The sequence below is a fragment of the Schistocerca cancellata genome, chromosome 9, assembly GCF_023864275.1.
Source record: "Schistocerca cancellata isolate TAMUIC-IGC-003103 chromosome 9, iqSchCanc2.1, whole genome shotgun sequence".
Classification (NCBI taxonomy): Eukaryota; Metazoa; Arthropoda; class Insecta; order Orthoptera; family Acrididae; genus Schistocerca; species Schistocerca cancellata.
In genome coordinates this window covers 151,046,420-151,548,374 of record NC_064634.1, presented here as the reverse complement: position 1 = coordinate 151,548,374, position 501,955 = coordinate 151,046,420, and the positions used below count along the sequence as shown (strand labels likewise).

The 501,955-nt window shown below is 42.4% G+C and overlaps 1 protein-coding gene and 1 pseudogene across 1 annotated transcript; one reads left to right on the top strand and one right to left on the bottom strand.

The window, feature by feature from the left end:
• Nucleotides 1-200,744: 200,744 nt before the first annotated feature.
• Nucleotides 200,745-200,862, bottom strand: LOC126102351 (5S ribosomal RNA; annotated as a pseudogene).
• Nucleotides 200,863-202,210: 1,348 nt separating this feature from the next.
• On the top strand, nucleotides 202,211-451,337 carry LOC126101245 (odorant receptor Or2-like). Its single transcript, XM_049911932.1, has 10 exons — nucleotides 202,211-202,285; nucleotides 243,316-243,435; nucleotides 269,089-269,172; nucleotides 293,129-293,259; nucleotides 366,687-367,232; nucleotides 379,514-379,794; nucleotides 393,564-393,663; nucleotides 411,006-411,107; nucleotides 443,286-443,441; nucleotides 450,993-451,337. Exons 1-10 carry the CDS (start codon nucleotides 202,213-202,215, stop codon nucleotides 451,047-451,049), a joined length of 1,650 nt encoding a protein of 549 aa, XP_049767889.1. The 5' UTR covers nucleotides 202,211-202,212; the 3' UTR covers nucleotides 451,050-451,337.
• The last annotated feature ends 50,618 nt before the right edge of the window (nucleotides 451,338-501,955 follow it).

The window sequence follows — 501,955 nt, the reverse complement described above, 5'->3', positions numbered from 1 at the left end:
GCAACCACAATGGAGGGGTACCTGTTGAGAGGCCAGACAAACGTGTGGTTCCTGAAGAAGCGCAGCAGCTTTTTCAGTAGTTGCAGGGGCAACAGTCTGGATGATTGACTGACCTGGCCTTGTAACACTAACCAAAACGGCCTTGCTGTGCTGGTACTGCGAACGGCTGAAAGCAAGGGAAAACTACAGCCGTAATTTTTCCCGAGGGCATGCAGCTTTACTGTATGGTTAAATGATTATGGCGTCCTCTTGGGTAAAATATTTCGGAGGTAAAATAGTCCCCCATTCGGGCGGAGACTACTCAGGAGGACGTCGTTATCAGGAGGAAGTAAACTGGCGCTCTACAGATCGGAGCGAGGAATGTCAGATCCCTTAATCGGGCAGGTAGTTAGAAAATTTAAAAAGGGAAATAGATAGGTTAAAGTTAGATATAATGGGAATTAGTGAAGTTCGGTGGCGGCAGGAACAAGACTTCTGGTCAGGTGAATACAGGGCTATAAATAGAAAATGAAATATGGGTAAAGCTGGAGTGGGTTTAACAATGAATACAAAAATGGGAGTGCGGGTAAGCTACTACAAACAGCAGAGTGAACGCATTACTGTGGCCAAGATAGACACGAAGCCCACACCTACAACAGTAGTACAAGTTTACATGACAACTAGCTCTGCAGATGATGAAGAAATTGATGAAATGTATGATCAGATAAAAGAAATTATTCAGATAGTGAAGGGAGACGAAAATTTAATAGTCTTGGGTGACTGGATTTCGGTAGTATGAAAGGGAAGAGAAGGAAACGTAGTGGGTGAATATGGAATAGCGGTAAGTAATGAAAGAGGAAGCTGCCTGGTAGAATTTTGCACAGAGCATAACTTAATCATAGCTAACACTTGGTTCAAGAATCATGAAAGAAGGTTGTATACGTGGAAGAGGACTGGAGGCACTGGAAAGTTTCAGATACACTCCTGGAAATGGAAAAAAGAACACATTGACACCGGTGTGTCAGACCCACCATACTTGCTCCGGACACTGCGAGAGGGCTGTACAAGCAATGATCACACGCACGGCACAGCGGACACACCAGGAACCGCGGTGTTGGCCGTCGAATGGCGCTAGCTGCGCAGCATTTGTGCACCGCCGCCGTCAGTGTCAGCCAGTTTGCCGTGGCATACGGAGCTCCATCGCAGTCTTTAACACTGGTAGCATGCCGCGACAGCGTGGACGTGAACCGTATGTGCAGTTGACGGACTTTGAACGAGGGCGTATAGTGGGCATGTGGGAGGCCGGGTGGACGTACCGCCGAATTGCTCAACACGTGGGGCGTGAGGTCTCCACAGTACATCGATGTTGTCGCCAGTGGCCGGCGGAAGGTGCACGTGCCCGTCGACCTGGGACCGGACCGCAGCGACGCACGGATGCACGCCAAGACCGTAGGATCCTACGCAGTGCCGTAGGGGACCGCACCGCCACTTCCCAGCAAATTAGGGACACTGTTGCTCCTGGGGTATCGGCGAGGACCATTCGCAACCGTCTCCATGAAGCTGGGCTACGGTCCCGCACACCGTTAGGCCGTCTTCCGCTCACGCCCCAACATCGTGCAGCCCGCTTCCAGTGGTGTCGCGACAGGCGTGAATGGAGGGACGAATGGAGACGTGTCGTCTTCAGCGATGAGAGTCGCTTCTGCCTTGGTGCCAATGATGGTCGTATGCGTGTTTGGCGCCGTGCAGGTGAGCGCCACAATCAGGACTGCATACGACCGAGGCACACAGGGCCAACACCCGGCATCATGGTGTGGGGAGCGATCTCCTACACTGGCCGTACACCACTGGTGATCGTCGAGGGGACACTGAATAGTGCACGGTACATCCAAACCGTCATCGAACCCATCGTTCTACCATTCCTAGACCGGCAAGGGAACTTGCTGTTCCAACAGGACAATGCACGTCCGCATGTATTCCGTGCCACCCAACGTGCTCTAGAAGGTGTACGTCAACTACCCTGGCCAGCAAGATCTCCGGATCTGTCCCCCATTGAGCATGTTTGGGACTGGATGAAGCGTCGTCTCACGCGGTCTGCACGTCCAGCACGAACGCTGGTCCAACTGAGGCGCCAGGTGGAAATGGCATGGCAAGCCGTTCCACAGGACTACATCCAGCATCTCTACGATCGTCTCCATGGGAGAATAGCAGCCTGCATTGCTGCGAAAGGTGGATATACACTGTACTAGTGCCGACATTGTGCATGCTCTGTTGCCTGTGTCTATGTGCCTGTGGTTCTGTCAGTGTGATCATGTGATGTATCTGACCCCAGGAATGTGTCAATAAAGTTTCCCCTTCCTGGGACAATGAATTCACGGTGTTCTTATTTCAATTTCCAGGAGTGTAGATTATATAATGGTAAGACAGAGATTTAGGAACCAGGTTGTAACCTCCCCACACGAAATATTTTTGTAATTTATTTGGTTAATGATTCTAATTTTTGTGTAACCTCTGAACAACATTGGTTCCCATTTAATGTACCCATAAAATTTATTTCCCATTTAATGTAAGCTCGAAACAGAAAAATTCCTAAACCTCGTAATAAAAAATAAATTCAGTAACCTGGTAAAATTTGGACGACAGCAGTGCTGCGTCATGGCCCTGTAAGATCATTCTGAATGAAAAGCAAAAATTCTCACCTCGATAAAGTCGGCAACTATTTGCTCTTACAATAGCTTTTTCCGACACAGCTCTGTGCAGTGCTGGCCTATACTTTGTTAATTATGAAAGGAAGCAAATGATTTTTCTTTTGCAACAATCGGAATGATCATGCATTGAAAAAAATATTAAATTCTTTAAATTGAAATGAATGCTTGTTATTATTAGGACATTTTTAAAAGATATACGTGGGAGTTTACATAATATTACTAGATATGCGCGACGCTGCTTTTCACCTTATACAATAATACTCAGGCTCCGGCATCACTGCACCGCGACCGGCCCAGCTAACATGATACACCAGGCTCGACTGACAAGCGCAGACTGGCGACTGCTCGCTAGCAACAACTTACTGCTACTGCTACACAGTTCGTACTGCAGTCAACACTGCTCTTTGGTCTCAGATTCTCTTATAGCTTACATATCGCAGATAGCGCATACCTCTTACAAGGTTTTAAATTGTGAGAAATTTCCAGGGGAAGATGTAAACTCTGACCACAATCTATTGGTTATGAACTGTAGTGGGAATTTAAGGAGATGGGACCTGGATAAACTGACAGAACCAAAGGTTGTAGAGAGTTTCAGGGAGAGCATAAGGGAACGATTGACAGGAATGAGGGAAAGAAATACACTATAAGAAGAATGGGTAGCTTTGAGGGATGATGTAGAGGTAATTTCGGGAGTACCGCAAGGAAGCGTGATAGGACCTTTATTGTTTACAATATACATAAATGACTTAGTTGACAACATCGGTAGCTCCGTGAGGCTATTTGCAGATGACACGGTTGTCTACAAGAAAGTAGCAACATCAGAAGACTCGTACGTACTCCAGGAAGACCTGCAGAGGATTAATGCATGGTGCGACAGCTGGCAGCTTTCCCTAAACGTAGATAAATGTAATATAATGCGCATACATAGGGGCAGAAATCCATTCCAGTACGATTATGCCATAGGTGGTAAATCATTGGAAGCGGTAACGACCGTAAAATACTTAGGAGTTACTATCCGGAGCGATCTGAAGTGGAATGATCACATAAAACAAATAGTGGGAAAAGCAGGCGCCAGGTTGAGATTCATAGGAAGAATTCTAAGAAAATGTGACTCATCGACGAAAGAAGTAGCTTACAAAACGCTTGTTCGTCCGATTCTTGAGTATTGCTCATCAGTATGGGACCCTTACCAGGTTGGATTAATAGAAGAGATAGACATGATCCAGCGAAAAGCAGCGCGATTCGTCATGGGGACATTTAGTCAGCGCGAGAGCGTTACGGAGATGCTGAACAAGCTCCAGTGGCGGACACTTCAAGAAAGGCGTTACGCAATACGGAGAGGTTTATTATCGAAATTACGAGAGAGCACATTCCGGGAAGAGATGGGCAACATATTACTACCGCCCACATATATCTCGCGTAATGATCACAACGAAAAGATCCGAGAAATTAGAGCAAATACGGAGACTTACAAGCAATCGTTCTTCCCACGCACAATTCGTGAATGGAACAGGGAAGGGGGGATCAGATAGTGGTACAATAAGTACCCTCCGCCACAGACCGTAAGGTGGCTCGCGGAGTATAGATGTAGGTAGGTAGGTGTAGTGAAGGCAGCAGAGGATAAAGTAGGTATAAAGACGAGAGCTAGTAGAAATCCTTGGGTAACAGAAGAAATATTGAATTTCATTAATGAAAGGAGAAAATATAAAAATGCAGTAAACGAAGCAGACAAAAAGCAATACAAACGTCTCAAAAATGAGATCGACAGGAAGTGCAAAATGGCTAAGGAGGTATGGCTAGAGGACAAATGTAAGGATGTAGAGACATATCTCACTAGGGGTAAGGTAGATACTGTCCACAGGAAAGTTAAAGAAACCTCGTAGGCTGGATTATTTCCAAGGATTTTTACTCAGAAGCGTACCATTGTACTAGTATAGGTTTTTCCTCGCAAACTTTCCGCGCTGGACGACAAAAGACTAAAATATGGTTGGTTGGCGTACGGAAGAATCTGTGGAGAGGGAGATTATTCCGTGGTTTCGGGAATGATTCGTTTTCGGAGTTACGATGGTGGGGAGCGGAGACTTGCTGGGAGCCAGCGGTAGAGAGACGAGGTCTTCCGTTGTGAGCGCCCGTGTGTGACGGTCGCTCGAAAGCAACTTTGTTTGTACGGATGGACTTGCTGTCTTTGCTCTCAGGAGGGTTTATAGTTAGAACTGTTAGGCGCTGTACTGCTGCGAACCTATACGATTCTGGACTTCACCTCCGGGCTGGAAGTCGTTGAGTACGTTCAGTGATTGAGAGCACTTCCTCTGCCTATATTTACGTTGGGACCTTATCTGAACTCTACTCTTGTAGCGGGCAGTTCGCGTTTCTTGTCTGTAGAACACAGAGAGGAGAATACAGTATCAGCGTATATTAGTCAGAGGACTGCATTCTGCCGTCCTAGTGTTCGAAAGAGTATATCTGTGGCTGGAGTTCTTCCATCGTCGCAGATGAGTACGAGAACCATCACTTCGACGCACCGGACGGAGTACATATGGTGATATCGCAAACTGTTTCGGCTTATTAGGGCTACAAAAGCTAAACAGATGTAATCACGTTAGTTTATTTCAACTGAGGTTCCACACTACCGTAGATCATGTTTGAAAGTAGTGTCTTCTAGTGTTCGGTATGTAGATGATGTCAGTCATTTCGCGTTATTCATATTAGACCGTACAGTCATAATAAAGGGGCAGAGTTGGGCAATTGATTAGCGATTTTACTTAGTAAACGCAAACATTGTAATATAAAGGTTTTTTATCTAAAATAAATATACAGAATGGTCCATTGATAGTGACTGGGCCAAATATCTCACGAAATAAGCATCAAATGAAAAAACTACAAAGAACGAAACTCGTCTGGCTTGAAGGGGGAAACCAGACGGCGCTATGGTTGGCCCGCTAGATGGCGCTGCCATAGGTCAAACGGATATCAACTGCGTTTTTAAAAATAGGAACTCCCAATTTTTATTACATATTCGCGTAGTACGTAAAGAAATATGAATGTTTTAGTTGGACCACTTTTTTCGCTTTGTGATAGATGGCACTGTAATAGTCACGTAACATTCCGCCAGTGCGGACGGTATTTGCTTCGTGATGGATACCCGTGTTAAAATGGACCGTTTATCAATTGCGGAAAAGGTCGATATCGTATTGATGTATGGCTATTGTGATCAAAATGCCCAACGGGCGTGTGCTATGTATGCTGCTCGGTATCCTGGACGACATCATCCAAGTGATGTCGTTCGCCGGATAGTTACGTTATTTAAGGAAACAGGAAGTGTTCAGCCACATGTGAAACGTCAACCACGATCTGCAACAAATGATGATGCCAAGTAGGTGTTTTAGCTGCTGTCGCGGCTAATCCGCACATCAGTAGCAGACAAACTGCACGAGAATCGAGAATCTCAGAAACGTCGGTGTTGAGAATGCTACATTAACATCGATTGCACCTGGACCATATTTCTATGCACCAGGAATTGCATGGCGACGACTCTGAACGTCGTGTACAGTTCTGCCACTGGGCACAAGAGAAATTACGGGACGATGACAGATTTTTTGTACGCCTTCTATTTAGCGACGAAGCGTCATTCACCAACAGCGGTAACGTAACCCGGCACAATATGCATTATTGGGCAACGGAAAATCCACGATGGCTGCGACAAGTGGAACATCAGCGACCTTGGAGGGTTAATGTACGGTGCGGCATTATGGGAGGAAAGATAATTGGCCCCCATTTTATCGGTGGCAATCAAAATGGTGCAATGTATGCTTATTTCCTACGTAATGTTCTACCGATGTTACTACAAGATGTTTCACTGCATGACAGAATAGCGATATACTTCCAACATGATGGATGTCCAGCACATAGCTTGCGTGCGGTTGAAGCGGTATTGAATAGCATATTTCATGACAGGTGGATTGGTCGTCGAAGCCCATACCATGGCCCACACGTTCACCGGATCTGACGTCCCCGGATTTCTATCTGTGGGGAAAGTTGAAGGATATTTGCTGTCGTGATCCACCGACAACGCCTGACAACATGCGTCAGCGCATTGTCAATGCATGTGCGAACATTAGGGAAGGCGAACTACTCGCTGTTGAGAAGAATGTCGTTACACGTATTGCCAAATGCACTGAGGTTGACGGACATCATTTTGAGCATTTATTGCATTAATGTGGTATTTACAGGTAATCACGCTGTAACAGCATGCGTTCTCAGAAATGATAAGTTCACAAAGGTAGATGTATCACATTGGAACAACCGAAATAAAATGTTTAAACGTACCTACGTTCTGTATTTTAATTTACAAAACGTACCTGTTACCAACTGTTCGTCTAAAATTGTGAGTGATATGTTTCTGACTATTACAGCGCCATCTATCACAAAGCGAAGAAAGTGGTCCAACTAAAACATTAATATTTCTTTACGTACTACGCGAATATGTAATAAAAATTGGCAGTTGATATCCGTTTGACCTATGGCAGCGCCATCTAGCGGGCCAACCACAGCGCCATCTGGTTTCCCCCTTCAAGCTAGACAAGTTACGGTATTTGTAGTTTTTTCGTTTGACGCTTATTTCGTGAGATATTTGGCCCGGTCACGATCAATGGACCACCCTGTATAAGCAGGAACAACGTTTATCATTTAGTAGGAATAGTTGCCTTCATAATTCATTTATGTTTAGATTGTAATTTATAGAATTAAGAGATACTAAGATCTGCTTCAGGGGGTACTCAAAAAGGGCCAAATGGTTCAAATGGCTCTGAGCACTATGGGACTTAACATCTGTTGTCATCAGTCCTCTAGAACTTAGAACTACTCAAACCTAACTAACCTAAGGACATCACACACATCCATGCCGGAGGCAGGATTCGAACCTGCGACCGTAGCGGTCACGCGGTTCCAGACTGAAGCGCCTAGAACCGCACGGCCACACAGGCCGGCAGAAAGGGCAAAATCTTCATTTTAGCGTTTATTATTTTCCGTTGCGCACATTCATTTTACACCCACCTGGAGTAGCATTTTAGAATGGAACTTGAGGGCAGGTACATTCATCAGGCGACCACATATGACCCCCACAATGAAAGATCGCCGTGTTGTGCGTAAAGCGCATAATAACAGTTCCACATCTGTGTGTATCACCCGAGAATAAGAAATGGACCCCTTGCAGCTCTCTGTGTTATCCCACACCCATGGTAGAAATGCTGCAGTTGCCGGCCAAAGGAATTACCGTTCCATGCGTAGCCTGCGTTAACACCATAACACGAACGGTCGTGTCTGAAGTGGTGCCGAGACTGGAAAGCATATATTGATGTTAAATGGCGTCGCATTATCTTCACCGATGAATCGCAGTTTTGCACTGTCCTGGATGACCGTTGACAGAATGTATGGCGGTGATCTAGGAAGAGGCCCCATTCTTGCAGTTACTTTGAGAGGCACAGAGGCATTACTCCTGCCTCCAGGGTGTTGGAAATCAGTGGCTACGACTTCAGATCACAGACGATAAACCCTTCCATAGGACTGGCATAGGGATTACCTATAGCGTGAGTCTTCACTCCAAATCACTGCTTTTAATTCATACACTGTTCAGTGGTAAAGATCTTTAGATGACCTCATACCTCGCCAGACATTGAGTACATAAATGTGTGGCTGATAAGGGCACCTCGACCATTGTATTCCACACCTTTTAACTCCCTACACTCAGTCATTCCTGCATCATGACGGATACAGGAATTAGCGACCTCAAGGCAGTTGCTGTTAGGCTGAATGCCGTAACGCCCACAACCATCAAAATGAAACGCAAAGTACATCTGCTTAAAAAGCGAATAAAAATGCTCTTAACGCCTTTTTAAGAGACAGTCTGCACTCTTTTCGTTCAGATCATGCAAGCGTAGAAAAGATGTGGAATGATTTCAAAGAGATAGAATCGACGGCAATTGAGAGATATATACCACATAAATTAATAAGTGATGGTACTGATGCCCATGGTATACAAACCGAGTCAGTTCTATGTTGCAGAAGCTACGAAAAGGAGCATGCCAAATTTAAAAGAACGAAAAATCCCCAAGAGTGGCAAAGTTTTGCAGAAGTTCGAAAGATAGTGCGTACTTCAATGCGAGATGCTTATAATAATTTCCGCAACGAAACTCTGTCTCGGAATCTGGCAGAAAACCCAAAGAGATTATGGTCCTACATAAAGCGCACCAGTGGCAAGACTCGATCAATACCTTCACTCCGCGATAACAATCATGAAGTCACTAATGACAGTGTGGCTCTGAGCACTATGCGACTTAACTTCTGAGGTCATCAGAACTAATTAAACCTAACTAACCTAAGGACATCACACACATCCATGCCCGAGGCAGGATTCGAACCTGCGACCGTAGCGGTCGCTCGGTTCCAGACTGTAGCGCCTAGAACCGCACGGCCACTTCGGTCGGCACTAATGACAGTGTCACTAAAGCAGAGTAAACACGGTTTTCCGAAACTCCTTCACCAAAGAAGACAAAGTAAATATTCCTGAAATGCTATCAGGAACAACTGCCAAGATGACAAACATAGAAGTAGATGTCCTCGGTGTAGCAAACCAGCTTACATCACTTAGTAAAGGCAAGGCCTCCGGTCCACATTGTATAAAAAAAAATGGTTCAAATGGCTCTGAGCACTATGGGACTTAACATCTATGGTCATCAGTCCCCTAGAACTTAGAACTACTTAAACCTAACTAACCTAAGGACATCACACAACACCCAGTCATCAGATTGTATACCAGTCAGGTACCTTTCAGAGTATGCTGAAACAATAGCTCCATATTTAGCAATTATATACAACTACTTGCTCACAGAAAGATCCGCTGAATTACGTGCTTGAACATTATGAAGTACCTCGAAGAAAACGATTTATTGACACATAGTCAGCAAGGATTCAGAAAATATCGTTCTTGTGAAACACAAATATCTCTTTATACTCATGAAGTAATGAGTGCTATCGACAGGGAACGTCAAATTTATTCTATATTTTTAGATTTCCAGAAGGCTTTCGACATCGTTCCTCACAAGAGTATTCTAACCAAACTACGTGCCTATGGAATATCGCCACAGTTGTGCAACTAGATTCGTGATTTCCTGTCAGAAATGTCACACATTTCGTAGTAATAGACGGAAAGTCATCGAGTAAAACAAAAGTAATATCCGGCGTATCCCAAGGAATTGTTATAGGCCCTCTATTGTTCCTGATCTACATTAACGACACAGGAGACAATATGAGTAGCCCTCTTAGAGTGTTTGCAGATGATGCTGTCATTTACCGCCTTTTGAAGTCATCAGATGACCAAAACTAATAGCAAAATGATTTAGATAAGATATCTGTATGGTGCGAAAAGTGGCAATTGACCCTGAATAAAGAAAGGGTGAAGTTATTCACATGAGTACTAAAAGAAATCTACTAAATTTCGATTACGCGATGAGTCACACAAACCTTTTTTTTTTTTTTTTTTTTTTTGTCATCAGTCTACTGACTCGTTTGATGCGGCCCGTCACGAATTCCTTTCCTGTGCTAACCTCTTCATCTCAGAGTAGCACTTGCAACCTACGTCCTCAATTATTTGCTTGACGTATTCCAATCTCTGTCTTCCTCTACAGTTTTTGCCCTCTACAGCTCCCTCTAGTACCATGGAAGTCATTCCCTCATGCCTTAGCAGATGTCCTATCATCCTGTCCCTTCTCCTTATCAGTGTTTTCCACATATTCCTTTCCTCTCCGATTCTGCGTAGAGCCTCCTCATTCCTTACCTTATCAGTCCACCTAATTTTCAACATTCGTCTATAGCACCACATCTCAAATGCTTCGATTCTCTTCTGTTCCGGTTTTCCCACAGTCCATGTTTCACTACCATACAATGCTGTACTCCAGACGTACATCCTCAGAAATTTCTTCCTCAAATTAAAGCCGGTATATGATATTAGTAGACTTCTCTTGGCCTGAAATGCCTTTTTTGCCATAGCGAGTCTGCTTTTGATGTCCTTGCTCCGTCCGTCATTGGTTACTTTCCTGCCTAGGTAGCAGAATTCCTTAACGTCATTGACTTCGTGACCATCAATCCTGATGTTAAGTTTCTCGCTGTTCTCATTTCTACTACTTCTCATTACCTTCGTCTTTCTCCGATTTACTCTCAAACCATACTGTGTACTCATTAGACTGTTCATTCCGTTCAGCAGATCATTTAATTCTTCTTCACTTTCACTCAGGATAGCAATGTCATCAGCAAATCGTATCATTGATATCCTTTCACCTTGTATTTTAATTCCACTCCTGAACCTTTCTTTTATTTCCATCATTGATTCCTCGATGTACAGATTGAAGAGTAGGGGCGAAAGGCTACAGCCTTGTCTTACACCCTTCTTAATACGAGCACTTCGTTTTTGATCGTCCACTCTTATTATTCCCTCTTGGTTGTTGTACATATTGCATATGACCCGTCTCTCCCTATAGCTTACCCCTATTTTTTTTCAGAATCTCGAACAGCTTTCACCATTTTATATTGTCGAACGCTTTTCCCCGGTCGACAAATCCTATGAAAGTGTTTTGATTTTTCTTTAGCCTTGCTTCCATTATTAGCCGTAACGTCAGAATGGCCTCTCTCGTCCCTTTACTTTTCCTAAAGCCAAACTGATCGTCACCTAGCGCATTCTCAATTTTCTTTTCCATTCTTCTGTATATTATTCTTGTAAGCAGCTTCGATGCATGAGCTGTTAAGCTGATTGTGCGATAATTCTCGCACTTGTCAGCTCTTGCCGTCTTCGGAATTGTGTGGATGATGCTTTTCCGAAAGTCAGATGGTATATCGCCAGACTCATATATTCTACACACCAACGTGAATAGTCGTTTTGTTGCCACTTCCGCCAATGATTTTAGAAATTCTGATGGAATGTTATCTATCCCTTCTGCCTTATTTGACCGTAAGTCCTCCAAAGCTCTTTTAAATTCCGATTCTAATACTGGGTCCCCTATCTCTTCTAAATCGACTCCTGATCTTCTTCTATCACATCAGACAAATCTTCACCCTCATAGAGGCTTTCAATGTATTCTTTCCACCTATCTGCTCTCTCCTCTGCATTTAACAGTGGAATTCCCGTTGCACTCTTAATGTTACCACCGTTGCTTTTAATGTCACCAAAGGTTGTTTTGACTTTCCTGTATGCTGAGTCTGTCCTTCCGACAATCATATCTTTTTCGATGTCTTCACATTTTTCCTGCAGCCATTTCGTCTTAGCTTCCCTGCACTTCCTATTTATTTCATATTTCTCAGCGACTTGTATTTCTGTATTCCTGATTTTCCCGGAACATGTTTGTACTTCCTCCTTTCATCAATCAACTGAAGTATTTCTTCTGTTACCCATTGTTTCTTCGCAGCTACCTTCTTTGTACCTATGTTTTCCTTCCCAACTTCTGTGATGGCCCTTTTTAACGTTGTCCATTCCTCTTCAACTGTACTGCGTACTGCGCTATTCCTTATTGCTGTATCTATAGCGTTAGAGAACTTCAAACGTATCTCGCCATTCCTTAGTACTTCCGTATCCCACTTCTTTGCGTACTGATTCTTCCTGACTAATGTCTTGAACTTCAGCTTACTCTTCATCACTACTATATTGTGGTCTGAGTCTATATCTGCTCCTGGGTACGCCTTACAATCCAGTATCTGATTTCGGAATCTCTGTCTGACCATGATGTAATCTAATTGAAATCTTCCCGTATCTCCCGGCCTTTTCCAAGTATACCTCCTCCTCTTGTGATTCTTGAACAGGGTATTCGCTATTACTAGCTGAAACTTGTTACAGAACTCAATTAGTCTTTCTCCTCTTTCATTCCTTGTCCCAAGCCCATATTCTCCTGTAACCTTTTCTTCTACCCCTACAATTGCATTCCAGTCGCCCATGACTATTAGTTTTTCGTCCCCCTTTACACACTGCATTACTCTTTCAATATCCTCATACACTTTCTCTATCTGTTCATCTTCAGCTTGCGGCGTCGACATGTATACCTGAACTATCGTTGTCGGTGTTGGTCTGCTGTCGATTCTGATTAGAACAACCCAGTCACTGAGCTGTTCACAGTAACACACCCTCTGTCCTACCTTCCTATTCATAACGAATCCTACACATGTCATATCATGCTGCTGTTGATATTACCCGATACTCATCTGACTAGAAATCCTTGTCTTCCTTCCACTTCACTTCACTGACCGCTACTATAGCTAGATTGAGCCTTTGCATTTCCCTTTTCAGATTTTCTAGTTTCCCTACCACGTTCAAGCTTCTGACATTCCACGCCCCGACTGGTAGAACGTTATCTTTTCGTAGATTATTCAATCTTTTTCTCATGGTAACCTCCCCCTTGGCAGTCCCTCCCGGAGAACCGAATGGGTGACTATTCCGGAATCTTTTGCCAATGGAGAGATCATCATGACACTTCTTCAATTACAGGCCACATGTCCTGTGGATACACTTTACGTGTCTTTAATGCAGTGGTTTCCATTGCCTTCTGCATCGTCATGCCGTTGATCATTGCTGATTCTTCCGCCTTTAGGGGCAATTTCCCACCCCTAGGACAAGAGAGTGCCCTGAACCTCTATCCGCTCCTCCACCCTCTTTGACAAGGCCGTTGGCAGAATGACGCTGACTTCTTATGCCGGAAGTCTTCGGCCTCCAATGCTGATTATTTATCAAAATTTAGTGGCGGGGATCGAACCCGGGACCGAAGACGTTTTGATTATGAATCAAAGACGCTACCCATAGACCACGCGTACACGAACTTGAAGGCTATAAATTCAACTAGGATTACAATTACAAATAACCTAAATTGGAACGACCATATAGATAATGTTGTGAGTAGAGCAAAGCGAAGACTGCGATTCGTTGGCAGAACGCTTAAAATGTGCAACAGGTCAACTAAAGAGACTGCTTACACCACGCTTTCCCGCCCTATTCTGGAGTATTTCTGTGCGTTGTGGGATCCGCATCAGGTGGGACTGACTGATGACATCGAAAAAGTTCAAAGAAGGGCAGATCGATTTGTATTATCGTGAAAAGGGTAGATAGTGACACAGACATGATACGTGAATTGGAGTGCCAATCATTCAAACAAAGGCGTTTTTCGTTGCGTCCGGATCTTCTCATGAAATTTCAATCACCAGTTTTCTCCTCCGATTACGAAAACATTCTGTTGGCACCGAGAAATGATCATCACGATAAAATTAGAAAAATCAGGGCTCGCACAGAAGAAATTTTTGTGCTCGTTTTCCCCCGCGCCGTCCGAGAGTGGAACGGTAGAGTGACAGCTTGTAGGTGGTTCATTAAATCCTCTGCCAGGCACTTTATTGTAAATACCAGAGTAATCTCGCAGATGTAGATGTAGATGGATCTGGACTGCTGGTAGTACTCTGCAACTAACGTGTCGTTCTGTCCGCTGGTTTGATGAGTTTTTTTTGTGTTTGTGTGTGTGTGTGTGTGCAGCCATCCTCTGCAATGCTCGACAGTTTCTGTCCATCAGTACGTGTGGTCTGCCAGGTCTTGGTTTAATAGTGGTTGCTCCTTCGCGTTTCCACTTCACACACTACCAACAGTTGACTTGGGCAGCTTTGGAAGGGTTAAAACTTCCCTGATGGATTTGTTACGTAGGTGACATCCAATAAGTGGTACACGTTCGAAGTCACTGAGCTCTCCTGAAGGATCCATTCCGCTGTTGTGGCTTTTTTGCTGACAACATAATACTCACAGCCATGTTTTATACAAATGGGTCCACCTCTCGTGACATCCAGCGGTCAATTCCTCATTACGGTGGTGTGTTCGGATACGCTTTATCAAATAGTGTACGTCTCATCTGGAATTAAACTTGTGCCTTTCACTGGCAGTACTAACATTTTACAACAGTATTTCTCACTTTACCCTCCACCCTAATCTTCGAACTGCTTGTTTTCTCGGTGAGTTCTACGTCAATAGTGGTACCCAACAGTATGGATAACTTTACAGATGAAGAACTGGCCGATACTCATCTCGTGCATTGATTCAGTCACTTCAAACGAGGTGCAGCGTAATAACGCTATACTGGCCTGTGCTGTGTTTCCTATAGCGCGTGTAAGGTGATTACATATCACAGGCTTCCTCAATACTGAGAAGAAATTTCACAGAATGACAGTATCTTGGAATAACAAACCTAATAAATCATAATAACATTATTATAACTGAAGTTGATGGTTCCGTGATACCAGAATTCCATGAAACGATTCCTGAACAACATTTAAAATTTCGTCAGTGCATTTTGGGTTTCCCTTGTAGATGAAAGAAGATTATAACTTCTCAGCGACAGCAGGATTCTGAAGATGGTGCAGAAGATCGTCTGAACAAGGGTGGGGAAGGAGGTCGACCAGAGACTATTTCCGAACAACATACCAGACATTCACGTCAGAAGAATTGACGGAATACTGCTGAAAATCAATATTGACAATGGGACGGGCCGAGAGGTTCTAGGCTCTACAGTCTGGAACCGCGCGACCGCTACAGTCGCAGGTTCCAATCCTGCCTCGGGCATGGATGTGTGTGATGTCCTTAGGTTAGCTAGGTTTCAGTAGTTCTAAGTTCTAGGGGACTGATGACCTTAGAAGTTAAGTCCCATAGTGCTCAGAACCATTTGAACCATTTGTTGAACAGTGGGATGAAATTTTACATCTCACTACATATCAGCACAAGCCCAGGAATCCTAAGAAGTGTCCCATTTCACTTCTTTCTAGCGTTAGAGAGCATGTACGGCCTTTGACATAAGACCTCGCAACTGGCTGCCGCTTGCAGATACAAAGTCCAATAGGTCAGATAAGGCGGCAATAAAACTCTCCGACTCTCATAAATCTGAACGACCTGGCAACGCTGCAGGACGAAGAACTTCGTTGAGGCGGTATTGTCTTTCACTGGGGCCTTTCTGGTGCCGTATGTGCTCTAGGGGTAAAGGTTGTGTTCTGTAAAGATGATTTCAAAAGTTCAGGCATATAGCTTCCATTTTTTAACCCCAAGAGTATCAGTCTGACGTAAGCACAAACATTTATTATTACACTGTTTAATACAACACTAAAGGCAAAAACTTGTGGACACACCTCTACTGGAGGGTTTGCCTCGACAAAGAGACTAATGGTTGCGGGCCACGGACAGCGTTTCATAGTGACCGCTATCAGTCCAAGTGGTTGTAGCACGTTGAACATCGTTAAACGGAGGGAACACTGTGACATAATAACGAGAGTGTCATCATTGCCGTGTTGTGTCTGATGTGAAGGACACTGAACTACATAATTTACACCACTGTTAGAATTTACCTAAGAATGTCAGATTGGTAATTACGTTTGTAGCGTTTTTGTTTGGTACGGAGATGCGTAGGTTCCTCTGAACGTTTTGATCCATTTGAAGTTTCTTTAATTTGAAGTTCTAGTACTTGTCCTACTGGCAGGTATAAATTTTTCATATATGAAAGTTATGCGTGTTGCTTATGCGCTATAAATTGTAGTTTAAAATGGGACACTGAGTAACTATTTAGACAACTTTTTCACTTTAACAGAGTGCTGAATACAGTAGAGCCAACCCTAAACATTTGTGCTGCGCGAAAGATGATTTCCATCGGCAAAATCACATATGTAAATGTTTTTTCTGATGTAAGACGGAATATTCAGGCATCATTAATAAAATATATTGTGGAAGACGTAAATATAGAGAAGAGAAATGCTTAGACGGTCCACATCAGTATACGAAAAATTTGTCAAATGTAATGACAACAACCATTTGACCTTCCTGTGACATTTGTATGCTGTGGGGAAGATTCGTACGTCTGGTGCGCAGGTACAAAGAGTGATCTACTTGAAAGCAGCAAAGCTGAGAAAGGTAGTAGTGTACGCATTTTTGCTTGAACGACACCAATTCTCCATAGCGCATTCCTGTCCAATTTCGCTACAACTGACCAGATATGCTGCATTTATGTTAACTGCATAGCAAAAACATTATACTTAGGGTTCGGCCAATAATTATTTCCTAAAGCAATATACAGATGACATATATTATGCATCTAGTGACACAGAGGGGATGCTGCATATCATTAATTGCATACCACTGTCCATCGTATCTGGCATTTCTTGCCACAGCCGAGACTCCTTTCCGTCAAAAAAACGACCAAGAAAACGGCATCAAGTAACGCGATGCGGTATGCTGATTTCAAAAATAAAATAACATAAAATGACTAGAATAAAATAATCAAACAGTTTGATTTGGAACCCTTCCCTCATCACGTTTAATCTCCGTAGCTTGCATGATCTCGCTCCTTATCTAATGACCATCACGAAAAATTCTTCAAAAAAATTGGCTGGAGGACATAGAAAATAGGCAATCAGATGAAAAAGAAACAGATGGAAGAAAAGTAAGTAAACTCTTTATTGGTTCAAAAGTAGTCGTTTCAACTCTTAGTACATTTATCCCACTGTGAGACACGACAGTCAGTGCCCTCACGGGAAAATGTTTGCGATTGCCTACGAAACTGTGCTTGTACCGAGGCGTGCAATTCTTCGATACAGATCTTCCGCCACGAATCTCTTTGTTCATGGCTCCAAAATATGGAAATCGCATGGGGAGAAATGGGAAGACTGTGGAGAAAGGGCTTCCCAGCGAAACTCCTGCAGCGCGTTCGAAGCAACCTTGGCAACGTGTGGGCCCGCCCTGGGAAGCCCTTGCTCGTCCTCCACACAGTCCCGACCTCTCCCTGTGCGATTTCCGTATTTTTGGAGGTCTGAAGGAAGGGCTTCATGGGCGCCGATTTGTCTCGGACGAAGAAGTGCACACCTGAATACAATCATGGTTGCGTATTCAACAGAAAACATGTTTCCATGAAAGCATTAACTGTGTTGTCTCATAAACTCGAAGTTTAACATTTGTCTGTTCAATAGTTACACCTGTTTTTAATTTTACATTTGTAATTAATTTTAATAATATTATCTGCGTGTGACTTGAGAGCCTCAGAACATTATGAATATGTCATGTTCTACATAATGTAATCCAAGTAAATCCTTGATCTTCTGAAGAAGATATCCTTAGAGGGTTTGGAACCTGCGATAAGACAAAAAATAAATAAACATCGCAACTGATTGACTGTGTAGTTCATTAATTTGGAACTTACTGAAAGTTGTAACAGCCATCTTTAGTATTGTCTTACATTATCGTTGTCTTCAAATAGGCGATTTCCTTATACCTAATCAATTAGCCTACTGTTGGGTTTTGCTAGATATGTGTATCTGGTTTATATTCCAGCATAGTGTAGGCCATTCTCTGTGATGTTAAGTTGTGAGCTTTAATCGTTTTTGTGTTAGTTCCCATTTGAAACGCTTATTTATGAAAGACCTCTTGTCACATTTTTTAATAGAATCAATTTTGTGTAAAAACGAAATCTTAATGCTTGATTACGTTGTTTATTTACAAAAGGTCGTTTGTCACACGGATTCAATAGTGTCACTAGACCGTATGAAACATGTGTTTATTTAAGGAAGGCGTCTAGTCATGTAGAAGGTGTCTTTTCAAAATATGAAGTGTTGCGGCCGCGCTGGAAACCTGCGCTTTTCTGTTTGTTTAGTTCTGTTGTGTTGGCCACATTTGTTCTCTGTCACAGTTTCCTGTGCATTCTCTTCTCATTTACACTGTGACTGTGCTAAGCTAGTTCCATTTTAGTTTTTTGTGAAATATTGTTTTTAAAGTGTTCGTTGTCTTAGTGACGTGAACAACGTCAGATAGTGAGGGGGGAAAGTGCTAATGAAGCTGATTTAGACGTGTATAAAAAGCGTATTAAAGGTCTTCGTAGGCCTGTGAGCTACAAAGTCAGTCGAATAGAGAAAGCAAGAATTCCTGGATGTGAGCATGTTAACTACGAAGGAAACATTGTGGAAGCACAGGAAACAGAAATGCCTTGCACATAAGTACTGGAACATACTCTTACTGTAAGCTAATTTTTAAGTTTTTTTCCAGGTGCATACTGAAATTTTTCAATAAACTAACTGAATATGACCGAACTTATATCCTACTCAAAAATGGAGATTTTAACAGCAAAAATGAACAAGACTTCCTTTTCCACTCCTTAGCAGATGCATTTCCTGTGAACACCAAACGCTCTAGGCTTAGGTCTATAGCAGATAATGGGGAAGCTGAAATGAAACCTAGGCTCAGTCACTCCGCGGATCATGCAAGTTCATTCAATTTTTTAATGACTAGATAATCAAGAATTAAGGTATGTAAAGAAGCGTTTATAACTCTGTATGGTACATGTGAAATGAGAATGTCAAAGCTAAAAGAGTCATTACTGATGGGTATGGTCGCAGAGATCCCAGGGGACAGCAAAACAATCGCAAGACGTTTCCCAACGATTTTATAGACATGATTCACAATCATATTAATTCATTTCCTGTGAAGGCTAGTCACTATGCTACCGAGGAAATAATGTACTTAGACGCAAAGCTTGATATTATAATGAAGCATTTTTCTTCAAAGAAAAATGCAGTTTAACACATTCTGATTGTAAAACAATTATTATTCTAAAATTCACAAGGAACATTTCAATTATTGTTTTGGTAGGCTTTAAATAGATACGCACTGTTAGTGTGAGCAGCTCAGTGTGAGACTTAAAAACCCACAGCTCAATGATACTGAAAAAAGAGTGGCCGCTGGACAGCTCCTTGTCCATAAAAGGAAGAATGATAAATTTTATAGCAGTTTGAAACTTCCTGGAAGATTAAAACTGTGTGCCGGACCGAGACTCGAACTCGGGACCTTTGCCTTTCGCGGGCAAGTGCTCTACCATCTGAGCTACCCTTGCATGACTCACGCCCCGTCCTCACAGCAGTTTGCTGAATACTAAAGAGTACTGTACCAAGCATGAAAACGCACTCCTTTTATGTTTCGATTACATATAAAACGTCTCGCTACCAACAATCACAGACAACTCTTCGTTCTTCCTTTTAGTGTGCATAAGACTAAGAACGAGAATTTAACTTAAATTTGTGTTACGAGGTGCTTGTACGAAAGGGAAGTAACGAAATACGCACCTTTTTATTGAGATATATCGGAGAGACTGTTCCCTATGCTGTTGACGAACTCTACGTGTATGGTGACAACTGTACTGGGCAGAACAAGAATTATGTTATGATAAGATTGTTAATGTTTCTTAATGACAGCAGATTTCAAAAAGTAATCTGCAGGCTACCAATCAAAGGCCATTCTTATGTAGCCTGTGACAGGGAATATGGTATAATTTAAAGTAAGTTGGGAGAAAAGACAGGTATTACACTGCTCAAGAAGTTGCATCTTTCATTTTGTCCTCGACATAACAAGAGAAATTTATTGTTGATCTTGTTCAAACAGAATATATTTTCGATTTACGAAAGTGGTGGCCCAACTAAAAAAATTAGGAAAAGAACTTCAGCTTCTGAAGAAATTAAGAAAAAAACGAAAACAAAAGGGAATTTTCGACTATATCGGTATAACATGAATTTATCTTCGAAAACACAAGGAAAAGAGGAGTCTCATAATCTGCCTTCATTGATGGATTCGGGAGAAAAACATACCAGCTTATTTCTCACAAATGAGGTCAGTTTATCAACGCAAAAGGCCTATGACGACGAAAGGCCAAATCGCAAAGGAAAGATTAATGACTTTAAACATTTCTTTCGTTATGTACAAAGTGAAAATAGCTGGTTTTACAAGGAATTGTTACAGCGGTCGACTATGAAAGTAGGACTGAGGGAATTTTCGACTATATCGGTATAACATGAATTTATCTTCGAAAACACAAGGAAAAGAGGAGTCTCATAATCTGCCTTCATTGATGGATTCGGGAGAAAAACATACCAGCTTATTTCTCACAAATGAGGTCAGTTTATCAACGCAAAAGGCCTATGACGACGAAAGGCCAAATCGCAAAGGAAAGATTAATGACTTTAAACATTTCTTTCGTTATGTACAAAGTGAAAATAGCTGGTTTTACAAGGAATTGTTACAGCGGTCGACTATGAAAGTAGGACTGAAATAATAAGACGAAGTTTACTTTTACCTTCGTAGCTATATATTATTATAGTTTTTATTTTTCAAACAATAAACCTAGGCACACAAATACAAATTATTTACTTGTGTTACAGTAACAGTCTGACTTGTTTTAGTTCGAAAACGGAAAGCTAAATAACCAGAAACAAAAATGTTGTACTGCTATTTTTCTGATAAAAATGTAGTATTTATACGTATTTTAAATATAGTTTGTGTCAATAGTAAATGACGTAAATAAAATATGTTCTTCTTTGACTTAAAGTGTCAATTTCCTTCGAGAAAATCAAGTGCACTAAATTTTCTTCATCTTTGTTTATGAAATGCCTCATGTCAGCGACTTTCAAAAAAGAAAGAAATGGTGAAATGTAACGAAGAAATTTCAAAATAAGTAAATAAATGAAGAAATAAAATAATTAAGAGTTCTGAGAAGTGTAATCACTCACACTGTATATAAAAGTCTCACAAACATGGGGTAGTTCTTCCATTATACAGTTACAGAAATATAGAAATCTATTGGTTTTGATTTAAAATGGTCAACCGAAGTCGAAGCACATCGAGAAAGATATTTTTTGTTGGTTCTACGAGAAAGACTAGAAAAAGTAATTTTGTAGAATGCAAAATTAGGAGAAGCAATGTGATTAGCACATAGCTATTTTTGTCAAATCAGCAGAGGGCAGTACTTGGTGCTGTCTCCTTTTGTCGTTGTTCTTACCAGAATACCTTTTATGCGGTTAAGGTAAAGGCACAATACCTTGTCACAGTTAGCAATGTTTGGGAGGAATGCTCAGGCAGAATCAGATGGCGTTCAAACAAAAACGCAGATCTAAAGTTCTTTCATTTTTGTTGCTTTGAGCAATCAGTACCTCTACACCCGAATAAACAACGTTTGAGTACAAATGTCACACGAAGATTAAACAATCTCAGTTGTAAAATCTGACAAATACAGGATGGACCACTTAAACATTTCGGCTCAAATATCTATGAAACAGTAGCAGATACTAGAAAACGACTTTCACCGGTATCAATTTAACGTAGACGCTCATAAATGTATAATCTATGAGACACTCTGAAGTGTTAGCAAACCATAGTTTCGATACTTCATTTTTTTGATAGACACCTCTTATCATTTCTTACAAAATCAAGAACTTGAAAAATCAGAAAAACAATGTTTGCCTAGCAACACGTCAGTTGCATCCTGAGGCACAACAAAGCAAAGTTGACGCTTGAAATAAAAGAAATGCGCCGCTATTGTACATCCCGAAATGCAAGCGGTAACCCAACGTTAGTGGTAGCCGCGATACGACTGACGTACTATGATGTGCATAACGTGGTAGTTATCGCTATTTACACTATTGTTAAGTGCACTGAAAACAATACAGATATCCAGTCACATAAAATGAAAAATAAGGAATGGGTTACTTGTTCATGCTTTGTTGTTTTTGACTACAGTACAAGAATGAACATAACGGTAACAAAATACCAGATAACACTGGCCTGGGTAAACATAACTAATGGCTGACCAAGGATCTAACAGTGCAGTAAATACTAGTTATATGTGTTCCATTAAGTTTTGGGTGTGCAGCCGCAATAATTCTCCTTCTTCTTCTAATATTTCGGCTGTAAAACGTTCAGCCATCATCAGAGTAAGCCGCAAGACTGCGGCTCCAGTGCTCGATTCGTCCCTTTATACTCGTGTACCGCGCAACTGCGCATGCGGCCATAGATGCAAATGCGCCAGAGACGTTGGTCGGCGGCAGACACATGCACAATGCGCGAGTTACATCTATGACTCCGCAGTCGATCTGTGTTGGCATGTCGAGTTGCACTCTGACGACGTCGTCACGAGGGAGGTAGAATAAGGGGAGATGGCGCGACAGACGTACGATGTACGTTGTTTTGAAGCCAGTGAACGGGGCATGCGGCCATCTTGGATCCCCCAAAACGTTAGCAAACGAGTGTTTACAATTGCTTCTTGTTCGTTATTTCTGTCGTGTGCACGTGATATTAGTTTTTAGTGAACAACCCGGCATAAGGAACGCAAGTTCAAACGCTTTTCTGGCCTTAAATGCGTATTCGACACAGTAATACGACACGAAAATATGACGCTTCTGGCCTCAGTACTGTGACTCCTTTTTGTTTATACACTTCGAATAACCGATAAGAGAAGTATGTGCTATGAAAAGCGTGCTTTCGTTATCCGTTTCTATTCACTTTCATTGTGTTTGTGTCGATAATTGATAAAGCCAGAACTCCAAAAGCGATGATTGATAGTTTAGAGGCACCGACTTGTATTCGTTGTATTTTCGAGTCAAATGCAAATTTTAAATTTTCAAGTTTGCAAGAAACTTACCTTATTTCCTTTGGTGTCCCATAGATGTATGCAGGGATGATATAAACAAGCCAGCTGTCATGTCAACAAAGCGAAAGATTCGTTGAATTACGAAGGAAAAGAATTGAATTTAAGTTTGTCAGGTCCGTTGTAGTTTACACATCTGCTTTGTTTTTAAATTGTACCTACCAAGTGGCATGCAGTGTGGCAAATTACAGCAATTTACAAGGTAACACGACAGCACAGTGATTAATGTAATTATCTAAATAGCCTGGACTTAGATAGGGAAATTTGCTTTAAAAATATGTGAACTTTTAAGTACTTATAATTTATTCACTGTAACAGATATTCGACACATTTTACTGAAGATTTAATTAAATGACGAAACTGATGTGTTGCGAACATATTTTACTGCACTTGGTTGCTTTCCAATCTTTCCTTCTCAAAGCGTACACCCAGAGAGCTCTTCACGTTGGATTGATAGGAAATCTAAAGTCAAATCACAGAAATAAAATCATACAGTAAAACTTTACAGTGCATCAGAATTTCAAGTTTATATAAGAAAATAGCGCTTAAATAAGTCCATTTACGAATGAAATGTGTTTTGCTTAAACTTTAGACTACAATAAGAACGATTAGTACACCTGTAAGCGACGCAAGCCAGCATTTTTTATCAAAACACTTCACGACTACGCGGAATCAAACCACCAGAAGCGAATGTTTTTTTTTTTTTTTTTTGAGGTAGCTAACATGGCTTACCTTCACTTGGGTCGACTTGAAGTTCGTGACGTCATGACAACTGCTCTTATTTTTACCTCCATGGTCGTCACAGTGTAGCTCACAATCATATATCGACATGCCAACACAGATCGACTGCGGAGTCATAGATGTAACTCGCGCATTGTGCACGTCTCTGCCGCCGACCAACGTCTCTGGCGTATTTGCATCTATGGCCGCATGCGCAGTTGCGCGGTACACGAGTATAAAGGGACGAAGCGAGCACTGGAGCAGTTCCCTCCTCTGCCTCCTCTCATTCCCTCTCGCGTCTGCCCTTCTCCCCCTTTATTAGTCCTCTCCCTCCTTGGTTCCCCCCCCCCTTTTCGTTTTTTCCTCTCCTCCCTCCTTGTTTTTCCCCCTACTCTAGGTCCCCCCCCCCCCATTAGCCTTGGGTCGGGAGTGCCATCTTTGTGCCGCCTTTTTTGTGCAGTGTTTTACAGTGTGTTTTTCCAGTGCGTGCTCCGTGTTGTGTCTTTTGGGAAGTGTAGCGAACAGCCATCATACTGTCGCTGGGTGTGCTTTTTATTACTGCAAACAGAAACCAGACTGTCGCCATGTTTTTTAATTGTGTGTCTACTGTGTTACTTGTCTGATTCCTGTGTCTTTTATCTACATTGCCACCCCCTTTGCTTTCTGTTTTAACTTTCCGCAATTTTACGCCATTTTTCACTTTAAATCGCCATTTTATCGCCTGTTTTTTTCCTTGTTTCTTTCTTCTTCCTTTATTTACAAAAAGTCTGTAGGCTGTAGAGCAGCGTAGTAAGCTGCTGCCGGTCCGCCCCCTTCGGGGGGAATTGAAAATCAATAAAGAAAAAAAAAAGCTGGAGCGGCAGTCTTGCGGCTCACTCTGAAGATGGCTGAACGTTATACAGCCGAAATATTAGAAGAAGAAGAAGAATTATTGCGGCTGCACATCCGAAACTTAATGGAACAGTCTTCGCGCCGCCAAAACCTGAAGATTCACACTAGTTATATGTAGTTGTGCATCAGATACATAACGGTATATAATACGTGCAAGAGACATCACCGAAAATTTTTGATGACAACGTTACAACTGAACTTTTGCACATAGTCAAACTATTACATAAATGTATAGTGGTACCTACAGAACAACCATATGCCGTCTCAGAAACATACAAAACAACACCTGTATGGGACAGCATTTCTCACAGCAGAAATGCTGCATTGTATGCACGAAGCGATTGCCATTTACTTGACAACACCGCTGTGCACGCTCCAACGCTGATCATCTCACTAATGTCAGCGTTTCTGGAGTTACTGTAGCACGTGCAGCGGTAATACAACCTTTCAGGTTGCCCATTATTGTTGGAACTTGCTGACAGACGACATTATTCACACGTTACCAGACAAAAAGAGTCCATATGGGTGACTCCTGGTGAATGCGCTGGCAATATCTGAACAAGGGTGCCCGCCCTATCCATAGGTTTGGAAATTGTTTACTTAGTGCATTTATTGCCACCAAGACATTACGCACAGAACATCCATCATGCTGATATCACGTTATTTGACGCAAATGAAGAGGAGGGTCTTCCATCAGTCAGGTACAACACCTGTTGTTTTGTATGTTTCTGAGACGGCATATGTTTGTTCTGTAGGTACCACTATACATTTATGTAATCGTTTGACTATGTGCAAAAGTTCAGTTATAACGTTGTCATCAACAACTGGTAAGAGGGTTTATTGCAGCAGCCGCAGAACAGCCGCCTCTGCTGTTTCATGTGTTACTCTTCTGCTCCGAATCTGCGTTCGTGGAGACATGCATCCTGTCGTGCGAAGCTTTCTAACAAGATTCGTGAAGATAAGACGTGTTGGATGATGTCTGTTATGATAACGCTGGGCATACTGTTCAGCTGCTTGTGTGCCATTCTGGTGACCTTTTCCGTAAAGTATTAATACGTCAACTACTTCTTCATTTGTGAAAAACCATTTCGTAAGGCTATAAGGGAAGGACAGATAAGTTATATCGTGCTTACAATGTTGATACCAATTGCAGTGTACAGTACACCAGGGCTGTTTACCTGTATGTGCTTCCACGCAGATCAACGTGCTTCGCAGTGAGCTGTTCCAGCACACAGAGCTGATTGCGGTCCGTTCCAGAAAACGACTGCAGCAGAGCCGAGGTGCTATACTGGATAGTGTAATGGGTCGGCGCACACCGACTGATATTCTTCTGTAGTGTGTGCGTAGATAAATACAACACGCAAGTGGACAACCGTCGAACACATATGAATGTTTGTGACAGGAAACGCTGTTATTGCTTTCGGCCCTCGTGATAAGAGTGAAAGTAAGATTACATACGTCAGTCACATCGCGATTACGAGCAACATGGGGTTGACGCTTTCGTCTGGGGGCGTGCGACAGCGGCGCGTTTCGTTCCAAGTGTCAACATCGCTTCGCAATTTCTCGGGATGTAACTGACGTATTGCGATGCAACCAACACTATTCTTTTGTGATTTTTCATTATACTGATCGCGTGAGAAATAATGTGGTGTGTCCATTTAAAGAGATCAGAAGATTGTGCTGAAAATTAATTTTTGTTTTCATTTTTGAATGCATCATAGTGTTTACTTTCATGAGCCGCTGCCTTACATCCATACCCGTGAAAGTCGATTTTCAATATCTATTGCTGTTCCAAAGGTACCTGTGTTCAGACGTTGAAGTTGATCGTCCTGGCTAGGGTACAGCGAAGTGGAACATCAGTGATGAAACAGTCTAAATGTTCTCTATTAAAGTTAGATCTTTCTGGAAGTGAATAATTAGTCATGTTAGGATGGTCTTCACTGAATCTAGAAGGCATTTTCAGATGTTAAATCTCTGATGACACTTTTTTCCCTCTTTCTCCGCTATCTGTTAGTGGCCGTTAAACCCAAAGTGGAAAATATATCTTAAACATTAGATATTTTTCTAACTGAAGGTTCAATTTACAACCTTAAGCAGCAACATAACCTTAAAATATGCTAAATTTAATTCATAACTGCTGGGGAACTGCTAGAAATTCAAGTAAGAAATGACAGATGATTAATACATTCTAAGTATCCTGTGTACCAATCACCAATCAAAAAACTCTTCATCGACCTGGTACTTTCAGGTAAATTTTGACAGTGGCGATGGGTCACACAGTTCAGTATTCAACACATAGCATGCGACATGGCGGCGATCTCACCACTAATGTTGGGTAATGCTAAGAACCACTTGAAATTAAACAAATGGCACAATAAACAGTTCGTAGTTGAACGGGCTATGTTCTCAGACGAATGGATGCTTCATGAAGAAAGGAAATTCTTCCTTGCATCTCAAGTCATAAGAATACACCAAGGCAGCATACTGATGAACAGTGAGTAGAAAACATTAGAAAAACTTAGGAGCCATATTGATGCATACAGCTGAAGACTGTCAAGAATGGAATATCATTAAGTATGCTATGTTTCCTTTTTTCGAACTCAATGTCGCTGCTGGGTGACCTTAAGTAGTGTGTTATTCCACGATGTGCGTAGTAACATGCTTGGATCCCCTCTGGCAGTCTTTCCGTAAAACTGACGACAAATTGTGGTAGAAGCTCGTCCCACTTTTCGACGACGGCCCTCCTGAGACCATCCAGCTTGTGGATAAGTTTCCTGGAATGAAACGTGGCCAGTATTCTTAATTGGATTATGTTAGAAGACATCTCACGTCATTCCCTTCAACTGCCTACTGCTTCCCAGAGAAACGTCAGTCGAATGCTGTACTCAGAATCGAAAAGAAGTCAACACTGTTAAGACAAGTTCAGTACATATTTGTCGCTTAAAGCAGCAAGTGGTTAGGGCGTCTGTACAGTCGATTTCAGCGGGAACCTAGAGGTCAAACTGTTAGTCTTCTGCGTACTACCTCTATGTAAAAAGATTCCCAGTTGCCTCCAAACAGGAAGCGTATAATTCTGTTACATTCTCCTAAGTGTACGTACAAGCTATAGCTTGTAGGTAGTGATCAGTGATCATCATTTGATATAGTTCATTGTCGGTGTCCCCTAAGAGGCCGATCTTCAAGACTGGTGTCAGTTGGTGAGGATTGTGATTTAATAGGGACTATACTACAAGGTTACATATCGCTGCATCCTAAGTGAATTCCGTTGTCAGTGATGATGAGGACCAAGTGAAACATCTATTTCCTATTACAGTTTTTTTTTGAGACATCAGTCTTCAGACAGGTTTGATGTAGCCCGCCACGAATTCCTCTGCTGTGCCAACGTCTTCATCTCAGAGTAGCACTTGCAACCTACGTCCTCACTCATCTGCGCTGGATGCATTCCAATCTCTCTCTTCCTCTACAGATTTTGCCTTTTATAGCTCCCTGTAGTACCATGGAAGTCCGTCCCTGCCGTCTTAACAGATGTCGTCCCACCCTGTTCCTTCTCCTTGTCAGAGTTTTCCACACATTCCTTTTTTTCCGATTCTGCACAGAACCTCCTCATTTCTTACCTTATCAGTCCACCTAATTTTCAACATTCGTCTGTAGCTTGTAATCTCCCCCCTCCTTCCTTCTTCCATCAATTGCCCACATTAAACAATGCCCAGTCCAAATAATTAATAAGCAATTTCTTTTATGAAGATTTGTGGGGAGCGAAGAATACAATAAACTTTCCATTTTACTTAGCTTGTCAAGTTGAGATGCCTCCAGTTCTTCTTGTCTAGGGGTCTGATTCTTGAAACTGAAAATCTAACATCAGGTCCTCACAGCTGGTATGAAGTAAGTAAATCTGAACATATTTGTTGCAGAGTTTTTGTACGTAAACATATTTTCCACTGATTTTCTCACATCTTAGTATATCATACAGTACTTTGATTTTTCACATTAACAATGCCAAAGTTACATTGTTTGCACCTATTACGCAAAAATCCGCCCGATCACATCAGAGGCAAGCTTACGACTCCCATACTATGCGCAAATAACACTATTACAAAAGGTTTACAATTTTTCTTAACAAATAAATTCCTACTAGTTTTCGTTACATTATTAATTTCAAATGAATTCCTATTATGTTTCGTTACATTATTAATTTCGATTATTATTTCATAAATGAATCCAGAAAAAAATAATAAACAGTACAGGATTTCGTAATTAATAATAAAAATTTTAAGTGTGCAAATATTTCGTAATTTCAAATGTTTATAAAAAAATTTTAATTGTACGTTTAGAACTAGTACTTTTAGATTATAACATCGAACATAAAATATCTTTAAAGTAATTCCTTTTCAAAAATTTTAGTTTTAAATATTACTGGGTATAAAATTATATGAATGTTTTCAGAAAAACAACTGAGGTAATACTGACGTGCCCAAAATTCGAAAAAAGGGTACTGGTATTGACAACTACTGTTGAGGAAAAGTAATGCTAGAGGAACATTTCCCGTTACAAGCACCAGATCTCAAATACTCCGATTCTGTTCTGTTGCGGTTTCCCACAGTCCATGTTTCGTTACCATAAAATGCTGTGCTCCAAACGTATATTCTCAGAATTTCTCCCTCAAATTAAGGCCTATCTTTGACACTAGTAGACTTCCCTTAGCCACGAATGCCCTTTTTGCCATTGCTAGTCTGCTTTTGATATCCTTCTTGCTCCGTCCGTCATTGGTTATTTTACTGCCTAGGTAGCAGAATTCCTTCACTTCATCTGCTTCGTGACCATCAATCCTGTTGTTAAGTTTCTCTTTGTTTTCATTTCTGCTACTTCTCATTGCTTTCGTCTTTCTTCGATTTGAAACTTCCTGACACATTAAAACTATGTGTCGGACCGAGACTCGAACTCGGGACCTTTGACTTTCGCCGGCAAGTGCTCTACCAATTGAGCTACCCAAGCACGACTCACGATCCATCCTCACAGCTTCAAATCTGCCAGTACCTCGACTCCTTGCCCCTTTGATTTACTCTCAACCTACATTCCGTACTCATTAGACTGATCATTCCATTCAGAAAATGATGTAATTATTCTTCACTTTCATTAAGGATAGCAATTTCATTAGCAAATCGTATCATTGATGCCCTTTCACCTTGAATTTTAATTCCACTCATGAACCTTTCTTTTATTTCCATAATTGCTTCTTCGATGTACAGATTGAACAGTAGGGACGAAAGACTACATCCCTTTTTAATCCGAGCACTTCGTTCGTGGTCGCACACTCTTATCATTCCCTCTTGGTTCTTGTGCCTATTGTATATTACCCGCCTCTCCCTATAGCTTTCCCCTATTTTTCTCAGAATATCGAATATCTTGCACCATTTTACATTGCCGAACGCTTTTTCTGTGTCAACAAATCCTATGAACCCCTTTTGATTTTTCCTTACTCTTGCTTACATTATCAATCGCAATCTCAGAATTACATCTCTGGTGCCTTTACTTTTCAAAAGCCAAACTTATCGTCGTCTAACACATTCTCATTTTTTTTTCATTCTTCTGTATATTATTCTTGCCAGCCACTTGGGTGCATGAGTTGTTAAACCAATTGTCCGATAATTCTCGCACTTGTCAGCTCTTGCAGTCTTCGGAATTGTGTGGCCGATATTTTTCCGAAAGTCAGACTGTATGTTGCCAGATTCATACATTCTAGGCATCAACGTGAATAATCGCTTTACTGCTACTTTTTAAAATTCTGGTGGAATCTTATCGATCTATTCTGCCTTCTTTGATCTTACGTCCTTCAAAGCTTTCTTAAATTCTAACTTTTGTATTGGATCCCCTATCTCTTCAAAATCGACTTCTGTTTCTTCTTCTATCACATCGGACAATTGTTCCCCTTCATACAGGTCTTCAGGGTATTTTTTCCACCCGTCCCCTCTCTCCTCTGCATTTAACAATGTAATTCCGGTTGCACACTTAATGTTACCAACTTTAACTTTAATTTCAAGGAAGGCTGTTCTGAATTTTCTATATGCCGAATCAGTCCTCCCGACTATCATTCCTTTTTCTATTTCTTCACCATTTCGTCTTAGGTTCCCTACATTTCCTGTTTCTTTCATTCATCAGCGACTTGTATTTCGGTATTCCTGAATTTCCCTGAACATTTTAGTACTTCCTTCTTTCATCGATTAAGTGAAGTATTCCTTCTGTTACCCGTGGTTTCTTTGCAGTTACTTTCTTTGTACCTATGTGTTTTTTTTCAGTTTCTGTGATTGCCCGTTGTAGTGATGTCCATTGCCCTTCAACTGTACTGCCTACTGAGCTGCTCTTTATTGCTGTATCTATAAACTTTGAGAAATTTAAACGTATCTTGTCATTCCTTAGTACTTCCATATCCCACTTCTTTGCATATTGATTATTTCTGACTAACCTCGTAAACTTAAGCCTAGTCTTCAGTTACATTGTGCTCTGAGTCTATATCTTCTCCTGGATAAGCCTTACAATCCAGAATCTGATTTCGGAATCTGTCTGACCATGATGTAATCTAACTGAAATTTTCCTGTATCGCCCGGCCTTTTCCAAGTACACTTCCTACTCTTGTGATTGTTGAACAGAGTAATCGCTACTACTAGCTGAAATTTATTACAGAACTCAATTAGTCGTTCTCCTTTCTCATTCCTTGTCCCAAACTTATATTACCCTGTAACCTTTTCTTCTACTCCTTTCCCTACAACTGCATTCCAGTCCCCCATGACTATTAGATTTTCATCTCCCTTTACGTACTGTATTACTCTTTCAATATCGTCATTCACTTTCTCTATCTTCCATCTTCAACTTGTGACGTCGGCTTGTATGCTTGAACTATCGTTGTCAATTCTGACAAGAACAACCCCATTACTGAACTGTTACAGTCTCTGCCCCACCTTCCTGTTTGTAACGAATCCTACTTCCGTTATACCATTTTCTGCTCATATTGATAGTACCCGCTAGTCTTCTTCCCATTTCACTTCACTGGCTCATACTATATCTAGAATGAGCCTTTGCATTTCCCTTTTCAGATTTTGTAGCTTCTCTGCTGCATTCAAGCTTCTGACATTCCACGCCCCGACTCGTAGAACGTTATCCTTTCGTTGGTGGTTCAATCTTTTTCTCTCAGTCACCTTGGCAGTCGCCTCCCGGAGATCCGAATGGGAAATCTTTTGTCAATGGAGAGATCATCATGACACTTTTTCAATTACAGGCGACATTTCCTGCGGATACACTATTACATTTTCGTCTCCCTTTGCGTATTGTATTAACCTTTCAATATCCCCATATACTATATTTCTTCATCTTCAGCTTGCGACGTCGGCATACATACCTCAACTATCTTTGTCGATGTTGGTTTGCTGTCGATTCTGATAAGAATAACTCTATCATTGAACTGTTCACAGTAACACATTCTCTGAAGTACCTTCCTATTCACAACGAATCCTACTCCCGTTATACTATTTTCTGATGCTGTTGATATTACCCTGTACTCATCTGACCAGAAATCCTAGTCTTCTTTCCATTTCACTTCACTGACCCCTAGTATTACTAAATTGAGCCTTTGCATTTCCATTCAAACTTCTGACATTCCACGCTCCGACTCGTAGAAGGTTATCCTTTCGGTGATCATTCAATCTTTCTCTCATGGTCACCTCCCCCTTGGCAGTCCCTTCCTGGAGATCGGAATGGGGGACTTTTCTGGAATCTTTTGTCTTCATGTCACTTTTTGAATTACAGGCCACATGTCCTGTGGATAGACGGTATGTGTCTTTAATGCAGTGGTTTCCATTACCTTCTGCATCTCATGCCGTAGGTGGTTGCTGATTCTTCCCCTTTAGGGACAGCTTCCCACCCCAAGGACAAGAGATGACCTGAACCTCTGTCTGTCATCAGCCCTCTTTGACAATGCTGTTGGCAGAATGAGAGTGACTTCTTATGCCGGAAATCTTCGGCCGCCAATGCTGAAGCTGGTCGCTGTGGCCGAGCGTTCTAGTCGCTTCGGTCCAGAACCGCGCTGCTGCTACGGTCGGAGGTTCGAATCCAGCCTCGGGCATGGGTGTATGTGATGTCTTTAGTTTAGTTAGGTTTAAGTAGTTCTAAGTCTAGGGGACTGATGGCCTCAGATGTTAAGTCGCATAGTGCTTAGAGCCAATACTGATTATTAACCAAAATTGAAGCTGTGGCGGGATTCGAACCCGGTACCGTTATGAATCAGACACTACCCATAGACCACGGACAATGCAATCTATTAGTCACCTAATGTGACATATATTTATCAGATCCTCTCCCATGGCAACTACCCAGCACAGCAACCAACATCCCGAATCCAAGAGCTATATATTCGACAGGCATTACGCACTGGCCTACTCTGGAAGTTTACAGCTAAGGATCAGCACTTCGCTTCTTGAACTGCACGGTGATGATGAGCTTCTAATGATTGTGTAGGACTTTGGGCAAAAGTGTTTATCCAGCCAGATAAAGCGTATTTTATTATCGTAGTGCAACGATTTGCACCACTCAAGTTGCCACTTCCCAGAGGCCTCGCACTTCTGTGAAACATGGGAAAAATGTAGCTCGAACGTCAGTGGAGCCTGTAGATTATTTAATAACGTAATATTAGAATTTGTTTATGAATTACAAGTCTTCTTATTGGTTACTCTGTTGGTCGCGAGTAACCATCCTAGGCGGACTCAAGTTAATCATCGGATGCTTTTACTTACCATCTGATTCCGCCGCAACAGTTCTACAGAAGAATTATACACGGAAAGTCAACGCTCAGTTGCGCGGAAGTAGGGGCAAGTAGGGAAAAAGTTTTAATTCATGTAGATTATTTTCAGTGATCAATAAGTTTGCTATATTAAAGTTGTTCAGAATTTTTATATATTCAACAACATGATACTAGCCCGGTTTCAGCCGAAAAGAACCATCGCAGCGTTAAAAAAAAACCCTCGTTAAATGTAAAAACCCGGTTTTGCCCCAACGCTTGGGAAAATCGGGGCAACCATTTAAATGAATGGAAATAATTGACAACAAAATTAAACCTTTCTTCTGATGCCAAAAATATGAATACAACTGAAAACCGTAAATATACTGCCAAGTAATATGATAATGTTTATTGAGTGCTATTGGGGGAAGTTGTCTCCAATCATGACAGTTGGCCCGTTTTGCCTCTACAAATAGGGCAAAGTGATTGTAAAGAATTAGTCTTGAAATACTGGTAGGTCAAACCATCCACTTTTGTTCCTATTGAAATGGGTTCCTTGTGGTCCACCTTCTTGCCACGTGTCCCACAAATGCTCTGATTTGTAAAGGACGTACGGAGGAAGCAGTTTACCATCAGCACTAGCTGCCGTCATTATTGAGACACTAGATTTTGATGAGTACATCACTTTTCAGCATGTTTACTCCCTCGTTTCGTAATTATCTGCTGCTTGCCTGGATCATCTGACATGTTGGTTTCATCATAGTTGATCATGTTGCTAGGTGGGAGATTTTCCAGCTTTGCCTTGATATTGGAGAAAAACATCTTAACAGTGTCTTTTTTCACTTCTGCACGAGCTCGTTTAATATTTTCGCTTAAGCGAACGGAAATATCTTCTGACTGTCGTTTGAGGAATACATGCACACATTCTTCTCCTGGCAAATTATTAGGAAATTTCTTCTCTTTTCGGCCAAATTTATCAAGGTAGCCTTTAACTAAATATCTAATATCCAATTTAGTGAAGGGAAATCCCCAATGTGCAGCCCTCAAAATACCTTGCTCCAACGTTTCTTCTTCTTCTTCTTCTTTATTTAGCACTGGCTGTCCTCCCATTTTTTTCGGATTTGCTTCGTGCAGTTTATTTTGTAGGGTTGATTGAGGTATACCATACAAATCACACACTTTTCTGTACGATAATTTACCACTCTGGATTTCACGAACAGCTTCATCTAAAAGTTCCGGGTCATAATTACACCGTACTGTAGCACCTCTCCTGCTGTTCTAAGTTCTTGGCATTGTCAGAAATCATCCCACACAGTACACAGTTTTACAAAAACCGTCGTTATTTTATAACCTTGCCCGAGAAACTCGACAAACTTGAACAGAAATTGTCTCAATGCTGTTAGTTACTGAGCGCGTCGACAATTACGGTTACAATAACTTCCCGCTCGGCGCAAAAATAGAAAGTTTCCACTTTACGATAATGCATGGATTTTTAACACTAAGACTGTTCGTCAGTTATTCACCTAGGAAAACAACTGACGCCAAATAAAAGTTGTGGAAAGTGATAAATGCAATCTTTCGCTTAAAATAACTGGCGCACTGACGTTAAAATAAGTAACTCTTTGTTTCTATGCAGTGGCAAAGAGCAAATAAGCCATACTGTCCAGTTCGCCCCAGTGTCCGAAATCACTCCGTTTGACAGCACCAAAAATCTTTTTTTAAGAAAGAACTTCAAAAATTCAAAATATTTGATTAATATAGTCAACGGTCTCAATAACTGATCCTAATAAAAAACAGAAAACAGACTTTACTAAGAACATATCACAGACGAAGTAGTTGTGTTCTTAAGATAGACACTGGATCCATTCCTCCTTTGATAACGTGTCTAGATACAGCCCATTACAAAAAAAATGCTTGCATCGCCGAGGTCTTCTTCGCCTGATAAAGTAGAAGAATGTTTAAGGTTGAATAACAAGTACATTGCTTTTGTTCTACTCATTGGTAGAACAAAGAAAGTGTACTTGTTATTCAACCTTGAATATGGAAAGTTCTACTAAGAAGTAACGGAAGAATCCATAAATGAGATCGGAAAATCTTTTATTATTTTTCAATTTTTTAAAATTTTATTTTATTTTTTAAACTCGTATAGTGTTTCAAACCGTTGCTATTACTACTTCATCTTGGTTACAGCTTATCCCATTCGTTTCTTTTCAATATAAAGTTTTCGTTTTGCGTTTCCTTGTTTTTCTTTATCTTTCCTGGCTTTCCCTTCAACTTCCAAATAATTTTTATGTGGGGAGAAGGTCAGTATTATTTCTCTGTCATTTCTTCTACCGGTGATTTCTTTGCACTTTTTAGCAGATCAGCTTTCAGGAGAAGCCTTATAAGCTATTTTCCAAGACGATTTTGCCCCACCCTGTATATCTGATTTTGCGCCACAGTGGAAGATTCAGCAAAACGTGGCGTTGGGAAGTTAGCATTCGTATCATGCGCATCACACAAACATTGAAATATACTAAAAAAACATGCTGAATCGAAATAGTTACTTAACTGCTTCTATCAGCTAATATTTCTCCTCAAGACGCATCATAGTATTAGTGGGAGGCGATTTAAATCTAGCCAGTATCGATTGGGCCATCTAAAGGTTCATTGAAAGTAGTACAGACAGATATTTCCCGAAAATAGTCTTGAGCAGTTAGTTCGCTAATTCAAACGAAACGGAATTGCTTTAGCAACAGGGATTAGTGATCATAATGTCGTTGGTTACTATAGTTATGAAAACCATCGAGAATGCAAGGAGAGTTATAGGGCTGGAAAGAACAGGTAAGCGGTTGTTAACATTCTACTTAGACAATAAATGGGCATCATTTCATTCTAGTGGGATGCACGTAGTCGAATTATAAGCAAAGGTAAACTCACTGTAAATCGCGCTCAGGAGAAGCATAGGCCGAATAAGTGGATTAAGGGCGGAAATGAATCACCGTGGATTAAAGACAAAATATGTAAAATGTTGTGGACGCAGAGATCGTTGCACTCTCTCATCAGAAAAAAGACGTGAAAATGTCGACAGGCAGACGTTAGTAGAAATATAGATGAGCGAAGCAAACAAATTTTACCGTAGCAGCTCAGCAAGAGATTTTGCCGACAACTCGAGAAAATTCTGGTCCTACGTAACATCGGTAAGTGGGTCGAAGATGTCTATAGAGTCACTCGTCAACCAGTCTGCTGTGACCAAAAAACGCAACAAAAGGAAAGCTGATGTTTTAATTCTGTCTTTAACAAATCATTGACGCAGGAAGAGCGTACGCTCATAACGTCGTTTGACCGTCAGGCGTAGAGAAGCAGCTGAAAGGGTTGAAAACAAATAACTTGACATGTCCAGATGAATTCACAGTTCGATTTTACAGAGAGTACTCTTCTGCCGTTGCCTCTTACGTAGCTTGCATTTATTGCTAATCTCTCGTCCACAGCGATGTCCTGAACGAGCGGGTAAAGGCGCAGGTGACTCCTGTATGCCAGGTGGGTAAAAGAAGGGGACCACAAAATAACACCTCATACCTAATTGTCAGCAGTCTTCTGTAGCAGCAAATCTCAAGGACTTCGATTCTCTTCTGCTCCGATTTTCCCACTGCCCATGACTCACTGCCATACAATACTGTGTTCCAAACGTATATTACCAGACATTTTTTCCTGAAATTAAGGCCTATCTTTGATACCGTCAGACTTTTTTTAGTCAGGAATGCCCTCTTTCCTTGTGCCATTCTGCTTTTTATGACCTCCTTGCTTCTCCGGTCATCGGTTACTTTGCTTCCAAGACAAAATTCCTTAGCTTCGCCTACTTCGTGAACACCAATTTTGATTTTAAACATTTCGCTACTCTCAATTCTGCTACTACTGATTACTTTTGCCTTTTTCTTGTTTACTCTCAATTCGCACTCTGTAATCATTGGACTGTTTATTCCATGCAAAACATCGTATAATTCTCCTTCACTTTCACTGAAAATAACAGTGGCACTAGGGAATTTTACCGCTGGTATTCGCTAACCCTGAATTTTAATCCCAGTCTTGAACCTTTTCTTTACTTCTGCCATTGCTTCTTCGATGTGTCGAATCAACAATAGGGGTGACAAGCTGCATCCCTGTGGTACACCATTTTTAACTCGTGTACTTCGTTTTTTCCCTTTCGGTTCTTGTACATATTGTATATCACCCGTTATTCTCTACAGCTGACTCCCGTTTTTCTCAGAATTTCGAACATCTTGCATCATTTTAATGATCGAACGCTTTTTCTAGTTCGACAAGCCGTATGAACGTGCCTTTTTTCTCTTCAGTCTTGCTTGCATTATCAAGCGCATCATCAGAATTGCCTATTTTTTACGCTCACGTCTCCTAAAGCAAACTGATCGTGGTCTCACAGATCCCCAGTTTTGTTTTCCATCCTTCTGTATGTTATTCTTGTCAGCAGCTTGAATGTATGAGCTGTTAAGCTAATTGTGCGATATTTAACCCACTTATTTGCCTTTGAAATCTTCGAATTGTGCGGATGATATTTGTCCGGAAGTCTGATGGTACCTCTCCAGTCTGATAGATTCTACACACCAAGTTGAATAACCGTTTGGTCGATTTTAAAAATTTCAATGCAATGTCACCCATCCCTTCTACCTGATTTGATCTCACATCCTCCAGCGTTTTAAATTCTGCCTCAAATAATGATTCCCCGTCTCCTCCCGGTCGACTTCAACTTCTTACATCACGCCATCAGACAAATCCTCCCCCTTAAAGAGGCCTTCAACGTACTTTTTCCACCTACCCGCTCTCTTCTCTCCGTTTAACAACGGAATGCTCATTTCACTCTAAATATTAAACACGCTTGCTTTTAATTTCACCGAAGACCTTTTTAACTTTCCTGTGCGATGAGTCAGTCGCCACTATGTAGCTGTCAACCATAAGAATCAGTATACACAGAGGGAAAGGTTGGAAAAAAACGTCTGCAACGCATATCGTCTTTCAGAATGAACTGCCGGTGATGGAAAGCGGAGGAACAACAGAAACCTACCCTTTCGGCTCTGTGTATTCGTAGCTCAAATGCACACCTGGTTAACCTACCTGATCTTACGTGGTCTGCAGTCGCCTTACACTACGCTCCATCTGGGATGGTTTAATTAAACTTTGCATATAATCAACACAACCCAGAATGAGATTCGTACACCATAAAATAATTAACAAGCTACTCTGGTAAAATAACACTATATTTTTCAGGCCCTTTTACTTCCAATTAGTTTGGCTTCAGTTAGTTACAAGAAACACCCAGAGACACTACCGCTACACACCAAAATTCCAGGAACCTCGATAGTAATCGCTAATTCCGATTGACAAGATCCACTTTTAGAATACCTTTACTAGCGACTCCGGGTATATATCACCATAAAACTGGAGGAACTGGTGGTCGAGGGTTAGAGTCTTTAATTTGTAATCAAAACGTCAGGGGCTCGGGCTAGAACTCATCCACTACTTACATACTGCACAAAAATCATCAGCGGGCGCAGGAGTGGACAAACATCATGGCACTCTCTTGCCCTTGAGATGGGAAACTGCCCATAAAAAGATGGAAGAATCAGGAATGATCAACGACAATAGGATGCAGGAGGCAAAGGAAACCACTGGATTAAAAAAAATCATGTGTTTCTAAAAGGCATGCCACCTGGAATTGAAAAAGTGCCTTCATGATCCCTGAAACAGCAAAATTCCTGAGGAGACTGCCAAGGCGGAGGTGAGCACGAAAAAAGTTAAAAAGGGGAAATAACGTTCCACGGGCAGGTTACGGAATGAAGGAAATTTTAACGTAGTAGGAAAACCAAAAAATCTGAAAAGGAAAAATACTAATTCTCAATCTAGATACAGTGGGAGTCAGTGAAGTGAAATGGAAAGAAGATGATGACGGGTAAAGGGTAAAGTCAACTACAGCAGAGGATGGTATAACGGAAATAGGATTTGTTATAAGTTGGAAAGTAGGCAGGGAGTGAGCTACTGTGAACAGTTGAGTGAGCGTATTTGTCTCAGATTCAACAGGAAATCAGTGTCCAAAACGCTAGTTTGGATATACATAGCGACGTCACAAGCAGAAGATAAAGATACAAAGAAAGTATATGAGGTAACTCAGTAAATGAAGGGCGATGATAATCTAATAATCACGGAGATGGGAAAGCGATTGTAGGGGAAGGGATAAAAGAAAGGATTTCGGGAGAATACGGGCTAGACAGTTGCAGTGAGAGAGAAGAAAGACTAATTGAGGTCTGCAATAAATCTTAGATGGTAACTACGAAGCCTCTGTTCAAAAAGAACCTGGAAACACGGGAAGAATCCAATTGGATTACATAACTGTCAAACAGAGACCCCAAAATCCAATACCGGACTGTAAGCCGTATCCAGGAGCATATATAGACCCAAATCATAATTTAGTAATGATGAAGAGCAAACTCAGGTTTAAGAGAATCGTGCGGAAGAATCAGTATGGAAGGAAGTGGTATCCTGAAGTACTTTAGTACTGAGGAATGATGAGACGCGTTTGAAGTTAACTAAGGATGTGGATACTGCGATTAGGAATGTCATAGCAGGCACTTCATTTGAAGAGGACTGGACGTACTAAAAAGGGAAATCACAGACGTCGGACATAGGTACAAGGAAGGAAAATACTTCGATCGATTTACCAAAGTCAATGAGGTAGTAGCAGCCCGCCGAGACGCAAGCAGCAACGTGGAAGTAGCCGATTTTGTGACTTTTACGAGTTCCTAACCAGGAGCGAATTTTCATAATATCATCTGTGTGCCTTAATAGTTAAGTTTCTCGAGTTTCTAATAGCACAGTTCTCGCGTTTTCGTTTGAGCCGGAAAGTAAACCGATATTGTAACATATTACAAGTTCCTAATCAGGGACGAATAATTTCGTTTCACCTGAGTGCTTCAGTAGTCAGGTTTTTGAATCTCTAGGCATTAATCAAATTTATTAGACACAGTTCCTGCGTTTTCGTCAGGATCTACAGTATAGTTGCGCAGCACGTGCCGATAGCCCGGTTATCCGCATAGTTTAGTTTCCCATGGCCTTTACTGTGGACAGGGAATGCGATTGTTGTGTGCGGATGCGAGCCGAGTTAGTGACACTTCGCGCTCAGCTTCAGGCTGTGGGGATCCAACGGACGTCCAGCACGTCCGAGTCCTCCGGTCGGTCCTCACCGGTGGCCAGCCCAGTTGCTGCTCGCACTGAGGCTGACCCCTCACCTGTGGTCGAGTGGGAGATCGCCACAGGGCGTAGCAGGCGGCGAAATACTTCCCAGGTGGCCGCACGTAATGCCTCCCCGGTTTGTCTCACAAATAGGTTCCATGTGCTGTCTGTGGCTGACACTGTCGCTGTGCCAGATGCTGTCGTCTGTCCTGTTTCAGAGGCAACCTCTCAGCCCGCAAGATCCGGACAGTCACAGAGGGTGGAATTATTGATAGCTGGGAGCTCCAACGTTAGGCGCGTTATGGGGTTCTTTAGAGACATGGCTGCGAAAAAGGGAAAGCAACCCAATGTGCATTCCGTGTGCATACCGGGTGAAGTCATGCCAGATGTGGAACGGGTCCTCGCAGATATCATGAAGAGCACAGGGTGCAGCCAACTGCAGGTGGTTGCTAACGTTGGTACCAATGCTGTGTGTCACTTTGGATTCAAGAGATTCCCTTTGGTATCGAGCGGCTAACGGAAGTGGTAAAAGCTGCCAGTCTTGCTTGCAAGATGAAAGCCGAGCTGACCATTTGCAGCATAGTCGACAGGAATGATTGCGGACCTCTGGAACAGAGCCGAGTGGAGTGTCTGAATCACAGGCTCAGACGGTTCGGCGACCGTGTGGGCTGCAGATTCCTCGACTTGTCCCAAAGGGTGGTTGGGTTTAGGTTTCCGTTGAGTAGGTAATGTGTCCACTATACGCAGGAGGCGGCTACATGGGTAGTAGGGGATGTGTGGCGTGGACTGGGTGGTTTTTTAGGTTAGAGGGTCTCGGGAAAACACGAGAAGGGCTTCAGTCACAAAGAGTGCAGGTTGAACACAGGATGAATGTAGATACAGGAACCATTGGTATAATAGATGTAAATTGTAGTAGCTCTGTTGGGATAATACCAGAGCTCCAAACGCTAATAGAAATCACTGATGCTCAAATCGATATAGGCTGAAGCCGGAGAAAAGCTTAGCCAAAATTTTTGCGAAGTACCTAACAGTGTTCCGAATGGATAGGAGGCTAAACTCGGTTGGCGGTGGAGTGTTTGTTGCTGTTAGAAGTAGTTTATCTTGTCACGAAATTGAAGTAGATATTTCCTGGGAGTTAGTATGGGCGGAGGTCATTGTTGGCAACTGAAATAAAATAACAAATGGATCCTTTTACCGACTTCCCAATTCAGATGATACAGTTGCTGAAAGGTTCTAAGAAAACCTGAGTTTGATTTCAAAGACGTACCCGACTCATACGACTATACACTCCTGGAAATTGAAATAAGAACACCGTGAATTCATTGTCCCAGGAAGGGGAAACTTTATTGACACATTCCTGGGATCAGATACATCACATGATCACACTGACAGAACCACAGGCACATAGACACAGGCAACAGAGCATGCACAATGTCGGCACTAGTACAGTGTATATCCACCTTTCGCAGCAATGCAGGCTGCTATTCTCCCATGGAGACGATCATAGAGATGCTTGATGTAGTCCTGTGGAACGGCTTGCCATGCCATTTCCACCTGGCGCCTCAGTTGGACCAGCGTTCGTGCTGGACGTGCAGACCGCGTGAGACGACGCTTCATCCAGTCCCAAACATGTTCAATGGGGGACAGATCCGGAGATCTTGCTGGCCAGGGTAGTTGACTTACACCTTCTAGAGCACGTTGGGTGGCACGGGATACATGCGGACGTGCATTGTCCTGTTGGAACAGCAAGTTCCCTTGCCGGTCTAGGAATGGTAGAACGATGGGTTCGATGACGGTTTGGATGTACCGTGCGCTATTCAGTGTCCCCTCGACAATCACCAGTGGTGTACGGCCAGTGTAGGAGATCGCTCCCCACACCATGATGCCGGGTGTTGGCCCTGTGTGCCTCGGTCGTATGCAGTCCTGATTGTGGCGCTCACCTGCACGGCGCCGAACACACATACGACCATCATTGGCACCAAGGCAGAAGCGACTCTCATCGCTGAAGACGACACGTCTCCATTCGACCCTCCATTCACGCCTGTCGCGACACCACTGGAGGCGGGCTGCACGATGTTGGGGCGTGAGCGGAAGACGGCCTAACGGTGTGCGGGACCGTAGCCCAGCTTCATGGAGACGGTTGCGAATGGTCCTCGCCGATACCCCAGGAGAAACAGCTTCCTTAATTTGCTGTGAAGTGGCGGTGCGGTCCCCTATGGCACTGCGTAGGATCCTACGGTCTTGGCGTGCATCCGTGCGTCGCTGCGGTCCGGTCCCAGGTCGACGGGCACGTGCACCTTCCGCCGACCACTGGCGACAACATCGATGTACTGTGGAGACCTCACGCCCCACGTGTTGAGCCTCCCGCATGCCCACTATACGCCCTCGCTCAAAGTCCGTCAACTGCACATACGGTTCACGTCCACGCTGTCGCGGCATGCTACCAGTGTTAAAGACTGCGATGGAGCTCCGTATGCCACGGCAAACTGGCTGACACTGACGGCGGCGGTGCACAAATGCTGCGCAGCTAGCGCCATTCGACGGCCAACACCGCGGTTCCTGGTGTGTCCGCTGTGCCGTGCGTGTGATCATTGCTTGTACAGCCCTCTCGCAGTGTCCGGAGCAAGTATGGTGGGTCTGACACACCGGTGTCAATGTGTTCTTTTTTCCATTTCCAGGAGTGTTGTTGGTGGTGACTTTAATTTACCCTCGATACGTTGACGGAAATGCATGTTTAATTCCCGAGGTACGCATAAATCATCACCCGATATTGTGCTAAATGCATTCGCTGATAATCATTTCGAGCAGTTAGATCATGAGCCCGCGCGAATAGTATACGGTTGTGAAAACACACTTGATCTCTTAGCAACAAATAATCCTGAGTTAATAACAAGCATCAAAACGGATACAAGGATTAGTGAACACAGGGTTGTCGTAGCGAGACTGGATATTGTAACCCCCAAATCCTCCAAAAATAAACGAAAAATATACCTATTCAAAAAAAAATCTCTTGATGCCTTCCTGAGAGACAATCTCCATTCCTTCCAAATTAATAATATAAGTGTAGACTATATGAATTCAAAGATATAGTATCGGCAGAAATTGAGAGATTTATACCAGATAAATTAACAAACGACGGAGCTGATCCTCCTTGGTACACAAACGGATCAGTACACTGTTGCAGAAACAACGAAGCAAACATGTCAAATTTAAACAGACACAAAATCCCCAGGGTTGGCGATCTTTTACACAAGGACGAAATTTAGCGTTGACTTCAATGCGAGATGCTTATAACAGTTTCCACACCGAAACTTTGTCTCGAAACCTGGCAGAAAATCTAAGAAAATTCCGGTTGTATGTGAAGTATGTTAGCGGCAAGAAACAATCAATGACTTCTTTGCGCGATAGCAATGGAGACACTGTCGAAGACAGTGCTGCCAAAGCAGAGTTACTAAACACAGCCTTTCGAAATGCCTTCACAAAAGAAGACGAATTAAATATTCCAGAATTCGAATCAAGAGCAGCTGCCAACATGAGTAACGTAGAAGTAAATGTCCCTGTAATAGTGAAGCAACTTAAATCACTTAATAAAACTAAGCCTTCTGGTCCAGACTGTATACCAATTCGTTTCCTTTCAGAGTACGCTGATGCATTAGCTCCGTACTTCACAAACATATAAAACCGTACGCTCTACGAAAGATCCGTACCCAAAAATTGGAAAGTCGCACAGGTCACACCAATATTCAAGAAAGGTAGTAGGAGTAATCCAATTAATTACAGGCCAATATCAATAACGTCGATATGTAGCAGGATTCTGGAACATATATTGTGTTTAAAAATTATGAATTACCTCGAAGAAAACGTTCTATTCACACACAGTCAACAGGGGTTTAGAAAACATCGTTCTTGAAACACAACTAGCTCTTTATTCGTATGAAGTGTTGAGTGCTACTGACAAGGGATTTCAGATCGATTGCGTATTACTGGATTTCCTGAAGGCTTTTGACGCTGTACCACACAAGCGGCTTGTAGTGAATTTGCGTGCTTATGGAATATCGTCTCAGTTATGTGACTGGATTTGTGACTTCCTGTCAGAGATGTCAAAGTTCTTAGTAACTGACGGAAAGTCATCGAGTAAAACAGAAGTGATTTCTGGCGTTCCCCATAGTAGTGTTATAGGCCCTATGCTGTTCCTTATCTGTAAAACTGATTTGGGAGACAATCTGAGCAACCGTCTTAGGTTATTTGCAGATGACGCGGTTGCTTATCGACTAATAAAGTCATCAGAAGATAAAGACAAACTGCAAAACGGTTTAGAAAAGATATCTTAATGGTGCAAAAATTGGCAGTTGACCCAAAATAACGAAATGTGTGAGGCTATCCACACGAGTGCTAAATGGAATTCGTTAAACTTCGGTTATACGATAAAGCAGTCAAATCTAAAGGCCGCAAATTCAACTAAATACCTAGGAATTACAGTTACGAACAACTTAAATTGGATAGAACACATAGAAAATGTAGTGGGGAAGGCTAACCAAAGACTGCGTTTTATTGACAGGGCACTTAGAAAATGTGACAGATCTACCAAGGAGACTGCCTACAGTACACTTGTCCGTCCTCTTTTAGAATACTGCTGCGCGGTGTGGGATCCTTACCAGATAGAACTGACGGAGTACAACGAAAAAGTTCAAAGAAAGGCAACACGCTTTGTATTATCGCGAAATATGGGAGAGAGTGTCACTGAAATGATACGGGATTTGGGCTGGACATCGTAAAAGAAAGGCGTTTTTCGTTGCGACGGAATCTTATCACGAAATTCGAATCACCAACTTTCACCTCCGAATGCGAAAATATTTTATTGACACCGACGTACATAGGGAGAAACGAACACCACGATAAAATAAGGGAAATCAGAGCTCGTACGGAAAGATATAGGTGTTCGTTCTTTCCGGGCACTATACGAGATTGGAATAATAGAGAATCGTGAAGGTGGTACTATGAACCCTCTGCCAGGTACTTAAGTGTGATTTGCAGAGTATCCATGTAGATGTTCAAAGGATGTTGTACAAAAACGTTCATCGAAAAATAGTAACCCAGCAACATTAATCACACAAGAATGAAAGAAATAGGAAGTGCAGGACAGACAAGGTTCAATTTGAAGGGTATCTGTCGGTGAAAGATCTGGTTGGGGATCGGTGCTTGTGATGAAGGTGTCCATAAAAATGTGGTATCTATTAAATGTAAGATGGGAAGATGGTATCTGGATCTACACGAAAGAAGCACCTTTGATGTTTAGATGAACTGAGTTGCCGGATCTGCACATTATGATAGTTGAATAAATGTTATATGAATAACTTGACCATAATTATTTGTTGCACAACGGATAGCAGTAGGACGTAAAATGGACCTGGAATAATCAAGCATATGGTATGATAAAAATATCACTTTTATTCAAGAACAGCTGAACAAATGCGCAATGGTTGCTGTTCTTCGTAACACTCTCTGCTGAGTTACAGAATTACATTTACAACTGCATCTTGGGCAGCCCAGCACGTTTCATCATTAATTATTAATTACAGAAGGGGCGGCATTCATACACATATAAACATATAATAGATATTCAGGACAGATATAAGGATGAAGAAAATACTTAATCAGTATGCGCATGGTTGGCAAACGGTCGTTCCCTTGGATTGAGTGGACGAAGCAAGTGAACAAGAATTCATCGATAAGCAAAAGCTATTAATAATTTCACCACAGAAGAATTCTGAAACTAGTTTGGAAGTTCTGTCCCGAAAATCCGTGACTGTGACATGTAACGATTCTCACAACCCGCGCACGTGGTCGTCAAAAAAAAAAATGCATAAAATGAGTGGTAATTGGACAGGATACACTACTGTGAGTCACGAACTGTGAATGTAAGGCTCTCAGATCCGTACTAACAAGTGTCGAGACAACAATGACATGTCGAAACTAGATTGCGAACCGAAATCGAAGTTAGGGAAGTTTCAGAAATCACTTCAATTATACCATACTCGTGAGATCACCCTTGAACTAAATAAGACTGAACTGAGAAGATTCATTGCGAGTCCACATGTCTGAACAAAGGCAGACCAGAACATTGTCTTGTGTATGTGGTTGAGTGCAACAGGTTATAACGTTCCGAAATTAACAAGAAAAATTCTATACGTTGTTCAACGGGCAACGAACGATAATGTCGAGACGTTAATTTTGACTGCAACTGAAATCTACAAAAATAAGACATTGAATTAACTTTGAGTAGGCACACTTAGTCGGAGTCGCACGCCTCGCGTCTCCCAGAGCACTACCGAGCGAACTCTTTCGGAAACCACGCGTCTCGTTCCTCCCGAAGTGCCCAGAGAGCTCCCAATTTTGTGGTACCATTCTGTACAAAAGGTACCTCCAAGACGAACATAAACCTCTTTGTTACCCGGGGCGTGCTTCATAGGGTTGGCTATTCTGCCACAGTAACTGACTACTTTCAAAAAAAAATGGTTCAAATGGCTCTGAGCACTATGGGACTCAACTGCTGAGGTCATTAGTCCCCTAGAACTTAGAACTAGTTAAACCTAACTAGCCTAAGGACATCACAAACATCCATGCCCGAGGCAGGATTCGAACCTGCGACCGTAGCGGTCTTGCGGTTCCAGACTGCAGCGCCTTTAACCGCACGGCCACTTCGGCCGGCTGACTACTTTCACTCCCACAGATCTAGATAATGAAATTTGTCTTGTACACTCTCATTCAAGCTTGTCATTCATCAGGTCAGAGGAGGAAAGGTCGTATATACTGACATGCTGTTGTTGTTGTGGTCTTCAGTCCAGAGACTGGTTTGATGCAGCTCTCCATGCTACTCTATCCTGTACAAGCTTCTTCATCTCTCAATACCTACTGCTACCTACATCATTCTGCTAACTGTATTCATATCTTGGTCTCCCTCTACGATTTTTACCCTCCACTCTGCCCTCCAGTACTAAATTGGTGATCCCTTGATGCCTCAGATCATTTCCTACCAACCGATCCCTTCTTCTGGTCAGGTTGTGGCACAAATTTCTATTGTCCCCAATTCTATTCAATACCTCCTCATTAGTTATGTGATCTACCCATCTAATCTTCAGCATTCTTCAGTAGCACCACATTTCGAAAGCTTCTATTCTCTTCTTGTCTAAACTATTTATCGACCACATTTCACTTCCATACAAGGCTACACTCCATACAAATACTTTCAGAAACGGCTTCCTGACAATTAAATCTGTACTCGATGTTAACAAATTTCTCTTCTTCAGGAACGCTTTCCTTGCTATTGCCAGTCTTCATTTTATATCCTCTGTACTTCGACCATCATCAGTTATTTTGCTCTCCAAATAACAAAACTACTTTACTACTTTAAGCGTCTCATTTCCTAATCTAATTCCCGCAGCATCACCCGATTTAATTCGATTACATTCCATTATCCTCGTTTTGCTTTTGTTGATGTTCATCTTATATTCCGTTCAGCTGCTCTTCCAGGTCCTTTGCTGTCTCTGACAGAATTACAATGTCATCGGCGAACCTCAAAGTTTTTATTCCTTCTCCATGGATTTTAATTCCGACTCCGAATTTTTCTTTTGTTTCCTTTACTAGTTGCTCAATATACAGATTGAATAACATCAGGGATAGGCTACAACCCTGTGTCACTGCCTCCCCAACTAGTGCTTCCCTTTCATGTCCCTCGACTCTTATAACTGCCATCTGCTTTCTGTACAAATTGTGAATAGCCTTTCGCTCCCCGTATTTTACCCCTGCCACCTTCAGAATTTGAAAGAGAGTATTCCAGTCAAAGTTGTCAAAAGTTTTCTCTAACAAGGAGATGGCACGACCGTGGGGTCGGGGATTTGTCCGCAATTTTGTGTGGTGAAAGAGGACCCCTAACACGTCACGTAGTTAAAATATTAGGACGCACTACTCGGAAAATCCCGAGAAAAATCGATCCAAAGTTTATTAGGTGCCTTATGAGTATAAAACCTTTGTCCGTTGCCGAGCCGACGTCTGGCCTACGTGGTTAGTGCTCGGACCCTTACGCCAGAGGTCTCGTGTTCGATTCCTCCTCTGGCACTTTCTTTTTTCTTCTGTTGCTTGCAAAGTTGCAGCACATTGTTACAGGAGAATCGTGAAATTAATTCCCGGGAAGATTGTATAAAAATTCATTCTATAATTCACCATCAATTATCGTCACCAATATTCCGAGACATTTAATATGCCTGGTTGCCTCAAAATTGTCAGAAACTCGAAACATTTTCGTAAATGTTGATGGGGCATGTTTTGGTACAGATGTATTGCAAACGCTCTATGACTGTAAAGCTCCGCTTTTATATGTTGCGCAAGATGCCGCAAAAGTTATTGGTTTGTTTGCTTTTACGATAATTACCACTGCGGTTCTTGTTTATAATTATTATATGTATAAAAATTGAATGTTTCCCAATCGACGTTGCTATTCTGATTAAAAAGGCAATGTTTCTCCTCATATACTTTGCAATGAAAAATGGAAAACCCACCGCCATGAATTGTGTTGTTGGACAAAAAGAAAATAATTTTTATTCAATAATGTAACTAATTTGTTAAATATAATGTAGGTCTGGGAAACTTTCTCAATAATTGGTGGAATAACCAAAGAAAATGAAACAGCAGAAAAAAAGTGCCAGAGGAGGAATCGAACACGAGACCTCTGGCGTAAGAATCCGAGCCCTAAACATCTTTTTTTTCCTTTATTAAAACAACCATATATGCACATAAGCACAAAAATACATAAGCACAAAAACAAAATAATGAAGTGCTGGCACTGTTCCAACACGAATTGTATCCTACAATAGACTGAAGAACACTTTTCAATATATTGCCATTTGTAAGCTTACAAAATAGAACAAAAATAGTAAACTGACAATAGCCTCTTCAGTCCAGACAGAGACATAGAACCAAAACGCAAACATATACATAATTGTCTGCCTTAACTAGAATGGCAGTTCTGTCATTTGATTCATAACCGTCCAAACTCAAAGTCATTTGGAGCATACAAACGGATAACAAGAGATGCACAGGAAACATAAATTAATGAAAACGTCATAATGAAGTTAATAACACCATTGAGAAGTCGGGAGCAGTCCTAGGAACAGGTGTAACCCCTTATTCGTTGTGTATTTTGTTCGCTACATAGTCTTGCATGTGATTTGTGTCCTTAACGGCATCGAGAATTACCCTACGCTTTGTTTGTCAAAAATTATGTCTAACATGTTAGAAAACATCTTCCTGAAATTTGGGTAACGTTTCATTTTCCAACGTGCCGTTCTCATGTAAGCCTCGAAACTAATGAGATTATCTTCACTATTGTGGATGATGATATATGTCACAAACTGTCCTAACATCCACATCGCGGTGTTGTTCTTGGCAGCGGGAAAATGTTTCGTGTCCGGCCAGAGCAGGATGTCGGTGCAGTGGCTGGCTGGGCTGCTGCGGGTAATCAGGCCCAGCCTCTGCTGCACCCATTTCCAGTTAATGAGATGGCCGCCACAAGTGAAGCGATGGCGTAAGGTAACGACCACACCACAGCGAACGCATTTATCACTGTCACTTAAACCGATTCTATGCAACCTTCCATTAGTGGGTATAACATCGTTTACCACTTTATACCATGTGGACGCCACTTCAGCAGTGTGGGCGGTTAAACTTAAGTTATCCCAAACTGCCTTCCAATGAAAACTCGGGTATTTATGTTCAATGGGATTCCGGACTATTGGAGATGTCCATCTTTTTAATAACAGGTGCGTCGTCGGTAAATCCTGCGAGAAATAATGTCCATCAATATAGCTTACTTCAAGAAAGAGCTGCTTGACATGTCGTAGTTTGTAATGTATTTTACCTACATCAATGGGTGGGTGCATATCGGTGGGTTGTAAGGTTCGGAAGAGCCAACTGGTTACGCTGAGAGGTTCCTTGTCCAACAAATGGGTGATTCGTTCAATATATAATGCAGTACACTTTCGGCTAATGTCAGGCATTTTGAGTCCGCCGGCCTGTCTGGAAGACGTCAGCGTGGTGTATTTCACTTTGAACAGATGCCCTTGCCAGAGAGTTTCGTCACGTGTTTGGCCTGCATCTTGGGGACTGGAAATAATTGGGCCATATAGTACGCTTTACTGAATATATAATTGCTGAGGAATCGTATACGTTGGAGAATGTTAATGGACCGCCAATTGTTTTCATAGATGGCACTTCGCATTTTATTGGTGACCTGCTTCGAATTTTTTGCATTCATGTTTAGCGGGCATTTGTCGATAATCATCCCCAGAGTGGTGTGGGCTTCGACACGCTTCGCCCAAGGTATAATAACTGCGTCGAATCCTCGAATGTTGACAAAGGTGCATTTACCGGCGTTGATTTTAGCACGGGAAGCACGACAGTACTCGTCTACCGCGGTCTTGAGGGTTGATACGTCTCCGTCGCTGCGCAATAACACTCCGACGTCGTCGGCGTAAGCACGAACCACGAAGGACGTCCCGGCGATCGATAGGCCTGCAAGTTTGTCATGAATAGAGTGTAAGAGCGGCTCGAGCAATAAATAACATCATGGAGAGAGGGCTCCCCTGCGGCACTCCTCTTCGGACCTCGATGGGTTGAGTAATCTGTCCATTTACGCTGATTCTGGTTGTAATGCCCGTGACGAAATGTTGCACGACATTGATAACCCGTTGATCAAAACCACACCGCTGCAGTAGCTGTAGGAGGTACTCGTGGCGGACGCTATCAAAAGCTTTCCAAAAGTCGATAAACGGCAATGCGGGATTCACGTTAGTGACTGACGCTATGGCTATTACATCTCTATATATTCCTAAAGGGGCGTCATAATAGTGCGACCAGGGAAGCATGATTGATAGTTGTGAATCACTTGCTTCATTAACGGTGACAATCTGCTGTTGAGTGCTCTGGCAAAAGTTTTGTAATCAAAATTGAGTAAAGGAATAGGTCGGAAGTTATCTAAGGTTTTTCGGTGTTTGCTTTTTGGTATCAATACAATTCGGCCTTCCTTCATTTCGGCCGACACGTCACTTCCTTGCATCACTTCATTGAGAACATCTGTAAATGCGTGTCCGATTATGGGCCAGAAACGCACATAAAATTCCCGTGGCAAACCATCAGGGCCAGGGGATTTATTCGATGGCGAGCCAGAAGTCAGTTCAAGGACTTCGTCTGGAGCAAAATCGTGTACGACCGCCGAGTAGTCAGCAGGCGTGACTACGGCTGGCAGAGCGCGCACGATATCGCCGCCGTCATCACCATATGTATCGCATTGCGAGTACAGATCCGTGAAGTACCGGTAAACTGCAGTAAGAATATCACTCTGTCGGGTCAAACGGTGTCCATCATCTGTGTCCAGCTCCCCGATAAAAGCTCGCTTGTGATGGGCACGATGTTTTATGAGGTGATACAGCGATGCAAGTTCGTCCTCTTGAAGCGATTTTGCTTTAGATCTGATCTTCAGTCCTTCAAGCTGTGTTCGCTTTATGCCTATAAGCTTCGCCTTTGTTTGTTTGATGGTCGTCAGCTGTGTGTTGGTTGGTGTCGTAGTCGCATACAACTCTCGCAGAGCTGTCTGGTAAAAATCAGTCGTGCGTTTGACATCTTGCGCCCGTTGCCAACTGTAGTTTCTTCAGGATATTCGCATTTTCCGTTTGACCACAGCATTCCACCAGGCTATCTTGCTCGGATATCTGCAGCATTGCTTGAGACTATCCGCCCATGTCGTGGAGATGACATCTTGTGGCAAGGCATCGGCGAGAACACAAACATTTAGGCTCCACGGAATCCTATGCCATTTAGTGTGCTGTTTGGCCAGATTTATCGTGACACAGAGGCCGAAGTGGTTGGAGAAACTAGCCGGAATGACATCGGCGTCCAGAATATGTTGGCAAATGTTCTCAGAGATGTACAAACGGTCTAGACGGCTACATGCGGTGGTGGTCAGGTACGTGTACTTTACCAGGGTATGAAATTTTAGTTTCCACGCATCCTTCAGCTGCAGGTGACGCACCAGATCATGTAGTTCCCTACAGTAATTAAAGTTTGGCGATTGGTCTTTCCTGTGGATTACACAGTTGAAATAATCACTAATTATCAGCTGGGTTGGGTTGCGGCGTAACAAGTATATGATGTCTTGTTTAAAGAAGTTAGCTCTTTCTGATTTTAAGGTCGTTCCAGATGGAGCATAGATATTGATGAGGGTGACGTCAAAAATTTGGCAAGCTATGCCTCTACCGGAGTCCAAAATTTCGATATTACTCACTGGTATTCCGTCTCTTGATAGAATGGCCGTACCTGTACCCCTGTCCGCCACGGTGTTTACGATTGTTGCAAATCCTGACACATGAAAACTTAAGATAGACACTTCCTGTAAGAGAACTATATCAGCTTCGGACTCATAGATAAACTGCCGTAGCATTGCTAATTTTAAATCTGTCCTAACTCTATTAATGTTCAGGGACTAAAACGTATAAGCTTGACTCATGATCGTCCGAGACTTGTGGGTGATGGGAAGCGTAGGAAGCCCAGTCCATCTCACCGTCGGACTTCGAACCTACATCCGCAGGTTTTGTATCAGTTTTTGCGCTGACTTTACGTTTTGAGTTACTTCCAGCCACGGAGTCCTTTGGTTTAACTTTATTTTGCCGTCGCACAGTCGTCCGAAGTGTTATAGAAGACGGCGGAGTCAGCGAGTCATGACTGTAAGCAGTATGTGAAAGTCCTTGCTTCGGAACGGGTGACGGCAAGTCCGAAGACGCGGCTTCAGTAGGCTCACTGTGTTTGTTTGGAGCCGCAATGGCTGTTTGTATACAGCTGTCCGGGTCCTCGTGTTGTTTGGAAGCAGTTTCGAGGTGGCGGCTGTTTATGTTATGCTCTACGCCGCGTGCTTCATCCGCTGTGTTTACGAGTTGCAGTTGACTGACTGCCGCCTCTTGTGTGTTAGCCATCTGTGGCGAGTCGACAAGCGGCATCGGAACGGATTGCTGTAAACACTCGACTGCCCTCGTATTGTCAGTTTCTGCGTCGGGCGGTTGAATGGGAATTTGACGGGTCGTAACTGAGCCATCCGACACATGCGTGTCCTGTGTGGAAGCCCCTGATTCCGCGTCATCGGTTTGATTTTTTACGACCTGGTCACCGGAGCTACTACCGTCACTAGTACGTCGTCGTTTGTTACCGACAGATAATGCAACAGCGGTGGCTAAGGGGTGACTGGCCAAGGGTTTTTGAGGCAAGGGTGGGAAGGTGCCATTACTGAGATGTCACAGATGCAGTCGGTTGGGAGTCAGTCACAGAAGGCGTCTGATTTTGAGTTAGGACATCAGCCAATGTTAATCCCTGTCGTTGCAGATTGTTTCGAAGTACGACACGCCGTGGGCAATCCTCTCGTAAATGGCCACTCGTGTTACAGATAAAACAAGTGCCTACTTGTCCCTCGTAAATGACATGAGCCTTATAACCACAAACCATTATATAGGATGGGATATTGACTTTAACGGCCATGTCAACTGAGTGAACCCCACTATAACATTGGAGTTTGTGACGGCTCGACCACTTTTCGTTTCTAATCTATCGGATGTCACCGTATTTGGTGAGGACATCTCTAAGAAAACAATTCTCAAGCTCAGGTGGCAAATTGAACACTCGCACTTGTTTATACTCAATGTCAGCGTTAGTTATTGAAACTGTACTCACCGACTGATCACGATGTCAGAACTCTGCTTTCCCACCAGTATTCACCAAAATTTTCTCCAGTTGTATCTGGTCTAAAAACTTCACAAAGAAACAGTATTCCGCCATGTCATAATATACTGTGTGGACCTGATCGGATGTGACGCCAGTAATATGTACTATCCAGTCATGGATTTCTAGAGAACTCGGTTGCACATTCCTGGAAGATTTCTCAAATGCAAAACACAGGGTATTCTTACGAGGTACACTGGAAGCCATAACTGCACTATATGAGCGGTCGAGACCGCTGCGAGTAAATTAAGAAGCTTGTGTACGACGGTAGTGAAGAAGCACTGAGAATATCACAGGTCACAATCCAAGAATTTCTATAAACACGGCTTGCGGCGCTACGACTACACGGAAGTACCGACACGTCCGATCGCTGTCGCGTCCCAGGCGGAACTGCCCTTAGGCCAGACGGCGGCTCGGCAGTGTACTAAAATTTTGTACTCATAAGGCACCTAATAAACTTTGGATCGATTGTTCCCGGGATTTTCCGGGTAGTGCGTGCTAATATTTTTCCTCTTTCACCACACAAAATTACGGACAAATCCCCGACCCCACGGTCGTGCCGTCTCCTTGTAAGTCTACAAATACTAGAAACGTAGGTTTGCCTTTCCTTAATCTATTTTCTAAGATAAGTCGTAGGGTCAGTATTTCCTCACGTGGTCCAACATTTCTACGGAATCCCAACTGATCTTCCCAGAGGTCGGCGGCTTCTACCAGTTTTTCCATTCGTCTGTAAAGAATTCGTGTTAGTATTTTGCTGCCGTGGCTTATTAAACTAATAGTTCGGTAATTTTCTCATCTGTCAACACCTGCTTTCTTTGGGATTGGAATTGTTATATTCCTCTTGAAGTCTGAGGGTATTTCGCTTGTTTCATACATCTTGCTCATCAGATGGTAGAGTTTTGTCAGGACTGGCTCTTCCGAGGCTGTCAGTAGTTCTAATGGAATGTTGTCTAGTCCCGGGGCCTTGTTTCGACTCAGGTCTTTAAGTGCTCTGTCAAACTCTTCACGCAGTATCATATCACCTATTTCATTGTCATCTACATTCTCTTCCATTTCTATAATGTTGTCCTCAAGAACATCGCCCTTGTATAGACCCTCTATATACTCCTTCCACCTTTCTGCTTTCCCTTCTTTGCACAGAACTGGGTTTCCATCTGAGCTCTTGATATTCATGCAAGTGGTTCTCTTTTCTCCGAAAGTCTCTTTACTTTTCCGGTAGGCAGTATCTATATTACCCATAGTGATATATATACTGACATAATTTGCATAATGTATTGAATATGCGTGTAGGGCTCCGATAATTACCAAAAATCTTAGTAAAATATAAAGTGATATAAAGGTAATATACCTTGTGGTCGCTATAGAGACGCTCAACTGCTCAGTCTTTTTTTTAATGTAATTTACAGTTTGTGACCAGAATTTAGGTGGCAGAGTCTGATACATTAACTTCAAAGTTAAACAGAATTATGAGGAGGCTCATGTAGAAACTCTTTCTTCAGGGAAAATGCGAAGGAATCGAAAATGAAAAGATCGTCGGAAGGATTGATTCAGCATGTAGGAAAGTGAATTCAACCTTCGATAAAATTAAAAGCAATGATCGCCATATTACGAGTGCAATGGTAATTGCACTGTTAAACGCAGAGAAAAGAGCTGGTACGTGGAAAGAGTATACTGAAGGTCTCTATGAGACGCAGAACTCACCTGATGACGTGACGGAAGAGGAGACTGGAGTCGATAACGAGGACATGGGCGACCCAGTATTAGAATTTAAAACAGCTCTGGAAGACATGATATCAAATTAAGAAGAAGGGATAGATAATATTCGATCTGAATTTCTAAAATCATTGACGGAAAGAAGTATATGGCGTGTTAATCGAACAAGTCATTAGCTTTAATTATCTAGGGACGGTTACCACGATCTATAAGCGGAGTATGCGCTGATATGAAACTTACTGGCAGATTAAAAGGGTGTGCCGGACCGAGAATCGAAATCGGAATCTTTGCCTTTCGCGGGGTGGTACTCTTCAGACTGCAGAGTGAAAATTTCATTCTGGAAACATCCCCCAGAGTGTAGCTAAGCCATGTCTCCGCAATATCCCAGTTCTGCAAGTTTCGCAGGAGAGCTTCTGTGAAGTTTGGAAGGTAGGAGACGAGGTACTGGCGGAACTAAAGTAAGGGAGGGGGGGGGGGGGGTTGTGAGTCGTGCTTTGGTAGCTCAGTCGGTAGAATACTTGCCCGCGAACGGTAAAGGTCCCGAGTGGGAGTCTGGGTCCGGAACACTGTTTCTATCTGGTAGGAAGTTTCTCTAGGAATTATCACAATCCAATTATACTCTACAACACGAATTAAGTCACTGCCTATGCTACTGTTCATATTTTGACTTGTCCACATCAGTGTGACCTGTGACCACCGACATTATTCGATGCCAACATGCAACAAACACTCAAAGACGGCAGAGAGGTGGTGGGTGGTGGCGGTGGGGGGGGGGGGGAGGTGGAAGGGCGTAAAGGGGGCGCGTGTAACTGTGCAGTCGTTGTCTTAATGCGGAATTGGAGCGATTTATCTGACGTGTAACTGTTGAGCAACTCACTGCCCAGAAGAACCAAGGAGCTACCAACAGTGTGTTCTCAACGGCAGCTCAGCAAGCACTGCTGAGTATGTGGAATCGCCGTAGGCGCCTGGTTCATGCACCCATGTTGACTGCTGTTCACCAGCGATGAAATCTGGAATCTGCACGCCAGTACCGCAACTGGACGTGCAATGAGTGGTGACAGGTGGCTATTTTAGATGAATCACATTTTGTGCCCCATCGGACAGATGGCCGTTGGCAGGCACGCCGTGAAACATCTGAAAGCACACACTCTGCAGCCAAGACGGAGCCTCATGGGCTGGGGAATATTTTCATCGCATTATGTGTGTGATCACGTCATATTGGGAGGCACAACGGGTCAACAGAAGTACGCATCTCCCTTGAGAACCATGTCCACCCCTACATCCCGTTAATTTTCGGTAGACACGATAGCATCTACCAGCAGGACAATGCCTTGTGTTACACAGCTGGCAGTGTATGTGCGCGGTTCGAAGAGCACAAGGATGAGTTTACCGTACTCCCCTGGCCACCAAACTCTCAGGATTTAAACCCAATCGAGAACCTGTGGCATCACGTCGATTGGGTTATACACACCATGGATCCTCAATCGAGAGAGCTAGACAGCTGACTACGGCTGTATAGTCCGCCAGCGCTACGTCCCTGACGGTACCATTCAATAACTCGTTGACTCTCTCCTGCAAACTTCGCAGTGGCCTCCACACTGAAATTTGCTTATTCAGGCTTTGGACAGGTGGTCACATTAGTGCGAGTGGACAGTGTACCTTCCTATCCGTCATCGCCTTCTGCTATTTCTCTTTTCCTCATGGCCTCTTTTTTCCCTTCCAACCAGCAACTTCCGGTCTACTTCTTCTTCTGCTTTCCTGAGGATGGTACATCAAAATTTTCTTTTGCCATCTGTCACCCGTCATTCCCATTGCTTGGCCATACCAGGCGAACAGATGTTCTTGTATTCCATCTGTGATACTTTCATTTCTCTTGGTGATTTCCGTAACCGTCGTATTTCGTACGTAATCTTACCGAGGTATTCTAAACGATCTTCGGAGACAGTCCATTTCTACAACTTTTATTTTGTTAAAATTTTATCCAGTAAGCTCCCAGAACTCGCATCCACAGACCGTTATAGCCTCTACGGTACATCTACAGAGCATCTGTTATACTTTACAACTCATGTTAGAAGACCGTTAGAGGCAGTTCAGCTACTGGACTGCGGCTTTCCGAAGGCTTTCCGAATCACTTGTTCCGTCTTCCGACAGGACTCTACGTAAATATTTAAATTTTATACGTGATGTGCTGGCCTTCTACTATTATGTTTCTGTATTTTCGTCATTGCATGGATATTCTGCCTTTTCAAAATTTACTCTCAATTCCCACTTATCAAATTGCTCCAACAATTTACTTAGCTTAGGACAGAAATCCTCTTCAATGGCCACCACTACCTGACCATCTCCGAAGAACAAGGTGTACAGTTAGCTATCCTTTGTTATCGGAATGTCCATTCCTACAAGTATATTGATGCGATATTTGTAAGCTTCATTATGTAGGCTTTGTCGTTTTAGGGGGAAATCATGAAAATATAAGTAGATTGAGCCAAAGCACAGATTATTTTGACTTACACATTGGTGATTTTTAAAAGTAATACAAAAAACCGTGATTAATTCAAAAGGGGCACGAGTCACTTCATCACTATGACATATCCCTGTAAGTTACTATCTACCGAGGAAGGTGGAGCAGTAGTCAAAATAGGTCAATTTCGGAGGCGGTTCCTTCGAGAAGGACGCAGTCATTTTATCTATCTCGTGCCTCCTCAAACCACAGCAAGCAGCCTGTCTCCAGTGGCCTGTCTTCGACGAGACGTAAAACCGAAAACCATCCTTCCTCCTTCTTCCGTCACAGACGTGAAAAATACACAAATTCCACAATAACAAGTAAAATATTCCAATGAATGACCATTCCAGCTTTAGAGCCCGCTGCAACGAGAGGTAGCCTAGTTAATGGACCTTTCAGGGAATCAAAGATGACATACGATAAGAATTAGACCTATACAGCGTCGTACATGAAGTAGGTGAGTACCGTAAACGGAGTGACCACTGAACCCCTATATTAGTTGGCAAGCCAAAGTGAAAGACCGAAGAAGCAACATACCAGTACTAGAGACGCACAAAGACCACGGGAACGACACAAACAGTGTATTTAGCCTAATTTTTAAACGATGATGATGATGACGACAATGATAACGATGACGACATCGATGTTGATGTCCACGGTGACAATGACGATTCCGATGACGACGAAGATGCCTACGACGATGACTACGACAATGACTACGAAGATGAAAATGCTGATGATGAGAATGAAGTTGTTGATGATGCTGACGTTGATGACAATGTAGGAGAAGGAGAGCAGCGGTATCTACATCTGTCATCGGCAAACCACGCGAAATTCATAACAGAGGCTACTTCTCATTGTGCCACGTACTTTGGCTTCTTCGTGATCCATTCACTTATGGAGCGTGGGAAGAATGACTGGTTAAAACGAATGTTTAAATGACTCATCCAGCAGTAAGAATTCTAATTTTACGTTCGCCGGTGTTGTACGTGGGGACTTGAAGAATGGTTCTCAATTCTTAACACAATAATAATGGTTTAGAAACAGTGTAAGTAGGGTTTCGTTGGATAAATGGTTTCTACCTTCAAGCGTCTGTCGGTTCAGATTTTTTAGCATTTCCTAATGCCTGCCTCTGGGTCAAAGGTAATGTCACAATTGTTGCCAAAGCGTCATCCTCTAGAATCAAGTCACAATATAACACAAATACCATAAGATAAGGTGTTAGTATTATTGTGTTAACGAACTGTATTGCCACCTCATAGTATCGCTGTTTAGTACATCTTGCCAAGGTAACAAGCATTTTAGAATGAAGTAGTATTTCAGTCATCGTCATGACTTAAATACTTCGTTCTACATTTGGACAACTCATCTAAGACATATTGTAAGTTTGATATGTAATATTTTGTCCTCAAGGGTACATCAAACCAGTGGCGTTACCTTCCCTCCTCGACGTCAATGACTCCTTCGTGGGACGACCAGCTCTGCTCAGCGGCTGGGGAATGACCGAAGTCAGTAAGTGTAGTGACTTACTTCTTTTTGTTGCAGGTACTGAAATACAGAAGAAAATGAATTCTGTTTCTGTCGGTCAGTACCTCTTGTATTCTTTCCCAAAGTAAAAGTTTGTATTGTGTATAAGTTCATGCTGGAATGTATGAAACTATTGATCGTTTCTGACATGGCGAAATACAACTGGCAAACGACGGCCGTTCAGTAATGACCATCTCCAGATTAATAAAAGAGGTAAACTACTCGCCATTAAAATTGCTACACCAAGAAGAAATGCATATGATAAACGGGTATTCATTGAACAAATATATTATACTAGAACGGACATGTGATTACATTTTCACGCAAATTGGGTGCATAGATCCTGAGCAATCAGTACCCAGAACAACCACCTCTGGCCGTAATAACGGCCTTGATTCGCCTGGGCATTGAGTCAAACAGAGCTTGGATGGCGTGTACAGGTACAACTGCCCATGCATCTTCAACACGATACCAAAGTTCATCAAGAGTAGTGACTGGCGTATTGTGACGAGCCAGTTGCTCGGCCACCATTGACCAGACGTTTTCAATTGGTCAGAGATCTGGAGAATGTGCTGGCCAGGGCAGCAGTCGAACATTTTCTGTATCCAGAAAGGCCCGTACAGGACCTGCAACATGCAGTCGTGCATTATCCTGTTGAAATGTAGGGTTTCGCAGGAATCGAATGAAGGGTAGAGCCACGGGTCGTAGCACATCTGAAATGTAACGTCCACTGTTCAAGATGCCGTCACTGCAAACAAGAGGTGAGCGAGACGTGTAACCAATAGCACCCCATACCATCACGCAGGTTGATACGCCAGTGTGGCGATGACGAATACACGCTTCCAATGTGCGTTCACCGCGATGTCGCCAAACACGGATGCGACCATCATGATGCTGTAAACAGAACCTGGATTCATCCGAAAAAATGACGTTTTGCCATTCGTGCATCAGGTTCGTCGTTGAGTACACCATCGCAGGCGCTCCTGTCTCTGATGCAGCGTCAAGGATAACTGCAGCCATGGTCTCCGAGCTGATAGTCCATGCTGCTGCAAACGTCGTCGAACTGTTCGTGCAGATGGTTGTTGTCTTGCAAACGTCCCCATCTGTTGACTCAGGAATCGAGACGTGGCTGCACGATCCGTTACAGCCAAGCGGATAATATGCCTGTCATCTCGCCTGTTAGTGATAGGAGGCCGTTGGGATCCAGCACGGCGTTCCGTATTACCCTCCTGAACCCACCGATTCCATATTCTGCTAACAGTCATTGGATCTCGACCAACGCGAGCAGCAATGTCGCGATACGATAAATCGCAATCGACCTTTATCAAAGTCGGAAACGTGATGGTACGCATTTCTCCTCCTTACACGAGGCACAACAACGTTTCACCAGGCAACGCCGGTCAACTGCTGTTTGTGTATGAGAAATCGGTTGTAAACTTTCCTCATGTCGGTACGTTGTAGGTGTCGCCACCGGCGCCAACCTTGTGTGAATGCTCTGAAAAGCTAATCATTTGCATATCACAGCATCTTCTTCCTGTCGGTTAAATTTCGCGTCTGTAGCACGTCATCTTCGTATTGTAGCAATTTTAATGGCCAGTAGTGTATATGTTTCGTTCAGTAGGGTGATCGAGCGCTGAACGCTCAGGACTTTGGAATTAGAAATTTATTGGATGTTGTGTCGCTAGTGTTAAAAATATTGTTGGTTTCACACGTATATAATTTCGTAACCGAAAAAGTCACCCATCAGTGCAAGCCAGCATTCCCGACCTAAAAAAACAAAGATATACAACCACGCAGCTGGTTGCTGCAAGACTTCGGCAACAATTCCCACTACAATCTTAAATGTTTCTATTCAAGTTAGCAGTGTCTGCCCAAATCGATCAATAGTTGAAAGTCATTCTGACCAATATTATGTTTGGCTGAATATATGTTTCAAACATAGTTCAATATAGTACAACTTATAAAGGAGCCCCTCACACATTCCCAATGTTATTAGTTTTAGATCACATTAAAAATAGAATTGAGCAGGATTTGCAAGTTCTGCAACCAATGTCCACTTGTATCTGCTCATAATAGCTCTGTCATCTCCCAGCCTCCAACTGCAACTACACTTCCCTTCACTGCCTTAATGCCTTAATGTTTCAGGATGCTTCCTATTAATCGAACCTTTCTTTTAGCCAAGTTGCGAAGTAAACTACTGTTGTCCTCAGTTTGATTCAATAGTCTTCATCAGCCGATACGTAGGAAGGTGGCAATGTGGAAGACATTAAAAATTCAAACTTACATTTTTCTAATAACACATAAAATTATGAAAACAAATTACTAATGCATTGACTTTATTTCTGTTTATAATGTTTGTGTTTTTTTCACTAAATTTTTCCTGAGGTATTAGTTTAAGCTACTTAAAGCTTCAAAGCGGGGACGTTAATGAAATAATTAAAATTAAGCAATAGCTTTTTATTTGTATTCTGTGTCGTGGGTAGTTCAAATATCTGCATTGTCTAAAGTGGACCAGTCACCTGAATGTAAGGTTTAATGAACATGGTGGATTCGAAATCACATATCAGATGTGCTGCATAAGTGAAACGAAGCAGTCCGTTCCAAAATCTGTTGTGTAATTATGAACTGTGTGTCCTCCCATCTTCCAGATAATGTTTGGCTGATTTGATATGCCCAAAAGACTGAGAACTGGACACGTGTATTTGACTCGCTCACTCATATCCGTACATATGAATGTGTTGAGAGTGTTTGGTACCGACAAAGTCGTACAAACTATAGCAAAATGATGTCAGAAACAACTTCACATACAGTGAGTCGGGAGACAGTGGCACGTGGCTGTTGCCTTCTGCCGCATTGGTTTGGCGTTCATGACGACCCTTGGGAGAAGCAGCGCAAAGGGAAGTCTTATCTTGCCGCTGGCCTTTGATCAGGGGCAAACGACTATATGCTCCAACCGTCCTGTTCGGTGGAAACCTTCGATGAAGAGTGTTGTGTCCGCTCACTCTGTCATCAAGTACACAAATGTGTGGGGCACTGGCCGGTGATGGCAGCGGTCAGTAACAAAAACTTTGTGGCCATCCCACTCGCACAGAAATCATAGTGTAAATGACTCGTTAAACAGTAGTTATCTCCGTTTACATTCCTATCCTAGTGATAACGGCGATGTGTTACGTTGTTGCGTAAATTAGTAGTGTTTTTCGTTTCCATGTTGGTATTCTGGCTGCTGTGGGTTCATTTACTGACTGTCATTTTTTTATTTTAGTTGACTGTTGCTATCTTAGTTTACTTGTTCTCATTTTGTTGTTTGGAGATAGTGAGTGGAGCTGTGGATACTAGAAAATGGAGTGACAAATGGAGAAACAGGAACATTTCAGACATATCCTTCTGCTTGAGTTCAATAGAAGGGTGACAGCAGCAGAGACAACCTAAAATATTTGCGCCGCGTATCGGGATAATTTAATTGGACAGAGCACGGCAAAAAATGTTTTTTTTTAATTTTAAGGAGGGTCGTTTTGACATTAGTAACTCTCCACATGCAGGAATACATTCAAGGTTTGACAAAGATTGTTTAAACGCATTAATTCACAATGATACACGTCATTGTGCTCGGGAAGTGGCAGGCGTGATGAACTGTGATCTTTCCGCCATCGAGCGACATTTGCATGCAGTGGAAGGTTCAAAAATCGAGTTTATGGGTACCGCAAGCTCTAAGCCAAAATTACAAAAATCAGCAGGTGGCCACATGCGCATTTATGCTTGTTCGTCATCAATTGGCTCGTGAAAGACACCGACCATTCCTATCCTGTATCGCTAATGGTGACGAGAAATGGTGTCTTTATAACACAAGCGAAAGAGAAAAGTGGTTGAACCCAAACAAAGCAGCAATTCCTCGTTCGGAGGATTGCGCGAATCCACAAAAGATATTTGTTACGCATCTGATACACATGCAATCATCGCTCCTGACATTCACTCTCAATAACTGAGACGTGTTACAGACGCAGCGCAAGAATAACGACCAGGAAGACTACTTGAAGTGATGCTACGCACGATAACGCCTGTCCGCATTCTGAAGTACTGAAAAAAAAAATACTATAGGGCAGTTGGGTTGACAAGTAATTACACACCGACCTTATTCACCTGATGTAGCGCGCTCTGGTTTTTACGTTTTCCGCTCTCTGTCGAACAACCTTCAAGGAACTTCCTTTCCGGATGAAAATGCGCTCCGAAAATGGCTCGACGAGTACTCCGCCACAAAACCACGTGATATTTGTTAAAGTTGCCTATTCAAGATAGCAAAAAGCAGGATTTTTTTGGAACATCAGCTACATTGTAACAAACAGCGCCACAACTGTGGATACCGATGGAAGAAGACGGGTATACGTTGCTGTGGTTATAGAAACGTCACTGGACACAATATATTGCTGAAATTTGCTGAAAGCGACATTGTTTAAAAACTCATAATTTTAAGCAGCGGCAACTTTCAATAAATGATGCGTACATCCAGTCGGTTACATAAAGTTAACTGCAATAAGACTTGGCCAGATTTAAGATCCACTAGGGTTACCCACTTCAAAAGGAATAAGGTCACATTACGTTAAAATTATCAGCATAAACTATGAATTGAAACATTCAAGTTAAATGGCAAAAATCATAAATTTAAGTCTTCTATGAAAAGCAACAAGATTAAGATCAAGTTTCCTCTTTGGCTAGAAGTGAAGTTTGTGAATTAAAGAGTCCATGTCAACTGGTATCTAAGAATCAGTTAGCAGAAATAGAAACCTTATCTAACAATTTCGATCAAGTGATATCAGGAGACACTAAATAAGTCGAAGTTGTTGAGTGCAAAATTCAATTCACTATTTTGGAAAATACATCTGATATGTTAAATCAGAATCTAATGTACTTGTATCTGTCAAACACATTTCTAAAAAAGGTGATGGTGAAATACGTTGAATTAGAATTACTTAAGTTGGTTACATGTGATGCAGTATGCGATATGTAATCAGTGATATCTTTTAAATTATTTGAGGGAATATTTCTTAAATGTTCGATAAATATTAAGAGAATTAGAATTATTGCTGGTCAGTTAAGAAGAGAAGCTGCTGGGTGTGGTTTTAAATTCCAAGATATACTTAAAATATTGAGTAAGTTACAAGCAACATTGAACAGAGAATTTCTGTGTTCTAGAGAGTATACTGGATAATATAATGATTGTAAACTTTGAAAGTTATTTTAACTACAATGGATATTCAGTTGAAACTTTGAATGTAGTGTGTGCCAGCGACGTATGGCTACTAATAGAGCATTAATGTGTTTAGTGCTCGTATTTTAATAAGTATATGGACATAAATCTATATTTGAATTGAGCATTACGCTATTATGGGTTTTACATGAAGTGTTGTATCAATTTTGGTGACTTTAGAGAAGCACGTTTATTGGCGAGAGACCCTGGGTTGTGTCAGGGTGCTACATATATATATATATATATATATATATATATATATATATATATATATATATATATATATATATATATATATATATATAGTATTTACTACAAGGAAGTGAATATTTTATGGAAACATTGAAATAATAGTCATTTATTGCTCAGATCTAAGTGGAGACTATGTTACTTATGCTGAGGGTGACATGGATAATTGCTCATTAACCAGTCAAAGGACTGAAAAGAAACTTTTCTTTAGTTCAAACTTATTTAGCGATAGTTATACAAGTATGTTTAACTTAATTTATTCACTTGAGGTGATATAGTCCTAATTATTTGTACATTTATTTTTTTATAGTGTAATGAAAATAATGAAGTTCCAAGAGTTTGAATTTTAACCTAAAATGAAGAATGTTGTAAATCTGCTACTATTGGTTATCCTTCTTGAGCTGACTGCAATTTACTTAAAAGTTATTACACCAGACGCGTTTTGCATTTATTTATAAAGCATCTTTTGTGGTTATTCTGTAAATCAGACACATTTATTTGTACATTTTTGATTGTCTTAGGTTAAAAAAGCATTTTGTTTATAAAATTGGTGTGTAGGTTACTTATGGTGTTTCTTTGGATACTCTGCTACTTCCCTCCTCACCAGCAGCGCTTAACGTCGAAAGACTTCGATTCACATTTTCACTTGGCAGTTTTTACCATATTGCAGTATTTCTTGCGCTGCATTATTTAGATATAACTTTTGTAAACTGTTTCTCACTCCACAATGTAACAGTGTTTATGTCTGTTCATTTGCTTTTGTTCATGTTGTGAGTGTTGCCAACCTATGGACCTACTTTTTGTTTGTGTGTGAGGTAGTGAAACTCTATGAAATTGTCTTCTATGTTAGGTAGAGACGTAAGAGGGATGAGAGTGCACTGAAAATTTTTTGTGGGGGCATGGGGGGGGGGGGGGTGAAGAGAGTGTGGGTTAGAGGACAATCTGCAGGGAGATGGTAGTGGTAAATGGAGCCTGTGGTTATATGTGTATATTTGGTTAAATCGTCAATCACTTTAAAGAGTTTGTGGTTGTCAAGTAGGTCTCATCATTTATGAGTTGTTTCTTTTCTGTTTTGGTTTTTTGGATGTGGTAGTTTAATTGTAAGGTGAAGAAGCGTTTTTTTATTGTTTATCCCTATGATTTCAATGTCTGTGTCTCCAGCTGTAATTTCATGTTGGTGCTAGTGTAAGTGTTCTGCAAAAGTTGAATGGTTTGTCCTATACTTCCAGCTCTTACTTGTTCTTTGTATCTGGTGTCAAACGCCCTCTTGGTTTGACCTATGTTTCTTCCATCACATGTATAGCATTTCAGTTGATATATTCCTGATTTCTGATATAGATCAATATTTCCTATTGTTCTTGGGAAGTATTTCTGAATTGAGTTGTTGTTTTGATGGATTATTTTTATGTCTTGTTATTTTTGTAAATATTGGATATTATTTGCGTTTATTTCTTATTCTATATCAGTATGTACCATTTTTATTTTCTGTTTCTTTTACACTTTGTGTTGTTCCTATTCTTATATTTTGTGTTTTTGTTTGTGTGTTTTTGTCCTTGAGTTGATGACAGCTGTTTCTTGATTTTCTCATTCAGCTTTCCTACTAAGTTCTCTTTGTATTCATAACTTGCGACTATTTGTGTTATGGTATTCATTTCTTTTTTGTAATTGCCTATATGTAATGGTACTGTGTTTTGTCTGTGGAGCATGCATCTAAGTGCTGTCCGCTTTTGAGCACTGGTTTGCTGTGATGTCTCATGTTATCTGTGTCTGTTGTCGGTTTTCGGCATATGTCAACTGAGTGTTGGTTGTTTTGAATCGTTATGGTACTGTCTAAGAAATTTAACTGTCTATTTTATTCTTTTTTCTTTTATAAAATGTATCTTATTATGAGCAGAATTTATGTCTGCATGTAACTGGTGAATTTTACTGCTTGGTTCATCTCTCAGGCACAAGATGTCATCGATATCTCTAATCCAGTATAGGATGTTGTGCCTATTTGGCATTATTTTGTTAAAAATAATCTGCTCTACATGGTTCATAAATAAGTTTGCTATGGTTCCAACCACTGGGGAACCCATTGGTAATCCTTCACTTTTCAAACAGAATTCATTATTGAACCAAAAATAGTTCTGTTATGATATTATCTCTAGAACCCTGACTGTTTCTTTCATGTATTCGTGTGGTAGTGTGCTGTGTGTCTTAAGATTTTTTCTATAATGTTTATCATTTCGGTTATTGGTATATTGATTACATATTCTCTGCATAAAATGACAGGAGGATGGCTGTGTTGAAACTTGTATATCTTTTATGTGCTGAATCAATTTTGTGGTCTTTCTTACAGTTCTGTCTTCTTGTAATTTCCAGTTTTCTGCTAAGATATGCAGCATATACCTTGCAGTGGGAAAATGGAAGTGTGTCTACATTTCACAATAGGTCTAATGGGGAGATCTTTTTTGTGAAGCTTTGGTTGACATTGGAGGGAACTTGCTCTGGGATTTGTTTGTAGCAGTTTTCTTTTTTCATTGTTTTCTGTTGTGTGTTCAATGTCTTTCAGAGCTTTACTCAACTTCGTTTAGAATCCATTAGTTGGATTCGATTTCAGTCTTATAATTTTATTTTTGTGATTAATTGTCATATATAACTGACATATTGCTCTTTAGCAATGAGAAGCACTGTGATCCCTTCACATGTCTGTGGTTCTGTAGTTCCTTTCTAAGTTTTGTCAGTGTTATGAAATCTGCATTGATATGCTGTTGTGTGTTTACTTTCATCTGTGTTTTTGATTTCATTACTGACTAGCTCTCTCATCAGCCCAGCGTTTACCTCTCTTGTTTTGTTTCCGTTTCCCTGTGTGAGAATGCTTTCTGAGACAACTATGAGGTTTTCTATGTATTCTATGTATTTTTCGTCTATTTGTCTGCTTGCCTTGTGTTTCAGATGTTTTACAAGCAGTTTTCTTTCTTCTGTATGCAAAACAGTGTCAATTATGTTCACCAGTCTTGGACAGGAGAGATATTTTTCGATAGATTTGGTGTGATTTGTGGCTGAGTTGGGTGTTTGTTTAGCTTTTAAATTTGCCATCTTTCTTTTGTGAGATTTCTTATTTTTTCCATACTGCATATGTACGATTTTCAATCTTGCTAACAATATGGGAGGAAATAGCAGTATTATTCAGGACTCTCAGAAGATTAAGATGTGATTTATATAGCTCCCAATTTATGGTTTGATTTTTAGCATAAAGAGACTTGATTTCATTGTTTAGCCCAATTTTTTAAGCTATTTGTCCCGTTTTTTGAGCATTGGAGAACTATATTTAAGCTGTACATTAATACACTTAGATTTTGATCTGCAAATCTTGTTGGACAGTTTTATGAAGGTTGAGATGCATTATTCTAAACTTCATGTAGACCAGGGGGACATTTGATACCAGATACAAAGACCATGTAAGAGCATCAAAGTATAGGACAAATCATTCAACTTTTGCAGATCACTTACCCCAGCATCAACATAAAATTACAGACAGAAACACAGACAAGAAAATCGTAAGAATAAACAACAACAAAAGACACCTCCTCACATTACAAGGAAATTACCACATCCAAAAAATCATAACAGAAAAGAAACAACTCATAAATGATCAGACCAACTTGGCAAACCACATAATCTTTAAACTCATTGATTACCTAATACACCATTAAATACACTCGTATAGCTACAGGCTCCATTTACCACTACTATCTCCTACCACATTATGTCCTATAATCACTGCCTAGGCCCATCCCCACTCCCCTCCTAACCGCTCCTCACAAAACAAAACTGTCAACCCACCTGCATTCCTCTCACGTCTCTACCTAACATACAAGACAATTTAACAAATTTTCACTAATCCACACACACACACACACACACACAAAACTTAGGTTCACAGATTGGCAACACTCACAATGTGAACGGAAAAGAACGAGCAGACATAAACACTGTTACTGAGTGTAATGAGAAATAGTTTACAAAACTGGAATGTAAATAACTCAGGGCGAGAAATACTGAAGAATTGCAAAAACTGCCAAATTCAAATGTGAATCGAAGTCTTTCTACGTCAACAGCTCCTGTTAAGGAGGGAAGGAGCAGTTTATGTAAAGAAACACCGTAAGTAACTTGCACATCACCTGTATAAACAAACCGCTGTTTTTAACCTAAAACAAAAATGTACAAATGTATGTATCTAATTTGCAGAATAACTATGGAAGATGCTTCATAAATAAAAGCAAAACGCGTCTGGTGTAGTTATTTTTAATTTCAGTCAGCTTTAAGATGGATAACCAATAGTAACATATTTTAACAGTTGCTGCCGAAGATGACCATGCAAACAAATGCATAATGTTGTAAATATGCAGTAGTTTTCAGTTGCTGCAGCAGAAAGGTAAGTTGCAATTACAGAAATGTTACTTTAGTGCAATAGAGCATATGCATAACGTTGAACAAAATTCTTGCTGGCACCATTGTATGGCTGCATAATAAATATGCTGGTCCCTTCACTTGTTCTGTTACTTAAAATTATTTATTTAAAATGAAATGTTTCATTAAATTTTTTAAAATTTATTTCAGGATTTATTAAATTTTTAATTTATTTAAAATTAATATTGCAGTCAGTTTTATGGAGTTGTTTGCTAAATGATCACTGAATTAATTTTTTAAGATGTTAACTATGAAAGATAATTAAATGTTAGTAGTACATAAGGGGAGCACTGCACTGGCACTGGCATGAAAGATAATCACTGCATGCACTATTATCCTGTTGCCTTCAGTGTAGCACTTTTATTTTGTGTAATAGAAATCTGAATTAAGTTACTGTAGCACTTCTAAATACACATAGTGAAAGATTTACTCCCAGTAGAGACATATCAAATTATTTAGTTAGTAGAAGAGTGCGAAATGGTATTACATATGAAAAAACTAATCCATTTAGTAAACTATATGCTCAGAATGGAAGATGTATTCCTGTTACTGACATATGTACAACGGAACTCTATAACTGGCTCAGCGCCAATAAACTTTTTCCGAATTATTCAGATTGTTTGTTTTGAAAAATCCTCAACAACATTTTATTTATTGTCTGCAGTAAGAGCCACATGACTATCGCAATTTTTGTAAGTACAGTTCCTTTTATAAATAAAAATAAAAATGTTGTTATAAAAACGCAGAACGTGCTAAATGCGATAGAGGTATCGGCAAAAACTAGATAGTCTTTTATCATTTTTTAAAAACATTTCACAGATTAACTATCCTGTGATAAAATTATTATTATTCATTCTTTTAATTTTATTGTGCACAAAGAAATTTTTGTTGATGAACTGTACGGAAAATGTTCTGTTAGCTACTTTCTAATACGGCAGTACCTGTTGCGGACCATTTTTCATTTCAGCTGAGAAGTTGTTTTTAGACTGTTGTGATGGTAAAACGAAGTTCTTTATGATGTCAGTGGTAACCCTTTTCATGAGAATCTTGAAGTTCGTTAAAAATTGTTCACGTCTTGACGACATCAGGTTCCAACTACATTCGGAAATTTTTATTGTCGTTGTCTTAGTATGTATATAAGCTGCTTTTTAAAAAAAATTAAAAAAAGACGTCCTCAGATTGGAGAATAGAAACCACAAGTAGATAGTCAGGTGTCGCATTCTGCATAAGTTTTACAAGGACCTTACTTGACACTCAGACATTCTTCCAATCTCTTACGTCTTTCAATCTGGGCAAAATTCTGTCACACGCCGCAAGCAATGAAAAAAGCTGAATGGCAGTTAGCCCAATTTGGACTCAACAGGAGCTGCCACATACCGCTCACGCCGTCTTTCCGACCTTGTAGGCACTATTACATATGATCGCAGCGCAGGGTTTTGGCAGCCGAACTTAGCTTCAGCGCAACGAAAAACCAGTCCAAAGTTGCATATTTTACTTTTTTTAAATTCATTCGACGACTAGTTTCGGGCGAGACCCTTCCTCAAATCATGGCAACTTAGTCAGAAATAGTATTTCCGAAGACGTGAAAATCATGTCAAAAATGTCCAACGAACAGTTACAGCGCTGTAACTTCGTTGCAAATTTTTTATATAGTTTTCAAATCTTCGGAAATACCATTTCTATCTTAGCATGGTTTGAAGATGGGCTTCGGTTCGTAACTAGTCATCAAGTGAATAAAGGAATTAAAAGTTGCAAATTTCGACTGGTATTTTGTTGTACTGATTAACTGAATTTGCTGACCGATAGCTACTCCAGCATACTGGAAGTTCGGAACTTAGTTTGGTTTCTCGGCTCTAATTAAAAAACTTTTTTTTCACTTAGCCCGTTATTCATTTCGACTCTACATATAACGTCACAGAGTAAAATAAAGCTATTTAATGAGTCAGTCATTAGCTGTGGAACTGGATAATGAAACTAGATGAATCACGTAATATTTTAAGGAAAAAAAATGCCACGTATGTACATAGACTTAATTTTAATCTGTGCTGAGACTAAGATGAATTGTTATGAGGGTGTAGTGAGGGAGGTGAATGAGTGTCATGGAATGCTTACTCTGAAATTAGACATATATATGTTACTTGTGGTTATTATGAATAAATAATTGAAAGTATTAAATATTGTGCATACGAACCTACGATTTGTGTGCTGTGGGGGTTACAGCGAGAATGCAGATTTACATAACCGCGTCACAGACACATTTGTGGAGCCATTAAACAGATACGCCAGTCATTCGGTGGATTTACTTAAAGTAAATATCACTGCCACATTGGTAGTGCAACAAGGTGAATAATGCAATTACCAGGTCCAGCTTTTAAACTGCACTCATGTTCAGAAAAAAACAGAACACACTGAACGCTTAGAGATGGACGTTCATACTCACAGGACATATACATTAGTACGTTCTGCAGAAATGATAAACATTTCAGCCATGTCAGCCCGTGAATTCGGGGTCAACATCGACATCGCGGCTCAACACCACCTACAGGTAAAATGTGACTGCGGCTCTTGTTCTCGCTGTAAATCGAAGGTAATGGATCAGCGTGATTTGAGCAGACGTGCAGGATGCCTCGCAGACGTATGCGCGAACCTACCGTTAAATCATTGAATTTGAAAGAGGGCGCATTATTGGCATGAGAGAATGTAATGCATCAATCCGAAAAACTGCTGCTCGTGTGAACGAAGGGTTTCGGCAATGAGTGCGTGGAGAATGGTTCACGGAAGGCCGTAGAAAACGACGAGATGGGTTAGGTCGCACCACCCACACCACTCCCAAGAAGGTCGACACCTCACCCAACTAACATTGCAGATCTGCGTGCTCGGCTCTGGCGCAACAGTGGAACAGTGGAACACATCGAATACTATCAATGGATAACAGTCCGTCGCCATTTATTATGGCATGGGTTACGTGCGTGTCGTCCACGTATCCTCCTACCTTTGACGAATGTGCAGAAACATGCTAGACGGCAATGGTGTACGGAACGACTCACTGGGGACGGGAATGGCATCACAAAGTGATTTTGGACAAATCTAGCTTTTGTTTGTTTGAGACTGATGGTCATATTTTGATTTGTCGCAGACAGGAGGAGCGGCATCACAGTGATTGCATTCACACGAAACATACAGCGCCAACTCGAGGCCGTTTGGTGGGCGGTGTTATTGGGTAGAAACACAAGTCACAGTTGGTGCATTTCCAGGCCACTGTGACCAGTGTGATCTACATGAATGACATCCTGTGACCCGTAGCCATACCGCTTGTGCACAGACCCCAGACGCCATTGTTCAGCTAGACAACACGTGCTTTCTTGGTGTCACAGGATGTCAGCCTTTTGCCCTTGCCTGCTCGATCACCACCAGACTTGTCACCGGTCGAAAATGTGTGTGGATATGGGGAAGCGGCAGGAACAGCGCTGTGACCCAAAGCCAACCACCACAGATGAACCTTGGGACCACGTGAATTCAGCATGGATTGCTGTACCAGAGGACGCCATACGTGTCGATGCCATCACGCGTGGAACAAGGTATCTGGATCCTGGCGGAGTCTGTGCCTACTAGGACACATGTTGAGCAAGGTGACTGAAATGCGAATCATTTCAGCAGAACATACTAATGTACACATCCTGTGAATATGAACGTCCTATATCTGGTCGTTCAAGTTGTTCTGTTTCTTCTGAGCATGAGTGTATGTTTGATTTCGTCAGATATTTTGCAACAGGACACCATTTTCAACATTATTTTATTATTATGCTCATTAAATACAGATTTACGCAAGTTAATGCAAATATCTTTGAATTTCACGGAAATATTGTTTATCTCTGACCTTGGAGGTTATTCAAATGAAAGGTACATAATCTTTTACTGGGTATCTTCGATGTTGGCGCCATTTTTACGCAGTTGACTGCCTCATTTTAATATTACACGACGACTGGCTGAAGAGAAGGGTAGAGGTTACAAACCACAATTCATCTCGTTCCGACATCTTGGATTTTTTATTTTCCCAGCAGTACAACTGGGCTAGTTCCGCCACCTTGGATTTTTATTGGCTGGTGAGAAGGAGGGGGGAAGGAACAGGGCTTGATTACATTTTTGATAAGAATGGTGTCGACACTATTAGAGTGATGATGTCACTGATAAGAGATGTCATCGGTAAGTTGGGCCATCCGTTGACGACATGGGTAAGTCAATGACTTTGATCATGAGCCGTCACAATTGTAGAGAGAGTCCACCTTATAGTTCACTGACGTATAGATCATCCCAAATAGCAAGAGACGTTAGACAGTTGCGACGGACACATTTTACTTAATCTGCAATTGTTTGTTTGGGCCACTTGGTTCATCCCACTGACGAATTCAGATTAAACACAGTGTACATACATAGGGAAGAGGATACAGAAATTTTCTTTAAAAGTAAAATAAAGTTGTTATCAATCTGAAGCTTGTTTTCAACAGCACAGCACTTTAATAGGAACGGTCCTGTTAGAGGATGCGTGGCATTGCCTTTCTCCCATCTTTGGGCGGATTTGTCCAGCCAGTTGCAGAAGGAACAACAGTTTAATGTGAATTCCGAACCACCGAGCAACTCGTTATTTCTCATTCAACAAAGATTATCAAAAGGGAAAGAAGTGATGACTGACAGGTGAAAATCCTATGAGTGACCAGGGTCAGATGGGAGACCTTTTTAGATCTATAGTCTGACACCTCTTTTCCTTTATATTTTGTTCCTCATTATTTTCATCACTTGGTATGGACCGATGTCATATGACACCCCTTCAAGTACACTACTGGAAATGGAAAAAAGAACACATTGACACCGGTGTGTCAGTCCCACCATACTTGCTCCGGACACTGCGACAGGGCTGTACCAGCAATGATCACACGCACGGCACAGCGGACACACCAGGAACCGCGGTGTTGGCCGTCGAATGACGCTAGCTGCGCAGCATTTGTGCACCGCCGCCGTCAGTGTCAGCCAGTTTGCCGTGGCATACGGAGCTCCATCGCAGTCTTTAACACTGGTAGCATGCCGCGACAGCGTGGACGTGAACCGTATGTGCAGCTGACGGACTTTGAGCGAGGGCGTATAGTGGGCATACGGGAGGCCGGGTGGACGTACCGCCGAATTGCTCAACACGTGGGGCGTGAGGTCTCCACAGTACATCGATGTTGTCGCCAGTGGTCGGCGGAAGGTGCACGTGCCCGTCGACCTGGGACCGGACCGCAGCGACGCACGGATGCACGCCAAGACCGTAGGATCCTACGCAGTGCCGTAGGGGACCGCACCGCCACTTCCCAGCAAATTAGGGACACTGTTGCTCCTGGGGTATCGGCGAGGACCATTCGCAACCGTCTCCATGAAGCTGGGCTACGGTCCCGCACACCGTTAGGCCGTCTTCCGCTCACGCCCCAACATCGTGCAGCCCGCCTCCAGTGGTGTCGCGACAGGCGTGAATGGAGGGACGAATGGAGACGTGTCGTCTTCAGCGATGAGAGTCGCTTCTGCCTTGGTGCCAATGATGGTCGTATGCGTGTTTGGCGCCGTGCAGGTGAGCGCCACAATCAGGACTGCATACGACCGAGGCACACAGGGCCAACACCCGGCATCATGGTGTGGGGAGCGATCTCCTACACTGGCCGTACACCACTGGTGATCGTCGAGGGGACACTGAATAGTGCACGGTACATCCAAACCGTCATCGAACCCATCGTTCTACCATTCCTAGACCGGCAAGGGAACTTGCTGTTCCAACAGGACAATGCACGTCCGCATGTATCCCGTGCCACCCAACGTGCTCTAGAAGGTGTAAGTCAACTACCCTGGCCAGCAAGATCTCCGGATCTGTCCCCCATTGAGCATGTTTGGGACTGGATGAAGCGTCGTCTCACGCGGTCTGTACGTCCAGCACGAACGCTGGTCCAACTGAGGCGCCAGGTGGAAATGGCATGGCAAGCCGTTCCACAGGACTACATCCAGCATCTCTACGATCGTCTCCATGGGAGAATAGCAGCCTGCATTGCTGCGAAAGGTGGATATACACTGTACTAGTGCCGACATTGTGCATGCTCTGTTGCCTGTGTCTATGTGCCTGTGGTTCTGTCAGTGTGATCATGTGATGTATCTGACCCCAGGAATGTGTCAATAAAGTTTCCCCTTCCTGGGACAATGAATTCACGGTGTTCTTATTTCAATTTCCAGGAGTGTAGTTCATCACTGAACACTTCTCATAGATTTTTTTTTAAGTTTTGCGACTGGATTAATAACAGTTTGAGACAAGTCAATATGGTAGATTTAACACTTCAGGTGTTCTCATTGTCTTTACCAACTTGAGCAAAACGCACCTAACGTTTATGAAACCATGTGAAACTGACAGAAAAGTGATTTTTGGGATGTTGTTCAACTCGCACATCCCATTGGCTTCAGTTTCGGTTATTTCGTCAAAGAATGATACCTGTATGAGAATTTCTACTCTCTATCGTTTTGAGAAAGGTTCGTATTGAAAACATCTAGTCAGGTCACATGCGATGGCGTTCTCAGAAAAAGTAAACGTTTTGCACTTCAGTCGCTGCAAGAGTCCATGCGTCGTTTTCGTTCGAGAGTCGGGATGTGTGATACAAACTTTGCATTTTCTCTTCTTCAGAACATTTTGGGGAATAATTTAATGTTTGACTTAGAGATGTTGCTCTATTGCGATTTGCGACGCACTAACGTTGAAAGTCATCACACGTTCACAACTTGAACCTGCCTACACACAACTGAGTGGTCGAATGCAAACCACTTGTTACTTTAAGGCAGGCCCGTGTCTAGGGGACGAGGATGGGGGGGGGGGAGGGGGGGAGACTAGCTGCGGCGGCAATTTCAGGAGGCGCCATGTCCCTGAAGAAAAAAAAACCTTGTTTCACAAAGCGACTAGCATCCAGTGCTCGTTGATCTGTCAATTATTCACATGATTTCGAATCGCTTCCCTGTTGGTTTCTGAACATTTTTGAATACATTCTTAGTTGATTTCTGAACTAATCATGCGTGCATAGTGTTCGTGATGGCTCTGCCAGGGAAATCCCCCTCGCATCAAGAAATAAAGTAGGGGACCGAGCAATATGAGCTAACCCTAATGAACCAGAACCGGTGAACATCATTCGCTGTGTGTTTATGTGGTTGACTGGGTGTGCGAATGATAAGCGTTATTATAATTATTAGCGAAATCCATAATTCCGATTGCCAGAGTAGAAATTAACGACTAACAGGAAAAACAGGTAGGAATGATTACATATTACCTATGAAATTACAGTGAAATCCAGACCTTTAGCTGCTTACAGGCGTTGATACTTATCAACGGGGACAGTTGAAAATGTGTGTCCCGATCGGGACACGAACCCTGGATCTCCCGCTTGCATGTCAGACGTTCTATCCGTCTGAGCCATCGAGGACAAAGATGTTTGTGCAACTGCAAGAATTTATCTCTGGCACGCTCCCTGTGAGACCCACATTTCCAACTGACTGTCCACACACTACATTTGTAGTGCCCTGCTCATTATGCTCATTTTCGGCGCTGAAGAATGATCATTAGCCGGTAAGCCTTGTCTATATGAAGATGGTATCTCTCCGAAAGAAATCAGTGTCGGAACTTTTTGGACGGGTGATATTTACAGGGTGGTCAGAAACAGTATGGAAAGCTTGTAAGGGTGTTGCAGGGTAAATTGTGATTGGAATAACAGTTAAGGAAAAGAGTCGATACGTTGCGCCGTTTTCGAATTAAATAGCACCGAAGATAGCCAATCAGGCCATTGCTAACGCACATTCAAGCCAGCCGCCAGTTACAATTAGTGTCATTTGCTCTCATAACGCACGAGACTGTTCAGCGTTTCACTCGGGTTCGATTCTCACTACCGTCTCATGGCCAATTTTGGTGTCGCTGTCTTGTTTAGTTTTAGGAAACGAAACGAGAAACACGTTCGGGGCATCGTCTACAGCAGGCCACTTTGCGCTCGCAACAGCCTGACTGTCTAACTTCAAAGCTAATGAACTCGGAAACGGCGTTACGCATCGAATTTTTATCTTAACAATCTTTTATCAGAACAACCAACCTTGCAACACCCCTACAAGCTTTTCAGACTGTTTCTGACCACCCTGTGTAAACCTGTAAATAATATTTAGTATATTTCGCTATGGTTTTCGTTCGCCTGTGAATAACAAATATGTAAATACATACAAAATATTAAGGTTTACGACTAAGAACTGATCGATTCTGTTTCATAATGAAACAAATTGGAAGTACGGAATTCAGTAACTGTAGTAAGAACTGCCACTAATTACTTAAAAGATTATTATTATAATTTTCGTCTTCAGCGGAGATCATTACATACACAATATCTGTGAATACATAGTATTAATTTATTTTAAATTGCTGCGGAAGGGTATAGTAAATGGATGTCCAGGTTGCTAAGAAATACAAGTACGATATCATCAAATTCCTTTTGTTGCAGATTCAACCACTCAAGAGACTCTTCAGTGGACTACGGTGTATGTCATCTCCAATCAAAAATGCAAGAAGTACTTCAGACCTGGTATCATTGTTGAAAGTATGTTGTGTGCCCATGACGTCGACACAACTGCATGCTTTGTGAGTGGAAAGTAGTACACCCTACTTACTCCTTAGTAACGCCTACTCCTGTAGCTTTCCAAGCTATACAGTAGTTGTCAAAATGTAAATGCTATGTACAATACAAACTTGTAATTAATTCATTTTGTCACTACTTGTTATATCAGGTTAACAATATTTGCTATTGATGGTTGAGGCTCACTCTGTGTTTCCACTCACTGATGACCTACTAACATATATTGTTACACAATTTAGTGCGTCATCTAATCTCCGTAGTTTCCAGTTGTTACTGATCTGTCACCGTGAGCGGGTGTGATTATGACAGAAAATGTAAGACCTAGAAATCATTTAATGCATTTCTCTCCCACTACCATTGTTAGCTTGTTGGTACCCACAATGAGAACAAAGTTACGTGGTGTTGGAGGTATTTAATAAAAGCAGTTGTGAAACTGATAAACATTAATCACAATTATAAATTATAAAAATGTTGTACTTGAATTATAACATGTAAAAGGATTATGTGCACCACCTTGAGAAACGTAAAAAGATTATATTACAGTCGTCTGGAACCGCGTGAACGCTACGGTCGCAGGTTCGAATCCTACCTCGGAAATGGATGTGTGTGATGTCCTTAGGTTAGTTAGGTTTAAGTAGTTCTAAGTTCTAGGGGACTGATGACAGCAATTAAGTCCCATAGTGTTCAGAGCCATTTGAAGCATTTATATTACAGTGATTTAAGTTCCATCAAACCACTTTTTGATCACATGTAGACCGATTGTAGTGATAATTTACAATGCTTATTATCACTCATTAAAGACTTTTCAGTTAATTAGTAAACAAAAAAGTAGTAGAAATATGCCAACTGCGATAATTGTCTCTCCACTATTTTCCTGGATCTTAATCGTCCGAGACTGTTCATGGAAGTGTTGTAGTTTCGTTATTAGTCTCTGCAGCGATGGTGAGTTGGCGTAGTGGCATTACTAGTGCAGTGCGCCTGAGGTAGCAGAATTTATCGGCAGCAGGTAAGAAGGCGGCTTTCGGACGCTATATCAAACAGAGAAATCTTGACCGAGTGTCAGAGATCGTTTACACACACAAAAAGATTCTTGCGCGTCCGAGCAAGCGTGCAAGCCCCTCACAAGAGGCCTCATAGAAACTATTCCACACCACGTGTAAGTATCTCACCTTGCGTTCAAAACAGTCATTGTTCGTGAATATTCATCTAATTAACCAGCGTGCAGTTTTGATCTTTCCAATAAAACGAGTTTTTAGAAATATTTGTCGTTCTTGCGTAACTCCTTATTCCATGCACCTCCACTCACCCTCCCGCCACACACACACACACACACACACACACATACACACACACACACACACACACACACCGGCCAAAAACGTTTATCCCTTAAAAGTATTCCAGCGTCATCATGAATAACATGCAGTTTGTCAATATGTGCTAAACCTCGGATTCTGTTATGTTACAAATTTTTCTTCTCCTAATGATCAATTAATGTCCATTGTCGCCGACATACAGGGCACCGACATGCATTATGTCGGGTTCCTCCAGCCTGAATCTACTACTGCCATCCATAGGTCACACTGAAAAGTCGTTGACTAACAAATGGTTCAAATGGCTCTGAGCACTATGCGACTTAACTTCTGAGGTCATCTGTCGCCTAGAACTTAGAACTAATTAAACCTAACTAACCTACGGACATCACACACATCCATGCCCGGGGGCGGATTCGAACCTGCGACCGTAGCGGTCACGCGGTTCCAGACTGAAATGCCTAGAACCGCACGGCCACACCGGCCGGCCGTTGACTAACAAGGCGCCTCTACGGCCTCCCCCATATTTCGTCGCCACAAGGACCACCTACGGTAGATGCGTCACACTTGATAGCAGATCTGTGTTTCGAAGTAAATCCACTAAGTGAAGTGTTCTACCAGCTTCTTTCTATTGTATTGTTTCGGACGCTACATCCAGTCTAGGAAAGCCCTTCAACGTGGTTGTCGTCCTCTGTTACCCGCTGAAGAGACATTTGTCTGCAGTATCAAGACTGCTGTATGTCCAAGATAAATGCGGCTCCTATTCACAAGCAACATGTTGCCCCCTTCACCAAATCTCCCATTCAAGTAAAGGATGTGGTAACTTGTCTCAACTCGAGCTGTTGCTTGATGCTTCAAAGAGCAGTAAGTGTCTTGTAGTCGTTCTGTAAGTTATTCAAGTGAACTGTGCTGCATTCTGTGAAATCTGAGCCGGCCGCGGTGGCCGTGCGGTTCTGGCGCTGCAGTCCGGAACCGCGAGGCTGCTACGATCGCAGGTTCGAATCCTGCCTCGGGCATGGGTGTGTGTGCTGTCCTTAGGTTAGTTAGGTTTAAGTAGTTCTAAGTTCTAGGGGACTTATGACCTAAGATGTTGAGTCCCATAGTGCTCAGAGCCATTTGAACCATTTTTGTGTGAAATCTGAGGGGTGTTTGATGCTTGCATTCTTTCTGTCTCATTTAAGGAATTTCTTCAATAGTTTCCGATCTCCGATGTTCCTGTCAATAATGGTGTTCGGACGTCGATAACAAAATGGGGGTCTAGTGGTGATGGCTCCTTTTTAAGTGTAACCGTAACCCTTCGATTCTGGTTCTGGTGGTGGTCGCGAAAATTTTACAACAAATTGTTGGTAGCCGACAAAAAAATTTGTCAAGCGACTTTCGTAAAGACAGAGACTTAGACTTATATGGTGTTATTCTGCTCTCAAGTCCTTAAATCTGAAACTTTCTGGTATCCCGTTTCCTATCCTCATGCATTACTTGTTGCGTGTTACACTTCTCTCCAGTCTCTGTCTTGTATTCACGAAGCCCTCGCCGACGAACATACAGTTAGCTAAGGTATGGGGCGCCTGATTCCTCACACTTTTTAACTAGTGGTCTTTATTTGTGGGTGTATTTAATAATTAAATCGGACGAAAATAAACCTACAAGGGTACATCAGCCGAATGTGTCTGAGAATTGAAACAATCGTTGTTAAGGTTCTGCTTAAATTGAGGTAGACTGATTTAACGAGCAGAAACTGCGCAGAAGCGAAGAGCGACCAATATCGGCGCACGTTGTGATTTTTAAATTACAGTATCGGCGCACGTTGTGATTTTTAAATTACAGTGTCCGCCTCCGGTAGCTGAGTGGCAGCTGGAACGGTAGCTCAGCGTGTTCGGTCAGAGGGTAATGTGCCCTCTGTAATAAAAAAACTGAGTTAATGGATCAACGGCGAACTGAAACGGGTGTCTTGCGACGTCCGCCCTAAGCAAACACAACGAACAAAATGAGATTTAAAAAAGAATTTTAAAAAAAGAGGTCAGCGCAACGGACTGTCAGTCCTAAGGGCCCGAGTTCAATTCCCGGCTGGGTCGGAGATTTCCTCCGCTCAGGGACTGGGTGTTGTGTTGTCCTAATCATCATCAACTACTGACTGGTTTGATGCGGCCCGCCACGAATTCCTTTCCTGTGCTAACCTCTTCATCTCAGAGTAGCACTTGCAACCTACGTCCTCAATTATTTGCTTGACGTATTCCAATCTCTGTCTTCCTCTACAGTTTTTGCCCTCTACAGCTGCCTCTAGTACCATGGAAGTCATTCCCTCATGTCTTAGCAGATGTCCTATCATCCTGTCCCTTCACCTTATCGGTGTTTTCCACATATTCCTTTCCTCTCCGATTCTGCGTAGAACCTCCTCATTCCTTGCCTAATCAGTCCACCTAATTTTCAACATTCGTCTATAGCACCACATCTCAAATGCTTCGATTCTCTTCTGTCCCGGTTTTCCCCACAGTCCATGTTTCACTACCATACAATGCTGTACTCCAGACGTACATCCTCAGAAATTTCGTCCTCAAATTAAGGCCGGTATTTGATATTAGTAGACTTCTCGTGGCCAGAAATGCCTTTTTTGCCATAGCGAGTCTGCTTTTGATGTCCTCCTTGCTCCGTCCGTCATTGGTTATTTTACTGCCAAGGTAGCAGAATTCCTTAACTTCATTGACTTCGTGACCATCAATCCTGATGTTAAGTTCCTCGCTGTTCTCATTTCTACTACTTCTCATTACCTTCGTCTTTCTCCGATTTACTCTCAAACCATACTGTGTACTCATTAGACTGTTCATTCCGTTCAGCAGATCATTTAATTCTTATTCACTTTCACTCAGGATAGCAATGACATCAGCGAATCGTATCATTGATATCCTTTCACCTTGTATTTTAATTCCACTCCTGAACCTTTCTTTTATTTCCATCATTGCTTCCTCGATGTACAGATTGAAGAGTAGGGGCGAAAGGCCACAGCCTTGTCTTACACCCTTCTTAATACAGGCACTTCGTTCTTGATCGTCCACTCTTATTATTCCCTCTTGGTTGTTGTACATATTGTATATGACCCGTCTCTCCCTATAGCTTACCCCTACTTTTTCCAGAATCTCGAACAGCTTGCACCATTTTATATTGTCGAACGCTTTTTCCAGGTCGACAAATCCTATGAAAGTCTCTTGATTTTTCTTTAGCCTTGCTTCCATTATTAGCCGTAACGTCAGAATTGCCTCTCTCGTCCCTTTACTTTTCCTGAAGCCAAACTGATCGTCACCTAGAGCATTCTCAATTTTCTTTTCCATTCTTCTGTATATTATTCTTGTAAGCAGCTTCGATGCATGAGCTGTTAAGCTGATTGTGCGATAATTCTCGCACTTGTCAGCTCTTGCCGTCTTCGGAATTGTGTGGATGACGCTTTTCCGAAAGTCAGATGGTATATCGCCAGACTCATATATTCTACACACCAACGTGAATAGCCGTTTTGTTGCCACTTCCCCCAATTATTATTAATTACAGTAATTTCCTAATTTTAAATAAAATGGGGTTTTCTCTGACTAAATGTCTTTTATCGCTCACATATTCTGTACAAGTGTTTTGCATACCAGCATTTGTTAGGATTGAATTGGATTGTTTGTGGGAAGAGACGAAACAGCGAGGTCATCGGTCTCATCAGATTAGGGAAGGACGGGGAAGGAAGTCGGCCGTGCCCTTCCAAAGGAACCATCCCAGCATTTGCCTGGAGCGATTCAGGGAAATCACGGAAAACTTAAATCTGGATTGAACCGTTGTCCTCCAGAATGCGAGTCCAGTGTGCTAACCACTGCGCAGCATTTATTAGATTGGTGCATAAGTTCGTTGCGTTTTTGTTTTGCGTGTTGGTGTACCGGTTGCTTCTTGTTTATTTATCGGTCCTCGACAGTTTTATTTGCGGTTAACTACTGCTATTAGAGTTTACATAGTGTCATTTTTTTCATTTGGAGATAGTGAAGAGAGAAAATCGACCGCCAAGTGGGAAAATCGAAATATTTCCGACATATTCCGAAATGCCTTCGCAAAAGAAGGCGAAGTAAATATTCCAGAATTCGTATCAAGAACAGCTGCTAACATGAGTAGCGTAGAAGTAAATATCCTCGGAGTAGTGAGGCAACTTAAATCACTTAATAAAAGCAAGTCTTCTGGTCCAGACTAATGCCAATTAGGTTCCTTTCGGAGTATGCTGATGCATTAGCTCCATACCTAACAATCATATACAACCGTTCGCTCGACGAAAGATCCGTACCCAAAGACTGGAAAGTTGCACAGGTCACACCAATATTCTAGAAAGGTAGTAGGAGTAATCCATATCGTTAACGTCGACATGCAGCAAGATTTTAGAAATATATTGTGTTCGAACATTATGAATTACCTCGAAGAAATCTATTGACACACAGCCAACATGGGTTTAGAAAACATCGTTCCTGTGAAACACAACTAGCTCTTTATTCACATGAAGTGTTCAGTGCTACTGACAAGGGATTTCAGATCTATTCCGTATTTCTGAATTTCCGGAAAGCTTCTGACACTGTACCACACAAGCGGCTCGTAGTGAAATTGCGTGCTTATGGAATATCGTCTCAGTTATGCGACTGGATTTGTGATTTCCTCTCAGAGAGGTCACAGTTCGTAGTAATTGACGGAAAGTCATCGAGTAAAACAGAAGTGATTTCTGGCGTTCTCCAAGGTAGTGTTATAGGCTCTTTGCTGTTCATTACCTACATAAACGATTTGGGAGACAATCTGAAGAGCCGTCTTCGGTTGTTTGCAGGTGACGCTGTCGTTTATCCACTAATAAAATCATCAGAAGATCAAAACAAACTGCAAAACGATTTAGAAAAAATATCTGAATGGTGCGAAAAGTTGCAGTTGACCCTGAATAACGAAAAGTGTGAGGTCATCCACATGAGTGCTAAAAGGAAGTCGTTAAACTTCGGTTACACGATAAATCAGTATAATCTAAAAGCCGTAAATTCAACTAAATACGTATGTATTACAATTACGAAGAACTTAAGTTGGGAGGAACAAATAGAAATGTTGTGGGGAATGCTAACCAAAGACTGCGTTTTATTGGCAGAACACTTAGAAAATGTAACAGACCTACTAAGGAAACTGCTTACTCTACGCTTGTCCGTTCTCATTTAGAATACTGCTGCGCTGTGTGGGATCCTTACCAGATACGACTGACGGAGTATATCGAAAAAGTTCAAAGAAACGCAGCACGTTTATACTATCGCGAAATATGGGAGAGAGTGTCACAGAAATGATACAGGATTTCGGCTGGAAATCGTTAAGAGAAAGGCGTTTTTCGTTTCGATTGAATCTTCTCACGAAATTCCAATCACCAACTTTCTCCTCCGAATGCGAAAATATTTTATTGACACCGATCTACATAAGGAGAAACGAACACCACGATAAAATAAGGGAAATCAGAGCTCGTACGGAAGGATATAGGTGTTCATTCTTTTCGCGCGCTGTACGAGATTGGAATAATAGAGAATTGTGAAGGTGGTTCGATAAACCCTCTGCCATGCACTAAAATGTGATTTGCAGAGTATCCATGTAGATGTAGATATTCTTCTGTTTGAGTTCAATAGAGGGGTGACAGCAGGGGAGGCAGCCAGAAACATTTACGCAGTGTATGACGATAATGTCGTTGGACAGATCACGATAAGAAAATAGTTTTATCGTTTTAAAAAGAATCTTTCTGACATTAGTGACTCTCCACGTGCAGGAAGATATTCGGGGTTCGATGAAAATCGTTGGAATTCATTAATCCAGAGTGATCCTGATCTCTGTACTCGAGAACTGGCAAATGAGATGAACTGTGATCATTCCACCATTGTACGACATCTGCGTACAATGGGGAAGGTTGAAAAATCGGATGTTTGTACAGCATGCTCTAAGCCAAAATCACAAAAATCGGCGGGTGGCGATATGTGTCTCGTCATCCATTGGCTCGTGGACAACACCGACCATTTTATCCTGCACGGACAGAATGGCGACGATAAGTGTAGTCTCTGTGCTATCGTAAGGAAGAAAGAGAAATGGCTGAGCTCAAACAAAGGAGCAGCTCCCAGTACAAAGACCTGCGCGCGCCCACAAAAGATAATGTTATGCATCCGGTGGAACAGGTGCGCTAGAAATTGCTTTCCCGAGGTGTAACCATCACTGCTGACGTTCGCTGTCAGCAACTGAGACGCCGTGCAGACGCAATCCAAGAACAACGGCCAGAAGGACTGCGTGAAGTGATGCTACTCCACGATAACGCCTGCCCGCATTCTGCTACACTGACAAAAAACACTTGCAGGAGTTGAGTTTAGAAGTCATTCACACCCACCTTATTCATCTGATCTTGTACCCTTGGATTTTTACCTTTTCCGATCTCTATAGAACAACCTTCAAGGAACTTACTTTTCGGATGGAAATGCGTTTCGAACATGGCTAGACAAGTCTTACCGTAGCAGAATCGTAAAGTTACTCCACTGTTGACAGACTGTTGTAGATAGTGAAGGACAATATATTAGTGATTATTAAAGTCTCTGTTATGTGTAGGTGTTGTGTTTATTAAACTTATGGAAAAAGGCCACGAACGTATGCACCACTCATTATATAAACGCTGCGGTCGCAGGTTCGAATCCTGCCTAGGGCATTGATGTGTGTAATGTCCTTAGGTTAGTTAGGTTTAAGTAGTTCTAAGTTCTAGGGGACTGATGACCTCCGAAGTTAAGTGGCATAGTGCTCAGAGAAATTTGAACCATTATATAAATCTTTGTATCTTTGTACTTAGGTCGGTCGTGTCCTTCTGCAAGACGACATAATTGTGAGAATGTTATGTTTCAGGCCAGTATCTCATTCCTCGGCACAGACGCACAAGACTCGTCATATCACATAAATGCCTTGATAATTTTAAAGTGGTGGTATCACTACGCAAAAAACGATACTACTGGTGCAGAAGGCTAGCATAATTAGTATACCTTCTAAATTAGTCATGTAACATGTACTTCATCTTAGAAGGTGACGTACTTAGAAGTCAAAATTCCAGTCTTCCGATACAGAGGGTGTCAGATTTTCTAGAGGTAATGAAGTAACGTTAGCTGCTCAGCTCCGAAGAACTGCGAAGTGTTGGCCAGATTAGTGGCCGCTTTAGTTTACGGTAACATCTCTTTAGGACCAGGTCATACCCTTGGGTCTTTGGTCACTTGAATCTTTTGAACTTGTATGTATATGGTCTATAAATATCAGTTTTTTTCTATACCATTCCATAAGTAAATTGAGCGGGGCTGGGACATGTGGGATATAATTATCTCTACTCCTCTGTAAGCATCCAGATGTCTCCTATCTGATTCACATATTCCTAAGATACAGCCTCTAAACTCGAAGTACTCTTGCGGCAACAGAATCATCACATTATCTTCAAGCAGGGTTTCGTGATAATTATGTAGGCTTTGTCCCCAAGATTCCCATTTCAGATCCCCTGCCCCTCTTTTACTTTTTATGAAAAGTTGTACCAACATCTTACGATCCTAAGAGACTATCTCTGAATTCGTTTCATACCTGTTGCATACTAACCAGGTAAGGACTCCAAAAGCTGAACCAGTATTCTAGCTTTGGTTGCATAGCGCTTTGTATGTTGTTCAGGATTTGCCTCATGTCATATCAACCATAAATATTTTAGCGATGTTACGGCAAAAAATAGTTTGCACTTGGAAAAAACAGTCTCGATCCCACAAAGCACAATTACTGCTGCCTGGTTTCAGTCCAAAGACCGACGGTCTTCAGACCGTACTCTGGAGTATACACTGCCAGAAAAAAAAATAGCACACTCTTTTAGAGGTTTCCAATTCGCTCAAGACATATTGGTGTAACAGTGCTTGTGGAGTACACAAAATGATCACATTTACAGATCAATAGCACAAGCGGTTCTGAGGTCCCAGGTATCGACCGTTGCTGCAACACCAGCATTAATACGGCAATGCAGGCACTGACTCTGGCATCCGGTCGATTGTACAGGTGGCAAATACTGTCCTGGGGTACGTTATGCCACGCCTGCTCGACCTATCCACGTACTTATGTAAGAGTTGTTGGTTGGCGAGTCACACGGGTCAGTTCTCAGCCCATGATATCCCTCACGTGCTCGGTTGGAGAGAAGTCTGAAGATCCTGATGGCCACGGAGGTTTCTGCACGACTTTAAGAGCACGCTGAGTTTCACGGGCAGTGTGTAGACGAGCATTATCGTGTTGGAACAACACATCATCTTGCTGTCCAAAGAGTGGCATAAGAATGGGTCAAAAACATTTTGCACGTACCGACCGCTGGTTAGCATCCATTCCAGAAACTCGAGAGTTGAACCAGAGCTGTAGCTTGTCACACCCTGGGCCATAAGGCCTGGAATATGGCTAGTGTGCCTCGGATGTATGCATTCTACGAGACAGTGCCCACCAGGTCTACGTAGAACGCGCAAACGACCATCATTTGTACGCAGGCAGAATGTGCTTCCATCGCTGAAGACCATCGCGCTCCATTCTATCTTCCAAGTGATTCTCCAACCGAGCGAGGTGGCGCAGTGGCTAGCAAATGGTTCAAATGGCTCTGAGCACTATGGGACTTAACATCTATGGTCATCAGTCCCCTAGAACTTAGAACTACTTAAACCCAACTAACCTAAGGACAGCACACAACACCCAGCCATCACGAGGCAGAGAAAATCCCTGACCCCGCCGGGAATCGAACCCGGGAACCCGAGCGTGGGAAGCGAGAACGCTACCGCACGACCACGAGATGCGGGCAGTGGCTAGCACACTGGACTCGCATTCGGGAGGACGACGGTTCAATCCCGCGTCAGGGCATCCTGATTTGGGTTTTCCGTGATTTCCCTAAATCGCTCCAGGCATATGCCGGGATGGTTCCTTTGAAAGGGCACGGCCGGCTTCCTTCCCTAATCCGATGAGACCGATGACCTCGCTGTCTGGTCTCCTCCCCCAAACAATCCAATCCAATCCAATCAAAGTGATTCTCTGACGAGACCAATTTAATTGTGCACATCGATGGTGTGGTGTGAGTGCAATACAGGATACAGGTATGGGTGCCCGTATTCCCACCTCTAATAACCGGCTCCCAACAGTTAGTGTTGACACGTTTGGTTTCATAAGCACTCTTATCTGTGCTGTGATAGCTGTACAATCAGACGCTCCTGTTCCTGCAATACGATTATTCCGGCGGGCAACTGTGCTGCGTGCACGTCCAGAATCTCGTCTACGGGTGTGAGAATGTTCACATGACCATTAATACCAGCATCGTATGCACAACTGATGCAGCACGTCCAACATGCGTTGGCAGTTCTCCGAGAGGACCATTCTTCCACTCGGATGTCCACAATTCGAGCCCTTCAAACTCGCTCAGTTGGCTGTAGGAAGCACGTGTGCGTCTCCGTGGCACGGTTGCCTACGTGCTTCACACGTTTGCAGCACACTGAGTCTTCCGGCTGAAGGGTAGCCACAGATTGCGCTGTGGTAGCGACGTCACTACGCTAGCAAAGCAATGAAAACCCAGTTCTGTTGTTATCTGTAAATCTCTGGAGATGTCTTATTTGAGGGTTCGTAGCCTGCAAATGTTTTACCAAGCATTTCCCAACTTCATGTGCATTCCTTTCTCCACAGCGGCATATATTCCTTACCTGATCCACAATAGTGGATACCGTACACATATGCCAATATTTCCTCTTGTAAAATGCTGGATCAACTATTAGTTTACCTGTGGGGAACGTTTGCTCCATGTCAGCTTTATTTACTTGATGCTTTTTCGGATTGCCTTTGTAACGAGTAGTTAAAGACGCAATCCTATTTTTCCCACTGTTTGCCTCTTTGAAATGCAGTTCATGTTGTTATTTCCTTTCTGCAACTTCTGCTGCAAGTAGTTCTAGTAATTCATTCTAATTAGAAAGTCATGAAATTTTGTCACATGTTACTTTTTGTCATATTGAGGGCTATGTTATATTCGAAAACAAAAGTTTCTCTGTATTTCCTTTCAGGTGTAGTAGGGATATGTTTTCTCTGCATTATTACGAGTGTTTATACCAAAATAACGGTGCAGTTGTGTGGACACATTCCAAATACTATCTGCTGTGTTTGTCTTACCTTCAGTATGACGGTTATATTTTGGTATAGCATTGAGAGATTCATTGACACACTGTACTAGCGACATCTTGAAATTTATGTTGATAATTTCCATGCTAATCTGAAAGAAAAAAAGCTTTTCACTTTATATATAGTTCCTGTGGTTTGAAGACCAAAGTTGTATCAGAATTCAAATAGGATATAGTCATAAGCCACTCGAAAAAAGTACCTATCGGCGAATTGGCTTCCATGAAAATAATATTTTTGTAGTATGTGGCCGTTAAGTCGGCAATAAACTGTGTGGGCAAAGTTAAGAGAAACAGAGTGATAAGTCACTGAACAAATACCACCTCAGATGGAATTGTGGCTCAATGGATGTCAAGATTCATCGCTGTCGGTATGAAAACGATCAGACTCCTCATTTCCACTACTACCACCAACAAATATTGTTGAATTTATGAAGATGCTTCAGGCGCTTTTCAGCGAAATGCCGTTATCCTGGGGTTTGTGACTATGTATGTTCTGAAAATGTTACCGGATGACAGAATATGTAACTGAACTCCGTCATATCTTGCCATCTGTTGTAGAAAAACGGAACTATTTCAGTAGACGATGAAGAAGTCATCCGTAAAAATGTCGTAGCATGAGAAACTCAGTTTTGAGAAAATTGTGCCTTATATCTCTCTGACCCTTTCAGTCCTCAGATTTTTAGTCGTTGTAGTAAGTTGGAAATCGATTTAGTAGAAATAAAATCAGAAAATTATATTTTTGGACCTTTTATTATTTTCTTTCAGGAAGGGGCTTGAGGACTCCCATCTGGTCGTAGTGCAACAGTCATTGACATACGTTAAATCATCAGAAGTATTCATAAATACAGCTTTCACTCTCACTGCCACACATCATACGTTGCATTGGAATCATTTTCTATCACGTGTTGATTCTTCAGTGTAAATGGCACAGCTCTCACATAGCTTGCTATTAACAGTAAGAACTGGCTATTACTTCCAAAAGTTTTGGTTCGAATTTCGTTCAAAAATTAAAATTCCTTCGTTCTTCTTTTGTTCTGAAAATATTTTGGAAATGTTTCTTGTCATCACTGCTATCTTGAAATTACATTTCTTCAGCTTTTGGAGAATTAGTAGAAGTATTCCGCTGATAACTTACACATGGAATGGTGCCTTTCTTTGGCCTAAAAATCGTTGAGCACGAATTCTTCAACAACGTGTTTTGCTTCATAAGTCACTACATTTCACATTCGGTGCGGCAGTGTCAGATGGAAAATCCTCCTTATGTTTCAGTTTTCTTTGCCGCGGACTATCATGTTAAATCACGAAGCTACAGGCGTGACGAGACTTAAAAGTACAGAATTGTTTATATGTGAATTTTCTAAAAAATTTCAGTATTTTGTGGTTCTAAACAGTTATCAGCATAAATAGACTTACCAGGAAGTGGAGAAATACATTGCCACAGAAAGTACTCAGGATTAAGCACAGAATGACCTCGCTGAATAGTGCGAGCACTGCGTAGTACTGATACTCTGATCGCTCTGCAGCCATCGACATTACAGCCGTGAAAGTTTTGCGTTGTGTTAACAATTTACCAAAGTAAGAATAAACGGAACGCCGCAGTCCTGTCAGGCCTCAAACACAGGCAATATTATCAGTCTTTTAAATGATTTTCTGGATTCCCGTCAGATTATGGAGGATAAAGCTGATATGTGACAGTTCTCGTGTCAGCCCTTCGCATCTTCACGATTGTGTGAATGATGTTTTTCACAAAGTCAGGTGATATATCTTCAGTCACTTAGATTCTAGAAACCAACCTGAAACGTCGTTTGGTTGCCACATCACATAATCATTTTGAAATCTTAAGGAATTTATGCATCCCTTCTGCCATATCCATTTAGTCGCAGGCCTTCCGATGCTCTGTTAAAAGCCTGCTTAATACTTGATCCCACACGTCTTTCATATCCATCCCCATTTCTTCTTCATCGTATCACAAGAAAAATTCTCCCCTCGTAGAAGCCTTCAACTGCATTTGACAATGGAATTTCTCATTGCAGTCTATATTATGATGCGATTCGGTAACCACTATGTTCCGAGGAGCCAAGTGTTACATCCTGACTGCTAACTATAAATGGATGGAAGGTGGTCAAAGAATCTGTTGCCGTAGGAATCTGAACGGGCAAGAAAAAGATTATTTGTCACAAGTGCGCTTTAAATAAATATATTGTACTCAATTTGTGCGGAAGAACCGCTACACTGTTGACAACTTGTGGCAGACGCAGCTAGCTACACAATGTGATCAAAGGTATCCGGACACGTGGCTGAAAAAGACCTACAAGTCAAGTGTGATGTTGGCCCACTCTCAGTCTTGGTGACAGCCTCCACTCTCGCAGGCATACGTTAAACCAGGTGCTGGAAGATTACTTGGAGAATGGCAGCCCATTCGTCACGGAGTGCTGCACTGAGGACAGGTATAGATGTCGGTTCGGTGAGGACTGGCACAAAGTCGGCGTTCCAAAACATCCCAATGGTGTTCTGTAGAATCCAGGTCAGGGATCTGTACAGGCCAGTCCATTACTGGGATGTTATTGTCATACAGGTACTCCGCCACAGGCCGTGCATTATGAACAAGTGGTCGATCGTGTTGGAAGATGCAATCGCCATCCCCGAATTGCTCTTCAACAGTGGGAAGCAAGAAGGTGCTTAAATCATCGATGTAGACCTGAGCCGTGATAGTGCCACGCAAAACAGCAAGGGGTGTAAGGCCCCTCCATGAAAAACATGACTACACCATTACACCACCGCCTCCCAATTTTACTTCTGGCACTACACACGTTGGCAGATGACGTCACCGGGCATTCGCCGTATCCACACCCTGCCATCGGATGGCCACGTTGTGTATCATTTTCCACTGTTCAATCGTCGAATGTTTACGCTACTTACACCAAGCCAGGCGTCGTTTGGCATTGACTGTCGTGATGTGTGGATTATGAGCAGCCGCTCGACCATGAAATCCAAGTTTTCTCACCACCTGCCTAACTGTCATAGTACTTGCAGCGGATCCTGATGGAGTTTGGAATTCCTGTGCGGTGGCCTGGATAGATGTCTGCCTATTACACATTACGACCCTCTTCAATTGTCGGCGGTGTCTATCAGTCAACAGACGAGGTCGGCCCGTACGCTTTTGTGCTGTACGTGTCCCTTCGCGTTTCCACTTCACTATCACATCGGAAACAGTGGAGCTAGGAATGTCTAGCTGTGTGTAAATCTCGCGTACAATCAGACGTATGACACAAGTGACACCCCATCACCTCACCACGTTTGAAGTCCGTGATTTCCGCGGAGCGCCACATTCTGGTCTCTCATGATGTCTAATGGCTACTGAGGTCGCTGATATGGAGTACCTGGCAGTAGGTGGCAGCACAATGCACAAAAGTGAAAAACGTATTTTTTGGGTGTGTCCGGATACTTTTGATCACGTAATGTATAGGCAGAGGCCCGACAAGGGCGTGCGTCTAAGTGCACTGCACGTTTGCCGATGCAGCAACCCGGTGTAACATTCGGCAAGAACTAGCGGCTCGGAGATAACCGTAACTAGAAAAAGACACTTATAACCCCATCCTGGCGGTCTTCATTGGTCGGCACCTACTATTTCTTTATTAGTGGCGATGTACAAATCGCTGGTCGAAGGTTGTTTTGACTTTCCTATGTGCCGGATCAGTCTATTTCCACGTTAATTTTTTATCTCGTTTATTCACATTTCCCAGTTGTCATTTCGCTTTGGCTTTCCTACACTTCCCATTTATTTAATTACAAATTGAACGCACCTGTACTTTCCTCTTTCGTCAATCAATTGAAACTTTTCTCCTGCTACCCGGGTTTTTCGCAGTTAAGTCCCTTGTACCTGCACTTGTCTGTCCAGCTTCTGCGAATGCACTTTTGGGAGATGTATATTCTTCATCAATTGAACTGCCTGTAGTTCTATTCATTATCGGAATATCTAAAGCCACAGAGAATTTCAAAATCATCTCATGATTCCTCGGTACTCAAGTATCCCAATTCCTTCCAAAATGATTCTTCTGGACAACCCCCTTGGATTTCAGTCTGTTCTTCATCGTTACTCAAATGATATCTCTGTATCTGCTGCCGAGGACACCCCACAGTCCCATATTTGATGTTGAAATCTGTGTTTGACGACGACGTTATTCAGCTAGAATTTTCCCGTATCTCTGGGTCTTTCCCAAGTGTACTTGATCTTCTTGTGTTCTATGAACTCTGTTCACTATCGCTACTGTAAAACTTGCAGAATTTAATTAGTGTTTTTCCTGTCTCATTTTTACTACCAAGCCCACATTCTCCCGTAAAGGTGTCCCCTATAACGTTCCGCAATACAATATCCCAACCTGCGTTATAATTAAATTATTATATCACTTTATATACTGAATTATCCTTTCAGTAATCTCACACAATATTGTCTCCACTTCAGCTTCTGCTTCTGACGTTGGCATTTAAATTTCAGTTGCTGGCAGCACTTTGCTGTCGATTCTGAAGACAACAACCCTGACACTGAACTGGTCTCAAGAACACACCCCACATCTACCTCCTATTCGTAATGAATCCTATTCCGTTGTATCATTTCCTATTGATGCTGATATGTATTGATATTCATCTGATCAAAAATCCTTATCTTGTTTCGATTTTACTTCACTGACCGCCACTACATATAGATTGAGCCTTTTATTCCCCTTTTCGGCTTTCCTAGCTTCCTTATCATTTCAGACTACTTACGTTCCATCATCTCACTTATAAAATGTTATCCTTTCGATGGTAATTCAGTCTTTTTCTCATTGTTGCCTTCCCCTTATCAGTTCCCTCCAGGAGATTCGTATGAGAGTCTAATCCAGAGTATTTTACGAATGGAGAGATCATCATACCTTTTTCCTTCAATGCAAGGCACGTGTTCAGAAAATTAACATGGTGTGCCTTTATTGTAGTGGTTTCCATTGCCTTCCGCATTTTAATGCCTTAGCTGATCCTTCCACCATTCCGAGAGCATTAGGTTTCCTTCCCACTATCTGTTATTCCACCGTTTTTAATAAGGCCATTGGCAGAACGAGGGTGACTATTTATGCCGGAAGTCTTCGTCTGCCATTGCTGTTGATATTTATTCAGAATGTAAGCCGTGGTTAGGATCGAACATGGGATACTGAACTATTTGTTTACTCGCCAAAGACAATGTCTGTCTTCTACACGTGCAAAATACGGAAGTGTAATCTGAGATGGTAGAGTCAAGGACAGAAATAGTAAGACCACCTCGCCTGCATTTTCTTTATGCTGAGCTGTAAAGTTTTACTTTCGGTTACAAAGAAAAACAGGCAGGGAGACAGATTGGAGAATCGAACACATTATCGTCAAAGTATGGTTCTCGCAAAGAACTAAACCACCCATCCGTCAGAGCCCACAAAAGTGCTGTGAAGAAAAACAGACTACATTGGACTTATACCGAAATCGGACACTTTTTCAAGAAGCAGGCATTAATTTGATGAAGTGCGAAATAAAACCAAAGGTGATGAGTTACTTATAAAAAATAAAATTTCGTACTCAAAACTCAACTTTTTTATTTGTAAATATGGATATGAGTACTTCGTTGACGGGGCTTCTGCCATTGGGTAACTGCACATACCACATACACTGTTCCATCACAACTATCGTACCCCTGACGTCACACACTATCTGCGGCAATGAGTGTGATTGAACAGGGAGAAAGGAAGCTAGTGGGATGCTTGTAAGTGCACTCGGTCGCATATAAACAAACGCACGCACTCACGCACACACAAACACACACACACACACGGATATGTAGCTGTTTTCAAGGATATAGCATCTCCAATGCTTTATTGTAACGATGAGAATGAAATTAATTTATAATAAGAAATATTTATTGCTATACGATTTACGAATAATGTTAGATATAATTGCGAAGTCGGCAGCAGTAGTTCGATAGCATAACCCTCCCGCCATTTTGACGTTCGCGTGAACGACGCTGCAGTCCACTGTTTGGCGCCAAATGGGGTACGAAGACGAAACATCTGCAAGTAGGATTTACAGCCTCCAAGCTACGAAAGAACGATTACGACATTTTGACTATAAACAGCGTATTCACAGAGTCTCATAACTGCGCTGTAGTGTAGTGTAAACTATACTGTGGAAACCGACTCAGACAAGCTCATATTGTGCAAGGAATTGAAGTTGGTTAGCTGTAATCAATTTCATCCCCCCCAAATTGCTTTACTCTTGGCGGACTAGTGTTGCCTTGACTATTAAAGACGTTGTAGGTCCCCTCCAGTTCAGTTGAGTGGTTGTATGTGTAGCAAAGTGTGTATTATTTGTGTGTTCCCGATAAGAAAACTGTGTTTTCGTGTTAAAATGGACACTTCACCCAAGAAGAGGACGTAAGTAGTTGCTATTCATGAACACACATCTATGACTATAAGAAACTGCACCTCTGTTGTTAGTGTGTGTGGGGGTCGGGGGGAGGGGGAGGGGGGAAGGACTCGACTAATGTCTGAAGTAGTTCTGTAGGGAACTGACTCCATGAATCCTGCAGGGTTGTTCATAAATTCGTAAATCCGGAAGAGTACGAGGGGGTGGAGATATCTTCTGAACAGCACGTTGCAAGGCATCCCAGATGTACTCAATACTGATCATGTCTGGGGAATTTGGTGGCCAGCGGAAGTGTTTAAACTCCTGCAGCCACTGTGTAGCAATTGTTGACATGTTGGGTGTCGCATTGTCCTACTGGAACTGCCCAAGTCCGTCGGTTGCACAATGGACATGAATGGACGCAGGTGATCAGGCAGGATGCTCACGTACGTGTCACCTGTCAGAGTCGTATCTAGATGTATCAGGTGTCCCTTATCACTCCATCTGCACACGCCACACACCATTACAGAGCCTCCACCACTTTGAACAGTCTCTGACATGCAGGGCCCATAGATTCATGAGGTTGTCTCCATACCCGTACACGTCCATCCGCTCTAAACAATTTGAAACGTGACTCGTCCGACCAGGCAATATGTTTCCAGTCATTTACAGTCGAATGTCGGTATTGACGGGCCCAGACGAGGCGTAAAGCTTCGTATCCTTTAGTTATCAAGGGAGCCTTGTGCTCCAAAAGCCTCATTGATGACGTTTCGTTGAATGGTTCGAAAGCTGAGACTTTTTGATGGCCCAGCACTGAAATCTGCAGCAATTTGCTGAACGATTGCACTTCTGTCACGTTGAACGATTCTCTTCAGTCGTCGTTGGTCCCATTCTTGCAGGATCTTTTTCCGGCCGCGACGATGTCGGACGTTTGATGTTTTAGAGGATTCTTGATATACACAGTACTCTCGCGAAATCGTCGTACGGGAGAATCTCCACTTCATAGCTACCTCGGAGATGTTATGTCCCATCGCTCGTGCGTCGCCTGTAACACCACGTTCAAACTCACTTGAATCTTGATAATCTACCATTGTAGGAGCAGTAACCGATCTAACAACTGGGCCAGACCCTTGTTGTCTTATATAGCGCTTCAGTTCTTTCAGCATTGGTTCGACTCCTGTTGTTGATCGCAAAAAATAAAACGATGGCCCAAAATTTCTTGCGAAGTGTACGCAATATTCAACTTTTCCATTACGTCGACTCACCTTTGGTGCCATCGCCGCGACTGACAAATTTAAAGCATTGCACGTTAAATTTGAAAGGTTTAATATTCGTTACGGAGCAAAATTTTTCAATTCCCTTCCCACTAATTCCTCGTGTTTCCTGTTGTTTGAATACATTTGTTAACACCAAATAAAAATAAGAGACCGAATATCGGTTTCAGCTCTATTAGTGTCCGCAGCTCGTGGTGTAGTAGCTAGCGCTGCTGCCTCTGGATCACGGGGTCCCGGGTTCGATTTCCGGCCTGATTGGGGATTTTTCTCTGCCGGGGGACTGGGTGTTTGTGTTTTCCTCATCGTTTCATCATCAAAATCATCATTCGTGACAGTGGCTAGATTGGACAGTGTAAAAATTGGGACTTTGTACGGGCACTGATGACCTCGCAGTTGAACGCCCCACAAAAAAAAAAAAAAAAACATCATATCTATTGGTTTTCAGCCTCTTTCGCGATGAAATGAAGCTGTGATGCCCTCAATATTATGATTTCTGTGTAGAACTGTAATGAAGAACGTACTGTCAGTTATGAGGCAATTCCCACATCCCAAAGGCGTTATCGCTGTTTCGTCGCACATAGAAATCCAGGTAACTTTCATATAATTTAGGCCCTGCAACTGTGAAAATTAATTCCATTTAATCTCGATGCTCCTTCCGATACAGTAACTATCTATGTACTTCTGCGGAACTTAAACTTCGTCATCACAATGTATGTCCTCTTCGCATAGAAAATCCTTTTCGACTTCATTATTAACGTTTTCTTACATCGTCTTTTGGATTTCTTCAATATGTTTTGAGTCGAGGAAGTTCTATATCTTACTGTAGTCTGCCGTAATCAACTATATCCCACCTTAAACAATACAGTTCCTATAAAATAACGAAATTTGATGAAGTGTATCCGTTTGGTGCTTGATAATCGACAGTCTTAATAAACAATTAAATGAGCCAAAAAGAAAAATAAGTGGGTTTACATTGAGAAGTAGTTTTGAATTGCGTAAGAAATTATGTTTATTAGCAAATAAATACACTGTTCAAACGAAATGGAAACGTCCACAGTGTATCAAATGGCGCATTCAGCATCTATCTTGAAAAAAGAGCAGTCGCTCCGATCCGATGCTCGAGTACTCATACGTTTCTCTGTGTTAATATCGATATACTCAATAATGGAAGCATTCCGATAAATCAAGCTACTTCCGAAGAGCTATCATTGCTGTTGATTGCTGAAGTAGTTGTGAATGCCAAAAAATTTAGTTGTGCACCAATTTGATCTGTCGCGACCGACGAAATGTTAACAAAATCATAAATGTGTTAGTAGTTACGTGATATATTAAGTTATCTACGTCTGTGTTACACAATTTAACGTATCTCGACTTATATTTCTCCAAAATACACCTGTAATTGAAATTTACAATAATCGATTTACAAATGTCTGACATAGCCATTCCCAAAAACAACGTCCGGCGTGTATGGTGTACCCTGTGAATGTGACAGCATGTACATTGGACAGACAATTCGCACGGTTGCGGAGCGTTGTACTGAGCACAAGTGCCATGTAAAACAAAGGGAGCTTGACAAGTCGGCCATAGCGGAGCATTGCCTAGAAAACGGACAAAATACGAAAATACAAATGTGTTGGCTCATGCGTCTACATATTGGGACTCCTTTATAAAGGAAGCGGCTGAGCTTCGCTTAAGCAACAACAATTTCAACAGAGACCAGGGATACACACTCATCAGGGCATGGGGACGGGCGTTGGACATCGAAAGAAAGCAGAGACTGATGCGCGACGCGGAAGCGGCAGTTTCAATCGTGGCGCCTGCCCCTGGCGCCACCTGACGTCACCGGTGCTGCGACGGGCAATAGCTTCGCTAGCTGCCCGGGTCGACTTTAGCGCGCACGCCACATTCGATCGATCTGATTGGCTGCTGATGATGCCATCATGCCTATATAAGCGAGAAACCGTAACAGCCCCGGCAGTCAGTGAACTCCTGACGATGATTGCGGAGGAGAGCATCGAAATCTAGAGCATTTTATTCGAATTGACGCGGCTGGAAAACCGAGAACGTTTTATTCATGTATGCCGTCGCGAAAAGACTCCGAGGACACAATGTTAAGCCTGGTTAATTCATTAGGAAACAAAGTTTTCTTAAAAGTGGCACTTTGTCTGACATTTGATCTTGCAATCACAACAGTATCCCGCAACCATCATCTTATCGTGTTATTACTTTCAAATCACAGATTTTTCACAGATTCTTCATATTTTTGCCAAAAACACAGTTGTTCATTAGTTTTAAAACATTCGTTTCTCTGTGTTAATACGATATACAGTTTTATCCATCAGTGTAGATGGACTGATAATACTCGTGTGTGTTGAATTTTACCTAGAAAAACATTATTGTTTGGACTCGATTTTAAAATTTTATAGTGAATCACAGAATTTTCATCGCGTAGTAAGGAAATCAACTTCCTTGTAGCTCATGAAACGTTGATAGTAGGTGGTGGTACCAGTTTCTCCGCCTCCCTCTTTACCTACAGCCTCTGCTGTAAAACGTTGACAGAAAGCGTGTGATCTCGGGGGAATCCAGAAGCCTCATTAACAAATTACTCTCATGCTGTGCGAAAAAAAGAAGAAAACAAAAAAAATTAAGTCATTCATATGTCGATGTACTGTAATTAGAGGTAGAGACTTACTCTGTTGCCGACTGTGTTGGAGACTTACGGCGGATCTCATCTAGTATATCGGAATTAAAATCACGTTATTGTCAACGATAAAAGAGTTTGTGGTTTACGGATGACATTAGTCACTTCCAGGTAAATACGAGGGTTGTCCAGAAAGTAAGTTCCGATCGATCGCGAAATGGAAACCACAGTGGGAACCGGAAACTTTTTATTTGCAACATTTAGGTACACCTTCCACCTACTTCTCTACAGAGTCGCCGCTCCAACTTCGAGTTTTGTCGCAGTGTTGTATCAACTTTCCAATATCCTCGTCATAGAAAGCAGCCGCCTGTGCTTTCGGCCAGTTATCTGCACTGGTCTGCAGCTCGTTGTCTGTGGAAAAATTTTGTCTTCATAGCCAGCTATTCTTGTGAGCAGAGATGAGACTCATGGGAAGCCAACTACGGACTGTATTGCGGGTGATCAAACACTTCTCATCGGATACGCTGCAGCAGTGTCTTCATTCAACCTGCCGTGTGCGGCCGAGGATTGCGTGACATGGGCGAAATCTCCAACCAGGCCCTCACACTTGGCTGGAGGCGCTATTCTCTACGCATCTTTACCTGCTCACTGTTCAGTAAAAACTGAAACAGCGGCGCGACACGATTGTCGGGCATACTAGAGACACTGCCCAACACATCTGGGGAAAGCTTCACCTGATTTTCCCAGTGGTTTCCATTTCGCGACCGATCGGAACTTACTTTCTGGACAACCCTCGTAGTTCGTTCATACAGAGGATCGAATGTAGGTAACGTGCATCCGTCTTTCCAGGATAGGTTAAAAACCTTTTGCCACACATTCGATCCGTTTTCAGCACATACTTTGTTTGACACAAAACCTAGACACTTGGCGGTTGCCGCAGGTCTAAATCCAAACTGTCCACATACATTGACATAAAAAAGTCATTCGGTAGCGATAAGCACATATGCAAATGGCGATAGTACACAAGATATAAAAGGACAGCGCACTGGTGGAGCTGTCACTTAATGTTGTGTGATTAATGTGAAAAGCTTCCCGGTGTGGCTATGGTCGCACGACTGAAATTAACGGACTTTGAACATAATATGGTAGTTGCAGCTAGACGCGTGGGATATTCCACTTCGGAAGTCGTTAGGGAATTCAATATTCCGATATCCGCAGTGTCAAGAGTGCAACGAGGTACCACATTTCAGGCATTACCTGCCACCCCGGATAGTGCAGTTCCCGAAATGCAACCGGAGAAACCAAACCAGGGCGTACAGTAAATGTAAATGTCATGTGACTACGGCCTCCCGTCGGGTAGACCGCTCGCTGGGTGCAAGTCATTCGATTTGACGCCACTTCGGCGACTTACGAGTCGATAGGGATGAAATGATGATGATTAGGACAACACAACACCCAGTCCCTGAGCGGAGAAGATCTCTGGAATTGAACTCGGGCCTTTAGGATTGACATTCTATCGCACTAACCACTCAGATACCCGGGGCGGACAGGGCGTACGCTGAACGTATCCGTTAGGGCAGTGCGGCGAAATTTGGCGTCAGTGCCTACGGCAGCAGACGACTGGTCCGATTGTCTTTGCTAACAGTACAAGACCGCTACAGCGCCTCTCCTGGGCTCGTGATCTTGTCGGTTGGACCCTAGACAAGTGGAAAACTGGGGCCTTCTCAGATGAGTCCCTATTTCAGTTCGTAAGAACTGATGGTAGGATACGATTGTGGCACAGACCCCATGAAGCCATTGTCCCAAGTTGTCAACAAGGCACTGCGCAAATTCGTCGTGGCTCCATAATGGTGTAGGTTCTGTTGCACATGGAGTGGACTGGGTTCTCTGGTCCAGTTGAACCGATCATTGACTGAAAATTGTTATGATCAGCTACTTGCAGACCATCTGCAGCCGTTCATGGATTTCATGTTCCAAAAAGTGATGGAATTTTTATGGATGACATGCACCATGTCACTGGCCACACTTGTTAGGGATTGGTTTGAAGAATATTTTGGACAATTCGAGCGAATGATTTGGCCACCTGGATCACCTGAGATAATCTACATCTCGTCTGTCTGCTAAAAGTATCAGCCCCATGGAACCAAAACTAAACTCCCAAGTTGTCAAGATGGTACTGTGCAAATTGGTCGTGGCTCCATAATGGTGTAGGTTCTGTTGCACATGGAGTAGACTGGGTTCTCTGCTCCAGTTGAACCGAACATTGACTGAAAATTGTTATGATCAGCTACTTGAAGACCATCTGCAGCCATTCATGGATTTCATGTTCCCAAAAAGTGATGGAATTTTTATGGATGACATGCACCATGTCACTGGCCACAGTTGTTAGGGATTGGTTAGAAGAATATTTTGGACAATTCGAGCGAATGATTTGGCCACCTGGATCACCCGAGATAATGGACATCTCATCTGTCTGCTAAAAGTATCAGTCCGATGGAACCAAAACTAAACTCCCAGATTGTCAAGATGGTACTGTGCAAATTGGTTGTGGCGCCATAATGGTGTAGGTTCTGTTCCACATGGAGTGGACTGGGTTCTCTGGTGCAGTTGAACCGATCATTGACTGATAATTGTTATGATCAGCTACTTGAAGACCATCTGCAGCCATTCATGGATTTCATGGTCCCAAAAAGTGATGGAATTTTTATGGATGACATGCACCATGTCACTGGCCACAGTTGTTAGGGATTCGTTTGAAGAATATTTTGGACAATTCGAGCGAATGATTTTGCCACCTGGATCACCCGACAAATCGACATCTCATCTGTCTGCTAAAAGTATCAGTCCAATGGAACCAAAACTAAACTCCCAAGTTGTCAACAAGGCAGTGTGCAAATTGGTCGTGGCCCCATAATGGTGTAGGTTCTGTTGCACATGGTGTGGACTGGGTTCTCATGTCCAGTTGAACCCATCATTTACTGAAAATTGTTATGATCAGCTACTTGAAGACCATCTGCAGCCATTCATGGATTTCATGTTCCCAAAAAGTGATGGTATTTTTATGGATGACATGCACCATGTCACTGGCCACAGTTGTTAGGGATTGGTTAGAAGAATATTTTGGCCAATTCGAGCGAATGATTTGGCCACCTGGATCACCCGACATAATCAATATCTCGTCTGTCTGCTAAAAGTATCAGTCCGATGGAACCAAAACTAAACTCCGCCCGAACAGGCCACGGTGGGCCAACGGTAGCGATTTTCAGCAAAAAGTAATTCATATCAGGTTGTAAAACTACAGTAATAGCAAAGCATTCCAAAAAGCAGTTCAACGATGGCGCGCGTGGTTGTTTGTTCATGCCGGAACAGTTTCCTCTAAAGCGTTTCCCCTTGAGGTCTTGGACGCCTGGGAGCGTCAATCCAGATGATACAGCCGAATTACGATCTACTGCTCACGTTTCTGCAGTCACACTGTCAAGCAGAAACTTATTTATAGTCGTTGTTTGATGTTCCATCTGAAACATCTTCGTTGATTCGACTGAACACCGTACAGTAAAATAGTGACGTGGTCATTGCTGAGGTGCCATACAGCTTGATGAATAGACAAGTGTGTAATGTACCATCACAGTTAAAATTTACTTTCATAAACGTTTACGTGTGGTACGTTGGCTCACAGGAGCTTGAGCGTATTTGTCAATTGCAATTTATTATTTGGATTATAGCATTTTCCTTGCTGTTATGTATTGGATTTTGCAGATTTGATTTAGAATAATTACAAAATAGTCTCAGGAAGAAAAAAAAAAAGAAATGTACGACAAGTAGTTCTCTTTGAGGGTGACATTGAATTTTGCGTAGGCGGCTCGGAGCATTTATGCTGGGTATCGATGAGTGGCAGTAGCTAGTTCGCATCGGAAAATGGTTTTCTCGTTACACGAAAAGTCGTTCTGACCTGACTGATTTTTAGCTTTCGGGAACACCGATGGGCTTTAAAGAAGAGCTTTCGAAATGACACACATCTGCGTGCTCAAATATTGACAAAAGTTATGAAATATTATCATTTAAACCCCTTTTGAGATTTACACCTCACGCTGTGAAATATTCAGACGTCATATGGATACGTCCTGCCTACTCCAGCTCGAAGCAACAGGAATTTTTGCTTGAACTTCATTAGTAAGTTTGTGAATGACATCTGTGAAATATCGTTACTGGGGACGAGACAGAGTGTAATACGTCAACCTGATAAAAAGAATGGTAGCAATTAAAACTGTGGTGTCACCGACAGACACCACACTTGCTAGGTGGTAGCCTTTAAATCGGCCGCTGTCCGCTAGTATACGTCGGACCCGCGTGTCGCCACTATCAGTGATTGCAGACCGAGCGCCGCCACACGGCAGGTCTAGTCTAGAGAGACTCCCTAGCACTCGCCCCAGTTGTACAGCCGACTTTGCTAGCGATGGTTCACTGTCTACATACGCTCTCATTTGCAGAGACGACAGTTTAGCATAGCCTTCAGCTACGTCATTTGCTACGACCTAGCAAGACTCCATATTCAGTAATTAGAATGAATTCTGAACAGATAATATTGTGAATCATGTACCGTCAAGAGCGATGTTCATCATTAATGGATTAAAGTTAAGTATCAAACTAATTACGTCCGCTTACTGAATTATAATTCCTTGTCATGTTCCAGACCTCACGTGAGTATAGTTCTTCCTTCCTCACGCCAGCCTGCGTGAGCTAAAACGCGTGCATTTCGGCCTCTACTAGTAACACGGTGTTGGCTCTTCTGCCAACACAACAAAAACCGCCACCGACCCACCACATTAAAAGTTTATTGCCGTCGTAACGATGGGGAGAGCCGCCGCGTGGACTGAGTAACGCTGTTGGTCAGAAAATTGTAGGGCTGCCTGGCCTCTAGCGATGCAGCAGAGGCTGTAAAGAAGGATGGATCATGTCTCCTCCGCAAACGAATAAGTGCTGTCAATACAGGCTCAGCAAGCTTGCCAGTGCTGCACATATTAGTTAACTAGCTTGCTTCAAATGGCTCTGAGCACTATGGGACTTAACATGTGTGGTCATCAGTCCCCTAGAACTTAGAACTACTTAAACCTAACTAACCTAAGGACATCACACACATCCATGCCCGAGGCAGTATTCGAACCTGCGACCGTAGCAGCCGCGCGGTTCCGGACTGCGCGCCTAGAACCGCTAGACCACCGCGGCCGGCAGTTAACTATCTCTTCTGTGCCCAGTAGAGTACTACGCCATGTGTTGCGATAACTCGAGAACCACGACTGGTGTGCTACCTTAAAGGCTGTAGAAAAAGTAAAATCACGCCAGTAATTCGTTTAAAATGCCCATACTGCATCGTCTCATATTTCCAACTCCCTCATTCACACTGATCATCTGCTATATCTGCATCTACGTAGATATAACGCAAGCCATCGTATGGTGCGTGGTGGAGGGCACCCTGCACCACTACTAGTCATTTTCTTCACTGTCCCAGTCGCAAACAGAGCGAGAGAAGAACGACTATCTATATGCCTCCATATGAGCCCTAATTTCTCGTATCTTATCTACATGGTCCATACGTGCAATGTATGTTGGCGTCAGTAGAATCATTTGACAGTCAGCTTTAAATGTCAGTTCTCTAAATTTTCTCAATAGTATACCTCGAAAAAACCGCCACCTTCCCTCCAGGCATCCCTATTTGAGTTGCTGAAGCATCTCCATAACACTTACTTGTTGTTCAAACCTGCCGCCCGCCACTGAACTGCATCGACGTCTTCCTTCAATGCGACCTGGTACGGATCCCAAGAACAGGTCGCACCAGCGCCCTACATGCGGTCTCCTTTACAGGTGAACCACTCTTTCCTAACATTCTCCCAGTAAACCGAAGTCGACCATTCCCCTTCCCTATCACAGTTCTCACATATTCCGTCCATCGCACATCGCTTTCCAACGTTACGCCCAGATATTTAAACGACTTTCCTACTCATCCGCATCAACTTACATTTTTCCACATTTAGGGCTAGCTGCCATTCATCACGCCAACTGGACATTTTGTCTAAGTCGTCTTGTATCTTCCTACAGTCACGCAACTTCGACAAATCACCGTACACAACGGCATAAACGGCAAAAAACGATTGCTGCCCAGCCTGTCCATCAAATCATTTATGCATACAGAGAACAACAGCACTCCTCTCACATCTCCCAGGGGCACTCCTGACGATACACTTGTCTCTGATGAGCTCTCGCTATCGAGGACAACTTACTGGGCTATATTATTTAAGAGGTCTTCGTGTCATTTTCATATCTGTAGACTTATTCTACACTCCTAAAAATTGAAATAAGAACACCGTGAATTCATTGTCCCAGGAAGGGGAAACTTTATTGACACATTCCTGGGGTCAGATACATCACATGATCACACTGACAGAACCACAGGCACATAGACACAGGCAACAGAGCATGCGCAATGTCGACAGTAGTACAGTGTATATCCAACTTTCGCAGCAATGCAGGCTGCTATTCTCCCATGGAGACGATCGTAGAGATGCTGGATGTAGTCCTGTGGAACGGCTTGCCATGCCGTTTCCACCTGGCGCCTCAGTTGTACCAGCGTTCGTGCTGGACGTGCAGACTGCGTGAGACGACGCTTCATCCACTCCCAAACATGCTCAATGGGGGACAGATCCGGAGATCTTGCTGGCCAGGGTAGTTGACTTACACCTTCTAGAGCACGTTGGGTGGCACGGGATACATGCGGACGTGCATTGTCCTGTTGGAACAGCAAGTTCCCTTGCCGGTCTAGGAATGGTAGAACGATGGGTGCGATGACGGTTTGGATGTACCGTGCACTATTCAGTGTCCCCTCGACGATCACCAGTGGTGTACGGCCAGTGTAGGAGATCGCTCCCCACACCATGATGCCGGGTGTTGGCCCTGTGTGCCTCGGTCGTATGCAGTCCTGATTGTGGCGCTCACCTGCACGGCGCCAAACACGCATACGACCATCATTGGCACCAAGGCAGAAGCGACTCTCATCGCTGAAGACGACACGTCTCCATTCGGTCCTCCATTCACGCCTGTCGCGACACCACTGGAGGCGGGCTGCACGATGTTGGGGCGTGAGCGGAAGACGGCCTAACGGTGTGCGTGACCGTAGCCCAGCTTCATGGAGACGGTTGCGAATGGTCCTCGCCGATACCCCAGGAGCAACAGTGTCCCTAATTTGCTGGGAAGTGGCGGTGCGGTCCCCTACGGCACTGCGTAGGATCCTACGGTCTTGGCGTGCATCCGTGCGTCGCTGCGGTCCGGTCCCAGGTCGACGGGCACGTGCACCTTCCGCCGACCACTGGCGACAACATCGATGTACTGTGGAGACCTCACGCCCCACGTGTTGAGCAATTCGGCGGTACGTCCACCCGGCCTCCCGCATGCCCACTATACGCCCTCGCTCAAAGTCCGTCAAGTGCACATACGGTTCACGTCCACGCTGTCGCGGCATGCTACCAGAGTTAAAGACTGCGATGGAGCTCCGTATGCCACGGCAAACTGGCTGACACTGACGGCGGCGGTGCACAAATGTTTGCCGGCACGGTAGCTCAGCGTGTTCGGTCAGAGAGCCGGTTGGCCTCTGTAATAAAAAAAACTGAGTGGAAGGATCAACCACCGAACTCGAACAGGATGTCTTGCGACGTCCGCAACGACCAAACACAACGATCAAAAACGAACAAAATGCAAAAAAAAAAAAAAAAATGCTGCGCAGCTAGCGCCATTCGACGGCCAACACCGCGGTTCCTGGTGTGTCCGCTGTGCCGTGCGTGTGATCATTGCTTGTACAGCCCTCTCGCAGTGTCCGGAGCAAGTATGGTGGGTCTGTCACACCGGTGTCAATGTGTTCTTTTTTCCATTTCCAGGAGTGTATATGCCTCCATATGAGCCCTAATTTCTCATATCTTATCTTCATGGTCCTTACGCGCAATGTATGTTGGCGTCAGTAGAATCATTTGACAGTCAGCTTTAAATGCCAGTTCTCTAAATTTTCTCAATAGTATACCTCGAAAAAACAGCCAACTTCCCTCCAGGCATCCCTATTTGAGTTGCTGAAGCGTCTCCATAACACTTACTTGTTATTCAAACCTGCCGCCCGCCACTGAACTGCATCGACGTCTTCCTTCAATGCGACCTGGTACGGATCCCAAGGACAGGTCGCCCCAGCGCCCTACATGCGGACTCCTTTACAGGTGAACCACTCTTTCCTAACATTCTCCCAGTAAACCGAAATCGACCATTCCCCTTCCCTATCACAGTTCTCACATATATCCGTCCATCACACATCGCTTTCCAACGTTACGCCCAGATATTTAAACGACTTTCCTACTCATCCGCATCAACTTACATTTTTCCACATTTAGGGCTAGCTGCCATTCATCACACCAACTGGAAATTTTGTCTAAGTCGTCTTGTATCTTCCTACAGTCACTCAAGTTCGACAAATCACCGTACACAACGGCATAATCGGCAAAAAACGATTGCTGCCCAGCCTGTCCCTCAAATCATTTATGCATACAGAGAACAACAGCACTCCTCTCACATCTCCCAGGGGCACTCCTGACGATACACTTGTCTCTCATGAGCTCTCGCTGTCGAGGACAACTTACTGGGCTATATTATTTAAGAGGTCTTCGTGTCATTTTCATATCTGTGGACTTATTCTACATTCTCGTATCTTCGTTAACAGCTTGCAATAAGGCATCATTTCAAATGCTTTCTGGGAATTTAGAAATATGGAAACTGCCTGTTGCCCTTCATCCATAGTCTGCAGTATATCGTGTGAGAAAAGGGCAAGCTGAGTTTCGCACGAGCGATGCTTTCTAAAACCCTGCTGTTTCGTGCACATAAGCTCCTCAGTCTCAAGAAAATTTATTATATTCGAACTGAGAATATATTAAAGGATTTTGCAGCAAACCGAAGTTGGGGATATTGGTCTGTAATTTTGCGGGTCTGTTCTTTTACCCTTCTTATATACTGGAGTGTCCGCCCCTGGTAGCTGAGTGGGTAGCACCACGGAATGTCATACCTACCGGCCCGGGTGCGATTTCCGTCTGGGTAGGAGATTTGCTATGCTCAGGGAGTGGGTGTTGTCCTTATCAGCACCGTTCCCTCCCCATCGACACGCAAGTCGTCGAAGTGGCGTCAATTCGTAAGGCGAACGGTCTACCCGACGGGAGACCCTAGCCGCACGGCATTTATTTATATAGTGGAGTCACCGGCGCGTTTTTCCAGTCGCTTGGGACTTCGTGCGGGGCCAGAGATTCACGATGAATGCAAGCTAGGTAAGGGGCCAGTGCCGTAGAATACTCTTTGCAAAATCGCACTGAGATTCCGTCCGGAACTGGTGATTTATTCAATTTCAAATCTTTCAGTTATTTCTCTACGCCAGGGATGCTTATTACTACTACCGTTACTTGTCCGATGCTCAAGTGATGCTATGTTTGTACGATTTGCCAGTGTGAACGATTTGTTGAATGTGAAATTTAAAACTTCGGCTTTCTTTTTGCTATCTTCAGCTGTCAAATCAGACTGGTCAACAAGGGACTGAAGCGTTAGACCCGTTTAGCGATTTTACATGCGCCAAGAATTTCCTCGGGTTCTCTTCCAGATGTTTTGTTAAGGTGTGACAGTGGTAGTTGTTGTATGCTTCGCGCATACATCTTTTCGCAGACCCGAATGTCTATTAACCTTCGCTTGACGTCATTTGTGCGTTTCCTTTCGAACCGAGAGTACAACAGGCTCTGCTTCCTCAGCGTCCTCCGAATTTCGCTACTAAACAATGGTGGGTCTTTTCCATCCTTACGACAACCTACACGATCAGTCAACTCGACTCCAAAAATTCTATTCTTTCCCTTTTAATTTGCAATACTAGTACGCAGCCGCACCTTTGTCGATACATTCCACCAATCCTACGGCCTCCACATACTCTCCTAAAGAAAGTCAACCGTTTCCCTCTCTCACATCATGGACTCCACCCTGACATTTATCCATCCTACTAACTATAAATTCATTCCAACTAAGCAGGGTTTGCCTTTGCTTCTATCCCAATCTTTTCCTTATCCTTTCCCCTTCTTTCCCTTCACATTGTGGTCTTGCCGGTACCCCAGCTTCTCCTCTCTTCCTGTCTGCCTACGTCCACTTCTTTCCACTGACACTACCTATTAGCCAGCCAGACTTAACATAGCCTCCTCGCCGCGCGGGATAGCCGCGCGGTTTGAGGCGTCTTGTCACGGTCCGCCCGGCTCCCTCCGTCGGAGGTTGGAGTCCTCCCTCGGGCATGGGCATGTGCCGCCCTTAGCGTAAGATAGTTAAATAGTGTGTAAGCTTTGGGACCGATGACCTCTGCTGTTTGATCCTATAAGACCTTACCACAAATTTCCAATACCCTCCTACCCTCAACACCCTAACTTTTCCCCCTTCTCAAACAAACCTTCCGAGGTCAACTATTTCACGTTTTAGTGACAATTAAGTTTATTTTATATTAAACCATCCAATAGTTTCACGTTTACAATTTTTTTTAAATTCTTTTGTGTATATCTCAGCTTTTAATTTAGTGCTTTTTTCGTCTTAGTTATTCGTCTTGGCTAAAGAGCGGTTTCATTGTACTGCTAAAGCCTACCTCGGGCCGATATGGAGCGAGGAGGATGAAATAACAATAAAAAAAGGAAAAGTGTGTAGGCCGGCCGTTGTGGCCTAACGGTTCTAGGCGCTTCAATCCGGAACCGCGCTGCTGCTACGGTCGCAGGTTCGAATCCTGGTTCCGCCATGGATGTGTGTGATGTCCTTAGGTTAGTTAGGTTTAAGTATTTCTAAGTCTAGGGGACTGATGACCTCAGATGTCAAGTCCCATTGTGCTCAGAGCCATTTGAAAAAATGTGTAGAGTAGATGATTTCTGACCATAACTCCACCGCCCTCAAATATTATGCTGACAACCGTGAGCGAATACACGAAAAGTCTGATGGCAATTCGACTTGCACGTCACGCCACAGAGAAAGATTTAAAAATGTAAAGCCGAATTTCTTTCTCTTTTTCCTTTAATTTATCCACTATCTGGTCCAGTGGTACTGGACCTGCGTAATATTAAGTTTCCTTAAATTAAGGGCATAGTATTTTGCTGTGAACCAGTTGTAAACCAGTTAAATTATTCCGCCGGGTGTTTCTGGTATGGGTATGTCTGTACCCCTTAGCAGCATGCCTGTGTCGTCAGCAACCACAAAGTTTTCAAACCAACTTCGTTCTTGGTCCTCCACTCTTATTATTCACTGTTTGCTTTTGTTCTTTTTTTTTTTCTCAGAGTAGCAATTGTAGCCTACAGCCTCAATTACACTCCTGGAAATGGAAAAAAGAACACATTGACACCGGTGTGTCAGACCCACCATACTTGCTCCGGACACTGCGAGAGGGCTGTACAAGCAATGATCACACGCACGGCACAGCGGACACACCAGGAACCGCGGTGTTGGCCGTCGAATGGCGCTAGCTGCGCAGCATTTGTGCACCGCCGCCGTCAGTGTCAGCCAGTTTGCCGTGGCATACGGAGCTCCATCGCAGTCTTTAACACTGGTAGCATGCCGCGACAGCGTGGACGTGAACCGTATGTGCACTTGACGGACTTTGAGCGAGGGCGTATAGTGGGCATGCGGGAGGCCGGGTGGACGTACCGCCGAATTGCTCAACACGTGGGGCGTGAGGTCTCCACAGTACATCGATGTTGTCGCCAGTGGTCGGCGGAAGGTGCACGTGCCCGTCGACCTGGGACCGGACCGCAGCGACGCACGGATGCACGCCAAGACCGTAGGATCCTACGCAGTGCCGTAGGGGACCGCACCACCACTTCCCAGCAAATTAGGGACACTGTTGCTCCTGGGGTATCGGCGAGGACCATTCGCAACCGTCTCCATGAAGCTGGGCTACGGTCCCGCACACCGTTAGGCCGTCTTCCGCTCACGCCCCAACATCGTGCAGCCCGCCTCCAGTGGTGTCGCGACAGGCGTGAATGGAGGGACGAATGGAGACGTGTCGTCTTCAGCGACGAGAGTCGCTTCTGCCTTGGTGCCAATGATGGTCGTATGCGTGTTTGGCGCCGTGCAGGTGAGCGCCACAATCAGGACTGCATACGACCGAGGCACACAGGGCCAACACCCGGCATCATGGTGTGGGGAGCGATCTCCTACACTGGCCGTACACCACTGGTGATCGTCGAGGGGACACTGAATAGTGCACGGTACATCCAAACCGTCATCGAACCCATCGTTTTACCATTCCTAGACCGGCAAGGGAACTTGCTGTTCCAACAGGACAATGCACGTCCGCATGTAACCCGTGCCACCCAACGTGCTCTAGAAGGTGTAAGTCAACTACCCTGGCCAGCAAGATCTCCGGATCTGTCCCCCATTGAGCATGTTTGGGACTGGATGAAGCGTCGTCTCACGCGGTCTGCACGTCCAGCACGAACGCTGGTCCAACTGAGGCGCCAGGTGGAAATGGCATGGCAAGCCGTTCCACAGGACTACATCCAGCATCTCTACGATCGTCTCCATGGGAGAATAGCAGCCTGCATTGCTGCGAAAGGTGGATATACACTGTACTAGTGCCGACATTGTGCATGCTCTGTTGCCTGTGTCTATGTGCCTGTGGTTCTGTCAGTGTGATCATGTGATGTATCTGACCCCAGGAATGTGTCAATAAAGTTTCCCCTTCCTGGGACAATGAATTCACGGTGTTCTTATTTCAATTTCCAGGAGTGTATTTGCTGAGTGGATTCAATCTCTGCCTTCCACTACAGTTGTTGCCCTCTACAGCTCCCTCTCTAGTACCATGGAAGTCATTACCTGATGTCTTAAAAGATGTCCTATCATCCTGTCCCTACACCTTGTCAGTGTTGACATATTCCTTTCTTCACCGAGTCAGCGCAGAACCTCTTCATTTCTTACCTTATCAATCACCTAATTTTCAACATTCGCCTGTAACAGAACATTTCAAATGCTTCGATTCTCTTCTGTTGCGGTTTTCCGACAGTCCATGTTTCACTACCATACTATATCGTGCTCCAAACTTACATCCTCAGAAATTTCTTTCTCAAGTTAAGGAACATGTTTGATGCCAGTAGACTTCTCTTGGCCACAAATGCCCTTTTTGCCTTTGCTAGTCTGCTTTTGATGTATTCCTTGCTCCGTCAACCATTGGTTATTTTGCTGCCTAGGTAGTTGAATTCCTCAACTTCATCTACTTCGTGACCATCAATCCTGATGTTTTCTTACCGTTCTCATCTCTGCTGCTTCTCATTTCTTTCATTTTCCTTTGATTTACTCTAAATCCATATTCTGTACTCATTAGACTGTTCATTCTGTACAACAAATACCGCAATTCTTCTTCATTCTCAGTGAGGATAGCAATGTCATCAGCGAATAGTGTCATTGATGTTTTTACACCTCGAATTTTAATTCCACTCCTGAACCTTTCTTTTATTTCCATCAATACTTCTTCGATGTATAGATTGAACAGTATGGGGGGGGGGGGGAATACTACATCCCTGTCTTACGCCCTTTTTAATCCGAGCACTTCGTTCTTGGTATTCCAATATTACTATTCCCTCTCGGATCTTGTGCATATTGTATATTATCCGCCTCTCCCTGTAGCATACCCCTATTTTTCTTAGAATTCGAACATCTTGTACCATTTTAGATTGTTGAACGCTTTTTTCCTCGTCGACAAATCCTATGAAAGTGTCTTGATTTTTCTTGAGCCTTATTTCCATTATCAACAGCAATGTCAGAATTGCCTCTCTGGTGCCTTTACCTATCCTAAAGCCAAACTGATTGTTATTTAACACATCCTCAATTTTCTTTTGCATTTTTCTGTATATCATCTATGCCAGAAACTTGGATACATGAGCTGTTAAGCTGATTGTGGGATAGTTCTCGTACTTTTCAGTTCTTGCAGTCTTCGGAATGGTGTGGATAATATGTTTCCGAAAGTCGAATGGTATGTCGCCAGACTCATATATTCTATACACCAGCTTGAATAGTCCCAATGACCTCCCCCCCCCTCCCTTAGAGACCATTAGTGTACTCTTTCCACCTATCCGGTCTCTCCTCTACATTTAACAGTGGAATTCCTGTTACACTCTTAATGTACATCACCTGCTTTTAATTTCACCCAAGACTGTTTTGATTTTCCTATTTGCTGAGATAGTCCTTCAGACAATCATTTCTTTTTCTATTTCCTCACAGTTTTCATGCAGCCATTTCGTTTTAGCTTCTCTGCACTTCCAATTTATTTGATTCCGCAGCGACTTGTATTTCTGTATTCCTGAATTTCCCTGAACATTTCTGTATTTTCACCTTCTGTGATTGCCCTTTTTAGAGAAGATGTCAATTCCTCTTCGACTGTACTAGCTATGGAGTTATTGTTTATTGCTGTATCTATAAACTTAGAGAACTTCGAATCATCTTTTCATTCTTTAATACTTGCATATCCCACTTGTTTGCATATTGATTCTTTCTGACTAATCTCTTAAAACTTCAGCCTACTCTTCGTCACTACTACATTGTGATCTGAGTCTATATCTGCTCCTGGGTGCGCCTTACAATCCAGTATCTGATTTCGGAATTTCTGTCTGACCATGATGTAATCTAAACGAAATCTTCCCTTATCTACGGGTCTTTTTCAAGTATAATTCCGCCTCTTGCATTTATTGAGCAAAGTATTCGCTACCACTAGCCGAAATTTATACCAGAACTCAATACTCTTTCTCCTCCCTCATTTCTAGTACCAAATCCATACTCTACAATAATCCTTTCTTCAACACCTACCCTTACAACCGCATTCCAATCCCCCATGATCATTAGATATTCATCTTCTTTTACGTACTGCATTACCCGTTCAGTATCCTCATATACTTTCACTCTCTCTTCCTCGTTATCTTACGACTTCGGCATGTGCAACTGAACCAGTGTTGTCGGTGTTGGTTCTGATGAAAACAACCGTATCACTGATCTGTTCACAGTAACACACTTTGTGCACTACCTCCCTATTCATAACGTGTCCTACGCCCGTCCTACCATTTCCTACTGCTGCTGATATTACCTCATTTTCATCTGACCAGAAACCCTTGTCTTCTTCCCATTTCACTTCACTGATGCCTACTATATGTAGATTGAGCCTTTGCATTTCCCTTTTCATATTTTCTATCTTATCTACCACGTTCAAGCTTCTGACATTCCACGCGCCGACCCGTAGAACGTTATTCTTTCGTTGGTTATTTAATGTTTTTCTCATTGTCACCTCCTCTTGGCAGTCCCATCCCAGAGATCCGAATGGGAGACTATTCAGGAATTTTTTGCCAATGGAGAAATCATGAGGACACTTTTCCAGTTAGAGGGCTCATGGGCTTTGGATACAGGGTATGTATCTTTAATCCAGTGGTTTCCATTGTTTTCTGCATCTCCATGCCGTTAATCACTGCTGATTCTTCCCCTGAAGGTGTAAATCCTGCCCCCTCCCCCTCCTCCAGGGAAATAGAGCTCCCTGAAACTCTACCGCTCTTCCCTCACCCCCACTCCCACCCCAAAATTGCCAAAATGAGGACGTCTTTGGCCTCCAATGCTGATAATCATTCAAAATTTCAGCTGTGGCGGCGTTCGAACCCGTTAGCGAGGAAGTTTTGATAACTATTCAAAGACGCTACCCTAGATCAACTCGAGAAACACGTTAACATAAGAGAATAAGCAAAGAAAGACGCTTAAGGACGAAGAGGAGAATGCATATGGTTTGCTCTAGTTCATCCAGATAAGGGAAGGCCTAATAAAGTCAGTGTCAAATCTTTGATTCAGGTTACGCTTGGCAACATTGTGTGCCTTTTCTTCACAAACAACTGACGTTATATAACTTAAATTTGGCATGCAATTAGTCAATACTATAATGAAACACACTGTGGAAGGAATTTTCATTTACTACAATAGTAAGGCATTTATATAAGAAAAAATCTCTGGAATTTTTAACAGAAATATGGAGAGCTGTGTAAATCTTTCAAAAGAAGGTATCAATATTCTGTTCCATAGATATTTGTAACAACGGTATACCAAACTCTGTACAAAATATACATTAAGTTCGTTCCGACAGATTTTTCAAAAAGTAATTTTTGTACTCACCTTGTTGAAAAAATTTCAATTGCTTACAATTTAAAACGCATAATTTCAAGATTCATGAAACCATATGTGTGTATCCATGTAACATTTCTTAAGAACTATGTCAAATTCAATTCATTGCCTTGAAAACTTTGTACATTATAAGGTTTTTCCCAAAGAGTTTGAAATGTTGCATATGTCCCCCTTAATACTTGTAGCATAACTTCATTAGATGTTTGAGCCAAAATAGCTTTTTACATTGCAGGGCGACAGCGGAAGTGCACTTGTTGTAAAGACCGGAGGAAGTTACATGCAGATTGGCATCGTTAGCTTTGGTCCCGAGTGCTGCGACCCACGAATACCGACCGCCTACACCAGAGTGACTTCCTTCCTCGAGTGGATCACCACGACCTACGAAATGGAAAAATGAGAAGTTAATATTTTCTGCGACACAGTTCAAATGTGACGCCATCTGCTGCAATGGTAGTTTCTTTGAAGATGAACTGCGAGAGGCAGTAGTGAAACCGCCATTCTTTGTGTGAACTGCACGTCCAGGGCATGGCCAGACTCAGAGTCCGTTCTGACACAGTTAGTTCAAAAGCTTAGAGCGAAATAAAGTTAAGCAAAACAGAAATAAAAAACGACTACTTGCAAATCTCGTAATCACTCATTATCTCCTAACTCAGTAAATCGTAATCCATAGAAATTAACTACTTGTGATATGTTTCACGAGACACACTGAAAACCCTGGATCAAGGCACGTAGGTGCAGTATTTCATTTTCAAAACGCATTTGACTCTGTACCACACGTACGCTTATTGTCCTATCACATGGGGTATCAAGCGATATTTTGGTAGGGAGGATGCAGCTTGTTATCTTGGACGCAGAATCATCGTCAGATGTAGAAGTAGCTTCACGTATATCCTAGGGAAGTGTAATGGACCCTTGCTGTTGATGTCGTATATTAATGACCTTGCAGGCAATGCTAGTAGTAGCCTCAGGATTATCAGAAAGAAGCTGCATAAATATTGTCAGATCTTGATAAGATTTGAAAGTGGTGCAAAGACTGGCAACTTCCTTTAGATGTTCAGAAATGTAAAATTGTGCACTTCGAAAAAGAAAAAAAAGTAGTATCCTATGTCTATAATGTCAATGAATCAGTGTTGGAATCGGCCAATTCGCACAAATACCTGGGTGTAACACTTTGTAGGCTCTCCAACCACTGTGGCCGAGCGGTCCTAGGCGCTTCAGTCGGGAGCCGCGCGACTGCTACGGTCGCAGATTCGAATCCTACCTGGGGCAGGGATGTGTGTGATGTCCTTAGGTTAGTTAGATTTAAGTAGTTCTAAGTTCGAGGGGACTGATGACCTCAGATGTCATAGTATCCTATGTCTATAATGTCAATGAATCAGTGTTGGAATTGGCCAATTCGCACAAATACCTGGGTGTAACACTTTGTAGGCTCTCCAACCGCTGTGGCCGAGCGGTCCTAGGCGCTTCAGTCGGGAGCCGCGCGACTGCTACGGTCGCAGATTCGAATCCTACCTCGGGCAGGGATGTGTGTGATGTCCTTAGGTTAGTTAGATTTAAGTAGTTCTAAGTTCGAGGGGACTGATGACCTCAGATGTTAAGTCCCATAGTGCTCAGAGCTATTTGAACCATTTGAACCACATAGGCTCAGTTGCGGGGTAAACCGGTGGTAGACCTATGTTTATTGGTAGAATACTGGGGAAGAGCCGCCAGTCTACAAAGGAGAGTGGTTACAAACCACTCCTGATACCAGTTCTAGAACATTACTCGATTGTATGGGACCCGTACCAAGTAGGACCAACAAGGGATACAGAACGTCTAAAGAAAAGGGTAGCACTGCGGATCACAAGTTTGTTTGATCTGTGAGAGAGTGTCACAGAGACACTGAAGGAACTGGACTGGAAGACTCTTGAAGACAGACGTAAACTAACCTAAGAAAGTCCATTAACAAAATGTAAAGAACCTGGTTTAAGTGATGACTCTAGGAGTATGCTAGAACACTCTATGTATCGGTCACGTAGGCACCGTGAGGTTAAGATTAGTATAATTTCTGCACTCATAGAGGAATTCAGACAATTATCCTTCCGGCGCTCCATACGTGAATGAATTCGGAAGAAACCCTAATAACTGGTACAGTGGGATGAACCGTCTGCCATGCACCTCACAGTCGTTTGCATAATATAGATCTAGCTGTAGCAGATGTAAATGTTTCTATGTTTATATAAAGGTGAAGAGAACTCCTAGACAAGACTGACAACGCTCATCACCTCCTTACTCATAACAGAAACTGACACCAGGGGAGATTACGCTGAGAAGCAGGATGCTACCTTTCCCAGTCACTTTCTCCAAACTAACTGACAAGTCCAAGTGCTGCAAACAAAGGGGATGATGGGTACAGGTTTGACCCCTGTGTTCCCACGTTCGTACATTTGATCCAACGTTATATCCATACAATCTGCAGAAAGTTCAGAACTAGCTTCACGTAACAGTTTGATTTAGTATTCAGCTATTACCACATTCACACCCCCATGTTTTTACAAAAAGAATTACTGTCCTTTACTTGTACACTAACGAAACCCCTTGTGTTGTCGCAACAGTCCCTCACTCACACTCTACGATGGCTCCATTTAACTATGTACACAAATTACTTGTACATATTGTTTCCATACCCTCTCAGTTATTCCTGACACTTAACACCGATTCTCATAATGCCAGTCATACACAAATCATGGTTTTAAATAAATTATATCATCGTTCAACAACAGACTAGTATTTTAAAACAAAAAGGAAATTCAATGTACGTAAATAAAGTATAAAAAGGTGACATTCTTAGATATATTATTCCCGCATTTTACATTAATCCACTCAACTATTTAGTACCTGCGTGCCTAATCATTAATATAAACTCATCAGAAACAAATAGCCACACATTACAAGGAACATCATAAATATAACATGAGAGTACACTCACCTGGGTTAATGAATGTGTACCATTTCACAACATATCTCAAGGTCTCTAGTTCTCCATATACAATTCGACTGAACTGACTACTGTGGGTGTCCCGATCACATATTACACAGATGAGAACCCCAAAATCTATCATTTACGGTAATAATTGTTTTGCTTATTTACATCTGTACACTATGTGATCAAAAGTATCCGGACACATGGCTGAAAGTGACTTACAAGTTCGTGGCGCCCTCCATCGGTAATGCTGGAATTCAGTATGGTGTTGGCCCACCATTATCCTTGATGACAACTTCCACTCTCTCAGGCATACGTTCAATCAGGTGCTGGAAGGTTTCTTGGGAAATGGCAGCCCATTCTTCACGGAGGGCTGCACAAAGGAGAGGTATCGATGTCGGTCGGTGTGGCATGGCACGAAGTCGGCGTTCCAAAACATCCCAAACGTGCTCTATAGATTTCAGGCCAGGACTCTGTGCAGGCCAGTCAATTACAGGCATGTTATTGTCACGTAACCACACCGCCATATGCCGTGCATTATGAACAGGTGCTCGATCGTATTGAAAAAAGCAATCGCCATCCACGAATTGCTCTCCAACAGTGGGAAGCAATAAGGTGCTTAAAACATCAATGCAGGCCTGTGCTGTAATAGTGCCACACAAACAACAAGGGGTGCAACCACGTCCATGAAAAACACGGCCACACAATAACACCACCGTTTCCGAATTTTACTGTAGGCACTGCACACGTTGGCAGATGACGTTCATCGGGCATTCGCCATATCCACACCCCGCCATGGGGTCGCCACAATGTGTACCGTGATTCGTCACTCCACAAAAGGTTTTCCACAGTTCAATCGTCCAATGTTTACGCTCCTTACAGAAAGAGAGGCGTTGTTTGGCGTTTACAGGCGTGATGTGTGGCTTATGAGCAGCCGCTCGAAAATGAAATCTACGTTTTCTCACCTCGCACCTAACTGTCATAGTACTTGCAGTGGATCCTGACGCAGTTTGGAATTCCTGTGTGATGGTCTGGATAGATGTCTGCCTATTACACATTACGACCCTCTTTAACTGTCGTCGGTGTCTGTCAGTCAACAGACGAGGTCAGCCTGTACGCTTTTGTGCTGTACGTGTCCCTTCATGTTTCCACTTCACTATCGGAAACAGTGGACCTAGGGATGTTTAGGAGTGTGTAAATCCCGCGTGCAGACGTATGACGCAAGTGATACCCAATCACCTGACCACGTTCGAAGTCTGTGAGTTCCGCGCCGACCGCTGTGGCCGAGCGGTTCTAAGCTCTTCAGTCCGGAACCGCGCTGTTGCTACGATCGCAGGTCCGAATCCAGCCTCGGGAATGGATGTGTGTGATGTCCTTAGGTTGGTTAGGTTTAAGTAGTTCTAAGTCTAGGGGACTAATGACCTCAGATGTTAAGCCCCATAGTGCTCAGAGCCATTTGAACCATTTGCTAAGTCCCATAGTGCTCAGAGCCATTTGAACCATTTTTTGAGTTCCGCGGAGCAACCTATTCTGCTCTCTCACAATGTCTAATGACTACTGAGGTCGCTGATATGGAGTACCTGGCAGTAAATGGCAGCACAATGCACCTAATATGAGAAACGTATGTTTTAGTGTGTGTCCGGATACTTTTGATTGCATAGTGTATGCGCATAGACAGAGTATAACACGAGAAATCGTGACAAGAATTATTGTCAGTGGAGTTTACTGTAAGGTAAAGCATAATACACCTACACTTGTTTCCTCACTGTGAGGTCTTGATACAAACATGAAATATCTTTTTTCCACCTACATTCACTCATCTAGTTTGGTGCACATGGCTTTTTGCACAGTATCTACGCTGATTATGCGCTGCAAATCGGAGTCGTCAGGTGAAAAGATTTAATCTAATAGTGTTGGGCGTTGTGGTTAGGCGTAGTTCTTCTTAGTTGATTTACAAGGCATTGTAGCTGTGGCGTGGGATCGGGTTATTTTCATATATCTGTCGGTGCACTGGTCAGAAAATACTTCTTTTATAATGGTTTATCATCTGTTTCATTGTGGGTATAGTGGGCATCGCAACTCACGACATTGGATAGAGACCTCGTAAAGAGACAGAAAGAAGAAAAATGATTGCCAACGGAGCAGTGCCAAGACATACTTGGGAAAGAAGAATTCTCTTACCGGAATGGGTTTGTTGCGCACCTTTCATTGTTATTGTGAGTGACAAGTGGCACTTATCTACTATTCTCACAAGGAGAACGTTTATCACAGTTATGTAGGGTGTGCAACAATCTCGTAGAGACACTGCTGTGTAGGATCATATTCGTGTACGCTTTCGTTACGAGCGCTGCATGCTTGCAAATTAGTGTCCATGCCATTAGCCCCACTTCATCCTTCAATCCTCACCATTCAGCTTGTCCGTCATGCTGTACCAGGTCGTCAGGCACGTCACCTGAGTGCCACTGTGGTGAGTCGTCCTCACCTACGTCACTATGTGCGTCCCAGCTGCTGCGTGGAGCAGTGCCGCTAGCTCAGCCCAGATACGTTGGTGCCAAACGCCACGCTGTCGCGTCTGTGCTGTGCTTCGTGCTGCTCAGCCACTTGACTGTGCTCATCTGTGCTCCTGTGTACATCTCTTCCACTCACCTGCACACAATTTTACAAATATAACTACCAGTAGCCCATTACAAACAGTATTGTAAGGTGCTTAAAAATGTTATTAGCAAGGCAAAAAGTATGTGGTATGCAAATAGAATAGCTAATTCACAGGATAAAATTAAAGCCATATGGTCAGTTGTGAAGGAAGTGTCTGGTCAGCAGCACAAGGTTGATGATATAAAGTCAGTTCGCAGTAATAATATTTCTGTTACTGATGAAACAGATATATGTACAGTATTTAACAACCATTTTCTGAGCATTGCTGGTGAATTAAATAAAAATTTAGTTTCTACAGGAAATCATATAAATTTCTTAGCAAATGCCTTTCCGAGATTCACGTCTGAAATACTCCTCTGTGATACAGACAAGAGGGAGATTGAGTCAATAATTAAATCACTGAAGACTAAGGACTCTCATGGTTATGATGGAGTGTCTAGTAGAATATTAAAGTACTGTGCTGCACATGTTAGCCCTGTATTTAGCCATATTTGTAATTTTTCCTTTAGGAATGGTCAGTTTCCTGAGCGATTAAAGTACTCAGTAGTAAAGCCGCTTTATAAAAAGGGAGAAAGAGATAATGTAGATAATTTTAGACCTATTTCTATGCCATCAGTGTTTGAAAAAGTTATCGAAGAGGCTGTGTATGTAAGGTTAATGGATCATTTTATATCACACGATTTGCTATCAAATGTACAGTTCGGCTTTAGAAGTCGTTTGACAACTGACAATGCTATATTCTCTTTTCTCTGTGAAGTAATGGATGGGCTAAACAAAAAGTTCTGAACGCTTGGCGTATTTTTTGATTTAACAAAGGCATTTGACTGTGTTCATTTCACAATATTGCTCCACAAGTTGGACCATTATGGAATAAGGGGAGTAGCTCACAATTGGTTCACCTCTTACTTTAGCAACAGGTAGCAAAAGGTCATTATTTACAGATTAGATTAGATTAGATTAGATTAGATTAATACTTGTTCCATAGATCATGAATACGACACTTCGTAATGATGTGGAACGTGTCAGGTTAATAAAAGATGCCTGTACAAGATATTATATTACACAAAATATTGCATGACACTAATGTTTAATTTTTTTTTAATTTTTAATTTTCCCCCTTAATTTATATCTAAAAATTCAGCCAATGAGTAGAAGGAGTTGTCATCTAGAAATTCTTTTAATTTATTTTTAAATGTTAGTTGGCTATCTGTCAGGCTTTTGATGCTGTTTGGTAAGTGACCAAAGACTTTTGTGGCAGCATAATTTACCCCTTTCTGTGCCAAAGTCAGATTTAACCCTGCATAGTGAAGATCATCCTTTCTCCTGGTGTTATAGCTATGCACACTGCTATTACTTTTGAACTGGGTTGTATTATTAACAACAAATTTCATAAGTGATTATATATACTGTGAGGTTACTGTGAGGATCCCTAGATCCTTAAATAGATGTCTGCAGGATGACCGTGGGTGGGCTCCAACAATTATTCGGATTACACATTTTTGAGCAATGAACACTTTTCCACTCAACGATGAATTACTCCAGAATATGATGCCATACGAAAGCAGTGAATGAAAGTAGGCATATTAAGCTAATTTACTGAGATTCTTATCACCGAAATTTGCAATAACCCTAACAGCATACGTAGCTGAACTCAAAACGTTTCAGCAGACCATCAATGTGTTGCTTCCAGTTTAGCTTCTCATCAATCGTCACACCTAAAAATTTTGAAAATTCTACCTTAGTTCCAGACTTCTGTTCAGAGTCTATATTTATTACTGGAGTTGTGCCATTTACTGTATGGAACTGTATGTACTGTGTTTTATCAAAATTTAAAGAGAGTCCGTTTGCTGAGAACTACTTAATAATTTTGTGAAAAACGTAATTTACAATTACATTACTTATTCTTGGTTTTTGAATGTTATTTCTATACTTGTATCATCAGCAAAAAGAACTAACTTTGCATCTTCATCAATGTGGAATGGTAAGTCATTAATGTATATCAAGAACAATAAAGGACCTAAGACCGAACCCTGTGGGACCCCGTACTTGATAGCCCCCCCAGTTTGAGGAATCAGCTGTTGTTTTAACATTACATGAACCACTTATTTCAACTATCTGCGTTCTTCCAGTTAAGTATGAATTAAACCATTAGTGCACTGCCCCCCTCAAACCATAATGATTTAGCTTATCTAAAAGAATTCCATGATTTACACAATCAAAGGCCTTTGAGAGATCACAAAAAATACCAATGGGTGATGTCCGGTTATTCAGAGCATTTAATATTTGATCAGTGAAAGCGTATACAGCATTTTCTGTTGAAAAGCCTTTCTGAAAACCAAACTGACATTTCGTTAGTACTTTATTTTTACAAATATGGGAGGCTAGTCTTGAATACATTACTTTCTCAAAAATTTTTGATAGAGCTGTCACAAGAGAGATTGGGCGGTAGTTGTTGACATAAGACGTATATCCCTTTCTATGCAATGGTTTTACAATGGCGTATTTCAGTCTATCGGGGAAAACACCCTGCTCCAAAGAGCTATTACATACGTGGCTGAGAAATCTACTTATCTGTGGGGAACAAGCTTTAAGTATCTTGCTGGAAATGCCATCAATTCCGTAAGAGCTTTTACTTTTCAGTGAGTTTATTATTTTACTGATTTCAGAGGGAGAGGTTGGTGGAAATACAGTTGTTTCAAACTGCACAGGTATGGCCACTTCTATTAGTAACCTTGCCTCTTCTAGTGAAGATCTAGATCCTATTTTCTCCACAACATTTAAAAAATGATTATTGAAAATATTTTCAATTTCTGATTGCTTGTTAGTGCACTTGTCGTTTAGTTTTATGGCACTAAAGTCTTCCTGTGGTCTTGGTTGCCCTGTTTCCCTTTCAATAATATTCCAAATTGCTTTAATTTTATTATCAGAGTTACTCATCTCAGATATGATACACATGCTTGTGGACTTTTTAATAACTTTTCTTAGTACCACACAATAGTTTTTATAATATTGAACAATTTCGGGGTCAGTACTCCCTCTTGTTGTTAGAAACAGTTCTCCTTTGCGGTTGCAAGATATTCTTATTCCTTTAGTTAGCCAAGGTTTTTTATATGTTTTCTTGGAATTATGTTTAACTATTTTCTTGGGGAAACAATTATCAAATATCTTTAAAAATGTATCATGAAATAAGTTATATTTCAAGTTTGCATCGGGTTCCTTATACACTTCATCCCAGTCTAGCTGCTGTAGGCTTTCCCTAAAGTTTGCAATATTGAACGCACTGCTTTGAAAGTCTGTTTTGATATACTGCATGGAGCTATGTCATGTACTGTGACTAGCTGTGCACCATGATCTGAAAGACCATTCTCAACAGGATAAGCATTTATTTCCTTAAACTTATCTTGGTCTATAAAAAGTTATCTATCAATGTACTGCTGTTCTTTATTATCCGAGTAGGAAAATCAATGACGGAGCTCAATTGAAAGAACTGAGTTATACTACAAGGTCATTCTTCCTATTACACTCTTTCAGGGAATCAACATTGAAATCCCCACAAATGATAAATTTCTTCCCCCTGTCTGACAGATAGCACAACAAAGCATCCAAGTTTTCTAGAAGTAGCTGGAAATTCCCTGAGGGGGACCTATACACTGTTACAATTATGAAAGTGCTATCATTTAGTTTAAGTTCAGTCGCACATGCTTCCATATGTTGCTCTACACAAAACTTTTTAGTTTCTAAATTTTTTACGCTGTGGAAGCTTTTGACATATACGGCAACTCCTCCTCTCATCATATTATCTCTACTTACATGTGCAGCTAATTTGTACCCATTGATGCTAACCTTTAGCATATCAGTGACAATGTGATGCTCAGACAGGCATAGTACATCTATTACATTCTCAGTTTCGATATCTTCTAAACAGAGCAGAAGCTCATCAATTTTATTCTTCAATCCCCCAATATTTTGATGAAATATACTAACATTATTTTTCACTTTACTTTTGTGAGTATCTTGAATTTTTTTAACATCTTTAGTACTGAGTTTCCCACTGCACACTGATCTTACACTGAAAAAGAGTTTCCACCATGAGATGTAGTTCCTCCCCCTTTAAATTTCTGCTATCAGCCCAGCCAGTTTACCCTTCCCTTTCTTGTTAAGGTGTAGGCCATGTCTAGTATAGTCCCACCTACAGAGTGAATCAACAGGAACCACACCAATGTGTGACCCTGCACCAGATCCAAGTAGCCATTCCAACTCCAAATTAACTCTCCTGACAGAAGAGCTCAAATGGGGTCGGTGGTGGCGCTCCAGAACCGACACAAACCCAACACTGGCATGACTCGATGGTGATACAACCTTTTCCTGGTCACACTTTATGCTGTACCCCGGATCTCTGTCAATACTGTTGCCCGGCCCACCCACAATAACCACGGTATCTTCCTTAGTAAAGCCTCTACATAGTGAACCTAAATCCTCTTTAACCTGCCCCAGTCCAGCACTAGGTTTGAAAAACTTTGTGACCTGGTATTCTGACCCTAATTCATCCTGCAGAAGTTGGCCCACACCCCTAGCATGCGAACTACCTAGCAACAAGACTTTATTTCTCTTTGCAGACTTCCCTACATTCTTATTCAATTTGCTGCTGAAAGCTTGTTTAGCCCTGTCTACATCTACTTCTGTAAGAGGCTCATCAGTTTCTGACTGAGGCAACAGGTCAAACCTATTTTGTACATTAATAACAAAGCTGTCAGAAGAATTTCTTGGCCTGTTCCTTATGCCTGTTGCCACTTCCCACCCCTGTTTACCTTTCTCCCCCCTTAACCTGCCCAGTTCTCGCCTAGCCTCATCTAACTCAGCCTGAAGGGCAGCAATTTTCCCCTGCTGTTCCACAATCTTTCTATCTCTACTGCAAAGCCTACAGAACCACTGATGAGTCTCGCTCATTTTCCCAATTCCCACGCCACTACAATCGCCCCAATCAAAAAAGTTACTACCTCCATCACACCAGATCCCGGAGCTAACGATTCTACGGCACGTCAGGCACTTTACACTCATGGTACAAATCGATTTTAGTGTCAGAAAGACAATTAAGTTGCCAGAAAACAATGAAAATTATTTCTCTCACCCTGTACTTACTTTACTCGCCTTAATAAATTCCCTGCCAGTTCTGTTTTGCTGTTGCGTGTCCCCAATCCCTTCATCAGTCCCAACACTCTCTGGCGATAATGGTTCAATTCAGTTCTCTGTCAACCATCTACAAATGGCCAGTACGTTCTCTGACAGGGACAAAAACTCCCTTTCCTCTCCCTAAACGCAATTAGTGCCTGTGTTGTCTGCAGAAAAAGCTTCCTTTCTCTTTCTTGCATCCAATTTGACCAAGAACATGGCATTTCTGTTTATGGTTGATTGGCTGCTTTGGGGGAGGGGACCAAACAACGAGGTCATCGGTCCCATCGGATGAGGAAAGGATTAGGAAGGATGTCGGCCGTGCGCTTTCAAAGGAACCATCCCAGCATTCGGCTGAAGTGATTTAGAGAATTCATAGAAAATCTAAATCAGGATGGCCAGACGCGGGTTTGAACCGTCGTCCTCCCGAATGCGATACAGTGTGCTAACCACTGCGCCACCTCGCTAGGTCAGTTTATGTCTTATAACGAAGTACTACCAATACTCCTTCATATTTCGTCATTGATGATGATGATGTTGGTTTGTGGGGTGCTTAACACCGTGGTGTTCAGCTCCCATGAAACTTCCCAATCGTTCCATTTCCTAGTCTCCCCACGTCCCGACTGATGATGATGGGATGATGAGGACGACACAAACACCCAGTCCCCAGTCGGAGATATTTCCTCATTGTCAATTATTTATTTGCGTCACTTTATTATTGTCGGCCTATTCCCCCCCCCTCCCTCCCCCCTGATTTCCACTATTTTCTGTTTTACAAGCTGTACCTCCTTTCCTTCCAGACCATACCACAAATATTCTTCCCTCTTCAGCATCTATCCCATCAATTTCTACACAAACTTTTATTCAGTTTGTTGGGATCTGCACCCAAATAGTGTGCTCCCCAAATCTAATACTGATTGGTGCTCCCTTTCTTAAAATAATCTCCCTCCCTTCCCACTTACATCCAAAAATGCATCATATTTCCAGGTAAAATCGATGTCAAAGTTAATGATTACAAATAATTTGGTATGACTAAGAAATTCCATTCCAAATTATAGCCTTGGCTAATGCCAAATGTACTTATCAATTCACTTCTGTATTTTTTTGGTGATTGCTCCCTTAACTTTTGTTTTCTGCAACTTACTTATCCTTCAGTCATGCTTTTCTAGAGATCTTCCCAGGCAGGTCACGATGGGTGAGGACTTACCTACAGCTGATGTCGGTTTACACTGTAGCGAGCCGGCCTCTGTGGCCGAACAGTTGTAGGCGCTTCAGTCCAGAACCGTGCGACTGCTACGGCTGCAGGTTCGAATCCTGACTCGGGCATAGATGTGTGTGATGTTCTTAGGTTGGTTAGGTTTACATCGTTCGACTTGCGCCATAGGGTGGTGGGGTTTCGGGTTCCGCTGGATAGGTCAGGAGTCAACTACACGCAACAAGCGGCTACACGGGTAGCAGGGGTTGTGTGGCGTGGGCTGGGCGGTTTTTTAGGTTAGATGGCCTCGGGCAAGTGCAGAAAGGGCAACAGCCTCAACGGGTGCGGGGCAAAGTCAGGACATGCGGGGACCAAGCAGCAATCGGTATTGTAATTGTAAACTGTCGAAGCTGCGTTGGTAAAGTACCGGAACTTCAAGCGCTGATAGAAAGCACCGAAGCTGAAATCGTTATAGGTACAGAAAGCTGGCTGAAGCCAGAGATAAATTCTGCCGAAATTTTTACAAAGGCACAGATGGTGTTTAGAAAGGATAGATTGCATGCAACCGGTGGTGGAGTGTTCGTCGCTGTTAGTAGTAGTTTATCCTGTAGTGAAGTAGAAGTGGATAGTTCCTGTGAAATATTATGGGTGGAGGTTACACTCAACAACCGAGCTAGGTTAATAATTGGCTCCTTTTACCGACCCCCTGACTCAGCAGCATTAGTGGCAGAACAACTGAGAGAAAATCTGGAATACATTTCACATAAATTTTCTCAGCATGTTATGGTCTTAGGTGGAGATTTCAATTTACCAGATATAGACTGGGACACTCAGATGTTTAGGACGGGTGGTAGGGACAGAGCATCGAGTGACATCATACTGAGTGCACTATCCGAAAATTACCTCGAGCAATTAAACAGAGAACCGACTCGTGGAGATAACATTTTGGACCTACTGATAACAAACAGACCCGAACTTTTCGACTCTGTAAGTGCAGAACAGGAAATCAGTGATCATAAGGCCGTTGCAGCATCCCTGAATATGGAAGTTAATAGGAATATAAAAAAGGGAGGAAGGTTTATCTGTTTAACAAGAGTAATAGAAGGCAGATTTCAGACTACCTAACAGATCAAAACGAAAATTTCTGTTCCGACACTGACAATGTTGAGTGTTTATGGAAAAAGTTCAAGGCAATCGTAAAATGCGTTTTAGACAGGTACGTGCCGAGTAAAACTGTGAGGGACGGGCAAAACCCACCGTGGTACAACAACAAAGTTAGGAAACTACTGCGAAAGCAAAGAGAGCTTCACTCCAAGTTTAAACGCAGCCAAAACCTCTCAGACAAACAGAAGCCAAACGATGTCAAAGTTAGCGTAAGGAGGGCTATGCGTGAAGCGTTCAGTGAATTCGAAAGTAAAATACTAGGTACCGACTTGACAGAAAATCCTAGGAAGTTCTGGTCTTACGTTAAATCAGTAAGTGGCTCGAAACATCATGTCCAGACACTCCGGGATGATGATGGCATTGAAACAGAGGATGACACGCGTAAAGCTGAAATACTAAACACCTTTTTCCAAAGCTGTTTCACAGAGGAAGACTGCACTGCAGTTCCTTCTCTAAATCCTCGCACAAACGAAAAAATGGCTGACATCGAAATAAGTGTACAAGGAATAGAAAAGCAACTGGAATCACTCAACAGAGGAAAGTCCACTGGACCTGACGGGATACCAATTCGATTCTACACAGAGTACGCGAAAGAACTTGCCCCCCTTCTAACAGCCGTGTACCGCAAGTCTCTAGAGGAACGGAAGGTTCCAAATGATTGGAAAAGAGCACAGGTAGTCCCAGTCTTCAAGAAGGGTCGTCGAGCAGATGCGCAAAACTATAGACCTATATCTCTGACGTCGATCTGTTGTAGAATTTTAGAACATGTGTTTTGCTCGAGTATCATGTCGTTTTTGGAAACTCAGAATCTACTATGTAGAAATCAACATGGATTCCGGAAACAGCGATCGTGTGAGACCCAACTCGCTTTATTTGTTCATGAGACCCAGAAAATATTAGATACAGGTTCCCAGGTAGATGCTATTTTTCTTGACTTCCGGAAGGCGTTCGATACAGTTCCGCACTGTCGCCTGATAAACAAAGTAAGAGCCTACGGAATATCAGACCAGCTGTGTGGCTGGATTGAAGAGTTTTTAGCAAACAGAACACAGCATGTTGTTATCAACGGAGAGACGTCTACAGACATTAAAGTAACGTCTGGCGTGCCACAGGGGAGTGTTATGGGACCATTGCTTTTCACAATATATATATATGACCTAGTAGATAGTGTCGGAAGTTCCATGCGGCTTTTCGCGGATGATGCTGTAGTATACAGAGAAGTTGCAGCATTAGAAAATTGTAGCGAAATGCAGGAAGATCTGCAGCGGATAGGCACTTGGTGCAGGGAGTGGCAACTGACCCTTAACATAGACAAATGTAATGTATTGCGAATACATAGAAAGAAGGATCCTTTGTTGTATGATTATATGATAGCGGAATAAACACTGGTAGCAGTTACTTCTGTAAAATATCTGGGAGTATGCGTGCGGAACGATTTGAAGTGGAATGATCATATAAAATTAATTGTTGGTAAGGCGGGTACCAGGTTGAGATTCATTGGGAGAGTCCTTAGAAAATGTAGTCCATCAACAAAGGAGGTGGCTTACAAAACACTCGTTCGACCTATACTTGAGTATTGCTCATCAGTGTGGGATCCGTACCAGATCGGGTTGACAGAGGAGATAGAGAAGATCCAAAGAAGAGCGGCGCGTTTCGTCACAGAGTTATTTGGTAACCGTGATAGCGTTACGGAGTTTAACAAACTCAAGTGGCAGACTCTGCAAGAGAGGCGCTCTGCATCGCGGTGTAGCTTGCTCGCCAGGTTTCGAGAGGGTGCGTTTCTGGATGAGGTATCGAATATATTGCTTCCCCCTACTTATACCTCCCGAGGAGATCACGAATGTAAAATTAGAGAGATTAGAGCGCGCACAGAGGCTTTCAGACAGTCGTTCTTCCCGCGAACCATACGCGACTGGAACAGGAAAGGGAGGTAATGACAGTGGCACGTAAAGTGCCCTCCGCCACACACCGTTGGGTGGCTTGCGGAGTATAAATGTAGATGTAGATGTAGATGTTCTAAGTTATAGGGGACTGATGACCTCAGAGGTTAAGTCCTATAGTGCTCAGAGCCATTTGAGCCATTTTGAACTGTAGTGAGGCAAAATATTTTTGCGAGTTACTCTGATGTACACAAAGTCGAAATGTGAACAGTCATGTAGGAAGTGACTTCAGTTGGTGTTTCAACGTTATACTGTCGACTGTGACAGTCTCATTGTATTTGCAAGCGGTTAGCTCAGATGAAAAAAACTTGTGCCACTTGTAATGGTCGCCTGGTCGTAGATATTGCTAATTGCTATAATCGCACTATTCCACTCCCATTTACGGAGCTTGTTAGCACTTGATGTTAGGTTGGCGCCATTACAATGCATTGTAGTAATCACTGCTGCTTGCTGGATCGCTGTTGTGTCTCGATGTTGATGCTGGCTCTAAATCTGGTTGTCTAGGGTTAAAAACATAAGGTCCCGTGTTTTGTTTTATGTGCTTTTGATGATAAAGGATGAACGAAACCAACAAATATGTAAACTTCAAATATTTATTTCTCTGGTGGCCATCTTAATTCCACTGTCCACCAAAGACTATGACACAACACAACTTCCTTTACATGTTCTTTGCATTGTTTATCCACCTCAAACAATAACACACAAACGCACTGTACCAAAGTGACATTCCGACTGCCTTTCGACCCTTCTTGCTGCTCGTATTTATAACATTGTCAAAGAACTACTAAAAGAGATATAGTTTACAAGTCACATGTACATCTGTTATCATAATTTGTGCAGAAAAGTTATTAATTTGCATCGAGTGACATCATTTAACATGTTATTAAAATGACAGACAGATTTGTTGACTTGACAGAATAATTCTTTGTTACAAAAAGTCCGTTTTCTAGAAGTTTGTCAATTGACTTCTCTAATTTGCATAAATAAGTAATTAACATGAATTATTAAGAAATACATTGGTTTTCGTCTAAAACAGGATTGATTTCGTGAATACTAAGTGAAACCGCTCCTAGTGAACAAATAGGTTTCACTGGGTGATTTTTATTTAAGGAGATCCAAAATACCTAAGTTGTACACTATTTTTCGTACTTCATATTAATTATTTAAGATGAACTCAGTGTTTTTACATGATGACATTTGCTGTATCAGTGATCAAGTGATATTAACTTTTGTGTGGGTTAGTTATTCAGTATAATTTAATGGGTTGACTGTTTATGGAGACATGTTACGCAATCATTGTTAACATACACAATAACTTTTCTATAATCATAAATACTCGTTAAACTGGTTGAATTTGGAGGGTATCGCATACTTCGGTACAGTAAAGCCTTTAATATATTCCGTTACAATACCCCCCTCGGGTAATATCATTTACAGAATGTTAATGATATTAGCCGACTAGGACAAATGTGTCAAATGGTTAAAATTTGGAAAAGTACTACTTTAATAATTTTTTTTTTGTTTTTCTATGCATAATGTGAATGTATGCAATGACCGTTACACCGTTCCAAAATGACTTTTTCCCGCAAACATTTTAGTTGTGTTGTTTCAAATGCACTTTGAGTTATGTCATTCAGTATGACAGCATAATAAAAATAATTAGTTATATATGAAAGTAAAAAAAATGTTAATCTTTGCTCCCAGTGAGCCACATGGAAAATGATTAAAAACAGACACAAATATATCACATGCGATTTTAAGATATATCAAAAATACATGTAAATTATTTCAAAGTCAGTTCTCATTGAGTCACAGATTAATCAAGATAATAGAAGGAACATAAATATATTACATAGATGGACAGGTCATATGTCCATAGGAAAATATTGCAACTGTCTGCTCTTTTTGAGCCACATAAAAGAAATTAAAACAAAGAACATAAATATAGGTATGGACCTGATATATAAACACAAACACTAGAGAAGACACATGTATGAATATAATATGCACTTGCAAAAAAAGGAAATATTTAAAAAACTTGTCTCCCATTGAGACGCATAGTCAAGACAGTACAAGAACATATTAATACTAAAATTGGACACTTAAATTGGTCACAACATAACCCAAACATCAAACTTGGTGAACATCTGATTAACTGTAGAAAATTGTACACAAATCTTATGCCTAAGAACACCATAGTCACAAAATGATGGGTCTTGCACAACAATTTTTTCATTGTATTTTATTTGGTGCAAGTATGTCCCATATTCAACAATACAAAAGGAAAGTAATAAATGTTTGTCACCTTCTTGCCCGTTGCAAGTAAAAAAGATGTCTCAAAATTTAATATTCAATAGTGACAATATAAATATAAAAACATTCTCTCAGAGATCTGGAACTTCTCCAGGGTCTGTAGGATGAGTGGTAGTTGCTATTAGACACACCCAGTAAAAAACTTTGCTAATAACATGCTTTATGGAAAATGAGTAAGTAACTGTATTCAAACAGGGAAATGTTCTTAATCATGTTTATATGGTTTCAATTCAGTGATGTTTCTTAATCCAAATAACCTTCTTGATCTGGGAAAGATAAGTCTATACGCATTAGGATGTGGGCTTTCTTTTATTTCAAATGGACAAATGTCAATGTTTACTTTAACATATGGACAACCTAGCTCAACATCTTTGTCTATTTCAGTATTTTCAAACAATAGATCATTTTCAATTTCTTTAGTTCCTAAGTCTAATGTCTCTTTCCTACACTTAGACACACCCCTCTCTGTTTGCAAAGCATTGAGATTTAAACATAAACCTTTATTTTCATCTATTCCTTTTAACACTGTGTTGTCCCTTAAACTACTGTTTTCACCCCCTTTTTTATAAGGTCCACTACGGATTCTTGTCCACCATGTAGGATACAAGGTTGCACTTACCTTTGCTAATTCTTTCCAAAAGGCATCTTTGTTTATACAGTTTCCATAGTTGTTCCACAAAACTTCTAAAAACTTTTCCCCTTTCTCTTGAAAACACACATTTACATTCCATCCCTTTATATTTTCTTTGATATTATTATTATTACCATTCTCATAGATTAGTGTTTCATAGTTCCCAATAGGCAATAGCTTGTCCTCAGATACACATTCCCTAGTCTGCATTTCACTTACATTAACATCATTATGACCCATGTTTGTCACACAACTTACCTTTACCTCATCATCACTTTTCAATTCTACAAATACTTTTATTTCTTCCTCCACACTCTCATCCACAACATCACTTGATTTAGGGTCATTATTTAAATGTCACTCTATTACTTCTTCCTCCTCCTCCGCAACAACCCCATCTTCAGTTTCCCCCCTATGTATCTGAATCTCAGCAATTGAGTCTTTGGCTCCATTAAACACTTCGTCATCCCCCTTCTTATCAAATAAACCCCCCAAAATAGATTCTATTTGTGGTGTGTCTGACTTGATATTAACACCAGTATCTTTTTCAGCCCAACTATGGAACTCTGCAATACCTTCAACTTCTGCACTTTCACTAACTACCTGTGCTTGAACACTGTTTTTATTAACTGTATCACTTTTACTCATAGTATCCCAAAACCTTTTATTAAATTCTAATTTATTCATTCTAACAACATCAGAGTTTTCATGGTACTTACTCTTTACATTGTATCCTCTCCTTTTCCAGTTTCGGTTATGTGTTGTCCTATCATAATATTGTCTAGCCCCAAAACTACGGACATCTAGTGGGACTGTCCACCGTTTCCCGGCTGGTTCCCTCGGTCTGTCTGTTTGTAGTTGTCGTTTTGTTCACTAGTTTCAGCAAACCCCCTTCTATCTTGTTCTCTTCCCCAATACCTACTTCTATCATTCCTGTTATCTCTCCTCCATCCTCCCTCCTGTGTATTGTTTCTGAAATCATTTTCATACCTCCTATCTCCCCTATTTGGAGCATTATTTCCAGAATTTTCAAAGTCTCTCCTCCCATAATAATCTCTATTTACATTCCTGTTCCACCCCCCATACTGGTTGTTGCCAGAGCCAAAACTTTGGTTATTTTCTCTTTCCAAGGCCCTATCTAATCTATCTGCAAATTTCAGGAACTCTTCCATTGAATCGTCTGGTCCATGGACCAATTCTCACTGCAGTCTCTCTGGTAACCTTCTTTTTAAAACATCAATTTGTGTCATAATATCAAAAGAGTTATTCAAGTGAGCAAGCTTTTTCAATTGATCTCTGCAAAATTTTTGCATTCCCCCTACTTTCCCTCTATACACTGGTCCATTTAGAAATTCTGACTTTAATCTGGCTTGTGTGGATTGTGACCAAAATTTGCAAATAAATTTAGCTTCAAACTCTTCAAATGTAGTCCAAGAATCATTATTCTCATTTGCCCAGGATAGGGCCTCCCCTTCTAGAAACCGTTTTACTAACTTGATTTTTATGTTATCTGACATTCCTACAACAAACATATCCTTACATTGGTGAATAAAGTCAATAGGGTGCAGATTTTCACCAGGAAAGCATTTCACTTGGATGTGCCCATACATTGTATTTTGATTGTAAATCGTTTGTTTGGACATCAATGCGTCCTCCAATTGTGTACATTTAGTGTGCATATTTTCTACTTTTGTATCTACATTAGTGGTATACAGGTTGTATTCTTGTTTAAGGTTTTCTGAAGTTTTGTCTATTCTCTGATCTAATCTTTCAACTTCAGTATCTACTCTGTTGTAGATGACAGCAATGCTGTCTGTGTTAGCTTGTATGTTTTCATTTAAACTTTCAACTTTAACTTGAAATTCTTTTCTGAAGTGTATCAACTGTTCTCTAGTGTCCTTACTGAGGGTAGTTTTAATTTCCTCACACTTCTCATTGAGATGAGTACTTAATACATCAAAATTGAAACTTAACTTATCCAGTCTATCTGTGTTTTCTTTCAGTTTCACACTTATTTCTTCACTGGATTGTTTAAGTTACGAGCTTATTTGAGTTGCAAACCCTGCTAGCCACTCTGTTAAGTTTAATTGTTCACCATCCCCTGGTTCAGTTTTTACACTTCCTACGATCTCATCACTCTCAGGTAGAGACATGTTAACTATTAATTATTTTAAATGACAACAACAACAAAATACCTTGTTTTATGCTATGATGTCGTGATCGGTGTTCCTGTTGGTTTCTTCACTTCTATTCGGTTTTATTGAAGCTGAGGTCTTGATTGATGACTTCTGTTGACATAATCCAGACGTTAATCTTCCGAGCGGTGTGATGATGGTTTTTGGTAGTCGCACAAACACACTTTATTTATTTATTTATTTTTTGACATATTTTCACTGTTGCCACACTGCACAAATAAACTTTTTTTGGAATGCTAAGCACTTACGAAATTTATCGCTGCACTATTATCATCGATGCACTTAAAGATCCCGGACGAGCCCCCACTTTTGTAATGGTCGCCTGGTCGTAGATATTGCTAATTGCTATAATCGCACTATTCCACTCCCATTTACGGAGCTTGTTAGCACTTGATGTTAGGTTGGCGCCATTACAATGCATTGTAGTAATCACTGCTGCTTGCTGGATCGCTGCTGTGTCTCGATGTTGATGCTGGCTCTAAATCTGGTTGTCTAGGGTTAAAAACATGAGGTCCCGTGTTTTGTTTTATGTGCTTTTGATGATAAAGGATGAACGAAACCAACAAATATGTAAACTTCAAATATTTATTTCTCTGGTGGCCATCTTAATTCCACTGTCCACCAAAGACTATGACACAACACAACTTCCTTTACATGTTCTTTGCATTGTTTATCCACCTCAAACAATAACACACAAACGCACTGTACCAAAGTGACATTCCGACTGCCTTTCGACCCTTCTTGCTGCTCGTATTTATAACATTGTCAAAGAACTACCAAAGAGATATAGTTTACAAGTCACATGTACATCTGTTATCATAATTTGTGCAGAAAAGTTATTAATTTGCATCGAGTGACATCATTTAACATGTTATTAAAATGACAGACAGATTTGTTGACTTGACAGAATAATTCTTTGTTACAAAAAGTCCGTTTTCTAGAAGTTTGTCAATTGACTTCTCTAATTTGCATAAATAAGTTATTAACATGAATTATTAAGAAATACATTGGTTTTCGTCTAAACCAGGATTGATTTCGTGAATACTAAGTGAAACCGCTCCTAGTGAACAAATAGGTTTCACTGGGTGATTTTTATTTAAGGAGATCCAAAATATCTAAGTTGTACACTATTTTTCGTACTTCATATTAATTATTTAAGATGAACTCAGTGTTTTTACATGATGATATTTGCTGTATCAGTGATCAAGTGATATTAACTTTTGTGTGGGTTAGTTATTCAGTATAATTTAATGGGTTGACTGTTTATGGAGACATGTTACGCAATCATTGTTAACATACACAATAACTTTTCTATAATCATAAATACTCGTTAAACTGGTTGAATTTGGAGGGTATCGCATACTTCGGTACAGTAAAGCCTTTAATACGTTCTGTTACACGCTCTATATCATCATCTCTCATACTGATGCTGGTAAGTAGGGCAATATTTCTTACCTTGTTGTGTACATTTATAGTGTTGGGTTAATGTTCGTAGATGTCCTTCTGCTCGCGATTGAAGGCATCATTTCTTATCTTCTCGGTCAACATTGCGTGTTTCGATGCAAAGTAGTTTCAGACTATCCTGGTGTTTTGTTTATGATGTCCCACATGGTAGCCGTGGCATTTTTTGATGTTAGCGTAACGTCGCTAGATATTCAAATTTACGAGAGAATATTAGTATTAGCATTTAGCGGCCACAGTGCAGGCTTCGTGAGCTGTGGTGTATGGCACTATTATATTCGTGTTTACATTGTTGCCAATGTACACCATCTTGCATGGAGGAAACAGGGCACCTGGAATATAGTGTGCTTTAGCCAGATTCATGTGTTACCTATTTACAAACCTTTTGCTGGGTTGTTTTTAGTAATGCAAATAGAGGGCATGCCACTCCACTTGGAGGGCATCGTCAGACGAACGCAGACCAGGTAAGTGCAAGTAGGTGTTAACAGGTGGAAGCAATGCGGATCGACCACGAGTGAAATGAACCAGCAGGTAGGTTTCTGGGTGTCACTCGACCACCACGCATGCCTCTTATTCCGCCGCTCACGGCTGCAGACAATACTTTTTGAAAGTCGTTTCAAGGTTGTTTTCGTCGTTTTGTCATATCCATTCTAAATCGACGAACTAACTATCAACCTATATCGAACAAGTATGCATTTTAGAGCCCAAGTTTACTAGACATTTTTTCTTGTTTTGATCCATAGTAACACCTCTGAAAGTTGCCTACCCTACACCTTAGCAACAGCAGTACCGGTAAATGCATTCCACTGTCAGAGGTATAACAACGGTTTTCGCTTATAACTTTCGGCTCGTTCGTTTCCAGTACAGGGGCCCTTACCTCAAACTGATACATCATCAAGGAATCACGTGCATATATATACATTTACAGATGCCGGTGCCTATAACTTTGGAAGGCTGTAGCGTCGTTGGATGACGTTCCCGGACTGGGTTCCTACGTAAAATTTGACCTACTCTGTTCCCTCTACAACCTCTACAAGTGTGTAACATGACTTGTGAAACACCCTGTAAATCCGCGCATAGTCGTCGTGCCTCCAGTGCTAACGACGTATACTGAACATGCCAGGAGTACTGACGTCATACATATACGATTCGAAGTTTTCCTAGTAAATGCACGCGATGAAATACACGCTGTATGTGGGCAGTTGGTATACAAGTACATTTCTCTTCTGCTACTTGCACGAAATAAGAATAAATACGTTAGGTACAGTTTGCATGAACACGAAAGATACATCAAAACTTGAGACAAAACTACAAAGAGGTGGGACGGTACGTAAGTCAACAGAGACTACGATGATTTTGCATTGGTATGAGAAAAGAGACGACATGAAATACAACTACGCTGGGAAAAATGCACTGACAAAGTAATAACGAAAATATGAAATCAAAATATCTGTTGGTTTACAAGGAGTCTATGGGTGCAACTGACAAATGTGACAGGGAACATGACACTATATGGCACAATGCCTCACGTACCTGCATGCCGTTGTCTCGCAAATCTCTGAAGGAGTAGCTGCCAAGAAAAATTAGCTGGAGTCAGGGAAGTAGGTCACCAGGCTGTTTCGTTATATCATAACGGTCACTCCCACAGAATGTAGTCAGTCTGCCTTTCTTCATAATAGGACGTTGTCCATGAATGCATAACGACCCATTCCGGTATATCAAAGTCCAGTTTCTGATGCCTGTGGTGCAGAAGTCACTGTATGCCACGTTTTAACGGAGCGCATGTTAAGTATTTACTTAGAGAGAGAGAGAAAGTAAATTTAATTGTGGTTCGGGACTTCAGTTTAGCTATCGACAACACTTGAGTGGTTAAACATTAGAAATTTTGACTTCAGCCTAAGCGCGTTACTGTATTATAATGTAGCTGGGTTATGTTTTCTTTAACTTCAGAATCAGTCATCACATTCATCTATTGTGCCATTTGTGATCTTCACATTCAGTTTTTTTTTTAAAGGTTTGGAAAATATTGGGAACCCAAAAGATTATGATTGTATAAGTAGCCGACTCAGTTAATTATACTGCGACTGCGGGTTTTAAATATCTTAAGTTCACCAATCTTTTTCCCTCTGGGGAATCGGACTTCGTACGTAATGTAGCAAACAGACTCTATATAATTACTACAGTTAATAGCTATCTCAATGAGATAGCCGTCATGGCAGATAAACAGACCACTTTCAAATCGGCTAATTCTGATCATGAAAAAATAAGAAGTGCAGTGCGTTATGGCTATTTGATGGTAATTACTTTTATTACAAATAACACACTTACGTACTACCGTAATGATGGAGGTTATGAGGAGAACAGTTAAGGGAGTAACAAGAGATAGAAGAAGGACAAAAAAACAACTCTAAAGAGACATTTCTTTTGCACAGCTTTCAACTCAGACCAGGCAGTATTTGAAGTTTACATATTATGTGATGTTCGAGTAGACCATTACAACTGTCGAAGTAAAATAATTTTTAAAAAAAGTGTGTGTCTCAAGTGTGTGCGCGCAAGTTTGTACACGCACGTGTGTGTTAGGGCACAGTGTACTTTTAACGCCTGTTGACTTTTTATTGTGTTAGTAACTTTAACGTCACTCATTTCTTGGAGATATTAGAACGGGTGCTATGGTTCTCACTGTCTTCCGGTCCAACCTACATGTCATCACCATTACAGTTCACGGACCGGCAACACGGCAGCTCGTATAATAACACTGTCGAGAATATGCGGAGGGAAAAATAGATCCGTAATGTGGTCGTCGTAGGAGGCATCGTATGAATAACTAAGAATGATATTGTTCTCTGTGGCAGGATCGTAGAAGCTTTTTACCTGGGAATTTATGTCCAAAAATATCTTTGACGGAAACTGCCTCCGTGCAACGAATGATGTTCATTATAGAAGCTCTATGGGGACGTGTTGCCATACGACCAGAGGGCGCCAGTGGCCGTTCGTGGTCAAAGAAAAGCTCAGTCCTGAAGCTATAAAGGTTAGAGCAGTGGTCGTCAAACTGCGACCCGCAAGCCGTATGCAACCCGAAAAACGTATTCGTACGTCCACGGGTTCTCAGCAGTGTTTTATAATAATATGCGTCTTGCAAATAACAGCCGAATACAAAAACGTCAAGTAACGTTAAGACTGTTGTTTTCGTGTTCAGTGACAAACAAAAAAGGTTACAGGGACAGTAATACTTTAAAATATGCTTCATTTTTATTGACGTTGGTTAATTTGGCCACGGGCTAAGTAAAGTTGGGCGATTACCTCAGGGAGCGCGGGCTAAGAAGCGCCGTCACTGAGGGGATAGAGGATGTAACCGGGGGAGCGTTTTATTGTTTGTTTTCCAATATTGATAACTCACGGGCATGCGCAACTCGTACCGATAAGCCGCTATGATATAAATTTTGACGCGAAAGTAACACTGATTCGTGAATGCGCAGTATAGAGTGGGTCATCTACAAATTCGGTTCGCATTTGTTACAACGAATATAAAATTAAATTACGAGTGTTTTAATACAACGCAATGATAATAAGATAAATGATATAGAAACATATGGCAATCGTTTGGGATCGTGTCTCATATCGCTTAATACATTTAAGTATAAGAACAATTACAGTTATTAATCAATTACTCATCCGCTGACACACAAAAAACAAGAACACTTCTTCAGATGACTGCAGTGTCACAGCTTCGGTGTCGCTGAGAATGCAGCAATTTGAAGGAGAGGAAAGATGACACTAAGTGTTCCGTATGGAGCCGAGTTTAACGATCAGCACTTGGTGGCCTGTGGCCAACTTTTCGCGCCCTCACTATAGATATTTATTGGCGACCGATTTTTCAGTTGCAATTTTCATCGCCTCTTCCTCCCCTCCCCCCCCCCACCCTAAATTTGAGCATTTTGACGCAAAAGTTACGAATTTAGAAACCTTACAAACTAACAAGATTAAATAAGTTTATTGCTATTTCGCAGCATTGATCCGCTATATTGACCAAACGACCGTCCATGTTGGCCGAGCGGTTCTAGGCGCTTCAGTCTGGAACCGCGCGACCGCTACGGTCACAGGTTCGAATCCTGCCTCGGGCATGGATGTGTGTGATGTCCTTAGGTTTGTTAGGTTTAAGTAGTTCTAAGTTCTAGGCGACTGATGACCTTAGATGTTGAGTCCCACAGTGCTCAGAGCCATAATTTTGAAAGATCGAGAGATGTATTGGATACTTCGATTGTTTGTCTCTCTCTCTCTGTTTGTGTGTGTATGTGTGTGTGTGTGTGTGTGTGTGCGTGCAGATTGAAATTTCTGTGACGTGGTAACGAATTAAGAAATGAAATCGGTATTATTCTAGAAGCGAAAATCCTATCTGAAACCAAGAAGATTCGAGGTTTATTTGTGATGAGGATGTGCTACTTGGTCGTCGCATTCGAGAAATAGGAACAGATACACTGATCAGCCAGACCGTTATGACCACCTACCTAATAGCCGGTAAGTCCACCTTTGGCAGCTTCTACGCGTCGTGGCATGGAAGCAGTGAGGCCTTGATAGGTCTCCGTATGGAGTTGGTACCACATCTGCACACACAAGTCACCTGATTCAGGTTAATTCCGGGGAGGGTGGTGATGAGCTCTGACGCCATGTTCAATCACATAAGAGATCGATAGGATTCAGATCTAGTGAGTTGGGAGGCGAGTTCATCACTGGAACACGCCACTGTATTCCTCGAACCAATTCATCTCACTCCTAGGCGTGTGACATGGCGCATTATCTAGTTGAAAAATGCCATTGTCATCGGGAATCATGATCGTCATTAACGGGTGTACGTGGTCTGCAACCAGTGTACGATACTCCTTGGCTGCCAAGTTCGAGGATGCCCACGTGAATGCTCCGCAGAGCATTATGGAGCCTCCGCCAGCTTGTCTCCGTCCCGCATTACAGATGTCAAGGAGCTGTTCCCCTGGAAGATTTAATGAAATATATATATATATATATATATATATATATATAATGTAAAAAAATGTTAATGGATTTGAATATTTTTGTTAATTTCTTCTTTCAGTACGAACTTTGTTGTAGAACCCCTTATTTACGTGTGGTAATTAAAAATTCATCTAGACAGAATTAAGCACATTTAAAATTACGTGAATCTTAGCAACCCTCTCATGCTGATAAATTCATATTAACTGATTAAGAACATTTATTTGAAAATTGTATAAATTAAATTTTTTTTACGTATTTCGGCCGTGGTACACATTTTCTAAATGCAGTGGTTTTTTTTTTAAATATTTACTGAATTCTTTCCTGGCGTTAGCTATGGAACACAAGACTGTCTCTGTTAGCATAAAATGGTTAAATATTGCCAAGCCGACCTGAACGTTTAATTATCATTGACAAAACACACTTCACTATACGTTTAAGCTATTTGTTTTAGAAATTGAAAGAACCAACAGATTAACAACTTCAACGTTAATTATTCGCCTATGAATGCACAAATGTAAAACCAGTAATAAATTTCGTCAGCCTCAGGATCGCTGTAAAAGAAAAATATTTCATAATTCACTGCTAATTGTATCTGCTCCCGATTTATGGGTTTGGTTTTTTTTTAATCGGAACAATTTTTTAAATGTGCCGCCGCTGCAAAACACCAACGATAATCGCTAAAAATGCTGAAAATTGTTTAAAGAAATATTATAGATGACATGGGCAAGCTAATTTACATTAGTAATACACAATTTTGATAAATTATAATGTATTTAGACCACAACAATAATTAAACTTACATTACTTTGTAATTTCTCCTCCAATGGCGGCTAACGACAGATACAGACAAGAGAAGTCTACTCATTCATAAAATGCTACGTCACAGGTTCCTCTCTCTCACAGCTCTAGAGGAAGACGACAAAGAATACACACTACGTGGTGCTTTTTATACTACTGCTGACCATTAACATCTCTTTGTAATCCAACAACATTATTCTCCTCTGTGGCTATATTTTACATTTTTTTTCATCGCAGATATTAACATATTTCGTAATTACATTATGAGTATAGAAATATTACAATCATAAATACATCGAGAATATTATTACAGAAAATATTACAATAATAACGAATGTCCTTTATACAAAATTAAATAATTTTTTTTTTGTTAAACAATTACAGTAAATACGAATTGCTTCATAGGCGTACACAGTACAATTAAATGTCATTTCATTTTATTAAATAGTGTGTGTGCTGCCAGGGAATGTTACAAAGACGACCGATTCCATCGGAATGATAAAGAAGGTACAGGGATTCATCAGACCTTCCAACTGCGCCAGCGACCAGTGCCGATGGTCACGTGTGCATTTCAGTCGTAGTTGCCGATGTGGTGTTAACAACGGCACATGCATGGGTCGTCGGCTGTCGAGGTCCATCGTTAGGAGTGTTCGATGTATTGTGTGTTCAGACACTCTTGTACTCTGGCCAGCACTAAAGTGTGACGTTAGTTCCGCCTGTCCTGTTTTACCAGTCTGGTCTGCCCAGCCTACGACGTCCGACATCTGTAATGAGGGGTGGTCGTGCAACTCCACGACGTCTGGACGTGATTTTACCTTGATTTCGGCAGGTTCTGAAGACACTCACCACAGAATTCCTCGAACGCCCGACAAGTCATGCAGTTTTCGAAATGCTCGTACCGATCCTCCGGGACATCACAATCTATACTCGGTCAAACTCAGATAGATCGTGCGCACTCCCAATTCTACACACTGACAGTACGCTCACTGATTCTACATACATTGTGCGTGTGTCTGGCTAGCATTCATTCCACGCCAGATGACGCTGCTATTGCGTGGGTGGGTTTATACCGATAGTAGGTGGGTGGTTATAATGTTCTAACTTATCAGTGTACACATATACTGGAAACGAGTGATAAAGTTTATACTTTCCGTAGAAAACTCGAATTGTGGATAAGAAATTGAAAGCAAACATCCTAGAACTGTACACAAATGTGGATGGTGATATGAAACCACCATTTTTTTAGAAGAAGATAACCAACCATAAGCCGAGAAATTTCTAGATGGCTTACTTGTGTTGAAATTGTGCTACTTGGTCTTCATAATCGAGAAATGGAATGAAATACGTATTTATTTTAAACGAGTCATAAACTTTATGCTTTTGCGTAGAACATTGGAATTGTGGATAAGAAATTAAAAGCAGAAAAACTAGAAATCTTCGCAAATGAGGAAGAATGTGTTAAAACTAATGGGGCTGAACATGTAAAAACTGCTACTGCAGCAACTGTAAATCAGTGAAACACACTGAAAAACAGTTTTTAAAAAGTATTTTCTTGCTCACAGCTACTTAAAAAGGAAGTCACGAATGGGTTAGGGACACATTTCAAAATACTCTTGAAGGTCACACAACTGCCGAAGAAGAAATCTCCATAGACTTCAAGGGAAGTGGCGAAACCAGGAAACAATTTAGTAATACTAGTTCTGAAATGTTCGCAGGAGAGCTTCTGTGAAGTTTGGAAGGAAGGAGACGAGGTACTGGCAGAACTGAGACTGCGAAGAGAGGTCGTGAGTCGTGCTTGGGTGGCTCAGACGGTAGAACACTTGCCCGCAGAAGAGAAAGGTCCCTAATTCGAGTCGCGGTGCGTCACATACTATCAATGTGCCAAGAAGTTTCAATTTAGTAATAAAACGTCCTTTGGATTTTGCTCATGGATGGATAATAAGTTTCATGCACTGATATAGAGAGCAATTCGTATGTTGCTACTGTTTTCAACAACCTTTCGTTGTAAAACCAGATTTTCTGCATTGGCTGCTTTGAGAAAAGAATGTAGATCTTAGCTAAACATAGAAGAAGAACTCAGGGTCTGGTATTGAACCCTCTCTCGAAAAGCTTTGATCTGCAAGGTAGGCCCAAAGGACCCACTAATAAATACTAAACGAGCTTTTAATTTAATACTGAAAATTTAATCATTAAATTATTGTACAGTACTGATACAGTCCTTTTTAAGTAAGCTCATTACATTAGTGTACGTTTTTTATTATGTTATGATGTATTTTGCTTTTCTTTCCTTTCAGTAAATTAAGCAGTTTTTCAAACTACGCTTTCTTCTGTTCACTAAGCTCTCCACCCACATTTAGCGTTTCGCCCCTTTCCCCCTCCCCCACCCCCCTCCTATGGATGGTGCGCCTCACAGGCTGAGAATCGCTGAGCTAGTCTATTGGGGCCTCATTACACGCTAACTGATCTAGGTCATCAATTAGTAACATGATCGGTATATGTGCGGCTCGAGGTGCCGAGCCACAATGTCAGTATTGACTCTTGAACAAAAGAGTCTGACGACCACTGGTTTAGAGGATCAAATGCGGTGTCTGCAATGACTACACCACCGTCGCTGTTTCGTTCTTAAATGCAAGGTAATACATTGGTGTAAAAAGAATTTAGCGTCAGTGTTGGATAACATCCGTAGAGTGAGTACTCACTATGGACTGATTTTTATGAACACTTCAGTGACAGGGAAAATTCACTGCTTACACGAACGATTGGCGGTGTTTGTCAATGTTTCTGCAGGTGACTTTAAAACAACAATTCTGCTGATAGTATGAAAAACATCTGGCTACGAGAAATTTTCCTTCGAGCGTACAAAATACCAGATATGCAGACAGTATTTTATATTGTAATGCAAACTATTTTGGTTTCTATTTCAATACCTCTATCACCTACTTACATTTCGATGATGATTCAATACCTCGAAAACTTTCCGACAATTATCCTAAGTGGAGCACAGGATGCCTAGGTAAAAGCTTGAAGACAGTGTGGTAGAGAATAAATGATGGTAAGATGAGTAACACATCAGGAGGAGGGAAGTTTGACAAAATACTAAATGGATTAAATCGAAACAGGTTACGTGCATTAGATGACAGATTTATGAAGATCCTTCTAAGAGTTAATCATGCAAAATTTTTCCACCTGGCACGTAGGAAGTGCATTACATGATCAAGATAATCCGCACACTTATTACTGCATATTAATAAGAAGTTTATCCGCCCTTCGCCTTTATGACGGTGTCGTAATGTCTACGAAGGAGTGGCAGCCCATTCTTCACTAAGAGCCGTAACCAGAGGAGGCAGAGATTTCTAGCGTTGAAGCGTGGAGTGAAGTAGACTTTCTAACACATCCTAGAAGTGTTGCATTGGATTCAGGTAGGGACTATGGACAGGCCAGTGTATTCCAGGACTGTTGTTGTCCACAAACCATTACTTCGCAGATGCAGTTTTATGAAGGGGTGTATTGTCCTGCTCATAAAACATCGTCTCCGAACTTTTACCCTACTGTAGGCAGTACACTATGCCATGGACTATGTTCACATCATTCTGAATTTAGCGTTTTCTTAAGAGAATAACGGAACCACACCCTAACCCCGAAAGACACCCCTATGGCGAATCACCGCCTCATCCCCGCTTCACTGTTGGACTACACATGATGGCAGGTAACGTTTTCCAGGCAATCGACAAATCCAAACACATCCATCGGATTACCGCAGGGTATAGCGTGAAGCATCACTGCAAACCACATGTTTTCAGTCATCCACTGTACAGTGACATCGTTCCTTACGTCACCTCAAGTGTCACTTAACAATGACTTTAAAAAAATGTGTGGTTGATGAAGTGTTGCTCGACCGTTGTACCCAACTACTTTTAACTCCCTGCGCACTTTGAAGCTCGTGAGCTAATGCTTCCGATGATTTAATGTGAATTTTTGCAAACCGCCCTCTGCAATACTTGACGGACCCTGGCCGCCGTAACATAAGGTCTGTTTGGTTCTGCTTTAGCTGCGGCTGTTCCTGAATCCAATACCAGCAGTCTACTGCGGCAACTTTAGGAGGGTTGAAATATCGCTGATGGATTTCTCGCTCGGATGACATTCAGTGACTAGTCCTCGTCGGATGTCACTGATTTCTCCTGATAAACCCATTCTGCTTTCATTGCTTCTCCCCTGGCAACACAATACTCCTCGCCTCCTTTTATACTGGTGGGCCCGTCCGTCATGACATCTAGAGACCAGTTTCGCATTACACAGAAATGTCCAGGTACTTTCGAACAGATAGTGTATGAGAATGGTGAAAAACTATCAGACTTCAAGTACAGTGCAACAATCCCAATACTGCTACTTCGCTGTAAAGCATATTATCCAACGATTAGGCTTGTGTGGTTAATGTATGAGTAGGCAAGGAACCATCCTTTAACCTAATGTATATAATTAAGATGGTCAATTGACGAAAACTGATTCTCTAAAAAGCAAAATGCATCAGAGCATATTTTCGTGATACCTATTTTTAATATGGTTTGGCTGCAAACTACTAAACTGAATATCTGCAGGAGAATGGATCGACTGATTACATTCTATATGGGTGAACATGTGTTTGGATTCCAGAGAAATATAAAAGCCAGGTAGGTGACATTGCCCCACGAAAAAAGATTAGTAGATTCAGAAAAAGCTTTTAAAGATTTTCACATCTTGAATGGAATACAGTTTTTGGAATTCTGAAGTTATCAGCGACAAAGTATAGAATGCAAAAGATGAACTGCACCTTGTACAGAGACAATTCTAAATGGAAACACTTTTTTAAACAGAGGTTCCATGAGCATTTACATGAAGCGTAAAATACAAAAAGATAAAAACATTAATTTTTAGTTCTTTTATTACACAATCTTGATGAACAATCTGTATATATAAAAGACAATGTCCTGACTGACTGACTCACCACCACTGAGCCCAAACTGCTAAGGATCGAAATCTGAAATCTGGAGAGGATGTTGATCTTATCCGTAGGCGTCGTTTACAATGGAATATTCGATATTTCACCCCTAAGATGGTGAAATAGGGGTTGAAAGGTTTTTTTGAAAACATATTACTATCAGGGCTATTTTGAATCTAGATCCACAAAAATATATATTTGGTTTCTTGGTCATACAGGAAGAAAAACGTGTTCTAGCATTTTTGGAAATTCGACCATTAAGAGGGTGAAACAGTCAGCGGATATTTATTTGAAAATAAATCATTATTAAAGCAGTACTAAAGCACTATTAAAGCTACACCTATGAAAATAGGTATTTGACTCCTCAGCTGGAAATACAAAATTACGTGTTTCAGTGTTTTTGTAAATTCAACCCATAAGGGGGTGAAAATTTTTAATAAAATATCTCATTATGAGAGCATTTTTGAAGATAAACATAGGAAAATTTGTATCTGGATTCTCAGCTAGAAATAAAAAAAAGTGTGTCACTGTTCTTGGAAATTGAACCCTAAAGGACTGAAATAGGAGATGAAAATATTTTACTGTGAAAGCATTTTTAACGCTAAATCTTTAGAAAATTGATATGTGACTTCTCGGTAGCAAATAAAAAAAAATACATGTTCCAATGTTTTTGGAAATTCAGCCCCCTAAGGGAATGAAAGGTTTTCTGAAATTATTTCATTATGAATCAATTTAAAAAAGCGTATTTGGTTTCTTCGTTGGAAATAAAATAAATATATCTTTCACTGTTTTTGGAAATTCACCATGTTTGGGGATGATATAGAGGCTAAACGTTTTTATGGATATATTTCATTATGAGTGTATTTCTGAAGCTAAATCTATGAAATTTTGAATTTAGCTTCTTCATGAGAAATAAAAAAACTGTGTTTCATTGATTTTTGGAAATTCAACCACTAAGGAGGTGAAACAGAAGATAAAAATTTTTCGAGAAAATATTTAGCTATATTAAATAGATTTAGAAACCAAATGTATGAAAATTGGTATTCGGCTACTTGGTTAGATATAAAGAAATATATGTAATAAGAACACAATTTTTTTATCAAAACATCACCACAAGAACGCAAAAGGCACGGTAAACTAAACCTTGGACTCCAGCTACCACAATCGCTTTCTGGTCAGAAGTACATTCGAAAACCACGATGCTTCTAGACGTTAATTACGTGGAAAGATTAAAAGGTATTTGTGAAGAACATAAAAATTCGATTAAAGATAAAAATAACTGTGCAAAACATCTAGTCTAAGTTAGTGAAGCAGCGGGTCTTAAACTAGTTTTTTTATATAAAATATCAGTAATTAATAATTTTTGTTTGCAATGAAATTTTTGTAAGCACCATATAGTAAGAAATTATAAGACGTGCATTTTTCGAAAAAATGACTATTAGTTATATTAATTAATATATATTTGTTTATTTTTGTATTTAGATGACGTAGGTATTCAATCTGAACGAAAAAAAAACTGCCGATAGGAGACAGAGTACATTTCTTCTTTTATAATGCAATTTATTTTCAATAAAAGTTGCATTCGCACCAGCCAGTTCGAGAAGTTTGCTGTTTTTCTTTCGACAAACATAAATGAACGGACTATTAGCAGGGTACCAACACACATCTGCTTGTTGATGAAAGTGAAAGAATGTGACAATGCTATCACACACCAGAAATTGCCTAGAAAATATATAGGCGGCTGTATCTCACTTTATATTTCTGTCCTCCCATTGCAATACACGGAGTTAACTGTGGTCAGATGCACAGTTGGCTGACGACGGTTTCCTGACCAGCGATTAACGCTGGTGCACCGTAAAGGCAATTTAAAAACGGTTTACGTGTTATCATCATCACATAACCTTGGGTATTTTGTTTTTGGGCCTGGTTGGTGAACTCAGCCGTAGTTTGTTGATCTACTCTTCATATAAAAAAGTTGCGATGCGTGGTGTCTGTTCTTTCTACGTGTCCGAAACAACAGACATCACATGGAATCCGTAGCTGTTGTTACATATGATGCAAATTGAGGGTGGACTGTTGGAGAAGGGAAAGGAAAGAAATTCTTGACTTTATTTGCTTTGGGACTTTATGTGGAATCAGCGGTACTAAGTGAAAATCTGTACCGGACCGGGATTCGAACTTAGAATCTCCTGCTTACTTGGCAGTATCCTTAGCCACTGCGCCATCCAAACTCAGTCTTTAGCGCAACTGCGTGCAGTATCTCGGTATGCACCCTGGGCGACCCACATTCCCAGCTGTCGCCACCTATCTGCAGTCCCCGTCTATGTCCTCCATGCTGGCTACCTTGAGATACCTGCAGGAGGTGAACGTTCTTGTGGATTCGCACTGGAAGTGCTCATTAGGCGACTCAGTTATACGAATTTATTGGTGCGTCTTCAGTCGGAAGTAACACCATGCAACGGTCTCATAAGCACGAAATAACGACTAAAAATCTTGGTTCGGCACAGATTTTAATTCACCACTGCTGACTCCACATTAAGACCCAATGCGACATTTCTAAAAGAACAGATGCCAAGTGTCCAAGTATCCAAGTGTCCAAGTATACCTATCCACAGTTCCTATACATGTTCTTCACGCTCCCTACTTTGAGGCTCCCACAGGAAGTCGAATGTGATTGTGCATGCACACTGAAAGTGGTGGAGTCATAACCCATCGAGGCAACTCTATTATATATCCATATAATTGACTTCCTGTTGGAGTCTCAAAGTAGCGAGCATGAAGGACGTGTATAGGAACTGTGGATAGGTGGCATTAGGCGGGAATTTGGGTCGCCTCGGGGTCACACCGAGATAGTCCACGCAATTTTAGTAAACACTCTGTGCAGTTGACACAGAGGTTAACGTAACTGCCTAATAAGCAGTAGATCCCGAGTTCGAAACTCGGCTCAACACAGATTTTCACTCGTCTCCGCTGCTTCCGCACTAAGTCCTGATGCAGTTATCATCATGGGTTCCTTTCCTATTCTTTCCTCTCCCCCACCTCCACCTTCAGTTTACATAATACAAGAATTTGTTCATGTGAGATGGCTGTCTTCAAGTAGCGATTTCAGTTACAGCTATTGCTATGGCTCCTTGGATCTGATCAACGACACTTGCAAAAGGCACATAAAGCACGGCGTCACGATCATCTTAACTGTGTATTAGAAGCAAGATGGCGGTCAAATAAAAGTTTGTTTTGAATTAACTAATTATATGTGGATCCTGGTGCTGTTAGTCACTTGCAACTTCTTCTGGTCATCTTATTGTCGTATCTTTGAAGTTATTGGACGAAATATATTACAGTAAGATACACAGTGACAATCAGATGATGAAAACGACAGTGTAATAAATATTTTCACGATTTATGTACTGATGGAGCCAGAAAGCCTGATGATACATATTGTTAACCACTACCTGTTTTCTATTTTAACAGTAGTCAACTGAAGTAGGTGAACGAATTTGTTTCTTGAACGTTTTAATTTCGTTGAGGATATGGTCCTTCCACCTGTAGTCAGGGATTAATATTTCCAAGATGATCACAATACATGCCAAGAATGCAAAGAACAGCCTTAATATCTCTTCCTTTCCTCTTTACTTCATTCGTTAGGTAAACTGCCTGTTACGGCACTCTGTCTCGTGTATGGTCCTCCCACATATCTTCTTCCATTGCATTTATAACTGAGAGCCTTTATTGGGGCTCTTTCTCTGCCCATAGAGTCTACATGTCTCCTCCATTTTTCCCATTTTCCTTTATTTTATCGTTTAGGCTATAAATTCCTTCTTTTCCTTAAATCGTCATTTATTTTTAGATTTTCCCTTGTATTTCCTTTCAGTCTTCTTAGAAATCTCATTTCCTGAGCCTGCATTCGACTTTCTTGATTTTTTTATGTGAGCCTTGCTTCGCTTCCATAAATAAGGATTGGTACTACTATTGTTTCACAATATTTCAGCTGGATTTCTTGATTTCTTCCCTGAATTTATTCTGCAAGCTTGTTACGAGCGTTCTATGTACGAGAGTACTTTTATTTAATTATTGGTCCACGACATGGTTATGTTCGAAGTTAACGACGCATCTTAGATATTTAAAATGTTTAACTTCATTCAAATTTTATTATTCAAGACTCTTTTAGATCTTAGAGGTTGTCTACCCTGATATTACATCACTTTCGTTATAGGAGGGAGTTCTGAAAAGTAGTGCCTCCAAAGTTTTTATTTGAAAACTCTTAAAGCTTTTTCAGTAAAACAAACATTTTTAACATTCCACATCTTTTTTTTCCTCATATCTACATATTTATTTCTCAGTATTGTCTGTCTAGTGACGAATACATTTCTCCCAACGAGAGACCAGTCTGTTGATACCATCTCTGTAGAATGTTTGACTGTTGACGGAGCCACAGCTTAACTCTGCTTGCACCTCTTCGTCACTGTCAAAGTGAAGTCTTCGAAGGCGGTCTTTAAGTTTTGCAAACATATGAAAATGGGATCCGGCCAAATCGGGACTGTACGGAGTACGGTCGATGGCAGCGAGCCCAAGGCGACGTACTGCTGCAGATGCAGCGCTCGTGTGATATCTGGCGTTGTCATGATGAAGGAGATGCTGAGCCATGTGTGGACGAGCTCTTCGAATTCGAAATCCGATTACAGCACGCTGTTCCTCACGCGCCCACAGCGTCACGTTACACAGCGCCATATTATGTCCTACTATTCGGAGGCCTCTGTCGGCAGAGGGCTGCAAATATATAGACGTGAAGAAGACAGGCACAACCTGTGAATAATGTTTGTTTTATTTAAAAAGCTTTAAGAGTTTTCACATAAAAAATTCGGAGGCTTTTTTTTCCATCACGCCCTCGTGTATACAGGCAACGTTAGGTTGTAATCTGGGGCTCTCTGCTGCAACTCTCATCTGAAAGTTTTCATTCTCTGTAATCAGAGTTAGGTCATCTGCATATAAAATTTAGTTTAGTCTCACTATCTAAAACATGATCTAAAAGTACTCTTACGTTCAACATTTTCCATTTAATGTATACACTAAAGAGCACTGGAGAATTAAAATACAGCACACTCGACATGCCCCTTTATTTGTGTTCATTCCCTTTGTGACTATGTTTCCCATATCTTTAAGAATTTCAGTGTTCCTGTGTAGACTCCTACAAGGAATTATGAGGTGAGATGAATAAACTCATTCAGTCATCATATTCCATGTCATTCCTTTGTTCACGTTTCCAAATGCTTATTCAAAATCTATAAAGCCAAAATGGGTTTCCCTATTGAATTCTCGTTTCTTTTCTACAATTTTCTACAGTCTAGAAACATGTTCTTCTATATCTACATCTACGTGATTACTCTGCTATTCACAATAAATTGCCTTTAAGAGAGTTCAGTCATCCATCTTCAAGCTGTCTCTCTACCGTTCAACTCTCGAACGGAATGCGGGAAAAACGAGCTCTTAAATTTTTCTGTGCGAGCCCTGATTTCTCTTATTTTATCGTGATGATCATTTCTTCCTATGTAGGTGGGTGCCAACAGAATGTTTTCGCAATCCGAGAAAACTGGCGATTGAAATTTCATGAGAAGATCCCGTCACAAAGAAAAACCCTTTGTTTAATGATTGCCACTCCAGTTCACGTATCATGTCTGTGACACTATCTCCCCTATTTCGCGATAATCTAGTCGCACAAATGAGGGGATACTCCGTAGGCACGCAGTTTGGTTAGAACACGCTTGTGAGGAACGGTGTTGAAAGCCTTCTGGGAATCTAAAAATATGGAATCAATTTGACATCCCCTGTCGATAGCATTCATTACTTCATGAGTATGAAGAGCTATTTGTGTTTCACAAGAACGATATTTACTGAATCCGTGCTGACTATGTGTCAATAAATCGCTTACTTCGAGGTACTTCATAATGTTCTAATACGGTACATGTTCCAAAACCTTACTGCAAATTGACGTTAGTCAATCGTTGATAGTCTCATTCTAAAACCTAGTTCTCATTCAAATACTCGTTTCCTATGGTATCTTTTTGTCCTTCATTCAGGACTGTGGCGCATAATTTGTAGGCCGAATCCAGTAGGCTTATTTCTCGACAGTTACTATGTTTCTTTTTTAATCATAAATATTACTTCGGCTCTTATCCAGTCTTTGTATGTTCTTGTTTCTCCAATGCTGATTAAAAATATGAAAAAGTCTAAGATGTTTGAATAACCCTCCATATTTCGATATTTCCCTATTAATACCATCTGAATCTGTGTCATTTCTATCCTTTGTCGCTTTTAGAGCTTCCATCAGTTCCTCCTATTAATATCGTCCAGGACGTTTGTGTTATTTAGTTCAGGTACTGTTTGAATTAAAGCATTATCATACCAGAGTTTTTATATTGAGTTACACATTCGTTCTCTCCTATATAACTGAAGAATATGTGATCATTTATTGTCTGTTGATTAATTTCATCACTTTATAAGCGATATTTTGTCTGGCGTATAAATCTTGCTCTCTATTCCTAATAAAGCGTTCACCTGATTGTGATTGCTCTTTCCAGGTGAAGTATTTCGTATTATTTATTTCCTCTTTATATTCACTGCTGTTGTCAATTGTGGGATTTTTATATAGAACTTGAATGCTTCTTATTTTCATTTGGTTGCTGCTTCCATCTCTTGTGTCCAAATCCTTATTCCTCTACGTTTCCCGTGTTTCCTTTTCTTCCTAAGAACTGCGTTGAGTTTGATATGGCTTTTTTTAAGTGTATCTATTCTTCTTCCAAGTCTTCTACCGTTTCCAACATTGCTAATGTTTGTTTCATCCGAATTTGGTAGAGATCTCTGACGCTGTTATCTTCTAAAAGGTACACCTTAAACACTTGCTCTTCCTTTCCATCTTTATTTGGTTTCTTCAGTTACCTCCATTGTGGATGGACGTCAGTTATTGGCACCAATAATAAATGGTCTGATCCAATATACATTCCTCGATAAATTGTGGTATCCGTAACCTGCCCAGGGAATCTGCTGTTCATTATTATTTGATCTAAAATATGTATATCCGCTTGCTAACCAGGTGAATTTGTGTGTGTCTTTCTTCCTAAAGAAGGTATTGGTAATTTTTTAATCACTAAAGGTAGCAAAATCTCGAAGTACTCGTCTTTCACCATTTTCATGCATACGTTTTCTCCAAATAAGCCAATTAAATTTTCGAGTTGGTATATTTGCAGTTCTAGCATTGAGATCTGTCTTGAGTAAAATCAGATTTTTATTGTTTATTCAAGGAAGGTAGGAAGGAGGATTATAGTTTAACGTCCCGTCGATAACTAATTCATTAGAGATGGTTCTATAAATGTCGATTACTTTTCGAAGCATAACGTGAGTAATGTGTTATTTTGTAATATAACTGCTATATGCATGACATTTTGGTATCTACATTTCTCTACACACGCTGCGTTTAGACAATACAATGTAGTTCCCTTGATAATGGTCACAAGGCCGAAACAAAGTACTGGTTTTTATGAATAAATTGTTTTTATCGACAGTTCGACATATTTTAAATTAAATTTGCGAGACTATGACCCTTAGCTACTAAATAATAATTCTCGTTTCTCTTTCTTTTAATAATTTGTGTTGACATTAAGACTTTTTCTCTCTGCGTTAACACAGAGGTCTAATTGAAAATAAAGTAAACGTGTAAAAAGAATAAAAATAACGTTTTAGCTACAAGATAATACTTCCGAGTCACCAGTTGCTAACAATTGCACCGTTGTACAAATCATACTGCGATCCTATTTAAGTGATTCAGGAGATAACAGAAGGATAGTTCCAGCATCCAGGTTAGTTTTAGGAACAATATGCATAGAGAAGAGCATCGTCATCCTCAGCTAAACATCTAGTAACATATATTATACAGAAAAAAATCTCAAAAATCCCTCCTGGTTTTAACTTTATTGAAAACGCTGCGCATTTCTTGCTCACATTCGAAAGCATGATAGTACCGTAGCACTCTCTTTGTTATGAGTGTGCGGTATGATAGTAGTACAGTTTCATATCATTCTTATCACGCTTTGCTTAGAGGTTTATAGTGATGACCCTTTGCGTCGTTATTTCCATCTATTTAACGTCAGCGTTTTAACTTTGCCTTTACTCGCAAAGCAACAAAATTCTCGTTATTTCAGCATACGTAAATTCAGAAATGAAACAGTTACTGGTGTAATCTTTGCCCTTGTATTGTTACATTAAAAATAACGATCAGAATTCTTCTAGGAAAATGTATTGTCGATGAAAGTTTTATAACGGTCGTTTGTGAAGGAGTGACTGGCGCGATATCACAGAGTAAATTCCAATGATTTGTCTTTTGTTATGCTAGAAAAGAACTCTAATGAAACTGAAGACAGAAGGTAGATGTTATGGTGGTTGTTCTAATGGCGAATAGAAAAACAATATCAGGGCTGAAAACACCAACAGCTTCACCTGCAGAATCAAACAATTGTATTCACTATGATTATCACTCTACGTTATGCTCCTTAGGTACATGAATGTATATGTAAAAGAAACATTCAGTAACAGACAAAATTGTTATACAGGCAATACAAAGGTACGCAGAAGTGACTGGTGGTAAAATGCAAGTCTGTATTTCGTTATGTGTGTGTCGGCTGTATATCGGTATCACAGGCTGGCTGCAATCCTTTAGTAAGCTTCAATATATCTGACAGTAATATACTAACGGAACTGCGAAGATGTATGAAGAGATCATTGATAACAACTACATCGCAAAATGAAATATAAGAGCCATATTTACACAGTGCTTATCAAAAATACACTAGCCCTCACAGGTTCAAATCAGTGGAAACAGTTTCTGGTAAAACTATAAATATCGTAAACAATATATCCACATAGTATTACTTAAACCATTGTGTGTCTGTAATACTCTGATTATGACTGGTTGTTTAGAGCTACTTAACACAATATAGCAGCAAATTCGACAGCCATCGTTCAAATCTGTGGAAAGTGTCTATGAAAAAAGAATGTATCAAAAAGGACAACTACGAGAATTCGTACAACCTCGTTCATACAGCTTATATACTTAGCCTTGTTGTCAGCTTAAAGCAAAAAAGTTTTCATTCATGTGGTACGCTAGTAAAGAATCTCATTAACGCAAGCGCAGCTAGTGTTGTCACTTTAGTAGTTTTACTACTAAATCTGGTGGTTCTGAGTACCTGTCTAGGGCGCAAATTTTGTGTGTAGAAGCTTCTGGGTACTAGAGCGAATTTTAAAAAAATTTTGGTGTTTTACGGTAATATTATTTTTGAAAATCACTTAATCTACTGAACATACAGCAAATAGCACTCTTTACTTTGCTAACGTCTATTATCTCTTAAATTAGTATCACCTAAATATTTTTAACACACTGTGTTCTGTCTTCGTTCCCGCGTTGTTATGTGCTGGTGCTGTTATGAGCTCCACTATTAATAAATCTGGAACTGTATGCATAATGCGTATTCTTAATGCTGGTGTTAATATGGTGCTTTTTACGCCAGTGGATGTTGTTTTAGTGCTAAAAATGGAAAAATAAAGGCAAAGTATACACAGAAACTTCGTTCTGAACGGATATGGTTATTGCAAATGAGATTCACGTACTCGTCTTATACAATTGTTGGATATAACGTTATAAAATCCTGACTCACTGTCTACTGAGCTTTTGTTTGTATCATGTATCATCTCAATGCGCATTATTCTGTGCTGAGACATTATCATAAGTGAAAACAACATTGAATGAGCCGAATAGAACTGCTATGCGATCATTACTTTTTATAATATTCAATGAAATCCTAGAAAGTAATAACAGTAGCTTTCTGAAGCTGTTTCCGGACTACACGTTTATATATTAGAAATATTCGGTGTTGTGAAGCGCAAAATGGACCTGTAGATGACAAAACTTGTTGTAAATGTAATGGGAATTAGTAAATGCACGTACGTAGATATGTGAAAGCTCTGATATTGTAGGATTACACCTGTTGCTGTTGCCTTTGCTGTTGTGATTGTCTTCGGACTGAACGTTTTGACGTAGCTCTCCACGCTGGTCTATAGAACGTAAGTTTCTTCATCCCTGTGTAACTCACCCCCCTGTCTTCCAGTATACGTCGTATGGTCAATATTTACTCGCGCTTTCTTACATTTCTCGCAACTCAAATATCTTCCCCGAGGTCGCCCTTTACTAGTTTTTCCATCTTCTGTAAACAAATCATATCAGTATTTTGGAATCATGACAAATCAAAACTGATTCGGCAGTATTCACACCTGTCAGCACATGTGCTCTATGGGACTCGAATTGTAACATACTTCACGAGGTCTGTCTCGCATAGCTTGCTCAATAGCTGGATTATTTTGTCATGGTTGGCTCTTCCAGCGATCTCAGTAATTCTAAGGGGATATCATCTTTTCCAGTTGCCTTGACTGAACTTACATCATTCAGTGCTCTGTCAAATTCCTTCCTCAGTATCATATCTACTAGTACATCTTTATTTACTCCCCTTTCCTTAATATAGCTTCAGTTCTCTCGTATAGTCCCTCGATATACACTACTGGCCATTAAAATTGCTGCACCACGAAGATGACGTGCTACAGATGCGAAATTTAACCGACAGGAAAAAGATGCTGTCATATGCGAATGATTAGCTTTTCAGAGCATTCACACAAAGTTGGCGCCAGTGGCGACACCTACAACGTGCTGACATGAGGAAAGTTTCCAAGCGATTTCTCATACACAAACAGCAGTTGACCAGCGTTGCTCGGTGAAACATTGTTGTGATGCCTCGTGTAAGGAGGAGAAATGCGTCCCATCATGTTTCCGACTTTGACAAAAGCCTATTGCGATTGCGGTTTATCGTATCCCGACATTGCTGCTCGCGTTGGTTGAGATCCAATGACTGTTAGCAAAATATGGAATCGGTGGGTTCAGGAGGGTAATACGGAACGCCGTGCTGGATCCCAATGGCCTCGTATCAGTAGCAGTCGAGATGACAGGCATCTTATCCGCATGGCTGTAACACACCGTGCAGCCACATCTCGATCCCTGAGGCAACAGATGGGGACGTTTGCAAGACAACAACCATCTGCACGAACAGTTCGACGACATTTGCAGCAGCATGGACTATCAGCTCGGAGACCATGGCTGTGGTTACCCTTGACGCTGCATCACAGACAGGAGCACCTGCAATGGTGTACTCAACGACGAAGCTGGGTGCACGAATGGCAAAACGTCATTTTTTCACATGAATCCAAGTTCTGTTTACAGCATCATGATGGTTGCATCCGTGTTTGGCGACATTGCGGTGAACGCACATTGGAAGCATGTATTCGTCATCGCCATACTGGCGTATCACCCAGCGTGATGGTACGGGGTGCCACTGGTTACACGTCTCGGTCACCTCTTGTTCGCACTGACGGCACTTTGAAAAGTGGACGTTACATTTCAGATTTGTTACGGACCGTGGCTCTACCTTTCATTCGATCCCTGCGAAACCCTACATTTCAGCAGGATAATGCACGACCGCATGTTGCAAGTCCTGTACGGTCCGTTCTGCATACAGAAAATGTTCGACTGCTGCCCTGGCCAGCACATTCTCCAGATCTCTCACCAACTGAAATGTGTGGTCAATGGTGGCCGAGCAACTGGCTCGTCACAATACGCCAGTCACTACTCTTGATGATCTGTGGTATCGTGTTGAAGGTGCATGGGCAGCTGTACCTGTACACGCCATCCAAGCTCTGTTTCACTCAATGCCCAGGCATATCAAGGCCATTTTTACGGCCAGGGATCGTTGTTCTGGGTACTGATTTCTCAGGATCTATCCACCCAAATTGCGTGAAAATGTAATCACATGTCAGTTCTAGTGTTAAATATTTGTTCAATGAATACCCATTTATCATCTGCATTTCTTCTTGGTGTAGCAATTTTAACGGCCTCACTAAACAATCAGATGTCGAAGAGTATCCGTTAGTAGCGATTAAAACTGAAACGACCACAAGAATGTGGTTATAGGGAGAGCAGATACAAAACTCAGATTCTTTGGAAGAATCATAAATCACTGTAACTCATCTACGAAGAAGGTCGCTTACAAAGCACTTTCTGCACAACAGGATCGTACCAGGCATATAAACCTTTACAATCAGCTTGTAAATGGCACGAATGGCACAGGATCTTAAACAGAATACTTTAGGATCAGAAACAAAGTGCCTGAAATGTATATTTAGATTTTGTTGGTGTAAACTACTTTCACCGTATAGGAAGTCGTAGTAAAAGTTGAAAATGACTACCACCAATTCCACGGGTCCTTATCCATGATTCTTCTGCCGCACAATCTAACACAATCTCCTCGAATTCCCTGAGAAAACAGCTCTTTGTGAGAGACTCTTAACCACAACACTGTGCGACTGGGGCGATCAAGTTTCACATAAGTTTCTCTTCACAGCAGCAAATTTCTTCCATTTAAGATGATGAATGTTACGAAATTTTCCTCTGTACGTCCAGCTTTGTAGGTAGTAATATCTTGCCGCTATTTTCTTTAAATTTAATTATGATTTTTTTTTAATTTGATTTTTTGTAGTATGTTTCGTCTACATGTTTTATAGTAATATGATGTTAAGAATCGTAAACAACACATATTCTGAGTTTAAGCCAGATCTAAGCTCCCTAATACCAGGAAGGTTGCGTCATCAAAAGAGTTCTGGGCTCAGCAGGTGACACATAAAATGTCGCCTGTTATTAAAATTTAACTGTGTGATTAGAAAGGTACAGTCTGCAACAGCATCGAGGGTGGAGATCCTTCGAACCTGTGCCACATGCCACTGTGCTGTATAAAATTCGTTATTGTAATGAATACACATAACAAATATATGTCTGTACGTTCTGTCTTCTTCAATCATCCTTAAGCTGTGGACAGTAATAAATCCTGCCAGTGACACATTAAAAACGATTAAATAATGTTTTTCAAAGTAGCACCAGCAAATTTGATGGATATCATTACGACATTTTGGCACGGAGAGTGCTAGAAACTTTTTCTTTACATCAGGGTTGTACAGGGCATCCACACCTTTACTTACAGCTTTATAAGATTACTACCAGATCCTAAAAATATGCAGTTTACATAGATGTGTCTCACGACGTCGTTCAAGACATTGTACTGCTTGAAATATTATTTTACGGCCATTATTTCTTTGCTTCAAAATAGTTTAGTATTCTCAACTGCTGGTACAGTTTTATCCTAAAGGTCTTTTATAATAAGTGTTATGAACAGTCGTACTCTATTTGGGAATTCAGGTCTACCTGTTATGCAAACAACTGTTTCATTCAATACTCAAACATATTTCAGCACCATTTGTGAGTATTAAATAATAACAGTTGTTTGCGTAACAGGCGGACCAGAATTCCTGTAATGTAGGCTCCAAACACAGCTGTTCTAACAATTTCAAAACAAAATGATAATTATGCATTTCTCTACACCTATACTCAATTACATACAACATTACGTGGGAATTGGTTATATAGTATGTGAATGACGTGAGGAAAGGAATTTTCTTTCTTGAAAGTTTAAAAATGTCGTGCGAAAGAAGCCGAAATTTTAGTATCTGTAGTGTGTTGCAAGCTATAACATTAGTCTCCCCATGACAGGGACCTTCGATTCTAGAGTAGCCATTTCGAATCTGGTTTATAGAAATTTTCATCACCTGGCAGAAATGTAGTAGAATTCTACGTCATTAACCAGGCCGATAGTGTCCTAATACGAGTACCAAATATCTCCAGTTACATGCAATAAGGACTTAAGAGTCTGTTGATGTGGATACGTTCGTCGGGTGGCGACGTTGATTACGTAACCAGTGATATAATATCTACATGGCACCATGACCATTTCCAGTGGATATAAAGATGCATACTTCTTAGATTATTTTTTATGTTATTGGAAAACGGATTGCAAGTCGAAAAGAATGAGATTCAGCAAACCCACAATTCTGTGCTATCCTGCGAGCCACTCGCTTGCTGTAGAACAAGCCAAATATACACAAAAAATGTAAAGAATCAGGCGAGAAAAAACGATTACACGTCCAGTCCCTAGAGAGGCCGACAACGGGAAAACATCAGAGATCAGCCGTGGGAATGAAACCACATGTGGGGAGACGAAATTGCTTGGAATATTTCAACTTGGAGGACATGAAATGAGCATCCTATTGCTGAAATCTGTTGATATCGAAAACCATCAGTATAGTTGTGGTATCAGATGCCAAACGTGGCGTATTGACACCAAATGTAGTGGGTGCGTGCCAGGATATGCCGTATTAAAACTCAGCGATAACTTTCCAAATGATTTATTTGTCTCCACTACAGTGCTCCATTCACCTCTGTCTGCATCACAGGGGCCCGAAATGCTGAGGAAGCACCCCAGCGGCCTGTGCAACACAACCCTGTGTCGTGCCGGCCTTGGCCGGCTCTTGAGTTCCGATGATGTCAGGATGGCTGCATCAGCAGCCAACTCAGCGGCCACCATCCCCATTGACTCCGCACTGCTCCGCTGGGAGCCGTAGGCCAGCCCCCCAGCTGATTGCCGGCCAGAGTGGCCGTGCGGTTCTAGGCGCTGCAGTCTGGAGCCGAGCGACCGCTACAGTCGCAGGTTCGAATCCTGCCTCGGGCATGGATGTGTGTGATGTCCTTAGGTTAGTTAGGTTTAATTAGTTCTACGTTCTAGGCGACTGATGACCTCTGAAGTTAAGTCGCATAGTGCTCAGAGCCATTTGAACCATTTGAACCTGCTGATTCTTCCTTGCTGGCGTAGCTGAGAATGCAGCGGCAACGACTGCCCGCTATCCGGCGTCCGAATCTGTGGCCCTCGCCTCGGAAGTCTCTGGCGTGTGTCAGGAGCCGAGACGACTGCCCGCGGTAGCGAGCCGATGAGTGGCTTGCCCTGGTTGGCTGTGGACCCCATGTCAGCCTCAGATAGTTCAACCAGAGACCCGCGGGAACATGTGTATGAGACCCCAGTAGATATGGAGATGGAATCAGTTGCCAGAATTGTAGCTGCCTGTGATGTGATTCGAAACACACCAGGGACATTTGTCAGGGTGCGCTAGAATCTTATTCGACGATGTCATGCTTGCACTATGGTGGATGGCCGTCAGTTTCAGCACATGTTGTTAAGACATAGTACAAATGGTACGCTCATCGCGTCAAAGATGATATTTGCAGTTAAGTAACGTAAATAAAAATACACAGTAATGTGAGTTTATTCCTACTACCCTCTTAAGCTGGTTTCTCCGACCCCAGGTTCCCTGCCTCAAATTGCTCAGTGGAGCATCCTCTATGTCTTGTTAAATTTTTATGCGCTCTAACGGGAACATCCTGTACGAAGTCTCCTGAGGCGGCTGTTGCTGTTGTGCTGTCAACAACAGCCTATGCATGGGACAGTAATTCCCTAGACAGGCTGTTGCTAGTTTCCGGCCAGTGGTGCAGTATTACAGAATGTTTCAAGTAGTCCATTACTTGTTGCCGAACGGCAGGTGCTGATGTGAAAGGATTACGATGAACATGGTGCAAAATACCCGGTCCTCCACTGTTGTGCTCAGACGTGGCCAACCGGAACCTTGACGCCAAGAATGTCTGCCCTCACATTCCCATGCAGATTATTATCGGTCCAATGTGACATCCGACTGCTCCCCTAATCTGTATATTGCACGACTTGACCAGTGGCCAAATAAGGATCCACAATGACGCCCATTTAGAGTTCTCTCGGGTACTGATAACGCCGTTTCACATGAGTACGCATCTCTGTGTCCTTCACTCAACATCTGACGCTGTTCACGCCCCCTACGTCCCAAACCAGGCTTGGTAACAATACTAAACACGAAGAAGGTTAATGCACTATGGAAAACGTCGTATCTGTCACAGAGAATTCCAACGCAAATCATTCAATAACCTCGGATTTGTGTAAGTGTAAGAAGCTACATTGACGTCACGCCATTTATTCTGGGTGATTCGCTTTCTTTGTCAGGAAGTGTGTATACATTCCCCGCAAGCCAGTGTGTATGGTACCTCATACCAATACTATCCCCCCTTATACTTCGCCACGATCCTTTTCAATGACAGTCTTCACGATAACTCCACAGGCACTTTCGTCCGCGTTGTGACTTAGCAGTATAAATCTTCGATACGGTGCCTCTTCACACACCAAACATATCAGTTCCTTTGTTTCCTGAAACTCCGCCCTTACGAGTACTAATACACTGAACAGCCAAAGAAACTCGTACATCTGCTTAATATAGTGTACGGTCCCTGCGAGCTTATAAATGCAACAACATGACGTGGCATGGACTCGATTAATGTCTGAACTAGTGCTGCAGGGAACTGACACCATGAAACCTGCAGGGCTGTCCATAAATGCTTAAGAGTACAAGGGGTGGAGATCTCTTCTGAACAGCACGTTGCATGGCGTCCCAGATATGCTCAATAATGTTCATGTCTGGGAAGTTTGGTGAACAGTCGAAGTGTTTATATTCAGAAGAGTGTTCCTGAAGCCACTCTGTAGCAATTCTGGACGTGTGAGGTGTCGCGTTGTCCAGTTGGAATTGCTCAAGTCCGTCGGAATGTACAATGGACATGAATGGATGCTGGCGATCAGAGAGGATGCTTATGTACGAGTCACCTGTCAGAGTCGTATCCAGACGTATCAGGGGTTCCACATCACTCCAACTGCTCATATCCCACCATTACAGAGCCGCCACGAGCTTGAACAATCCCCTGCTGATATGCAGGGTTCATGGAATCATGACATTGTCTACATACCCGTACATGTCCATCCGAATGGTTCGCACGCTGACACTTGTTGATGACCCAGCACTAAAATCTGCAGCAATTTGCGGAATTGTTGCACCTCTGTCACGCTGAGCGATTCTCTTCAGTCGTCGTTGATCCCGTTCTTCCAGGATCTTTTCCGGCCGCAGTTGATGTCGGAGATTGATGTTATATCGGATACGGTACACTCGGGAAATGGTTGTACGGGAAAATATCCACTTCATCGTTACTTCAGAGATCTGTGTCCCATCGCTCGTGCGCAGACCATAGCACCACGTTCAGACTCACTTAAATCATGATAACCTGCCATTCGAGCGACAGTAACATATCTAACAACTGCGCCAGGCACTTGTTGTCTCATACAGGCGTTGCCGACCGCAGCGCCGTAGTCTGCCAGTTTACATATCTCTGTATTGGAATACCGATCCTTATACCAGTTTATTTGGCACTTCAGTGTAGTTTGCCGGCGTTCAAATGCTCTGAGGCCCAACATAATGCACTCACAGCTATACAGAATACTGTTCTGACCACTAGTGGCACTTAGGAAATATTGGAGACATTGCACAGATGCCGTTCGAGCTGAACAAATCGCAACCTGGAGGCTTGGGTAGCATCTCCATTTACGTCCAAGCAAGCTATTTCTCTCGGTGTTTCCACATTTCTGTCCAACTCCTGTAAAAGAAAGCGCAGGCTTTACGAGTAAGTGGAGCACAATGGACCGCCGTTTGTAGCTCGTACACGAAATTATAAGACAGAACAACAATCACTTAATTGACACAGTGCCTGAAATTCAGGGGTTCTGAGAAACTGGTTTCTCAGCTACATCAAAAGCCCTATGAGAAACAAGGAATCAATGCAACCAACGTTCACATATTGAGAAACATGCAGACTGCCTCCTCGATCTACACGAAAAATCAAATGGCTTGTAGAAAATACAGAAAGAAATCGAAAAGTTATATACTATTACTACAAAATCTGTCGCTATTTTTCTGTGGTTCACATAATTAAGTCAAATCATAAGAACGTCGAACTGACGAATTCATTCACAAATTAATCAGTTTGCTCAGTTTTCATTGGGAAAAAGACACTAACAGTTCCAGCAATGAACTAAGCGAAAGAGTATCGTAGGTCTGGGACACTGAACTTCCACCAAGCTTGTGCCACTGGTCGTATATTGTCAACATGAACCAGAAGCTCCATTAGGTTTCTGCCTTGCACCGGTTATCATGCCATGACATATGTCCTGACAACCTCTCAATCATTCTGAGATTAATTATACACTGGAGGCTGCTGGGACACGTCGCTGACTCTGTACCGAACATTGGAAACGTGGCGTTTGCGGGTAGATTTACAGTGCGTGGTTCCGCACTTGTCGAGTTCACGCTTTCTAACGATTATTTCTCCATCAGAGGAGCACAGTCACATACGTAGCAATGATAATTTCAAGTATAAACCTTGTAGAATTATGGGCCCGAGCAATCAAACCTCAATGGTTAAAAACTTGTGTTCAGGCTGAAGTGAACAACAAACAAAGGATGAATGAGTGTAATGCATTTCACTCTATGAAATTTTTGTGTAATGTCATTAATCTTCTCATTTATACTACACTGATCGGTAATCAGACTATTCTGTCTTCTTCCCTACTATAATGAGAGTGTTATTACTCTGTTTCACTTATTTCAACCAATTCCCAGAACGTCATCTATTCTTTTTCTTCATTCCCTGAAAACGAATAAATCTTCTGCTGTTTTTACTTCTTGCTCAACTGATTAATGTAGACGATGTGGTGGTATCGAAAAAGATTTTTTACTTTTAATTTATAATAATGTTGTAAGCTGAAGAAATGAATCAAAATTAGTGCTGCGGCGGGGACTCGAGCCCAGGTCTTCTTGCTTATTAGACAGAAATCCTGACAATTTTTTTTATCTCATTTTGTACGCTATAGGTCGTTATATTCGTTCGGGGCGAATGTCCCATGACGTTTGTTCAAGTACATCGTATGTCCATAAACTCAGTTTTTTATTGCAGAAGGCAGCTAACACTCTGACCGAACACGCTGAGCTACCGTGCCGGCCCATTGCACCACCCCAGCACTATGGTCAACACTGCTTTACGACCTACCCAAGTCGAGTGCCCTCCCCAACACAAACTTCATATCTCCAGCTTATTTTACCCTTACATTGTCACTATTACCTGGGCCCTCCGGCATTGGAATAATATTGTGATGATGACGACGTTTGGTTTGTGGGGGGCTCAACTGCGGGGTCATCAGCACCCGTTCAAAGTCCCAACTTTTTCGCAGTCCAGTTTCCTACACAGTCCAATCGACCCGCTGTCACTAATGATGATGATGATGATGATGATGATGAAATGATGAGGACAACACAAACACCCAGTCCCCGGGCAGAGAAAATCCCCAACCCGGCGGGGAATCGAATCTGGGACCCCATGATCCAGAGGCGAAAACGCTAGCCACTACACCACAAGCTGCGGACCGGAATAGCGTTGTGACCTACACGATCTATACGATCACATGTACGATCTATACGATCACATGTAGTACAGGACCTCCCCATTACGTCCAACGTTGGGGTGCTATTCCAATGCTGGAGAGCGCTGGTGATAGTGACACTGTAGGGGAAAATAAGCTTGGGCTATGAATTGAAGTTTGTGTTGGTGAGGGCACTTGACTTGGGCAGTTTGTGCAGCACTGTTCATCATAGTACTGCGGTGGTGCAATCATCAGCTTTTCTGCCTAGTAAGCAAGGAGACGCACCTACGAATCCCGGCCGCAGGACAAATTTCGATTCGTTTCTTCAGCTTCCAACATTACCGTAGATGAAGACTTAAATGTCTCAGGGAAAATTTAATTATAAGGTTTAATTTACAGCTCACATTCAGTATTTCATCCTGTCTGTGGTTTGCAAGCAAATTATGTCCTATTTTGCCATAACGTCCCCTTTCGTTGAACATGTTCTCCATCAGAAATAATTCTTCTTTCTGCTGTTTCCTCCTTTGTCGTATTACATTTAGGTAATTGACCATAATCCTAACTTTGTTGTTCCACTTTCATCTTGTCCACTATCGAATCCCTTCAACACAGTTTTATAAAACTTTACACACACAACTATAAGAGCATATCTTATTTTCATAACACATTGTTCGTAATTCATTGCGGATTTAGAACTAACTGTCCCAAATAAACCAACCGGCCGGGGTGGCCGAGCGGTTCTAGGCGCTACAGTCTGGAACCGCGCGACCGCAGGTTCGAATCCTGCCTCGGGCATGGATGTGTGTGGTGTCCTTAGGTTAGTTAGGTTTAAGTAGTTCTAAGTTCTAGGGGACTGATGACCACAGCAGTTAAGTCCCATTGTGCTCAGAGCCATTTTGAACCAAATAAACCAAAAATGAATTAATATTCGTGTGTGGTAGTACTATTGAACCGCTCACTTCAAACAGCACGTAAAAATTGGCTTCCTCGTCAACTTTCTTAGCTTCTCAATCACTTCTAAATACGTTTATAACTGAAACAGCCACCTGCATTAAACCCTCCATCCCTGCAGTTGGTCAAACATTCATTCAGATTTTGCAATCAATTTGCTACAATTTTCAATAACTATCCTACACCTAATCCCAAACATTTCAAAATATGCTAACGGTTGTCCAGTTTGTTTATCCTCATCGGAACGTCATTCCTATGTAATTCGTTTTCGGTGGCGTCCTGAGCCCAGTTCGTAGTTTTCGTCTTTTTGTTCCTTTGTGTCTCGAATTTTCTTGATTGCATTCAACACGTTTTCTCTCTTTCTCTCCCTATATGTCCGTCCACTTCTTTCAGTGTCCACTTCGTACTCTTTTCATCACTAAAATATTCATCATGTTTGTATTTCTTGCTTCGTTTCCTGATGGAAAGCCTCTATTCCTCTTCTCATACTAAAACCATACACATTGAAATCATTCTCATCAGATAATTCACTTTTTTCAGCTCTACTAGCACACTCGTTAATTTGAGACCAACTATTCGAAAGAAAGTATTGGACAACGAAAGTCAATTGCGTTGTCCCAAAGGTAGATATGTGTAATGTTACAGCTCCTTGCTACTATAGTGACTCACAAGAAGCGTACGTCGTATATGGCACGGTTTACAACAGTTATCTACTTTGATTAACTGCGTTTGCTACAAGTAGCGCATCCTACAATCCCTGCCAGCATTTATGTACATCGTATGGTATCATAATACGAAGACACAATACTACCTCAAACTCGCCACTTCATGTGCCCCACATCAAATGTTGTCTATCAGACTGATACAGTCACATTAAAAGGCTACCTGAGAGGAATGAATTGAAACAGTGTCACCCAAAGTTAGCACAAAACATAAAGACTTCACTTTAGTATTATTGTATGATGATCTATACAAATGAAAAATTAGATCTATTTTGCGACACTCTAAACGAATTCCGCTATAATAGCCATTAAATGTTACCAACTCATCACAGAAAAACAGATTTATATTTCTGGATATTCGTACAGTTAGAAGCAAATCCTGTCACGTATTGTCACATTTTTAATCTGAGTGTAAGTGGTTTTGTACTTGTACAGTGTAATATTGGAAGCTAACAATAGCAGGGAAGACATATGGTTTAAAGAATCGGTGATTGACTCATTGTTAATTTCTTTTTACTTTCGACGCAGTCACTTTCAGTGTAACTGTAATAACCGGTTTCAACCCGCAGTGGCAATCTTCAGATACTACAGTAGGAAAAATAGAGACGCTTATATTAAGACCTTAAAAACAGTAAACATACTTTTCCTAGTTCTACTTGTGCGTCAAGTAATGTGTAATTGCAATACTTGTGGATCACCCCTATGGGTGGTGCTTCACAAAGAAACGGTCAGGCATTGTTACACTGAATATTATACCAATATTTTGCAGACCCCAGATACCCACATTTTTTACTCTCATGTGGCACGTTATGACACACTCGTGTTTTTATGTTGCCTAATGTCCTGAAGCCAGTTTTAGCCCCGTTCTTCCGGAATATGAATTCCGTTTATATTTTATAGCGACGTGCTTTGCCTCATCGGATGCCGTCTGTACATCTGATTTTTTTTTCTCTTCTTTGGTTTGTTTTTCATTATATTTTGACATATCGGGTTCGCTATTTCAAGGTCATATTAAGACGCGTCACCTATGAAGATGCATGTGACCCTGAAATAGCGAACGTCATATAAGACAAAATTAACTCATGCCCACCCAGTTACTTATCTCGAACCGCATATATACACTCCTGGAAATTGAAATAAGAACACCGTGAATTCATTGTCCCAGGAAGGGGAAACTTTATTGACACATTCCTGGGGTCAGATACATCACATGATCACACTGACAGAACCACAGGCACATAGACACAGGCAACAGAGCATGCACAATGTCGGCACTAGTACAGTGTATATCCACCTTTCGCAGCAATGCAGGCTGCTATTCTCTCATGGAGACGATCGTAGAGATGCTGGATGTAGTCCTGTGGAACGGCTTGCCATGCCATTTCCACCTGGCGCCTCAGTTGGACCAGCGTTCGTGCTGGACGTGCAGACCGCGTGAGACGACGCTTCATCCAGTCCAAAACATGCTCAATGGGGGACAGATCCGGAGATCTTGCTGGCCAGGGTAGTTGACTTACACCTTCTAGAGCACGTTGGGTGGCACGGGATACATGCGGACGTGCATTGTCCTGTTGGAACAGCAAGTTCCCTTGCCGGTCTAGGAATGGTAGAACGATGGGTTCGATGACGGTTTGGATGTACCGTGCACTATTCAGTGTCCCCTCGACGATCACCAGTGGTGTACGGCCAGTGTAGGAGATCGCTCCCCACACCATGATGCCGGGTGTTGGCCCTGTGTGCCTCGGTCGTATGCAGTCCTGATTGTGGCGCTCACCTGCACGGCGCCAAACACGCATACGACCATCATTGGCACCAAGGCAGAAGCGACTCTCATCGCTGAAGACGACACGTCTCCATTCGTCCCTCCATTCACGCCTGTCGCGACACCACTGGAGGCGGGCTGCACGATGTTGGGGCGTGAGCGGAAGACGGCCTAATGGTGTGCGGGACCGTAGCCCAGCTTCATGGAGACGGTTGCGAATGGTCCTCGCCGATACCCCAGGAGCAACAGTGTCCCTAATTTGCTGGGAAGTGGCGGTGCGGTCCCCTACGGCACTGCGTAGGATCCTACGGTCTTGGCGTGCATCCGTGCGTCGCTGCGGTCCGGTCCCAGATCGACGGGCACGTGCACCTTCCGCCGACCACTGGCGACAACATCGATGTACTGTGGAGACCTCACACCCCACGTGTTGAGCAATTCGGCGGTACGTCCACCCGGCCTCCCGCAAGCCCACTATACGCCCTCGCTCAAAGTCCGTCAACTGCACATACGGTTCACGTCCACGCTGTCGCGGCATGCTACCAGTGTTAAAGACTGCGATGGAGCTCCGTATGCCACGGCAAACTGGCTGACACTGACGGCGGCGGTGTACAAATGCTGCGCAGCTAGCGCCATTCGACGGCCAACACCGCGGTTCCTGGTGTGTCCGCTGTGCCGTGCGTGTGATCATTGCTTGTACAGCACTCTCGCAGTGTCCGGAGCAAGTATGGTGGGTCTGACACACCGGTGTCAATGTGTTCTTTTTTCCATTTCCAGGAGTGTATATATATTTACAAGTGATCTGTGTTTACAACTACGTGGCTTTACTGTATGCATTTTTGTCGCTTTGCTTTGGTACGTAAGCACACAATTGCTGCAGTTTTAATGTCAAGAAGACACATATGTTTCTTAGTTCACAAATATAGTTAGAGGTTGCTGAAGATGATCTATACAACGCCACTAGGGTAATATTTGGCAACTAATTGTACTAATACTTGCGTACTTCCAGTTCAAAGTTTCAGTCTAAAACATTATTCATTCAACTTGCTATTTCATTGCAACAGCATCAGTGAGGAAACTGTTTTCACTCTTATTTTTTAAGCACCACTGGTTTATTTTCACTTATTGTCCTTTCTTGTTACAGGCAACAGGCAACATCTGCACATTTGGATCATACTACATACATAATCTATCAATGTGCAGTTTTCACTTGTGCAAAGATTACGTACCTCTGTATCCTGAGGTGAATACCGTACTTACAAGAGTGCACTTGCGATTTCGGAAATATATGTACCTTTCCTTGGCTCTGAGAGCCCCTACTTCCACCTTTCGTAAGACAAGAACGAAGGAGGTGGTGTTCCAAAAAAACACGGGACTTCCTGCTTACGGAATCACATTCTTTTCATAGAGCTCTTGCTTCAGCGCCTGTGTCCAGTGGAGCATCTCTTCATTGGCTACACGATTTGCTCCAAAGGATTTCTTCTCTTCTTGTCCTTTTTGCTAGGAATGTGTGTCTACCGAGGCTACCCATGAACAGTCGTTCCGCGCATCGGGATGGAGAACCTGCTGCCAAATTAATCATTGTTTCGTCTGTCAGCTGCTGCGTAGTACTCGGTCTATGGGCATTATTTATCGTCAACTGGAAACTTTCATCCACTGTTGCACTCATGAGTCGACATCCCCCACTGTCGACATCGATCTTCCGTATAGAAAACTAGGAACTACTTACAAGTAAATGATTAGTAAGCTTGGCGCACAAGACCTTAACTTCCTTAACCAAGAATGACAGTATTTGGACATTACGCAACTACAAACACTTCCTTTTAGAACTGTTGATTTATTTGTGAAGTACCATAACGTGCTTCCGAAATCTCGTACAATGTTATTTCTGTAGGCGTTCTGAGCTATTAATACGTTTGCGATCCACATCTGCAGTTGCACGCCACAAGTCACCGCATAGGGTATGGTACAGTGTATCAGTACTACTCTTTCACCCCCTTCCCTCAAGAGAGGCTCCCACCAACTTTTAATTATTTCCTGAAAAGATCGGTGTTATGGACGGTAACGTAGGAGGGGCGGCGGGAGAGGAAGGAGGCAATCAGACGGACATAGTTGATAGAAAGGGCGTAGTTCTGGAGTTTAAGCAGGAGACCGGGATGCCATACACAACTCAACTGTAGACCTTTTCGAGGTCTAGGGATACAAAAATGGTGGAGCGAAGGGAGTTAAGATGGTGGGAGGCGTAGGATTTGGTTGCCAGGAGAGAAGGAAGGTTGAAAGCCCCAATGGGTGTTGGGGAGGAGGTGGTGTTGGTGGAGGTGGTGATGGATGCTGAACACCGAGGTGAGACATCCAGGGCGATAGGAAGAGGCATCAGACTGAGGTTGTCAGGAAAGGGACGGCCATCGTGGAGAAGAAGGTATTGCGGGGTAGGGCAGTTCCCAGTAAGGCGGTGGAAAGCAGACCAATACGTCGGAGAATTTATTGGGAGCGTGGTGTTGAGTGGTGTGCATGTCGCCAGGCACGGCGTTTCTTCGCAGTAAGAATGTTGCAGATGTGTCGTTGTAATTGCCGGTGGCGAGTGCGTGTGTACCAGTCACGAGTGCCGAGTAGGATCCGTGGAGGCTATGGGATTCACGAAGGAGAAGGATGGCCTGTGGGGGCAGGGCTGGGCAGTGAGGGTGGATGGCTTTGGTAAGGATACACGTGACTACGGCATAGGTCAACGTCTAGTGGAAGAAGGTAGCAGTACGGGAGATGTCGCCGGGAGATTGGAGGGTACGGTTGTGGCGTTCGACCTGGGTGTGTATGGAGTCCCGGTGGGGATCCCAGTTGGCGCGGGAATAATCATGGAGAAGTTTGTCAGGTAGAGGGACGGGGTGGGGATGGCGACCATCAGAGATAGTGAAGAGCATGGGGGTGTGGTCGCAGTGAAGCACCCAGTGGTGTTGGATTCGGGTCGGGTGTGTTGTGGGAGGGGAACCAGGTCTCCCTGGAGGGTGGTGATAACCGATGCCACAGCTGGAGATCGGCAGGAGCACGGCTGTGGATATTGAGGTCTGCAGCAATCAAGTAGGTAGAGAATGTGCGGTCAATGTGGACCAGGAAATCGTATGGTATGGGGGTGCGAGGGCGGATGGAGATGGTATAAATTGTTTTGTAATAGTACTAAAAATATTTATGTAATTGTAAATTTTAATGAGAGTAACGTGTTTGGGTATTTACTTGCGTACCCAGCACACTGGTTGATACGACCCAGGCTATCCTCTGGTTGTTTCGCCTGTAAGGAAGGGCATTGTTGTATCTGTGGATATCTGGTCTGTGAGATCATACTCTGTTTATGTCGTTCACACTATGGTGTGTAATTCACGGTATATTGTATCAGTATGTGATGTGTATTCTGTGCATTCACACCACAGCTGGCAATATTTGCCTTAATTTGGTTTCTACGTGGATGCTAAACAGTCAGTGAATTATGTGGTGTAATGGTTGCAGAGAATTTTCCTTATCACTGTAATTTATTACCAAACATGACGACATCAGAATCTAACGTGGCAGTCCAAGATTGTGGAAGGTTAACAGTCCCCAAGATGGAGGTTATGTAAAGTGTCATACGAGTCTGCCCTCGAGGCCACCGTAAAGGACTTTTCTCCAAACTCCTATTACGTTACGGTGGAAATAAACCAGGGTAAATTGGTAGGAAATTAGAATAGTGCTCTGCTTATTTAAACGTTTAGGAATACTTTCTGAGTTACTCCACATATGTATGTAGCAGTGGCATATTATTACTATCATTGTCACAGTAGGAGAAGAATGTCTAGCATAGCTTTGGGGTGTCCAAGATTATATATTATATCATTGTCACTAAATGATGTACTGTTGACAGTTTCTGTAAGTGCACACGCTGTCATGAGCTACACATGTTTTTAGTTCCGGCCTTGATGTTGTCGATGTACGCTGGTGCTCTTACACTTACGTCACTCCAGCGAACACGTTTGATGCTATGTGTATTTTGTAGTTTCATCTTGTTATTACTGACAAATCAACGTGCTTACGTTGTATCATGAGTGGAAAGTTTTCCTGCTCTGTGACTATATATACGCACTTTAAATTTCAGAAGGCGCGTAATTTATTTTTATACATTACTTAACTTCTGGAAAAATTCCCCTTTTACTGTCATTTCTCCTTTGTTACGTTGTAGGTCATACGATGGCAGCAAGCTTTTGTCAATACCGGTCATCGTGAAATAAAAGTATTATTCAGCGATCTTGGTTTTAAAAGAATTTTCTTTTTATCAAACAAAAAATTTGTTACGTTGTAGGTCATATGATGGCAGCAAGCTTTTGTCAATACCGGTCATCGTGAAATAAAAGTATTATTCAGCGATCTTGGTTTCAAAAGAATTTTCTTTTTATCAAACAGAAAATTAGTTACATAACTATATATTTTTGAGGTGACTACCACGGAAACGTCAACGCCCTCTAACCGATCTGTCACATGACGGTGCATTTTATGTGTTCTCTTTCATCAACTCAGTATGGATCGTTGGAACATTGTTCCCTTTCAAATGCAGAAAATGAATTACCGCAAAATACTCGAAATTCTCAATCGAAGCAAATTTAATACGTTAAGAGCTCAAGATGTCAAGCCTATTTTTCTGGGTAAGTCAGAGCAAAAATTCTTTCAGTACATCATCGAGAGAGGATGTGGCTCGAACCGAAAATAGCGCTTTATAAAATTTAAAAGTTTGATTTGCTGTTTTCTCGGCATTTCTAATGTATTTTTATAATTTTGCTAGTACGTGGTTTGTTCCCATCAGATCAATAATGAATTACCTTATTGCTTTTTGCTTGTTTCAAGCTCAACTTTCTGTCAAAAACCACTTCTGTCAATGAGTACTGCATGTTGGAGAAATACTTTTTCTTCTAAGGCTGCAGTACAAGTCACAGGAGCACTTGAGGTATTTACGATATAGTAGACATTTTCACTGAACTGACGTATTTATTTCCGAGGACTATTGATCTGCCGTATCACTGCCAGGGAAATATCCGAATCGTTTTGAGTTGATGAAAATACGGTAAAATAACACCTCTGTCTCAGCTCAGAAATCAGAATGGAACTGTCTCGAGCCATTTCATTATGTATTGCAAAAACAATTGTGGAATCGTGGGCCACCTTCAGCATTCCTCAAATAACTGGAAAAGTGGCTTTGGAGGGAAGGGTATAAGATTTTGTCGCTCACATTTCTCACCGTTCGTAGAAAACCTGAAGCATTTAGGTCGTTTTTGAGGGCGAAGTTAATTTTCCATTTAACTAAAGACAAATTATTTGTAGGAATTCTGCTACAACTAATTTTAAATTTAGTTTATAACTGATGATTCAACTTTTTAGTGTTTACCCGACTCGCTGGCCATCCCTCTTGGCACCGTTTGATCATGGGGCCTTTTCAACAGGATAAAGAAATGAATGGCTGCGTCTGTCATAACGCCTATATTGTCAGAGATACTTCTGAGGAACAAAGCTGATAAACACGTTTAACACTTTGAAATATCTACAGTTATTCACCTAAAATAACACCGCTAATATTTGCCCACCCAGTTTCGATGCTGATTTACTGTTTTCAAGCTATGGAAATGTTTACAGTGACAATCAAAGTTAATCTGTATAGGGGTTCCATCAATGTTTGGTACTACAGTACTTGTGACTACAATTATTTACCCATTTTTCATCAATGTTAACCTAATCGACAGAGTATTTTTCAACTTTGTCACACGAATTGTTCCTCGTATTCTGGAAGAATTGCCGCCAAAACGTAGAATACTTATATCGGGTGTTACAGAATGACATTTTAAAACTTTTGGAGATTGTAGAGGATGAAATTCGGAACATTTTGCAAAAAGCAACTATACGCAGAAATGTGAAATACGGTTTGTACAGCAGGCCGCTGAGGCCGAGCGGTTCTAGGCGCTTCAGTTTGGTACCGCACGACCGCTACGGTCTTAGGTTCGAATCCTGCCTCGGGCATGGATGTGTGTTATCTACATCTATATACATACTCCGCAATCCACCATACGGTGCGTGGCGGAGGGTACCTCGTTATGTCCTTAGGTTAGTTAGGTTTAAGTAGTTCTAAGTTCCCGGGGACTGATGACCTCAGATGTTAAGTTCCATAGTGCTCAGAGCCATTTGAACCATTTATCTGCGTGGTAGAGTAATTATGTTGTACGCGTACGTGGAGAAAGTGTTTGCGCAGCAATCGCCGAGGCGGAATAAGGGGAACGAGCCCACATTCGCCGAGGCAGATGGAAAACCGCCTTAAGAACCATCCACAGACTGGCTGGCACGCCGGACCTCGTCACTAACCCGTCGGGCGGATTCGTGCCGGGGACCGTCACGCCTTCCCGCTCGGGAAGCGGTGCGTTAGACCGCACGGCTAGCCGGGCGCGCAGGGTACTGAAGGTTGTGTTTTGTGACACGTCATGTTTATTGATCTTGCGTAGTAGCAGGACTGTAAAGGATGTAAAAAAAAGGTTTAAGTAGTTCTAAGTTCTAGGGAACTCATGACATCAGATGCATTATAACCTACTGAAATAATATTTTATTGTTAGAAATATTCCAAAACAACGCACTGCGAATTATAAGGAGTGACGTAAAGTCAACACCTTGAATATCCATGAAAATTCTAACTGCATTATAACCTACTGAAATAATATTCTATAGTTAGCAATGCTTCATTATGAGAAATTGATTCGTGAACACAATCACATTAAATCGCTAAAATATAAGGATTCATATGGCAATAATATTAAATATTGCAAACAAAGATTAGCTTTATCCAAAAAGTAGGAGACGTAAGATAGCTATAGCTCTACATGAGCTTACACACTTCGGAAGTCACTGTATGGTGCATGGTGGAAGATATCTTGAACCATTACAAGTCATTTTCCTTCCTGTACCACTCGCAAATAGAGCGGGCTGGTGGCTGGGGACGTCGACGACAGTCTTTTGACAGTATTTATACCTCCGTAAGACCACCAATTGCTCTTATCTTGCCGGCCGGAGTGGCCGAGCGGTTCTAGGCGCTACAGTCTGGAACCGCGCGACCGTTACGGCCGCAGGTTCGAATCCTGCCTCGGGCATGGATGTGTGTGACGTTCTTAGGTTAGTTAGGTTTAAGTAGTTCTAAGTTCTAGGGGACTGATGACCTCAGAAGTTAAGTCCCATAGTGCTCAGAGCCATTTGAACCATTTTTTGCTCTTATCTTGGGGGTCTTTACGCGAAGTTCATGTTGGTGGCAGTAGAATCGTTCTGAAGTAACTTCAAATGCCGGTTCTCTAATTTTCTCAGTAGTGTTTCGCGAAAAGAAGTTCGTCTTCCCTCCAGCGATTCCCATTTTTCACGAATCATCTCCGTAATATTCGCGTGTTGATTGAATTTACTGGTAACAAATCTAGCAGCCTGCCTCTGAAATGGTTCAATGTGTTCCTTAAATCAGACCTGGCGAGGATCCCAACCACTCAGTTAGTACTCAAGAATGAGTCCCACTTGTCTGTTACACGCGATCTCCTTTACAAATGAACCACACTTTTCTAAAATTCTCCCAATAAACCGCAGTTAGCCACTCGTCTTCCCTACTACCGGCCTTGCGAGCTTGTTCGATTCCATATCGCTTTGCAACGTTACGAACAGATCTGCAATCGATGTGACAGTGTCAGGCAGCACACTACTAATGCTGTAACCCTACATTTCTGGGTTCTTTTTACTACTCTTCTCCATTAACTTACGTTTATCTACCCTTAGAGCAAGTTTCCATTCCTCACACCGTCTAGATATTTTGTCTCACTCGCCCTGTAATCATCCTTCAGTCACTCAACGACACGTTCCCGTATACCACAGTGTCATCAGCAAACAGCCGTAAATTTCTGCTCAGCCTCTCCCTCAGATCATTTATGTATACAGAGAATAAGAACGGTCCTATCACACTTCCCTTGGGCACTTCTGATGATACCCTTATGTCCGACGAACACTCGCCGTCGAGGACAATGCCCTGGGTTCCGTTACTTATGAAGTCTTTGAGCCACTAACACATCTGAGAACCTATTCCATGTACTCGTCAACAGTCTATAGTGGGGCTCCATGTCAAATGTTTTTCAGAAAACTAGGAATATGGAATCTGCCACTTGCACTTCATCCATTCTTCGCAGGACATCGTGCGATAAAAGGTCCAGCTGATTTGCGCACGAGCGATGCTTTTTAAATCCGTTCTCATTTGCGGACAGAAGTTCTTCCATCTCAACGAAAATCGTTATATTCTAACTAAGAATAAGTTCAACAACTCTGCAGAAATTCTTTGTTAAGGATCTTCGTCCGTAGTTCTGCGAGTCCGGTTTTTTCCCGTTCTTACATACAGGAGCCACACGCGCCTTATTCCACTCCTTTGTGACTTGGCGCTGGGTGAAAGACTCGCGATGAATGCAAGCTAAGTAAGAGGGCAATGACGTGGCGCACTCGCCCTGAACCGAACCGGGATTCCACCCGAACCTGGGAAGGGGACTTACATGTTTTCAACTCTTTCAATTGTAGCCCCACTCCAGGATGCCTATTACTTTGTCCTCTAAAATGGAGTCTGTGCAGTGGTCAAACGACGGAATGTCTGTGCGAACCTCCTGCGTGAATGATTTCTTAAAAGCGAAATTTAAAACTTCGGCTTTCCTTTCGCTACCTTCTACTGCCACAACAAACTGGTTAACGAGTCACTGGATAGAAGTATTCGTCCCGCTTAGCGATTTTAAGTAGGATCAGAATATTCTCGACTTCTTGATAAGATCTTTTCTAAGGTATGACAGAGGCAGTTGATGTAAACTTAGCGCATCAATCTCTTTACAAACGCTCGAGTTTCTACTAAATTTTCAATGTCGTCATTTGCTCGATTTTTTTTAACCGCAAGTGCAACAGTCTCTGCGTCCTCAGAATTTTCTGCAATTTGTTACCAAATCTACTTACTCGGCACATACGTCTCCAGAGGGCGACTTATGTTCACCTTAAAATTTTTCCATAGTGCCTCTCCGCCCATCATACTGGAAATAAATGATGTCCATTCAATAGCTAGGTGGGAAACTAACAATTGCTTATGTGCTCTTTCTAGCAAACGTACTCTCCTAGCTTTCGTGATGGATTTATTAGCTTTAACAATCACACTCAGTGTGATAACATCATTATCACTAATCCCTGTTTCTCTACTAACACCGTTGATGAGGTGAAGCCTGCTTTTAACAATAAGATCTAAAATATTTCCTATGCATATGTATAGTCGAACTAGTTGGACGAGACAGTTTTCGGAAAACGCGTTAAAAAGTCCTCACAAGACTGCCTGTTCATAACATCTAAAATGAATCCATAGACATCCAAATTTATATTCGGTGGGTTAAGATCACCTACAACTAATATTACATGGTGTGAGCATTTCCGCACTACAGAGCGTAGACTTTCTTAAATGATTCTAAAACTGTCGCTGCAGAATTGGCTGGGCGTTTAAAACATCCGATAATTCACGTGAGCTCACGCAGACCTGTCACAATCACCCTCATAGCCTTACAGTCAGACTTCTTTCGACCTCGATAAACACAAAAATTTTTTCGACTGCAATGAACACTCGCCCTCCTATGCCTCGCTAAATATTTCAGAGCTCTCTACTTCGGGTTTCAGCCGGCTCTCGGTCTCTAGATTCATTTGAACGCGACAAGTTTCTTGGTGGCCAGTAAATTCAGGAACATTGCTGTGAATACTTCGACAGTTTACTGTTAAAATTTTGAAAGCTGAAGTGCTATTACTTTGTATGCGGTCTTATTTCGTTCTATGTCCATCGACAGGCGAGTGTTCGTCATTTACCACAAACTAATGCCTAGTTTACAAAATCCCCGAATGTGGTACACAAGTACTCTGCTATACAAGTCGTTGCTTCCTTTTGTGTTGTGCATCCCTGACCTATCAATGGGAGTCTACAGCTCACCATCTCATAACTCAGGTCCAGAAATCTGCAGCCTACACCGTTACAGAATGGTAGGGACCCTTCATTGAGACCCTTCACTCAGCTGCAAACCAAGGGACTCCTATCGGTGCTGGGAACGATTCTGAAAAGTTTGATCTCTGCTTGAATCCCACGAGCAAGGCCAACAGTCTTCACGACCTCCGACCATCGCTCTTAAAGTATGTACTGAGGGTACAAACCCAAGTATAGACGTCATTGGTGTCGACGTGAGCCAAAACATGTGGTTGATTGCGCCCTCCAGTTTTAGTAGCTACAGGTAGGGACTCTTCCACATCGCGGGTGAGGACCCCCGCAGACATACCGAGCGCCCATTTGATTTTTACCAGCCCTGGAAGCTATTTCCCTAAGCGGCTCCATAAAGTGCCCAACAGGAACTCCCGATAACTAGCAAATCCCTCCCCTCGGACTCTGCTGAAGAAGCGGCCAGAAACACACTCAAAGATTGCACGGGCGAGGCCAACCAGCCAGCTTCCACACTGACTCTGAAACGTCACAGGTTTACGCTTCATTTAACTAACTGATTAATTTCTACATTTTAATAATTCATCTTACGCCGAGAGCGTCCTTTCAATGTTTCGTGTACCGAATTAACCTCTGGATTCAAGAATGCTTCCGTGTATATTTTTTCTTCTATTGGTGTCTCACCTCGTCTCTGATCCTTTGATCCCGTGATGTCTGTTGATTGATAAACGTAATTATGCATGGAATATATCATAATCTGGGTTAGTCAAAGATGGTAGCAGTAGGGTAGTTTAGCACCAACACAAAAACGTGAGCAGATTCGGCAGCGAGTTTGTGATTCCAAAGATAGTGGGGAGGAGCAGGGCAGAGTTTGTGAGGTTGGTTCTCACTGAGGTCCTACCCCCACTACCAGTTTTTTTTGAACGGTTGGCGGTTGGTCCTGGAAAGCGCCATGTTAGGACTCTGGGGCCGCCGATTTAACGGGCGCAGGGGTGCGACGCTCGTCATGGATGGTGAGAAAAGTTATGAGTGTAGGTTTCTTGGGATAACATTGATTATGAAACATGTTCGGGTGTGAATTAATACCGGGAAACGTTCAGCGATATTTTATTTGTAGAAATTTTTCAGATTAATGTGTTTCAACTAGCGGATTTGGGAGAGAGGTGACTGAGGGCATGAACCAACGGTTCTTGTTCTTAAGTCAATAGCGGATAGGTTCATTAATGTTTCATTTGTTGCATAGTTTAGTTCTGGATACAAGCAATATAAATTTATCATGATTCAACGGTTTATTTTACTCGTTTCTTTGTTGTCGACCTTGGCCACGTGTTGCCACCATTCATAACGATAGTCACTGGATTTGCCTTTCGTTAATCATAGCATGAAAAATGTGGAGTCATGAAGCCTGGGCTGGTTTGCTCACGTTGCATTGCGGTTGCATGACACGCGGTTTCAACATGAACTTATCCGCATGGTACTGCATGTATAGTAACCCAAGTAATGTTTGAGAGAGTGAAAGGTAATATCCTTCCCTACTCCGCGCATTAAATAGATGTGACAATAACTAAATGGTGGTAAGAGGCCACCATTCAGCAACATTCATTTTTACCCATTTTAATCATTAGTAGATATAACTGACGACGAAGTGTTGTCTGTCTTTGCGGTATGACGAGATGCAAGAGATAGTGAGTGCTTCTTGAAGGTTTTGTCACTGAGAGTGGTCGTTACCTTAAATATAATAGATTTCATGTATGTTTTGTCACAGAGGGTAATAGTTTTCTTAAATATTATCGAAATAAATCAGAGTGATAATTGAAGTTCTCTCTCTTAGCGTTATTCAGTATCCTTCATCCATACCACCGAGATAATGACTATATTCTATGAATTTTCAATCCAGGCATACCTATTGTATGCATTATGCACTTTATGCGACTAACTGAATTCATAGTATCAAAAAAAAAAAAAAAAAAAAAGAAAAAGAAAAAGAAAAAAGAAAGTTTTACAGTCCCTAATGTGCAAGTATTGTTCCATGGCTATTCACCGATGTTGCGTTATCCGTTGCTTCATTTTTAAATTAGAATACTATCTTTTCTAGCGGGTTTGATTACCCATATCTCAATTTATCGGGCCTAATTGAAAGAATTAGACACTTAGCGGTAGAAATGGGAACCATGGAGCACTGCGTCCGCTTATATTAAAGGGAGATACTTCTTACATGAAAAATAATCAGCATAACAAACAAGGGGTAGACTTTCAACTCAAACGCGTTACCATACGCCGCTCACCCTGTGGTGTGGGTGGATCCCTGCGTCGGGTATGCTGCAAGGAGCCTCCGCAGCAAAGACCATGGGCGAAAAAGCGACACCTCAGGTATCCTATACGTAGTGCCAGATTCTCACCGCCGCTTCTCCCAGAGGCAGCAGAAGACGGCTGACTATACTCAAAAGCGTCTTCAGCTATTCACTAACTGCGGTCAGTTCCTCCTGCGTCCACTCACAGCATGCACACATCCCATCCATCCTAGTATCAGTGGCTTAAGAATTAACCATAAAAGCACACAGAGAGAAGCCAAATACTGACTTGCTACTCTACTATGTGCCACCAACGGAGGCTGACCTCTTATTGGCCGGCTGCTGTGCCGAGCGGTTCTAGGCGTTTCAGTCTGGAACCGCGCTGCTGCTACGGTCGCAGGTCCGAAACCAGTTTCGGGCATGGATGTGTGTGATGTCCTTAGGTTAGTTAGGTTTAAGTAGTTCTAAGTCTAGGGGACTGATGACCTCAGATGTTAAGTCCCATAGTACTTAGAGTCATTTGAACCATTTTGACCTCTTATTGCGCTGTGTAGCTATCCGTTCGAAAGAAATGACAACTGCGATACAGAATGCATGGATCTACACTTTACAATTACTAAAACACGAAATTACATCTCTTAAATATAAACACACGCAAGGAAATTAAGAATTAAACTAAGAGGAAACACAGAAAACCTAAATATTTAACTTTCCTGATCTGGTGGTGTGTCACAGATGGCAGGCAATTGGAACCAGACTAAGCTGCCTCAAATACGAGTACATACTGAAAAACTTATTTTCCATCCTATCTCCAGTTATACTTCCTCAGTTACAAAACAAACGAGACATAATGGATAATTATAAAGAAAATGAGAAAGATAAATTAATAATGAGAGTTAGAGTAACTGAAATAATAAATATGAGGTACCCTGAAGATCAGAGGCTCCACAGCCACATAAGTGGCTCATTAACGGAAAAAGAAGGAATCATTGGCGTAGAAATATAGGCCGATATTCTTTCTTTCTGTCAAACCTTAAGATCACACCACTTAATTATGAAGATGACGTTGTAGCCATCAGATTTCAGTAAGTCTACTTCTCAATTATTGACACACATTCGACGAAACATATTTTGAGATAACATGGCAGCAATGTTATCTACACACAGGGTCCAAAAATCGCACAAGTTAAAGAACTGCAGGAAGTAATTATGTCTCAACAACAGAAGAAAAATGAAATTGCAATTAATTGGATGCCAACTCACTGTTGATTAAATGGTAATGAAAAAGCAGGTTTACAGTCAAAAATAACACAAAAGTTAAACTCTGGATAACCCGAAGTGCCGTATGTTTCAGTTCAGCACACTGTTAACAGTATATTTCAAGGAGAATTGAAACGATCCATTAAAATTTCATGTCATGGAAGGATCTGGAAAAACGTTATGGACGAATCAATGACCACAAAGGGAAGCAGTACCTATAATCCACAAAATTAATGAACTTGACTATATGGCAGCCCAACTACATAACATCTTGACGTCTTGAGAATGTTTTCAGTGCACAAGAGTTGTTCGATCATATACAAACAAAATTAAAAGAGTTTAAAAAGTTAACCGATTGAAATTGAGAGCAATTTTGTACCGACCAGCAAGAAGGCGAATGTCGATAAGTCAGGTGCCAGAAAGTTGTAATAATAATACTGTAACATTGCTGTCTTATTTCTGTTTCGTGTATGAGTTTCTGCGTTTGATCAAATACTTGTTCTGCTTATAGGGATGAAGTGAATAACCAGATCCCTTTTGTGGCCGACTTCTTGTGTCGTGGATGACTCCGATCTATGACCACCAAGTGCAGACGCCGGTTTCAAGTTATTCACAATAGCATCAAATGTAACTCGTTCTGTCAAAGTGTTCTTGTACTCTGTACAATCTAAAAATAAAAATGTTACAAACTTCTAGCGAAGTGTAATGTCACTTTTCCTTTCACATTCGATTGTCTCCTGCAAGTTACACTGCACTCTACAGTTTATTCCGCGGTTCTGCAATACCACAACACCTAATGTCTACGGAGCAGAACCCTGGGTTCGATTTCCAGCCCTGGTACAACTTTTCATTCAGTACTTCAGTGTCCGGTACTCATCACTTCCCAGTAGGGGCTGAACTGATGAAGGTCGATTCGCTTCAGACGTCACTGAATGGAACACAACGCAAAATACTGCCTAATGCACTTAAAATGACTGCCGTCACAAGGCTCGTGCGTGGAATGGATTGTGATGGTCACAACGGAATGTCACAGTCAATCAAGAAGAAAGTTTTAATGGTAGTATTTTCTGCTAACATTGTAAGTTAACTAGTCTCGCTTATCTCAATCATGATACAGTACTGGAATACCTGCTACTTAAACTTGATTTCGTTATCTCCTTGGTTTCCGTGACTCATTGGGAAGATTGCCTGAGAACTTAATATACGCCCTACTAATGTCCTCCCACAAGAGAGGCTAAATGTCTTGAGACGAACAATGATACAGCTTTTCTTAATGAAATGTATTTCAACAGAGACAACATTAGCTTTGCTGATTTCTTGCTGTGAAATTTAACAGTTATAAAGAAAAATGAGACGCAAAGAGTGAAACGAAATGATGTAATGTAATATTCGTGATATTGGTGACTGCATGTATACATTTTCTCGAGATGTTTCGTAATGCTTGGGAAACACTTATTTAAGTCTTTCAGTGACTAACAACTGTGTAGAATTTTACCATTTGTCAAAACTTCCGTTACAAATTTTCTTTAGCCATGAATAAACTCTTCAACCATTACTAATTCATTAATCCTGATACCATATTCCCCTTCGTGTAGGAGGAGCAGTCCTCCATAACGTTACTTTCACAACTTAGTGCAGACCAGAGAGCCTTGATATTAAGGTGACGTCCCACCACTCTACCATTCCTCTGAGATTTTACGTTTCACTACACGATAGGCCATTGACATCCGCTGTGAATCATATTTTATTTGTTCCATTGCTATTCGTTATTTTATTTGTCGTATGGCAAACATAGGTCTACCAGTCAGAAATTACAAATTCAAAAAGATTACAGAACACAAATTTTAGAAAGAAAAATTACAAAGTAAACAAAAAATTAGTATAAATCACAAATTTAACAAAAAACAGTCGATAACTAGGTATAGATTTGCGTTAACAGCGTAACAAATACACGATATGAGTGAATAATGAAAGTTGCCAATGGAACAGTTAGCTTTCATCAATCTCCGCTTGTAATTGAAAGCTTATTTGGAATGTTTCTTTTCAGGAAGACCAGCAGAAAACATTCGAAACTGATCATGTCACATCCTACAAAAAACTGAATTCAGCATTGCACTTTAGCCTGCAACAAACAAATACACTATCTCTTTTCAAACAAAAATTGAAGTACGACTTCTCCTCTAAATATATACATTCACAACAGAGACAACATCTCAGCTCTAATCATCTGTGCACAGATGGATGTTTATAAGAGTTTACCAGTAAACGTGAGGAATTTATTTGTATGTGTACAGCGTGAACCACATATCCCAGAATTCTAACGCTAACTCGGCTTTTCTAAAATTGAATGATCCTCTCGGTACAGAAGATGACGTTTGGTCGTTGCTCTGTGTATGGCGACATGCTGTGATTGCTGTGATTACAGCAAAATTAGAGCCTGCTTTTCAGTAAGGAGCAATTACATTTGATTTATGGGATGTTACATGTTATTTGGTGCTGTAAATCCCGCCACAGCACTGTTAATACAAACGCGAATTATTACGCAACATATCACTTATGTGAATCGGTGTTTGCCATTCGTGAATAACAATCTACCAGTTCTACGAAGAAGACTGGATCTGCATTCACATCTGGTTCAACTGTTGCGATATTTTCTTCGTGCCTTGTCCATAGGTTTTGGAAGTACTCTAGCCATTTTTCATCGGTGATGTTATTCCACTGTAGGGTATCTTTCTCCTATTTGTTAAGAGCTTTTATTATTCTATGATCTCTTATTTTCTTCGCTGTATAACGTATTTTAAATTTTCGAGGAATACCTCTCAGCTCTGACTTTTCACTCTTCTCGTGTTTCATTTAACCAGTGCTATTTGTCTTTTGTATTGAACATGATCTTGTACCGTTCTTATATCGAGATATTTTAAACAATAATCTTTCGTTCCACGAACCATCTCTTAATTCCAGTATGAAGCCTTTTTATGTTGGTATATTTCATCCTCTTTTCTATAGCCTCTTCAGCTAATTTCGTTATTATACGGTTAATTTCTTGCCACTCTTCATTTACGCTGAAGTTTATTTTTTAATTCTTTTAACGTTTAATAGTTTCATCCATGCTCCGTAAGTACGAGTGTCTCACTCTCGAATCCTGTTAGGGTAGTCAGACTTGACGTCTCCCACGCTACAGAACTATGGCTGCAGTTGATTATGTATGTGAGCCTTCCCTCTGTCTGCACTCTGCGCAGCCGTCTCTGCAACTAGCAACTCATCCTGGCTTGAAAGTTCGCACCCTGAGTGCCATTCTCCTCGGCTATGATGTGTGACAAATGGTCCTCTAACAGAACTACGTGTCGTCCGGTGTGGGAAAGTAATCAGCCGATAGCAATTCCCAATATCTTGTACGTCCTCACGTCAGTGTTCTCATGAAATCCTTCACCTCTCATTTCATAATGAAAAATATACAAGTAACGCTTTAACAAAACGATCACTCGTGGATAATTATAGAATCTTCAAAAACAAATCTTATTTACAAGTAATAAGAGTGACTCTCGATCACCACTCAAGGAACAATTACAATATTCAAATACAGACTTTTAAAAAGAAAAAAAATTGTGAACTGGCATAATGTGGCGTACCCAGAGACATTGAACAAATAAGATATTCGTACAATACTTAGAACACACTGGACTCGCATTTGGGAGGACGACGGTTCAATCCCGCGTCCGTCCATCCTGATTTAGGTTTTCCGTGATTTCCCTAAATCACTCCAGACAAATGCCGGGATGGTTCCTTTGAAAGGGCACGGCCGACTTTCTTCCCCGTCCTTCTCGAATCCAATGAGACCGATGACCTCACTGTTTGGTCTTTTCCCCCAAACAATCCAATCCAAATACTTAGAACAACAAACAAAAGTTTCAAATGGTTCAATTGCTCTAAGCTCTATGGGAGATAACATCTGAGGTCATCAGTAACCTAGACTTAGAACTACTTAAACCTAACTAACCTAAGGACATCACACACATCCATGCCAGATGCAGGATTCGAACCTGCGACCGTAGCAGCAGCGCGGTTCCGGACTGAAGCGCCTAGAACCGCTCGTCCACAGCGGCCGCCAATGAATGGTTCAAACATACGTGGCATACATATTGAAATTCGTGTCAGTCAAAAAATAGATGGTTCAAACATACGTGGCATACATATTGAAATTCGTGTCAGTGCACTTAATTCTAGAAATCCCAAGATACTCCCTTTTGTTCATGGTGGTTCCAAAGAACCATTTTAATTTTGTGGCGCAAGATTCATTTTCTCTTAACACGCACTATTGTTGCTGAACTGCCTCCGAGCTACTGACAGTTATGAAACTCCTACACCCAACAGCTGATAACACTACAGCACGGCTACTCTCAACCTACAAAATATAAACTCTCCAGTTCTCATTCAGTTTCCTGCAGGCAGGATTCTTAGGTTAATAAAAGATTATAAAGAATAAGACCAAGCTGCATCCGCAACAGAAAGCTTGTCAGGAAAAAAATCATGGCTCTTATCATGAAAATTGCTCCTCCATCTCACCTGAAACGAAGTGAAAAATATTCCGACACTGTTATAAGCACATCTCCTGCAATCGTTACTCCTTCGCATTGCCTAGATGAGATTATTTCACATGAACATGTTATGCAACATAATTACAGAAGCACACTCAGTTCAAGGAAAGGTATGATATGTACACACATAAATATGGTTAATTGTGGGCTGTACGAGACAGTATTTCTTTCATGGTTCATCTCAAACTACGTTAACTGTCGATACCTTACGAAGATCTAATGTCTTTGTTACCTGTTACCATTTCCCTTTTAATACGCTTTCATTTTCAGTTGTTTTTTGGGACCCTCTGCTTAACAATTTGTCTTCAGCAATCCCATGTAATATACACCCATCGCAGCTTTCATTCTGCACTTACCTGTCATTCTAGATTCCTGGGGAAAAAACATTCAAGCAATACGTCTAAAATCATACCTGATCTCAAATCATACTACATACTACATATCAGTGTACATAAATTTAAATAAGCATCAGTAGCTACATGTACCACATCTCAAGTCATGTCACAATACAATTCACCATCTTTATTCATAAAACAGTGTCCTGTTAAACATGCGATGCACTCCTCTCTACCACTTGACCCTGAGTGGCTCCACTTCTATGACATTCTGGTGCACGACACACTTGGAATAATCCTACATAGACTGGGAACTAGTGAGTTAGTAAATTCCTTCTATTAGACAAATTGCGGGACTTTGAAACGTACCCTTTTAACAATTATACAAGACTGTGCTTAAACTGACACACAATATTTTTAGCGCAACGCAATCTGACTATCAAAGATCCCTGCAAAACAATGGCCCTGAGTAACATTAAACTATACCTTTCAGAAATCACTTACCTCACAAAAATCTTCATTACTCGAACTACTGCATTACAGCGAGCGCCACTACTGCCAGCTAAATAAAAGATTCAAACTACGGAAGGCACTAACTACTGATAGGGATAGTTAGCAAATGAAAGATTTTAATAGAGAACAAACAATGTATTTACCTTAATAGTCATAATATATATAGCAGTTCATGACAAATTACAAAACTCCGCCATCTCTCTCCCCACATCCGCCACTGCTGGCGGCTCACCTCCAACTGCGCAACGCTACGCGCTGTTCACATCCACCTGCCGCTGCCCAACACTACAATGGCAGACAACAATGCAAACTAACCACAGACTGCACACAGCACAGCCAGTGATTTTCGTACAGAGCGCTACGTAACGTTGCCAATAAGAAAACATAAACAGCCTACTTACAACTTAACAAGTAATTCTGGCCCCACAGTAAATGGTCTCACTGTCCTTTTAAGGCTATGATACCAATGGCGCTTCTCAGCAGTTTTCTGAATGTTAATAAAAGCAAGCTTTACTACACGACTGTTCCTCAGTTTGAATAATGAAGGCAGTGGAATAATCTTCCTGATCTTATATGGTGGACTGGTGGTAGTGGTATTGAATCATTAGGCAGTTCATTTCTGACAACTATTGAATTTACGAATCTTAACAGCAATGTTAACAACGACAGCAGACAACTTTGCAAGCTCATTCACAACTCATCCTGAAGGGCTTGAAGTTAGATGATACGAGGAAATGTAAATTGTTTTGATCCTCGAATGAATGAAACTTCCTGGCAGATTAAAACTGTGTATGGACCTAGACCCGAGATCGAGTCTCGAGTTCGAGTATCAGTCCTGCACAAAGTTTTAATCAGCCAGGAAGTTTCATAATATGATTCTTCTTCGTTGCAACGGCTGTTTCTAAACTTGTCTCATCATGATCGAGTTCAGTGGAACTCATACTGCATTTATGTCGCTATAAAACCCACTGAATAACGATATAACACGTGATATCAGCACTGTACTCGACATTGCTCAGCAAGTCATCGCCATTAGAGATCATTTAACGGAATAAACCACATTGAAAACCAGGAATACGAAACTCCGACCGAAAGAAATGTAGCCTACAAACATTCACTAAGTCGAAACTGCATCAAATTAGCGCCCGACGCACCCACGCTCATGTCCACTTGCGGCATCACAGGAACACCCATCGTTGAAAACGACCCGGCCTCTATCCACGTGCCGGCTGTAATGCACACAGAAGAGACACTGCACGACACAGAATCACTCCGTGTACAAGGTGTACAACTTTGTTTCGGTTGTTTTTTCCCCAACATTTGAGGCTTTAATGAAAAAAATTGGTTACACATATATCATTCAAAGTATTTTCCATGGCTGGCCAGTACTTTCTCCCATCTTTCGGGCAGTGCACGAATATCACGTCGAAAAAATTGTTCTTCTTTTGAAGCGATCCACGAATCGATCCAATTTGTGACTTCTTCATGAGATCGGAACTGTTGGTCAGTCAGGCCATTCGCCATTGATCTAAACAGGTGATAGTCAGAGGGAACAATGTCTGAAGAATACGGCGGGTGGGGTAAGATTTCCAATTTTAACGTTTCCGAGTAGTTTTGATCTCTTTTGCAACGTGGGGTCGAGCGTTGTCGTGCTACAAAATAACTTTATCGTGCCTCTCACTGTATTGCGGCCGTTTCTCTTTTAATGCTCTGCTCACACGCATTAATAGCATTCGATAACGAGCACCTGTGATTGTTTCACTTGGTTTTAACACCTCATAGTACTCAAAGCCGAGCTGGTCCCACCAAATGTAGAGCATGATCTTGGAGCCGTGAATAGTTGGTTTGACTGTCGCCGTGGAAGCATGGCCTGGATATCCCCAATGATTTTTTGCGTTTAGGGATTATCGTAATGAACCCATTTCTCGTCCCCAGTCACTCAATTCGACGCAGAAATTCCTTCCGTTTCTACCTCTGAAGCAACTGTACACAAACACACAAACGCCGTTCAACGTATCTTGGTTTCAGCTCACACGGGACCCAAGTTCCTTCTTTCTGAATCATGACCATAGCCTTGAGACGTTTTGAAATGGATTGCTGTGTCACTCCCACTAATCATGCCAATTCTTCTTGAGTTTGACGCGAGTCTTCACTCAGTAATGTCTCCAATTCTGCATTTTCGAGAACACTCTCTCTTCCACCTCTATGGCGGTCTACAACGTTGAAATCACCGTTCTTGAACCTTTGAAACCACTCACGACAAGTTCTTTCACTAATAGCGTCCATACCATACGAGCATTCGATGAGACTCAGTGGCTGTTTTCTTCACATCGAAACAAAATAGTAACACCTCCCGAAAATGACGAGAATTAGGCTCGTAAACTGACATTTTCAATCAAGAACAACTTTATGATGGAGACACAAATCGACTTTTGTTTGAGGTTATGTTGACCGAGGTCCAAGCTAAGCGCCTGATGTCTGCGATCTGTTTCTTTCGACCGCTACTTACCGTTGACGGCACTTATCGACAAACGGCGGAAGCAAAGTTGTACACCTTGTACTGTACTACAATTGAGGGAAATGTATACCAGAAACACATGAAATTACACAGCACGAATTGATGAAGCTGTCGGAGCACGGGGTCCGGGACGCAATGCCTCACGCAACTCCAGTTCTCATACTTACGTTAACATTCAACAGCCCTGCCCCAAGACGTCCTGGGCATAATCTACATGAGAAATCGTTGCGTACCAGGCGTCTTTTCCATTAACTGCACATCAAGAGAATACGGGAGAAAGTACAAACATTCAGTAACACGCATGATACGAGACATATGCTGAGCTGGGTACCACACGACCAGATGGAATCTAGCTCAACACTTCTCAATGGTGCGACACTACACACTTCTACGAGGACCTAATGGAACTGCCTACTACGCAGAGGAAAAGGCAGAACTAATAGCCAGAACACTAGCTGCGTCTTTCACACCGAATCTGGTTTCTGCAGACACAGTATTCACTCTTGAAATGGACCAGGTGGTTACACAACTTGTAGCCCAGCACACTAGCGACGAAATCAGATGTGCTAGCACACATGAAACCACATGGGCTATTAAGCACACCCCATCTGGGAAAGCTCCGGGCCCTTTTGACATTCAAAACCGAGACCCCAAGGAGTTCATGGATGAAGCCTTAAAATATTTAACACACACCATGAATGTCATCCTACGACACCAACACGTCGCTGACTTTTGGAAAGTGGCAAAGGTCTTGATGTTCACGAAGCCAGGGAAAGACCAATCCGTCCCACAAAATTACTAACCCGTCAGCATACTAAGTTAGCCTGCTGAAAGGTGACAGGCTCATTAAGCCCTGTATCAACAAGGGCACCTGAGACCGGAGCATTTCAGCTTCAGGAGTCAGAACTTTGCGACACAACGACCTCTCCGTGTAGTAAAACGCCTACCTGGCGGCTACAAAACCAGCGAAGTAACTGGAGCTGTGTTCTCGGACACCAACAAAGCTCTCGACTGTTTGTGGCACAGCTGCAGACTCAGCTACGCTGTTTCCCCGACGCACTCGCATGTCTCTTAAACATATCTTACATTCAGCACAAACCACCAACACGATATGTATTCCATCCCCAAAGCAGTGCCCTGGGGCTACCATTCTTTAACCTCCATAATAACGTTTTTGCAACAACACATAAGTCGATGGTTGCCATCTACGCAAATGACTCCGCCATATTAGCGCATGACTGGAAACCATCAAACATTAACTCACGACTACAGACATCACTCAGATATGTCGATCCTCGGGTGGAGAAATGGCGCTTCAGGGTAAACGCTGACAAGTCTGAGGCAGTTCTCTCTACAAAGGACAGCAAGATACAAACGAGAACCGCAAACAGGCGGACCCCGGGCAACGTTGATCTTTCGGCGGCTAATCCTTCAACAACCGGAAAGGACGTCTGAGGAAATGAAGACCAATAAGACCCTACCCAAACGGTCTTTTCCAAGGCCACTTGTGACGATCTCGATAAACATTGAAGGAATATCGAGAGACAAAGAAGTTTTATTATCTGACTTGTGTAAAGAATATCAATGTGACTTCCTCCTGATTCAAGAAACTCATCGGGACAGTACAAGACCCACACCCAAAATAGATGGAATGAAGATGATCTTGGAGAGACCACATGAACGGTACAGTAGTGCCATCTTCGCCAGGCCAGGAATTAGAGTCACTTCTGCATCACTGAATGACAGGCAAGACATTGAGATATTAACCGTTAGAACTCAGCAGTATAACGTTACCTCTGTGTACAAACCCACAGAATAAGATTTTGTCTTCAGTGAGCCTGGCAATTTCAGTTACCAAGACTTTAATTATGTATTGGGTGATTTCAACTGTCAGAGGACTACATGGGGCTATAAGGAAACTAACAGCAGCGGAGTGGAACTCGAGACCTGGGCTGAGGTACACGATCTACTGGTCATACATGACCAGAAACTGCCAAGCTCCTTTAATAGTGGCAGATGGAAGAAAGGGTACAATCCCGATAACATCTTTGTTAGCAAGAAACTCGCTGGCCAATGCGATAAACTGATTGGGGAGCCAATTCCCCATACGCAGCATCAGCCCATAATTTGCACGGTCAATGCAGTTGTTAAACCTGAACAAGTTCCTTTCAAAAGAAGGTTCAATTTTAAAAAGGCCAATTGGAAGAAATTTAGAGAACTCATTGATGTAGAAATAACAAAAGTCCCCCCACAACCTGAGATGTACGACTCTTTTGTCAAACTCGTTCAGAAGGTGTCTAGGAAAACAGTACCACGAGGATGCAGAACACTGTATATTATGGGACTGTCTGAGGACGCAAAGCCACTACTGGAAAGATACCAGAAGCTCTTCGATAACGACTCATTTGATGATGAGACATTTCTAGCAGGCGATGAACTCATGTCAGTCATAGCTGAGAACCGCAAAGCCAAATGGTGTGACCTCGCGGAGAACCTGGACATGAAAGGCGGGCTTGGAAACTGTTAAAGAACCTTAACGGTGGCGCCACAAAGTCAAATGATAAATTTACTAACGTCACGGCAGACCAAGTCGCCACTACACTTCTTATGAATGGCAAAACCAACGGCAGAAAGTACCAGGAACCATTAGCACGTGATCCAGCAGAGTAAAATCATCACCTTAAGGCACCATTTACAGTGTCAGCCCTTCCTGCAGCCATTTCCAGCTTGAAGATTACCAGAGCTCCTGGTATCGACGAACTTAAAGTCGAGCAAATTACTAACTTCGGCAGTAATACCCTACAGTGGCTGCTAGATTTGATAAACAAATGTGTAGAAAGGCTCCATATTCCAAAGATGTGGAGGAAAGCCCGAGTGGTTGCACTTCTGAAACCAGGAAAGGACTCTGATGATCCAAAAAACTTCCGACCTGTGTCTCTTTTATGTCACTGTTTTAAGATCCTGGAACGCCTGACGCTAAGTCGCATAGAAAGCGACTTGGAACAACAGATCATCCCACAGCAGGCAGGTTTCCGACCAGGCAAATCGTGCTGCGGTCAAATCCTGAACCTGACCCAACATATTGAGGATGGGTTTGAGAGGATAGAGATCACGGGAGTGGCATTCATAGACCTTTCAGCTACATATGATACTGTAAACCATCGGAGGCTCCTTAGGAAAGTATATAATGTAACAAGAGATTATCATTTAACATCACTGATAGGTACTTTCCTGCATAATAGGAGGTTTTTCGTCTGTCTCCAGGGCAAGAAGAGCAGGTGGAGAAATCTGAGGAATGGCCTACCTAAGGGAAGCGTCCTCGCCCCAGATCTGTATAATATATATACAAATGACCAACCAGTGCCAAACATCATGCGTCAATTTATGTATGCCGATGACACTGCAGTTGCAGACCAAGGTAACAATTTTATGGATGTAGAGGAGAAATTAACCAGTACCTTGGAAGCTCTCTCCCAGTATTATGAGGCAAACCACCTAAGGCCGAACCCTTCCAAGACGCAGGTCTGTGCATTCCATTTAAAGAACAGGGAGGCAAATCGTGAATTAAATGTAATATGTAGAGGTGAACGTCTCGAGCATTGTAAAACGCCCAAATATCTTGGTGTCACTTTGGATCGCACACTGACCTATAAACATCATTGTAATGCCACAAGAGAAAAAGTCTCAACTAGAAAAAACATCATCAGGAAACTAACCAGCCGATCCTGGGGTGCAAACCCAAAAGTCCTGAGAACTTCAGCCCTCGCGCTCAGTGTGTCAGCCGCGGAATACGCCGCTCCAGTATGGTCTGCATCAACACGCGCGAGAAAAGTTGATGTCGCGATGAATGAAATGGCACGGATTGTTACCGGATGCTTGAGGCCAACCCCAGCGCACAAGATGTACTTAATCACGGGGATCGCACCGCCCAACATACGACGTGACATCGCTGCCGAAGCCGAAAAAACCAAGCAAGAAAAGGACATGCGTCACCCATTATATAGACACTAGCCTGCTGACCGACGGCTTTCTTCGAGGAAGAGTTTCCTGTCACGTACCCGAGCCCTGGAAGGGTCGGCTGCAGAGAATCGTTTGAAAAGGTAGGAAATCGACCTGAGAAACCCCCATAAAGATGTAAAAGAAGAACTGGCGCCTGGTGGAGACCTACCATACACAGTCTGGAGAACCCTAAACCGTATGAGGGTAGAAGTGCCAAAGTGTAAGTCAAACCTGCAGCAATGAGGTTTCCTAAAACAGAATGAGAACACTCTCTGTCTGTGTGGTTCTGTCCAGGATCTTCAACATCTGCTTTAGACCAGCCCTGCACAATGAATGATTTATGGGAGGCAAATAACAAGGCCATACTGGCTGCTGATTTTTGGAAGTCTGAAGTCTAGCTCCGGACACGAAAAGTAAGTAAGTAAGTAACTATCTGAAAAAAAAATCGTCATAACGTCTGAATAGTTTGCATTAGGACGTTCAAAATGTACGGCCACGGGGCATGATGGTAATTAGTATGGTGTGGTTTAGCGACGAAGTCTGCTTTCATTTGGATGGGTTGGTCAGTATGAAAAATTGGCACATTTGGGGACTAAGAACCCGCATTTCGCGATCTTTAAGACTCTTCACACTGAATGGGTGACTGTGTGATGGGCAGTGTCCAGTCTTGGAATAATCGATGCAATATTCCTTGAGGCACGGTGACTGCCCAACGATACGTGAAAGTTTTGGAAGGTGATTTCATCCCCATTATCCAAAGCCATTTCGACAAGATGTAGTTCATGAACGACGGTGTGAAACCCCATTGAAGCAGGGGAGTGTTTGATGTCCGGGAGGAACACTTTGGTGACTGCATTCTGGCTACTGGGTACCCAAAGGCCGCTGTCATAGGCTTCTATTGTCCCCAAATTCTCCTGATCTGAACACATGCGACTCCTTTTTGTGGGGCTATAATAAAGACAAGGTGTACAGCAGTAACCCCAAAACCACTGCTGAGATGAAAACAGCCATTCAAAAGGTCATCGACAGTATCGATGTTCCGAGACTTCAGCGGGTCTTGGTGAATTTCGCTATTCATCTGCGCCACATGAACACAAATGATGGCAGGAATATCGAACATCTCATAACCTAAATCCGAATTTTATCCGTAGTGACGCTTACATATTGAATAAAGTGTGTGCACGCCTTGGTTTGTAACTAATTTGCGTTTTTTTCATGTAGTTCAATAACTGTCAACCTGTACGTAGACCACAATTATTGCACAAAGTCTATAGATAAATATCACTGCACGTATGTCCAATACATTTCCGTGAAAATGTCGGATATGTCGGTGTCTAGCTGGATCGGAAACTCTCTTGAGGGGGACCACATACAACACGTCGCCAATAAAGTACACGCTATGCTCAGACATCTGTACGGGTTAGTCTTAACAGGCAAAGCACACTGAATAGCAGGATGTCAAGGTCCATAGACGAGGCAGTTATTATACCACTGAGGATACAAGCAACTCCAGCTCCGAACGGCTGCGCCACCTGCAGTTCATACAGAACGAGGTAATCCGGGCAGAGACAGCAAATGACTTGGGAGAGCAGTTGAACGGAATGGACGTTGTCTTGAAAAGAGGATATAAAATGAATATCAACAAAAGCAAAACAAGGATAATGGAATGTAGTCGAAATAAATCAGGTTACGCTAAGGAAAGTACATCAGGAAATGAGACAAGGTAGTAGATAAGTTTTGCTATTTGAGCAAAACTGAAGTAGAGAGGATATACAATGAAGCGCCAAAGAAATACGTAAACAGGCAGAATACAGCGCTGCGATCGGCAACGTCTATATAAGACAACACGTGTCTGGCGCAGTTGTTAGACAGGTTACTGCTGCTACAACAGCAGGTCATCAAGATTTAAGTGAGTTTGAACGTGGTGTTATAGTCAGCACACGAGCGATGGGACACAGCATCTCCGAGGTAGCGACGAAATAGGGACCAACGACGACTGAAGAGAATCGTTCAATGTGACAGAAGCCCAACCCGTCGTCAAATTACTGCAGATTTGAATACTGAGCCACCAACAAGTGTCAATGTACAAACCATTCAACGAAAGATCAGAGGTATGGGCTTTCGGAGCCGAAGGCTTATTCGTAACCCGCTGATGACTGCACGACACAAAGCATTACGCCTCACCTGGACACATCAACATCGACACTGGACTGCCCATGGCTGGAAACATGTTGCCTGGTAAAACAAGTGTCGTTTCAAATGGAGACAACCTCCTGAATCCATGGGACCTGCATGTCAGAAGGGGACTGTTCAAGCTGACGCAGGCTCTGTAATGGTGTGGGGCGTGTGCAGTTGGAGGGATACGGAACTTCCTGATACGTCTAGATACGACTGACAGGTGACCCGCACATAAGCATCCTGTCTGATCACCTGCGTCCACTCATGTCCATTGTGCATTGCAACGGACTTTGGCAATTATAGCAGGATGTCGAAACCGTTCACGCAACAATCTTATTCAGAGGCTCTCTGGGGAGCATCAGCGGATACACGACGAATCTCTGTACTCGTTTCAGTGTACTCTGCAGCCGAATACTGCGCACCATGTGGCTAATCAGCAAGCATAAAGGACGTGGACATTCATCTCAACACTGATATGAAGATTATAACTGGATGTATAAAGACTACCCATCTGTATTGGCTTCCAACGCTTAGCTATATAGCCCGCCTTCCTTGGAGAGATAGGAAGCGTTGGCGAAAAACTAGGAAAACTAAACTAAACTCCTCGCGAACAGGGCATGATGGCCCAAAGGTACCGACCGGCTGCCGTATCATCCTCAGCCCACGGGCTTCACTGGATGCGGAGGTGGAGGGGCATGTGGTCAGCACACCGCTCTCCCAGCCGTATGTCAGTTTACGAGACCGGAGCCGCTACTTCTCAGTCAAGTAGCTCCTCAGTTTGCTTCAAAAGGGCTGAGTGCAGCTCGCTTGCCAAGAGCGCTCGGCAGACCGGATGGTCACCCATCCAAGTGCTAGCCCAGCCCGACAGCGCTTAACTTCGGAGATCTGACGGGAACCGGTGTTACCACTGCGGCAAGGCCGTTGGCGGCATGTAGGAAAGTAATGAATAATCCTCTGCTTTCCATCCACGAGGATATCCCAATATTGGAAACGACTAGACTTCGTTCTAGAAACCACCCTCTGAGAGTGGCCCAACAACCACTAGCTACTGACTTGCCCAGAGGCAGTAAATGGCACGACAGCTTCACAGATAGTGCCTCCACCAATGATCGCGACTGTGTCAATCCAGTGGAAAGACCTAAGAGCTTTGAACTTTCACGACAGGCGTGAATAAAGCCTAAACAGATTCGGAACGGGATATGGAATACGTGGACGCCAGTAGGGAAAGCTACCCAGTTCTAGTTGTAGCTGTGGGGCTCCAAACCACACTGTTCAACACATGGTCATGGACTGTGAACGAAGAGCTCATCAGCATTGCCTCCCTCAAGCGCATTGCCAATCTTGACGTCAGAATATGAGAAAACCAAGTTACGTAATTTACTTGCTGCGATATTATGTTTTGTTTTACTTTCTTATTGCATTCTACAATTTATCTCATTTTTCTTGTCTGATTTTGCATCCTTGATTGATATATTTTATATAGTATTTCATCACTGATCACGTAACCATTGTAAATCATGTGTGTAGCCCCATACGCTAAATAAATAAATCAGAAACATCCGGAATAGAAGACTGAGTGGACGAGGATCTTGTGCATGATATAGAGAACGTAAAGGTCTATACAGTGCCAAATTCCAGTTACAGATCTCATTCCGTTAATGCTGTTTTGTGTTTTCTTGATTATGTGAATTAAGTGATCACGCCATGATAAGTGCTCGTCAAGCACAGTAGCTAACAATTTCGCTTTAGACACCATCGGGAAAGTGAGATCTTCGAATATAATGCCCAAGAAAGCACACCTTACAGTTTACTCCAAAACTTCGCTAACCTGAAGGTGCTCCTTCCACAAGTGCTCCTATTTTACTGTATCACAAAAATACTCAAATATACAAAACCCTTTTTCTTTTACACGAGATAGTAATGTGTGTATTTGATAATGACTCTAATCTCCCAATGTATGCTTCACAATCTCTCTTTTTTTAAATTCAGTATCGTAGTTACAAGTATTGAGTCCATTAAGATAGTTAGAACCGTCTATATAGCGATTTTTGTCTCGCTCTCTCAGTCACTCTCCCACCTCTCTCCCTCTCTCTCTTTATCTCTCTCAACATGTATATAACGTGTGAGTACAGTACAGATACAAGAGCCGGGATTAGATCGTCGCCTTAGTGTCATTACTTCCGAGGAAACTTATAGCGCTGGCTAGATGCACCGGTATAAAAGGCGGTGGCAACATGAGGTCGTGTCACTCCCCGTAAACTTCGCCAGCAGAGAAGATGAGGTCGGGTCTGTTATGGGTCGCTGCTCTGTTAAGCGTCGTTTCTGCTAAGGCACAATACCCTGATGGCTGTGAGTACATTTAGGAAAACTTCGTGCATATTATTTTACTCATCATTCGCTAATAATACGTATCTTGTACAGATTTTAAGCCTAATTTATGTAGTAACTAGGAGCTAACGGCCTGCAACCTGCTAGCTGGTCCCAATGCTGATATCTGATTCATAACTAATATTTTTAGGATGCTTACAAGTTGTTACAGGGATATATAATATGTATCACGTCAGCATCATAAATAGCTGAAATTGCATACTAGTAATAATATATGCTTTGCTTCAGATTACTACCGCAATACTACTGTTTTTCACGCCGTGAAGTGCATCACATTATTGTATGTTATCTCATTACGGTTATTATTGGGATAAATAATGTTAACAATCGTTCTAAAGTGTAAAAACTACAAAATAGTAGAATTTTAATAGGGATGAAATAATTTCTTCCAGAAGCAATGAAAAACAATGCCCTACATTCAGAACGCCTTCAGATTGATTGGCTTCAGCAACCCAGTTCCTCGAAGATTGACCAAGATATTTTTTTTAATCTTCTTCTGTTTGTTCTCCTTTTCTGTTTCTTTTTCTTCTTACACAGTTTCACGGTTTTCCGTGAATGTGTTTCGTGTTTCAGGACAAAATATTATTGGAACTACATATGAACAAATGATATGGATCGCTAATTACTCATAGCTGAATAAAATGTAGCCATAAAAACCAAATGGTGTAACTAAAATCAACATTAACTTGATTTCTTTTGTTACACTTTCAGTAACGTAAGTTAAATTTATTCGTGTGGCATGAAACTGGTCGAGGTCAGGTCATTTATGAAATAATGAAATAATTTTAACTGCTTCAGTCACTGTTTATATACTGCTACTATCGGGTAATTGGGATTAAGTTTAACTGTGCTGCTGGTCCCGGCGGAGGTTCGAGTCCTCCCACGGGCATGGGTGTGTGTGTTTGTACTTAGGATAATTTAGGTTATAAAGTTTAAATTGAGTGAATCAGTAAACATTATTTTATAACTTACAGAACGGTAAAAATTATTTTTGCATTTTATTAAAAAGAAAGCGCTTTCAGCTGCTCCAGCCCTTCCTTTGCGATGCCAGACTTGTCTGCTCGGAAAAATAATCGCTCCAGACATCTACTAGTTAGTCTGTGAGCGACAAATAGCTTACATGTCCTTTCCCCCCTGAGTAGCTAATGAGATCCAGTCAGTGTTTCTATGAGATGTAGCGCATTTTGTGAATAAACATAATTGGAACAGATGTTCTATTTTTCATCCAAAGGCTCTCTAGAAGTTAAGTGCAGCAGAATTCAAACACAGTTTCTCTTGAACTAAATCAAGTTACTGACAATAACCAACTAATAGTACAATAAGCGTTCTACTCTTTTATGATCACCTTCAAAATATTTGTCGGTTTCATTTCCTACTTTACTACTAAAGGTTGGGATTACGCTGCTAGAAGTGTAAACATAACATCAGAAATAATTCCATCATTATCACTATCCTGTGATGTTTTAGATGGAATATTACTTCCAGAATTTAAGATTTTCCATCCATTCTTGTGTTGAACATGCAGCTGACATTATGTAGCCACTTTTACTGGTACAAATGAGAATGTCCAATATTAGTTCTAATCCAAGTTGATGGAACAACTGACATTTCTGTACTCATTTCCCGGTTAAGTATTATTATACTGAGTTCGAGTCTCGGTCAGGCACACAGTTTTAATCTGCCAGGAAGTTTCATATCAGCGCACACTCCGCTGCAGAGTGAAAATCTCATTCTATTATTATACTGTTTATGTATCGAATGTTCTGTTTCCGATATTTTTTTCAGGGCACCTGAATTTCTGTAAGGTTTTTCTACTGTTTATTGTGCTCTCAAGCAATAGAACGTCCTACACATATCCGTCGTGTTCTCGAATTTTGTAGCATCTTGAAAGTCTATCACTCCGTTCTCATAAAGGTGCGCTGGGAAACATAAGTCCGTAACCTTATCAGGGCTCTTGATGAAACAAGTCTCCTCGAAAGATAGTCCTGCCTGTACCGCGGCTTTGTTGGTATACTGTGCTGAATTTAAACGTACGTAAATCATCCTGCTGCGGTATTTGTCGCTGCAACTCTCACTGTTGGTGTACCTGTTTACTTAAGACATGGAGAAATTTAGAATACGGCTTAATTCATACGGCTTCACTGGGGATCGAGGAAGAAGTGTCCCCGAAGAGTGTGTGGTTACTGCAATAGAGCGATCCCTGGGTAACGCCTTCATACCAGCTAATTCTTCAAAGATGTTGCTGATACAGCAACAAGTTTGCAAGAGAACTAATATGTGAACAGTCCTTTTCAGGATCAACCAAACACGGAACACACATCAGTGTCCATTGGTATCAGCTTGCGGATATATTACTTGAACACTAAATCGATTTCATCTACTAAGAGTCAATGTCTCTCACACTCGATGCTTCGAAACGCTGTAGACGTTACAGCAGTACAGGAGATCATATCAAGGATAACACAGGACTTTACAGAAGAGGAAGTGTAGACGGATATGCGCTAGTTTGGGCCATAAATGATGAACAACACAACGTCAGACAATTACGAACAATGTCAGATCCCATCTTGGCTATTACAGAGTAACTTATTAATACATAACTGCAGATTACTATAGAGATTTCCGGCATCAGTATTCTAAATATTTACAAACCTTCGCAAGCCAGTCTACCCAGTCCACGTATAAGCCCTTTAGTAATCCAGTTGTATATGTCGGTAATTTCAACAGTCACAGTCATGTCTGAAGGTGAAGAAGAATTATGTGATCTGCTGAATGGAATGGACAGTCCAATGAGTACAGAACATGGATTGAGAACAAATAAAAGAAAGACGAAAGTAATAACAAGTAGCAGAAATGAGAACAGCGAGAAACTTAACATCAGGATTGATGGTCACGAAGTAGATGAAGTTAAGGAACCAATGACGGACGACGAAAGAGGGCATCAAAAGCACTCTAGCACTGGCAAAAAGTGCATTCCTGGCCAAGAGAAGTCTACTTAATTTGACGAAGAAATTTCTGAGAATATACTTTTGGAGCACAGCACTGTATGGTAATGAAATATGGAATGTGGGAAAACCGGAACAGAGGGGAATCGAAGCATTTGAGATGTAGTGCTACAGACGAATGTTGAAAATTAGGTGGACTGATAAGGTAAGGAATGAGGAGGTTGTGTGCAGACTCGGAGAGGGAAGGAATATGGGGAAAACACTGACAAGGAGAAGACACAGGATGATAGGACATATGTTAAGACATCAGGGACTGACTTCCATGGTACTAGAGGGAGCTGTAGAGGGCAAAAACTGCAGAGGGACACAGATATTGGAATACATCCAGCAGATAATTGAGGATGTAGGTTGCAAGTGCTACTCTGATATGAAGAGGTTGACACAGGAGAGATATTCGTGGAGGGTCGCATCGAACCAGTCAGAAGACTGATAACTCAAAAAAAAAGGGTCATATCTGTTGAAATCAGGAAGAAAACAGCAAAAGGACTATTCTAAGTGAATGAGTGGAAACGTACAACCTCCAGCTTCTGTACAAAGATAAAAATGAGCTACATGCTAAATATCAGGTACGTTTCGATCTGGTGGATGGCTAAATTATTATTCTTCTGATTTGTGCAGTGTATACAACTCTGGGTTTGACAGCATGACAAAACGTGAGGTCCTCAAGTTATTATTACGCAGCCGACATTTCATTAGTTACGTCCGACCCTCAACGTCGATGGAATTTTCAAGTTGCGAACTGGGAAGTGTTTCAGTAGCGTCTTTATAATACAGTTCAGTGGATTTCTGAGAAATATATTCCACGTGCGTTCCGAAAGGATTACATCCCCAAATAGTCTCAAGAATGAGATGAGTTATATGCTAAATATCAACAATCTCACAATGACATACAACAGCTAATATCCTCTTGAAGATTCTCAATAAGAACAGAATATAAAAATGGCGTAAAACAACGGCAGGACTAAACTTTACACATTATAGTCGAAAAGGCTGAAACCTTATAAGAAACTTTCTACAGGCCCAAGGTTTGTCAAAAACAGAGTCCCACATACTAACGTAAATTCGGTTGGTACCAGTCTAATGAAGTAATCGGAAACCAGAATAGATAAAGCGCTCACACAAATTGTGAAGACTACTAATGTGACTCCTGCATTGAGAAACTTGATGTACCCTTGAACAGACTAAAGGAAAGTAAAGCTATTGGCTCTAATGGCTTGTATCCAGAGTTTGTTAAAGGCATCGAATCTAGAACAAAACTGTATTTCACAGAATTTTTCAGTGTGATTCTGAGAACTAGAAAATTACCAAAGCATTTCAAACACATAACAGCCGTCCTGAAACCAGGCAAAGATGGAGCCGATGCTTCTCACTACCGACCAGTATCTTCTCTCAGAGTGACGTACAAGATACTAGAAACGCTTATTCTAAATCGCATTCTAAGGGTTCAGGAAACATTAGGGCTACTGCGACCACGTCTTAACATTGACAGCTAGATTTCACCAAGTTCTCAAATTAGCTGAAGTTTTTGTGGATCTTATGAAAGTTGATGATACCGTGTGGAGAGAGGGATTGACGTCAAAGCTTATTGAAATCATCCCTAGAGAAAATCAGGCACAGTCATTACTTTGTAGAATCTCATTCGTGTTTGTTTTCTGGTTTTAGTTTTTAACCATATAATTGCTCGAACATGGGTGACTTGTCTCGAGGAGACACTGCCTTAACAAAGCAGTGTCCATGTTGGTTAGAGCATTCGATTTACTTTTGTCAGACTTCTGTTGCATACTTTCCTATCAGCGTCTCTTGGCTAACTATTGGTTTTTCGACATTGTCGCGAGGTTCAAATGGCTCTGAGCACTACGGGACTCAACTACTGTGGTCATAAGTCCCCTAGAACTTAGAACTACTTAAACCTAACTAACCTAAGGACATCACACACATCCATGCCCGAGGCAGGATTCGAACCTGCGACCGTAGCGGTCGTGCGGTTCCAGACTGTAGCGCCTTTAACCGCTCGGCCACTCCGGCCGGCGACTCGCGAGGGTATCTTTCATTCTATTCTTCCTATTCTGAACGGTCAGTGTAGGTTCGATAACTCGGTGAAGGCAATTTCTCCAGTGGAGGAAATGACCAATTAAACCCTCTGCAGCTCCGGAAGCATTAAAGTGGCAGGCCCGCCATAGGACCGTGCTAGATAGGGCCCGTAACTATATCAAACAAGATTTTTTACTAAAAAACTTCATAAATATAAGCCAGATCAACGACAACTCCTTAGATCTTGTGGAGCAGTGTTAGCTCGGGTAGTTAACCACTGGATGCGGGTAGATCTAACACACCCGGTGATAACTGTCGTCGCTTCATCAAGCTGCACGTCAATCTTCGTTGTGTGGGTGCTGTTTTCCCACATAGGTGCGCAACACCCACCAGCGTAACACACAAGAGCGAGTGCAGCAGAGCATAAAGTACTGGCATGCGCAGATCAACTTCTGCCGGAAATCTTGCGAGGTAGATTCAGTCTTGAGCCAAGCTAATTAGTTAATTGTTGTCTGAATGTCAAGAACCGATCCAGAGTGATTCATAGCTACACTCCTGGAAATTGAAATAAGAACACCGTGAATTCATTGTCCCAGGAAGGGGAAACTTTATTGACACATTCCTGGGGTCAGATACATCACATGATCACACTGACAGAACCACAGGCACATAGACACAGGCAACAGAGCATGCACAATGTCGGCACTAGTACAGTGTATATCCACCTTTCGCAGCAATGCAGGCTGCTATTCTCCCATGGAGACGATCGTAGAGATGCTGGATGTAGTCCTGTGGAACGGCTTGCCATGCCATTTCCACCTGGCGCCTCAGTTGGACCAGCGTTCGTGCTGGACGTGCAGACCGCGTGAGACGACGCTTCATCCAGTCCCAAACATGCTCAATGGGGGACAGATCCGGAGATCTTGCTGGCCAGGGTAGTTGACTTACACCTTCTAGAGCACGTTGGGTGGCACGGGATACATGCGGACGTGCATTGTCCTGTTGGAACAGCAAGTTCCCTTGCCGGTCTAGGTATGGTAGAACGATGGGTTCGATGACGGTTTGGATGTACCGTGCACTATTCAGTGTCCCCTCGACGATCACCAGTGGTGTACGGCCAGTGTAGGAAATCGCTCCCCACACCATGATGCCGGGTGTTGGCCCTGTGTGCCTCGGTCGTATGCAGTCCTGATTGTGGCGCTCACCTGCACGGCGCCAAACACGCATACGACCATCATTGGCACCAAGGCAGAAGCGACTCTCGTCGCTGAAGACGACACGTCTCCATTCGTCTCTCCATTCACGCCTGTCGCGACACCATTGGAGGCGGGCTGCACGATGTTGGGGCGTGAGCGGAAGACGGCCTAACGGTGTGCGGGACCGTAGCCCAGCTTCATGGAGACGGTTGCGAATGGTCCTCGCCGATACCCCAGGAGCAACAGTGTCCCTAATTTGCTGTGAAGTGGCGGTGCGGTCCCCTACAGCACTGAGTGGGATCCTACGGTCTTGGCGTGCATCCGTGCGTCGCTGCGGTCCGGTCCCAGGTCGACGGGCACGTGCACTTTCCGCCGACCACTGGCGACAACATCGATGTACTGTGGAGACTTCACGCCTCACGTGTTCAGCAATTCGGCGGTACGTCCACCCGGCCTCCCGCATGCCCACTATACGCCCTCGCTCAAAGTCCGTCAACTGCACATACGGTTCACGTCCACGCTGTCGCGGCATGCTACCAGTGTTAAAGACTGCGATGGAGCTCCGTATGCCACGGCAAACTGGCTGACACTGACGGCGGCGGTGCACAAATGCTGCGCAGCTAGCGCCGTTCGACGGCCAACACCGCGGTTCCTGGTGTGTCCGCTGTGCCGTGCATGTGATCATTGCACTGCTCTCGCAGTGTCCGGAGCAAGTATGGTGGGTCTGACACACCGGTGTCAATGTGTTCTTTTTTCCATTTCCAGGAGTGTATATACTGTGTTGTAGTTACTTAGATTCCGTGGAAAATCACAGTAGTTCCCTTTAAACTCCTTTTTACTAAACTGGAACGCAGAAAGCTCAATTTTATTTGGGTTATAATGAACTCTCCATTTACGGAATCAATCATTCAATTACGGCCAATCAGTTATCAGCACGTTCTCATAGTTCATAAGATCTTCACTCTGGAAGACAAATCTTATGTCACCTGTATTCCGAATAACTCGTAGCCCATATCTGGCATGTCATGGGTGCAGAGGTTAAACAGAATGGTGGACAAAATTGATACTTGAGGTAGACCATTATTTAGAGTCCTTCATCTACTAGTTTGTCCATTCAGGATACCTTACATCGCCTGTCAGCGTGTAAGTTGTTTACTAGGCGCTCCAGCTTTTGTGAATGTTGACAAAAGCTGATAAAAAATAGGATACAGGCTGTCGAAATGAAATCCTAAAGAACAGTAAAAAGATTTACCCTTTCAGATAAAAATACAAAAATAAGGGAAAAAATAGGAACAAACTTTTGGAAGAAGGAAATGGTAAACCATTGAAATGTTGGACAAAGCATGTTGACAGAATGCCAAATTTTTATTGGAGTGACCGGTTACGATTCTATTTAAAAACCATCTTCAGACTCCACAACGGTGGGTGGACTCTGTGGAGCAAGTTGAGCCGACCTTCTAGCAGTTATTCCAGCGTCTGAGGTCGGCGCAACTTGTTCCACGGAGTACACCCACCGTTCTGGAGTCTGAAGATGGTTCTTAAATAGAATCGAAACCGGTCACTCCAATAAAAATGAAGAAGTTCCAACCAAGACTGTTTTTAATCTTTAATTTTTTTAGCAGTTATTCCAGCGTCGAAGGTCTGCGCAACTTACTCCGCGGAGTCCACCCACCGTTAGAGTCTGAAAATGGTTCTTAATTAGAATCGAAACCGGTCACTCCAACAAAAATCAAAAATTGCGCTAACTTGGTTCAACACACAAGGTTGAGGGATTCCAACTACGGCACCAAACCTGAACCGCATTAGGGCGGGTCAAGTGAGGTGTGATTACACGTTGAAGAAGTGGAGTTTCCGTTCACCTGCTGACTGCGACTGTGGAGTGGAGGAGCAAGCAATACGACAGATTGTTAAGAAGTGCCCACTGGACATTTATCTGGGGACTCTGCACAAATTAACTCCGATTCCCCTGAACTGGTTGTCACATTAAGACATTTCAATTTCATTGTAGATGCTTTTGTGCGTTTCTGAAACTATACGATAAATAAAATAACAGCTTCAGTACTACGATGCTCTCTTTTTGCAAGTAACTCTACTGCCACTATGTGTCGTCTACCTTGCTACAACTTTAACATCAAATGAAAGTTCTATATTCCTTATCTTTCACTATCAATGTCACCAAGTCATAAGTAAGAGATTTCCACTTCTGGTCCTCTAATTGCTCGAAAGCCCTTTGAGAGACGGTAGGAATTTAAGCTCTGCTCACGTTTGGGATACCACACGTTACTGCTTCTTTAACTACGGTCACATCTTCAGTACAAATAAGATTTACTTCTAATGAGAATCGTTTCACTATCTGCAACGCAGATTATAGTATGCGTGACCACCTTTCCGGTTTGTTCTGGATTCGTCAGTCTATATAGGCAGGAAACGTATCCAAATTATTACACCATTATTGATGCTTACCTGTTGATTGAACTGGTAAATAAATGGCTTATACTTAAGATTTAAATGTCTTAAGTAACCTCAAAACACTTTAAAATGTCTATATCGTTTCCAGCAAAATGCCAACAAAAAATTTAAAACAATTCCTGGGTGATTTCTTTATTCCTTTTTTGTTCCAATTTGTGTAGGCTATCTGGTGTATAATCTTCTACTCAGTATTTGTTATAATTCTCTCATTCTTTTCCTATATAACGCCTGCGGTCCAGTTCAAAAGCAAAGCGCAGATGCAGACAAGTTTCTATGTAGGTGGAAGCGACAATATTTTTGTAAACGATTTGCTTTCATTAGTTTCACAATTTTTTCTGTGATGTCTGTATTCGTCGGACGTAATAGTGTCCACGAACCATGCACCTTGGCGTCGGTCGGGAGGTTTGCATGCCTCAGCGATGCAGATACCCGTCCGTAGGTGCAATCACATCGGAAGGGTGTCTGTTGAGAGGCCAGACAAACGTGTGGTTCCTGAAGAGGGGCAGCAGCCTTTTCAGTAGTTTCAGGGGCAACAGTCTAGATGATCGACTGATATGGCTTTCTAACATTAACAAAAACAGCCTTGATGTGCTGGTACTGCGAACGGCTGAAAGCAAGGAGAAACTACAGCCGTAATTTTTCTCGAGGGCATGCAGCTGTACTGTAGCGTTAAATGATGATGGCGTCCTGTTGGGTAAAATATTCAGGAGGTAAAATTGTCACCCATTCGGATCTCCGGGCGGGGACTACTCAGGAGGAAGTCTTATCAGGAGAAACAAAACTGGCGTCCTACGGATCGGAGCGTGGAATTTCAGATCTTTTAATTGGGCAGGTAGGCTAGAAAATTTAAAAAGGTACATGGATAGTTTAAAGTTAGATATAGTGGAAATTAGTGAAGTTCGGTGGTAGGAAGAACTAAAATTCTGGCCAGGTGAATACAGGGTTATAAATACAAAATCAAATAGGGGTACTGATGAAAATTTAACAGCCGTGTGGGACTGGAATTCGACTGTAGAAAAGGAAGAGAAGGAAAAGGAGTAGGTGAATGTGGAATGGGGGTAAGGAATGAAAGAGGAAGTCGCCTGGTAGAATTTTGCACAGAGAATAACTTAATTATAGCTAATACTTGGTTTAAGAATCATGAAAGAAGGCTGTAAACGTGGAAGAGGGCTGGAGGTACCGAAAGGTTTCAGATAGATTATATAATGGTAAGACAGAGATTTAGGAACCAGGTTTTATATTGTAAGACATTTCCAGGGGCAGATGTGGACTCTGACCACAAATTATTGGTTATGAACTGTTGATTAAAACTGTGAAATTGCAAAAAGTTCGGAATTTAAGGAGATGGGACCCGGATAAACTCAAAGAACCAGAGAGTTTAGAGAGTTACAGAAACAGCATTAGGGAACGATTGACCTTGTCCGATGTAAGAGAGGGCCTGACAAGATTAATCTGATCTGGTTACAAGAAAAAAAAAAGTTTTCTGAAATGTGCTTCTCAAAATTTTCATTTCTGTCGCTTGTGTTGGGCATTGGCTTCTACCCTTTCTACTTTCTGTCGCTTCTATTCGGGTACTGGCGGTTATCCTTTCTACTCTGTTACAAAGTGTCCCATTCAAGATTTGCGAAATACAAATACGTTTACGAAACGCTGCTCCCTCAAAAGCCTTGGAAATCGAAGCCGAAACAATGTTCATGCGTGCAGTATACTCATCGTTACCAATGGTATACCAAATCTCTAGGATTCCTTCATGAATTGTTTTAAGAATTTCTCCCAGTTTTCCTCGTTGTTGATCTTAGTGGTGGTTTCACTTTCGTTCTAGATCGCTTTTGTTTCGTGCCGATGTCACATCTTTTAATGTGTAATTATTATCACACCCGCCGAGTGTGAATCCATCGTCTTACTTTGGAACACCGAGAATTTTAAAGCGCTGATCAAACCTTTTTTGAAAACATAACCTGTATATTTTAATCTTCTTGCGCTGCTGTGATTATTAGATTATTGCCTAGAACGTGGCAGGAGTACATGTAAGAGACCATCAAAAAGTTTCCGTTCGAAGGCGTTCGTATGCTCCGTTCGTACAGTCCAGACTCGGTATGCCATTCACAGTGAGCGGGAGAATCTCATAAGAGAGGCTGAAGATCCCGCCTTGGTAAAACACCGTGTCTTCCTGCGTGTAGAAATCTGTAACTGTCTGCGGCACGTCCTCGTCCGTCAGGAATAGTCGCATCTTGAAGGCCTTTTTTAAGAGACCGAAGGCTTGATAATCGCATGGGCAGAGATCAGGACTACAGGCCGCGTACTACACTGTCTCCCACTTGCATTGGGGTAACTTACGCGCTACGACATGTGCAATATGGGGACGGGCGTTATCACGAAGCGGCAGCACCCCTTGTCGCAGTTTTCCTGGACGTTTTCGACAGGCATGCTACCCCGTACGTAATCTTCATTCCTATTTTCATCCTGTTTGGGCACGTTTGGTGATAATGTCATCATAGTTCACGTTAGCGTATTGACCGCTCACACGTCGGGATGACACGAATGCCTCACTAATACCTCGCCTATATGTTGTTGCTTATATACGCGCATCGGAGTCGCGCTACCTTGCTTAATGCTGCAGCAACGGTAACTTTTGATAGCGCCCCCCCCCCCCACTAAGACACCGGCTCGATTTCACATATTATTTAATGTCTGGACACAGCCGCTGAAGGGGTTAGAGCCATGTACCTTTCAAACAGGAGTAGGTCGTGGTGAGAAGGGAGCGTAGCTCTCGACGCGCAGAGTTTATCCATCCACTATTTGAGAATGAGATCACTTAGTGACTTGAAACAAACTTGACACATAATTTCACACATTTACGACGTTTTTTCATGCTGACACCCCACAAAACACTGAAAGGAAAAAAAACTTTATCGTTTACTACGTTTGCGCTCTTCACTGCCGCATCAGGCATGACGTTTAAATTTGTTAGTTCTTTGCTCGTAACTCCATTCGGAGCAAGATTTCGCAGGCAATATTCGCATTTACCAATGAATGTACATGCAAAAATATATCGTAGGATGACACATAATTCGGGAGATATGATGTCATAAACATTGAGCTGCGTGAAAATAGATTTGGAGAGCGTAATTCGCTAGAGCTACAGGTGAAATATGTGCACAAATATGTGTGAAATATATGTGACGTGCGTACACAGCAAAGCAATGGGTGAAAAGCTCATGTAGATCACTGGATCGATTTGACCTAATTTTGTCACATATATTAATACTTGGAAGTAAGGACATGCACCCTCCTATTCAGCTGGGTGTGATAACGTGGAGAGAGGAGAAGGGAAGATGGACAATCAGATGGAAGGAGGAGATGGATGCAGATAGGGGAGATGAGGAGATCGACAGAGAGAGGGTGAGAAGGAAATGGACAAAGAGAGGGAGGAGGAGGAGATGGACAAGGAAAGATGGAAGAGGAGCTGGACAGAGAGAGGTGCAGAAGGAGATGGATAGAGAGAGGGGGAAGAGGATATTGACACAGGAAGGGAAGGGGTTGAGATGAAAGAGAGGGGAGGGGCAGATGGACAGAGAGAGGGTCAGGACGACAAGGATAGAGAGAGGGGTAAGAGGAGATTGACAAAGAGACACGATATGAGGAGATGGACAGATAGATGTGCAGGAGGAGATGGGTAGAGAGAGAGGGGGAAGAGAGGATGGCCACAGGAAGGGAAGGAGATGAGATGAAAGAGGAGGGAGATGGACAGAGGGTAAGGACGAGATAGATACAGAGATGGGAAAGAGGTGATAGAGACAGGAAGGGAAGGGGATGAGATGAAAGAGAGGGAAGGGGCAAATGAACAGAGAGAGGGACAGGAGGACACAGATAGAGAGAGGGGTAAGAGGAGATGGACAAAGAGAGGGGCTATGAGGAGGTGGACAGAGAGATATGCAGGAGGAGATGGATAGAGAGATGGGGAAGAGGAGATGGCCACAGGAAGGGAAGGATATGAGATGAAAGAGGAGGGAGATGGACAGAGGGTCAGGAGGAGATAGATACAGAGATGAGGAAGAGGTGATGGAGGCAGGAAGTGAAAGGGATGAGATGAAAAGAGGGGAGGGAGAGATGGACAGAGAGAGGGTCAGGAGGGCATGGATAGAGAGAGGGGTAAGACGAGATGGACAAAGAGAGGGCCTATGAGGATATGAACAGAGATACTGTGAGGAGGAGATGGACACAGGATCGGCATATGATGAAATGGACAGAGAGATTGGAAGGAGGAGATGGACAGAGAGAGCTGCAGGAGGAGATTGATAGAAAAGGGGGAAGAGGAGATGGACACAGGAAGGGAAGGAAATGAGATGAAAGAGGAGGAAGGGGTGATGGACAGAAAGAGGGTCAGGAGGAGATAGAAGATTTGAATTAATACACACACAGGCAAGACTGGATCTCTGCTAGTTTATTATAATATTTATTGGTGGCTAAAAGTCTACCAACTCAACTGACTCCTTTATTTGTGGGAACAGGTTTTGAGAATTTAACATTTTTATCTAATTATTTGCCTGATACAACTGTGGAGATTTTCGAAATGTCCCTACGTAAGCGAAAAGCTGTTAGTTGCCGTAACACACCGTGCTTTAGGGAAGGAAAGAACTGAATGTCTCATATAATAAATGTGCGCCAACATATCTAAGAAGAATTTGAAGAAAACTTAAGGTGTTTTCATAGACCTGATAGAAGTGTGAGCCATAGATATTTCTTAGAAAAAGGTACACAGTCTCATCTCATAGTCTGCACTATCAGAAATCTCCTTTATAAACGAATTTTTTGTGACATTGTAAGGTCATAGAAGTAGTTGGAGGGAACAGAAGAACGGCGTCATCATTGTTTAAAATTTATCCAAATGATTAATCTCCTTCTGAAGGTAGCCTGTGTTTCATCTACAGTGACAGTGCTGCCAAGAGATTCAAGCTAGTAGAAGAGAAGTTGATGACATCTGTAGACGGTATCTCCCCTGCTTCACGATAATAAAAAACGAACTGCTCTTCTTGGGACTTTTTCGAAGTTCTCCGTTAATCGTATCTGGTAAGAATCCCACAACGGGTAGCAATGCCCCAGAAGATGAACAAGCGAGCTTTAAATAGTCTCTTAAGTACATCCGTTGTACTTTCTAAGGGTTCTGCCTCAAAAGTGCATTCTGTGGTTCGCCTTCTCCATAAAATGTTCTGCGCATCAGCTGCAATTTAAACTGTTAATTTTTATCCATGGGTATTTCTTTAAATCGGAAACCTTTAAACCTGTGAGATTTGAAGTTTTATCCAAATTTGCCGAAAACACTTTCGTAACCATCTTAAGGACATCACACTCTTTATTGTTCGTGATCAATTGCCGCTTTTCACACCATGTAGATACATTATCTGAATGATTTTGTAATTTGTTTTAATCTTCTGATGACTTTACTACATTATTAATGACAGCATCATCTACAAACACTTTAAGAAAGCTGCACAGATTGTCTCCTAAACAGATTAAGAACAGCAGAGGATCTACAACGCTTCGTTGAGGAACCCCTTTCACTAGATCAGTCCCCGTCATTTTCTATGAACTGTGACCTTTCTTAAAGGAAATCACAAAATCCAGTGTGGCCGCTGGGAAGAGAATCAAGAGACAGGTAGTTTTATTATAAGCTGCTCTTGAGGTAGAGCGTCAAAACCCATCTGGAAATCAAGAAATATGGAACCAGACTGAGATCCACTATCGGTATCCCTCATTACTTCATGTGAATAAAGAGCCAGTTCTATGTCAAAAGAACTATGTCCTCTGAATTCGTCCTAATATTGTGGCAACAGATCGTTTTCTTCGATGTATTTCATATAAGTTGCTTCGCTGTTCCGTGGGAATTTACTTCCAAATTAGTAATGTCAACAGCTATTCTTGACTCTAGTTTTTGAATATTAAGTGCATCTTTTTCAGGGAAAGAAATTTGGGAAACAATCTTCTGGATTCTCGCTTTAGGGGTGCTATCGTTGGCAACATTATCATTGCAATCGCACAGTGAACGTTCTGATTGTATCTTTCCGCTGCTATATTTCCAATACGAGCAGAGTCTCTTTGTACGTTTGCAGCATAGCTTTGTATTGTAGTGAATCATGGGCAGTGGGAAAAACGGAACAGAACTGAGGCATATGAGATGTGATGCTATAGAAAACTGTTGAGGATAATTGGACTAATAAGATAAGGAATAAGGATGTTCTCCACAGAAACGGTGAAGATAGGAATATATGGAAAACACTGACAAGAGGAAGGAGCAGGATGATAGGACATATGTTAAGACATCAGGGAATAATCGCCATGGTACCAGAGGGAGATGCAGGGGCAAAAAGCTAAAATAATCCACTCAGTGAAGACAAACATAAAATTAATTATAGATAATCAAATATCTGTAGAGAATGGATATGACACAAATATCATAGAGAAACTGAGTCACGAAATAAAAAATAAAGGGGGTACCTACCGCACAAAACCAAACTATTGATCACCAACATATAAACACAGACACACAGAACGTAAATACCCAGAACAAAAACACAAAGAACACACACATGGGCATACACGAACAAGAAACGACCACAACAACAAGCAAATGGTACAGTCTCACTTACGACAACAAAGCAGTTCACAGGATAGGCAACATGCTCAAATAACAAGGACTAAAAGTAGCCTACAGAACAAATAACACAGAGAAACTAAGGACAACCAATACAAACATAGACAAACGCAATACATATGGTATTTACCTGCTGACTGCCATGACTACAAATCAAGTAATATTGGTCAGACAAGTAAAAACTTTAATACTAGATACACAAAAAACCGAAGAGCACTGAAACGAAAAAGCTGTCATTGTACATTTCCTGAACTTCTTACAGATGTGAGATACATCCCAATAGAAACCAATATCGACTTGAAAATTCTCAACTGCAGAAACAGCCCCCCACAAAAACCATTAATTGAGGAAAATTACCAAATATAAAAACCATGGCCGAAGGGATACAGATAGTAAACGAATACACAGCTCTCTGCAACAGCACTGTCTTCTGTGTCATAAAAGAACTATCAGACAACACTAACACATAAACACGAAACTAAATAAATAAACAAAATACAAAAAACTTCAATTAAATAAATAAACAATAATGGGCCTAATAATAATACGAAAAAGTAATAAATAAAAACCCACAACCCTTCATCGACTCTCTTTGTCTCTTAATTAATATTAAGCCCAACCACAACATTCCCAGTCGTAAATTTCGAGATAAATAACTTTTCTACTTTCTTAAAAACTCGAATTTATATCTGTATAAGTAGTAAAGTAAATTTTTCCTATTGTTTAATAGAAAGAAATAAAACCTCATCAATGATGCTCAAACCTTAGCGAAACATATCTGGGTAATAGAAGAAAAGAAAAAATATGTTTTGCTCCAGTTGGGCCCCTCGCAAAGACAAATCTATGGGTATGTATGAAACTCTCTGGCAGATTAAAACTGTGGGCCGGACAGAGACTCGAACTCGGGACCTTTGCCTTTCGCAGGCAAGTGCACTTCAGTCTGAGCTACCCAAGCACGACTCACGCCCCGTCCTCACAGCTTTACTTCTGCCAGTACCTCGTCTCCTACCTTCCAAACTTTACAGATGCTCTAGGGTATACCTAACGGTAGCAACACATGCATAGTTCTAGAGTAGATCTTTATCGAACAGTGTCAAACTCCTCATGAAGGTCAAGATGGTGATGATGATGACATACAAGACCACAGCGACGATTTTAGTGAGAAACTCCTCATAACTGATTTATGTTGTAGTACAGAACTCACACGACGATTCACAAACACCAATATATTATGGCGGCAGCCAAACTATTAGTCTCTAGGTGGTCGAAGATCTCGTAAAAATCATAGCATGACTAATGATAACATCATTATTATCGTTTCTGCTTCAGATAGTACATTAGACAGACTATGATGGAGAGCCCTGTCATACGATTCGTGCCAAGCTTTTACATCGTGGATGAAATTTAGAAAATGTTCCGAAGTAAATCCAGCAAAAGAACCTGGTGTATAAGGGTTTGGACTTTCTAATTATTGTTTTCGCGGTCACCTATAGAAATTCGATTCAATAGAGAATGTTAACACAGCAAATTTACGTATTTGAGTGTTCTTCGTAATAATTCCTACGATTTCTCTATAATCGGACAGAAATTTTTCGTGAAAGTTAACACAGCAAATTAACATATTTGAGTGATCTTCATAATACTTCCTACGATTTCTTTATAGTCGGACACAAATTTTTTGTGTTCGGTGACAGATAAAGAGTAATATCACGACTGTCACGCATATAGGCGTAAAACAGGGTGTAAGAGTTTATAAAAGATCGCAAGAACTTTATAGATCGACATGCGAATGTACTTCGGTTTAATATATGGGCTAGCACATTTCTGTTTCAGTTTTCTATGTATGACGTCTGTTGATAACCTTTACTTGACTCTGCTCTCGTCAATAACGTTCATTTCATATCTTTATGAGAGCATACCCGATGCAAATCTGTTAACGAAATGTGTGCTTATCTGACAAAAGCGACGGGAAAAAACCTGTTTTTCCACCTACGTTAACCTTAAAAATTCTTCATTAAAACTGTAGATGAATCCGGGACTGTCAATAAAACGTTTATTGGTGACATTAATTGAAGACTTGGTACCCGATCTTAAGATAAAATTTCATTAATCATATTCCTTTATCTTATAGCTGAATTTTATTGATACACAGGGAAGATGAAAATACTATTGATTTATGACTTTTGATCACGACTATTAAAGGGGGCATTTGGAGGATCTATGAAAAACATGAAAGGACAAGTGAAAATAAAACCCACCAGTCGTCATCATCAAGGCGACCATCACGCCCAACATTCCACTTTGGTTTTTTACATAAAATACCTCCTGTCTTTTAAATTCCATACTATTCCTTGATGGCAGTATTCATTCTCTCTCTCTTTTATAATCACAGTGATAAGGTGGCAGCTGTATGTAAGTATCCTAGAACCATCTATATTAATAATGGTGCTTAGTTTCATAAAGATACGGACGTGTTAACTACACATTGCAAACAGACGCTGTTTTTGTCAAAACCTATTACGTTTATATATGACTAATGATATTAACTTTTTGTGCTCAGAGGCTCAACCAGTGAAACATAAATTGGTATGAGTAAGTAGAAATACACCAGCATCCTTGGCATGGACAGATATTCAATGTCTCATGTGGACTGCTACCCTACGACATTTGGCACTAAGAACATTCACCACAAGTTCTAAAATTTATTCACTGAGAGGACACGCAAAATGCTCCAAAACCATGCTTAAGCATTAAAATGCTGTCATTTAATTTAAAGGGACCCAAGAGCTTAGAACCTGAAAGTACAGGACTAGATAAAAACGTGGAAACACAGAGAGAAATGCATCCCTGAACATAAATACAGATTATAGCCAAGTTGTATCTGACCACGAACGGCGCCTGTGCGATGTTCTCAATTCGTTGCAAGTGTCAGTCATGGTCAGAACAGTGTCCTGTGTCGTTCGAAGCGCATTACTTAGGAGCTGAGTGAATTAGAAAGTGGGCAAAATGTTGGTGATCGTGTGGTGGGAGCTCCCGTAAAATCGAAGTATTTGGTGTTTCAAAAGGCACTGTACCGACGATTTTTATCACATCCAGGGAGAGTGGAAAAGCATCATCCGGTAAGTCACAACACGGAAGAAACTGAGTCTTGAGTGATCGTCACAGACGGTCAATGAAGAGGACTGTGACAAACGGGAAGAGGACCATCGCTGCTAAAGCCAGTGCAGAACTGAATGTATCACTCGCGAACGCCGTCTGCACCAGAACACCATGAAGCGAGCTCCATATGCAGCTGGAGTTCCAAAACCACTCATCAGGGATCAAGTGACCTAACAAGAAAACGTGCTGCCGATGCCTTAAAACCTGGACTATGGAGGACCGAAAGAAAAACATTTGGTCAGACGAGTTTTACACTGTTTCCAAATTCTGGACAGTTTATGTCGCAAGAGTGACATATGTCGGGGGTTCCGTGATGCTTTAGGCACCCATATTGCAGTATCCCATGGATCTCATAGTTACCCAGTGAAAATTTCCTTTATAAAATATTTTCGTTCGTTTTTGAACTAGAACAGGCTTGGTTGGTTGGTTGTATAAATAATTTTGCTGTTGGGTGACTTTGGCATTTCTAACTGCGAGAGAAACCAAATATATCTGCCTGCGAGAATACAATAAGATTGAGGATGTGGACAATGCTCTTCGGTGAAATATTTCTTTAACAAACTGTTTATGAATTATCTGTTATGTTATTACTCACATGAAATTCATATTACAGCACTCATTAGCATTGATAAACGGCAACATTGATATCAAAGCTTTAATCTCACAAATGTTAGACAAATAATTAATAAAAATGACAAATAGCTTACAATGGAAACTACTTAATCTTTAATGAACAATCGTAAGTTCCATGATACGAATGTCTCATTCAATAGTGATTCCTAACTACGCGCGGCTACAGTGCACCAAAAGAGAAAAAAATTAACTTGATTCCTCTTCATATGCTTCTCTAATCTCATTACATCTCATTTCATTCTAAATCAGTAGTCGAATCTTTCTCCTCTTTTTCACAATGTCCAAATACAAATCGTTTTACTTAAACACAGATGAACTTAACTTTACCTTCACCTGGCCACGAATCCTCTGCTCGGCATCTGCCTCACTGTTCTTCTCTAATCATAGAACTCCCGCGCTCTTCGCGGGCAAGCAGCGATGACAAATAAATTACGTATCTTCCAGCGACATAGCTGCACTCATCAAAGACTGCACGCAAATAATAATCAATTCAAAATTGTAGCTTAGCGGTTGAGACATCCAAAGTATGTACAAATTCCAGAAATGCAACTAACAAATTCCCAATGGACCTGTTTCACTACTCCACTGCCACTCCAGGAAGAATTTTTGGTTGATTTTTGGTTCAAATGGCTCTGAGCACTATGGGACTTAACATCTGTGGTCATCAGTGCCCTAGAACTTAGAACTACTTAAACCTAACTAACCTAAGGACGTCACACACGTCCATGCCCGACACAGGATTCGAACCTGCGACCGTAGCAGTCGCGCGGTTCCGGACTGAGCGCCTAGAACCGCGAGACTACCGCGGTCGGCGGTTGATTTTTGCATACGGCAAAGTTTATACTGAAAAATTTGTCTATACAATATTACCAAAAGTAGTGATAAGCTAGGATGTGGTACAGTATATCACAAAGAACATAAAAGGATTACAAAATATGCGATATTTAGGCTACATGTGATGTGCACGTATGCACTGTAAAGAAGTCATGAAAAACATTTTTGTTTTGTAAGTAGCGCTACTCAGTCGCACATAAATTTATTTGCAAAAAGATTTGTACATTTTGTGCTCAGGTGCACTCCCAACTAAAGTTACAAATGTTGCTTACATTAGTGCTCAGATGCACTCAGAATGTGTCACGTTTCGTTTGAAAGAAGTATGCACAAGTATATGAAAATTGTCTATTACATTAGTGAGCACTAGTTATAAAGTCATCAACAGTGGGAAAAATGACATTCATGGCGTTTTTATTTTTGTCGTTATTTTGCACAATAAGCTCGTGATTGCTGTGATTACATTGTCTTTTCGTCGTAGCAAATATGTATCGAAGCAATGTCTTTTCGTGGCTGTTGGACACGAAGTTGTTGACATGAGTGTACACATTATACTACCTAGCCCGTGTTGAAGTGTCTTTTAGCACTTATAACGTTGTTATAGTTCATCAAGTGAAAGCGTTGTATCAAAATTGATTGTGAGGCGGCTAAGAGCAAACCCAGAGAATGCAGTATTTGTCCACAATAAATTCAGTGACAGGTCAGATCCAGACCACTCACAAAAGGTACTGCCATGTAATTTTCACTAAATGTCTGTGAAGACATCTGAAATCTTGATAATCGATGTGGCATTTCGTAGTAAAGAAAACGTTCATAATACGTCGAACTTAATCACAGTGCAGAGAGTAACTCTAAGTGATTCCATAAATGTGCTTCTTTTACAAAGCACACATATTCTGTGATAATACAGCGAAATAAAATAAACCAAAGACACTTATCTAAAACTATGTATAGTAAGCTATCATCTTGCATGACGAAGAATAATAAACACTTTTACGACCATCTAAATTACATTTTATGCAGCTGTGTCAGTAGTGACATATCAAAGAAAATTATCATTAACGAAATCTTTTTTAGCGGCTGTGAGGGGAAAGAAACATTAAAATCATTACATATACAATGCATTACGAAAATGTCAATAGGTAAACACTGTTACTAGTCTTCTCACGTTTTACATGAGTGTGAGTAGACTCTGTGTGCTAATTCGGGAGGACGACGGTTCAATCCCGCGTCCGGCCATCCTGATTTAGGTTTTCCGTGATTTCCCTAAATCACTCCAGGCCAATGCCGGGATGGTTCCTCTGAAAGGGCACGGCCGACTTCCTTCCCCATCCTTCCCTAATCCGATGAGACCGATGACTACGCTGTCTGGTCTCCTTCCCCAAACCAACCAACAACCAACAATCCGTGTGCTATGCGAGAGTAGAATCGTAATTTCTGCAGAATGTATTTTTTTTTGTATACTCGAGTAAATGCGCATAAGGATACAGGGTAAAGTGAAGGATAGGAAAGGAACGTGCACAATATTTTGCTGCTGTAGAAAAAGAAATTATTACATTTGTCTTTGTCTGTCAATCACAAAACATAAAGCAAATTAAAATGTGATCACAAAACCTTAACCTATGCACGTGTCAATTACTTAGTCTTATTTAGTAGCAAAATTTAAGTGGTATTAAGAAGAGTACTTAATATCTACGAACAAGCAAAGTAAACATATAGAATGAAAATTAAGAAATTATCTATTTCCGATGAAATCGGTTAACTATAGCTAAAAAAGAATGAGAAATTGTATTATCCTGTGAATGAGGAAAAATTCCTTTAGCGCAAGCAATATAACAAATTGATCAGAGCAAGTGCATGGCAATAAGCGTTTTCAATCGTTCACGTTGCTATTCACAGAGAAAAAAATGCATATTGTTGAAACAAAGTGTTTATGTTCCTGTAAATTCAAAGACTTGTGTTGTCGTTTTATGACAACTTATCTCAAACCGTTTGAAATACTACTCGTCAGAGAAACACACCAATAACACAACCAACAAAGCATGCACCAAGGGTGAAGCCATCACGTAGTCCTAACAGTCCCTAACAATCCCTAGCAAAAGTGCAAAAGTCTTACAGTCAATGAAGAAATCCTGCTTGTAGCTCAGTGGAAGATTCTGAAATTATTCATTTCCATTTATTATCACTATCTGAAATACATTATTGCATACTTCTGTACGTTCTGTAAGAGAAGATGCGTAATGATGCGCAAAATCCGAGGTTATTGTTTCTCACGTTGCTTTTTTCTTCTGTGATGCCTTTGTTTTTAACGAAAAAATCATGGCTGTCTTCTACGTAATCTTCGCCTGTTTAATGATGGGTTGTAAAGATGTGGTTAAGTTATATTAGAAAATGCCGTTGTATGTGCTCTGTAACAATCATTGTGTCTACTACAGAAAAGTTATGAAATAGCGGAAATAAACATACGAAATGGCTTATACTTACAGTACTGTGTGAAGCACAAAAACTGTTATTCTTATGTACACCTAGATCTCAATGAAAGAAAACTCGGAGAAAAAGTTAACTACTAACTATGTATAAACTGTTGATGTCAAAACAAACGAAATACGTGTTGCCACAACGTGACTTATGTATCGGTGAGTTGTTGTCCTCAATAGGAAGAAGGAAAGTGAAATAATTATTCAACAGTTTTAAATAGCTGATGTGATGAAGACTTCTCGAAGCTTTCATTCTGAGTGTTTCATGATGTATTATGTTGGGATGTGAAATTCGTCGAATCCGAAACGGTCGGTTATAAATTAATGCAAATTTTTGAGACATGTTCTTTGCTTTACAAGAGAATGGGTGTGCTCGAAGTAAAACTATTTGTCCAACTTCGAATTTTCTAGTGGGACCTACCTTCTTTTGTAGAATTTTCCTCTTCTCAGCAGCGTTTTTATATTAGCAACGGCAACGTCAAACAGTTCACGATGATGCAAAAACTGTGACTTGGGGAAAGAAATAAGTTCTTATATTTTGTCTGGCGGATTTTTATTCTTCAAAACTAAATGTGGCGAGAGCTAAGATGAGTCATTAGGAATCGAGTTAACGGCGTCCTGAAAAATCTGAATATATCTGTCCCATTTAGTGTGTTGTTTGTGGCAGCTTTCACAAGGACAGGAGAAGGCGTGGTACCTGGCAAATAAAAGTGGGTTTAATCTTTCGTTGTGCAATTTGCGTGTCCAAGTAGCGGAACAAAATTGTGGTCAATTGTCAGATATAACCTTTTCCACATGTCCTACGTGTGGTAAAAATGTTCTTAGTGAATGCAGCTGAAACAGCTTTGGTTGTAGCACTATTAATTGGCGTAAAGGAAACAAATTTAAATGTTAACTCAGCTGCAATAACCCGTAGAGATCGACCGCCGCTAAATGACATAATTTAATGGGGTTAATTGGAAAAAGTGTAGCCAAGTGTAACGTAGTGGAAGATTTTGCTTGCTGGAAGAGTTTGCATTTCGCCAACACGGACCTAATTCTTTCCTCCCTGTTCATGAAATAGGATGTTTGACGAAGTACGATGAAACACTTTCTTGGTCCGTAATGAGCATAGCTCAGATGTTTATTTCATATCAGTTTGTTGACAAGATCTGCATCACTAATGCCGGCCGGAGTGGCCGTGCGGTTCTAGGCACTACGGTCTGGAACCGAGCGACCGCTACGGCCGCAGGTTCGAATCCTGCCTCGGGCGTGGATGTGTGTGATGTCCTAAGGTTAGTTAGGTTTAATTAGTACTAAGTTCTAGGCTACTGATGACTTCAGAAGTTAAGTCGCATAGTGGTCAGAGCTATTTGAAACATTTGAATCACTAATCACTGTAACTGAAAATGCAGAGTCGAATACACTGGTGAAATTAAGTGAGTCAATTTGTATGTTGATAATCGCAAGGTACACATTCTCTTGCAGCTGTTCTTTTTCCTGTAGTAAAGTGTCTCTTATGTTCCAACTTGATAACACTGCGTTATGACGTTTTGCTGTGCGCACCTTCAGTATGCTGAGCTTCTAGTCGTTGTCAGTCCGGGGGATGGAAGCAACTAATATGCAGTGTTGCTGCTGTCCGTAACTATCATTTTTCCTGTTGTCTTGCGGTTACTGTGTCTAATTCCTAATACTGAGATGTGGTTCTGTTGTCTGTTGTCCTTTCTTCTGTGGTATAATCGTGACGATTGGAATGTAACTCATTATTTCTATGAACATAATGGTTTCCCTGAGTATTATTATTATTATTTTCATTATTATTGTAATTCTAATGTGATCCGTAATTCTGCTGGGACGAATTGTGATTGCTATTATCTTGTTGCTGAAACTGAAACTGTTGGTTGTTGCCAGCAGAATTCCAAGAAAACATATAAAAAACCGTGGCTAACTAAAGGAATAAGAATATCTTGCAACCGTAAAAGAGAACTGTATCTAACAGCAAGAGGGAGTACTGACCCCGAAATTGTTCAATATTATAAAAACTATTGTGCGTTACTAAGAAAAGTTATTAAAAAGTCCAGAAGCATGTGTATCATATCTGAGATCAGTAACTCTGATAATAAAATTAAAGCAATTTGGAATATTATTGAAAGGGAAACAGGGCACCCAAGAGCACAGGAAGACTTTAGTGCCATAAAACTGAATGGCAAGTGTACTAACAAACAGAAATTGAAAATATTTTCAATAATCATTTTTTAAATGTTGTGGAGAAAATAGGATCTAGATCTTTACTAGAAGAGGCAAGGTTACTAGTAGAAGAGGCCATACCTGTGCAGTTTGAAACAACTGTATTTCCACCTACCTCTCCCTCTGAAATCGGTAAAATAATAAACTCACTGAAAAGTAAAAGCTCTTACGGAATTGATGGCATTTCCAGCAAGGTACTTAAAGCTTGTTCCCCACAGATAAGTAGGACTCTCAGCCACATATGTAATAGCTCTTTGGAGCAGGGTGTTTTCCCCGATAGACTGAAATATGCCATTGTAAAACCATTGCATGAAAAGGGATATACGTCGGATGTCAACAACTACCGCCTCTTCTGACAGCTCTATCAAAAATTTTTGAGAGAGTAATGTATTCAAGAGTAGCCTCCCATATTTGTAAAAATAAAGTACTAACAAAATGTCAGTTTGGTTTTGAGAAAGGCTTTTCAACAGAAAATGCTGTATACGCTTTCACTGATCAAATATTAAATGCTCTGAATAACCAGACATCACCCATTGGTATTTTTCGTGATCTCTCAAAGGCCTTTGATTGTGTCAATCATGGAATTCTTTTAGATAAGCTAAATCATTATGGTTTCAGGGGACAGTGCACAAACGGCTTAATTCATACTTAACTGGAAGAATGCAGAAAGTTGAAATAAGTGGTTCATGTGATGTTAAAACAACAGCTGATTCCTCAAACTGGGGGGCTATCAAGTACAGGGTTCCACAGGGTTCGGTCTTAGGTCCTTTACTGTGCTTGATATACATTAATGACTTACCATTCCACATTGATGAAGATGCAAAGTTAGTTCTTTTTGCTGATGATACAAGTATAGTAATAACATCCAAAAACCAAGAACTAAGTAATGTAATTGTAAATTATGTTTTTCACAAAATTATTAAGTGGTTCTCAGCAAACGGACTCCTTTCAATTTTGATAAAACACAGTATATACAGTTCCGTACAGTAAATGGCACAACTCCAGTAATAAATATAGACTTTGAACAGAAGCCTGTAGCTAAGGTAGAATTTCCAAAATTTTTAGGGGTGTCCATTGATGAGAGGTTAAACTGGAAGCAACACATTGATGGTCTGCTGAAACATCTGAGTTCAGCTACGTATGCAAATTTTGGTGATAATAATCTTAGTAAATTAGCTTACTATGCCTACTTTCATTCGCTGCTTTCGTATGGCATCATATTCTGGTGTAATTCATCGTTGAGTAGAAAAGTATTCATTGCTCAAAAACGTGCAATCAGAATAACTGCTGGAGCCCAACCACGGTCATCCTGCTGACATCTATTTAAGAATCCACGGATCCTTACAGTAACCTCACAGTATATATATTCACTTATGAAATTTGTTGTTAATAATCCAACCCAGTTCAAAAGTAATAGCAGTGTGCATAGCTACAACACCAGGAGAAAGGATGATCTTCGCTATGCAGGGTTAAATCTGACTTTGGCACATGAAGGTGTAAATTATGCTGCCACAAAAGTCTTTGGTCACCTACCAAACAGCATCAAAAGCCTGACAGATAGCCAACTAACATTTAAAAATTAATTAAAAGAATTTCTTCTACTCACTGGCTGAATTTTTAGATATAAATTAAGGGAAAAAAACGACTTATACATTAGTGTCATGCAATATTTTTGTAATCTAATATCTTGTACAGACATCTTTTATTAACCTGACACGTTCCACATCATTACGAAGTGTCGTATTCATGATTTATGGAACAAGTATTAATCTAATCTAATCTAGTTTTGTTGCTGACTATTCTGAGGCTGATCATACAATGTAGGCTTTCACGGCCGGTATTGTCTTAACTTAAAACTGCCGCTTTACCTCGGAGTATGTCCCCCGCAGTCGTAGACGAAACATCAGGGAATAGTTTTATACATCGCTCACGGCCTATCAGCCTGGTAGTTTTAAGTGTACTGAGGCTGTCCGTCAAAATCGTTTCGCGTGTTTTGATTATTTTGGTACCACGCTGAAGTCAGCAACTGTGACTGATTTTCTGCAAGCGCTTCCAAATTGCCAGAAATTTCATTTAATTTCGTGTCAATGTGGTTTGTTAGCTGATTCTCAATTGCTTCGCTGTGCTTTCATAATTTTTGGTCAATATGATTTCATAGCTAACTAGAATTTCGTTACTTACTTTCTCTTTGGTGTCAAAATGTGTATCTTACATTTTATTACTTTCCTGTCGTTGAGTCGCCAGAATGTTGCTTTCCTGTTCTTTTTTGTTAAGATGAGTCTCCAGAATTTTGTTGTTTCCTGCGAGTAAAATCTGAAGCATAGCCCTGAGGTCACTGTTCTCTAAAGATTTGCCGTTAATCATTGTGTGATGAGGTGATTGTTCATCAAATCCTTATTATCCATTTCTATTGTCACCTGACTCTGCAATATCTGTGATGTGGTGAATTCCAACTGTCTGAAATCTAAAACCTGCAAAGTTGAAGTAGGTGCATCATTGACGAAAAATATATTTAGACTTGCTAACACATTGCTATCCGACTTCGGTAACGTTTCCACATTTGTTGGAACGTGACTGACAGTCTTGGGAAGAATCTACCTGTTGCATTTTCGGGTTTGTCTGTTTGTCTGTTCGATGCAATAATTCGTTAGAAATCGCTGTGTTATTTTCTGTTAAACTGGACGTAGCTAATAGTCGAACAATACTGGTAAGAGAATTATCGTTTACTGTCTTACGCGGCGTCGCAATAAAGAACAATGTTCTCAAGAAAACAATTGTCAAAATTAAGTATGTTGACCTGTATTGGAAAGAAACCACAACCGATTAATTCATAAGCGCAGCACAAAAACTGACTACGAACAAAATGTTACAGAGAGCAGTGCACGTATCTGACTACAAATTTCACAAAAAATTCCCCGACGACAAAACCGAACAGAGTTGTCGCCAAGTGAAAGTTTCGCTTGTAAATTATTTTCGTTTATTTTTCAAGTCGTATTGGCTTGGTTGGTTGGTTGTAACTTTGCTGTTGTTTTGCTGTGAGTGACCAGAAAGAGAAATCGAACATATCTTCCTGCGAGAATGCAACAAGAATGAGGATGTAGACAATGCTCTTAGGTGAAAAATTTCTTTAACAAACTGTTCTTAAATTATCTGATATACCCTGATACACACTTGTATAGACATGCGTATTCAAATACAGAGATATATAAACAGGCATAATACGGCGCTGCGGCGGGAACGCCTATATAAAACAAGTGTCTGGCACAGTTGATATATCGGTTACTGCTGATACAAGATTTAAGTGAGTTTGAACATGATGTTATAGTCGGCGCACACAGCATGTCCGAAGTAGGGATGAAGTTGGGATTTTCCCGTGCGACCATTTCACGAGTGTACCGAAGAAATCAGGTAAAACATCAAATCTTCGACGTTGCTGCAGCCGGGAAAAGATCCTACAATAACGGGGCAAACGACGACTGAAGAGAACTTCAACGTGACAGATGTCCAACCCTTCCGCAGATTGGTGCTGATTTTAATGCTGGGCCATCAACAAGTGTCAGCGTGCAAACCATTCAGCGAAATATCACCGATATGGGCTTTCGGAGCCGAAGGCCTATTCGTGTACCCTTCGTGACTGCACGACACAAAGCCTTACATCCCGCCTGGACCCGTCAACACCGATTGTTGATGACTGGAAATACGTTACCTGGTCGGATGGTCTCATTTCAAATCGTATCGAGCGGATGGACGCGTATTGGTATGGAGACAACCTCATGAATCCATGGGCCCTGTATGTCAGCAGGGGACTTTTCAAGCCGGTGGAGGCTCTGTACTGGTGTGGAGTGTGTGCAGTTGGAGTCATACGGGTCCCGTGATACGTCTAGACACGACTCTGACAGACTATACGTACGTAAGCATCCTGTCTGATCACTTGCATCTGTTCATGTCCATTGTGCATTCCGACAGACTTGGGCAATTACAGCAGGACAATGTGACACCCCACACGTCCGGAATTGCTACAGAGTGGCTCCAGGAACACTCTTCAGAGTTTAAACACTTTCGCTCACCGCCAAATTCCCCAGACATGAACATTACTGAGCGTATCTGGGATGCCTTGCTACGTGCTGTTCAAAAGAGTTCTCTAATCCCTCGTGCTCTTATGGAAATATGGGCAGCCCTGCGATATTCTTGGTGTCAATTCCCTCCAGCACTACTTCAGACATTAGTCGAGTCCAGGCCACGTCGTGTAGCGGCACTTCTGCGTGCTTGTGGGGCCCTACACGATATTACACAGGCGTACCAGTTTCTTTGGCTCTTCGGTGAATTGTTACTTATGTGAAATTCATGCTACAACACTCATTAACACTGACAAGGTGCATATGATATGAAACTCTTACTCTCGATAATATTAAACAAATAATTAATAAATATGCAAAATACTTTACAGTGAAAATTAATCAATCTTTAAAGAAAAATCTAAAGTTCCCTGTTATGGATGTCTCATTCAACAATGGTTCCAAACTACGCGCGACTGCAATACAACTAAATAGAAAAAATTACCTTGATTCCTCTTTATATGCTTTTCTAATTTCATTATACCTCATTTCATTCTAAAGAGTAATCGAACCTTTCTCCTCTGTTTCAGAATATCCAAACACACGCATGCACTTAACTTTACGTCTGCATTGTCTCGAGTTCTCTGCTTAGTGTCTGTCTCACTAATATTCTCTAACGATAGAACTACCGCGCTCCTCGCTGCCAAGCACTGTTGATAAAAACAAGCACATCTTCCAGCGACGTATCTACTCTGATCGAAGACTGTGTGCGAATAATAGGCGATTCAAAATTTTCGCTTAGCGTTGGAGACATTCAAGGTACTTAGAAATTCCAGAAATGCAAACAAAGGACTCCTAATAGACCTGTTTCATCACAGGGCCGCACTACTGCCAAGGATTATGTATTTTGGCTGACTAGGTCCATCCCATGATAAAACGTTTATCCCCCAATGTAGCTGATGTGTTCCAAGGCGACACGGCCCCTGCTCACGTGACCTGGATCGTCAGGACTGGTTTTGAGAGCAGTAGCATGAATCGTCGCATGTTCTCTGGCCTTTACGGTCACCAGATCTCAATATTATGTAAATTTTATGGTGTACTTTGGAAAGAAGGATGTGTGATCGCTATCCACTTCCATCCTTGTTACCTGAAGCTGCCACTATTTTGCAAGAAGAATGGTATAAGATTCCTTTGAAAACCGTACAGCACCTGAATTTATCCATTACCAGAAATTAGATTTCCCACATATTTGGAATGATAACGTGTGTTTGGTGTCTCGATATTTGTTTATACCCTCCATATATAATCTACATCTTTTATGCCGAAACATGCAAGAATACATTGCACTTCAATAAACTACGTGGACACAGCAAATAGCCTCTATATAGTACATGGATAATACTTATCATCTTAACTGCAACACTTGCTGGTCACTGAGACCCACATAAAGGCTACCCTTCCTTCAAAAATTAAATAAAATGCAATCTGACTATGCTCAGTTGTGGTCCTACAAATACTAATAGTTATACAAGTAGCTCCACGTTACATTTTATTTAATGCCTGTAGTATTTTAATATTCTCTATTTGTTATCATTCCCCTTGCTCAGTCCAACTTGAATCGTCCTAACATTATTTGCCTGATAAGGGATACAAAAACCAAAGTTTACGTTTTATGTGGGAAGTCGTTACATTTTGTTGAATGACCTTGCAAGACCACAGTATCCTAAACCCAGTAGCTAAAATGTTGAGTAGCCGCCATCTCGGAAATCTCAACGTAACTTACCATCTGTGTAATGAAAATCATCTACCAACACAAAAAGTGGTTCTATGAGAACATCTACAACGAGCAGAAATAGTTTTGCCGGAAAAAGTTATTATTAAGCACGAGAATATTTAATTGAATTACTTCTACGTAGGCATTGTGCTACGCTTCATGGGTGCTCGCCTCTGCTATCTGATAAATTAGTACTTCGGCTAATTAAGTTTATGAAATGCGCGAATTTGAATGAAAAGATATGAGATTGACATTAAAATTTATGATTGTTATTACGTTTCAAAATTACAAAAATCTTACATAGTTCAAACCGATTAAGATTACTCAAAACACCTACTGTTTTCGTTACAGTCACGCAATGACCAGTTCGTTGGTATACACTTGAAAGGGCTTAGAAAATCTAAAATACTATTTCGTGAATGAGGTATCGGCTTATTAAATAAAATCGCGAAGCCGAAACAAGATGTAAACAAAACGGGATCTACGAGCGCTACTCTGCTACGCCTAAGCAGATATAACTACACTCCTGGAAATTGAAATAAGAACACCGTGAATTCATTGTCCCAGGAAGGGGAAACTTTATTGACACATTCCTGGGGTCAGATACATCACATGATCACACTGACAGAACCACAGGCACATAGGCAACAGAGCATGCACAATGTCGGCACTAGTACAGTGTATATCCACCTTTCGCAGCAATGCAGGCTGCTATTCTCCTATGGAGACGATCGTAGAGATGCTGGATGTAGTCCTGTGGAACGGCTTGCCATGCCATTTCCACCTGGCGCCTCAGTTGGACCAGCGTTCGTGCTGGACGTGCAGACCGCGTGAGACGACGCTTCATCCAGTCCCAAACATGCTCAATGGGGGACAGATCCGGAGATCTTGCTGGCCAGGGTAGTTGACTTACACCTTCTAGAGCACGTTGGGTGGCACGGGATACATGCGGACGTGCATTGTCCTGTTGGAACAGCAAGTTCCCTTGCCGGTCTAGGAATGGTAGAACGATGGGTTCGATGACGGTTTGGATGTACCGTGCACTATTCAGTGTCCCCTCGACGATCACCAGTGGTGTACGGCCAGTGTAGGAGATCGCTCCCCACACCATGATGCCGGGTGTTGGCCCTGTGTGCCTCGGTCGTATGCAGTCCTGATTGTGGCGCTCACCTGCACGGCGCCAAACACGCATACGACCATCATTGGCACCAAGGCAGAAGCGACTCTCATCGCTGAAGACGACACGTCTCCATTCGTCCCTCCATGCACGCCTGTCGCGACACCACTGGAGGCGGGCTGCACGATGTTGGGGCGTGAGCGGAAGACGGCCTAACGGTGTGCGGGACCGTAGCCCAGCTTCATGGAGACGGTTGCGAATGGTCCTCGCCGATACCCCAGGAGCAACAGTGTCCCTAATTTGCTGGGAAGTGGCGGTGCGGTCCCCTACGGCACTGCGTAGGATCCTACGGTCTTGGCGTGCATCCGTGCGTCGCTGCGGTCCGGTCCCAGGTCGACGGGCACGTGCACCTTCCGCCGACCACTGGCGACAACATCGATGTACTGTGGAGACCTCACGCCCCACGTGTTGAGCAATTCGGCAGTACGTTCACCCGGCCTCCCGCATGCCCACTATACGCCCTCGCTCAAAGTCAGTCAACTGCACATACGGTTCACGTCCACGCTGTCGCGGCATGCTACCAGTGTTAAAGACTGCGATGGAGCTCCGTATGCCACGGCAAACTGGCTGACACTGACGGCGGCGGTGCACAAATGCTGCGCAGCTAGCGCCATTCGACGGCCAACACCGCGGTTCCTGTTGTGTCCGCTGTGCCGTGCGTGTGATCATTGCTTGTACAGCCCTCTCGCAGTGTCCGGAGCAAGTATGGTGGGTCTGACACACCGGTGTCAATGTGTTCTTTTTTCCATTTCCAGGAGTGTAGTTCAAATGATTCAAATGGCTCTGACCAATATGGGACTTAACTTCTCAGGTCATCAGTACCCTAGAACTTAGAACTACTTAAACCTAACTAACCTAAGGACATCACACACATCCATGCCCGAGGCAGGATTCGAACCTGCGACCGTAGCGGTCGCGTGGTTCCAGATTGTTACGCCTAGAACCGCTCGGCCACCCCGGCCGGCAGACATAAATAGTCCAATATCGCTCGCCCCATAGTAAAGTAGAAAAACACATTACCTTATGTTGCAGAATTTGCACATAGAAAGAAGCTTGTTCATGCGTATTATAATCATTTCGTCACTACAAAACCATTGCTACCTTCACGCATAGCGGCCTCTCTTCTCTCAGTACTTGTTAATGCTCAACAGCACCCCAATCGAAATACTCTGAAGCAGAACGCCTTTTCTCCAAAGCAAGCAACCACACCTTCACTAGACATTGGCTGAAGCCAGAAACGCCTCAAAGACCTCAGAGAGACTGTGTCGCTGAGACGGCCGTGAATTAGCGGAAGTCAGTCAGTGTGCCATAGATAGACCAGCAAAGATCGTTCGTGGGACGAACGTACATAAAAGCAGAATATAAGGACGATGGTCGATTATAAACACTTTAAGTGCTAATACCACAGACTCCTCTTATTCAGTTTTAAACATACAAATATAACTTTCTTGTGCCAGATGTAAACATTACTGGTCATCTCCTAAAAAAAAGTGTTTTGTTATTTTTTTGTATCTAGCTGTTTAATACATTCAAACAGAGTCGACAATGAGATTAACTATCCGCTCTAAAGTATGTGCACTTCTGTTAGTGTACATTAATGTGAGGCGTGTCCACCTTCACATTCATGACGGCTTGGACTCTTCAGGGTCACTTTCAATGAAGTGTGTAGCTTACGAGGAACTGATTGAGTATTGAACCCCATTATTGTTAACCCGTTTCGCACTGTCACTGTGCTAGCAGGACTGCTAGTTGCAATTTGGAAATCACGAGTGGTTCCTTCCACTTGTTCCACAGTGCTGGACGGTCACGGTCCATCTTTGGTTGAAATCTACCTGGCATTGATTTAACTGTTTCTCGCTTACTCTTCCTAATAACATCACCATTAGTCGACTTGGCCAACTTCAGAAGCGTTGAAGCGTTCCTGATGGATTTGTTACTCAAGTGACATCCCCTGACTAGCCCACATTTAAAGTGTCTCAGCTCTCCTGACTGAGTCATTCTGCTGTTACTGCGTCTCTGCTATAACACAACACTCATCGCCACCTTTTGTATTGGATGGTCCGATTCTCGTGACGTATAGCTGTCACTTTCGCAATAGACAGGGGTTTCCAGATACTTCTGATCAGATAGTGAATGTATATATCTAGAAATTTTCATGTAGAAGCTTTCCTTTTCATACCACAATATTTCCTTGTTTCCTATCGTCTTACCATTGTAACAATCATTGCGACGTCATTTTTGTTGATTTAGGAGATTACACACACAAACTCCTTGCAACTTGTCCTCTACACTTTCAAAAATCTGCACCCGTCTTATCTTTGTTTTCATATATCCTCCAAAAACCTGTTCTCTCACAAATATTTCTGTAAGAAAAATTTGCAAATCTATAAAGTCTTCAAGGTACAAGGTGCCTTTCTGCCTTATTTATAAGGTATATTAGAAAAGACAGTGTAAATGTCCATCCCCGATGGAAGCATTAACAACTCCTAGAAGAGAAAACAAATAAAATTCTCAAGGAAGTTAGCAATTAGTCAATATGCAGCAGAGTAACACTGAACACAAAGAAAACAAATGCAATTAATGTCAGTATGAAGAAGCTAAATAACACTATTACATTAAATGTAGATGACACCTCTATAGCCGCGCGGTCTGAGGCGTCTGGTCACGGTCCGCGCGGCTTCCCTGTCGGAGGTTCGAGTCCTCCCTCGGGCATGGGTGTATGGTGTTCTCCTTAGTGTAAGTTAGATTAAATAGTTTAAGTTAGATTAAGTTAGATTAAATAGTGTGTAAGCTTAGGGGCCGATGACCTCAGCAGTTTAGTCCCATAAGTCCTCATCACAGACTTCCATTTTCCACCTCTGGAGACTGACTAACAAACACAACATTTGCCGGAATGAATATTGATTCTCAGTTGAAGTGGTGTGAACACACAAAGATACTTCTATACTCAATAGCATCAGCATATTATGCCCTTAAAGTAACGTCATCGGTATGTAACAGCCAGCGTCATTTAGCTCCACGCTGTTCTGTACTCTCAGTTCTTATCTATGAAACATGGACATAGTATGCAAACTACAGAAAAAGGATATAACAATAATAACCAAAAACAGTAGTCGAGCTTATTGTAAAGATCCGTTCAAAATACTAGGGATTTAAATATACCATATCAGTAAATTACAAATCCGTCGAATGCATCAAAAACAACATTGCTAGTTACTGCAGAAAGAGCTCTGCCTCTGACTGTAAAACAAGAGCTACATTGAACTTACATTTACCTCGATCTACTCAAAAAATCATATTCTGTTGAGGAATAAAACTGTAAAATAAGTTGTACAAGGAGATTAAAGAGATTACTCAAATACACTCCTGGAAATAGAAATAAGAACACCGTGAATTCATTTCCCAGGAAGGGGAAACTTTATTGACACATTCCTGGGGTCAGATACATCACATGATCACACTGACAGAACCACAGGCACATAGACACAGGCAACAGAGCATGCACAATGTCGGCACTAGTACAGTGTATATACACCTTTCGCAGCAATGCAGGCTGCTATTCTCCCATGGAGACGATCGTAGAGATGCTGGATGTAGTCCTGTGGAACGGCTTGCCATGCCATTTCCACCTGGAGCCTCAGTTGGACCAGCGTTCGTGCTGGACGTGCAGACCGCGTGAGACGACGCTTCATCCAGTCCCAAACATGCTCAATGGGGGACAGATCCGGAGATCTTGCTGGCCAGTGTAGTTGACTTACACCTTCTAGAGCACGTTGGGTGGCACGGGATACATGCGGACGTGCATTGTCCTGTTGGAACAGCAAGTTCCCTTGCCGGTCTAGGAATGGTAGAACGATGGGTTCGATGACGGTTTGGATGTACCGTGCACTATTCAGTGTCCCCTCGACGATCACCAGTGGTGTACGGCCAGTGTAGGAGATCGCTCCCCACACCATGATGCCGGGTGTTGGCCCTGTGTGCCTCAGTCGTATGCAGTCCTGATTGTGGCGCTCACCTGCACGGCGCCAAACACGCATACGACCATCATTGGCACCAAGGCAGAAGCGACTCTCATCGCTGAAGACGACACGTCTCCATTCGTCCCTCCATGCACGCCTGTCGCGACACCACTGGAGGCGGGCTGCACGATGTTAGGGCGTGAGCGGAAGACGGCCTAACGGTGTGCGGGACCGTAGCCCAGCTTCATGGAGACGGTTGCGAATGGTCCTCGCCGATACCCCAGGAGCAACAGTGTCCCTAATTTGCTGGGAAGTGGCGGTGCGGTCCCCTACGGCACTGCGTACGATCCTACGATCTTGGCGTGCATCCGTGCGTCGCTGCGGTCCGGTCCCAGGTCGACGGGCACGTGCACCTTCCGCCGACCACTGGCGACAACATCGATGTACTGTGGAGACCTCACGCCCCACGTGTTGAGCAATTCGGCGGTACGTCCACCCGGCCTCCAGCATGCACACTATACGCCCTCGCTCAAAGTCCGTCAACTGCACATACGGTTCACGTCCACGCCGTCGCGGCATGCTACCAGTGTTAAAGACTGCGATGGAGCTCCGTATGCCACGGCAAACTGGCTGACACTGACGGCGGCGGTGCACAAATGCTGCGCAGCTAGCGCCATTCGACGGCCAACACCGCGGTTCCTGGTGTGTCCGCTGTGCCGTGCGTGTGATCATTGCTTGTACAGCCCTCTCGCAGTGTCCGGAGCAAGTATGGTGGGTCTGACACACCGGTGTCAATGTGTTCTTTTTTCCATTTCCAGGAGTGTATATTTAAAAGGACCGCTAAAAGAACCTCTTAAGGAATACACTCTATACACTCAAGGATTACGTATGTAAAACAGAGTAGCAATTTGATATAAAATAAACACATATAAATAATAATAATAATATAACAATAATAAAATATATATCATTTCACATAACACCTTCACGCAATGACTTTTTCCTTCCTTTTCCCTTTTCTGGAATATAAATAATCCAAAAGCTACGCAATATACAATACTTCCTGCGCTCAGCATCTCGCTCTTTACAAATTGATACTGACTAGGATATTCAGGCTAACAAATGGGATGTTGCGGAGCACAAAATGAAAGGAAGACATCGTCGTTATGGTCCTGATATCAGCTGATAGTGGGTGTAGTGTTACACAGTCAAACAATGTGTGTGTAATATGTGAAGTGCGTGCAGTGAGAAATAACTGAACAGTGTAACAGTGGTCTTTTACATCCTTAAATAACTCCTTTGCAAAACTGTTGTACAATAGGGATAAACCGAACGGGATAGCGCTCTTTTAAACAGAGTGTCATTATATTCGGGAGAGTGGAGGTCTTCTTATAACTTAGCGTTTCAGTGGTTTCCCCATATTACTTCAGGCAGATGTTGGGATGTTTTGTACTATAAGACCGCAGCCATCTAACTGTCCCATCCTTGTTAAACAAACTAGACTTATAAGTGTGTAAATGCCTATTTACAAGGTATCCCAGGTGGAATTGTCAGTATTCATGGATATGAAAGGAACGATTATCTTAAACTAAAAACTTCATATACTAAGTGAACTACATTCCTTACGCCTGCTATTACTTCCCTAAGTCGCTGACTTGTGTTTCGACTTGTACTAATTCGTGCTTTAGATGATTATTAGGGGTCCTATACTCGTGTGCTATTTCCTGACTTACATTATGTGTGCGACACGTAACTCGGTCTTAAGAGATTCATTTATATGCATTTCCTGCGCTTTCAGCCATGTAGAAACATCATTTGTCAGTTCCTGACGCTGTGCGTCAAAATTTTGATTTTGTTTTAATGTTCCCTAGCTAAAATTGGAACTGATTCCTGAGGTGCTGCGTTAAAGTCTTCGTACTGTCTTGCTCTGTTTCCGGTGCGCTTACTTCATCCGACAATTGTCACGTCGTCTGCGGTATTGTGCGGTATGATTCCTTTGATGCAGTTATGTCGGTAGTAGTTGCTATGAATTTCGCGGAAATTTGTCCCGGCTGCTCTTTCGCAATGTGACCAAGAGTAACTTTCATTTGGTCCGAGCGGCTGGTCCCGGTGGAGGTTCTAGTCCTCCCTCGGACATGGCTGTTTGTCCATAGGATGATTTAGGTTAAGTAGTGTGTAAGCTTAGGGACTGATGACCTTAACAGTTAAGTGCCATAAGACTTCATAACACATTTGAACATATTTGGTCGTAGTGTTCTTTCGTCATTTACTCGAAATTCTGTTTCATTCGCATATCTATTTTACTGCCAAGATTCTGTACCATAAGCTCCAAATTATTTTTAAATTGCTCGGACTGTTGTTCGTCCTGCGCATTTAGTTTACTGTCAAGGCTTTGTGTCACAGATCGAAATTATTTACCGTAATGTTTTCTAATTTTTGAAATAGTGAAATCAAAGTATCTAGCGTTAGAAAAGGCTGTTGCGAAACTGTTTGTACAGGATAAGCCTGCATTTACGATTCGACCTGAATGGTGACTGTGCCTACAACTTCGGCGTTCGTTTCCTGCCTGTTGTTATTTTCAACATTTTCTAGTAGTCGAACGGTAGCCCCAAGATCCTGATTTCTCTTTTATCAATTTTAGTCATAACACAAAATATGCTTTAAAACTGAGTTCACTTGTTTTGCTTGCAGCAGCGTACTTATAGACTCTGGAGATGACAACATTGAATTACCCCGCTCAGCTCGCGAGAAAAAACGCGCTGCAGCCTCGAACAAATTAACTACAATATGCGCGCCGGTAGGCATCGTGATGTAACAGATTCTGAGTTCGATATTATTTTGTCATTGAAACCACTTAAATTACAAACTCATATAATTAATGATGGTATATTGCAACTGTCTCTAAGACGTCAAGATTCGTGCCATTCGATGCTAAAAAGTAAATGAAAGAGCCCGTTACCTGGTAAACTTCTTCTGTTTATGTGCTGGGAGATTTTGCCTGTGATTGATTTTTTCTGTGCATACTTTGCATCCAAATAACTATTCGCAATTTTATTGCTTCCTCCCCAGGCGTACCATTGCATGTAACAAGGAAGTAGTTTGTCATATTTGCACTTGCAACAAATTACACTTCATAAAGCAGGTACAAAACCTAAAGTAAGTCTAGTTGCGCATCGTCACTATAATGTATCTCTTGTCTGGCAGCAAGAAGAAACAAAAGAGGTAGAGATAATGGAAAGATCTGCCGTTTGAAGGACGCACTACAAACTGGATGGCACGATGTATTCAGTTTAAATCCACACATCAAATGATTGATAAATACTGACCTGTTTCCTGAAAAATAAAATAACCATCGCTTTGTTGGTTGACGCGTGAATCAAGCCGTGGGGGTTACTGAACGTGACATTTTTCCATAAGCGGACTGAACGTAAAAAGTGTTAATTTCGTTTCCACCTTAGTGCAGTGCTAGTAATATTGATTCGGACATTGTATTAAAAGTATGCAGGTTCTACTTGGAATGAAATGATTAAATGGCAAGACGCGATACACCATCGGTCAGACGACATTCTAACAATATACATTACTCTTCCTGAAACACATTTTCCAGAACAGAAAAAATACAACATGAAAGCATATGTGAGAAATCTATAGGATAATAAATTAACTGTAGAAATGGTTGTCAAAAATTAAATATTATTAAGAATAAACCAAATTACAAGACTGCCACACGTACCTACAACCATCCTAATAGAAACGAAAAAGACAAACTTTAAAAATCTGAAAGACTTCTTCTCCATCTATCAAGGTGGGACCATATCAGGCTAGGATCTCGTCGGGACACCCTAAGAAGGAGGTGTGGAAACGAAGTAAAAAATTTATTTCATGTAATTTTTTTTAATTTAGAATACAACAACATGGAACTTGTTACGGCAGAAGTAGTTGGTACATCACATTTTTCGGAAGCTTTCACCTTTTTCAGCAAGTCTTTTTTCCGTTTTACTTATTTATAAAACCATGCATTGAGCATGTAGCTAAACTGGCACTATACACTTCACGCCCTGTGCACTTGCAGTAAACACTTCAAACATTACTAACTTGCACTCACTGTTCGTATTAAGTTTCGAGAGAATCGTCTTATCAGATCGCTATTCTAATGGGCAATTCCCGATACTTCTGTATGGCGATACTTCAATAGTTCCACCGCCTTATTACAGAATAAGTTTGGTATTTTCTCGAATGATGGCGCTAGAGCTAGAATATGCTTGCATTGTCAATATAGGTTATGCAACGTCTAATGCCATCTGTGAGACGACCTTTTCAACATAAACTTCTTATCATAAAGAAAACTACTTGAGGTTGCATTTACATGCTGTACTAGATGGCGTTACTTCAGTTCTTGGACCAAGCTCGTAATAGTATTTCGTAAAATCGGGACAACATTGAGTCTTGTCAGGATATCGGGACAAGAAGATCCATAACGGTGACTGTCGAGATAAATCGGGACGGATGGCAACTCTGCATGGCAATCCTACCTCCACCAGATCTTTCTGCTGTTGAATGATTATAGCTTCTTTTTACATATCGATAGAGTTATCAAAAATTGATTGATGATATAGGTTATCATTACTTTTACTTATTTGTCAGAATTTAAACATCTTTCACTTTACATATATATTTCATCCTGACAGCAAGAATAAAATTTTAAAAACAATCGTTTAACCTTACTTCGTTTCTTTTAACTTCTCACACAACTTAAGGCAGTTTCACTAGCAGTTATTGTTATCACTTTTAGACGCTACTGTTCTGCGAGCAGCTCGAAACGTACACGTTGGTTTCTTCTTTATTTTGTGAACAAATGACAATGTAGTTCGTTGAAACAGGTAATGTAATAACGCTCGGTACTCACAGCTTTACTTCTGCCAGTACCTCGTCTCCTACCTTCCAAACTTTACAGAAGCTCTCCTGCGAACCTTGCAGAACTAGCACTCCTGAAAGAAAGGATACTGCGGAGACATGGCTTAGCCACAGCCTGGGGGATGTTTCCAGAATGAGATTTTCACTCTGAAAAGCACTTACCCGCAAAAGGCAAAGGCCCCGAGTTCGAGTCTCGGTTGGGCACACAGTTTTAATCTGCCAGGAAGTTTCATATCAGCGCACACTCCTCTACAGAGTGAAAATCTCATTCAGGTAATGTAACACTTTCTTTGTAAGGAAAAAAAATTATATACTATGGCTTCATTATAGTAGTGTCAAGTAAACATTTAAATGTACGCTCATCACCAGAAATGTCTGACCGCGACTACATCTAAGTTTAGGAAAATCTAATGTGATTTCATTGTTTTTACAGTTCCAGTATCTACGCGAGTCAGAAGAGATGTAAATATGCAGCATGGCTGTAATAAATGTTTGTACTTTCCTGGCAGGCTGAGAGTGTGCATCTATTTCCCCTGCACACCACCTCATGCAGGTAGGTAAACACTTAATTTCATCTCTTGTGACACATTGCCAAGTTCTATAATGCAATATGCAAAATTAATTCGCCTCTCTGTATAAAATTTTTTAAGTTTACTTAAAACTAATCAGTCAACTCTTGCTTTGTGTACACATCACAACGTGTACTCTCAGTGGTAAAACTGCAATGATTCACGGAACGAAATGGGCTTTTCTTTTTCGAAGTAACTCCTGTGGAGAACTTTGCTTCCGATCACCCCACCTGCAACTGCCTGCTTTTCGGATATGGACAGCAGCCACAATCTGCTCTTCATCACCCCCTCTCGCGTTTGCCGTGTTTCAGCTGCTGCTGCGATCAGTCGCTGCTTGGTGGCAGGGCAATTAGTTTGCTCTCTTGCATAAAATTGAGAACACTAATTAACATTTCATAAAGCATTCATCAACCGAAACCTTATTGACACGATTCGAAAGAAAACGTAACTAGTATCTGTACACGCTAAAATATGAGACAACTGCAGCATCAAAAACGATACACATGATTGAAATAACGATAATACCACAAGTTCAATATCCAAAAATATGAGGGTGATTCAAAAAGAAACGGCAAACTACTTTTTGTGAAGCATATACTGCACTTATAGATACAAATAAGATGCCTTTTTTCAGCGTAACTACTCTCCTTTTCGATACACTTCTCATACCATTGCACCAACTTTTCTATTCAATTCGAATAAAAGGTTTCCTGTTGTGCCCGCAACCAATACTGCACCGCTTGTTTGATCTCACCATCACTTTCAAATCGTTTTCCTCTGACAGTGTACGTCAGGGTTCATAACACGCTATATCCAACCTCCCCCGCCTGTTGCTGATGACACCGCCTTCCTAGCCCTTTAGCCTATCCTTCAACGGTCCCAGCGTACCCTACCAACCCACCTTGACAGTTCACCTCTTGGTGCAACCAGTGGTTCCTTCTTATCAGCCCCTCCAAGACCAAGCGATAATCATAGGCCACACCACCCGCTCCTTCCGTCCCCATGATTTCTACCTAACCATTTATGGCAGTCCTATCCACCTCACTATTACCCTCAAATACCTTAGCCTCTCCCTCGACCTCCACCTCTCCTTACAATCAAACACAAAGCCCACAACAGACTCCACCTCCTGATACTACTGTCCCGCCAGACATGGGGACTGCATCCTTCCACTGTCCTTCACACCTACAAATCCTTGATCCGCCCCATCCTTTGTTATGCCAGCATTACTTAGATTTCCGCCCCTCCCAGGTTCTATAACGCCCTACAAATCCTCGAGCGCCATGCACTCCGCCTCGCCTTCCGTATCCGCCTTCTGTGACCCATGCGCATCCTCTATGACCTCGTCCCCTTCCCTGACGGCGGCCGGAGTGGCTGAGCGGTTCTAGGCGCTACAGTCTGGAACCACGCGATCGCTACGCTCGCAGGTTCGAATCCTGCCTCGGGCATGGATATGTGTGATGTCCTTAGGTTAGTTAGGTTTAAGTAGTTCTAGGTTCTAGGGCACTGATGACGTCAGAAGTTAAGTCCCATAGTGGTCAGAGCCATTTGAACCTTTTTTGAACCTTCCCCCACCTTCTCCATTTCCTTGAACACATCCGCACCCTTTATATTGCCTGCCGACTCCATCACCCCCACCCTCTGGTGTCACCTCTCCACCACAAGGCCATTGCTGCGCCTTTACCGTTGTGTCCCGCCCTCTCTCCATCTCCACACCCTCCACCTCCTTTCCCAACACAACTTCCAGCACTTACCCATCCCAGATGATGAACTTCTCGCTGACGTCTACCCCTCCTACCAATTCTAACCCCACCTTCCTCCTGCTCCTCCTAAGGCTCCCTCTCCTCCAAGTGACTCCCCCCCTACGCCCCCTCCCTCTCCTCTGCTCCTCTTCAGTGTCTCTGCACCCACCTGCACCACATCTGACCCGTCTCTTTGTACACACCCTGACTCCCATATTCCTTTCATCCCACCCTCTCCCCCACTGCACCTTGCTCTCCCCTCTTTTACTGTCCCCTCAGGCCTCTCCCTCGGCAGGTCTCTTCTGGTAGATCTTCTTCTTTGTGATGTGTGCTTCGTCTCTTAAAGTGGTTTTAAGGTGTCTTTGTTCTGGAGTGTTTTAATAATGTGGGCAACTTTCAACCTGTGTGTGTCATGTCAGCGTGTTTTTGTGCTCTATGATTCACCAACTGTCATTCTCAACTTTATGCACACTTTTTAACTGTCCCCCAATGAACGTCTCTGTGTCAGTGTCTAGTTTACCTCCATTCTCTCCCATTACTCTGCTTTTATGTCCCCCTTTTTATCGCCTTTATATGTTTAATTTTCTCCTTTTATTAACTGTCATATCAGCTGAAGAGTGGTGGATTGTGCCACTGCCAGCCCTCCCCTGCCCCATATGGGCAGGGGAATGAAATCACAATAAAGGAAAACAAATTCCAGACACATAGTAGTCTGAAGGAACAAGACAGGTGCTGTATGGGGAATGCAGTACAGCCTGATATCTCAGTTTCTGAATTACGGCAAGAATTGTAGTGGCGAGTTTGGGGGCCCACGCTGTCGTGAAGGAGAAGAATGCCTCTAGATCCAAGTCCCCATGACGACTCCATCCAGTTGCCTTTAACTCATTCTCAAACTTGGCACTGTACCGGGTACTGTTCACTGTTTCACGCCTTTGCTGATAGAGCTCCACAATCAGCCCTTTCATATCTCAGAAGAGGGTGAAAAGGACCTTCGAGGTAGAGGGCTCAGACTTGAATGTCTTCTTCGCTGGAGAAGATGTGTGTCGCCAGTGTGAAAAGTGTCTTTTGCTTTCTCGTTCTTAGTGATGCACCAGGTTTCGTCTTCTGTTGGGATACGTGTCAGAAAGTCGTACTCTTCAGCAGTGTATTGCTCCAGAAACGATGCTGCAGCCAGAACACGCATCATCTTGTGGTCACCAGTGGGCAAGCTAGACACCTATCATGCACACAAAAAATGGTTCAAGTGGCTCTGAGCGCTATGCGACGTAACTGCTGAGGTCATCAGTCGCTTAGAACCTAGAACTAATTAAACCTAACTAACCTAAGGACATCACACACATCCATGCCCGAGGCAAGATTCTAACCTGCGACTGGAGCGGTTGCTCGGTTCCAGACTATAGCGCCTAGAACCGCACGACCACTCTGGCCGGCTATCATGCACACAATAACGGCACTTGAGGACCTAATTAATAATTGTATGAGTGGATGTGATAGCTTCCTGGATAAAGCTTCCCCAGAAATACACCGATTTTCACGAATCATGGCATCAGAACATTCCAGATTTTACATCTACATCTACATCTGCATGGATACTCTGCAAATCACATTTAAGTGCCTGGCAGAGGTCAGTAACGGCCATGCTGGGCCTGACATACGTCCATTTTTAAAGCCATTTACCCACTTATACACTCTTCTCTCGCTAATGCAGCTATCTCCATACATTTCAAACATCCTTCTATGAATCTGTAGACGTTTTATGCCCTACAACCACAAAAACCGTATTACTGCTCACTGTTGCTCTACGCACAACTAGAGACATGACCATCTTCTTTCATCTGCCTTTCCTATTTAGCTTGTCATGCCAACTGTCAGCGTATACCAGAACTTTCTCAAAGCATACATCTACCCTTCCAGGGAGTTTCAAATGCCTGACGTGTTAATTGCATTTAATGCTAATAGTAATTGCCCTCGTAGATAGTTAGGATCATAGAAAAGTAAATGATCATTTAAGAACTGGTGCTATATTTTTATTTATTTAACCTGGCAAGATATGAGCCCTGTACTTGCAATCAGATTTTACACGAAGCTCTTAACAATACAGTTCAATTAAATAATTACTAAAATACTATAACTAATAATATTATTTCCAGTATTATATGTGGCTGCCGGCCGCGGTGGCCGTGCGGTTCTAGGCGCTTCAGTCCGGAACCGCGCGACTGCTACGGTCGTAGGTTCGAATCCTGCCTCGAGCATGGATGTGTGTGATGTCCTTAGGTTAGTTAGGTTTAAGTAGTTCTAAGTTCTAGGGGACTGATGACCTCAGATGTTAAGTCTCATAGTGCTCATAGCCATTTGAACCATACGTGGCTGGTTTGTCAAGGTTAGCCTATATACTAGGCATTTGGAATAACTCATTAGTCACAAAGAATAACAAGCATACTATTCTTAGAGTTTTGACTCATTGAGCCCATTGTACGGGACTGGTTTATCGATCCATGCAGCACAGAATGCGAAAGAAAAGTGCATACATCTCATTGCTCAGGATATAAGTACAATCATGGCATACATAATATATTACTTTAACCAAACTTGGTACCATTGTCTTACTATCATGCAACGGTTTTTGAGGGGATGAGAACCACCTACACTATGTGATCAAAAGTACCCGGACACCCCCAAAAACATACATTTTTCATATTCGGTGCATTGTGATGCCACCTACTGCCAGGTACTCCATATCAGCAACCTCAGTTGTCATTAGACATCGTGAGACAGCAGAATAGGGCGCTCCGCGAAACTCACGGACTTCGAACGTGGTCACTTGTGTCATACGTCTGTACGCGAGATTTCCACACGCCTAAACATCCCTAGATCCTCTCTTTCCGATGTGGTACTTAAGTGGAAACGTGAAGGGACAAGTACAGTACAAAAGCTTACAGACCGACTTCGTCTGTTAACAGACAGAGACTGCCGACAGTTGAAGAGGTTCGTAATGTGTAATGGGCAGACATGTATACAGACCATCACACAGGAATTCCAAACTGCATCATGATCCACTGCAATTACTTTGACAGTTAGGCGGGAGGTGAGGAAACTTGGATTTCATGGTCGAGCGGCTGCTGATAAGCCACACATATGGCCAGTAAATGCCAAACGACGCTTCGCTTGGTGTAAGGAGCGTACTACATTGCATGGTTGAACAGTGGAAAAACGTTGTGTTTAGTGACGAATCACGGTACACAATATGGCGATCCGATTGCAGGGCGTGGGTATGGCGAATGCCCGGTGAACGTCATCCTTTTTTTTTTTTTTTTTTTTGTTAAGAAAAAGAGAGATGGGGCCCCTCCACGCCCGCACCAACGTGGTGACCAGACCAAAAGTTCTACTGTCACCTCCGTCAACATGTTAGTTATATAATAGGTGGATCACAGGATGCTGGGCTGTGATGTTATCCGTGCGTCTGGGTAAGACTACGCATTAACACGGTCCATCAGGTGATAGATAGTGGACGAAACGCAAATGAGAGTAGCAATTTGAAGAGCAGAGGGAAAATAGTTCCAAGGCTCGTGCCGTGGGAAAAAAAAACTTCTGCGACATTGGGATGGGTAGTAAGAGCAGTAGTGGCTTACTAGCTGCGATAGTTCATGCAAGGTTGGGTTTGTTAGTATGGGTATCATGCATCATTACCGAGGCACGCGATGGCGATGTATCCTAGTTTGCTGCAGCTGCTGCATTCCTGGAACAATCAGGATTGTTATACTGTATATTGGTGGGAGATCGGCCATATATCATCTCACTGTGTGTGTGTGGGGGGGGGGGGGAAGGGGGTGGATCTTGCCTGCATGTAGTTAGTGTACGGTACGGCTTCCCTGTGTGGTGCCAGTTATTCGGCATGTGTGTTCCAACTGGATATCCAGTAATGGTGGCTGATTAACAGGGGCTCACCTGTACCGTTGTGTTTGCGTGAACTTGGCCATAGATGTTAGGTCCTTAAAAGTATGTTTTTTGGTCTTTTATGTTTCCATCTATGGTTGTGGAAGTAGGTCCCCAGATTCAGAATAAACGGGTTCTGCGAATGTCTGGATTTTCTGTATAGTCTTGTGATATCTGCCGGCGTGTGTGTGGTGCCAAGAGTAAAATTCGGAGGCGGTGGTGTTATGGTGTAGTCGTGTTTTTCATGGAGGGGGCTTGCACTCCTCGTTGTTTTGCGGGGCGCTATCACAGCACACGCCTACATTAATGTTTTAATGTTAATCAGGATGGCGAGGATGGCGATTGCATCATTCAACACGATCGACCCCCTGTTCATAATGCACGACCTGTGACTGAGTGGTTACACGACAATAACATCCATGTAATGGATTGGCCTGCACAGAGTCCTGACCTGAATCCTATAGAACACCGTTGGGATGTTTTGGAACGCCGACTTCGTGCCAGGCCTCACCGACCGACATCGATACCTCTCCTCACTGCGGCACTCCGTGAAGAATGAGCTGCCGTTCCCCAAGGGAACTTCCAGCACCTGGTTGAACGTATGCCTGCGAGAGTGGAAGCTGTCATGGAGGGAGGGGGGGGGGGGGGGCAACATCATATTGAATTCCAGAATTCCCGATCGAGGGCGCCACGAACTTGTAAGTCATTTTCTGCCAGGTGTCCGGATACTTTTGATCATATTGTGCACCTGTTAAAGTTCCGGGGATGGGGTGAAAAAGAAGTGTAGCCCGAGACATGTGAACTCCCAGATTTCATTAATTCGCCATTTGAGAATGGGAGCACTTAACGACATACAACAAATTTTATACATAATTTCAAAGGCCTACGAAATATTTTGTCGGTGACAACCCTTAAAAATGAGTAAAGGAAACAAGTTTAACGATTACCACTTCTCCTCAGTTAAAGCAGTAAAAGTAGAGCACGAGGCATGACGTTATATTTTATTACTTCCTACTAACGGTATTCGGGACTCATTTTACAGGAAGTACGCACAAATAACACTGAATGTAAGTGCAAAATTATATCATTGTACGCTATTTAGTTCAGGAGATATGACAAAAATGAGATATGTAAGAAACTGCCGCATCAGACATAACATTTAAATTTATTACTTCTTTGTCACTCGCTCTACTCGCAATAAATTTCGCAGACAGTATCCACCAACAACGTTATATCACTGTGCGACACATAGTCGAAAAGATATGACGTCATGAACCATAGGCCTTGCCTTTAGTGGGGAGGCTTGCGTGCCTCAGCGATACAGATAGCCGTACCGTAGGTGCAACCACAACGGAGGGGTATCTGCTGAGAGGCCAGACAAACGTACGGTTCCTGAAGAGGGGCAGCAGCCTTTTCAGTAGTTGCAGGGGCAACAGTCTGGATGATTGAGTGATCTGGCCTTGTAACACTAACCAAAACGGCCTTGCGCTGCTGGTACTGCGAACGGCTGAAAACAAGGGGAAACTACGGCCGTAATTTTTCCCGACGGCATGCAGCTTCACTGTGTGGATAAATGATGATGGCGTCCTCTTGGGTAAAATATTACGGAGGTAAATTAGTCCCCCATTCGGATCTCCGGGTGGGGACTACTCAAGAGGATGTCGTTATCAGGAGAAGGAAAACTGGCGTTCTACGGATCGGAGCGTGCAATGTCAGATCCCTTAATCGGGCAGGTAGATTAGAAAATTTAAAAAGGGAAATGGGTAGGTTAAAGTTAGGTATAGTGAGAATTAGCGGAGTTCGGTGGCAGGAGGAACAAGACTTTTGGTCAGGTGAATACAGGGTTATAAATACAAAGTCAAATAGGGGGAATGCAAGAGTAGGTTTAATAATGAATAAAAAAAAATTCGGGTAAGCTACTACAAACAACAGAATGAACGCCAAGATAGACACGAAGCCCACGCCTACGACAGTAGTACAAGTCTATATGCCAACTAGCTCTGCAGATGACGGAGAAATTGAAGAAATGTATGATGAGACAAAAGAAATTATTCAGGTAGTGAAGGGAGACGAAAATTTAATAGTCATGGGTGACTGGAATTCGATACTAGGAAAAGGAAGAGAAGGAAACGTATTGTATATGGATTGGGGATAAGAAATGGACGAAAAAGCCGCCTGGTAGAATTTTGCACAGAGCACAACTTAATCATATTTAACACTTGGTTCAAGAATCAGAAAAGAAGGTTGTATACATGGAAGAAGCCTGGAGATACTCATTGGTGTCAGATAGATTATGTAATGGGAAGACAGAGATTTAGGAACCGGGTTTTAAATTGTAAGACATTTCCAGGGGCAGATGTGGACTCTGACCACAATCTATTGGTTATGAACTGTAGATTAAAACTGAAGAAGCTGCAAAAAGGTGGGAATTTAAGGAGATGGGACCTGGATAAAATGAAAGAACCAGAGGTTGTACAGAGTTTCAGGGAGAGCATAAGGGAACAATTGACAGGAATGGGGGAAAGAAATACAGTAGAAGAAGAATGGGTAGCTTTGAGGGATGAAGTAGTGAAGGCAGCAAAGGATCAAGTAGGTAAAAAGAAGAGGGCTAGTAGAAATCCTTGGGTAACAGAAGAAATATTGAATTTAATTGATGAAGGGAGAAAATATAAAAATGCAGTAAATGAAGCAGGCAAAAAGGAATACAAACGTCTCAAAAATGAGATCGACAGGAAGCGCAAAATGGCTAAGCAGGGATGGCTAGAGGACAAATGTAAGGATGTAGAGGCATAACTCACTAGGGGTAAGATAGATACTGCCTACAGGAAAGTTAAAGAGACCTTTAGAGAAAAGAGAACCACTTGTATGAATATCAAGAGCTCAGATGGAAACCCAGTTCTAAGCAAGGAAGGAAAGCAGAAAGGTGGAAGGAGTATATTGAGGGTCTATACAAGGGCGATGTACTTGAGGACAATATTATGGAAATGGAAGAGGATGTAGATGAAGATAAAATGGGAGATACGATACTGCGTGAAGAGTTTGACAGAGCACTGAAAGATCTATGTCCAAACAAGGCCCCGGGAGTAGACAACATTCCATTAGAACTACTGACAGCCTTGGGAGAGCCAGTCATGACAAAACTCTACCATCTGGAGAGCAAAATGTATGAGACAGGCGAAATACCCTCAGACTTCAAGAAGAATATAATAATTCCAATTCCAAAGAAAACAGGTGTTGACAGATGTGAAAATTACCGAACTATCAGTTTAATAACTCACAGCTGCAAAATACTAACGCGAATTCTTTACAGACTAATGGAAAAACTGGTAGAAGTCGACCTCGGGGAAGATCAGTTTGGATACCGTAGAAATGTTGGAACACGTGAGGCAATACTGACCCTACGACTTATCTTAGAAAATAGGTTAAGAAAAGGCAAACCTACGTTTGTAGCATTTGTGGACTTAGAGAAAGCTTTTGACAATGTTGACTGGAATACTCTCTTTCAAATTATTAAGGTGGCAGGGGTAAAATATAGGGAGCGGAAGGCTATTTACAATTTGTACAGAAACCAGATGGCAGTTATACGAGTCGAGGGACATGAAAGGGAAGCATCGGTTGGGAAAGGAGTAAGACAGGGTTGTAGCCTCTCCCCAATGTTATTCAATCTGTATATTGAGCAAGCAGTAAAGGAAACAAAAGAAAAATTCGGAGTAGGTATTTCTGCACCAGTTTTTGCCCACTGAAGACTCCTAGCAGCAGTCTGACGTGGTTTTCTATAATTTAAGTACCTTCTTCCCAGTGTCCCCAGGAGGCATTCTCTTTTGCAGAGTCTTTTCATTTGTACTTGCTTATGGCGGCGCATGCGTTGATTACGTTGTACGTCTTGATTCTTGATTTTATCGAGAGAAATGAAATTCTCTCAGATCAAAATTAAAATTTTACGTTGAGTTGATGTTATTTTCCGTAACTGACAATTCTTTCAGTACTGCTCGGTTGCTTAAAATTCCTAAGAAATTCCGGCTGAAGATATTTGAAAGACTCTGAAATAATACTCTGGGTATCCCAGACTCCCATGTCCGAGATAACCTAGTATATTCACCAGTCCTGATGCGTTGCTTTATTTGCAGTGATTCCCGTCGGGTTAATATGTTGGATGTAAACGGGAGGTCGTAATTAATCGATCTCATTTGTACAACTAAGGTATTGTGACTTTGAGCTTCAAGGTCTTATCCCGCTATCAAAATCTACATGTATACTCCGCAGGTACGTGGCAGAGGGTACCGGTACACTGCCTGTTGAGTACCTTCCCTGTACCATTCACGAATGGCGCATGGGAAGAATGTCGGTCGGAAAACCTCCGCATCGTCTCTAATCTCTCGTCGACGTGATCATTTCGCGAGACTTACGTGGTGGGAGGAAGTAATGTGTTGCTTGGAACGAACGCTCAAAGAAGAAAACCAGCATTGTTTCTCTGGTATAAATCCATGGAGAAGAAATAAAAACTTTGAGGTTCGCCGATGACATTGTAATTCTGTCAGATACAGCAAAGGACTTGGAAGAGCAGTTGAACGAAATGGATGGTGTCTTGAAGGGAGGATATAAGATGAACATCAACAAAAGCAAAACGAGGATAAGTGAATGTAGTCGAATTAAGTCGGGTGATGTTGAGGGTATTAGATTAGGAAATGAGCCACTTAAAGTAGTAAAGGAGTTTTGCTATTTGGGGAGCAAAATAACTGATGATGGTCGAAGTGGAGAGGATATAAAATGTAGACTGGCAATGGCAAGGAAAGCGTTTCTGAATAAGAGAAATTTGTTAACATCGAGTATAGATTTAAGTGTCAGGAAGTCATTTCTGAAGGTATTTGTATGGAGTGTAGCCATGTATGGAAGTGAAACATGGACGATAAATAGTTTGGACAAGAAGAGAATAGAAGCTTTCGAAATGTGGTGCTACAGAAGAATGCTGAAGATTAGATGGGTAGATCACATAACTAATGAGGAAGTATTGAATAGGATTGGGGAGAAGAGAAGTTTGTGGCACAACTTGACCAGAAGAAGGAATCGGTTGGTAGGACATGTTCTGAGGCATCAAGGGATCACCAATTTAGTATTGGAGGGCAGCGAGGAGAGTAAAAATCGTAGGGGGAGACCAAGAGATGAATACACTAAGCAGATTCAGAAGGATGTAGGTTGTAGTAGGTACTGGGAGATGAAGAAGCTTGCACAGGATAGAGTAGCATGGAGAGCTGCATCAAACCAGTCTCTGGACTGAAGACCACAACAACAACAACATCACTCTTAAAGATATTCTCTCTTGATCTTTTTAATAACTCTGCCATTGCCAGATCGTGAAACTGTTCTGTCGTCCTCACACGTTTCCTCATTGTTATCACTTGACATTCTTGTCTGACATAAGTGTCTAGTGATCTCCCGTCTGTAGACAGTGATCTGATGGTTATCATCTCAGTTGTCAACTACACCCACTCCGTTGGACCTCTACAGGAACGATGACCAGTACCGATCTGATGAACGCATATATTGATCTAACATGCAGAGTACTATGTCTGTACAGATTTCCGCCACCATTACCTATATCGGAGCATTTGGAGATCTTACAGTTCCTATGACGAAACTGAATCCTTACTATGCCCCCTGACTGTGGAATATTTTCTGGTTTTGTAAGTCTACATACATAGCTTTCCTGTTGGTATGTGAAATGTTTCAGTTCTTGGCTAAGATTAATATTACTTGAATGGCATAAATCAACCAGTCACCACCTATTTCGCAATTATTTTGAGTTCACCCGGTGCCGAATTATTTCTGATATGCGAGATTATTTTTTTGACTCTTTCTACTTTAGGCATATTTCTTCTTGGTACGGGACTGGTTTTTAAAAATAAGTTGGTAGTTAGGGTTCTCACAGCCTAATAAATTCTGAAAGTAGATTGCAAGGAGTTCGGAATCATCTTTGCCTCCAGCGTTCCATTTGGGGGTTTTGAAGCATACGTTGGGGGATTAATACAGTCGGACCTCTACTTTAAATTGCTAGTGGAAGTTTCTAGTGTTCTTTCGTGTGAAGGCTTCATCAGTTTCAGTTAGCATGCTGTGCTTGTATTTACGTTTACCTGTTCTGACTATTTCGGTTGAATTTTTCTTTTTTTTTTAATTTTGAGGAATTCCTACACATGTATTTCTGTTTGTGAGAACCCGACAGGTTAGCCGAAAGCGCTAATACGCTGCTTCCTGGGCTCGGGTATGCGCGCTGGCCCCAGATCTAATCCGCGTGGAGGATTACCGACGTTGGCTGGTGTGCCGGACAGCTTGGATGTGGTTTTTAGGCGGTTTTCCACATCCACCTAGGTGAATATGGGGCTGATTTCCGCTTTCCGCCTCAGTTACACGACTCGCAGGCATCTGAACACGTTCGCACTATTCCACAGATTACACTAGCTGCAGACAGCTAGGGTACAGTAATTCCATCCCAGGGGGTATGGGGTGGTGGCAGGAAGGGCATCCAGCCACCCCCTCCACTCAATTCTGCCAAATCCGACCCTAACCATGCCGACCCTGTGAAACCACAGGAAAAAGGCACCAGTAAAAGAATAAGGTTTCTGTTTGTGAGAGTTCCATAGTTGCACATTTTAAATCTTTCATACGTTGGTTTGTCACAAGTGTCATTTGACCATCTATATTGTTCTTGGTAGAGTGCCAATGTTCGAGATGCCTTTCGTATTGAGGTTTTAAGTCATCTCTATTAGGTGCTGCCTGATATGATATATCAAATTCGCAAGAAAATTATCTCTAGTTAGTTTAACTATTCATTAGCAATTCTTTTTGTCCTAGTCGTTTCCATTTTGGATTTGTTAGGATGAAACTTTGCAGCCAAATTATGAATATTTTTCACCTTAACCTTCAAACTTTATTCCTGATTCTGCCTGGTGATGGCCACACGACCTACTTCAAATACTTGTTAATGTTGGTAGTGGGATATCCACGTTTTCCTATGGCTAGAAAGACCGAGGCAATATTTTGACTTTAATCGCAGATTAAAGGTGCGATAACAACCAGTTATCCATTTTCCGTTTGCGGTTCATCTTTCAAACGCCTAGTATAATCCAACTATTCTCTCAAATTTCTTTTCTGCACCAGTTTTTGCCCACGGAAGACTCCCAGCAGCAGTCTGACGTGGTTTTCTATAATTTAAGTACCTTCTTCCCAGTGTCCCCAGGAGGCATTCTCTTTTGCAGAGTCTTTTCATTTGTACTTGCTTATGGCGGCGCATGCGTTGATTACGTTGTACGCCTTGATTCTTGATTTTATCGAGAGAAATGAAATTCTCTCAGATCGAAATTAAAATGTTACGTTGAATTGATGTTATTTTGCGTAACTGACAATTCTTTCAGTACTGCTCGGATGCTTACAATTCCTAAGAAATTCCGGCTGAAGATATTTGAAAGACTCTGAAATAATACTCTGGGTATAACAGACTCCCATGTCCGGGATAACCTAGTATATTCACCAGTCCTGATGCGTTGCTTTATTTGCAGTGATTCCCGTCGGGTTAATATGTTGGAGGTAAACGGGAGGTCGTAATTAATCGATCTCATTTGTACAACTAAGGTATTGTGACTTTGAGCTTCAAGGTCTTATCACGCTATCAAAATCTACATGTATACTCCGCAGGTACGTGGCAGAGGGTACCGGTACACTGCCTGTTAAGCGCCTTCCCTGTACCATTCACGAATGGCGCATGGGAAGAATGTAGGTCGGAAAACCTCCGCATTGTCTCTAATCTCTCGTCGACGTGATCATTTCGCGAGACTTACGTGGTGGGAGGAAGTAATGTGTTGCTTGGAACGAACGCTCAAAGAAGAAAATCAACATTGTTTCGATCTCTGATTTGCTCATTCGAGCTTCTCTCGGTCGAGGAGATGTCTGAGAGTGTCACTTCTCACATTGCCGCTATATCTCAGGATCGTACTCAAAAATCCAGGATTCATTACCTGTCATCCCACGAGTGAACGATTCGTGGTCATTGGCAGCCTTCTCAAGAGGATCAACGCACACGTTCCTTCGATTGTCCATTTTCTCAGTTGTGAGGTTTTTCGGCAACATTTCAGTACAAACCTTTCACATTGCCAAAAGTTCGCTCAAAATTTGATGTACATCGGAAGTATTTAACAGGTCACCCATCATCCTTATTGTTAAACGTCAGTCTGACCTCACTAGAGCACGCACACGTTCGTCATTTTGGTCGGTTTTTGAAGTTGAAGGTCTCCGTGAGCCAAGTTCATCTTCATTGTGATCTCGGATCTCCAAAAACGATTTGTACCAGCGAAACCCTTGTGCTCTTGATAAAGAATCTTCCCCATAGGCACGTTTCAACTTTTCAAAGGTCACACTATCTGATTCCCCAAGTTAACCACAAAACTTGATTGCATAAAGTTGCTCTAAATTCCGCTGTTTCATTTTTGTAATACGCAACAAAAACCACAACTTCACTGATGGTGCTGTCAAAATTTACGTGATTTCTGTACGGAGGTGAAACTCGGACTGAGCATCTGGAAGGGATGAACACATCGGTCTATACAACTAGAACAACCCAGCGTTGTCAGATCATTCGCAATGTTGTCAGTCTCATCACTTTTCTCACACGCCTCGTATATTTCCTGCGCTCACTCCACCTTCTCCAACAATGGATGCCTTTTCCTAGGTATTTGACAACACTTATTATACACATCAAAAAAAGTTTTGCACCACCTTGGGTCCCAGAACTCTTGCAGATAGAGGTTGACTGTGGATATTGTGTCACAGACATAGCCCCTTTGCCTATTCAGAGATGTCACTAAATCCGCCGAGAGATGTAAATAAACATGCATGAGCAGCGCCTATTAGACGGAGGACGTCCGACAGCCGATCAGTTCCAGTCATTCCACCAGGAAGGAGGTACACGGCTCATGTTGTCTGTAGTTCAACCATACCTAGACGGTCAATACCGTGGTTTTATGGCGTCCGCATTGTTACTTTGTGCCAGGAAGGGCACTCAACAAGAGAAGTGTCCAGGCTTCTCGTAGAGAACAAAAGCGATGTTCTTCGGACATGGAGGAGATACAGAAAGACAGGAACTGTCGACGACATCCTTCGCTCAGGCTGCCCAAGAGCTGCTACTGCAGTCAGTGACCGCTACCTACGGAATATGGCTCGGAGGAACCCTGACAGCAACGCCACCATGTTGAATATTGTTTTCGTGCAGCCACAGGACGTCGTATTACGACTCAAACTGTGCGCAATAGGCTCATAATGCCCAACTTCACGACCGACGTCCATGGCGAGGTCCATCTTTGCAACCACGAAACCATGCAGCGTGGTAGAGATGGGCCCAACAATATGTCGAATGGATCGTTCGGTATTGGCATCACTTTCTCTTCACCGATGAGTGCCGCATATACCTTCAACCTGACAATCGTCGAAGACGTGTTTGGAGGCAACCCGGTCAGGATGAACACCTTAGACTCACTGTCCAGCGAGTGTAGCTAGGTGGAAGTTCTCTGCTGTTTTTGGATGGCATTGTGTGGGGACGACGTACGCCGCTGGCGGTCATGGAAGGCGCCGTAACGGCTGTACATACGTAAATGCCATCCTGCGACCGATAGTGCAACCCTATCGGCAGCATATTGGCGAGGCATTCGTCTTCATGGACGACAATTCGCACCCCCATCGCGCACATCTTGTGAATGACTTCCATCAGGAAAACGACATCGCTAGACTAGAGTGGCCAACATGTTCTCCAGACATGAACCCTATCAAACATGCCTGATATAGATTGAAAAGAGCTGTTTATGAACCATGTGATCCATTAACCCCTGTCAGGGATCCACGCCGAATCGCTGTTGAGGAGTGGGACAATCTGAACCAACAGTGCCTTGATGAACTAGTGGATAGGATGGCAGGACGAATACAGGCATGCATCAGTGCAAGAGGGCGTGCTACTGGGTATTAGAGGTACCGGTGTGTACAGCAATCTGGACCACCACCACTGAAGATCTCGCTGTATGCTGGTACAACATGCAATGCGTGGTTTTCATGCGGAATAAAAAGGGCGGAAATGATGTTTAGGTTGGTCTTTATTCCAATTTTCTGTACAGGTTCCGGAACTCTCGGGACCGAGGTGTTGCACAACTTTCTTTGATGTGTGTATTTCCAGCGATTTATGCCTAATGGTGTTACTGAAAACTAGTGGATCTCTTCGCCTCTTTAAGAGCAGTACATTACAGTTACGCCAACGGCCTTGGCACAGTAGTAACACCGGTTCCCGTCAGATCACTGAGAGTAAGCGCTGTCTGGCTTGACTAGCACTTTGATCGGTCACCGTCTGGGTCTGCCGAGTGCTGTTGGCAAAGCGAGGTCCACTCAGTCCCTGTGGGGCCAATTGAGCAGCAGTAGCGGCACTGGTCACGAAAATTGACAACGGCCGGGAGAGCGGTGTGCTGACCAAATGCCCCTCCGTATCCCGCAACTGGTGACGCCTAAGGGCCGAGGATGACATGGTGGCTGTACCGTTGGACCTTCAAGGCCTGAAGGCCTGTTTAGACGGTGTTTCTTTTGTTTAGGTTACAGTTATTGTATTTACATTCAAAGTCAACAGTCAGTCCCTAAATCAGTCGCCAGCATTCTATAGGGTTGTAATATATACTACACTCCTGGAAATTGAAACAAGAACACCGTGAATTCATTGTCCCAGGAAGGGGAAACTTTATTGACACATTCCTGGGGTCAGATACATCACATGATCACACTGACAGAACCACAGGCACATAGACACAGGCAACAGAGCATGCACAATGTCGGCACTAGTACAGTGTATATCCACCTTTCGCAGCAATGCAGGCTGCTATTCTCCCATGGAGACGATCGTAGAGATGCTGGATGTAGTCCTGTGGAACGGCTTGCCATGCCATTTCCACCTGGCGCCTCAGTTGGACCAGCGTTCGTGCTGGATGTGCAGACCGCGTGAGACGACGCTTCATCCAGTCCCAAACATGCTCAATGGGGGACAGATCCGGAGATCTTGCTGGCCAGGGTAGTTAACTTACACCTTCTAGAGCACGTTGGGTGGCACGGGATACATGCGGACGTGCATTGTCCTGTTGGAACAGCAAGTTCCCTTGCCGGTCTAGGAATGGTAGAACGATGGGTTCGATGACGGTTTGGATGTACCGTGCACTATTCAGTGTCCCCTCGACGATCACCAGTGGTGTACGGCCAGTGTAGGAGATCGCTCCCCACACCATGATGCCGGGTGTTGGCCCTGTGTGCCTCGGTCGTATGCAGTCCTGATTGTGGCGCTCACCTGCACGGCGCCAAACACGCATACGACCATCATTGGCACCAAGGTGAAGCGACTCTCATCGCTGAAGACGACACGTCTCCATTCGTCCCTCCATTCACGCCTGTCGCGACACCACTGGAGGCGGGCTGCACGATGTTGGGGCGTGAGCGGAAGACGGCCTAACGGTGTGCGGGACCGTAGCCCAGCTTCATGGAGACGGTTGCGAATGGTCCTCGCCGATACCCCAGGAGCAACAGTGTCCCTAATTTGCTGGGAAGTGGCGGTGCGGTCCCCTACGGCACTGCGTAGGATCCTACGGTCTTGGCGTGCATCCGTGCGTCGCTGCGGTCCGGTCCCAGGTCGACGGGCACGTGCACCTTCCGCCGACCACTGGCGACAACATCGATGTACTGTGGAGACCTCACGCCCCACGTGTTGAGCAATTCGGCAGTACGTCCACCCGGCCTCCCGCATGCCCACTATACGCCCTCGCTCAAAGTCCGTCAACTGCACATACGGTTCACGTCCACGCTGTCGCGGCATGCTACCAGTGTTAAAGACTGCGATGGAGCTCCGTATGCCACGGCAAACTGGCTGACACTGACGGCGGCGGTGCACAAATGCTGCGCAGCTAGCGCCACTCGACGGCCAACACCGCGGTTCCTGGTGTGTCCGCTGTGCCGTGCGTGTGATCATTGCTTGTACAGCCCTCTCGCAGTGTCCGGAGCAAGTATGGTGGGTCTGACACACCGGTGTCAATGTGTTCTTTTTTCCATTTCCAGGAGTGTATTTTACTTCCTCTGAGGAGGACAGGTTTACATCTGTGGAAACATAGACAATAATTTTGATAAATCTTTGGCGTGCAACTGGTTGCCAGTACGATTCCCATTGTATCTCTATAGGCCTTCTTCCAGTTCGCTTCAGTCTGCTGGTATTACAACCTTCCATAGGAAACAACATCGTCTGTGAGTAACTGTACGGAACCTCCACCATTATCTGCTAGAATGTAGACCGTTATTACAAACAGTACACAAAACGGCCCTACAGTACTCCCTTTGGGTAATCCCGGAATTACCTTCACATCGTGTGATTTTACTCCGTTAAGAATGACGTGTTGAAATCCTGCTGCAAGGAATTCCTCATTCCAGTCACAAATATAGTCTGCTACTCGGTATGTTCGTAGTTTGTTCAGTAATCTACATTGTGGAACAGGTTACAATGCCTTGCAGAAGTCAAGGAACAGGGCCTGAGTGCCTTGTCCGTGGATCCTATGGGTGAAGAGATGCTGCTGATTACTGCACCATCTCTGTTTTTGGATCCATGTTAATTTTTATGGAGAAAAATTTCCATTCTCCAAAAATATACCAAAATGCATGGGTATGAAACATGTTCCTTATTGTACAACAGACTGACGTCAGCGGTGTAGGGTCTAACATTCTGCCTGGTGTCTGTTTGTTCTAAGTCGTGTCTCCCTACCACTTTCGCGCAACGACGCTCTGAGCGTGTTTTTTAGGTAATTGACTAGTTTGAACCTGGGACCCGTTGCTGGTAAGGAGACGCCAGACCACACATGACATGTACAGTTCAGAAGAGTTCAGTGACTAGCGATGATATAATCAAATACTTAATGATTTCAGCGTCAGCTCCACTGCACTCCCTGTAAAAGAATCTTAATACTAACTAAATTTATTGGAAGGGGTTCAAGGCTTCCCTATTTTTAGTTAGCTGGTAAAATAACGTCGAAAAGGCAGTTAAGTTTACCATTGGAATTTTTATTCTACTCACAAAACATTGTTTATAAATTGCACTTTTGATGAAAGGAAATATTTTAACACAGGATGATAAAAACCACCTACGTTCAACAAAAAATGTGAACGAATATTCCCTGAGTGGGTTTCCAAGTTCTACAATCAATAGAAGGATGACTTATGTCATATCACATCTGTAATCTAGATTTAAATTAAGTTTCATAAAAGAGAAAGCTATCAAAAATGGTCTACAGTGACCCTCAATTATCTTTAATTACTTATTTAACTTGTCGTAAATTACAGTGGCTGATGTGGCTTCTCAATAATTATATAACAGAAAAATTATCGCGTTTCAGATTTTATCTTCTAGTAGCAAATGTGAATACCATGAAGTTTAATTGACGATCGACATTAGTATTATGCAAAAAGGGGGTGTAACAGATGAGACTTCTGCAGTTCTGAGTGAAGCCTTATGTGCTCTTTTGCGGCATCGCGTGCGTTCATTACCTTGTCGGTGGTTAGTCAGCGTCAGGGGGCGGCGGGCGGGGCAGCTCCACACACCTCGCCGTCTCGGAAGCAACTCTCTATAACTTCTCCTTACTACAATTTACTGAAGTGGGTTTAAGAAAAAGGTGTCTGGCTGTGTTTCCAACTGACCAATCAGTGTCTCAATGTTAACCTTAAGCTCTGCCTACAAAAATTCTCTCTATCCAATGAGAAACGTTAAACTTTTCGTGGTGGGGCAATGTTTTTAATGTTTGCTACGTAACAGAGACGCGTATAGACTCACGCTAAAACTTGCAGCTGGTGTGGCCCTTTTAGTGTTATCGTAAGATCTACACTGTTCTTTTCGAGGGCTCTATCTTTTAACATGGGCTGGGGGCTGCTCTTTGCGATGTGGGTGTCCTTTGTCATAGGGCTTTCTAGCCTACACGGTTCTGCTCTCGGCTTCTGTTCTCGTTTCTCCCGTCGAACCTGCGTCTGTTTCACGGTGGGAAGGTATGACATGCATTTAAGCGTTCTTGTGTTAGTCTGCGATATTCCATTTGCTCACTCGTTGATCGTATTACTTTGGTTAATTTAATGTCAGGATTTATTCGGAGCTATGTGACATACTGCCGGATTTGCTATTATGTCAGGGTTTTCATGGAAGGTGTTGGATTTGCCTGACACCTTACAAGGGCTATAATTCTATTCTTCTGTCTGCCAACTCTTCCTCAAGCTTGGAATGACCGACGCTTTTTTCCACTTGTTTCGTAACTTCTGTTGCCGTTCTTTAACGCCTGCTATAGTCATCCTGCTCCTCATTTCAGATGACTTTGGGCCATGAAAAGTATCTACTGAGCTCCTCAATACACTAACTACTCAAGGCGGAGTAACTATTGCTATTACTATTACTGATGCTACACAATCCGATCACGTTAATGAGACCAACGCCTATATTAAATGTCAACGTGCTATAACCACTCACGGACAGTAAGTGCCAGCATTGAGTGGGGAGTATATAAATCGTATCGGGGAAACGAGGACGCCACTGCAGTCGCTGTCGAAATATGGAAAAGGAGGGATTTATATGACGTCCAAAATGCTGTAATCATTGGCTTCCGGGCCGAAGGTGGAAGCATTTCCGAATCTGTTAGCGTAACTCATTGGTTAAGGTATACCGTGTATGGCAAAATGGCACTATCCAAATCCGGCGCCGAGGCAGTTGTAGTGCACCACGCGCCATAGACGACGGAAGGTGAACGATGGGTGCATGAATGTGTATGGGCGAGTAGACGTGCAACTGTTGAGCATCTGACCGCTCAGATGAACCAAGGGGCTGCCAACATTGTCTCCTCAACGACTGTTCAGCGAAGGTTGCTGCGTATAGACGTCCACAGCAGGCGCCTGGCTCATCCACCCACGCTCACTGCTGGAATTTGCACGCCAGTACCGCAACTGGATGCCCACTAAGCGACAACAGGTGTCCTTTTTAGATGAATCACGCTTTATGCTCCATGGTGCAGACGGCCGTTGGCGTGTACGGCGTGGAACGTCTGAAAGCGAACACCCTGCAACCAGAAGGGACCATTAGCTCAAAAGAATGATTTCGTGGCATTCCCTGGGTTATCTCATCGTTCTGAAAGGCACACTGGATCGACACATGTGTGCAGCTCTCCTTCGGGACCATGTGTATCCTTGAGTGCAAATTTTTGTCTTCTTCTCGTAGGCCTCTACCAGCAGGACAATGCAACGTGTCACCAGCTCGAAGTCTACGTGAGTGGTTCTACGAGTACCAGAATAAGTTTTACAAGCTCCCCTGGCCACCAAACTCCCTGAGTTTAAACCCAGTCGAGAATCCATGGAACCACCTCGATTGGGCTGTTCGCTACATAGATCCACAACTGAGAAATCCATCGGCAGCTGGCCACGATACTACAGGCAGCAAGGCTCCACATTCGTGTCGGTACCTTCCAGAAACTCTTTGACTCTTCTCCTGCACGTCTTGCACTGTAAAAGATGGTTGCGGTTTTTTGTAGTTGCCAGACGGATATTTTATCACTGTCACTCAGGCCTTTCAGAGCTGCTCTGAGTGTGCCGGAAAGCGATGTGACCACTATCAGTGGATTATTCCTTGATCACTGTAGGTCGTACCTGACAGGTTTTCAGTTTGTTGTTTGTCGATACTGCTATCACCTGGGATGGCAATATCAATGATCTACACTTTCTTTTCCTCAAGAATTGTGGTCTGGTGTATTGTGTTCCAAAATTCGACGTGTTACAAGTCCCACAATAATTTGGCATGTTGGTTTTCAACAACTTTTTCTTGCTTGTGGTCGCGCCAGTTCGTTGCCACCGGTAGATAACAATTTTGAAATACGTTTCACAGGACCATTCGTGTCACATGCTTGTGCGTTAGCCTGCAACTAGCCAGGACGATCTTCTGGTAAATTCTAAGGATATCATTCAGAGTTTCGTCAGCTTCTTTGCAAGTCTACATTTTGGGTATTTTGTTGATTTCTCTAATGTAATGTGCGTGAAATATTATGGGACTTAACTGCTAAGGTCATCAGTCCCTAAGCTTACACACTACTTAACCTAAATTATTCTAAGGACAAACACACACACCCATACCCGAGGGAGGACTCGAACCTCCGCCGGGACCAGCCGCACAGTCCATGACTGCAGCGCCTAGACCGCTCGGCTAATCCCATGCGGCTGTTGATTTCTCTACTGTTACTTTGTCGGCATTAGTTCTGATAGCTTGTTTTCGTACAGAAAAAATCTTAGATTTCCTTCTTTAGGGTTCAGTTGGTCAGCCAAGACCAGGTCTTTCCTTTATGTGTTTTGCCTTCGATTTTCTCAAAAAACCGCTCATGCATTTTTTTTATTTTTTATTTTATTTTTTTTCTCAGGCTGTCAGTCCGGCTTTCCGGTACTGAATCTTGGTTTTCTGCACCTTGAGAAACTTCCTATAATTGGCTTCAACCAGAGTTGATTCATTGCTGTCTTTCATAAAGTCTGCAGAAGTTTACAACTGAATAGTATCTAGCATAAAAATTGTGGTCAGAAAAGTATGTAGTATATAACTACAGTATCAATAAAAAAATTTTGGAAGCCAATTTGACTGTCGGCAATGCCATCAAGACCTTGAATACATGAATCATGTTTAACGTCAGGTACACTGCCCACACTATGAACTGGAGACAGGCAGGGAGTGGACACATGAACAGGAAAACGAGAAAAGTTATAACAATATGCCGGCCGGTGTGGCCGAGAGGCTCTAGGCGCTTCAGTCGGGAACCGCGCTGCTGCTACGGTCGCAGGTTCGAATCCTGCCTCGGGCATGGATGTGTGTGATGTCCTTAGGTTAGTTAGGTTTATGTAGTTCTAAGTTCTAGGGGACTGATGATCTCAGATGTTAAGTCCCATAGTGCTCAGAGCCATTTGAACCATTTTTATAACAATATGTCATATATTACACCCTCGTGGTGATTTTGACATGTCGTATTTGCCCAGAAACTCACCTGGCAGTAGGCTTTTACAAGTTAGGAAGAAAGAAGGAAAACATGCACTGTATTCTGCAGACTGTTCCATCCAGCCACGACTGCTGACCGGTCTACACAGCTTCAACTCCCATCACCCTCGCAAAAAGTTACCCTGCAATCATTCTGTAAACAGTTCCCTATGCTCTGCTGAGCTGTTTTCCCGGAATACCCTTCCTTCTTGGAGTCGTTGTTCCGCTAGATATGGGGGGCATCTTCTGTGAAGTTTTGAAGATAGCAGAGAGGTACAGGGAGAAGTAAACTGTGATAGAAGGTCATCCGACATGTATTGATAACTTGGCCGATAGAGCGCTTGTCTCCGAAAGTGGCAGTGTACAGTTTCTCTTCCCAGTCTGGCACACAGTTCTAATCAGATAAGTGATTTCTATCAGAGAAACGAATAAGATTTTGATTACATTATTGTGCTCCTTTCAAACACCTTTTTTGGAACAATACTTTTAGTTTAGTGACTGTGTTTAGAGTCGTGTTTTCACTGCCACTCCACAGCCCATGTTGCTACTAGATTTACAATCTCTCCACAGCAAGACGGAGGCCAAGGTTGACTATAGCAATCAGATTCAAATAGATTTAGGTTGCAGTAGTCATGTAGTGATGAAGATACCTGGACAGAATAGAATAGGATGAGCACTACATCAAACTAACGTTCGTACTGAAAACCACAGCAAATACAATCGTCAAGCACATCTTGTGTGAAATCGAATTTCACGTAAAATACTGTCTAAATTTACGTTTAAGCCAAACATATTACAGGCTGCAAGAGTCAGTCACCAACTTTGTACATGCAATCGTTCTATTGCCTACTGAACGACTATTCTGTTTGGGGAGTAGAATATCTGATTCCGGAGAAGTATTATCAGCCATTTCGAAAAAACGTCATACACATAGTATCGAAGATAGTAAAGGTAGATATGTGCGAGAACTATCGAACGATCAACTTAACACGGAGAACAGGAAAGAAAATTGAGTATCACGATCAGCTTGGTTTGCGGAAATGCCCTTGATAATGAAACCAAGACTTGCGAAAAATCATTATACGTTCGTTCGACGTGTCGTCTTAAAAAAATGTCATTCGAAAATGTAAAATTATACAAGACGTCCGGAATTCTGATGAAAATAGGAGTAAGTTATGTGGAAAGACGGACATTATACAAACGTACAAGAACAAGGGGGGGGGGGGGGGGGGACAGTAGCAATGGAAGAACAAGAACGAAGAGTTTGTATTAAAAAGGATATAAGTGTAGTCTCCAGTCTTTCAACACTGCTGTTCAATATAAATACAGAAGAAGAAATGATGGAAATAAAATAAAACTCCACACTGATTGTAAGATTCAGGATGAAAGGATATTAATGATAAAATTCTCTAATAAAATTGCTGTTTTCAGTGGAAGTGTAGAATTGCAGGCTATCTTGAGCGGAATGATCAGTCTAACGAGTACAGAATATGGAGTGCGAGTAAACCGAAGAAAAAATGGTTCAAATGGCTCTGAGCACTATGGGACTCAACATCTTAGGTCATAAGTCCCCTAGAACTTAGAACTACTTAAACCTAACTAACCTAAGGACATCACACACACCCATGCCTGAGGCAGGATTCGAACCTGCGACCGTAGCAGTCCCGCGGTTCCGAACTGCAGCGCCAGAACCGCTAGACCACCGTGGCCTGCAAACCGAAGAAAGACGAACGTAAGGAGAAGTAGCACACACAGGATTAGCGTTAAACGAAATATCAGAAGTGGTGACAGCGAAGTAGATAAAGTGAAAGAATTGTGCTGCCTTCGAAGCAAAACAATACGTGATCGACAAAGCAAGGTGGAGATGGAAAGGAGACCAGCATAGGTATATTTCTAATTGGAGGAAGAAATTTCTAACGATGTACGTCTGGAGTACAGTAGTGAATCATGAACTGTGGTAAAAACGGAAAATAAGAAAATCGAAGCGTTTGAGATGTGGTGCCATATAATGATGTCTGAAAATTAGGTGGTCTGAAAAGATACGAAATGGCGAGGTTTCCCGCAGATCTGGCGGTGAAAGAAAGACATGGAAAACACTGACAGGGAGACAGAACAGGGCTTAGGACTGTATAAGGACATCAGAGGATAACTTCTATGGAATTAGAAGCAACTGTAAGGGGTAAAAATTGTAGGAAACGGAAACGACAGAGATTGAAATATGTCCAACAACCAATTGAAGATATAGGGTACAAGTGTTACTCTGAGATTTTGAGGTGGGCTTGGAGAGGAATTCGTGATGTGTCACGTCAAATTTGTAACAAGACTGATGATTCAAAAACTTATTACATGCAATCGATGTTTTGTATATGAAGATCAGTAGATCATTAGGATTAATCAAAATCTTTAAAATTAAGAATTTCCTTTTGTGGTAGGCAGGCTGAATTTTACTTTGTCTGACGTCTTTGTTTTAGAGAAATTAGTGTCGTGCATTATTAAACTATTCAGAAGTCTGATGATCCAAAAACAAAGTGCACGAAATAATATTCTGTGTATGAAAGTCAGCAGATTATTAGAATTAATAATAATATGTAAAATTAATAGTTTCTTTTGGCAGGTCCGCTGAATTTTACTTTTCTTTGATGTCTTTGTTATGGAGTATTAACATATGATTGACAGCTAACCCACTTATTGTTTACATTGTTATTAAAAGTAAATTTAATAGGTAAACTAAGGTCCATTTTAGACAAATGATAAATGGCGATTATTTGTGAAACAGACAACAAATAATTACCTTTCATTCATTCTTAATTTAAATGCTCCAGCTGTTACAATGTTAATGTGAATAAGTATGTAAACTGCTGATGTGTCTGTTTCTTTTACAGACGTCAAGAACTGCGTATGGTGCAAACAATTTGGGCCACATAAAGTATGCGTCCAGTACACGTGTTTAACCAATGTTAATGGTGGTATGTACAAATTCTAAAATCATTGTTTTAAGCTTTTGATATCTAATTAAGTAGCCGGCGTTTATAGAAAGAGCTAATAGACAAAACGTATTTCCGCATTTCCACCACACTTCATCATTACTTTCGCATTATTATTATTGTTACAGTTAATAATTGACTAATATAGAACTTAACTCTACATTTCCTACTACACCAGAATGCCCCACCAATGTGTAATCTTCGTTAATAATTCACTACAGCAGAACTCAACTCTGCGTAGTGTACTACACTCCAAAGCCTCACAAATGACTAGTATTCGCTAGTTCTCCCCCCTCTATACACACACCTAATACTTCTTTTCTGTTCCATAGTAAAAGCAACACCATTCTAACTTTTTTGTTATTGAGGATTTTCCTTGGAGATCTTTCTTCTACTAATTTCTCTAGCACCTTTATGAGTAATCACAACACATGTCATGCTCCTCTCTTCGTTTCCACTGCGTTTCAGATGGTTCACATTTCAGTTTCATCCTACGCTGAGCTCACTTTCGGAAACCTAGTGATTGGAGCGGGATCAGCGATAAGGGGAGAGGCTATCGTAAGCAGTATAAGAAAAAGAATAACCAGCGAAAGAGTAATCCCTGAAGGGGAAGAGCGGAGAAAAGACGGCGTTTTCTTCGCGAAGCACTATTAACGAAGTTTAGAGAAGTGGCATTTGAGACCGACTGCAGAACGATTCTACTGCCACTAACGTACACTATGTGATCAAAAACCCGGACACCTGGCTGAAAGTGACTTGACTTACAAGTTCGTGGCACCCTCCATCGGTAATGCTGGAATTCGATATGGTGTTGGCCCACCCTTAGCCTTGATGACTGCTTCCACACTCCCAGGCATACATTCAACCAGGTGATGAAAGGTTTCTTGGGGAATGGCAGCCCATTCTTCCCGGAGAGGAGAGGTATCGATGTCTGTCGGTGAGGACTGGCACGAATTCGGCGTTCCAAAACATCCCAAAGGTGTTCTATAGCGTTCAGGTCAGGACTCTGCAGGCCAGTCCATTACAGGGATGTTATTGTCTTGTAACCACCCCGCCACAGAAAGTGTATTATGAACAATTGCTCGATCGTGTTGAAAGATGTAATCGCCATCCCCGAATTGCTCTTCAACAGTGTAAAGCAAGAAGGTGCTTAAAGCACCAATGTAGGACTGTGCTGTGATAGTAACACGCAAAACAACAAGGGGTGCAAGACTCCTCCATGAAGAACACGACTACACCATAACACCACCGCGTCCGAATTTTACTGTTGACACCACACACGCTGGCAGGTGGCGTTCACCGGACATTCCCCATACCCACACCTGTCTTCGGATGGCCACATTGTGTACCGTGATTCGTCATTCCACACAACGTTTTTCCACTGTTCAATCGTCCAATGTTTACGCTCCTTAGACCAAGCGAGGCGTCGTTTGGCGTTTACCGGCGTGATGTGTGGCTTATGAGCAGCCGCTTGACCATGAAATACGAGTTTTCTCACCTCCCGCGTAACTGTCATAGTACTTGCAGTGGATTCTGATGCAGTTTGGAATTCCCGTGTGATGGCCTGGATACATGTCTGCCTATTACACATTACGACCCTCTTCAACTGTCGGTGATCTTTGTCAGTCAACAGACGAGGTCGGCCAGTACGCTTTTGTGCTGTACGTGTCCCTTCACGTTTTCACTTCACTATCACATTGGAAACAGTGGACCTAGGGATGTTTAGGAGTGTGGAAACCTCGCGTACAGACGTATGACTCGTGTAACACCCAATCACCAGACCGCGTTCGAAATCCATGAGTTCCGCGGAGCGCCCAATTCTGCTGTCTCACGATGTCTAATGACTACTGAAGTCGCTGACATGGAGTACCTGTCAGCAGGTGACAGCACAATGCACCTAATATGAAAAACGTATGTTTTTGGGGATGTCCGGATACTTCTGATCACATAGCGTACATTTCACGTAAGGACCACGAAGACATGATAAGAGAAACTATGGCCCATACGGAGGCTCATAAACACCTTGCTCTATTTACGAGTGGAATAGGAAAGAAAATGTATAGTAGTACCTGGTACCCTCCATCAGTATCCTACTGAACATGTACGCAGATGTACGATTATATATATAGAAGTAGAACTACTTACGAACACGAGCGCAGAACTTCAGAAGTTTAAACATGGTAAGGAGGCTTGAAAACTAGAAAAAGTAAAATCTAAAGGCCCACTCTACACATAGTAAGGCTCAATGTAGTGAAATGGAATGAAGAATCAGGTTACTAGTCTAGTATAATATCAACAGCAGCAGAAAATTGAATAACGTGAGTGATGTTGGTAATTAATAGGTAGGTAGGACAGAGAGTGAGTTAGCGTGAACAGTGCAGTGACTGGGTTGTTCTCATCAAAATCGGCACCAAACCAACGCCAGTAATAATGGCTTACATACAGCCGATAACGTCACAAGGAGAAGATGGAGAGTAGAGCAAATATGTTAGGATATATAACGGGCAATTGAGTACGTAAAGGGAGAAGATAAGTTAATAATAATCAGGAATGATGCGAACGCGGTAATAGAGGAAGGCGTAGAGGAGTGAGTGACAGGTGACTATGGGCTTAGTAGTAGGAATGAGAGAAGAGAAAGACTGGCTGAATTCTGCAGTGAGTTTCGGAAAGTAATAGCTAACACCCCCAAATCTACGATATCATGAGATATACTTTGAAAATACCTGTAGGCAGGTAAAAAATGAAGCCAAGGAGAAATGGCTACAGCAGGAAAAAATCTGAAGAAATCGCAAAAGAAAAGGTAGTCGGAAGGAATGATTCAACATATAGAAAAGTCAAAATAGTCTTCGGTGATATTAAAACCAAGGGCGCCAACATAAGAGTGCATTGGGAATTACACTGTTAATCGGAGAGGAGAGAGCTAACAGGTGGAAAAGAGTACACTGAAAGCTTCTACGACGGATAGGACTGGTCTGATAAAAATTTTTAAAATTATTGAGGGAAGACACGTCTAAACGACAAGAGACATAGCATCAGGCCTTCAGAAAAATATATCCTCGCAGTCCCGAAGAAAGCAAGAGCAAGAAAGTTTGAGAACTGTCGCATACTTAGCTCACACATCCAAGTTACTGACAAGAATAATACGCATAAGATAAAGGCAGCTGCGAAAAGAGTTCTGACGTTATGCTTGATAATGGAAGCTAGAGTTAAGAAATATCAATACAAGTTCATAGGATTTGCAGATAGAGGAAAATCGGAAGACGCATGATTTTCAAAATTCTCGGAAAAATATATGTAAGCTATAGGAAAACGAAGGGTAATATACAATATCTACAAGAGTCAAGAGGAGACAAAATAATGGAGGGCAAAGAACGAAATGCTCTGATTAGAAAGAATGTAAGAGAGTTTTGCAGTCTTTGGCCCATAATGCTCAACCTTTACATCGAGCAAGCAATAATGTAAATAAAAGAAAGATCAAGACTAAGATTAAAATTCAGAGTGAAATGATATCAATTACAAGAGTGAAACTTCCTGGCGTATTGAAACTGTGTGCTGGAAAGAGACTCGAACTTTTTATCTTTTTCTTTCTTCATTTTGTTCTTTATTCTTTTCATAATTTGGTCTGGTTGAATGTCAGAGAACTGAAATCATCTAAGCGGGCCCTCTCAGAGAACTGAAATCATCTAAGCGGGCCCTCTGAGCTTGCCTTTAGCGAGCAAGTGCTCTACCAACTCAGCTACTCGGCTACGAGCGCACCACACACGACCCGTCCTCACACCTTAACTTCCTCTAGTTCTTCACATCCTACCTTCCAGACATCACAGATGTTTTCCTGAGAACCTTGCGGAACTAACATTCCTGGAAGAATGGATATTCCCTAGATATGACTTAGCCACAAGCCTGGGAGATTTTTCCAGAATCATAAACCTGGAATTATGGGCTTCATTGATGGCATCGCTATGCTGAGTGAAAGTAAACAAGAATTACCGGACTTACCGAATGGATCAATAACAAATTAGCACAGATTATGGACTGAGAGTAAGCCAACGAAAGACGAAAGTAATGACGATTAGTAGAAATGAGAGAATCGATAAACTTAAAATCCGCATTAGTGACGACAAAGTAGACTAAGTGAAGGAACTCTGCTACCCTGGAAAAAAAATAAATCATCATCATCATCATCATCATCATCATCATCATTTAAGACTGATTATGCCTTTCAGCGTTCAGTCTGCAGCATAGCCCCCCTTATACAGTTCCTCCATGATCCCCGATTCAGTGCTAACATTGGTGCCTCTTCTGATGTTAAACCTATTACTTCAAAATCATTCTTAACCGAATCCAGGTACCTTCTCCTCGGTCTGCCCCGACTCCTCCTACCCTCTACTGCTGAATCCATGAGTCTCTTGGGTAACCTTGCTTCTCCCATGCGTGTAACATGACCCCACCATCTAAGCCTGTTCGCCCTGACTGCTTCATCTATAGAGTTCATTCCCAGTTTTTCTTTGATTTCCTCATTAAAAATTTATTTTATATTTATTTGTTATTGAAATTATTGCCATTGTAGGCGTGGGTGCTCACAGTAATCAAGTTGACTTTCTTCAACGTTTGATTTACAAGCAAAACAAACGTCCTTAAAACTGTAGTGCCATTAATGACATGAAGGTGATTAGTGTGCTTTTCTCTCAGTAACAATGGTAGTGGAGACAAGTTGCGGGAGGACTCTGAGAGCAGAGAACGGTGCTTCGCGACTGAGAGAAAGCGTATGTCATTCACGTTTTCAAGAAGGGCCTTAGAACAGATACACACAAATACAGACCTGCATCGTTGACGTCGATGTGTTATGGAATTTTGGAACTTGATTTATCTTCAAGAATTATGAAGTTTTGCAGAATAAAAATCTCCTTTACAAAAGTCAACATGGATTCCGCAGAGAGAGATCCTGTGATACTCAGTTCGTTCCGTTCCTCCATGAAATCCACTGCGCCGTAGACGACGGCGCTCAGGTTGATGCCGTGTTCGTTGACTTCAGGAGGGCATTTCACACCGTCGCGCACCGTCGTTCAGCGAAAAAAATGTTGACCAGATTCGCGACTGGACTCGAAATGTCCTTGCTGATAGAAATGAACATGTTGCTCTTAAAGGAACAAACCGACAGATGTAAAGATAATTACCGAAGTACCCCATGGAAGTGCGATAGCAACGTTACTGTTTACAATGCATATCAATGATCTAGCAGAAAGTGTCGGAGGTTCTCTCGCACTGTTTGCAGAAGATGCACTTGTCTGTAACAAAGTAGCAAAGCCAGAAAGAATCGATTTGCAGAATGTGCTGCTGAGGAATGATGAATGGTGTAGGCTCTGACAGTTGACGCTTAACGTAAATAATTGTAGAATATTCCACACACATAGGAAAAGAAAGCCACAAATGCACGACTGTTCTGTTGACAAGAAACTGCTGGAAACAGTATCCGCTGTAAAACATCTAGGAATGTGTCCAGCGCGACGTTAAGTAGAATCACCGCATAAAACAGATGCTATGAAAATCAGATGCCAGGCTAAGATTCATAGGAGAGACTTAAGGAAATGTTACTCATTCACGAAGGATGTAGCTTATAAGGCCCCTGTTCGACCGCTTCTTGACTTGTTCATCAATATGGAATTCTTTCCAGGTAGGACTATAGAGGAGTTAGAGAAGTTCCAAAGGAAAGCGGCGAGTTTCGTCACAGGAGCGTTTAACTATTAAAATTGCGAGAGAGCAGTTTCCGGGAAGAGTCGGGCAACAAGTAACTTCTTCCGCTAATGACACGATGAGAAAATTCGAGAAATTAGAGCAAATACAGGGGCTTAGCGACAATCACTCTTTCCAAGCGCTATCCGCCAGTGAAACGGCGTAGGGGGGAATCGGTCAGTGGTACCAGAATTATCCTCCACCACTCACCGTTATTTGGCATGCGGAGTAGGATGTAGATGAAGATTCGTACTTGTAAGATAGAATTGGTAAGCATGTTGTATGAAAGCGATGTAGGAGGTATAGGAAAGAGAATACTATTGTTGTAATGCAGGCAGTGAGAAGTGAGTTGGAATCCTCATTTGAGAACGCATAAATAACATTCATAGCAGTTGTTGGAAATGATATGTCGCAGATGTTATTGCATGACCGGAGATCTGGCCCTGGTAATGAATGTAAAGTGTTTGGATACAAATGAAAACGACGATATGTCGATACAGGAGCTGCAACTATCTCAGAGATGGAAGTCAAAAATGGTAATTGGTACTCGAGTTTAAGTGAGATATTTGACAGTTATCAAAGTATCATTGTATTCACCTGTCTGTAAAATTATGATTTTCTAAGATACTTCGCAGTCGCTTCATTAAATGTGGCAATTTTATCTACATTACCGGAAGAAAAGTGAAGCACCCAGAGATGCGGTCGGATTTTATTTAATTTCATATACGTCTAGAGCTTCGGCGGGTATGTAAATGATACGAGTTGCAATTTTCTGTTACAAGTACAACGGCTACCAGAGTACATCAGTGTTTTTCGTGTTTAGTGTTGTAGCCACGCCTGGTAGGGTATACAGGGTGACACAGCTGCCCCTACCGTCGTCTTTTATGCAACCCGCAATGTTACAACTGGACTTCATAAACCACGACCGAGATTTTCATATTCTCTCACTACAGCCAAATTATTAATCCTACAGAAAATGAACACCACCTTTTTGTAGAAAATTTTATATAGCTTTTTTTTATACTGGGATATATTTTCGCTAGAGATCTTAGTTTTTGAGTTCTTCAACAAAAACGTGCAAAAGTGATCTTCAAACGCACAACCAGTCTCACACTCAGCCTCCACCTGTCAGGATTTCTAGTATATTGTTCATGGCACTCCCCCCTACCACTGTACAAATATTTACGACTGCACGAATTATTTCCAACATTCGACCTCTTTTAGTCTTAAGTGACAAGACAGATCACGCCACTGACTAAGTCAAGCACTAAAAAATTGTAAAATTCTGCCTAGTAATTTTGTGAATTTTAACATCATAAAACAAACAATTACATAGTTTCATTCGTCAGACCTACTAACTACGAAACCACTGTGCTTGCAAGGGTTATGGACTGAGAGTAAGCCAACGAAAGACGAAAGTAATGACGATTAGTAGAAATGAGAGAATCGATAAACTTAAAATCCGCATTAGTGACGACAAAGTAGACGAAGTGAAGGAACTCTGCTACCCTGGAAACAAAAATAAATAATTAAAAATTTATTTTATATTTATTTGTTATTAAAATTATTACCATTGTAGGCGTGGGTGCTCACAGTAATCAAGTTGTCTTTCTTCAACGTTTGATTTACAAGCAAAACAAACGTCCTTAAAACTGTAGTACCATTAATGACATGAAGGTGATTGGTGTGCTTTTCTCTCAGTAACAATGGTAGTGGAGACAAGTTGCGGGAGGACTCTGAGAGCAGAGAACGGTGCTTCACGACTGCGAGAAAGCGTATGTCATTCACGTTTTCAAGAAGGGCCTTACAACAGATACATACAACTACAGACCTGCATCGTTGACGTCGATGTGTTGTGGAATTTTGGAACTTGATTTATCTTCAAGAATTATGAAGTTTTGGAGAATAAAAATCTCCTTGTTTGGATCTAGCTGTCGACGTAATTACTTGTAACGTTTGCAAAAGTAGTTTTTCTTTCATTACCCTCACGGGCACAGTTAAATTAAAGATGTTAACGAATTGTTGACTATCCTGGTGGCGTAATAGCCCAATCAACAGAGACAAAAAAGTGTCGAATAACGGGAATGTTTCGTGTACAAACTTTTGTACATGAGTAGGAGGGAAAGCCGCGAACAACATCTTAGAAAACCTGACTGGTGAAGGGTGAGGACGGCGTGGAGGTGCATTTGAATGTCACTATTGTACGTTTATCATGAATAACACGAAATCCGTGGCCAGCCTGTCTCTGTCCCGCAGTGCAAGTGACAAGGAGTTGGTAACGGTAGGGTATTGGGGCTCCAGGTGTAATTTTGGTATCAAATTGATAAACAAATTAATTGACTTGATCAATTATTTATCCCCACCATCTCCCCCCAACCTCTCGGATGACGTCATGTGTTTTCCCAAGATGGAACGTGTGCACACCCTCCCCCCCCACCGTATCCCTCCCTCTCCCCCAACGTCCACCTACCTTATTGGTGGGAATTCGAATTTTGGCGGAAATTTCGAATTTTGGTGGAATTTCTTCGTCCCAGGACTATGTGGACCTCCCACCCCAGCCGGGAACTGGCGGTAAATTAAAAATGGCGGCGCCCTTTCAGGGTTTCGAACCCAGGTCCTTCAGGACAGGAAACCCAAGTGCAATCCCTGACACATGGAAACAGTCCAGTTGCAGGAGAGGAAGTTTGTTTATTTTGGTTAGGACACTGAAGTGAAGATCGGTCTTAATTACGTAATCAGTCATGAAGATCGGTCCTAATTACACAATTACATGCATTGCGCTAACAAGGAGTGCTTAAAATCGCAATACAGTTCAAAAATTTCCTTCTAGGAAAAAATAATCACAATATCTACATCTACATCTACATACAAACTCCTCAATCCACCATACGGTGCGTGGCGGACGGTACCCCGTACCACAACTAGCATCTTCTCTCCCTGTTCCAGTCCCAAACAGAACGAGAGAAAAATGACTCCCTATATGCCTCTGTACGAGCCCTAATCTCTCTTATCTTATCTTTGTGGTCTTTCTGCGAAATATAAGTTGGCGGCAGTAAAATTGTACTGCAGTCAGCCTCAAACGCTGGTTCTCTAAATTTCTTCAGTAGCGATTCACGAAAAGAACGCCTCCTTTCCTCCAGAGAGTCCCACCCGAGTTCCTGAAGCATTTCCGTAAGACTCGCGTGATGATCAAACCTACCAGTAACAAATCTAGCAGCCCGCCTCTGAATTGATTCTATATCCTCCGTCAATCCGACCTGATAGGGATCCCAAACGCTCGAACAGTAAAGAATAGGTCGTATTAGTGTTTTATAAGCGGTCGCCTTTACAGATGAACCACATCTTCCCAAAATTCTACCAATGAACCGAAGACGACTATCCGCCTTCCCCACAACTGCCATTACATGCTTGTCCCACTTCATATTGCTCTACAATGTTACGCCCAAATATTTAATCGACGTGACTGTGTCAAGCGCTACACTACTAATGGAGTATTCAAACATTACGGGATTCTTTTTCCTATTCCTCTGCATTAATTTACATTTATCTATATTTAGAGTTAGCTGCCATTCCTTACACCAATCACAAATCCTGTCCAAGTCATCTTGTATCCTCCTACAGTCACTCAACTACGACACCTTCCCGTGCACCACAGCATCATCAGCAAACAGCCGCAAATTGCTATCCACCCTATCCAGAAGATCATTTATGTAGATAGAAAACAACAGCGGACCTACCACACTTCCCTGGGGCACTCCATATGATACCCTCACCTCCGATGAACACTCACCATCGAGGACAACGTACTGGGTTCTATTACTTAAAAAGTCTTCGAGCCAGTCGCGTATTTGGGAACCAATCCCATATGCTCGTACCTTAGTTAGGAGTCTGCAGTGGGGCACCGAGTCAAACGCTTTCCGGAAGTCAAGGAATATGGCGTCCGTCTGATACCCTTCATCCATGGTTCGCAAAATATCATGTAAAAAAAGGACGAGTTGCGTTTCGCAGGAGCGATGCTTTCTAAAGCAACTTCTCTGTCTCAAGGAAATTCATTATATTCGAACTGAGAATATGTTCGAGACTCCTGCAACAAACCGATGTTAAGGATATTGGTCTGTAATTTTGAGGATCCGTCCTTCTACCCTTCTTATATACAAGCACCACCTGCGCTTTTTTCCAGTCGCTCGGTACTTTACGTTGGGCAAGAGACTCGCGATAAATGGAAGCCAAGTAAGGAGCCAATGCAGTAGAGTACTCTCTGTAAAACCGAATTGGAATCCCATCAGGACCTGGCGATTTATTTATATTCAACCCATTCAGCTGCTTCACAACCCCAGGGATGTCTATCACTATGTCCTCCATACGGGAATCTGTACGAGACTCAAACGGCGGTATGTTTGTACGATCCTGCTGCGTGAAAGATTTCACAAATGCTAAATTTAAAATTTCAGCTTTCGTTTTGCTGTCTTTTGTTGCCAGGCCAGACTGATCAGTCAGTGACTGGATGGAAGCCTTCGACCCGCTTAGCGATTTTACGTAAGACCAGAATTTCCTTGGGTTTTCAGCAAGATCTTTTGCTAAGGCATGACGGTGGTAGTGGTTGTTTGCTTCGCGCATCGCTCTTTTTACAGCAGCACGAATCTCTACTAACTTTTGCCTGTTCTCATTCTCCCGATTTTTCTTGTACCGCGAGTGCAACTGTCTTTGCATTCTCCGAATTGCGCTGTTAAACCACGGTGGGTCTTTTCCGCCCGTAACACACTTTTTCGGCACATACTTTTCCAATGCGTGATTTACGATGTGTTTAAAATTTGCTCATAATTCTTCCACGTCCATCGTACCGGAAGTAAATGAAGTCGATTCATTTACTAAGTGGTACGCTAACAACTGCTTATCTGCTCTTTCTAGTAAAAATACTCTCCTATCATTCTTGACCGATTTTTTAACTTTTGTAACCATAGTCGTAATGACAACATCATGATCACTAATCCCCGTGTCAACACTGACACCGTCGATGAGGTCTGGTCTGTTCGTGGCTACCAGATCTAAAATATTTCCATTACGCGTTGGCTGTCGATTTAGCTGCTCAAGACAGTTTTCGGATAATGTGTTCAAAAGTACTTCACACGACGGCTTGTCTGTACCACCTGTAATGAATCCATAGACATCCCAATCTATACTAGGTAGGTTGAAGTCGCCTCCGACTAATATAGCATGAATCGGGGGGTACTTCTGCGATACAGAGTGTAGATTCCCTTTGAGTGATTCTTGAACTGTCACGGTGGAACCTGGTGGCCGGTAAAAACACCCAACAATTAACTTTATTTCTCCTAGCCCTGTTAAACGGGCCCAGATAACTTCACAATCACACTCTACTTCGACCTCAGTAGACACAGTATTTTCAGTATTTTTGTCAACTGCAATGAAGACACCACCTCCTACAATACCATTCGAAATCAGTGGCAGACGTACTCAAACTCTACCCTTCACCTACATACTGTCGGTAAAAAGCCTTGACTGGAAGGTACTATCTTTATTTTTGGCGAGGGTTATGTTCAACTGACGAGATGCTGCTGATGGACAGAGAGAAGCTTAATGAGTGTATTACCTCTAAGCATACAGCCATGGACGTCAGAGTTCGCTACAGACGCCTCCTGCTGTATTGCTCGACAGTCACCTGCAACCCAGGTGTTTGAAATTCAGGAAGGCCGCCAATACATGCTGCCATAACTGATGGAAAATGCTCCACTGATCTAATTACACATAGAAATTGTCATGAAAAAAAAACAGTGTTCGTAAACGATGGATCATAATGCAACACTCGTAGTGGGGATAGGGAAAAATCATTGTAATAACAAACTGCCACAAAACCTTCATGAGGGAGAGGTTGTAGCTGAACGTGCATTCTCGCTGATAGGCGATCACGAGCTAACCAACTTTGAACCAGCTTTACCCTCCATCCCTCTACCACCACTCATCCATCCCAGTCCTCACCGTAGGTAGAGGAAGAGGCCTGTTCTACCTTGTCACTGATGGTCCACAAAGAAATCCTTCTGGTGGCACTGGTGTACTGCCTCCAGTCTGCTGAAGTCAATGACAGATAGACAAACGAGAAGAACAATCTGCAATCTGTTAAATATCATTCTCGGGAAGACTGGACCCCCTGGAACAACAAAGAAATTCCAGAGAACTCTACACATTGACTTTTCAACAGAATCTTTGGCCAACTGCGGTCACAGCAATCTCCCGCGAATATGGTGAAGACTCTTCAGTACAATGAGTCCCTGACGAGCACCTCGCCGGGTGGTCAGAGCTATCGATGCCGACAAAAGCTATAATATGCAATAGGCCACGACTTTGATATCCCTCGGAACAAAGCGACATAAATACGACTGTCCTGACCACAGATTGCTTGTCTAAAAGGGCAGCTGCTGCGTCCTATGGAACATGCGTCCATCCCTCCAGTGGCTACACCCGCAAGTGCACGCCAATCTGCAAGGCTGTAATAGTTGTATTTAACGTCAATACACCTCCTATAAGTGAGCATCTATTTAAAAAAAGAAAACAAAAACGTGACGATAATAAATGTCCTCATTCCACAAAAGTAAAAATGGTTCAAATGGCTCTGAGCACTATGCGACTTAACTTCTGAGGTCATCAGTCGCCTAGAACTTAGAACTAATTAAACCTAACTAACCTAAGGACATCACACACATCCATGCCCGAGGCAGGATTCGAACCTTCGACCGTAGCGCTGGCTCGGCTCCAGACTGTGGCACCCAGAACCGCACGGCCACTCCGGCCGGCCCACAACAGTAGACACAGTGCATTTACTTTTAGTTTTATTAACAAAATCGGTATTTTACGTTCGACTTCTGGATACAATAGGCATTTCTCTCTCTCTTTCTCTCAGCCCCCCGCCCCCCACCTCTGGGTTTTTGCGACATCCACCGAAAGGAGAAAGAACTACAGCACCACCGCCGGTTACAGATGACCCAACTACACAGGTCGGGCTACACACTCCCTGCACATGTCACCCTGCGTAAAATCAAAAAATACTTCCACTATTTTGCTGTGAAAACTACCGATCACTTCAGAACGTTCATGTTATTTCTAAACCTTCACTGGACTAAAGAAAAACAGATAATTAGAAGCAAAAATCTATGTTAAGTGAGTTATTTCAGCTTGATGCACAAATTACATGGTTTCAGAGCCTCCCTTGTATTCAAATCAGTGTCTGTAAATAAACTGTCATACACATGTACATTACAAACACTTCAGACATGTCAAATAACATTAGAAAATATAGCCTTTCACACTATTTGCTCACAAGTTAGAAAAAGAAAGTCATTTTACGTTCGACAACAATACGCTATAATACAAGAGAACATTGCTGTTTTAACGCTATGGTAGGTATCGTTTTACCAATGCAATGCTATATCACCCCTAGCGTTTACGAAACAAATTCTGAGAGCCTGTCTTGTAATAGAACCTCCTATTAGATTTTACTGCGTCTCTCTCTTGTGATACATGGAAAATAAATGCTGTCTGTGTGCTTACATTTGACATTTTTACTCCATAGCTCCCCTCTATCGACCTGCCTGTAAAGTTTCTGTTATCAGCAGACAATCATTCGAAATAGCTGTAGATTCTTGCGTTCTAGTTTTGTTAGCAATTTGATCATGACAGCCTGTTTATACAATCTACACACATGTCGGGAAAAACACTATAATTTCCAGGTTCCATAACGAGCTATAATTCACATGGTGTCTACTTTATAATTAGAGGTTATGAAGTATGAAATACCACAAGACTTGGGGTATGACCTACTTTTAAGCACGCAATCATGATGATAATAATAAAAGCAGTCGTGATTCCAAGAGAATAAATACAGCCGTTTTCTATTAGCTTTATGAGCAAAATTGGTGTTGTTTTGAGAGAACTGTCTGCATCCAAACTTCAACCAGTTATACTATTCCTTTTCATAAAATTATAAACAGCCGACCAGTTGCAATGGATAAAGAAAATCTTTACCTAGGTTTCGACAAATATAAATTTGTCTTCTTCGGAAGGTAGCAATTTTACATTAGTCTTTAGTAAAATTCTACTAATGTAAAATTGCTACCTTCTGAAGAAGACAAATTTATATCTGTCGAAACCTAGGTAAAGAATTTATTTATCCATTGCAACTGGTCGGCTGTTTATAATTTTATTACGTGAAACCGTTGCTGTTGTGCAGCTACGTTTAAAATATTTAAGTTACTATTCCTTTTAATACAACCTCCTATAAGATTTTACTGCATCTCTCTCTTCCAATATGTCGAAAAAAAACAAATACCATCTGCGTGTTGACATCAAGAGGACTGCGTATACGAGGGTTGGAACTTTAATAGTGGCAACTATTTATTTACAGCTCGTACAAAACAGATACGTGTTTTTAAGCTTTACTGACGTTCAAAGTAGTCACCAGCATTGTCCGTAACCCTGTGCCAGCGATGTGCAAGTCGTAGGATACTCTTAGCAGTGCCAGTTGTGTTGACAGTTCTAGTGGTGATGTCTATCTCCCGACGAATTTGTAGCATTTCTGAAGCGAATGGCGTGAAGTGTTTCCTTCAGTTTAGAAATCGAGTTGAACTCACGAGGGCTTAAGTCAAGGGAGTGCAGTAGGTGGTATAGCGCTTAGCAGCCACATCAGTCAAATAAATCAGTAACAGCCTGCACTGTACGTGCTTGGGCACTGTCCTGCAAAATTATGGTCAGGTCCTTCAGAAAGTGTCATCACTTCTGTCTGTATGCTGTTCATTTTTGGAACACAACCTACGATCAGTTTAGAGACAGAAGTGATGACACATTCTGCAGGACCTGACCATCATTTTGCAGAACAATTCTCAAGCACTTACAGTGGTAGCTGTTACTGATTTGTTTGACTGATGGCGCTGCTAAGTGCTATACCACCTACTGCACTCCCTTGACTTAAGCCCTCGTGAGTTCAACTCGATTTCTAAACTGAAGGAAACACTTCACGCCATTCGCTTCAGAACTGCTACAAATTCGTCGGGCGATAGACATCACCACTAGAACTGTCAACACAACTGGCACTGCTAAGAGTATCCTACGACTTGCACATCGCTGGCACAGGGTTACGAACAATGCTGGTGACTACTTTGAACGTCAGTAAAACTTCAAAACACGTATCTGTTTTGTACGAGCTGTAAATAAATAGTTGGCTCAAAATGGTTCAAATGGCTCTGAGCACTATGGGACTCAACTTCTGAAGTCATTAGTCCCCTAGAACGTAGAACTAGTTAAACCTAACCTAAGACTGCAGCGCCTAGAACCGCACGGCCACTTCGGCCGGCAATAAATACACTCCTGGAAATGGAAAAAAGAACACATTGACACCGGTGTGTCAGACCCACCATACTTGCTCCGGACACTGCGAGAGGGCTGTACAAGAAATGATCACACGCACGGCACAGCGGACACACCAGGAACCGCGGTGTTGGCCGTCGAATGGCGCTAGCTGCGCAGCATTTGTGCACCGCCGCCGTCAGTGTCAGCCAGTTTGCCGTGGCATACGGAGCTCCATCGCAGTCTTTAACACTGGTAGCATGCCGCGACAGCGTGGACGTGAACCGTATGTGCAGTTGACGGACTTTGAGCGAGGGCGTATAGTGGGCATGCGGGAGGCCGGGTGGACGTACCGCCGAATTGCTCAACACGTGGGGCGTGAGGTCTCCACAGTACATCGATGTTGTCGCCAGTGGTCGGCGGAAGGTGCACGTGCCCGTCGACCTGGGACCGGACCGCAGCGACGCACGGATGCACGCCAAGACCGTAGGATCCTACGCAGTGCCGTAGGGGACCGCACCGCCACTTCCCAGCAAATTAGGGACACTGTTGCTCCTGGGGTATCGGCGAGGACCATTCGCAACCGTCTCCATGAAGCTGGGCTACGGTCCCGCACACCGTTAGGCCGTCTTCCGCTCACGCCCCAACATCGTGCAGCCCGCCTCCAGTGGTGTCGCGACAGGCGTGAATAGAGGGACGAATGGAGACGTGTCGTCTTCAGCGATGAGAGTCGCTTCTGCCTTGGTGCCAGTAATGGTCGTATGCGTGTTTGGCGCCGTGCAGGTGAGCGCCACAATCAGGACTGCATACGACCGAGGCACACAGGGCCAACACCCGCCATCATGGTGTGGGGAGCGATCTCCTACACTGGCCGTACACCACTGGTGATCGTCGGGGGGACACTGAATAGTGCACGGTACATCCAAACCGTCATCGAACCCACCGTTCTACCATTCCTAGACCGGCAAGGGAACTTGCTGTTCCAACAGGACAATGCACGTCCGCATGTATCCCGTGCCACCCAACGTGCTCTAGAAGGTGTAAGTCAACTACCCTGGCCAGCAAGATCTCCGGATCTGTCCCCCATTGAGCATGTTTGGGACTGGATGAAGCGTCGTCTCACGCGGTCTGCACGTCCAGCACGAACGCTGGTCCAACTGAGGTGCCAGGTGGAAATGGCATGGCAAGCCGTTCCACAGGACTACATCCAGCATCTCTACGATCGTCTCCATGGGAGAATAGCAGCCTGCATTGCTGCGAAAGGTGGATATACACTGTACTAGTGCCGACATTGTGCATGCTCTGTTGCCTGTGTCTATGTGCCTGTGGTTCTGTCAGTGTGATCATGTGATGTATCTGATGTGTCAATAAAGTTTCCCCTTCCTGGGACAATGAATTCACGGTGTTCTTATTTCAATTTCCAGGAGTGTAGTTGCCACTATTAAAGTTCCAACCCTCGTACGCTGGAGCAGGTGGCCAGTGGTTGAAGTCGCTTGTACAGACCTGTGTAAAGTTTTGTCAACTGTGCAGGAGAGACACGTCCAACAGACTATCAACCACAAGAGAATGTTCCTGTATTGTTCTTTCCTAAGCAGTTTAATACACTGTTTTCCAGGCATTGTATGGAAAATTTGGGAATTTGTAGAAAGATCTTATGGGACCAAACTGCTGAGGTCAAACACACCCATGCCCGAGGGAGGACTCGAACCTTAGACGGGGGGCGGGGGGGGGGAGGGGGAGGAAGCCACGCGGGAACCCCTGCAGGACGCCTCAAACACGGCGCTACCACGCGTGTCTGGGTGTCTCGCAGTGTATGACTACAGCTTTGGACACCGCCATACATTTCGTTTTTCTACCATGACTTCGAGGTCTGTGTCAGGTGCTAAACTGACATTAACATGTTTCGATGTAATGGCTCTCATAGAAAGCTGAACATCACGTAGTGTAAACTATGCAGCTCCCACTACACACAGGATGCTAGAAATAAAACGCAGAGGCTATGTTTATCATTGACAAAAATGTGGAAGACATCACAACATACGGAAACCAGAAGAGTTTGCACCACTGTATAGTGTTTCCAAACAGCTATCTGAAGGTGTACAGTTAACCTCATCTTCCACAGTGACAGGGTAACAGATGCGTCCGTGTTCCATTTCGAAAAGCATTGTTTCCTCATTTTGCAGTCATGCACATGATTATTGTTCCAGTGTTGAACATCACATGAAGCTGCTGTTCACAACATGTGTGAAATAGAAATGAAAAGGAGGTGAAGAAAAAATGTGGAGGGCATCACAGCAGATGGAAGTATGATGAGTCTGCAGCATTGAGGAATGCTTCCAAACAACTGTACGGAGGTGATGACCTATACACCTACTCCCATGCTCTACAGTGACAAGTAACAGATATCCAGTGCTGTAACAAAGCTCTCTCCATTTCAACCATGATGTGTCAGTCAGTCGTTACGTGATAATCAACAGGGTACCAGTGGACAGATGGGATGAGAAAGACATCGTTGATATGGGACGATATACTGTAATATGCACCATAGTTAACAGAGCGCTCATTTTTAGCATTTTTACCAGTTGTTCCATAATTTCAACATGAGCCAATGACACAACAGAATGCTTCCCAATTGCTGTTCAAATGGTTCAAATGGCTCTGAGCACTATGGGACTCAACTGCTGTGGTCATAAGTCCCCTAGAACTTAGAACTACTTAAACCTAACTAACCTAAAGACATCACACACATCCATGCCCGAGGCAGGATACGAACCTGCGACCGTAGCGGTCGCGCGGTTCCAGACTGGAGCGCCTAGAACCGCTCGGCCACTCCGGCCGGCCCCAATTTCTGTATCATCGCTAAATGACCCCTCCACTACTTTGCAAATACCATACGTTGGACTGCAAATGCAGATAGATAACAGTCCAGTATGTCCACTTGGTCGTATACACCAAAGTACGAGGGCAGTTCAATAAGTAATGCAACACATTTTTTTTCTGAAACAGGGGTTGTTTTATTCAGCATTGAAATACACCAGGTTATTTCCCAATCTTTTAGCTACACAACACTATTTTTCAACGTAATCTCCATTCAATGCTACGGCCTTACGCCACCTTGAAATGAGGGCCTGTATGCCTGCACGGTACCATTCCACTGGTCGATGTCGGAGCCAACGTCGTACTGCATCAATAACTTCTTCGTCATCCGCATAGTGCCTCCCACGGATTGCGTCCTTCATTGGGCCAAACATATGGAAATCCGACGGTGCGAGATCGGGGCTGTAGGGTGCATGAGGAAGAACAGTCCACTGAAGTTTTGTGAGCTCCTCTCGGGTGCGAAGACTTGTGTGAGGTCTTGCGTTGTCATGAAGAAGGAGAAGTTCGTTCAGATTTTTGTGCCCACGAACACGCTGAAGTCGTTTCTTCAATTTCTGAAGAGTAGCACAATACACTTCAGAGTTGATCGTTTGACCATGGGGAAGGACATCGAACAGAATAACCCCTCCAGCGTCCCAGAAGACTGTAACCATGACTTTACCGGCTGAGGATATGGCTTTCAACTTTTCCTTGGTAGGGGAGTGGGTGTGGCGCCACTCCATTGATTGCCGTTTTGTTTCAGGTTCGAAGTGATGAACCCATGTTTCATCGCCTGTAACAATCTTTGACAAGAAATTGTCACCCTCAGCCACATGACGAGCAAGCAATTCCGCACAGATGGTTCTCCTTTGCTCTTTATGGTGTTCGGTAAGACAACGAGGGACACAGCGGGAACAACCCTTAGAATATCCCAACTGGTGAACAATTGTGACAGCACTACCAACAGAGATGTCAAGTTGAGCACTGAGTTGTTTGATGGTGATCCGTCGATAATCTCGAACGAGTGTGTTCGCACTCTCCGCCATTGCAGGAGTCACAGCTGTGCACGGCCGGCCCGCACGCGGGAGATCAGACAGTCTTGCTTGACCTTGCGGCGATGATGACACACGCTTTGCCCAACGACTCACCGTGCTTTTGTCCACTGCCAGATCACCGTAGACATTCTGCAAGCGCCTATGAATATCTGAGATGCCCTGGTTTTCCGCCAAAAGAAACTCGATCACTGCCCGTTGTTTGCAACGCACATCCGTTACAGACGTCATTTTAACAGCTCCGTACAGCGCTGCCACCTGTCGGAAGTCAATGAAACTATACGAGACGAAGCGGGAATGTTTGAAAATATTCCACAAGAAATTTCCGGTTTTTTCAACCAAAATTGGCCGAGAAAAAAAAATGTGTTGCATTACTTATTGAACTGCCCTCGTATACCAGACAGTATCCTATACTGATGCAGTTAGGTTATCTACACATTTCCAGCACATCGATTTTAGTACAGAATTTACGATTACGACTGGCCACCTTTTCCTGTGTGGATGGGCATCACACGGTATTTTCACGTTCGTAGGACAAAGTCGGAGATTAACAGATCCCCCCACATTGCCCTTGACCAATACTCTCTCCGACACTGCCGGCAATTTAATCTAAAACTGACCAGAAGGATCTTGTGAAGGAACAGAGCGAGCTTTGTCCATAACGGCTGTTCAGCGAAGACTGTTCCATACCAATCTAACCCACGGCACCCATTCAAGTGCACAAGATCTTCCAGATGTGAACATGTGAAGGAGGGTAGCACCCCTTATCGGTTTACAGTAGACATGACAGTGTTGTGCTGATAACAGATAGTTAAGAAGAAACATGTGTTTAAACATGATGAAAATCCACATGCATGGAGTTTGAACCATTTCACATAACTCAGCTATGCTACCAGTTCTGAAGTATTAGTCCACTGCCTGAAGTCAGTACCAGGAAGGTACCTGCATGCAAGAAATGATGGTAGAGCATAAACACACAGTCCCAGGGCTACACTTTTCTGCACCTAAAAATCTGTATTGTTGAAACCATATGGTTTCTGAATTATTAGTCATGCAGAATGCAACGCTCTTAATACTCTAATGCAGGATATATTTGTCCAACATCAGTCATACAACCACCCAGCAAGTTTCCTACCCCAATCACTGCGGTTACAAACTTTAAAATGATAAAACTACTTCCTTCTGCACTATTATGGTGTCCTGGGAAGGCATTAGCATTGTATGTCCGCCACTCGAGCCGCTTATAAACCAACTAGAACAAAGTCGTTAGACTGCTGTCCTACCTCTTAAGGAATTAATGGATTTTATACGTCTTTTTTTTAGTCCGAAATGTATGTACTCTCAATCACACTTCCGAACCTCAGTGCTTATTATTAGTAGTAGTGGCGGTACTGATACTTTTTCCCACAAGTATATGCTCTTATTGCTTACCAGATGAGCTTCACTACTTCCACGCTTTATTTACATCATCCAACTCTCATACGTCCCCAAAATCCTGTAGGAGATCTACAAACTATGGATTTTTGGTACGTTTTTACCCTAGTAATAAGTTATTCCTTAGTTGACAGTGTGTCTATTATACTTAGTGTCCTGGAATGTGAGAATTCTCTTCTCTGTACCTACAGAGTGTGCACCTCCAGTAACGTAATTAATGGATGAACAGTTAGCAAGTTATGCATTCAAACTGCAAATGTCCGCTGCTGATAGCTCTACGCATATACATATAGAGACTATGCATGCATATTACCAATTGCGAGATCTCCATTTGAGCAATGCCACAGACTCTTATAGTTTCCATATATTGCAATGTCTACCACATTTTTGTCAATGAGAAGCATTTCCTCTGTATTTTATTTCTACCTTGCTGTGTGTCGTACGAGCTGCATAGTTTACACCACATGGTGTTCAGCTTTCTGTGGGAGCCAATGAGTCGAAATGTGTTAATGTTGTTAAAATGTGTTAATGTTGGTTTAGCATCTGACACAGACCTCGAAGTCATGGTAGAAAAACAAAATGTATGGCGGTGTACAAAGCTGTAGTCATACACTGACTCGATGTGTTACAGCTGAAAAAAAAACAATGTATCAGACTGCTTACGAAAGAACAATATAGGAACTCTCTCTTATGATTGAAAGTCCGCTGCGTATGATCTTCCCCCGGTACAGTCGACAAAACTTTACACAGGTCTGTGTAAGCGACTTCAACCATTGGTCAACCATTCCAATGGAGCGATAAGTGTATATGGAATATGCTCGATGTCAACATGCAGGTGGTAGTTGTTCTTTTTTTTCGATATACCAGAAGAGGGAGATGTGGTAAAATCTTATAGGGGGTTGTGTTACAAGAAGTGGTAGATACAGATAGTTCTTTCAAAACTACACCAATTTTGCTTGTAAAACTAGTAAATCATCTGTATCTTTTCTCATGGAATCATGCCCTGACAGGTTCTGTGTACTTGGTTCTGAAATTCCTGCATATACAGATGCAGGAATCTCAGAACCAGGTGCACAGAGCGTCTCAGAGCATCAAGAAGCAATAACTCATACTCATCATTCACAGATCACCTGATAGCACAGAATCACCAAGCAACAAACATTGGAACTGACTTAAAGATTCTTAAAACTAGTAACATCCCACACCAAAAATTGACAATAGAAGAAAACTATCACATCCAAAACTTAATAGCCTAAGGAAAGAAAGTACTAAATGAATACACATCACTGGAATAAAACCCTCTTCGTCACAGTCGAAGATCTATATACGTAACACCCATAAAAAAAACTTGACATGCTCAGGCACCAGAAATAAATTTCCCTCTCTCCCATACTGCACAACATTCACTCTACATGCCTTTCCTCAACAACCTCTCTCTCTCTCTCCCACCCTCCCTCCCTCCCTCCGAGACCCAAACACATGCACACATGAACTCACACACACACACACACACACAAACAAAGAAAAAAAAACATAGACGCCAACAACATCTCAAATCTGCTCGCCTCACTTAGACAAACATACCACGATACGAATGAATCATACACAGGTACAACAACATGGGCAAAATACTATGCGCGTTCGAAAAATCGCAGAAAAAGTCTGTGAAACGACGGAATCGCTAGAAACCAGCGTCTCACCGCACCCCAAACAAAGGACACATATACCTCAACATTAAAGCTGCAAGTAACAAACAAAATGACACGATACACACTCATTTTCGTTCGGAAGTGCACAATAAACATAAATAAAAATTAGTTTTTGCTACTTGCAAATGACGCATTGTCGATTGTGTAGCACACTCACAGCTACAGACATAAAAATTCAATAGCTCCATGTAAGGTAAGTAAACTAATGCAAACATCCAATCTTTTTACAAATGATCTATAAAACCAGAACCTTACATTTTTGTAATAAACTTCATATAATGCAGTAGCCCAGTAATCTCAACTGTGAACTGTAAACAAACCATGTATAATATTTGACAACAATCACTTCATTCATGAATGTAAATATTTTGTACGAAATGTTTTCTCCAAACGTTAATATGTAATAACAATTTTACAGGTAGCAAAGAAAAAAATGCTCAAATCTGTCTCGATAAAACAAAATTCCAAAGGTGTCTTGCGTAAGGCGAAATTCCTCACCCAGTTTCCTTAGCAGGCACGAAACGAGAAGAACTGAAACACCTCAAGATGCTTATAAAACATAACATCACTTAACTGAGGTTAAGCATGAAAGTAATACCGTTTAAGATATAACGATCAAAACATCAACTCTGTATTACGTGAACATAATATACATAAGACCGTCCGTTTGTATCCCAGTATTTAAATAATTAATTAGTTAAAGAACTAGTGTTGATTTGTTCCGTTTGAAATTAAACAAGCAAGAAAAACTAATTTTTATTTTCGTTTATTGTGCACTTACGAACGAAAATGAGTGTGTATCGTGTCATTTTGCGTAAGTGACACATGGTCAATACAGAGACACAAAGTTATGTTTTTGAATATTCATACAGTTTAACGGAAATTCTATGACGTGTTGTCATATTTTAATTTGAAATTATTTGATTGGTTTTGGAGTTGTACCATTTAATATGAAATCCTAACAATAGAAGAAATAATAGCGACGTTTTAGCATTTCACTGAAACCAGCACGTTTCTTCCTCGCAAAATTATGTAAGCGAACATTTCATCCACTATTTGTAGGCTTATTATCATTACTACGGATCGCTCGTAGATGTATGTGCTTTGGTTTTTTGTCCATAGAAGCTTCTCTTGTGTCGGAAATAGAATAAACTGTTGCTTTAGTTTTTTTTTTTTTTCGTTCCATTCTTTTTGGTTCCGAGGAAATCGTTCCTGCCCCTAGTACTTGCCACACACCGATATTTATTTTTATTTTCTTTTTGTGGTTGGTGTTTTGAAAAACATAGTCTTGCTATTTATTTATTCTTTTTTTTTGTATTTCGCATTCGCATTTACGAGACATTACCGTAGTTATAACGTTATATAAGACGTTATGCTTCATGGTTCACAAATCTAGCTATAGATATCATTTGTTGTTGTTGTGGTCTTTAGTCCAGAGACTGGTTAGACGCTGCTCTCCATGCTACTCTATCCCGTGCAAGCTTCTTCATCTTCCAGTAACTACTGCAACCTACATCCTTCTGAATCTGCTTACTGTATTTATCTCTTGGTCTCCCTCTACGGTTTTTCACGCTGCCCTCCAATACTAAAGATCACTTACGGTACGAGTATTCCATACCATACCACTGGGATTACATTGTTTGATAATTTGTACTAATACTCATATGTTTCAGCTTAAGGCTTCAATACGAAGCATTATTGACGTAACTTGCTGTTTCGTCACAATAGTATCAGTACGAAACATCTGCCACTCTTGTTTCTTCGTTATCACGGATTATTGATACTTATTGTTCTTCCTTGTTGAAGGTAAAGAATGCACACCTGGCTCGTCATATCTACACAGATGCAACATCTGCACATGCGGGAAAAAGCCGAACGATGAGGAATCGACGTGCAGCAACAACTTCTGCCGTGGTGACGTTCCTGCATACCCAGAGGTAAATATCGTAGTTGCGTTACAAGAATACACCTGTGATATCAGAACTACGTCCACCTTTTCTAGGATCTTATCCCCCCTACCTTCCGTAAGGCAAGGAAGAAGGATGCAAAATCCAAAGAAACAACGAGAATTACTGCTTACCGCGTTGCATACAGAGCCGATTGCAGTGTTGCAAAACATGTGACAATAGGTCAAATAACAGTCGTCGTTATAGTCATGTGTTTGGTGTTTGGTCCGACGCAGTTCATCATCCTCATGTACCCAGTAAAAGCGTCTTCATCTCCGTATAACTACCGCTGCCTACATCATTTTGAACCTACTTGTAATATACAGGCCTTGATGACGTATCACAATATCCCTCCCCCCCCCCCCCTCCTCCCCGCCTCTACATTTCCCGTTACTACCAACTCGACAATTCTTTCACGACCCACCAGCTGTCCAATCAAGCTATCCCTTCTCTTACAATGGGAGGCCACGACGTTTGGAATACGGATTTATTACAAACTTCGTACACTCGAAGCACTGCATGGGGACAACAAAATGTGTAACCAGTAGCGCGTTCTTCGCAAGTGCTATGGAGAAAATCGCAAGATAATTTCGGTCGTCAAATATGTACCTGTGCGTGGCCGTTATTATCACAAAGCGGCGGCCGTTATTAACAGGAAGCGGCGGCAGCTGAGTGACTGCCGGCACGGTAGCTCAGCGTGTTTGGTCAGAGGGTTAGCTGCGCTCTGTAATAAAATAACTGTATTAATCGATCAACAACGAACTTAAACGGATGTCTTACGACGTCCGCCCCGAGCAGATGCAACGAATAAAAGCGAAAAAAAAAGAAAACAAAGTGGTTAGCGTCTAAGCCCCGTCATCGTAGGTAGTTGGTCTCTGGATCGAGTCACGTTCGTTGCCTTTTTTTTTTTTTTTACAACACAGTAATATTCTTTACTATTCATGTTACAATTGTTATAACGGGAAAATTACATGTAATCAGATGAACTTTTATTCAATTTACAATGTTCTTTGGCCGTCTAGAAATTTTTATTATCACAAATAATTTAATATTCATAACTACCTACCAGTAAACGACCAAGTGCATAAGTAGTAGTAGTATGGTATTCTGCCTTATGGCAGGTCTTGTCATGGGTTAAGCCTCTTCCACTTTTGTCTGTCCATAGCCAGTTTTTTCATTTCTGAATATTTGTCCAGCGTTTGATATCTTCTTCTTCCTCTTCCCCTTTTTCCCTCCACCATTCCTTCTATTCCTTCTTTCAATAAACAGTCCCTCCTCAAACAATGTCCAATCCAGTGCTGTTTTCTCTTTCTGATAACTTTCAGTATGTTTCTTTCTTCTCCAACCCTTCTTAATACTACTTCATTCCGTACTTGGTCTTCCCATTTCACTTTTTCCAGTCTTCTCATATCCACATCTCTAGTGCCTCCAATCTTCTTTCATCTTCCTTCCTCAATGTCCAGGTCTCCGTACCATATAAACCATATACACGCATAAAGTGATACTGAAAATGTTTGCTTGTCCGTAATTTGAGAAATCCCTTATACCTGGAAGGAGCCAGAAACTACTTGTTACCTGCAAGTTTTGACTGCCACAGACATCTTTCAAAAAAGTTCAACTAATCGTCGCTTTCAACATTACGACTACAAGCTGCAGGATGGTATTTTTCGTAAAAACATGGAAAACATAAAGTTAAACGGCACTAGCTGCATTGAATAAATGCTATGTTTCCTCATACGCAAGGTCTTTTGAGGTTTTCCATGAAAAAACAAACCTCGCTAACATTTTTAAAAATCTCTCTTTCATCCGATAATTTGGAAGCAAACCATGCATAAGACAGCATTTCCTTAAATATCGGTGCTGATAATTGGTCATGTATTATCGAGTGTATTTTAATAGCGTCTTCATGAGAAGCCATTTCTCGTTGTCTTTCGATTAAATAAGAAAAATTTTGAAGACGCTTAATAAAATGTTTAACTTGCCTGTAGAAATAAACATCGCACGGTAGGCAAATTGGCGTGCATTTTGGAGATACGACTTTAATCGTACTTGTTCCAAGTTCTTCATCACCGGTGAAAATTTTGACTCTGACCACCCCCCACCCCCCCCCCCCCCCTCCCAAGAATCTAGAATCTATTATTAATAAGAATTTTTCTTTCTACACGTAGGGAAGCATGACGCTAGATAAAAATGAACAATATAATTGTGTGGTAAGTTTCCCGGATTTCGAACTCGTTACGACGACGTTCGGAAGATCTTTCATTAATTTTTCAACAGTATTCTGAACCTTTGGTCCAAAGTTCCCCGTGGCTTCTCGCAAACAAAGATACACGTGTGGCAATAATTCGCCATACAATGTTATCGCATATTGTGCCGTGTACGAGTGCGTCACCTTATTCATGTCACTTCTTCTGACAAACACGGTCTTCGAATTCTTTCAGCGAGACTTCTGTTGCATGTGGAATGGTACTGGCAACCTGTCTGGTCTGTATTGATAACAATTTTTTTTTCGAAATTGCGGATGACTGCCCTCGTCTGCAATTGAAACTTTCTCGCGACTTCCAGCGTTTCTTCTGCAGACACAAAAAAATGGTTCAAATGGCTCTGAGCACTATGGGACTCAACTGCTGAGGTCATTAGTCCCCTTGAACTTAGAACTAGTTAAACCTAACTAACCTAAGGACATCACAAACATCCATGCCCGAGGCAGATTCGAACCTGCGACCGTAGCGGTCTTGCGGTTCCAGACTGCAGCGCCTTTAACCGCACGGCCACTTCGGCCGGCTGCAGACACACATTCCCTCAAACTCACATACTGCGTAATCTTCCTCTGCCGAATCCTGTGCCTTTGTTTGAATATTTTTATCCGTGAAAGCGATACTTTGAAGATGAATTTCTCCGATATGACTTGGTCTGCAGCAGCCAGAGCCCACTGCTGTAGGTTTCTGGTTGTTACCTGAAAAGTAAAATCAAAATTTCATTTTATTAATATGATTATTTCTTCGAATGAGGTTGTTGAAGATATAGAAAATTAGATGTAGAGCGATAAAAATGTACACTTACTTGCAGATAATTTTGGCGAGACTCCACGAAACGGTCATAGGTCCACGAATCAATTACCGAATATTTATCGATCGTCGATCCTCCAGATTTCATGTTTTCTTCGTCTCTTCAATTCGTCTTTTCTTCTCAAACTTCTAGACCCTTTTATCTGGAGAGTTCGAAGACTCCATTTGGGGTGTTCTTTCGCCAGTTTAACAGCTTTTATTTTGGTCGCCAACGGAACATAATCGCCTTTTGACAACTTTTCTGCTGGCTCATAATTTTCATCGTCGGACGAATTTTCTTCGACTTCACGGAATTGATCTTCTTTGTCTACTTCATCAAAATTAATAGGGTCCTCGTCAATTATGAGTATTTTTTCTCCTAACATTTGCATGGTAGCCCGATACTATTCTACTCCAATCACCATTGCATCGGTAGAAATCGTTGCTAATGCTGCTGTATCAATGATGTCCGCTTCTTGAAGAAGACTCTCACAATATACGAACGCATCTTTCAAACGACGTTTCGCAACTGCACCATGGATTGAATACTCATGACATTCCTCGTCCACAGTTCTCGACGAACCGGGTGCCACTTCCATTTTTCTAGTCACGATGTAGTGTTTTATATTTCACAAACAATTCGCACGTACGTTATTTCTTCCTGCTACATAAGCAACGTCTCACCGTTGTGCGAGTTAACCGTCGAATTATCCCCATTCTACCCGGTTCGAGTCTGGCCAATACCGACTCAAAGGAAGGCCTCGGCGCTTGTTCGTGACGTCACGTCAGCTAGGCACGGCGAACGCCAGGTCTGTTGCAGGCATACTCATAATGGTGGTGCCTCCCTCTCTGACACAGGAAAATGTGAAACTATTGGCGGTAGTTGACCAACACACATTGTTCTGAGAGATTTCTGCAATCAATTAATTGTGCAATTCATTACACTTCTTAACAAATAGTGTAGTCCTGAACTTAAATTTCCACCTGTTTTAAGGATTGACATAACAAAAACTACTTCATGGTCCAGCAGCAACAGAATTCGTGCTTCTTTACCTTATTTGTAAATCTGAGGAAGTTACGTTTGTACTGGGTTGCTTTTACAAGAAACTGTGAACATATTGCTGCTCTTCTTTAGGTATCTTGCTTGACTATGGGGTGAGGAGCACTGAATGTTAATGAAATATCTTGCGATTATACACGTTGGGGGAGGGGGTGGGGGACAGAAGAAGAGGCAAAAGAGAGATACTTGTTTTATCAAATAAAATTTTCTTATCTTACAAAGTTTCTCCTTTCAGTTGCAAAAGGGGAATATTTATTTTTTCTAATGTGCATGTTTAAAAAAGTTTAAGCTCAGCAGTATTTTCGATGTATGGAGCTATTTTGTTTCCAGTTTAGAATTCCTTTCGTTGGAAACGACTGTAATCTAATGACTGGCAACAGTTGGACATTTACACATGTAAATTAGTTCACATTTCCAGTGACGATGTCAAACGAAAATAAATAAATAATAAAAAAAAGAAACGAGTTAATTGTAAAGGGGTTGGGGTAAGTTTCGATAACAAAATGGATCAAGTAAATATAGTTACTTGAATGTAAAATTTCCGAAGCTTGCAATGGGGCAAAGCATCTTCTCATATTGATCTACGTTTGTTTCGACAGGATTCAGTAATACAGAATTATGATCTTCATTTGTAGCTCTACTATAGTAAGAAAATCTTTCATCTAAATAAAACTACAGAATCCAAAACAGTACAAAACATTTTGTCCAAAAGAAGACATTTATAGTGATAACCACGCTCAGGCGTTTCTGCCTGCAACAGACCTGGCGTTCGCCGTGCCTAGCTGACGTGATGTCACCAACAAGCGCCGAGGCCTTCCTTTGAGTCGGTGTTGGCCTGGCCCTCCCCTCGTTGGTCGTTTACTAGTCGGTAGTTATGATTATTATATTATTTGTGATAATAAAACTTTGTAGACTGCCAAATAACATTGTAAATTTAATAGAAGTTCATCTGTTTACACGTATTTTTCCCGCTATGTCAACTGTAAATAGTAAAGAATAGGACTGTGTTGAAAAAAAAAGTGACGCCCAGGACTCGATCCAGGGACCGACGACCTACGATTGTGGGGGCTTGGGCGATAACCAACTTCTTCTTTTTTTTCCCTCGTTATTGATCGCTGTGTTTGGTCGTTGCGGACGTCGCAAGACATCCTGTTCAAGTTCGGTGGTTGATCCTTCCACGCAGTTTTTTCTTACAGAGGCCAACCGGCTCTCTGACCGAACACGCTGAGCTACCGTGCCGACGTACTCAGCCGCCGCCGCATCGTGTTACTAACGGCCGCCGCTTTGTGATAATAACGGCCACGTACAGGTACATATTTGACGACCGAAATTATCTTGCGATTTTCTCAATAATGCTTGAGAAGTCGCGCTACTGCCTACACATTTTGTTGTCCTCATGGAGTACTACGAGTGTACGAACTTTGCAGTAAATCTGCGTTCCAAACGTCCGGTGGCCCCCCTTGTTAGTCAAGTTCTCTCACAGAGATTTTTCCTCCCCGAATCTCTTGATTGGTTGCACGTTAACACTTCGGACTGTAGTCTTCAGCATTCATCTCTAGTACAATAAGGAGCGTTATGGTGATGGAGAATATGTTTTTAAGCTGATCAGTGTTAGTTCCGACTGCCAGCTACCGCGCAGTGCTGGGTCTGTTGTCATTACTTGCCAGCAACTGGAAACTTCCTCCCAGTGCTTCACTTCGCTCTCGTCCATTGTTACATATTTTACTGTTACTGTTTCGACATCCCTCACCGTTGAAATCGAACTCCTACATTCGTAAGATCGAAGCACGAGATCTCAATTTCCTTTGACCAACAAGATAGTTGCAGAACGAGACGGCAGCTTTGAATGAGTGGGAACTATTAAGTAACCCAGACGGCAGCGATTCTTTCGTTCAAGTTGATGAAAACAGATCCGTGAATAATCTGCACTTTCTCCAATATGGCCTCGATCATCTTCGAGCAGCTGGGTCACCAATTCTAACGCGATTCCCATTTCTTCATTCTCATGAGAATATGTTTGGCCACTTTGGATACATTAGTGCCACCTAACCACTGTGTCATATAATGGTGCATCATTGCCGAACATCTGGGACAACTCAGCATGGAATGTTGCAGCATTATTCCCATTCAAATACACAAAATTATTTTTCCACGATACTCCATTTTTAGGAATCTGTACCTAAATCGCTAAAAACGGAATCCTTATCAGGTCAATTTGTCGTCCGTCTTTCTGTCTGGCTGACGGTTGAGAATTTTTTTCTCAGGAAGGCGTAGACGTACTAAGTTGAAATTTATGTCTCATACTAAAGTCTATAGTCCCTCCTAATATAAAAAGTTTAAGCTGCTACGTCAATACAATACAAAAATGGAGCCACTTCAGTCATAAATGTTGATACTCGAAAATGCATTTACCGTTGACCTAGAATCACGAAGTTTAGCAAGAAGCGTGGTTTTTACTGTATACGTAAAGGGAACAAATCATAAAACTGTTAATTTGTTACTATATCACACGAAAAAAAAAGGATTTTTTGTCATAGCAAATGCAAAATTACACAAAAAATTTAAACTTAAAACATAAAATTAACAAATTGTCAAACGTTTTGGAATTACCGGGACCGATATCTTGCAAGTATCGATATCGATAACCAGCAAAAATTGTCGAAACTCTCCATCCCAGCGATGGATGTACTATCTGTAGCGTGAGATAGCAGGAAAGGCACATACTTTGATGGGTGATAGTATATCTGAACAAGACCTTTCTGATGGATTGTGTCCTGTTCCAAATGGTTTCCAAGATATGACATATTTATAGTGCATTATTATTTATTTTCTGTCTATTCAGACATTGTCACTGTTTACGAGATAGTACAGCAGTGTAGAGGAGGATAAGACGAAAATCTGAATGCATGACACTTGTGGTCTATCAAGCCAGAAAACTCCCTCGCATTGGCCTACAAAAACTGTTTAGTTGCAGAGTATGTGCGCCGAGCGATATTTTCAGTATTGTTCCTCTCTTTTCGAGCTAAGTATTAGTCCGAGAGAAAAACAGAAATAAGATTTTTTTATAGGAAATTTATGTACTGGGGCACTTTTTCGTTGGTTTTCACGTTGTTCTGGAAAAATGAACGAGTGATATTAAATGTGTTTTATTTCGGAAACCATTCGGAAAAGAGTATTTGTTCATATAAAGCTATTGTTCAGAATCACTAATCGTATCACTTGTCAAAGCATGTATCTTCACTCCTGACCTCCCCTGCATATACATAATTAAGTTTGTACTCAATCCTCAAACCGCGGTTCCCACTTACACATGGCCAATTTTATAAGTGGAACCAAGTTTAGTCGCATGTCCAAGGTGCCAAGTATCTTTTTCTTGATAACTGAGCGTAAAATTTCTTCCATCGCGCCATCAAGAGAGGATGAAGACGGATGAACTTGAATGTGGTTCGAACAAAAATTTTAATGTGGGGAACTGGGATGATTGGTTTGCAGTTTTGTACGCCTTTTTTGATACAGCTTTATCGTTTTGATAGAAAATTTTAGGGTACCTTGAAGTTAATAACGTACTGTCGTATTGCTTTTTCTTTTCCTGCTCCCAGAACGATTTTCTGAGAAGAATACGGCCCTTGCGGGCGAGGTGTGTATATTAGACACATGTTTCTTTATTTCAGGTTGCATTACACGTTGCTAATAAGTCACAGGGACGCTTTGGGTATGTCTATAGAACAGTAAAGAATATCGAACGATTTAGAAGTCTTTTTCACTGTTCCGAATAATGTTATTTTTTTCTGAGGACTCTTTCTGTAATCAACACCTCTATTTCCCCCAGCATCTGCAATATCCCACAGTTGGAAATATCCGTACCCAGCATCTTCAATACCCTACAGTTGGAAATATCTGATATTGGTTTGAGGATATGAAGATGAAATAACACCTCATTTTCGTCCTTAACAGTCACTAAAAAGTTTTTATAATCATCTCTAGCCATTTCGGTAGGTACAGCAGAAACAATTATGTAATCGTTGGCCTCCTGCAAATCTTCTCAAAGAAGTGGGAAACTTGCTTAGTGAGTAAAGGTATAAGGTGTATCCAAATTAAAAGGAGACTTCAGATATATGCAAAGAAGTTTTAATAACGATAATATAATTACAGTTCACATGGAAGCTATACATACCTGCCACATACAATGATGCGTCAATCACAGCATGTAGGAAGTAAGTGGATGGCTTCGTTGTAGACATTCCTGGGATGTTCAAGGATCCAGTTTCCCACGGTATGCAGTAGTTTCTTGCTGTACGTGAAACCCTGGCATTTCAAGGATTATTTTAAGGAGCCGAAAATATGAGGGTCAAATGGGGAGATATCGGGGCTGTAAAGAGAATATTCCAGAACCCCCATCGAAATCTTTTAAGGAGCTCGAGGGTTATTAGCGTTGTACTGAAGAAGCACTATCCAATCCGAGAGCTTGCCCCTGCGCTTGTACTTGATGGCCTGTTTGAGCATCAGCAACGTGTTTCAATACTTCTGATCGTTTACTGTTGCGACCAGTGGTGGCCAGTCGACGAGTAGAGGTCGTTCTCTGTCGCAACAGAAAGTGATCATCACTTTCCTGACCTTCGGGGCAGAGTGGGCTTTTTTTGGACGAGGTGAGGCGAGATGCTCATCCATTTAGAGGCAGGGTCGAAGTGGGCAAGCCACGTTTCACGTTTCATCACATGTCACAACCAGAGCAATGATATCCATTCCTTGTTCCCTGTATCTCAATAGAAGGGTGAGGCGAACACCCATTCTTGCCGTCTTTGGATTCTCTGAAAGATGCGTGGGCACCAATGTACTCAAACTTTACTGTAACCAATATTCTCGTGGATTATATGATGCTCAATTCACTTTAAGAAATTGATGCTGAAATATCGATAAGTCTACACTTCAACAGCAATCCGACGATTCGTCCGTGTGAGCTCATTTACGATCGAAATCGTGGCAGTGGTGGTGACAACGAGCGCCTGGCCAGAGCGCGGCATGTCCTCGATGTCTACTTGTCCCGCCCCATAACGTCTACATCACCGGAATATTGTGCACCGTGTGTGCGAGCTACTGCTCTTCTTATGCCTCTTTCATCCTGCGATAAATTTGTGAAGTATGCTCCTCTACTGTGCGAAAAAACTGGATAATCGCTCTTTGTGCTGATCTGGAGCAAACCGTCAGGCAATTAACTGCGATAACAACTTTCCAGAAATGAATAAATTGTTGCTAAGTCGTTAACTCCGTTTCTATAACTGGGAATACCACTACGCCGTCTTTCCGCAAGTAATTGACCCACTGGCATTACATAAAACGCCGTTACAGGAAAGCTCTCCTTTTCAGCTGGACATACCTTATATAAAATACTATTGCGCACGATTCGTTATTACCATTCAACGAAAGCCTGTAGGATTTAACTCATTTCAGATGCCTAAGGTGACCCTCACCGCTTTAATAGAAGTTCCTATCGGCTTAAGTAAATCCAAACTATTTATAGAAATTTAACAATAATTAATTATATATGTAATTTCTGACTGATGCTTCACCTTTTTTAGCGTACACGTGCTTCACATCCTCCAGGCTTACTTTCATCAAGGGATCTTTGGAACATGCCTCAGAAATGAATGAACCTGTCTATCAAAACTTCTATGCTGTCACAAAGATACACGCTTGGCAGTAGTAATTATGACGAACGAAGCTGATAAAGTTGCTACGGTTCCTCAACACGTTTGAATCTCTACTGTTGTTCAACTATCACAGCTCTGTTAATATCTACCAACCAGATCTATCTATCTGAGTTGTACCGCCAATTTGCTGTGCCCATGGATTGGAAATGAATACAATAGTTGTCAAAGTCATGCTATGGAATGGTTAATTTAGTGTTTTGTACTGGTAATATAGCGAAAAAGTATATTCGGAACTAATATTCCCACTAGTAATCACGGTGTTTAAGTAAAAAAACTAATAAAATTTAATATGATATGTTAAAAAGCAAAAACTGGGGAATAACGATAAAGAAAGTGGAAAAGAGCTGATTCCTCCACAATGAAGCGAATACAAAATCTGTCGTACGTAATTTTGGAGCAAATGAAAGACGTTATAAAATCTGTCCATCCCCATAATTTACCGAACAGAATGATCATTAACATACATCAACACAAGCAGGTAAGTTCGCAAGTTCCCGCAATGGCTCTGGAATACTGCAATATGATAAGTTTTTAGATGTGAACGAACTTTATTCAGCACAGTACAGTCAAATGTCAAGTGCTGTCGTTGTCTAAACGCTCTACCAACGATAATCTGCCTACTTTGCCCTGACCGGTTGAAGATAACTATTCTGATAGCGAACATTAAGACTCGCATATTTTACAAGCACTTCGAATGGAAGCACTGTAAAATATCCACATAGATACAAAAGAAAGAGCAAAACTAGCAAATGGTGACAGTATGATTTTATATGTAATAAGATAAGACAAAAATATAGATTACTTTGATATTACTGTAGTAAGTCAAGTAAAAATTATGCTTACAAATGCTAACAGAATATTATGTAGACACATATCAATGGTACTGGCACAGTGGATTCAGTTTTAGTGTAGTCTTTGAAATTAATAGAAGAAGTATTTAAATGATTCTGGTACGAAGTTACCAGAAGCGAATAACAGCAACGAGGAACCGTGCACTGGAATTCAACAAAAGCAAAGTACGATACTCCAGTGCCTGTTTTGTTAAGAAGAAAGACGCAATGTTCTTGGGACTGAGGCGATCACAGCCATTATGAAATACATGAAATGTATTAGCGGTTGCGAGTACGAATAACGATTAGCTGTATACGGAAATTACGACAGTGGAAATTTGTGGCAAACTGGGATTCGAGCTCGGATTTCCCGCTTTATGCGAGTGATCACCTCAATCACTCTTTTTAAATCTCATTTTGTTCGTTATTGGTCGTTGTATTTGTTCGGGGCGGGCGTCCCGTGAAGCTTCTTCGAGTTCAGTTTTTATTACAGAGGGCAGCTGACCCTCTTACCGAACACGCTGAGCTACCGTGCCGGCGTTTGGCTATCCGAAACTTCCACATGTGGCAATTCCAGCGTCTCAGTCTGTACTTGTACAAACATTGTGTAGTTCCCGTACACGGGCGGACTTTTTAACTGAAAGTCTCTGCCCGGTATCGGCGGATAAATATGCCTGTGTTGTTAAGAAGAACGATGCACTGTATCTTGGGGCATTCATGCATGTCCTCCCTTGTACGAGTAGACATTCTGGCGCAGGAACGGCGACGTATGGAAATTTTGGTCTAGCCGAAGCCCGTGCACGTAGGGCGCTGTTAAGGAGACCGTTAGTGTGAAGCGAGTTGTCTGTGTTCGAATCCCGGTGTGGCACAAATTTTCGTTGTCGTCATTCCCTTGTACAGCTGACGGTAGTTCGTATTTGCAATCGAGAATACATTTCATGTAAAAGAAAAGTAGTTTTTATTTAACAAATCATTTCTAAAAATATAATAGCGAAGGAGAGTTCACTATCATTATAATTATCGTAAGAAACTTAGATATGAGAAAATAACGAGTAGTTGTCGAAGGATGGCGGCTCACAAACATATTCCAATAATTCTGACCCTTGCTAAATAATGCCGCTGTAGTTTTATTCTTGAAAGTGATAATTAATATGAAGATGCGGCAAAAATGCGTACAGTATTCTTGTCAGTTGAAGCACTGGAATGCGACGACATCGAACAAATGTAATTCGTAATGAACGACGTAATTATTACCAAAATCACTGCATTAAATAAGCGCTTGTAACCACTGTTCGAATGTTGTAGTTTTCGTATATGGTAAACAATTCGGAGTATGTGCTCACTACTTAAATTATATGACTTGGTAAAAAGAAGCAGCTACGTTTCACACAGTATTCTGTGCTTAGGTTTAGTATCAGCGTTTAGTTCATCACATAATGGGGAACAATGACAATCTTATTATATTTTCATCTTAATGTTAATTTTGCAATTAAATTTCGAATTTCTGTAAAACACGTGTACTGCTTACAGGGATAAAATGCAAAATGGGGTCCCTGTTGTGGCCGACTTCATGTGTGGTGAAAGAAGCCGGACTGCGACCGCCAAGTACAGATGCCTGCGTCAGACTCTTCACAGTAGCATCGAATGTAACGCACAGTATCACAGTATTCCTGGAGTCTGTGCAATCGAAAAATAAAAAAATAATAGACAAGCCTACATTCACTTTCCCTTCCCCATTCGATTGTCTTCTGAAAGATTCTGTGTACTACGATGTTTATTCTCTAAGACACCTTTACTACGATCTGAGTGAAACAAGACCATGAAGAAGCATGTTGTTCCTTAAATGAATACTCAACAACTTTGTAAAACGATGTCGCAAACATTTCCTCTCGATATGTTTAAATCGTGCAATCCTTTTACCGAGACGTACATCTTGCTCTTTCATAATTGAAGGTAAGGAACTGGTATTCACCGGGTCGAAGTATTAGGTATCAGGAACAGAAGTGAACGTCAAAATATTGCAAAATGCATTTAAAATGGCAGCAGCAGCAAAGATCGTCAGCAACAAAGATCGTCAACGGAATGGAACGGGATTCTCGGAACGGATCATCGCTGTCAAGCTTTCTGGTGCAGAAAATATTGACAATGCAAAAATCGAAAATTAGCCTATTCTAGACCCTCTCAGCGAAGTGGTAGTAGTGGAGCTTGTGATTCTTAACCTTCATTTTATCATTTGCTTTAGTTTCGTGACACATTTGGAAGACTGGATGAGGACAGTGCTCTGCCACGAAAGATGTCAAATATTTGAAAATGAAGTACGATAAAGTTATTTTGATGAAACCCATTTTAGTCTTAAAAAAAGTCAGCCACGTCCATGATGAGATACACTACTAGCCATTAAAATTGCTACACCATGAAGAAATGCAGATGATAAACGGGTATTCATTGGACAAATATACTATAATAGAACTGAAATGTGATTACATTTTCACACAATTTGGATGCATCGATCCTGAGAAATCAGTACCCAGAACAACCACCTCTGGCCGTAATAACGGCCTTGATACGCCAGGGCATTGAGTCAGAGCTTAGATGGCGTGCACATGTACAGCTGCCCATGCAGCTTCAACACGATACCACAGTTCATCAAGAGCAATGACTGGCGTATTGTGACGAGCCAGTTGCTCGCCCAGCATTGACCAGATGTTTTCAATTGGTGAGAGATCTGGAGAATGTGCTGGACAGGGCAGCAGTCGAACATTTTCTGTATCCGGAAGCCCGTACAGTACCTACAACATGCGGTCGTGCATTATCCTGCTGAAATGTAGGGTTTCGCAGGGATCGAATGAAGGGTAGAACCACGGGTCGTAACACATCTGAAATGTAACGTCCACTGTTCAACGTGCTGTCAATGCGAACAAGAGGTGACCGAGACGAGTAACCAATGGTACCCCATACCATCACGCCGGGTTATACACCAGTATGGCGATGACGAATACATGTTTCCAATGTGCGTTCACCGCGATGTCGCCAAACATGGATGCGACCATCATGATGCTGTAAACAGAATGTGGATTCATCCGAAAAAATGACGTTTTGACATTCGTACACCCAAGTTCTTCGCTGAGTACACCTTCGCAGGCGCTCCTGTCTGTGATGCAGCGTCAAGGGTAAACGCAGACACGGTCTCCGAACTGATAGTCCATGCTGCTGCAAACGTCGTCGAACTGTTCGTGCAGATGGCTGTTGTCTTGCAAACGTCCCCAGCTGCCGACTCAGGGATCGATACGTGGCTGCACGATCCGTCACAGCCATGCGGGTAAGATGCCTGTCATCCCGACTGATAGTGATACGAGGCCGTTGGGATCCAGCACGGTGTTCCGTATTACCCTCCTGAACCCACCGATTCCATATTCTGCTAACAGTCATTGGATCTCGGCCAACGCGAGTAGCAATGTCGCGATATGATAAACCGCAATCGTGATAGGCTACAACCCGACCTTTATCAAAGTCGGAAACGTGACGGTACGCATTTCTCCTCCTTACACAAGGCATCACAACAACGTTTCACCAGGCAACGCCGGTCAACTGCTGTTTGTGTATGAGAAATCGGTTGGAAACTTTCCTCATGTCAGCACGTTGTAGGTGTCGCCACCGGCGCCAACCTTGTGTGAATGCTCTGAAAAGCTAATCATTTGCATATCACAGCATCGTCTTCCTGTCTGTTAAATTTCACGTCTGTAGCACGTCATCTTCGTGGTGTAGCAATTTTAATGGCCAGTAGTGTATGTAGTTTTACGCAGTTTTCAGCAAAGGTCTGTGGAACATTCCGATATCTGTAGACCAGCTTCTAGACATACACGTAGTACAGACGTGTGTCAAGGTGGACGCATTGTGTGAGCGGCGGTGGTCGATCTAGCATCATCCAGGGAAGAAACCTGGGCACGTGTTGTACCCGCTGCGTCACCGAGGGCCAATGGAAACCGTCTGCTCGCAGCAGGACTAAGGACGAGCGAGCCTCTTGGCAGACCACCACGATACGACGGGTACTCCGGTGTCGTGAAGGCGTCGACTGCAGAATGGAATAACACTCTGTTGACTTTCGCGATGAGAGTATAGTCTGTGAGATTTACATCTTGTTCCACAAAATTTCGGAATAACTGCCGGAAGGTCTGTAACTTCCTACCACAATATTTCGGCGCGGAGTCGTCAGATGATACTGCCGAAAAGGCACTGACCTCTGATAGTTAAGGCCACGACGGCGCGTGCGTGCTGGAGTCGCTTGGCTTTGCGCGTGCGTTACTTGAGCGCGTTCGATTCTGCTGCGCCCCGCGTCCTCCGTACTGAAAACTCGCCACATCGACGTCAATTCGATTGTCTTCCCTCGGTTGCATCACAGAACTACGTCGGCTACGGAGAACACGAAGTGTTTCAACGACTGCATTCCACGCCGAATTCAACTGAAAACCGCCGTCTCGTTTAAAAAGAGACTTCAGACATACAATGAAGGCTTTCACGACCGGATGGTACTGTTGTTGATAATTCTTCCGGGTTTTATGGCCGGAGTCCATGGAATAAAAGGCCTTCGAAAAGAATGGGTACTCAAACAAAGAAATTAATAGTGTTTTAAGACCTAATTACAGCAGGCCAAAGGACAAGGACGGTACACAGCAATGGAAGAACGCGGTGCCTTTACCTTTCATTAGTGAGGTTACAGATCGAATCGGCAAAATCTTGCTGAAACATAAAGTGAAACCGGTATTCAAACCTACCAGAAAAATATGACAAGTACTTCGTTCTGTTAAAGATAGAAGGCCACCATTATCATCTAGCGGTGTGTATAAAATTCCGTGTACTTGTGGCAAGGTGTATATTGGTACAACGAAAAGAAGTGTGAATACGAGGGTAAAGGAGCATAAAAGTCTTTGCCGACTGGGAAAAATAGATAAATCGGCCGTTGCGGAACATGCACTCCAGTCAGGTGACTATGTAGTTTTCTGAAACTACAGTTTTAAGTGCTACCACAAACTATTATCCACGACTCTATAGGGACGCTATTGAAATTTATAAACATGAAGATAACATTAATAGAAAAGAAGAGGGATTGAAATTAAGCGAGATATGGACAGTGGCGTTACAGAATCGATACGTGATTTTTATTTATGACGGACTATTATCGATAGTTACATTTTATCTTTGACTAGTTTTTTTCTCTGTTACTATGTGCGAGCTAGACCACGCCCACTTTCCTCGGTATTTAGGCCGCTCTCCGACGCCCGACTCGTCAGTCGCCAGGACTCAGCAGGACCAGCCATACCTCTGAAGATGTCCAACGTAGTATTGGACGAAACGTTAGGAATAGAAGAATTCCATTGACCACGGCTATATAACCCGGAAGATTTTTCAACAACACACTTCAGACTGTCGTCTTTCCACGGATTCATTAATAATAGAACTCCAACAGTTGGACGTATGAGCAACAATTTTTGTCTCACTGTAATTCAATACATAACCACTGGAAATACAACGTTCGGCGATGGCAGACTTATAAGGCTGAAGGAGTATGCCGCACACGTTCTACAATACGATCATGCACAGTACGCGTCGTTTGTCCTATTTAAGATTTGCGGCATTCGCACGGAATGCTGTAAACAAGTGCCTTGCACAGCTCTAGGTCGTCTTTGACAGATCCCAAGAGCGACGAAATTTTTGCAGGAGGGCGAGAGATTGCTTCTACTTTTGCCGAACTGCAACAATATTCTGCATATTTGGGCTGAATTATTACCAATATATGGTAAATAGGCAATTTTAAAGGCCTCTTCCTCTTCTTGGCTCTGTCGCTTATAAGTCTGCACCGCTGTCTTGCTGGGATGAATACCCATTCTTCAGAAATACAGTCTGCAGAAGCTCAAGATGGCTAGAAGACTCTGCGCCTAAATATTGTGGCAGGAAGTTACAGACCTTCCGCCAGTTCTTCCGAAATTTTGTGGAACAAGATGTACTCCAGGAAAGTTTTAAAGCTCACAGACTATACTCTCATCACTAAAGACAATTGAGTGTTATTCCATTCTCCAGTCGACGCCTTCACGACACTGGAGTAGCCGCAGAAATACGGCAGTTCTCCAGAAATTTTGTGGTACAGAGTATAGTCTGTCTGCATGTGAGCCGTGGACGTACGCATGTGCGGCGCACACCTGGTGAGCGGGCTGTTCCGTAGTGTATCTGCCCACGAGACACAGGTCACATCCCAGAATTATTGGTCTGGGGGGTCACTGGTTACAACCCGCCGTCGCATTTGGTGTTTCAGCAAGGTAAAGTAACCAACACACCCAACATTGCGCAGCTCGTTGACTCCTTGCTACAATTATTTCTTCGACAGGAACTTTTTCAGCCCGACACGTCCGCGTACAGCTGCCTCGATGCAACATGCTATTCACGGTGTACTACTCTCTTGCCCAACAAAAAAACAGTATTTCTAGCCAACTGAGCACGTATGGAGAAGCGGGAACTTATTCGTTCTCCAGAGCCTGCACGAACCATTTCCGAATTGCAACAAAAGATGCAAGATGCTTGGGACAGTCTATTCAGGATGCCATTCGACACCTTTATGATTGTCTGCATGCGACATTACACACCTGCGTTCTCATCAGATTTGATGCTACTGTTAGGGCACTCTTTACTGTGACATGTATGCTTCATTTGGTCTGAGTTTGTTATCATATACTCTACTTGTCACATCGCTTGTAAATAAAGTGGCCTTGACCTTGGGATTGTCACATTTTTATTTTTCGGGACTTAGGATGGAAACGAAAAGAAAATTGAGGATGTGTTGGATGACGATCAGTTTGCATCTAGGAAAGGTAAAGGTACCAGAGAGGCAATTCTGACGTTGCGGTTGATAATGAAAACAAGACTAAAGAAAAATCAACACACGTTCATAGCATTTGTCGACCTGGAAAAAGCGTTCGACAATGTAAAATGGGGCAAGATGAAAGAAAATTCTGAAAAAAACAGAGGTAAGCTATAGGGAGAGACGGATAATATACAGTATGTACAAGTGCCAAGAGGGAATAATAAGAGTGGACGACCAAGAACGAAGAGCTCGGATTAAAAGGAGTGTAAGACAGGGAGGTAGTCTTTCGCCCCTACTGCTCAATCTATACCCCGAAGAAGCAATGATGGAAATAAAAGAATGGTTCTGGAGTAGAATTAAATGATTCAAATGGCCCTGAGCACTATAGGAATTAACTTCTGAGGTCATCACTCGCCTAGAACTTAGAACTACTTAAACCTAACTAACCTAAGGACATCACACACACCCATGCCCGAGGCAGGATGTGAACCTGCGACCGTAGCGGTCGCGCGGTTCCAGACTGTAGCGCCTAGAACCGTTCGGCCACCCCGGCCGGCAGTAGAATTAAAATTCGATGTGAAAGGATATCAATGATACGATTCGCTGATGATATTGCTATGATGAGTGAAAGTGAAGAAGAAATACATGATCTGCTGAATGGAATGAACAGTCTAACGACTACAGAATATGGACTGAGAGTAAATTGAAGAAAGACGAAAGTAATAGGAAGTAGCACGAATGAGAATGGCGAGATACTTAACTTCAGGATTAATGTTCACAGTTAAGGAATTCTACTAATTAGGCGGCAAAATAGCCAATGACAGAGAGAGCAGGGAGGACATCAAAAGTGGATTAACACTGGTAAAAATTGACAGTATGCGTTTGGAGCACTGCATTGAATGGTATTGAAACATGGACTGTAGGAAAACCAGAACAGAAGAGAATCGAAGCATTTGAGATGTGGTGCTGCAGACGAATGTTAGAAATTAGGTAGACTGATAAGGTGAGGAAGGATGAGGTTCTGCGCAGAATCGGAGGGCAAAGGAATACGTGGAAAACAGTGACCAGGAGAAGGGACAGGATGATAGGACATCTGTTAAGATATCAGGGAAGGACTTCCGTGGTACCAGAAGGAGCTGTGGTGGAAAAAACTTTAGAGGAAGATAGAGATTCGAATACATCCAGCAGATAATTGAGGACGTAGGTTGCAAGTGCTACACCGAGATGAAGAGGTTGGCGCAGGAAAGGAATTTGACGTCTAATCAGTCAGAAGACTGATGACTCAAAAAAAAAACTGTATATGGACATATGTCCTGTCATTGTGCCCATTCCTGCACCACACTAGCCCACCAGAGCTCGGCAGATGAGTACACTTGGTACTGTGCACCGCTGCGTAGTCTACCTGCAAACTGTTCCTATCAGTTTCAATATTATATTATTTCTGGTCTTCAGTGTTTATTCAGTTAGGTCTAGCTGTTTTTTTAAGAATCATTCAGCTTTGGCTGCAGAGGAGCTATGTGTAAGTTTATTTCTGCTAGATTGTTCACAGTCGCCACTTCTTACAATAGTGATTCAGCTGATCCATGCCTGCTTCTCGATGTTTGTATGGCTATTATGTCATTAGCATAGCAGAATTTCTGTGAATTCGTTAGTGGCATGTCACAATCGTAAACGTGAAATAGAATAGTACCTAACACCGAGCAATAGGATAGCCAATTTTTGTATAGTACGGCTTACTAGTTTTCTTTGTCTCTAAATCCAGCTTGTTTACCAGCAACACCGGGTCAGCTGTTATATATATATATATATATATATATATATATATATATATATATATATATATATATATATATATGCCTCTCCATCAGTTTAAACATGTACTGATGAATGCCATTGTGAGGTAACTTGCTGTGTTCTCAGTGGGTTCCCCTAGTCTGAGCATGAAAACTGTGTCAACTGTTTTGAATCCGTCCCGCACTTCAAATCAAATATCAATGTAGAAACGAGTATCTCAAAACAGGTGCTGGAAAGACGGACTGTAGAAGTAATAAGCTTGTGTGACCATTAGCGCAAGAAGAGCTGAGGGAAATAATTTTAAGATTCAAAAAGAAATGAGCACTGAAATAATATAAATGTCATGTCCTCAGTTAGGTATCTACTTGCGTGAACTGTAAAACGTGTGTCTCTTACAGTAGATCACCCTGGTACCGCGGGAGATTGGTGAGGTTATTAGTAAAGGGTAAGACAATGATCCCATGACAATTAAATCCTACAGACTCATTTGTCTTCTGGACGTCACTATTGTGCAGAAGATGCAGGGAATAAGGCGGTCTCGCTATCGATGGACACTCGTTCTATGAACGCTCTGTCGATGATGATCGACATTACCAGCATTTTTGATAACCTTTGATAGCCGTCTCTCTTTGGTCGCCTTACGTAGTTCATCCAGAGGTGCTTTGCAACTTCCCAAATCACTACTGCCTCCGAATAACGCATCTTTAATACGTCCAGGAAAGAAACAGACGTAGACCATGTCAGTAGGAATCGTGTGATTATTTGCAAGTGGCGTGTTGTATGCTTTTAACGGTGACTCAAGAAGACAAACGTTATGCTGTTATCCATGAGGTGAAGGACGGTTGGTAATGTTAAGCTGTCATTAAATCCTTCTGAAATAGAATCTCGTAATAAACAAATAACACTAAACTATGTAACGATTGGAGGAAACGTAGTAAAGAAATATCTAGAGTAATTCCTGGATGAACGCTGTAATTTCTCACCTCGTATGGACTAGAGTACACAGGAAAAACGTTTTCCAAACCTGATACACGAAATTATAATCATAGCAAATAAGCAATTTCGACTTACCAAGAAAACAGTCAGCGCATACTAGGGATGTTGGTTACCGCTGATAGCACCTATTTTTGTTTACAATGTCTCTTCAACGCCAGTTTAACCTGGGTGTAAAAACCGCTCAAAATAATCGATTTCTGAAATAACAGATTTTCGATTTCTTTTATTCTTATGGTTTCCAGTAATACGTGTAGATATCGAGCAAAGATTGAAAAATTTTGGCGCCCTGCGTTCCAAGACACGTAAATCAAAACACTATATTAAATAAGCAAATAAAAGAAAAAGTGATCAAACAAATTTATGGCTTGCATCTTCGATGGCGCACCTGAGGATGACTGACAGGTACCCAGTCAAAATGTCGTGCGGTGGATTCAACGACGACAGGCTACAAGCCAGAAATTTGTTCGAACATTCAATTCGCCGGGAAAATTTTGAAATTCACTAAAGCAAAACGTAGTCCAACCACCGTTCGCTGCCTCTGGGTACTACAAAAAGTCAGCAGTATTCTCCTATTGATTCTAATTTTTTGAAACTGTGCTCAGAAATCAACTTGCAATCGAGGATCATACCTCTGTTTGGGCTTTAGGAATAGTGAAGGCTTAAGAGTGAAAAATGAGAATGAAGAATATTTTCCGTGTTAATTTGTCCGTTTTCAAGGGCTACAAGCATATAAAGGCATATTACGTAGACCCAGGCTACAGATCAGCTACTTTCGACTTTTGTTGTAACCTATGAATGAACTGTTAAGTTATAAGTTTTTCCTAACCCCATACGCCTTTGTTGACCACGTTAAAATTGTGAATCAAAGATCTTGACACTCACTCACCTGAGTGGTCCTCATGACTGTTCAAGTGCCTGAGGGCATGCAACCCCACCTAAGGGGTGTTGAAGGCTGATGTCTGTAGTGCTTCATTGGCACAGGGAATTTTTCCAGACAGGTTAAAATATCAGTACATTATCGTCAAACCTCTTCGTAAGAAACGTGACAAGAAATGCTTAAACCATTATCGTCCAGTATCCTTAGAGATATGTTGTAATGTACTCTAGGTAAGTCTCACACTTAAGTGGAAACAATTTACTTAGCATATCATAGTTTGGGTTCCAGGAGAGTTACTCGAATGTAAATGCTATTTATATAATCACTCATCAAATATTAGAACCCTTAGGTAATAAAATATCACCAGTTGGCTTTTTTGTGATCTTCCCATGGCGTTTCATTGTTTAGATTATGTTAATCTCTTAGAAAACCCAAGTTTTGTCGAGCTGATGTGACTATGTGTAATTATATATTTTTGTATATATGTATGTTCAGGATCTTGTGTCAAGCCCATCGATCGATTTTAACCACAGGTGGCACATATACAGAAAACTTCAGGAGTATCATCACCAGTGTTTATGATCTAGTTACTCCTATAGCAGTAGATATAGACAAAATCGTGTTTCCTTTGTTTCCCGTGTATAGGGTGCCCTGTATGACAGGTATATTGTGTGCGAATAGTATCAGCCTGTCTTTTCGACTTGCTTTGCGCGACAGCCTACACATCAGGGACAAGAAATGGTTCTCCAGTGTCTGTCATGTAGGCTGCCCTCTACAGTACGCATATAGTGTTACGTATACAGGGTGGTCCATTGATAGTGACCGGGCCAAATATCTCACGAAATAAGCATCAAACGAAAAAACTACAAAGAACGAAACTCGTCTAACTTGAAGGGAGAAACCAGATGGCGCTATGGTTGGCCCACTAGATGACGCTGCTATAGGTCAAACGGATATCAACTGCGTGTTTTTAAATAGGAACCCTCATTTTTATTACATATTCGTGTAGTATGTAAAGAAATATGAATGTTTTAGTTGGACCACTTTTTTCGCTTTGTGATAGATGGCGCTGTAATAGGTGCAAACGTATAAATACATGATATCACGCAACATTCCTCCAGTGCCGACGGTATTTGCTTCGTGATACATTACCCGTGTTAAAATGGACCGTTTACCAATTGCGGAAAAGGTCGATATCGTGTTGATGTATGGCTATTGTGATCAAAATGCCCAACGGGCGTGTGTTATGTATGCTGCTCGGTATCCTGGACGACATCATCCAAGTGTCCGGACCGTTCGCCGGATAGTTACGTTATTTAAGGAAACAGGAAGCGTTCAGCCACGTGTGAAACGTCAACCACGACCTGCAACAAATGATGATGCCCAAGTAGATGTTTAGCTGCTGTAGCGGCTAATCCGCACATCAGTAGCACACAAATTTAGCGAGGTCCGGGAATCTCAAAAACGTTGGTGTTGAGGATGCTATATCAACATCGATTGCACCCGTACCATATTTCGATGCACCAGGAATTGCATGGCGACGAAAGTCGTGTACAGTTTTGCCACTGGGCACAAGAGAAATTACGGGACGATGACAGATTTTTTGCACGCGTTTAATTTAGCGTCGACGCGTCATTCACCAACAGCGGTAACGTAAACCGGCATAATATGCACTACTGGGCAACGGAAAATCCACGATGGCTGCTACAAGTAGAACATCACCGACCTTGGCGGTTAATGTATGGTTTGGCATTATGGGAGGCAGGATAATTGGCCCTCATTTTATCGATGGCAATCTAAATGGTACAATGTATGCTGATTTCCTACGTAATGTTCCACCGATGTTTCTACAAGATGTTTCACTGTATGACAGAATGGCAATGTACTTCCAACATGATGGACGTCCGGCACATAGCTTCCGTGCGGTTGAAGTGGTATTGAATAGCATATTTCATTACAGGTGGATTGGTCGTCGAAGCACCATACCATGGCCCGCACGTTCACCGGATCTAACGTCCCCGGATTTCTTTCTGTGGGGAAAGTTGAGGGATATTTGCTATCGTTATCCACCGACAACGCGTGACAACATGCGTTAGCGCGTTGTCAATGCATGTGCGAACATTACGGAAGGCGAACTACTCGCTGTTGAGAGAAATGTCGTTACACGTAATGCCAAATGCATTGAGGTTGACGGACACCATTTTGAGCATTTATTGCATTAATGTGTTATTTACAAGTAATCACGCTGTAACAGCATGCGTTCTCAGAAATGATAGGTTCACAAAGGTACATATATCACATTGGAACAACCGAAATAAAATGTTCAAACGTACCTAAGTTCTGTTTTTAATTTAAAAAACCTACCTGTTACCAACTGTTCGTCTAAAATTGTGAGCCATATGTTTGTGACTACTACAGCGCCATCTATCACAAAGCGAAAAAAGTGGTCCAACTAAAACATTCATATTTCTTTACGTACTACACGAATATGTAATAAAAAATGGGGGTTCCTATTTTAAAAAACGCAGTTGATATCCGTTTGACCTATGGCAGCGCCATCTAGTGGGCCAACCATAGCGCCATCTGGTTTCTCCCTTCAAGCTAGACAAGTTTCGTTCTTTGTAGTTTCTTCGTTTGACGCTTATTTCGTGAGATATTTGGCCCGGTCACGATCAATGGACCACCCTGTATACACTCCTGGAAATTGAAATAAGAACACCGTGAATTCATTGTCCCAGGAAGGGGAAACTTTATTGACACATTCCTGGGGTCAGATACATCACATGATCACACTGACAGAACCACAGGCACATAGACACAGGCAACAGAGTATGCACAATGTCGGCACTAGTACAGTGTATATCCACCTTTCGCAGCAATGCAGCCTGCTATTCTCCCATGGAGACGATCGTAGAGATGCTGGATGTAGTCCTGTGGAACGGCTTGCCATGCCATTTCCACCTGGCGCCTCAGTTGGACCAGCGTTCGTGCTGGACGTGCAGACCGCGTGAGACGACGCTTCATCCAGTCCCAAACATGCTCAATGGGGGACAGATCCGGAGATCTTGCTGGCCAGGGTAGTTGACTTACACCTTCTAGAGCACGTTGGGTGGCACGGGATACATGCGGACGTGCATTGTCCTGTTGGAACAGCAAGTTCCCTTGCCGGTCTAGGAATGGTAGAACAATGGGTTCGATGACGGTTTGGATGTACCGTGCACTATTCAGTGTCCCCTCGACGATCACCAGTGGTGTACGGCCAGTGTAGGAGATCGCTCCCCACACCATGATGCCGGGTGTTGGCCCTGTGTGCCTCGGTCGTATGAAGTCCTGATTGTGGCGCTCACCTGCACGGCGCCAAACACGCATACGACCATCATTGGCACCAAGGCAGAAGCGACTCTCATCGCTGAAGACGACACGTCTCCATTCGTCCCTCCATTCACGTCTGTCGCGACACCACTGGAGGCGGGCTGCACGATGTTGGGGCGTGAGCGGAAGACGGCCTAACGGTGTGCGGGACCGTAGCCCAGCTTCATGGAGACGGTTGCGAATGGTCCTCGCCGATACCCCAGGAGCAACAGTGTCCCTAATTTGCTGGGAAGTGGCGGTGCGGTCCCCTACGGCACTGCGTAGGATCCTACGGTCTGGGCGTGCATCCGTGCGTCGCTGCGGTCCGGTCCCACGTCGACGGGCACGTGCACCTTCCGCCGACCACTGGCGACAACATCGATGTACTGTGGAGACCTCACGCCCCACGTGTTGAGCAATTCGGCGGTACGTCCACCCGGCCTCCCGCATGCCCACTATACGCCCTCGCTCAAAGTCCGTCAACTGCACATACGGTTCACGTCCACGCTGTCGCGGCATGCTACCAGTGTTAAAGACTGCGATGGAGCTCCGTATGCCACGGCAAACTGGCTGACACTGACGGCGGCGGTGCACAAATGCTGCGCAGCTAGCGCCATTCGACGGCCAACACCGCGGTTCCTGGTGTGTTCGCTGTGCCGTGCGTGTGATCATTGCTTGTACAGCCCTCTCGCAGTGTCCGGAGCAAGTATGGTGGGTCTGACACACCGGTGTCAATATGTTCTTTTTTCCATTTCCAGGAGTGTATATAGAATACCTGTCTTTCCTTGTAGCTGAAGCCTATTTCTCTGGTAATGTGAAATATCTTACACCGTATTACATTGTCGATCACTTTTCCTAGATCGTTAAGTCTTATGAAAGTGTGTTGATTGTTCGTAAGTCTCATCTCCATCTAGTGCAACGTCTCTCTGCTGCCACTACCTTTCCTACTGATAATGCATCATCCTCTAATATATGTCTAATATTGTATCCATTCTTTTGTATATTATTCTTGCAATCCACTATGTGGCGTGAGAGGACGATTGTAGAGTTGTTGGGCTGCAGTCATATGTCTTTGACAGCTTTGGGATTCTACAAGGACGTATTTTCCCGTCCATTTGTTCATCTAGATCAGAACCTTCAGCAAGATAATGTACTCCTAATAACTCAAAAACTGTATCATAATCGTCCACAAATTTGGGATTCATGTATCGCCACAAATCGCGTGTCATGAATCCCGTTAAGCGTTAGACACAGCTCTAATCAGCTCAGTTTCGTTGTGATTAGACATTCACCAGTCAACGTTTTTGGTCCAATGAGGACCTCATCTCGAGTTGAGTCCAGGTCGTCATTAGGGTGGTGCGTCTCATCCAGCTGCCCACAGTCTTATTCCTTTATACATTAACCCAGAGTAGTAACATATGGCTACAAATTAACGCACCAGAAAATGCAAGTTTGATGCTGCAGATTAGAGAAAATATCGGACCTCTATACACAGAATTTGAATGATCAAGCAGATAAAAATTGACTCTGCACATAATCGCTAGCGATAAACGTGTGTAGCCATATATTTTTGAGGTATGAAATAAGTATACTCTTCGTCACTCTGCACAAACTGAATGCTGAAGCCATTATACTGAGCATCAACGTCTAGAGGAAACATGTCACATTTGCTTTTATAGTGCAGCTATTCTCGCCTCCCGTTTTTTTTAAAGACAAAGGGCTTGTTTTCTAGACTATAACTATATCAGCAGATAAACACGATCAGTACTACACTGCACAATAACATGATCAAAACAATATACACTTCGTACTCTTGTCATTTTACAAGTTCGGTAGGTCTGTCGTCACGTGGGAGAGAATAATTTGCTGTCAATACGGGCTGACAGGTGTTCACAGGAAACTATTCAGGCTCTTAATACAACTGAAAACTGTGTTACATACTTTAAGAGACATACTCGTGTAATGAGCATTACCATGTCATGTTCTGCTTTTATTCACAGTGTTAATTTTCCATAACCAAAACCGAATTGACAAAAATAATTCCTTTGCATAGCATTTTGTAACTATCTTATTTTTTTTTGTTTTGTTGTTTTCTGAACAATGTTAATTTATATATGGATGCTGGCAACGACCAGACAGAACCAAAAATGAAACTGATTATTCTTTTTTTTTACAGTAGATAACAATCGAATGCAATTTGTAAATTCAAGTTACCATTATTCGTGAGTTTCATAATCAAAATATGCATAAAGAGAGAAAGTAACAAACTATTGACTCAGGAAGTCATAAATGTAACAAGAGCATACATTGAGGACTCAACAGTCATGCGATAGGGATATGCTTTTCACAGATGGCGGTAGTATCGCGTGCACAAGGTATAAAAGAGCAGTGCTTTGACGGACCTGTCAGCTAAACCCAGACGATTCACGTGAAATGGGGTTTCCGATGTGATTATCGTCGCACTACGGAAATTAACACACTTTGCACGCGGAATGGCAGTTGGAACTAGATGCGTGGGACATTCCACTTCCGAAATCGTTAGGGAATTCTATATTCCGAGATGCTCAGTGTCAGGAGTGTGCCAAGACTACTTAGGCAGCGCGCTGGCCGACGGTCTTCTTTTAACGACCGAGAACAGCGGCATCTGGGTAGCGTTGTTAGTGCTAACAGACCAGCAACACTGGTTGAAATAACCACAAATGTCGATGGAAATCAATGTGAGACGTATCAGGAACGTATTCGTTAGGACGACGGATTGTGGTTTTCCTGCGCTAAGACAGCACACGAGCGACGTGAGTGCCTTTGCTAACAGCACGACATCACCTGCAGCGCCTCTTCTGGGCTCGTGACTATATCGGTTGAACCCTGGACGACTGGAAATTCGTGGCATGGTCAGATGAATCCCGGTTTCAGTTGGTAAGAACTGATGGTAGGGTTCGAGTGTAGCGCAGATCCCACGAAGCCAGGACACAGGTTGTCAACAAGGCACTGTGCAAGCTAGTGATGGCTCCATGTTGATGTGGACTGTGCTTTCATGAAACGGAATGGGTCCTCCGGTTCAACTGAATCGATTATTGACTGATATGGTTAGATGTGGTTATACGATATTGCAGTGCCTGAGTTGTGATTACGATGCAAAGTTCCTTGGTACAGGACGCATGGTTGTCGACATATGGAAGTTTGGGTCGGGCCGTCAGTCATGCACAGATAGCCAAATGGTAAGGCGACTGCTCGCGATAAGTGAGAAATATGGGTTCGAGTTCCTGTCCTGCTCAAATTTTCATTGGCGTCATTCCATTCTACAGCTGATATTTGTCCTCAATCGCAATTGCCAATTTATGTGATGAATATCGCTATGGTCGGCTACGTGGAGACGATTCGCAGCCATTCATGGACTTTATCTTCCCACACGACGATGGGATTTTTAATGATGACAATGCATCATTTGTAAGTATGCTGTTCAGGTTTTTATGTTGGTAACGCCACGTAGCGCTCTCTATTAAAATCGCTGGCAGCGTTGTGTGCAGTCTGTGGCTGGTTATACTCGTTGGAAGTTATTCGCCAGTGTAGTGTTGAGCAGTTGGATGTGAACAGCCCATAGCGCTGGGCAGTTGGAGGTGAGCCGCTAGCAGTGGTATATGTGGGAAGAGAGATGCCAGAGTTCTGAGATGTTAATATGAGCGGACGATCTGGAAATGTGTCCGTCAGAAAAAGGAAATTTGTTAAGTTGTATGTCACGAATTTATGTATATTATGACTTTTGAACGCTATTAAGGTAAATACATTGTTTGTTCTCTATCAAAATCTTTCATTTGCTAACTATATGCCCATCAGTAGTTAGTGCCTTCAGTAGTTAGAATCTTTTATTTAGCTCACAGTACTGGCGCTCTCTGTATTGCAGTAGTCCGAGTAACGAAGATTTTTGATAGGTAAGTGATTCATGAAGGGCATAGGTTATTGTTAGGCAGGGCTATTCATTTGTAGGGATTATTGAAAGTCAGATTGCGTTGCGCTAAAATATTATGTGTCAGTTTAGTAATGATAAGAATCAGCAAAGAGAAAACTGTCTCAGTACGTTCAGTTTCACTCTGGAGTTTGAAAATCCAGTAACGTGGAAGTTTTACTAGCAGAGTCATTCTTTACTTTCTAAGGGGAAGATTCAATGTCAACGGGCCACATCTATTCGCGATTGGTTTGAAGAACATTTTGGACAACTAGAGAAAATGATTTGGTCATCCGATACAAATACCATCGAACATTTAAGGGACATCATCAAGAGATCAGTTCGTGCACAAAATCTTGCACCAGCAACACATTCGCAATTATGGATGGTTATAGAGGCAGAATGGCTCATTATTTCTGCAGGACATTTCCAACATGTTGAGGCCACGCCACGGCGATTTGCTGCATTACGCAGGAAAAAAGAGATCCAACAGGAAAGTAGGAAGTATCTCATGACTTTTGTCTCCTCAGTGTATATATAAAGCTACCTTTTTCCAAGAAAAGAAGATTTTTCAGGGAAGACAAGTTTTCCTGAAAGGTAGTTTCTGGTACAGAGCTCCACTTTTCTCTTATAAATGCAGACATACGGAGAGAGAAATCCTGATACGCGATCTGTAGTTTTGCGGCTTATTTTTAATTCGAAGAACATTTGTGTATCCGCCCAGGACAAGTTGTAAGTTCTTCACAAAAATTCCAAGATTGAAGGTGTTTTACGTGCACTTGCTTAAGGAGTGTGATCCATTCGCGACGACGATATGTTATCAACCAAAATTAAGGACCAGGAGACAACATCCTGAAGGGAAGCTGCAGCAGCAAGCAGACAGGGCGTGACTTTAGACACGTTGTGCCTACACAACAGCAGGAAGAAAAAGAGGACCACAAATCACTAGCTTGTATCCCATTTGTAGGTATTTAAATTCAGAAAGGTCAGCAGAATTTTCAAGAAGTTCAACGTTAAATGTGGATCTCATCCATCCCATGAGATACTGACACTAATTGGTTAGGTTAAGAAAGATCTAGATCTTCCTAAACCAGATGTGTGCCAAATCCCCTTGTCAATGCAGTAAGATATGCATTAGAGAAACTTTTCACGTGATAGACGAGAGGTGCCGTCAGTCTAGCTGCCAAACTGAATATCGTTACACCACCAAAATCATGCGTGGCTGATCATAGTATGATAACTGGCTGCACTACGGATTACAACAAAAACCAGATACCAATACATTCTTCTTCTTTCTGGGACTATTGATCAAAGAACTCATTCATAATAGTGTCCAAGACGTTCTAATTAGCAAAGATAGAAGCCTAAAAGTTCGTCAGGCGTCGAGCCCGCTACTGAGCCGAGACAAATCAAAGCATCCCTGCACACAGAGATCCGCAGCCGATGGAGACAGCGCGTGGACGGGAGACGTCAGTTTGCAGCTGGGGTCACCATCGCCACCACTGCCAACACCCAAAGTGTAGGGTAGCGACAGGAGCGGCGTGATAAAGGAAGTAACGGGTAACGGACAAGGGGCAGAAATAGTGTAGTGAACTTGGGATGTGAACTGGGTGGATCCCTGAAGTAAAACAACCTGCTCTTTACCATATGGTCCATAATGACAGTTCCGTTGTTCAGTTAGTCACCTTTTAGCAAAACCACAGAATTTTTCTATACATTGCCATGAAAAACAAGTATAATTTTCATCTAGTAATGTAATATGAAATAATATTTAGATATTGCTAGCACTACTTAAATTCTGTGGCTTTAGAAAAAACTACACTCCTGGAAATTGAAATAAGAACACCGTGAATTCATTGTCCCAGGAAGGGGAAACTTTATTGACACATTCCTGGGGTCAGATACATCACATGATCACACGGACAGAACCACAGGCACATAGACACAGGCAACAGAGCATGCACAATGTCGGCACTAGTACAGTGTATATCCACCTTTCGCAGAAATGCAGGCTGCTATTCTCCCATGGAGACGATCGTAGAGATGCTGGATGTAGTCCTCTGGAACGGCTTGCCATGCCATTTCCACCTGGCGCCTCAGCTGGACCAGCGTTCGTGCTGGACGTGCAGACCGCGTGAGACGACGCTTCATCCAGTCCCAAACATGCTCAATGGGGGACAGATCCGGAGATCTTGCTGGCCAGGGTAGTTGACTTACACCTTCTAGAGCACGTTGGGTGGCACGGGATACATGCGGACGTGCATTGTCCTGTTGGAACAACAAGTTCCCTTGCCGGTCTAGGAATGGTAGAACGATGGGTTCGATGACGGTTTGGATGTACCGTGCACTATTCAGTGTCCCCTCGACGATCACCAGTGGTGTACGGCCAGTGTAGGAGATCGCTCCCCACACCATGATGCCGGGTGTTGGCCCAGTGTGCCTCGGTCGTATGCAGTCCTGATTGTGGCGCTCACCTGCACGGCGCCAAACACGCATACGACCATCATTGGCACCAAGGCAGAAGCGACTCTCATCGCTGAAGACGACACGTCTCCATTCGTCCCTCCATTCACGCCTGTCGCGACACCACTGGAGGCGGGCTGCACGATGTTGGGGCGTGAGCGGAAGACGGCCTAACGGTGTGCGGGACCGTAGCCCAGCTTCATGGAGACGGTTGCGAATGGTCCTCGCCGATACCCCAGGAGCAACAGTGTCCCTAATTTGCTGGGAAGTGGCGGTGCGGTCCCCTACGGCACTGCGTAGGATCCTACGGTCTGGGCGTGCATCCGTGCGTCGCTGCGGTCCGGTCCCAGGTCGACGGGCACGTGCACCTTCCGCCGACCACTGGCGACAACATCGATGTACTGTGGAGACCTCACGCCCCACGTATTGAGCAATTCGGCGGTACGTCCACCCGGCCTCCCGCATGCCCACTATACGCCCTCGCTCAAAGTCCGTCAACTGCACATACGGTTCACGTCCACGCTGTCGCGGCATGCTACCAGTGTTAAAGACTGCGATGGAGCTCCGTATGCCACGGCAAACTGGCTGACACAGTCGGCGGCGGTGCACAAATGCTGCGCAGCTAGCGCCATTCGACGGCCAACACCGCGGTTCCTGGTGTGTCCGCTGTGCCGTGCGTGTGATCATTGCTTGTACAGCCTGTGATAAACCTTTTGCATTTTCTTTATGTTTTCGTCTTCCTTAAAGGCAAAGAGACAAGATGAAGCGGTAGCCCATCATAGAGCCTATGCCTACCGTCATGTATTTTTTGACTTTCAGTTGTTAATAAACAGAGGATTTTTTCTGGTACCGGTAGGAGCAAGGAGGGATTCGCGCTCAGCTAGTGAAAGAGTGAGAAGCACGTCAATTTTTTAGCGAGTAATTGTAGACCGCCATTTTGGGGTCGCTATGAATAAGTGAGGAGTGTGGATTTTATATGTGCACCGTTTAGAAAAATACAGTATTGTTTTATTAACAGAAAGGTCGTGTGAGTTGTTATTTCAAATAGTGCAATAATTACAACCACTGAAGCCCACCTGTGTACTTTGGAAAATTACGAAGATCCGATAAGCTTAATAGGAACACGGTCAAGACTTCAAAGGTGAACGCGGCGACCAAACATAGTATTATAAAGAATGGTAAGCACAAATCTACAGCGGAGAAAGAAACTACTCCGCCCTGCAAAATAATATGAACTTTTATTTATTTCGAGTCAAAAACATTACAACAATGTTTACAATATATACAATATAACAAATCAGGTCAAATCATAAAAGAACAAACTAAACGGTATTAGCCCAAAATTGTGCAACGGCAGCAGCATTGTCTGAAACATCAACAAGCTCTTGTGTGGAACATGATACAGGACATCTAGGACAGTTAATTAAATGTTTGGTTGTCTGTTCTTCTCCGCAGTCACACAAGGTGGAAGATTCCTTCATGAAGCCCCATTTAAACAGATTGTCCTTAGTTCGTCCGACGCCACTCCTGAGCCGATTTAGAGACTTCACGCCGAAAAATTAATCTCATTAATTCAATACATTTTAAGAAGCCACGCATATTATTATCATCTATTTCATTATTTTATTATACTATAAGCCCTCTCGCAGTGTCCGGAGCAAGTATGGTGGGTCTGACACACCGGTGTCATTGTGTTCTTTTTTACATTTCCAGGAGTGTATTTATACACTACGGGATATTAAAATTGCTACACCACGAAGATGACGTGCTACAGACGCGAAATTAAACCGACAGGAAGAAGATGCTGTGATATGCAAATGATTAGCTTTTCAGAGCAATCGCATAAGGTTGGCGCCGGTGGCAACACCTACAACGTGCTGACATGAGGAAAGTTTCCAACCGATTTCTCATACACAAACAGCAGTTGACCGGCGTTGCCTGGTGAAACGTTGTTGTGATGCCTCGTGTAAGGAGGAGAAATGCGTACCATCACGTTTCCGACTTTGATAAAGGTCGGATTGTAGCCTATAGCGAGTGCGGTTTATCGTATCGCAACATTGCTGCTCGCGTTGGTCGAGATCCAATGACTGTTAGCAGAATATGGAATCGGTGGGTTCAGGAGGGTAATACGGAACGTCGTGCTGGATCCCAACGGCCTCGTATCACTAGCAGTCGAGATGACAGGCATCTTATCCTCATGGCTGTAACGGATCGTGCAGCCACGAATCGATCCCTGAGTCAACAGATGGGGACGTTTGCAAGACAACAACCACGAACAGTTCGACGACGTTTGTAGCAGCATGGACTAACAGCTCGGAGACCATGGCTGCGTTTACCCTTGACGCTGCACCACGGACAGGAGCACCTGCGATGGTGTACTCAACGACGAACCTGGGTGCACGAATGGCAAAACGTCATTTTTTCGGATGAATCCATATTCTGTTTACAGCATCATGATGGCCGCATCCATGTTTGGCGACATCGCGGTGAACGCACATTGGAAGCGTTTATACGTCGTTGCCATACTGGCATATCACCCGGCGTGATGGTATGGGGTGCCATTGGTTACACGTCTCGGTCACCTCTTGTTCGCATTGACGGCACTTTGAACAGTGGACGTTACATTTCAGATGTGTTGACCCGTGGCTCTACCCTCCATTCGATACTTGCGAAACCCTACATTTCAGCAGGATAATGCACGACCGCATATTGTAGGTCCTGTACGGGCCTTTCTGGATACAGAAAATGTTCGACTGCTGTCCTGGCCAGCACATTCACCAGATCTCTCACCTACTGAAAACGTCTGGTCAATCGTGGCCGTGCAACTGGTTCGTCACCATACGCCAGTTACTATTCTTGATGAATTGTGGTATCGTGTTGAAGCTGCATGGGCAGCTACACCTGTAGATGCCATCCAAGGTCTGTTTGACTCAATGCCCAGGCGTATCAAGGCCATTACTATGGCGAGAGGTGGTTGTTTTGGGTACTGATTTCTCGGTATCTGTGCACCCAAATTGCTTGAAAATGCATTCACATGTCAGTTCTATTATAATATATTTGTCCAATGAATACTCGTTTATCATCTGCATTTCTTCTTGGTGTATCAATTTGAATGATCAGTAGTGTATTTAAATGGTGAATCACATCATCAAAATTTTCCTCCTTAATGCGTCTGCTGAACGGCTCCTCATCAACTGCAAGAGATGAAGGTTGCATCTGATGCATCGTTTTATCATTGTCTGAGTACACACTGGAAGTAAACTAGAAAATATTCTTTCCAGGAGAGTGACTGTGGCTAAAGTAGACCATTCTCTAGTGTTTCTGTTGGCCGCACAGAAAAGCGACCGTTTAGAAATCTACACAGAAAGGTGACATGACACTGTGGATTTAAAAATAATTTGCTGATAAAGTTTTCAGCAGAACAAAACAGCAGAAAAAGGTAAGTGGCATATTGGGAAAACGTGTAGACGTTTCCGAACTACGAAATGGTCTGAGCTGGAAGTTTAAGAGAGTAAAATAAGCAACAAATTTAGCACCTTAAAAAGTGAACATTAGAAAGAAACAAATAACAATGTCTATAAAGAGTGAAAGACTTTACAGATACGAATACAGCAAAAGAAAAGAAAATATCAGTTATAAGTATGACTTCTTTGAAGAGCATTGTAGACCCACGAGCAATCGATATTATGAACAGATCACAAGTTGTTGCGCCCACTGTTAAGAGTCGTGACCCTATGAATCAAGTCTCCATTCCGCACTGTTACAAGCTTCCCTTAGAACCTCATGAAGAGGTAGACCAGAGATCTTCTTGGTTTGATCAGCCCACCTGCACGCTGCGCTTCCTCTCGGTATCTTGTCCTCGATCTTTTCTTCCATTATTATTTTCTGTAAGCGTTATCCATCTCTACAGATAAGATAGCCAAAGAACTCGAGAATTTTTTGTATGACGCGAGAATAAAGACGACTTGAAATACTGAGTTGCTCGATAGTGGACACATTTGTTGTTCTTTCAGACCATTTTACGCGCAACATTCTGCGCCAGCACCAAAACTCAAATACATCTATACGCTACTTGTCTCTAGCTTTAAAGGTCCATGTTCTGCAAAAAAAAAAAAAAAAAAAAAAAAAAAAAAAAAAAAAAAAAAAGAGAGAGAGAGAGAGAGAGAGAGAGAGAGAGAGAGAGAGAGAACACGAATGTTTCAACAAGTCAGCTTTTGATACACTACTTTTGATAGTAGCTCAACAAGTTCATCTTCGCTGCTGGCTAAAAGCACGGTGTCATCAGAAAATCGAAGATTGTTAATAGCTCTTCCATCAACTTATATGCCTTTAGTACAACAATCAGCAGCATTGCTAACGAAATGTTCTGCATAGATGCTGCTCATTGGTGGGAGGGATATAAGACAACAATATTTGACACCTTTTGATACAATGAAGAAATCAAAAGTGCCAGCACTTGTCTTCACGGCTACGAGCTGTTTATTGTACGGACTTATCATTAGTGTTGTTAAGTGTGGTAGGACACCGAACTCTGCTAGCACCTGCCACAACCTTCCCAGGCAACACAATGAAAGAGTTTCTTATAGTCTAGGAGGCAAATGAAGATAGGGACACAGAACACTCGCGATTTCTCGATCATTTGTCCTATGTTGAGATATTGTTCATGGTATGCTTCCTGCGATTTGTTGATTGCCCAAGGGTTGGAATGGTTGGACCTAAATGAAGGTTAAGCACCATTCGTAAAGTACATGAGACTATTTACATAAAATTAAATATAAAGGTTGAAATGTTATCTTCAGAGAATATTTAAAACAGTTTTAGTAGCGATAACAGTACTTCGATTAATACTGAACGAGAGCTTTTAGGCCTCGTTAGAGCTTTGCAATAACAGTTGAACGATTATTCTGGAGTGCTAATGGCAAACCAACGTCAAAATGAATGTAATTTAACAAGAACCATTAAGCAGTTTTTAGACTTTATGGGAACGATAACTTTACTAATCAGAAACCCAAAAGGGGAAAGATTAGACCACGTCTATAATACGCATAATACTGCCTTAGAAATACACAAAACAATTAAGTACCAATTCACTGTTCCGACCGCAAAATTGTGTGTGAGTCAATGAAAGAAAATCTTCATGTGAGCAAGCTAAGAACGCAATGAATAATTAGTTTTAAGATATCTGCCTCTCTCTCCTCCAGGAATAGAAAAACGACTAGCGACGAGCTCCAAAAAGAGGTCAGGTTAGACTAATGACAAAATTTGATACTTGAGAAGAGAGCGCACAGAGGTACCAGGAAGTGCCAGAAAATTTAAGTACACTGCCTAACACTGCTTTTAAAATTGATGAAGCACACCCTGGTAGAATGTGTTACTATTCTACCAGCTAATTTGCACCTTAACCTTCCAGCGAAAAGGAAGCAAGTTGCACAACAGAGTGGTCCCAAGCCAAGTAGACCCGCCCTGTTTTCTGTTTAAAACGCACAAATACAACAGTAAAATCAATATCTACGACAATAATGTGTTACACAGAAAATAGCGACGTTAATAGGACCGGGATCCGCAGGCCAACGGCTAGGTAAGCGCGGCCATTGTGATCTGTCACACATAGCATACCTCAGAGTGGACACAAGTACCGCTAACCCGCAGCCCGCCCGGTTGGCCGTGCGGTCTAACGCGAAGCGCCGGTCCCCCCCCCCCCCCCCCCCCCGCACGATTCCGCCCGGCGGATTTGTGTCGAGGTCCGGTAAGCCGGCCAGTCTTTGGATGGATTTTAGGCGGTTTTCCATCTGCCTCGTCGAATGCGGGCCGATTCCCCTTATTCCGCCTCAGCTACACTATGTCGGCGATTGCTGCGCAAACAAGTTCTCCACCTACGCGTACACCACCATTACTCTACCACGCAAACATATGGGTTACACCCGTCTGGTGTGAGACGTTCCCTGGGGGTTCCACCGGGGTCCGAACCGCACAATAACCCTGGATTCGGTGTGGGGCGGTGGAGGGGTGGAGTGGACTGCGGTAGTCGTCGTGGGGTTGCGGACCACTGCGGCTGCGGCGGGGACGGAACCTCTCCGTCGTTTCTAGGTCCCCGATTAGCATAACATAACATAACCGCTAACCCGTGACACAATACAGAGAGGCTGGGCAGAGCCACTGTATAGAACTTAGTCAAATACTGGCTGCCAACAGTACAGCTAGCAATCGTTATGATCCTGGTAGGAACTGTTACTGCGGAGCCATGAACTAGCCGTCGAATTAACCTGCATCGACCACCACATACATGTAACACAGAAACGGAAGCGAAGTTCGAATAATTCCACACCAAGTATGTTCTCATCGGATTCTTAGTCGGCGTTGGAGACATCTGATGTGGGTGGCGGCGCCAAGAAGGTCAGTGGAAGTAATTCCAACAGGTCACACTTCCAACGGCCGATCCTATTGCAGACAGACCAGACTCTTCGGACGACTCTTCTCCGTTCAAACCAGACATCCCAACCAGCGTAACACTCTCCACGCTACGTGTCTTGTGTGACTGCGACGTCTTGTGTGGGACCCAGGAGCCCTGGAAGGCAGAAGGGCACGGGCTAACACTTCAGTGCTTCAGTTCGAATTCCATTCAGCCAGCTCCGCCTTGCCTCGAGCCGTACTGTGAAATCCCTCGTTTCAAGCACTTGTACGCCCTCTCGCTAACCCGTTCCATACACCAGAATTTTTGCCTCGAACACGTGCTACGACTTATCGAAAGGTCGGGGCTCGGCTCAGTCCATGAGTTACCTTTTCTTCGAGAAAACCTGCTTGTCCTTGTGGATATGTGAGGCTGCCACTTTAGCTTCAAACAATAGTTCAAGATGTAGAACAAAATTTTGCTTGCGTGGAACATGAGAGCAATAGTTTGGTAGTAGGAGCAGTTCCTGATTACCTCTTTCTTGTGCACTGCCGGCCACTGTGGCTGAACAATTCTAGGTGCTTCAGTCCGGAACCGCGCTGCTACTACGGTCGCAGGTTCGAATCCTGCCTCGGTCATGGATGTGTGTGATGTCCTTAGGTTAGTTAGGTATAAGTAGTTCTAAGTCTAGGAGACTGATGACCTCCTTTATAAGTTGGTCTCTTTGTGTCATCCCTATCCTAAAAATGTACTACAGAGCCATTTCAATCTTGTGCAGTGGTAAGAAGACTTCGACCAGTCTTCAGGCTACTTCCCAGTTTTCCATATTCTTGTACGCATTGAGTGCAGCCCACTAATACCTTCCTGCCACATTATCATCTCACCAGACATATTGTCTAGACCAGAGGATTTATAGCTCTTCTGTAGCTGAATTGCATTCTCTGTTTCGTTGCGTAAGGTTGTAGGTTCCGATGTAAGTTACAGAATTGGTTGACTTTCTATATTTTTATTGATCTCAGAACACGACCTTTCACAAGCACTGTTTCCACCTCGCAACGGTGTTTTCCTGGTCGCCGAAAGGGTTGTCACTTTCATCGCCTGCCATCCATGTACAAGCATTGATGCTGTTGAGATTCTTGAGAAAATAATGTGTTTGCCTGCGATTATGACGTTGTTCTGTCTCACCACAGATACCGTTAATGAAGTGTCATCTCGCCTCTCTGCAATTCCGTTGTACTTTTCTGCACAACGTGGAAATTAAATAAAGTAGCTGGAAATATCTTCGAGAGGAAGCGAGACAAGACAAACAATTGAGAAAATAATAGTAAGATGGGAACAGGACAGAAACCTATATTAGATAGGTACCACATACGTATAATCAGTTGAGATAGCAAATTGCACAGCAACTAAAAGCGAAGAGAAGATAATACAAGCATTCCAAGATCTCTTTAAATGTTTTCGTGGGTGAAAACATAAATACACAATTGATAATGAAAATAATTAAAAGAGAAAGAAAAAAGATCAAAGCTTAACAGACTGTCAACGTTGAGGTCACCACTGGCTGAGTACATGAATGGACCTGCGAAAGACTGGATAAGAAATCATCTGTGCCCTTTTCAAAGGAAGCATCCCACAATTTACCTAAAGCGATACACGGAAACCACGGAAAATCTAACTTCAGTGCGACAAGGACTGCTGTCCTTCTGAATTCGAGTCCAGCTGCTTATTACTGCGCATCCTCGGTTGAAAACGCAAAGAATGTCATTGTAAAAGTCATTCCGAATAACCTGTAGACATTATAACACTACCGTCTGTTACTGTTATACCATAACATTAAAGTGAAAAGCAGATCGTAAAATGGAACTATTTTGTTAGAGTAATTATGGTGTAAAGCAACAGAGCAGTGTTACCCTCTGAGAGGAATTTTGTTTGTGTTGACTGTGAAATACCTAACGGAGGTAGGTTATCGGAGGTGAAAGTCAGCATTAAGTAAATATTTAAATAGTAACAAACAATATTTTACCTAGCTATACTGTTCAAAGAATAAATAAAACGGTCGCCAGTCTAATTAGACAAGAGACTCATTGACATTCTTGTTCAAGAAAACAGGTAAGACTAACTTTAACGGACAACCACAACCTACACTTTGCCACACGCGAGTGCAATGAACTCGGGCACCTGAATACAGTATGTTCACGTTAAGGTTGGAGCTAACAGAACAGAACAAACTACAGAAATATAACAGATAACAAAACAGAGTATTACCTTGAGGACTTAGTCAAAGTAAATGGTCTCAATAACGTTACTATTAATCTTCACTGTAGAATCGTAAATTGGACACAGGTTTAATATTACTTTTCAAACAAATTCCTATCTGACATGAAATATGGGTATGGTTCACAGCAAATTTAGTTACTGTGCATAGATTAAGTCTTTCACTACTGAACACCTTTCTACTTAGAATGAAAATTAAATGGAATTCACTAACAGATTACTTCCCACTGTCTTTTGAATAAAGAAGTTACCGTTTTCATAGATAGTTGTCTTTCTGTTAATCTTTATGTAGCATGAGCACAACAGACAAACTGTGGATCCTCTTACGACATTAATATGCACTTTTAATACACAAGAGGAACCCAATATTGTACATAATTTGACCTTAATAGCAAGAGTAGTTGAAACTTTCTGTAATTATTTTTGTGCATTTGAACTAGTTTCAATGGAGGGGGGGGGGGGGGGGCTTAATCTTAACCACTGTAGCAGAGCAAACTAAACACACTTCCATTACATCAGTAAAACAAGAACTTAGTAAGCATTAACATATAACTCTCAACAGTTGCAGTTCTGGACTTTGACTGCATTGAAACACAAAATTGAGATATTTGTAAGATCCTTTCAACAAACAATATTAAATTTAGCACACTCTATTGCCATATTAATTTTAATATGCTTTCCATAAAGGGCACTCGGTAATCACTTTAGTTCAAACGGAGAGGAACTGAGAGGTGTTATGATAAGGAAAAAAAATCAAGGTAGGTACATAAATTCATTTATAAATTACCTTATATTTGAGTACACTATAACATCCTATGAGCTGATCCTTCACTATACGTTACTGTAGCGTTCCATTACAGTGATTGCGCTATGTAGTGCAATTGCATGTTGCTAGGTGGATTTGCATGTAGAATTGCTGGACTCTCATTTCTTGGTGGCGATGATAGACACCAATTCCAGAATAGTTCCAGCTCTTTATCCATCCATCCGAGGCATTGGAAAGCGTCAGGAAAAGCCTCTCTCTCGGAACCAGCATAATACACAATTTTCACATGAGCAGTTGATAGTTTGGTAGCTCGTCCCCGACTGACTCTTGGTTCCACCTTTCTATCCATGCCCACCACATTTTGCGCTCGCTACTAAGTTCCGCTCCGGAGGGGAACCACACTATCTTTTACATACAAAATAAGTAAGAACCCTAAGTGAGGATCAGCAATTACATAACAACAGCAAAACATATTAATTAAAACAGAGAATTTGCACATATTGGTATTTTTGCAAAAAATTATTTTAACAAAATTATTCAATCTCAAAGATAACCAAAGACTTTAAGTGAGAAAGACAAACCTATTATTTGTTAATATCGTACATATTACATAGGTCACACTTCCCACATTCTAAAAGATATCAAAGTTTTTAACAGAAAAGAATAAACACTCTCATGGTATCCATTCAGTCCAACAACATTTACAGAAACTCAACGATATAACACTAAACAAAACAAAAGGCAAAATAAATCAGTACAGCACTAGAGCTATGGTATTACAACATACACTCGAGGCAAGAAAACAGCGAGGGCGTCGAAGCGATGTACATTAGTACAAATAGGTAAAATGTTGTAGGGAAAGCGATGCAAAAGAAACTTCCAACGTTGTTTGCAGAATGTCTACACAAGAACGTAATTGTCAGTAACTGGAACAGCGCTGTAATTATTTTGTTTCACAAGGTATGTACAGAATGTTCACTAGAATTATCACCTTTCAAAAACACAGGAGTTTAATCAAACAATGGGACAAGCAGGTTTAGAAGTGATGGTAGTAAAATGCGCTATTTGAAATTCATGAACAAAATTTAGGGACACAGCAGTAAGAATGAAGTATCACTTCAGCTGGGATTCATAGACTGAGAAAGATTTTTTACGCTGTTTCGACAAAATAGCACCTGTGGTCTAGGGGTAGCGTGTTTGATTAGTAATCAATACGTCCTCGGGTCCATGTTCGAGCTCCTTCACCGCTCACAATCAGCATGGAGACCAAATGCTTCCGGAATAAAAAGTTACCATCATTCAGCCAAAGGCCCTGTCATAGATGGGGGGGGGGGGGAGGGGGGAGAGGAGCGGATAGAGGTTCAGGCCACTCACTTGCCCCTGCGGTGGGAAACTTCTCCTAAAAGGCGGAACAGTCAGCAATGATCAATGGCATGAGGATGCAGATGGTAGTGGAAACCACGGCATTAAAGACACATAATGTGAATTCATAGGACATGCGGCATGTAACTGAAAAAGTGTCATGATGATCTCACCATTGGCAAAAGATTCAGGACTAGTCCTCCATTCGGAGCACCGGGAGGGCACTGCCAAGGTGGAGGTGAACATGAGAAAAAGACTGAATGACCAACGCAAGAATAACGTCCTGTGAATCGAGGCGTGGAATGTGAGAAGTTCGAACGCGGTAGGGAAGCTAGAAAATCTGAAATGGAGATGATAAGGTTCAATCTATATATAGTGGCGGTCAGTGACGTGGAATGGAAGAAAGACAAGAATATCCGGTCAAATGAGTATAGGATAATATCATCAGCAGCAGAAAATGCAACAACGTTGTGAATATGAAAGTAGGGCAGAGAATGAGCAACGATGAACAGTTCAGTGGTAGGGTTGTTGTCTTCAGATTCGACAGCAAACCAATATCGACAACGATAGTTTAGGCGTACATGCTGACTTCACAGACAGAAGATGAGGCGATAGTGGAAGTATGTGAGGATGTTGAACGGTTAATTCAGTATGTAAAGGGAGATGAAAATCTAATAGTCATGGGGATTTGGAATGCGATTGCAGGGGGGGGGGGGGGGGGTGTAGGAGAACGGGTTACGGAAGAATACGGGTTTGTTAGTAGAAACGAGAGAGGAGAAAAGCTAATTGAGTTCTGCAATAAATATCAATTAGTAACATAGAAAACTCTGTTCAAGAATCAAAAGAGTAGGTATACATTTAAACGCCAGGGCGATACGGGAAGATTTCAGTTAGATTACATCATGATCAGGCAGAGATTCCGAAATCAAATGCTGGCTTGTAAAGCGTACCCAGGAGCAGATATAAACTCAGATCATAATTTAGTAATGATAAACAGTAGCTTGAAGCTTAAGAAAATCTCTCTAAGCTTGTCCCACTTACCTGAACGACACCATTCCAGGACGTTCGATTGGAAGAGGAGGAGCAGAAGATGAACTTCATCGCCGGTGTCCCTCGAGGTCTCCAGACCTCACACCTTGTGACTTATATTGTGGGGTTAGGTAAAACACCGCGTTTTTATCGCCCATATGTATGACACTTGAAAATCAGCGACATCGCGTTGTTGAAGGTGGGAATATGATAAAAAGAGATCAGCTGCTTCGAGTGTGGCAGGAAATGAGCCACCGTTTCGAAATTTGTCGTGTAACACATGGTGCTCACATTGAATGCATACGAATTTGAAGCCGGCCGGTCACCGCTACGGTCGCAGGTTCGAATCCTGCCTCGGGCATGGATGTGTGTGATGTCCTTAGGTTAGTTAGGTTTAAGTTGTTCTAAGTTCTAGGGGACTGATGACCTCAGATGTTAAGTCCCATAGTGCTTAGAGCCATTTGAACCATACGAATTTGAACTTTTCTCTTTCCAGGCACGTTGGAATTGTGTTTCTACCTTTTGTAGTTTGGATGCAATAAATGTTTGAAATCTTTTCCTTCTCTACGATAGCCCTGTACATAGAACCATGGCTCTAGATCTAATTTTGGTTGTCACAGATATTGTTTGCTTATGTTTTTCAGAGATGTGGATGTAAGGGGAACGTAAGGGCACATTTAAATTGCTACGACTGAAGCAATGACAATGCTTTTCTTGCCTGCAAGGAATACTTGGCTGTTTTATTCTTAATACGTCGCGGTATCCATATCGCGATTTCCAGGGATATGGTACGGTTTGGACTTAAAACATAATTTAAATTGTTGGGAGTGAAGTAGCGACATTTATATTCTTCATTGTTACGAATATTTGATTTATTCTACGAACAGGTCACGAATTCTAGATGTCTGGTTACGCCATTTTCGGCTGTTTTCTGCGATTATCTCACATTTTCTGAGGGTGTGGTTAGGCTGAGACACAAAAGCACACCTCGAATGGAAACAAAATCTTGTGATGGAGACAGACTGATCTGTAGCGTAGCCCGAAGTGTAGGTTAGATCAGAAGATAAGAGTTTTGTTGTGAGTTGGCAAAGCCAACGAATGCGAATGTCTAGGTTAGGCTGTACGATAACAGCATGGTGGTGAGTTGGCGAAGTCAACGAATGTGAAAGAAAAAATCTGGCTGTAGTGACAAACTGACATGTTGAGTAGCCTGAGGTCTACGTTACTTCAGAAGACAACAGTTCGGTAAAGAGGTCGCGAAGCCAGCGAATACGGGATAAAAATATCTCGTTGTGGTGACAGACCGATTTGTACCGAGGCGCAACCTACGAGTGTGAAAGCGAAAAACCTGACTGTCGTGGTACAGTTATGTATAGCTTGTGGCGCATTAGTGAAATGTATGACTTTGCTTGTCACGAATAATAGGCTGTTTTCTAGAATATGTAGCATATTACGAGGCTTTAGATAGGGAGTAACTAAGAGCACAGCTTCCATTGGTGGAGCGAACTGTTTATTATAATCTACATTGAAAATTTCCTGTTTCACGAATGTGTCTATCTTTAATCACTGTTATATCTTCTTGTCACTACTTCTCAGCAGGTATGTGGCTGTCGCTCTGGACGAGTCGAATGTGACGTTGTCATACAACCAATCTCGACACCGCATGCTATTACGTATTACTGGTTCGAAGTCTGGGCTCATTCGAAGGCGAATATCGTTTACCTAGTGCCTTCTAGGTGAAGAAGCTTTGTATATATTAACGAAAGCCGATTTATGATCGTGGTTGGTGGAGCACAATGTGCTCCTGCGAGCAGTGGAATGCCCCAGATGCCATACGCAGTGTAATTTTTTACGCAACTAGGATTCCTGCCGTTTCTGGCGCCGAGGGAAAGTGCGGAAGGGTACCCGCATGGTCAGTGTTCAGTTCATCTTCAATCACAGAGCCAGAAATTCTACTTGGTTCGGTGATTCGCGAATGACGATCCGAAAAATCTCCATGTGTTTCCTGACGATGGTTAGACTTGTCACAGATTTCTGCACCATCTCCGCGTGCGGTGACTGACTGGGCTTTCTGCTGTCATGAAATGTGTACCGAGAGAGTCATAAGCAATTCACAACAGTCAGGAAGACCAGGAGTAGTCGCTGAAAGAGAAGACGCGAAATTCGGGAAAGAAAACACAACAAAAGCAGTGAAATCGTAGGAAATTGGGTGTTCCGTGGAATTCAGCGAAGATCGAAAAAATGCTTCGTTGATCACGTTGAATTTCGGAGCGACGAATTATTGATAATAATAATCAAAGAAATGATCCTTTTTGGGGCGACAATCGTTAGCGACTGCTTCAATTCATACAGCACTCTGAGCACTGAAAGTTAGATTGAACCATAGTCCAGACTTATCCGTAAGATCATTCCATTCACACACAGAACGTGGAAGGAATGAGGCGGTACGTCAGAAGTACCACCCTACGATGTGGTAGAAAGACCGAACCTTTCGCGGGTTACCTACGTGAGTAAATGTTCCATCGAGTAAATAGCACGAAAGAAATTTTACGCCGCCTTTCGCTGAAGCGACTGAACTGTGATGCAACAACTCTTTCGAAGAATTCTTCAAGCACTACTAGCGACTATATATTCGTGTCTTTCGTGGAAACGTTGCTCAACATTAAAGGCATGTTATATCATCGGTTTCATTGGTACTGTGCATTTTGTATTGTACTTCAGAATATGTACTTTATTCACGTTTCATGCTTAAAATTTTTTGGACGCTTGAGTATTCGCGTATTGAAAAAGTGAAGATGTGATTGACTGATTGCATAACGTGTAATGTGCTCTCGTTCTGTGCTGTGATTGTCTGAGGAGATCACGTGTCCGGTACTCAGAATATCTAACAAAAGCACATCGCACAGCGCAGTCTCTGTTTCACAGCTTTCGAAGCTGTCGTGATGTATTCGTTAGTTTTCGTTTTTATACTTGCGTATTCCAAAAATTTGCAGTTTCAATGAATCAACGCTTTAAAGATCTATCCAAGACACATCATTTTCTTCTGTTTGTTATGCTCCAGTGGCAGAAAATTCGACACCGATATATATATATATATATATATATATATATATATATATATTACGTATTACTATATATATATATATATATATATATATATACTCCACCTTAGACCAGTATGTGCCACTTTGACTTTTATAGCGCAGCTCACACCAATGATCGACAAATACAAGAATGTATGACGTGACAGAGTTGTACCCATCAGTGATAATCACTATCCACCTGTGCCACACAGTTCTTCAGACTGATGTTCAGACTGATGAGATTTTAAGTGGTTTGGTAACACAAAGGTACATGATTACAAATACTGGCAATAATTTTGGTAAGCCAGGCATGATACAAACAAACTCACTTCTCTCATGTGGTAAAAAGGATTTAGTGCATTTCCATAAAAGGATTAAAAAACCAGTCATGAAATATACACATTTATTGATAGAATACTGCACAGTACACGAGTTTTAGAATTTCATATTTACACGCCATTCCTGTATCGTGGTTTCTAATGGTTTTCACTTCAGTAGCCAAATACTTCACAGATGAATCTGCGTCTTCATTAGGAATAGACTGCAGCCTTTCAGCAGTTAACTGCAGTGTACTGGAATAGTTTCCTTCTTCACTTCTCTTTCTTTAAACGTTTGTTTCCATGGCATTCTTCCGCTGTAGCTGTTAAAATTAGTTATTGGTTTTTCCGTCTTGGCCGGCCGCTGTGGCCGAGAGGTTCTAGGCGCTACAGTCTGGAACTGCGCGACCGCTACGGGCGCAGGTTCGAATCCTGCCTAGGACATGGATGTGTGTGATGTCCTTAGGTTCGTTAGGTTTAAGTAGTTCTAGGGGACTGATGACCTCAGAAGTTAAATCCCATAGTGCTCAGAGCCATTTTTTTTCGTCTTGAGCTTACTGCAATTTAATTAAATAGAATTTTACACCAGACACGTTTCACTTTTATCTACAAAGCATCTTCCTTGGTTATTCTGTAAACTGGATGTATATGTTTCCACATTTTTGGTTGTTTTACATTAAAAATGGCGATACCGCACGCTGTACGTAATACATGGCTGTGTGGTGGGTGATGGAGAGAGAGAAGAGGGAGAGAGAGATAGAAGGCAGGAGAGATAGAGAGTGAATGTGTGTGATGTCTGTGTTTTTACGTGTTTGTGTGTGTGTGTGTGTGTGTGTGTGTGTGTGTTCAAAATGGCTCTGAGCACTATGGGACTCAACTGCTGAGGTCATTAGTCCCCTAGAACTTAGAACTAGTTAAACCTAACTAACCTAAGGACATCACAAATATGCAAGCCCGAGGCAGGATTCGAACCTGCGACCGTAGCGGTCTTGCGGTTCCAGACTGCAGCGCCTTTAACCTCACGGCCACTTCGGCCGGCTGTGTGTGTGTGTGTGTGTGTGTGTGTGTGTGTGTGTGTGTGTGTGTGCGCGCGCGTAAATTGGGAAGTTGATTTAAATGAGATGTTCAAATGTGTGTCCATGTTCCTTAATTCACAATGCAATGCGCCTTCTAAAGGATCTGCGGACGAGATGTAACATCGCCGGTATCACAGAGCAACGTGCTTCCTCGATGCGCCGTTTTAGATCGTCTGGGGATGTGGGGTCAGCGACATAAGCACGATCCTTTAGATACCCCCGCAAAAAGAAATCTAATGGTGACCTCGCGGGCCATGAATGAGGACCGTGGAACCCCAACTACCTTCCTGCAAACCTGTTGTTTAGTTCTTCCACAACAGCAATCGCAGAATGGACTGGGTGACCATCGTGCTGCATCCAAATATGTCCTCTCGTATGAAGACACACATGTTCAAGGAGACCACCCAAACTGTCGTGATATAACTCACCTGTCAGTGTACTTGGAAAGTAACGTGGACCGATGATTTCATCCCCAAGAATTCCACACCACACATTAATAGACCACCTACCTTGACGGTCGACAGGTCGTACCCACCGAGGATTGTCTGCGGCTCAGTGGTGCACGTTATGACGATTCACTGCACCATAATTTGTGAACGTGGACTCATCAGAGAACATAACACCTTGTAAAGACTCCAGTGTGAAATTACGCATTGGTCTTTCACAGAATGTAACTCTCGCACGGAAATCGTTCCCATGCAGCTCCTGGGTCAGTGACAGGCGGTACGAGTGAAACCTGTGGCCGTGTGCTATACGCCACACAGATGTGAGACTGACACCAGCGACTGGAGCAACGGCTCGTAAGCTGACATGAGGATCGTGGTGTACTGCAGCTAAAACAAGCACCTCCGTCTCCTCACTTCTTGCAGTTCTTCGTCTGTTACTGCGGCGCATTACCAAGCTGCCTGTTACCCTAAGTCGTTGTTCGGCACGTACGAACCTAATGGCTGCCGGAACTCTTCGCCTAGGATATCTCACGGCGTACGTCATGGCTGCTTCAGTGGCATCGTGTCGGCACTCGCCGAGCAACACCAACATGTCAACGTACTCGTTGTTCGTGTATGCCATCTTCATCCGATGTCAGTAACTGTGGTATATTGAGCCCCGTTTGTTTGTGTGGCTGGAACTGTCGGGTATACGGCCGAGTGCGGCGACAGTCGGCAGTCTAAGAGCGCATCCAGGAAGCTTCTCGCTCCGTGACACCGCCGACGTTACAATTCGGCCGCATCACATTTAGAAGGCGCATTGCGTTATGCACAGCGTGTGTGGTGTCTGCCCCTGAAACTCTGAAAGGTTGTAGCTCCCAGACTAAAAGTGATAGGAATGTAATTTAAATTGATGTATAAACAGCTGGTGTTACTGATTCCAGTGCCTGATAGAAACAACTATTGTTCCATTTAAAAAAAATTTATCTTTTTGCTGTAACTCTTTGGATAATAACACAATAAATTATGTTCATAGCTCCGCAGGCATTGTAACGTTTCTTATGGTGACCTACCACAATAAATATTTCCGTCGCCTATTACTTTGTAGCTTACAGACGCCAATACATTTAGTGAAACACCCTGTATACACTTGGCAGTTCTCCCATTCTGCAATATTACTTGCTTTGCAGTTGGGTTATTTACGGTTTTCCTCGCTTTTGTTAGTCGAACTGAAGTTATGTGTGTTTCTCACACTTCAGAGTATTACAGTGTTCATGTCTGCTCATTTGTTTTCGTGTAGGTTGTGAGCGTTGCCAATCTGTGAAACTACGTTTTGTTTTAAATTCGTGTCTATTTGTGTGTGTGTGTGTGTGTGTGTGTGTGTGTGTGTGTGTGTGTGTGTGAGTGTGTGTATGTGTGTGCGCGTAACAGGTGATTGTGAGGGAGGGAAAGAGAGAGACAAGAGGGAGAGAGAGATTAGAAGGCAGTAGAAGGCAGTAGAGATAGAGAGTGAATGTATGTGTGTCTGTGTGTGTGTGTGTGTGTGTGTGTGTGTGTGTGTAAATTGGTGACAATGTCTTATATGTTAGGCAGAGATGTGAAGAGATGTGAGGGGAGTTTGGGGGAGGATGATTTTTGGCGGGGTGCGTTCACGGTGATTACAGGACATAACGTGGGAGGAGATGATAGTGCTAAATGGAGCCTGTGGCTATATGCGTATAGTTAATGTTATATTAAGTGGTCAATCTGGTTAAAGAGGATATGATTTCTCAGATTGGTCTGATCATTTGTATGAGTTGTCTTTTCTGTTATGGTTTTTTTTAATGTGGTAGTTTTCTTGTAAGGTGAGGAGGTGTTTTTTGTTGTTGTTTGTCCTTATGTTTTGCATATCTGTGTCTCTGGTGGTAATTTTATTTCGGTGTTGGTGTATGTGTTGTGCAAAAATTGAATGATTTGTCCTATACTTCCTTGCTCTTACATGTTCTTTGTATCCAGTGTCAAACGTCCTCCTGGTTTGACCTATGTTTCTTCCATCACATGTATTGCAAGTCAGTTGGTATATTCTTGATTTATGATATAGATCATAAATCTATTGTTTTGGGAAGTATTTTAGAATGGAATAGTTGGTTTTTTGGGCTGTTTTTATGTCTTTTTTAATATATTGGATCTCTGTGTGTGTAATTGCCGTTGTATGTAAGTGAGTACCGTCTTTTGTTTTCTATTTCCTTCTCACTTTGTGTTGTTCCTGTTCTTGTGTGTTTGTGTGGGATCCTGTCCTTGTGTTGGTGACAGCAAGGCGTTTGTTCTTTTCTGTTTCTTGATTGTATTGTTGAATTTTTTACTAAGTTTTCTTGGTATTCATTGTTTGTGGCTATTTGTTTTATGATTTACACAAACCGAAGATAGTAATGAGGTTTTAACTATGACAAAAGCGCAGATTCACACTGAAAGTTGAAATTTCTCTAGAAAGTAATATTTTTACCGACACCATTGCATCCCAACTTCAATTAAAATCACGAAATGTCCCAATAAGATAATATTACATTCGACCGTACTGTATAAATAATCACACTATTGAACCAACTTGCTACTGGCAGAATGCTTAACAAAGTACACTATTTGTCAGACATTTATCGTATTTGCAAAGGTCACGAACAGTTAGCTGTTCACACATAACAACAAAAATAAACGGAAAATACTTCGTTACAACTAACAGTCGTGTTCAGAATAAACACTGGGACAAAATCGGCTTTAAGTACAGTTCAGTGTACAGACCTCAAAACTGTAGCTATGTTTAACTGATGGTGAGGTGTTGGAGTGCTTATTGCTGTCAGAAGTTGTTTACCTTGTAGTAAAATTGAAGTAGATAGTTCCTGTGAGCTACTATTCGTAAAGTTTATAGGTAACAACAGGAATAAATTATTAGCTGATTTTGTCCACTCCCGTGTCTCAGATGATACAGTTGCTGAGCAGTTCAAAGAAAATTTGAGTCTTATTTCAAATAGGTATCCCACTCATAGAATGAGTAGTGAATGTATCCTCGATATGCTAGCGAAAACACATGTTTAAAGCTGGCGGTAGGCGTAAAGTGTCGTCCGATATTGTACTGAATTCCTTCACAGAAAATTATTTTGAAAAATTAGTTAGGAGCCCACTTGAAGGGTAAGTCGTTGCTAAAACAAGTATGATCTCTTAGCAACAAGTAATCATAAGTAAACACGAATCTTCATGTCGTATGCAGGGATTAGTGACAACAGGGTTGCTGTAGCGAGACTAGATACCGAACATCCAAATCCACTAAAGAAAAAAAAGACCACAAGTGCTCTGTGTTCAAAGAATAGTATCGACGGCAGTTGAGAGGTATACACCAAATAAATTAATAACACATCGTACTAATCCCCACGGTAAACAAACTAGGTCAGAACACTGTTGCAGAAGCAACGCAAAAAACGTGCCTAACTTAAAAGAACGATTCCCATAGTATGACAGAAGCTAGGAAATTAGCACTAACTACAAAGCGAGATGCTTTTATTGTTTCTATAACGAAATTCTGTCTCGAAATCTGGCAGAAAATCCAAAGAGATTTTAGTTGTATGTAAAGTAAACCACCGACAAGACACAATCAATACCTTCACTGTGCGGTAACAATGATGATGTTACTGATGATAGTGCCACTAAAGCACAGTTACTGAACACAGTTTTTTCCAAAATTTATTCACCAAAAGAATCGAAGCAAATATTCCACAATTACCACAAAGCAGACGTGTATACCTGAAAAATGATTACAAACGAATTAGACAACGTACTGCAATTTACTCCCATTTTTAGCTTACAATATACTATCAGATACCGATACTTAAGTTATCAGTAATCCAATGGATGAATGGTGAACACTTGTATTAACTATTCCTACTCGACTCCTCATGCTAGCTTTTCTCGTTCTACTTCCAATATTACACATGTTCCTCATGTTACAGAACTTATCAGTAAACACCTCCGGGCTAAGTTGCCGTGGTCGATCTGTAGATGATTACAGAACTTAGTTTGGCAACCCTTTAGGTTGCTCACTTGAAACCTAACACGCTTCACCTTTCAAAAAAGTAAGCGACAGCGCTTCCCTACGACAGGCTTTGTTATAATAATTTTTACATTTTACGCTATACAGACACTGATATTTCATTGCTACAGACAAAACACAAAATTGAATCGTTTATTATTAAAAGAGGATGACTCCTCAGAAACTTAAAATGAGGTTTCTTTGGGTTTCTGTTTATTTGACATAGATCTACAACTGCATCTACATACACACTCCGCAAGCCACCGCATAGTGCGTGTCCGAGTGGTATCCTGTGCCACTGCTAGTCTTCTTTATTTCCTGTCCCACTCGCAAATAGAGCGAGGTAAAAACGTCTGTCTGTATCGCTCCATACGAGCCTTAATCCCTCCTTATGTGAAATGTACGTTAGTGGCAGTGGAATCGTTCTGCAGTCAGTCTCAAATGCCGGGTGTCTAAATTTTCTCAGTAGTGCCCCTCGAAAAGAACGCCACCTGATGGAAGGTATCAAGCCTTTTCGTATTGACTGAAGACGTTGTCAACAACGGAAGTGGATCAAGTTGACTAAAAATTAACTAGAATCAATAATTTTTTCTCATATCTTTTGCTTTCGTTTTTGTATGACTTTAGGACAATTTTCTGAACGCTTAAGTGTTATAAAGTTAATATTAAACATATTCGGTGGGTTAGATTTGAAATCATTGTGAAACAGTAAGTTTCTTGGTTATCATTTAAATGTAGTTCATAAAATGATTATGACGGTAATACTGCATTTTCCTGTGTAATAGCACGCTCAGGATAGACATATTTATTTTATATCACTTTTATTGTACTTGAAATACTATAGCTCATTAATTATATGGTGTCACTTTCATTTAATTTAAAGTAAGTAGCTTATAAAATATTTGTTTCCTCACTTATTGCTATAAGGTCACAAAATTGGCCATAGCAACAGCAGCTATCTTTCAAACAAAGTGATATTAATCTTATACAAACCAGAAAATGAATATTTCCAGAAAATGAGTTTTTCATATGGCAGGAAAATCTTCACCATTCCATCACTAAGGAAAATGGTGTGGAATGTTTCTTCTTTCTCCTAAATAATTTGTCAATCGTACGTTGTCCCCTTTCCGAAATACGTTAGTCATGAGTTCTTTCAACCACGCAGTAGCCATGTTGCTATGAAATAATGTCTGAACTAAAGCGGGAAGAGATTTGTATGTAACGTAGAGAGCGTTCTGGCTTCTTACTGTTACTACTATACTCACATATATGTTTTCATTCCCTAGCAACAAATTTGAAATGAAGTGGGGTAAAGTTGAACGTGGATTCGAACTCAGCGCTCAATCGTATTGTTAAATAATGTGACTAAAGCTTCAATGGTGACTGGGAATCGAATCCCACACATGTCGTCGTTGACTGTATATGAAGAAACGTTTTACGTGACGAAATGGCTGCTCTACGTGAAACAAAAGGAAGTGACATCTCAAAACTCATGGGGCGCCACGTCAGTGTGACGACGGTCTTAGACACAGTACTTCCGATATATCGTTTCAAGTTCTTAAATGCCATTCCTAGCTGCTGGTGAAAAACATTTCGAAAGTTAACATTTCTTCGTATACAGTCAAAGACGACACGTGCGGGATTCGATTCCCAGTCACCATTGAAGTTTTAGTCACGTTATTTAACAATACTTTCCCGATGAACCATAAACCTTGCCGTTGGTGGGGAGGCTTGCGTGCCTCACCGATACAGATGGCCGTGCCGTAGGTGCAACCACAACGGAGGGGTATGTGTTGAGAGGCCAGACAAACGTGTGGTTCCTGAAGAGGGGCAGCAGCCTTTTCAGTATTTGCAGGGGCAACAGTCTGGATGATTGACTGACCTGGCCTTGCAACATTAACCAAAACGGCTTTGCTGTGCTGGTACTGCGAACGGCTGAAAGCAAGGGGAAACTACGGACGTAATTTTTCCCGAGGGCATGCAGCTTTACTGTATGGATAAATAATGATGGCGTCCTCTTGGGTAAAATATTCCGGAAGTAAAATATTCCGAAGGTAAAATAGTCCCCCATTCGGATCTCTGGGCGGGGACTACTCAAAAGGACGTCGTTATCAGGAAAAAGAAAACTGGCGTTCTACGGATCGGAACGTGGAACGTCAGATCCCTTAACCGGGCAAGTAGATTAGAAAATTTAAAAAGGGAAATGGATAGGTTAAAGTTAGATATAGTCGGAATTAGTGACGTTTGGTGGCAGGAGGAACAAGACTTTTGGTCAGGTGAATACAGGGTAATAAACACAAAATCAAATAGGGGTAATGAAGCAGTAAGTTTAATAATGAATAAAAAATAGGAGTGCGGGTAAGCTACTACAAACAGCATAGAGAACGCATTATTGTGACCAAGATAAACACGAAGCCCACGCCTACTACAGTAGTACAAGTTTATATGCCAACTAGCTCTGCCGATGATGGGAAATTGAAGAAATGTATGATGAGATAAAAGAAATTATTCATGTAGTGAAGGGAGACGAAAATTTAATAGTCATGAGTGACTGGAATTCGAGAGTAGGAAAAGGGAGAGAAGGAAACATAGTAGGTGAATATGGATTGGGGCTAAGAAATGAAAGAGGAAGCCGCCTGGTAGAGTTTTGCACAGAGCATAACTTAATCATAGCTAACACTTGGTTCAAGAATCATGAAAGAAGGTTGTATACTAGAAGGTATCAGATAGATTATATAATGGTAAGACAGAGATTTAGGAACTAGGTTTTAAATTGTAAGACATTTCCAGGGGCAGATGTGGACTCTGACCACAATCTATTGGTTATGAACTGTAGATTAAAACTGAAGAAACTGCAAATAGGTGGGAATTTAAGGAGGTGGGACCTGGATAAACTGAAAGAACCAGAGGTTGTACAGAGTTTCAGGGAGAGCATAAGAGAACAATTGACAGGAATGAGGGAAAGAAGTACAGTAGAAGAAGAATGGGTAGCTCTGAGGGATGAAGTAGTGAAGGCAGCAGAGGATCAAATCGGTAAAAAGACGAGGGCTAGTAGAACTCTTTGGGTAACAGAAGAAATATTGAACTTAATCGATGAAAGGAGAAAGTATAAAAATGCAGTAAATGAAGCAGGCAAAAAGGAATACAGACGTCTCAAAAATGAGATCAACAGGAAGTGCAAAATGGCTAAGCAGGGATGGCTAGAGGACAAATGTAAGGATGTAGAGACTTATCTCATTAGGGGTAAGATAGATACTGCCTACAGGAAAATTAGAGAGACCTTTGGAGAAAAGAGAACCACTTGTAAGAATATCAAGAGCTCAGATGGAAACCCAGTTCTAAGCAAAGAAGGGAAAGCAGAAAGGTGGAAGGAGTATATAGAGGGTCTATACAAGGTCGATGTACTTGAGGACAATATTATGGAAATGGAAGAGGATGTAGATGAAGATGAAATGGGAGATACGATACTGCGTGAAGAGTTTGACAGAGCACTGAAAGAACTGAGTCGAAACAAGGCCCCCGGAGTAGACAACATTCCATTAGAACTACTGACGGCCTTGCAAGAGCCAGTCCTGACAAAACTCTACCATCTGCTGAGCAAGATGTATGAGACAGGCGAAATACCCTCGGACTTCAAGAAGAATATAATAATTCGAATCCCAAAGAAAGCAGGTGTGGACAGATGTGAAAATTACCGAACTATCAGTTTAATAAGTCACAGCTGCAAAATACTAACGCGAATTATTTACAGACGAATGGAAAAACTGGTAGAATCCGACCTCGGGGAAGATCAGTTTGGATTCCGTAGAAATGTTGAAACACGTGATTCAATACTGACATTACGACTTATCTTATAATACAGATTAAGGAAAGGCAAACCTACGTTTCTAGCATTTGTAGACTTATAGAAAGCTTTTGACAATGTTGACTGGAATACTCTCTTTCAAATTCTAAGGGTGGCAGGGGTAAAACACGGGGAGCGAAAGGCTGTTTACAATTTGTACAGAAACCAGATGGCAGTTATAAGAGTCGAGGGACGTGAAAGGGAAGCAGTGGTTGGGAAGGGAGTAAGACAGGGTTGTAGCCTCTCCCCGATGTTATTCAATCTGTATATTGAGCAAGCAGTGAAGGAAACGAAAGAAAAATTCGGAGTAGGTATTAAAATCCATGGAGAAGAAATAAAAACTTTAAGGTTTGCTGATGACATTGTAATTCTGTCAGAGACAGCAAAGGACTTGGAAGAACAGTTGAACGGGATGGACAGTGTCTTGAAAGGAGGATATAAGATGAACATCAACAAAAGCAAAACGAGGATAATTGAATGTAGTCAAATCAAGTCGGGTGATGCTGATGGAATTAGATTAGCAAATGAGGCACTTAAATTAGTAAAGGAGTTTTGCTATTTGGGGAAGAAAATAACTGATGTTGGTCCAAGTAGAGAGGATATAAAATGTAGACTGGCAATGGCAAGGAAAGCGTTTCTGAAGAAGAGAAATTTGTTAACATCGAGTATAGATTTAAGTGTCAGGAAGTCGTTTCTGAAAGTATTTGTATGGAGTGTAGCCGTGTATGGAAGTGAAACATGGACTATAAATAGTTTGGACAAGAAGAGAATAGAAGCTTTCGAAATGTGGTGCTACAGAAGAATGCTGAAGATTAGATGGGTAGATCACACAACTAATGAGGAGGTATTGAATAGGATTGGGGAGGAGTTTGTGGCATAACTTGACTAGAAGAAGGGATCGGTTGGTAGGACATGTTCTGAGGCATCAATGGATCACCAATTTAGTATTGGAGGGTATTGGAGGGCAGCGTGAAGGGTAAAAATCGTAGAGGGAGACCAAGAGATAAATACACTAAGCAGATTCAGAAGGATGTAGGCTGCAGTAGGTACTGGGTGATGAAGAAGCTTGCACAGGTTAGGGTAGCTTGGAGAGCTGAATCAAACCAGTCTCAGGACTGAAGACCACAACAACAACAACATTTAACAATACGATTAAGCGGTGAGTTCGAATCCCCATTTAACTTTACGCCACTTCATTTGAAATTTGTTACTAGGGAATAAAAGCAAATATGTGAGTAACATCTTTCGTGGGCATTTAATAGCGACAACAGTAACTGGACAGGAATCGTGGTCCACATCAAAGATTTTCTTGATGTAGTTTTAAGTTCAGTTTTACTAACTGACACTAGTTAAAAGTGAGATGCATCACGCCTCTTTATGCCAAGTCAGCAATGAAAATTGGTTCTGTATTCGAGCCTTCATCAGGATTGAAAGTTTTGGTTAGTTTGCATTGCCTACAGATACTGGGTATTAGACCATATCCAGAACAAAACAGCTGGTCATGTCTATTAAAGTTCAGCCATATCCACAAGTAGCTGCATACGATTTTTAATGTCTCTTTGTGTTAGATAACAAGGGCGTAGGTGACTTTCTAACTGAACATGCACTAAAGAGCCAAAGAAACTGGTACACCTGCCGAATGTCGCGTAGGGCCCCCGTGAGCAAGTAGAAGTGTAGCAACACGACGTGGCGTGGACTCGACTATTGTCTGAAGTAGTGCTGGAAGAAACTGACACCATGAATCCTGCAGGGCAGCGACTTCAGCGATTTGATGTTTTACCGGATTCCTGACATTCACGGTACACTCTTGAAATGGTCGTACGGGAAAATCCCCACTCATCGCTACCTCGGAGATGCTGCGTCCCATCGCTCGTGCGCCGACTATAACACTTTCAAACTCACTCAAATCTTGATAACCTGCCATTGTAGCAGCAGTAACCGATCTAACAACTGCGCCAGACACTTTTTGTCTCACATAGACGTTGCCAACCGCAGCGCCGTATTCCGCCTGTTTACATATCTCTGTATCTGAATATGTTTCTTTGACGCTTCAGTGTAGATCCACGTGGCATCATGAATAAAGGGAAATTACTAGTGATATGTTGTTGATGGTGATGTATGATAGGGCACTTGATACTGTTATTCGGGGTTTTCTAAATGGTTTGTTCTATAAGCGGTTTATGGAAACAACGGTTAATACACTCCTGGAAATTGAAATAAGAACACCGTGAATTCATTGTCCCAGGAAGGGGAAACTTTATTGACACATTCCTGGGGTCAGATACATCACATGGTCACACTGACAGAACCACAGGCACATAGACACAGGCAACAGAGCATGCACAATGTCGGCACGAGTACAGTGTATATCCACCTTTCGCAGCAATGCAGGCTGCTATTCTCCCATGGAGACGATCGTAGAGATGCTGGATGTAGTCCTGTGGAACGGCTTGCCATGCCATTTCCACCTGGCGCCTCAGTTGGACCAGCGTTCGTGCTGGACGTGCAGACCGCGTGAGACGACGCTTCATCCAGTCCCAAACATGCTCAATGGGGGACAGATCCGGAGATCTTGCTGGCCAGGGTAGTTGACTTACACCTAGAGCACGTTGGGTGGCACGGGATACATGCGGACGTGCATTGTCCTGTTGGAACAGCAAGTTCCCTTGCCGGTCTAGGAATGGTAGAACGATGGGTTCGATGACGGTTTGGATGTACCGTGCACTATTCAGTGTCCCCTCGACGATCACCAGTGGTGTACGGCCAGTGTAGGAGATCGCTCCCCACACCATGATGCCGGGTGTTGGCCCTGTGTGCCTCGGTCGTATGCAGTCCTGATTGTGGCGCTCACCTGCACGGCGCCAAACACGCATACGACCATCATTGGCACCAAGGCAGAAGCGACTCTCATCGCTGAAGACGACACGTCTCCATTCGTCCCTCCATTCACGCCTGTCGCGACACCACTGGAGGCGGGCTGCACGATGTTGGGGCGTGAGCGGAAGACGGCCTAACGGTGTGCGGGACCGTAGCCCAGCTTCATGGAGACGGTTGCGAATGGTCCTCGCCGATACCCCAGGAGCAACAGTGTCCCTAATTTGCTGGGAAGTGGCGGTGCGGTCCCCTACGGCACTGCGTAGGATCCTACGGTCTTGGCGTGCATCCGTGCGTCGCTGCGGTCCGGTCCCAGGTCGACGGGCACGTGCACCTTCCGCCGACCACTGGCGACAACATCGATGTACTGTGGAGACCTCACGCCCCACGTGTTGAGCAATTCGGCGGTACGTCCACCCGGCCTCCCGCATGCCCACTATACGCCCTCGCTCAAAGTCCGTCAACTGCACATACGGTTCACGTCCACGCTGTCGCGGCATGCTACCAGTGTTAAAGACTGCGATGGAGCTCCGTATGCCACGGCAAACTGGCTGACATTGACGGCGGCGGTGCACAAATGCTGCGCAGCTAGCGCCATTCGACGGCCAACACCGCGGTTCCTGGTGTGTCCGCTGTGCCGTGCGTGTGATCATTGCTTGTACAGCCCTCTCGCAGTGTCCGGAGCAAGTATGGTGGGTCTTACACACCGGTGTCAATGTGTTCTTTTTTCCATTTCCAGGAGTGTAGATGGTTGGAAAACGCTTTAGAGAGCAAGAATACTTTTAATTATCATTGAACTTTGAGAGTCCTTATATTCGTGAAAAATGCATTATTCGCAATAAAATTTAGTTGTGAAAGTATTACAGAATAATTTATGTGGTTGATTTATCGGCATTATTTGTCTCGAATACAAATGACAGTGGTAACATTTTAGAAATGTCATTTACTGTAATAAATGTGAGATTGCAAGCGTTAAAGTGTGTCTCATCTCTAATAAGATGTATCCTGATGTTTGCAGTACCAAGCTATTTGCTTATGTCTGCAGGTATTGCCATACAGAGAAGCGTTCTCCGGTAGTAAACTATGGTAACTATTTTTCACTGTTAAATGACTACCGAAAATAGAGTAGAGTACCTGGAAGACAGTGTAAGTAGGCTGTTTCTGTTTTCTTATTGGCAACGTTACGTAGCGCTCTGTATGAAAATCACGGGCTGTGCTGTGTGCAGTCTGTGGTTAAACGTCCCCTTTGAAAATTTATACAGGACTGTGCTTAAACTGACACACAATATTTTTTAGCGCAACGCAATCTGACTTTCAGAAATCCCTACAAAGGAATGGCCCTGACTAACATTAACCTGTACCTTTCACAAATCACTTACCTCACCAAAAATCTTCGTTACTCGAACTACTGCAATTCAGCGAGCGCCACTACTACCAGCTAAATAAAAGATTCAAACTACAGAAGGCACTAACTACTGATAGGCATACTTAGCAAATGAAAGATTTTAATTGAGAACAAACAATGTATTTACTTTAATAATCATAATATATATGCCATCCAGTCTTACAAATTTCAAATCTCCGCCATTTCTCTCCCCACATCCACCACTGCTGGCGGCTCACCTCCAACTGCGCAACGCTACGCGCTGTTCTGTGAAAGGTATAGGTTAATGTTAGTCAGGGACATTCTTTTGTAGGGATTTTTGAAAGTCAGATTGCGTTGCGCTAAAAATATTGTATGTCAGTTTAAGCACAGTCTTGTATAATTGTTCTAAGGGGACGTTTCAACAGATTTGTTATGTACGCTGCATGCAGATTAGGCGGAACACAATTCCGGACGTCCGGATACTTTTGAGACTGAAAGTAGGTGCCATATTCTGTTACAATAATTTTGTATCTTTGTTTTTAAATTTTGGAGAACTATTTCTATTTGATTCCTGATTTGTGAGAGTACCAAGTTCCCATGTTTGAAGTCTTTCATGTACTGCTCCGACATAAGTGTGACTGCAGCATCAGTATTACGTTCTCCTTGGTGGAGAGAGAGTGTTTAGAGATATTCGACGTATTGATTGTTTGAAGTCATGTCAATCATGTGATATTTTGGAGGACAATATTCGAAGCTAAGTCCAGCCTTCAGTTTTACGACTTCAGGGCTAAATATTGCTGTCTTGGCGAATTTGATATTGGATATGTTAAGCTGGTGTGTTAATTTTACTCTAGTTAGGTTATCATTCAATTCTGTAATTCGTTTTTCCCTTTGTCATTGATGATTTCTTGTTCATTCTATTTGGTGGTAGTTCAGTGAGCTGTTTAGCCATGACTGTTACTAACGCAGCTATTAAACACAGTGGCATGGATTTTAAACAGGTGCAAATGTTGTCTAGGAATTACTCTCCGCCGGCCGGGGTGGCCGAGCGGTTCTAGGCGCTACAGTCTGGAGCCGCGCGACCACTACGGTCGCAGGTTCGAATCCTGCCTCGGGCATTGATGTGTGTGATGTCCTTAGGTTAGTTACGTTTAAGTAGTTCTAAGTTCTAGGGGACTGATAACCTTAGAAGATAAGACCCATAGTGCTCAGAGCCATTTGAACCATTTGAATTACTCTCCCCGTGGCAAGTATTCTAATTAGAAAGGAGGAACGGTGAATGGAGGATGGCCATATCGAAGAAGTTGATGACCAACAAGACCTCCCAGATTGGTAGACTGACGGCGTGTCAGACGAAAATACGGATCTGGGATTGGGATGTACGGAGTATCCCTAAAAAGCACCGACAAGCATTAGGGACAGTTTCCTTATACCGAAACAGGGAAAAACCGTCTAGTAAATATGTGTTCTAAACTGCATATCTTAAGAGTGGCCATCACTTTTTTATCTTCGATAATATGAAACAGATCTCTTCTACTGCAAGGACTTTCCTTTCCATAGTTTTGGAGGAGGTAGTATGAATCAAGCCAAGAAAAAAAAGGTCAGAGTAAACATGAACTCTACCTGCATAATTTAAAAGCTATGAGCACTTGTTTAGGGTGAAACGCATCTCCCTTACGGCATGCATTTTAAAGCCCATGTTTACCAGTCTTCTTTTTATTGTAAAATATGGAGTTTCAGTCTTCGATCGCTATTCTTTATTTTCAATTACCAGTTTCGGGCTAGCTGCCCATCTTCAGATCATATGTTGTAGTTACAGAGTAACTTGTCCGTACAGAACACACTGTTCACTGTCATAAGTAAAGTAAATTTCAATCTGTTAAAACATTATATCGCAGTATTTCAATTCAGATTGAAATTTACTTTACTTATGACAGTGAACAGTGTGTTCTGTACGGACAAGTTACTCTGTAACTACAACATATGATCTGAAGATGGGCAGCTAGCCCGAAACTGGTAATTGAAAATAAAGAATAGCGATCGAAGACTGAAACTCCATATTTTACTTATTGAACGATCGCGGAATTCCCAGTGAGACAACTATGTCTAGTTTTGATATTCTTTTTATTGTTTTGGCGTAAGGAATCTGTCCCTAAAGCTTGGTTTTTTTTTTTTTTTTTTTTTTTTTTTACAGTGATGGTGTGGGGTGGGGTGGGGGGAGACACTCCGTATAGTGGAATCCGTCGTTTTCCACATTCATTGTGACATGTGGTGTCGGACTGTTCTGCAGAAATCGAGCACGTCGAGATATCTGAAAGTGGAGTTGTACCTAACAGCGAAAAACCTTGCTAATATATGTGTCCAGTTGCGGTATCTCTGGCAATAAAACGTTATCCATTATTTAAATTTATAGACTTCATCGATTTTACCAAAATCTGTATTTAGTGATTTGGATGCGTACAAAATTTTGGTAATTTATTTTGAAAATATGGAGACTTAGCCGTGCTGGGTAGCCGCGTGGTCACAGGCGCCTTGTCACGGTCCGACCGGCTCCAGCCGTCGGAGGTTCGAGTCCTCCTTCGGGCATGGGTGTGTGCGTTGTCCTTAGCGTAAGTTAGTTTAAGTTAGGTTAAGTAGTGTGTAAGCTTAGGGACCGATGACCTCAGCAGTTTGGTTCCATAAGACCTTACGAGAAATTTCCGCCGGCCGGAGTGGCCGTGCGGTTATAGGCGCTACAGTCTGGAACCGCGTGACCGCTACGGTCGCAGGTTCGAATCCTGCCTCGGGCATGGATTTGTGTGATGTCCTTAGGTTAGTTAGGTTTAAGTAGTTCTAAGTTCTAGGGGACTGATGACCACAGTAGTTAAGTCCCATAGTGCTCAGAGCCCACGAGAAATTTCCAAATTTCCAAAATGGAGACTTGAAGGCCTGCTGTCTTTGCAGTTTTTCCTAAAATGTATTTTTTGTTTAGTCCAGTTTCCTGAAATACTTTTTGTCGGCCTTGTGTGATTCTTTCCAAAACACATTTTTGATGCACCATCTACTTTTCTAGTCCACCTCTGATTGCGAATGCTCGTAATATTTTCTCAAATGCCTTGTCTACAATTTATGAAAATCTACTTGACTAAATATGTCGGTATATTATATATTTGACGTGCATGAAGTGTGGAAGAAAGGTTAATCTGTCGATATGATCGTATGTATCTTGGTAGTCTTTTCTCGTCCTTTATACTACATCCTCTGAGGACCTGCAATTATAGCCCTTTGCTCAGACAACCATTTAAGGCAACCATGCTGTATTTTACTAGCTGGAATGATAATAAATGTCTTCTGCTGACTTCAACAAAGAGAAACTTTTAATAATTTTTGAAAAGTGGCTCTTCAAAGCTAAGGACTGCCGACTAAAATGTTTCCTCTTTACACTTTACTGAAGGGGTAGATATAAGTGTACATCTGTATAGTTTACCTGACAGCGCCGTTTTAAAAATGTCATTATCATGAGGCACTCATTTGCAAATTTCATGGCTTGCACTCAAAGGAAGTAGCGTCGTTTTTTGACAAATATTCCCTTTACCGTCCAATGAATTATTTTGGGTACGAACGACATTTGGTATATCCGTGTCCCTTTGGTGTAGTCTGTTATTTACTTTTTCCTTAGAATAGTTCCTATTGAAGATTTTATACGTACACTGTACGGTGAACATCTCGCGTTTAGGTGAGACTCGCATGCTATTTTAAATACCAAAATTTCTTTCACTGTAAAAGTAAACGACGTGGTTAATTGGAAGAGCCTTTGTGTATTCCGTGGTCATTCTAGATTCTCTTTATTATGAAGGAAGAAAAATCACTAAAAGAAAGAGCGGCGTGGTAAGCAGGAACATTTTTGTTTTTACAATATTCATGCCCCCGTTTTCGTGCAAGGAAGTGGGCAGGTAACGCTAGATGAGCTGTTAGCAGCACTGTCAAACCCAGACGCCACTGGGCCGTCGTTGGAGCAGGAACGACTTACTCAGGAGGAAGTTGTCCTCATCATACGCTTCTCTTCAGTATGTTAACAAAGGTAGCTTCTCAATGTTTCATTTTTTTAATTATTTCATTGTAGAAAGCGATTTATAAAATGAATAGCTGCTTAAGGAACAGTATCATTTTTAGAACTACTCATCGTAAATTTGATACAAAAGACTAATTTCGCACGCAGCCGGAAAATTTTGGTAGGATCGTCTTACTGGTGGTAATATGAAAATGGCCAAAAGATTTAAGGGCACGGCAATTTTTATTTGTTGATTTATTTATGCCGGCGCCGTCTGGGCCATTAGGTCATACCTTAACAGCTAACCAGGCATTCTTCATATCTTACATTCCATGCCTTCAGACGCATAAAAGTGGTCTTACATTTGATCGGTAATCAAACACTTAGAAATAGTTTTGACACAAATAATGGAAATAGGGATACCTACAGCACAATTCGTTCTTGAAAAGTACAATGATAGAAACACATTACAGGTAGGTAGATTTAAAACTGTGGACTTTGTTAGAAATGGATGTGAAAATGAATGGAAGAGGGAGGGGAAAGAGGTAGGTGATAGGAAGAAAGTAAAGTATAAACGGGAAAAGAAAGTGACGTGACCGACTGATAAACGTAAAGAAGTGCAAAAGGGAGAAAATGAGAGTGTTTACTTTACGGTTTGACAGGTACATATGTCAATTTTTTGATATAATGTTGTCAGGTTTACAAAATGAAATGCTTCAGCTGCTTCTTAAATGAAGGAGCCCATTGAATTGCGCGTAGAGTGCAGGATAGCGTGCATGAGACAGCAGCAGTGTAGAGCAGTTACTTTAATTATGCAATATTTGTATTGCGGTGTACGTTTATCGTTGAAGTTGAGTTTGCATAAATATTGTTAGCTGATCGTGATTCTAGGACTTTGGATACTGGGGTAATATGCTAATCGCCCGATAATAAGAAGATGGTTGTGGGTTTTATTTGTAAGGGACAGGTCGGACTATCCTTCGCTTCTCTTCAGTTGAGTATGTCGTACCGTGTTCACTATGGAAAAATTAAATATATCAGTCGAAAATGGCAGTAGGCTAACGGAGACATTATTGTTCATGGCAATGCCGATACCAACGTTCCCTATCAATTCAGAGGAGATCATCGTCGTTGCTTTAATTGTTTCATTTATTGTGACATGCTTTAGGTGATGATTACTTTTAGATATTTGTTCTAAAGCCACTTGTTAGCAACAATTCATTGCAACATGTGGGGTAACTGAACTTGAAAGAAATTCATTCACTTCCTCGGATGAGAGCTGAATAACTGTCACTATTTTTTTGTTTCCGACGCCCACGTTACGGAGATTGTTCGATAGAACCGCAGTGTTACACAGGACGAGTGTGCTTGGCATTAGCCTAGCTAATGTACTGCTGTACTCTGTTTAGAAACTTTCTGCATTCTTCGTAAAGTCTAGAATTCAGATCAAGCTACCAATGTCTGTGTGCACTATCCATGCTACTCATCATTATAGATACGTTAGCTGTCGGCCAAGCAGTAGGTGTCTTTCTTAACGGCACTGTTAACAAAGGTTCATGTTTAACGTAGAAACCTGTGAGCTCATAATTAAGTTCATCTTTTATGCTATCTATTGTGGCCTCACATAGTATTGGATGCCATTGTTTTTCTGAAACATTCGCGATTAGAGCGTCGCGATCTGTGTGTTTAGCGTTCCTGCAAGTTGCATGATGCGTTTCAACTTTTTGATTGTCATGAGCTGAGAGCGCAGGTCAGTTTATAATAGATCTCTTTTACTTTATCGTTGGGGCTTGAGCAATAAAAATGTGATTGTGCGCCGTATGGTGAAGTTTTTTAATAAAAGAACGGTTATGGCGTTACTAACAAACAATCTCAAGTTCATTCTGGAGTTTGTAATGCTGTCGCAGGGATTTACTATTTATTTACTCTCTTTAATTAGGAAAAATAAACGTCAACAGAGGACTCCGAACGTCGTGCTTCACTAAAAAAATTAAGTACAAGCATTAATAATATTTTACTTATACATGCATAAAATGTGAAATTGGAATTGGAAAGAAGGAATGTTGATGTAAGTATCGCTAACGATGTAAAATCCTGTAGTACTGGCTTGCGTAGCGACAGTGTCGCATAACAGTAATAATAAGAAATAAGCACTGCTCACCTCATACTAACCTACATACAAATTACTAAACATAGATTAAACAACAACAATATTCGTAAAAATGGTATCGTGCGGCTAGTTAAACATACCTTATTACTGTAGTGTCTCGTGTATTATATGTATATATTAAGATTTTCGTGAACTAACTTTAGTGCCAAGTTAATAATTCTGTGAACTTAGCATCCTCAAATAATTTCTGCCACTGTTTTTTGATGATAGGTTGCAGAATAAATTACTAAAGTAATTTCGTTAAATATATTGCAACGAATTTACATCTAAATAAGTATGGAAATAGTCATTGATAACGTGCAACAGTTAAAACTACATTTATGACTCTAGGCTGAATGTTACTTGCATGATTTACGTGCATAAGTACGGTAACTTTGAATCTCTGGCTCATAGTAATGGACGATAATAACGAAAAAAGTTTCCAGGTTCCCCGAGAACATAATCTTAAGAACATACGGTAAAAATTTCGACGATTTTCCATGAAACTAAATTATAGGTTCAAATGTTTCAAATGGCTCTGAGCACTATTGGACTTAACATCGGAGGTCATCACTCCCCTAGAACTTAGAACTACTTAAACCTAACTAACCTAAGGACACCACACACATCCACGTCCGAGGCAGGATTCGAACCTGCGACCGTAGCGGTCGCGCGGTTCCAAACTGAAGCGCCTAGAACCGCTCGACCACCACGGCCGGCTAATTTATAGGAGTGGCCATCCCTACAATAGGTACTTTTGGTACCCAAAGATCATGGTTTTTAGAGGTTTTCTCGGGAACTGCCCAAGAACAAATTGTGTCTAAGAGTCACCCTAAACCACATCTAATGCAAAAGAACCAAGCGATCCGCAGATTTATCTTAGCCTGGAGTAAGTGTCTAATGTTTAAACTTTGTCCTGTACTGCAGGACAATTTTTTGTTACGATAGGTATACAAATGTCTGCTAGACCAATGGCTGTCCAGAACACTGGACCTCTTATTTCTGTGAAGAATATATCACGAGATATGGCACTATCAAAAATAACATTCTGGCACCCGTATTTTTGGAACATACTGGTACCGTGCACTGTCGTACATGCACCAAGTTGAAACTCGCAACGGCCAGTGTGTTGTCATCCATGAAGAGCTCCTGTGAAGGTCATTTTGACCAGTCTTGAAGTTAGCCTTGTTACTGCGAGCCCACAGCATGCCAGATGAGGTTCTGCATACTTTCACTCAAAAATTCTTCAGGCCTTTTACGTGTTAGCGAGCATATATCATGTGATGCCATTTATGATACCAATCAACAGTTCGGTACCGTGCTGAATTTGGGTTGTGCCTTTTTGTTTGCTTCCATGACTTTTCGAGACATCTGTAATTACAGTGCACACCTCTGATGTTTGGTGAAGAGTACTTCTGGTATCACTACCAGTTTCCTTGTTCTCTGCGAGGGAAGAGCGACTGTTGATAGACCTCCATTTGAATTGCAAATTCTCGAATTTCCTCGTCATCGCCATTTCGAGAGGCATATGTGGGATGAACGTACGCTCTTTTGTTGTTTCAAGAGTAATCTGTTGTGAAGCCGTCGTACAGCTGTCACACGGGTCGGTACTGAGAATGTTACACCACCAGCTATTAAATGCGTGATATTTTTACCACTGTATATTCAGGGACGACGTTATCCAAGGAATGCAATGCGACAGCGTGATACATGAGAAGAATGTCCAAAGAACATTTCTATGCCCAATATAGCGATCTACACATTGGAAAGCAGCCACCAATGAATAAGAACTAGTGGCGTTAGGTTTAATGATTTCCGTTAGTCATGCATGCACACGTTGCAACATAGGTGCATTGGTTTTGGAATTTGTTAGGACTTGACACATAATTGACTTTTACTTTAATTTGGCATACAACGTTCATAGATTTTATAATGGACTTGGTTGAAAGCGGCTGCTTTTGTCTGCACCTTTACATTGAGAATATAACATGTAAAGATTCGATGTCCTAGGAAGAGTTTTGTGTTTCACAGTGCATGTTTACTGCTCGGTTTTTACGTTTGATGGTACCTTATGGCACAGAAGATTTAAAGTATGTTATGCAGCAAAACGATGTAAATATCTTTATATGTTCGTCAATAAGTGTAGTACTGCGTTGTATTGATTGGTTTCCTTGTTTTATTGCACTTGATGATACGATAATGTAGCCTCGAAACAAGTTGTGCTAAAACTATCACGCATTTGACAACTGATGGCGTATTGTAAGCACTATCTTGTCAACAGTAACCTTACAAGTGATGCAACACCTCTTCTGTAACGACTGCCAGTGCGTTCTCTCTCTCTCTCTCTCTCTCTCTCTCTCTGTATCTCTCTCTCTCTGTCACTTTCTCTCTCTCTGTCTCTCTCAATCTCTCTCGTTTTTGGCCTTTGTTAGCTAACGGCCATTTAGCGAACTAAATCCTAAATAATTGACATGCAATATAGAAGATAAATTGATGACATGATACGAGAGCATACAGATACAAGTTTAACAGAGGTCTTAAGAAACCTGCTGTTGACCGATACGTTCTGGTAATTTAAAGAAAAAGATGGAAAAACAATACAACAGTACTAACGATTAACAATGGTGCTGTGGCCTACAAAACAAATAAAAATGAAAGTACACACTTTACAAATGTTTTTGCCTGGGTATGCATTTCTTCGATTCTTTTATTACTCCACCTCCTTCTTCACCTATCTGTCCATCTCCTCCTCCGCCCTCTCTCTGTCAACCAGCTCCCCCCCCCCCTTTTGTCCATCTGATCCTTCCCCCTCCGTCCACCACCTCCTCCCCCATTTACTTCCATCTCCTCCTTCCCCTTTCTTTGTCAATCTCCTACCAACTCTTTCTGTCGATTTACTTATACATCTCTTTCTGTCTGTCTTCTCCTCACCCTTTCCCTGTACATCATCTCCCCTTTCAGTATCCATCTCCTCCTCTTCCCTCTCTCTATCTTCTCCTCTTTCTCTGTCCATTTCCACTCCCATCTCTCTGCCCATCTTCTCCTCTTCCCTTGTTCAGCCTATATTCTCCGCCCCTATCCCTGGCCGTACCATTCTCCTCCTATTTGTGCCCAACTCCTCCTTCCCCTCTCTATCTGTCCATCTGCTCGTCCTCCCTTTTCTCTCCACATTAATTCACTCACACCTATTGGAGGCCGGTAGTTCTTACCCCTGCAATATGTGTATATATAACGAATATGTGTATGAAATTTGACTCAATTTTTCCAGGAGTTTAGGATAAGCTTTTTAGCTGTGGCTCTGCGCATACGCAAGTGTCATGTGTGTTTCAGAAATATTTCATCTATTTTACATATATTTCTGCACAAATTTCAGATTTATGTCTTGTGAATTACACCCTTCAGTTTCATTTTCGCGCAGCTTAATATTTATGACGTCGTATCTCCTGAACTACGTGCTGCATAATGATATAATTTTGCAGGAGCATCCAGTGCTATATGCGCCTACAGTCTGCAGAATCTGTTGTGAAGAGAGACTGCAGTAAAAAAGTAATAAATTAAAATGTCATGTGTAAAGTCCAGTTTTCATGCACCTCAGTCATCATGAGGTCATATTTCCTGAACTTTGTGTGGTACAGTGGTATATTTTTGTAGGTACAGTCAGCGGCAGACGTGGATAATGTCTGTGAGAAGTGTTGCGAATAGAATTAGTAGCTAGGACGTAATAAATTTAATAGTCTGGCATGATGCGGTAATTTCTCACGTATTAATGTTTATGATATCATATCTCCTCATTTCAGTATCGTACAATGACGCAATTTTCCTGGTACAGTCAGTGGTATATGAAAATACATCCTGGAAAGTGTGCCACGAATATAGTCAGTAGTATGGAGCTAATAAAGCTTAATGCTGTTTCGCGGAAACTAGTAATCATTGCGTATTTTTATCCGATCTGGGCGAATAAACATCTGTAATAAGAGCAACCGTATACATAAGTATGTACATCCTCTTTTATAATACACTACTTGCCATTAAAATTGCTACACCAAGAAGAAATGATGATGATAATCGGGTATTCATTGGACAAATATATTATACTAGAACTGCCATGTGGCTACATTTTCATGCAATTTGGGTGCATAGATCCTGAGAAATCAGTACCCAGAACAACCACCTCTTGGCGTAATTACGGCCTTGATACGCCAGGGCATTGAGTTAAACAGAGCTTGGATGGCTTGTTCAGGTACAGCTGTCCATGCAGCTTCAACACGATACCACAGTTCATCAAGAGTAGTGACTGGCGTATTGTGACGAGCCAGTTGCTCGGCCACCATTTTCCAGACGTTTTCAATTGGTGAGAGATATGGAGAATGTGCTGGCCAGGGCAGCAGTCGACATTTTCTGTATTCAGAAAGGCCCTCACAGGACCTGCAACATGCAGTCGTGCATTATCTTGCTGAAATGTAAGGTTTCGCAGGGATCGAATGAAGGGTAGAGCCACGGGTCGTAACACATCTGAAATGTAACGTCCACTGTTCAAAGTGCCGTCAGTGCGAACAAGAGGTGACCGAGACGTGTAACCGATGGCACCTCATACCACCACGCCGGGTGATACGCCAGTAAGGCGATGACGAATACACGCTTTCAATGTGCGTTCACCGCGATGTCGCCAAACACGGATGCGACCATCATGATGCTGTAAACAGAACCTGGATTCATTCGATAAAATGACGTTTTGCCATTCATGCACCCAGGCTCGTCGTTGAGTACACCATCGCAGGCGCTCCTGTCTGTGATGCAGCGTCAAGCCATGGTCTCCGAGGTGATAGTCCACGCTGCTGCAAACGTCGTCGAACTGTTCCTGCAGATGGTTGTTGTCTTACAAGCGACCCCATCTGTTGACTCAGGCATCGATACGTGGCTGCACGATCCATTACAGCCATGCGGATAACATGACTGTCATCTCGACTGCTAGTAACACGAGGCCGTCGGGATCCAGCACGGAGTTCCGTATTACCCTCCTGAACCCACCGATTCCACATTCTGCTAATAGGCATTGGATTTCGATCAACGGGAGCAGCAATGTTGCGATACGATAAACCGCAATCGCGATAGGCTACAATCCGACCTTTATCAAAGCCGGAAAAGTGATGGTACGCATTTCTCCTCCTTAGACGAGGCATCACAACAACGTTTCACCAGGCATCGACGGTCAACTGCTGTTTGTGTATGAGAAATCGGTTGGAAACTTTCCTCATGTCAGCACGTTGTAGGTGTCGCCACCGGTGCCAACCTTGTGTGAATGCCCTGAAACGCTAATCATTTGCATATCACAGCATCTTCTTCGTGTCGGTTAAATTTCGCGTCTGTAGCACGTCATCTTCGTGGTGTAGCAAATTTAATGGCCAGTAGTGTATTTCTGCACAAATTTCAGATTTATGTCTTGTGAATTTCACCCTGCAGTTTCATGTTCACGCAGCATAATGTTTATGACGTCCTATCTCCTGGACTATGTGTTGCATAATGATATAATTTTGCAGGAGAACCCAGTGGTATATGTGCCTACAGTCTGCAGAATCTGTTGTGAAGATAGACAGCAGTAAAAAAGTAATTAATTAAAACGTCATGTGTGAAGCCCAGTTTTCATGCACCTCAGTCTTTATGATGTCATATCTCAAGAACTTTGTGTGGTACAGTGGTACATTTTTGTACACATTTGGCGGCAGACGTGGGTAATGTCTCTGAGAAGTGTTTCGAATAGAATTAGTAGCTAGGATGTAATAAATTTAAAAGTCTGGCATTATGCGGTAGTTTCTCACGTATTAATGTTTATGATGTCATATCTCCTCATTTCAGTATCGTACAATGACGCCATTTTCCTGGTACATTCAGTGGTATGAGAAAATACAGCCTGCAAAGTCTGCCACGAATACAGTTAGTAGTATGGAAGCAATAAAGCGTAATGCTGTACAAATGACCTGAAGATGGCGATTTCATTTCGCGGAAACTAGTAATCATTGTGTATTTTTATCCGATCTGGGCGAATAAACGTCTGTAATAAGAGCAACCGTATACAGGGCTATTACAAATGATTGAAGCGATTTCATAAATTCACTGTAATTCATTGACATATGGTCACAACACACTACAGATACGTAGAAAAACTCAAAGTTTTGTTCGGCTGAAGCCGCACTTCAGGTTTCTGCCACCAGAGCGCTAGAGAGCGCAGTGAGACAAAATGGCGAAAGGAGCCGAGAAAACGTTACGTCGTTCTTGAAATGCACTCACATCAGTCAGTCATAACAGTGCAACGACACTTCAGGACGAAGTTCAACAAAGATCCACCAACTGCTAACTCCATTCGGCGATGGTATGCGCAGTTTAAAGCTTCTGGATGCCTCTGTAAGGGGAAATCAACGGGTCGGCCTGCAGTGAGCGAAGAAACTGTTGAACGCGTGCGGGGAAGTTTCACGCGTAGCCCGCGGAAGTCGACGAATAAAGCAAGCAGGGAGCTAAACGTACCACAGCCGACGGTTTGGAAAATCTTACGGAAAAGGCTAAAGCAGAAGCCTCACCGTTTACAATTGCTACAAGCCCTGACACCCGATGACAAAGTCAAACGCTTTGAATTTTCGGCGTGGTTGCAACAGCTCATGGAAGAGGATGCGTTCAGTGCGAAACTTGTTTTCAGTGATGAAGCAACATTTTTTCTTAATGGTGAAGTGAACAGACACAATGTGCGAATTTGGGCGGTAGAGAATCCTCACGCATTTGTGCAGCAAATTCACAATTCACCAAAGGTTAACGTGTTTTGCGCAATCTCACGGTTTAAAGTTTAGAGCCCCTTTTTCTTCTGCGAAAAAAACGTAACAGGACACGTGTATCTGGACATGCTGGAAAATTGGCTCATGCCACAACTGGAGATCGACAGCGCCGACTTCATCTTTCAACAGGATGGTGCTCCACCGCACTTCCATCATGATGTTCGGCATTTCTTGTTCTTGGAAAACCGATGGATCGGTCGTGGTGGAGATCATGATCAGCAATTCATGTCATGGCCTCCACTCTCTCCCGACTTAACCCCATGCGATTTCTTTCTGTGGGGTTATGTGAAAGATTCATTATTTAAGCCTTCTCTACCAAGAAACGTGCCAGAACTGCAAGCTCGCATCAACGATGCTTTCGAACTCATTGATGGGGACATGCTGCGCCGAGTGCGGGAGGAACTTGATTATCGGCTTCATGTCTGCCGAATCACTAAAGGGGCACATATCGAACATTTGTGAATGCCTAAAAAAACTTTTTGAGTTTTTGTATGTGTGTACAAAGCATTTTGAAAATATCTCAAATAATAAAGTTATTGTAGGGCTGTGAAATCGCTTCAATCGTTTGTAATAACCTTGTACATACGTATGTACATCCACTTTTATAGTATGTACGGATTCCGTTTGCTTGTCAGGTGAAAAGCGGCCTGCAGTGCGGGCAGAGTCTAGTGCGCGATGAGTCGGCAACTTTCACCTGGAGCGAGACGGCGGGCTCTCTGCTGAAGGTGAACATCCGAATACTGTCCTTGTGCGGCGCGTGGCCGCTGTCCGAGTCCGCGCTGGCGTACGCCTACGTCGGCGGCGTGCTGCTGGCGAGCCTCGCCAATATGGCCGAGGCCGCCCTGGGCGTCGCCTTCGGACAGGCCGGCATGGACGAGGTCACGCTGGTGCTGCCCAACACGCTGACCACGGCCTGCGGCGTCGCCAAGCTGGCCTTCTTCCTGGGCGACCGCCGGCGCTACTTCGCCCTGGTGCGGCGCACGGACCGCCTGGCGGCCCCACAGGAGGGGCTGGCGGCGGGGGCGGCCGAGGCCGTGGGCCGCCGAGTGCGCGCCTTCGCGCTCTTCCTGGTCGCACTCGTCTGCGTCCAGGCCGTCGTCTGGTTCCCCATGCCGCTCATCGCCAGCCCGGGAGAGAGGAAACTGCCGTTCGGGCAGCTACCCTGGAGCAACTACACACAGGTCAGTTTGATACAGGGCGTCTGTGCCACTAAACGGACGAAACTACAACCCAACACCAATTGTAGGCTAAAATTCAGTGATACAGTCTCCTCGATCGCAGCAGATATTTTAGTTGGGAGTCGGTTTCGGTCTATAATTTAGAGTATCAAATGGTTCAAATGGCTCTGAGCACTATGGGACTTAACTTCAGTGGTCATCAATCCCCTAGAACTTAGAACTACTTAAACCTAACTAACCTAAGGACATCACACACATCCATGCCCGAGGCAGGATTCGAACCTGCGACCGTAGCAGTCCCGCGGTTCCGGACTGCACGCCTAGAACCACTATACCACCGCGGCCGGCATTTAGAGTATCTTCAGACCCTAAGCACCATGATGGTAGCTGATGGCAGTGGAGGAGCAAGATCCGTAAGAAGACGGTGTGCTGTTTCTCGTGGGTGGACTGGGGTTTAAATAAAATGTAAACTTAATATTACGATAAATTTTATAAGTGATCGACAAGTACGCCACAGAAGAAGACATGGAACTACAATGGATATGTTATTCCATGGACTCTTGCGCTTCTATGCATGAACTATCTTTCCTTTGTCATTCGCTTATCTTATCTGCTTGGATACGGACCTAAGAGGACGTTCTTGTGTAAAGCTCATCTTGCTGTACCAGCTGATAATGTAAGTTGTACTTAAAACCCGAAAAATATAATGGTTATTTTGTCAAAAGAATTTTTGTATGTGGTCAATCGGTTGTGAGTCTGATACCTACACTGCGTGAAGTAGATATGGGCCTTAACAAAGAATTTTCATTGTTAAGGCGCCATCTTAGAAAAATCTTTAACATTTTTCTTTTTAGCTCAACCACGGGATGTGCCGTCGGTTAGGACAATTAACTTTATTTTAGATCCCACGAGACCGGACGGAGCTACTAATAATTTAACAATTTTATTTGCAGATTTTCTTTATATCACGAGAGAGCATCCCAGGCAGAAAAGGTCTGGTCACAGGATTCCAGTTCCATTATAGGATTTCATTTGTAGATGCTACTCTTGTTATCTTATATTGGGGAATCGAGACGAAACCACGTTAAGTTACCTATTACGGTAGTGTTCATCGAACAGACTTGGCAAATATTCTCTGGTGCAATAAGCACACGACTTCTCACGAACCTGGAATAATATCCATAGTGTTGGGAAATAAGATAAGGACAATTAATTATCGACGATTACGTAACTACCTTGAGAACTGAGCTAGTTACTCAGTTCTTATACACGTCGTGCTAAATTAAACAACGTATACCCTGTTAATAATATTCCTACAATAGTCATTTCTCTTTTATGCTGAGCCACTGCATTAATGTGTGTTTCTTTTTGTATAAGTCACGGCCCATATTTTATTTTATTACATTACACTAATTGTCACAAAATAATAAAAAAAATTATTTTATTACATTACAACGGACAAACGAGGGCTTACGGGTATGGCTGTCTACATTGTCACCGGCCACCATCATGGTGCTTATGGCCTGAAGATGGTTTAAATTGTAGACCGAAACCTACTGCCAACGAAAACAAATATCCAGACTTTGTTGATCCCTTGTGGACCTGGGACAGCGGTTGGTAAAATATTTAACAAAGAAATTCGGGAACAGCGGTGCAAATAGAGAAGTAAAATTTTCGCTACCAGTTTCAGTAATTCAATATGCCATCTTCAGGCCTCATACGCACTTCTCTAAAATTATCGGATTGAGCGTACTGGAGCCACTTGTTTCTGGGTATTGTGAACTCTCAAGTTTTCGAAGAGTTGATTGCAGCTGAATTGCCAAAACTGGCAGCGAAAATAAAAAAGAATAACATTTCAATTTGCCCTGCGGTTTTGTGAATTTCTTTGTTAAAAACAAACGTCTGTTGCTATCGAAGTTGTTTTGCTGAGTTGTAACGTTTTATACTGTTCGCCCTTTATGCTCCATTGATAAAATACCGTTTAAAATTTTAAATTCCAGGTGCATATTGTGTATCAAACAATTTCCAACGGGAAACAAAAATTTTATTTTCATTATTTCATATAGTTATTTACCCAATTTTAAAATTTAAAATGCTCTTCTAATCCACTCATTGAGAGGTATAATCGTACACTGACATCATTCTTCAAAGAACGGACGGCCCAAATTTGGCACGACTGTCACAGCGTTCAGTCTGGCTGCACACTTCCCCCGCACGCTGTCTGAGTGCAAGGAAGGCGAAATGGGAGAAACTGCGAACGCAATGGAGTCGCACTGCATATGAGTTGGTATTGTGTCTTACATTTCTCAACAGCATAAATTACTAAGAAAACAAAATATCATGTAACCTCCCAACAATAAAAAAATAAGTATAGCATTCACATTCAGTGTAACCCCCCAACAGTTTTATTCCGTAACCTCGCAATAATAACGTGTGACTAACCTCCAAATAAAAAATGTGACTCATGTGTAACCTTTCAATAATTAACTATCAATCTAAACAGGTAAATTTAGACGTCAGCAGTGCTGCGTCATGGCCCTGAAAGATCCTACTGAATAAATGGAAAATTCTTACCTCAATGAATTCGCCGGATAACACGTATATATCTGCTCCTATAAGAAATTTTTCTAGCACAGCCCAGTGCAATGCTGGTCACTAGATTTGTCATGTACAAAAAGAAACAACGGATGTTTCCTTACGATAATCGAGATGACCATGGATTGAAGAAATTAGCAAATTCTTTATATTCAGATGAATGATTGTGAAAAAGTTAATTATATAAAACAGATTATTATTAAAAGATTTTCTGAAACGTTTACATGGGACTTGATATAACAACAGTACAAATTTAGTTTAACAAACTACAAATGCGTGTGGCTGCTTTTACCTTATACTACGTCGCTCAGACACCGACATCGCTCCCCACGACCGGTCCGGCCAACTCCATACACACGACTGCTAGCTGCTACTGCTCTTACTGCAGCCAACACTGCTCTCTGGCCTGAGATTCTCTTATAGCTTACATATCGCAGGCAGCGCGTGAGCAATCCATCGAAATTACATCTGCTCGAGTGCGCTAGCAATAAATTCCTTAGTCATGGACCTCTTACAATCAGTAATCTTTAATTGTTTTTAGAGCGCTTGAGATATAATATATCTGTTATTACTGTCGGCATACGGACAGACAATATTTCAGATTTTCGCACTCAGATTGCCTCATAACTGTGACGTATTTAGCTTCATAATCAAAAACATATTATGTTTATCGAAATATAACGAGCGATCAAAAAGTTTCGGTTCCAAGACGGTACAGTCCAGAATCGATATGCCAATCAGGCAAAATCGCACTGATCATTGAGGCAACTATCCCACCGATGCGTCAGGTTGAAGATATACATTAGGTAAAACTACGTGTCGTGCTGCATGAAGAAGTCTGCAACTCCCCGCTGCACATCCTAGTCAGACAGCAATCGTCGTTCGTTCGAGCCCCTTTTTTTTTTAGGGACCGAAGATGTGATAATCGCATGGGCAGAAATTGAGACTATAGGGAACGCTCTCGAGTGTCTCCCATTTGACATAGTTTAGCGTTACGTGAATTCCCATATGGAGCCGTAGCACCCGATGGCGGACCAGTCCACTACGGTGCTTTTCGATATACATGCTGTCCCATAAACACTCTTCATTCTCCGATGGATGTCTAACGGTGTTGGTCATTTAGCAGCCAACAATAGAATTACAGCTCATGTTTGGACACATTTGATAATAATGTAGCCATAGATGACGTTTCCGCATTTACCGCGCGTGCGTGTGAAAGGCACGAGTGCCACACTGATTGCTTGCCCACGTGTCGGTGCTTTCACAAACGCAGCGCAGTTGCGCTGTATTGCATATAAGCTACAGAAACCTCTCGACCGGACATTTTTTGACCGACCCTCATGTTTTATTTCGTTTGCAAACTCATTATGGAGACGTGGAAACTCTTCCAGAGGTAAACAACGTACACTACCTGGACAGATTTAAAGTATAAGAAATTGTCTTTTAAACAGGAATTACATTGCAGTTCACTTAGTTCCATCCGCACATGAACAGGAGTGCTTTCAATTGAAACGGCAAATGATCTCGAAAACAGATACAAAATTGACAGTGTGCTCAATATCCCTGTGGTTCTCTCAAGACCACAAAGAATTCTTCAGACCACGCGTTTTCTTTAACACTAGTGAGTTAGGGAAATAGGCGGTGTTTTTGTCGGAGTTTGTCACTACCATAATGCAGTTTTCTTTTTAAATACATCCCCACCAAAACAGAAATTTTTCACGCTCTGCGATGTCTTATTGTGTCCGGTGTGCAGTGAATTCCACTTAAAATTCGAGGTCTGCAATTCATTCCAGATGTTCTAATTTTCATGCCTGTTCTCCATTTCCCTTCACAAAATCGATAGCAGCGGGTTTTAAATCGAGAACTGCTTCCAGGCATGCCCCTTGATGTAACCAACATAATTTGCAGTTGTACACAGTGTGGTCAGAAACAGTATGAAAAGCTTGTAATGGCACTTCATTGGAGATTGTGCTGAGAAATAATTGTGCAGAAACAAATTCGATTCGTTTCCGAGTTATTTAGCACTAAAGGGGGCCACTCAAGCACTAGCACGCGCTACAATACAGTAACGCAACGGACATCGCTGGTCTGTGAGTTGCCACCTATTCAAATGCTGTTTCGGAAGTGACATATTTAAGCCAGGAGAGCAAAACCTACGTTTGTTCGGTTTGCGAAAGCCAAACGAAGAACTCATTTGGCGACGCTGTCTCGGGCAGGCTCCTTCAGGCTGCGAGCACGACGACCTGATTAGCTAACGTCAATCCAAAGTAGCTCAGAAACAGCGCAACGTATTGAATTTCTTCTTAACAGTTATTTCTCAGCGCAATCTCCCATGCAATTTTTTTCTGACCACCCTGTGTATAGTCTCCATATCGTCGTTCAGTATCATCGAAAATTGTTGCAACTGAAACTGGAATGCAGCTGTGCCCACAAAGGTGCCCAGGAAGAATTTTCTGAGTTGATTTGATTTTATCAGGGAAGCAAAAACAACATTGTTCAAGCCCTCTGCTGCCCGCACCGTAACAGAGTTTATTGTGCGGTATCATTCCCTATGTCTCTAGTAAAGGCAACCAGTGCCTCTGAACAGTGCAAGGAGATCCTTTACCAGTGCTTTGCTAAAAGCAATTATTCTAATCAAAGCTGCTATTTCTCATGACAGAAACGTTTCAGTTCTGGTTGATCTGAATATTCCGCGTCTTTTACTTTCCAATGCCTCGCATTCGAAGATCAAATGTGATGCGGTTTCCTCGCCCACACCATACAACCTACATTTGGGGTGTTCTTCTATTATCCCCATTGTATGTTGTGCCATCGGCTCTATCCCGGCCAACCTATCGGCTTGCTCATTACCACTGATCCCTGAGTGACCAGGGACCCGCAATAGGTTTACCCTGTTGCTTTCACCTAGCTCCACAAGAACTTTGTGGCATTTCGCATGGCCTGTCAATAGTCCAACCATGAGTTTCATTTATCTCCTGTTCAAGCCCAGGATTGAGAGACTTCTCTTAGAACATGGCTTCGGCATCAGTCTCTAGTCATGTTTTTGCTGTTGGACCTTAGCCCAATAGCCTACATGCTGTCTCCTTCTCCAGACTCGTAGTTTTATTTTAATCATTGCCTTGGTGATTGTCAGGACAGGTTCCAATCCAATAAATGGTGTCATCGGCTCTATCCCGGCCAACCTATCGGCTTGCTCATTACCACTGATCCCTGAGTGACCAGGGACCTGCAATAGGTTTACCCTGTTGCTTTCTCCTAGCTCCACAAGAACTTTGTGGCATTCTGCCACGATCTTTGATCTTGTTGCAGAGGCTGCCAGTGCTTTCAGGATTGCTTGGCTGTCTGAATAAATGAAAATGCTACGACCTCTGTAGCACCTCCGCAAATTCTCCTTCACGCACACCTTGACAGCTGATATTTCCGCTATAAACACAGTGGCCACCTTTCCTAGAGAGATTACACTCTCCAGCCCGACCCCAACACCTTGGTCTGTTTTTGAACCGTCAGCGAACAAGACTATGTCCCCATTGCGATGCTGAAATCTGTTCTCCCAGAGCTATCTACTTCCAATTACTACAATGAAAGGTTTGTTGAAGCAGGTGGGAGTTATTATAATCGGCCGGAATTTCCCCAACCATACCTATGTATTTTAGTGTGGGATCCTGGATACCGAAGTGAAATCCAGTTTTTGCCAGTCTTTAACCTGTGCGCTCCAGCTGCTGCATCCATCTTTACCGTCTAATGGAGGCAAGTCCAGCATGGTTTCCATCCCAGCAGCGGGTGTGCTGCTAATTCCGCCTGTAATGGCTAAGTAGACCAATCTCTGCACCTTAAGAAGCTCCTTAGCAGCTACCTGCTGCTCTACCTTTTTCCACCACACTGTAGCTCCATAAGTGATCATAGGTCTTAGTACGTGGTGTATGTCCAGTACATACTGTTGGGGCTTAAGCCACAGTTTCTACCACAAGCTCTCCCGGCACTCATTAGAGTACCTTTCACCTTAGATCAGGTGCTCCCAATGTGAGGAGGCCACGGAAGTTTCTCATCCGGAGTTAACCCTAGATATTTCACTATCCCCTTCACTGATAGAGTTTCATCGAGAAGCTTGAGATTCGTGTGTTGGATCTGCTTCCTCGTAAATGGTACTACAACAGTCTTCTTAGGACTGACCCTTAGATCCTGTTTCCTGCACCAAGCCCAGGAGGGAAGTGGCATGGTGAACAATTTACGTAGTCCGCAGTTTGCTGATTTGGTTGCAGATTGAGGAATTGTAATGCAGAGAAACTAGAAACCAGTATTTCTTCATTCATTAGTCCATTTTTACACGTTTTGGTGTTAGCCATCATCGGAATTCTGGTTCAGATAAAAACCAGAGGATTACATGTTTACATGGTTGACTTTGTAACCTCCGCCTCACTTATCGGCCTTAATGACAGTGAAAAATTAAACCGCGTGTACCTAATGGAAATTTGGGAAAAAGTAATCGTCACCGAAGTTAATTTGTCGGTAAAGAGGGAGGAAAGGGTTACATCTAAATGAAAGGAAAAAATGCAAATGAAATTGATGAAATTAATTTTGAAAAAGGGTAAAGTTAATGAAGAAACTAAATGTGCAGTCGTTACGTTAACAATTAACTGGCATTAATTAGATATTTGAGATTTGGGGAAAGTTACGGTTGCCAGTCCTATGGACAACTACTATAATAACTGAAAAAGAAAGGTTATGCACATATAACAATTGCCGGCCGAAGTGGCCGAGCGGCTCTAGGCGCTACAGTCTGGAATTGCGGGACCGCTACGGTCGCAGGTTCGAATCCTGCCTCGGGCATGGATGTGTGTGCTGTCCTTAGGTTAGTTAGGTTTACGTAGCTCTAAGTTCTAGGGGACTGATGACCTCAGACGTTAAGTCCCATAGTGCCCAGAGCCATTTGAACCATTTTTGCACATACAATTAGCACTAAAAGCGTGGCAACTGAAGGTTGACACGTGTTGTGTGAAAACTGAATGTTTGTCAGAAGTAATAAATTTCGCTAAACTGTGACTTAATTTAGCAAAAGTATTAATAAAAGTGGAAAATTGAAAGTTAATTTAGTGACTGAAATTAATAGTAAACTTTGCTTCTGAAGCACTACGAAATTAGATAAGATAAGGTTAGTCTTGGGCTACCTCAACAATCATCTCAAAAGCAACTTGAATCTACGAAATTTAGAAATAAGAGATTTAACTTTGATCTTGAATTAAATGATTTTGAACAATTAACAATAGTAAAATTTAGTACGTACCAAGCTGAGCTGCAGTCACAGGTAAGCTAAAATATGGTAACAAAACTCGCACTCTTAATTTAGGGTTGTGTAATCTAAATACTGTAACCAACTATGAATACTTTAACTGAACTTTGAAATTAAAGCAGTGAAATGGAATGATATTACTTTAATGCTGGCGTTTGAATATCAACGACAAACGGGTTCATTTCGGAAAAGGCAGGGCCCCAGCTTGGTAATGCAATTGGGACAATGAGCAACAAAGGTTCATGCTAAGCTGTTGTGTTTTAGTGATGCAAATGGAACAGTTTGAAAAGCTGAGGTCTGCCATACAGTTGTAAAACTTTTTGTGCTTCCAGTCTTTCTTTTTGGTTGATTGAAGGTTTGAAGTCGTCGATCGAGGAGGTGGCGACAACCACTTATTGTCAGCCGTCGCTGTTGCAGAAGCTGGATGTTGGCGCGACTTCTTCTCGACACGGTCACCAGGCGAAATGGGCTCTTGATGTGTGCCAGCTAATGTTTCCCATCCACGACACCGAGCCAGAAACTATCATAGCAAGTCGAGCGCAATTACATGCTGCCAAACCCCGAAAGCGCGGCAACTCGTGGGAGCGTCACTCAACACACCCGCTCCACCGCCCTACTCCAGCCAGACTCTCCTCTGCCCGCTCTCCACACGGCAGAGCCAACACTACCAAAGATCCTAAACACTTTGGTTCTCCACAGGACCTATCGATGTAATCGTTCGATAGCTTAATTTTCCCTAGGCCTAAATAATATTTACAAAACAAACCAATTATACATCGATATATATATATATATATATATATATATATATATATATATATATATATATATATATATATAGTATTTCAAACATAGCTGCACAATAGCAACGGTTCCACGTAATAAAATTATTAACAGCCGACCAGTTGCAATGGATAAAGAATTCTTTACCTAGGTTTCGACAAATATAAATTCGTCTTCTTCAGAAGGTGGCAATTAGTAAGGACTAATGTACCATCGCCGTTTTTACAAATAGATCCATTTCTCAAAATTGAAATATAGCCCTAGAATTAGGGTTTGTCACGTAAATATACACTCCTGGAAACTGAAATAAGAACACCGTGAATTCATTGTCCCAGGAAGGGGAAACTTTATTGACACATTCCTGGGGTCAGATACATCACATGATCACACTGACAGAACCACAGGCACATAGACACAGGCAACAGAGCATGCACAATGTCGGCACTAGTACAGTGTATATCCACCTTTCGCAGCAATGCAGGCTGCTATTCTCCCATGGAGACGATCGTAGAGATGCTGGATGTAGTCCTGTGGAACGGCTTGCCATGCCATTTCCACCTGGCGCCTCAGTTGGACCAGCGTTCGTGCTGGACGTGCAGACCGCGTGAGACGACGCTTCATCCAGTCCCAAACATGCTCAATGGGGGACAGATCCGGAGATCTTGCTGGCCAGGGTAGTTGACTTACACCTTCTAGAGCACGTTGGGTGGCACGGGATACATGCGGACGTGCATTGTCCTGTTGGAACAGCAAGTTCCCTTGCCGGTCTAGGAATGGTAGAACGATGGGTTCGATGACGGTTTGGATGTACCGTGCACTATTCAGTGTCCCCTCGACGATCACCAGTGGTGTACGGCCAGTGTAGGAGATCGCTCCCCAAACCATGATGCCGGGTGTTGGCCCTGTGTGCCTCGGTCGTATGCAGTCCTGATTGTGGCGCTCACCTGCACGGCGCCAAACACGCATACGACCATCATTGGCACCAAGGCAGAAGCGACTCTCATCGCTGAAGACGACACGTCTCCATTCGTCCCTCCATTCACGCCTGTCGCGACACCACTGGAGGCGGGCTGCACGATGTTGGGGCGTGAGCGGAAGACGGCCTAACGGTGTGCGGGACCGTAGCCCAGCTTCATGGAGACGGTTGCGAATGGTCCTCGCCGATACCCCAGGAGCAACAGTGTCCCTAATTTGCTGGGAAGTGGCGGTGCGGTCCCCTACGACACTGCGTAGGATCCTACGGACTTGGCGTGCATCCGTGCGTCGCTGCGGTCCGGTCCCAGGTCGACGGGCACGTGCACCTTCCGCTGACCACTGGCGACAACATCGATGTACTGTGGAGACCTCACGCCCCACGTGTTGAGCAATTCGGCGGTACGTCCACCCGGCCTCCCGCATGCCCACTATACGCCCTCGCTCCAAGTCCGTCAACTGCACATACGGTTCACGTCCACGCTGTCGCGGCATGCTACCAGTGTTAAAGACTGCGATGGAGCTCCGTATGCCACGGCAAACTGGCTGACACTGACTGCAGCGGTGCACAAATGCTGCGCAGCTAGCGCCATTCGACGGCCAACACCGCGGTTCCTGGTGTGTCCGCTGTGCCGTGCGTGTGATCATTGCTTGTACAGCCCTCTCGAAGTGTCCGGAGCAAGTATGGTGGGTCTGACACACCGGTGTCAATGTGTTCTTTTTTCCATTTCCAGGAGTGTGAATATAAATTAGTACATGGATCTTGCAGAGCTCACAACCGGTTTCAGTTTTGACAAATGGATCGATGCCGACATTTGTAAAAACGGCGATGGTACATTAGTCCTTACTCATGTAAAATTGCCAGCTTCTGAAGAAGACGAATTTATATTTGTCGAAACCTAGGTAAAGAATTATTTATCCATTGCAACTGGTCGGCTGTTTATAATTTTATTATAGTAAAACAATTACAACATATAAAGACACAGAAATGTCATATCTTCAGGTAACAAAATAAGGAAAAAATTTATAGTAAAATAGATGGAAATAGGAGGATATGCATTTCTGGCGTTACAACTTGAACATAAACAGACTGATAATGTTCGTTGCAAGCCAACCATGTAACTTATTATTACACCTCCATATTTCTAACACAAGTTCTGGTAACCAAAGAGTGACATATCAGTCATGTGTTCAGGTATCGGAAGACGCTCTTATAGTGGCAAATATTCCAAAAAAGCTGTTATTTCTCATGGCGGAAACGTTTCAAGGTCAGTCGCACAACAAAAGGAAAAATAGTTCTGCGGCTGCAGGCCGCCAAAATGCGAACTGTAGGTTTAAACTGCGCCTATACCATTCAGTTACTTCGACGTTAAATTTTAAACATAAAGCATAAATAGAGCACAAATCTTCAAAATGCTTACAAACGAACAGAAGTTTCATTAAATGGAAAATCAGGAAAATTGGGAAACATATATGCGAAATGTGTTTTTTACAAGCAACAGCAGCGGCCCCTTCCATCATTCGATAACCCACTAAAATCTTTCATGGTAGACTCCGGAAAGGCTGGATTTCGGTGATTTAGACAATCTTTTCAGGTCGCTGATGACATGTATTGTTATGTGGTGGGTGCCGTGAAAGAAACATAGCTACATTTTACTTTTAAAAAATCGTTGACAGCTGTTCTACACGTTGACGCAGAACTGACGAAAAATACGATTCGACCAGACATCTTAAATTTTAAATTATAAAGACAAAGAATGAGCGATGGTAACCGGCGTAGTTAAAAATAACGGTACGATTTCTTGGGTGATAATTATAGCACAAAATCAAGACTGAGAGTACGAAAGAAAGAAGGAAAAAGAAAAGAGGAAAAGTAAATAAAAAGAGCCGGGAAGTTGAAACGTGATTCTGGCTAACACAACTGAGAGTTGTAAGTGTAGTGGACTGACAAGACAGCCAGTCCACAGTGACGGGTAACCGAAAGGCACGCGTTTACACACGCCGGCTAGCGTTAGGTCTGAAACAGGATACGTAATGAATGCTATAAAGAAAAGTACGTAGCTGCTGGAATACTTAACTGTAATCCATCATTTGTATACAGCATTATTGATGATACAAGTGAGACTCTCTCTAGAAATGGTTAATGGCGCCTTGCTAGGTCGTAGCCATGGACTTAGCTCAAGGCTATTCTAACTGTCTCTCGGCAAATGAGAGAAAGGCTTCGTCAGTGTAGTCGCTAGCAAAGTCGTCGTACAACTGGGGCGAGTCCTAGTACGTCTCTCTAGACCTGCCGTGTGGTGGCGCTCGGTCTGCAATTACTGACAGTGGCGACACGCGGGTCCGACATGTACTAATGGACCGCGGCCGATTTAAAGCTACCACCTAGCAAGTGTGGTGTCTGGCGGTGACACCACAGTAAGACGACATCCGTGAGGGCTATACACCGCGACTAAAGGACGCTCCTAATTTCGACTGCAAAATTAGATCCCAGTTCCAGACTCACGCACCACACGAATTCTATTGATCTGCCTTTTCCCATGATGCAGCAATATCATAGAGTTCCTAAACAAATAACGATATTTTCATAGCAATTATTGTAGTACGACAAGAAATGTGTATTCCTGACTTTCCACTGTTTCTCTTTTAGGTGCCATTGTACGAGCTATCATACGCACTGCAGTGCGTCTCGAGTTTCACCATAGCCAACATCACCCTCGGCTTCGACTGCCTCTTCATGGGGATCATGGAGTTGACGGCGTTGCAGCTGGACTTGCTGAGCTTACGGTTGAGCAGCTTGCGTCTCGACGAAGCGGCCTGCAGCAGCGAGAAGAGTCGCGGGCGTGGCTGCGTGGCTCAGACGGCCGAAGCTGGCGACGGCGCCCACAGGGAGCTGTGCCTCTGCATCCAGCGGCACCAGGAGATCATCAGGTGTGGGCGACAGTGACAGACAGAGGAGGCGCAGAAGGCGAACGGTGTAACCGGCGCAGTGCCACTTTTGGCATTACCTCCCCCTCACTTATCGACCTTAATGACAATGAAAAATTAAACTGCGTGTACCTAATGGAAATTTGGGAAAAGCAATCGTCACCGAGGTTAATTTGTCGGTAAAGAGGGAGGAAAGGGTTACATCTAAATGAAAGGAAAAATGCTAATGAAACTGGTGGAAATTAATTTTGAAATAGGGGTAAAGTTAATAAAGAAAGTAAATGTGCGGCCGTTACGTTAACAATCAACTAGCGGTAATTAGATATTTGAGATTTGGGGGAAATTACGGTCGCCAGTCCTAAGGACAATTACTATAGTAACTGAAAAAGAAAGATTATTACACATATAATTAGCACTAGAAGCGTGGCAACTGAAGGTTGACAAGTGTAGTGTGAAAACTGAAAGTTTGTCAGAAGTAATAAATTTCGCTACACTCGGACTTAATTTAGCGAAAGAATTAATAAAACCGGAAAATCGAAAGTTAATTTAGTGACTGAAGTTAATAGTGAGCTTTCTTTCTGAAGCACATCGAAATTCAGTAAAATACGGTTAGTCTTGGACTACCTCAACAATCATTTCAAATGCTACTTGAATCTACGCAATTTAGAAACAAGAGATTTAACTTTGAACTTGAATTAAATGATTCTGAACAATTAACAATAGTAAAATTTAGTACGTACCAAGCTGAGCTGCAGTCACAGGTAAGCTAAAATACATTAACAAAACTCGCACTCTTAATTCGTGCTTGTGTAATCTAAATTTGTAGCCAGCTATGAATACTTTAACTAAACTTTAAAATTAAAGCAGTGAAATTGAATTATATTGTACTTTAATGCTGGCGTCTGAATTTCAACGACACTCGGGTTCATTTCAGAAAAGGAAGGGACCCTGCTTCGTAATGCAATTGGGACAATGAGCAACAAAGGTTCATGCTAAGTTGCTGTAATTTTGTGATGCAACAATTTTAAAAGTTTGAAAAGCTGAGGTCTGCCATACAGTTCTAAAACTTTACGTGCTTCCAGTCTTCCTTGTTGGTTGATTGAAGGTTTGAAGCCGTCGAACGAGGAGGTGGCGACAGTCACTCATTGTCGGCCGTTGCTGTTGCAGAAGCTGGATGTTGGCGCGCCTTCTTCTCGACACGGTCACCAGACGAAACGGGCTCTTGATGTGCGCCAGATAATGCTTCCCGTCCGCGACACCATGTCAGAAACTATCATCGCAAGTCGAGCGCAATTACATGCTGCCAAACCCCGAAAGCGTGGCAACTCGCGGGAGCATCACACAACACACCTGCTCCACTCGCTACTCCAGCCAGACTCCCCCTCTGCCCGCGCTCCACGCGACAGAGTTAACACTACCAAAGATCTTACACACTTTGATTCTTCACACGACCTATCGAAGAAATCGTTCGATAGCAGTTTTCCCTAGGCAAGACCCAGCGTAAAAATACAAATAATATTTACGAAACAAACCAATTATACATCGACATAAATGCATAAATATATTTATATACAAATAGTAAAACAATTACAATATGGAAAGACACAGAAATGTCATATATTCAGGTAACAAAAATAAGGAAAACAAATTATAGTACAATAGATGGAAATAGGAGGATATGCATTTCCGGCGTTACAAACCTGCCTACATTTTCTTACGGATTGATGCAAATAGGAATGAAATGTTACGCAATTCCCTGCAAGGCATTTATTTTACTTAAGAGTAAATGGAGAGTGTAATGAGGAAATTATAGTACGTAGGGTTCAGTACCTCAGTCGGTAAAAAACGGAACCATTATATTAATACGCTCTTGTCGACTGTTCAAACCCCTTTTTCTCAGCAACGGGCTGACGTATCGGGCTGAAATTTATGTCACATGGTAAAGTCTACAGTCTCTTGGCGACGAAAACAGTGGAGCTTCTAAGTCAGTGCAATTAAAAGATACGGCCATTTATGCCACATATTTTGACACTCGCAGACTCCCTCATCAAATCCTACTTCCCGTTGGACTAGAATCACGAAATTTGGCAAGAAGCTAGGGCTAATATTAAAACCAAAGGGAAAAAAACGAAAATTGTAAATTTGTAATTGTATAACACGAAAAAATGTTTTGTCATTTGTCATAAGTCTGTATGTCCGCCCCTCTGTTAAGAGCCATTTTCATCAGGAACGGGTAGACGTATTAAGTTGAAATTTGTATCTCGTACTGAAGTCTATGGTCCCTTGGCGGTATAATTAACGTTACCTTTTAAGTCAGTGGAGTCAAAAGATGTGGTCATTTATATCACAAATTTTGATTCTCGCATACTCACTCATCAAAATGTATAGGATAATTCCCGTTTATCTAGAATCATGAATTTTAGCAAGAAGAAAGGTTTTAAAGCACAAGTAAAGCAAAAACTCAGAAAATTGTTAATTTGTAGCTATATGACAGGATAAAATTTTGTTTTATCATTTGGAACCGACTTTGAACTTGAAATAAAAATATTCTCGAAAGCCTTGGCAGCCCTGTGACCGAGATGTTACCAGTATCAATTTCGATAAGAAGCAAAAACCGTGCAAATTCTAGACTCTCGGAAACCTTCTACATACATAAGTAAATTTTACGGAACCATCAGCAACCGAGACGTATTCGTACCTGGTCAGTTTTTTCAATATAATGACAATGACTCGCTCTTACTGATGTCTGACGTGTAAGGAGATCAAACTATGTGTGTTATTTCATTATCGTGTTTCGATCCGCAATCTGTCATTGACATTACTTGCAATATGAGTCGAAGCGTTACAACCCATAGTTCAGTATTGCGGAACCAGCAGAGATAAGTCTATATACGGACAATCCGTATATTAAAGGCGTTGCTATGACGATACGAACACAGCAATAAGGATAGCTTTATGCAGGGTGTAAACGTTACCTGCTCACAGCATAACACGGTCGTATACGGGAAGTCGAGACGAATAATTTGACACAGGACACTTGTGGTCCATCAAGCCAGGAGACAACCTAAATCGTCCTGAAAGCCTCCTAAGGCACTGTGTTTGCGCATCGAGAGAGATTTTGAATATCCTCTCGCCCTCTTAACGGAATCGCTTTAAGTCAGTTACATTTTTGAAATTTTTAGTTTCTTTAACACTAGTCATTCAAACTTCTCCGTGTCGGTGATGAAAGATAAATAAATTTCCTAAATGCTATGCAGAAACTAATTATTTTTACAGTTCGATATAAGCTTAACTCCTACAAGAATAGCAGTTTCGTAGTAAAACAGCCAAAGAAACGAAACGGTTTATTCGTATTTTTCGCTTTTAAATTCCACGAAATTATGAGGTAAAATAGCTACACAAAAATGTCAGTTTCACAATTTGTTAGCGCAAGAACAAGGTGCATTTTATATTGAGGCACAGTTTTAGTGAGAAAAAGAAAAGAACTTCAAAGAGTTAATAGCGGCTATGGCGGTGATATAAGAGGGCGAGACGATATTGAAAATCATGCGCACCGTGCATGCGCTGTAGCTTAGATGTGTTTTGTGGGTCACTTTGAGGTTGTTTCCTGTCTTGATAGACCACAGGTGCCTGTATAAAAGTATTCGTCTTGATTTCCCCTACACCACTGCTACACGTTCTAAACAGTTACCGTTTACACCAAGCACATCAGTCGGCTTAATTTCAACGTCCCTTAAAGTGCGTTACGAGAAGCATGCTCCCGAATGGCCAGTACGCCAGTCGGTGAGCATTTGGTAAACCGCACTCCTTGCGATCGTATAGATACTTAGAGCACACTACAGTGGCGTCTCCACTAAGACAGGCCGCCCCTTTGTGCTCGCTGGAAAAGCAAAAACTGACAGCAGATGAACCCCGCCTACCAGTTCGAGACCCGCTCGGCTCGTATGTGAAGGTGCACATCTGCATACGAGCCGAGCGGGTACCTTGAGCCGCAAGTGAAATGACGTTGGTGACAACCGATTTTGTCTATTACGTTAGGTTCATCAGAGCGCCTAAGACGCGCTTCGACATACTAGTGCGGCGTCACTTGAAAGTAATTCCTTGAAACGGTCCACGGCCAAACGCTTCCAGTTTTTAACTCAAGCTGCTAGGTTATGAGGCAGGATCCGCTGCGGACCAGAGAACCGACTCGTGGCGATAACATATTACACCTGCTGGTGACAAACAGACCCGAACTATTTGAAACGGTTAACGTAGAACAGGGAATCAGCGATCATAAAGCGGTTACAGCATCGGTGATTTCAGCCGTAAATAGAAATATTAAAAAAGGTAGGAAGATTTTTCTGTTTAGCAAAAGTGACAAAAAGCAGATTTCAGAGTACTTGACGGCTCGACACGAAAGTTTTGTCTCAACTACAGATAGTGTTGAGGATCAGTGGACAAAGTTCAAAACCATCGTACAATATGCATTAGATGAGTATGTACCAAGCAAGATCGTAAGAGATGGAAAAGAGCCACCGTGGTACAACAACAGAGTTAGAAAACTGCTGCGGAAGCAAAGGGAACTTCACAGCAAACGTAAAGATAACCAAAGTCTTGCAGACAAACAAAAATCACGCGAAGCGAAATGTAGTGTGAGGAGGGCTATGCGAGAGGCGTTCAATGAATTCTAAAGTAAAGTTCTGTGTACTTATTTGGCAGAAAATCCTAAGAAATTTTGGTATTATGTCAAAGTGGTAGGTGGATCAAAAGAAAACGTCCAGACATTCTGTGACCAAAATGGTACTGAAACTGAGGATGACAGACTAAAGGCCGAAATACTAAATGTCTTTTTCCATAGCTGTTTCACAGAGGAAGACTGCACTGTAGCTCCTTCTCTAGATTGTCACACAGATGACAAAATGGTAGATATGGAAATAGATGACAGAGGGATAGAAAAACAATTAAAATCGCTCAAAAGAGGAAACGCCGCTGGACCTGATGGGATACCAGTTCGATTTTACACAGAGTACGCGAAGGAATTTTCCCCCCTTCTTGCACAGGGCACAGGGCATCCCCGTTTTCAAGAATGGACGTCGAACAGATGTGCATAACTATTGACCTATATCTCTAACGTCGATCAGTTGTAGAATTTTGGAACACGTAATATGTTCGAGTATAATGATTTTCCTGGAGTCTACAAATCTACTCTGTAGGAATCAGCATGGTTTCTAAAAAGACGATCGTGTGAAACCCAGTTCGCGTTATTCGTCCACGAGACTCAGAGGGCCATAGACACGGTTTCCCAGGTAGATGCCGTGTTTCTTGACGTCCGCAAGGCGTTCGATACAGTTCCCCACAGTCGTTTAATGAACAAAGTAAGAGCATATGGACTATCAGACCAATTGTGTGATTGGATTGAATAGTTCCTAGCTAACAGAAGGCAGCATGTCATTCTCAATGGAGAGAAGTCTTCCGAAGTAAGAGTGATTTCAGGTGTGCCGCAGGGGAGTGTCGTAGGACCGTTGCTATTCACAATATATATAAATGACCTTGTGGATGGCATCGGAAGTTCACTGAGGCTTTTTGCAGATGATGCTGTGGTATATCGAGAGGTTGTAACAATGGAAAATTGTACTGAAATGCAGGAGGATCTGCAACGAATTGACGCATGGTGCAGGGAATGGCAATTGAATCTCAATGTAGACTAGTGTAATGTGCTGAGAATACATAGAAAGAAAGATCCTTTATCATTTAGCTACAATATAGCAGGTCAGCAACTGGAAGCTGTTAATTCCATGAATTATCTGGGAGTAAACATTAGAAGTGATTTAAAATGGAATGATAATATAAAATTAATAGTCGGTAAAGCACGTGTCAGACTGAGATTCTTTGGAAGAATCCGAAGGAAATGCAGTCCGAAAACAAAGACTTGTTCGCCCACTACTTGGATACTGCCAACCGGTGTGTGATCCGTACCAGACAGGGTTGATAGAAGAGATAGAGAAGATCCAGCGGAGAGCAGCGCGCTTCGTTACAGGATCATTTAGTAATCGCGAAAGCGTTACGGAGATGATAGATAAACTCCAGTGGAAGACTCTGCAAGAGAGACGCTTAGTAGCTCGGTACGGGCTTTTGTTGAAGTTTCGAAAACATACTTTGACCGAGGAGTCACTGAGTATATTGCTCCTTCCTGCGTATATCTCGCGAAGAGACCATGAAGGCAAAATCAGAGACATTTGAGCCCAAACAGAGGCATACCGACAATCTTTCTTTCCACACAACAATATGAGACTGAAACAGCAGGCAGAACCGATAGAGGTACTCAAGATACCCTTCGCCACACACTGGCAGGTGGCTTGCGGAGTATGGATGTAGACGCAGATGTAGATGATTTTCTCGGTGCAGTCACCAATTTATTGCGCTTAGCGGCGGCAGGTTTTGATGTTTTCTGTTAGTTATTTTACATTCATGCACACATTGCAACACAGGTGCAGTATTGGTTTTTAGGATTTGTTAGGACTTGACGCATGACATATTGACATGGACAATAGTAACGTTAGAGCTGTGATACATGCATTAGAGGATAGTACTGTCTCTGGTAGGTGAAGGCAGCTAACTCTAATTTCCAACTTGTAATGCCCGTTACATGCGATCTGAGTCGAGAAGTAAATACGAAAATTCTTTCAGATTAAATTACATACAGAATCGGACTGATTGATTAGCGAATCGTGGTTTCGGATCACACAGAATTTCCGACACTTCACTGAGGACGAAAACAATACTTAAGTTTATACTTAAGTTTTTCATAACAAATATTTGAACATGATATATCTTTCTCTCACTCTGTAACTAAATAATAAGGACACGAAGTACTATCTTTCGAGTTAACTGACTTGGTTAAAAACTCTATGACCGTGAAATTTACAGTCATAAGTGAGCCAGTTTCTGTTCGCACTGTCAAGTCGGACTTCATTAGTATAAAACAAACAGGTTCTATGTAATAAATATAAAATGTTGACATTAAAATGAAGAAACACAATGCAATGAATTTCGCTCATCATCACTTAGTACTCAATAAGACTTACGTGGACGGAATGTCCGTACATATACCAGCAAGGAGAAGATCATAAAATCCCCTAACAAGAGAAGAATGAAGCAAGGGACAAAAAATTACAGAAATTCTCCCATTTATTCATGAATATAAAAATAACAGAGATTCTCCCTTTTACTCATGAAGATGAACATTAAATCACTATTATTATGATACAACTCCAAACACACCTTTTCTCGTCATCAGAGCATTGTTTTCTGTCACTAAAACAACAATATCAATTCGAGATAAATTTTTATTTAATTTGTGGTAAGGTCTTATAGGACCAAACTCGAACTTCCGACGGGGGGAGCCGCACGGACCGTGACAAGGCGCCCTAGACTGAGCGGCTACCCCGCGCGGCAATTCGACGTATGTTACACAGGCTAAGAAAGCAACAAATCACTATGACGCTTCTAACTGAGCCCTGTGAGAGTACAAGTGGTCACGTTGTAACGTCCCATCGGTAGTGAGTAATTAAAAATGGTTTAAATACCTGTTAATATCTTGCCTTGGGCGTCCCTCGACAACTGCATATATGAGCTAAAATATGCTTGTTCAATAAATAAAGGATACCATATGGTGTAGGCCATAACTGAAGTAAAGTGTGTACGTAGATTTATTCACTTCAAAACCTGTACCTTATGAGCTCATATTCATACTGGTGTTTCGGCATTGGCTGGTACCTCAGAGCCACTTGTGCTATTGATCTGTAAATGTTACCATTTCATGTTCTTCATATGCACTGTTGGAGGAATAAATCTTGAGCGAACTGGAAACAAAAAGAGTGTACTATTTTTATCCGACACTTAGATGTGCTACGTTTTTCCGGTACTTTCACTCAAAGATTAGTCGATCATTCGCTTTCCCCGTAGCTGATGGTATTCTTAGACATTAATTTACATGACTGCCTCGAACACTATAGGAATGTTTCTTCAACTGACCCGTACTGACTTACATTTAGTCATGTTTTAGCAAAATGATTATTGATTACACAAAATATAAATTATGTGGAAGTCATTCTGAACTCCTCTACAGTTCGCATAGTGACAACACTTTCCCGTGCACAACAGCTTCTTCGGTCCATACTATCCTACAGATAATTTATTTCTTCAAGGAGAATAAGGTCGGTCCTATCATTCCTTCCCGAGGCAATCTTAAAATTACCTTTGCCTCTGATTATCACTCACCATATAGGAAAAGAAAAATCGAAGATGCTATTCCGAATCCTTTGCTAATGGGCTACAGCACGGTACAGCGTCAGACGGTTTTCGAGTATCTTCCTGTTAGCCTGCACCCAAACTCGTCGTATATCGTAGTTTAAAAGAGCTAGCTGAGTTTCGCATGAACTTTGCTTTTTAAATCAACGGTGGTTTATGGACAGAATCATTTAGTTCTTCAGTCAGCTTACTAAATTCGTTCTTAGAGTATGCTCCAGTGTCCTGCAGCTGACAGACGCTAAGGTTGTTGGTCTACAGTTTCGGACATTGGTTTTCTTCTCTTCTTATATGCGGAAGTAACCTCTTTTCTTTCCTATTCGCTAGTGACCTTTCGCTGTGTGAGTGATTCACTATAAATCCAAACTAATAAAGTGACCAACTCCACAGAATACTCTCTGAAAACCAGGTTGGGTGTCCGATAGCACCTGGCACGTTATTCGTTTCCGATTGGTTCAGTTTATTTTCAAAACCAAGGTTGTTTATTTTTATGTACTAGTAATTTTAATAGTCTTGATCGCTGTACAATCCCGTAGTAACTACAAAAGGGTGCAAAACTTAAGTACGGAAATAACTTTCGCATTATGTGTGACTGCCAAACAACGTAATTCGATGATACATGCACAGTGCGTAGAAAGAACTGGTAACATGTAAGTTTTCTAGCTTGATGGCCTCTACCGTCATCTGCCAGCAGTCGTGTGGTAAGTACGACCCATTACCTGTGTCAGCGCACTGGTTAGCAAACGGGACTCGCATTCGGGAGGACGACAGTTCAGATCCGCGTCCGGCTATCCAGATTTAGGTTTCCATGATTTCCCTAAATCGCTCCAGGCAAGTGTCGCGATGGTTCCTTTTAAAGGGCACGGCCTGTTTCCTTCCAGTTCCTTCACTAATCCGAGCTTGTGCTCCGTCTCTAATGACCTCGTTGTCGATGGGACGTTAAGCCCAATCATCCTCTCTTCCTATCATTTCCATTTCGCAGTCGAGTTAGTATTTTTTTTTTTTTTTTTTTTTTTTTGTAGGTACTGTCTGGAGTTCAACACAGACCCAGACTACAATGTCCCTCAGTGATGACCGGTAGTTACATAAGATTATTGATAGATCTTAGTACATCTATTAGATTTGATGATACCTGGGTCTGTGCGTTATAGAATGTTGGGAGATCGTATTGGTTTGACAGCTTAACATAACCCAGCCAAATTTAACCTGAAGATGGGATTCATTATGGCGAAACTATTTACATCTTGATTCCACAATAAAAGAAGATTAGCAGTTACAAGCAACCTCTACAATGTTTTTGATTTTACCACAAAAAATTTTTAAGATTTTCCTTTTACCAAGAATCGCTAAAATTGGGAACGGAAGGTAAATTAAATAAATACGACGAACAGAAATGACACTTTTATTCAAAGACCGTAATCACACTGTCACCACGATTTATTATGGTTGTCTGGACAGTAAAAAAGACGGTACATGATTCTTAATAGGGTGCGTGATCAGCACGGACGGCAGTGTATGCTCTGCAACGCCCTGCTATGCTGATCACAAGTTTGGTCAGGAGTTATTGTGACAGGACATTCCATTCCTCCTCCAGCACGGCTGCCAAGGGGATTTAAGTCGGGGGAACGGGCAGGCCAGTCCACTCGCCGAATATCTTCTCGTTGCAAGAGCTCTTCCACCTGCGCTGGTCGATGCTCTCGTTCGTTGTCACCCACAAAAATAAGGTCGGAGCAAAATCCACCACTGAAAAGACGCACATAGCGAAACTGTAGAGTGTAACAATAACGCTGAACTGTAATAGTACTGATCTGGAGGTCAGTACGTCCATGAAATATTATGTCTCCCAATATAATACGAGGGTTGTGCAGAAAGAAAGTTCCGATCGGTTGCGAAATGGACACGATAGTCAAAAGCCGATGAAGCTCTGCACAGATGTGTTGGGTAGTGTCTCTACTACGACCGTAGATCGCATCAAGACGCTCTTTTCAGGTGAGCGCACTGTGAGCGAGTAAAGGTGCCTAGAACAACGATGTCTCCCGCCAAATAGGAGGGCCCACTGAGAGGCTTCGCCTTAATGAATGCAGCCCACCTAACACAACTGCCACGCACTTCCTTCTTCATGGCAATTCTCAGCCGCACTCTGCAGGGGCAGTGAAGACGCTCCTGCAGCCTTTTCGATGGGAAATGTTCGATCACCCACAACACAGCCCTAATTGGCTCGTCCTACCATCTCTGTTCACATGAAACGCTGTATAGGAAGACAACACTTGGGTGCAGGCTACGCGCTATAGACCAGCGTAGAGAATTATCGCCATGCACACGCGGCTGCCTTCCATGACGATGGTGTTGGAAATTTGGTACAACGCTCCGACAAATGTCTACGTCGGAGCGGCGACTATGCAGAGAAGTATCTGGAAAGTGTCGCTAACTCTTGCAAATAAAATGTTTCTGATTTTCACTGTGGTTTCCATTAAGCGACCGATGGGAACTTACTTTCTGGACAACCGTCGTAATTACTGCTCCACCTAAACGATAATGTTCGACTATGTACCTGCGTGCATTTCGTGTTCCCACTTCTCGCTACACGATGTTGCGTCCAGAATCACTACTCAGACTGAACTAGCTCTCATCCGTGAAGAGCACACTACCAGTCTCCTGGCTGGTCTAGTCCCTGTGCTCATGGCACCATCACGAACGCTACCGCCAATGTGCGGGTGTCAACGCAAAACGACGTACTGTTCGTCGGGCAAAGAGGCCGCCCCCGTACAGCCGCCACGCCACTGTGGAGCGCAAGACTCTGGACCTTGCACTCTTGTTAAATGCGGTTCCAATTGTACCCGCTATTTGACTTGGATGCTCTTTTGTCTTTTGCACAGTGTAGGGATCATGCGCTGCTGTAGTTGGCCGTGATGGACCACCTCTTCTCTCCTCCGGGCAGCAGTGTCTGTGGTTTGGAACGCTCCTCTTGCACTGGAAATTACGCTGCGAGCAAATCCTAGGCTACACTTGTCACACTCCGTCTTTCTCCAAGTTTCCTGGTGATACGTAACAGTGTGAAGTGGTCTAAATATTGCCTCCAGGCCATGTTGTAATGAAGAACACAACCATAGTGCATCGCGACTGCCCGCTGATGCCTCGTTTTGCGGGTCCAGCCCCGCTCGGCACTGCAGTTACGCTGACCACACGCCGCGCGACGTCCAACTTTCTGTGAACGATTGGGAGACCCCTAGCAACACACCCCATCACGTTCATTCATTTCCGCCAAATAGTATATTGTGTTAATATAGCTCGACTTTTAATTTTGCAGAGCAGTGTACGTGATAACTGTTTTCGGTTGACTAACAAGCATCTTCAGATCATGTCTTCACTATAACTGATACCTAAGACATCAAACAATTTTAAACGTCACAAAATTGTTACTGGGAGTAACTTCGTTTTTGTAATCCATTCGTTAATTTGCGTGACGGTCAAAGATAGAGGAAATGAGGCAATTTTCTACTAGATACTGGGATATATAGGAAGTCGAAGCAAGCAGAATGGTGGAAGCTGCGGCTAACAAGCCTTGTTCACTTCATAGAGTTGAAATTTGTATGTTGTTTTTCTCTGTTTCTTTGCTTATTAATAGCTTTTGAACTTCATCCATACAGCCAGTCTCAGAACGATCTTTTTACATCTAAATGTGTAACAGCCTTAAGCGTTAAAAGAAACAATTATACCTTGTATTCATTTAACATGGATTTAAATCAATGCTCTAAGAAATTTAAAGCACCTTCACTGATATAAAACGAGGGATGATACCACACATAAACCTATTCAATTGCCGCGCTAGGTAGCCGCGCGGTCTAGGGGCCCTTGCACGGTTTTCGCGGCTCCCTCCGTCGAACGTTCGAGTCCTCCCTCGGCTATTGGTGTGTGTGTTGTCCTTAGCGTAAGTTAGTTTAAGTTAGATCAAGAAGTGAGTAAGCCTAGGGTCCGATAACCTAAGCAGTTGGGTCCAAAACGGACATCACCCTATTGTTTTAGTGTATTGTAATGGAAAACATTTTAGAAAGTTAAAGGTATCGCTTTTATTATACTCTTATCACACAGGAGTTTATACACTTTTACATCTTCTGTTGCTAAGCGAGTTTGAATGTTTGTTGGTAAAACATTGCCAGAGGACGTCAAAGACTTAATTAGTTTCATAGTTTCTTGACTTCATCTGTCGCAGCTGAAGAAAATGTGGTTAAGATATTCCTCACTACCGCACTCAAACGAGGAGGATGTGATCAGGTTAGGCCTTTGGAGATGTTGGCTGAATCGATGTCATGCCATTATCACTACAAAGATTCCACTGGATCTGTATTTTTGGCACCAAGGGCGAGATGGTGGCTGTACTGCAGTGTAATGTCTCCATCTACTTTCAGAAGGTCGGCGGGGATTTTCGTTCCATCGCACCTTGACTCCAGATCTTATCGTATGTAAGAGGACTACACAGCTGGCACTGAAGCAGTGTACACAGCCTCCTCGACCAGATTATTTCTTTATTTGACTTTACTCCGCTATGCGCCTTCGCCTAAAACATGACGGTAGTATATTTAGGTGGGAAAGCATTGGACCTACTTCATCAATGAGGTGTGCCAAATATCTTCTGGTGCTGAAATGAACACTTAACAGTTGATTTAGCCAAACAGCTCTTCTATTTTGTGTGCACTCAGAACATTTAAAATCTCTTTTTTTATTTTGGCCGATTGCAGTTTTATCAGCTGATTATTTGCATTTATATTGCTTACTAATTTTTTTACACCGATTGTGCCCTTCTGACTACGTAGTAAAATGCATCACTGCCACTGAGTCGGTAAATTTTGATAAAAATTGTAGCACCAGTAGAACATGGCTAAAAGTCGGGAAACATTCGCGCTCTAATACACCACGTTAAATAGTTTCTCAGTCTCCATTCTTTTGTAACGCTATAGCTATTTGCACTAAATTTACAACTCGTTAATATGTTATTTATCTGACTTCTAGTAACGATTCATGATAAACTATCTATTTATGTTCTTTTTGGCTACTACAGACGATGACTAAAAGTTCTTCTAACGTTTTGACAAAGGATTGGTTGGCGTTGTTTAAGATTTAATCTCAATTACTGGTAGTGCACTGAAATGATTTCTTGTGTGAATGCACAGTCATGGCAACAGCTTGAAAATTTCTTAGTAACCTAAAACATGGATTGCTACCCTTCAGCGAACTTCGTTTCAAATAGCATGCCGTAATTCACAGCAGCAGCAGTCAGAGAAAGGCCTGTGGACAAAGGCACTGTGGGTGCTTTCAGTATAAGAAGTCCAATAGGTATTAGGGAGTTCTAATATTTGCTACGTCGTGCTAGTACAATATCTGGGAAAACATCGACCATAGGCCAAGAAACACTAGGAGATACTTAAATTAATGTAAAAATTTGTCTAGTACCATTTGCTTATTCGCTCGTTTTGTTTTTGTTTTAGGTTTACCAGATACTTGGAAGAAATGATGAGTCCCATTGCAATGACGCAATTCATGTTTAGCGTCTTGTCCGTCTGCGTTCTGCTGTTTCAGGCAACATATGTAAGTCACTTTATAGTACTACCCCAGATTTCTGTGGTACTGCTGTATTACGCAGTATTACTTTCTGTTCACGGTCCTGTTTTAATATACAGGGAGACAATTATTGAACCACATGAAAAAAATCTTACAAACTACGGCGTGCATACACTTTAATAGACATGTAAACGTCACTACAGATATTCGGATTTAGCTTATGACATGTTCGATATTCTTGCCATCATTGGCGATGGGGTGGCGCAGACGAATAGCAAAATTGTGCATGACCCGCTGAAGCGTTGGAACATTGGTGCTGTCAATGACCTATTCAATTGCTGTTTTCTGCTCAGTAATCGTTTTGGAGTTATAGCTGTACACCGTGTCTTTAATATAGCCCCGTAAAAAGGAGTCACATGTGTTCAGATCCGCAGAATATGACGGACAATCATGGCCCATCCCAGCGGTCTCTGGGTACCCCTGTGCCAGAATGCGGTCCCCAAAGCGCTCCTCCAGGACATCAAACACTCTCCTGCTTCGATGGGGTCGAGTTCCGTCTTACATGAACCACATGTTGTCGAAATCAGGGTCAGTTTGGATAAAGGGGGTGATATCATCTTCCAGAATCTTTACGTACTGTTCGGTAGTCACCGTGCCGTCAAGGAATATCGCACCGGTTATTCCTTGACTGGACACTGCACACCATACAGCCACCCGTTGAGGGTGAAGAGACTTGTCGATCGCGAAATGCGGATTCACAATCCGCAAATGCGCCAATTTTCCTTATTGACGAACTCATCCAAATTAAAATAGGCTTCAGCGCTTAACCAAACCATACTAATTCCCATAATGTCCCACGGCCAACCAGGCAGTTTGAACATCCTAACGCAAACCGTTCAGAAGTTATTACAATTTTATTTCATATAGTTCAATAATTCAAAAAATGGCTCTGAGCACTATGGGACTCAACTGCTGTGGTCATAAGTCCCCTAGAACTTAGAACTACTTAAACCTAACTAACCTAAGGACATCACACACATCCATGCCCGAGGCAGGATTCGAACCTGCGACCGTAGCGGTCGTGCGGTTCCAGACTGTAGCGCCTTTAACCGCTCGGCCACTCTGGCCGGCTGTTCAATAATTGTCAACCTGTACAAGTGACGTATGTTGAGTGTCAGCTGCCGATGTTGTTGCATTAGATGTAAACTATTAACTTAATTACTTCGACATTTAAACCAACTCTCCGTGCTGTCGCTGCAGCTTTATGTTACGAAATGCGATAAGAGTCACGGGTATGGTCCACGATCATTACATTACTTCACATACAGGGTCTACAGAAAAACACCGACAGCGCTTAGTATGTTTTCCGGAGAAAGACATTGCTCGGTTTCAAGAAGGAATGCATATTCGGAAACTCTTAGCTCGGACTTTGGAGAGTGTCGAAGTCTGAGAACGAACGGTTGTGGAGGTTTATTCCGATTTGCCTCGGTGTCTGAATGCGGAAGGTAAGCAACCCCTTGGGCATCTGGGTAGTACGGCTGGACGACCTGAGCCTAATAAGATTCCTGCGCATGCGCTACATTCCTACACACAGCCCTTGTGCGCATCCTACTGAGGACCTCGTGTGGTCTCCCAGTACTGTAGCGTTGTCGAAAGCGATGCGACATGTGGCACTTCACAAATGTGGAAATGAGCGAAATGTTGTTTGCATACGACAAAGTGGACTGCAGTTGGTGAGCTGTTGGAACGCTTTATGGCGCCATACGTTTTCCAATCAGACGTACCCCACATCATTTCACTTTAGCCGTTATCGATATACACCTCAGAGAGGCCGGGAAGGTGCATCTCACCATTTTCTGCCTTATTTGTGTCCATTGTACAATAAAGTAGTAGCATTCTGTGCTTGGTACTTGCGAATAATATTCTCTGTCTACTGTTTGTCCTCTGGTATGTGCCGAAACGTGATGCGGGTTGTCCAGGCTCCGCTCGAACAGTAGAACTGGAAGACGACGTGCTGACAATTTTCGAAAAGGACCAAGCTACCAGCATTCGCTAGGTGGCACAGGCGCCGCACATGGATGAAGTGCCGTGTGGCGTGTTGTCCATGAACATCGGTTCCATCCATACCATCTGGAAAAAGTCCAGGTTTTACGGGAGTAAGACTACCCACAGGTTGAGTAATGATATTTACAACAATACGTACTGCAGCCAGAGATCCAGAGCTTGGTGCTATTCACGGAGGAATACACGTTTACTAGAGACGGCATATTAAACTTGCACAACACGCATTTTTGGGTGGACGAAAATCCACGTGCGCAGATGATTCAAAATCACCAACACGGGGTCGGTATTAACATCTGGACCGGGATAATTGATGACCATATCATTGGGCCATATCTACTGTCAAACAGACTGACAGGACCTATGTACCTCATGCTAATTAGAGATGTTTTGCCGGCCCTATTGGATGTAGTGTCGCTAAATGTTCGTATAGATGTGTCGCTACAACACGACAGAGCTTCAGCACAGATTGAGATCGACGTGTGGAATCACCTCAGCGTCGCATATTTCAAACGATGGATTGGTAGGAATGGACCAGATCCATATCCAACACGGTCCCCAGATCTGACACCTCTTGATTATTTTTTGTGGACTAATATGAAGAGTCCTGTGCATGGCACACCTGTATTTTCAAATTGCTGGAGTCCGCGGTGCGAATGAAATGCTTCAAAGACAACCGCCTGCATTGGCTCATGTGGGTGAAGCTGAGCACCGCCAGTGTAGACTCTGTATTGATGTCAGAGATTCTCAGTTGCAAGCCCGTTTGTAATGTACTCATAGACAACGCGATGTACTAATTATGTTGGGTGTATATACGTAGCGCCGGAATTTCGACGTTCTCTAGCGCCCAAGCCGTGCTTTTCTGGATATCGGTTCCTTCTTGGAGACCGATTTGTGTCTTTCCGCAGAACGTTCAAAGCCTTGGCACTGATTTTGTTTTGTTTTGTTTTGTCCTGCTACTACGCAAGATCAATAAACATGACGTGTCACAAAATACAGCCTTCAGTACCTCGCCCGCTCTCGCGTCCGTCAGCCGTCGTAATTTAATATATTATTATTGTTATTATTATTATTTGATTGTTGCCGACTTACGTGGTGGGCCTTAATAAAAATGATATTCCATTTAATTTTGATTTTACGATTAAATGCTTTCCTGAAGTTCTCCTTTTTAACAATATTAATCTCAAATTATTTGTTACGTTAATGAATGTTAGACTCGCGGCATCTTAAAACATGAGCATACAAGCTGAACAATGTAATAAACTTTTCATATTAATTTCCTCGACTAGTCAGTTTACTTTAAATCAAAAGATCTTTTAGTTATTAATTATAATTGCGGCCCACACACGCGCGAGAGTATTTTTCTTACCTCCGTTAACCATTGTATTGTAGTCGGAGTCCTGGCTCTGGCTGTCGGCTACGGTACTGAAAATAAGAATTTTAAAGCTACGTATTTCTGCAACTTCGTGCGGCTGTGGAGAAAAATTAATATTATGTTAATAGAGGGCGAGTTTTCCGCTAATTTTCATAAGTTAATATCGCCACGTAATGGCGTCGTTAACTGCATCGGCCGCTGCGATTGTTGAACTGTAAATTACTTGAATGCAGGTTAATTCAAGGAAGGCGGACATGAAATCGGGATCACCTCTTACAAATTAAAAGTGCACAATAATATTCAGTTAATATATTATCTGCTTAACTCATACAAATATGCTTACATTTGTCAGCACTCGAAAGATGTCCGTCTATACACACTCAAGACAAAAGAGGAAGTGAAGACGACAAAAAAATTAACAAAGGAGCGTATCTTGTCGTCTCTTTAGATCACTTTGTTATATTTCTTTGCATTGCATTTCTTTGCATTTCTCGACAGAGGAATTATTGTTTTACGGCTACATGAAAAAAATATATTATTCAATTTATGAATGTCTCTTATTTATAAATATTGTATTTAAGTCTTTTCGTAATATGGCACTGGGGACGCTATACCGCCCGGATAGCCATGCGGTCTAACGCACCGCTTCCCGCGCGGGAACGCGCCGGCACGAATCTGCCCTGCTGATAAGTGTCGAGGTCCGGTGTGTCGGCCAGCCTGTGGATGGTTTTTAAGGAGGTTTTCCATCTGCCTCGGGGAATACGAGTTGGTTCGCCTTATTCCGCCTCAGTTACATTATGTCGGCGATTGCTGCACAAACACTTTCTGCACGTACGCGTACGCCATAGTTACTCTACCACGCAGACATTGAGGTTACACTCGTCTGGGACCCGGGGGGTCCACTGGGGGCCGAACCGCACAATAACACTGTGTTCGGTGTGGGGCGGCGGTGGGGTGAGTGGACTGCTGTAGCTTTTTGTGGAGTTGTGTGTCTTACATTTGTGCTTAATGGCATTCTACGTCGCGTTTTCCGACAGAATATGTACATTCAGTTTTTATTTCGTTTTTCATTATTATTTTCCTTGAACTTGAGCGAAACAATTAACTTAAAAATTGTGTTCCTTTTTGACAAGTATTATTGATGTGTTAGTGAAGTGTGACAAGCAACACTAGCCGCTAGTATAATGTCAAAGAACGTTGCTATCACATTACCTGCTGACGTTGTCGCAGGTTGCTCATTTACGTCTCTTTTTTGTGTGTCTTTCATTTTGAATTTCCAAATAGGACATATACGCTTTTCGTAATAGAAATACACTTTTCCAGGACTTTATTTTGCCCAAAAGCGACGGATATTATGTACAAAACTAATTACAACTCAATAAGGATCCTTAGCAACCAAAAAGCGTAGCGTAATGCAATAACACGAATATTTAAGACTAAAGACGGTATTTATTATACTTCTTCTGTTCCCATTAATCCATTAATAGCACCACACGTTTGTGAAACTCATAACTTGTTAGATATATTTAGGTTTATAGAAGATATATCAGCAATTAGTAACTGCGTTTTTTTATAAACTGAATATTTTATGACATCATATTTTTAACATCAATTGTATATCGTACCCCATGAAAAGTAAGTACTAAAGTTAATTCCCTTAAATCATTAATTTCAGTTTTATACTGTTTTTCCTGATTTGGAAAATACTAATTTCATTAAATTAATCGACGACCAACGTATCTGCGCGTTTTTAAACCTACCTTCACGTACCAGCACAAGAGTTCATCATCTTGGAGACACAATTCCTGCGAGAAGTCACAGTAGTTGACTACCTAATATTGTTTTACCATTTCTTCAAGCTTGGTAGACTGGGGTTTTTGGTACACATCGCCACATTAGCCACAGGAAGCAGTATCTCTGTAGCCTGTATCTAGCTTTCCATTGACACCAAGATTATTTTAGCAAATACGTGTAAAAGCCATCCATTGTTTATGAAACACTGAAACACTGAAAACATCTAAATATTGGTGACGTCCGAAAGAACAGACACCACACATTCATATAATTGATCCCACCACCTTCAGTGCAGATGCGCAATTAAATTGGGCCTCATACGAGAATCTCAAAGTAGCGAGCACGGACGGGGACCGTGGATAGGTGCTGCCAGGTAGGAATGGGGGTCGGCAGGAAGGCGTGCCGAGATAGTTCGCGCAGTGGTGATAAAACCTGTGTCTAGATGACGCAGTGGTCAATACGACTGCCTAGGAAGCAGGGGATCTCGGGTTCGAATCCCGCTCTAGCATACTTTTCGCTCGTTGCCGGTTGTTCCGCTGACATCAGCGGTTCCTTCTGTTCCCTTTCCTTTCTTCCCCTGCATCCTCAATTTATGTAAGTTAGTGACTTGCAACAAACGTTATACATAGTATCAAACCTTTAAAAAACATTTTCTCACTGATAACCCCCAAAAATGATGAAAGGTAAAACTCAATCGCATACTACATTTTCCTTGTTCGTCCAGTAAAATTGCAATATGAATCATGACGTTTTAATTTACTACTTCTATAATACCAACTGTATTCGAGACACATTTTGCAGACAGTATTCAAATATACCACTGAATGCATCAGCAAAATTCTATTATTGTACAACAGACAGTTCAGACGATAAGACACTGCAAACATTGAGATGTGTGAAAAACTAAGGTATCATATATGATGCTTCAATTTGTAACTTCTTTACTACTAACTGTATTCGCAACACGTTTCGCAGAATGTACCTACGAAACTATACACATTGCATTGACATTAATGTGATCACCGCCTATGTTCGCCGTCAACGTGCAAGAATCACTCATAGGTGGCAGGTGGCAGCACTAGCAGTGGAGGGCATGTAAAGAATGTCGGGGAACTACGGGAAACAATGCAGTCGTTGTAATTTCTTAGATTTTCTCGGCGATTATGTGACATCTTGTTGAATCAGGTGTACTGCCGGTGGTCTGCGTTTTTCTAACACATCTGGCCACATGGTCGGGAAAAACTGCTCGAGTTTCTTGGCCATCTGGACTCGAGACACCCCAGCATTAAGATCACAATGGAACTAGAAAATAATGGTCAACTTCCTTTCCTGGATGTCCTGGTGAAAAGGAAGACAGACGGCACATTAGGCCAAAGTGTGTACAGAAAACCTACACGCACCGACTTATACCAGGCTGACAGCTGCCATCATCCGCCACAGAATAATGGGGTGCTGAGAACACTTGCTCACCGAGCCAAAACACTGTCCGACTCAGACAGCTTGGCAGCAGAGTTAGAACACCTACAGCAAGTGTTCGCAGAGAACGGATACTCAAGGCAAGGCAAGGCGCTACATCCGTCAAGACGACCTGATACTGAGGGAGAAGAACAAGAAGAAGAGACCAGGAGGGTAGGCTCTCTACCGTGTGCAGGACCTTTATCTGCAAAGATCAGCAGAATACTGAAAAAGCACAATATCAAGAGTGTGTTTTGCCCACCAAACACGATCAGGGCGCTTCTTGGAACGGTTAAGGATGATCTGGGACTGAGAAACCTGGTATCTACCATATACCATGTAAATGCGGTATGTCTTACATTGACCAGACCACCAGCATCGTTGACATAAGATGTAAAGAGCACCAAAGGCATACCAGGCTACGACAAGCCACTAAATCGACAATAGCAGAACATTGCTTGGAACTTGAGCACACCATGAATTACACTCCTGGAAATTGAAATAAGAACACCGTGAATTCATTGCCCCAGGAAGGGAAAACTTTATTGACACATTCCTGGGGTCAGATACATCACATGATCACACTGACAGAACCACAGGCACATAGACACAGGCAACAGAGCATGCACAATGTCGGCACTAGTACAGTGTATATCCACCTTTCGCAGCAATGCAGGCTACTATTCTCCCATGGAGACGATCGTAGAGATGCTGGATGTAGTGCTGTGGAACGGCTTGCCATGCCATTTCCACCTGGCGCCTCAGTTGGACCAGCGTTCGTGCTGGACGTGCAGACCGCGTGAGACGACGCTTCATCCAGTCCCAAACATGCTCAATGGGGGACAGATCCGGAGATCTTGCTGGCCAGGGTAGTTGACTTACACCTTCTAGAGCACGTTGGGTGGCACGGGATACATGCGGACGTGCATTGTCCTGTTGGAACAGCAAGTTCCCTTGCCGGTCTAGGAATGGTAGAACGATGGGTTCGATGACGGTTTGGATGTACCGTGCACTATTCAGTGTCCCCTCGACGATCACCACTGGTGTACGGCCAGTGTAGGAGATCGCTCCCCACACCATGATGCCAGGTGTTGGCCCTGTGTGCCTCGGTCGTATGCAGTCCTGATTGTGGCGCTCACCTGCACGGCGCCAAACACGCATACGACCATCATTGGCACCAAGGCAGAAGCGACTCTCATCGCTGAAGACGACACGTCTCCATTCGTCCCTCCATTCACGCCTGTCGCGACACCACTGGAGGCGGGCTGCACGATGTTGGGGCGTGAGCGGAAGACGGCCTAACGGTGTGCGAGACCGTAGCCCAGCTTCATGGAGACGGTTGCGAATGGTCCTCGCCGATACCCCAGGAGCAACAGTGTCCCTAATTTGCTGGAAAGTGGCGGTGCGGTCCCCTACGGCACTGCGTAGGATCCTACGGTCTTGGCGTGCATTCGTGCGTCGCTGCGGTCCGGTCCCAGGTCGACGGGCACGTGCACCTTCCGCCGACCACTGGCGACAACATCGATGTACTGTGGAGACCTCACGCCCCACGTGTTGAGCAATTCGGCGGTACGTCCACCCGGCCTCCCGCATGCCCACTATACACCCTCGCTCAAAGTCCGTCAACTGCACATACGGTTCACGTCCACGCTGTCGCGGCATGCTACCAGTGTTAAAGACTGCGATGGAGCTCCGTATGCCACGGCAAACTGGCTGACACTGACGGCGGCGGTGCACAAATGCTGCGCAGCTAGCGCCATTCGACGGCCAACACCGCGGTTCCTGGTCTGTCCGCTGTGCCGTGCGTGTGATCATTGCTTGTACAGCCCTCTCGCAGTGTCCGGAGCAAGTATGGTGGGTCTGACACACCGGTGTCAATGTGTTCTTTTTTCCATTTCCAGGAGTGTATGATAAAACCAGTATCTAATCTCAGACCCCCAAATTTTGGGATAGCGTCATCACTGAATCGATCGAAATCAAGATGACAGAGAACTTGATAAACCGGGAAGGTGGATAGCAACCCAGCACGGAGCGGAACCCAGCTGTGGACCTATTATAAAAACAACGGAAGAAAACACATGACCAGGAGAATGACAGGGGCGCTGGAGAAAGTCGGAACGGTCACCAACAGCATACGCTGCCTGTCGACAGTGCGAGGAACGCGCCTGGCGTGCGCGGACCTAGTAGGGTACGCCACGAAACGGCCGCCACCGGGGAAAACAGCGGAAGCAGGCGCGGACGGAAGACGGAACATCCGGCGACCAACCGACACGGTCGCAGCGGGAGCGGATGGTTTAGGAAACGCCAGACACCGTCCAGACACAAATACGGGACACGGTCAGCCTGTCGTTCAGTCACACGAAGCACCTGATGAAGACGCCGAGGTACGACGTCGAAATATTGTGTTAGAAAGACTAGACCACCGGCAGTACACCCGATTCAACAAGATGTCACAATGCAGTCGTTGCCGTAATGCGGAAATGGATCAATTTAACTGGTGTCCAAAATGGCATTACCATTGATTTTCGGTTCAACGGTGGCAACATCTCCGAAACGGCTAAGTTTTTAAAGTCTCGGAATGCCGCCGAGGTTACAGTATACCGTGTACAGCAAAACAGCGCTGTCCAAAACTGGCGCCAAGGCAGCTGTGGTGATGTCAGAGATTAGCGACGGCTGCACATACGTGTACAGGCAAACAGATGTGCAGCTGTGGAGCAACTGACCACACAGATGGACCAAGAGGCTACCAACAGTGTCTCCTCAACGATCGTTCAGCTAACGTTGCAGCGTATGGGGCCTACGCAACAGCTGCCTGGTTCATGTACCCATGCTGACTACTGCTCGTCGGCGACGAAGGCTGGGATTCGCAGCCATTACCGCAACTGGACGTCCACTGAATGGCGACAGGTGGTCTTTTCAGATGCATTACATTTTATGCTCCAGCTGACAAACGATGAGCAACAATCGTCGGAATGATCTAGGCCGGAGGAGGGAGCGTTGTGGTCTGGACAACGTTTCCATCGAATTTCTTTTGGGATCCTGTCATCCTGGAAGCCACAATGGATCAACAGAAGTATGCATCTGTGCTTGGGGACCATGTCTACCGCTACAAGCGAGGTGCTTCTAATCGGCATGATGACTTCTACCAGCAGGACAATGCAACGTGTTACACAGTTCGCAGTGTACGCGGGTGGTTCGAAGAGCACCACACTCTACTGACCACCAAACTCCCTGGACTGAATCCCAGCCGAGACTTTGCGTTACCACCTCGATCGAACTCCTCGTGTCATGGATACTTAACAGTGAAAACTGGAGCAGCTCACCACGGCACTGGTGTCAGCATGGCTTCACATCCCTGTCGATACCTTTCAGCACTTCACTCTCTTCCTGTTCGCCTCACAGCAAAAGTTGGTTCTTCAGGATTTTTTCAGATAATCACATTAATGTGACTGGACGCTGTATCATTGTACGACGTATAGTTCGAAAAATACGACGTCAAATAGCGACATGCGTGGAAAACTGTCGCATCACGCATGATGTTTTAATTTATTATCTTTTTACTACTAACTCTATTCACAAAACATTTCGTAGACGTAGCCACAAATACAACTGCATGTGCCTGCAAAATTGTAAAATTGTACGCCGCGCAGGATTAGCCGAGCGGTCTGAGGCGCTGCAGTCACGGACTGTGTGGCTGGTCCCGGCGGAGGTTCGAGTCCTCCCTCGGGCATGGGTGTGTGTGATGATGATGATGATGTTTGGTTTGTGGGGCGCGCAACTGCGTGGTTATCAGCGCCCGTACAATTATCCAATCTTTGCTCAGTCCAATTTCGCCACTTTCCTGGATGATGATGAAATGATGAGGACAACACAAACACCCAGTCATCTCGAGGCAGGTGAAAATCCCTGACCCCGCCGGGAATCGAACCCGGGACCCCGTGCTCGGGAAGCGAGAACGCTACCGCGAGACCACGAGCGGCGGACTATGGGTGTGTGTGTTTGTCCTTAGGATAATTTAGGTTAAGTAGTGTGTAAGCTTAGCAGTTAAGTCCCATAAGATTTCACACACATTTTTTTGTAAAATTGTACGACTCATAGTTCAGGAGAAACGGGTCATAAACATTGAGTTGTGTGAACATGAAACTGAAAGTTAAAATTTTCTAGAGATACGAGGGAAATATGTTAAAAATACCGGTACGTGTGAAATATGTTAAATATTTGTGAACATTTGCATACGCCGACTAAGCCATCAGCAAAAGGCTCATCCTAAACTGCTGGAACGATTTCAACCAAATCTGGTACGTATATTAGTTACTTACCTGGAAAGAAATGCTCTGGGATAATAATCACCAGCCTCTATTCGGAAGGGGCCGATAACGTGGAGAGAGATTCGAGATGGAGGAGGTCGACCGAGAGAGGGGCTGAACGAGATCAGAGAGGTGGGGGGAAGGACATGGACAAGATTGTAATAAGTACATACTACCTATTATCACAGTATTTGTAGTCTCAGAAAGAACTTCAAGCATTTATCTTCATTCCTTAGTATTTCTGTTTACCAGTTCTTTGCGCATTGATTCTTCCAGACTGATCTCTTAAACTTCAGCTTACTCTGCATCATTACTAAATTGTGACTGGAGTCTGCATCTGCACCTGGCTACGCTTTACAATCCAGTATCTGATTACGGAATCTCTGTCTGATCATGATGTAATCTAACTGAAATCTTTCCTCATCTCCCAATCTTTTCCAAGTATACCACCTCTTCTTCTGATTCTTGAACGGAGTATTAGTTATTACTGGCTGAAATGAATTCAATTCTTCTTTCTCCTCTCTTGTTTCTACTACCACGCTCATATTCTCCCGTAACCCTTTCTTCTGCTCTTTCCCCTACAACCGCATTCCAGTGTCCCTTTACTATTAGATTTTCATCTTCCTTTACGTACTTAATTTCCATTTTAATGTCCTCATATACTTCCTCTGTCTCTTCATCTTCTGCTTGCGAAGTCGTGAGGTGTACTTGAACTATTGTTGTCCGTGTGGGCTGGCTGTCTATTCTGATGAGAATAACCCTGTCACTGAACTGTTCAGTGTAACTCTCTGCTCTACCTCCCTATTCATAATGAATCCTACTCCCCTTATACCACTCCTGCTGTTGATATTGATATGCCCAGAAATCCTTGTCTTCTTTCCATTTCACTTCAGTGCCCCCCACTACGTATATCTAGACTGAGCCTTAGCATTTCGCTTTCCAGATTTTCTAGCTTCCCTACGACGTTCAAACATCTGACATTCCACACCCCAACAGGTAGAACGTTAACCTTTCATTGCTTATTTGACCTCTTTCACGTGGTCGCCTCCGATTTCGCAATACCCTCCCGGAGAACCGAATGGCGGACTAGCCTGGAATCTTTTGCCAGTGGAGATCCACTCAGCCACATCGACTGGAGAGATGAGATCCCGCCTCCCCCTCGTGAGCAGCGTCTGCACCGCTGCGATGGCGGCACAAAACTGAGGACCGTAATTTGTGACCAACTCGCGCACTTCCCCCTCCACATCGCCAGCGGAGCCTCTCCTGAACACTGCGGGCCTATAACCAACAACGGGATCGAGGAATATAAGGACAACGTCCAGCGGGAGACACTGTGAGGGTGGTGCGAAGCCAGATTGTTGAAACAGTGCGCCATGTAACGACGTCGTCTCACTGAACACCCAAGAACGGTTTGAAATCATCGTACATGGGGAACATCTAAAATCACATTGTTTATTGCTATCTTGCATAAGTCCATGGTTGCTAATTCGCACTGTATTCTATAAGTAAAGTTTGGATTTTCTCCAAACACTCTCCACTGGCAACGTTTTCTTAAAAAATAATAAAAATACATTTAAATAAAAATTTTACAATTTATGTGATGAAACGGCACAACGTGGAGCATTCCGAAGCAGTATGCATAACATTTTATGTTAGAGTTGCCAACATTGAGCTTAACATAATTAATTTTGAAGTGAAACGCGCTCTCTTTGAAGACAGTTGCTGTTAATTTTAGCGTGAGCGTTTTAAATAAACTTGTGACCACGAGGAAACCTGGTTGTGTATACAACTTCTACTGTTTAAATTACAGTGTGCTTCAGAAAGATTCATCCAATTTCTCAGGACTAATAGTCTACATGAATTAATATGGAAAGTTTGTAATCATAACTTATGCGTTCGACTTTAAAACTCTTACTTTCAAAGAACGATCCGAATTTTACGTAAATGGCCATGAAATGTGAGATTCATACGCTCATTACAGGTGATGCATCCTTGAGGCTGGTGTGAGGTGTTGGTTGCGGTTGGACCATTTACTTATGATGCACAATACAAAACTCTGGTGACAAAAAGAGTGAGGAACAACCCCAAATGATCATGAAAATTAATTTAAAAAACAGATAGTGTCACACAAGGGAAAACGTCCTATTTAACTGAATATTACGAGGGATATTCGGAAAGTAAGTTCCGATCGGTCAAGAAATGGAAACCACTGTGTTAATCTAATAAAGCTTTGTACATATGCGTTCGACAGTGTCTCTGGTATCCCTGTTGGTTGCATCACTTCGCTCTTTTCAGTTCTGAGCGCATGGTGAGCACATAAAGATGCGTAGAAAATAAGTGTCTCCCACCAAGTATGAGGTCCTGGTGAGAGATTTCGCCTGATGTTATGCAGCCCACATTACAGAACTGTCATACAGTTCCTACTTCGTGATAATTCTCGGTCGCAATCTGCAGGGGCATCGAGAATGCTCCTGCAGCGTTTTCGATGGGAAGTGATTGATCACCCGCACTACAGCCTATAATTGGTTCACTCTTTGTTTCATCTCTGCTCACATTAACCTCTGGCAATGAAGACAACATTTTCACACAGACAACGAACTATAGATGGGCGTAGAGAATTGGCGGGAAGCACAGGCGGCTACCTTCCATGACGAGGGTATTGAATAATTGGTATAACTCTGCAACAGATGTCCTAGCTGGGACGGCGACTATGTAGAGAAGTAGCTGGAAGGTGGCGCCAACCGTCACAGATAAAACATTTCTGATTTTCAATGTAGTTTCCATTTCGCGACTGATCGAAACTTACTTTCTGGACAAGCCTTGTGATAAGAATGGCCCAGTTAAGCATGAAGCAGGTGTGTACCACACCAACTGTATATATTAATGGGAGAAGAGATCTCCTAGCTATGAACGAAAACAAATGGCCACTATAATAAATAGATTTATTGTCTTTTAACATGAAAGTTATCACTAATATACGAAAGAAAGCACTGACAGACGGGCAAGGGATTATAGGATGAAACACAGTTACGTCAATAATTCGTGGACGCAGCTAGTGTCTGCCGAAGTTGTTAGTTAAGTGTAGAAAGTACACGGAAAAGTAGGAGCGAACATCATAAGGTTGCCAAAAGGCGTATTGACAACAACAAACTGTATGCGTGACTTTAAAAGTGCATATTCGTCTTCTGAAGGGAGACAGTTAACCCGACGTCTGAACGGCATCAGCAGGTGCGAGTATGAATAAGGAAGGCAGCAGCGGTGACAGCTGGAGCATACGATTTTAGCCCTCTCTTTGTACTAGATGCTCGAATACAGACATGCTTCTCGTGGCAGTAAGGCTCGCCTCGTCACTCATCTCTTAAGAAGTCTCTCTTTCCTCCTAACGTAAAGTCGTCATTCTACCGAATCTTAATGTGGTTTACCCTCTTCCATATCTTCATCTACATTTACATCTACGTGATTGCTATTCACAATAAAGTGCCTGTCAGAGGGTTCCATGAACCACCTTCAAGCTGTCTCTCTACCGTTCTACTCTCGAACGGCACGCGGGAAAAACGAGCTCTTAAATTTTTCTGTGCGAGCCCTGATTTCTCTTATTTTATCGTGATGAACATTCCTCCCTGTGTAGGTGGGTGCCAACAGAATGTTTCCGCAATCGGAGGAGAAAAATGGTGATTGACATTTCATGAGAAGATCCCGTCGCAACGATAAACGCCTTTGTTTTAATGATTGCCACTCCAATTCACGTATCATGTCTGTGACACTATCCCCCTATTTCGTGATGATATAAAACTATCTGCCCTTCTTTGTACTTTTTCAATGTCATCCGACAGTCCCATCTGATGCGGATACCACACCGCACAGCAATACTCCAGAATAGGGCGGACAACCGTTGTGTAAGCAGCCTCTTTAGTAGACGTGTTGCACCTTCTAAGTGTTCTTCCAGTGAATCGCAGTCTTTGGTTTGCTCTACCCACAATATCATCTATGTCATAGTTCCAATTTAGGTTATTTGTAATTGTAATCCCTAAGTATTTAGTTGAATTTACAGTCTTCAGATGTGTGTGACTTATCGCTTAATCGAAATGTAGCTGATTTCTTTTAGTACGCATGTCAATAAATTCACACTTTTCTTTATTCAGGATCAATTGCCACTTTTCGCACCATAGAGATATCTTGCCTAAATCATTTTGCAAGTCGTTTTTATCATCTGATGTCTTTACAAGACGGTAAATGACAGCATCATCTGCAAATAATCTAAGACGGCTACTCAGATTGTCTCCTATGTCGTTAATATAGATCAGGAACAATAGAGTGCTTATAACACTTACTTGGGGAACGCCGGATATTACTTCTGTTTTACTTAACATGAAGTGCGCCTTTGTGGATTCAAAATGTGTGTGAATTCCTATGGGATCAAACTGCTGAGATCATCGGTCCCTAGACTTACATACTACCTAAACTAACTTACGCAAAAGACAACACACACACATACACACACACACATGCCCGAGGGAGGAGCCGAATCTCCGGCGAGAGTGGCCGCCCGATTCGTGACATGGCGCCTCTAACCGCGCGGCCAATCCACGCGGCTCTTTGTGAATTCTCTATAACTTGGCTGTCTTTTCACCAGAGTGGGAACTGGCCGCCTAATGAGCACAGAGATTGCGAGCTCTGGACAGTGAAATTTATATAACCTAGCCCAACCTTCTCCTACTCCTTCCTGTCTCATTCCTCCTACTACAATCGTTAAGAACTGGGAAAAACGGAACCAGGAGACTTCTTCTGTCCATGGCATGATTCTAAAAGTGATGAATGTCAATCTCAGAATTTAGGCCCCAAGTTAACGCGCACGAAATCTTGAGAAAGAGGCGGTAAGCCAATACAAATTCTGAATCCCAAAAATTTGAACAAGACATTAGTTGTCGTGGCCGGAGACCCAGTGGCGGATCCCACACTATCAAACGGAGGGCCACCTCTGTAGAAGTTCTTTATTTCGCCGTACGGTGCCTCCTTCCAAAATGCTGTGTCGTTTGGAGAAAACGGCTCGGTTACCGCCCGTCGTGCGGGGTTTGGGAGTCCCCGATGAACACTATTCTGGCCGACTCCCAAAACCCACTCTAGTCAGAATAAATTTACAGCTCTGCCATGTTCTCTTAAGAAAGGCCTTATCTTTCGCTACCCGGCCTCGATTTAAACCCCTAGAACCCTCCTCTGTACCACAGAGATAAGAGAAGAAAAACAGTGAAATGAAAACTGCCACTGATTCAGATCTGCAGTTATTGAGCAGTGTAACTGAACGTCTACTTGTTCAAGGTAATTTGTATATCCTCCTCTGAAATGTCAGTGGACAGTTTCAGAGAAAAATGGCCGCGTAGCGGAGCTCATTGTTAAGATACGCTTTTACATGAGGATTCAGTAGTTCTCTATCAAACTGGTAAATTATTTTTTAGCAAATTAATTGTAGGTGTCCTTTAAGTTTCGGAAACAGTTGAAAATCGAACGGGGCCACGTTGGGACTGTATAGAGGATGATCGATGACAGTAAACCCAAGGCACTGGATTGCTGCAGATGCCATAGCTGCTGTGTGTGGTACGTCAATTTCATGCTGAAAGAGAGTGTGCTCCAAGTGTGGACAAACGCTTCGACCTCTCAAGTCGATTACAGCGTACTATTTCTCACGCACCGTCATGTAGAGTATTAATAACCTTTGTTTAATCTGAAAACCTTTAAGAATTTTCACATAAAAATTCGGCGGCATTACTTTGCAGCAGGTCCCTGTGCATTAAAAATGGATAATTCTCGACTGACCCGACGAGCAGTCTTCTATGATCTATTAGCAAAGGTGTCGTAGGTACCTTACGTCCTCAGCGTGGACTTATAGATTTCCACTTACATTGACAACAGGTGTCTTGAAAGTGGTCGTGCCATAGTGGAATACTTTGAGCTTTAAAAAGCGAGGAACCGTACTCTCGACGAGAATCACGCAGCACAGTTTTAACCAAACTGCCTGGTGAATCTGAAAACGCAAAACGTCTTTAATTGGTGTCGTATAGCCACCTTGACGCACACTGGATAATGAACGAGCGAGGTTGCAAGTAAGCTAGCTTAAACTCTTGAATAATGATTCAGGGCTTTAAGCTAGCTGCGCCACGTGGACTCCTAGTGGCTACCTCAATAACCGGCAACTTACAGCAGATCCTTTTTTTTTTTATTTTGATGAGTATGTTAATATCCAAGCCAGGCTTTTGTCATTCATATAGAAGATACAGCTTTGTGAAATGGGAAGAATTCTTTCGAAACCCCCTGTACCACTGATTATGATACTCAGGCACTCTGTTTGTCTTTCTGACACTCTGCTCTCCTTGCATTTCCAGAGCGACGACTTCAGCGCCGTGTTTCGGTGTGTGGCTTTCCTGCCCCTGCCTGGCGGCCAGATGTACATCTACTGCTGGGCTGCTCATCGCATCACTGAGAAGGTACCCCACCACCGGCGCTGCTCAGTTCAGTTAAATATTCTGCTATGTAGAGAGTTGCTTTTTATATCTAGTGCACAGGTCACCAAGCAGTGTGCAACCACGAGTAAAAGCTGTCGTATCGGGAGTGTACGTCGCAAGCCTTTCGAAAGCTTTACGTCACTGATCAATGTAGCAAAACCCCACGCAGTGGATTTCTTTGTTAAAAGCTTGTGATGACAAGTGTAATTTCTAGCACATAAATTACAGTGTCTAAAACAAGGAATAATTATTTAAATATCAAACTTCCTAATACAAGTGTTGTCATACCTACTAAAATTTCACAAGCACAAATTTTTAGGACTATCTGTATGGGTTCATGAATCTGCCTGGGGCTAGGAGAAATTTTTTTAGGGTTTTAGTCCATTTTAAAGCCTGTTATATTTATTTCAATAATTAATTACTGCCTTTTAGTCTTATGTGTGTGTAATTTTTTAATTGATTTCAAAAATTTCGGTGAGTTTACAACAGATACATGGTAAATTTCAGGTTTATTTCAGTTTCTTTCCACCTAACCAATGTGTTGCTTCCTCGTAAGGATATCTCGTGAATATCCTGTGACGATAAAAGTTAGAGAGAAAGGAACTCACTCAGGGGCATATCGGCAATCGTTCTTATCCAGGCTGAAACAGGAGAAGGGGAAATAGCAGTGTTACACAACGTATCCTCCGCCACACACCAGACAAGAAAGCGTTTTAATACTGCAATTTCATCCATTCTCAGCTATGTTGAAAGTTTCAAGTCCCTAGGTCACTGCCGGCCTCGGTGGCCGTGCGGTTCTAGGCGCTGCAGTCCGGAACTGCGGGACAGCTACGGTTGCAGCTTCGAATCCTGTCCTCGGGCATGGATGTGTGTGATGTCCTTAGGTTAGTTAGGTCTAAATAGTTCTAAGTTCTAGGGAACTGATGACCTAAGATGTTAAGTCCCATAGCGCTCAGAGCCATTTTTTTGAACCCTAGGTCATTGGAAAATGACAGTGATAAACAAAGTACCCTTCGATACGCACCGGACTAGTAAGATAGTCACCCAGTTCTGACCCATGTCGAAAGTTTCAAATCTTCAATTCATCGGAAAATGACAATGGTAAACAAAGAACGCTCAGCCACACACCAGGCAAGAAGGCGAGTTAGTATTGCACTGTCATCCAGTTCTGAGCCATGGTGAAAGAGTCGAGTCTCCGGCTCGTCAGGGAGTTGGCTGAAAATCAACTGCAAAAATTTTTTCCCCAAGAATGGACGAGAAATCGACCTAATAAAAACTTGTTAAAAAAGCTGAGATTTTTGACTGTTAAATAGTATCGTAAATATCAGAATAGAACTACAGGGATGTTCATAACGTCAATGGTTTCGGAAAAAGGCTGGGCAAAAGCTATAAGAACACAAGAGGTATTGATGGATAGAGCATCTCTGGATTCGTAATAGATGTGGCATAGTTGCGGAGCGTACCATCAGGGCCGGGCGTTTCAGAACGTGCAGACAAATGTTCAACTGTGTGTGAATTCCTAAGGGACCAAACTGCTGAGGTCATCGGTCCCTAGACTTACACACTACTTAAACAACTTATGCTAAGAATAACACACACACCCATGCCCGAGGGAGGACTCGAACCTCCCGCGGGAGGGGCTGCGCAGTCCGTGACATGGCGCCTCAAAGCGCGCGGCCGCTCCCCGCAGCACACACAAATCATTCGCTCCGTATTGTCGCAGCAGATTAGTTCACGGCTCCAGACAGGAAACCCAGTGAACAGATTTACAAAGCGACCTGCTGTCGCACCTTCGCTAGCGGCAAGCAGCACAGAGTGCAGTTAATGTCAGGTATTAACCTTCGCTGCGTCACGAACGGTGGCAATAACAAGCATCTGCAGTGTGAGATAACTTGGCGGTATATACTAGCGAGTGATATGCGTCTACTTTCTGTATGACTTGTAGTTTTCATGCAGTCATGTCATGAAACGCCGGAGATACTTGTGAATTATCCCATATAGCATTTCAATAATCTGAAGAATTTGGCACATAATATATCCTATATTTTTTAAAAGCTTCGTTGTTTATTTTACGCGCTAGTTTGGTCTACTTCGTAGGTCTATTCCTTTTTCTTAATTTCAGTGTACTTCTGAAGGTCCATAATTCAGAATGGTTACTTGGCTCCGTATTAGATAAGCAACTTTCTTCGTTACTTCATCTAATGGTGGCTTAAGCACTTGTTCTTGGGAACTGATATAGCACGCTTAGTCGCTAGTCGCTAGTCCTTTCACGGCATGTGCGGACTGAACATTAGAGTGTTATTCCCGCTGAACCTCTCGATATGGTGTTATCATTACCTGACTTGCTGGACGGGCCTCAGGAAAAGTGGAGACACTTGTCATCAAGATGCTGTGGAGAAAGATGATAAAGCACGCTTGATCCAATTTTATAATACACTCCTGGAAATTGAAATAAGAACACCGTGAATTCATTGTCCCAGGAAGGGGAAACTTTATTGACACATTCCTGGGGTCAGATACATCACATGATCACACTGACAGAACCACAGGCACATAGACACAGGCAACAGAGCATGCACAATGTCGGCACTAGTACAGTGTATATCCACCTTTCGCAGCAATGCAGGCTGCTATTCTCCCATGGAGACGATCGTAGAGATGCTGAATGTAGTCCTGTGGAACGGCTTGCCATGCCATTTCCACCTGGCGCCTCAGTTGGACCAGCGTTCGTGCTGGACGTGCAGACCGCGTGAGACGACGCTTCATCCAGTCCCAAACATGCTCGATGGGGGACAGATCCGGAGATCTTGCTGGCCAGGGTAGTTGACTTACACCTTCTAGAGCACGTTGGGTGGCACGGGATACATGCGGACGTGCATTGTCCTGTTGGAACAGCAAGTTCCCTTGCCGGTCTAGGAATGGTAGAACGATGGGTTCGATGACGGTTTGGATGTACCGTGCACTATTCAGTGTCCCCTCGACGATCACCAGTGGTGTACGGCCAGTGTAGGAGATCGCCCCCCACACCATGATGCCGGGTGTTGGCCCTGTGTGCCTCGGTCGTATGCAGTCCTGATTGTGGCGCTCACCTGCACGGCGCCAAACACGCATACGACCATCATTGGCACCAAGGCAGAAGCGACTCTCATCGCTGAAGACGACACGTCTACATTCGTCCCTCCATTCACGCCTGTCGCGACACCACTGGAGGCGGGCTGCACGATGTTGGGGCGTGAGCGGAAGACGGCCTAACGGTGTGCGGGACCGTAGTCCAGCTTCATGGAGACGGTTGCGAATGGTCCTCGCCGATACCCCAGGAGCAACAGTGTCCCTAATTTGCTGGGAAGTGGCGGTGCGGTCCCCTACGGCACTGCGTAGGATCCTACGGTCTTGGCGTGCATCCGTGCGTCGCTGCGGTCCGGTCCCAGGTCGACGGGCACGTGCACCTTCCGCCGACCACTGGCGACAACATCGATGTACTGTGGAGACCTCACGCCCCACGTGTTGAGCAACTCGGCGGTACGTCCACCCGGCCTCCCGCATGCCCACTATACGCCCTCGCTCAAAGTCCGTCAACCGCACATACGGTTCACATCCACGCTGTCGCGGCATGCTACCAGTGTTAAAGACTGCGATGGAGCTCCGTATGCCACGGCAAACTGGCTGACACTGACGGCGGCGGTGCACAAATGCTGCGCAGCTAGCGCCATTCGACGGCCAACACCGCGGTTCCTGGTGTGTCCGCTGTGCCGTGCGTGTGATCATTGCTTGTACAGCCCTCTCGCAGTGTCCGGAGCAAGTATGGTGGGTCTGACACACCGGTGTCAATGTGTTCTTTTTTCCATTTCCAGGAGTGTTTTTATGAGTGATGCCGTACTCATTATCCAAGCCAAATGTATGGATCAGCATGAGCTACGTGTCTGAAGACCATCAAAAATCATCTGGGGATCAGGGTGACCACAGGTGTATTACAGAAGTGGCCCTATTTTCAGACTGGGCGGTGGCTGGCGAGCTGCTACTCTCCTTCGTTTACAGTGGATAGGAAAAGAGATGGTGTGCTGGGTACCAGGACATTGATCGTCATGCGCATTTTGGAGGAGGAGTGGCGGGCAGTGAGGAAATCCAGCAGTAGTTCATTAACAGTACTCCCGGGCTGTGAAGCAGCTCCTTTTAGCTAAAGAGGAGCAATTATGTACTACTTTTATTAATTTGCGTGTGGATTGGGAACTGCCCTCTGACGCCTAGTATCCTCGTTCGATGAGAAAACCCACCACATTGCAATTCCTTTCGCGTACTACTATCTGCGGGCGACATTTTAGCAGGATGCACTTATTTCCCATGTGGGGGGAAAATATACAATTTGGCTGCAGCCTTGTACTTTATTTCTAATTACGATATATGAAATGTGTTGTAATTACTAAGTTTGTGTTCCTCATTACACCTTCCTTAGCGTTTTTGGTAGAAATACATATCGAAATTGACAACTTACTTCAACTGCCAAGTTTTTAGTTTTTAGAACTTTCTATACCGTTTTAGGTAGATTATAATTTTGTTTCTCTGCTTTACTGATTTGTTTATTGTGACCATTAAGGTGCCACTTACATTACACTTTTTTTAAAAAATTCGTAATGATTTTTCTTCAGCCTTCTCAGTTTGCTCCATCCTACCATCCTACGTCTCAAAGTCGTGTGTGAAATTTGGGTTCGTTAGAATAAGAGGCGTCGTAACGCTGGAACTTAAAAACAAATCTATGAACTTCGTAAAACATGACTTGTACACAAAGAGTTAGTTACTTACATAATGTAGGAAGGTTGCTTACTTCAATCTCATTAAGTGAACTTTTTGTCATTTCACAGATCACATTGATAGGATGACGTGACATATCAATGGAACACTCAAGCAGAGAGGAGCATAAATGCGCTTAAAAATAAAATAAAACAAAAAGTCACAGTTAATTCAATGCCCGCAATTGTACGTACATTTCGGTAGTTTATTTTACTACCTTTCAGGTTTTTTTTATAATTTTTTCTCAGTTCAGCCTGGCTCATTGATGACGTCAAATTTAAGTACGCTCTCATTCCAGCAACATCGACTGATACTATCTGAAATGTTTCATCGCCACAAGTCAACAGAAGAAGAGTATGTCAAGCAGTAAAGACTCTCTTGCTACACCCTTGGGGGAATTTAGAATCAGTGACAGGGAAGCACTTCTCGTGGTAGCTACTATCGAGGCGCTGGATCAAGAATATCGATGATTATGCCATCAGCACAGGAAAAATGCTACTTAAATCAAGAAATAATTTAAGTATGAGAAAATTCAGGCTATTACTGTACACTGGCATGTGAAATTACTTTCAGCTTTGACAGGTAACGACACGGTAAACAGACACCCTGAGATGCATTCTAATTATGGCAGTGACCAACTTCCTGAAGTGCCGTCATTACCTGGGACTGGAAGAAAGCGGAAAACTAAACGGGTTCTTCAGTCCTATGAAAAATCATTAATTCTTGACATAATGACGTCAAATAAGCGTTCTTTTAGAGATGTGCGTGTGGAGAAACCATTTGTACTTACCTTACAGGCATAAATTCAAACCAAGCGAGGTGGCGCAGTGGTTAGCACACTGGACTCGCATTCGGGAGGACGACGGTTCAATCCCGCGTCCGGCCATCCTGATTTAGGTTTTCCGTGATTTCCCTAAATCGCTCCAGGCAAATGCCGGGATGGTTCCTCTGAAAGGGCACGGCCAACTTCCTAATCCGATGAGACCGATGACCTCGATGTTTGGTCTCTTCCTCCAAACGACCCAACCCAACCCCCATAAATTCAATCATTCCCAGAAGGGTTTTTGAGTAAAAGAACAGGTCTGACTAAGTCAAAATTCAAAATGCTTGGCCTGAAATAGATGTTAATAAATTACAAACAAATGTTAATAAATTACAAAAAATCTGAAGACATTAGTGCAGAGCTCCTGGGTATATGGATCCACTAAAAGCTGTTATTTCTCGACGACTAGCTTCGGTCAAGCAACTATCTTCAAGTCACTTTAAAGAATATCATTTGACATTAAATACGTAATTGTGACGTAGCGCAGCATCAGGGACATATACTTATATCTGCTACTTTATTCATTTCGCATAAATCACCAACTGATGAGAAATGTGTAAAGGCATTTTAGTGTTATGGAATCCATCCACCATGCAAGGTGCATGACGAAAAATATGTATGTTTTGATAATACTTATCTTCTGGGGTAAATTAGAATTATCAACTAAAAAAAAAGGAATGTAATTCGTTATATTCGTGCGGTCCTTGCCAATGTCTATGTTGAATGACGTTTCTACGCCCGTATTACTGCTAATGTGTGAGGGCTGGGGAGAGTTTGGGGGGGCGGGGTGGAGTTAATGGGAAAGGAGAGAAGTAAACAGACTGAGTGCATTGGTGGAATAGAGAGCTGTGTAGTGCTGGAATGGGGAAACAACTGGACCACCCTGTTGCTGAGCAGGCGTCCAGCAGAACGTCCTTCATTTCTATGACTCCTTCACAGCCTGTGCCATCTTGATCCTTCCCACCTACACCAGCTTTTCTGAATTGTGTAGGTGGGAACTCTCCCTATGTTCCTGTAACCTTCCTAGCTTCAAACGTCGTTAGTCATTGTTCTTAACCATCATCCCCTTCCTGTCCTCATTCCAGCACTATACAGGCCTCTATTCCACCAACATACCCAGTCTTCTTACTTCTCTCCTTTTCCACCAACCTCACTCCCTCTCTGTCCCACCCACCATCTTCCCGACTGGACCTAGCTGCCCTACTCTCCACCCCATCCCAGTACGCTCTCACCAGCACTTTACCATCCCCCACCCCACCCCTACCCTGCTATCCCTCTACCTCCCATCCCCAGCCTTCTCTTTACCCCACCCAGTTGCCTCTCCTTTAATGTCCAGCTGCTCACAGTCTGGCTCCAGCTGCCAGAGACTGTGGTCATGTGTGTGTGACTAGCGTTTACGAGAGGGTGTGCCTACATGGAAGTTTTCTATTTTTGACGAAGGCCTTGCTAGCCAAAAGCTAAATTTCCGACAGTCTTCTTGTTGTGCTTTTTTGCAACTCAACTTCTCCGCTTTATGGTGTGTGGCAACTATCCTTTTCATTATATTGCTACATTCCATCCAGGATTTTCGATTGTTTGACATTCTATGCAAAGATTGTCTGCTACGTAAGACAAGTCAAAAAATACAATAGTACATGGAGAAAACGGGAAGAATGACAGTAATTCTGTGAGACAGCTTCCGCATCGCGACAATTGCCAGGTGTCACTCCACATCTCACGTTTGCTCTTTTGTTGCTTTCGTAACACAAGCAAAACGGCTGCCAAAGCCACCGATCGTCATCAGAGATCGACATTTTCTGGTAAACGAACTGATGCTTGTATAAGCATGCCTGAGGTGTGTGGAGGCGAGATCAATTTGTGCATGCTCCAGCAAGCACGCTTGTGTACTTGTCAAGCATGCAGCTACACGTGTGGCCGACTTTATTGGGCTGCATGGTGGGTAGTCTACGCTAGCTGTCCCTGACAGCAAGATAGCTGACGTGCTCAGTAGCCGTGCCCCGTGGGGTAGCACCGAACAGCCTGTACTAAGGAGTAGCGGAAGTGAGATTACCGATACTCCTGAGACCAGAGACCACATAGTACACTACTGGCCATTAAAATTGCTACACCAAGAAGAAACGCAGATGATAAACGGGTACTCATTGGATAAATACATTATACTAGAGCTGACATGTGATTACATTTTCACGCAATTTGGGTGCATAGATCCTGAGAAATCAGTACCCAGAACAACCACCTCTGGCCGTAATAACGCCCTTGATACGCCTGGGCATTGAGTCAAACAGTGCTTGAATGGCGTGTACAGGTACAGCTGCCCATGCAACTTCAACACGATACCACAGTTCATCAAGAGTAGTGACTGGTGTATTGTGACGAGCCAGTTGCTCGGCCACCATTGACCAGACGTTTTCAATTGGTGAGAGATCTGGAGAATGTGCTGTCCAGGGCAGCAGTCGAACATTTTCTGTATCCGGAAGCCCGTACAGGACCTGCAACATGCGGTCGTGCATTATCCTGCTGAAATGTAGGGTTTCGCAGGGATCGAATGAAGGGTAGAACCACGGATCGTAACACATCTGAAATGTAACGTCCACTGTTCAAAGTGCTGTCAATGCGAACAAGAGGTGACCGAGACGTGTAACCAATGGCACCCCATACCATAACACCGGGTGATACGCCAGTATAGCGATGACGAATACACGCTTCCAATGTGCGTTCACCTCGATGTCGCCAAACTCGGATGCGACCATCATGATGCTGTAAACAGAACCTGGGTTCATCCGAAAAAATGACTTTTGCCATTCGTGCACCAGGTTCGTCGTTGAGTACACCATCGCAGGCGCTCCTGTCTCTGATGCAGCGTCAAGGGTAAGTGCAGCCACGGTCTCCGAGCTGATAGTCCATGCTGCTGCAAACGTCGTCGAACTGTTCGTGCAGATGGTTGTTGTCTTGCAAACGTCCCCATCTGTTGACTCAGGGATCGAGACGTGGCTGCTCGACCAACACGAGCAGCAATGTCGCGATACGATAAACCGCAATCGCGATAAGCTACAATCCGACCTTTATCAAAGTCGGAAACGTGATGGTACGCATTTCTCCTCTTTACACGAGGCATTACAACAACGTTTCACCAGGCAACGCCGGATAACTGCTGTTTGTGTATGAGAAATCGGTTGGAAACTTTCTTCATGTCAGCAAGTTGTAGGTGTCGCCAATCGTGTGTGAATGCTCTGAAAAACTAATCATTTGCATATCAGAGCATCTTATTCCTGTCGGTTAAATTTCGCGTCTGTAGCGCGTCATCTTCGTGGTGTAGCAATTTTAATGGCCAGTGGTGTAAATAATTTGAAGGTATTCCGCTATCGTGTAATCAAAAGAACGAGTATCGACCTAATCGGGGAGTAAATCCGAAGCAGAACAGCACAGGCAAAGAGAACAATCCTTTTCTGAATTAGTCTGTTACTATAAAAAATAAGCCTTAACTTGAGAAATACATTGCTGACAATGTTCGTGAAGACGGATAGTTTTATGTTAGTAAACCGAACAAAAGACATGATGACCTCTCCACTGTCAAAAAATTCCAGAATAGCCCCCTCTTCAGATCTCTGGGGAGGGACTGTCACTGGCTAGCTGACCATGTGAAAAATACTGAATAACCAACGAACGGGTCAAGTTCTACGAGTCGGTATGTGAAACGTTAGAAGTTTGAATGTTATAGGGAAGCTAGAAAATCTAAACAGAGGATTGCTAAGTCACAATCTAGATGTAATAGGTGTCAGCGAAGTGAAATGAAAAAAAAAAAAAAAAAAGAATAGGATTTCTGGTAGATAAGAAAATTGTATGACAGGAGCAGGATTCGTTATGAAAAGGAAAGTATGGCAGAGAGTGAGTTTTGTGAGCCGTTCAGTGACAAGGTTGTTCTCAACAGAATCGAAAGTAAACCAACATCGACAACAATAGTTCAGGTACACATACCGATGTCGCAAACTGCATATGAATAGGTAAAGTATAGTATGGTTCTGAACGGGTAATCTAATACACTCCTGGAAATGGAAAAAAGAACACATTGACACCGGTGTGTCAGACCCACCATACTTGCTCCAGACACTGCGAGAGGGCTGTACAAGCAATGATCACACGCACGGCACAGCGGACACACCAGGAACCGCGGTGTTGGCCGTCGAATGGCGCTAGCTGCGCAGCATTTGTGCACCGCCGCCGTCAGTGTCAGCCAGTTTGCCGTGGCATACGGAGCTCCATCGCAGTCTTTAACACTGGTAGCATGCCGCGACAGCGTGGACGTGAACCGTATGTGCAGTTGACGGACTTTGAGCGAGGGCGTATAGTGGGCATGCGGGAGGCCGGGTGGACGTACCGCCGAATTGCTCAACACGTGGGGCGTGAGTTCTCCACAGTACATCGATGTTGTCGCCAGTGGTCGGCGGAAGGTGCACGTGCCCGTCGACCTCGGACCGGACCGCAGCGACGCACGGATGCACGCCAAGACCGTAGGATCCTACGCAGTGCCGTAGGGGACCGCACCGCCACTTCCCAGCAAGTTAGGGACACTGTTGCTCCTGGGGTATCGGCGAGGACCATTCGCAACCGTCTCCATGAAGCTGGGCTACGGTCCCGCACACCGTTAGGCCGTCTTCCGCTCACGCCCCAACATCGTGCAGCCCGCCTCCAGTGGTGTCGCGACAGGCGTGAATGGAGGGACGAATGGAGACGTGTCGTCTTCAGCGATGAGAGTCGCTTCTGCCTTGGTGCCAATGATGGTCGTATGCGTGTTTGGCGCCGTGCAGGTGAGCGCCACAATCAGGACTGCATACGACCGAGGCACACAGGGCCAACACCCGGCATCATGGTGTGGGGAGCGATCTCCTACACTGGCCGTACACCACTGGTGATCGTCGAGGGGACACTGAATAGTCCACGGTACATCCAAACCGTCATCGAACCCATCGTTCTACCATTCCTAGACCGGCAAGGGAACTTGCTGTTCCAACAGGACAATGCACGTCCGCATGTATCCCGAGCCACCCAACGTGCTCTAGAAGGTGTAAGTCAACTACCCTGGCCAGCAAGATCTCCGGATCTGTCCCCCATTGAGCATGTTTGGGACTGGATGAAGCGTCGTCTCACGCGGTCTGCACGTCCAGCACGAACGCTGGTCCAACTGAGGCGCCAGGTGGAAATGGCATGGCAAGCCGTTCCACAGGACTACATCCAGCATCTCTACGATCGTCTCCATGGGAGAATAGCAGCCTGCATTGCTGCGAAAGGTGGATATACACTGTACTAGTGCCGACATTGTGCATGCTCTGTTGCCTGTGTCTATGTGCCTGTGGTTCTGTCAGTGTGATCATGTGATGTATCTGACCCCAGGAATGTGTCAATAAAGTTTCCCCTTCCTGGGACAATGAATTCACGGTGTTCTTATTTCAATTTCCAGGAGTGTAAGTAAAGGGAGATCAAAAACTAATAGTCCTTACGGACTGAACTGTGGTTGTAAGGGGAGAGTAGAAGAAAGGGTTACTTGAGAATGTGAGTTTCCTACCAGGAATGAGACAGGAGAAACAATAAGTTCTACAATAAATTTTCAGCCATTAATAGCGAATACTGTATTCAGGAATCAGAAGAGGAGGAGGTGTATTTGGAAAAGGCCGTGAGATGCGGGAAGACTTCAGTTATAGTACATCATATTCAGACAGGGATTCAGAAATCGGATACTGGATTGTAAGGAGTACGCAGAAACCGATATAGACTCAGGTCACTATTTAGTAGTGATTAAGAGCAGGCACCGAGTGAGGCAGCGCAGTGGCTAGCACACTGGACTCGCATTCGGGAGGACGACAGTGTAAACCTGCGGTCAGCCATCCTCATTTACGTTTTCCGTGTTTTCCCTACATCGGTTAAGGCAAATTCCGGGGCAGTTCATTCGAAAGAGCACGGCCGACTTCCTTCTCCATCCTTCCGTAATCCTAGCATGTGCTCCGTCTCTAATGACCTCGTTGTCGACGGGAACTTCCTGAAGAGCAGTCTGAAGTTTGAGAGACTAGCCGTGAAGCAACGGGATATGGAAGAAAGAAGAGATACGCTTGAAGTTCTTTCTGAGATTACATATACTGCGAAAAGAAATAGCTCAGTGGGCAGTTCAGTTGAAGAGGAATGAACGTCTCTAAGAAGGGCAACCATACAAGTAGTAAAGAAGAACATAGGTACAGGGAAGAGAACTGCAAAGAAACTATGGGTAACAGAAAAATTACTTTAGTTCATAGATAAAGAAGGAAGTACAAAAATATTCAGGGAAATTCAGGAATAGAGAAATACAAGTCGTGCAACAATAAAATAATAGGAAGTGCAGGGAAGCTGAGGTGAAAAGTCTGCATGAAAAATACGAAGAGATCGGAAAAGAAATTATAGTCGGAAGGACTGAGTTTGCATATAGAAAAGTCAAAACAATGCTCTTTTAAATTTGTATTGTAACCAAGACTGTTTTTAACCAATACTGAGGAAAATAGCAGTAAGCTACAAGGAGAGACGGGAAATATACTACATGTACAAGAGACAAGAGCGAATAATAAAACCAAGAACGAAGTGCTCTGGTTAAAATGCGTGTAAGACAGGGATGTAGTCTTACGCCCCTACTCTTCAGTCAGTACATCGAAGAAGCAATGATAGAAATAAAAGAAAGATTCAAGAGTGGAATTAAAATTCAAGGTCAGAGTTTATCAGAGCCACGAATCGCTGAGTGAAATTCTGAGTGAAAGTGAAGAAGAATTACATGAGCTGCTGAATGAAATGAACAATCTAATGAGTTAATCGAAGAAATATGAAAGTAATGAGAAACAGCAGAAAGCAAAACAGCGAGAAACTTAACATCAGAATTGACGGTCAACAAGTAGAAGAAGTTAACGAATTCTACTACGTACGCACCAAAATAGCCGTAACAGACGGAGCATGGAGGACATCAAAAGCAGACTAGCAACAGAAAAAGGGCATTCCAGGTCAAGAGAAGTCTTCTAGTATCAAACATTGGCCTTAAGCGGAGCTGGAACGCCCTATCTCGACAATGTTAAATTTAGTGACTGGGCTTCCCTGTATTTCAGGAACCACTCTAGCCATTGACATGAAACTTTTACAGGACATTAAACCGTATGTTCTGAGTCTACGGAACTACAATAATTGTATTTCAGCCGCTGCTTTCGGAAATACAATTTTTTAACTACATGGTTAAAATTTTGTGTATTTTTTTGTACGTTCTCTCAAATAATTTTAATTATACGTAACATTATGTTCTTCTTTTAGTTCAGTAGACTCAGGATATGTATGTTATTACTCTCTAAAAATCTGAATACTCTACTCGAAGTGGTTTCTACGATTTAGGGAAAAATGCAACAGAAAATGTAAATTTTCATGTACGGCTTCTAAGCTTTCAAAAGACTGTAACTCACTTAATATATGATTAACTTTTTACTTTTAGTCACTCGGAAGCACCCTGCACCATACTGTATATCATCCTCTTGATCTTTTTCGAAGTTTTTTTCTTCTTTCCGGACTCCTTAGTGGCCAACTGTGCTGCATACTATGCTTTATCAATGCGAAGCTTATCCATCCGTTCAAGTTCTCTGACGCAATTTGCTCCAGGAATAATTCCCATATGCTGTAGCACTTTCACTCTATCAATGTTACCATCATTAAATCCAATAACAGCATCACTGACCCCCGACTTCAGTGTTTTCATTCCAACAAAAACATTTTTTGGTAAGCGAGTCCATATAAGATTATCGAACGACTTGGGATTTTGAGTCTGACCATGCACACACTTCTTCAGTAATTCAGGATTTTCCAGGTCTCTGTAAATAGGTTTATGATATCCATGACTGATGCTGGGATGGAAATGTATGGCTGTATGAATTGTATGCGTATTGGTCATTGCGGTAATTGCACCATGAATCAGGTCTAGAACGGGAAAGATGGTGTACTGGTTTTTCATCAGTTGACAATCTGTGGAAGAAGGTAGCCCATACTGCCTGCTTCATTTTCAAAAAATCCTCAGTATTATTCCTAATGGCCATTCCATAATACTGCTGTAGTTCACCAATTTTTTGTCTGTAAGTCTGCCTCCTATGATTTCACAATCAGAAAGTTTCTTGTCTCTGAAACACTGTTTCAACTTCCTCAACCTGGTGCTCATCCTCTTCTGGACATGACCGACACATTCCAATTTTGTGATATCTTCTCACCATAAGACTGAGCGGCTACTACACTGTTATATGCTTTTGAGTCTCCATCACCTAAGACCTTAGTGTAAGACACTACCCTTTCATTCACAGATCGACTAAAAATTTCAGTAGCTGCAGAGACCTCCATACCACCACTTGTTCCTTCATAATTTATGTCACAGATATACCCTTCTTCATTCCCTGATTTACACTTATAACAATGTTTGGTTAAAATCGGGAAATCCGTTACCTTTCCAGTATCCACTGAGGTCACCATAGCAACAGAATTCTTAGAACTGTAGCCGTGTTTCTGCCAAGTGTCATAAAAAGCTACTGGTATGTCAGTCATACCATCATTTATTTCAACAGCTTCGTTTGCAGCACCCTTCATTGACTCATATACAACAGATTGCACAGCAGCTCCAATAAATCCCGCATACTTGTCGTTTTTACAAGGTGGGGCTGGCATATTCATCACGGCACACATTATTTCTGTGGCAGTGTGTCCTTTGCCAATAGCTCTCAATCCTTAAAACCACCTAACATTTACTTCAAAATAATTATCTTTACACTTATCAGAATTCCAAAATGAATTAGTATATTTACAACTAGCACAATTAATTATAAGTTTCGTGGCTAGTCCATTTGATACCTCACTGTCTTCATGTAAACTAACTGGCCCTCCACATATTTTACAACACACACATTCACCTAACACCCTTATTAGGATGTGTAAATCTTTCAGGACCTAACCTACATCACTTTCATTTTGCGAAAACTGTGTATCACAACGTTTTATTTTAATCGTCAAAGCACTAATGGGTGTTTCTCTAGATACTGACGAGTTTGCCAGTGTTTCACTGTCTGTAACTTTACGTGCCACACGTTGATCGCAATGTTTCCCTTTATTTGAAAATCTATTACCAAAAAATCCACGTTTCTGAAAGACATTTCGTTTTGGCGTCATACTTTACTTTTTGAGAGATTTACCAATCTATTCATCACTTTTCCTCGGAAAAGGTTAGCACTTCGACGTACAACGCGTGTTTCTACTACGAAACTATACAATACTGTTTTCGACAGTACTACCAATACAAATACGTAATTTAACCTTTATAACACAGGAATGCACAGCCTCATATAAAAAGTTACCGATTTTATTTGAACTTGAAGTAATGCACGTAAAAATTTTAACAGTTGGAACTGGTGTAGATTGTATTTAAAAAATATATTTACATATCACTTATAAACTGACATGGAAAGTATTTTATTTTATTTTTTAAATATAATCTACACCAGTTGAAACTGTTAAAATTTCTATATGCATTACTTCAAGTTCCAATAAAATCATTAATTTTTTGCATAGAAGGCTGTGGATTGCTGTGTTATAAAGGTTAAATTACCTATTTGTATTGGTAGCACGGTCGAAAACAGTTTTGTATCGTTCCATAGCATAAACAAGCGTTGTATGTCGAAGTGCTAATGTTTTTACGAGGAAAGGTGACGAAGAGATTGGTAAATTTCTCAAAAAGTAAAGTATGACGCCAAAACGAAGTGTTTTTAAGAAACGTAGATTTCATGGTAATATACTACTGGCCATTAAAATTGCTACACCACGAAGATGACGTGCTACAGGCGGGAAATTTAACCGACAGGAAGAAGATGCTGTTATATGCAAATGATTAGCTTTTCAGAGCATTCACACAAGGTTAGCCCTGGTGGCGACACCTACAACGTGCTGACATGAGGAAAGTTTCCAACCGAATTCTCATACACAAACAGCAGTTGACCGGCGTTGCCTGGTGAAACGTTGTTGTGATGCCTCGTGTATGGAGGAGAAATGCGTACCATCACGTTTCCGACTTTGATAAAGGTCGGAATGTAGCCTATCGCGATTGCGATTTATCGTATCGCGACATTGCTGCTCGCGTTGGTCGAGATCCAATAACTGTTAGCAGAATATGGAATCGATGGGTTCAGGAGGGTAATATGGGACGCCGTGCTGGATCCCAATGGCCTCATATCACTAGCAGTCGAGATGACAAGCATCTTATCCGCATGGCTGTAACGGATCGTGCAGCCATGTCTCGATCCTTGATTCAACAGATGGGAACGTTTGCAACACAACATCCACCTGCACGAACAGTTCGACGTCGTTTGCAGCAGCACGGACTATCAGCTCGGAGACCATGGCTGCGGTTACCCTTGACGCTGCATCACAGCCTGCGATGGTGTACTCAACGATGAACCTGGGTGCACGAATGGCAAAACGTCATTTTTTCGGATGAACCTAGGTTATGTTTACAGCATCATGATGGTCTTATCCGTGTTTGGCGACATCGAGGTGAACGCACATTGGAAGTGTCTATTCGTCATCGCCATACTGGCGTATCACCCTCCGTGATGGTATGGGGTGCCATTGGTTGCACGTCTCGGTCACCTCTTGTTCGCATTGACGGCACTTTGAACAGTGGACGTTACATTTCAGATGTGTTACGACCCGGGCTCTACCCCCCATTCGATCCCTGTGAAACCCTACATTCCAGCAGGATAATGCACCACCGCATGTTGCAGGTCCTGTACGGGCCTTCCTGGATACAGAAAATGTTCGACTGCTGCCCCGGCCAGCACGTTCTCCATATCACTCGCAAACTGAAAACGTCTGGTCAATGGTGGTCGAGCAACTGGCTCGTCACAATACACCAGTCACTATTCTTGATGAACTGTGGTAGCGTGTTGAAGCTGCATGGGCAGCTGTACCTGTACACGCCATCCAAACTCTGTTTGACTCAATGCCCAGGCGTATCAAGGTCGTTATTACGGCCAGAGATGGTTGTTCTGGGTACTGATTTCTCAGGATCTATGCATCCAAATTGCGTGAAAATGTAATCACATGTCAATTCTAGTATAATATATTTGTCCAATGAATACCCGTTTATCATATTCATTTCTTCTTGGTGTAGCAGTTTTAATGGCCAATAGCGTGGATTTCGAAAAAGGGAAACATTGTGTTCAACATGTAGTGTTTATTTGGAAAATTGCAATTTTTATAATGAGTGAAAATACGAAAATGTGAAATTTTTTCTGTTCTGACTCCCCTTAAATTGAGGAAGACATTTCTGAGAGTGTATGTTTCGAGCACAGTATTGTAAGCCAGTGAAACGCGGTATACAGGAAAGCCGGGTCAAGAGAATCGAAGTATTTGAGACGTGGTGCTACAGACGAATGTTGAAAATTAGGTGGTCTGATAAGGCAAGTAATGAGGAGTTTCTTCGTTGTATCGGCTAGGAAAGTAATATATGAGAAAGACTGACAAGAAGAAGGCCAGGATGATAGGACATCTGTTAAGGCATCAGGGAAAAATTTCCATGGTACTAGAGGGAGCTGTATGGCGACAAAACTGTAGAGGAAGGCAGAGAAGAGGAACCAGAAAATGGAATACATCCAACAAATAATAGAGGACGTGGTTGCAAGTGCTACTCTGAGATGAAGAGGTTGGTTCAGAAGATAAATTCGTGGTGGGCCGCATGAAACCAGTCAGAAGACTGATGACTCAAAAAAATCATGGACTAATGGAAAAGATGAGAACCTAAGAGTCTGAGATATGATGTTATGTAAGGATACTGAAAGTTTAGTGCACTGATAAGATGAGAAATGAGAAAGTTCTGAAAAGAATTTGACAGTAAAGGTATATGTGAAAAATAACGATAAGAAGGGAGAACATGATGGGAAATGTGTTCAGACGTCAGCAAACAACAACATCGTATTGGAGGGGGCTACAGAACGTAAAAATTGTAGGGGAAACAGAAATTGAAGGGTTCGGTGGAAGAAACCCTCTGTTTATTAAGAATGAGACTGATCATTGTAAATGTTGTATTTCCGTGTGCGCTACATCCTGGTAACAAAGTCTCATTGGTATTGCAAGAAATCACTGTTTGCTATATAAATTGTTTGGTCATATAGTGTTTATGAGTATGTATTTTTATGTAATCAAATATATAATATTTAATATCTTAAAGTACAGTCTTGTGGCGCAGCAATTGCTTCCACAGAATTCAGGGAGAGTAAATGAAACCCTGAGATTAAGAGTGGAACACGGGAGAAAAATGACACTTAGTAAGTTTTCAGCAACAGTGTTTGGAAATCTCGAAATTATGTGAGTGTCTGTTTCGATATTGCATTAAGGATGAATGTTTTACTTAATTTACATCGAAACTTCTGCCCAAACACGGTCCGTAATTAAAGGCTCTGAAGCGGAGCCGCTCCATATTATCTATTAAAACATTTTTCAATGACTTATTACAGAATTTAAATTAGCAGAATGCATTTCTAATATTTGGCTCTTAGATTTAATTAATGATGGCCAACGTTTTTGGAACTGGTGATATGTGCCATCGATTGATGATTGAACTGGTAGTAGCTAGTCTTAACGCTGCCGCTTAGCTCTATGTAACGGAGGTTTTAGGGCGTGGCGTCCTCGGAGTACAGCTGGGCATCTCGAAGTCTCTGGTGTTCCCGCCTAAGGATCATCTAACAATCTGCGCAAAATTTTCACGTTCCAGTGCATACATCAAAAGGGAATGAACAGAGTTGCTGAAATTTCGCTATCGAACCCCTATCTCTGTGTATAACTATTTTGCTTAATTGAGTCATTAATAGACGTTTAGTATTGATGTTTTTATAGAGTTTTAGCCAGTTTTTTTGTTTCTGCCATTGAGTATTCTATCAACCGTTGGAGTAAGCTTGCAAATGTCTCGCCAGAGCGCACCAGAGAGACTGTAAGGAGACGTAAGTGTCACCATGTAGCGAGAGTTTCGCGAATGATTACAGGGAAAATGCGCACACAATATGCCCCTTGAGCTATTATGTCCTGTTATTTTAGCTTCCTTGCTTGCTGACTGCGGGTAACGTGCGTTATTAGAAGTTTTCTTGTGTGAGAGTATTATGCATGGGTTTAGTGAGTTTTACGTTCTTGCGAATAACAGCAGCATACCACGAGCTCCAAAGCAGCACAATATGAATTCAGTGTGCAGTTTATCAGATAAAATTTTGGAACATGCGGTTGGGACCAATGTAAAGGAACTTGGTATGTCCAGACCCGATGTAAACATGAATCAAGGAAAAAATCTGTGTAAATCGAGGCAAGGGTTTATACAGAATTTTAATAGACCAATGTATAATGAAGCTAAGTGGTTGTGTGCCCTATATCACTTAAAATGCATATTTCTGTAACACACAAATGTGAATACGGCATGTAAATCACCGTGGCGGTTGCTCGGATTACTCATGTCAGTCACAGCACAAGATCCGTGACGTCATTGAAACATCACTATTTCGTCCTGCATATTCATAAACGCCGCAGTTTAAGCACACAAAAAACTAAACATTTGAAGTTTATAAATAAAAATACCAAAAAAATTAAGCATGCAGTGAAGCTAACATACATCGCATTAAAGATCTCTCCAAAATGTGTGTTTTATTACGATTCGTTGTGCTAAACTGTTGGGAAATGTGACGTTGGGATGAATAAACTTCTTATAGATTTTATCTTGGGATTGGCTTTTGGCGTTATTTAGTAGTTGATTATAAAACGGGATGAATATACAATACGTAAACGTCTGACTAGAGTGTGATAGTGCCGCTGCCTCTCCTGAAATCTTGGTTCTGGTGACGTTGGAAACCACGAGCCGCGCCTGATTTTGGCATTATTTACAGCAAAACAAATTCTGAAAGTAGCAGCGATAAAAAATAAGGGACAAAGGTTTATACACGCTTTGTACAAATACGAGACTACAGTTATGAGAACCGAAGGACATGAAACGGAGCAATAGCCAAGAGGGGAGTGAGACATGGTGCAGCCTAACCCCATTTTTAGTGTGTCAGTACATTGGGAAAGCAGTAAAAGAAACCAAGGAAAATTCTGGAAAGCTAATTAAAGTTGAGAGAGAAGAAATGAAAACTGTGAGAGCTGCCAGTGACACTGTAATTCTGTGACAGACAGCAAAGGAATTGGAAGAGCAGTTAATTGCAATAGATATTTATAAGTCAGAAGCCCCGTTCCTGCACCACCACAGGAGGATAGATCGTTCGTTTGTGAACTTTTTTACGAGCTTCTAACTAGAAGTGGAATGCTTTCATTCACCTGTGTCCATAGTAGTTTAATTTTTAAGTTTATCACATGTTTGTGTATTTGCTATGCGCAGTTCGCCAGTTTAATAATTATACATATATGGTGTCTGTTCTTTCCAGTCTGTGCCAGCGATGACCTGCGTTTACGGACGGCTTACGGCAGCTCAGCGTGTTAGGTCAGAGGATTCGCTGCTCTCTGTAATAAAAAAAGCTGAGCGAATGGATCTACAATTAACTTGACCCGGTGTCATGGGACGTCCGCCCCAAGCAAATGCAAGGAACAACAACGAACGAAATGAGCTTAATTTTTTTTGTTGAAATATTGATCAGGGCATCTACTTATAAAGCAGGAGACCCTGCAGCACAAATTTTTCAACTTTCCCCATTGATTAAATGAAAGCCTAATTGCAGCTAGTGTCTGCAATTCCTTTCTGTCTTAATTTTAATGATTATGTAGCGTATGTTTCCGCCATCTTTAGTATCGGTAGGGACTGTGGTTGCTGTGTTTGAATGCGAGCTGAGTTAGTAACACTCCACTGCCAGCTCCAGGCAGCGCTGGATTCAGTCGCTCATTTTGGGTCTGTCACCAATGGGCATAGTTCTGGGGAAGGGGGGAGGGGTGCACGTGGTGGTCCCAAGGGACGTCCAGCATGTTCTACATGTCTCCCGACTGGTCCACTACTGTGGCCGTCCTGGTTACTGCCCGTACTGAGGTTGAACCCTCACATGTGGTCGCTTGGGAAGTCGTTCCAAGGTGTGGCAGGCAGCGAAAGATTTTCCAAGGAGTGGCTCATAAGGCCTTACCGGTTTGTCTGACAAAAAGGTCTCAGGTAGTATCTCCAGCTGACAAAGATCCTGAGCGAGATGCAGTCGCTTGTCCTGTCTCTGGGCAGTCACAGTGGGTGGGTTTACTAGTAATTCGAAGCCCCAGTGCTAGATGAGTAATGGGGTCTCCTGGCAGAGGGGGAAGGGGAGAATCATTCCAGATGTGGAACGAGTCGTTCTGGATGCAATAAAAAGCGCACGGTGCAGCCAATCGCGGGTGGTGGATCAAGTCGGTAAAGATGTTCTGTGTCGCTTTGGATCGAAAGAGATTCTCTGTGTTTTCCGGCGCCTGCCTGAATTGATCAAGACCGCCAGTCATCCTTGCGAGGTCAAGGCAGAATTCAGCGTCTGTTGAATATTCGGTAGGGGCTATTGCGGACCTTTGGTATAGGGTCCAAATCAGAGGTTTAGGCGTTCAGCGGTCGTGTACACTGCGGATCCCTCGCCTTGCGGCAGAGAATGGTGGGTAGTCGGGTTCCACTTAATAGATCAGGGGTTCATAACACAAAAGAGGCAGCTACATGGGTAGCAGGGCCTGTGTACAGTGCATTGAATGGTTTTTTAGGTTAGAGAGCTTCGAGAAAGAAGTTGACTAAAGTCGACGTTAAATTCATCTGAAATTTTTACAAAAGATCTATCGGTCTTTAGAAGGACTAACGTGACGGCATGTTTTTACTGTTAGTAGTAGTTTATCTTGTAGTGAAATTGAAGTAGATGGTTCCTGTGAGTTAGTATTGATAAGACGTCATGCTTGACAACCGGAATAAATTTCTGGCCATAATTGACTTCTTTTATCGGCGTCCCCTGAGTCAGATGACACAGCTGTTGAAAGATTGAAAGAAAATGTGAGCATCATCTCAAATATGTACCTGACTCAAAGAGTTACAGTTGGCGGTGACTTCATTCTACCCTAACTAAGCTGGCAAAAATACACATTCAAAGCCACTGGTAGGCATAAAACTTCATCCGAGATTGTACTAAAAGCAGTTAGTTCAGGAGCCCACTGTATGTGTAACTATTGTGAAAATGTACTTACCCTCCTAGCGACAAATAATCCTGAGGAAATAAGGAGCATCATGGCGGAATGGCGTATACAGGGATTAGTAACCACAAGATTGTTGTAGCAATACTGAATACCGTAATATCCAAACACGAAAAAGATAAAAGTAAAATATATGTATTTAAAAGAGCAGAGGTAATTTGCTTGACGCCTTCCTAAGAGACACTATCCATTCTACCTGAACTAGCAGTATAAGTGTAGACGAGATGCAGTTTGAATTCAAGGAAACATTATCGTCGACAACTGGAAGATTTAGGCCAAATAAATTAATAAGAGATGGAACTAACCTACCGTGGTACACTTAAGAGGTCAGAACACTTTTACATGAGCAACGAAGCGAGTGACTGCGTGTGAGATCGCTCTCCAAGTTTTTATATATTTTTAGGTTTCAGATACACATTTTAACGGTTTTTGTGATAATATTTACTATATAGGTGACGTATTACTGGTTTCTTCATTCACCTCTGCCTTTCTTGTGTTGTGACCTGATATTTGTGAGTGTTTCGTATCGAGCAACGTAACCTCTTACCTGTGTTTACATTCCGCGCTGACCAGTTGCAGCTGTAGCGGCGCTCTAAAGCTAAGTACTAATTAATTGTTTGTTTATAGTGGTTTATTTAGGAACTTTAGTAGTCTTCAACCGGAGTTTTTTGTGTTTTCTGGTGAAATAATTTCAGAAGAACCTTTTGGGAACTGTTTTCAGCATCGTTACTGTGTCATTAGACGTTTGATTCTCTTTCTGTATTAGTCTTTTGTTATATTCACATTTGTTGTTTATTAATACTGTTAATAATAGAAGTTACTTCCCTTGTAGAGTAAGTTTGTGATTATTGTATTCAGGTTTTTAACATATTCTTATTGTAGTAGCGGAACTTAGAAAAACTAAACTTTTACCTTGAGTGAGAAGTGTGGGCTTTGCCGTAGGTTCGTGAGTAGTGGATTGCGGTGTGAGACTTGTTCGAAGTATTTTCACTGGGGGGAATGCAGTGGGGAAGCCAGTGGGCATTGTGGTGAGATCCGCTCCTGGAACTGCAGGTTATGTAGCAAGAGTAAGTTGATAGAGGAGCAGGAGCGTAAGATCTGTCCCTTCAGGTGCAGTTGAGAAACGCACAGGAGGAGCTAGATAGGATGAGCAATATAAGAATATTTTCAGATAGTTTTACTATTGGTGTTTACAATAGATATGACCAACTGTCAGAGTCTAGTGGAGAGGAATCTCTAGTAGCTGTAGATGTAGGAAGCATGCAGCAGACCTCAGTAGTTACGGTGGCTAGAACAGTTACAAAGTCGAAGAGGAAGAAGAAGGTTCTGCTGTTAGGTAGTTCTCATGGCAGAGGTGTAGGCCAGCAGTTGCAGGAAGTGCTGGGGAGTGAGTACCAGGTCACCAACATTGTGAAGCCTAATGCAGGATTGGCTCAGGTGGCTGTTAACAGAGGGGGGTTATGTAGGGATTTTACTAAAGAGGATCAGGTAGTGATTGTGGGTGGGGCTGGTAATAGTATTGATAGGGATGGGGAGTATAACATACACTCCTGGAAATGGAAAAAAGAACACATTGACACCGGTGTGTCAGACCCACCATACTTGCTCCGGACACTGCGAGAGGGCTGTACAAGCAATGATCACACGCACGGCACAGCGGACACACCAGGAACCGCGGTGTTGGCCGTCGAATGGCGCTAGCTGCGCAGCATTTGTGCACCGCCGCCGTCAGTGTCAGCCAGTTTGCCGTGGCATACGGAGCTCCATCGCAGTCTTTAACACTGGTAGCATGCCGCGACAGCGTGGACGTGAACCGTATGTGCAGTTGACGGACTTTGAGCGAGGGCGTATAGTGGGCATGCGGGAGGCCGGGTGGACGTACCGCCGAATTGCTCAACACGTGGGGCGTGAGGTCTCCACAGTACATCGATGTTGTCGCCAGTGGTCGGCGGAAGGTGCACGTGCCCGTCGACCTGGGACCGGACCGCAGCGACGCACGGATGCACGCCAAGACCGTAGGATCCTACGCAGTGCCGTAGGGGACCGCACCGCCACTTCCCAGCAAATTAGGGACACTGTTGCTCCTGGGGTATCGGCGAGGACCATTCGCAACCGTCTCCATGAAGCTGGGCTACGGTCCCGCACACCGTTAGGCCGTCTTCCGCTCACGCCCCAACATCGTGCAGCCCGCCCCCAGTGGTATCGCGACAGGCGTGAATGGAGGGACGAATGGAGACGTGTCGTCTTCAGCGATGAGAGTCGCTTCTGCCTTGGTGCCAATGATGGTCGTATGCGTGTTTGGCGCCGTGCAGGTGAGCGCCACAATCAGGACTGCATACGACCGAGGCACACAGGGCCAACACCCGGCATCATGGTGTGGGGAGCGATCTCCTACACTGGCCGTACACCACTGGTGATCGTCGAGGGGACACTGAATAGTGCACGGTACATCCAAACCGTCATCGAACCCATCGTTCTACCATTCCTAGACCGGCAAGGGAACTTGCTGTTCCAACAGGACAATGCACGTCCGCATGTATCCCGTGCCACCCAACGTGCTCTAGAAGGTGTAAGTCAACTACCCTGGCCAGCAAGATCTCCGGATCTGTCCACCATTGAGCATGTTTGGGACTGGATGAAGCGTCTCACGCGGTCTGCACGTCCAGCACGAACGCTGGTCCAACTGAGGCGCCAGGTGGAAATGGCATGGCAAGCCGTTCCACAGGACTACATCCAGCATCTCTACGATCGTCTCCATGGGAGAATAGCAGCCTGCATTGCTGCGAAAGGTGGATATACACTGTACTAGTGCCGACATTGTGCATGCTCTGTTGCCTGTGTCTATGTGCCTGTGGTTCTGTCAGTGTGATCATGTGATGTATCTGACCCCAGGAATGTGTCAATAAAGTTTCCCCTTCCTGGGACAATGAATTCACGGTGTTCTTATTTCAATTTCCAGGAGTGTAGATGGTGACCTGGAAAAGATAGCTACTCAGACTGGCAACACGAATGTGCATTTCGTGGAATTTTTTCAGCGTCACGATCGGCCTCATCTTAATACAGCCGTCAGGCGTAATAACATGAGACTTGGGGGTGCGCTGATGACAGAAAGCAGGGTCACATTTCAGTGGTGTCGGTGGAGTCTATCAGCAGGACGGGTTTCACTAGACATGGCTTCCACCTCAACAGGTATGGGAAGGGGAGGTTGGCAAAGCTTATAGGTGACAGCATAGGTGGGGTTGGTGGGATCACACATGGGAAAATTCCTGCAGTAGTGGGTGTTAGAGCTGCACCTTTTTAGACTGAAGTCAGATGATAGGTACTCCTGCTTAAGGGAAGTCTCTCTAACAAAGGAACCACTTTTGACAAAGCTTAGGTATCCGAGTAATGAGGGAATTAGTATATTTCATCAAAATATACAAGGTATTAGAGATAAAGTTATTGAACTGATTATAGATGTTGACTCTGAAATTATTGGTATATCTGAACACTTCTTAAATAAGGAGATAATTCAGAGGCTTCCTTTACCAGGATACAGGTTGGCTGACAGCTTTTCGAGGAGCTCTTTGCGGTGTGGGGGAGTAGCCATGTATGTGAAAAACGGCATCCCATTTGAGTCAATTGATATTTCAAAGTACTGCACTGAAAAGGTGTTTGAATGTTGTGCAGGTGTGGTTAAATTTAACGGAGCTAAACTTCTAACTGTTGTTATTTATAGATCCCCAGACTCCGATTTCACAACATTTTTTGCTAAAGCTAGAGGAGGTTCTTGGTTCACTTTATAGGAAATACAAAAAGTTAGTTATATGTGGTGACTTCAATATTAATTGTATAAGTGATTGTGCAAGGAAGAGGATGCTGGTAGACCTCTTTAATTCGTATAATCTTATGCAAACCGTATTCTTTCCAACGAGAGTGCAAGGGAACAGTAGAACCACCATAGACAACATTTTTGTTCATTCCTCATTACTAGAAGGGCATTCTGTTAGCAAAAAGGTGAATGGCCTTTCAGATCATGATGCACAAATTTTAACTCTAAAACATTTTTGTGCTGCAACACGTTTTAAATATAGTCATCAGCTGTTTAGGAAAGCTGATCCAGTTGCTGCAGAGACCTTTGTAAACCTTATCAAAGAACAAGAGTGGCAAGATGTTTATAGCGCTGATACAGTAGACGATAAATATAATGCTTTTCTCAAGACTTATCTCATGCTCTTTGAAAGTTGCTTTCCGTTAGAACGTTCAAAACAGGGTACTAGCACAAACAGGCAGCCTGGGTGGCTGACTAGAGGGATAAGAATATCTTGTAGAACAAAGTCGCAATTATATCAAAACGTTAGAAACAGTCAAAATCTAAATGCAGCAGCCCATTACATACAGTATTGTAAGGTGCTTAAAAATTTTATTAGGAAGGCAAAAAGTATGTGGTATGCAGATAGAATAACTAAGTCTCAGGATAAAATTAAAACCGTAAGGTCAGTTGTAAAGGAAGTGGCTGGTCTGCAGAGACAGGTCGAGGATATAAAATCAGTGCGTAGTGGGAATGTCCGTGTTACTGATAAGTCGCATATATGTACAGTATTTAATAATCACTTTCTGAATATAGCAGGTGAACTAAATAGAAACCTAGTCCCAACAGGGAATCATATAGCGCTCTTAGAAAAAAGTGTTCCGAGACTGTTACCTGAAATGCTCCTCCATGATACTGACAAGAGGGAGATTGAGTTAATAATTAAATCACTAAAGACCAAGAACTCTCATGGATATGACGGGGTATCTAACAGAATACTGAAGTATTGTTCTATGTATGTTCGCCCAGTACTTAGCCATATCTGTAACTTTTCCTTCAGGAGTGGTCGGTTTCCTGACCGATTAAAGTACTCGGTAGTGAAGCCACTTTATAAAAAGGGAGACATTGATAATGTTGACAATTTTAGACCTATTTCTATGCCATCGGTGTTTGCTAAAGTTATCGAGAAGGTTGTATATACAAGGTTACTGGAGCATTTAAATTCACATAATTTGCTGTCAAATGTTCAGTTTGGTTTTAGAAATGGTTTAACAACTGAAAATGCTATATTCTCTTTTCTATGTGAGGTTTTGGACGGATTAAATAGAAGGTTGCGAACTCTAGGTGTTTTCTTTGATTTAACGAAGGCTTTTGAGTGTATTGACCACAAAATATTACTGCAGAAGTTGGACAATTATGGAGTAAGGGGAGCAGCTAACAATTGGTTCGCCTCTTAATTTAAGAACAGAAAGCAGAAGGTAATTCTCCGCAATATTGAGAGTGGTAGTGATGTTCAGTCCCAATGGGGCACTGTTAAGTGGGGCGTTCCCCAAGGGTCGGTGCTGGAGCCACTGCTGTTTCTTATTTATATAAGTGGTATGCCTTCTAGTATTACAGGTGATTCAAAAATATTTCTGTTTGCTGATGACACCAGCTTGATAGTGAAGGATCTTGTGTGTAATATTGAAACAGTAACAAACAATGTAATTCATGAAATAAGTTCGTGGCTTGTGGAAAATAATTTGATGCTAAATCACATTAAGACACAGTTTTTACAGTTTCTAACAATTCAACAAGAACCGATATTTTGATCAGACAGAATGGGCATATTATAAGCGAGACGGAACAGTTCAAGTTCCTTGGCGTTCGAATAGATAGTAAGCTGTTGTGACAAGCTGCTTTTTTTACCATTATAACAGTATCTGAAATTCAACACGAAAAGTTGTCTACTTCGCATATTTTCATACGCTTATGTCGTATGGTATAATTTTTTGGGGTAATTCTTCTGATTCAAAAAGGGTATTTTTGGCTCAAAAACGGGCTGTTCGAGCTATATGTGGTGTAAGTTCGAGAACCTCTTGTCGAACCCTATTCAATAGTCTGGGAATTCTGACATTGCCCTCACAGTATATATTTTCTTTAATGTCGTTTGTTGTTAGCAATATTAGCCTGTTCCCACGAGTTAGCAGCTTTCACTCAGTTAATAATAGGCAGAAATCAAATCTGCATGTGGAATGCACTTCCTGGACTCTTGTGCAGAAAGGAGTGCAGTATTCTGCTGCATCCATTTTCAATAAGCTAACACAAGAACTCAAAAATCTTAGCAGTAGCCCAAACACTTTTAAGTCTAAACTGAAGAGTTTCCTCATGGCTCACTCGTTCTATTCTGTGGAGGAGTTCCTGGAAGAGCTGAAAAATTAAGCAAATTCCAGTGTTACAGTGCTGATTTTCTTTATTTAAACTTACGACTTGTCACCTGAATATGTTTTTTTTTATATTTCATTTTATCTGTTTCTAATATCGTGTTATAATTTCATGTATTGACTCGTTCCATGACCATGGAGACTTCTCCTTAATTTGGTCCCACGGAACAATAAATAAATAAATAAATAAAATAAACGAAAACAGCATGTCAAATTTAAAAGAACGTTTAATGCTCTAGGAAGGCGAAGTCTTACAAAGCTCGAAATTTATTATGGCTTTCAAAGCGAGATGGTTTTAATAATTTCCACAACGAAACTCGGTCGCGAGATCTGACAAAAAAAACATTTAAAAAAATGAGATTCTGGTCTTGTGTGAAGTGTCTATATAAACGATTTGGGAGACGATCTGAGCAGCCGTCTTTGGTTGTTTGCAGACGACGCTGTCGTTTATCGACTAATAAAATTATCAGAAGATCAAAACAAACTGCGAAACGATTTAGAAAAAATATCTGAATGGTGAGAAAAGTGGCAGTTGAGCCTGAATAACGAAAAGTGTGAGGTTATCCACATGAGTTAAACTTCGGTTACACGATAAATCACTCTAATCTAAAAGCCGTAAATTCAACTAAATACCTAGGTACTACAATTATGAACAACTTAAACTGGAAGGAAGACATAGAAATTGTTGTGGGGAAGGCTAACCAAAGACTGCGTTTTATTGGCAGGACACTTAGAAAATGTAACATACCTACTAAGGACACTGCCTACACTACGCTTGTCCGTTCTCTTTTAGAATACTGCTGCGCGGTTTGGGACTGACGGAGTACATCGAAAAAGTTCAAAGAAAGGCGGCACGTTCTGTATTATCGCGAAATATGGTAGAGTGTCACAGAAATGATACAGGATTTGGGCTGGAAAACGTTAAAAGAAAGGAGTTTTTCGTAAAGACAGAATCTCCTCACGAAATTTCAATCACAAACTTTCTCCCCCGAAGCAAAAATATTTTGTTGACACCGACCTACATAGGGAGGAACGAACACCACGATAAAATAAGGGAAATCAGAGCTCGTACGGAAAGATATAGGTTGCCACACGTGTTTCACTTCTTTTGTGAAGCTTCTTCAGAAGCCTCTAATACGTAATAGTACATGTTTGTTTTATGTATTAAATATATAATACATTCCTTATACAGTACTTATAATTATGTTACTATGTTATGTTTTCTCTTGTTATGTTAGAAACAACTTTTGCAACACAAGTTTAGTGACCTTAAATTATTTGGTATTTCTTACGACATCTGATATTGTCAATCCAAGACTGTCGTATTGGAGATGTATTTTTATTTTATTCAGTCTGCATACTCCAGGTGACCAGCTTTCGGCGTTTTTTCGACTACTTACTTCAGGATGTTTGATGTCTGATGTTTGATGTTTGTTCATTTGTTATGAGTATGCGTCAGTTGTTATGTGTGTATTGTTGTGTGAGTGTGTTACTCTTTATGTAAGTGGATTGGATTTATGCACGTGCGAGCGTGTGTGTGTGTGTGTGTGTGTGTTTGAGAGAGAGAGAGAGAGAGAGAGAGAGAAAGAGAGAAAGAGAGAGCCGGCCGGTGTGGCCGAGCGGTTCTAGGCGCTTCAGTCTGGAACTGCGCGACCGATACGTTCGCAGGTTCGAATCCTGCCTCGGGCATGGATGTGTGTGTCGTCCTTAGGTTAGTTAGGTTTAAGTAGTTCTAAGTTCTCGGGGACTGATGACCTCAGATGTTAAGTCCCATAGTGCTCAGAGCCATTTGATCAATTTTTTTGAACCAGAGAGAGAGAGAGAAAGAGAAGAAGGGGGCCAATCTGGTTATGTTTCACATCTTTTACATCTGTTATTGTTTAGTGGCTAATATTATCAGTGAGTTATTGCTTATATTTTGGTTGGATCCTTAATAGCTTTCTTGTTAATTGCAAGATCTCTTTGAATATGTAAGTTTCTTTATAGTGTCAGGACATTTTTTGCAATTTTTCACTAATAATTTTCATGTCCTGTTGCATCTCGGATCTTCGTTTTATCGGGTGTTTGGCGAAGGTAAAATGGCTATCATCATACTTCTTATATTTTTCTTTATACCTAGTTTTGAAATTTTCGCGTGTCATTCGCTGACACACTCATTCGCATTCTTCACATTCCAACTGATATATACGACGACGTGAAAAAATTCATGGAATATCTCATAATATCGTATGGGATCACCTTTTCCTCTGCGTTGTGAGACTCCTCAACATGGCATGGTCTCGACAAGTCGTTTGAAGTCCCCTGCAGAAATACTGAGCCATTCCGCCTCTGTTCCTGTCCATAATTTCGAAAGGTTTGCTTGCTCAGGATTTTGACCACGAAATGACCTGTCGATTATGTTCCATAAATGTTCGACGGTAGCCATGTCGGCCGATCTGGATGGCCAAACCATTCTCTCGAACTGTCCAGAATGTTCTTCAAATCAAACACCAACACTTGTGGCCCAGTGACATAGCGTATTTCTTAGGCACATAAAAGTTCCATCGTTGTTGGGAATACGAAGTCCATGGCCTCATTCCCACTGAATGATGGGTTCAGGTGGGCCTGAGGACGGAGTCCATTCAATGTAAACACAGACCACACTGTTATGGACAACATGGCTTCGTTGGGTCAGCACCACACTCGAACCCTACCATCAGCTTTTACCAGCTGAAAACTGGAATTATTTGAGCAGGCCACAGTTCTCCAGTTGTCTACTGTCCGACCGATATGGTCACGCGCCCACGAGATGAGAGCTGCCGGTGATGTCGTGCTATTAGCAAAAGCACTCGCGTCGGTCGTCTGCTGCCACAGCCTATTGACGCCACATTTCGCCGCGCTGTCCCAACGGATACGTTCGCCGTACGTCCCACACTGACTTTTGCTGTTATTTCACGCAGCGCTGCTTGTCTCTTCGTTAAGTGAAGGCCGTCGGTCACATCGTTTTCCTTGGTGAGAGGCATTGCCTTAAATCTGGTATTCTCGGCAGACTATTGATATTGTGGATCTCTAAATGTTGAATTCCCTAACGATTTCCGAAATGAAATGTCTCATGCGTCTAATTCTAACTGCCATTCCGAGTTCAAAGTCTGCTCATTCCCGATCATAATCACGTCGGAAACCTTTTCACATGTATGACCTGAGTACAAATGACAGTGAAACGTCCCCTTAGAAAAATTAGTGAATTACTGTGTTGGTAAATCCATTTGATTTTCAAACAGCTGAGCAAAACTGAAAGTACTCAGACATTTCTCTCTTTACTTATTCTGAGCATCACTAAACTGTCACAAAATATTTTTAGCGCAACGCAATCTGACTTTTAATAATCCCTACAAAAGAATGGCCCTGACTAACGATTACCTACACCTTTCATGAATCACTTACCTCACAAAAATCTTCATTGCTCGAACTACTACAATACAGCGAGCGCCACTATTGCCAGCTAAATAAAAGATTCTAACTACTGAAGGCACTAACTACTGATAGGCATCGTTAGCAAATGAAAGATTTTGATAAAGAACAAAAGGTGTATTCGCCTCAATAGTGTTCAAAAGTCATGATATATATATCAGTTCATGACATCCAGTCTCACAAATTTACTCTCTCTGATGGACACACGTCCAGATCATCCGCTCTCAAAACTCCTCCATCTCTCTCCCCACATCCACCACTGCTGGCGACTCACCTCCAACTGCGCAACGCTACGCGCTGTTAACAGCCAACTGCCCAACACTACAATAGCGACTATTTCAACAATGCCCACCAGCCACAGACTGCAGACAGCGCAGCCAGTGATTTTCATACAGAGCGCTAGGTGACGTTACCAACATAAAAACCTAAACAGCCTACTTACAACAGGTCCATCAATGCATTGTCCTTATATATCGCAGTCCAATGATTTTTGCCACCTTCATGTACCTGCACCTTGGTGTTTATCTGGTTTGTCTATGGCTGGTTGTAAATGTGATTGTAGTGTATTTTGTTACACGGTAATACTCGTATTTATGAAATCTTCCAGTTCACTTGACACCTGGTGTACGCGCTACGGGGCAGACTAATGTGTTGGCTGTCTACAGGCGGAGGCGCTGTCGGTGGCGGCGTACAGCTGCCAGTGGGTGGAGGCCGGCAGGCGCTTCAAGCGCTCCCTGGCGATCGTCATCTTCCGGGCGCAGCAGCAGCTCGTCGTCACCGCCGGCCATCTCTACCCAGTCAACAGGACCACCTTTGTCTCGGCAAGTGTCCACCATACAGCCTTCTACGCTGACACTGTACGAGGCTCGTTTATCCATCTTTTACAAACGGTCGTTAGGTGACGGTATTCACATGTGAGGTTACTATAGATTTAAAAATTTTGCGATTTTTCATTGATAAAACAACTGCCCTCAGAAATTGGTAGAGTAGTTTGAATACAGTGAGCTTTTCAAGAAACAGTGTTGGGAAAACTGGAAATTTCACTTGAAGGGTTTAGTCAGAAGAGCTACACCACCTTACCAAAAAAGTGATACAACAGAAGGGGAGGAGTAAACGAAATGAAACTTCTCTAGTTGAGAGAGTATGTAATGTTATTACTACGAGGTGCATTCAAGTTCTAAGGCCTCCGATTTTTTTTTCTCCGGACTGGAAAGAGATAGAAACATGCGGAATGTTTTAAAATGAGGCCGTGTTCATTGTCAATATGTCCCAGAGATGGCAGCACCGTACGGCAGATGGAATTTTACCGCCAGCGGCGAGAATGAGAACTGTTTTAAATACAGGGCTATTACAAATGATTGAAGCGATTTCGTAAATTCACTGTAGCTCCATTCATTGACATACGGTCACGACACACTACAGATACGTAGAAAAACTCATAAAGTTTTGTTCGGCTGAAGCCGCACTTCAGGCTTCTGCCACCACAGCGCTCGAGAGCGCAGTGAGACAAAATGGCGACAGGAGCCGAGAAAGCGTATGTCGTGCTTGAAATGCACTCACATCAGTCAGTCATAACAGTGCAACGACAGTTCAGGACGAAGTTCAACAAAGATCCACCAACTGATAACTCCATTCGGTGATGGTATGCGCAGTTTAAAGCTTCTGGATGCCTGTGTAAGGGGAAATCAACGGGTCGGCCTGCAGTGCGGGCAAGTTTCACGCGTAGCCCGCGGAAGTCGACAAATAAAGCAAGCAGGGAGCTAAACGTACCACAGCCGACGGTTTGGAAAATCTTACGGAAAATGCTAAAGCAGAAGCCTTACCGTTTACAATTGCTACAAGCCCTGACACCCTATGACAAAGTCAAACGCTTTGAATTTTCGGCGCGGTTGCAACAGCTCATGGAAGAGGATGCGATCAGTGCGAAACTTGTTTTCAGTGATGAAGCAACATTTCTTCTTAATGGTGAAGTGAACAGACACAATGTGCGAATCTGGGCGGTAGAGAATCCTCACGCATTCGTGCAGCAAATTCGCAATTCACCAAAAGTTAACGTGTTTTGTGCAATCTCACGGTTTAAAGTTTACGGCCCCTTTTTCTTCTGCGAAAAAAAACGTTACAGGACACGTGTATGTGGACATGCTGGAAAACTGGCTCATGCCACAACTGGAGACCGACAGCGCCGACTTCATCTTTCAACAGGATGGTGCGCCACCGCACTTCCATCATGATGTTCGGCATTTCTTAAACAGGAGATTGGAAAACCGATTGATCTGTCGTGGTGGAGATCATGATCAGCAATTCTTGTCATGGCCTCCACGCTCTCCCGACTTAGCCCCATGCGATTTCTTTCTGTGGTGTTATGTGAAAAATTCAGTGTTTAAACCTCCTCTACCAAGAAACGTGCCAGAACTGCGAGCTCGCATCAACGATGCTTTCGAACTCATTGATGGGGACATGGTGCGCTGAGTGTGGGAGGAACTTGATTATCGGCTTGATGTCTACCGAATCACTAAAGGGGCACATATCGAACATTTGTGAATGCCTAAAAAAACTTTTTAAGTTTTTGTGTGTGTGTGCAAAGCATTGTGAAGATATCTCAAATAATAAAGTTATTGTAGAGCTGTGAAATCGCTTCAATCATTTGTAATAACCCTGTACTTAAAATGGCGACGTTTTGCTTATTTGAACAGCGTGCAATCATTCGTTTTCTGAATTTGCGTGGTGTGAAACCAATTGAAATTCATCGACAGTTGAAGGAGACATGTGGTGATGGAATTATGGATGTGTCGAAAGTGCGTTCGTGGGTGCGACAGTTTAATGAAGGCAGAACATCGTGTGACAACAAACCAAAACAACCTCGGGCTCGCACAAGCCGGTCTGACGACATGATCGAGAAAGTGGAGAGAATTGTTTTGGGGGATCGCCGAATGACTGTTGAACAGATAGTCTCCACAGTTGGCATTTCTGTGGGTTCCGTGCACACAATCCTGCATTGTTGTTGTTGTGGTCTTCAGTCCTGAGACTGGTTTGATGCGCTCTCCATGCTACTCTATCCTGTGCAAGCTTCTTCATCTCCCAGTACCTACTGCAACCTACATCCTTCTGAATCTGCTTAGTGTATTCATCTCTTGGTCTCCCCCTGCGATTTTTACCCTCCACGCTGCCCTCCAATACTAAATTGGTGATGCCTTGATGCCTCAGAACATGTCCTACCAACCGATCCCTTCTTCTGGTCAAGTTGTGCCACAAACTCCTCTTCTCCCCAATCCTATTCAATACTTCCTCATTAGTTATGTGATCTACCCATCTAATCTTCAGCATTCTTCTGTAGCACCACATTTCGAAAGCTTCTATTCTCTTCTTGTCCAAACTATTTACCGTCCATGTTTCACTTCCATACATGGCTACACTCCATACAAATACTTTCAGAAATGACTTCCTGACACTTAAATCAATACTCGATGTTAACAAATTTCTCTTCTTCAGAAACGCTTTCCTTGCCATTGCCAGTCTACATTTTATATCCTCTCTACTTCGAACATCATCAGTTATTTTGCTCCCCAAATAGCAAAACTCCTTTACTACTTTAAGTGTCTCATTTCCTAATCTAATACCCTCAACATCACCCGACTTAATGCAGCTACATTCCATTATCCTCGTTTTGCTTTTGTTGATGTTCATCTTATATCCTCCTTTCAAGACACCATCCATTCCGTTCAGCTGCTCTTCCAAGTCCTTTGCTGTCTCTGACAGAATTACATTGTCATCGGCGAACCTCAAAGTTTTTATTTCTTCTCCATGGATTTTAATACCTACTCCGCATTTTTCTTTTGTTTCCTTTACTGCTTGCTCAATATACAGATTGAATAACATCGGGGAGAGGCTACAACCCTGTCTTACTCCCTTCCCAACCACTACTTCCCTTTCATGCCATTCGACTCTTATAACTGCCATCTGGTTTCTATACAAATTGTAAATAACCTTTCGCTACCTGTATTTTACCCTGCCACCTTTAGAATTTGAAAGAGAGTATTCCAGTCAACATTGTCAAAAGCTTTCTCTAAGTCTACAAATGCTAGAAACGTAGGTTTGCCTTTCCTTAATCTTTCTTCTAAGATAAGTCGTAAGGTCAGTATTGCCTCACGTGTTCCAGTATTTTTACGGAATCCAAACTGATCTTCCCCGAGGTCGGCTTCTACTAGTTTTTCCATTCGTCTGTAAAGAATTCGTGTTAGTATTTTGCAGCTGTGGCTTATTAAACTGATTGTTCGGTAATTTTCACATCTGTCCACACCTGCTTTCTTTGGGATTGGAATTATTATATTCTTCTTGAAGTCTGAGGGTATTTCGCCTGTTTCATACATCTTGCTCACCAGATGGTGGAGTTTTGTCAGGACTGGCTCTCCCAAAGCCGCCAGTAGTTCCAATGGAATGTTGTCTACTCCGGGGGCCTTGTTTCGACTCAGGTCTTTCAGTGCTCTGTCAAACTCTTCACGCAGTATCGTATCTCCCATTTCATCTTCATCTACATCCTCTTCCATTTCCATAATATTTTCCTCAAGTACATCGCCCTTGTATAGACCCTCTATATACTCCTTCCACCTTTCTGCTTTCCCTTCTTTACTTAGAACTGGGTTTCCATCTGAGCTCTTGATGTTCATACAAGTGGTTCTCTTATCTCCAAAGGTCTCTTTAATTTTCCTGTACGCAGTATCTATCTTACCCCTAGTGAGATAAGCCTCTACATTCTTACATTTGTCCTCTAGTCATACCTGCTTAGCCATTTTGCACTTCCTGTCAATCTCATTTTCGAGACGTTTGTATTCCTTTGTGCCTGCTTCACTTACTGCATTTTTATATTTTCTCCTTTCATCAATTAAATTCAATATTTCTTCTGTTACCCAAGGATTTCTACTAGCCCTCTTCTTTTTACCTACTTGATCCTCTGCTGCCTTCACTACTTCATCCCTCAGAGCTACCCATTCTTCTTCTACTGTATTTCTTTCCCCCATTCCTGTCAATTGTTCCCTTATGCTCTCCCTGAAACTCTCTACAACCTCTGGTTCTTTCAGTTTATCCAGGTCCCATCTCCTTAAATTCCCACCTTTTTGCAGTTTCTTCAGTTTTAATCTACAGGTCATAACCAATAGGTTGTGGTCAGAGTCCACATCTGCCCCTGGAAATGTCTTACAATTTAAAACTTGGTTCCTAAATCTCTGTCTTACCATTATATAATCTATCTGATACCTTTTAGTCCTGCACGACGACCTGAAAATGTGAAAAGTGTCATCCAGGTGGGTGCCACGAATGCTGACGGACGACCACATGGCTGCCCGTGTGGCATGTTGCCAAGCAATGTTGACGCACAACGACAGCATGAATGGGACTTTCTTTTCGTCGGTTGTGACAATGGATGAGACGTGGGTGCCATTTTTCAATCCAGAAACAAAGCGCCTGTCATCTCAATGGAAGCACACAGATTCACCGCCACCAAAAAAATTTCGGGTAACCGCCAGTGCTGATAAAATGATGGTGTCCATTTTCTGGGACAGCGAGGGCGTAATCCTTACCCATTGTGTTCCAACGGGCACTACGGTAACAGATTCATCCTACGAAAATGTTTTGAAGAACAAATTCGTTCCTGCACTGCAACTAAAACGCCTGGGAAGGGCTGTGCGTGTGCTGTTTCACCAAGACAACGCACCCGCACATCGAGCTAACGTGACGCAACAGTTTCTTCGTGATAACAACTTTGAAGTGATTCCTCATGCTCCCTACTCACCTGACCTGGCTCCTAGTGACTTTTGGCTTTTTCCAACAATGAAAGAGACTCTCTGTGGCCGCACATTCACCAGACGTGCTGCTATTGCCTCAACGATTTTCCAGTGGTGAAAACAGACTCCTAAAGAAGCCTTCGCCGCTGCCATGGAATCATGGCGTCAACGTCGTGAAAAATGTGTACGTCTGCAGGGCGATTACGTTGAGAAGTAACGCCAGTTTCATCGATTTCGGGTGAGTAGTTAATTAGAAAAAAAATCGGAGGCCTTAGAACTTGAATGCACCTCGTAAGATGAATAAATTTATTGAGAACTTGGAAGTACGAGCCCACTTATCAGTGTTGCACTGCAACCCTCTGGCTGGTATACATGTACTGATTCGGTTTGAAAGGGTGTCACCAAGCCGTTGGATCCTGTACTGTGGCAGCTTGGCATATAACCGTTGTAAGTGGTACTTGATACCTTGGATGCTGGCACTAGGATAGAATTGCCATCTGTGCTGGTCCCACGTGTGCTCTCTCGGCGACTGGTCTGAGATCTTGCTGGCCACTGTAGTACCTCGACATCATGCAAACAATTCATAGATATACACACCACGTGCAGACAAGCATTGTCCTGCTGAAATTTATCGTCACGATACTGCCCCACTGCACGTGCATGAGGTCGTAGAATGTCCATGATGTACTGTTGTACTGTCAGAGTTCCCTCAGTCATTACTAGCAGTGACCTGAAGTTATACTCAATGAGTTTCCACTCGGTGACACTATCAATAACATCGCTGTGCCTCTCCAGAACTTCAGAAGGCTGCGACATCTTCCCAGGTCGCCACCATACTAGTCGACGACGGTCGTTTGAGGCAGTTCAAAAAATGTTCAAATGTGTGTGGAACCTTATGGGACTTAACAGCTAAGGTCATCAGTCCCTAAGCTTACACACTACTTAAGCTAAATTATCCTAAGGACAAACACACACACCCATGCCCGAGGGAGGACTCGAACCTCCGCCGGGACCAGCCGTACAGTCCATGACTGCAGTGCCCAAGACCGCTCGGCTAATCTCGCGCGGCTGAGGCAGTGCAGAACTGACATTCATTCCTGAACACGCTGCGACGCCGTTGACCAGCAGTCCAAACTTCCCAGCCACAGCACCAGTCCAAACACAGCCGTTTGAGTTGTGTGTTAACTGCAGCCTACACGTGCAGCGCTAATTCCCTATCCCAGAGACTGCTAATTTCCATCCTGTAGGTTACGGGATGACAGAATGTTGCAGGGAGTCCATTGCGTGTTCTGGGATGGCAGACACAGATGTCAGTGTGTTTCGAGGTGCTTGCTGCACAGTACGGCGCTATTCTCTTGTGGTGGTCAGACATTGTCAACCGGAGCCTTGACGAGTTATCCAGATGTTTTAGCAAAATATTGATACGAACGTATCACTAAGCATGTTGTGTAACTGCGCAGTGTTCATCCTGATTATCGAAGTTGTCTCGTGTCGAAAATCAAAATACAATAAATAACAAGTTTTATGCTTACAGATGCGAGAGAAGGCGTGTGCTCCAGACGCACCACGCCGCGTTCACCTGGCTGGACGGGCGGCCGGTGTCCAGCAGCCAATGGCGCGTGGCCGGTGGCCGCTTTAGGGCGTAGAAACTCTCTGGCATAACACTTCTGATCTTGACATAGCCACGAACTCTGGCGCAGAAGGTTATGCAACTATTAGTGGGTTAGGAAGTGAAGCAGATTATCTTTGAGATTCCATCAGACTGATATCTTCAGCAGACAGACGAAATGCGGTTAAAAAACGAAAAAGGAATGAATGGACTCTAACTCGTGGCTTTTTCGTCAAAACTGCGCAGCGTTTACCACTGGTCTATGAGTAGATACAGCACTGTATGTACTCGAATGAGAGATGGGAGATGAAACGTCCTTCAGACACCTCTGTATCCTTACGGTGTTGCCAGAGCTTGCAGATGTCAGGACTTGGAATCCTATGGGGCGACCTGTTTTGCTGCTGTCAAGTGTACAAATGTCGCGGTGGCCTGTCCTTATATACACGTGGCACTGACTGTGTCAAAATGTAGTTTTATGCCCGTGCAAGTTTGAGTGTCAAAAGAGGATGCAGCTGAGCAATGCTGCAAGTAAACTCCCCACTGACTGACCCTTTTTGTCACTGTATTAATACAAATCCATACAACGCACAGATTTCACGTACGAGGTTTTCTTTCTTTTACAACGAAGATTACTAACAGTCTCGTATGTTGTAAAAGTCAAATATTGGAAAGAGCAGTTTTATCGGTAGTAAAATGAACAAAATTTCAACAGCATGAAGAATCAAATTTGTAATTTTTGACAAAGAAATAAATTTGTGTATCTTAACGTTGTTAATGACAAAATTCCAAATATGTGGCTTACATTAAATGATTTATAATACATAGCACATGGTATATGGTGCCATTAGAGGTGCCCAACTCTAGCCTATGAAAGATTAACAGTTATTCTTGCTATTATGTGTCCTCAAAGCCACCTAAAAGTTAGCTGTAAACTATATTGTATTTTGGAAGGATTAAGAGCGATCTAATGTCGGTGTTTTTTGCAGCTTGTGAATGCATCTTACTCGTATTATGCGCTGCTGGGACAGATCAACAAGCGTTGATGGGTGGCTTCTTCTGTGAGAATGTTCCACAATGAAGATGAATATGGACTTAACGATCTCTGCAAGCAGTATGTGTTAGGAATCTACTCATTTCGCTGGTCATTATGCAAAGAATGAAACTATCTGAGAACTGTATTACTTACCCTTGTAAATCATCGTTAGAAAAACTTCTGTAAACACTTAAGCCTTTGTAGATTATTGTGTTGAATATATTATTAGTAAGCCTAATAGGACTAGAGAGAGTACTGCATCATTTCCAGTTTGTTTAATATGATTGTATATGCACTGGGTAGCATATTTGCACTAATATTGTCTATTTGTAAACGTATTAAAAAATAAATGCAAATTAATACTAGAGGTGCGTCTAGTTTTAGAATCAGCGTTTACTATCCTTCTGTCAAATAAATGAAACTTACAAAGAAAATCTATTTCAAAATGTTTTCGGAATTCCATAGTTAAATGAAGCACAGCAATGAATGCTACATTGCTTAAAATATTTCATATGTCCTCCATTCATAATTATAAGATAGGAATGTAATACATAACAGTTTGTAGTTGCTGGTACCAATGGAGATCCGTGCCACTCAAAACTGACTCTTGTAAACAATACTTGCAGTATGAAGGGACACTAAGCACTGAAGTCATTAGTCTTTTGCTTACTTTTTTCTATCTTTCCATACCTACTTTAGTAAAAGTGTTTGATCATCTGATGCGATCTCTAATGTTTCCTGTGAATGTTTAATTAATGGTGTGTGTCTGGATGTTAAACGAAGTTATTGTTTTCATTTTATACACATCATTTCGAAGACTGACACAATCAGCTTCTATGATTTACCTATACATCTCTTCACTTCTGTTCATTAATAGGCTACTGTGAAATTTTCACTTTAAATCAGCAGAAGAGAATGGTTTCATCACCCGCTTCAATGAAGTACACTGCATCTAGTATCTTGTAAAATCTTCCTCAGTATATAACTGCAAACTTTAACTTTTTCTACTACGTCAGATTTCGAATTCACCTACAGTAATATAGCTACCAACTACTTGGCCCATTCACGGTGTTTAGGGGGATTCCATTTGGCGGTGCTGTAGTCTCACATAGTTCAAGGGTCTGTCACTAGTCGCCTAGCAGGATGGCAAACCAATCCAGTTATTTTACTGAAAAATTGATCTGAAATTTGTGCTATGTTCAGAAGAATGAGGCAGACAAGAAAGTAATAATTACTATGATATCGTCATGTCATCACATGCTTGTAATTGACAGCGTGACATCATAGTCGTTGATGTCACCATGGTATTAGCTTTAATAGCTGGTAAAATATTGTGATATCGTAAGCTGTTTCGTTCTCATGATTGCTTTAAACTGTTTTGTAAACATAGCCTCATATACGAGGGCAGTTCAATAAGTAATGCAACACATTTTTTTTCTGAAACAGGGGTTGTTTTATTCAGCATTGAAATACACCAGGTTATTCCCCAATCTTTTAGCTACACAACACTATTTTTCAACGTAATCTCCATTCAATGCTACGGCCTTACGCCACCTTGAAATGAGGGCCTGTATGCCTGCACGGTACCATTCCACTGGTCGATGTCGGAGCCAACGTCGTACTGCATCAATAACTTCTTCATCATCCGCGTAGTGCCTCCCACGGATTGCGTCCTTCATTGGGCCAAACATATGGAAATCCGACGGTGCGAGATCGGGGCTGTAGGGTGCATGAGGAAGAACAGTCCACTGAAGTTTTGTGAGCTCCTCTCGGGTGCGAAGACTTGTGTGAGGTCTTGCGTTGTCATGAAGAAGGAGAAGTTCGTTCAGATTTTTGTGCCTACGAACACGCTGATGTCGTTTCTTCAATTTCTGAAGAGTAGCACAATACACTTCAGAGTTGATCGTTTGACCATGGGGAAGGACATCGAACAGAATAACCCCTTCAGCGTCCCAGAAGACTGTAACCATGACTTTACCGGCTGAGGGTATGGCTTTAAACTTTTTCTTTGTAGGGGAGTGGGTGTGGCGCCACTCCATTGATTGCCGTTTTGTTTCAGGTTCGAAGTGATGAACCCATGTTTCATCGCCTGTAACAATCTTTGACAAGAAATTGTCACCCTCAGCCACATGACGAGCAAGCAATTCCGCACAGATGGTTCTCCTTTGCTCTTTATGGTGTTCGGTTAGACAACGAGGGACCCAGCGGGAACAAACCTTTGAATATCCCAACTGGTGAACAATTGTGACAGCACTACCAGCAGAGATGTCAAGTTGAGCACTGAGTTGTTTGATGGTGATCCGTCGATCATCTCGAACGAGTGTGTTCGCACGCTCCGCCATTGCAGGAGTCACAGCTGTGCACGGCCGGCCCGCACGCGGGAGATCAGACAGTCTTGCTTGACCTTGCGGCGATGATGACACACGCTTTGCCCAACGACTCACCGTGCTATTGTCCATTGCCAGATCACCGTAGACATTCTGCAAGCGCCTATGAATATCTGAGATGCCCCGGTTTTCCGCCAAAAGAAACTCGATCACTGCCCGTTGTTTGCAACGCACATCCGTTACAGACGCCATTTTAACAGCTCCGTACAGCGTTGCCACCTGTAGGAAGTCAATGAAACTATACGAGACGAAGCGGGAATGTTTGAAAATATTCCACAAGAAATTTCCGGTTTTTTCAACCAAAATTGGCCGAGAAAAAAAATGTGTTGCATTGCTTATTGAACTGCCCTCGTATATGGAGCATTTTGTCACAATTTTTCTATAACGTGGTGATGTATGAGTGGACGAAATATCGTGTATTATTCACTGTACGATGCCACAAGACAGTATTATCAGCAGAAAATAACAAACTATACTGCAAAATAAAGTTAATACCCTAACATGGGGGCACTATAATATTTAGGTGACTTTCATATCAGTTTTTCGTCTAAATTAACATTGTTTACTTTGGCAAAAAAGTTGAAACTATTCTCATCGATAAACAAACTTTAACTTGTAAATTAGATCAGCAGAAGTGCCGATTTGTGTCTTGTAATGTTATGGGGCCCATTTCTATGTAGTTCAGTTTATTTAATGTGTAGTACAAAGATCGAATTAAACTCATCAACTAAAGTGTTAGTTATATCTGTAGTGGCAAAAAGCAAGCTGCATTAACTCAAATAAGTAATAGAGACAATTTAGATGTGGAGGTATTTAACTGATGATCCCTTGTACCTTACAAAGTGTGGTAGAAATATTAAACTTTACTCTTCTAAAAGTGCTGCTGAAGCTATATATTTTATCAGTAGTATTCATGTGGCCATGTGTATTTTTTTAATGTTGCAGAAAAAATTACGAGAGTAATGCCACACTTCCTTTGCACTAAAAATCTTCTATGTTTTGAGAAATGACGCAATTTTATTTTGTTGCAGAGTTAGAATTTTTGTTCACCATCAGACATCTGAATTGTACTTGCAGTTTACGATAAGCAAACTGCATATGTTTAGTATTCAAAATCGTTGCGTAAACCGGTAAACGATTTTGTTTTGATGCAAAGATCATGTTTTCAGGATATCAAACTTTCTTTGTTTGTGTGGAACCTCGTACACCACTGTCTCTGGTTATGTTTACATCTCATATTTGGAGAATTATGAAATTTATATTTCCATATTACTGAACGTATGTGGTTTAAGTAATATAAATATGTAATTTAAGTGATATAAAGGTCATGCCAAAACAATTTCTTCCACCTAAAACGTTGCCTGCTCTCTGCATTTGCCTTTTGCTAAGTTGCGTGTTTATGTGTCGTATTTTGGAGCATCATCATTAAAATCGTGCTATTATTTGTTAACTGACCATGTGAAGAAAAAGAGATACAATCTGTAAATGTTTAAAAGAATCTTACACTATAGTTCCGATCAGTAACTGCTGCATCCTGCCTTAAAAGTTCGTTTTGTATATAACCTGTAGTAGGCATCGAGCAAGATGACACAGTTTTTAGCAGGGGGATGACCATTTAAATACCTTTCCGAGCATCTACATTATGTTTTTTTGTGTTTTCTCTAATTTGCTCCCGGCAGATGCACATCCTCTGTAAACCGAGCTTCTGCTTCATCTCTAATGACCGCACTGTTGATGGAACTTTAAACTCTAATCTTTTTTTCTTCCCTCCTTTAGTGGGCCCAAATAAAATGTAATAAGAAGCATTACTGGCCAATGATTATGTTTTTCTAGTGAGAATGAGATCCATTATCTTCTCCGCATCCCCCTAAAATGGAGTTTAGTGTGGTGAAAAATTTACTGAAAATGTATTAAAAACCAGGTGATCATATTTCTATTGACAAATGTTACAGTCAAGTCGGACACAGAATTCTTCTTAGTGAGGAACCTTGATAATATTTTTTTTTTGTAATCGTTGCGTATGCATACACTTCTATTTGGAAGTTAATGATTAGATCTCGGTAAACTCTTGAGAGAATCTTCACACAGTAAGCCAATTCGTAAATGTTAAAGCCTTTGTAAGTAGGCTGTTTATATTTTCTTATTGGCAACGTTACGTAGCGCTCTGTATGAAAATCACTGGCTGTGCTGTGTGCAGTCTGTGGCTAGTTTGCATTGTTGTCTGCCATTGTAGTGTTGGGCAGCTGGATGTGAACAGCGCATAGCGTTGTGCAGTTGGAGGTGAGCCGCCAGCAGTGGTGGATGTGGGGAGAGAAATGGCGGAGTTTTGAAATTTGTAAGACTGGATGTCATGAACTGCTATATATATTATGACTTTTGAACACTAGTAAGGTAAATACATTGTTTGCTCTCTATCAAAATCTTTCATTTGCTAACTATGTCTATCAGTAGTTAGTGCCTTCAGTAGTTTGAATCTTTCATTTAGCTGGCAGTAGTGGCGCTCGCTGTATTGCAGTAGCTTGAGTAACGAAGATCTTTGTGTGGTAAGTGATTTGTGAAAGGTATAGGTTAATGTTAGTCAGGGCCATTCTTTTGTAGGGATTTTTGAAAGTCAGATTGCGTTGCGCTAAAAAATTTATTGTGTGTCAGTTTAAGCACAGTGATGTATAAGTGTTCTAAGGGGACGTTTCATATGTCGACCCTTAGCCTAGGATACCTCACTGGAATCTTCTGATTTTTTTCTTGTAGTTTGTGCAATTAGTGCAGACTTTGTTTATTGCTAGCGCGTAATTGTAGAGAGAATCTCCTTTGTAGTTGCAGTCTTTCATTCTTGTACAGTAAAACAGTTGTGGCATGCATGTAGATTTGCACCAAGTATTTCGCAGCTCCGCTTGCAATTAACGAGATATTATTTTCAATGCTATGTTAATGTGTTTTCTTATTTTGCTCTTCAAATTGTGCTTTTCTGTGTTGTCGTGTGAAATATTGTGAAAATAATGGCGTGTGAAAAACGTAATACTAGGCTCCAAAGTAAACTGAGAAATGACAGTGAAGACGAAAGCAGTGTGTTAGCGCCGCCGAGTAATGAATTAACTTATGTTCAAAGTAGTAATTTGGTAATTGTGCATAGGCAAATGGAGCGGGCTGCAAATAATGGCTTAGACAGTGAAACAGTTAGTGAACAGGGAAGCATTATCGATCGATCGGTCGGCAATAGCTCGCCTCAGGAATCCGAAATGACAGGACACAATGTCGCAAATACTGTAGATTCAGGTTTTGGGTCCTCACCGTTTTCTCAAATAAGTCAAGACACATTTTCTGCTTGTCAAAATGTGAATGTTGCCGGTGCAAATTCACTGCCGAAAAGCACTGAGGAACATGTTTCGGATACCAGTGCATTGTTATTACAATTAATACAACAAATGGGACAAACACAGCAAAAGCTTCAAAAGTTAGACACAATGGAACAAAATCTTCGAAAGTTAGACACAGTGGAACAAAATCAGAGACAAACACAGCAAAAGCTTCAAAAGTTAGACACAATGGAACAACAGCAGAGACAAACACAGCAACAGTTAGACACAATGGAACAAAATCTTCGAAAGTTAGACACCACACTTGAACAAACACGTGAAGATTTAACTACTGAGTTACATAGCATTGAATCGAAATGTCTAAAAGTCTGTAATGACGTAAAAACACAAATTTGTGAGCATTTCCAACCTATTTTTTCGCGTCATGAAAATGCATTACAGAATCACGAAGAAGCCATAAAAGAACAGCAAACTATTGTTCATGAAAATTCACTACACCTTGCAAGCTAAAATTGACTCAGTTGCATCTACCGATTCGTTTACGCAACTTGCAAAAACTCAGGAAAATTAAAAGGACACAGTAGATACTCTGAAAATTGGTTCAGAAAGACACATGGAGGAAATTAGTTCATATCAGAGATAGTAGTTGAACTTTAGGATCAGCTAAATAATTTATCTACGAAGGTAGATGATAATCTGAATGACACAAAACCGGTAGACTTTAATGACACAGAAGAGTGTGAACAAATTAGGAAATTCAAACAAAATCAGAATCAAATTAATACGCAACACCAAAGAGAAATCCGGGAAGTACAAGATCAGCTGACACAGGTAATACAAGAATTACGTATTTCAGAGGACACTCGCGCCCCAATACGGGAAGAGGGACATAGAAATACGGAACAGCCACATAATAATAACACAGCGCATTTCGGAAAATATGAAAGAAATTGGCAAGGTGCACCGAATTTTGAAGTGGAACCGCCGAAACGACGTAACAATGACCGATATGCGACTCGCCGACATGATGATTTTGACTATAAGCTGTTCATTACTACACGTAAATTTAAAACATTTAAGAATTCTGTCAACTAAATTCATCCACAAGCGTGGCTCCATCAATTCTCTCATTGTTTTCCTCCCAACTGGTCATTAGAGCACAGATTAGAATTTATGTGTGGCTATTTAGAGAATGAACCAGCTGTAAGAATGTGATCGGTCATTCACGATTGTCACAGTGAAGGAGAATTTTACCATGCCTTCCTCTCAGCATATTGGTCTCAAGCCACACAAGACCGAGTAAAACATAGCATCATAATGATGAAACATTTGGAACAATCTGAATTTTCCAGTCTTGTGAAATATTTTGAAGACATGTTGCACAAGAATCAGTACCTGCAAACCCATACAGCCGCTCAGAACTCATCCGCATTTGCTTAATCAAATTACCTGAACATTTACGACATATTATTTTAGCAGGACATTGCAAAGACGACATTGAAGCTTTTCAGGGACTCTTACAAGAATTAGAAATTGACACAAACAGTCGCGGGATGCGAAAACTGGAAAACAATCACTACAGGTCACATCCGTCAAAATTCCATGACGATAGAAACAATAACTGGACACAACAAGTCTATTCTTACAACGCAAATCGTGACCAAAACAGACACCACCCATATGACCACCACTGGCAGAGTAATAATAGTTACAGAGAAAGATCACATTTCCGTAGTAATGAATATGACAGAGATTACCATAGAAACAGACAATATGGGAACAAAAACAATTATTATCAAGGGAGACAGAATAACTTCAGATGCAACAGTTCAGCGCACAGTTACGATTCAGGAAGAAATTCCCCACCACGTGACCGGCAAGAAAGAAACTATGGAATCTACCGACATGACAACAGACGATATAATCGTAACGACAGACCTGAATTGCATCAGAACTGGCGAGCTTCAAACAGGGCAGGGCCTTCTCGTCAAGGTGAATTTGTAGAAGTTAGGTCTCCTAATCCCAATAACAAAGAGATAGCAGACAATGACCCACACCGCAGGCAGCCACGTGCGCCAGATGGTTCAGAGAAAAATAACATAGACGCTAACATTGAGAAAAATTCCAGTATTCTTTACCAACGTATACCGTATGATAATTGCGTTCAAGTTGAAACTCTGTGTACTAGGAAGAGTAAAGGTTTACACCACATTTCACATGTAAAAGCGTTTATTGAAAGATAATCTGCTTTTTAACTTTGTCTTTGCCATAAAACTTTTCACTTCACATTTCTAGTATGAATTGTCAGACTTAGAAACTGTTACCATGCAACAATGTTTGAAGTTAAATATCCAATCAAGAACCAAGAGAACTTATTTAAACAGAAATTACGAATGCATTGTTACAGTGAACAGACGTCACAGTGTTATTGTGTGTGTACATTCTTGTTTGTTAGTTGCACGATTACGTAACAACTATAAGGCTTACATACTTAGAACATATACTGGTACTGCTAATGAGATTTTAATGCAACATTTTGGTTTACTTGAAAATATATTCTGGATTTAAAGTACTTTCAGTGAGATACCAGATGACACAGTGGTTAGTTTATGTGACTTCTACACGATTTTATCACAACGCTACTAATGAGTGACAATATACAATGTTGCTTTTGCAGTGTTTCTGTTTTATATCTGCACAGTTTTTCTGTATTATTCTGGAAAGTAATACATGTTTTAGTAGTAACTTTTGTGGTATAGCTACAATGAGACTACCTTTTCCGTAGCACAACAATATGTTACAGCACAGTACTTTCATCATCACGGCAATAAGCGTAATAACTAAGATATCCATACGCAAAGCATTTCACTTTTGTTTATCATGAGGTAAGTGCATTGGCTTCTGCAGAACTTAGCTTTCGGAGGACAATAACTACAACACTTCCACAGAGATTATCTTACAACAAGACGCACAGTTTAGCGCTACAGTACACTTATTTGAGTGATTAATTTTGTACTTACATCATTTATTTTTAAAGATATTTGAAGTACAACGATACAAAGGTTTTCCGTGATACATTTCATTCCATTGCTGTAATCTGTAACACCTGAGGGTATAATTACAGTAATCCTCAGGGGGGTACACACTTACTAAAGGTGTACCATGTGTTTGGCAAGCACAAGGAGCCCTAGCTAATATGGTATTTGCTTATACAACTTTACATATCGGTCCCATATTACTCTAACACAAATTACACAGCTATCTGATCATTTAACTGAGAGAGACGAACATTTATTTTACTATATCAGTGACAGATGTTTACGTAATTACACCATTCAATAACTTCACACTTACGAAATTGTATTTTGTCTGCACTGTGTGAACTGTTCATACTTTTTCGGCACCATTGTGATACTAAGAGAGCTTTGAATGATGTATTTGGTAAGGGAGCATGATTTTTAAAGAACGTTTGAGGTAGATGACACTTTTGACATGAGCAGAGAATTTTTTTAGGTTTCGAAATTATTGAAGGAAGCTACGACGATTTTGAGATTTGGCTGAGGTTTTATGATGTTATGATGATGATGTGTATTACGCTGTTGCGGTATGTTTATGATAAATAAGCTGATGCTATATGAGGAATTTGATTATGCTACGTGTTTCTTATGATGAAATATTGAAGAAGTGTCGACGAATATGTATATGTATAATAAGGTAAGGAATAATGAGTAGTGGTTAGGGACACTGATTTGTGGAAAAGAATGTTGGAAACCAAGAATCGTACTTTAAGAGTTATGAAATGTGTGTAAATGCGTGAATGTACCACAATGCCGACGAAAATTTTTTGGACATTGTTATATTTACTGGATTTTGTTTCTACAGATTTGTAACGCAAATTCTAGACCTGTCAAATTTTTTATATGAGACTGTCACTGTAGTGCAAACTGGTGTCGTAAATATTTCGGTAAGAAAGCCAAGTGACCTTGACGTAATGCATCTTGAGTGGCCAGCTGTGTCAGATGCCTGGAGAGAAAGCCATTAGTGTGTGCCTTTTCAGAGGCACAGGTAGAAAAAAAAAAGAAGCCATTATCCTCGCTATTGACATTTCTTTGTCGAAAGCATCGCAAATATGACACGCTCAAACTTGAAAACATATGATTACACTGTGGAGCTCTTAATTTAAGATATTTACTAAAATGCCTAATGAAATGATGAGAAACATTTTTACATCTATTGTCGTTCTAATTGAGAGATTGCTCAATTTGTTTAATATCTAGTTTCTAGCTGCACTGCAGCATTGGTTATTATAAAATTTACTAGATGTACTAATATCACTATTTTCTGTCTACAGACTCAGTAAAGAATATGTTTACGATGTACTTTCTTAGAAAAGAGAGCACAAATAGACATTTCCCTACACAGGAACTGCATAAATAATTTTTTAAACGATTTGGTAACTTGTCTGCTACAGTAACTTATCGTGATGCATCACTCTAGTATTAAGATGTGACATAGGTATTAGACATGGCCATCTTTAGTGTAATATTTTTTTTGCTTGAGCTTTGTCATGTTTAGATATAAGTTATTACATTTGCTGCTGCTGTTTGCCAGGCATAGTGCTACTAAATGCATTGAGAAGCTATAAGAAAATTGTTTGGCCAAAAAAGTATTTAAAAGAGGATGTGAACAAAAAAGTAGGGTTTAGGGACAAAAGGTTTAGGTAGGATTTTCTTGGAAATAAATGATGAGGTAAGATAATGAAAAATGATAGTGCGGTAAGAAATATGTGAACATATAAATACAGAAAGCATGCTTGGATAGGATTTTTTTGGTGGAAACAAATGTTGAAATAAGATGAAAGATCTATGGAATGAAGTTTTGGGTTGGACTGCAGTAACAAATGTTACACTGAAAACAAACCCTGTCCTGTATTTTTGTGTTATTACACTATGTGAATTTGTGTTTTTCCTGTCTGAATGTGTCTAGCTACTAAGATTTATGTTGTAGAATTTTTCTGATAATATGTTATTTACGTTGTAAATATGCTTAGACATTATTTATTCTGTTTTGTTTTAATGCTCATGTGTAAAGTTGATGTTTCAAAAGTTATTCTGATCTTTTATGTATTTACTTATGTCATAATTCCTGTAACACTGATGTATATGTTAGTTCAATTCTGTTGTAGAGCCCTTATTACCACAAATGTTATCTGTATTGTTATGTTCTTTAATGATATATTTTGTACCATAGTTATTGTATTCTTACGTTATAAAATTGTAATTGACACCAGTTCATCAAATTAAGTAACTTGTAAGTTACATTTCACTGCACACGTTTCTGTTGGTCATAGTATATGGACAATATGTGAGAATTTGAGACTGTTAGTGCTTGCACGTGCGTTAATAATTCAGCAAGGGACTGGTTAACAGCATTGCTGGCTCTAAGGACAATTCCAAAAACTTTGTGAGTGCACAAGTGGTGGTTTATGGACTTGCTACATTCTCCGCAAGACTCTTTGATGGTGATTGTGCACCTGCACCGTCGCAACGGATGGCTGCTAGCCATCTCTACAAGGACTACAGTGGCTCTGCATCTTTGATGGCCCACCAATACCATTATTTCTACAAGGAGTACAGTGGATCTGCACGTTTGATGGCCCACCAATACCATTATCTCTACAAGGACTGCAGTGGGTCTGCACCTCTGGTGGCCCACCAATACCATACTCTCTACCAGGACTACAGTGGGTCTACTCTGTGATGACCTACCTACCAATATTCTTCAAAACTTCGACTGACTCTGCTGTGGGTTTGCTCTGTTGTGGCCCATTACCTGTCTGCATGTCAAGAGTCAGCTCTGTCTTTCCGTTGGAAGGATAACACTACTTATTCAAGACTGCATGGAAATCCACTACTTCTGGTGCATTTTCTTTTACTGCTCAGACTTTGAAAAAAAAACACTGCAATTTTACTGTGATGGATGATCAGGACTGTCTTTATGGACTGTGAGAAAATTTTAGCTTTTGACCAACATTGTATCAATAACTGTGTGCATTTGATATCTTTGTTATTGTAATTATGAAAAATTTTATCAAATCATTATTGGCCAGTGCCCAAAACAATTTGTAAAATTTTTTTGTGGGGAGTATGGGGGCTATGTCAGTAGGCTGTTTATGTTTTCATATTGGCAACGTTACGTATCGCTCTGTATGAAAATCACTGGCTGTGCTGTGTGCAGTCTGTGGCTAGTTTGCATTGTTGTCTGCCATTGTAGTGTTAGGCAGCTGGATGTGAACAGCGCATAGCGTTGTGCAGTTGGAGGTAAGCCGCGAGCAGAGGTGGATGTGGGGAGAGAAATGGCGGAGTTTTGAAATTTGTAAGACTGGATGTCATGAACTGCTATATATATTATGACTTTTGAACACTAGTAAGGTAAATACATTGTTTGCTCTCTATCAAAATCTTTCATTTGCTAACTATGCCTATCAGTAGTTAGTGCCTTCAGTAGTTTGAATCTTTCATTTAGCTGGCAGTAGTGGCGCTCGCTGTATTGCAGTAGCTTGAGTAACGAAGATCTTTGTGAGGTAAGTGATTTGTGAAAGGTACAGGTTAATGTTAGTCAGGGCCATTCTTTTGTAGGGATTTTAGAAAGTCAGATTGCGTTGCGCTAAAAAATTTATTGTGTGTCAGTTTAAGCACAGTGATGTATAATTGATCTAAGGGGACGTTTCATACCTTCTTCGAAAGTACGTTTTGAACATTAGGGCCTCAAATTGGAACGTCAAAATCTTGCTTAGCATTTTATTTTCAGCCGCATACGTTTCTTACAGTTGTGAAACAATTCAGACGTGGAATTATGGTTGTGGCAATCGTGTCTTTGGTGTCAAGTGTAAGTTAGGCATTATTTGCACTCTTCCTGTAACTAACAGAGAACAGGTTTTAGACTGCCTAATTTTCTGTGCAGTTGCCTGCTTACAAAAGTATTTTAGCTAACATTTGTTTTGTGTCGTCATAGACTTGGTCAGTTTCGTTGTAGTACGTAGCCCGATTTAATCCTAAGTTCCTTGTACAGGTACAGATAACGACACCTATTCCACACAAATCAAATCTAACCTTACACATCTTTGCTCCAGCGTACTAGTAACGCTGAAGGGGAGGCCCAATTGCACTAGAAGGTTGCGGTTTGGCACTCACCGTTCGGTTTTGCACATAAGCGAGCGAGTTTAGCTGGAGCCTTCATAATGAGAGATCCGTGAGTGTATACTTTGCGTGCAGTTTGGTATTATTAATTTGTAGAAATGAGGTTATTCAGGTTAGCATATGACTGGTAAATTAAAGCTGACCGTAAAGAAACTGCCAGCAATGACAAACTCGATTCAAACGATAGTAACTGTATGAATTCTGATGCAGAGGTAGTATGATTTGGCTAGTGGGAGTAACCTTTCTTGTGTTAAAAGTATAATAAATCGAGTGCTCTCAAGCCAGTGTGAACCTCATTTAACCTCATCACATTATTGATGGTATTTTGGCGAGATTTATGATCAGAATTATTGGAGTGGTAATAGGGCACGTTTCTAGAATCATAATTGTTAGTAGGTCTGACATAGAGTACTGGCCACAAATTGACGCAAATAAGACAGCAACTAGGAAACTTTCGTTAAACTGGAAGACGATTAATAACTAACCATTTAAGCCAGAATATACTAATAGCAGATGGGACCATGAAGAATAGCCCAGGAGATCTGACCATACCCCAAACTACAAGTGTGGGAAACATGATCACACTCAAAATGACCAGTTAGAAAATCGTAATGGCGAGAGCAGATAGCGGATGTATTACGTTTGTACAACTGAGAAAGGAAGCACAAAATTTAATAAAGCAAAGGATATTAGAATTTATGGAAAAGAATAAAAAGAATTCCGAAAAAATTAAATGATTAGTATCAAGTAGGTATGGGAGAATTTAAGAAAAAACTGACAGGAATGGAAAAATAACGGAAGATGTGTTAGGCGAACAAGAAGATCACTCCAACAAAATTGAAGAAGAATTCAATAGCAGTGCTGCGTGAATTGAAAAAAATTTGGTGAAGCAGAAACGATTTGTTATCGGACCTGAGAGAAATAAGACATCGTATTGAAGAACAAATTAGAAGAATAGACAAAATCTTAAAAAAAAAATAGAAAATTTGAAAAGAAAGAATGTGAAATGTGACTGTAGGATGTAGCTCGGGTAGAACAAGAAACAGAGAAATGAGCACAGGACACGCAGCTACCAGTGTCAGAACACACGGAACCAGCACCATACAATGAATTGTGCGCGGCAAAAGTTTCTGTGGAAGGGAAAAAAGAAGTCATGAAAAATCAGATGAAACAGCCCAAAAAAGTACAGCAGGATGTACCACAGAAAGAACCGAATGTGGACTGTATGAGCCAAGTGGCACAGGGCACGCAACAGCCAGGGCGAGAACGTATACAGCAAGTAGCAAGTGACGAACTGCAACTCACAAAGGTTTGCACTGAAAAGAAGACAACAATAAAGGCTAGAAACGAAACACCTCTAGAATTAGTGCAAAGACCCACGATCAAAAAGTTCCGAGCAAAACAAAGCATTTTCTTGGGAAAATAAATCGAGAGAAATCAGTTTCTCGACTTGCAGTATGACGAACAAAATGCTGGACTTTGCAGCAATATGCGGACAAAGCGATCGAAATGAAGTAACGCCTGATAGATATGCAAAACACGCAACATACGGGTAACGTTGTTACGATCTTAACTGACTAAGGCTTCTAGGAAAATTATCGAAGTGTACAGTTACTTGTGGTAGTCTACGGAGCCTGCTTTAGTTTTGCAATTCTACTGCCAATGGTTGTGTATAAGTAGATGCAAATTTCGTGACACAGGGACTTAAATACATATGCTTTACATTGTCACGTGCCCAGCTTGCAAACTGTTAGAGAAAAATATACTGCATGGACATACCGTTCTGCTCTGTTTATGTGAAGAAATGGTGAGAGCATTGACGCAGTGTTATGAAGAATTGCGAAGAAACCTTATGGATAAAGGAGAGCAAATGAGATTCTGAAGAGTTAAGAAAAAAATTAGGTGAATTTGTGTGGCATAGGAATATAAATAGCAAATATGTTTCATGGGAGACAACATTGGAGAGAAAGTACTGGAAGTATTGAGTGTGGCTCGTAGTTATCCGGTAGGTGTATATGATATCATGATCACTAATAGAGGCAATGGAATTTCGATGTAAGAAGAATCATTAAAATATGCTGAACTTTGAGAGATGATTTTTTCCATGATATAATTGATATCACGCGCCTATAACAGGAAGAAGCAAGAAGACTAATAGTAATATAAGTAGTTTAGTCTAAGAAGCTGAAGTTCGAAAACTACCGTCACGTAGGAAGTAAAAGGAAACAATGCAAGCTTATTTTGTGCTTAGGTTAAACACGAGTCACTCTCTTTTCAAAATCCAATTACAACTGGTCTTTACTTTACCTCTTTTGAGCTAAGTGACCTGATCTCAAGACAAAATTCGTTTTAACTAATGCTATTGCATTTCTGTCATAGTACTTTTCTTTCCATATGACTCATTACCTACAAGCCGCTCAATTAAATAACATTTAGGTGGGTTGTATGTATGATAAATCAGACAGCTTGTGTAATAAGGCCTGTTTAGATTGTATACAGTTCTCGTTCCATATATCCAAAAATGAGATGATTCTCGGTGGTGTGGAACATGTCAGAAGGTGACAGTAACGAACATGTTTGGAGTGCAATTACATTGTTGTCTTGTTATTAATAATGATGAGAGATAAGGAAGAGAGCGAAGCTAACTGTCCACACGTAGTATTGCATACTTCCCCTTTACAAGACACTGCGGAAAGATTACGAATTCTTTGGCCTCCGTGAATTACAGCTTACAAATGAACCGTACGAAATTCCTCTCACCGATTTCATTCACATTGACAGAGTGAGGACGGCACAACTACGACATCAACATACGTAAACAAGAACACACAACTCTCAACCGTTTCCAAGAAAATCTAGATTGAAACTTTTAGGGGTTCTTATAAACTATGTATAGTCGCTGTTATTCAAGGAGTCCGCCGCTGAAGAAGTATGTGCGCAGTACCACAAGCCCAACGTCTTTGGGGCGAATACCGCTGCTGGCACTTTTTCTCGTTCCCAAGAAATTCTAAAAGATTTATTGTGACTGTGCAGGTTGTCAATATCTAATAAATTATTTGAAATTTTCAAAATATTTATACTGAAAAATAGGATTTTACTCTAAAATTTTGGAAGTAGGTTCCCACTGTAACCATATTCGGCGTTCACTAGACCTGAGGCATGTCGCTATTTGTTGTTTTCTATATTTCTACAATCCTAATTCGTGCAGTCCTCCATAGCTTACACATTACATTTGTCACATATGTAGATACAATGATAGAAATAAAATCACTATAATGATATGATTGAAAGTTTTCGTGTATTCTTTTTATTTCCACATAAAAATTTTTCTCCTTTTCGCAGGATAAAGATTATTAAAATAGTAAATGAATCGATATTTCGCACGTTCATTATAATTTTTTTTCTGAATTACGTATGAAAGAAAAAAGGATACCAGTAACGAGATTCGATCCGCAGACCTCCCGCTTATGAAATAAAGTAGTCATTCGTTTTGCTGAGGATTTTTTGAACGGTAGCAACGATACAAAGTATAGAAGGGCACCTAAGAGTTTCAAACTCGATTTTCTCGAAAACGGTTGAGACCTGCGTGTTCCAGCTTACATATGTTAAGTCCTAGTCGAACCCTACTCAACCTGTACGAATGTAATTGGTGAGGGGAAGTTCGTACGGTTCATTTCTTAGCGCGGCTAAGATCATTGTTTCCATTCGGGGCTGGATGAGAGTTTTAACAGTGCCGTTGGTGTCTTTTGTGCTGATCAGGATGTTGTTCTCAAAAAGAACTTAAATATACGTTCTGCGTATTCTCTACGTACACTGTGAACTTACATAACAAGACTGAGGGGTACCAACAAGGGGACAGTGCCTAGTCGTCACACCGATTTCGTCCAAATTTATCGTACATGCAGGACCTGACAAGAAATGAAAGTGAGAGAAGTAACAGGTCTACATGACCTAAAATTTAGAAGAAATAGTATGTACGGTGAAGGTCGGACGGGGCATGAGTTAGTTACGTTAGAAAAGTTCCCAGGAAGCGCTCTGCGCAGAGGAAAAAATGAATACAAAACGGTAACCTGTGGGTCGTGGGATCGAGGCCATGTATGAAAAGTTTCTCTCCATTTTCTACTTTTGCGTTACTTACGCTTCACGTTTCTGAAATAATGCTTAACATGTTATATTTATTAAGAGTTTTATAAAATGCGTGAAAAATAAAGGCAAATGAAAATCAAGGATTAGAAACAAATTTCCAAGAAGCGATTGTAAGGCGTACATGAGAGCTTCGTATATAAAATTTATTGTTTTTCAGTTGATACTTTACATCGAAAAACCAGGAGAAGCAATAATTTTATCGGCGTCTTGCACTCGTCATAGTTTATACAGAAAAACAAACTTGATATACATTCTTAATAGTTTGCCTGGTCGAGAGCTAGTAAGTTAATGATCCGTTATCCTAAAAGATCGACTGACCTGTTTAGATGCACTTGAATCTATAAATTGCACGCAACAGCGGATGGCCGCTCTAAGGTCAAAATTAACTAACGGAATACGAAGTCCTATACGCTAAAATAACAGTCTTTCTTGTAAAGTTACGTTCAGAGTCCACGTGGGCGCTGTAAGTACAGTCCTTTATTAGAAACTAGCTGATAAACCCAGCATTGACCGAGTATTCATTCTGCTAATTTTCTGTTAGAAACGAAAACCGAAATTAGCTATTTTTGTATTGTACAGTTTCCGTACTTGGGTGCAGCGGCTTCGCATGTCTGTAAAGCGATTGTGTAAACGTCTCTATGGCAACCCGTCTTCATAGTTCTATAGACGGCTATTGTTTTCGCCTAAAGCCGCGTCTGCTTCGCAGTTGAAAGCTATCGCCAGAAGGTGTGACCGAGCGGTTATAGGCGCTTCAGTCCGGAACCGCGCGACTGCTACGGTCGCAGGTTCGAATCGTGCCTCGGGCATGGATATATGTGATGTCCTTAGGTTAGTTAGGTTTAAATAGTTTTAGGAGACTGATGACCTCAGATGTTAAGTCCCATAGTGCTCAGAGCCATTTGAACCACTTTTCTTGAAAGCTATCATAAGCGTTGCCATGTGTCAAGGACTTGCTTCAGCTGATTCCATCCTACGAGTCTTTAGTAGTAATGAATTAAATGTATTAAAACTTCATGCATGATGCGGCATTTTTTCACGCATCTTCGTAATTACGATGTCATGTCTGCCGGCCGGAGTGGCCGTGCGGTTCTGGGCGCTACAGTCTGGAGCTGCGTGACCGCTACGGTCGCAGGTTCGAATCCTGCCTCGGGCATGGATGTGTGTGATGTCCTTAGGTTAGTTAGGTTTAAGTAGTTCTAAGTTCTAGGGGACTGATGACCACAGCAGTTAAGTCCCATAGTGCTCAGAGCCATTTGATGTCATGTCTCTTGAGCTATATATTTGTATAGACACATTCAGTGGCATATGTTGATAAATGTGTTGCGAACGGAGATAGTAACAAAGAAGTAATCAGTTTAAACATCATGCATGATGCAGCAGTATTTCATGCTACTCATTGTTTATGACGTAATACCCCACAGAAATTGTTGCTTGACTGTAAGGGATATGTATAGTAAGTTTGGTTGAAATCGGTTCAGTGGTTTAGGGGCGTATGTGGAACATACTAACATACACGTATACATACATCCATTTTTATAACAAATGTGGATTTATCTGCATTACCAAATCTTCCTTTGTTTTCCTTTCCAAACATTTTATGAAAATATTAATAAATACAATATATGGAGCCTTATGTCGTTTTATTGTCAGTGTCTAGTATAAAATGAAAAAGAAAGAGGTTTGCGCATATGGACTCGACCCCGGGGTCCTTCGAAGGACCGATCTGTCCTCTTTCCGCTGCGAGAGGCACGCTCGGCCCGGAAACTACGCTATATACAGGGTTATTACAAATGATTGAGCGATTTCACAGCTCTACAATTACTTTATTATTTGAGATATTTTCACAATGCTTTGCACACACATACAAAAACTCAAAAAGTTTTTTTAGGCATTCACAAATGTTCGATATGTGCCCCTTTAATGATTCGGTAGACATCAAGCCGATAATCAAGTTCCTCCCACACTCGGCGCAGCATGTCCCCATCAATGACTTCGAAAGCATTGTTGATGCGAGCTCGCAGTTCTGGCACGTTTCTTGGTAGAGGAGGTTTAAACACTGAATCTTTCACATAACCCCACAGAAAGAAATCGCATGGGGTTAAGTCGGGAGAGCGTGGAGGCCATGACATGAATTGCTGATCATGATCTCCACCACGACCGATCCATCGGTTTTCCAATCTCCTGTTTAAGAAATGCCGAACATCATGATGGAAGTGCGGTGGAGCACCATCCTGTTGAAAGATGAAGTCGGCGCTGTCGGTCTCCAGTTCTGGCATGAGCCAATTTTCCGCGGGCTACGCGTGAAACTTGCCCGCACGCGTTCAACCGTTTCATCGCTCACTGCAGGCCGACCCGTTGATTTCCCCTTACAGAGGCATCCAGAAGCTTTAAACTGCGCATACCATCGCCGAATGGAGTTAGCAGTTGGTGGATCTTTGTTGAACTTCGTCCTGAAGTGTCGTTGCACTGTTATGACTGACTGATGTGAGTGCATTTCAAGCACGACATACGCTTTCTTGGCTCCTGTCGCCATTTTGTCTCACTGCGCTCTCGAGCGCTCTGACGGCAGAAACCTGAAGTGCGGCTTCAGCCGAACAAAACTTTATGAGTTTTTCTACGTATCTGTAGTGTGCCGTGACCATATGTCAATGAATGGAGCTACGGTGAATTTATGAAATCGCTTCAATCATTTGTAATAGCCCTGTGTTTCCGTAATAGCGTGCAAAAATTTAACAGAACATAGAGAATGCTCCACTGGACTATTTGAGGTAGGGAACATGGTGTCGTAGAAGCCAGCTTAAGGAGGTAACACAAATAAAATCCATTTACTGTGTACTTTTTATTTACATTAGTGACTGACAGTTAACTGCAAATACCATCACTGACACCATGAACGTGCCATTTATACTGTATCACAAAATGTGCTGAAACTGACGGCCACCATCCTCAATGCAAGCATGACACCGGCGAATAAGATCGTGACGCACCCTGACGAATATCCTTGTTGTGTTTCGAATCACATCACAGGCAGGCAACTAATTCCAACTCCGTATCCACTGGGGCCTCATACATAAGTGACTTTAAATATCCCTATATCCCTCGCAGGCCATGGAATATGACCTCTCCTTCCAATCCCGCGACCAGAAAATACGAGATGGTTGCGGACATCCACACTGAAGTGAGGGGGCGCACCGTCATGTTGTACCCATACCCTCTCACGAACAGCTACGGGCGCGTCCTCCAACAGCTCAGGTAGAACTCTTTGCACGAACGTCAAGTACAGGTGGCCATTCAGACGGCCATACAGAAGATATGACCGAAAGAGATTGTCACCTACAATACCGGCTAAGATATGCACAGCAAAACGTCATCGATGGTGTGATTCTTCTACAGCGTGAGGATCTACCTCACCCCACACACGGCTATTCGTGAAGTTGGAAATACTATCACGATCAAATGAGACATCGTCAATAAACAGCCGAATTTGCAGGAAACCTGGTCGATCAGTCCATTGTTGAAGCAACCACTGACACAGTGCGAGCCTTGGTGGAAAGTTAGTCACAAGCATTGCATGGACTCGTTGTGGGTGATATAGGTGTAACTTTTTCGTGGAGTACCCGCCACACGCTAGCGTGTGCAGCGTCCATTTCACGTGCGGTACGACCAGCGGGGTCCGCTGCAACACGTGCCAGCATCTCCTCTACAAAATCGGGTATGCGGGTGATCCTCATGTTGCCAGGTCCCTCGTTTCTTCCTTCCAATGAACCACGCTCCCGCATTCGTCGATCGAGACAGATAAACACTCTTCGTGACGCATGATGCCTGTTAGTAAATCGTGCCCTATACAGTCCTTCAGCAGCGAGACCATTGCAACGCACGTCTCCATACACAAGGTGCACGTCAGTGAGTTCTGCGAAACTGTGCCGGTACTGCCCCGTCGTATTGTACTGCCGGTCTCTGAATAGCACTGAGTAATGAATGGGTCTGTCGTTGATTCATAGCACGTTCTGTCACGGGACAATGTAAAAACGATACGACAGAGCCACCTTGTGGACAAGTAAAGTATTCAAAATTTGCATCATGACTTCCTAGTAACCATGCTAGCCTTCCTTGTTTCCTTGCAGGAAATAAAAAATGTACGTTTAAATAAACAGGACACCACGTGTAAACTTGTACTCATGTTAGTAGTAAATAAACTGGGAGACATTAATGCTAGACAAAGCGGTAGAATCGTTTACTTCCAGATCTCCTTATCTCACTTCTCCGACCCCAGGTTCCCTACCTCAAGCTGTTCAGTGAAGCACTATCTATATGCTTCTACATTTTTGCACCTTCTCGCGGAAACACCCTGTATAAATGACTCATGCCTCACTATACCTGCGCCAAAAATACTATTTTTCGCAAACGCTTACCCATCTGTAGCACCCACTTCCGTCACTTTCACTTCTAGTTAAGCCCCGCATTAGGACGAAATCAGCGATGACGAGTAGGCGCCGTCACCTTGTAAGAATACAAAAATTCAAATGGCTCTGAGCACTACGGGACTTAACATCTGAGATTATCAGTCCCCTAGAACTTAGAACTAATTAAACCTAACTAAACTAAGGACATCACACACATCCATGCCCGAGGCAGGATTCGAACCTACGACAGTAGCGGTCGGACTGAAGCGCCTAGAACCGCTAGGCCACCACAGCCGCCTGTAAGAATACAAATGAGCTGGCTGTGTGCTTCATGCAGCCAACAGTTTGGAATTTAACTAAGAAATTTTACTCTAAAAAATATAACGCGGCTCTCAGACTGGTGGAAATCTTTCTATTCGACGCCACTTGCCACTGACTTGCGTGTCAGTTTCTTTGTTTATTTTATAAAGCGGCTTCTCATTTGGCGTCTCGAGTGGACTTCATTCCAGGCCAAGCCACTAAAAAAAAAAGTCTGACCTTGTCACCGGGAACAGAACCCAGGACGTCCGCTTTAGTAGTTGGCACCGCTCACCACTTATAAACAGAGGTGACACGGTCCAATACTAGTAATGAAACTTTTTCCTGCCGTCGTCATTCCAAAGACCTTTATCTGAATAGAGCATAATGGCACAAGCGTGTGTCAGCTATGTTATAGAGACGTATACTTGACGTAGGTAACGGTGATGATATTGGTTATGATGATGATCGCATAATTATTTGTGCACACGACAGCGAGGTCTTCAACACCCATACTAATGTCTGCAGAGGCTGTGGTTAAAATAGGTAAAAGTATTAAAACTACTGATTAAAATGTTAAAATAATTTCTAAAACTCTTTTTGCGAAACAGACATACAAACACCTAAGCAAACACACTGTGAAAGCTTTTCAAACGTAAATTTTTAAAAGGTGGATAAAAGGAAAGGGAGAACTTTCGAAACTCTCCCAAAAGGCTATTAACAGGTGCAAGTGAACTGCTGGTCACAAAACGAAAAGTGATGCACCAACCACTCTGAAACGTACTTAAAGCTCCAACCTAACAGTTTATGTAGGAGTCTTAACAATTCACAAAATTTTGAACTCGCCCCACATTCTTCTCGTCACTGGCTACAGGAGTGGGTAGGTCTCCAATTAACTTTACTTTTGCTCTCTCGTCAGAACGTAAACTGGAAGGTGTCTAGAAATTAAGTAACAGTTTTGTTGATATAATTATTGTACTCTTATAACTTACAGTGGTACATGTTTATTACACGTATATTCAATAAGAGCACTATTCACATCCCGACGCAATTCCCATCTGCCGGTTCTGGCACGAACAACGTTCCGGAGCACTTATGGTGGTGTAGCTGCAGCATCTTGTCTTCGAAACCGGTCTCTGAGCACCGCCAGTGAGTTGATACGTTGGCGGCAAAACGCACGTCCCTTGAAAAATCTCCAGACGAAGAAGTCCAAGGCTGTGAGGACGACAGAACACGCTGCTAAGATAATGGGTCATGCGCGCCCAATCTATCTTCCAGGGAACGGACGCACGCACGCCTATGGCATAATGGCATGGTGTCCCGTCATGTTGGAAGTAATCGTTATGCACACGTTGTTGGTACACAAGTTCTGCAAAATCGTAAATTCTTCCACTGATGAAGTTTTTGTCTTAGAAGAACGGGCAGCAGCTTTGGCCAGTGAATATTACCATCAACACATTAACCTTCGGGGAGCCTCGATGGAACTCCAGTTACTCCACTAGTAGTGTGTTATGCTAGGTGGTGCAGTTGTGTCAGTTAGCCCTTCCACAATGTGGAAGGTTGCCTCGTCGCTGAACAGGATCTGATTGAGGATTCTGCAATTTTTTTTTTTGGTCATCAGATCAGTCTACTGACTGGTTTGATGCGGCCCGCCACGAATTCCTTTCCTCTGCTAACCTCTTCATCTCAGAGTAGCACTTGCAACCTACGTCCTCAATTATTTGCTTGACGTATTCCAATCTCTGTCTTCCTCTACAGTTTTTGCCCTCTACAGCTCCCTCTAGTACCATGGAAGTCATTCCCTCATGTCTTAGCAGATGTCCTATCATCCTGTCCCTTCTCCTTATCAGTGTTTTCCACATATTCCTTTCCTCTCCGATTCTGCGTAGAACCTCCTCATTCCTTACTTTATCAGTCCACCAAATTTTCAACATTCATCTATAGCACCACATCTCAAATGCTTCGATTCTCTTCTGTTCCGCTTTTCCCACAGTCCATGTTTCACTACCATACAATGCTGTACTCCAGACGTACATCCTCAGAAATTTCTTCCTAAAATTAAGGCCGGTATTTGATATTAGTAGACTTATTTTGGCCAGAAATGCCTTTTTTGCCATAGCGAGTCTGCTTTTGATGTCATCCTTGCTCCGTCCATCATTGGTTATTTTACTGCCTAGGTAGCAGAATTCCTTAACTTCATTGACTTCGTGACCATTAATCCTGATGTTAAGTTCCTCGATGTTCTCATTTCTACTACTTCTCATTACCTTCGTCTTTCTCCTATTTACTCTCAAACCATACTGTGTACTCATTAGACTGTTCATTCCGTTCAGCAGATCATTTAATTCTTCTTCACTTTCACTCAGGATAGCATTGTCATCAGCGAATCATATCATTGATATCCTTTCACCTTCTATTTTAATTCCACTCCTGAACCTTTCTTTTATTTCCATCATTGCTTCCTCGATGTACAGATTGAAGAGTAGGGGCGAAAGGCTACAGCCTTGTCTTACACCCTTCTTAATAGGAGCACTTTGTTCTTGATCGTCCACTCTTATTATTCCCTCTTGGTTGTTGTACATATTGTATATGACCCGTCTCTCCCTATAGCTTATCCCTACTTTTTTCAGAATCTCGAACAGCTTGCACCATTTTATATTGTCGAACGATTTTTCCAGGTCGACAAATCCTATGAAAGTGTCTTGATTTTTCTTTAGCCTTGCTTCCATTACTAGCCGTAACGTCAGAATTGCCTCTCTCGTCCCTTTACTTTTCCTAAAGCCACACTGATCGTCACCCAGCGCATTCTCAATTTTGTTTTCCATTCTTCTGTATATTATTCTTGTAAGCAGCTTCGATGCATGAGCTGTTAAGCTGATTGTGCGATAATTCTCGCACTTGTCAGCTCTTGCCGTCTTCGGAATTGTGTGGATGATGCTTTTCCGAAAGTCAGATGGTATATCGCCAGACTCATATATTCTACACACCAACGTAAATAGTCGCTTTGTTGCCACTTCCCCCCGTGATTTTAGAAATTCTGATGGAATGTTATCTATCCCTTCTGCCATATTTGACCGTAAGTCCTCCAAAGCTCTTTTAAATTCCGATTCTAATACTGGATCCCCTATCTCTTCTAAATCGACTCCTGTTTCTTCTTCTATCACATCAGACAAATCTTCACCCTCACAGAGGCTTTCAATGTATTCTTTCCACCTATCTGCTCTCTCCTCTGCATTTAACAGTAGAATTCCCGTTGCACTCTTAATGTTACCACCGTTGCTTTTAATGTCACCAAAGGTTGATTTGACTTTCCTGTATGCTGAGTCTGTCCTTCCGACAATCATACCTTTTTCGATGTCTTCACATTTTTCCTGCAGCCATTTCGTCTTAGCTTCCCTGCACTATTTATTTCATTCCTCAGCGACTTGTATTTCTGTATTCCTGATTTTCCCGGAACATGTTTGTACTTCCTCCTTTCATCAATCAACTGAAGTATTTCTTCTGTTACCCATGGTTTCTTCGCAGCTACCTTCTTTGTACCTATGTTTTCCTTCCCAACTTCTGTGATGGCCCTTTTTAGAGATGTCCATTCCTCTTCAACTGTACTGCCTACTGCGCTATTCCTTATTGCTGTATCTATAGCGTTAGAGAACTTCAAACACATCTCGTCATTCCTTAGTACTTCCGTATCCCACTTCTTTGCGTATTGATTCTTCCTGACTAATGTCTTTAACTTCAGCCTACTCTTCATCACTACTGTATTGTGATCTGAGTCTATATCTGCTCCTGGGTACGCCTTACAATCCAATATCTGATTTCGGAATCTCTGTCTGACCATGATGTAATCTAATTGAAATCTTCCCGTATCTCCCGGCCTTTTCCAAGTATACCTCCTCCTCTTGTGATTCTTGAACAGGGTATTCGCTATTACTAGCTGAAACTTGTTACAGAACTCAATTAGTCTTTCTCCTCTTTCATTCCTTGTCCCAAGCCCATATTCTCCTGTAACCTTTTCTTCTACTCCTTCCCCTACAACTGCATTCCAGTCGCCCATGACTACTAGATTTTCGTCCCCTTTTACATACCCTTTCAATATCCTCATACACTTTCTCTATCTGTTCATCTTCAGTTTGCGACGTCGGCATGTATACCTGAACTATCGTTGTCGGTGTTGATCTGCTGTCGATTCTGATTAGAGCAACCCGGTCACTGAACTGTTCACAGTAATACACCCTCTGCCCTACCTTCCTATTCATAACGAATCCTACACATACCATTTTCTGCTGCTGTTGATATTACCCGATACTCATCTGACCAGAAATCCTTGTCTTCCTTCCACTTCACTTCACTGACCCCTACTATATCTAGATTGAGCCTTTGCATTTCCCTTTTAAGATTTTCTAGTTTCCCTACCACGTTCAAGCTTCTGACATTCCACGCTCCGACTCGTAGCACGTTATCCTTTCGTAGATTATTCAATCTTTTTCTCATGGTAACCTCCCCGTTGGCAGTCCCCTCCCAGAGATCCGAATGGGGGACTATTCCAGAATCTTTTGCCAATGGAGAGATCATCACGACACTTCTTCAATTACAGGCCATACGTCCTGTGGATACACGTTACTTGTCTTTAATGCAGTGGTTTCCATTGCCTTCTGCATCCTCATGTCGTTGATCATTGCTGATTCTTCCGCCTTTAGGGGCAATTTCCCACCCCTAGGACAAGAGAGTGCCCTGAACCTCTATCCGCTCCTCCGCCCTCTTTGACAAGGCCGTTGGCAGAATGAGGCTGACTTCTTATGCCGGAAGTCTTCGGCCGCCAATGCTGATTATTTATCAAAATGTAGGCAGTGGCGGGGATCGAACTCGGGACCGAAGACGTTTTGATTATGAATCAAAGACGCTACCCCTAGACCACGGGTACATTCCCACAATTTTTATCTGATTCAAGGAAATCATGTCACGTGTTCAAACGCTCTGCGAAATCCTCGTCATGTAATTGGTGGAGAACCACCAGAAGCTACGGTGTGTTTTTCATCTCCTGCCGCAACCACTTATGTGCCGGCGAGCGTGGAATGTCCAGTTCCAGCAACAATCGCAGCACCGATTTTGGATTGCTTTCAGTGCATGTTCTAATGTCTTCAGTTCGGTCTGCAGAGGTTGATGGGCGGCCTTGTCTGCGCTTGTTCTTAACAGTTCTAGTGGGCTTAAATATGTTCACTAATTGCTGAATTGTCTTATCAGCAGGACCAGGTTCATGGAATCAGCGATCAAATCTAGTCAGAATTTCACCATACGCCATCCTCTGCAACCTCCACATCACAATGGCTATCCTCTCCTGCACAGTTAAGATCAACACTTTCTCAGGTACCTTTAACAACAGAACACACATTTAGCGGTGCCATGAAGCCAGACCATTCCTTTCAGCGACAACTACAACTTTTACACCTACAGTGCTTCTGTACTACACTAGCATACACATCTTACTCGCCCACTATACGTTTTTATAAAATCGTTACCTGATTTCTGATCTCCTGTAGACTCTATCAAAATATGATACATCTAAATACATTCTCCACAATCTCCAAAAAGTGGAGCAGCAAGAAGTCTTCAGTCAGAGGACCACCGACCCAAATAGTGAAGGATCAGGTCCATATCACCCCATCTCTGTGGCTGGAAGGAGGAGCGCCGCAGCCAGAAAGATGATTTCATAAAATAAAGAACAAATCTTTCGATCACAATTATGTTTCTAATTTCAATGCATGATTCATTTCCAGCCCTGCGGTCTCATCTTCAAGTAGTTTGACATTATTCATCAATTTTTTTCCACATTTAGGTTATATTATTAAGTGCCATATTGTGAATATAAATTTTGAAAACTAGCACAAACATAAAAATCACTTACTGTTCCCATCAGCGGGTAAAAAGTTTTGAGCACAGTGTGAGTAAATATGTTTATGTACATACACAGGCTTTTGATTCTACAGCACAATTGTAAACACAAGTTAAAAATGAGTCTAATAATTTGGAATGTAGAGAACTTAAAGAAAAAAAACTATGGCTGCTAAACTTCGTTTGTTTTTTAGTGATTTTAGAAGTTCATTTTTTTCTAAAGGAACAGCCACATTAGACATAACCAAAAATATTTCTTTTACAAATGATATCTCTGGATAATTACTAATGTAATAGCTTTGTATCTGCTGTGGAATAATGACACCTTTGTATCTTTATTGAAATATGAACACCTGTGTATTTGCAGAAATGCAGCATCTCTACATTCGAAATTCTTTGACTTGTCGTAACTTATTTTTACATATGTGCTGTATAACGGAAAGTGTTTGTATGTACATTAAGAGACTGCCTACACTACGCTGTTCCGTCCTATTTTAGAATACTGCTGAGCGATGTGGGATCCTTACCAGAAAGGACTGAAAGAGTACATCGAAAACGTTCAAAGAAGGGCAGCACGTTTTGTATTATCGCGAAATAGGGGAGAAAGGCACTGAAATGATACAGGATTTGGGATGGACATCATTAAAACAAAGGTGTCTTTCGTTGCGGAGCAATCTTCTCAGGAAATTCCATTCACCAACTTTCTCCTCCGAATGCGAAAATATTTTGTTGACGCCGACCTACATAGGGAGAAACGATCACCATAATAAAATAAGGAAAATCAGAGCTCATACGTAAAGGTATAGATGTTCGTTCTTTCCGTGCGCTAGAGGAGATTGGAATAATAGAGTATTGTGAAGTTGGTTGGATGAACCCTCTACCAGACACTTAAAAATGTTTTGCAGAGTGTCCATGTAGATGTAGGTGTAACTGTAGGTGTAGATCTTTACTCCTATTGTGCTTCTAATGAGATCGTAAAGTGTCATATTGTGAATATAGATTTTTTAAAAACTAGCACAAATCTAAAAGAAACTTACTGTTTCCATCAGTGGATAAGATATTTTGAAGCAGAATATGAGTAAACATGCTTATGTACACTCGACAGCAAAAAAAATGGGTCACCCCTGAGTTCCAACGTGTAGACTACACCTGAATGTATGCAACCAACATAGCATATCTGTGTTGCACATAGTCGCAACCCTCCACAGTACAGTCGTTGTAAGATACACAATGCGTACCGCTAGAGACTACTAGAGAACACCAGTCTTTATGACAGTCCGTCCAGATGTAAAGTAACACCGCGATAGTACAGAAGAGATCAGACAGTCCTTAACGTTTGTAAACTAAACTTAATTACAATAAGTGACATTTCAAATGTTATGGGACAACTAGTTTTGTCACATAAATCGTTCAGTAATCCTTAGGCACAATTAAATATTTGAGACAGGATATGGATTTATAAAGTTGTATGGCAATTGGAAACAACTTCTTTGCTGTCTAAAAGGTTTACCCAACACATGCTGAACGTTGTTCAACGTTCAACAGGGAGTGGTTTCGCATCAACTTTATGTAATACTAAGCAGTTAAAAGAAAACGTGATTAACGGTGGCAACCACTCTACGGAAATCCCAACATTAACAGCGAATCACAAGTAATATCATTGTTCACATTACTCATCAGCAGTTACTTGTACACGAAGTTGTACTTTAAATGACGTGACCAACGTCTTCGTTCTGGATCCGGATGCAGACCCAGAATGTAAAGCCATTGTTAACCAAGTAAAGCTATGTGCCTTATCGAGACTCGATTACTAGGCAGACAGAGACATCAAATATTGACGTTTGCACCAGTATCAGTTATCAATTCTCAACTTGAATGTAAATGAAGATAATGTTTGTACGAAAGCAGGAACCCTAACATGACAATTACCTTCTTGGTAATTAACCTCGAAAGACGTTGGATAGTGTTGCCTTGTCAAGGAATAAAGGATGCACATGTTTAAAATTGAAATGCCATCATGTAATGCTGGGGACAAGGATGTGAACCCAGCACCTAATAGGATTGTTGAATAAGTACGTAAAATCAGAATGTAGATATCACAGTTTGTCACCAGTAGTGGAGTTGGAACCTTAAATGACGACTGAAGTTGTATTGCCTGACCGGGATTCGAACCCGGCGCCTACCGTCTAACCAGGAAAAGACGAGAAATGTCTAATGTTGGTCCACCATAAGCTAGATGTGCACACGTTTAACTAGAAATAAGGTGACGAAAACGTCTATGCTGACTGAGAGTCGAACGCCGCACACATGGTTATGAAGACACGTTAATAATCAACTTCATATTCAGTAGTAGCTAGGAGTAGCATGTTTAGTTGCAAACCTTAAGGCCTTACTCGTCCCTAGTAACGAGCTGCCTAATATCTGCGATATCATGATGTTACTTTACAAGTGGATTGAGTGCCGTAAAGAGCAATGTTCTCTAGTAGTCGTGTATCATTGATATGTAAATGAAGTGCCTCAGCAGAAAGTAATTTCCGTCGTGCAGCACCTATTGTTTCAGAGGCACTGAGTACATGTTATAAGTGCACAAAACGTGTATTATATACTAAGTATATACTATTATTTGGAGAAGCTGCCGCCGAACCTGCTTACTTTTACATTCCGCTTAGTTGTCGTGGTTGAATAAAGGTTTTCTTAAGGCTACATCTAATGCACAGCGCCTACAAAAAAAGTATAGTTTCCTGCGTCATGCTATTGCTAGCTAGGTGAAATATTTTGTGGTAGCTATGTTTAAAATGAATGTATTTTTGAAAGTATTGTTCGTCAAATACACTCCTGGAAATTGAAATAAGAACACCGTGAATTCATTGTTCCAGGAAAGGGAAACTTTATTGACACATTCCTGGTGTCAGATACATCACATGATCACACTGACAGAACCACAGGCACATAGACACAGGCAACAGAGCATGCACAATGTCGGCACTAGTACAGTGTATATCCATCTTTCGCAGCAATGCAGGCTGCTATTCTCCCATGGAGACGATCGTAGAGATGCTGGATGTAGTCCTGTGGAACGGCTTGCCATGCCATTTCCACCAGGCGCCTCAGTTGGACCAGCGTTCGTGCTGGACGGGCAGACCGCGTGAGACGACGCTTCATCCAGTCCCAAACATGCTCGATGGGGGACAGATCCAGAGATCTTGCTGGCCAGGGTAGTTGACTTACACCTTCTAGAGCACGTTGGGTGGCACGGGGTACATGCGGACGTGCATTGTCCTGTTGGAACAGCAAGTTCCCTTGCCGGTCTAGGAATGGTAGAACGATGGGTTCGATGACGGTTTGGATGTACCGTGCACTATTCAGTGTCCCCTCGACGATCACCAGTGGTGTACGGCCAGTGTAGGAGATCGCTCCCCACACCATGATGCCGGGTGTTGGCCCTGTGTGCCTCGGTCGTACGCAGTCCTGATTGTGGCGCTCACCTGCACGGCGCCAAACACGCATACGACCATCATTGGCACCAAGGCAGAAGCGACTCTCATCGCTGAAGACGACACGTCTCCATTCGTCCCTCCATTCACGCCTGTCGCGACACCACTGGAGGCGGGCTCCACGATGTTGGGGCGTGAGCGGAAGACGGCCTAACGGTGTGCGGGACCGTAGCCCAGCTTCATGGAGACGGTTGCGAATGGTCCTTGCCGATACCCCAGGAGCAACAGTGTCCCTAATTTGCTGGGAAGTGGCGGTGCGGTCCCCTACGGCACTGCGTAGGATCCTACGGTCTTGGCGTGCATCCGTGCGTCGCTGCGGTCCGGTCCTAGGTCGACGGGCACGTGCACCTTCCGCCGACCACTGGCGACAACATCGATGTACTGTGGAGACCTCACGCCCCACGTGTTGAGCAATTCGGCGGTACGTCCACCGGCCTCCCGCATGCCCACTATACGCCCTCGCTCAAAGTCCGTCAACTGCACATACGGTTCACGTCCACGCTGTCGCGGCATGCTACCAGTGTTAAAGACTGCGATGGAGCTCCGTATGCCACGGCAAACTGGCTGACACTGACGGTGGCGGTGCACAAATGCTGCGCAGCTAGCGCCATTCGACGGCCAACACCGCGGTTCGTGGTGTGTCCGCTGTGCCGTGCGTGTGATCATTGCTTGTACAGCCCTCTCGCAGTGTCCGGAGCAAGTATGGTGGGTCTGACACACCGGTGTCAATTTGTTCTTTTTTCCATTTCCAGGAGTGTATTTGAATAAATCGTCAACTGTAGGTGCGCCTGCACATGTTGTAGCATAATAGCTGTAGCTGCGTTAGTTCTTACTACAGACTTAGGTTAGGTTAGGTGTAACTTTTGATCCTTCAAGGGGTGATCGTGGCCATGCGACCCGGATCTGTACTAGCCGCGGCTCGCGAGCCACGGGCCAGCCAGGCTGGCCGAGGCGAGACGCAAGTGAGCGAGCTGGCGGTGGCGTTGGTGGGCCTACAGCCCGGGACGAGCTAGCACGGCTGCGCCGCATGCCTCTGCCTCTGCCTCTGCCTCTGCCGCTCCGTTTGACGTAAATATGTTTACCTCCTCTCCTGGAATCAGTATAAGAGCGGCAAACAGAAATACACATCAGGCTGTCTGCCGTAATGGCTCACTGGGAGAGGTCTATTCGAGGTAGAGTCAAAAAATGGTTCAAATGGCTCTGAGCACTATGGGACAACATCTGAGGTCATCAGTCCCCTAGAACTTAGAACTACTTAAACCTAACTAACCTAAGGACAACACACACATCCATCCCTGAGGCAGGATTCGAACCTGCGACCGTAGCGGTCGCGCGGTTCCAGGCTGAAGCGCCTAGAACCGCTCGGCCACTCCGGCCGTCGAGGTACAGTCGTCGCTCTCATTGAGGAATGAGAATGTTCCATCAGAGAAGCTGGCAGACGGTATGGCGTACAACATACCGCCGGCCGCGGTGGTCTAGCGGTTCTGGCGCTGCAGTCCGGAACCGCGGGACTGCTACGGTCGCAGGTTCAAATCCTGCCTCGGGCATGGGTGTGTGTGATGTCCTTAGGTTAGTTAGGTTTAAGTAGTTCTAAGTTCTAGGGGACTTATGACCTAAGATGTTGAGTCCCATAGTGCTCAGAGCCATTTGAACCATTTCGTACAACATACCACTGCAACGAGATGGTGGAGGATCTGCCAGCCGGCCGGTGTGGCCGAGCGGTTAAAGGCGCTGCAGTCTGGAACCACACGACCGCTACGGTCGTAGGTTCGAATCCTGCCTCGGGCATGGATGTGTGTGATGTCCTTAGGTTAGTTAGGTTTAAGTAGTTCTAAGTTCTAGGGGACTTATGACCACAGCAGTTGAGTCCCATAGTGCTCAGAGCCATTTGAACCATTTTTTTGAGGATCTGCCTTGAAAGAGGCACCACCAATAGGGCTCCTGGCTCAGGCAGGTAGAGAGTGATCTCACAGCAGGAAGACAGGGGCTTAGTGTCTAGGAGTAGAGAAAATCCCTTTCTGAACGCGAAGTAGCTGCGGCGGGAGACCAACTTCCCCGGCTCCAGTGACACGATTCGCCGAAGGCTGAGGGACGCTGGACTGCATGCGCGACGATCCGCCGTGAAACAAGTCATCAGCGAAGACAATGTTTTATACCGGCTAGCATTTGCGGAGCTCCATCTGAGGGCGTCGTGGGACAACGTCATTTTCACTGATGAGAAGGTGTTTTCCACCAGTAACGAAGGTCCACGAATCGTTTACAGGCCGCAAGGGACTCGCCATTGACACGAATGTGTAACCACGACGAGAAGAAGTGGCCGGCCATCTGTTACCTGCTGGGGTTGGAATTCTGTGAGAGGGGCGGGAATTCTTCACAGGATAGAAGGATTTCTGGACAGCGCACAGTATGCCCACATAATGGAAAATGTGATGCTTCCGTCAGTGCGAATGCTGTACGCAGAAGGGGACATCACATTGGAAGAGGACCATTCTCCCATTCACAAGTCTGCATTTGTTCAGCAGCGGCTCTCCACGATTGGCGTCATCGTCATGGACTGGCCGCCACGGGCGGCTGATATGAACTCCATGGAAAACATGTGGGCTGAGGTCGCCAGAACATTAACAGAGAACTGCCCACGAAACCAACCAATTACTGCGGACGCTCTTTGGGACAGCATCCTGGAAGCCTGGGAGGAAGTTGCTTCTTCAGGCTGTTACGTCCGACGGCTTATACATTCTATGTCAAGACGCGTGATAAAAGTACAAAATAATGAAGGATTCTGGATAAAATATTAGAGTTCTTAAAACGTTTTGTTATGTCTTCTTTTTCGTCATTTATCCTCACTGGGAGCTAGTGGAAGGTCGCGTGGCAACAGAAAAGATACAACATGGGTTATCTTTCCTTTGAGTTGCCCTTTTAATTCAAGTGGGTTTCTTTTGAATATACAGTTTGTTAAGTATTCTATTTTGATTTCATTTATACCCTGTCTACATATTTACAAACTAATCAGAGTAGATGACTCTGTCACAGTAGTTTTTGTTATTTCAAATACGTCTCTCTCTTCCCCTACATCCATGAATACACCCTCCGTCTTCCACACAATACGCCAACGATCTCATATTATGTTTACTCGCCGCGAGGGATTAGCCGAGCGGTCTTAGGGTGCTGCAGTCATGGGCTGTGAGGCTGGTCCCGGCGGAGGTTCGAGACCTCCCTCTGGCATGGGTGTGTATGTTTGTCTTTAGGATAATTTAGGTTAAGTGATGTGTTAGATTAGGGACTGATGACCTTAGCAGTTAAGTCCCATAAGATTTCACACACATTTGAACATTTATGTTTACTCGTTGTTAATATCTCTTCTATTCTCTCTCACACTCTCTCTCTCTCTGACACTATCGCCGCAAGTGCCCTTCGATTGCACTCCCCCAAAACTTTGTAAACAAATCTAGCGGTTTCCAATGACGCTACATTTTCTCTTTTAATTGCTGCTGTCTTTACTCTCTATCATTCCTCTCACCACCTATGAAACCGTATTCTTTGATCTCCCCTTCCCTATAACCCATTCTTCGTTGTGAGAACAGTCCTTCCTTATCTCTCGGACCTAAGAGGAAACGAACTGTGGCACACATTAAGTAAGCAATACTTTGCAAGCATTTCACGCTTATATTTTGCACTTCTGCACTTCTATCCATTCCCAGATCCCGCCCTCCTTCCTGTTATGCGTCCCTTGACATCTGCATCTACTTCTAAATGAATACTCTGCAAATCATAATTATGTACTTGGCAGGGGGTTCTGTGGTCTGGTGGATTAATCTTGTATTGACGTGTAAAACGTGTAGGTTCACATCTCACGTCAGGCGTAGATTTTTAACACACACAAGTGGCTCTCCTTCACCCCTAGTAACGCCAAGTGCAGAACGCCAGTAAGCTCTGTAGTTCAATATCCGCAATAAAGATAACATCCCTTCGCTACCGACTGGGCATTCGTTTGAGCTGTGACAGTTGGAGGAACCCCGTAAGGCAGAGACTCTGTCACGAGCAAGCCGTCGTAAACTAGAAAACGTATTTCATTTAATGAACCAATGGCCATGTAAGTTCACAAGGCTCTTACTTTATTTGAAACTGAGACGTTGAAAATTGTGGTGCTGGACTGGGATTAGAATTCGATTTCACTGTGTTCCCGAAGATTGCAAACTCTTCTAGGCGTCCTCGAAAGGCACCTATCTGGTTTCGAATCCTGATCAGCACAAAATATTCATTATTTCTTTTCAAGCCCTAGCATGTGCACCCTGAACTACTGGTGAAAAATACACTCCTGGAAATGGAAAAAATAACACATTGACACCGGTGTGTCAGACCCACCATACTTGCTCCGGACACTGCGAGAGGGCTGTACAAGCAATGATCACACGCACGGCACAGCGGACACACCACGAACCGCGGTGTTGGCCGTCGAATGGCGCTAGCTGCGCAGCATTTGTGCACCGCCACCGTCAGTGTCAGCCATTTTGCCGTGGCATACGGAGCTCCATCGCAGTCTTTAACACTGGTAGCCTGCCGCGACAGCGTGGACGTGAACCGTATGTGCAGTTGACGGACTTTGAGCGAGGGCGTATAGTGGGCATGCGGGAGGCCGGTGGACGTACCGCCGAATTGCTCAACACGTGGGGCGTGAGGTCTCCACAGTACATCGATGTTGTCGCCAGTGGTCGGCGGAAGGTGCACGTGCCCGTCGACCTGGGACCGGACCGCAGCGACGCACGGATGCACGCCAAGACCGTAGGATCCTACGCAGTGCCGTAGGGGACCGCACCGCCACTTCCCAGCAAATTAGGGACACTGTTGCTCCTGGGGTATCGGCAAGGACCATTCGCAACCGTCTCCATGAAGCTGGGCTACGGTCCCGCACACCGTTAGGCCGTCTTCCGCTCACGCCCCAACATCGTGCAGCCCGCCTCCAGTGGTGTCGCGACAGGCGTGAATGGAGGGACGAATGGAGACATGTCGTCTTCAGCGATGAGAGTCGCTTCTGCCTTGGTGCCAATGATGGTCGTATGCGTGTTTGGCGCCGTGCAGGTGAGCGCCACAATCAGGACTGCATACGACCGAGGCACACAGGGCCAACACCCGGCATCATGGTGTGGGGAGCGATCTCCTACACTGGCCGTACACCACTGGTGATCGTCGAGGGGACACTGAATAGTGCACGGTACATCCAAACCGTCATCGAACCCATCTTTCTACCATTCCTAGACCGGCAAGGGATCTTGCTGTTCCAACAGGACAATGCACGTCCACATGTATCCCGTGCCACCCAACGTGCTCTAGAAGGTGTAAGTCAACTACCCTGGCCAGCAAGATCTCCGGATCTGCCCCCCATTGAGCATGTTTGGGACTGGATGAAGCGTCGTCTCACGCGGTCTGCACGTCCAGCACGAACGCTGGTCCAACTGAGGCGCCAGGTAGAAATGGCATGGCAAGCCGTTCCACAGGACTACATCCAGCATCTCTACGATCGTCTCCATGGGAGAATAGCAGCCTGCATTGCTGCGAAAGGTGGATATACACTGTACTAGTGCCGACATTGTGCATGCTCTGTTGCCTGTGTCTATGTGCCTGTGGTTCTGTCAGTGTGATCATGTGATGTATCTGACCCCAGGAATGTGTCAATAAAGTTTCCCCTTCCTGGGACAATGAATTCACGGTGTTCTTATTTCAATTTCCAGGAGTGTAGTTGCATTTTCAATGTCTCTTCGTGCGTTGTCAGCTGTAACGTGTTCGTTTCAACTCACAGCCACATGACGAGCTTTTTATCACAACATTACAAGATCAAACGTTCCCTTACATCTTTTCAAGTTCAAACATTCCTCTCCATCCTACTGGTGAAAACGCATTTGGGTTTGACGTTGTGTTCGTTGTGATCACCAACGACGACATGTTGCGGATTAAAATTCTAGCCAGCAGAGTATTTTCCATCACATCATTGAAAGTACAAACATGCCATCCCTAGCTATTATTAGAAAAGAATTTGATAAAGACAGAAGTTTCTTCACGATCACGTATGCAGGGTTTGAATTCCATTCAGCACAGAACTTTTCGTCGCCTGATGTCTAGCTAAACATGCGCCCATCTCGCTACTGGTGAACCAACAATAGCTATTTATCGTCTGTTCCTGGCTAGAAAACGACGGTGTTAGATGCTGGGTTCGAATCCCAGTCATGCAAAAACAATCCTATCGTCAACTAAGGTTCCAGCATTTCGCAATTGGTGAAAACATTTGATATTTAACTTCTGATTTTATGTACGGCCGTGCTCAAAAGTGTCCGAATGACCTGAATTGCATTTCATCTGATTCCCATGCAACCTACATAACGCAGCTACTCAGCAGGTCCTCTAATCGCTCCTTGGTACAGTCGTTTGACAATTGAAAATGGTTCCAACAAATAACCACTACAATATACTGCTCTGTATCGCAATAACTCAAGATGTAAAGTAATACCACGATACTACAAATATTAGGGAACACCTCATCACAGATAAGACTGTCCTTAAGGCTTGTAAGCGCACATTTATTGCAATAAATGACATACCTGAAATGTTAGCATCTCATTATTACTTCAGATAGGTAATGCACGTAGTAAGTTCGTAGTATTCATGATTTCCTCTTCAAAGTAACATACCATACTTGTTATTTAACACAAAATGTTATTAAAAACTTACGTTATTTACGAGCAGCTAGTTGAGAATATCTATGAACTTCAAATGACATGAAGAGCCGCCTCGTTCTGCATATGGATTCAAACCCAGGTCATGCAGGCTAGGCCGCGGTGGCCGTGCGGTTCTAGGCACTTCCGTCCGGAACCGCGTGACTGCTACGGTCGCAGGCTCGAATCCTGCCTTGGGCATGGATATGTGTGATGTCCTTAGGTTAGTTAGGTTTAAGTAGTTCTAGGTTCTAGGGGACTGATGACCTCAGATGAGTCTCATAGTGCTCAGAGCCATTTGAACCAATCATGCAGGCTAAGATTTCGTGGCTAACGGAAATTAACAGTCATTCCTGACTAGGCATAAAGAGAGTGATATACCTCATTTTTGGACAGTATCAGTTAGTAAATATCAACTTTTAATTACATAACGTAACATTTTAACGGACGCGAATTCCTACCCAGCATCTATTGTCCCTGTTAACGAACTACGAGAGATGTTAAATATTGCTACTTCACAAGTAAGTTACTTGAAATGCAGTGAGTTAAAGCTTTGTGTTGGACAGGGATTCGAACCCAGAACCTAATCGGATTGTTATCGAAGCACAATCAACTTTGACATATCGGATTTTCTCGGCAGTAGCTAGATGTATTAAATGAAATGACGAGACGAAACATTAACTTTTCCTTCCCAGGACACCAACCCGGCACGTATCGCTGTTATATTCTAGAGAAAATGAACGTTACGTACGGGACTGTTACACCAGCAACGACATGTGAGCATGTTTGAACTAGAAATAATATGACGAAGTGTTCAGTGCTGACTGAGAATCGAACCCCAAACATATCGTTGTTGACTAAACACAAAGAGACGACACTTACCGAATTTTTCTCCACCAGCAGCTCGGAATAACATCCTTGAACTTACAGTGATCTCGCAAATAGTTGTGTGTCTCACTGGGAGTCAAAAGTGTCTTGTGACCACACACAGGGTTTGTTTCGTCACTAGAAATAAATAACTAGTATAAGAAAGGTTACTGGTGATAGAGTTTCTACACGTCGCCACTCCTTACTTTATTTTGGTTGCATCTAACGTCTACTTGGTAGAGAAGGAATATCATGTTTAATGTGATTTTCAGACCACAATGCCATTATACCTTCTTCACTTGGCGTAGCCAGAAGAGAATAGAATCTGCCTCTCCCTATCAAAAAACATCGGGAGAAGTTGGAATCGAACCGAGACCATAATCAGACGAAACTATCCTCAGGTCAACAGGCCACCAAACCCTCTTCTCTACGACTAATTTATCTGTCATTACACCGTTGCGGCACACAAGATGAGAATTCTGACACACAGGCTCGCTGTAGTGGTTTGCAGGATGTTCAGTACATTCATTTACTTGGTTGACCGAATCGCTATGAACTAGCTGCCTTGGCTACCCAGTGCATACATTCGACCCTATTTTGTAATCACCGAAGTAAAATAACGTAACTGCCACCTACACAGAACTGCCAACAGTGTAGGATGCAGAAATTTAAATAGGAAGTGTTCCTTTCCATTTGAGCTACTCTGTTGCACTATCTGTTTGTTGAAACCATCATGCAGTACAAAAGAAATGCTGTAACTGTCTCTCAGAAGTCTAGATCCGGCCATATGCATTATCTCACAGCACTGTGGAATGCCGAAGTTCTGGAGGAACTGTTGTTAACTTCCAGAGGTGCTGTAGCTACGTCACTGTTAGTAGCGTAATGGTAAGCGTCGCGCACTGTTGATAAGAGGTCGCGTGTTCTATTCGCTACTACATTTTTTTAAAACGCAATTTAATGGAACTTTGAACATAATACTCTTCACTTCTCAACCCAAAATAGTCGCATGTGGAAAAAACTCTAACTTCCGCGTCATTTTGTTCTTTTCAGGTTTAATAGACGGCCAGGCAGCAGATGTGTCTCGAAGCTTTGGATAATGTATGCGGAGAGTGCATCGTGCCAAAATAGTCAGAAAAGTATTTTCTACATTAGCTGTCGTCTGGTAGTGGCATTTTATTCTTCTTCAAACCTTGTTCGACAGCTTTAACTCAGAACAAGTTTTCTACATGCATGTAATCAATGAACTGCATATGCATTGTCAGACTGTTATAGATAAAATCAGAGAATTCGCATATATCGTTGATGATTAATTTCTCTCTCATGTTTAGTATTGTTTTAACAACACTGAAAGAAACCTTACGAAAACTGTGCACTGTACTGTAAGAAATGAAATAAAACTACCCACGATAACCTTACGACGAAAGTTAGTTTGTTTTAATAAAACTTAGTATCTGTACACAAGCGTGCCTCTATCTGCACGCATTAGTAAAACACTCTTCACTTAGATTCCGATAGGGTTTGTGTTTAAATGGTATGCTGTGTCATACTCAACAGGTATGCAAATGTGGCATTTCATAAATAAAGTTACGTATTCCTAGAAACCCAAAATTTGCTTATCAGCAGCGGAAAGAGGCGTTACCTGTTGTGCATCATTTTAAGTTTTTCACCATTGCACTATGAGCTGAAAGTATTTTCTTGCGATTTGCTTATCAGTTTATTTCCTTTATACTTATCACCCTTGCATGGGAGTCTTAAGTGAAGAACATTAATGAATTTCGTGTCGTTGACGGTCGACTCGAATTTCTTCAGAGACGCTTGTATTGTATAGCAACTTGGCAGTCAGAAAGCCGAGATCTACGACCATTAACACAACTTACTGGGTCGAGCTGCCAAGAGTATTTGATGTGTAAAGGTTTTCTTCTGATTTTGTTACAGAATTTTTTCGGGGAATTCGCAGCTCCATGAAATAATACACAAAAAAATCTCGCACGCGCTGCCCCCACCACGGTTAGAACTGACGCTTTTTTAACCGTCGCATCACGAGACACGGGCGGTACCACGGGGCTACGGACACACTGCTGCCAGCACGCCTCTCTCGTAATGGTATTGGTCGCTCAGCCTCATAACGCATCGTGAAAGATATTAAAAGTTGTCACTCATGTGAAGAATAGCATTTCTTTAGCCAAAAAATTGAAATTTCTGTCTCAGTGTCATTCAAATGGAAAGGTAATATCAAGTGAATTTAGCGAGTCAGTTCAGTACCATACGGGGAAGTGATTGCACACTGTCACAGTGTTGCCAAATGTTTGTGACGATGTTGCCAATTCTCAGCTGTGCTAGGAACAGCTCTGTAGCGTTATAGGAGGAGACTCCTGTGCTCGTGTCATAGGAGGAGGCGCGGGTTTTGGTTAATATATAGAGTTTTCTCCAACCAGCTGTTTCAAACATTCAGTTGTGTAATCTTCCATCACGATTACAGTTTCCCACAAAATATATACGAATAAAACACTTACCTTGTTACTTTGTTACAAAAGATTATTTCAGTACAATAAAAATCTTTGGAAATCAACTTTGCCAACCTGTCACGAAAAATAAGATAACAAACACTTTGCACCTTGAAATCAATTGCATCTATGTGCAGTCTTGTGATCATACAAGTAGAATTTCATGAATTGCACGAGAATGTAGAAATATGTTGGTGCGAATGGAAGCAGTAAGAAACACAGTTACCTAATTATTCTGTACCACGTAATAATCAATTCATTTGATAATTCAGAAGAGAAGAAACTAAAAATTATGCCCATTAAGACAGAAACTAAAGTGCAGATGCGGGCACTTTGCAGATCTGCGCTTTTTCATCTTCAGATCTGTACAAATAATGTATACTAACCAGCGTATTCATTACTTTCGTAATGTTTCCCTCTTGTTTAGTCTTCTTTGATGAACTGGATCCACACCCATGAGTCTGATTTTTTCTTTGTGTCCTTCCATCTATTATCTTTGTGTGTTATTGTTCGATGGCCAAAAAGCAAAATATTAAGCCTGCTCCCACGAGGTATTAAAATGAGATCGCAAAAAGGCTAACGAATTATAATCAAAATACAGTGAGACGCCAATTTGTCTGTCGTCATGGTGATAAGTGGACAGAAATACTTGGGTGTTATTGTCGTCTTTTCTTATTGAGATTTTCATATCACCCTGACACAAGACGCCGAGATAAATGTGTATATTCTCCGTAACGAAACATCCCATATTCCATTCATCCTGATCCATACGTTACATGCATCGGCGGCAATGAGTGATAGGAAAGCTGTTGTGGGGTGACGAATAACAATAACAATGGTAGTAATTACAAATCAATTGCATTACAGACGATTAACAAAATAACCAAGAATGGCTGGGTGTTTAATTGGCGCACTGAGTAGGTGTTCCTACCACTTTGTTACTGAATTCTGTTCTAGTTGTTTGCAGAGAGAAAACAAAGAACCCTTTAGCCATACATATCGTTAGTACAACTATCCTTGCTTTACATCACGAGACGAACATGGCGTCACTGAGCTGACATTTGAAATACATTTCTGTTTCCTCTCTCTGTCTCTCTCTGTCTCCCTCATCGAGAAGCGCGATAATAAGCAAGTAGGCATGTAACCTGGTTACAGCTATTTTCTTCGGGATACATAATGCAAAAATACAACTTTTAAGTGTGTTATTGTGTAATTCCAGTTATTGACAGTCTATTCGTGAGCTTGCTCGCATTCAGTGGGGTGAAACCTATCACAGAAGCAAACAAAACACAAATATTTCTTGCACCATGCGCAACACAAAAAAGAAATCTCGCTGCACTGACGTGTTGTCCGCTATATTGCACGGAAAACATATCTGATTCATGTTGCTAAATACAGCTCTATCAGATATCAATTTGGAAGCGTACCAAGCGTTAAAAGTATACCTTGATATACGCAGAAAGGGACATAGAGGTATTCGACTGAAACATAGCCATGACTAAGATTGTAACTGGGGTCGACAGCATCGTCGTCTACCACCTTGACAACTCGAACGGTGACAGTGCTCGGCCGGTTACTTACGTTTACTGGTATCAAAGCTACAGCATGAAAACACAAAAATGTTAATAACCCAAAGATCATTAGTTTTGGAACCCATAGAAAGTAAAGCAGTCATCAGTCGCAAGAGTGGTTTGAACACCACAGTGCTTTAATAGGCACGGACTTGTTGGAGGTGGTATGCTGTTGCTTTCATCCGACCTTTGAGTTGACTTACCTAGCCAGTTAATAGGGGAACCTACGGTTTTACGTGGCTTTCGGACCACAGTGCAACTCGGCATTTTTCACATCAACAAACACTGCCCCAGGGGAAATATGTGTAAAACGGCACATAAAAATTGTGGGACTGGTGAGGGATCGAACTTGAGACCTTCGTATCCATAGTCTTGCTCTTTATCACCTTGCCACCATTCAGCCAACACTGTGGTTTCTGCTTGCCATTAAAATTAAGGATCTCTCGTTTGTACCTGCGTTGGCACTTGTGTGTCCCTTAGGAGACCTTACGTTTGGGATTACCCTCGTATACGTGTGTGTAAACGCCTTCCTATGCCCACTCAAGGAAGACAAGGATACCTAGTCGAGCTTCAATATTACAAATACGCCTCTGTTTGTGGATGAAAGGAGACAAATTGATAATCGTTTTGAATATTTATCAGTACTGTACCCATTGGTGTGAAACTCGTTTTCTACCAATGATTCCCACAGCTACAGGAACACTACTTTAATACCTCTTACACAAAATACTTACGCAGTGCTGTCAGAGGAAAAGATCAACCTGACACAAACTGTGGGAAGTTTGTTTTACAACCTTCGTACCTGGATAAAGAGCTTTTCCTATTTGAGATATCTGTGAACTTTGCTGCATAAGATGATTTAAGAATAAATTCCTTCAGCTACGCCAGTGTTTAAAGAAATCGTGTTAACGGCACTAAATCGTGGTTTGTAAATCGTTTACCAGCCGCACTCTACCGCATTTCGCTGGTTCGAAGGCAAAAAGCTTACTGACAAATTTCACAGAAGGAAAAGGGAGACGAAATGTCTCCCACTCGAAGGTCATGTTGTTTTACTTAAATGATTACAAAATCGGGTAAAACGAACAATGAGTTTGTCAGTATAAGCACATTACTGTTGTCAATATGATGTTGCACCGCCCAGGGCCTGTAATGATACAGGGCCCGTTTAGGTCAGGCATATTTTACACAGAAGTGGAAGAGAGAGCACCACTAAATTCTACAATCCGTATGCATTGCATACACACAGAAATTACTGTTACAGTGTACTTATGGAGCCCAATGAGTGAATTGCATATTTTCCGGTGAGAAAGAGCACTGGTAAACAGTCTTCGCTACATTAGGTTACTTAAACTGGCGTCACTTTGAGCTAGAATTTATGGCCTGCGACTAAGTGTAAGGACAGTGAGTCAAATGTGGGTTTTGCAACTGTGAAATACTTTCCTTACATTATGGAAGCGAATATTAAATTTGAACTAATATTGCGAAAATTTTGGACTTGGATAGCTTAGAATGAAAATCTTTCTGTTTATTGCAAAGGAAAACAATAGATTTTCTAAAACATTCTGTGTCATACACAACTTGAAACAGGTCACGTCGACCAAATAATATGGAAGAACCGACAGCGACGTATATTGGAAGGCAGTAAGATCCCTTGGCTTTCGGTTTGGCTGTATCCGACAGCCATTTCTAGGCCCATGTAAATGAAGAAAGGCAGCGCGTTTTCGTTATCAAGTAAGTATCCATCAATTACTTTAGTTTTAAAGTGATCTACGAGTAATTGCTGATGTTTGATATTAACATGAAAACGATTCCGTAGACAGGGAAAGAACTTGTTCTTGGGCAACTACTTCTATAATGACCAAAAGGACTGAAATGATCTTCAAGCACATGTGTTCCAGCAGCGATATGCAGAAAATGATAGTAATAATGACGGTGATAATCGAATTATCCGGTAACTTCACACTTCACACTGGATTTTCTGGAACTAAGAAATTTCCTGAATTAGTGAAAATTTCAAAATAGCTTCAAATCGAAGCTATGACGCCTAGAAGAGTCTTTACACCCTGCTGACATTAGCATAATCTCCACGTCAGAATCTTGCTTCTACTTAACCATTTAATAGACTCGCGTTTTTTTCCACCGTGACTAGTTTAATAAGCTAAGCACATCATCCATTACAACACACTCCTGAGGCTGGGAAATCTGGCCACAATGGTCTGGTGAAACGAACTATCACAAGTCCAATGCGTGGTTTCAGGCATTTACTTTTAAGAGGCACAAACAGATTTACTTTACCTCTGGTAACCTCAAGAGAAAGGTGTTATAATCCAGAATCCGCATTAAACATCACGTTCCTTCATTCCAAACTGGATAGAGCCGGTTTACGTTGGAAAATGACATAGGTGGAGGTCAGGGTAAACAGAAATACTGTCACCAGTAAACTTACTTACATTAGAAAATTTTATTTTATTTGATGAACTGATAGCCATCTAAAGAAACAGGGCTCTTATTTTATTTTCACTTGATTGATCTAGAGACGTTGAAAAATTAGGTGCTGGACTGTGATTCGAATTCGTATCTCCTCTTTCGAGGATCTGAATCTCTGGGAACAGTATAGTTCAATCATTTCATCCCTTTTCCCAAGACTGCAGTCTTCTCTAGGTCTCCTCCAAAGGTAAATATGTGGTTCCGAATCCTGATCCAGTACAAAAATATTCATAATTTCATTTCAAGCTCTATCACGTGCACACCGGCCTGCTAGTGAAAATTAACGTTCATTTTTAATGTCTGTTCATGTTGCCAAAAATTTCTGGACAAACACGCACACATCTTACTGTTGATGAGTAAGCAACTAATACTTAAGCAATATTCGTGGACAAAAAAGAAGAACCATAGGAGTGCGGTTCGATTGTCACTCAGGCACAACAATTTGTGTCCTTATTTAAGATTAAACACCTAGCAGCTGGCAAGAAAAACCGCTACGTAACATTTGATTTTACTTAGTTAACAATCCGATTACGTCTTGGGTTCGTATCTCCGTCGCAGGATTTCACATCATGCGTTTCATCTTTAAATTCATACGCACTTCGTTACTTCTGAATTGAGGTATATCAGACATCTTTCATGGTTAGTTAACAGGGATGAAAGGGTCTTGATAGGAGTTCCAGTTTATTACAAAAACTGTCGTCTTTTATTTTCAAGTTTAGATTTGGTTACTGATATAGGCGAAAATTTCGGTACTTCATGACTCTTCATGGATAGTCAGCAATATGATATGATTAGATTAGATTAGATTAATACTTGTTCCATAGATCATGAATACGACATTTCGTAATGATGTGGAACGAGTCATTTTAATGAAAGATTTCTTTACATACCAGTATTCAATTTCTTTACAACAATTTTTTACCCTCTCTCTCTCTCTCTCTCTCTCTCTATCTCTCTCTCTCTCTCTATCTCTCTCTCTCTCTCTCTCAAACATACACACACACACACATACACACACATTCTCTTTTTATTTTTATTTGTTTGTTGTGCTCGACTATGGGCGAGGCACGAAAACGTCCGTGAATGAGTTTCTTAGTTTTGAGTACAGTTACGAAAGAAATATAAAAACAACTATGAGAGTTACTGATTTATGCTGCTTAGTACCAGTCAGTTCTGAGTGTTATTAGCAACTAAGCTCCAGTCCCTAAACCTAACACAAATGCGAATCAGACGCATTACGTATTCCAGGCCGTAGCAGCCGCGTCTTTGAGGTGCCAGCTATGGTCACTTCCCAGCCCGCTGTAGGATCATATCGGTTCGTCTTCTTCCTGCTGGTAATGTAACTGAGATTTGGCAACAACGCAAGGTATGTTTGGCAACTCTGTGATCGACGAGTTACTTCCTGGTGTGCACGGAATAAACCTCAAAGTTCACTTGATTTCTCGTGTCATTTCCATTGAATAACCTGAGTTGTTATAGCTTGAGTTGTAACAGAAGATTGTAAATTTACGGTTTTCAGACCAGCAAAGTCATTGAACGTGGCAATCGCAACTAATCTCGCCCTGTAAATATCGGTTTACGAGTTCTAGCCACTAGCCCCACGTTGGGCGAACCTCCCCCCGTGAACCATGGACCTTGCCGTTGGTGGGGAGGCTTGCGTGCCTCAGCGATACAGATAGCCGTACCATAGGTGCAACCACAACGGAGGGGTATCTGTTGAGAGGTCAGACAAACGTATGGTTCCTGAAGAGGGGCAGCAGCATTTTCAGTAGTTGCAAGGGCAACAGTCTGGATGATTGACTGATCTGGCCTTGTAACAATAACCAAAACGGCCTTGCTGTGCTGGTACTGCGAACGGCTGAAACCAAGGGGAAACTACGGCCGTAATTTTTCCCGAGGGCATGCAGCTTTACTGTATGATTAAATGATGATGGCGTCCTCTTGGGTAAAATATTCCGGAGGTAAAATAGTCCCCCATTCGGATCTCCGGGCGGGAACTACTCAAGAGGATGTCATTATCAGGAGAAAGAAAACTGGCGTTCTACGGATCGGAGCGTGGAATCTCAGATCCCTTAATCGGGCAGGAGGGTTAGAAAATTTAAAAAGGGAAATGAATAGGTTAAAGTTAGATATAGTAGGAATAAGTGAAGTTCGGTGGCAGGAGGAACTAGACTTCTGGTCAGGTGACTACAGGGTTATAAACACAAAATCAAATAGGGGTAATGCAGGAGTAGGTTTAATAACGAATAGGAAAATAGGAGTGCGGGTAAGCTACTACAAACAGCATAGTGAACGCATTATTGTGGCCAAGATAGAACGAAGCCCACACGTACTACAGTAGTACAAGTTTATATGCCAACTAGCTCTGCAGATGATGAAGAAATTGAAGAAATGTATGATGAAATAAAAGAAATTATTCAGATAGTGAAGGGAGACGAAAATTTAATAGTCATGGGTGACTGGAATTCGGTAGTAGGAAAAGGGAGAGAAGGAAACGCTTTAGGTGAATATGGATTGGGGCTAAGAAATGAAAGAGGAAGCCGCCTCGTAGAATTTTGCACAGAGCACAACTTAATCATAGCTAACACTTGATTTAAGAATCATGAAAGAAGGTTGTATACATGGAAGAACCCTGGAGATACCAAAAGGTATCAGATAGATTATATAATGGTAAGACAGAGATTTAGGAACCAGGTTTTAAATTGTAAGACATTTCCAGGTGCAGATGTGGACTCTGACCACAATCTATTGGTTATGACCTGTAGATTAAAACTGAAGAAACTACAAAAAGGTGGGAATTTAAAGTGATGGGACCTGGATAAACTGAAAGAACCAGAGGTTGTACAGAGTTTCAGGGAGAGCATAAGCGAACAATTGACAAGAATGGGGGAAAGAAATACAGTAGAAGAAGAATGGGTAGCTTTGAGGGATGAAGTAGTGAAGGCAGCAGAGGATCAAATCGGTAAAAAGACGAGGGCTAGTAGAACTCCTTGGGTAACAGAAGAAATATTGAACTTAATCGATGAAAGGAGAAAGTATAAAATTGCAGTAAATGAAGCAGGCAAAAAGGAATACAAACGTCTCAAAAATGAGATCGACAGGAAGTGCAAAATGGCTAAGCAGGGATGGCTAGAGGACAAATGTAGGGATGTAGAGGCTTATCTCACGAGGGGTAAGATAGATACTGCCTACAAGAAAATTAGAGAGACCTTTGGAGAAAAGAGAACCACTTGTATGAACATCAAGAGCTCAGATGGAAACCCAGTTCTACGCAAAGAAGGGAAAGCAGAAAGGTGGAAGGAGTATATAGAGGGTCTATACAAGGGCGATGTACTTGAGGACAATATTATGGAAATGGAAGAGGATGTTGATGAAGATGAAATGGGAGATACGATACTGCGTGAAGAGTTTGACAGAGCACTGAAAGACCTGAGTCGAAACAAGGCCTCCGGAGTAGACAACATTCCATTGGAACTACTGACGGCCTTGGGAGAGCCAGTCCTGACAAAACTCTACCATCTGGTGAGCAAGATGTATGAAACAGGCGAAATACCCTCAGACTTCAAGAAGAATATAATAATTCCAATCCCAAAGAAAGCAGGTGTTGACAGATGTGAAAATTACCGAACAATCAGTTTAATAAGCCACAGCTGCAAAATACTAACACGAATTCTTTACAGACGAATGGAAAAACTAGTAGAAGCCGACCTCGGGGAAGATCGGTTTGGATTCCGTAGAAATACTGGAACGCGTGAGGCAATACTGACCTTACGACTTATCTTAGAAGAAAGAATAAGGAAAGGCAAACCTATCTTTATAGTATTTGTAGACTTAGAGAAAGCTTTTGACAATGTTGACTGGAACACTCTCTTTCAAATTCTAAAGGTGACATGGGTAAAATACAGGGAGCGAAAGGCTATTTACAATTTGTACAGAAACCAGATGGCAGTTATAAGAGTAGAGGGGCATGAAAGGGAAGCAGTGGTTGGGAAGGGAGTAAGACAGGGTTGTAGCCTATCCCCGATGTTATTGAATCTGTATATTGAGCAAGCAGTAAAGGAAACAAAAGAAAAATTCGGAGTAGGTATTAAAATCCATGTAGAAGAAATAAAAACTTTGAGGTTCGCCGATGACATTGTAATTCTGTCAGAGACAGCAAAGGACTTGGAAGAGCAGTTGAACGGAATGGACAGTGTCTTGAAAAGAGGATATAAGATGAACATCAACAAAAGAAAACGATGATAATAGAATGTAGTCGGATTAAGTCGGGTGATGCTGAGGGAATTAGATTAGGAAATGAGACACTTAAAGTAGTAAAGGAGTTTTGCTATTTGGGGAGCAAAATAACTGATGATGGTCGAAGTGGAGAGGATATAAAATGTAGACTGGCAATGGCAAGGAAAGCGTTTCTGAAGAAGAGAAATTTGTTAACATCGAGTATAGATTTAAGTGTCAGGAAGTCATTTCTGAAAGTATTTGTATGGAGTGTAGCCCTGTATGGAAGTGAAACATGGACGATAAATAGTTTGGACAAGAAGAGAATAGAAGCTTTCGAAATGTGGTGCTACAGAAGAATACTGAAGATTTGATGGGTAGAACACATAACTAATGAGGAAGTCAAACTGCCTATTGGCTTCTGTCTCGGGTTCTTCGGCCGACGTTCATCTAATGATTTTTCTGACGTTTCGCCAGCACGAGTGGCCGGCATTGTCAAAGCTTCACCCTCCATTGCCAGCCACTCGTGCTGGCGAAACGTCAGAAAAATCATTAGATGAACGTCGGCCGAAGAACCCGAGATAGAAGCCAATAGGCAGTTTGTCAACAAGTGGCCACGAAAGCCTTAACAATTTTGTAATGAGGAAGTATTGAATAGGATTGGGGAGAAGAAAAGTTTGTGGCACAACTTGACCAGAAGAAGGGATCGGTTGGTAGGACATGTTCTGAGGCATCAAGGGATCACCAATTTAGTATTGGAGGGCAGCGTGGAGGATAAAAATCGTAGAGGGAGACCAAACTATGAATACACTAAGCAGATTCAGAAGGATGTAGGTTGCAGTAGGTACTGGGAGATGAAGAAACTTGCACAGGATAGAGTAGCATGGAGAGCTGCATCAAACCAGTCTCAGGACTGAAGACCACAACAACGACAACAGCCACTATTAGCCTCGTAAGAGGAAAGCGCCAAACATATTTATCCGCTAGCTATGTGGTGACGTGCTGACCTGTGGAAACGCGACTGTTATGGTTCGCGGTTCCAGGCTCGCTGAATGTAACGTTTTTATCCCATCTGTGTAAGAGCTACAAGCAGTCAGATCAAACATCGATAAGCAAATCGTAAGAAAATACTTTGAGCTCATAGTGCAATGGTGAAAAACTTACAATGCTGCACAACAGGTAACGCCTCTTTCCGCTGCTGACAAGCAAATTTTGGGTTTCTAGGAATACGTAACTTTATTTATGAAATGCCACATTTGCATACCTGTTGAGTATGACACAGCATACCATTTAAACACAAACCCAATCGAAATCTCAGTGAAGAGTGTTTTATTAATGCGTGCAGACAGAAGCACGCTTGGGTACAGATACTCAGTTTTATTAAAACAAACTTACTTTCGTCGTAAGGTTATCGTGGGTAGTTTTATTTTATTTCTTAC

What these genes read in the sequence shown, in the direction of transcription:
- LOC126101245 (XM_049911932.1), top strand. Translation starts at nt 202,213, where the DNA reads ATGAGGTCGGGTCTGTTATGGGTCGCTGCTCTGTTAAGCGTCGTTTCT. An exon ending in CGGCACCAGGAGATCATCAG is followed by an intron (nt 379,795 to 393,563) that starts GTGTGGGCGACA and finishes TTTTTGTTTTAG; the next exon opens with GTTTACCAGATACTTGGAAG. An exon ending in CTCATCGCATCACTGAGAAG is followed by an intron (nt 411,108 to 443,285) that starts GTACCCCACCAC and finishes GGCTGTCTACAG; the next exon opens with GCGGAGGCGCTGTCGGTGGC.